The sequence below is a fragment of the Elephas maximus genome, chromosome 22 (genome assembly GCF_024166365.1).
Source record: "Elephas maximus indicus isolate mEleMax1 chromosome 22, mEleMax1 primary haplotype, whole genome shotgun sequence".
Classification (NCBI taxonomy): Eukaryota; Metazoa; Chordata; class Mammalia; order Proboscidea; family Elephantidae; genus Elephas; species Elephas maximus.
The window spans coordinates 76406831-76970673 of record NC_064840.1 but is presented as its reverse complement, the minus strand read 5'-3'; the positions used below and the strand labels follow the sequence as shown (position 1 = coordinate 76970673).

The 563843-nt window shown below is 41.6% G+C and overlaps 5 protein-coding genes across 37 annotated transcripts; 2 read left to right on the top strand and 3 right to left on the bottom strand.

Annotated features, from left to right (window-relative positions):
• Positions 1 to 1308: 1308 nt before the first annotated feature.
• PCM1 (pericentriolar material 1) lies at positions 1309 to 113462 on the bottom strand. 12 transcript variants are annotated; one of them, XM_049866615.1, is made up of 42 exons: positions 113374 to 113462; positions 111397 to 111469; positions 101782 to 101902; positions 99880 to 100125; positions 96298 to 96567; positions 95416 to 95586; positions 95079 to 95195; positions 87863 to 88040; positions 87651 to 87722; positions 85235 to 85344; positions 84092 to 84308; positions 82033 to 82234; positions 80707 to 80865; positions 80035 to 80192; positions 79678 to 79913; positions 75058 to 75209; positions 74777 to 74906; positions 73662 to 73802; positions 72913 to 73103; positions 71283 to 71486; positions 70524 to 70743; positions 70259 to 70404; positions 69358 to 69548; positions 67093 to 67264; positions 64055 to 64413; positions 56396 to 56557; positions 53946 to 54002; positions 51164 to 51336; positions 50670 to 50801; positions 45310 to 45430; positions 43608 to 43766; positions 42907 to 43043; positions 36488 to 36622; positions 34454 to 34651; positions 32798 to 32860; positions 28751 to 28886; positions 28102 to 28259; positions 25348 to 25423; positions 24575 to 24831; positions 21587 to 21679; positions 21374 to 21491; positions 1309 to 20153 (listed from the first exon to the last, which is right to left on the bottom strand). In XM_049866615.1, exons 3-42 carry the CDS (start codon positions 101875 to 101877, stop codon positions 20128 to 20130), a joined length of 6339 nt encoding a protein of 2112 aa, XP_049722572.1. In that variant the 5' UTR covers positions 101878 to 101902; positions 111397 to 111469; positions 113374 to 113462; the 3' UTR covers positions 1309 to 20127. The 12 variants fall into 12 exon arrangements, with proteins under 12 accessions (XP_049722572.1, XP_049722574.1, XP_049722576.1 ...); XM_049866617.1 differs by having other exon boundaries at positions 111397 to 111466; positions 113374 to 113461; XM_049866619.1 differs by lacking the exon at positions 53946 to 54002.
• An 18753-nt stretch (positions 113463 to 132215) lies between these two features.
• FGL1 (fibrinogen like 1) lies at positions 132216 to 158282 on the top strand. Of its 3 annotated transcripts, none has more exons than XM_049865885.1 (8): positions 132216 to 132287; positions 139773 to 139852; positions 141907 to 142087; positions 148495 to 148672; positions 148922 to 149019; positions 154522 to 154610; positions 155025 to 155212; positions 158054 to 158282. In XM_049865885.1, the coding sequence occupies exons 2-8, from the start codon at positions 139781 to 139783 to the stop codon at positions 158211 to 158213; spliced, it is 966 nt and encodes a 321-aa protein (XP_049721842.1). In that variant the 5' UTR covers positions 132216 to 132287; positions 139773 to 139780; the 3' UTR covers positions 158214 to 158282. The 3 variants fall into 3 exon arrangements, with proteins under 3 accessions (XP_049721842.1, XP_049721841.1, XP_049721840.1); XM_049865884.1 differs by having other exon boundaries at positions 132223 to 132350; positions 148495 to 148654; XM_049865883.1 differs by having other exon boundaries at positions 132223 to 132350.
• Positions 158283 to 207269: 48987 nt separating this feature from the next.
• Positions 207270 to 384121, top strand: MTUS1 (microtubule associated scaffold protein 1). Of its 13 annotated transcripts, none has more exons than XM_049865096.1 (15): positions 207270 to 207346; positions 271187 to 273454; positions 281146 to 281341; positions 304830 to 304991; positions 319514 to 319648; positions 321840 to 321878; positions 350169 to 350383; positions 358922 to 358988; positions 372537 to 372751; positions 373836 to 373941; positions 375151 to 375224; positions 375353 to 375448; positions 378723 to 378839; positions 380895 to 380992; positions 381543 to 384103. In XM_049865096.1, the coding sequence occupies exons 2-15, from the start codon at positions 271361 to 271363 to the stop codon at positions 381754 to 381756; spliced, it is 3828 nt and encodes a 1275-aa protein (XP_049721053.1). In that variant the 5' UTR covers positions 207270 to 207346; positions 271187 to 271360; the 3' UTR covers positions 381757 to 384103. The 13 variants fall into 13 exon arrangements, with proteins under 13 accessions (XP_049721053.1, XP_049721051.1, XP_049721055.1 ...); XM_049865094.1 differs by lacking the exon at positions 207270 to 207346 and adding an exon at positions 207393 to 207503; XM_049865098.1 differs by lacking the exon at positions 207270 to 207346 and adding an exon at positions 207527 to 207611.
• Positions 384122 to 385100: 979 nt separating this feature from the next.
• On the bottom strand, positions 385101 to 432295 carry PDGFRL (platelet derived growth factor receptor like). Its single transcript, XM_049866530.1, has 6 exons — positions 431883 to 432295; positions 419100 to 419397; positions 398774 to 398925; positions 393287 to 393580; positions 387081 to 387220; positions 385101 to 385581 (listed from the first exon to the last, which is right to left on the bottom strand). Exons 1-6 carry the CDS (start codon positions 431935 to 431937, stop codon positions 385393 to 385395), a joined length of 1128 nt encoding a protein of 375 aa, XP_049722487.1. The 5' UTR covers positions 431938 to 432295; the 3' UTR covers positions 385101 to 385392.
• A 4590-nt stretch (positions 432296 to 436885) lies between these two features.
• SLC7A2 (solute carrier family 7 member 2) lies at positions 436886 to 505014 on the bottom strand. 8 transcript variants are annotated; one of them, XM_049866930.1, is made up of 15 exons: positions 474157 to 474305; positions 473468 to 473652; positions 472376 to 472811; positions 471237 to 471305; positions 462102 to 462492; positions 461470 to 461625; positions 457844 to 458009; positions 456825 to 456958; positions 455441 to 455663; positions 453220 to 453359; positions 450062 to 450164; positions 447803 to 448008; positions 446102 to 446268; positions 445238 to 445346; positions 436886 to 442880 (listed from the first exon to the last, which is right to left on the bottom strand). In XM_049866930.1, exons 4-15 carry the CDS (start codon positions 471264 to 471266, stop codon positions 442690 to 442692), a joined length of 2016 nt encoding a protein of 671 aa, XP_049722887.1. In that variant the 5' UTR covers positions 471267 to 471305; positions 472376 to 472811; positions 473468 to 473652; positions 474157 to 474305; the 3' UTR covers positions 436886 to 442689. The 8 variants fall into 8 exon arrangements, with proteins under 8 accessions (XP_049722887.1, XP_049722888.1, XP_049722889.1 ...); XM_049866931.1 differs by lacking the exon at positions 473468 to 473652; XM_049866932.1 differs by lacking the exon at positions 474157 to 474305 and having other exon boundaries at positions 473468 to 474150.
• Positions 505015 to 563843: the final 58829 nt, after the last annotated feature.

The following is a 563843-nucleotide window of genomic DNA, read 5'->3' as shown; positions in this document are numbered from 1 at the left end:
GAGGATTTTTGTTTTCTTTATGTTAAGGTGCAATCCATAGTGAAGGCTGCAGTCTTTGAGCTTCATCAGTAAGTGCTTCAAGTCCTCTTCACTTTCAGCAGGCAAGGTTGTGACATCTGCATATCGCAGGTTAATTAGTCTTCATCCCATCCTGATGCCACATTCTTCTTCATACAGTCCAGTTTCTGGGATTAGTTGCTCAGCATACAGATGGAATAAGTATGGTGAAAGGCTACAACCCTGATGCACACCTTTCCTGATTTTACCATGCAGTATGCCCTTGTTCTGTTTGAACAACTACCTTTGGTCTATGTACAGGTTCCGCATGAACACAGCTAAGTGTTCTGGAATTTGCATTCTTCACAATGTCATCCATAATTTGTTATGATCCACACAGTCAAATGCCTTTCAGTAGTCAATAAAACACAGGTAAACATCTTTCTGGTGTTACCTGCTTTCAACCAAGATCTATCTAACATCAGCAGTGATACCCTAGTTCCACGTCCTCTTCTGAATCCGGCCTGAATTTCTAGCAGTTCCCTGTCGATATACTGCTGCAATCATTTTTTAATTACCTTCAGCAAAATTTAACTTGCGTGTGATATTAACGATATGGTTCAGTATTTCCACATTCTGTTGGATCACCTTTCTTTGGGATGGGCAGGGATATGGATCTTTTCCAGTTGGTTGGCCAGGTAGCTGTCTTCCAGGTATCGTGGCATAGATGAATGAGTGCTTTCAGGTTTGCATCCATTTCTTGAAACGTCTTAATTGGTATTGTGTCAATTCCTGGAGTCTTGCTTTTCACCAGCACCTTCAGTGCAACTTAGACTTCTTCAGTACTGTCAGTTTTCGATCAGACACTATCTCCTGAAACGACTGGACATCGACCGATTCTTTTTGGTACGGTGACTCTGTGTATTCCTTCCATCTTGTTCTGATGCTTCTTGCGCCATTCTGTATCTTGTTCATAGAATCCTTCAGTATTGCAATTCAAGGTTTGAATTTTTTCTTCAGTTCTTTCTGCTCAGTTCTTTCACATCATCATTTCTTCCATTCACTTTAGCTACTCCACTTTCAAGAGCAAGTTTCAGAGTCTCTTCTGACATTCACTTTGGTTTTTTCTTTCTTTTTTGTCTTTTAAATGACCTTTTGCTTGTTTCATGTATGATGTCTTTGATGTCATCCACAACTCATTTGGTCTTCAGTCATTAGTGTTCAACGCATCATATCTACTCTTGAGATGTTCTCTAAATTCAGGAGGGATATACTCGAGGTCATACTTTGGCTCTTGTGGACTTGTTCTAATTTTCTTCAGCTTCAACTTGAACTTGCATATAAGCATTTGATGGTCTGTTCCACAGTTGCCCGCTGGCCTTGTTCTGACTGATATTGACCTTCTCCATCATCGCTTTCCATAAATGTAGTCAATTTGATTTCTGTGTATTCCATCTGGCAAGGTCCACGTGTATAGTTGCCATTTATGTTAGTGAAAAAAGGTATTTACAATGAATAAATCATTGGTCTTGCAAAATTCTATCATGTGATCGATCTCCAGCGTCATTTCTATTACCAACGCCATATTTTCCAACTTCTGATCCTTTGTTTCCAGCGTTTGCATTCCAATCACCAGTAATTATCAGTGCATCTTTATTGCATGTTTAATCAATTTCAGACTGCATAAGTTAATGAAAATCTTCAATTTCTTTATCTTTGGCATTAGTGCTGATGGTAAATTTGAATAATAGTCATATTAACTGGTCTTCTTGCAGGCATCTGGATATTACCCTATCACTGACAGCATTGTACGTCAGGATAGATCTTGAAATGTTCTATCCTCTTCAATTTGTCATTGCCAGCATTTTTTAGCACAGTAGATCGGAGATTGTTTAATGCAAAATGGCCACTACCGGTCTATTTCAGGTCGTTAATGCCTAGGGTATCAATCTACGTGTCCATTTCATTTCTGATGACTTCAGTTTTCCTAGAGTCGTACTTCATACATTCCAATATTCTGATTATTTATGGATGTTTGCAGCTGTTTCTTCTCATTTTGAGTCATGCCAAATTGTGAGGATGGGAACATGCAAATAAGGTATATGGAACCCTAACAAGGGGATTGGTCAGTTTTGTGATCCCACTAGGCTGAAAAATTAGTCATCTCAGAGGTGGACAGAGGGGATATTCAGTACCACCAAGAAGAGACGGGAGTGAAGGGTGTCCTTTGGATCCAGGGTCCCTGCACTGAGAACCTCCTAGACCCAAGAGACACAGAGGGAGAGAGATGCAACACCAGAGACAACACAAGATGGCACAGTGGACTTTCTGCCCACAGAGTAAGGCAGCTACAGTGGGTGTGCCAACCCACAGAGGGAGAGAGCTGAGCGCCTTCAGGCAGGAGGCTTCCTATGGAGTGGGGTGCTTCTGGATGCTTGTCAGTGGAGCTAGGCTTACCAATGCACGGAGCAAGAAAGCTGAGCACCTTTGGGCCGAGGCTTGCTGGCGGAGTGGGTTGCCCCAGGAACTTATTTTTGGAGCTGAAGGGCTTTGTAACACTTTCCGAGGTTGGAGAGAGGAGCTGTGTCTGACATCCGCCTCCTAGGAATCAGCTCTGGGTTATGGTGATTCTCTCTCCCCATCATGAAGTTAGAGGAGGTTAGATGCCCCTGCCACACCATTTTTACAGAATTCTTCCCTTTTTCATAATTACTGTACCTCCCAGTAACTCCAAGAAGTTAACTTTAAAAATGGAGCCCTGGAGTCTGTGAATTCACAGTAAGTAAACAGGTCAAAGACATAGAAATTGGGAGGTGAACCCATTATTAAAATTTTCATAAATATCATTTATTAGATGAATAGATTTTTAGTTTGTCCTTCAGATTAGGATGAATTTTTTTAAGTATGGTCATTGAAAGTGTTTCTCAGAAATCAGAATCTGTTTATGAAAACTGCTAGTTGAACTTAATAGCCTTTCTAATGTTCACAACAAGGGGGTCTGGTGGCAAAGTGGTTAAGAGCTATGGCGTGCTATGGTTGCTAACCAAAAGGTCACCAGTTCAGACCCACCAGCTGCTCCTTGGAAACCCTATGGGGCAGTTCTACTCTGTCTTATAGGGTCACTGGGAGTCAGAATGGACTCGACAGCAACAAGTTTGTTTTTTTTTTGCGGAAGTTTCACAGTTAACTGTGAACTATATGCTAACGGGGCAAGAGTGTAACCAGGGCATTTTTGTATGTCAGCTGTATTCACAACGCTCAGTAAACAGTCATTGGAAGTGGTGTCATTTGTCAGCCATGTATGCCCCCTGGGTGTGTAGTATGCATTGAGTGTGGGGGATTATTGTGGAAAAACACGAGCTGAACATAACGATCTGAATTAAATAACGAGGGTTATGTAAGGGGGTTATTAAACTTACGACTAACTAGCCACAATCTTACATGACTAATCCGTTTAACTCAATCCAGTATAACCCAGTTTGCAGGTGTCCAAAGGCAGCATGTCCCCCAGATCAGAGATGCTTCCACAAAACTACAGTGAATAGCATTTGTGTTAAAACGATTTAATTTTTTCCAAAAAATCTTTATATTAATAAAGGATACAATATATATAATAATATATACATGATAATAAGGAAGCAAGACAACAGTTGTTTGAGATGATTTCTCAGGTCCAAATCAAATGGTCTCAAGGAAATAACAAATGGTATTAAAATTTTATAGACAGTCTTGTTTAGTGAGGGAAAGAGCATATTATAAAATAGGGTATTCAGTATAAGCTTATTTATGTAACATTTTATACATGTACTTAACTATACATGTAGAATATGAAGGGATGATTTAAGAGGATATTAGCCAAAATGTTGACAGTGGTTCCCTCTAGAGAGTGGTGTTAATTTTGAGGCAAATAAACTCAATATCCATGGACATTAATGAGGCTACATCGTTAGGAATATGGGACAAAATTAAGGTCCAGTTTGGATACAAACCACGGGCTATAATCCCCACTCCTCCCCAGCCTAGTTTTAAGGAATCTGATTTAAAATGGAGGACTGAATCATACCTATGTTCCTGCACACGTGTAGCTCCAAGAGAATTTAACAGCTACTTGTAGAGGGGGACAGTCTGAGCACAGCCTGCTGCCTTTCTTGATAACCCACAGGTGAACCTTGGACTGAAAGACCAGTGAGAGCCTCAGTCTGATTGTGGCTTCATGGACGGGATGACTGTGGGATGACTCCCTCTTACTGGGGCATCCTGATTCAAAACCCATCCCATAGTGGCTGGTGCTATCAGCGCACCCCTCCTCTGTTGCCCTGAGCATATGCCAACTTTCCCAGGTATTGTTTAACTACATGTCTGATTTCTCTGGCACCTGGTCAACCCCACTTGTTTATCAGTTCCCAGTGGGGCGGGAGTAGGGAACTTCCCCTGCAGCACAAGAGAGGTGTGTGCAGACATTCCCTGTGTTGGCTGTTGCGGGTACAGGAGGACTGTGGGTGGAGGACTGACACCCTCTGTTGAAGTTGATCTTGCTCCGTCCCTTCACTATGGGAGTAAAGTGTTGTTCCACCTAACGCCTGTGTGTAAGTTATGTCTTTCTTGGCAACCCTGACACCTGCAACTATGGGGTGGATTACTATCTGCCATGTGATGGGACTTTTCACTTGTTTGACACTACTACTTATCCAGAATTTAGTATGTACCAGGTCTCGTGCTAAATGCTTTGCAGGTATTATCTTATTATTCTTCTCCACAAACTCGTTATACTTGAAATCCCAATTGCCCATGGGAGTAAGGTTAAGTAACTTGCTCAAAATCACATGAACATTAGAGCCAGAATTTGGGCCAGCTCTGTCGAGCTATCAGTCTCTTAGCTGTGACACTCTGATTTTTAACCTTTCACATAGGACTGAAAACAGTTGTGTCATTTGAGATCCACACTTAAGCTGGCGTATCCCGTGTCCTCATGTTGCGTCCGGATCTCATTTTTGCAGTCTTATACTCGTTCTCTGGGAATAATGTATTTCTGTAGGGACTGGAAACTCTTTGGGCTTAAGAAGTTGGTGACAATGTACTTATCCATAGGTCACTTGTTTTCACTACCCTCAGTATAAACAGTGCTCACCTTATGGGGAGTCACAGTTAGAACCTCAGTCTAGACTAACCTAACTAGAGACTAACTGGAGACTAACCTCTAGTTAGACTCTCATTGAGAGTCCTCCTCTTTTTTGTTGACCTTCTACCAAGCATGATATCCTTCTCCAGGGATTGGTCCCTCCTGATAACACGTCCAAGGTACCTGAGACAAAATCTCGCCATCCTTGCCTCTCAGGAGCGTTCTGGCTATACTTCTTCTAAGGCAGATTTATTCATTCCTCTGGTATATTCAAGATTGTTCGCCAGCATTATAACTCAAAGGCATCAATTCTTCAGTCTTCCTTATTCATTATCCAGCTTTCGCATGCATATGAGGTGACTGAAAACACCACGGTCATTGATACAAATTTGTGAAATATTCAGCAGCCTGGCATTATATGACAACTATGGCAAGCCAGCCCTGGACTCCATTCTTCTGCACACTGCCCTGTACACCATCCAAGGTGGTGAGCACGACCAAACATGGCAGTGTCTGTGCAGGGTGTGAGCTCACACAAGATCCAATCTTTCTCTCTAGGAGACTTCTAACCCCTTATATCAGGAGAGCAGGGTTTCTTGAGCAGGTGCCACAGGAGGAACTGTTGGGTGTTGGGGCAGTTCTCTCTGGTACTTCTGTACGTTTTGTGACAATTTTTGTCCCAGACCATCTTTTCAAGGATACTTGTCTAGCAAACGACCTTGGAAGACAGCAATAATGTCTCCCTCTGGGGCAGAGTGCAGCTCTGTCTCCTGTCTCATGGACAGGCTTGCCAGCATTGCAGCCCCCTTATAGGATCAGGGGTTCCCCAGCTGTGATACAGCCCTACTTGGCTCCTTCACATTGCCTCCACGGGACCTGGACTCAAGGGGAACCAATGAGAACATGTGCTCATGCTGCATGGTATGCTATGTAATAAAGTCCTTTCCTCAGACCCAAGAGTCCGCCAGCATCCGTGAAACTGTGGCAGGTGAACTTCTTGGCTTGTTAGTCGGTGGTGGTGGCTGTAGAGTTGGTGCTGACTCATGGTGAACCCACAAAACAACAGAGAAAAATGTAACCCTCATGATCGCCAGCATGCTTGAGTCCACTGTTGCCTTCCAACCCAGGTGGCTCATCTTCCAGTAATATATTTGACAATATTCTGAGGGCTCCCAGTTTTTGTCCCCCTCCTCCCCAACCAGGGCTTAAACCCACTCTTGGTGGCCCTGGCCCTCATTGCCAGCAATAAGATCAAGAACAGAATTTCCCATCTGGCAGCTAGGAGAGCAAATCGCCCAGTGTGACTGGCTATGACAGGTCTACACAGGGTGAACATAGTGATGAGAAATCACAATCAGAGAAAATTACCCCAGAAGAGATGGTGCTTGTGCTAAGTTTTAAAGGGTGAGTAGGAGTTCAACAGAAGAAGAAAGGATACAGGGCTTTACACACAGAGAAAAGGCCTGTGCGTGGAGGCGTGCAGGCAGGAAACAGTATGACCAGTCTGTAGAACTGTTAGGTTGCAGAGTGCAGGGAAACGAGGCTAGAGAGGTAGGCAGGAGACGTGTCCAAGGACCGATGATTACCATTTCATAAATCAAATCATTTTGGCAATCTAAACTTACCTAACCTTCACCCCACCCTCTTGGTTGTTGAGTCATAGCATTCCAGAAGCCTCTGAGGACGGTAACTTACCTCAGCATAGGAATAAGACAAGATTCTGCTCTGTTCTGCCACGATGCCTCCTCTGAAGTTACTGCTCCAAGATAAAACTGGGCTGAAGTGACCGAGTGGTCTTACTCATAAAGGTAAGACTTAGGTTCTGTAAATAATTTCCCATGTGCTCTCCTTGGAAGGCTCTCATGACAGTGTATCAAGGGAGCAACTGTATCATAATTATAATTTTATTGTAAGTATAAACAAGTTCTGGCACCCTTCTCTTTATCCCTCCTACTTCCTGCAACTCAGTGAAGAAGTGAACTCTGCAAACTCACATTTACTTATTCAACAACATATTGGCCATCAAAGGAGGTCATCAAAGCTTCTGCTTCCAGGCAAGACAGAACAGCAGGAACCAGATTCACCATCCCACCTGATACGATAGGAATACCAGAGAAAATAGATGAAACAGATTTTTAAGACTCTTGTGACCAGGCATCTGAGAAACAAACAAGGTGAGCCCTATGACTGCCCCAGCTTACTGCCTGGAGGGTTTGCATGCCATGGAGTAGAGAGGGGGAATCCAGGTAGTGCCTGGATACAGACCTCAGCTGAAGAGATGGGCTGGGAGCCTGAGAGGCTTGGCAGCTCGAGTTCACAGGGAAGGGTACTGGAGAAGAGAGCACTGCACTGAAAGAACTAGGAGGTCTGCAGAGGGTTTCCCTCATGCTTAGAGCTTAGTGCTCAGTGCATGAACGTGAAAAAATCACCTGAGGCTGGGAGAAGAGGCACTCAAAAGATTAGAGTTAATAAGTCTCAGAATTCACACTGGGCTGGAAATACTTTCTCTTCCCACCAGCCAGAGTGGAAAACTCCGTAATTCATGGGGCATCAGGTAGAGTACTTAGTGGACCTTTGCCCCAGTAGTGGGACTAAACCCTGCTCTGGTCCTGCCTAACAAAGTTTAAAAGCAAGATCTGAAAGGACTGAATTATTTCCAAGTACCCCAACTGCACCCAGAACAAAGCACAAGAATATTTATAGAGATACACAAATACTTAGCATCCAATAAGTAAAATTCACAATGTCTGGCATCCAATAAAAAATTTTGAGGTATGTGAAGCAGCAGGAAAATACGGCGTTTTAATGAGGAGGAAAAAATCAATCCATAGAAATCAACCAGAAATGTCACAGATGATAGCATTAGTAGGGAGTAATACTAGAACCATTACTGTAAGTATACTCCAATGATCAAGAAACTAGAGGAAAGACTGAAATGTTAATAGAAATATGGAAGATATTAAAAACACCTAAACCTGATGTAGAGCCATAGGTTATGGTTATGAAAACCATAAGGTTAATATCATACTTTATGATTAAACAAACACTTTTCCCCCAAAATTGGAAACAAAGGATAGATACCCACTCTTACCACTTTTTATTCATTGCCCTGGTTGTTCTAGCCTTTAGCCAGTGCATTCAGGCAAGGGGGGAAACCCAAGGCAGCCAGGTGGGAAAAGACAATGTAAAAGTGTCTTCACTTAGACATGACATGATCATCTATGTAGAAAACCCTACAGAGCATACAGACAGACAAACCAAAAATCACTAGACTAGTATGTGAGCTTAGCAAGGTTACAGGATAGACAATCAATATACAAAACCAATTATATTTCTATCGCCTAGCAGCAAATAATCAGAAATTGAAATTCAAAACAATGGCACTGGCAACAACATCAAAAAACATAAGGTATGTAGGGATTGTGGTGGAAGAATAATGACCAACCCTCCTCCCCCCGCCCCAAAGATGTTCATGTCCTAATCCCCAGAACCTGATGTTACCTTACATGGCAAGAGAGACTTTGCAGATGTGATTAAGTTAAGGATTTTGTGGCAAAGAGACAATTTTTGGATTGTGGGGAGGGTGGAAGACAACCTATTCTTACGGAGAGGGGAGAAACTTTCCTGGCTGTGGTCAGAGGGAGATGTGACTGCTGAAAAAGGGTCAGAGGGAGATGCAGTGTTTGTTTTTGAAGATGGAATAAGTGGGCAAACAGCCAAGGAATGAGGGTGGCCACTAGAAGCTATAAGCTAAAAAAAAAAAAGTTGGCAAGGACATGAGGAAATTGTAACCCCCATCCATTGTTGGTGGGATGCAAAATGGTACAGTCGTTGTGGAAAACAGTGTGGTGGTTCCTCAAAAGACTAAAAATATAACTACCATATGACCTAGCAATCCCACTCCTAGGTATATACCTAAAAGACCTGAAAGCAAAGACTCAAACAGAGACTTGTACACCAATGTCCACTGCAGCACTATTAACAATAACCAAAAGGTGGAAGCAACCTAAACGCCCATCAACAGATGAATGGGTAAACAAAATGTGGTAAATACATACAATGGCATACTACTCAGCCAGTAAGAGAAATGAAGTCTTGATGTACGCTACAATATGGACATACTTACAATGACCAAAAAAAAAGTAGCTGCTAAGGCTGTTTATGTACAGCCAAACCTCATGGGATCTGGTTCCTTGGTTTGGAGGTTTAGGATCATGGTTTCATGGGACATCCCAGTTATTGGCCTAATAAAGTGTTTAGTACTTCTGTTCTACACCTCTTGGTTCATTATGTACTGTGTGGGGTCTTAAAAGCTTGCAAGCTTTGTAAGCTTTTAAGGCACAACAATTGGTCTCTGTTCACCTGGAACAAGAGAGGAAAGAGTCAGGAGTAGGAAGAGGACGTGGAATGTATCGCTAATTGCTTCTATGAACAACTGCCTTCTTTGCCCTGAGACCAGAAGAACTGGATGGTGTCCAGTTGCCATTACTAAACATTTTGATCAAAGATTCCATAGGAGAATCCTGGTCAAAAGGGAGAAAATACACAACAGAATTTCAAGTTCTCATAGACTCCAGACTTTCTGGAGCCATGGAGGCTGGATGTACCCCTGAGACTATTGTCCTGAGATAATCTTTCAACCATAAACCTAAAATATCCCCTGAAGTCTTAAAACCAAACAATAGTTTAGCTTAACTAGTAAAGAATGTCTGTCTTAGGAAGCACTGTGCTCGCCGAAGATCTATATGGGATCAAATAGACAACAGCAACTCAAAAGATTATATAGGAACCTTAGGGGGGAGTGAGTTTATTGCTAATGGGAAGGAACAATTCAGAAAAGGAGCGTGAGAATGGTTGCACAACTCGAAGACTGTGATCAATGTCACAGAATTATACCTGTAGAAGCTGTTGAACTGACGTCTGTTTTGCTGTGTATATTCTAAACAACAAAATAAAAGTTTTTTTTTTTTTTTTTAAAGCAAGTAAATTGATTATCCCTTAGAGCCTTATCTGGTGGAGGACTAGTACCCAGAATATATACATATATATTTAAAAAGATTCTCACAACTCAGAAATAAATCCAAAAACCTAATTAAAAATGGGCAAAATATTTGAACGCTTTTTTTTACCAAAGAAGACATATCAGTACCAAAAAATAGTAAGAACACAAACCAATTTTCTAAACTGGGCAAAAGATTTGAGACAATTTACCAAAGTAGATATATGGATGTCAAATAAGCCCATGAAGAGGTGCTCGACGTCATTAGTCATTAGGAAAATGCTTATCAAAACTGTAAGGAGACACTATTACACACCTATTAAAAACAAAACAAAACTCAAAGCTAGTGCCATCGAGTCAATTCTGACTCATAGCGACCCTACAGGACAGAGTAAAACTGCCCCATAGAGTTTCCAAGGAGCGCCTGGTGGATTTGAACTGCTGACCCTTTGGTTAGCAGCCATAGCACTTAGCCACTACGCCACCAGGGTTTCCACACACCTATTAAAAAGACTGATTATACCAAGTGCTGACAAAGATGTAGAGCAACTGGAACTCTCCACATGTAACAGTGACATAAAACAGTACAACCGTGTGGGGAAACAAATCGGCTATTTCTTATAAACATACACTTACCATGTAATATAGCCATTTCACTCCTAGGTATTTACCCACAGGATATGAGAGTATACGTCCATACAAAGACTTATACACAAATGTTTATAGTAGCTTTACTTGTGATGTGGAATATAAAAACAAAAGAGGCACCTGGCTTAAAATAAAATGGCTGGACTAACACTAAGACTCACTATACCCTTTCACAGAGATTCAAGCCCTGTTGCTTAGGAACCAACCCTGTCATTGAGGAAATGCTTTCTTTGTGGTCAGGGGTCTGTAACGAAATTCCTTATATTAATCTTCTTAAAAACAAAAAAACAAAACCAAACCCAGTGCCGTCGAGTCGATTTCGACTCATAGTGACCCTATAGGACAGAGCAGAACTGCCCCATTGAGTTTCCAAGGAGCGCCTAGTGGATCTGAATTGCAGACCCTTGGGTTAGCAGCCGTAGCTTATATGCTTTGAGCAAGGTAATGTTTAACAACCTGTGCCTGACAGTATCCTTCATGTCATCATCATGCCATTGTTTTGTGACAGTCATGAGACCCCTCCACGACCACATACCTTCCAATTAGGTCCTTTAGCCAATCAATGTATTCCAGCTGTGTTAACATAACCAATAATATTAAAAATCACACTTTGCTTTGTCCTGCCGTTTATTAACCTTAATTGCTGTAAACCAATCAGGATATTGTGCTTTGTAGCTCTTCCTACAACACTAAAACTATGTGGGATTTGCACCCTCTCCCTGGGATCCGTAAGCTTCAGACTCTGTGGTTTTCACCACCCCCGTTCAAATGATACATTGGCTTCAAATAAAGTAAAATCTCTTTGATTTTACTTTAATAGAGTTGGAAAGTCTTTTCTCTACACTTGCTATAGCCTAAAACTGGAAAACACACGAATGCCCATCATTTGTGTGTTGTGAATAGATACAGTGCACTTTGGATAAACAAAGCGCACTATATTCATACAACGGACTACCACCCAGCAATACAAAGTGTGAACTATGGGTGAATCTCAAAATAATTATGCTGAGTGAAAAGAAGCCAGACAACAAAGAATACAGCCTCTATGCTGCACTTGTATGAATTTCTAGAACACGGAAAGTAATCTATAGTGACAAAAGCAAATCGGTGCTTCCCTTGAGACAGGTTCCAGTAGAAGGGAGGGATTACGAAGGGACAGCAGGGAACTCTGGGATGATGAATATGTTTGTTATCTTCATTGTCATCGTGATTTCACAGTTATATACATGCATCAAAACTTACCAAATTCCAAACTTTAAAGTACAGTTTAAATGTCAATTATACCACAATAGGGCTGTTAAAAAATATATTGGGAGCTTAACTTTGCTGAAGGGAAAGACAACACACAATATAGGAGAAATCAGCACAATTTGACCAAGGCAAAGTCATAGAAGTTTCCTGAACACATCCAGACATCTTGAGGGACAGTTACCGGGGCTGAGGGCTGGGGACCGTGGTCTTGGGGGACATCTCGGTCAATTGGCATAACATAGTTCATAAAGAAAATGTTCTAGGTTCTACTTTGGTGAGTCGAGTCTGGGATCTTAAAATCTTGACAGCGACCTTCTAAGAGACCTCTATTGGTCCCATTCTGTGCAAAGCAAAAGAGAATGAAGAATACCAAAGACACAAGGAAAATATTAGTCCTAAAAACTAATGGACCACAAGAACCGCAGCCTCCACCAGTCTGAGCCCAGGACTTGATGGTGCCCAACTACCACCACTGACCGCTCTGACAGGGATCACGATAGAGGGTCCCGGATAGAGTGGGAGAAAAACATGGAATAAAATTCAAATTCACAAAAAAAGACCAGACTTACTGGTCTGACAGAGACTGGAGAAACCCCCAGGACTAAGCCCCTGGACACCTTCTTAACTTAGAACTGAAGCCACTCCTGAATCCATCTTTTCAGCCAAAGATTAGACAGGCCTACAAACTAACACACATGAGGAGCGTGCTGCTTAGTTTGATCAAGTATATGAGACCAAATGGGCAACACCTGCCCAAAAGGGAAGATGAGAAGGCAGGAAGGGACAGGAGAACTAGATGGACATGGAAAACCCAGGGTATGAAGGAAAAGGGGGAGAGTGCTGATACATTGTGGGGGTTGCAACCAGAGTCGCGATTCGTATTTAAATTTTTGAATGAGAAACTAATTTGCACTGCAAACTTTCACCTAAAGCACAAATTTACTTGATGGTGCTTTAGGTGAAAGTTATTTATATACATATTGGGAGCACATTAAAAAATACAGGTGGTCTGCCAGGTATTGGTGATACAGTGGTGAGCAGAAAAGACAAGGCAAGGTCCCCACCCTCCTGGATCTGAAGACATGAAGCAATCCTCCTTTCCATTTTCTTCCTCATGGCCTCCACAACTGGCCACACACACTCCCTTTCCAGTGACTACGTACTGGGTCACAGGAGGAAGTTACTATAAGCGCAGATGATTTGTTAAATCATTGCCTCAAGGCTTCTAGAGGTCATGGTGTTGATCCAAGAGCTTGAAGCTAGACTTTGCAGCTATTTGCAGCAGGACAGAATTCTTTTGGTTCTGGCCTCGGTTACTCCTGTTACAATCATTTTTGAGCTCTTAGAGAAGTCTATTAGCTTTCTTAGAAGAGGAACACTGGGCTAGAAACAAGGGCTCAAGTCAAAGACATCTGTGAAGAAGTTAAGAATATATTTTTACACAAAAAAACTCATGTGTTGTGTAAGTTTTTCTTTGCCAACCATGCCTGCCCCACCCCAGGTATTTTCGTAGGCACACTGTTTTGTTTTACAGTAACATGTAAAAAAAAAAAACCAGCATAGTGCACTTAGAAAAATACCTGGAGGGGAGGGGAGGAAGGTCACACTTGGCAGAAAGCATATAACGCACATCATTTGCGTAAAAATATGGTAGTACAAGTATGTCCTTTGGCTGAATGAGGGTTGTCTTCCTTTTTCCCTCTGCCCTTTGGGGTTGGGAGTGAAAAGGAATGGGATTGGTAACTAATCAGAATAAATGAATAATCTTTTTAAGAATCAGCACAAAGCTGGTTCCTATGAGGCAGAGGTTAAAGATGTCCCAAACATCCAACTTTTCCAAGCTGCTGTCCCACTCCATCGTCTCTAACATCAGCTCCTCCGCCTCCGCTCACTACCCTCCCTCCCGTCTTTGGGTTCCTTAATTCGCTGCAGCCTCTCCCAGAGCTCATGGCGGTACTTACAGTCAAGTGGCTTATTGGGGAAGTAATAGGGCAGAACCTGGGATCAGGATCATCCTGGAAGTAACAGGATCAGCTCAGGACGCAGTTTCTCCCTCAGGACAGCTTCTCGCCCTGGGCCCTGCTGGAACCTTCTGGGGCAGGTGTTACAACTCTTAGCTCCGTGGGCTGGCACGCCCCACCTAAGGGACTGGCATGGTGCTGCCGCCTCTGGCTGTCTCCCGAGTTACAGCTCTTCTCTCGCCCTCCATGTCTCCCTTTGAAGCTTAGCGGATGGCAAAACTGACCAATCCCCTCGCTAGGGCTCCATACACCTTATTTGCATGGTGCCATGTACCTTTTTTTATGTACCTTACCTACATTTTCAGCAAACTATCCAATCCCCTTGGTAGAACAAAAGCACCTCATTTACATAGTCCCACTCAGTCATTTGGTGGGAGTCACAAAGACTACAGCCAGAAGGGCCATATTAAGTAATTCACTGCACTACACAGAAGCAACATGAGTTATGGATTTGTGTTTTTATGCATAAAAATGAATTATATGAGAATGATGCACTGGACTTAGAAGAACCAGCAAACCACCAGCCCCTGAGCACAGACCAGCTGCTTCACAGCTGAAAGATGAGAGACAAAGATGGTTTCAGGATTCACCTGTGATGAGAAAAAACCAGATTACTAAAACTGTGACCCAGCAAGTTCACTCCTAGGTATACCTGTTATGGATTGAATTAAACCCAAAAAACAAAGCCCGTTGCCGTTGAGTCGATTCCGACTCATAGCAACCCTATAGGACAGAGTAGAACTGCCCCACAGAGTTTCCAAGGAGCACCTGGTGGATTCGAACTGCAGACAGTTTGGTTAGAAGCTGTAGCTCTTAACCATTATGCCACCGGGGTTTCCATGGATCAAATTACGTCCCCCAAAATACGTGTTGTAAACCCTAACCCCTACACCTGTGGATGTAATCCCATTTGGGAAGAGGATTTCCTTGTTATGTTAACGAGGCCGTATCAGCGTAGTGTGTCTTCAGCCAATCACTTTTGAGATATAAAAGAAGTAGATTAGGCACCGAAGCAGGCAAGCACAGATGGGGACAGATAGATGCCACACGAACATGGCCAAGGAACCTAGGAACAAAAGCTGAGAGCTAAGGTCTGTCCCCAAGAGTCCACAGACAGCCTTCCCCTAAAGCCAGCACCCTGAATTCAGACTTCTAGCCTAGACTGGGAGAAAACAAATTTCTGTTTGTTAAAACACCCACTTGTGGTATTTCTGTTAGAGCAGGAAGACTTGAGAATAGGAACACAGTCTAATACCTGTACGCTCATGTTCACTGCAGCACTTTTCACAACAGCCAGAAGGTGGGAACAACCTAAATGTCCATCAGCAGATGACCTGATCCATTTTACTTTTTCCTCATAGTTTGATCAAGTTTTGCTTTATATATTTTGACATTACCTTTTAGGTGTATATACTTGTTACAGCATTTTGGTGAATTCAAGAGATTTCCATTGTAATTTCTTTAAACTTCTGTGTGCTATTCACCACTTCCCAGATGTTTTGTTTTGAAGGGCTAGTATTTACCTGGCCTTTTTACATCCCTTTAGTTTCAACTTTACAGTATTTTAGATGTTTCTTAAAAGTGCACAAGGCCTTATTTTTAAAGTATCAAATCCAACACTCTTCGCCTTTTACTGTAGCACCTAGTCCATTTACAGTTACCATACTGAAATCTCATTCTCCTATCTTAAACCTATTTCTACTGCCTTCTAATTATTCTGCCCTTTTTATTTTTTGCATTCTTAACTTCGTAGACATGTTTTTTAAATTCCTTTTTTTCCTTTACAAGTTTGAAAGACAGCCTCATTCCTGTTCTTTAGTGATTAACCTACACACGGCAACATGCTCCTTTACTTTACCAAAGTCTACAGTTTTAAGAATACAAGGACCTTAGAACACTGTAATTTACCTACCAACTTACTGTCACCTTGCGTTTGAGCTGTACTTTAACCCCAGAAGACATCAATATTGTTGTACACAGTTAATGTTCAGATCTATAAGCATATTTATTATATTATTAACTCATTCCTTCTTGCAAATTAGACCTTCTGAGATCATTTTCTTTCTGGTAGTAAAAAATTTCTTTAGGTCTTTTGATAAAAACTTCAGATTTTGTTTAAAATTTTGAAAGAAACTTCTGCTGGGTATATAGTTCTATCTTGAACAGTTTTCTCTCTGAATGTGAAGTGCCGAGAAGCCGGCTGTTCGTCTAATTATTACCCATCTGATGATAGCGAGTCATGTCATCCTGACTGCTTTTAGGATTTTGGCCTTGGAGCGCTAAAGTTTCAATCATTTCTCTGGATACGAAATTGTCTTCCCTGTTTACAATGTGTTAGACTTGCTAACTGTGACTGTTTTTCATCAGTTCTGGAAATTCTTAGCTGTCATCTCAGATGCTGCCTCCGCCCAGTCTCTTTCTCTTTTCCTTTTGGAACTCTAACTAGATGTTGGGCCGCCTTCTATTTTCTGAGTCTCAACCTCTCTCATACTTTGTTAAGTTCCTCAGCTCTATTTTCTTGTTAAGTAACTATTCCATAACCAAAAACCAAATCTGCTGCCGTGGAGTCGATTCCGACTCATAGCGACCCTACAGGTCAGAGTAGAACTGCCCCTCAGTCCAAGGAGCCCCTGGTGGATCTGAACCGCTGACCTACGGTTAGCAGCTGGAGCACTTAACCATTACGCCAGTAACTGTTCAGACGGGTTGAATCCGCTGTTAAAGCCTTTCATAGTTTCTCATTTCATTTGTTGTATCTATTTGACTCGTCTACAGATCAGCTTGGTCAAATTTTTTTTTTATAGACTATTGACCTTTACTCATATTTCAAGTTTTTTACCTTATTAAACATATTCTGAGTTCGATAACTGAGGTATGTGAAGCTTTTCAGGCCAGATTCTATTGTTTCTGCTAGATCAAGTTTGTGATGCCTTGTTTCCTCGTGTATTTTTTGACCAAAAAAAAAAAAAAAAACCCACTGCCGTCGAGTTGATTTCAACTCCTGGCAACCCCACAGGATGCAGTCAACTTGCCCCATGGGATTTCCAAGGCTGCAATCTCTAAGGAAGTGGGCTGCCAACCTTTCTACCCCAGAGTGGCTGGTGGGCTTGAACCGCTGACCCTCCGGTTAGCAGCCAGGCCTGTTTTCATGGTATCTTATCTGTGGAGGTTCTTTGAGGCCTGGGCTGCATCGTCACCTTTCCGAGAGGAAGGGATTTACTTCTGCCAGGGCCTGAAGCCATGACCACTTTAAACTCTTGTCTCCAGGCTTTTGTGACCTTACTGTTGTGTGCAGTTGAGCTGATGCTGACTCGCAGCAGCCCTATAGGACAGAGGAGAACTGTAACTGTATTCAGGGCCAGGATGTGGTTCCGTACCCTCAGGAACGTTCCTCCCACCAAGGATGAAGACAGGCAGTTTTCTCGCAGTGCCCGGGACGCAGGCTACTTTTCACTGTTACGTTTATACCGAGGATGTGGCTACTGGTAGGTCCGGCCTTATTCAGAGGATGGGGTGTGCCTTGGGTACCTAGTGCTACTATAGCAGAACTACCACAAGTGGGTGGCTTTAACCCACAGAAATTTATTTCCTCACAGTTTAGGAGGCCAGAGTCCAAATTCAGGGTCCTGACCCTACAGGAAGCTGCTCTCTCTCCCTATGTCTGCTCTGGGGGAAGGTCCTTGTTTCCTTCCAGCTTCTATTCCTAAATTCCTTGGCAATCACGTGGCTTTTATCTTCCCCTAGTTTGTGCTTACTTGCTTGCTTCATCTGCTTTTATTTCTCAAAAAAGATTGATTTAAGACACACCCTACACTAATCCTGCCTCACTAACAAAACGAAGAGAACCAATTCCCAAATGGGATTATAACCACAATTGATCAGAGCATCTATGTACTATACAAAAAATGATCTCCAGTTTAATAAATCTCTCTGGCTAGTTAACATATCATTTTTCATGTCTTGATTTTTTTTTTTTAACTGTCAAATAAAGCCACGATTCTGGAATAAATTCTAAAGTATGACTGCACATGTCAATTTAAATGAAAATGCAATTCAGGCTTATACGCAGGGTATACATTTATTAACAGTGAAAAAGCAGTTTGTCCAAGGTCAATGTTTACAAAATACGAAGAGCGCAGCCGCAGCCTGGATAGCTCCAGTCAGGCATGGTCTCACCTGCTCAGGGTTCTCTCTCACTCATTTTGACCGTTTCTCCCTTTACCTCTAACCAAATTTTTAACTTAAAAAAAAAATAAAGGCAAACAAGAACATTTAACGCCTGACAGTTTTAGCAATTAATTACTAGGGAAAACATATTAAACAAGTTATCTGCACCCAAGTCATAGGCATTTTAAAAGAAAATTATCTGCTGAAAAAGGAAAAGACGAGACTAGATAACAGCAGCTGTAACAAGTCAAATAAGCAATTCTGATAAGGCTCATAGATAAGACACTGATGACTAAGATGTACAACTAAGATGTACGTACAAGTCTTCCACCGTATCTACCTTTAATACGCATGCAGAGAGAGACGGCCACAATATTTGTAAGGCTTGGCTTGAGTGCCAAAATGAAGCTTTCCCCTTTTTCCTCCTTAGAGTCTAGAAAACTAATACAGAATCTGGGGACACATAACAATGCAACCTACTGTTTCAACTTCCCTGAAGTAAGGCCAACTGGATAAGAATTCTTGATTTTGGAATGGTTATTTTCTGAAGAGGTTTTATTAAATCTGGAGGTATGTCTTACCTAATTTAAATTAACTAGTGATATTTTTTAGTAAATGTCCTCCTAGGGAAATCTTCATTTAATATTCCTGACTGGCCATAGTTTCACACAGAGGTATCGAGTAAGTATTTTAAGGGAATACTAACCACATTCTTTTCCTATGGGGTATTTCAGTTAATTGTAACCAAATTTAAAAGACTTGTAACTAATTCTTTATATTTTATTCAAGGAGGAATCCATAAGGTTGATCTAGTAACCGGGTCTATGGAGCCTTACTGAGTGAGTATATGGCAAGTGTGGGGTGTAAACCACCTTTTAAAAGCTGATCTACTTCGTGAGGAAGAAGTCAGGTAGACTCTCTTTACTGAATACATCATCTGTAAACCTGCTCTCGCTTACTAGTCGAGAAGCAGCTGCTGTGCTTTGGTCTTAAATTATCATCTTAAAAGGGAAAAGTTTGCCTGAAGGAATACAGAACCTTACTGCTCTGGTATATAAATTTAGTTCTGTTAATCCCTACTTGAAAGAATTTGATTTTTCATTTAAAATTATCCACAATGTTACTTGTCTATGCAGAAATGCTTACTAATTATATAAAGCTTTTTTTTCTTTTTTAAGTCTAAAGCGACATAGGAAATGAAATTCTGGAAAATATTAATATTTATCTAGCAATTATTTAAGTTCTAGGTACTATGGACATGTACTGGAAACTTTTTACCCAATCTAAATAGAGTTTTTATATATATATATATTCTACAATAACCTCAGAGACATCCTGGATACCTTTATCACCTGCCCTATTCTTGCACAGGAATAGGACATGCAGATGTTGAAAAGAACAGCAGGCCTGACAGCAGCAGCACTGGCATTAGCTGGAAGCCTGGCCTAAGGAAAAAGGTCAGTGGCTGGGCTTTATAATAAATAGGAAATATCTCTCACTCCTGACTCTTTACCACTGCTCTTCTCTGAACACCCTCATTACACACAACAGTGACTTGCTGTATAGAATACTTGCTGTATAGAACTTCCCAAAAAGATACTTTACGGACAAGTCCAAACTTTATTTAAAACTACATTTTAAATTTAACGTTACCAAACATCACAACGGAGGTAAAAAGATTAAGACAAGGAAGAAGAGAAAAAAAAGCAAATGAAAGAAAAACACAATGTGTTTCAAGGCTTGAATCTACAGAATTCAATTTCTGATGTTTTAACCTGCCATGGGCAGAAATTAGTACATCTATCAAAAATGCAGTGTCCAACTAATTAACAGTTTTATACAGATCAGAACAGATGTTTATTTAGTGCCATTTTCCTATATGCATTGACTATGTGAAGACAGTTAGATAAGCTTCTGAAGACATCTCATATACTGTGGGCTCCCACTGTTTCTGAAAAACAGAATAGTAATTAAGGCCTTATAAAGTATTTACTGAAGTAAGACATTACCTACTAGAATTTAATATGGTTCTCTTCCATTAAAGTTTTTACTTTAAATATAAGGTTCTTGCAAAGAAAATCCTAATTTAGTCTGCTAAAACAATTTCCAGATCACACACAGTAACAGTTTAAAAGGAACAAGTGAAGGTTTCTGTTTCAAGATATCAGACCGTGCAATATATCTCCTGTCCCTACACAAAAATCCCATTGGTAAAGAAATAAGAAAATAACTATAAAAATGAGTAAACCCGGACCAACTAAGAGAAGGGAGGAAAAACAAAAACAAACAAAAAAATCACATATGATCTTAAAGCAATTGATGGAAAATAACAAAAACAAGATCATTCTGGCTTGAGGCAAGAAACATTTTCCATTTGCCATCGAGTTGGTTCCAACTCAAAAAAGAAGCTGGGACTCTCCTTTGGCTGCAGTGAATGGCCTTATCCTCAGAGGAATACCATGATACGCTTGTACTATAGCCACAAAAGTAAAAGCAGAACTGTGTGTGGACTTTACCAACCGTAATAACATAAGGGAATAAATAAAACCGAACACAGCTGGCAGGACAAAAGTAAAAGCAGAACTCTGTGTGGACTTTACCAACGTTAATAACGTAAGGGGATAAATGAAACTCAACACAGCTGGCAGGAGGTGGGGGAAGGAGGGTGGCAGATAATGATCAGAGTCGATGGAACTAGAAAAGGGTATACATTTAACATAACAAAAGTAACAAACAGGAAAACCAAAGATAATAACACTGAGAAGAGAAGGAGTAAGTCTAAATACTTTTCATAAGGATGATGAGATTATTAGCTGAATTTCATAAACTTAGAAAAAATACAAGCATGTCAGAGTTACAGGAGTCTCCTCCTAAAGCAAAAAAAAACAGGCTCTTGGCTATTTACTGTTAACTCTTTTGGCCCTTTTTTTCTTATACCATGTGAACATATTACTTTGCTAAAACTGAAGATTAAAAGCAAAAATTATCTGGTACTACCGTTTTGTAAATTAGGCGACTGAACTAAAATTTTCACGGAAGTATATTTCCTTTCCAAAAATTGGCTTAAGTCTCCTGAGTACTCGTGAATAGCAGCACATTTTAAAAACAAAATGATGGTATCAAGTTTTAACAGTTTTTCAATACAAGAAGGTTAAAACCGATGACTCTTACCAGGTTCTTTCAGCCTCTGAGGATTCCCAGCTAACTCTTCGGTTTGTGTCTCACATCCTATTTCCCCAGGCAAATGGTTGTTCTGTTCCTCTTCTACCATTTTCTTCCTCAGGTCTGCCTTTGGAATGAAAATTAAAAAATGGAATCATTTTTCACCTCAACAATATTTGTCTTATAAAGACAAGTATAATTAAAGAAAAGACAGCCAAATACCTCTGAATATATTGTCAGTTTAAGTGGTAAATCTTCAACTTTCACAAAGTCTTCTTCATCAGATTTTTGACTTATGTTACCAGATTCTGCTTCCTGTAAGTGAAGCAAATGATATGTAATGCTACGTCGGGACATAAATCAAGACATCCATGGCAAGATACAACGTGGGCTCTTATGTGTAAGTACACATCACCGTGCCATCGTATTCAGTCTTCTCCTATATTCAGCTCTATGAATAAAGCCAGATTCTGGATTCACAGGAAGGGTCAGGCCTGTGCAGCTGTGGACACACTGTCTAGCTTTTTTGTTTGGCCTTCAGGTTTTAAAAGACAGCATAACAGGTAGGGACTATGCTGGGTTTAACACAAGTGACAAGACACCTGTTCTCATACACCTGACTAGCTTCATGCATTTCTTACCTTTCTAACCTCTCTGAGTCCAGTTTACAGGCTACACGGGTGAATTCTAAAGCAGAGGTTCTTGAAAGTAAAAATATGGTTTCTATACTCACTGAACTTTGATGGTTTTCTACATCAATTTTACGAAGAATAGTCCTATTTGTCATAAGAATCAGTTTAAAAAAGCCATTGCTAAGTATCGTGATATTCTGACTCATAAAAATTCACAACTCAAGGAAAGAACAAAACAGAGTACTTGAACAAGAATAACCGAAACCCCCAAACCCACTGCCATCAATTTCAACTTACAGCGATGCTACAGGACAGAGGTCTGCCCCACAGGGTTTCCAAGGTGGTAGTCTTTACGGAAGCAGACTGCTACATCTTGCTCCCGCAGAGCGGCTGGTGGGTTCGAACTGCTGACCTTTTGGTTAAGTAGCTGAGTGCTTTAACCACTACACCACCAGGGCTCCTTTAACAAGAATAGCACCCAATAATGTATGGGTGAGGTAGTTGTTAACCCTAGAAAGCAGGGGTGGCATTTTCATGTATTTATCCTTTTCCTATAAAACCAAGCAAAACCCGTTGCCACTATTCTGACTCCTAGTGACCCTACAGAACAGAGCAGAACTGCCCTATAGAGTTTCCAAGGAGCGCCTGGTCTGAACTGCTGACCTTTTGCTTAGGAGGTGTAGCACTTAACCACTACACCTCCAGGGTTTCCTTTTCCTATAAGGACTATCCTTTTGTCCCCTCCAATTCTGAAAATATCTCACTGTAACTTAATACTATTTATTTAATCTCTTTCCCCATTGACAGAAACCATCTTTGGTAAAGGTACATAAATATAAGTCTAGCCATAAAATATTCTCTAATAATTTATCATCCAGCATTACTATATTGCCTTAGGATACAAAAGATAACGCCAAGTAAAAGTTATTAAAGCATGTAAGTATTAGTAAGATACTTGTTCCCATTTTATTAAAAAGGGGGCCAATTTATGCAGGCTAAGGGAAAAACAGTAGTAATTACCCTAAGAGCTAAAATAATTCTAAAAACAACTGCTGTTTCCTAGTGTGCTTACAGAACGCGGCAGACCCGTATCCAGCCAACTCGAAGTGCGCGTTTGCAAGCTCTTCAACGCTGACTCTGTGAAGGCTCAGGCAGATTTAGGAACTCATTTTCGTGCTTACCTCAAGCTGTGTTTTTCCGAAACCTGAATTTTTTTCTCCTCCTAGTTCTCCCTTCTAATATTAGTTCTACAAAATCACCCAAGAGGCAAACCTTACATTTTTCTTTCTCTCCCACGCTACTCTCATTTAGCTCTGATTTCATACTTCCGGGAGGATGGACAAGGAGCCCTGTAGTGCAACCCTTAGGTGCTCAAAAGGTTGGTGGTCTGAACCCACCCAGGGGCTCCCCAGGAGAAAAGACCTCGCGATCTGCTCCGGGAAAGATTACAGCCTAGAAAGCCCTGTCACACGGGGTCGCTGTGAGTCGGAACTGACTGGAAGGCATCTAGCAACAACAGGAGAGTGCAGCCTCCTGACACGGCTCCTTGACAATGCCTCTCACACAGCCGTCAGGTTAACCTGCATCAACCTTACCTGCACAAACCTTCATAAACGTCTCCTGCCTGAAATTCATATTTAGGGCCTTCTATTATCTAACTTCAAGCTAATTTCAACTGGATATCTCCTGTAACAATTCTATGCACTGATCAAATGATTAAGAATAAACCTAGCAGTTAATTTCAGAATTTTAAATGCGTAATATTATTGCTGTTGAGGCAAACAAAACTGAGTTAAAAGAACTACTCTTTCTCACAATGCTTTCGAAGCAATATAAGCTCTCTTTTTGAAAAAAGCAATGATGAAACCTTAACTGTAGGTACACCTTTACAAAGGGAACCTGTGCTAATGAACAGCATGAAGCACGTTTCTTGGGTCTATGAGTACTTACTTGGTTCTGACACTAAATTATAAATCCCTGCTTCTTTATTGACAATAAAAACTATATAAAACATATACAACCCAAGGATCCAAAAAACAACCTATTGCCTATAAAATTAAATCAGAACAAAGGTCTAAAGTGCAACGAAACTACCTACTACCATCAGTACAGATTTCCTAATACCTTGTCCTACCTTTTTTCACTGAATAGAGACAAGAACTCTCATGCTGTCAAATTAATGTATTCCCCATTCCAACGTAAGCTTTTGGGTTTGTCAAAGATTTATGAAACGTCTAAACGGTTGAGAAGTTAAGCACCAGTGGCGTACGAGATGAATGACGATTCACGTATCGCACCTGTATTACCTCAGATGTACCTAACTTAAACTCTCTCAAGATTGCTGCCTAAACCTCAGGTCTCTGGCTCTCAAAACTATAAAAAGGCAGAATCGCTTTTAGGTTTTGAGATAGTCACCTTAACTTACTACCACCCTTCTGCTCAAGCTTAAAATAGGCTTGGGTAAGAAATAAAAATTCTTCTGCAGTTAAAGCTGAGCTTGGCTTGTCTGCTCACAGTGCTCACCTAAAAACGCAGAGAAATGAAAAACAGAAATACGTGGAAGCGTAAGGATACATACGTAGTCATTCACTAGCACAGGCGACTCGGTGTCAGGACTGCCAGCCAGGGAGCTCTCGGGTGTTTCCTGCGCAGATTTCACTTCTTTGACTCTAGGCACTAAGGTTTCAATTTCAGTCAGCGGTAACGGCAAAGGGTCAGGCTGTTTCGATGAGTCGGTGGTAGCCAGGGAGTCCTCACAGGCAGCGCTACTTAGAGGTTGCTCATTTTCCACGATACTGAGGTAACAGGGTTTCACAGGAGTGCTATCCTCGTCATCTGTCATCAGAAGAAAGTTAACCTTAGTGTAATTCTGCAGTTGTTCCGTTTTACTCTAGACTACACCAGCTGATGACAATCTGCATGTGTGAGTGTGATCAGGAAGTGTTAACACCCAAAAGGAAAGGCAGCTGTCAGTTTTCCTTATCAGCGGCTCTCCAATCTAGTTGATCAGATTCATCTGGGGCTGTCTGAAAAACCAGATTCCTGAAATCTATCCTATTTCTAATGAGCCACTTTGAGGTCAGGAACAGACATTAAGAAAAAAAACTCCCCATATTTGTATCTAGGTACAAAAGGGTTAAAGAGTTGTCTTGGGCAGTTACTACTTGCCTACTTTGACAGCTCTTTGCAGAAACACAGCCTTCTCATGTTTCCCACAAAGGACTTGGGGAGGCATACATCAGGTCCAAAACACCTCCAAACTCACAACTGCTAGGAATTAAGACTTTTTAGTTTTAAAGCACAGAAAAGGCTCACTAGATAATCTGAGAACTAAACACTTAGATTTCTTACCTTTAGTAGCAGTGGGTTCTTGTTCCAATGGGACATTTCTGCTTTCTGCTGTTTTTTCAAAGTCGTGCTGCAGAACCTAGAAGGTTTGAAAAGACAGGTTTTAACAGCACCTAAAATATATCCTGACTCCATGGGAACTGGTTACCTGAGCCCTTCACAGAAAATAACTGTGAAATCTCTTCTACAGGGTTTGAAGGCAGCTTTGGTTGCAATTTCAAGACGGATCCGTAAAAAGGTTTCCTTTTCTTCATAAACCACCTCAAAATGACAGAGAACTGTAGTACTGCATGTTCCACTCTATGACTGCTGCTTTCTTAGCCTCTATCAGGCTCCTGTGCTCTGAAGCACACATATGCAGATGGCAGGTGGAGGAGGGGGGCAGGACGGGGGAGAGAATGACAGCTGAGATTCACCCCAAACATGGAAGGTCCAGATTCCAGAAAGGAAGAGCCTGGTGGTGCTGGTGGTTGCTGTTTAAGGAAAAGGTGAATATCTAGGTTCCCTCCTCCAACCTCAACAGAAAATGGAAGATTTGGAGATAACGTACCTGTAAGAACCAGACCTGGGGGAATGGGGTGGGAGTGGGAAGGCAGAAAGCACAAATGATGACAGGACAAAGTGTCACTGAAAACAGGGGATTTGGTGCCACACTGTATGACGGTGGGACCCGCAGCCTCTTCCTAAACCTAGCTCCAGGATACCAGCAGCCAAGTTCACACACCCCAGGCAGGAGGAAGCTTGAGGACCCTCTGTTGGAGAAACTAAACCACCCAAAGACAAGACTGACAGATACAGATATTCAGCGGTGCCTACTGAAAAGCTGGCTGTCTCCCCAGCTGCCCTAAAATAAAGCCCAACAGTTCCCAACCAGCTTTTTGGTACATCATTCTTTGATATAGGCATCAAGGGTCAGCAGAGATCTGAAGAACCTCCAGGTGGATAAGAGAAGATATTGCTGTCACGAAATAACAGGAGCAGCGCTTAGAGCTCAGGCTGCTAACCAACAGGTCAGCAGTTTGAATCCATCAGCTGCTTCCTGGAAACCCTACGGGGCAGTTCTACTCTGTCCTACAGGGTTGCTATGAGTTGGAACCAACTCAACGGCAATGGGTTCTTTTTTTTTTTTTAATAAAAAATTAACAATCAGGAAAAAAGGTCTTAAAAATTAAATTTACTACAGCTGAAATAAAGATGATTTCATACAAGTTTTAAGGTCGAGGTAATCTCCCAGAAAGTAAAACAAGGAGAGAGAAGCAACAAAAGGAAGACAGTAGAAAATTAAAAGATCAATCTATGAGGGCTAATATATGATATTAATTCTACAAAGGAGAAATAAAGAAAACAATGTAAGAAAACTGACCCACACTGAAGGACATGGTATGGATTTAAAAGACCCACCCAGTACCCACCAGAGTGAATGAAAAAAGACCTGCGATGACGTAGATCACTGCAAAATTTCAGAACTCCAGGGGAGAAAGCTTCTGACGGAAGGAGGGGAAAACAGGTAAACACAGAGGATGAGAACTCAGAAAGGCACTGGACTTCTCCACGGTGGCAATGAAAACACGATCACGCAGTGCCTTCAAAGAGCTGAGGAAAAGTGATTTTCAGTGAGGAAAAATCACGATTTTCTCAGGCATACAGTCTGAAAACATTTATCTTCTATGTGCTCGTCCTCAGAGAGGTCCTGGAAGATGTGCTCTGTCACAATGAGGCAACCCACCAAGACAGTGAAACCAGGTCTGACCTCAGAAACAAGGCCCTGACAAAGAAGACGCACAAAGGACTACAGGTTGGTGTCTACTCAGCAGGTCCAGAGAACAGCCACATCTAGGCAGGAGGGAGGAGTGCTCCAGGCAAGTTCCATCCATTGCAGAAAATTCTACCACAAGCTTTGTACAGATGGTGGAGGGTGTGGCAAAGACTTCGGCATAGGTTCCAAGAAAATTAAGTAAATAAAAAATTAAGACAAATACTGAGTTAAGGAGAAAAAAATGTGTAAGGCTAAGTAATAATATTTACTTGGCTCAGTAGTCAGTCTGCATAAACGATAGTTAAATCTAAATATTTGGTTAAACATAAATGTAACCAATAAAGATATAATAAGAGGAAAAAATGGTAAATGATCCAGGGAGTAAGGGTGTAAGTGACTTAAGAAACCCTCTTCTACCGTTAAGAAGTCAGTAGATAATGACAGTATATATAATATATGCGTTAAAAAAACACCAAACCCACTGCCATCAATTCCGACTCATGGCGACCCCGTGTACTACAGAGTAGAACTTTTTCACACACGCATAATATTCAGAAACACACAAGCATACATGCAGAGTATTTAGAAACAGAAAGGCAAGTAGCAGAAAAAAATCACTCAAAGTCCTGCCTCTGGGGCAGGGTGAGGCGAAGGTGGGGAAGGGGATGATTTTTGTTATCAGCCTCTGACTTGGCCCCACTGGACCTGTAGAACTACTTCCACATATGAATGGGATAAAAACACTAAAGACAAAAACTCAGATTTTCTAAAGTAATCTCATAGTTTTTAAGGCTTTTTACAAAAATATAAAAGACTGAAGTACTTTAAATTTAAATACTGCTAAATATAAAAATAGTGTTTCAGGTTTAAATAAGCCTACTCAAGAGGCCTGTATTCCTGAAAATGAGAACGGGTAGGCTGTAACCCTGGTATCTGCGAGGAGGATCTGCTTTCCTATAAAGGAGGGCTGGTGGGAGGTGCGCTGGTCTGTCCTGGAATACCTGGTCGGGGTCATTTTCCTCTGTAGTCTCAGTGGTGGCCTGAAGTGAAGTCTGGACATCTACAGGCCCCTCTTCAAATTCTTCTATTTCTTCATCCTCATTCTCATCTTCTCCACTTCCATAATTAGTCAAAGCCTGAGTTTCAGCTTTAGACAAATCTAAGTTGATTAATACACAATTTTCAGTTAAGTTTCAGCACTTAATTACTACTTATTACAATGAAAATACCTACACTGCAAAGGTGTCTACAATACCAAAACAGCGAGTACCAGCAAACCAGGACATCGAGGACAAGTAATGTGGACAGGGTCACACGGGCAGATGAATCTGAAGTCAGAGTTGCCTGGCACTGAATTCTATACTCTGTCACACTCCACCCAACTGTGCTGAGAAGTGACCTACCAAGACCCACTGCCACTGAGTCGATTCCAACTCACAGTGACCCTGCAGGACTGGCTGGGACCACCCCGTAGGGCTTCCAAGGTTGTAATCTATACAGAAGCAGAATGCCACATCTTTCTCCTGAGGAGCGGTTGGTGGGTTCAAACCGCTGACCTTTCGGTTTGCAGCCAAGCGCTTTAACCACTGTGCCACCAGGGCTCCTACAGAGAAGCAACGCATAAAAACAGTGCAGAGCCTTTAAACTTACTAATCGACACTGGACATCCTCCACTTTCTTCTTCTTCCTCTTGGTCAGAAGCATCAGATGTCACATTTTTGGGGCCTTCGCCGCCGCGTACCTCAGACGTCTGAGTCTGCTTGGGTATCTCGGTCTCGTCCTTGTCCTACCCACAGATAAATCTGAGTGATTAGCTCCTCATGTGGATTTTAAATAGGCATACAATGAGTCTGTCACTGAAACTATAATGTTCATTATCTTGTGAAACAATAAAAGAAACTGTTTTTGAAAGCTCTGCTTTTTAACACACTTTTAGGGTGGTTTTAGTTTCACAAAAAAATTATACAGAAAGCAAGAGTTCCCACGCACCCCCTTCACCCCCACTGCAGTTTCTATTATCAACGTCTTGCATGAGAGGGCAGCACATTTGTTACAAAACTGACACACTGATATTGATACATTGTATTAACTAAAGCCCATAGATTACATTAGGGTTCACTCTTCAAGTTGTGCAGTTCTATGGGTTCTGACAACTGCATGGTATTATGTGCCCACCATTATAGTATCATGCAGAATGGTTTCACTGCCCTACAAGTGCCCTGGGCTTGACTCACTCCTTCCTTCATGCCTCCCCTTGTCTCCCTGAACCCCAGATCTTTACCCTGTCTCTAGTTTTACCTTTTCCACAATGTCAGATAGTTGAAATCATATAGCAGGTAGCATTTTCAGAATGGCTTCTTTCACTTAGCAATATGCATTTAAGGTTCCTCCACGTCTTTCTATAGCTTGATAACTCATTTCTTTTTATCAATGAATAATACTCCATTACGGAGGTACCATGACTTACTTATCCATTCACCTAGCGCAGGACAGTTTGGTTGCTTCCCATTTCTGGCAATTATAAACAAAGCTTCTATGAACATTCATATGCAGGTTTCTGTGCAGACATGTTTTCAATTCATTTGGGTAAATACCCAGGAGACCAACTGCCAGACCCATACAGTAAGCCTACGCTTAGCTTTACAAGAAATTACGACTGTTCCGAGTGGCCCCATCATCCTGCATACCCGCCAGCAATGACTGCGGCTCGGCTGCTCCACGTCTCCACCAGCATATGGTGGTTATCAGTGTTTGCGATTTCAGCCACTGGGAGCGTGTGTAGTGGTGGCTCGTTTTTCAATCTGTCATTCCCTAGTGACATATGATGTCCAGCATTTTTTCATATGCTTATTTTGTCATCTGTATATCTTATTTGCTGAGGTGTCTGTTCAAATCTTTTCCCCACTTTTTCAGTTCTCTGTTTTCCTAATGCTGAGTTTAAAGAGATTTTTGTATAGCTTCACGTTTTGCAAATACTCCCTCTCAATCTGGGGCTTGTCTTTTCATACTCTTAACAGTGTCCTTTGCAAGGCAGAAGGTTTTAAATTTAATGAAATCCATCTTATCCATTTTTTTCTTTTATGGATTGTGCTTTTGGTGTGTTGTATCTAAAAACCTACTGCCAAACTCAGGGGACCTAGATTTTCTGCTATGTTAGCTTCCAGAAATGTACAGCTCTGCATTTAACACTTATGTCTGTGACCCATTCTGAGTTAATTTTGGTTAAAGATGTAATCTCTGTGTCTATACTGTTTTTTGCATGTGGATGTCCAGCTGTTCAGCACCATTGGTTGAAAAGACTACCCTCTCTCCACTGAACTGCTTTTGCTCCTTGTCAAAGGTCAGTTGACTGTATTTGTGTGGGTCTACTCTGGACTCTATTCTGATCCACTGATCTATTTGTCTGTTCTTTTGCTGATACCACCCTGTCTTGATTACTTATTAAAAAAACAAGCCAAACCCATTGCAGCTGCATTGATTCCAACCCACAGTGACCCTATTGGACAGAGCAGAACTGCTCTGTAGGGTTTTCAAGGCTGTCATCTTTACAGAAGCAGACTGCCACACCTTCCTCCTGCATAGCAGCTGGTGACTTTGAACAGCAAACCTTTTGGATAGCAAGCCGAGTGCTCAACCACTGAACCACAGAGGCTCCTTTGATTACTTACAGTAAAGTCTTAAAGTTGGGTAGTGTCAGTCTTCCAACTACATTCTTCCTTCAGTATTGTGGTGGGTATTCTGGGTCTTTTGTCTATTTTGATATCCACAAAATAATGTGCTGGGATTTTAATTCCAACTGCATTCCATCTATGTCAGGAAAACTGACAATACTGAGCCTTCCTGTCCACAAACACATACTACCTCTCCATGTATTTAGACCTCTGATTTCTTTCATCAGAGATTTGTAGTTTTCCTCAAATAGATCTTGTACATATGTATCTTCCTCGATTTATACCTATTTTATTTTTGATAATGTAAATGATGTTGTTTTAAATTTCAAAATTCCAATGCTCACTGCTGGTATATAGGAAAACAACTGACTCCCCTGTATTAACCTTGTATCCTGCAGCCTTGCTATAATTATTAGTTCAAGACTTTTTTTGTTGATTCTTCGGGATTTTTTACATAGACACTTGTATCACCTACAAACAAAAGTAGTTGTATTTCTTCCGCCCCATTCTGAATAATGTTCACTTTCTTTCCTTACTGCATTAGCTAGGACTTCCAGTAAGGTGTTAAGAGTGGTGGGAGGGGCCATCCTTGTTGTCTTCCCAGTCTTAGGAGGAAAGTGTCTAGTTTCTCATCACTAAGTGTGCTGTTAGGTATACGTCTTTTGAAGACATTCTTTATTGAGTTGAGGAAGTTCCACTCTATTCCTAACGTGCTGAGTTTTTATCATGAATGAAGTTTTGTTAAGTGGTTTTTCTGTGTCTACTGATGGGGTCATGTAATTTTTCTTCTTTAGCTAGACGTGATGAGTTACATTAACTGATATCTGAATGTTGAACCTGGCTGCAAACACACAGAATAAATCCCATTTGGTTTTGGTATGTAACTTTCTTTATACATTGTTAGATTTGATCTGCTAATATTTTATTGAGAATTTTTGTTATCTATGTTCATGAGAAATACTGATCTGTTATTTTCCTTCCTAGTAACGTCTCTGACCACTATTGGGTATTAGAGTAACGCTGGCCTCGTATATGAGTTAGAAAGTATTCTCTCTGCTTCTATTTTCTGCAAGAGCTTGTAGAGAACAGGTATTATTTCCTCTTAAAATACTTGGTAGAATTCACCAGTGATACAACCTGGGCCTGATGCTTTCTATTTGGGAAGGTTATTAATTGTTGCTGCCATTTCTTTAAATTGATACAGGCCTATTCAGAATGTCTTATTTTCCCACGTGTGAGTTTTGGTAGATTGTGTCTTTCAAGGAATTCCTCCAATTCATCTAAGTTACCAAATTTGTTGCCATAGGGTTGTTCACAATATTCCAATATCATCCTTTTAATGTCCACGATAGCCCCTTTCATCTCTGATATTAATGATCTGCATCTCCTTTTTTTGTTAGCTGGATAAAGGTTTATCAATTTTATTGATCTTATCAAAGAATCAGTTTTTTGTTTTGTTGATTTGCTCTGTTGTCTTGTTTTCAATTTTACTGATTTTGGCTCCAATTTTTATTATTTCTTCTCTTCTGCTTACTTTGGATTTAATTTGCTCCTCTTTTTCAGGTTTCTTAAAGTGTAAGTTTATATTTTTAATAATCTTTTCTAAAGTATGCAGTCAATGCTATAAATTTCCTTTTAAGCAGAGTTTTTCACTGCATCTCACAAATTCTGATAAATTGTATTTTCATTTCACAGTTCAAAATACTTTAAAATATCTTTTGAGACTTCTTTGTTGACCTATATGCTATTTAGAAGTATATTGTTCAATCCCCAAATATTTAGGGATTTTCTAGCGATTTTCCTGTTCCTGATTTTTCTATTCTTTTAAATCTGTTAAGATGTGTTTTACGGCCCCAATGTTGTCTATGTTGGTGATTTAGTTATTTTTAAAAGGAGAAAAATAAAGATCTGTGAGAAGAAAGGACATCTGATGATAATTTTGCTCTCAAACATTAAGGTAAAATTTGTTAAAATTATTTTTTATTTCAAAAGCATTATTATTAGGCACAAATTAATTAGCACATACTTTGTCTTCATCATCAATCTCTCCAGCAGGTGAGCCATGATCTCCTTCAAGAATCCTTTTGGCCTATAAGCAAACCAGTTAAACAGAATTTAGAGGTAAAGATTCCGTCCGTGCGATACAGGCTAGGTGTCTGGTAAACTTCAACAAACGCTGCGTTTTCTGACCATCATCCAAAGAGAGGAAAGCTTTCTCAGAAATGTACATGCAACTATTTTATCTAAATCTTTTAAACTGACAAAACAAAGAGCAACGCTGCCTACCTGATTTCTCCTTGGATACATAAGAAGCGTCTCAAACTTACGAAGTCCAAAACAGAAATCCTGATTCCCTTCCCTCCAAACCCAATCCTCCCTCAGTCTTCCCAATCCCAGCAAACAGCACTACAAACCAGAAAACTGGCATCAGCCTTGACTCTCTGCGTATTCTCATCGTCCGCATCTAAAACCATCAGAATTCCTTACTGGTTCAACCATCAAAATGTATACTCATTGGTGTATACCCAACTCCACGTATACATATCATTTCTTACCTGGGCCATTGCAACAACCTCACAACTGGTCTCCCTGGTTCCAGCTCTCCTGTCTTACAATCCCAGTTCAATATGGTATCCAGAGGAACATTCTGAGTTGTAAATCAGATGATGCCACTCCCCTATTTGAGCCTTTCCCGTTCGTTTCCATCATACTTAGAATAAAATAAAAGGTCCTTACCCCAGTTTCCAAGGCCCCATTATCTGGTCTTACCTACACTCTCATCGCCTCATTTAATATCCTCCTGCCACCCTGGCCTTCTCTGTGTTCTGGCAACTGCTCTTTCCCACCTTAAGTAACATGTGCCACAGAAGGCGACTATCTTCTTTAGATTTTAAGGAAAACGGGCCACCTCCTACTGTTTGGGGACTTGGCACCCTTTTCCTCTCATGATCAGAAAAGAGTGTGCAGCTTTATGGTGTGCAGGCTGAGAGGGACAGGGTATGTGACACTACGGGATTTAAAAACAAGCCCTCAGCTGGTAAACAAGTGTGTGTACCTGGCTGGGGAAGAACCTCTGGGTGACATGTGCTCCTCTGGGATCTCTGGGGGTTGGCTACAGCCATGACAAGGAGCCCTGGTGATGCAGCGGTTAAAATGCTAGACTATCAGCCATAAGGTCGGCGATTCAAACCTGTCAGTCGTTCTGAGGGAGAAAGATGGGCCAGTCTGCTTCCGTAAAGATTACAGCTTTGGAAACCCTATGGGGCAGTTCTACCTTGTCCTACAGGTCGCTGTGAGTCAGAATTGATTTGAGGGCAATGTGTTTCCATTGGGTTTACAGCCATGGCAGACAGCTGGCTAAGGACCAGTCCTTCTCTCCTCTCTGGAGACCTACGTACAGTGACAATAGTAAGTGTGAACTGGGTACCTGACCAGGTAAATTCAGCATCGATTCCTGCCTACAGTCCCGATCTTTAGCCACCGCTGAGATTTCCTCCTGAGATTCCTGAGGAGATTCAGTATGAACCTGACACACGTGCTGACTTAGAATCTCTTCACAGGTATTCCCGAAACAGAACTACTTTTCCTAAGGTCAAGTATGATTTTAATTATTAATAATGATCAAGAAAATATTTATATGCTAATTATAAATAGTCCTAAAACCAAAATGAATGTCATTTACCTCTTTGGCATAAGACTGTATCACTGCAGCTGCTTCTATTTTCCTTTGGCATCTCTGTTTAACAGTTATACTGTTATTATCCAAATCTTGCATGAGCTTAAAGAAAGCCAGTTCATTAAACAACACTTCAGATATCTCAACAAGCAGATCCTCTCCACAGTCCTTCAGTTTTCTGCCAGCAAATTTTGCCAGTGAATCCTATTCAAAGATAAACCAAATAATTTTATCTTAAGATCACAGTAAGCTTCAACTGTGGGTAAAGCAGAACTGATGATTCAAAAAGTTTAAATTGTAATACTCACCAAGAGAAAAACAATTTTATTACTTTCAAGTACTGAAAAGCTGAAAACTAAAGGCTACTGTCACTAAGTAAAGATAAATTAATATCATTAAAGAATATTACCAAGTAGGCATATAGCTAGTCTTACTTTAACCAACAAAGGGAGAGGAAAAGAACAAATGGTCATCTCTAAGTTTAGTCCCTACTTCATACAGATCCTAGGCACAGAAAGGGGCCTTCCAACAACATCAGGCAACAGATACCAGTACAGTAATAGGCTCTTAAGTGCCAAAGACAGGAAGATCCAAAGTCCTCCACATTTAAATGGTACCGCTGGTGTACTTTTTAAGTTTTCCCGTTTATATATGACAAGTCATTCTAGTTAAAAAAAATTATTTTTCAGAAGCTAAAGAAAAAAACAAAGTGGTCAGATTTTCTCAGACTTAGGGAAAAAAATCTTTTTTCCAAATTAATGCTTTGGAATCGGTCTACACTTATGATAACAGTAGGCCAAACTGAGGAAGGGCTGCGTGGATCTTAATAAACAAAAAGTATTTATGTTATGAACAATTTCTGTTGCAACCTGACTCTTCTCCCTGCAGGTATAAGCTAGTGAAGTTAGATTTAGACAAATATATTTATCTAAAAATTATCCTAAATTCTTTTTAAAAATGCATACCACCAGAGACGTATTATACTCCTTATAAATTATGTGTTAGCACTATCAGACTGAACAGAGCTGGGACAACTTGGAAGCTACAATTTATACTTTAGTCTTAATACCAACAAAATGGAAAATTATACTGATGGAAATCTGCATCAAGCCCAGGGTTTTAAAAGTTATCAGACAAAGTCATAACACTGTACACAAAAGCAACTTAAACACAAGCATACAAAGCCAAGCAAAGCTCTATACAAGCCTAACAAAGCAAGGCAAAGCTCTATAGGTAAATTCTGTAATAAAGATGAAAAGAAAGTATTTTCTAGTTTGGAGTAATAACACACATCACTGAAGGACCTCAATGCGGACACATCGGGTGAATTTAACTGTGCAGATGTCTCCCATATGAAGTAAGTAGGGTATCCTTAGCTCAGGGTTTCTCAATCTCCACACTAGTGACATTTGGGGCCAGCTAATTCTTTGCTGTGGGGACTGTTTTTGCACTGTAGGATACTTGGTAGCATCCCTGGCCTGCAGACCCACAGATGTCAGTGTTGCTCTCTGTCTCTTACCCTGTTTAACACCCAAGCATCACCAGGCATCGCCCAATGTCTCCAGGGGCCAAACTGTCCCAGGTTGACAGCCAGTGTTTCAACATAATTTAAGGTTATTCTTAGAGTCTGAACAGTCTCTATAATCAACAGCTGGTTTCTGGCTTTTAAATATCCCCAGATTAGTTAAAAAAATTCTTTTAGAAAATATCAGAGAATACTTTGCAAGCACTTCAAACGTGAAATGTTCTTATTCGGTAAGAGAAAAATCCCAACAATCAAATCTTATTAAAGTCATAGTAGGCCTTAGAGATGGTTAAGTTAAATGAAGACACGAGCCCTAATGCCATTTTCTTTTTCATCAATAAAGGAATAACTGAATAATTAGTAAAACATCATTTCAAACTGATGCTACAATGGCTGTTATCTACCTAGAAAAATTAATTACGTAATGCCAGAAAATGGCTTAAAAAGAAAACAAAAAACTAGATGATATAAATTGGTAAGTTAAAACTTGCCAATGCACAAGAACGAACTCTTACCTGTAAAATACTTCCAAGTTGTTTATGAAAGAACTTGACAAACTCTTTGCTCTCATCATTTTGCTGGGTCAGGGTCAAAACCATGCGCCTCACTGCAGTGAGGAGCTGAGAGGAACACACTTCATCCATGTGGCCCTGGGAAAAGCCACAGCTGTCAGTACATCAACTCACCGGCAGCTTTAAAGATACTTATCCACATAGTATGAACTTTCTTTTTCTTACACAGATACTTCTTGGTTTTCAGATATACACTTGTAAATCTTCATAAGACCAGCCAGATACCCATCCTACTACGTGTGCTGAGGGGTCTGGTAACTGTGATCCACCGTAACCGAGGGTGGCCAGTACTTCTCATTACTTCCTTTTTCTACCTTATGGACAACAGTTTTGGCTTTGCCATCTTTCCCTGCTCCCAGTTCAGTTAACCCCAACTACTCTTACAAGCATACTCACCTTCTCCCAATTCCCTTTCTATTATCTTCTAACTCAGGGCTTCTCCTACTCGGCACTCCTGACCCTCTGTCAGCTGCAGACGTTTCGCAGAATTCCTGAACTAGATGCCAGTGACACCACCACAAGGGGTGACGATTAAAAACATCTCCAGACATTTCCAAGTGTCCCCATGGTCAAAACTGCCCCCAGCTGAGAACCACTGTCCTAACTTTATCAACGAGCCACTTCAGGAAGTCTCTTCTTCTCCTTAATCCATCTTCATTTAGAAGCACATGCAAGCTACACAATAATCCAAATCAGGGTTAACTTTATGAGGCGAGTCTGTGAAACATGTACATCAAGTAACCTCAGGTTCTAATCCTTCTTCTGCCACGTAGCTCATTCCTATAAACTTTCCTCGGGCCTTTTTGTTTTTAAAAGACCCAAGTATGTAAAATAAGGTGGCCAAATTACATGATGTCTAAGGCCCCTTCTTAGAATTAAGCTCATTTTTAACAACTCCTCTAAAAATGTATGTGACAAGGACGGCAATTAAGAAAAAAAAACACACAACAGTCCTGGTCTTCAAGGGCTCAAATACTGGCAGAGGAGACAGATACTCCAGTAACCAACAGGAGCTATGCGCTGTCTAGTAGACGGCACTTTCTCACTGCAGGGCCTGCTTCCCACCCATCACCGGGCACATCAGCAGGCTCACAGGAGATACTCCAGTAACCAACAGGAGCTATGCGCTGTCTAGTAGACGGCACTTTCTCACCGCAGGGCCTGCTTCCCACCCATCACCGGGCATAGCAGCAGGCTCACAGGAGATACTCCAGTAACCAATAGGAGCTACGCGCTGTCTGGAAGACGGCACTTTCTCACCGCAGGGCCTGCTTCCTACCCATCACCGGGCATAGCAGCAGGCTCACAGGAGATACTCCAGTAACCAACAGGAGCTATGCACTGTCTAGTAGACAGCACTTTCTCACTGCAGGGCCTGCTTCCTACCCATCACCGGGCACAGCAGCAGGCTCACAGGAGATACTCCAGTAACCAACAGGAGCTATGCGCTGTCTAGAAGACGGCACTTTCTCACCGCAGGGCCTGCTTCCTGCCCATCACCGGGCACAGCAGCAGGCTCACAGGAGATACTCCAGTAATCAACAGGAGCTATGCGCTGTCTAGTAGACGGCACTTTCTCACTGCAGGGCCTGCTTCCTGCCCATCACCGGGCATAGCAGCAGGCTCACAGGAGATACTCCGGTAACCAACAGGAGCTATGCGCTGTCTAGAAGACGGCACTTTCTCACTGCAGGGCCTGCTTCCTACCCATCACCGGGCACAAGAGTAGGCTCACAGAAGATACTCATCACTTGCTGAGGAAGTATCATGAAAGCAGCACATATGAAGTGGTACAAGGAGCTATAGCAGCAGATTAGAGGCAATAACAAATATCTCTGAAGAAGTGACAGCTCAGCCACACAGGAAAGAGTAGAGGTATTTTATATTTAGACAGAGGAGACAACATGTACAGAGGGGCCCTGTGTGAACAAGCAACGGCATCTGCGAGGAACGTGGAGTATTAGAGTGAGTGTCCCTAGACGGAGATTTGTAACAATGAAGGTGGCAAGTGCACCAGACCCGGTGGTGAAGCTTCTCCAGAGCTAGGGCGTTTGCATGTGACCTTGCTCAGTGAACACTCACTGTAGGCCTATTAGGACAGGAATTCTAGGGTAAAGGTACTATGTATTAAGGTTATGCTTCTCGAGAGGAGGTAAAATTGACTGCTCTTAGGGGAAGAATCCATTTCTGACTCACTGGTGGCAGAGGACAGAGAGTCAAGAAGCCAAGCCTAGAGGACTGGGTGGGATGCCGACACTGACAAGGAAGTTCTGTAATCCTACAAAAAAAGTCGAGATTTGAGATACAACAAAGAGTTAAACTCAAATAATTGGTTCTACTCATTTTGTCAGCCACAGAAACTTTTTTGAAATGCTAAATTTAATACAGTAACTCAGGTATCACTTAAGCCAGCGCTACACGCCTGCAGCAAGGAGGAACAACTGACATGTTCAGGACCATGACAGGAGCAGCCCTGGGTTTAGGTGACACTAGCAGTCCTAGTAGCTCCTAACACAGCAACACGGACAACTATTAACTGAGGGTTTGTCATCGGTCTTTAGCCAGCTAAAATGTCATCAGTATTTCCTAATACCTTAGGACTTTTAAGATTATTACTTTTAAAAACTATTCTAAGCTTTAAAAATTCATGATTTAAGTGCTTCGTAAGCTCATAAGGTGATTTCTATTTTGCCTAAGAAGTGAACATTTTAAGATCTAATGGATTCGGAGCAGAGAGTATGCACCACCTTCTGAACGGCGTCATCAAACCAGACACAAATGATGACGGGAGTAAATGTCCTAACTGAAGATGGCTTCTCACCCCTAAGCACAAAGCTAAACCATTTAACTTTTTAACCCTTAGAATAGCTGTACATATCAAATTAATATTACAAATACACTTAATTTTACCAAAAGAGATATTTTAAAAAGTATTTATAGCATATTTATGACAGAAGAAAAAAAAGAAAAAAGGCAATACTTTGCTATCCATGCAAACTAGAACTTAATTAAGTTTAATTTATAAATTGATTTAAGTAACTTCTCTTCAGGTAATAGTTTCAAACTCTTCACTAAATGTCTATCTACCTATCAGACTACACAGATATTCTTTCAGCCGTACATTATGTACATTTACAAGTAACAGAAGGTAAATCCACAGAACAATTAGCAAAACTGATGTATTTATTATGTCTTATTTCCTCAATTCCCTTTGCCTAGACTTTGAAATCAAAGTACAAAGAAAAGAAGAAATAATACTCTAGTGGAGATAAATACAAATAAATACTTTATCTTAAGTGCTACAATAAAGGCATGTAGCAAGTATCTCAGGGAACAGTGGCGAGAAGGATCAACGCTGGCTGACAGGCAGTAACACTGGGGGTGGGTCCAGAAGGGTTAAGATTACCTGACAGAGGAAGGGCAGAGGGCATCCTAGACAAAGGGAATAACACAGGTAATGTGCTTTTTCTGGAACAGTGTCGAGTGGGTGTGTGGGAAGAAACAGTTATGAGGCTGGGACCAAGCTGTAAAAAGTCTTATGAGTGATGCTGAATCTGACTGTATCCTACTGACCAGGTGCTTTCAACTATACTTTGTAGCACCTAAAGAGCCTGGGCAAACACCGGTGGTGTAGTGGTTAAGAGCTACGGCTGTTAACCAAAAGGCTGGCAGTTCAAATCCACCAGGCGCTCCTTGGAAACCCTATGGGGCAGTTCTACTCTGCCCTATAAGGTCGCCATGAGTTGGATGATTTGACGGCAATGGGTCTGGTTTGGTTAAAGAGCTCGATTAGATTGAAAAGAGCTGAGGATTGAAGGACCCAGTCATTTATGCATTCGCTCATTATTTATTGCCTACTGTATGCCCGGTGCTATTCTTGACCCTGGGGGTTCGGCAGTGACCAAAACAGATTAACATCGCAGACAAAAAAAAAAAATAAGCAAACATTTAACAGATGAGAAGACAATAAACACTAATGCAAGAAAGAAAAGCAGGTTAGGAAGGTTCCTTAACACAGGGGTAAGCCTGCTCACCGAGAAGGTAATACCCAACCAAAGACTAGGACACAGGCCATGGCAGTGCTCGAGGGAAGGGCAACTCTCGAAGCAGAGCAGCAAGATTAGAACAGGAGTAAACAAGGGACAGTGAGACCATTCAGGAACTGTCACAACTGTCCAGGAACAGTTTTTACATGGAATTATTTGGACACAGTCAGATTATTTTCTTTCCCTTTGGCTAGTCAGATACTCTGTTGTTTTCCTCAGAGAAGCAGTTTCTACAACTGCCACGAACTGCATCTCAAAGATATCTCTTCTCTAAAAATATCCCATAAAAAGTAATTATGTCCACTGAAAGAAAAAATATAAGTACACGGAGGCAACTTTCTGTTGTCAATGTCTTATAAAGAAAATACAAGAAGCCTGTAAGAAATGAACCCTAGGACAACACAGTTTATAGTTTTCCATATCTAGACGACAATAAAACAATGACTTTTAATTTATAAAATTTCTATTTTAAAACAGAACGTAAGAATACCATCTCCAAAAAAAAGTTCTGTCTTCACAGTCCACTTCTTGCACACTTTCTTCTCTGCCTTGCTAACGTTATTTAACAAAATTACTAGCACTGCTTACCAATCTCATGCTCTCACTGCTGGCAGGGATATAAATTGGGCAACCTTTCTGAGGGACAGCTTAACTTACTGTCTTAAAAGTCTTCAAAATGTTCACACTGTTTTAGCTAGAAATTCTATGTCTAAGAATTTTTCTAAGGAAGTAAGAATGAACAGTTCTAAATTTTAGCTAAATTATTGAAAAATAGATTTAAAAATTATTTATAATAGTGAAAAAAAAAAAAAAGAAACCAGCCAGAACGAACACAAATGTTTACCAAGGACTGGTAACATACCTAAGAGAACATTCCATTTCTGAATACCCAACCTCTGAGGAGCACTCAACACTGCGGGCTACTGGCCCTCCTCCTCAGTCAGCTCTGACTCTTCTAAATGCTGGATTTACTTGGAAGTAGTTTTTAGCCCAGCCCCCAGCTCCAGGCCTGCTTCTCTTCTCCCAACTAGTGCCATAGCTTTAGGTAATGTCTACATGCTGTAAACTACCCTCTCCCTCTCAGGCTGAGCCGGGGGTTAGCTGAATATCAAATGTCTATTCGACTTCTCACATAATTCTCTAACAGGCAGCTCAAATTTAATGTTCAAAATAGAACGCTTGGCCTCCATTTTCCAACCCTTCTCTGTCTCAGCAAATCACGTTTCCTTCCAGCCAGTTTTTCTCTTTCTCTTATCTTTCAACATCCCAACCATCAGTAGGACCTGCTGATTTCCTCCAAGACATGTCCCAATTGTCTACTTCTCCCCATCTTCATTACTACGACCTTGTCTAAGGCCACTAACATTTCTCATCTGATCTCACTGTATTCCTGATGCCCTATAATCAATTCCCCACAAAGGCACCAGACTTCGTCTCTCTCCTGCTTAAGCTCCTCTAGGACGAACTTCTAATGATAGCCTGCAAAGTTCTACGTAAGGAGCCCCCTGCCTCTCTCTCCAACTTCGTCTTCACACAAATACCCTCCAACTACACAGGTTCTCCTCCAGCTCCTTCAGCCTGCCATCTGCTTCCTGCCTTAAACCCAGTGCCCTCGAGTCGATTCCGACTCATAGCGACCCTATAGGACAGAGAAGAACTGCCCCATAGAGTTTCCAAGGAGCACCTGGCAGATTTGAACTGCTGACCCTTTGGTTAGCAGTTGTAGCACTTAACCACTACGCCACCAGGGTTTCCCTTCCTGCCTTAAGGCCTTTCACTTTGTCGGGAATGATTCTGGTTTAAGCTGGTTCCTCCTTGTCATCCACATCTCTGCCTAAATGTCCTCTTTTCAGAAGTCTTCCCTGACATCTAACCTAGAAGACACCATCCTATCACCACATTTTAATTCTCTGCGTGGCATGTACCACTAACTGATACACATTTACCTCTAAGTTTTTACACTTACTTGTGTTTTCGGTCTGTATTCTCATCCTAGGATGTAAGCTCCACGGGAGCGGGGATGCTGACTTACTCACTGCTATGTCTACAAAACCTGGCACAGAGCAGGCATTCTATAAACATTTTCAAGTGAATAATGAATGCATACAAAGAACCACTAAAAATATGCAGCAGAAAAATGATGACATGGAAAGACGTTATGGTGCAATACATGCAAAAAGAAGACTGCACACATACATGTGTAAGAAAGTACAGAAGGATTCCAAAAGTGTTGGTGGGGGCTATCTTTGGGGGACTCCTCTGTACGAATTAAAAAACAAAACACAAGAATAACTGCTTATTTAAATTACTGCTTACCTTTAAAAAAGGAATGACTTCTTTCATAATTGCTTTAATTTGCCGGTCCAGTTGTTGAGTATTAATTCTAGGACAAGGGACGTTGGAAACGTCACTTACAGGTTGTTGTAAACTTTGATTTTCAATAATGGGAGTTTCTATTTTTAGAAAGAAAATGGTATGTTAGCAAAATAAAGCCCACGACATACGTACGCATCTGTGCAAAACTTTAATCAACACTAGATTCTGATGATTTTATGTTAAAATAATAAACACCCATCTAGTTTTAGCACCCTAATAAGGAAAAAGAGCCCTGGTGGCCCAGTGGTTAAGAGCTCGGCTGCCAACTGAAAGGCTGGCAGTTCGAATCCACTGCTGCTCCTTGGAAACCCCGGGGGCAGTTCTGCTCCGTCCTCCAGGGTTGCTGTGAGTCGGAATTAACTTGCAGGCAACAGGTTTAACCTTTTTTTAACATGAGAAGAAGCTGTGATAAAACCACCATAAGCATCAGTGAGTTCACGTTAATGGGGGAGGAACAAGTCGGAAAAGGAGGGTGAGAACGATGCACACCGTGAAGTGTCACCAGTGTCACTGATCTGTACACGGAGAAATCGCTGAATTGCTGCACGCACTGCTGCGTATATTCCCAATGATAACAAAAATAAAATAAACCGTAACTAACAGAACTACGGTTTCTACTTCTCATCGGTCCGGAAACGCACCTTCTACGTCACCCCCTGCAGCAGCGGCGGCAGCATCGTCTTCGTCCTCAATCATCCTGCAGGTGCATCTTCTACTCGGGGTGCTTTCAGCCTCAGTCTTCATCCGTTCATACTCCCTCATTCTGGCTAACGCCTGATCTAAGTGAATCACAGTGTTGCCTGCATTTGGAACAGAAATATTTCTAGAAAATGTCAAAGCAAACTTTTTAATGCATTCCTCAAAATATATTCATTTAAAAAATGTCTGAAGATAGGGAAACAAAACTGGCTTTAACAAGGTCCAGGTACTGTACACTAGTTGGGCATATGTATTGTCACATTCTTAATTTACATGTATTATCACATTCTTAATTTAATCCTTAACATAATCCTATAGATGATAGTGCTCTCATTTTCAGAGAACTCAGGCAACCTGGTCAAGGTTTTACAGCCAGTTAAATGTTGGAGCAGAGATTTGAAATCAGGCCTCTTAGGCTCAGAAGTCCCTATGTATTTCACCACATCATGCTGCTTCACTCCAACAGTACTGAAAAAATATTTTAATGTGGTGCAAATTCTGATAAAATCAATTCAATCTCATACAAATAAGGTAAGATCAAGGCCTATGAATGGATTTCTCAATTCCCCTATGTCTGCTTCAGGCAATGCTCGTGGTGAAGGATACACAGAAGCCATCAGTAAATGAAAAAAAAAAGGTAGAACTCAAAGTCACGTGGTAATTCAGAAAGGGGAGACAACCGTGGGGAAAGGGTTGGCCACAATGATTGTTCTCTGTAATGAGATGAGCTCGGCACAGACCTGGCAGGTACTTACTCAGGAGGGAGTCAGGGGTTAAGAGTCCTTGACAGTCAGGATAAGGCACACAGATTTGTTGTTTTGGTAAAAGACAGATGCCTAGTGATAGGGGAAGGCTTATACCCTTTCTTTGTAGTTTTTTTTTTTTGTACTGGAAAAATGATTCTGCAATTGTTTAAATCTTGTTCTCATCACGTGACCACTAGAACACTAGGCATTATTTTATCAACCAAGTGGCCTGGAGGTCTGAGTGACTGAATACTGATATAACTTCTGATAGGCCAGAGCCTGGAAACGAATCAGGTACATACACTTTTCTTTTCTCTAATCTCCTTTTCAAGTCTAGGACTCAGATTTTTGCCCCCTTTGGAGTTGTGCAAACCTCTACGCTTTATTTGTTTTACCATTGATTTAAAAAAAAAAAAAAAAAAAAAGGCAACATGCCCGAGTTATCCGGGCTTTTCACTACAGATTACACATGCTAAGAAATTTCAGTTCTCCAACTCAAATTATGGGTTCAGCGTTTTTACTGAAAATGTGATTGGATGTGGCATTGACACCTCTGAATTCCAGCCTTCCCTTAAGGGAAAGAAAGAAAACTAACATCTTCTGAACTCCTATTCTGCAGGCTAGAATATTCTATGTATTTTTCACAAGAACGGAGCAAGGTAGGTAAGGTTCCCACTTTTCTGGTATATGCAGAAAGGTTAGATGATTTGCCCAAGGTCAAAGAGCTGACAGCCAGGAGACTCCTGAATTTAGACTGATGGACAGAATTTAAAGCCCATTTTTTTTTTTTCTTTCCACCTCACCTTGTGTTTCTAGATTTTTGTGCCCTTATCGATGTAATTCGAAGCCTAGAGCAGACTAAAGTCATGTTGTATGATTATATAAAACTTCTGCTTACCTAGATCATCTGTTGCAAAAGGTTCAAAATTTGAAGATACAGACATGACGCTAGCGTTGTCAGCATCATTTTGTTCACTTATTTTATGTGTTTCTCTCTCAAAGTTCTTCTCAAAGGTTTCCTAAGTTACAGTGAAGAAAACAACACAAAACAAAAATCCCTGATGTTGCTTTAAAAAAATCTTATCATTAACGGTAGATATCTTATGTGGAAACTAAGTATTTGCATAAAACCACACATCTAAGAGACATTAAGTCACGACTCTTCTATCCAAACAAGACTGTAATAGAACCAATGTTAGTTTAAGGTTAAATCATCAAAGAGAACAAGAAAATATTAAGTAGGGTTACAGAACACGTTTGTCTTCACGTAGATGAAGCACACAGAGCTAACTATGGATGAAATCCTAAAATTTGCCAAAGTTCACTTTTAAACTATTTCTGTACCCCCAAACATTCTCCTGCTTCTAAACTCTGATGATGCTTAGTACCTCACTACCATACTTGGTTGTCTCAGATCAGAAAAAAAAAAAAGCATCATTCGTATTAAAAAAAAAAATTTTATTAAAATATAATTTATATACAAATGCACCCATTTTAAGTGTGCAATTTGGTTGAGTTTTGACAACATATACACTCATGTAACCACTTTCCCTAAAGACACAGACCATTTCATCAGCCCAGAAAGTTCCTTTGTGTCCCTCTGCAAACAGTAACCCCCCACACACCATTCATGAGATTTCTATCATCACAGATCAGTTCTGCTGCTTCTGAACCTCATATAAACAGAATCACAGTATATACTCTTCGTTGTCTGGCTTCTTTTACTCATTATGTTTCTGAAATTAACCATGCTGTTGTGTGTCATAAGTTCATGTTATTTTACTGGCTGAATAGTATTCCACTGTATGGATATACCACAGTTTATCCATTTCTCTCTTGATGTTCCAGTTTGAGACTACCGTGAATAAAGCTGATATGAACATTAGTATGCAAGTATTTTTGTAGACATATGTTTTCATTTCTTTTGGATGAATATCTAGAAGAGAAATTGCTAGGTCACATGCAAAGTTTAGGTTTAACTTCACAAGAAACTGCCAAACTGCCTTCCAAAGTGGTTATACACTTTTATGTTCCCACCAGCAGTGTGAAAGTCCCAATCGCTCCACATTTTCACCAACACTTATTGTCAACTTAATTTTAGCCACCCTAGTGAGCATGATGTGGCGTCTCATATTTTAGTTTGCCGTTTCCTTGATGCCTAAATGCTACTGAGCATTTTTTTTTATTTGCTTACTGACCATTCATAAATCTTTTTTCATGAAGTACCTGTTCAAATCTCTTGCCCGTTTTTTACTGAGCTGTTTGTCCTATACTGAGTTGTAAAGAGTTCTTTACAAAGTCCAGATATAAGTCGGTTGTCAGATATACGTACTGGGAATTTTCTCCTAGTTGTATCTTTTAAAGAGAAGATTTTAATTTTCACAAAGTCTAATTTATTAGTTTTTTCTTTTACAGTTAATGTTTTCTGTGTCCCAGAAATCTCTGCCTTTGCTGCAGTCATGAAGACTACCTCCTGTGTTTTCTTCTAAAAGTTTTAGTTTTAGCTTTTACAGGTCCTTTTTAAAAAAAAAAAAAAAAAAATTTTATTGTGCTTTAAGTGAAAGTTTACAAATCAAGTCAGTCTCTCACATACAAACTTATATACACCTTACTACATACTCCCACTTACCCTCCCCCAATGAGTCAGCCCACTCCCTCCTTCCAGTTTCTCCTTCCGTGACCATTTTGCCAGTTTCTAACCCCCTCTACCCTCTCATCTCCCCTCCAGACAAGAGATGTCAACATAGTCTCAAGTGTCCACCTGATGCAAGTAGCTCACTCTTCATCAGCATCTCTCTCCAACCCATTGTCCAGTCCAATCCATTTCTGATGAGTTGCCTTTAGGAATGGTTCCTGTCCTGGGCCAACAGAAGGTTTGGGGACCATGACCGCCAGGATTCTTCTAGTCTCAGTCAGACCATTAAGTCTGGTCTTTTTATGAGAATTTGGGGTCTGCATCCCACTGTTCTCCTGCTCCCTCAGGGGTTCTCTGTTGTGCTCCCTGTCAGGGCAGTCATCGGTTGTGGCCGGGCACCATCTAGTTCTTCTGGTCTCAGGATGATGTAGTCTCTAGTTCATGTGGCCTTTTCTGTCTCTTGGGCTCATAATTACCTTGTGATCTTGGTGTTCTTCATTCTCCTTTGATCCAGGTGGGCTGAGACTCATTGATGCATCTTAGATGGCCACTTGTTAGCGTTTAAGACCCCAGATGCCACACTTCAAAGTGGGATGCAGAATGTTTTCGTAATAGAATTTATCTTGCCAATTGACTTCGATGTCCCCTGAAGCCATAGTTCCCAAATCCCTGCCCTTGTTCCGCTGACCTTTGAAGCATTCAGTTTATTCAGGAAACTTCTTTGCTTTTGGTCCAGTCCAGTTGTGCTGACCTCCCCTTTTACAGGTCTTTATGTCATATAAAATTAATTTACATATACAGTGTGAACTAGGAGTCTCACATTGTGTCTGGAACTCATTTCCCAATTGTGTTCTTTTTCCTAGCTATTGATCTTTTTAAGTTTTCTATCTTCAATTATGCAGAAATTATGAAACAAAAGTTTTGTCTCTGGTTAAAGGAAATTCATGTGTGAGGGAACATGTTTTATGGAACAAGACATAAAAAAATGAAGGCATCTGCCATGCCAGGACCATATTTTGCTGCTCCTTCAAGTGAGACCTAAAGGTCAGCCCTTGTGCATTTACCATTTACAGCGCCTGCAGTAGAAGATGTAAAGTGTTCAGTGCAATCCACAGGTGTAAAGTGTTCCTTCCTTTTCCTCCACCCCACCCTCTGCGACCTTTAACTCCCAGACACCCATCCTCACTTTCTGTCTAGGCTCCTAGGCATGAAGATTCTTACACACTGTGCAATGCTCCTGTCTGCTGGAAAGGCAAGGTACAACCTCACATCCTTAATACTTTATTCCTTCAAACTTCCTGGACAACAAACAGCTATGAGATTACATGGATGGAGATCAAATGACCTTGGCCTAGAAACATGGAGAATGAGACTCTGTATGTGTCTAATACAGTAACAACCAGCCATGTTTAAATCTAAATTATTTACATGAAATGTATTAAAAAATTCAGTCTCTCAGTTGCACTAACCCTGATCCAAGTTCTTCGCGGCTACAGGTGGCTGTGCCTATTGTGTCAGACAATGCAGACACAGACCCTCTCCATCACTGGACAAAGTTCTGCTGACCAGTGTTTCTCTAGGTCTCTGTGCATCAACCCTGGACGCTGTGCTGCTGCTGCTGCTGACTAAACAGCATAAATAAAGGGGAAATGCTGACATTAATGCTGAGTTTAAGTTCTGGAGGAAAAACCAACTCATTTATTTATCTAAAAGTAATACTTCATAGTGTTATTTATGTCAAGGCCCTACTTACCAGGCAGGGCTGAAACCCTTTGCCACTGAGCTGATTCCAACCCACAGCGACCCCAGAGGTCAGAGGAGAACTGCCTCAAACAAGGTTTCCAAGGAGCAGCGGGTGGGTTCCAACTGCTGGCCTTTTGGTTAGCGGACATAGCTCTTTACCACTGCGCCACCAGGCAGTATAGTATCTTTGAATTTTATTTAATTCTGAAACCTCCTCAGGCTAACTTCATCTTAAATTGTAGATTTTCGAAATCTGCTATTGATGGCGCTGACCAATGTGCTCAAGTCTTTTAAAATAAATGGTACATTGCTTATATGAAACTTGGATAAAAGGGAAGCATATAAAATTACTAAAGATTTCTAAGAATGAGACTTTATTCTCTCAGTAAGTCATTTAAATGCCTAATAAACCTTAATATAACCTAGTATCTCCTATTTTTTATGTACAGAGCTGAACCCACTTTTCATTTTCCACAAATATGAGCACATAATTTTCAAATAGTTAAAAAAAAAAAAAACCCTGTTCCTGTTAAGTCAATTCCAACTCATAGTAATGCTATAGAACAGAGGAGAACTGCCTCATAAGGTTTCCAAGAACTGGCTGGTGGAGTTAAAACTTCCAACCTTCTGGTTAGTAGCCGTAGCTCCTAACCACTGCACCACTAATCCAAAATAGCAAATTATTTACACTAATTTATATTTGACATTGTAAAGTCAACAGAAGTCATGTAGTTCTCAGACAGAGATTCACGTTCACAGTAGTATACGAGCTGAACCCGTGGAAAAAGGTTTTAAGTAGAAAATCTTTTTGGGGAAGCATTATTTTCAACATAAGTTAAAAATAGAAAAAAAAATCAGGGTAAGTCCTCAATAGTTTCAAGGAAATTACTATATCTGAAGAACAGATAAGACCAGATAAATTTATTAAGAAATAGACATCAGTAAAATAAAAACTTCTCTTAAAGGAGCAACCTTTTGAGAAAATACTTCTGTTAACATTTCAGTTGAGGACAGAAACCCAGGACGCATGCTTCCCACTCTCGATCGGCTGCAGACATGACCTGCTAATCATCCATGGCACTCTTCCCAAGGACCTCAACTCTGGTGCCAGAGCAGGAATCAAAATGAACACACCTGCTATCCCAGGACCACTACGACCTTTCACAACACACCGAAGGCCTCACAACTTTGCCACTGGGCCTTTAAAGGTGGTTTTCAAATATCTAGCACGTTATCTCCTCAGTAACCTGGCAGTTTTCAATCCACTACGTGCTAGGTGCTGAGAACTAAAAACACAAAGACAGAGATGATGCAATCCCCAGCTACACTGGAGGACCCAGTTTACCGAATTTATGCCATTCTCCTCATGACTCTTGTCCAGTTCTAGGTCCTTTTTATTCAAAATCTGCTTCATCGACTAACATATATTAAGGTGCATCCCCCTCCTCACCCCCCAGATGACTATCTTTTAACTAGGCTTCTCTTTTACCCAAAAATTTAATTTATTTTGTACTTACTTATTCAAGGGCCTTTACTGATTGCTATCTGGTTTACTGATTATTTTGAATAACCACAAATATACTTATTAAATGTCCGTTATGAGTCAGCCCCCATCTTGGGCAACAGGGCTATAAATACGGTTATTTTAGACCTCAAAATCTGCACTTACATATAATTTCAGGTGCTTTACTGGTGTTATATTTTAACTGAGTTTTATACCTCACCTCAAAATAAAAATCATGTACCACATCATCCTGGAGTTTTTAAAAAAGCCCAAACCCAAATGTGAGATGTGCTCACACTGTTTGACAACCATCTAGTCAGCTTGTGTTTACTGCATACTGAAATCATGCCTCCATTTCCCTCATGTGTCAGCTTACATCATCAGTGGTAGCAAGGCTCTCACTGGGAGTAAGTTCTGAGTTTGATGCTATCCAAGTGCCAGAATTCACCGACTTCACCTGCTCGTCTTCCTTTTCATGGCTCTCAGAAACATGTCTGGATACTAGGTCCTAGATAAGGAAACAGGGCAGTAACTCACACAGAACACGTACAGTCTCCAGTTCATATCATACACCTAAAGGCAGAAGCAGACAGGAGACAGATGCACTATTTCTCATCTCACAGGTTAACTGTGAGGATGAAATAACATTGAAGACAAAACACTGGAAAATTTCTCAGGAAAAGACTTCATCTAAAAACTACTTAGGCCACAGAAGAAGTTGTAAGTAAAATGGCAAGAAAGCACACACGCAGAAAACAGATCAAAACACACATGGAACAAGAACATGCGTCAGACTAAGAAGGAACCAGATAAAATAATGAGGAAAGGTGGTAACTGATAAGGTGGGAAAAACAGTCATGTAGCACATACCTGCAATGCGTATAAGGCTCTCTGTCTCAGGTAGTCTGTGTTGAGTAGCTGAAGCTCATGGAAGAGTTCAATAAGGAAATGTGGACGAGACTCATTTTGAGAAATTAACGTTGCTACTTCAGAATAAATAGTATCCCGCAAGGCTTCAAACAGGGAAAAATCACTCCCAGTTTCTGGAAGATATAACAGATCAGAAAATCAGTGTTGATGGATAATCTTCAGGATGCTATCTATTAACTCATATCATTACTCTCAGGTTTCAATTACTTAAAAATCAAAACAAAATCTCTTTCAAGGCTTTTAGGCTTTTAGAAGGCTTTCAGAACAGAAAAAGAACCTTAAAATTACAGAGTTAAGTACCGTATGTTAAACATCTAAATGCATAAATAATATTACCTAGCACTTGTTAGATCACACTTATTTCTCGATTAAAAATACTTGGAAACGTTTCATAGGAATGATCAGTGAAAATCTTTCAGCACTTTGATGAAATAAACCATGTAAATTTTTTTTTCTTCTTTGCTAATGTGAAACTCGTTAAAGAAAAGGAAATTTATGTCGTTAATGCCAAGAACAAACTGCATACTGGCATGGTAGCTACCACTTTTTAAAAAACCTGTTGCCGTAGAGTCTATTCTGACTCAGCCCTGTAAGACAGAGTGGATCTGCCCCACAGGGTTTCCAAGGAGTGCCTGACCTGCTGGATTCGAACTGCTGACCTTTTGGTAAGCAACCGAGCTCTCAACCACTATGCCACACCCTGGATTTCCTGCTACTATTTAGGTCCACTAATTTCAAATCCCATCCATCACACAGAAAATTAAGTGTTATAGCAATGAAACCTGAACTTGTAACTATAATGCGATGGGTCAATTTCACTATGCTAAGTGGAACGGAGTCTCTAGGTGGCGCAGTTAACATGTTTGGCTACTAACTGAAAGCCTGGCGGTTCAAGTCCACCCACAAGAGGCTCGGAAGAGAGGCCTGGCAACCTGCTTCCAAAAAATCAGCCACGGAGCACAGTTCTATTCTGACAGATGTGGGGGCCCCATGAGTTGGAAGAGGCTTGGTGGCAACTGGCTTTTAAACTCTGGATCAGGCAGTGACCTATCTCAAGTTTTCAGTTCCACAGAATCCAGACTCTCTATTATTTAGCTAAGATTCTGTTGTATGCATCTTTGGACAACGCAAAGTTGCCATTCTTAAAGCTATATACTCATGCTTTTAAGAGTACAAACCAGAACTGTTCCAATTTCGAGTTCTCTATCTGAGAAAAGGAAACCCTGGTGGCGTAGTGGTTAAGTGCTACGGCTGCTAACCAAAAGGTCGGCAGTTTGAATCCACCAGGCGCTCCTTGGAAACTCTGTGGGGCAGTTCTACTCCGTCCTATAGGGTCGCTATGAGTCGGAATTGGCTCGACGGCAGTGGGTGGGTCTGGGAGGAAAAAAATCTGCAAGTGGCTCTCCCAGCTATCCAATGCTATAAACTTTCTCGAGCAATGGTAGAACCACAGTAAATGTTCAGGTTCCACGAGAACTAGTGACAAGTTTCTAAGAAAGGTTCAGAGAAAACGAGAGGAATGTGCTCCAACAAAAAAAAGTTTCCACTAATGTGCTAAGTGATAACACATTAAGGTCTCATTTCCCACAAATATAAAGAAACAACAGTAAAAAACACAACTTCTCTATCTTGCCTCAGACACTTATAATGGGTGAATCAATACACTAAAGTTCTTAGGAGTTTTACAACACCCAAATGTGATTTATTTCAAAGACATAAAAACAAAGCATATTTTAATAACATCTTTACTATTTTGGTATGTGATGAAATTATCACTCCAAATTATGTGTCAGTAAAGATTAAATTTTTTTAAAGATTAAATTATTCCCAAATAATAAATTATGACAAACACCCTTCCCTCCCTGCAGCAGTCAAGAGGTAGAAGGTTCGTGGTAGTTTTTTCTTCTGCACTAAAATTAATGAGTACAGGCCAGAAAAAGTCCTGCTGTCAGTCAGGTGTCTCTGGTTCCATCTCGTCTGTCCCCTCTCCAGTTTCCAGAGTTCTTCTCTCTTGGATGTGCTACTGATACATTCAGCTTTTGTCAGTTCTGGGTCCTTGTTTTACTTCTCTCGGATTCCCCTAAAGGCTCATAGCAGGCTTTTACTTTTCACTCATCTACAGCTACAGAAGGAGCTAAAGGATATTTATAGTTCCAAATCATTCAGAACCTTACTTTAATAAAAATAGTTTAAAGATTAAAAAAAATCATTTTGGAATCTTTGTAATTTTCCATGATCTTTATCTTCACATGTCATAACTGTTATTTTTAACAGATACTGATCAGTAATGGAAAGCAACCAAACTGCAACACAAATCATATGCAATACCTGACACCGTAAATCAGAGCCAGGAATAAAAAATAACTACATTTTGTTTTCAAAAAATGTTCATGCTTTTACGCATTTAAGAAATAGAAAGTAACTTCAAATCAAACACTAAATCATAAAAAGTTTCTACCACCCATACGACTGTGTGGGTTATGTTACAGACACTAACAGAAAACAAAAATAAGAAAAGCAGCCAATTTTACCAAGAGTTATAAATGAAAGACTTCAGACTTCTGTGAATATGAATTCTCTCATTTTTACAACAGTGAAACAATAACATATACACGCTAAGCTAAATTAAAAAAAATTAAAGCAATAAAACCAAGGATTTTAGGACCAATGGAAAAAAAAATTAACAAGAAGACGCTGACACCAAAACTAAGCCAACTGTTACCTGGCGCTTCATCGCATGCATTTCTGTTAGCCTGCTGAGGTATTCTCCTAGCAGGTGCTGCGGGAAAGGGCAGACAGAGGATGAACACAAAATGCGTATGAGTAGGAAAGACAGGGGCTATCATATGAATCAGTGAATGAAAAAAAGAAATAAGCAAAGTTCTTTAAAACTGTTTGCCTGAACTGAAATTTTATTACCAGGCATGGTTTATGCTCACTTAAAAACAGACTCACCAGATGGAAAAACCCCAAAAAGTTTACCAGCTTTTATTAATGTGACTGATGATGACTACCATGAACACTTCTGCCATTCAAGCTTAGAACAGCCCAAAATTCCCCAGGGAGAAAAGAACTGGGCAACTTGATACCAGCAGTCACATATGCTACAGTTTATTTAACAAGTATCATGATAAAATAATAACAACTACTTTTTCATGCTATAAAAACTGTGAAGTAATGGTTAAAACTAAATCTTGAGCATGTACAAATGTAAATATATACAAAAGTGTATTTACACTATTCACGTATGTTTTTTAATTCACTAAAATTCAATCATTATATTTTTCCAAGTGATAGTAATAAGGTCTGAAGTATTACGGTCAACTATCAGTTATTCAGGTGACTGATATGTAAGTTTTTAAACCTTTCAATTTAATCCCCTTCCCTAACCCCCACCCAACTACTCTTTGGGAGTAAACCACTAGGGAATATATACCACTGTTTGATAAAGATAGCGAAATGAGATGAAAATTGTAAAATTTTCCCAAAGTTCTAGGGTTCAGACAACTGAAGTTTTCCCAAAAGGATCCTGAACGTAAGAGCAGACCAGAATTTAAAGTTCAGCTGTACCACTTCTGAGCAATATGACCCTGAAGAAGTCATTTCAAAATACAAACAAATCTGGTGTTTCTTTTCTGATTATGAAAGTAATACATGCTCATTATGAAAGTTTTAGAAAACACAGGAAAGTCTGAGATGACAATGAAGGAAACGATATCTGATATATTTTCTTCCTGTCTTACTCCATTCAATTTTCTGTTTCTGCTTAAACACAAACGGAATCACAGTCCAAAGAGCACTAAATTCCAAGTTTTTTTCACTTTCATTTTCTTAGGATGGATTCCTACTTCTGAAGCTTTCCAGGAAAGCTATGCTAGTTTATATTATTGGCCCTTGTTAAATGCTGGTAAAAATCAGCTACCTTCTTTGACCATGTTTCCTCATCTACAAAAAAGAAATAAATCTAACTCATAGGATTAGGAGCCCCAGGTGAGATGTCTTAGTAATTTGTAGACAGCAAGCATGATATAAAGGGTAGCTGCTGCTGCCATTTTCGCCAAGGATCTCACTGACAACGGAGGGCTGCCTGAATTTGTATTTACTCTCTCAACCCTATTTCTTCGAGATGCACTTACGATTCTCGGTAAATCAGAAAACTCCCAGGACTTACTTGAACTAAAACACTGGCAACCACATACACGTCTACAGATTCAATAAGCACTTACTGAGCCCCTACCACGTGTCAGGCCTCATCACTAACATTTAAGATACAAACATGAAAAGGCAGAACCTGCTGCCAGGCCACTGTAAAGGGCGATGCATTTAAACAGGCAAATGCTGTGTAACGTGATATGGGCAACAAGATAGGTTTACACAGGCTGAAACAGAAGCAAAAAGGGAAAAGGGGAACCTGACTCAGCTTAGTTTAGGATGCAATTTCAGGGTTCCAGAATTAAGGTTTTATAATAAGTCTACCAGAAAATGGGAAACTCTGGTGGCGTAGTGGTTAAGCGCTCTGGCTGCTAACCAAAAGGCCAGCAGCTCAAATCCACCAGGTGCTCCCTGGAAACCCTACGGGGCAGTTCTACTCAGTCCAATAGGGTCACTATTGGTCAGAATCAACTTGACAGCAATGGGTTTGCGTTTTTTTTTTTTTTTTTAATCAGAAAAAGAGCTTACAAAGGCCAATGGGGACGTGACAGCTGTGGGCTGAGAAAAAGCAGGACAGCTATGGGAAACTTAGTGCAAGCCAACGGAAGAATGAAGTTCAAGGCAGAGAGGAGTCAGAGGAGTGTGGAGAGGCAGGAAGTAACCAAATTTCCGAGGGCCACATGTCACATTAAGGCATTCAAATTCCACTCTGTGGGCATAATAAATGAAAGCTTTTAGGCAGAATGACAGGATTTTATATCAATTCTTATTCAAATGAGAGTTCCAGAATTTCAAATGAGGAGTTGCACAATGGTATCTATTCTTTTGTTTAGAAAGTATTCTATAAAAATGTGTCAAAAACTAGTATCACAGCCCAAAAATATATTTCCAGTTGAGATTTCTTGATATCAATGACTGTGTACCATAATATCTACTATAAAACTTTCTACAAAACAGAAATCTTTGAGAGGCCAGTTTCAAATCTGGGAGCTCCTTAACGTAAACAAAAAAGAAACATACCTGAAGATATTTCTGTCGACCTATTGTATTTTATTATTTTTTCCAGCTGCTCGTGACTCTTTCTGAATACTTTTGCCTGAACAGGCTCTTCAGTCTGGGCTGAATGTCTGTTCCTACTTTTGCAAGGTTCGCATGTGCTAGACACGCTGGCGCTTTCATACCCTGAGTGAAAAAAAAAAAAAAAAGTGACAGCTGTTATCTGTTTCAACTAACTCAAGCTGAAAGTGAAATGGGTTTCCACAGTAAACAGTACGGGCCGCTCAACTTAGAATGCTATGGAGCCCTGGTGTAATAAACAACAGTAACTAATGTACCCTGGAGCTATCTGCAATAAACTTTGGAAGCACAGGGTAAGGTTAGTAGAGTTCTAACCCTGCTTTGTCCTTTGACATCTCTCTTAACAAGTATGTCCAATTCCAACCACATGGCAGGCCCTATACAACCCAAATTCTCTTCTGGACTCCAAATTAACAATTTTTCAGTATTAGGAAATAAAAGAATCAATCTATACAAAATACATATAATAAACAGTAATGGAAATTAAATAGTTAAATGTGCCTTTCCTTTTATACCTTTTATGTGACATATCTCTATTAAAAGGCATTCTCCACGCACAGCTTATCCATTTATTCTGTTAAGTCTTCTTTTTTTAAATTTATTTAGTATATTATGCAACGTACAAATTCAGCTGTTTTGTTCCACACAGATAGATGGTTTTACCTAAATAAACCACCCTCTTCCCACTGAATTAAAGTGTAATTTTGGTTTACATACTTAATCCCATACACAGTGAATTTCATTTCTGGCATTCTAGCTGTTCAAGTTATCTATCCCAGTGACATTCTCACATTCTTTTGGCCACAGAAGTTTTATAGCACGTTTAACCATCTGGTAAGGAAAGGCAAGTCCCACCTAGCTTTTCTTGGTTATCCTTGGACATCTGTCCTCCCATTTAAGTGCTGAGATTTTTTTTTCCCCATTTCAAAAATAGTTCGTGGGGATTCAAAATGGAATCACATTAAAAGCATATTAATTTGGGAAGAATTGATGACATTTAATAATTTTATGCATTCCCATTCAAGAACATCTTTGTTTTCATATTTGTTCAATCCTATTTCACACTCTTAAAAAACGTTTTGCAGATTTCTTTCTATAGATCCTGTACTTTCCTTGATAAATCTATTCCTGATGCCTGCCTGACCCCCCAAGAGCTTTGAGAACTCCTGTGAGGAAAATACTTCCTGCCACTTTCACTTCTAATGTTTTTTACTGTAATAGAGAAAAATATCTCCACATTTATTTTATAACCAGCCATTTTGGCAGTTTACCTTATCAATTATAGAGCTATTTTCCGTTGTCTCCTGGGTTTTCTTCGTATACAAAAATATCATTAGAAAAAACGTATATAAAATTTATCTTCCTCCTTTCCTAACAATTGTTTCATTTCTTGTCACGATGCTTTCTCATACATGTAAATGATGGTGGTGGAGTGGATCTCTGCTAGGTTGCTCAATTTGATAGGAATGTCTTTGGCGTATTTGTACTGACACTAGGTTTTTCTTCTTTTTTCTTTTTTGATTGGGTATTGGCTAATAAAAAAACAAACCCATTGCTGTCCAGTCACCCCAACTCCTGGCGATCCTACAGGCTAGTCCCACCTACCTTCTCTTGCTAAGAGTCACTGTATTTGTCTTGTGTCCACTGTACTTGGAACTTTAGGAACAATTTCAAATGTCATCTAATGTGCCGCTCCAATGATACGGTTTTTGTCATTTAAATTGTTGATATAATAAATTCCGTTGACACATTTTCTCATACTGAATCACGATTACACTCCTGTGATAAATCCTACTCACACATTTTAATATTCCTTTCGTACACTGGTAGAATCTGCTAATATTTTGAGTTTCTATTAATAAGTGAGAGTGATCTATTTCCTCACTGAACTGTTACCTCTTCTCCATCCCTTATGAAGGTCTCTCTTGTGCAGTTTCCCTCAGGGTAGTTTCTGCAGACTGGCTACAGCAACATCTTCTTTTCATCTCAACAGGTAAAGGGTATCCCGGCAGAGTACTGGATTCTTGACCTGCAGTCCTTTTTGGGCACTTCGTGGATGCTACTCCACTGTCTTCTACTTTTTGTGTTGTACATAAGATTGCTTGATGTCAGTTTGGTTCTTTTTATTTGTAACTTGTACTTTCGGTCTGGAAGCCTATGAAGTTTTTACTTTTTCCTCAGAATTAGGGATTTTACCAGAAAAAACACAGAGAATGATTTTTTTTTTCCGCCCTTCACTCCTGGCTGGACAACAGTCAGGCGTTTTAACCTGCAGACTCGAGTCCTTCTTCAGCTACAGATTCCCCTTAGTTATTTACTCAATTCTTGCCTCTCCTACACATTTTTTTCTCTCTTCTGGAACTCCTGTATACTAGATTCCTAGGATTTGTCCTTAAGCCTCTAATCTTATTCTTCTTGATTTTACCTCTTAGTACTTTTTGCTCTGAGAAATGAGCTATTTCTTCCCCTTGATTTCTAAGGCCACTAATTTGGAACTTACTAGCATCCATCATCTTTATCTAATAATTTAAACGTTAAGTGTGAGAAGGCAGGAAGGGACAGGACAAATGGACAGATGGAAACAGGGAATTGGGGTGTGGAAGGGGAGATGCTGACACGTCATGGGGATTGCAACCAATGTCACAAAATAATTTGTGTATAAACTGCTGAATAAGAAACAAATTTGCTCGTAAATTGTTTCACCTAGCGCACAATTAAAAAAAAAACATGCACACACACAAAAATGTGGAAGTCATTTTTTCTAGTTCTAAAGAATATTTTGTTTGTTATAATTAAATCCGCTTACGTGTGCATATTATTTTGTTAAAGTGTGTATTTCCTTCAATAACTCTATTTTACATGGTTCATCTCTCCTAGCTGTCTGATTCTGCATCTTCTCTCCGGCTGCTGGGTCCTTTTTCTGTGCAGTCAGTGACCTGGTCATGGCCCTACCTACCCACCCATAAGGCTGGACCCAAGTGCTGGGTCATGCTGGGAAAACCAAAGTCTCTCTCCTATGGTCAAGGAATGTTCTGGCCAGCAAGCTGTCAGTCTCCCATCAAGACAATAAGAGACCCTTCTCTCCTCAGCTGCCAAGGCTAATGCTGTCCCCTTTGGAAGGTTGGGAGGATGTCACCTACCTGTTCAATGGCACCCCTTGCCCACTAGAAGCCTGATGTGGCAAAAGACCACTCCTCTTGGGAGAAGAGATCCAAAGAGGGGCTGCACGTGTTTCCCCTAAACAACCTTTCTTTAAGAACAATGGAGCTCTGACCTTTGCCCTAGACACTCTCTGAAGGAGCCAGCAGAACCTACAGCCTCGCTGCCTCCATAGTTAGCTGGTAACTGGAAGAGGGTGAGCTGCACGCACGCCTGTTTAAGCAGACATCTTCCATAATCCTACTTGGTCTCCAACACAGTTCCCTTCACCTTGGAACTATTTTACATTGTAAACTGCTTCATAACAAATAAGTTCCCAAGACACTGTCAATTTATTCTTGGTATGATATCCTATCTGGATTCAACCCTCCTCCTCTATTCCAAAGCCCATATTCAAGTCAGGACTTCATCATCTCACATTTAGGTTGCTGGTTTCTTTCTTGGTCTTTTGGTCTGAAGTCCTGCCACTCTCACCCATTCTGCACAAAAATTACAGGGAAAAACAGCCACTCGATTATACTATTGGCTGAAACATAAAACAGGTCCTGCAATCAAACAGGCCCAGAAACCAAGAATTTTATTGTGGAAAGCAATACGTAAAATATGATTTGACTGACAGCACTATTGCTTATTTAACTAATGGTACACAAAGCTCTAGAGAAAAAACACGTTATTCTAACAAGAACATTTATATAAAATGAAATGCAGTTTTTGACTGTTGTTACTGTATCACATGAAAATGGCTGAGTAAATTTTAATTGAAATGAAAGGACAGGTGATGTATCACACACAAAATTCTCTTTAGGAAGTCACAGTAGCCACTTCAATACACTCACCCTCCAACTCAACTGAAACTGTGAAGAGAAGCAGGCTATAAATATTTACATGGTGTGAAAAGGGAAAAACTGTGGTGTTACATTTAAGTCACAAATTAGAAACATCCAGGATTGGATTTCCAAAGTAAAGATGCTACGATGTGACTGGCTGCAGCAGGAGTGAGGAAGCCATTACTTCACGTGCTTCAGAGCAATGGCAGCTGGGGCGGCGGGAGTCCAGCAGTAACAACACACGGCGCTTCCTACCGGTGAAGCGTCACCTCCTCTCCACCACCTCCTCTCCGGCATCACCACTCTTACCCCATGCTGTTTTTCTCAGGATGAGTGGCAGACAAGGCTAAAGAAAACAGTACTTCTGGCTTTGCCTCCATTTACAGGGGAAGAGCTCGGCATGGCACCCCAGAGACTCTGCACATACCCACCAGGGCCAGAGGCAACTCTCGCACCACAGCTGGATCTAACTCTCGGCAGAAGGCCTTCTCATCCTCTGGGAACATGAACGCAGGCTTGTGAGGAGCCGCCCTGTGGCCATTTCCACATGCCTCCCTACCCCTTCCAGCAGGCTAGCCTGAGAGGGCCCTCACCATCTCCTGGGCCTCTCTGCCTTGCCTGCCCTCTTAGTGCACAACTGGAGGCCATAAACTGCTTCGCTGTAGCTTGGCACCTGCTCCTCAGCAACAGTGTCCCACCACCTGGGCTGCTTCAGTGTCATCCTTTCGGTGTGAGGGACAAGGGACAGCTGATATCTCTGGCTACCTTTTCTATGTAAGTAACACACTGTCTCAACCTAAAAAAAGCTCATTGTTCTTTACCAGCCCACTCAGTTAGGCCTTGCCTTGTCCTATGGCTGACCATCCATTTCATCTCAGTCCTCGTTAGTGGGCAAGGAGCGTAGAAATTAAGATGCAAGATGGTGAGAACCAGGGATCAGTACACTGACAACTCTATCCTATCTAAGACGGAAATTAGGAGAATCTAGACTACATGCTCCTACTCCTCTCTGAACAGCAAAAAAAAGGAACAGGCCTGGTACCACTGACCATACCAGGTTACAGGTCGATATGGGAAAAGCCTAGCAAGACCAAAAATAAAAACCATGTAACTCGTAAGGTCTGAACTTGAGCTAAAATTTACAAGATGATTATTACATATACTCTAAAACCTAATACCACGTGCACTAATACCCATATTTATATGTGAAGGCTTTCTCAGGTTTAACATTTTTGCCACACCGTTTCCTTCCACAACTCCTCTGAGCTCTTCCTGCTTCTTCCTGGCTCCACACTGTTCTTGTTGTTGCTACAAGCTAGAATAGCTTCCAACCTTCTCTCCAGCCACCTCCATTTACCACTCCCTTCCAGACAAAGTAAAATGTCCCTTTTTCTACTGCTATCCCACAAAGAGATCAAAAGCAACATAGATTAGTGGTCTGAGTTGGTGCTTCTCAGACTTTAATGTGGCCGCCTTCACACTACAACATCTAAAATCTCGTTAAAATGCACACAGGCTGACTGGTCTACAGTTGTCTAAGCTCCCAGATGACAGCGATGCTGCTTGCCCACAGTCCGCACTTTGAACAGTAAGGCTCTAGCTGACCAGTGTGATTTTGCTAAGTATTAGCCTGGCTCTGCCACACGTCAGTTTGATTCTGTCGCCAAGCCTTCTACTTGCGGCTGTGTGCCTCCAGGTGGGGCTCTCACTAACAAAGCATGCGACAGGTGATCAGGAACGCCTGTGGAACAACGTGAATCTGCTTTTGGCAGGTACTTTCATGCTTAAATGATGGATGAGAGCACATAGATCAGAATGTCAACCTTTGCCTTGAGGTAAAAAAGCTGAATTACACGTTATAAAAAAAAAAAAACCATTGCCATCGAGTTGATTCAGACTCACACTGACCCTATAGGACGGAGCAGGACTGCTCCTCAGGGTTTCCAAGAAGCGGCTGGTAGATTCTAACTGCTGACCTTTTGGTTAGCAGCTGAATGCTTTACCACTGCACCACCAGGGCCCCAAGCTGCATAGATAGAACAGTAACTCCCCAGAATAAGACAGAAAGCTGCCATCGAGTCAACTCTGACTCGTGGTGAACTTATATACAACAGAACAAAACATCGCCCAGTCCCGCACCATCCTTACATCCGCTGGTATGTTCAAACCCATCGCTGTGACTATGGTGCCAATCCACCTCACCAAGGGTCTCTTGCCCTTGTTGGCCCCTGTTGGCCTTGTTGGCCCTCTACTTCAGTCTGTACTTCAGTAAACATACGCTTTCCTTCAGTGAATGATCCTTCCTGATGACACATCCAAAGCAAGTCAGTCGAATGATGTCCTGCTATGATCCATGAAGTTTTCAATGGCCAATTTTTAGGAGACCGCCAGGTCCTCCTCCTCAGCCTGCAAGCTCCACTGAAACCTGTCCACCATGGATGACCCTCTGGTATTTGAAATGCTAGTGGCATAGCTTCCAGCATCACAGCAATATGCAAGTTCCCACAATATGACACTGCAAATGGGTGGTGGTCCCCAGAATAAAGCGGTTTCAAAAAATACAAATGCATATATATTTCTACACTTAAATTGTTATTGTTGTGGTTGAATGCCATCAAGTCAATTTCAATTCATTTTGACCCATGTGACAGAGTAGAATGGTCCCATAGGATGTTCTCAGCTGTAATCTTTACACAAGCAGATGGCCAGGCCTTTCTCCTGCGGAGCCACTCAACTGGTTCAAACTGCCAACCAAAAGGTTGGCAGGCGAGCACTTAATCACTGCATGACCAAGACTCCTTAAGCTTATGCCACGTGGCTATAAACTGGCTAAGGGTCCACCGAGACCTGGCTACTCCAAGGCGGCCCCCAGACCAGGGTGAGCGACACAGGGAAGCCTGTTAGAAATGCAGACTTAGAGGTCCCTCCCCAAACCTGCTCATGGGACCTGCACTTCAACAACGCTCCTCAGGAGACTCGTATGAAAGGTTACCCTTCAGGAAACACAGTTCTACCATGCTGACGCTAAGTAGCTGAAGAGAAGAATGCTGGAATATGAAATGTCAGCTTTCCTTTATTTATTCACACACAAAAAGCATTTTCTGTGGGGTAAGGCAATGGGGAATAAAATGATCTATGAGTCACCCTAAGGGCCTCTCTCAAAATAGCCATTACCTACTTAAAAATTCCCTGATGGCAGCCGCAATAACCTTAGTGAAAGTAGGGTACTTGTATTTTCATTCATCTGAATGATTTCGGATCACTGATTAATTAACTAACGAGTGCAGCTCCTTCCAAACCCTTATCGCTAGAAAACGATGTCAAGGATAATAACCTACAAGATTTGGAGAACATCTTCTGAGTTCACAGTAAGCACTGATATAAAAAACGTAATAAAGAATAAATGCCAAGTTTTAAAGTATTTACAAAATCTGACCCTATTTGATAAATTCTGTATAAATAAATTAACGAGGGACGAAACATGAAAGAGACAGCGAGCTAGCTGAAAACGGCCCTGTTCAGGCAGGCCTAGAACAGCGTCTGCCTGTCTGGCCACACTGAGGCAACAAATGCCGAAACGGACACTGATGAATACTCGACAGGTTTCAACACTTACCAACATTCTGGACTCTGCTTTTCAGCTGAGTGGAATTCCTTCTCTTACTCTTTGATTTGGGAGTTCTGTCTTTCGAGGCCAGGCTGGCCTGTGCGGCCACTTTTCTCGTCTTGAAGGCTTTGGTTACGGCTGTTGGGTCTACCGCATCCGGCATACTGCTCAAGCTTGCCAGTGACTCTTCATCAAACTGGCGTCTTCTCCTGTCAGCGTCCACGTGACCTCTGCGATGACCGCTTGCACTCTTCTCTACAGACGCTGCAAAGCCAGCATTAATAAATGGTTTCTCTCCTTCGCCTTCTTGGTCATATAACCACGGCGGCCTACTGTTTTCCACCTCCTCTTCAGGCTGTTTTTGATTCCTTATGGATGAAAATAAGTTTTTAAGAATCACAATCACAGATTTCTGTATTTACTAAAAACTCCAGGTTGTCACAATCGATAGTTTACTAGTGAATAGATATAAGTTAATAAAATCATCATGGGCTATAAAAATATTTTCACAAAATATGCACTAAATATGTAAATATTAAGTAGGCTAATTAATATACTAAATTGTTTTGAGCTTTACTTTTGTACTCTTCTCACTAAACCACTCTCACTGGAGAAAGTTCCAAATCAAATGACCCAGCATTCATGGTGAAAAAGAATGGGGAAAAAAAAATGGAGTGTGAGACAAAGAAAAACAAAACACGGAGGGAACAGCTGGGACAGTTGTAGCAGAGGGTTTGGGAAAGTACATGGATCTGCGTCACTTAAAGTAGTTCAAACAGAACCAAAATTTGGTGAAAACGATTGGCCATGCAACTACTTATTTCTCCACACATTACATCAAGTTTAGCTCTGCTGGTTTAGTGTCTTGTCCCAAATTTCACCTGCTGAGCAATGGCGTCCTTATTGTGCTAAGAGATTTTCATTTGTCATCTAAGGTTGGGAACAACAGGTAAAACACATTTAACACGTCTGCGGGATTTCTCAGACATTTTAATATGCTCATTTGCTTTATAAACATCTTAGTGAGCAAAATGCCTACAGCTTTTTAATCACAGAACCTGATATAGACAAGTCTGTGGGAGACAATACCTACAGTGTTTACCTCAAGACGAAACTCAGTAAACTACAGCCGGCAGGCCAAGCTCAGCTTGCCACCTGCTTCTCTATGGCCTGTGAACTAAGAATGACTTTCATATTTTTAAAGGGACTGGAAAAAATTAAAAGAATAATAATACCTGGTGACACAGAGAAATTATATGAAATTCAAATCTCACTGTCCATAAATAAAGTATTACTTGAACACAGCCGCACTCATTTGTTTATGTGTGTTGTCTAGGGCACTTGTGTGCTAAAACAGCAGAGGTGCATGGTTACGACAGAGACTGTATGGCCCTGTACAAGAGAAGTTTGCTAGCCCTTGGTTAGGACCACGATGCTTCAGCTGATTTCCTTTTCTTGCCAGACATTTATCCAGTAGACCTATAACTGAAACTGGGAGGAGATGAAGTATAATCTGAAGTAGGCCATATATCCACAATAACATAAGACATGCAGACCCACCTAAAAAACTACATAAATGCCTAAGGCAGAATCAGAATAATTCACTGTCAACTACATACACAATATGGGTAATGATGAGGTAGGGACCTTCCTGGAGGAAGGCCTATGGAGTGAAGCTCTGAATCAATGTTTATTGCTTGTTGGTGAGTCCTTTGACCATCATTCCTGAATGGCAACTGGGCATAAATCCTGTGCTAGGCTCTGATGACAGAATATTTTTTATAGAGCACACAAGATTCAATAGGAAAAAGTGCTCAGGACAGCCAAGAAAAGAAGTCATCAAAGTTAGGGGGTCAATCGCAGGATTCCTAGAGTGAACACGGAGTGCAATTCTAAGAGCTATTGATTAATGAAGTCAAAAAACCCAACATGTTCCTGATTTAACAATTAAATAGAGTCACAAGGTTAATTTAAGAACCTGAGACACACCCAAGCATATAGCTAAACGAAATGCAATGTGAATTATGGATTTTAAAGTGCTTGGAAAAGCAAAATCTGAGAGATATTTTTGACAAATAGAACAAATGTTAGATGCAGTTGACCTCCGATTTTTCATCCTTCTCCTAAAAAGTTTTCTCTGAAGTAAATAACAATACCAAAAAGGCTATCGACTGGCTATCAGCTGGCTAGCAACATCATTTTCTGAATTTACACTAATAAATATTTAAAATAAAAGAAGTCATTATGTAGCTATAAAAATGCCTAACGAATTCTTGACCTGAGCCAATCCAACTAGTCTTTCACACTATTGGAACCAAGAATTGTATGTAGGAAGATTATCATTACAAATAAGTGTGAGAATCAGGGAGAAAAAAAGAATCTTAAATACAACTGATACCACGTATCACTAGAACTTCTCACGCAAAGCTGTTTTTATGATCTAATAAAACCAAACACTATCATCGAGTCAATTCCAACTCATAGTGACCCTACAGGACAGAGAACTGCTCCACAGCGTTTCCAAGGGTTGGCTGCTGGATTTGAACCGTCAACCTTTTGGTCAGCAGCTGTATTGCTTAACCACTGCGCCACTAGGGCTCCTTATAATCTAATAGTACTTAACATCGCATTTGGGCGGGCTTTCCAAACTCATTCTCATCAGGGGCTATGAATCAAATAAAGGGACACCACTTGATGACATCTCTCCCCTAGCAGTCCCTATTAGTTACTAGTCCTAGGTCAGTGAACAGTGAACTGGTTTAGCCTTAAACGCAGATAAATCAATTTCAAAAGACGCCCTATGGAGTCAGGTCATACCTTTCCAACAGGAATCTCATAGGACAACCTGGACCAAAACTCCAGACTTCTCTTACACTGGGTTGATCTGCAAGTATACCTGAGGACAGCTACTAAAATGTAAGGGCATCACGTTCCCAACACTAACAAGCCGAACAGTCACACACATCTTAACCGACCAGTTCTCAAATTACATGTAATCACAAAAGTGATTTTTAAACAAATACTGGCTTAGATTCACAATTAAGTACCTTTGTTTTTCTGCTCCAATAGAAGAACTGCTTTCAAACGGCTTTGGAAAAGCCATATATTCTGTTTTCCCTGAAGGGTTCTGGGCTAATGGTTGCTGCTGTTCAGTGGGTGCAGAAATATTCTGAGAAAAATCTCCAAAATTAGAAGGGAATAAAGGGCTGAAATTCATACCTAATAAATAAAAGTCATGGGTAGAGAACAAAAAGAAACAGCATTAGCCTTAGTTAAATTAAAGGATAATTTTTAATTAAAGGTGCCATTCAAATGAAAAATTGGTAATTAAAATAAACTAACATTCAATCGCTATTTATGGCTCAGCCCACCATGGTTTAGGCACCGGGGATTCAAAGATAAATAACGACCTTTACCCCCACCTAAGAGCTAAAAGTTAGAAATAATAGTACCTACCCCAAAACCCGTTGCCGTTGAGTCGATTCTGACTCACAGTGACCCTGTAGGACAGAGCAGAACTGCCCCATAGGGTTTCCAAGGAGCAGCATGGTAGATTCCAACTGCCAACCTTTTGGTTGGCAGCCAAGCTCTTAACCACTGCGACACCAGGACTCCAATAATACCTACCATTTATCAAGTTATTACTGGGTGCCAGGCACTATTTTAAGCACTTGACATGTTATTTTGTTTAATACTCAAGGCTGTGGTGTATGTATTATAATTATTTTACCAATGAGAAAACAGGCTTAAAGGTTAAATGTAGTAAATGGAAAAGCTGGTATGATCTCTGGTCTGCACAACTACAAAGCTTACATTCTTTCCACTACACTTCAGCTGGGAAAGCAGAACATTACTGTGCGATCTCAGTGGTGTCTGTAAGGGGCTGCAGACAGCTTTGGGGAGGCTAGTCTGTGAAGAACGAAGAGTCTTTAGAGGTGCTGGTGTAGGAGTGAAGTGCATTTCCGTTTAAAGGAACAGCACGTGTCATTTCCTGTATTACTTAAAAGCCTATCCAAAACATGTTTGCTGTCAATACTAATCAACACTCAAGAACCAAAGAGCTTGCTTATTTTTAAATGCCAGTATCTTTATAATCCTGTTGAGAAAACAGCCTGTGGTACATGGATATTTTACTCACAAAGTCCCCATCCCCATAATCCCCCAACATTCCCTGCCGAACACCCTCAACTCCTCCTCCTCTGTCATACACCTCATCAGTTTACCTAACCTACTCATTCGACCTCCATAACCGCTTCTGTGTCACTCCTTTTGCTTTATCCTTACTGCCCATTTGCCTTAGGTCAGGCTATCAGCCTTACCCTGTAACACCGCAGCAGCCTCCTATTCACCACCTACGCTTAGCTCCTTCCCTCCAATCGCCCCTCGACACTGTCACAGGGGCGTCTTTCTACAATACGAACCTCACCTTATCCCTGCTCATCCTTCAGTGGCTCCATCGTCAGCAATGCAAAACTCAGCTTCCTGCACAGCACGGAAGGCCTCTGCCGCTCCTCAGCCACACCTATCACTCTTCCTCTGCCTTGATCCGAATACTACTCACATTTAATTACCACTGAATTCCCTGATATGCTATTTTATTCCTTTGTAACTCTAAGTGGTTCCATTGATTACAAAGTCCTTCCCCTCCTAGTGCCCCTAGAAATAAATTCTACCCGTTCTTTAGCTTACATGTCACCTTGTCTGGAAAGGTAAGCTTGCTGACAATCCTTTTCCCTAAGGCAGGATGGCCACTCAGCTTGCCTGCACCGCCTCTACACACCTGTGGCACCGTACTCTTGAGCACTAGACTCTCAATTCCTTAAAGGATCGATCTCTCACTCATCTTTGAATCTCCAGTAACTTACATAATGTCTGGCGCCTAACAGGTGCAGGAAACGATGCTCGACTACAAGGTCTAACCTAAACGTATTCACCTTTATTCTAGTGGTGCATCTCCCTAACAAGACAGGCAGGGAGAAGGGCACTGTCTCACTCATCTCCTCTCTCCCAACGTTTTACACGCTGCCTGGACACAGCAGACACTACTGGACAGCTTAATTCCTTTCCCCCTTCAAAACAGTTCTTGAATAATTCAAAGGTCTAAGACTAAGCAATTGTAAATAGTTTATTTAACTTATTTGCAAGTATATTTAGCATTAGGAAGAATGAATGTAGAAAAAGTTTTTAAAACTTTCCTTGCAAACATATTCTACCATCTCAAAAAAGACTGTTATAAATTCAGGCAACAAACAAATGATAGTCTCACACTCTTTGCATTTCCTTCTTTTCCCTTTAGATTTTTAGCCACCTACCTGGTGTAAACGATGAAAAATTAGTAAATCCAGGCAGGGAAAAGAGGTTTACAGGCTGTGTGGGAAAGCTGAAGGGACAGAACACGCCGGGAGAAGGGGGCTGTGATGCACTGCTGCCTCGTTCCTTGCCGCCAGGCTTCTCGGGATGCTGGTTTTGCTGGAGCATAAGTTCATTCAACATTTGTCTCAACCTGTAAACATTGAAAAAACAAAATAAAAAATACGTCAGTTATTTAAAAATCAGTTATATTACCACTTATTTACAGTATATTCAAGAAAAACGGAATGTAAGAGATGATTCAACAGCAAGCAGAACTTCGCCTGCCTGCTCTAACACTTCTGACAACAAATCCTAGCTTGCTCTGCAGCTCTACCTTCATAACCTGGCCTCCGGAGCAACAAATGAACACAGCCCTTTTATAACAGAGACTGCGCCTAACTATGACAAACTTTTTTTTTTGTTTACAGCTTTACTGAGGTATAACTAACTTATATAATTCACCCAATATAAGTTCAATTCAAATTATTAAAAACAAAAGTCATGGCTACAGTATTAAAGCGACACTGGGAAAATCACTGCTTATAAAATCCCTGGGTGACAGACGATGGGACATGTCTGAATACGCGGTTTGGCTCCTGTCCTTTTTTCCCAGAAGGTAACTGTAAAACCCATTTCAGCACTTAGTAGAGCCAAAAACCGGCTGCTGTTAAGGAGATTCTGACTCACAGCGACCCTATAGCACAGAGCAGACCGCTCCACAGGGTTTCCAAGGAGCGGCTGGTGGATGTGAACTGCCGACCTAACGGGTGGCAGCCAAGCTCTCCACCACTGCGCGGCCAGGGCCCCAGCACCCACATCCGCATTCGGACTCTAGGCCCAGCCCTTCAAGCCGCAGCTCACCTCTGAACGTTATTCTGCTGCCACGTCAGCTGAGTGTAGCACTGGTTCAGCTGGTGCATGATAAGGTGCACCTGGGGAGACGCGACGTTACTGGGCATCACACTGTAGGGACCCGTGAGAAGAGTCTGTAGGAGACAGGACAGAGCCTACGGGGAGAGAAGTTCCAGTGATAAACATGGAAGTTACTGATGACATGAAAAAAATTGTATTGCTTCAAGAACAATAAAAAGGGTCTGGTAATATCTACTTTCACAGCAACCCCTACCTGCTGATCTTGCATCAGTGTCTGACAGATACTGACACTGAAATCGAGCTGTTTCTTTAGCTGGTTGATTTGTTCTTGCCACTGTTCTTTCTCTTCTACGTAAGAGAGCTCCGACACCCAGCGCAGGTTCTCCTGACGCTGCAGGCTGACATTCTGTTGCCTTGTCTTGGCTAAAGGACGGTAATTTCCATCTGCTGAAAAGGGACGATTGTTCTTCCACCTAGCACAAGATGTGAAACATTGAGTCACATGTAATAATTTGGCTTTAATATTATGGAAATAAAACATTGATACTGTGGCCCACAGACCTGTCTTCTAAAACGGAAAACAGTACAGGAAAACAGAAGGGCGGGGGGAGGAACAGATTTCTAGACTCAGGTAATTATCACTTTTGAATTCCCTTCCAGTCTCTGTTTGTCTTTACACAGAAGTATCCATACAACTCTGTATTCTGTAGAATGAATATATTACTATCACAAGTATTTTTCCATTCATGTTTTACATTTAATTACATAACATTGCAGTATTACGTAGAACTACTATAATCTACTTAATCGGCTTTCATTAATTAATAATTTTTCACTCTTATAAGCTACAGTGTAATGAATATCTTTGTTGACAGACCGTTTTCAGTATTTAGGATTTTTCCTTTTTGCTTCATTCCGCCAAAATGGAGCCAGGATCAAAGCTTATGAACCTGGATCCAGTCTAGCTGGGATCTACCACAGCAATACTCCTTATTCAAACACTAAAACTAACCTGTTTTTTGTTTCCTTTACATTACAGGAATTATGATTCACGCCGTTAGGAGGATACATGGAGAAGCTGTCATTGGAACTGGCATCTTGCTCTTCTTCCTCCTCTTCATCCGTCCGAACGATTCCTTCAGAAAGGTAACCACCTTCATCGCCTTCCTCCTCATCCAGGGCACACTGCGAAGAACCTCCCCAGGTGGCCATCGTTCTAACAGTTCAGAGACTTTAAGTCAGAGATCATCCTGGGGATCAGCTAAACATCTTAGCACCCACTCTGCGTCAGGCACTGTACCAAGTATGTGTGTTGCGTATAAACAATCTCATTTAATCACAGTAACTCTATGAGATCGGCGGTACTCTGTCCACCTGCCATCACACAGAATATGTTCACTCTGCCTTTCAAAAAGCAATTCTTACAGTAAATTAAAACAGTCCTAACCTCTGGAGCTTTTTTCCTGAACTAAACCTTGATGAACTTTCTTCAGCTTTTCCTGGAGGGACTTTTCTAGATCAGCACTGTCCAACACAACTTTCTGCCACAGTGCTTCACAGGATCTGTCTGCGCTGTCCTAAACAGCTGCCAGTCACACACGCCTGTGAAGCATTTAACACGTGGCTAGTAAGGCTGAGAAGGAGCTGTCCACTTTACTTCATTTTAATTTGAACAGCTATATTATGTAGCAGCTGCCAGCACAGTTCCAGACCAATGGTTCTCAAATCTAGGTGCTCATCACATCTGCCCAAAAACTTTAAAAAAGTACAGAAGCGTGGTACCCAGAGCTAAGTATTACACAGTTTGATCAATAAAATGCATACTGGGACTCCAAAATTAGGAAAAGTTCTTCTAAGAACAGAAAAGAGTGAGACTGAAGTTCAGTGCAATGTTCCAGAAATGTCAAAAGGTAAGGTCACAACAAAATCTGGGTTCCAAAATTTTAGATTTGAATATTACTATATAGAAAAGTAAAGAAGCGACTGTATAAAGGATCAAATCTTTTACAACTCTTCTAAATATGGAAATTTCAAGCTTAAAGATATCTTAAAGCCTGAATGTTTCACATAATAAAGTGTTTTAAAAACTTTACAAATAGTAGATGCTCAATTTAAGTAAAAGAGTAAGTGCTTATTTCTAGCCTGACAGAAAAACACTACACAATAATAAGCATTTTCCTTAAATATGCCTAAAACATAACTAAGAATAAGAAAATAAGGCATATACATATGAGAAAATCCACATCACCATTAAATTGAGTGCCACAGTAAGTTAAAAAAAGAAAACTGATGCTATGAGAAGTGAGAACAGAAAGTAGCTGGAGTCGGTTAAGCTGAGTCATAAAGGTGACACTGAACAATTAGCCTTAATGAGACAGCAGATTTGTGCTGTGGTGTGGAGGAGAAATGATGCTGTCAGGCCACTGGCCTTAGATAACCCATCGCCATCTAGTCGATTTCGGCTCCCAGTGACCCCGCAGGACAGAGCAGAATGCCCCACAGGGTTCCCAAGGAGCAGCTGGTGGATTCAAACTGCTGATCTTTTGGTTAGCAGCCGAGCCCTTAACCACTGTGACACCAGGGCTCCAGCCCTTAGGTGGGGGATGTTAAAAATAGTGTTTTTTTTTTTTAACAACTCTTACTTTTCTGTTCTACTTTGCTGAGGAGTACACAGGTTCTCAGATCCATCGCTTCTGACTGAAACAGCAACCGGAGATGCAGTTTCAGCCAGGCCTTGCCTCCTCTGATGCTCAGCCATGAGCGCTTCCAGCTGCTTTCTTCTCTGCCGCAGCTCTTCCCTCAACATTTCATGTCTTCGCATTTCTGTCCATAGCTATTTCAAAAAAACCAGAGTCAGGGGTGTGTAATATGTAGATTTGCTTTAGCCTTAAAAACAACAGGCCAATACTACCATCAGGACCCACAAAGCTGCCCATTCTCACTCTACCTTTTCTACACTAAGATATCCGTAAAGGTTAAAATAACACCTTAGTAATGAAGAAGAAAGAGCCAGGCAACCATTAATGCTTAGTGAAAACAACACAGTAGCCCAATATACTCCACGCTCTATGTAGAAAAAGTTAGGATGTTTTCTACAAACCACATACAAATAAAATGTCAAAGGCTAGGTCTTCCTAACTGAGATGATTACGATTTGCTCCAGCAGCTCTGGAGATAAAATTCTGCCAGATATTCAATAATAAAGAACAAGACTAGTTTGGAAAGATCCCAACTTAATTATTTTTAGGAAAACAATGTTTTCTTTCCCCTAACTGTAAGTCACAAAACAGACTACCACTTAAAAACACGTTTCACAGGTACTCCGCTTCCCTCTTAAAGCGTGTCTTAAGACTGACTCAGAAACAAAAGCGTACAACGCAACGCCCAGTACCTCGTTATCTCCTACTGAAGACTCTTCAGGCTCAGACACAGATTTGCTTGTAGTAGTTTCATTTTCACGAACAGTTGGTGTTGAAGTAACAGCTGGCAGATAATTTTTTGTGGGACAATTACCCACACTAGTGGCTGAGAGCTAAAAAAGGATTGGTAAAAACTATTAGGAGGAGAGAAAACAATTACGTTCATGTCATAAAAGCAGCTATGTTACTGCCAAAGGGCTCCAATGCCATGATGATACTTTATCTGTTATTACCAGACACAATCGCTGTCGTCACTGACATAAGGAAACAAAGATGAAAACAGGCTACAGTGGATGTGTAGTAACACTTCAGAACGATGGAAACAACAGGGAAATAACGCTAACGTTGAAAAGACCATATATTCAATCCAACTCTGGCAAACCCTGCACAATTCCTGTGGATGTTATTTAGGTTGGGAACAAAGGTGAAAATATGGGTGAGAAATATCAGAAAAGCAGCAGCTATACTAGAAACATGTGACGGGATGTATTTCCCTTTCTTTGAAAACACAGGCTGAGGAACGAACCCAATGAACAGATTTAAGAAAAATCTAAAAAATCCTTCTCACATCACCACTACCCCTGATTATCTGACATGAAGATTTCTCTCTCTGTTCAATCTCAAAGACCCAGGCGTAGGGTTATCAATTAATAAGCGGAAGTGTAGACATGAATTTAATAGTCAAACTACACAAATGATATTTTCATTATTTTCCTTAGGTAACTTACAATGACTTATGGGCTCTCTATTATGGAATACTAGGCAAGTAGAACTGCTGATCGAAAATTGCAAAGTTCAAACAGGACATTTTAATATAAACAATTATGAATACTCAAGTTCTGTTTCTGTGGTTAGGTAGCCCAAAAAGCAGAACAGTGGGAATCCTTGGAGTCAATTCCTGTGTGCTCTCTTCCAGGACACAAATCCGTATGCCCGCCCCGTTTTACTAGTTCTTGCCTGAATCACAAGATCAGTAGACACGATCTGTCATGCCAGTACTAGAAAAAGACGAAGAGCTCTTTTGGCTTACATTAGGTTTACATATCTTTTTTCAGACAAGTGGGAAGAATATTAATTTCACCATTACCTGTAGATCAGGACACGCCTTTTGCAAGGCCTGAATTTTCTCTTGAATCTCAATCAGTTTCTTTCTTTCTTCTTGCAACTGTTTGAGCTCTCTCTGCTGCTGCTGAAGTTTAGCCTCATAAAATTTCTCCCTACAATTAAATTGACATTACATGTATTTGTAGACTCCAATAAAATCTGATGACAGTATTAGGCGAGACATACCACAGTACCTAGCAGACCCCACCATCTCTATGAAAGGCACTCAATTTTTATTAAATCAAAGTCAAAAGCTTAACGTACCTTTCCTTTTCATTTGCTCCGGCGCCCTTCTGTGTTTTGTGGGCATTTCCTCTAGTGTTATTTGGATTGTGTTTAGTGTCTTCTTCCGCTGGGTAGAAATCACCCAAGTTTGTGGTATTGGCTGAGATAGCTCCTTCCTCCGCGTCATCACCCTGAAACAGGATCATTACATTCACGTGGTCTTGGTATCTACAGACATCATCCAACTTGTACCTTTAATAAATACTACTAGTCAGTAAAATGTACGTAATGCAAAAAAAAAATTAAACCAATAGAAAAAGCACTTAATTTTTAGAGAAAACTGAAGTTCATCTTCTACCAATAGCAGGAAATAAAGTACTAAAACCAAAACCAACACATTTAAGATCTGAGTTGCCGATTACCTAGTAACGACAGAAATTAAATAGCCTCTTCTTATCTTGACCAGATACTGAGCTATAGTACCTGAAAACAAAATAACAAAAACACGGTTTTCTGAAGAATATGAAGAAGATAATATGGTATATAACCGGAGCTAACTGGAGCCGGGAAGCTTCGTACGATGCTGTATTACAATGAACTTCTGGTATTAGATAAATTTACTTAAGATTAACTTTGACGTGACCAACTTCAAATAATCACTGTCCACTGTCACGGGCTCTGCTGAGATTTTTGCACCATTTCTCCACTTTGTGGAAAGAAGAGGCAATGCTCACAATACAAAAGACAATGAAAATGGTTCATCTCAAATCTGCAGTCACTACTGGAAAAACCACCAAGGTTCGTATCTTGCTAAAAGTAGAGCCCTGTCTTCTGCTGAAATCATCGTACTGTAAAATGGGGCTGTGGGAGGAAACCCTACATTTTCTTGAAAACATTTAACTCTATACATTCTATACATACTCAGGCTTTCTCTGAAGACCTCAACTGAAACTTCAATGTCTGGCGGTATTATTTTAATAAAACCTTAAAAAATGAGAGTCAGTCCTTAATTATAAAACCCTCTAATTGATTTCAAGTTTGTAGATAGGGTGTTAGTCTAGTCTTCCTATCAATCTGAAAACTAACTTAGTCCGTGGCTAGTTATGGAAGAAAAATTAAAAAGAAACTGAGTTGGAACTCAAGAAAAAAGGAGTGATCATGAGGCATGTCCATAAAATAAGTAGAAAACCTGAAGAGAAAAATTAAAGCAAAAGGTGCCTGAACAACTGAGATGGTGTAAGTTCCAACAGTAAAAGGAGGCTGAAAAAGTAATTGACATTAAGTATTACTGTTGATACATGGAGAAAACACTGAAGTTGTGAAGGATTTCATTTTACTTGGATCCGCAACCAACACCCGTGGAAGCAGCAGTCAAGAAATCAAATGACTTATTGCACTGGGCAAATCTGCTGCAAAAGACCTCTTTGAAGTGTTGAGAAACAAAGTTGTCACTTTGAGGACTAAGGTGTGCCTGGCTTAAGCCAGGGTATTTTTAATCGCCTCCTAGGCATGCAAAAGCTGACAACGAATAAGGAAGACTGAAGAAGAATTATGGTGATGGCAGAGAATACTGACTACACATGGACTGCCAGAAGAACAAACAGATCTGTCTTGGAAGAAGTACAGCCTGAATGCTCATTAGAGGTGAGGATGGTGAGACTTTGTCTCAGGTACTTTGGACATGTTTTCAGAAGGACCAATCCCTGGAGAAGAGTATCACGCCTGGTAAAGTAGAGTGTCAGCAAAAAAGTGGAAGACTCTCAACGAGATGGACTGACACAGTGTCGCAACAATCGGCTCAAGGGTAACAATGACTGTGAGGATGGCGCAGGGCTGGCCAGTGCCTCATTCTGCGCACACAGTTGCTAAGAGTTGAAAAGGACTCAAAAGCACCTAACAGCAACATTATTGCTGCATCACACTTTGCATTACAGAATAATGAACCAAACGAGACGATATAAAGAGACTTAAACGATACATGACTTCTCATAAAGGCCTTCATTCTAAGTTGTCCAGGCCATCCTAATGCTAACAGAGTGATAATACTGTTATATAATCTCAGTAACTATATAACTGATTAGACCTTCTCCTGAGTTCTCTTGGGAACAAGGATATAAGAAAAAGAGAGGAAAAAACTATATTAAAATAAGTAAAAATCATCAATCAAACTAATTTAATAACTTAAGAGTTTTGATGATTTTTGTCACAGCTCTCAGGAGGAGGCCTCTAGGCTGCAGCTTTCAGGTTTCTCCTATGTGTATCAGATCTTAGAACACTTCCTAATGCAAAAGAAATCCATTCAATGTAATTTAAATCAAGCTGATTCATCTACAATCCACCTACTTATTCATAATTTCTGATCTATTATTCCCACTTGGGGCAATAAATACATTCGAGGAAAAAAAATCTTAAAGGGAAAATGGAAAAGTAATTAACAAATACAATGATGTCCAAGATAGTGCAAGCCATTATTATTATTTGCTTTAGAAAGTTTTATTTTTGAAACGGTAATTCACTCACATGATCAAAATTAAAGAAGTAAAAAGTCATTTAGTAAAGCCTCCTTTCCACCCTGTTCCCCAGATGATTCCACTCTCCATAGGCAACCAATATTATTGATTTATGTATCCTTCTATAGATTTACTTTGAATATACAAACACAAATATATACATGTATGTATACACACATGTACGTATGTGTTTGTATACACGTGTGCGTGAGTATGTACGTTTCTCGCCCCATTCCCCTTGGCGGCCCATCTTATAACAGGGAACAAATGGAAAAAACCAACAGTCCAATTCCAGTAATAGTTACACAAACTACAGTACATCAATATAATCCAGACTCATACATCACTGCTCACAGTCATCAATTAAAACAGTCACTCTGGAGAACAACTAAACAGTATGCATTGAAACTAAGACGTGCCTAAGCTCTGACACGGGGCTTCCAATTCTCTACACCTTTTCCTGAAAAACACACAAATGCACAAAGAGGCTTATGTGACAGTGTACACTGGAGTGTTGTTTCTAAATAGTGAAAAGCTGGAAACAATGAAAGTGTCTATCAGTGGGATGCTATGCTACAGCTAAAAAAACACTGTGTGTTCTGTAGAGGCACATATATGACTATTTATATTTTATTATTATTTATCTATGTAATTATGAAATTAAGTGAGAAGTTCTCCAAAACATTGTGGATTGGGGGCAAAAGTAAGCTGCAAAATAATATTTAGTATATTATATAATTTCTAAAAAGAAATACAAAACAGAACTTCTATTTTGTTTTTTAATAAGTGCCTCCTGAAGTATGTAAATGCGCAGAAAAAGTCTGGTCAAACAGAACTTGTAACCTGTGTGGAGGAGGAAGGGATTATGAGCAGAGATCAGGAGGGAGTTTATTATAATAGTACATTTTTAAAACAAGGAAAACACATTCATGTTTTACTTGAGTAATTTAAAGTAAGATGAATTTCAAAAGAAGTTGTAAATATGATGAAAACCATTTTTCTATACCTTTATAAAAGTGGTTAATTTTAGTGTTTTATACTTCATTTCTTTCCAAGCTTAAACAAATCTAAAAACAGGTCATCATTTGTTAATTCTACCAGAGATGAAATACCTGCTGATACTGTCCAAGTTACAGTTATCATGGAACCCTGGAGGCAAAGTGGTTGAGAGCTACAGCTGCTAATCAAAAGACTGGCAGTTCGAACCCACCAGCCACTCCTTGGAAACCCAATGGGGTAGTTCTACTCTGTCCTATAGGGTCACTACGAGTTGAAATCGGCTCAGTAGCAACAGGTTTGGTTTGGTTTTATAATCATCATAAATGATACAACTTTTGCCTTCCAAAATTCATATAGATTTCAATATTTCAGAAAGCTTTATTGAGAAAAGACTAGGGATGGATCATAGATAAAGGAGGTGGAAAGGACAGTATTTTTTACATTAGGTCAGTTTTGTTGGTTCCAATGGAGAATACATTGTCTAATAAACAGCAAAAAGCTAAGCGAGTCTCTCTGGACCGTATCAGTCAACACAGAAGTGTTAACAATTACCTAATTCCATGTTCACATGTACAGACTGATTTTTAAAATTTATGATTGGTAGTTCCAACCACACTTAATTGCTCTTACTATAGAAGACAACATCTAATTTTTAGTAGTTTAAGACCCCAGGCTCTGGTATGAGAGTGAATTCTGGCTCTCACAGTTGTATTATCTTGGACAATTGACTTAACACCTTTCTAATTTTCTGAATACCTACCTTAATGTCACCGAAATGCTATGAGTTCTCCACAATGTAAGGCAAGGGTCCTCAACAAATTATAGCACATGGGCCAAATATGGCCCAACACCTGTTCTTGTAGATAAAGTTTTATTGGAACACAGCCATGTTCACTGTCTACATACTGTCTATCGCTGCTTTTGCGTTAAGCAATCGTGACACAGCCCAAATTTTTACTAAGGGGCCCTTAACAGAAAAAGTTGGCCAGCTTCTGATATACTTCACGTATTAAGTGCTGAAACCTGGCACAGAGTGATAAAAAAAGTGTACACCAAGATGATTATCAAACACATATGCAAATCTGACTTTATAAGACTCTACTATGTGACATACAGGTTTTTTGTTTTTTTTAAATGAAGCAATATTTACCTGCACCATAGCAACGAGATCTTGTAACTGCCTAAGTTTCTGTTTTGCAGCCATAAGTCTGTTGATCTTCTGTTCAAATTCTGCATCTTCTGGAGCCTCCTCAACCAGACTGCTCCTATGACTGGACAAGGACGCTCCACTGGCTCCCTCCTCCTCTGCGTCTTCCTCTTCCTCCTCATCCTCCTCACCTTGTGCGAGGTGAACGCCATGTTCTCCTTCTCTGTTGTATCGACAGTCTGTTGAATACACGTGTCACTGACATCAATAACTTTAAAATAAATTTCAGAGCACCAGGGAGAGGAAATACACTTGCCAAGAACACCACGGCAGAGTTACGACAAACGCGGCCCATCATACCTGAGGAAGAAGGCAGGTTCAGAGCTCTTATGTTGGCGGCACATCTGTTGTTAATCTCACAGTTGGAATGAACTGCTCGCCCATCTTTGTTATTAGAAAAGCACTGTGCATTCGTATTACTATTTACTTCATTCCAGGTGGCAGCTACTTGTGGATTACTAAAAGCAAAGAAAACAGACCGAAACTACTTAAGGTTTAAAAAAAAAAAACCTGCTGATAAAGTAATTCCACGCTAAGAACATTACTGGCTATTTCCTCATTTAAAGTCAAAAAATCAATTAATAACTCAAAAATTAGTTCCTGCTTTTCATTAACTTCTGCATATATGCTATTTGGAAATTTTTTAAAAAATACCTTAAAAATAAAGATTGTACCTAAAAATAAAGCAGAAAATGGTGCTATTTTATTTCTTATGATTTACTTGTATTTTATCAAACAGCAAATTTACTAAACTACCACACTCGATACTTCACTATTCATTCGGAGAATATACAATGTCGAGACCTTTTTTCTAGGGCAGTGGGTTACACTGATCAGAAGAGCTGACTAGCAGAGGAAAACCATATAAAGGAAGCTGACAGTGAGCACTCTGCTGAGGTATTCCTCTGCACACGGAAAGTATTAGGTCAGGATGGATACACTAGACAAGCAAACGTGAGAAACCACACTAACCGAATGTTTGTGACGGGCTCAGAATCAGAGTCTGACTCCTCAGTTTCTTCATCCTTCGTGTTTTCGTTTACAGCATCTGTCACCATATCTGATGTCTGCTCATAATAATGAACTAATTCTCTTAGTTCGTTCAATCTCTTTCGAACTTCATTTAACTTCCTGATAAACAAACACACACATACATATATGTAACATTACATCCATTTTAGTAAAATAAAGTGTGTGTTATTTCATGTTTTATAGCAGAGACACAAACAAAATTTGGATCGAATATCCAGGAATGTGGCTGTGAAGTACTGAGTTTAATTTCGAATATGGCTTATTCAAAATCTCATTACTTTATTTTCATATGTTGTACTGGGGAAAAAAACATAAAAAAAAAAAATCTTAATTTAACTTTTCACTTAAACAAAAATATCTGTCGAGTCAATTTAGACTCACAGAGACCCTACAGTACTAGAGGAGAACTGCCCCACAGGGTTTCCAAGGCCATAAATCTCTACGGAAGCAGATGCTGCATCTTTCCCCCGAGAATGGCTAGTGGGTTCGAACCACTCATTTTTCAGTCTGCAGCCCAGTGCTTCACCACTGCACCACCAGGGCTCCTTACTAGTCAGTTTAAGCAGATATATATTCTAAGAAGCATAAAACTCAACATCGAAAATATTCCTAAGACTCTTAGTAAGCATCAAAAGCTCAAAGTTCTAAATATCCAATTCAAATGCTCAGGTAAATCTGGTACTCAAGACATTACTGAACATTTACCGAAGGTTCCCGATTTGTCTACACCACAGAGTCCTGTAAAATATGTTTATCAAAAATCATACTTTAGATTTGCTGAATATTTACTAAAAGCCAAGAACTACACTAAGTGTTTTCTAATCGTTAAAAAAAACCATCATGAATAGGTCTATTATTATCCCTATTTTGCACGGGAGGAAACAGGCCAAGTGAGGGTATCTGTCCAAGGTCACACAGCCATAGTGTGGTATCATTCCAGGGCTGTCGGACTCCAGAACCTGGGCTCTAACCCACGTGAATACAGAAACATTTTAAATGGAGTCCCTCCAATTTCTGCTCCTCTATTTGAAAAATCAGAATAAAATAATACGAGCTCACAGAAATTACCTATGTTACAATGTCGCATTTCTTTTGGACAAACCAAAGACATATAATAAAACACACACACCTCTTCTATCACGTAAAAAGGTTTATCATATTAAATAAATTCCGTTTTTCCAGAATTTTCAAAATAAAGAAAAATAAACAATCTGTCCCCATTATTCAACTCTAATCTATGTAAACAATGTCTGTAAAAATGTTTACTGGAGCTTCTCAGTTGGGTTTAGATGGCCTTCGTTTTCACTTTCATTCTGAGAAACAAGGGCAGCAGTCAGATGCGGAACAGATGACGTGAGGCTACTGGGTTCACCATTCACGATGGCTGATAAGCCTCCGGGAGCAGACGGAGCGGAAGATGTACTTCTCTGATCCACACTCCTTTGAGGGGAGGCTGAGGAAGGCATAACTACAAAAAAGAAGAAATTACTGGCTGCCAACCATCAATTGACAAACATGATGCCAGGCAACTCTTATTCACAGTTTGCTTCAATGTAGAAAAGAAAAAAAGAAAAACCATAAGTATCTTCAACTGTGCAGACTTAATAAGATTTTAGAAATTTAAGGACGTAACACTGAGGCAATGTGTTTATTAACATGCCCCACAACCAAAGACGTCAAAATGCACAAAGAAGACACTGTTGCTTCTTTTTTTCAGATTCCCAAGCCTTTACATTCGAATCCCTGGGTTAAAACAGAAAGCAAAGAAGGAAAATTGGCAAGAATCATGACATCTTCCCTTGAAAAGGCAATGAAAGGAGTGCTCTGAGAAACCTGGTCCTAGACTAAGTTAAAAAGGCCACCCTGCATGGTGTACAACACAGAGGGGTAAATCTTTACAGAGGAGCACCCGCTGACCAGTCTTAAATTTAAAGGTTTTCCAGATCCACAAACTCAGAGGAACAACATTTGGCCTCCGAGATAAAGCAAAAGTATTACAGTGTGGTGCATCCAGACCATGGACTAGTACTCCAAAATAAAATTTTCAATTAGATGATAGTTCGCTCTCTATAGACTTTGAACTAAATTTTAATTACTTTTCTGTTCACATACGTCTGCCAAAGGTATCTTGTGCCTTCTAGGGCAACTGATAAAGAGTAAGAATCTCTGTACTTCTCCACCTCCTCTGAAGCTACTGTCTTCTACCCCTTTCTCCCAGGACCGTCATTACAGGTTGCAGGCTTCTGAGCCACAACTGCTACACCTGGTTTCCGGGAGTGTCTGCCCTCTGTCCCTTGACCATCCTGCCCTTGGATGTTGCCTGCACACCTTACCACTGGTAGGGGGAGGTGGGAGTAATCTTTTAGCATCACCAGTAGGCAGACTGCTACTTTCTTTCTGTGTCCAAAACTGTCCTCAGGCCTTAAGCACAACTTTTGAGTTTTAAATTTTCCTTAGTTGTGTTCATGTTTGTGAGAGGGACAGGGACTGGGATTAGGTCACAGTCTGGACAAGGCGGGGCGGCCGGCAAGGGGTCAGAAACAGAAAGGAATATTTCACCCCCTTGAAGGGATGAGTAGAGAATAAGGAACAGGGACCCCAAAGACGTTGTTTTCACTCCTTGCCTTTTCTCTACCAAGACAAGGGCTGGAAAGAAGAAGGGTGACCAGTAGGGGATCCCCGTATTTACTCCAGTTTCCCCATTACTAACTGTTTGAGAAGGTATGAGGATAGCAAGGCAAGACTGGTAATTAGGTCTGAATTTGGCAGAGCAAGTAAAACGTGTGTGCAGCAGAAAGGACAGTTCCTTTAATTACAGCTGTCTAGATAACTATTGGTATATGGACATAAGCCCACTGATGCTACGTTACAGACCTTCTGCACTAAGAAAAAAAAAAAAAAAGGCATAGGTACTATATAAATCTTTCATCTCTCACTTTTTTCTCTTTTTGTGTAAACATTCTCTAAATCTATGTTTAATAGCTTCAGGGGTTTTAACCCAAAGTACTAATTTGGATTAGTTGTTCCTTAAGAAAAAATACTGAACATGCTAAAAAATGAAGTAGTATTTTGTTCAAGTACCCAACAATTACCTGATCTTCTATTAGGCTTTTATCACGTATTACCTTGTTACTTAAAAACTTCGAACACATAAGCCTTACCCCCGCCCCCGCCCCCGCCCCCCGCCCCCGCCCCCCAAATTATTTTCTTGTGGAACGATGCGTTCACTCGTTCATCCGGTATTTACTACGTTACCACAACGTACTAGCGTATATACCTGTGTGCTCTCGGTAACACCTAGTGCTGCCGAGCCAGATTTACTTACATGAAGAATTGTTCAGATGCTGATCTCGAAGTGTGTGAAGCTCTCCAAGCAATTTGTCCATTTTTTGTTTCTTTTCCTGTAGCACTCTCATTTTGCTAAAAAGCTGGACTTTCTCATCAGGTAAGTGTTCTGAAACGGACGGATTCCTGCTCTGGGAAACCTCCCTCGTTAATGAAAGACTTTCTGCCTGTCTTCTATTGTCTGGAGCAGACGGAGGCTTTCGAGAAAAGAGATGACAAATTGAAAGCTAAGGTGACTCCACGCTGCACTCACGTGCTCAGCTTAGGAACGTGTGCACGTTCTTCATACACATGTGAGCTAGACAGATGGCTACATTACTCCCCAGAGTGGCTGTGCCATATTCTTTTCACTGGTCAGCAAGACGACACGAGGCACTGCGTCTTCCTCAGTCACACTCAGCTCCAGTGGAGACGCATCATTAATTCATCCTTCCCCAATGCCCACGGATTAAAAATCTCCGTTTATATCATCAGTTACAAAGGTTATCATATTACAACACCTACTGACCCTCAAGTTAAACTTAAGAGCCTTCTTAAAATTGTTAGTAAAATATTACAAGACATAGATTTAAACCTAAGTCTTAAGGGTGATGATAATTAACAATCTTTTGAAAAAAAAACATGTCATCTAGCATACAAAGGAAAATTACACTCATCGATTTACCCAAAGCAGATTTTCTTGTAACACAGTGTTTCTCAAAGTACAGTCCCTAGACCAGAAACACTAGAATCAGAAACCAAACCCAGCGCTGTTGAGTTGGTTCCGACTCAGAGCGACCCTATAGGACTGAGCAGAACTGTCCCGTGGGCTTTCAAGGCTGTGAATCTCTACGGAAACAGACGGCCACATCATTCTCCCGAGGAGAGGTTGGTGGGTTTGAACCTCCAACCTTCTGGTTAGCAGCCAAGCACTTTAACCACTGCACCACCAGGGCTCCTTGAACTAGAATTACATGGGGGAAAGCCTACCCCAAACCATGAATCAAGCAAAGACACCCTGCTAATGCAGGAATCCGTGTTTTTTAAAGAATCATGCCAGGTGATGTTTATGTTCACTGAAGCCTGAGAACCACCGTTTTAATGAATGCGAAGTTCAACTGTTACAGTAAAGAAATGACGTTACCTGAGAATCACGAAGCTGATTATGAAAACGCTGAATCAAATCGTTTAATTCTTCATTTAACTCAGATGTTATGCTGATTCCTGATAGACTACCTGTAGCTTCTGTTCCAACTACAAAGAAATTTAACAACCATTCATTAAAATAAATACAATGAACATCTTTTCAATTTGAGAAGCTAAAATTCTGAAAATGCAAAGAAAAATAAAAAGGCTAACATAATTTGAAACTAGTTAACCCTCAGATTTATCTGCCAATCATCTACCTTAAAAATAAATGGAGACTCACACAGCCCAAGTACAGTGGTTCATCTTTCCCCAATGTGCCAGGGGGGACACAAACATGCCCAACTGATGACAGTGACCCAGCAGAGCAAGTATGGGGACCTATTAGTCTGTCTGGGTTCGAGCAACAGGAAGGGAAGTGATATCCTGAGAAAGCACAGCTGATTTTGACAGGTCTCAAGTTTCATCTCTCCCCAGTAGAATCAATGTTCTAGAACAGAGGCTGGCAAGTCTTTTTCTAAAAGGGTGAAAGAGTAAATATGTTAGGCTTTGCGGCCAGTTTCCGTTCCAACTGCCACTATAGGGCAAAAGCAGCCACTGACAATAAGTAAACAAATAAGCATGGCTGCATTCCAGAAAACTTTGTTTGCAAAAACAAGCAGTGGGCCAAATCCAGCTGGGCCCTAGTTCACCAAACCCAGCAGTGGACCAGGGAACTTATTAAAGCAGTTGCTTGTGATACAAGTCACACTAACAGACAGTGGTTTTTATCTTCTTTAAAAAAGAGAAGAGTTTCATGCTCCTTAGGCAGTTTTCCGACCATGATTTTGGTACCAGTTGCTGCTCTCCTGCCCGGCCAGCCCACCGTTACCCTCACTCTCACCTCCCCAGCTCTAGAAGGCAAACAGGCTGAGAACTGCTTTGTTACAAAGAAAAATACCAGCTTTTCCCATCAGGAAGCTAGACTTAGACTTTCACGGCTGGATGAAACCTCACTTATCTAGCCCAAACTCTATTTTGCAAAGAAAGAAATTACAGTCCAGTTAACTGACACACAATTTGCTAGTTAAATGGTAAAAGCAGCGGTCTCCCAGGAGAAGTATGTCACCTCTATTATATACCAGAAGATTCTAAGTGTTTTAACTGCAGTTTTTTTAATCAGTATTCTGCTGCAAAATCTCAAAAACACATGGGGAAAATTGTTTTAATATTACTACACTCATTTTTTAAGTTTTGAAATAACATATAAAACAAATTCAAATTCAAACTACTCACTCTACTCCTGTTCCCTGTTTCAAATCATACTTTTTTAAGAGAGATTACCAGTCTATTTAAAAAACAAAGCAAAAAAGTTCCTATCAGAAATAGAGGACTCCTTCCTCAGAACTGATTCCACAACATTAAATCACAAACTTTGTGCTGAGTTCTTTCTCTATAAAATAAGAATGTCAGTTCTGGCTACTGACCTGAAACTCTGTGGGATCAAATGGCATGATATAAATGTGAGTATCTGAGATTAACGTAACCATCAGAGAAAACACTTGCAAATCTGATACTCCAAACTTGAAAAATATTCAAAAGGTTAAGTCATTAGCCAAACTACTATTAGTCATTATTGTTAAATTTAATTATCTGTTGCCTAAGTTATCTATTTTCTAAATATAAATGTAAAAGCTAGTGATACTTCAGATTTTACAAGGGGAATACAGGGACCAAAATATGTGTAATTACTGCTATTTACTGTACGCTATTACCAGATACAGCTATCTAATTATAACAGAAGTCCAAGTGACTTCAAAGTCATAAAGCTCCTCACACATACGCAGAGTAAGTTAGGTGGCAGTCATCTGAGCCAGAAGACCAGGTGTGAGCAGCAGGATAAAATGAGTCACAACAGGACAACCCTGGGAGGACCTAAACTGTGGGAAAATGGGGTGCCCAGAAGGAGAAAGGTCATTTAGACTGCAATGCTGGAAACAGTCTACTAGTTTAAAGCCTTAGTTTTACTGAGTTCTACTAAGAAATAATCTTGTTTTCAACTTAATGAGAAATTAAACACTTAGGTTTGAAGGTAATGAGATAAACTACACAATTAGACTCGATACTAAAGAATTCAAAACAATTTTTACCTCAGCGATACATGGCTCTGAGGAAAGGAGGAAAAAAGAAGATTTCTGAGTCTCAGGACAACAGTATAGGATAAATATAGTTCCAAGGAGCTACCGTTTGCAACTGGAGAGCTAACTGAAATCATAGAAACTAAAGCTAAAAATGTTGTATAATTCCTGCAGTGCCTCACCCTTCCCTGAGAGGCAAGCAACAATCCTGTTGAATTAAGTACAAAAGAGAATAAAAGCATCAAGGACCCTATGAGTCTGAGGTACAAACAAAGCACTACAGCCTGTCCCTTTTACCTCTTAAAGGAGAGCGAGCTGGCTGTCTGCCCGGTACAGTGGGATGGTCAGAGGTGGTCCCTGCAGCCTTTTCTGCGTAACCAGAGAGAAGCACAGGACAGGGTGAGCCTCACATGTTGGTTTCTAAACTAGTCAGCAGTCAGAATCCGATTATCTAACAACCAGCATCCACGGTGCGACACCGCTACCCCGAGCGTGGCTTACGAACGTACCAGAATCATCCATCACAGCCACAGCCTGCTCCGCTTTGTGCTGCAGACTCAGGAGGGCAGCCTGGCGTCCCTGCAGAGCTCGCAGCTGTTCCTGATGCTGCAACATCCTTTTTAACAAATCGTGCTGCTTCTTCAGATTCTCGATCTCCTCCATAGGCTCCTGCTGAGGGTCCCTGGCCTGGGAAATAAGACCAACGGTACTTACACCTGGCTAAGGAAATCAACGCTCCTGTTTCGGCTACCAACGGCAAAGTTCACAAATAGATCATAAATCAGCATTGATTATACAGTCCTAAACAGTTTTAGGGGACTTGAAGAAAAGAGTGAGAACAGAATGACACAGAGTTGGCCTGCCATGTTAAGAGTTAGGTAATTTCACAGTGAAAGACCGTGAGAAACGGTTTAACGTGAAGAGAAATTAACAAAATAAAGAAAAAGGCATACAAGAAGGAAGATAAGAAGGCTGAGAGTGTAAAAGGGGGCACGGACACACACATACCCACACCCACCCACCCACCCACCAAGGGATCTAGGCCCTACAGAAAAGTGGGAGCAGGTTATAACAAGTTACTGTCCTGCAGGTCTCTTTGAGAAAGACCAGACTAAAGCCAAGAGACTTCCTGTCTCACTCGCAGGGGTGATGTTTAAAAATATACATACACATACACAACCCCAGAAAACAAACAAACCCACCTCAGGTACATTCTTATCATTTCTAACCAAGGACTGTAATTTAAAAAATGTATCTTTCATCTGAAAATCTTATGTGACCAGTTTTTAATGTGGCTGCATCATATTATATAAGCATATGATAAAGTGGAGAATTTTATATTTTGCATCAAAGATGTCATTACTATCTTTTCTCTTGAATATGCCCACACAGCTGAGTCTGAGGTCATAAAATAGAAATAAGTCCTTCCCAATTCCCTCCAAAAGTTAGTGGATTATCAACTTGCATAAAAGTAGAGGAAAAGATTAAATAAACAAGTGTTACTCATAAAAAACTACCAAATTTTAAATGCTTATCTTCAAACTGGAAAGCCTGGTGGCATAGTGGTTAAGTGCTACAGCTGCTAACCAAGAGGTCAGCAGTTCAAATCCGCCAGGCGCTCCTTGGAGACTCTATGGGGCAATTCTACCCTGTCCAATAGGGTTGCTATGAGTCAGAATCGACTCCATGGCAGTGGGTTTGGTTTTGGTTTAATCTTCAAACTATTCAAAATGCAATCCAACAAGAAAAAGAAAAGTCAATTAAAAAGACAAATTTTAATAAAATCCCAAAACAAAAAATTGTAATCCAGATTATTAAATGTACATCATTAACAGTATTTTCATCTCTGATTTATCTTCTCAAAAATTTTGTATTTTAAAAGTTCAGTGATTTATCTAATTTTTTTTTATTTTAATTGTGCTTTAAGTCAAAGTTTACAAATGAAGTCAGTCTCCATACAAAAATCTATACACACCTTGCTATATACTCCTAATTGCTCTCCCCCTAATGAGACAGCCCGCTCCTTTCCTCCACTCTTTTTGTGTCCATTCTGCCAGCTTCTAATCCCCTCTACCCTCTCATCTCCCCTCCAGATAGGAGATGCCAACATAGTTTCATGTGTCTACTTGATCCAAGAAGCTCACTTCACCAGTTTCATTTTCTATCGCACTGTCCAGTCCAATCCCTGTCTGAAGAGTTTGCTTTGGGAATGGTTCCTGTCCTGGGCCAACAGAAGGTTTGGGGGCCATGACCACCGGGGTCCTTCTAGTCTCAGTCAGACCATTAAGTCTGGTCTTTTTATGAGAACTTGGGGTCTGTATCCCACTGCTCTCCTGCTCCCTCAGAGGTTCTCTGTTGTGGTCCCTGACAGGACTGTCTTCGGTTGTAGCCGGGCACCATCTAGTTCTACTGGTCTCAGGCGATTTTACCTAATATTTTTATAAATAAATTTTGTAATAAAATGAGGTTTACCTCAACCTTGTAGAAGATACGTTGCACTTAGTCAATTTTAAACCTACATTACCATGAAATTTCAGATAGGGTTATGCACACTTTAACGCATGACTAAGGTGAACAAAGCAGCTCACTGATGTCTTCTGCAAACAGAAATGCACTGAACTCCTTTCCCCACGCTCACCTGCCTCCTGGACAAGTTACAGAGCACTCAGGCCGCACAAGCGAAATTTCCTTCTGGGTGACATCCCTCAACTATGCTATGTGTAAGTCAACTCCCTTCTCTTTACCTCTCAAGTAGAACTCATCAGTACCGTGAATAAGAGCAGCTGTGATAACATTTTACAGTGGGACCTGGCAATCAATAAAGTAACTGAACAACTGATCCCATGGCACAGCACTAAGTTCTCTAGACAGATCCAACAGGAAGTGGAATGCTGCGGTTAGAGCACTTCCTGTACACGCAGGAGGAGCCTGATCAGTGCCTACCTACTCTGGACTATCTCTAGACAGATCCAACAGGAAGCGGAATGCTGTGGTTAGAGCACTTCCTGTACACGCAGGAGGAGCCTGATCAGTGCCTACCTACTCTGGACTATCTCTAGACAGATCCAACAGGAAGCGGAATGCTGTGGTTAGAGCACTTCCTGTACACGCAGGAGGAGCCTGATCAGTGCCTATCTACTCTGGACTATCTCTAGACTTCATCATATAACCTATCTTGGTGAAGACACTCTTTACTGGAGAATTTTCTGAGTTTCTAATATACTATGGCCCCCTTTCAATTTCATACTATTTACTCATTTCTCCCCCACCCTACACAAGTGAAGTTGCCTTGTTAACATCTACACCTACATTCATTCCTGTTAAGTTGTCTCTTGTTACCTCTGGTTTGGTTTATTTCAAGGCCGTTTACATCTTAACAATTTTGGGGGCAGACGCGAGGATAATTGTCAATACAGCATCCGTATAAATACCATTTCAGACTTATACTCACCAAAGCTGAACCAGGGGCGAGTGCGGGTGGAGGAGGAAACCATGATTGGGTTACAGAGACGATGAGAAAAAGTAACAAAGCGATCCAGGAATGAAAATACACCAACAGGATGGTGCAAAGAGCAGGAACCCAAAAAACCACACACACTAAGGCGTACCTCTCACAGCATTAAGTATTTCCAGGTCTATATTCACTCACAAACACACTTTCATTTAAACTTTGAGTAACTTCACCAACCACATTTTTAGTTTATAGATAAAACAACCACATAAGCATGAAACCTTGAGTTCCATAAAGTTAAAAGTCCTATTTTAGAAAACTCTTTAAGTTTTCCTCTCCTCTACTCAGCTGCGGTTCCCCCAATAATTATTTATGGGTTCAAATATATTTCTGTAGCTGAAGAGTACTTCAGACAATATGCATGCCAATCTTCTCAGGTAAAAGGTGAGGAATGTCTAAGCCCAATGAAGACAAAGCCACAATTTATCCAATATCACAATTAGGGAAAGTCAGGTTTCCTAGGATCAGATTGGTGTTCTTTATACCATACTATCTGCCTCCAAACTGACTATCTACTATGCACCTGGCATAGTTCTAAACACAGAAGTATGAGGCATAACTGGCACTCTGAAGAAGCACAGTCTGGTTTGGGAGACAAGGCTAACCCCCTCCCCGCCTTCCAAAAAAAAAAAAAAAGCTGCTGCCATGGATCGAGTAGATCCTGACTCACGGTGACGTTACAAGACAGAGCAGAACTGCATCTTAGAGTTTCCAAGGAGCCACTGGTAGATTCAAACTGCCGACCTTGTGGTTAGCAATGGAGCTCTTAACCACTGTGCCATCAGGGCCCCAGAGACAAGGCTAGTCCACATGAAATAGCTAGAAACGATGAAAATAATATAACAGCAAACAAAAGCTACTGTATAAAAAGCTTAAAAATTCTCTAAGATTAGGTGTGGGGAAAAAGGTGGATGCAGAGGGCACAGGTAGTCATGCAAAGCTTTCTCTTGTAAAATCATGTAAAATGCTATGTAAAATAATCCACACAATGGACTTGAGTATCAGTCACCTCACATTTAGCTGCAATCACAAGGCTGCTTTCAGCTCTGACCCTCAGTAAGGCTGCAGCTCTTTCCCTACTCCTCTAACAGACACGTTTTGAAACCACTGTAAGGAAAAGCTGGATGGAGGTGGGGTAGGGAGAGCAACAGATGCTACACAGCAGAGAAAGAATAAAGTCACTCGGTGGGAATCAAGATTTTTCTAAGAAGTTAAAATCATTTTATGAATAGAGAACTGAACAGGGCTAACCAGGGTGACCTTAGGAATCAAAAGATTGAAAAGAATCAAATTGGAATAAACTCCAAGCAAGTTCAAGAGAGAATAATATTTATTCACAAGGACGTTATTCAAGGAAACTTAAAAGCAGAAAAGTGGTTTTTAAAAGTAAATATTACACCTTAAAAAAAAAAAAAAAGAACTGAAAATACTATGCTGCAGTAATCATCAGCCACTAAGTTTCGATCATCTCTAATCAGGAGACTTAGGGAACAAGTTCCAGAGAAAACCTCCAGTGCTTCACACTCACGTCCTCTTCTTCACTGACGTTAGTTTAGTTCTGTTTGTTTTTGTTGTTGTTTTGCTTTCAAATAAACAGCTACTTTATTTACTCTGCTGAACTGGGGTACCTTGTGCTTAACACTCTACAGTAAGATCCACTTAACTACTGCAAAGTGTACCCTCAATCTCTTGTGGGAGCACAGAAGGAAAAAGAAAAAAAGTTGCCAGAGTCCTCAAAAGTTTTGTCATTTTTTAAATAACTGCCAAAGGAAAACATAAACTATGGACACAACAGGAAAAAAAGGCTAATCCTAGAAAACACACTGCTAATAACATAGGAAATTAGTCTCGTCAATACTCAATCATTGAAAATAATAATTTGTTCATGACAAGTGGATAGGAGCTCTTTTACAAATGCTATTTTTATTCAAATTGTTTTAAGTAAAACTACAAAAGTGGTTATCGTATAAAGCTAAAGAACGTTTAAAACAAACACTGGAGAAAAAACACCAGAAAACAAATCAAGAATGGAAGTGGTTTCCAACAGGAGCAAAAAAAATTAAGCAAATGACAGGACAGAAGTATTTCATTCTTACTAAGACAGGAGAGCCACCGGCTTGCTATTTTTTTTTTTTTTTTCTTTAATAAATGATCACATAAAATAAGACTAAAATTAAAAAGTGTCATCTTACCCCGTAAACATGAATATCAAAGACAAAAGGCAACTGACTGACGGTCAAGGTTCAAGACTGTGTTAAACTCTGAGTCCTCAACAGCAAAAAAAAGGAAAACATCAAGTTTCAAATCCTGTTAACGTACGTTAAGAGCTCTCACATATAACCCACGAAGAGGTATATAAGGACGAAAAAACACAAACACTGAAAAAACGTTTTTTAAAGCAAATTACAGTGTAATAATTCCACATTTCTATTTTTATATATATACATTTAAGATCAAAAGCAACTACAGAAAAGCAAACGAGGAAGAGGAAATACCAACAAAACAGGTACTCATTTAAAGACTTCCTAAATTAACACTGTGATGTATACCTTTGAGGGAAATCCACGTTTTCGGCTAACTTTCCCATTAGGCCTCAGTGCTGTGTCACTCTAAGGAGGTCTGTCACCTTTCCCTTTTGGACTTGTAGTAACGTCAACGCCTGAAATGTGTTCCTGTGAAGCTGAGTTCCCTCGTTTGCCCTCAATGCACGGCCAAATTCTCAGACTAAAAGATGCCTCCTTTATTAAATAGCGGAGCATATTAATCTCTGAACACAAACTCCCGTTTAACATACAAGCCAGCCTTGTAAACGAACACAAAAATCTACCCGTCTGTCTTTTTGTTTCTAATCAATCCACCCACCCAAGAGGCGGTCAACTTAGACTTTTAAGTGTCTGTAGGCTACAGTGTTGCTTACTCTAATAACCCTGGACTAGACCAGTCACACAGCTACTGACTGCTGAAGCGTATTTCAACACTCACCCTGCTACATACTATTAATCACTTTCAATGTCATAATTTCACATTATGAAAGAAATTCTCATCACAGTGAACACTTTAGATGCTAATGTCAATTATAATAACCAACCATACCATTTCCCATCCCCACCTCCGAATTCCTTTACCCACATCCCCCAATCAACTGTGAAACAGACACCGCTCCCAGCATCAGTTTAAAAAGGAAAATTATTTGAATCCGTTCTTCAAAAACGGTTTAGAGGAAGCCCCCTGAGTACGTCCTGGTAAAAATGACAGAGAAAAAAATTCAAATTTCTTCTTCAAATTAGGAAGGGCGGGGAAGAGAGAGGAGGCAGGTAAGAAAACACACAGGTTAACACAGCACTAAAAGGAAACCAACCCTCAAACTCCTGACGCAGAGTGGTGTTTTGAAGCGTATCTCGAACACACCACGTAGACAGTCTTACCGTCCTGGGACCAGGAATGCCTTACTGGCGACAGCTTTTTGAGTTTACCAGTGCACAGCAACAGGTGCATCTGTTAAAACCATTTATAAGCTCTAACACCACCTTATTTCTAAATTCTTGGAACTAAGTTTATCTTACAGCTCTTTACCCAAAGTTCCATAAATTCCTGGCTATTTCTCTCAAGGATGGCATTCTGACACAGTTCATTCCGCAGAATCTGAAGTTTTGGCGTTTTTCTTACTGGCGTTAAGTCACAATGCAAATGCTATCTTGCCCATTTTCTGGTCTTGCACCTCAATTTTTGCAGTCACTGGGTTTTGTCAGATTCCTAGACCGCAGCCTGAGAAATGAAAAACCCTAATAGATTTAAAATGAGTCTTCAACAGCAGATGAACTTGGAGACTTTTTCCAATAGATAACACGCTAAGCAAACTTTAATGAGTCTGTACTTAACAGCTCATATATCTCTGAAAAATTTCAACTTTCCTGTCTTAAGATCAGTAAAGCTCTGCTTAATAAAACAGAGTAGAAAAACAATGTTTCTATAAGTGGAAGATCAGAAATGACTAGATTTTCAAATCATTAAAACTAAATTTTAATGTTAATCAATAAAACTTTTCAACTTCCATATTTAAAAAGAATATACACAACATTAACAATTTGAGGGTTTCTTCCCTAGAATACACTCTTCATTAAGTACTCCATAAGGCCCATAAACCATCATCTTGAAAAACGGGAAGACAACTGAGACCTCATTTCCAGTAGTGTAATTACCGGAAGTCCGCTTACCGTGGTGTCTGAAGCTTCAGACCGCACATCTATGTGTAGCGATGTGCTCCCAGCCACAGAGCCAGATCCCACAGCTGACTCTACAGTCCGAACAGCCTCCTCCTCATTTTCTCTAGCCTGAAATATTTTAGTGGTATAAATCATACAACTATTAAAAAGGGCAATCAAATGTTATAATGGATGAAAATAAGCAAACTCCTCTGGGTGGCAACGGAATGTCACTAGTATGATACACACGCTGGTACACAACAACTATGACTCGATACATCAGTGTGCTATCTACACTGGTGCACAGCCACAAGGACTCGGGATGTCATTAACAAGGTCTAAAACTTACAAGGATTTTTTGGAGGAATCTCATGTATGACTTTTCTTGTTCTTTAAGGTGATCTATAAGATGAGTCAGGCGCTCAACGTTAGCAGATCTTTCATTTTTTTCTACAAGATCTTCCCTCATGGAACTAGCCTTAGTAATGTAGTCACGAATTTGAACAAGCCTGCTTACAATCTGCAGAGAGGGAAAAAAAAAAGCACCGAAGTACAAAATATGTAAAACAGCATAATTACTTCATTCACACCAATACAACTGGAGATTTTGTATTTCAAAGATAATAACAAAGGATGCTTCTGGGTTTTCTGTCTGAGTATATATAATAAAATTTAGCAACTAATCAATACATAATTGGCAACACTAAGTACTCCAAATTACCACCAATTTAAATACACAATTCAAAATTTTAGATTACCTGAATATTTTTATTCATAGACCTGCATACCAAACTAAACATATTATTGAAACGAGTTTCTAATGTCTGTCCTGTATTTCTTTAAAAATGATTTTAAGTTTTGCAAATACTTCTGAAAACCCTTTCAAAAATGTATCACCGTTTAAAAATATTTTCACAATTTATTAATCACACTGGCCCTCACTCCTTCATGAAAAATTGGCAATATAGGATACGTCAGATAAACAGAAGCCTTAATTAACCCAAACGTGCCATTTCTACAACGATTTCTGATAAAAAAGGAATTTACCCTGAATAAATCTGGTGACTTAACGAGAAAGGTCGGAGGAGGACTTTAACCCTCCCCTAAGGTTTCTACGTAGGTAACCCATTATAATTTTTGTTTTTTAATCTTAGCTTTCTATAGTTTGGGATTTGTGAAAGCAAGACCAAAAAAACAAAAAAAGAACCCACCCCCCCACTAGTGTCACCACCTGGCTGCTCTCCATGGCGGGCTCTCCTCTCCCATCTTCTTCAGACACTTGACAGTTCTGCAAAAGGTCGTTACTTAAGGCAGAAGCAAACAACTCTTTGCACTGTGCTGATCCGACGGCTTCTCTCTTCTGAGGACTTGGGGCAACGTCTTGGCTCTTGTTCGTGTTAATCTGCATAGGCAGAAAGTTGAAGGGCTTTCGGCTCTCACTCAGCTGACGTTTGTTGTTGGCGGCTGTTGCTCTCCCTTGAGAGTCACTCCCAATGCTTCTCTGTATGTGAAAGAGAAACCAAATCCCACGCACGTCAGACACTTCAAGTCCAATATCCTTAAGTCGGTTTCACCATCAGGTATTCATTCAGATGCGCACGAACGGCTTTTTGCTACATTTGAAAGAACTTCAGATCTACGAAATTCTCTTACTAAAATAAATAACTTCAATCAGCACTTTGTGGGACAAAGAACTAGATTTGGCATTTTATAACCACTTTTCAGAAAACAGCTTGTGGAATTAAGGTGCTCTTTGTCTTTCTAAAATAGCCAGCCAAGTCGGGGCTACGCAGGCCCCACACTTGGCAAACTAGCCTCAGAAAGGTAAGGCTCACGATGCAGTCAGTCACGCATACTCACTGACTGGATCGACATAAGGAGGCATTAAGATACCGGACACGCATATTCACTGAGGTCCCAAGGACTTGGGCACTCCGGACCTGGGAGCTCTCTCCCTAGGGCTTCCAGGTGGCTTCCATGCAGCCAGAGGGTGTGGCACGTACCAGGGGACAATGGCAGCTACTGCCGGGTCCCACTCCCCAGACTGCTTGATACATCTCTTCACTTTTATCCTTTCTCGTTATAATACATGGGTAACTTTACGTATAGGTAATAACCTGTAATATTAAACGACACAGGAAGCATGAAAAGAAGATGGAAGGAATATACAGAGTCACTATACCAGAAAGAACTGGTCGACATTCAACCATTTCAGGAAGTAACGTATGATCAGGAATCGATAGTACTGAAGGAAGAAATCCAAGCCACACCGAAGGCATTGATGGAAAACAAGGCTCCAGGAACTGATGGAGTATCAATTGAGGTGTTTCAACAAACGGCTGCAGCGCTGGAAGAGCTCAATCATCTATGCCAAGAAATTTGGAAGACAGCTTCCTGGCCAACCGACTGGAAGAGATTCATATTTATGCCTATTCCCAAGAAAGGTGATCCAACCAGATGTAGAAATTACCAAACAATATCATTAATATCACATGCAAGCAAAATTTTGCTGAAGATTATTCAAAAGCAGCTGTAGCAGTATATCAACAGGGAACTGCCAGAAATTCAAGCCGGATTCAGAAGAGGATGTGGAACCAGGGATATTATTGCTGATGTCAGATGGATCCTGCTGAAAGCAGAGAATACCAGAAAGATGTTTACCTGCATTTTACTGACTATGCTAAGGCATTCGACTATGTGGACCATAACAATTTATGGATAACATTTCTGAGAATGGGAATTCCAGAACACTCAGTTATGCTCATGAGGAATCTGTACATGGATTAAGAGGGAGTCGTTCGAACAGAACAAGGGGATACTGCATGATTTAAAGTCAGGCAAGGCGTGTGTCAGGGTTGTAACCCTTCACCACACCTATTCAATCTGTATGCTGAGCAAATAATCTGAGAAGCTGGAATATATGAAGAAAACCAGGGCATCAGGATTGGTGAAGACTCATTAACAACCTGCGTTATGCAAATGACACAAGCTTCATCGCTGAAAGTGAAGAGGATTTAAAGCACTTACTGATGAAGATCAAAGACCGCGGTTTTCAGAATGGATTACACCTCAATATAAAGAAAACAAAAATCCTCACAACTAGACCAATAAGCAACATCATGATAAAGGGAAAAAAGATTGAGAATGTCAAGGATTTCATTTTACTTAGATCCACAATCAACACCCATAGAAGCTGCAGTCAAGAAATCGAAAGACACTGCCTCGGCTGCAAGAGAACTCTTTAAAGTGTTAAAAAGCAAAGATGTCACCTTGAGGACTAAGGTGCATCTGACCCAAGTCATAGAGTTTTCAGCTGCCTCACATGCATGTGAAAGCTGGACAATGAATAAAGAAAACTGAAGAAGAACTGACGTCTCTGAATTATGGTGTAAAAGAATACCGAATGTATCATGGACTGCCTAAAAGAATGAACAAATCTGTCTTAGAAGAAGTGCAACCAGAGTGCTCCTTAGAAGCAAGGATGGTGAGATGACTTCTCACATACTTTGGATGTGTTATCAGGAGATACCAGTCCCCAAAGAAGGACATCACACTTGGTAACGTAGAGGGTCAGCAAAAAAGAGGAAGACCCTCAATGAGACAGACTGACACAGTGGCTGCAATGACGGGCTCAAGCACAGCAACGATTGTGAGGATGGCACAGGACCGGGTAGTGTTTCATTTTGTTATGCACAGGGTCACTATGAGTCAGAACTGACTCAACAGCACCTAACAACAACAGTCCGTGAATTTTGTGAGCTGTTATAGAGCATTAACGAAGCCACAGGGGCAAGGAACGACCAGGGGCTGACAGTACAGTCAATTTGTGTAGACCCAGCTCTGGGTGGCTGATGGTCAGAGAAAGGCTGCACTAGCGGTTAATGAAGGACAGAGTGCTTTTAGCTTGTGACCTAGACTCAGAGGATGAGAAAAAGAGGGAAAGCCTGGCTGGTCTGAAGTGCAGAAAACTGTGCAGGCTTCTGAGCCTACAGCTTGCCCCTGACAACCTGGGTACGAACATAATCAGTCTAAATGAAGTACCAGAACTATGGATCACAGTTATATTGATTCTCTTACTTGTTCACAGCATTTTTACAGGCTTTGGACTGGGTGAATCAGTGCTACTTAATATGAACATCAGCATAAAGACGCTTCCATATGAAGAACCGTCTGAGGAAGGCCTCGGCTCAGGGCCTGGCACAGAGCAAGTTTTCAATAATTAGCAGACGAGTAAGCGATACATGGTCATCACAATCGGCATACCAGACTTGAGTCCACCTTCATGCATATTTGAAAATCTGTTTATCTTTGCAAAATATAGATTTGACCGTAATATATTTGTCAAGAGAAGAGTTCGTTATCGTTTCTACTTGCTTTTAGTAATAAACTTTATATCAGTGATTATAAATGCAAACCAGAGCTTCATTCTAAACTTAGAGATAATCCCAGGCCAATGATAAATACACTAACGTAGATTTTTCAATTTGCTTAAAAAAACCCAGTAGTACAGTACTATTCAGTTACTAACGTGAACAATTTAGTTTCATGATAAAATCATTTCACTGAGTCAAACAGCATCATAATAAGAACCCATAAAAACTTGTCTTCAGCAAGTTTAGAAATAAGGCTTCTTTTCCCTCCAAAGCACAGAGTACCATGGCCATGGATCGACTGATACAATTTCTTTCATATGTACAAAAACTAAAGAAAAAACAAAATAAACCACTCAATTTCTTATTCTTAAGATACATTATTTAATCCATCTCAAGTACTTCCCAAACTCGCAGCTTGATTTTTAGAATAACCCACAAACCTGATCTAAGTCGCTAAAGTTCATCCGCTGTTTAAGTCTCTCCAGTTCTGCCTGCTCTGGGGCAGACACCTGAGTCACGTATCTGCTGTGTGGGAACGTGTGTGGAGTCTTGGCTCTTCGCCGTCCGGCTCCTGGTGACGACTCCGGGGAGATCTCGTTAGTTACCCTCTTATCACTTTCCACACCAAACTTCTTCTTATTCTTTTCTGATGATCTATTTGCCTTCTTCTGCTGGCCACTCCAGTCCTTTAAAAAAGTAAAAGTGAAAGTTAATCTGGCCTTTACCAAAACAGGAAAATAATTTAGTGTGCTCTAAAAAAATCTGTGAATCTTAAAATTAAAAACAGCAAAATATTTTCCCCATAAATACATGGTTTTAGAAAGAGCTATTTGCTTCTACTCGCCCATTTTTTCCCTCATTAGATCTAAATTCTTTTAGTCTATCTTTCAGAAAACAGATTACTTTTCTATCCTAAGTCACTAACAAACATGAATCCCCAAGCCTACGGTTAGCCTGAATATTTTCAAAAGCATTTGACAAAATAGTTTTCTTCACTACTTATAAACTGAATTGTACAATAAATTGCAGATTCCTTCAGTGGCCTCCCTTAGATTAAAGGTAGTATTATGATAACAAAAGGGGACAGATGTAGAGTCAATTTAGGTTCCAAAGTAATTAGTAATCAGGCTTCAGTCTGGGGCCCTCGGAAATTTACTTTCCTTCCTATAGTCTCGGTTCCCTCATCTCTAAAATAGTACCACGTTTAAAACAAGGTTAAAAATAACACACATGAAACATCCAGACAGTGCCTACCTACAATTTAGTAGGCAATAAATGCTGGAGTTTTTTTTTTGCAGACAATAATGTACTTACAGGACTACATATAATAGGAAATGACAAAAAATGCTTCATGTTTTAATTAGAAAATATTTTCATTTATTTAGTTATACCCACAAAACCAAATTCAGTCAGCTAGAAGGTCTATAAATTCTTACCTTACTCACACTTGAAGAATCTTCTAAATATTACTATAGTAACAAACTTTTGGGATATTTTCATTTATAACAAGCTCCTTCCTCTGAAAGCTGTCCCTCCACCCTAATCCATGGTTCCTACCAACCTCCTGTACTACTTACCCCACCCCATCCTGGCTATAAACAACAACAACAAAAAATTAAACCTGTTGCCACTGTGTTGATTCCAACTCATAGTGACCCTTCAGGACAGAGAAGAACTACCCCATGGAGTTTCCAAGAAGCACCTAGTGGATTCAAACTGCCGACCTTTTGGTTAGCAGCTGCAGCTCTTAACCACTAGCCACCAGGCTATAGACAGCTGGCTACAGATGGATGGAAAAGATACCTAATCCAAACTGGAATAGTCATAGTTTAAATTTTCAAACTGGGACTAAGAGATAATCAGTTGGTATATAACTGCAGCCATAACTAAAAATTTTAGAATGATGAGGCAACCAACATACACCATGTGGACCAGAGGAGGAGAGAAAGCTGGTCGGTGAAGACGGAAGTTGTATTAAACAGCAACACTCTGATGCAAAGAGTCAAGGTGGTGAAAAGCAATTCTTGACAACTTTCAGTTCCTTTATCCAGTCCCATCCTAAAATCCAGCTGTATTCCTTGACCTGGGTATCCATAAAACACCTTCCTATCCTTGTAATAAAGTTCCCTTTTTGGCTTAAACTAATCAAGCTGTTTCTGCTACCTGTAATCAACGTGTCATCATCTAACATAACTAACAGCCTAAGGTCTCTTACCATTTTGGCCAGCAAGGACAAATGTGTTTACGCAGAGTCTCGGTAAGTTAGAGTTGGCTAAGTCAGGGGAAAGTTGAGTTTTGAAATCGGTAGCCAACAACACACTGTCAATAATCAGGCATCATACCATATTATTGAGCCGGTCATCAACAATCTCGTTGCTCCAGTTTGCTAAGTCCGGGGCATTCATGCCTTCCTCAAAAGGGCCTCCTCCTGTAGCCATACTGGCTTTTTCAACAATTAATTTTCTGAAAAACAAGTAAAAACTAAGCCTTTTAACACATTTAAACAAAGTTCAATTTTTAAGTCACCCCATGAAGCTTAATATAAAGGAATCTCTTAGAAGCTGATTTTATGAGCTATACAGCAGCAGCATCAAGCACTCATCACAGATAAGGAGATTCAGCTGCTGTCCGCATAGTATGGTTAAGGGAGCCCATGACACAGAGGCCTACACCAAGCTGGATTACTGACTTGCTTAAAGTAATGGCAGAAGAGTTCAAAAATATCTTCGGGCACAGGACCTCAATTAAATAAAGCAAAATGAAGTAGCTAGAGTGACAGGGTGGGTAAGGAAAGCCTCACTGTGTGCACTGGCCCGTACACTTTAAGGTTATTTAATTCATTCAACACAGCTCTAAAAGGCAGAGTAACGAGGTAGGAAAAAAAAAGTTATTAACAACTAAAGAACTTCTTTTGGGGATAAAGGTGATGCCACAAAGGCCAGGGCATTACTTTTGTAGCAAAATTCAAAGAGGGTAAAACTGCATGAGATAGAAAGTTCTAGCTGAACAGGACGGAAGGTGCGTCAGAATTGTATGCAGCTGAGAGCAGGTGCAGTAAAAGTCCTCTGGTAAAACCCAAGAGTGAAGTCATCAAAAGACATCTTAAGGACAGTGATCCTTAAACCAAACCAAACCTGTTGCTGTCAAGCTGGTTATGACTCAGAGTGACTCTGTAGGACAGAGCTGAACCACCCCACAGGATTTCCAGGAAGGGGCTGGTGGATTCCAACTGCCACCCTTCTGGTTAGCAGCCAAGCTCTTAGCCACTGTGCCACCAGGGCTCCAGTGATACCTACTGTCCTGTTTGAAATTATTTGTATTGTTGCTACTTTGCAGCTTTCCCTAAATCTTGAACAAAGTCTAGCAAGCCTAGAAGTCCTCCCTACACACCAAAAAAGTGGGTTTTTGCTTGTGTATGTAAAAATCAAGGAATGGGGTCAATTTCAATCCTGAGTGGGACAGAAACAGCAATGGTGAAAGCAGAGATGCAGAAGCAGAGACAATCACGGGGAAAGGCGATTTCTCCACAGTCTTTGGAGGACCTTAAATTTCCACTGGGTGTGAAATTATGCAGGGTCACAGAGGGGCTGGGAAGGAAGGAGGAGAGGCTAAGATAATTTTATCTGAAGAAGCAGGGAAAGCCATTAGACACCTGGGTTACAGCAGGTCTCTCATTTTATAAACAATAACACTAACATTCAAAGGAGTTAAATTTTGTCATGGTCATTCAGCTAAAAAACGGCAACAAAAGGTTACAAATCCAAGTTGCTTTGATTCTAAAATCCTAACTCATGCCATTCACTACAGGGTAACATTAAAAGGATTATCAGCCATAACCAGGTAGGATTTACCCCAGGGATGTTTTAATGCTACAATACCTATTAGAACAATATGTTACGTTAGAAGATTAGATAGCAGGTTAAGTTTCATCTCAAAATAAAAAGTAATATGATAAAATTCAGCACTTATTTTCGGTTTGAAAATCTGAACTTCCTTAGTTATATTTACACTCTTACATTTTTAATGAGCATATTACTTCAATATACATTTTCTAAAGAACTGAAAAGTATATTTTAAACCAATAGCCAATATGAGTCCTAAAACAAAACATGAAGAATATCCCTATTAAAATAAAGACCAAAATAAGGATGCCACTTATCAGCCATTTAGCATTGTTTTGAAAGTTCTACAAAACAGAGAAGATATAAAACTCATATACTTAAAGTGTATACGTTAAAAAATCTGGAGCACTTCAAAATATCGCCAATAATCACTTAGAAATACAACGGGGGAAAAGGTGGTGCTGCTTATTAAGAGTAATGAAAATATAAAATACCTAAGAATAACATAACAAGCATTTCGCCCTGTGTTAAGAAGCACTATTAAATATTAAACTCTATATAACGATATGAAAGAAAATTTGAATAAGCAGACATACCATCTTCCCTAATGGGATGACTAAATATTAAAACTCATGAATTTTTCTAAATGTACAGGCTTAATTCCAATAAAAATCCCACTGAGATTTTTAGAACTCGACAAAAAAATTCTAAAATTCATCTGAATGAACAAGTAAAAAAAAATTATTATAATATCTGAAGAATAAAAGCAAAAGTAGCAATACAGGTAGGACTAAAAAGTAGTCCAAGATACCCAACCACTCTGAATGTCTATTAGTACAAGCCCCCAAAGGAAAATTCCGTAACGTAATTGGTATCATAAGCTGTATACCGTGGACTGCCAGAAGAACAAACAAGTCTATCTTGGAAGAAGTACAGCCAGAATGTTCCTTGGAAGCGAGGATGGCGAGACTTCAGCTCACCTATTTTGTATGTTACCAGGAGGGACCAATCCCTGGAGAAGGACACTGTACTTGGTAGAGCATCAGTGAAAAAGAATACCCTCAACAAGATGGACAGACACAGGGGCTGCGACAACAGATTCAAGCTTAGCAACAACGGTGAGGATGGCACAGGATCTGGCAGTTTTTTGTTCTGTGGTACACAGGGTCACTGTAAGTCAGAACTGACTCAACAGCACCTAACAACAAATTGTACACTTGAAAAATGTTGAATTGGCAAATGTTGTGTTTAAAACAATAAAAAATCCTCAAAATATATTCAATGAAAAAAATTAATCACGACTAACATTTATTTTGCTTGCCACGTTAAATATTTGATCTGTGCTGTATCATTTAGTCCTCACAATTCCTCGAGGCAGGATTATTCAGTTGCTGGGTAATTGCTGGCAATTTTGAAAAAGACAGATGTAGAACAACAACAGCCTTTCTTAATTCATCATGTCAATAACCAAAAAAAAAAAACCAAACCCGTTGCCATCGAGTCGATTTCGACTCATGTCACTAACAGAATACAAAAGATGCCGTGAGTGACTTTTTTCACAAGTCTCCCAAGAATAGTCCATCCGCGCTACCAATCCAGACAGTTTGTTCATAGTATGTGATGAGTGCCACAGGGCACTGTAACTCATTCCCAACTGAGAAAAACTGCCTTACACTGTAACACCAAGACAACAAGTAGATTAAAAGTAGATAAAGAAAATCAAACAAACAGAATATACTTCAAGGACAGGGAACTTACTAAATTTAGAAGCCAAACAAATAAAAACTAAGTTCATCAGATTTCATTACATAAGTTACCCTCATTATGCTAATACGTAAAAAGCAAACTGGGAAAATATGTGAATGAAATATAAAGCATATGGTTAATATCTTCATAAAAAAAATTTTTTTTAATTTAAACCCCCAGAAAAATAAGCATAATGGCAATTTACAAAAGAATAAATTAGTAAACGTAAAATTATAAAAATGTGAGTAATAAAGTCCAACTGCAAATTAAAGGCTATTAAATTTGTTACATCTCATGTAAGTCACTTATTAGCTAATCCTGATGACAGTAAAGGGAAGCCGGAACTCATCCACTGTGGTGAGAATGCTAACTGGCCTACCCCTCCCAGAAAGCGTGTGGACAATACTGTATCAAGAGGTAAAACAGATTTTTTGACCCAGTAATTCTACCTCTTGACATCTGGTCTAAGCAAACAGCCTTAAATATGGGAAAAGCTATAATGAAGGAGGTTGCTTATGGCATAATCACACCAAATTGAAAACTAACTAAATGTCAAACAGGATGTATGCTATTAAGCAAACTGTCCTACTTTTCCTTGGATGTACTAAGCATCCTTCAAAACAAGAGCCCTGGTGGCACAGTAATTAAGTGCTCAGCTGCTAACCAGAAGGGTTGGTGGTTCAAACCCAGCTGCTCTGTGGGAGAAAGATGTGGCCATTCGCTTCTGTAAAGATTACAGCCTTGGGAACCCTACAGGGAGCTCTTTCTCCTACAGGGTTGCTACGAGTCAGAATCGACTCGACGGCAACGGGTGTCCTCCAAAATATAAAATTATGAAGGCTGGACAATATGGCCTTGTGTTTTATTAACATCAAAAAATACTTATAAAACAGGAAAACAATATGAAAAACTGTACACATAATCCAAAAAACATTTTTAATATAAGAACTACAATGTTAGTATGAAAGCAATCCTATAGTAGCAGGAATGTGATTTTTTCCTTTTTCCTCACATACTTTTAGCAATATCTTCACATGATTTTTTATGCCAGAAATTATATAACAATTATTTAAAAATTCAATACGCATAGAAAGGTACGTCCAGTGAGCTGAAATGATCCATTTAAATAAAATACTTTGCAACTACTGTTGTCTAGATGAGTTGACATAACTTGTAATATTACAAAATAAAACCTGTTGCTGTCGAGTCGATTCTGACTCCTGGCAACCTCACGTGTGTCCGAGTGGAACAGCACTCCACAGGGTTTTCCAACGCAGACCTTGTTTTGATGACCTGTTTACAGCAGGCCTTCCAGCCGGTTTCTCTGGTTAGAACCCCTACCGAAAATGTACATTTCTAACAAGTTCCCAGGAAGTTATATGTAAGAATCACCTAGGGATCTTGTCAAAATTTAGATTCTGATTCAGTATATCTAAGTGGAAATGCAAATTCTCAGCAGGGGTTCCAACCAGTACATGCTCGAAGTGCTGATTTACAGGCCAATGACTTTGAAGACAACCAAATTAAGTTTCTAAAATATAAAAACTGTACATTAAAATTAGTTTGGGAAAAACTTGAATCTTCTTTATAAGCTCACTAAGTACAGTTTTAAAAAAAATATTATATTGTATTTTTGGTAAGTACACACAGTAAAACAGGTGCCCATTCGACAATTTCTAAACATGGTTTTCAGCGACACCGGCTAGTACACTCTCCGCATCGTGTCTACGCTCCCATCGTCTCTGCTGCGGCTGCCCCACTCCCCGTGACCCACCGTCTCTGCTGCGGCTGCCCCACTCCCGCGACTCATCGTCTCTGCTGCGGCTGCCCCACTCCCCGCAACTCCGGCCTACCGCCCTCAGCCCTCTCCTCTGTGCTTCACAGTGCCTGCTGTCCCTCGGGTCTCAGAGAGGACTTTCCCAAAAAGCACAGTACTCAAGGGTGACATTCTTCACTTGCTGAGCAACTTATTTAGTTAAAAAGTGACTTCAGAGGACAGTCTTGGTTTTAAGTTTAAAGAGTATCTCAGGGCAAGAGTCTTGGTTGGGGATTTCCCCCGTTTCAATGAGTCCAATAAGTCCGGGTTCTTTGAGAATTTGAACTCCTGTTCCACATTTTTCTCCCTTTCTATCAGGATTCATCTACTGTACCCTGATCAGTTACAAATTAAAACTTTATCTATTAAGTTTATAAAATAAACAATTTTGTCCACTGTTATACTGCGACTGTCAAACAATGAGACAGACTATTTTATAACCTAATAATGATACCAAATGTGTTTAAAAGGCACGCTAATACAGAAGTGGAATTATCTGTAGAAAGCTAAAGCAATATATACATGTGGACCAACAGTCAGTGGATTTCTCTAAGAGAGTAAATATCTTTCCACAAAGTAGGAAAATTTAATGGCAAGTCACTTCTTTCTCAAACCCACTTCTCTACCAATTAAAAAATACAGGATCTCTGTGCTCCCAACTTTTTCTCTGTACACGTTAATATAAACTATTCCTAGAACTACAGTAACTTTCAATCATCAAAACCGGGAACTGCAGAGACGGAGACCAGTCCAGCCAAGACTTCTGTGCAGAATCTACAGCACTTCATGACAGTTACGATGTGGAGGTGAGGGGCGAAGGAGGAGTCTGAAGCTGGATCCTGGGTTTCTAGCTTGAGCAAAGAGGTAGATGCTGATACACTCAAAGTGATTAGAAAAGGAACTGGTTTTTGATGTTGAAAGGAGATAATGGTTTCAGTTTTGGAAGGCTGTGTTTGAGGTGCCTGTGGACACTGAACTGAATTTGTCTAGTGGATAAACACCAACCTAGCTCTCTGAAAAAGAATCAGGGCTGGGGGAGCTTGGCAGGTCACCCATTTGTAACAGTACTTAAAGTGGGTTGGGGGTCCAGGGAGAAGATAAAGTGCAAGACAAGAAGACTGAGTGAGGGGCACTGATACTGACAGAGAGGCAGATGAAAAATGACACTGAGAAGGTAAAGAAAGGTAAGAGGGAACAAGGAGTGTGCCAGAAACAAGGGGAAAGTGTATCAAGGAGGGTATGGTAACTGCCAAACGTTACCCTGTCACATAATAAAACGACTGAGAAGTATCCATTGGCTTTAACAAAAAAAAAAAAGAGGTTACTGATGACCTCGGTAAGAACAATTTCAGCAGGATGGAAAACACACTCCTGGGTAGAACAGGAGTGAGTGGAAGGGAAAAAAATAAAGGAAGTCATGCAAGACATAATTTTTTCAAGGAACCAGTCTATGAAAGGAAGCAACCAGAAATGTGTCATAAAGAAAGCTTGTTTAAGATAGAAATATCTTGAGCATGTTTAAAACTGGTTGGGAAAGAGCCATTAGAGGGAAATTCTGAAGATGGAGAAGAGGCATAGCCAACCTATAGTGCGTGGTCTCTGAGAAAGTGGACTAGGTGGGACGCAGGGCACAAGAAAAATGATTCACTTTAGAGAAGCAGAGGAACACCTCTCTCATGCAAACGAGAGGAGGAAAGCATGGAATTGGATGTAGGCTGGCTAGCAGGTTTGGTAGTAGGCAGCCGAGGGAGTTCATAACTGATGTGAAGTAGGAAGGGTGTTCACCACGTTGGCGATGAGATGGCAGTGCCTGAAAGACTAGAGAGGAGGAGGACACAGAGGACAACCGTGGGCAGCACTTAAGAACCCGGGGAGACCAGAGAACATTAACTCATGTCAGTACTTTATACTGCTCAGCAGCCGCGGTACAAACAGTCCGCTGAACTCATCCACGTTGGGATGCTGCCGGGCAGGTTTAACAGAGAGACAAAGAGACGAACAGGTTGAAGCCGCTGGGAAACAAAAGGTAGAAGTGATGGAGGTGGATCATCCCGGACGAGGACAAACGTTAGGATTCTTCTTTAAACTGGCACCTCGATCCATACTAACTGCTATGACCTGCAGAACTGAGATGAAACTACTATTTGTAAGTTTTACTTAGCTATTTTTGACAGCCTTATTGGGTTTCCTTATCTCACAAAGATAAAAAGTACAAAAATACCATGGCAATTTTGTATGCTACTTTCAATGACTGATCTTTTTGGAGAAAATCCTGTTGTAGGATTCTTACTATAAATAAGCATTGTATGTCTACGTAGCACGTCAGAGTAGTAGACACCAAGAGGCCACCTACGACTAAGGTTTATCTTTAAAATAAGAATATAAGACAAAAAAATTCAAAGCGATTAACTGATCAAGCAAAGAAAAAAATGACTTTCCTTAAATTATTATAGTTTAGATATTACTTTTCAACCAACACTAAGTTACACCAAACCTTCTCTGGAAATACTTTTAATTTTCAACTGGCAGATGTCAATTAAGGTTACAGAAATACTCATTATCCAAATAACGTAGCAAGTACACACTTTCTTTTCCTAAGTATTTATTTCGAGTCACAAAATAACAAAAGCTGGTATTTTATGTCTATCTGTTTAAGTTTTCAAAAAGTTGTATTAATTGAGGAACTTCTTTTATAACAACCAAATTCCCAGGACACCATTCTCAAGTCCTCAACACAACGTACAACTGAGTGCTTTTAATGGAAACTGAGCAGAAGAAAACGCTTTAGTGTGGGTTAACCAAAGTTTTATTTTAGGAATTTCTTAATTTCTCCTCTGTAATTGAGACAGTCATGCATCTAAAAATCATATAGGCTCTTTCCCATTTTGTTGTTGTTGTTGTTGTTAGGTGCTGTCAAGTCATTTCTAACTCACAGCAACCCATGTACAACAGAACAAAACACTGCCTGGCTCTGCCTCGTCCTCACAATTGTTGCTGTTTGAGGACATCATTGCAGCCACTGTGTCAATCCATCTCGTTGAGGGCCTTCCTCTTTTTCACTGACCCTCTAACTTTACCAGTCTCTAGGGACTGGTCCCTTCTGATAACACGTCCAAAGTACACGGGGTGAAGTCTCGTCATCCTGGCTTCTAAGGAGCATCCTGGCTGTACTTCTTCCAAGACAAATGTGTTCATTCATCTTTCCCACAACACTTTCGATTTGAAAATTTTATTAATTTTCTAGAAACTTTAGACTCTCCAGATTAACAAACTAAACTCTTTAAGCTATTGGGGGGAGGAGGAAAAATAGATTCTAACAAAACCTAGCATTCCAAGTTGAATCAACAAAAATTTGATGAGACCTACGTATCCCATTAGGTTTATGAAACGGTACAGCTACTTAGGACATTTTCACACCAACAAAATCTTTTTACATATATTCTTAAACAAGCAAGGGAGAACCTTGAGGCCGATAAATCTCCCAATGCACAGAATTCTACTTGGTAAGGCTCCTCCCTCCCTACAATTTACATCTAAAATCTATCATTTCCTTAAACATTATTCACATGTATCTCTTTAGGCAAGTCAGTAAGGCCTGGTTACGTCCACCAACCTCAAATCCCTATCTTCACTGCCACTTCATCCCATGCTCCCAGCCCCTCCTACCATCCCGTTCCTCTGGAGCAGCACGAACAAACTTCCATTCCCAGACATTCCTCCTAGTTCTCTGGCTACAACAAAATCTCAATCCCCCCACCTTGCCACCCCCCAGTACCATTTCCTTATAAATTCTCTCTAAAAGAATATGCTACTCCTCCTCCTTTCCCACCTTCATGAAGAAAGAACACTATCTGCAGACCACTCCTATTTAACTCATGCCTCACCGTTCCATCAAAAACAGCACTCTCCCTATCTGGGGCACCATTTGCTACTATCCTCCCCAGACGGTGTTGTACTTTTCTTGATAACTTAACACCTGGCTTGTGATTCCCCTCTTCACTTCATTCCATGCTTTCATGACTTGTACATTCGTGGTAATTTTACCAAGATTCTGGCTTCAATTTCAATGGCTGTTATCATCTTCTCTAGACCAACAGTATTTTTACTGTGAACAATAATTTGTTCAAGACCCTGAACTTTTGAAACACCTCTTAGGATCATCATTTTTTTTTTTTTGCATTCCACTTCTCTCAGTTCCCCATTTCTGCTAAACCTGCTCTTGGCTCTCCTGAATACTTTCAGTTCCTTAATCACTTCTCTCTCCCTGAGTCCATCAATCCCTTCTATCCTCCCTTACTTCCTCAAACCCAAGCCCAAGTAAGCCATTCCAAAAGTGCTTTGCTTGCATCCACGACACCCTATCCTTTCAACTCCACTCAGAATAACTTTCACTATCTTTTTCTGCTTCTTCTATTCAACTATTAAACTGTGGAAAAAATCATAAAATGAAGTCAAAAGATCCCTCAGTCACGCGTTGGTATTTTTGATTAGTCTCCGCCATGAAGTCTTCAACTACGACACAGACAGTAACATATCTAATACTGTCAAGTTACCTGTTGAAGTAAACGAGCTTTTACAGCACACACTGCTCCTCTTTCCCACTCCACACTTCAAAGCTGTTGCCTGCTTATGATTTAAAAAGAAAAAACTACTTTAGTAAATGGTTTACTTATGCTATGAAGTAAGAAACACAAATACTATATGTATAACCTAAAATATGTTTAAAAAATCAATACAAGAGAAAAAAACCCCAATTTAACAATATTTTACACTCCAGTTACATTAAGCCATGTGGAAAGCAGTGTAATATTCGTAAACATTTAAACCCCCCAAACTTGTAAGATCTCACCAAACAGCAAAATGACATCTTAATATCTTCTTCGAAGTATAATTTAAAGATCCTTTTTTTTTTTTTAATGCCAAAGCTTATTCCTCTCATCGGTCAAGTCATTAACTTCCTGCCTCTCAAGACTATTCAAGGACTTTGTACGCCCGATGATGAAAAAATACTGTTTTTAAAAAAACTAGCCGCTTCCTAATAAAACAACTGGACGAGAACACAAACACAGGGTGACCTTCAGTTCAAAACTTCACTACTGTAATGGTTTCCAGCGGCCTTCACCACGGGTAAGGTGAGGGAAAGAAAGGAGCAGGTGCACCAAGCGCCTTAACACCCACTCGGTAACCAGAGAACCCCAGAAGGCGGAGTCTGGAAAGCGGTTACGGGGCGGCGGCCGCAGGGGCGCCCAGAAAGCCCGCTTCTTCCAGCGCCAAAAAAAGACCGGTCACCCGTGCGACGCCCCACCCGTGCGACACCCCACCCGTGGGACGTCCCACCCGTGTGACAGCCCACAGGGAGCTCCGAGAAGCGAGCGGGCCGCGCAGGAACAGTTCAGAAGGGCCGCCTTCCATCTGCAAAGGCTTTCTGCGAAGTCTCCCGAAGCGTTACTCGGCCCCTCTCCTGGGCCCTAACTGGATACTTAGTGGGGAAAAGAAGCGGGCAGCGCTATTGAAAGTAGAAACCACCCCTCAGACAGGATCAAGGGGCTCTGGTGGCGCAATGCTTTAAGCGCTCGGCTGCGAACCAAAAGGCTGGCGGTTGGAACCTGCGCCTCAGCCCCGCGGAAGAAAGACCTGGCGATCTGCCCCCCTCATGAAGACTACAGCCTAGAAAACCCTACGGGGACCCTGCCTGGAGGCCACCCACCGACAACGGCAGGAGGAGGAATGCCGCCGCCGGCCCCACTTCCTACGAACCCCCGAGACGGCCGAAATCCCGCGGCCCACAGCCAACCCAAAGGCTAAACGCGGCGTTGGCCCTCAGCTGTCCTCCTCCACCCAGGATTCCGGACACCAGAGCCTCCCAGAACCCAGCCGGGGGTGAGCGGAGGGGCGCAGGGCCCGGGGCCGCCAAGGTTCCTCCCGTAAGACCCCGGCCCCGTCCCCCAGCCGCAGGGGTTCCTGGAGACACCACCGACCCCGAGACCCCAGGACGCAGGACGGCCGCTCGTCAGGCTGGAGACAGCGGCGGGGAGGCGCCCGGGGTCCGCCACCGACCCCGAGACCCCGGCCCCGGCCCCGGCCCCCAGCCGCAGGGATTCCTGGAGACGCCACCGACCCCGAGACCCCAGGCCTGGCCCCGACCCCGTCCCCCAGCCGCAGGGATTCTTGGAGACGCCACCGACCCCGAGACCCCGACCCCGACCCCGGCCCCGGCCCCGACCCCGACCCCGGCCCCGGCCCCGACCCCGACCCCGGCCCCGGCCCCCAGCCGCACGGGTTCCCGGAGACCCCAGGACGCAGGCGGCCGCTCGTCAGGCCGGAGACGGGGGCGGGCAGGCGCGCGGGGTCCGCGGCGGCCAGCGCGTCCCGTCCCCGCAGGCGGGCCTGGAGGGTGCGCAGCTCCGCGAGCCAGGAGCGCAGGGAGCAGCGCCGAGGCCAGGCCCGCGGCCCCGGTCCCAGCGCCGGTGCTCGCCCGCCCGGCGCCGCGCCGCCTCGGTTGCCAAGGGCCAGGGACGCGCAGGCATTACCTGGAAGCCAAGGGCCGCGCCGACCAGCGCGGAACAGCCGGCAGCCCCGCGACCGGCCGCGCAGCGTCCTCGCCGAGGCCGCAGCAGGCCAGGTCCACACGCCCCCCGGCTGCCTGGGGCGCAATGGCCGCCTGTTCTAGCCCAGGCGCGCAGCGCCAACCGCCGCGGCCAGCGCCATCTTAGGCTCTCATTGTGGTGGGAGAAGAGGGGCGGGGGCACGGCCGAGGGGCGACGAGCGGGGAGACGTGCGCCGTCTCCTCGGCAACGGCGGCGCGGGGCGAGAGCTCGCCGGGCCGGGACGCGCAGTGCGAGCAGGGCGCGAGCCCGGGGTCACGTGACCCGCCGGGTCTGTGACGTCACCTCGGCTTTCTACCTCGGCGCGCGGCTTGCACAAACCAACTCCCAGAGACTACATATCCCAGAATGCAGCTCGGCTCCGGGACAGCGCCGCCGCTCCGCGAGGGGAAAGACTACACATCCCAGCATGCTGTGCGCCGACCCGCGCCGGCTACGTGAGCGCGAGGCCTGAGCGAAAGTGGAGTGACCGGGCCTGAGGAGGCCTGGCCGCCTGGGAAAGCGCGGGGGCGCGCTGTTTTCCGTGGGGGTGTTAGCACCGGGCGGGGCCCGGAAGGAGGAGAAAAGTCCCCGAAGCTTTTGTTCCCTGACCGCCCACGTCCCTCGCGAAGGGGTGGGAGCAAAAGGAACCGTATAGACAATCCAGTCCAGCCCTTTACACGCGAGAAAATAAACCCGCGAGGCTGGAGCAGTTTGCCCGAGGTCACATAGCTAGTCAGTGCGGGAACCCTGCATATCGTTAATAATTAACATCACCGCGGATTCCAGACCCGTTGCCGTGGAGCCGATGCCCCCTCACAGCGACCCTGTGAGTTGGCGGGTTTCCGAGGAGCACCTGGTGGATTCGAACTGCGGCCGAGCTGTTAAACGCTGCGTCACCAGGGCTCCCACCTTGGATTAACGTCTCCCCGCCACCCCCAGAACCAGATGATTTGAATCTGAATTTAACTTCGGGAAACGTTCTCTAAATCGTGTGCAGTCAGTTGGTTCCGACTCAGCGACCCTACAGGGCAGAGCAGGACTGTCCCATAGAGCTTCCAAGGCTGTAACCTTCAACGGAAGCCCACTGCCCCATCTTTCTCCCACAGCGCGGGGTCGGCCCCAACCACTGACCTTTTGGCTAGCAGCTGAGCGCCTAGCCTCTGCGCCACCAAGGCTCCTTTCTCTGAAATCACAGTTTCTGAATTCCCTGTTTATTTAAGCTCGTTTCAGCAGTAGCGCTATGAAGGTTAGTAAATTGATAAAAAAAATTTTTTTAACGTGATCAAGTGCAATTAAGGTCCTCAATAAACCTGGCTGAAAATTTCAGTTAAAACACCCGTCAATTTTACTTGACTATAAAGGCATTCTATTTTTTAGAGTTTTAATTACAAATTTTTTTTTTTTTTTTTTTAAGAGAAATAAGGGTAGGGAGGAACGAAGAATGAACACCTGGTCACAACAACAAATCGTTCCCCTTAGTTAGCAACAGAAACTGTTCACAATACCAAGTAATTGAACTGCGTCGTAATACATAATTCAGATAAATAAAGCTCTCCCATCCCACTGCAATTTGCTGTTGTGTCCAGTTTCAGTCAACAGTGCCTTGAGCGTCGGCACTGTTCATTTATCATACATTTTTTAGTATGTTCTCTATGCCAAGCATTGCTAAGCACTGAGGTTAAAAAGAACCTCAGGGCTTGCCCTTGAAAAGCTCTTACTTCAGCAAAGCTTGGGGAGATGGGGAAAGCCTGGTGACTTAGTGGTTAAGTACTACGGCTTCTAACCATAGAGGTCAGCAGTTTGAATCCACCCGGCGCTCCTTGGAAGCTCTATGGGGCAGTTCTACCCTGTCCTGTGGGGTCGCTATGAGTTGGAATCCACTTGACCCAGTGGGTTTGCTGAGGAGATGGGAGTGTAATGTAAATAAATGCTGAGGTTCTGGGAACACAGACTGCTAGCTACAACTGACTGGTTAGGTCTTTACTGTAGTCCAGAGTGCCTAGGCCACATCCTAATTCCACCAGGCAATAAGATCTTGGGCAGGCCGTTCAACCTTTCTGCGCTTCAGTTGCCTCCTCTGTAAGATTGCAGGAGGATTAATAGTATTGCCTATTTTGGAGGGATTTTTTTAAAAATTCATGTTTATTACATACCAAGCACAGTGTTAAGCATTTCATCTACTGTGATTTTATTCATTCTCACAACAACCCTAAAGAGGTTGGTACTGCATCCGTCCCATTTTACAAATGGGAGTTTAAATAAATCACCAGAGTTCTAACAGCCACGAGTGGTAGAGCCAGATTTAATCCCAGGTCTATCTGACTCCTTGGAAAGGTTTTTTTATTAAATAAAAAAAGCATAGGAAGAAGTTCTGGCATATGGTAAGGCCCCCAAATATTAGCTATTATTATTTTGGGTTTTGAAAATGGTGGTTATGTAATTGCTACATCTAAAAAAAAAATCTAGTTACTATATAATAGTGTTCATTAGGAAAATATATAGTAAAGCAATTTGTAAACCCTAGTGTGTAAAAAATGTAGATTATATTTATATGTTATTTATATTTTATATGTTATTTGTTATCGGTAGTGATATCTCTCTGTTAGGGTTGTTCTTGGCCTGTGAGGTGTTGGTGGTTCAGTGGTAGAATTCTTACCTTCCATACAGGAAACTGAGTTAAATCCTTGGCCAAGGCACCTCATGGGCAGGTACCACCCATCCGTTAGTGGAGACTTGCGTGTTGCTCTGACATGGAACAGGATTCAGTGGAACTTCCAGACTTAGAGTAGGAAAAAAGGCCTGGTGATCTACTTTAGAAAATCAGCCAGTGAAAACCCTATGGTTCACAACATGGGGTTAACATAGGACAGGATAACATTTCGTTCTGTTCCATCGTGCGTGGGTTCACCATGGGTCAGGGGCCACCTGGCAGCTAAAAACAAACATTGTCTACACATCGAGTAATATTCTATAAAAACATACACAGTGTAATATTTTCAAATGTATTTAGAAGCTGTTGTCATTAAAATAATTCAAATGAATTCAAAAGCTTGTAACTATTAATCATCATGTTTTTTAAATTTGTGGACCGTAAGAATGTCATTAATACATATCTGTTAGATGGTGGGAGGAGTCTGAGAAATTTTTACATTAAAAAATTGCTGTCAAACTCAAATGTGGACATCACAGTTGGGGAAAGAGGAAACCAAAAACTGTAACATTATCACTGGCTTCCAACAGATTGAACCATATGGAAAAGAATTGGTTTAGGATCGGTAGTATATGACTATGCCAAATAAATGGTACAGTGCTTTAGGAATTTAGAGAAAAGTAGAGATATATATTGCCTCAAAGATAATGCTAGATCCAGAATTTCTGTGTAGGATGAAATTAGGAGCAGCAATCTTGGGAAAATGTAGATGGGGAACAGAACAGTGGCCACTAGGAGAGAGGAGGTGAAACCACACTTCAGTTTAAACATGGAGAAACAACTTAAATACGTGTCTTACAGATGGCAGGCAATGGGGCTGTCTTAGTTTCCGAGTGCTGCTGTAGCAGAAATACGACTTTGGTGGCTTTAAAGAGCAGACATTTATTTTTTCACAATTCCAGAGGCCAAAACTCCAAATCAGGTCTTGGCCACGTTGACTCCTTCCTTGTGGGTAGCCCCAGGCCTTCTTTGGTTCTTGGTGACCCTCGAAAGGCATCAGTCTTCTCCAGTTTGTGCTTCGTCTGTCTCTAACCTGCCCTTTTTTCTCAGAAGTGATTAGGTTTAGGACACACCCTACACTGAGAGGGCCTCATTAACATAACAAAGAAAACCCTGTTCCCACAGGGGATTACATCCAGTTGTGTAGGGGTTGGGATTCCAACACATATTTTGGGGAGACACAACTCAATCTGTAACGGGCTAGATGGAAGAATGACGTTCAAGGAAAAAGAGCACACCACAGACACAGACAATACAACCGGAATGAGCAATGGACAATACACAAACCACATTGGCTGAAGTAGAGGATTCATACGGGGTGAGGGATGGAGAGATGGGAGAAGACCACTTTAACAGCCTGTAAACCCAAACCAATGTCAAACCCAGTGCCATCGAGTCAATTCCGACTCCTAGCGACCCTGTAGGACAGAACAGAACTGCCCCACAGAGTTTCCAAGAAGTGGCTGGCAGATTCAAACTGCTGGCCCTTTGTTTAGCAGCCGTAGCTCTTAACCACTAGGCCGCGAGGGTTTCCTCAACAGCCTATAAAAAGCCTTAAATACTGGTCTAAGAGTCTGGGCTTTGTTCTGTAGGTGATGTGAAACCATTTGAGGTTTTGAAAGAGGAGAAGGATATAATGAAGTTATTTTAAGACTTATAATCTGGTGGCAGTGTTTTTTAGAGACTGGGGAGAGGAGAGGGGAAAGACAAAGAGGACAGGTGGTACCTGGCATGGAGTAGATAACCAGGGACCTAAGATAGTAGCAGAATAAGTCAGAAGCTTGGATTTTGATTCAAGTAAACTAAATCAGTTGTCATGCTAAGTAAAAGACCATTTGCTTCTGATATTGGATATTTAATATGACACTGACCAGGTGGCACTTACAATATAACATCTTGTACTATATGGTGTATCTCTTCATCAGTATGTTCCTTATCCGCAGATAGATTGCAGGCATGTTCAGAACAGAAATCCTGCCTTTTGTACTTTTTTAAATATCCTTAAAGCCTTGCAGAGTTCATTTAATTTGACGTTCATTAATTTGTTCTTTGAAAAAAAAAAAAAACAATTTTCTGCAGTACCTAATTTTAACCTGAAGGTGGTGATAAAACTTAAAAGAAAAGTGTTCAATTAACACTGCAACTAGGAGCCCTGGTGTGGCAGTGATTAAGAGGTTGACCAAAAGTTCAGCAGTTTGAATCCACCAGCCGCTCCTTGGAAACTCTATGGGGCAGTTCTACTCTGTCCTATAGGGTCTCTATGAGTCCGACTCAACGGCAACAGGTTTGGTTTTGGTTTTTACTATGAGTTGGAAATGACTGACAACTAACAACGATAAACTTATAACTTAATTTTTATTAAAATGTTTATTATTCACTTCTTAATTATGTGATTTTTTTATATATACCCTGGTGGCACAGCAGTTAAGCGTTTACTTGCTAACCAAAAGGCTGGCAATTCAAATCCACCAGCTGCTCCTTAGAGACCCCATGGGCAGTTCTACTCTGTCCTGTAGGGTCACTATGAGTTGGAATCGACTCGATGCAACAGGTTTGGGTTTTTTGGAAGAGAATATACGACATATACATGTAGATTATAAGTACAATAATAAACACTCAAGAACCCACTAGTCTAAAAAATTAGAATAAATCAATACATCTGAAGACTTCCTATGCTTTTCTCCAAACTCGTTTCCCTCATTTGCAGGCATAAATACAACCCTGAATTCAATGATATCATTGGTTTATATTCCTGGTATTAAAAAACGCCCACTGCCATCGAGATGATTCCGACGCATAGCGACCCTATAGGACAGAGTAGAACTGCCCCCATAGTTTTCAAGTAGGCCTGGTGGATTCAAATTGCCATTCTGTTGGTTAGCAGCCATATCTCTTAACCACAACGCCATCAGGGTTTCCATTCCTTGTATAGGGATGTGTATATATCTTTAAATAATACGTTGTTTTGTGTTTTAAAACTTTATATAAATTGCACTATGTTGACTATATTCTTGTTTGAGTTGCTTTTTTTTTAAACTCCACATTATGCTTCTAAGATTCATCCATGTTAATGATTGTAAGCGCAAAGTTATTAAAAGCAGAATATAAAATTAGTTGTTGCAATACTTCTGCGGTTGGCTATCACTTGATTTTTCCAGTTAGCTTTGTGGGAGACTTGATGGAAGAGGAGAAGGCTCCTGCCAGGTGAGAATCTAGCCGGGCACCTGTGGTCTTCTTCTTGTACTTGGTGGTCAAATGAAAGCCGTAGTCTGCTCCAGGGTTTCTCAGCTACTGACGTTCTGGGCTGGGTGTTTCTTTGTTGCGGGGACTGGCTTATGAACTGTGGGATGTTCAGCAGTATCCCTGGTCTCTACCACAATGTGCCTGTAGCACTCCCATTTCTAGTTGTGACAACCCCAAATGTCTCCACACGTTGCCCAATGTCCCCTGGAGGGGGTGGGGTGCTGGTAAAATCAATGCAAGTTGAGAACCACTTTGCTACAGAAAAACTGCAGTTATTATGTAATTATGTGAATGAATTCTTATATATAATTATATCAACTAATTATGTCAAACGTGCGTGCATAATTAAGTGTTTTGAGGTTCTTCTTACCTTCCTTTGTTTTCCCTACATCTAATTAACATTTGGAAACTCTATGGGGCAGTTCTGCTCTGTCCTGTAGGGTCGCTATGAGTCGGACTCTCCTCGAAGGCACTGGGTTTTTGGAGTTACCATGACATCGCTCATTATTGCCTAGTAATGTACTGGATTCAAAACAACCTAATTGCTCTTCTCAACATACAATATTAATGTTTACACCAGTCTGAATTGCCCTTTCCTTCATCACCAATTTATGTCCTTTTCTTTCAAAAATCACTCGTTCAATTAACATAACCCTCGTGAGTCTTATAATTCTGTCCGTATTTGCAACTGATCAGTTTTTACGTGGCCTTACTTCTGTAGAGCTGTGATTGCTGTACACTTCTTCCTATATTTTCCTTGTATGTATTCTTCCGTGTTTATGTTTTTACCCCTATCTTCTCTATTTGTTGCAAACTTGCTCAGAGCTGTAATAAGTGTAGTCCTTCTGTGTGGGTTGCCTGCTTCCCAGAACCTATCAAGTTGGAGGGTTTTAAACAAAGAGATTTGACTAACAATAAAGTCCATAAACCCATTGCCATCGAGTGGATTCTGACTCATAGCCACCCTATAGGACTGAGGAGAATTGCCCTATGGGGTTCCAAGGAGCAGCTGGTGGCTTCGAACTGCCAACCTTAGGTTAGCAGCCAAATGCTTAACCACTGTGCCACCAGGACGCCAACAATAAAATACTACAATGAGAATAACCTTTATCCTTTTTTTCCTAATCTTTCATCACCTCTACAGCAGGAATATTTACTATAACTAGATGTAGGAGTTCCCTCAGAAGACAAGCCTAGTGATCTGCTCCCGAAAGGTGACAGTCTTGAAAATCCTTTGCAACAGTTCTGTTCTGCACACATGGGGTTGCCATGAGTCGAAATCAGGGCTTCGAACCAACTCTGCCTGGTTCAGTCATGGCTGACAAAGCGAAATCCAAATGGATCCAAATTTATTAGATGTGGATGAAACGGAATGGGAAAAACTACAGGTCAAAGCCCTGCTAGAAACTTAATCTCCTTCTTAGAAAACAAGGACAGGGTGTGTGTTGCATAACAACCAAATCTCTTGACTGGCAGAGCAGGAAACCATGGTGCCCCACTCAAAGATGGAGACTGACCACACCGCTTTGAATGTGTGTTGCTTTCCACAGTCCTGGCAATAATCCAATCTCCCGCATCAGGTTCCTGAAGGGGCTCACCGTGCCTCTTCCAAGTCTCCCATTCCAGGGGTTCGACCTGTAATTTTTCCCTTTCCACTTATCCTTCTGCCTTGCTCAATTTTTTTTCTTTTTTATTGTATTTTAGATGAAGGTTTACAGAGCAAATTAGCTTCTCATTAAACAATTAGTGCACATATTGTTTTGTGACATTGGTTGCCAACCCCACAACATGTCACCACTTGCCCCTTCTCGAACTTGGATTCCACATTACTGGTTTTCCTGTCCCCTCCTGACTTCTAGTCCTTGCCCGTGAGCTGGTGTGCCTCTTTAGTCTCGTTCTGTTTTATGGGCCTGTCTAATCTTTGGCTGAAGGGTAAACCTCGGGAGTGACTTCATTACTGAGTTAAAAGACTGTCTGGAGGCCATACTCGTGGGGTTTCTCCAATCTCTGTCAGATCAGTAGTCTGGTCTTTTTTTGCCACTTCATCCAAATTTTAAAGATTTGTATCTGTTCCAATTTCGCTTCCTTGGTCATGGATGAACTGGTTCAAACCAGTTCTAAGTCGTGGTTGGAATCAACTCAACAGCAGCTAACAACAACAAGAAAGGTTGTTAATTAAGACTATGGCCCCAGGACACCCTGCTAACTGAGAACTGAAAGCACACCTGAAGTCCACCTTTCAGCCAAAGATTAGACAGGCCTATAAAACAAGCTATAACACACGTGAGAAACGTTTATCTTAGTTCAATCAAGTATAGGAGACCAAATGTGCAACATCCGCCCAAAAGCAAAGACAGGAAGGCAGAAAAGGACAGGAAAACTGGACGAATGGACACGGAGAACCCAGGGTGGAAAGGGAAAGGGGGAGAGTGCTGACACATCGCAGGGATCGCAACTAGCATCACAAAACAATTTATGTATAAATTTTTTTGAATGAAAAACTGATTTGTGCTATAAACTTTCACCTAAAGCACAATAAAAATAAAAAGATTGTTGATTAATGACAGAGATTGGGTAATTAGTGGGGAGGGATCCAACAGTATGGAAATATGGGCTGCTATAGATTTGGTTTTCTAATTCATATAAAAATTTTAGAAAGGTATAAAAATTAAACCTAGGCTTTTACATTTAAAAACCCTATTATTGAAAACAAAAATTATCTTAAATAAGGACTGACGATTACCATGGTTAAAAGGAAGTAATCCAGAGTGACTTTGTGAATGACGAACTCTGGGCTAGAAAATGTCTCTTCCCATAGAAATAAAAAGATCTGCAGATGACAAACAGGCTCATACGTGCATGCAGATCATCACGGCCTAGTGGGTGGTCCAAACGTACTAATCGATGAAGGGTTGGCAATTCAAACCCACCAAGAAGCACCTGGGAAGAAAGACCTAGAGATCCACTACTGAAAGAGCACACAAAAACCAAAAAAAAAACATTGCTGTCAAGTCAATTCCGACTCACAGTGACCCCATAGGACAGAGTAGAACTGCCCCCTTGAGTTTCGAAGGAGCGCCTGATGGATTCAAACTGCTGACCTTTTGGTTAGCAGCCAGAGCATTTAACCAGTATGCCACCAGGGTTTCCCTGAAAGACCACAGACATTGCAAACCCTGTGGAGTGTGGCCTTACTCTGAAACACATGGGGCTGCCATGAATCAGAATTGACTTGGGGGCAATTGCTGTTTCTTTTGTTTGTAGCAGAGGAGTAGCCAATAGGATTGGGGTTACTTTGATCCCCATTAAATCCACTGCTTTGTCTAGGGAAGCTATAGCTATAATTTTTGCTCTTTTACCGTAAAAGGCTTTTTTTCCACACTGTATTTCCTCTTCGATGAGAAAGATTCTAAAGTTAGGGGGAAACTGGAAGAACATTCTTGGACTCAGATGAACCAGGTAAGAGAGATTAACGTTGTTAAAATAGACATCATATTAAGCCAATAATAGAAATTGATCGAAGCTTATTTAATATATGATCTGCAAATCAGGGTAACATTTCAACTAGAGTGTCAAAAATGTTCTGAAGAGGCAAGAACCTCCAAAGATTCTCATTCCCCATCTCATGAAGATTGTCATGGAGGAGCTGGAACAAAACTGGTAAAACAATTTTTGGTCAGGAAGGCCTTCATACAGCATTGTGTTGTAGAACAATTAAAACAATTACTGATTTACTGGAAAACATAGCTCTAGTCTGACCTTTGGAGTCTCTGCTCGGAACTGATTGCACATGGAAAATTCTTCAAAAGTGCACCATGTCTAAGGCAAAAGGGTCTTCATTAGTTTACCTAGACTATTGTTTGACTCCAAGGTGGCTTTTAGAAACCAGTTTCTACAAGGCTCAAGGTTCAAAAGGACATCTGAGGGCAATGGGCTGGGTGGGCTACCCAACTCCATGGACCCCAAAAATCTAGATTCCAGGAGAATTAAAACTATTTCTCAGAATGGTCTCTCTATCAGAAAAGCACTAAATCATTTCTATGGTTCAAAATAGGGGGATAATGGATGGTGGGGTGGACTATCTAAGGCTCTACTCCTGATCTAGATCAGGAAAAAAGTAAAACCTGACAATAGGTGAAACAGAATGGTGTAGAGCTATTGTTGGTAATCTTTTTCTGTAAAGGGTCAGATAGTAAACATTTTAGGCTTTATGAACTGTCTTAGTCACCTAGTGCTACTGTAATGAAATACAAGTTGATGGCTTTAAAAAAGAGAAATTTATTCTCTCACGGTCTAGTAGGTTACAAGCCCAAATTCAGGGTGTCAGCTCCAGGGCAAGGTTTTCTCTGTTGGTTCTGGAGGAAGATTCCTTGTCATCATTCTTACCCTGGTCGAGGAGCTTCTCAGGTGAAGGGATCCCAAGTCCAAACAACGTGCTGTGCTCCTGGTGCTGCTTTCTTGGTGGTATGAGGTGCCCCTGTCTCTCTGCTTGCTTCTTTCTTTTGTCTCTCAAAAGATTGCCTCAAGATACAATCCAATCTTGTAGACTGAGTCCTACCTCACTAATACAACTGCCGCCCATCCTCCCTCATGACCATCATAGAGGCAGGATTTACAACATATAGGAAGACCACACAATACTGGGAATCATGGCCCAGCCAAACTGATACATTTTGGGAGGGACATAATGCAATCCATGACATAGACCTTACATTCTCTGTTGCAGTTATTCAACTTTGCACTTGTACAGCGAAAGCAGCCATAACCCCCCCCCCGCCCAAAAAACCCAAACCCCTTGTCGTTGAGTCTATTCTGACTCATAGTGACCCTATAGGACAGAGTAGAACTGCCCCATAAGGTTTCCAAGGAGCGGCTGGTGGATTCGAACTGCCGGCCTTTTGGTTTAGCAGCCAAGCTCTTAACCACTGCGCTACCAGACAATATATAAATGAGTGAGCATGGCTATGTTCACTAAAACTTTATTTATGGAAATTGAAATTTTATATAATTTTCACACCATGAAGTATTAATCTTTTTGATTTCTTTCAAACATGTCAAAGTATAAAAACAGCTGGTGGGCCCAATTTGGCCTGCAGGTAGTAGTTTTCTCACCCATGAAGTAGAACACTGAACACTGTAAATTCTTAGATCATTAATGATTGATCAAAGGAGAAAATAACAATGGAAGAAAATGCATTACTTTCAATACTTGGAAGGATGGTTATTTAATGAGGAATATCTTGAGCCAAAATGAAAGGAAGAAAACTTGTAATTACATAAAACATTTAATGTTCAAAATAACTGAGCAATATTCGAAGGTATTGACTTGTACTGTTTTCTTATGTATTTTGTTTTCTCCGTTCAGACTAGAAGTAGGCATTCATTGCCTCTGGAAAGTATTGTCATGGCCAGAAATACGGGAAACAAAAGATAAAAATTTCAGACATAAGAAAAAGGATTAAAATCAGTCAGAGGAGTTTCCATCCCTCCTCGCAGTTTTCATGGATTGGGTGAAGACAGGAAGAATTGGTGGGAAATCAAAATAATTTAATGCTTACCCTTGCATCCCTGAAAAGGATAAGGAGGAAGATGCAGGAACCCCGTGTGTGGATGATGGCTGAGGAGAACTCAGAGGTCTCCATGACAGCAATACAGGTACATGGTGAGAGCAAAAAACAAAGCCAACCCAAACTCGTTGCTGTCGAGTTGATTCTGACTCATAGTGACCCTATAGGACAGAGTAGAACTGCCCCATATGGTTTCCAAGGAGAGGCTGGTGGATTCAAACTGCCAATCTTTTGGTTAGCAGCTGAGCTCTTAACCACTGCGCCAACAGGGGTCCATGATTTGAGTAGCACTCCCCACCCTGCCCCAAACCCCAGAAGACATATTTAGTCCCTGGGATGGTGAGAGACTCTGAATTGCCTGATATGAGTGAGATTGTAGTTGTTAGTTGCCGCCCAGTTGGCCCCTGACTCATGGTGGCCCCATGCACAATAGAAGAGAAGTCAGTCCAGTCCTGCCCATTCCTCATGATCACCTTCAGATCTGACTGCTGTGATCTATAGTGTTTTCATTGGCTACTTTTTGGAAGTAGATCGCGAGGCCTTTCTTCTTATGAGTGACATTACGTTTCTCCAAACTCAAAGAATATAGCCTTGAAATCCAGTTAGAAAAACAGAGTTACATTTTTCTTTTGCATATAAGTTTGTAGCTTAAGGAGCAAAGGAACTTTACTTCTGTAGCTCACATGTCAGCTGCCTGAATGTTCCCAAGCCCCAAGAGCTGCTGGGATATCCCTGTCTCCGTCTCCTAGACAGCAGGAACTCTGATCTCGCTTGTCAACATCTTCTAGAATTTTTGGAGCTTATGTTTGTTCATTGTCTCCTGCTTCTGTTGAACTCTTGATCTCTTTCAAGTCTTCCCTCTTTTGGCTATTATTTTTATCCATTCCACATCAGTTTCAAATAGGAACACAGCCCATTATTTGGGTTTATATACACCTATTTTGTATCAGCCAGACAAGCAGGGAAGCAGAACCACTATGAGTATTATAGAATCACGGATCTCTATAGGAATCAAAGCTTACACAATTGTGAGGGGAGCCAGGAAAATAAGATCAGGGAAGAGAAATTAGAGGATCAGAGAAAAGTCACTAAACTGCTGTCTTGAAACACTGGCATGAGTGAAGAATTTAGAACTTGCAGGGAAATATGGGAGACCAGACATTTTCAGCTGCTCTCGGTAGGATCACGAAGGGGAGCTGGAGAAGTAGTCTGCGTCTGGTGGTGAGCCTAGAGTGGTCAGCAGACCTGGGAGTCAGGAAATCCTGCATGTGGAGAAAAGGAGTCAGGACAAGCAGGAATCCACTGGCACCCCTATGTCTGTCTGTACTGTGATGGATGGCTTTTGTGGGGTCTTTCTCACCATGGTCTTGTAACTCCCACCCAAGAGATTGAGTGAGACTGCAAATAAGGTACGTATGGCCCACCAAGGGGATTGCTCAGTTTTGCCATCCTGCTAGGCTTAAAAGAGAGCCAACTACAGAGAAGAGAGAGGATCTTACCACCACCAAGGTAGAAGGGCAAAGAGTGCAATGCCTTTTGGAGCCAGGAATCCCTGCGCTGGGAAGCTCCTGGAATCAGGATACCGAGAAAGAGAGAGAGAGCTATATGACACTGAGGATAGTGAGAACACATTGCTGTACAGTCAATTCCTACTCACAGCAACCCTACAGGACAGAGTAGAACTGCCTGTAGGGTGTCCAAGGAGCATCTGGTAGATTCAAACTGCCAGCCTCTTGGTTAGCAGTGGATCTCTTAACCTCTACACCACCAAGGCTTCTTGCACGCAATATAGTGATAAGTAATAAAAGAGCAGTAAGCCCATAGAACATTCGGCCTAGATGGATGGACCAGTATTGAAATACACATGTACCAAAACCAAACCAGTTGTCATCAAGTCGATTCCGACTCATGGTGACCCATGCATATCAGAGTAAAACTGTGCTCCACAGGGTTTTCAGTGGCTAACCTTAAATACCCTTTAAACTGTCAACTTTTATTAACTAATGTATTACTGATATACTTGTTACCATAATATATTATGAATCACGTTTGTCTTCATTAATGTCAGTTCTTTGTATCAAAAAAGCAAGAGGTATTATTAATCTTTAAATTTTTTTTTCGGTGGGTTCATCCTTATTTGGTCCATCGAACAATTCAAACATTACTTCTATTTTGTTCAGAGCTGACTCAACAGTACCTAGCAACAACAACAACAACAATGAAGCCCTCTTAAAACTAATGTTAAAAGAACTTCGGGAATATGGGAGCCATTTTGAGGCAGAGGCTCCTCAAATCACCCCTTTCTCTTTCTCTTAATGAATTAATGCTTTTTTTGTTTTGGTTACATTTTGCTTCCAATAAAAGAACCATTTTTACTGATTTAATCACTCATTTTCATCACTTTTTCTTTGTGTTCTATTAACTTTTAATCTGAATTTTATCTCAGTGCTTTAAATAAACATGTTTTAAGATGAAAAATAAAGGTACCCATCATAAACATGGAAATCCTGGTGGTGTAACGGTTAAGAGCTACAGCTGCTAACCAAAAGGTCATCAGTTCGAATCCACCAGGCACTCTTTGGAAGCCCTATGGGGCAGTTCTACTCTGTCCTATAGAGTCACCAGAAGTTGGAATTGACTCAACGGCAGCAGGTTTGTTTGGGGTTTTTTGGTCATAAACATAAAAAATAGGAATCCTAAATTTCTCACTTGTTTAATTAAAATGTTCCAAAATGTCTTTCCAAATCACAGTTAAAATGGTATATTACAAATTCAATTTTCCTTTAGCTTGATCCTCAAAATACTCACCACCACTTCGGTGCCACTAGGCATGAGAAGTGTAATGGAGAGGACTTTGAAGTAGACAGAGATGGTGGTTCGAGCTTAAGGGATTAAAAGAAGCCTTACTTCTGAAATTTTTACAAAAGCATATGACCATGAGATGGCTTTGATAAAGGGCCTCCTAGGCTCTATGAGTTGGAATCGACTCGACGGCAATGAGTTTGGTTTTGGTTTGGCTTTGGCTTTAGAAGGGGCCTGTACAAGCGAGGAGCCCTGAAACACAAGGTTTATTGGGTTCACAGTGAATTTGTTGCTACAGGTATGATATAAACACTAGAAATTAGAAGTAAGTGCTTTAAAAGCGAGCATGTATTCCAGAAAACCTGTCGCTTGGTGGTTATATGTGGCTTGTTCTAATGATGCCAAAGAGAAAGCTGTGTCTTTAGTGGTAATTTGAGGAGCCTCTGCCTCAAAATGGCTCCCACAATCCTGAAATTCTTTTACATTAGTTTTAAGAGGGCTTCATTGTTGTTGTTGTTGTTGGGTACTGTTGAGTCAGTTCTGGACAAAACACTGCCCGATCCTGAGCTATCTTCACCATCGTTGCTGTATTTGAGCCCATTGTTGTAGCCATGGTGTCAATCCATCTCACTGAGGGTCTTTTATGCTGACTCCCTACTTTAAGAGGGCTAGAAACCACTAAATATTTAATGAAGTGCTATTGAAACTTGACCCCAATAATTCTGATATCTCAAAATGGGAGAAATTGATACTTCAAAGCTTGTACAGGCATAAAAAAGAATGAGAAAGCTCTGAATGTGCTGATGTGGAAAGATCTCTAAAATACATTCTTAAACGAAAAAAGCAGGGTTGTAGGACAGCATGTACAGTGTGCTGCCTTTGATGTAAAAAAACGAGAGAACAGCAATCTATATTTATTTGCTTTTGTTTGCAAGAAGACCCTGGAAGGATGCCTCTTTATATCGGCTGATTTTTAAAAAATATTTTAGTATATTATCCATTCAAAAAAATAAACTGAAAAATACACAGTGTATTAGAAAACTGTTATGTAGAAACAATATTCAAAACATTATGAACAATGCACAAACACCAGAAGAGAAACTATATAACTGGGAGCTCCTAAAAATCAAACACTTATGCTCATCCAAAGACTTCACTAAAAGAGCAAAAAGATTACCCTACAGACTGGGAAAAAGTTTTTAGCTATGGCAATTCTGATCAGGGTCTGATCTCTAAAATCTACATGACGTAAAAACTCAACCACAAAAAAGACAATCGAATGAAAAAATGGGCAAAGGATATGAACAGGCACTTCACCAAAGACATCCAGGTGGCTAACAGATATATGAGGAAATGCTCACCATCATTAGCCTTTAGAGAAATGCAAATCAAAACTACAATAAGACACCATCTCATCCCAACAAGGCTGGCATTAATCCGAAAAACACAAAATAATAAATGTTAGAGAGGTCATGGAGAGATTGGAACACTTATACACTGGGAATGTAAAATGTACAACCACTTTGGAAATCGATTTGGCAGTTCCTTAAAAACTAGAAATAGAAGTACCATACGATCCAGGAATCTCACTCCTTGGAATATATCCTAGAAAAATAAAAGCCTTTACACAAACAGATATATGCACACCCATGTTCATTGCAGCACTGTTTACAATAGCAAAAAGATGGAAGCAACCAAGGTGCCCATCAATGGATGAATGGATAAATAAATTATGGTATATTTACACAATAGAATACTACGCATCAATTAAGAACAAAGATGAATCTGTGAAACATCTCATAACGTGGAGGAATCTGGAAGGCATTATGCTGAGTGAAATTAGTCATTAGCAAAAGGGCAAATATTGTATGAGACCACTATTATAAGAACTCAAAAATTTTAAACACAGAAGAAAATATTCTTTGATGGTTATGAGGGTGGGGAGGGAGGGAGAGAGGTATTCATTAATTCTCTTTTGTCCAGATTACTATTGCTTTTTTCCATTGGCTTGGTTTTCTATATACCCATTAGTTTAGACCATCGGGCCTGTCAAATGGCTATCAATAGTACTATTTACATGCTTCATGTAGCAGGCAAAAGAACGAGGATTCTGGGAGGGGGTTCTCCAGGAAACGAGGGTACATTTGGAAAATTCCTTTTCCGGCATCCAGCTATCCTGTTTGGGATCTTTAATATAATAGAGTTGAATCAGAGAAGTAGGAATTGTATCATTGACTGAAACGGTTCTCTGAATAAGATCTTTAAAAGAACTTGTCAGTTCTCATCTAATCCTGTCCGTATGGGATCACGGTGAGGTGATGCTTCCATGTAGAACTGTACTCGTTACCCAATGGAAATATTCTCAGATCAGAGAAGAAAATTATCTCCAACTGCTTGGCTGTGGGAGAAAAAACAATAGCCTCCAAGGTTATCCAATGCCCGTTATTCACATTCTTTATTCACCAACACTCCTTTTACACGATTTGGTCTCCAGAGTGATTTTGCCCACTATGGACGAAGTGTTTTGTGCAGTTCTCTTACCAAGCAATTCTCTTTTTCTAAACTGCTCTCAATTTTCTGTTTTATAGTGTGAGTCATTGCCCCTTAAGAGTCAGTCCGTAAAATCTGATTTCTAGACAAGGTAACCTGAGATGTGAACAAACCTTACTGACCTTGCTCATCTGCTCAGTGAGGGCCCTTCCAGAAGCTAGCTCGGTATGCACTTCATCCAGCTCCTCAAGCACTGGACCCAACCTGCTCCTCCCGTATCATTCTTGCTCTCCTGCCCCTTTCAGCCAGCGATTTCAGGTAGCACTCTCACATCATTCCTTTGGCGTGACCGCACAAGGTGGCAAGGTGACCTTTCTTGAACACCGTTCTTCCACCACGTTCTGACAATGCATCCGTGGTGTTGTATCCCTAGCAGCATAGCAGCAGTACAGTTTCTGGCATGCTTCCACAGAACATTAACCCTAGGTTCTGTCCTTATTGTGTGACGAGCTTTATCCAGTTTTCTCCTGAGGCGATGATCCCAGCCATGTCCTTGAATGACAGCACAGTTTAGTGGTGACAAGCACAGATTCTGACCTGCACTGCCTTTGAATTCTGGCCCCACCCCTTACCAGCTGTGTGACCTTGGACAAGTTACTTTAACCTCTGTGACTCAGTTTCCTCATTTGTGAAATGAGGGTAGTGACAGTGCCCACTCACGAGGCCGTCGTGGTGGAAAGAGCTAATACATGCACAGTGTCTGGTACCTTACTAAGGGTGCCATGTTTTAGCTGCTCTTGGTGTTGTTACTTCTCCTCCCCTGGGTAGGTGAACACAGGGCTTACTGATTGCTTTCATGGGGAAAAGACCAAAGGAATATGAGGAGGAAAAATCGATTTGTATCTTAAATCATTATTTTATCACAGGGGTAATTGTCAAATCAAATAATCTTTTGCTTTGTAAATCTAAATGCCAGCCACTTGAATGCTTTGAAATGATAAACGTACAATTTTTACGTCTCCCATGTATGCAAATCGCTACAGCATTACTGACTTTTTTCTTTCCAGTTAGTCATCAAGCTTACGGTTTCTGAATAAGTTTGAAAACTTCTGAGTGAGCGAGCTACCGGAAAATGTTTAATGAAGAGGCCAAACACTGGCAGGCAACGTTTGATTCCAGAAATCAACAAAGAACAGAAAGAAAACACGACTTTTGGTGTTTTACTGGAATCTGAGTTAATAAATAGGGACCACAGAAAACAGCAAACAACAGCTTGAGTTACGTCAGAATGGAGGAAGAGAGGATGAACCCAAATTTCAAATTTGAAACAATTACGCAACATGATTGGACTAATCGCGCTGAGAGATCTCTTACTAAACATTAGAAAATCCTCTAAAATTTTAAACAAAATGAACAACTTGTTCAGAGTACGCTTACTGATACGTTTCATAATTTTGCACCTCAGGGAATATTTTTTGCATTTCTTAAAGATCAGATAAACTGACTCTTTCGTCTTGGCAATGATTCACCTGCCATATTTTTTTGGAACTAAGAAAAATTTGTCTTCTCTCCATGTTTTAGTTGGAACAACATTTTAATCATTTTTAATAGGTAAAATTTTTATTATCCTTTGTGCCTACAAAGCAAAGCTTCAGCTGCACTGTCGCTTTGGTGAGTCTTTCACTGAGAATTATCAAAGTTAATTGAGGGAAAAAAGTTTTCTGGGTGATCATGAAAATAGCCAAGACATATCTTTCTAAAGATTCATTATTGGATCTTTGCATAAAAACTCATACAAATAGGGAAAAAGAAGAAAAATAACAGAGTATCGGAATTTGTACTTAAATCTCCCCGTTCAGTTTTCCTTCCAGTTAAGCCAATTTCCTCATATGTTTGTGTCTGGATGAAAGCCAGGATCCACAGTGTTCCTATTTCTAATCAAATAACGGAGGCAGAATTTCAAACTCTGGATGCAGCTGGAGGACGCTGAAGGGTAGTGTCTGGATCCAACCCGAGCAGAGCCTCTGGATCATTTCAGACTTTAGGCAAGTTACTGAGCCTCTCGGCTGCTTTGGACAGGATTGTAATGACGCTGGTTTGCTTCCCAGGTAGGATATTAACCGTAGCTCAAGACACAGCTGTGGGCCTTTCAGAGAAGAGAGGGAGCTGAGATAGAAGGCTGTTTCTGCAGCTTGGGAAAGGGATTTGGAATGCCATATTCTTTCCATTTCCGTTACGTTTTGAATGAATTAGACGCAAGTTTGATGGAAATGATAGAATCTGCACAGTTGCCACAGATAAGATGGAAATAAAATGGGCCATCGTATAATTTGCCTATTTTTACTTCAGAAGTAAAAACTTCAGGAACACTTTTCTTTATTTTATCTATTTGGGGATCAAGTTTATACAGCTTTTTAAGGCTTTCATTGTGTATTAATTCTTGAGATAAATAAGAGTTACAACTCTATTCTACATAATTTTTTTTAGAGAGAAAAATTAGAAGGAAAATAGTCCAAAAGGAGCCTCTAAGGCTGTGTTTATAGGTTAAATTTTAACTAGCTGTCTAACACTAAGGTTATAGTCCGTTTGTTAATGCTAACTTACTGAACATGCTTCCTTCAATACCATTTTCTTTCTTTTATCTTGTATTCATAAAGGTTCATTTAAAACATACCTTTTTTGAAATTTTATATGCTACTGATGAACATTCATTTTCCAGTTGTGTTTCTTAAAGTTATATATCAGACGTAGGCCTTTCAGTTCCAAGTTTCACATTTGTCCTTTCAGATGGAATGTGCTGTAATGAACTAATTTTAAAAAGGTAATGGGGGAAATAATTGGAATTTGTAGTCTTAAAAATGACATATCAAATAATATAGTACATCAAAGAATAACCAAAAAAAAACCTCCCTGCCATCGAGTCGATTCCCACTCATAGTGACCCTATAGGACAGAGTAGAACTGCCCCACAGAGTTTCCAAGGAGCACCTGGTGGATTTGAACTGCTGACCTCTTTGTTAGCAGCCGTAGCACTTAACCACTACACCACCAGGGTTTCCTCACATCCAAAAATAGCCGTATGAAAACGATTTTAATTTTAAAACAAAGTTTTAAATTGCCCAAAGCAAAAATATTATAAATACAAGTAATATATCCTGTAGTCATTGAGTCGAATCTGACTCATAGTGACCAAATAGGGTAGGATAGAACTGCCCCATAGGGTTTCCAAGGAACAGCTGGTGCATTCGAACTCCCGGCCTTTTGGTTAACAGCCGAGCTCTTAACCCCTAAGCCACCAGGGCTCCAACAAAATAATTTAATACAACTTTATCTCAAGCCAGATTTGTAGAATAAATGGTGGTTTTCTATAATCAAAGATGTGGAACAGATTTTCAGAGCAAGCTTCTTAAGGCCTAAACATGTCTTCATCATTGTAGATGTTGGTTAGAATTATAAATGAAGATGCTGGAAAATTTTTAGAGGACTTAAGATATTCTCAGGAATTATCCTAAAGATGGCCAAATTAATATAAAGACTTTTAAAAATAAGTCTTTAAATGTCTTATGTTGTTTAAGGATCTGCCAGACCAGGGGCTACCTCCTTTCTCTGTAAAAGATCATATTTTGATTATTTTAATGACAATGAGATGGAAATTTCTAGACACCAAGAGACAGGCCCATTAAAGCGTTTCATTGACCCTCTTTTTCCTACCAAATCCAAAGCCAAGCAATACTTATATACGTTTTATAATCTCCCAGCACCTCCCAGAGAAGCTACAAACCACACGTTCACTAGGCCAAGAGCCAGAATCACACATAAGGATAAAAACATAAATTTCTTTTAAGTTCTTTAAGCTAAGCTATTCATTTCTGAATTAAAGTAGCTGGTCCCACAGGTACATAAGGGAACTTGATGAACCAGATTTAAACAAATTAATTTCAACAGACAGTATGAAAGCAAAGTCTGGAAGTCTGACTTTTAATTCTTGACCTCCTGTGTATTTTACCCAATTTAGAAAAAAAAAACCCCAAAAACAGTAAATCAATTGCTGTGGAATCAATTCTGACTCATAGCGACCCTATATGACAGGGTAGAGCTGCTGTATAGGGTTTCCAAGGCTGTAAATCTCTGCAGAAGCAGGCTGCCACATTTTTCTCCAGCAGATAGGCTGGTGGGTTCGACCTGCCAACCTTTCAGTAAGCAGCCGAGCACTTAACCACTGCACCAACCCACCACCAGGGTTTATTTCAATTTTTTCGTAATTTACCTAATAGCCGGAAGTTAATTAAAATAATGAAGATCAAGTCACTGCAATTAAGGAAAAATGGGATATTATTTTTACTACTGATTCTTAGCAGTTTCCTTTATCAAGGAAAAAGCCCAACCAATAATTCGATTGCATATGTAAGTAAGAAAAGCAATTCAAGCTGGAGTCACAAATAAATGTTATTATGCCTAATTCTTATGCTGATCTCACAGATTAATATAAACATACTTAGTGAAAGTCTTTTATTTCTTTAGACAAATAACCTTCATTCTCTCTAGGAGCCATTTCCTCCCGTGTTGATGTTGACTGGGTAATCTTACTTCCTTTAATTCTGTTTTGACCGCATTCTAGCCTCATGGGATGATTTTCAGCTTCTAAAATCTTCTTTACATACTTAAAAAAAATTTTCTATTTTCCATCTTTTTTGTTCTGCTTTCTTTCTTTTTTTATTGTGGTAAATAAACACATCACAAGATATTTGCCATTTCAATAATCTTTGCGTGTACAGCTCAGTGACATTATATTCATCATGTTTTTCAACCTTCACCCTTATTCTTTTGCTTCCTCATAATAAAACAATTATTCTTGTTGCTTATTTTCTGTAATATAGTCATACCTTTGTTGTCGTCAGTTGCCGTGCGGTCAGTTCCAACTCATAGCAACCCCACGTACAGCAGAGCAAAACACTGCCCTGTCCTGTGCCATCCTCACAATCATTGTCATGTTTGAGCCCATTGTTGCAGCCACTGTGTCAATCCATATTGTTGAAGGTCTTCCCCTCTTTTGCTGACCCTCTACTTTACCAAGTATGATGTCCTTCTCCAGGGACTGGGCCCCCCTGATAATATGTCCAGAGTATGTGAGGCAAAATCTTGTCACCCTGGCTTGCACGTAGCTCTCTGGCTTCCAAAGAGCACTCTGGCTGTACTTCTTCCAAGACAGATTTGTTTGTTCTTCTGGCAAGCCACAGTATATTCAATATTCTTCACCAACACCGTAATTCAAAGGTGTCAATTCTTCTTCAGTCTTCCATATTCATTGCTCAGCTTTCTCAGCATAAGAGGCACTTGAAAATATCATGACTTGGGTCAGGTGCACCTTAGTCCTCAAAGTGACACCATATTGTAGTTCAATCTAATTTCTTAAGAAACAACCAGGCACCAAAGAAGGAGGCTCAGGAGTCTTGAGGAGCCCCTGCTGAGAGGCTGCCTGGTCTTTGGCAGGTCACTAGATGCACCTGTGGTTATTATTTTCATGGTGAGGCCTATGAAATAAAAGAGTGAACAATGATATTTTGCTAGTGGTTAGTCAACCTTCTAGCTTACTTGTTCCTGTTGCTTTTTTTTTTCTGGATGCTTCTTTACAAACACGCTTTTCCTGCTGCAATTCAGTTTAAATGGACCGTTATTGCCTTTTAATAAAATCCCTGGTTCACAGCTAGTTGGCACTTTGCATTTTTTAATGTATAAAAAAAATTTGCCCACAGCGAATAAGGAATAAATTTTATTCAGAGACTTAGCAGTTGAAAGATATTAGTTAACTTTGATATGATAAGAAAAATAGCCTATAGACAAGTCTATAGCTCCTTTTTGTAGAATAGAGGTTTATTTCTTTTTCTTCTTAAAATTAGAATTTAAAATTATTTCCATAATTTTACGCAGAATTGAGAAATGTGTTCACTGAGAGAATTATCGATAGTATTAAAATTTAAGAATGATTGCCTTTTTTCAAATACAAAGGGTAGGCAATTCAGAAGTTGGTCAATGTGATAGAAAACGTTGACCTCGAAGATACTTATGATTCAAATAGGAAAACGCTATATCTATTTTATAAACAGTAAGTCGTTGTTGTGTGCCGTTGAGTTGATTCCAACTCATAGTGACCCTACAGGACAGAGTAGAATTGCCCCATAGGTTTTCCAAGGAGCTGCTGGTGGATTCAAACTGCCAAACTTTTGGTTAGCAGCCTCAGTTCTTAACTGCTGTGCCATTAGGGTTCTAGAAGTCCAGTTTACTTTGCAAAGCCCTTCCTTCTTGATGATCTTCAGGGAGTTCTACTCATCATCTTAGAGGTCTTTGGATGATTAGTAGTACTTAACTACTAACCTAAAGGTTGACAGTTCGAACCCATCTAGCAGTACTACAGAAGAGAGGCCTGCTGATCCACTTCTATTAAGATTACAGACAAGGAAACGCCATGAAGAAGTTCTATTCTGTAACACATCATGTCACCATGAGTCAGAATCGACTGGACAGCTTTGGGTATTCATCATCTTAGCTTTCCTTAGGAAAGATCAGTGTCATTGTCTAATGAAATAAGCTCTAAAAATGATTGAAGTACAGACTACAGTGGATACATTGACAATATATGATGGTTTTTTCAAATGTGGTTTGTGGAGTGTAGTCTTTGAAAATAATTGGGTACTTTCATTTTATTCTTTCCCTCTTTTTTCCCTCCCACTATTTTTCTATCTTTCATTCTGTTGGAGGAAAACAGACACACATTTTAGAGGATTGCTGCATTTTTGTCAGGCTTTAATTGCATATAATTTTTATGTTTTAGTGAGCAAGATGAGACCACAGAAATAGCTAAATCTGTAAGGAGATAAGTCTTACTGTAATAGTATATGATTCCTATGCTCTTTTTGAAAGGTAGAAATGTCTTCATTGTGGACATAGCTAAAGTAGATGATTGTAATCATAGGAAGAACTGCAGGCATTTTCTTCACAAGTTGTGACAGGAGGACCAATGGTAATGACAGATCCTTCCAAGAACCCCCAGACAGAAGAAACATGAACCTACCCCCAGGATCAGAATAAAATTACACTTGTTTATAACATTGGATATCTTTGGTTTAGACTATTCATTTCGACCTGAAATTATGCTAAATTTGTAGATATGACCTCAACATCTGCCAACGCAAGGTTTAGAGTGCTATAGCACTGTAAATGGCTGCCCTTTAGTGCAGTTTGGGTTGACATCTTAAAGGAAAGGAGGTGATTTTTTATTTTATCTTTTATAATAATAATAAAGGCTACCATTACTTTTCCTATATAGTCCCCAGAAAACATATTTCTTATGATTTTATATAGTCCCAGAAAAATATATTTCTTAAGCAATCCCAAGATTATATCATCACTTAGAAGATATTCATTGGTAGTAAACCTATTCATTTTTTCTTCTCAGTTTGCTTACTACCTCTGTTCATGTGGAGCCCTGGTGGTGCAGTGGTTAAGTGCTCAGCTGCTAACCAAAAGGTCAACAGTTTGAGTCCACCAGCCACTTCTTGGAAATCCTATGGGGCAGTTCTACTCTGTCCTATAGGGTTGCTGGGAGTTGGAATTGACTCAGTGGCAATGGGTTTTGGGTTTCTGTTTCTGTACAGTTCTCTTCTCACCTCACTGTGTCCTCTCTGAAAGCTCACAGGGTCTTATTTTCATACTGGGAAACATTTTAAATGCCATGCTTAAACTTACTTTTTCTATATTTTAGTATAAGGTAATGTATGTGAAAGCATCTAGATACATAGCACCTGTCATAAAGTAGCTACCCAATTATTTTTCTGTTTATCCATGTAATTTACTCAGCATTTTACCTCTTTCTATACATACAAACAAATCTGTCTTGGAAGAAGTACAGCCAGAATGCTCCTCAGAAGAAAGCATAGTGAGACTTCATCTCATGTACTTTGGACGTGCTGTCAGGAGGGACCAGTCCCTGGAGAAGGACATCGTGCTTGGTAAAGTGGAGGGTCAGTGAAAAAGAGGAAGACCTTGAAGGAGAGGGATTGACACAGTGGCTGCAACAACGGGCTCAAACATAACAACGATCATGAAGATGGCGCAGGACTGGGCAGTGTTTTGATCTGTTGTATGTAGGGCCACCGTGAGTCGGAACCACTTCCTTGATTACATAAGAGTTGCAAAAGTGATATATGAAATGTACCTCGCAGATATGTTCCATAAGAATAAAAATGAGCTAACAAGTAATTCAGTGCATTCCAGTTCTTTTTCGGCAGAAGCCAAATGTTTAAAATTTGCTTGAAGATTATGCAGCTATTTTCTGTACTTCTAGGCTTCTTAGCTTCTATAACGTGAAAACTTACCACTGTGGCAGAACAAAGAAGCTGTTTTGAGGATGATCATAATTTCTCATTGAGACTCAAGACTTCGAGAGTGATTTTAAAAATAATCTGAAAAAGTGATAGAGTTAATTTCCCTCCACAGCTTTAAGCTTTAATTTTATTCTTTTGGCAGTCCCCTGTTGGCATCAACTCAACGGCAATGGGTTTTTTTTTGTTTTTTTTTTTATTCAGCATCCTTCCCCAACACCGCAGCTCCAAAAGAGCAAACAACTTAGAAGAAATACAACCAGAATGTCCCTTAGAAGCGAGGATGTTGTGACTTCCACTCACTTACTTTGAACAGGCTGTCAAGAAAGACCAGCAGGTAGAAAAGGACATCATGTTTGGTAAAGTAGAGGGCCAGCAAGAACAAGGGAAACCCTCGTTAAGATGGATGGATACAGTAGCCTCAACAATGGACTTAAACATACTAACAGTCATGAAGATGGCATAGGACCAGGCAAAGCTTTGTTCTGTTATACACAGAGTGCACATGAGTCAAAGTTGACTTGATGGCAACTAACAACAGCAACGACGACAACAAAGTTTTATCCGTATCTTGGTAGCTTGTCTACATTAAGACATTGAGGAAAACAATTAGTTATTCCTTCCTTTTAAAAATGAAAGCAGTCTTTCCTAAGCAAAAGGAGTTACTAGCACACTTGTCATGTGCTAGGATGTCTAAAAACATCTCAAAATTTTCATGGTTAGAATTATTTTTTTTCATTTTATAGATTAGGAGCATTTTCATAATTTGCCTAAGGTCATACAACTGGTAAGTGGCTTGGCCAAAATAGGATGTGAGTTTGTGTTTACAAATCCTGTGTCCTTTCCACTAAAAAATAATGTCATATGAGCAACGTATAAGAATCACACGAAGAGCTAGAGCCTTCCTTTTATTTTTGTAATAACCCCTCCATCTCCCAGGTCAGGTTCAATTCTATTTAAGGCAACACTGAGCATCATCAGTTTGTGTGGGGAAGGCTTGGGAAATCCAGGAGAATTTCCTTGGTGATGCTCCGATCCGGGATAACTGGGAACTGCAGCAGAGCTTCTGGTGTACTTGGGTCCGAGTCCAACTCTGGTCTCACAAAAAAACCCAAAGCTGATAAATGAACAAAGCTGCTTTTGTTCTTGCAGTTCTTTCAATGGGGAAGATGGAGAAGCTGGTCAGTTTCGTCCTCGTCACCGTTGTTTTGGTAATGAGCCAGGAAAGTGGGGTAAGCTTACTGCAAAAACAGTTATGTCTATGATGCCTGCTCTGACCTGAATTTTCTTCAATTTTACAGAAAGTCTATATAGTAACTTGTCATTGAAAAAATTTAACTGATGTGGGAAAAAAAAATGAAAAAGGTTTGTGTAAGCACCTGGTGCATAATAGGCACTTAGTCCAAAGCCTGTTGCCGTCGAGTAGATCCCAACTCACAGCGACCCTATAGACAGAGTAGAACTGCCCCACAGGGTTTTCAAGGAGTGGTTGGCGGATTCCAACTGCCGACATTTTGGTTAACAGCCATAGCTCTTGAACACTGTGCCACCAGGCCTCCAGGCACTTAGTAAGTGCTTTAAAATTTTTTTTCAAGTGAAAATCAGCTTTCACAACAAGTAAGTAAAATCCTTTTGAATTCACTAGGGATGTTGGGTTGCTTATATGAGAAAATTAAAGCTCTCAGTAGTAATTAGCATTGACATTGTCCTTGGGCTTTCCAATATTGAACACTATTACTGTAAACTAAGCAGATTAATTTATCCCTGCATTCAGGATTAAAAAGGACACAATAAGTAAAAACGAGTAAGTGGGAGAAAGAAAAATCCTAAGTTTTAAAATAACTTTAATAAAACCTTGTATGCAGTCTCTTATAAAGACTGAACATACTTGGCCTGTAAGCTCTACATTATTGTAAAAGTGCATAGTTCACTATATTTAATAATTTCCCAACCATTTTCCCACTATTGGGAAGCAACACCAGAAAATGTTCTTGCTGTTTATTTTTTAGACAGGCATGATTCAAGGGCTAAGTAAATGACTCAGAGAGGATAAATCAAAGGGTATTGAATACAGAGCAACAAGTCAGATGATAACAAGAAACACCAATTACCATCGAGTCAATTCCAACTCATTGCGACCCCATGTGTGTCAGTAGGACAGCACCCCATAGGGTTCTCAATGGCTGATTTCCCAAAAGTAGATTGCCAGGCCTTTCTTTTGGGGCACCTCTGGGGGGGGGCTCGAATTTCCAACAAGAAATAGTCCTAGAGAAATAGCTGAGAGATTGAGTGACTTGGACAAAGAGTTGGGAGGGAAGAGGTGAGAGAGACCTCTGCCACCACTTTCCCATCCTCTTGCTATGTGGCTTTCAGTTCTAAGGCTGAATTTTTATATTTTTTACATTTATTGACCTTCCTACAAATGTACTGTACCTCTTTCCTTTGTCCATTTCCTTTGACTGGAAAACAGTAACCAAAAAAAAAAAAAAACCAAGCCCAAGCCCATTGCCTTCAAGCAGATTCTGACTCACATCAACCCGATAGAACAGAGTGGAACTGCCCCCACAGTGTTTCCAGGACTATAAATCGTAATGGAAGCAGACGGCCACATCTTTCTCCTGCAGAGTGGCTGGTGAGTTCATTGTTATGCTTGAGCCCACTGTTGCAGCCACTGCGTCAATGAATCCTATTGAGGGTCTTCCTCTTTTTCTCTGGCCCTCTACTTTACCAAGCATGATGTCCTCCTCCAGCGACCGGACCCTCCTGATAACACGTCCAATGTATGTGAGATATAGTCTCGCCATCCTTGCTTCTAAGGAGCATCCTGGCTGTACTCCTTCCAAGACAGATTTGTTGGTTCTTCTGGCAGCCCATGGTATACTCAGTATTCTTTGCCAACACCATAGGCAGCATCATGTAGAGATTCAGTGTGTAAACCTTGAACTGGACTCCTCATGCCCGCTGGCTGATCTTGAACAAGTTCTCTCATCAGGATTGAACCCACTCCTCCCTCATGGAATTTTTATGAGGAGTGAATGAAACTGTATGACTATAAAGCTCTTAGCATAGCCATTCTGATTATTTTATATTATTTTATTTCTTCAGTTCAGGAGCTTTAGCATGAATTATAAGCTCTTATTCTTCAAATAACAAGAAGTATTAGAACTTTTTGAACCACTTACTGGTTTGAATAATATTCCAAAATAGAAGTTGGGGACAAAACATTGAGTCACTGGTTAACCCAATTACTAGGAGCAAGTACTTCCCATGAAAATTCGTTCCGCAGGCGCTGGAGGACTGCCTCCGAGAGCAGGCGCGGCTCCGAGCCCAGGTGCACCTGCTTGAGACCCGCGTCAAGCTGCAGCAGGTCAAGATTGCTCACCTTTTGCATGAGAAGGAAGTCCAATACCTAGACAGAGGAGAGGAGAAGAGTGTCTTTGACCTTGGAGGCAAGAGGCAGTATGCAGGTCAGAATTTAGTTTTAATAACTTGCATATTAATGTGCAATGATGGTACTGGTTACTTACTCACAAGCAAAATGAAACATTATATCAATTTTAAATGTCTTGTGCAGTATTATCCTTTTCTGTCTATTATCTCGACAGGTGATATTTAATGTAAATGGTAAATATCTGAGAATATCCATACTTTAATAAAACATCAAGACAGGTGATAGTTTGAATGCTACTGCGCCACTGACAAGATTATAACTGTGATTTTTTACAGTTGAACATTGTTTTTATGTGTGTCTTTTCTTGTTACATTTGTCGTTTTCCCTCTGAAACTCTGCTGTTCTTTAGAGTGGCAAATAAGGTATTAGAATCGGAGGTCAGGAAATGAAAAAAAATCCAGAATAATTTAGTAAAATAAAGAGTTGTTTTGATGTGTTTATCATATGGTTATTTGTCTTTGGGTTAGGCCAGTATTTCCCCCTGGAAACTAAATGATCTTAAAACTATGAACACACTGCCTGTATCCCTGCACACATTATCATTTTATGCACTATAGAGGACTATTTAACTCATTTCACTTCCACCAGAAGTAAAAGACACTTGTTTTTTTTAAAGTAACAAACAATAGTTGTCAGAAACAAAAAGGATGGCACCTAGGACACTCTTCTATATGTCTTTTTTAGTACTGGAGTCCCTGGGTGGGGCAAATGGCTAATGCGTTCACTGCTAACCTAAAGCCTAGAGGTTCGAAACCACTCAAAGCCTTCTCAGAAGAAAGGCCTGGTAATCTATTTTTGAAAAAACCAGCTGCTGAAAACCCTATGGAGCACAGTTCTACTCTGAAACACATGGGGTTGCCATGAATAGGAAGCAACTCAATGGCAACAGCTTTTTTTTTCTTTTTTTTTTACTTTATCTCTACCACGATGTATTACAATTTCTCTTTTTATGGGTCTCTCTTGGTCATTTAACTGGACACTTCAAGGGATTGGCTCATGCAATTGCAGAAAGTCAGAAATCTGCAGGTCATTCTGCTTTGCTCCAGCTGGAGTGGGACCAGTAGATGTATCTTAGATAGCTGCTCACAGGTCGGAAGATCAAAGACACAAGGGAAAGATTAGTTCAAAGGACTAATGGGCCATGACTATCATAACATCCACCAGGCTAAGCCCGGAACAACTAGATGGTACCTGGTTACCACCACTGACTGGTCTGGCAGGGATCACAATAGAGGGTCCTGGACAGAGTGGGAGAAAAACTTAAAACGAAATTCAAATTCACCAAAAAAAAAAAAAGGACCAGGCTTGCTGGTCTACAGAGACTGGAGAAACCCTGAAAGTATGGCCCCTGGACACTCTTTGAACTCAGTACTGAAGTCATTCCTGAGATTCATCCTCCAGCCAAAGATTAGACAGGTCTATAAGACCAACAATAACACACGTGAGGAACCAGCTTCTTAGTTCAATTGGTTCATAGGAGACTAATGGGTATACCTGCCCAAAGGCAAAGATGAGAAGGCAGGAGAGGGCAGGAAAATTGGATGAATGGAAACAGGGAACCTGGGACAGAGAAAGGGAGAATGTTGACACATTATGGAGTTGGCAACCACAGTCACAAAACAATTTGTGTTTTAACTGTTTAATGAGAAATTGATTTGCTCTGTAAACTTTAACCTAAGGCACAGTAAAAAAGAAAAAAGAAGCAAACAAACAAACAAAAAAAAACACAAAATCTATAGGTCAGGCAACAAGAAGAGTGCAGAATCCAATGAGTTTCTCCAAAGTTATCTATTTAGAGTCTGATGGCAGACCACACCCTGAGGAATCCCCTTTCAACTAATTGATTACATTACATTATGTAAAGTAATTACATTACATTGCATTAGATTACATGTGGAACAGTAACTAGTCTAGTGTTTGGCACAAACCACTGGGAACCACAGCCTAGCCAAACCGACACATACAATTAACCATCATAGTCACATTTCCACTACACTAAACTTGTCTCAGTTTCTTAAACGCATCATGCTCGCCTGAGTCTTTAGGACTTTGCATTAGCCCCTTCGTCTATCTGGAACATTCTTCTCTACCCTGCTGTAGCCTGGCCCTGGGTTGACTCCAGTGATTCATCCTTCAGATACCAGCTTAGCTCTTGCTTCTTCCAGGAGGCTTTTCCTGACCACTTCCATACATTGCGAAAACACCTTCTATTTTTCTTCTTGTCACTTACCACTGAGTACTGTTACTCCATACTTAGTTGTCCATCTTTTCTGCTAAACCATTTAGTTTATTGTTGTATGTCAAACATCTAATATTGTGGCTGGCATATAGCAAATGCTCAATAAGTATATTTTTAAAATTTAATTAGTGGAGCAGATCAGATGAAAGAAAGTGAGGGCAAACACTTCAAACAGACCCATGGGGTCAGCCATGGATGCTCTCCAGACAACAAGCTAAGAAGAAGGTAACAGGCTGCTCATTCAAGGGATGAGCACGCAGGTGTGTAACACCGAAAGTAGGTACAAACAGAGAGATTGGCCTCAGGGGCAAGGAATTGATGGACGCAAGAGGAGTTTTTCATCATCCCAAATCCCAAACCAAGCTCAAGATCCAGGGTGTCTAGGCAGGCAATCAGGTGTTTGTTACTGGGACTGAGCAATCAGTTATGAGAAGCACAGGACCTAGGAGCTAAGAATCCAGTCTCTGTTGAGAGTGCTGGGGAGTAGGCCACTGGAAACAAGGGTCACCAAGAAGGAAGGCAAGGAACCAGGTAGTAAGAGATTCAAACAGCAAGGTTGGAGCAGGCCTGACTGCATAAGCAGATCTGGTGGAGATAGGGCCAGACAACCACTGCGTTGGGTGTGTGTGTGTATGTGTGCGTATATTGTATATTGACAAGACAGATGACAGGCTTTCTAGATGACTGCTTCTGGATGTAGGAGCTAAACAGCACCCCAGAAGTCAGTAGGTCCACACGTGATGTTCTTCGTATGTGGTACAAGCATGGAGGTGGAGAGGAAGGATAAAACACAAACTATAAATACAGCTCAACTGAACCTTATTTTTCAGCATATAGGCAAACACTCAATAAATAAAATACATAATAACTTACATTCCATAAAATACATTATATATAAAATAAATATAATAAAATAAATAATATATATAAACATATTATATATATATACAGGGTCACTATGAGTTGGAAATGACTCCACAGCATCGTTTTTTTTAATATATAAAATGCACACATATAAAATATATACTAATTTAACATATAAAATATAAGTATGTAATGACTTGCTTACCCCCAATATTTACATTTTTGATGTCCTTGAATGAAAAAAATAAATGTTCGTATGCGTGATCTGTAGAAATATAAATTTCTTTGTTCTTATTTACAAGTTACGACATTATTACTAAATTCATTAATTTCTGAATCCTAATTCATCTCATGGTAGAAAACACCTCATTACACAGCACCTAGCAATATATGCAAACAATGCCCAGATCACCCAACTTTCATTCAGCGTATAATTAAAATGCATCCTTTTTCTTTTTTAGCATTTGGGTGCTGTTGGAATATATACCTCAGTTAAAAAGATTACAGTACGGAATTCATGTTCGTTAGAGACTACCACAAAGTCTGTGGATCACGACGTCTGCTGAGCAGCTAGAGAGACCACTGGCTTAAGAGGGGCCTTTCTGCTGGAGCCCCCCATATTTATGAGCAAGTATGGATGGTGGTTAAGATATAGACTCCGAAGCCCAGTTTCTGTTAGCTGTGGCCATTGGGCAAGCTACTCAACTTCTATGTGCTTCATAGTCCTCACCTGTAAAATGGGAGTGATAGAATACGTCTACCTCATTGTAAGGACTCAGTGAGTTAATACACGGAACATGAGCACAAGGGAAGGGCTTAGCCAGCATCAGCTATTGACCTAACCATAACCTCTCGCCCCTGTTTTCTGAAAAGAGCACCCACTCACCCCACCCCAACTTCCCTCTCCTAGTGGTTCTCTTTTTACCTGGCCTGGGGGTGAGGATGGCAGAGGCAGGGCCAATTCTGCTGTCTCCCAGCATGCTCTGTGGAGAGGTAAAAACCCATTGCCATTCAGATGATTCCGACTCATAGCGGCCCTATAGGACAGAGTAGAACTGCCCCATGGGGTTTCCAAAGAGCTGCTGGTGGATTCAAACTACTGACCCTTTGGTTAGCAGCCAAGCTGTTAACCACTGCACCACCACAGCTCCCAAGGAGTGGTGGCTGACCACCTGCTAGTTTTTCTTTTATTTTAGAATGGGGGTGGGGCAGGGCTACTTAGTGCCTTGGTTCTCAGCTTTGAGCCTTAGCTACCATTCTGGGGCAACAGAAAGAAGTCTGTGTGGCAGGCTGTCATGTCACTTTGTGAAGCTGAAACATGCTGCTTTCCAACATGGCTTGCTTTCTGCGTGATCAGAGAAACTGTTCACATCACCCAGTCTGATGCAAAATTTGTGCACACACAGGACAAGAAGTGCTGGCTTCATTCTAGTATTATGTAAGTATCCAAATGTCTACATGGGTCAAAACATTTTGAAGATTGTATTTTTAAATATTTAGCTACTATGTGAAGCCCTATGTTGCTTGAGCTTTCTGCTATCGCAGTGTAAGTCATAGGCAAACTCCCTGACTTGTTCTCTGGAAGCAGTCCAGCTACTGGCACAAACATTTTTGGTGTTTATTTATTTATTTATTTTCAACTGAAAATATCCCTCTGTGTCTTAAGTTGTATGGTAGTTTCTTCTGGAGAGAAGGAAAATTGAAAACAGAAAGAAAACTTAGAGTTGACATTAAAAATGAATTAGAAAATATTGGCCAAAACCTCCACGTTCATAAAGTTTTCCAGAGACAAAAGTTTATAGCTAATTATTTCCATGTTTGCCTGGAAAGCAGCTTGAACCTTCTGAGTCTGTCTGAAGATTAAATGTAGGCAAAGAGCTCCTTCCCTAACAGACTTAAAGTCTACTCACTTTAACGAAAAGTGGTTTACTATATATAGTTGACCACAGGATGTAAGCTTTTTAATGTCACTTAATCTTAAGCAATCATTTACCTGTTGTTGTTCTTCTTGTTTAATTGCCCAAACAGGATCCTTTTTATAATCAAGCATTTATAAGGAACACTTGGGCTTCTGAATCTCAAAATTAAATGTATTCATAAAACCGAAGTCATTAAAAAGATGAACATCTCACCAAAGCAGTAATAAATAATTGATCTCAACCTGTGAGGGTTTCATAAAGTGGCTGAAGTTCATTATATCCTCCTTTCTCCTGATTCCTATTGCCTATTCCACTTATTATCGTCAAGTTTATTTTATTTGTAGCAAAAACAAAAAACAAAAAAGAGGGTTGTAGACAATTTGACATCAAAACAATGGCAATAAAGAAAGGATTTAAAAGTGTGTTAAAATAATGGGATGATCCAATCAGGGAGAGAAAATCTTGAGAAGGAAATTAACAAATTGATAAGGGTAAAATGTGAAATTACAGTAATTTAATTCAAAAGTCTGTGACTGGGTAGTCTTGAGACTATCCCAGGACTGGATATCTTTGCTGTCTTTATAGTGGCCACCACTTCCAACAGTCTGAAACAGCTCTCTGAGCATGTAAACAAGAGCGACGTCCCCACTTGCCATATCCTCTAAGTCCCCACAGATGTGAGGAGACCCAATGAACATCAGTTTGCCCAGAACTCCAGTGTTTTAGGAAACAGTGTTAACTCGTGATATTACTTTTTGGTGTCAAATCAGCAGCTACGCTTGCTTAGACAATCAAGGAAATACCACAGCAAATAAGAATGTAGGGAACAGTAGAAGCTTACAGTCTTCAGCAAAAATATCTAAGAATGTGTGCACTGTCAGAAATTTCAGGGGGTTAGTGAAAAATCTGGTCAGGCTAGGAAGTTACAAGAATCTAACAAGAAAGGACTATTCTGGGCTCATTTCCAGATGACCTATAATACCCCAAATCAAGATAAACCATATTAAATTATTAGCTTGGTGTTCTATTTCTACTTTCGTTTTTAGCTTCGTAGAAGAGATAAATGCCACCATCGTAACAAAGCAGGAAACTTCGCTGAAATGTGCTGTAATTAACCAAATGTATGTAATTTTTAAAAATTGTCTTCCACAAAAATAAGAAATAAACCGGATCCCTGTACCACTCCCTTTTCCCATGATCATATCGAGGAGTCTGAAGACGAAGGCCAGAAAATAAGACTTCCCTAACATGCACTGGGACAGGTACCAGAGGCAGTTTTAAGCAGCCCGTTATCCGCGTTCTGTGTTTGTCTGTCTCCAGCAGTATCGCACGATCTCATTCAGAGGCTCCCTTTGAAGAAAGACACCCAACGAATGGTTCATCCCCTTGTTTTGCAAACAGATTGCTCAGAGATCTTCAATGATGGGTACAAGAGCAGTGGATTCTACAAAATTAAGCCCCTCCAGAGCCCCAAAGAATTCCCTGTTTACTGTGACATGTCCGATGGGGGAGGCTGGACTGTGATTCAGAGACGATCTGACGGCAGCGAGAACTTTAACAGGTGTGCTAAATACGACAGGTGGGTTTATCTGGATTGTGTGAGCAAATGTCAGATTTATAGCAAGCTAAGTCTTGTTATTTAAATCTTGTTACTACATCCTGACGTCGATCGATTAGCCTGAATTTCACTCTCTCTTAATAACAATACGTTTACTAATTAAGAAATTATTGGGGGTAGGGGTGGCAGTCAGGGGGTGGGCACTTTGGGTACTGCAGATGTCCTTTGGATTTTGCTAAAATCAGCCTTAACTTGGAATTTTCTTTTTAGAGGCTGGAATGACTATGAAAATGGCTTTGGAAATTTTGTCCAAAAAAATGGTGAATATTGGCTCGGTAATAAAAACATTAACTTATTGACCACACAAGGTAAGATGTATGTGTTGCCAAATCTATTTAAAATGCAATACAAACAGCACTAATGTGTTTTTTACTAAATCATAGGTAATGGAATATAATGCAATTACTTAAAAGTAAGGATAGAGGAAAAGAGACTAGGCCTGTTAGACCTGGGCTGGGGGTGAGAAAAGAGGAAGAGTTTATTTTTTCATACATATTTTTTTATTTCGGAAAGTAAAAATAAACAGCATAATCATTCTTTTTTATGCACTGAGAGCTTTAAGATTATATATACCATGTCAGTTACCTATTGCCACAATAATGCTATGTAACAAGCCACTTCAAAATTTAGTGGCTTAAAACATCAACCATTCATTATTTTTCACCCATCTACATGTTGGCTGGGTGGTTCTGCGGACCGGGGCTGGGCTCAGCTGATCTTGCCTGAACCTGCTCATGTTGCGAGACCAACTTCCTGGTTGGACGGAGGCCGGCTGCTCTACCTTGGCCTCAGGTTGGAGCTCTGAAAGAGACAGTTCAGCTGTGCTCCACATGGTCTCTCTTCTTCCAGCTCAGATTTAGGGGGGTATAAAATCACACATGGCAAAAAATCAAACCAAACCCGTCGCTGTTGAGTCGATTCCAACTCATAGTGATCCTATCGGATAGAGTAGAACTGCCCCATAGAGTTTCCAAGGAGCGCCTGGGGAATTCAAACTGCCCACCTTTTGGTTAGCAGCTATGGCTCTTAACTACTACACCGCCAGAGTTTCCACACATGGCAAAGGGCGTGGTAAAGAGAAAAGTGGAGGACTGAGGCCATTTTTGCAGTCAAATACTGTAATGGACTAAATGTCCTTCTTTGTTATTTTCTTCCAACATCTATTTTGAAAAATTTCAAATTTATAGCAAATTTGAAAGAAGTTTCATTCATATACCTGCCAACTAGAGTCTTTGTTAACATTTTAACATTTATGCTGATCTCACATGTCTATCCACGAATCATCGCTCTAACCATCCATATCTTTTTTTTGGGGGGGGGACATATTTCAAAGTAAGTTGCAGGCCTCAGTACAATCCCCCCTATATATTTTTGCATGCTGTCTTAGTTACCTGGTACTGCTATAACAAAAATATCACAAATGAGTTGGCTTGAAAGAACAGAAATTTATTGACTCAGCTTTGGAGGCTAGATGTCGAAATCAGGGCATCGTCTCTAGGGAGGGTCTCTCCTTGTTAGTAGCCCCAGGTGTTCCTTGGCTTACATTGTTCCTCACGTTGTCTCTTCCAACTGTGTGCCTGTACTCCCTTTTATAACACACCACTAAGGAGGAAGGAAACCCTGGCGGTGCAGAGGTTAAGTGCTACGGCTGCTAACCAAAAGGTCAGTAGTTCAAATTCACCAGCTGCTCCTTGGAAACCCTATTGGGCAGTTCTGCTCTGTCCTATACGGTCGCCTTGAGTAGGAACCGACTTGATAGCCCCTAGCAACAACAACAACAAGGGGTTATGCTTAGAACCCCCCCTACTCTGACATGACCCCATTCACATAACACAAGAAAACCTCCCTTTCTGAACAGGGCCATGTTTGCAGGTACATGGGTTAGGACTTCAGCCTAAGTTTTGGAGGACACAATTCAATCCACCACACCTGTATATTGTTAACAGGAGTTCAATATTTGTTTAAATATAATTATTTTGAAAACAAATTTTCCAGGCTTCTCTTTTCTGTGTTCTTTTGCCCCAATCCACTGCCTGCCTGCCTTGCTCTGATTGTTGTTGGTCCCACACAAGTCTGATTCTGCATATTTCATAAAAGACAATTGTAGTGCTTCAAAAAGTATGCTATGTCACACCTGTGATGCCTTAAGTATAAGAGTAAGATCTAACTTCAGGAAAACTGTTGGTGTTTCTATATTCATAATAGTCAATAGGATTATAATTACAGGGTTCTTGAATGACACCAGAATAATACCCTAGAGAGGATAGGTAATCCTAGAAGCCTGATGTTTTCTTTGTTTGTCCTTCTTGTGATCAGAGTCGTCTAAATTTATATCAGATTTCCCTTCCTTCAGAGCTCTTCTTACCCTGATTTTAAATGTTTTATGGTAGATATACTGTATTTTTACACAAATAATGCCCACCTTCTGTGTTTGCTTGCCAACTTCTCCCTCCCCCTCTGAGGTATTTTCATAAGTGCCACTGGGCCAATTATTTTTACATGTTGCTGCAAAAAAAGTTAGTATATCCTGCTTGCAAAAATACCTCACAGGGCGGGAGGGAGCAGTCGGCAAGCAAACATAGAAGGTATACGTTATTTGCGTAAAAATACAGTATTACATTTACCATACCAGCTTCTGTTTCTTTGGCACATTAATATTTATTTAGTTTTTTATGGAGACTATAAAACCCTGAGGCAGCAACTGTTGATTCCTTCTAAATATACTAAATTGAAACTTACTATTTTTCAAATTGTTATCATATGCTTATGCTCCCAGATGGGCTTTGCCAACAAATCTGCTTCCCTTCATGTTTTCATTTGGTGTTCAGGTTGGCTATTTTCACGACAGTATAAAATGTACTCATCAGTTCGAGGCCTTACAACCACATATTACATCATCTCAAGAGAAAGATAGCATCTTTGCCCCTGCTTTCTTTAATTCTGACAGCACGTAAGGTTATGGACATAGCTCTGAAAATAGCGTTATCCTCATTGCATAAATTTTTCCTGGAAGTGCTTTCAATAAAATTAATTTAGAAATGGTCTGTAATTGTAATTTTATTTATTTGTTGATCAAAGAGGTATTTAGATGGTATTATGGATTGAATTATATACCCCCAGAACGTGTGTCAACTTGGCTGGGCCATGGCTTCCAGTATTGTGTGGTTGTCCTCCATTTTGTGATCTGATGTAATTCTCCTATGTGCTATAAATTCTACCTCTGTGATGTTAATGAGGCAGATTAGAGGCAGTTATGTTAATGAAGTAGGACAATCTACAGGATAAGGTTGTATCTTGAGTCAATCTCTTTTGAGATATAAAACAGAAAAGGAATCAGAGAGGAGAGAGACCTCATTACCACCAAGAAAGAAGAGCCAGGAGTAGAGCATATCCTTTGGACTCAGGATCCCTGTGCTGAGAAGCTCCTGGACCAGGCGAAGATTGATGACAAGGACCTTCCCCAGAGCCAACAAAGAAAGAAAGCCTTCCCCTGGAGCTGGCACCCTGAATTTGGACTTCTAGCCTCCTAAATTGTGACAGAATACATTTGTTTGTTAAAGCCACCCACAGTGGTATTTCTGTTATAGCAGAACTAGATAACTAAGACACGCAGTTACCTAAAAAACTGAAATTGACTGTAGATCTCTCCTATAACATGAAATATATTTTGGGACAGCGTTCTTAGTCTGCCTTACGGCTCCCACCCACTTCGGGGGCTTTGTTTACATGATCTTTCTGTCCTTAGATCCAGGTTAGAGGAATCTCTTCCTTGCAACCCTGCTTTAAAAAGTTCCATGGGATCAAGGCAAGAAGCCCATCAGGAGCCCACAGCCCCCTCCTGGCCCTCACTCCAGGAACAGGGAATTCAGAATTCAAACAGCCTTGAGCTTATTTAGGGAGATGTTCAGGTTTCCTCCTTGTCTGTCCTGCTGTGGAAAGACGACTATGCTGCTGGTGCCAGCGTCCCTAAATGGTCAGGGATGGACCACCCAATAAACGAGGCATGGATGGGCTTACTGTGCGCATTTACTAATGCTTAGTGCATGATTTCACCTGTTTGATGTATTGAAACCCATGGGAAATTGTGCACTACAGATTAGTAAATAAACACAATTAAACCCATGCATACCTTTTTTACTGGTTAACCCACCTATGCAAAGCCTGAGGGGAGGCTAAGGAACAGCGTTTTTTTATTTTTTTTGGTAGGTGTGGACACAGCTTGGACATGCAGTCTGGAGTGTCCAGGAGCATGTACAGGGCTCCTCGCTGCACATGATGGAGACAAGGATGGGAAGAGAAACGGAGTCAGACCCTAAACTGGGCCTGGGCGATGGGGCTGAGGGCTTCTTTCTCCTGGGACTCTATATTCTTTGGACTTGGAACCCCAAGGGGTCTGAGAATCCAAATTCTAACCTGGCCTTGTAGGCCATTGTGGAATTCTATTTATCAAAGCAGGAGGATAGAGCATATTTCTTCTAACAGTTTGAGTTTTACCTTTTTATGCTCCTGACAGTGGTTCTGTCTCTGAAAAGGGAAAAACTTTTGTTATTCACAAACTGTGGGATGATGGGGAGAAAACGATTACTTGAAGATGCAACTATTTCAGTCTAAGATTATTGTTATTAAAATTGGGAGCACTGAGGGCAAAGTGGTTAAATCGCCCAGAAGCTAACCAAAAGGTCTGCAGTTCAAACCCACCAGCCGCTCCATGGAGGGAAGATGTGGTCGTCTGCTTCCGTGAAGACGACAGCCTTGGGAACCCTATGAGGCAGTTCTACTCTGTCCTTGTAGGGTCGCTGTGAGTGGGAATCCACTTGATGGTAGTGGGTTTGGTTTTGGTTTTATTCTTAAAATGAAGAAGAACAGGAAACTCTTTAAATCTTCTGTCATTACTAGAATTCTTAACCTGTTAACTAAATATTTACTGTAATGACTTGCTGCCTGTTGTTCTTCACCAAGTGAATTGCACTAGATTTTACCTGTGATGGAAACCCTGGTGGCGTAGTGGTTAAGTGCTATGGCTGCTAACCAAAAGGGTCGGCAGTTTGAATCCACCAGGCGTTCCTCGGAAACTCTATGGGGCAGTTCTACTCCGTCCTATCGGGTCGCTATGAGTCGGAATCGACTCGACAGCACTGGGTTTGGTTTTTTTGGTCTTACCTGTGATGGTCCCTGGGTGGTGAAGTTTGGAAGTTTGAACCATCCAGTGATGCCGCAGAAGAAAGGCCTGGCCATCCACTTCCATAAAGATTGTTGTTGTTAGGTGTTGTGGAGTAGGTTTTCGACTTACAGTGACCCTAGGCAACAGAGTAGAACTGCCCCACAGGGTTTTCTAGGCTGTATACTTTATGGGAGCAGATCTGCCAGGTCTCCGTTCTGCAGAGCTACTGGGTGAGTTTGAACCAACAACCTTTTGGTTGGCAGCCAAGTGCTTAACTGTTGTGCTACCTGGGCTCCTGCCATAAAGATTATAGCCAAGGGAATCCTATGGAGCAGTTCTGCTCTGCAACACATGGGGTCACCGTGAGTCAGAAGAGATTCGAAGGCACGTGGTTTGGTTTTACCTATGACAGATCTAGTGACATGCTCTACCTTTAATATTGTGTTCCTGATTTTTCTCAAGTGAGATGCTCAGTAAGGTGTGTATGCTGTGAAAACAGTAGAGTCACTGTGTATTCTTTGAAAACTGACTCCTGGCAGAAGGAGGTGGTGGAAGTAAAATAGATCTGTAAGATGTTTTTAAATCTCAGTAGCCTACGTCATGTCACACAGGAAAAAAAAACTATAATTTCTTCTTTGTTTGTTTTCAGGAGAATACACTTTAAAAGTTGACCTTGCTGATTTTGAAAAAAACAGCCGTTACGCACAATATAAAAATTTCAAAGTGGGAGATGAAAAGGTACGAAAAATTGTCAAATAAACAACACTGTGAATGAATGCTTAAAAACACAATATAATCCTGAAGGCGATGGATATAAAAATATGTAATCGAACCTGTTCTGTTATTCATTAAACGACATTTTTTATTTTTTGAATTATGCTTTAGATGAAAGTTTACAGAGCGAATTAGTTTCTCGTTAAACAATACACATGTTGTTTTGTGACACTGGTTGCCAACCCTGCGGCGTGTCAACACTCTCGCCTTCTTGACCTTGGGTTCCCCATTTCCATTTGTCCAGCTTTCTGTCCACTCCTGCTCCTGCCTTCTCCTCCTTGCCCCTGGGCTGCTATGCCCGTACATTAAAAAAAAAAAAAAATGGACATCTTTTTTGAATGGTGACTAGTGATTGTAGAATTTCCTCTTTTCCTTTAGAATTTCTATGAATTGAATATTGGGGAATATTCTGGAACGGCTGGGGACTCCCTCGCAGGAAATTTTCATCCTGAAGTTCAGTGGTGGGCTAGTCACCAGAGGATGAAATTCAGCACCTGGGACAAAGACAATGACAATTACAAAGGAAACTGCGCGAACGAGGACAAATCCGGCTGGTGGTTTAACAGGTTTGGAGTTTTATAAACACAGTGGTAATGGCGTTGATAATATCTCACTGCTGGCATTAATTACAATTATGAGGTAATGTTGGTCTCATTTGTCAGTGTAGTATTATTAAGCAATCATCCTTAACCTAAATTCTTCACTGATGATGCTTTATTAAAGATCTGTTCATTGTGTACAAGAGTAAAGCTTTAAAGATATGGCATAGTAATAAAAAGATGAGCCAAGAAATAATGAAATCACCACTTTTATAAAGAGGTCTGCAGACGTGAATTATGGGTGAGGTATCACAAATAGTAGGCCACAAACTGACGGAAAGAAATAGGGAGAATTTACATATACGCAAAATATCATGGCACTCTAAGAACCACCAGCAACACCTGGGTGGGGCAAATGGTTAATGAGCTTGGTTGTTTACTGAAAGCTCGGAGGTTCAAGACCATCCGGAGGCACCTCGGAAAAAAGACCTGAAGGTGTACTTCCAAAAAAAATCAGCCGTGAACACTCGATGGAGCACAGCTCTATTCTCACACACATGGTAACTCCACCCCGGGGCTGAATACTCCAATGTTACTTTATTATCACCAGGCTCATTCCATGGTTGATTGGACAAAATTCTTCCTTTTATTCACCTGAAATCTGCCTTTTTTACACCTCATCAGATATTTTTCTCTGTAACAGCAAAGTAAACGTTATTCTTTTTGACATAACTCCTCAGGTACTGGACGGAAAGGTATTTATTGTATCCCTTGACATTTTTCCTTCTCTCAGCCAAGCATCCCTGTTCTCCACCTGAGATAGTTTCAAGACAGTTTCCTTTGTTGTAATCACAAATTTAAGGCAGGAATGGAAACTTCATATGGAGTCTTCCTTAAAAATAACCTGATGGGCCTTCAATGTCTGCAAACAGATGTGCTCAAACTATTAGGCAATGCATGAGCTTTGGACTTCTACTCCCCTCTTTAAAAGACAGGGATTGCCCCCAAAATATCTGGAAATTTAAACTTCCCAGTATAGAACCTTTGCTAAGTGAGTATTTCTGGAGTGTCATGTTTATTTATAATTGAGGACTAACCATTTAAATGGAGCCATGGTGGCGCGGTGGTTAAGCGTTCAAAAACCAAACCAAACCCAGTGCCGTCGAGTCGATTCCAACTCATAGTGACCCTATAGGACTGAGTAGAACTGCCCCATAGAGTTTCCAAGGAGCACCTGGAGGATTTCAACTGCCGACCCTTTGGTTAGCAGCCGTAGCACTCAGCCACTACACCACTAAGTGTTCAGCTGCTCACTAAAAGGTTGGCAGTTCGAATCTACCACTTGCTCCTTGGAAACCCTATGCAGCAGTTCTGTCCTATACAGTCACTATAAGTTGGAAGCAACTCAGTGGCAATGGGTTTGGCTTTTTGGTTTAACCATTTAAATTGCACAATCTAAAATTTAACCGTTATTATGTAAATATGTTTAGAGCATCTTAGACTCCTCAGTCTTATTAACTGGCGGTATACCAGACATCCGGTAATTTTCCTTGCCATTATGAGAGCCATTATATGTGGTCTCAGGATAACTAGAGCTTCCTGTGTTGATCATAGGGTCAGTTTCCTAATGTGATCCAAATATAAAAATATATGTAGATATCCTTAGGAAGACAAAGCTATGTCAAAAGATATATATTCTGGAGCCTCGATATAGAATATTTTCCTTTTTGATGTTACTTTCTTGATGTTTTAAGACAGTGGACTTCTAACACTTGCATGTTTAGCATTCAGTGTTTTGATTCGTTCCATTCACTTTAGGTTAGGAGGGCTGTCAGGATGGCAGGTGACCCAAGCCAACCGCTCAGCATTTACAGGGAAATTATATGCTTTTCTGATTCCGTAATTTGGGTGATTTCCATAGATTTTCAGAACTATCCCTGGTGAATGTCCTCCTTATACCCTAATGGCTGACATCTTTTCATTGGTTATGTCAATAAAAAAATACGTGGTCATTAACTTTATAATAACACTACATAAAAAAACGTACTCTTATACGTATGGAATTTTTACACAAATAACACGTACCTCCTACGTTTGTTTGCCACCTGCTCCCTCCGCCCCCGCACCCGTATTTTCATAAGCTCCGCTATGTCAGATTTATTTTACATGTTTCTGTAAAAATATTAGCGTAGTGCGCTTACAAAAATACTTGGGGTGGAGAGGGAGCGCTTGGCAAACAAACGTAGAAGGTGCGCATTGTTTGCATAAAAGTACGATAATGTATACATAAAAAAATGTATACGTATCAGGGACAAAATGAACAGACTTTAATGGAGGATGGAGGTATTTTAAAAAATTATGATAACCTAAGCCACTTATGGAGCCCTGGTGGCGCAGTGGTGAAGAGCTCAGCTGCTAACCAAAAAGGTCAGCAGTTGGAATCCACCAGGCGCTCCTTGTTTCTTGCTATAGGGTCGCCATGAGTCGGAATCCACTCGACGGCAACGGGTTTGGGTTTTTTGGTTTTAAGTGGAACACTGTTCAGGGTCAGGAAGGTATAAGGCTGAAGGTCACGAGGTTGTATTTTTTATTTGCTTGTTTTTCAGTTTAAAGGTTATTAAGAGAAATACTTATTTTTCAGTCCATCACAAGGGGCCTGAGTCATGTCCTGAGATTTGATATGGCCGGAAAACCAACCGGTTTAGAAAAACTCGTCTGTAGCAGAAACCTCTTGGCGTTCGGAGACTACAAATATTCCCCTTGTCTGAAAAATGGCAGAATTCACAGTTCAAATGTTTTATCTGCTAGCTAAATATAAGGGCTTCTGAAGTGTTTTTCTCGTCTGATTATTGTTTTTTCTTCCACCAGGTGTCACTCTTCAAACTTGAACGGTTTATACTACAGAGGCCCGTACACTGCGGACACGGATAACGGCGTCGTCTGGTACACCTGGCATGGCTGGTGGTATTCTTTGAAATCTGTGGTTATGAAAATTAGGCCAAATGACTTTATTCCAAATACTGTTTAATCGTTCCTATTGGACTTCCACTGAGGCAATTGTTCAAAATATTTGCAAAGCAGCAATTCTGGACATACAGATACATGATGATAGCAATTGTTTTGTGTACTGTTTGTCATTTGTCTCACTTGCCTTTAATTACATAAGGTACTTTCAGTGTAGCAAATAAGATATACTTACCAAATAAATGTAGATAATATTAATATTTCTCCAATTCTTGTGTGCAAAGGCAATGATAAGAGATTCTGCTGGACAAAAAAATTAAAAGTATATGACAAAACTCACCAAGTAACAGATCCTCCGATCAACTGTGTAGATAATAACTGTGATGAGTTTAGATCTGAACTCAGGTCTCTGACTACAGAGCTCGAAGTCTTGAGCACAACCCAGGTTCCTAATCACCGTAAAGCACAACCACTTGTGTTTAGGATGTTTACGCCCTTCTTTTACAAGCCTCATTTTACTTCTTGTGTCAGTCCTGTGAGGTATTATTATCCCTGTTTCTCAAAATTCCCGATCTGAGATTTTGCAACTTGCTCAAAGTTAAAAAGTGAGTAAGTAATTAGATAGTAGGTAACAACTATTTTAGGTGAAGGGAAAGACAATACGCCATACAGGACAGGTCAGCACAACCGGACTAAGCCAAATGCAAAGAAGTTTCCTGAATACACGGAATGCTTCGAAGGCCAGAGTAGCAGGGGCAGGGGTTTGGGGACCATGGTTTCAGGGGACATCTAACTCAATTGGCATAATAAAATCTATTAAGAAAATATTCTGCATCCCACTTTGGAGAGTAGCCTCTGAGGTCTTAAACACTAGCAAGCAGCCATCTAAGATGCATCAATTTGTCTCAACCCACCTGGATCAAAGGAGAATGAAGAACACCAAAGACCCAGGGTAGTTATGAGCCCAAGAGACAGAAAGGGCCACATATACCGGAGACTACATCAGCCTGAGACCAGAAGAACTAGATGGTGTCTGCTACAACCGATGACTGCCCTGACAGGGAACACAACAGAGAACCCCTGAGGGCAGCAGAGCAGTGGGATGCAGATCCCAAATTCTCATAAAAAGACCAGACTTAATGGTCTGGGACTAGAATGACCCCAGAGGTCATGGTCCCCAGACCTTCCGTTAGCCCAAGATAGGAACCATTCCCAAAGCCAACTTTTCAGACAGGGATTGGACTGGACTATGGGGTAGACAATGATACTGGTGAAGAATGAGCTTCTTAGATCAAGTAGACACATGAGACTACGTTGGCGTCTCCTGTCTGAAGGGGAGATGAGAGGGAAGAGGGGGTCAGAAGCTGGCCGAATGGACATGAAAGGAAAGAGTGGAAGGAAGGAGTATGCTGTCTCATTAGGGGGAGGGCAAGTAGGAGTACATAGCAAGGTGTTTATAAATTTTTGTATGACAGTCTGACTTGATTTGTAAACTTTCACTTAAAAGCACAATAAAAATTAAAAAAAAAAAAAAGGCGAGTAAGTAGGGGAGCAAAGATTCAAATCCAAGTCTTCTGATGCCAAATAAGATGTTTTCCCACTACCCTACAGGTAGTGAAGGGTGAAGAGCAGGCAGAGACCATTTCAGATGAGTATGGAAGCTGGAGTTGAGGAAAGGTACTTCAAAAAATATTTATGGAGTGCCATCCTATGTCAGGTGTCAGTGAGACTGTTCAAAGACACATACTAACTCTATAATCATACAAATGTATGTAATTTAAAATGCTAGTATGGATGAAGGAAAGCAAGTGATAAATACGTGCGGAGGGAATGTATAGCAGGAGGATTTGATTTGTTTTGGGGGGAGGGAAAGAGAAAAGTTTCCCTGAGAACTAACCTTCTGAGCTGAGATCTTTTCAACCAGGCGTATTTTTTTTTTTTTTTATGTGAAGGTGAGGAGAGCATTGCACGCAGAGGGAAACACGTATGTAAAGTGCATGAAGCAGGAAAATGCATGGCAGCCTCGAAATTATGGAAGGTTAGACAGGCAATACAGCTTAGGGATTTACATCAAGGATTCTGCCACTTAATAGCTGTGTGACCTTGGGTAGCTTACTTAACTTCTCTGAGCCTCAGTTTTCCCATTTGTAAAATGAAGATTATAATTATACCCACCTTATAGGGTTGTTTGAGGGTTATACAAAGAAAGCACTTAGAATAATGCCTTGAATCTCCGTAAGGGTTCAGCAGGAGCTAGCAAAATTTTATTAGTAAAGTAGGTATTAAAGGACGATAATAACAGATACCTTTGAAATAATAGGTCAGGTAAGGATGTTAAGGTTGCTTGTACTTCATTCTCTCAATTAGTGCTTCCCAAAGCAGGTCTTCTCAAACTTTAATGTACATATAAGTCACCTAGGAATCTTGTTAAAATGCAGATTCTCATTCTGGGGTGAGGCCTAAGATCCTGTTTTTTTTAACAAGCTTCCATGTGATGGAGATGTTGCTGGTCTAGAGACCACAGTTTCAAAATCAAGGATCTAGGGAACCATAGTGCAATAAGAAATTAATAGGTCAGGCAGCAAGAAGAGGGCCTCTTGATCAAATAAGTTTAAACCCAAGAACAAACCAGTTGATTTTGAGTCAATTCCAACTCATAGTGACCCTATAGGTCAGAGTAGAACTGCCCCATAAGGTTTCCAAAGAGCGGCTGGTGGACTCAAATTGCCAACCTTCTGGTTGGCAGCCAAGCTCTTAAGCACTGTGCAGTCAGAGCTCCCAGATAAGTTTAGGAGGTGTTATATTAAATGAAATTCAACAGATTTCTTCCCTTGCATGTTTCTCACTTCCTTTAATATGCTAATATGCATTCTGAAGTTCCAAGAGAGACATATACCATATTTTTACGAAAATAGTGTACACTTTCTGCGTTTGCTTTCCCAGGGCAGCATCCCCCCATGAGGTATTTTTGTAACGGTGCTATGCTAATTTTTCAGGAACATGTGGAAGAGGTCTGACATGGCTGTGCTTGTGAGGATTCCTGGGAGCAGGGGAGAGGGCGCAGCTGGCAAACAAATGTAGAAGCTGCGCGTTATTTGCGTAAAATACAGTCATACCTTGCATTTTTGTATCTATTTAGGAGTGTGTTCAGTCGGTTGCTATGAGTTGAAATTGACTCAACGGCAACGGGTTTTCAGTTGCAAGGTATAGATTACCTGATAATGGTAGTCCCAAGAAATAGGGGTTCATTCACCTCCTGTAATAAGAACCCTGGAGGTAGGTGGTTGCTGGTCTTGCGTCAATGCTCTGCAGAGTCGAGATGAAGGTCTCTGCAATTCTCTCAGCTTTTGCTGCAAAATCGCAAGTTATGTAGTGGAGTTCCTGCTTAAGGCAGTAAGAAGGGTGAAGTGTTAGGAGACTTTCATTCAATCTTCATTGGGCAGAATAGTATCATGTGTTTACTCCATCTGGAAGTAAGATTAGGAAAGAGGATGTTTAATTTTACGGTCTCTACAGCATGGCGAGGCGAGGGAGAAGTTATTGGCCATGGTTCCTGAACATTTGCTTTTTAGTACAGTCTGATGGGAACAGCGTTCCACTGAACACACGTTGGGAAGCTACAAATAACGGGGCACCAGTGACAGTTCGTAAACAGGGGTATTACTTGCTCAAGGACTGCCTGGAGAACTCACACAATTAGGAGATCAAAAGAAGGAAAAATTTTAAAGAAAAAAAAAATTATTCCAAAGAGAAGTAGGAGAACTAAGCAAGTGTGGTGTTACCCAAATCTCTGTATAGTAGTTCTCCAGTGCAGAAGGAGTGATTTTTTTTTAAAGCGTTAAATACCATAAATAGACAGAGAAGAAAGAGTTCCAATGAAAGACCATTAGATTTAGTGATAATGCTTTTTTTTTTTTTTTTTTTTTAACGTTAAGCCCATTTTCATGGAATGGTGGGGAGAACAGCCAGAGGCCAGGAAGAAAGGCAGCTCAACAGATAGGACATCTGGGGGCTTTGCATGTAAAATACGGAAACAGGAATGGTGTTATCTGAAGCCAAAAATATCAAGAAGACCCCAGAGTAAAACACCTTTCTCTAAAATTTCACTCAGAGAATTATTTGGTTTTAGGCTTTGTCACTTTTTCAAATGTAAACATGCTTTTAATTTGTATGGGTTGATTATAATTTAGGGCCAAAAAAACCCATGAGTGTGGTTTTTTTTTTTTTTTTAATTTAATAAAGAGTAGAAAATGCGAGAATGCTGGTTGTCTAACATGAGCAGAGAAGGCAATGAGGTTGAGGGTCCTGAAAGTATCATCTTCAAAAACTGCCCAAGACTAGCCCTTCTACAGTTCCACACGGGCCATAATCTGTCATCTGGCCGGCACAATACCCCGGCAAAGCTTCAACCCCAGAAAATTCAACTGGCAGCCTTCTCTTGCCCAATCAAAACTGCTCAAGAAAAGCCAGACAGGGTTGCCGCCATAGAGTCCCAACCTCATCATCACCATGATTCCCAACCTCATCCAGGGTCTCACCATTGCTTGTGGTTCTCTACGGCAACTGTTTCATAACCTCCCCATTCGTATCAAATCTCTAGCCCTATACATTTATCCTCACTCTCAGCAGATGACATTGCTTCAGGCAGCAATCCTTGGACTTCCTGTTCCTAACCCCCAGATTTACCTGTTTATACAGCATTCCTTTCTTCCTTCCCTTGTGTCGTAGTGAACAGCACGTCTCATGTCCTGGGGTTATCTCGTGGTCAATGTTTACAAAACTGAGCTTGTCATCTTGCCCTGGCCTAAACCTGCTCTCCTGCCTGTGCGTTCAGTATCAGCGAATGACACCACCATCTACTTGGCCAAGCAGAAATGAGGACATCATCCTTGCCTCCTACCTCTTAATCATCTCCCAGATCTAATCTAACATGTTCATCTACTCCCCGTTCCCACCGCCACCACCATTGGCTCACCTAGTTCACTATAACAGCCCCCTTACCAGACTCCCTGCCTCTAGCCTTGGCCCGTCTCCCCTCTTTCCTCATCCAAACCCCACGCAGCAGCTAGAACAACCATTCTGAAATGTATGTTTGTTACGTCATGTTCCAGGTTAAAGCTCCTCAAGGAGAACTCGCTGTCCTCAGGACAGAGCTCCTGAGCATAACTTGGCTTCTCTGAAGCTTTCCAGCCTTATAACTTTCTCCCGTACAACGTTTCCTTTCTCCCACTCTGCTGCACCAATACACCCTTTCCCAATTCTCCAGCCACATTGAACTCACAGTTCTCCAGTCAATTCTTGCTTTTATACTTACAGTCTTTCTCTCGGGAGAGTTTACTGCTTTGCCTCACAACTTGTACTCGTTCCTTCGGTTTCGAGTCCTAAGTGCTTGTTCCAGGGAGTCTTTCTGTAATCCCCCAGCCCAGCTAGGTGCCCTCCTATGTGCTCAGAAAGCAGGCTGTACTCACTCCTAACACTGCGCTGACTCCTGATACTCCTACTTACTGGCTCCTGATACTGCACCTAATAACACGAATGGTGATGGTCTCTTTATTTATCCTCTGCTGGATTACTAATATTTTCTCCAGCCATTTTGTTCACAGTTTATCTCTAGCTCCCTATACAGTGTCTGGCACTAATTAGAATCTTAAATATTTCTGACTGACTGACTGAAGTAACCAGTGAAGGAAGGAGTAATGTAATAGATGTAAGTTGTCCTACGGGGAAGTGCTACCCTCTATTAGATACTGCAGAGTCCGCGGCCACTGATAGCTTCTGTGATAATCAAAACATTGGAGTCTATAGAATAAGGTTCTAAAAATAATATCAAATTTAGGCATCAACGGCCCAAGGCTGATCGCTGTGAGGTGGAGGTCAGACATGCCTCCTATCTCTAGCCTTTTCATCAATTCTGACACCAGCCGTCCCTCCCTCAGTGCTCTCTACTTCTCTGCTGGGTTTGATAACTCATTGCAGTGGCGGCACAAAACTCACAGACAATATTCACAATTATAGGGTTTATTAGGGAAGTAAGAGGTTACAGTTCAGGTTCAGGAGCTCTCGGGGTACAGTTCTTCCATCAGGACAGCCTCTTCTTCCCAGCTGTGACCACAGGCACACCTCTCTGGCCCTCGGCCCCTCAGTCGGGCCTCTGCCCTGCTCAGGTAAGTGTTAAAAAGCCCTTTAGCTCTGCCGGTAAGGACCCAGATGCACTCCACTCTGCCAGTAAGCCTCAGCCCGAAGGCACTCAGCTCTAGCTCTGTGGGTCAGCAAACTTAGCCCCTCCAAGTGCCTGGAGGCTTCCTACTCCCCCAATAAGCCTCCTGCCCATCTCCTGCTGGTCTTCTGCCGCTGCTGCCACTATTTCTCTGCCGCTGCTTCTTGCTGTCTTTGATGGTACAGCTCTCTCCGTCTTCTGGTATCAGGAGCGCCTCAGTGCAGGGATCCTGGGTCCAAAGTGCATACCCCACTCCTGGCTCTTCTTTCTTGGTGGTGGTGAGATTCTCCTTTCTGCCTCTGGGATTACTCATTTTAAGCCTAGCAGGATGGCAAAACTGACCAATCCCCTCGTTAGGGTTCTGTACACCTTATTTACATGGTTCCACTGCACACAAGGGTGCCATGAAACTTATTTACATCATTAACAAGCTATCCAATCCCCTTGGTGGGCCACATGCACCTCATTTGCATAATCTCACCCAGCCTTTTGGTGGGAGTTATGGACTATGGCTAAAAGGGCCATATTAAGTAATTTACTCCACCGTAAATAGAAATAAAAAGCTAACGTGAAAAACATGACTGCACAAGATTTATTGTTTTTCCAGTTATTAAGCCCCAGGGACTATTGCACTCTAAAAATGAGATTATTTTTCTTATTACTTTTAGCTTTTTTAGGAATAAAAACTTTTAATAAATATTTTTGTAATCTTATTTATTACTACTCTTAAGCTTTTTTATAAGAAGAACGGCCTACCTCTGAAACTATTACAAGATTCTCAGGTGCCAAGAATCAAGATTTACAGTTGAATAAATCAAGTGATCTTGTGGTGAGCACATTTCTGAACATCAGTGTCCTCATTTGTCAAATGAGGACACTAATGCTGGCTTGAAAAAGTTGTTATGAGAACTAAATGAGAGGAAAGGCATCTAGCATAGTGTCTGGCAATACAGTAGGTGATACTGAATCTGGAGAGAGAGAAAAATAAAATTATAAGCAATAAGGTATATATTTAATATGTTTATGAGCCCAAATATTTACCTCACCTGCTGAATACAAAGGTCCCTGGATGGTGCAAACAGTTTGGAAGGTTGGCAGTTTGAACCCAACCAGTGGTACCCCAGAAGAAAAGCCTGGGGAGATGCTTCCGTAAAGATTATAGTCAAGAAAACCCTATGGAGCTCAATCAATTTTACTCTGTAACACATGGGACCACCATCAATTGGGGTGGATCTAATGGCAACTGGTTTGCTTTTACCACAGTGGTTTAGAGCTATGACTGCTAATCAAAAGGTTAACAGTTCGAATCCACCAGCTGCTCCATGGAAACTTCATGGGGCAGTTCTACTCTGTAATATAGCGTCGCTGTGAGTCAGAATCCACTTGACGGCAATAGGTTTGGTTTTTTGTTTGGTTTGGTTCTGTCTGAAGGAAAACTTTCAACAATAGTGGAAATTCGTGTAGAACAAAGCAGGAGAAATGTGGCTGTCACTTGAAGTCTTGTTTCAATAAATGCTTCTTCCTGACTCCTGAAACTTGGGAACAGATTGTGTCTATGTGATATAAAATGCAACATTCAGAGACATACAATTTGGCTCTAGGAATTAAACAGCTAAGTTTGCTCTTCCAAAGTTCCGCCTACTCTTCTAAATTCTTGAAGAGTCTTTGTTTTTGTTTTTAAATCTAACCTAAATGCCCTTGTGGTACCAGATGGCTGCTCTTTAATTAAAAAAGCAAAACACATGGTTATATAATTTGTTTTTCATCTGATTATAAAATAATCCTGTAGAAAATCTGGAAATGTAGAGATGTATAAGCAAAAAAAACAACCAAGAGACACCTTTCATCAACTAGAGCCAAATGCTGTTAACCTTTTGGGTTGTTTTGTTTTCTCTTTTGTTTTGTTAACAATAATTGAAATTACACGTAACGTAGAATTTCATAGGTTGCTTTCCTTTACTAACTATTATCATTTAACTACATTCTCAAATTATTAAAATATCTTTTCACATATAATTTTGAAGGGTCTATAAAACACCATCATGTGGTTATTCTCTTTTTTTTTTTTTACCATTCCTCTTTTTCAATATTTAGTCTAGTTCCAATTATTTGTTACAATAAATAATACTATAATAAATACATTTCCATATAAATGTTTTATTTGCTTATTGCATTATTTTCTAAGGTAAACTTCCAGAAGTGGAATTACTGAATTCCCTTCACAAAGGTTATATCATTTGGCTTGCCCCAGCAGTATAAGAACGTAGGCTTGTCACATCCCAAATGTTTATTCCCAAATGTTCAAAAGTTAGTGTTTTCTATTAGAGATTATTCTATTTTAAAATTTCTATCGTTTCACACTTTAACAACTCGTAGCCCTAGGGTATCTAATATTTTACTCTTGGACAACCATGGGCAGATTGTTTTATCCTTCTGGAGAAACACGCTGCTCCAAAACATCGAGCCAACAATTATTGAGCACAGTATTGTTCCAGGCACTGGGCAAGGGCACAGTGATACGGTGACCAACTTTATAGACTTCCCGCCCAGTCTCAAAACCTGCCAAGTCTAGTTGGGGAAGAAGACAAGTAGACATATAGGCAGCTACCCTACAGTAAATGGTAGACAAGACGATTTAGTGTGTAGCTATTGCCCTAGAAGACAGCAGTCAGGCTGCTTGGGGTTTAAATTTTATCTTTGTCTTTCTCTAAGTGGCCAATTGCTTTACATCTCTGTGCCGAGTGTTCTCATCTCTAAAACACAAATAATATTATAGCTTTCTCTTGGTAGCGTCATATCCAATGTCAAGATTAAAGGAGACAAGATTAAATGGCACGTGCTAAGTGCTCCATAGACATTTGCTGTGATGATGCTGACCGTGATGGAGCAGAGGAAGACACAGTAAGAAGAACGTGGTAAGGGTGAAAGGGGTGCTGTGGGACGTTCACTGAGACGTGGAGCTATGAGGAGCGAGGGCTGGGTGAGAAAAGGTTTCACCAGGTGAAATAGCACACAAAATGAACTACGAGTCTGGGTAAACATCACCACCTACAAAAGCTTAGCAGTCCACTAAACCCATTGCCATCGAGTTGATTCCAACTCATAGCAACCCCATAGGACAGAGTAGAACTGCCCCACAGAGTTTCCAAGGAGAGGCTGGTGGATTCAAACTGCCGACCTTTTGGTTAACAGCCGTAGCCACCAGGGTTTCCTTAATACTACTAGTACTTAAAATAAATAAATAAATAAATAAACTAGACGTTGAAGGCCTGGTTTAGCGATGACCTGGTCAGGTGTTCTGCAGATCAGACTCAGGGAGCCTTTGATCTTACAAGGGCCTTGGGATCACTTCAGAGAACAGGAAGGGCTTCCTCCATTTTCCCTCCACTGAGCACACCTCAGTTTTTATCTATTTTATGTATTTTTGTTCCACATAACACTTTTATTTTTTTTTTTTTGCTTGGGAAAAAAAGAAGTTTTTATCTCTAAAAGAAGGTTTAAATCTCTCCTTCATCTTATAGATGAAGAAATGTTCTGCATTTTTTCCAAATGACAAGTATTTCTGGGGAAGGACTTTCTTGCTATCTCGACTCAGATGAATTAACAAACGTTGTAAATCCAAGACTGTACTTTGTGTTCTAACAAATGTCAGCACTTCATTTAGAATACCGCCTTGAAAAGCACGTATGCCCAGTCAAAACTGTGTTCTTTGGCGGGCAAGTCCAAGACAAGCTTCAACCTTTCAAAGAAGATAAAAGAGGGAATTAAGCATTCAGTCATGACAAGCCCATTTAGTCTCAGGGAAAAAATGACACAGGGCATTGCCGCCTTAATGTAGCTCCAAGGGTGTTGGCACCATTTCCAGTTTCTAGGTCTTTCTAATTATAGCTGTGCTGTGTAACACCACCCCCACCTGCACCTATAACCATAACAATACTCAGCACTTCACATTATCAAAGACCTTTCCAGCCTGAGCTAATTAATTCATACAATCTGCAATCATCTGGGACAGATAGTATTATTATCCAGGTTTTATAGGCACAAAAGACTTCAAACAAGGTTTCTCCAAGGTCATACAGCAACTGGAATGGGGCCAGGAGTAGATCTTAGAAGTACTTGATTTTTGAGTTCAGTGTAAGACTGCCTTACACAGATTTTTAACCTAGGGGTAATTTGATTTTTTTCTCCAGGGTGCTAAACAGACACCGTTTTGTTGGACATAAGCTCACTGTTTGGTTTCTTCTTTCCCAGAAAGAATGATTGTACCCTAAGGAATTACCGCGCACGTCATAACTCTTCGGAATGCCGGGTAGTTTGGGTGCTCTTACAGGTGGCTGACATACACCAGCTATTTCATCTCTTTAATTCTCCTTTTATTACACTGACGGCATCTCCTTTCAGCTGAATGATATTAGAACACCGAGCTCTCGAAACGTAAAATGAAACCTCAGAGAAGCCTTCTGGTTGTAAAGGCTTCACTGTTCTTTCCTGGTGACCAACTAATTCTGATTCTTATGAATCAAATATTCCTCAAAGAAGGTCCTTGGTAGATAACACCAGCTTTTCAATCACTAGTTTAAAAAAAAAAAGAGAGAGTAAAAGTAGCCCGTGTTACCCTAGCTTTGAGAAAGTTAAATTTAAAGCAAGTAGCTCACTGGTGAAAAATCGACATTCCCTTGCAACTTTTATCCTATTCTAAAGACAAAGTATGAAACAGTACAACGTCCTCAAGCCCTTGCTCCTGCTGGAGGGGTGGGAAGTCGTAGCTGACAATAACGTAACTTTCTATACACAGACAAGGGCTTTTACGCAGGCAAAGACTGCGCGAAACAAAGCCATGACAGACTACGATGCAATATAACTAGAATTCCAGGTTGACTCAGTGCCCGACTAGGACCAGAAAAGAATAATTCAAAAGACTTTCAGAATATGTAAGGAATTTGGGGGACATGACTAAGAACTTTTTTCTAGATAAGGCTCTTTTGAAACCCAAGTTCAAAGAACACGTGTGTATTGTTTATTTGTGAGTCAGCATGGAGCAGAATGAGTAACTCAGAGGAACTGAGAGTTGAGAGGGACTGCATGTTTTGAGGCCTAAGCCACTGTGTTTTTAACAATTCCCCAAATTAATCTGATTCACACCAAAGTTAAGGATGCTAAGCGCCATGCCTCAACCCTCTTCTCCTTCAGCTGAGCAGCTCTGACATACTAGCTTCAGTCCCAGGGCAGTCTCCTAGGACCAGCCTAAAAGTGACAAAGGTTTATATGAAACATTCAAATCTATATTCCACACATTTATTCTGAAACAGACAAAGAAAACGGAATTCAGTGAAGATCACAGCGTGCAGGTGGCTCTCCGGCATGATCCCCAAATCCTTCAGCTGCCCCTGGAGTCTCAGATGCCCCGACACAAGATGCTTGGATAGCTGGCGAGCTCCCCACGCTCATTCCTTCAGTCACCAAGCCTGGACCGCGCTACCCGCCACAGTGAGTGAATGCCGGCCTTTCCTCTCCTTGTGGGGTAGTTTAGTAAAGGACAAATCCCGGGGGCTCACTGATCACTTGGTTTTTCATAGAAAAATATTCATCAAAGCTGACGCTAGGGTGACACACCACTTCTCTTTATGCCGTCTTCACCGTCACCCAAAGCTTCCTGAAAGAGTCTATTTAGAGACTCAAACTTTCCATGCTGGACTCAGGCCCAGGGCATTTTTTTTCTTCTTTTTTTTTAGTAAGATGTGGGGCAGTCTATTTGGCTGTTTTCATTTCCTCTCTATAAACAAAACCTAACAAGGCCCAGAGTTTTGAATACCAAGATGCAACAAGCCTTCACTAACACAGAGAGAGTTTTAATATATAAATATCTAAAAATAAATATTTGTATTTTTTATATAATATTTGTATATTTTTGTATATCTGAAAAATGCTTTTTTCAGATTTTCTGCAGGGAGACAAAGAATATGTAACAAGCCTTCCTCTACATTAAAACCAGTTGCCATTGACTCAATTCCAACTTGTAGTGGCCCTGTCGGACAGAGTAGAGCTGCCCCACGGGGCTTCTAAGGAGCGACTGGTGGATTCAAACTGCCCACCTTTTGGTTAGCAGCCAAACGCTTAACCACTTCGCCATCAGGGCCCCTCCCTGTGGGTTAGGAGGTGATTTCTTGAAGAGGTTGACTCAAAAGTTCAACAGTGGCTGGGTATGAAGACACTCTTGTTAGCTTTTTTCACCGTTGGTGTTTATGAATTTGGCTGGAAAGGAGGTACCAGAGCTGAGGCCCTTCCCAGGGTGTCTGTGACCTGTGTTGTGTCCTCTGGGTAAGACACTGCGGCCACTGTTTGCAGAATCTGTGTTAGTTTCTGACTCTTTTCCCTGACTGCACAGCCTGGGTTCCACCAGGGCGACCATATCTGTCTGACTGCTGACCGGCAGCTTTATGAGTCCCTTCCTGCTGCCTCCCAAGTGGGATTGTACTGCAAATTCACAGCCTTTCTTTGCTCACCCTAAAAGCTGTAGTTCCAAAGGATGCCACCCATAGATAGCTTTCTTCATGGATCAAATTCTAGGTGAAGCCAGGCTTTTTCTTCTCCTTCCTTTAGCTCTTCCTCCCTAAGGTGCTGGCCCAGTCCTCCAGGACTCCTTGTAGGCCTCGGTCCCAGACTTCCTGCTCCAGCTCTGCTTGATGCTCTCTGACCAGGCTTCTCAGAGTCTTCAGAGGAGCACCATGTGTGGGTCTGAGGCCAACTTCAGCCACTAAATGCTCTCTGGCGCTCACCCTGGACTTGATTTTCAGGGACTTAGTTTCTCAGTAGATTCTCTCCTCTGCCTTCTCAGGTGTTGATTCGCCAATGCCTCCTGAGGTACAAGCAAGGGAGGGCTAGAATTTCCTTCATTCTCAGGTAATGAAATCCCCTTCAATAATAAAAAAAACAAATATAGCAACAGCTGCACATATTTGGGGTCTAACTTTACTGATGAGCATTTCTAGACACAAAGGAAATCACACTAAGAACATGGAGGCTTTCGTGTTTAGTGCTCCCTATAACCTTAGTGCATACAGAGGCCTCACGGCCAGGGGAACGTATCTCAGCTTCTCTATCGACCATCACTGCAAAGTATTACTTTCACCCCAAGACCAGAAGAACTAGATGGTGCCCGGCTACCACTACTGACCGCTCTGACTGGGATTACAACAGAGGGTCCTGGACAAAGTGGAAGAAAAATGTAGAAGAAAAGGTCAAATTCACAAAACAGATCAGACTTACTGGTCTGAGAGAGACTGGAGGAACCCTCGAGACTATGGCCCCTTACTTGCTGCTAACTCTGAACTGAAGCCACTCCCGAAGCCCACGTTTCAGCCAAAGATTAGACAGGCCTATAAAACAAACAATAACACATGTGAGGAATGTGCTTCTTAGTTCAATCAAGTACATGAGACCAAATGGGCAACACTTGCCCAAAAGCAAAGATGAGAAGGCAGGAAGAGACAAGAAAGCTGGATGAATGGAACCAGGGAGCCCAGGGTAAAAGGGAAAGGGGAAGAGTGCTGACACAATGTGAGGATTGCAACCAATGTCACAAAACAATTTGTGTACAAATTTTTGAATGGGGGCGGGACAAAACAAAGTATTGCTATCAAAGTTGAGCTGGAAATGGAATATCAAGTTTGCATCATCCAATAGAGTTTAAGATCTTAAGGTGTCTGTTCCTCCATGTTCAGATACTTGGAAAAGAATATGGATTAACCAAAGGCCAGCTAAAGAAGGATAGGCAGCATGTATGAAGCACAAACTACATGAACAGAACCAGCATCTTCTCGACCCCTTCTGCGTAGAGTAAGGCCAGACTCATTGCAATCTCCTGAAAGGCCCGTATGTTCTCTAAATAAGTTTTCTTGTTCAAGTCGGTTGGATGACATCTAGATGCCAAAGCAGCATAATTCCCTGAACATTTCCAGTATCAGATTTTCTTGGAAGAGGTTTGTACATGGCTTCTGTCTTCTACAGCCAATTACCTGCCATGGTGTGGTGCTGATTGTGCATGGTGATCCTTCTGTGCTCCAACATAGTATTTTCAATGGTTGTCCAGTGGAATGCATACATAGGGCATACACAGTTGACTCAATTACTGGGTTTAATAAGCCTTTTCCTGATTTCATTAGGGTCAAGCCACACAAACATTCAAATGGATGGTATGCATATAGGCCTGCCTCTAGAAAAGAAGATAAGTCTATTAATCTCTGTGGTTCTCTTCTATCTAAATTTTCATAAGGCATTATGGTACAGTGGTCTTTGTTTACTACCCAAATGAAACCCATTGCCATTGAGTCAATTCTGGCTCATAGCGACCCTTTAAGACAGAGTACAGCTTTCCCACAGAGTTTCCAAGAAGTGGCTGGTGGATTCGAACTGCCCACCTTTTGGTTAGCAGCTGAGCGCTTAACCACTATGCCACCAGTGTGCCTTGTTAACTACTGTTACCTTCAAAAAGTACTACCAAGGGATTAATTCAACATTTATTCAACAAACATGTTTTGAGGATCAGATGTGTATTAGTCACTGGAACAAAATGGTGGCAAATTCATGGTTCCTACCTATGCAGAGTTCTTAGTCAAATGCAAGAGATAAACACAAAAAACAATTAGAATAACTTTGTGTTATTATTAGAAGAGTAAAAAAAAAGAGTAGTCTGTACAAAATGCTAGGTAGGCCCCAAAGATTAAACTGTCAATTAGGCCTTTCTGGGAGCAGGGGAAAAGTCAGTTATACAGAATTAACACAATGTTATTCAAAAAGATAATGTAGTTGTCAAAAATAAGCTAATGTGGTCTTGGGGTACATTAATAGTGGTATAACATCGAGAATCTAGGATAGTAGATAGAAGTAGCAACTACTTTGCACTTATCCAAGTATTCATGGGGTATTTGGTTCAATTTGGGACCAAAATTAAAGGGATATTAAAAGCCACAATCTCCCTCATAGAAGACCATCCGCAATGGAGAAGATGAGCAATATTTAGATCAACTGGGAATACCAAAATCCAAAGGGAATTCTAGGCAAAACATGATAGGAGTCGGAATATACTTGAAGAGTTTTTAGGGAAGGATGCATTATGTTTATCCCATGAGACCTCAAGAGTAAAAAATAGATAAAAAGACCTTATGGATGGATATGGCAAGTGCGCTCATTTTGGCTAAAGTTAGAAAGAACTTCCCAGGAATCAGACTACCTAAAAGATGAGATAAACTGCCTCTTGAGTTGACCAGATTATCTTTGCAGAGTTTATTGAATTGAGGCTGGACCTTTTGCAGATGACAGTGCAGATGCACACAAGCGCCAGCGTCGGTGGTTGGACTAAGTGATTTTTTTCACCTCTTCCAAGCCTTTATGATTTAAAGTTGTGGTTTTAATCTGCACATCGTTTCCAAAACACAGCAGTGACAGTAGACTAATGTTCTTTTCATCTGTGCCTATTGAGTATCTTATGACCAATGCATGACAGTAGTGGGTAATAAGTGAATCACTTAGCAAGTGACAGACCTGATGTACTATACCAAAGTCTATTTTGGTAGTTGTATAATGAATGTTGGTGAGGATCTCCTCATTTGCTACTGCTCAGAGCATCTTTGGGTTCAAAGCTGTTGGGGAACATGTATGCCAAGAGACAAGCAAACAAACCAAGTTGACATGCTGATATAGACGGAAGACTAGAGTTAAGTTGGGGAAAGAATCCGCACCAGGAAAAGGAAAATCGTAGGGTAAAAGGTCCAGGGAAGTCCTTCAGCAGGAGCAGGATTACAGCTGGTGATGCAGTGTTTACTCTGTGCCAGACACTGTTCTAGGCACTTTGTCTCTGCTTACTCATTAGTCCCCCAACAATCCTATGAGCTAGGTTCTGTAATAATCACTCCTGTTTTCTGAATAGAGAAACATAGGTGCAGAGAGGTTAAGTAACAACACCTAAGATCACACAGCTAGTGGACCATGAGCTGGGATTTGAACCCAGGCATCCTGGCTCTAGAATCCACACACTTAACACCTATGAACTGCGTCTCTATAAGCTGAGGAGAAAGAAATAGAGTCATGGAGGAAGTAAGAAAGGGCAAATATAAAGAAGACTAAAGAATAACGAGCTAGCAATTTCAATTCTCTAAATTTCTACCTAGTAAAAGAAAATAACAATTGTGTATGAATATTTCATGTACAACCGAGAAAAATGAAAAGATTTTCTTAGCACTTTTCTCATCTGCTTCTGTTAGAAACATTTTAATGATTCACTTTTGAGTGTCCTATAGCATAACAAGGATTGTAGGGGTGGCGCAGGACCAGGCAGTGTTTCGTTCTGCTGTGCATAGGGTTACTATGGGTCGGAACCGACTTGGTGACACCTAACAACTACAACAATAGCCATTTGGCATTTGTGCCTCTTGGATCTGAACCAACACCCCAGTGATGCTGGGTGGATCTGGAAGGACCCCTTTTGCAGGGACAAAGGGAAGAAATCACTCCTTTGTAGGTTCTGACATCCCTGCCTCAGTACCAAAGCCCAAAGCCAGTGACAGACGCGTTAGGCTTCCAGTACCCTCAAACACAGAACAATCAGAAAACGGTTGGTCCTTCACGTGGCCAGTGGAGGCAGGTCACGGAAGAATATTTACCATCTCAGAGTGATGTTCCACCATCCAAGTGCTCATCTGCACTTGACTACCTATAGGCCTAGGCTGCTGTGCAGGCATTTCGGCTTCACCCTCCTGCCTAGCCAGCAGGATGCGTCCTTGAAGTTGCGGGGTAGGGGCAGACTCAGCTCCACCTTTATCACTTGTGTTAGGTCCCAGTTTTATTTTACAGAACGTAGCACGTGATACGTCAACGTGTTGCTGGAGTTCATCGAGACATCACGCCAATTCTTATTTACTTTGGTAGATGTGAACTTTTAAAGGATGTCCGAGCATTGGTTAGTGGACTGTATCCCAGGCGAACCCCACCTATGGCCACTGCAACAACCGAAAACTGGAAGTCCAAAGTAAAACTCCAGCTGTTGCCTCCTAATTCCAGTCCAAGCTCCCAGTCTGTGATACATGATGAATGAAGGGAGCTGAGGGGCAGGAAAACCAAGAACTGGCCCTCAGGGAAGCCTCAGCAACGCCTACGAGCATCTGCAGGCTTTCAGCCTGCGTCATTTATTTAGACAACTTGTATTTTAGAATGTGGAAAATCACAAAGCCTGACCGAGAGCAGCTAGTCAGAGCCGAAGCCGGGGATCTGTGGTCAGCAGGGCTGCAGTGTGGGAGATGCGGGCGAGCACGTTCCGCTCCCTCTTCCCCCAGGTTCTGACTCACGAGTTTCAGGCAGTCAGGCGTGGCAGGCGCTTCTCAGCGGAAAACGTACTCACCATCCATGAGCTGCTCACTGTTCTCCCCGCCGCCACATGGCTCCTAGTGCCGTGGTCCAGTGTAATTTTCCACATCGGCTCCGTGTGTAACAGTCAGCTGTGGAGCCTCCTGACGGGGCTGGTGCTCAAAACTTTTTCAGTATTTTAATTGGCCAGAGGTGAAAGTTATTTAGCATGGAAATAGCTATTTCATAGTAAAGTCGCAGACACTGGTTTTGTTTTCTACCGAGATGTTACGTAGACACAGCAAAGTGCACAAATCTTAGCTGTTTAATTTGATTAATTTTCATAGCTATTCACTTGAGTGACCACTACCCACATCAAGATACAAAGTGTCTCCAGCACCTCAGAGGCTCCGTCATGCTCCTTCCCATCATTACCCCTCCCCATCCCCAACACCCACGTGGTCACTATTCTGACTTATGTTACCCTAGTTTTGCTTGTTCATAAATTTTGTAGGCACAAGAGTACCTTTACTCTCCAGATAGGTAGATAGATGAACAGGCAGACAGGCAGACAGATAGAACAATAGAGTGGTCTATACTAGGCAAACATTTCTAACCAGACTGCATTCTTTGCTTGAAAATGTTTCTTCTTCCTGATACATTATTTGTGTATTAAAATACAAAACATCACCAGGAATTTGAAAACAGCATAATACTCAATAAACACTCAATATGTCCTTTACAATAAAGTTACCGTATATATTTAACGGCCTTTTATACACTTGTCCTCTGACACACCACCACCTTGTGCAAAAAATAAAAACAAAATACATTATACAATCAGATGTGTGTATGTTTTTCCTTTTATTTGTAAAAGCTTTTATCAGGGAGATATATTTTAAAAATAAAAAGAGCAGAGGCCATGTATATATTTTAATAAAGGTAGCTAAAGAACCGGAGTGGGGGCAGTGGTGGCTCAGTGGTAGAGCTCTCGTCTTCCATGTGGGAGACCCAGGTTCAATTCCCGGCCAAGGCACCGCGTGGGCAGCCACCACCCATCTGCCAGTGGAGGCCTCCGTGTTGCTGTGACACCGAACAGGTTTTGACGGAGCTTCCAGGCTAAGACAAACTAGGAAGAAAGGCTGGTCACCAACTTCCAAAAATCAGCTGATGAAAACCCTCCAGGTAGCAACGATCTGGTCCCCGAGGGATCATGGGGGTTGCGCAGGCCCGAGTGGCATTTTGTTCCCCGTGTCCATACTCACCAGGTGAGGGCTGACTCAGCAGCATCCAACAACAATGGGCTGGAATAGCGAAGAAATGTTTACCTTCATCTCCAGCTTTTAAGAGAGGCAGCATAGCATGGCGATCACAGGTCACAGGTGTCCAAATCCTGACTCTGTCATTTGCTAGCTGAGCAACCTTGGACAAGTTTCTTAATTTCTCTGGGCTTCAGTTTTCTCATGGAAAATGAGAATACTAATAGTGCATATCTCATAGGGTTGCTGTGAAGAGTAAATTAATTAATGCACGTAAAGTGTTAGTAAGTGCTTAATAAATATTAGGTTTTGTTGCAATGTAACATCACTGAGCACCAGAATTGGGGTGGTTATTGTTATAACCAGTGTCAGCCGAAGAAACAGTGAGAGACATTAAGCTTACAGAACCCTAGCATTGCAGCTTGTCTTTAATCCCACGTCTGTCTTTTACGGGCTGTTGCTTCTCTCTGTGAAAATCCTGTGATGTAACCTGCCTTATGGCCTTTCACTTAAGAAACTAAGTCTCAAATCTCTAGAAACTAGGTCAAAGATAACCATTTGGTTTGCAGTCATTTTATTTATTTGTTTATCTGTTTATTGGGCTACATAACTCACAAGATACAAATGAAAATATAAAAAAGATATTCAAAGAAATTTCTCCCCCTCACCTTGGTGTCCTAGAGGCAAACCAACATCACCAGTTTGTTTTGTATCCTTCCAGGGTTAGAGTATACGTATATTAGCAGATAGATACATTATTTTTTTTATCTTCTTTTCTACACAGATTGTAGCATGCTCTATGCATTGTTCAAATGCAGCTATTCTTAACAGCACTCACATGTGTGTGGTTTTAACATTAGTTTCGTGGCTTTTCTGTGCTTTGCATAAAAGGGTATGCCATAGAGGAAGTGGAGCCCTGGTGGTGCAGCGGTTAAGCATTCGGCTACCAACCAAAAGGCTGGCAATTCAAATCCAGCAGCTGCTCCTTGGAAAACCTATAGGGTAGTTCTACTCTGTCCTACAGGGTTGCTATGAGTCAGAATTGGCTTGAGGGCAATGGGTTTGGTTTTTGGTTTATATAAGAAGTGGAGCCCACTCCTTGGAAGCCCTATGGGGCAGTTCTACTCTGTCCTCTCGGGTCACTGTGAGTCAGAATAAACCCAACAGCAACTTTTTTTTTTTTTTTAATATATAGAAAGCTCTTAGAATAGGGATTTGTTTTTGTCTATTACTGTATACTAACAATATCTTTTCTTTTTTAGTTGATTTTCAAATATCCCATTTAAATGATCACGTATACAGAATTATCACCAGGTACTATTTCCCCCACATAATGACCAAAACGCTGAACCTTCTGAGCATGTCAAGGTTTTATCACATATTTGATTTTCAGATTAACATTTGAACCATGTGTTATCCATTCACTAATGCTGGACTTTATTTTAAATTATGTAGAAGCTGCTGGCTTTTAGCCTCTTGTTAAGAATGATACCAAACTCCTTTTTGGATTTACTTTTATTCCAGTCTCCCATACCTGGCATAATGCCAATTAATTTTTGACTAAAACATACAACCATGTTCCCTTCCGTTACTCTTGTAGCACTATTACAATCCGGAGGCTTGATCCCTGCAAGCAATTATCTAATTTTTTCAAGTCTCCTTTTAATATTCTTTAAAAGAGTTGGAGCATTTAAAACACCCTTAGGTCTGTGCTGAAGTGTTCCCAGCCATCTCAAAATATGGACCAAGTTATATCAAGGAAGGGGGTTATCCTTTTAAAAAAACAAAGCTCTCTGGAGTGATTCTCAATTCTCTAACCCAGAATTCAAGGGCCACAGCAATCTGCTTTCTTCAGAGGTCTCTCTCTTAATAGAGCTTTCTGGTCAATACAGACTATTCTATTTTTAGTCCTCCACATCTCTGTGATCCATTTCACCCCATGCCTATCTGCAGGCCATTCTCCCATGCTCATCTGTCAACTGATTTCCTACACACATCTCAGTGTTCCACCTTGTGACCAAGGCCCTTCTGATCAACTAATAGTCCTATTCCTTATTTGTACGTGGACATATATTATTGAGCTTCGTAACCACCCTAGGAGATCAAAGGTGTGAGCATTGTTACCCTGTGTTACAAATGAGGAAGTTGAGGCTTAGAAGGCTCAATCTTTCTTCTGAATTCTTCTCCGTTGACAAGTCGCTCTGCTCATTCGGCACTCCCTGTGCATTTCCTTGTAGTATTACCTTTTCAGATGTGTTTGACTTGTCATCATAACTCAGTCTCCTAAAGGCAAACCATCTATCTGATTGTTCCTTGTATTCCCCTCCTCCCCCCCCGTGACTTGAACATGAAAAGAACTCAGGAAATGTTAGCTGTTTGACCCATCAGAATCATGGAATAATAAAAGTGTGGGCTGAAAAGGAACCTCACAGATCAGTCAATGAATACTTGTGTTTCTCAAACAGATATGAGTTTGTTTAGCCCTGGCGGTAATATGTACAACGCCATTTGTTTTTCTTAGAAGATCTGAGAGAAAATTATTTTAATTTTTCAATAAGTACTGACATATAATGGTATGGAATGTAAAATGTAAGCAAGTTTTAGAATTGGACATGAAACCAGTTTGTAAGATGAAAGGTGAGACTTCAAAGAAAGTCACTGAAAACTCAGAGCTGCAATGAGCTGCCTCAGGCTACCCCAGACTTCTGGGAGGTAAATGCTTTTCTTCCTCTTCAGTTGGCATCATTTCTTTGTAAAGGTTGAGAGGCACAAACTGCAACCCTAAATGAGGTCCATAGAGGTTAAGCAAATTGCACCAAATCACATATTAATTCAACCAATATTGGTTCAGCCTTTGCTACCGATTGTGCCAACACTGGGGCTACAAGGATGAGCGAAACAGATCAGAAAACTGACCTCAGAAAGCTTGTATGCAAGTTGGAGTGGGGGGAGAAGACAGTCACTAAATTGATATTCAATGTGCGTAATCCATATAAACAAGCTCGTGGTTACCCACCCAGTGCCGTTGAGTCGATTCCGACTCATAGCGACCCTATAGAACAGAGTAGAACTGCCCCATAGCTTGTGGTTAGTCCAGGAAAAAATGTTAAATAAAAATAGCTCAAATCTTTATTGCGACCTCTCTAGAAAATACGGAAAAGTGTGTCCATTCTTAATGTCCTACACAAGGTCTTCAACATCTTTTCCTGTGCCTTATATCCTCAACGTTGCTCTCATTGTCTCCTCCCCAGCAGAACTCTATTATCCTAAAGTTCTCCCTGCCCCTCCACCTGAGACGTCCCCAGATCTTTGGCCTCTCACCCACTCCCTTCTCCTCTTCTTCCATCTATTCTATCCTCAATGTAAGTGAAGTTAAATTCTGCAAAGAGATTTCTTTAGTGATTTAAAACCAATAAATCAAACCCACTGCCATTGAGTCCGTTCCAACTCAAGGTGACCCTGTAGGACAGAATAGATCTGCCCCGTATGGCTTCCAAGCCTGTAAATCTTTACAGAAACAGAAGCAGACTGCCACACCTTTCTTCCATGGAGTTGGTGGCTTCGAACTGGTGCCTTTATGGTAGCAGCCAGGTGCTTAACCTCTGTGGGAGCAAGCGTCCTTTAGTGATTTCGGTGGTAGAAAAATGTGAAAACTTGTGACTTAATTTTTGTTCCTGTTGTATTTTTTAAGACAGGTAAATATAAAAGTGTGAGTACCTGATCTAGGTTGGGAGATTGTTGTCGTTAGTTGCCGTTGAGTTAGTCCCCAACTCATGGCCACGCCAGGCACAATGGAATTAAATTGAAATGCTACCCAGACCTGTATCATCCCCATGATTATTTCCACCTGGGCTGGCCTGAGGGATTAAGAAAGGCTTTCCCGAGAAAGGGGATTTTTAAATAGAGCTCTGCAAGTTAAATAAGTGCTAACCAAGAAAAGGAAGTAAGGAAGTCTCCAGCATAGGGATTATAGTCAATGAGACCTTGAGGTGGAAAGAAGCGTGGAAGTGACACAGGCCTTCGTGGCTTGAATACAAGGTGAAGGGGTGGGGGGAAGAAGCAGGAGATGGAGGCAAGGTCCAAAATTGCAGGGTCTGTGGGTCACGTTTAGGATTTGGTCTCCTTTCCTAAGAGCATTGAGAAAACTTCAAAAGGAATCAGGGCAGCAGCATGATCCAACTTGAATTCTGATGCAAAGTAAATTGAAGGGGACTGAGGATTTAGGGAGATTTGGGGAGAACAGTTGATAGACTTCTGTTGAATTAATAATTATTATTAATAATTAATAATGATTGAAAGAATGAACAAACCTGTCTTGGAAGAAGTACAGTCAGAATATTCCTTAGAAGCAAGGAGGGTGAGACTACATTTCACACACTTTGGACATGGTATCAGGAGGGATCAGTCCCTGGAGAAGGGCATCATGCTTGGTAGAGGGTCAGCAAAAAAGAGGAAGACGGATTGACAACAAGACAGATTGACAGTGGCTGCAACAATTGGCTCAAGCATAACAATGATTATGTGGATGGCGCAGGACCTGGCAGTGTAGGGTTGCTACGAGTCGGAACCGGCTTGACAGCACCTAACAACAACAATCAGAACCGACTTGATGGTACCTAACAACAACAATGGTGATTCATTAGATGTGGGTGAAGAAGGAGAAGGAGGTCAAGGACAACTTCCAAGTTTCTTCTAGCTTGAGCAACTGGGTAGATGATGATGACAAACACTGAAACAGGAAACCCTGGAAGAAGACCAGATGTGGGGGAAGAACTTTGAATGGCTTAAAAACGAGAGAAAAAAATAAGCATAAAGACCTGCTCTGGTAGGTCAGGAAGCCTCGGATTTTTTTGTTTGCATTATTTCCTTTTATCTCATCAATAGCCACTTAAGAAACACATTTAAAAAAGCACTTTGAGTTTACTAGGATATATTTATTTAATTGACATTCAGAGAATGACACGTATTTAGTATCATCTAGTTTAGTTTTTTTTTTTTTTTTTTTTGGTTTAGTGAAAGGAAACCCTGGTGGCATAGTGGTTAAGTGCTACAGCTGCTAACCAAAGGGTCAGCAGTTTGAATCCGCCAGGTGCTCCTTGGAATCTCTACGGGGCAGTTCTACTATGTCCTTTAGGGTCACTATGAGTCGGAATCGACTCGATGGCACTGGGTTGTACTGGGTTTAGTTTAGTGAACTAGGTAAGAAATGGAATTCATCCTAAATTTCTTATATTATATCATGAAATGTAAGTGTAAGCTGTATCTATGTCCCAAATGAGTAAATATGTTCAAGTTATCTTCTGCTGTGTAATGGATTGCTCCAAAACTTAGTGGCTTAAACAACAATGATTATCATCATCATCATTATTTATTATTATTTCTCATGGTTCCAGGAGTTGACTGGGCTCAGCTCATGTGGTTGAAGTTGGGTGATGGCTGAGAATGGAGTTATTCTCTAAGGCTGTCTAACTCATATGCCTGGTGGATGATGTTGAATTTTTTTTACCAGAACACACACATATGGCTTTTCCATGTGCCCTGAGCTTCCTAACAACATGGAAGCTGGGTTCTCAGTGTGATCAACCCAAGAGAACCAGGCAGAAGCTGTAATGACTTTTACCTAGCTCAGAAGTCACATAGCAAAACTTCTGCTGTGGTCACAGGTCTACCCAGATTCAAGGGAAGGGAACAGCCTTCACCTCTCAATGGGAGGAATGTCAACTTCACATTGTAAGACGAACAGGGAGGCTGGGAGATGTTGTCATAGTCATTTTGGAAAATAGAATCTGCCACAAGAGATAAATGCAGATGGTAGACTCTTCACTACTACTCAGTATCTACATCAATGGCACTGAGTAAGTATTGCTCAATGAATAATTAGAATAAGATATACTATCTTCCAAATCAGATTCTTGTTCATTATTTTCACTATAAATTACTCTTTATCTAGAAACTTTCTTATATAATTGGTAGAACTAAACTAATGGAAAAGACTTAAAATTGAATATTAATTATGAAAGTGGTATTTTTAAATTTAGCTTTGACATTTTTTCACAAAGAGTCTAATTTATATGAAATAAAATACTATAAATCATCATGAAGAGCAAATGCTTAGGCCTAAATGGCTAGAAGGAAGCCCTGGTGGCCACGGTTAAACCTTCGGCTGCTACCTGAGAAGCTGGCAGCTTGAACCTCCCCAGCAGCTCTGAGGAAAAAAGACCTGGCAACCTGTTTTCATAAAGAGTACAGCCAAGAAAACCCTTTGGGGCAGTTCTACTCTGTCGCATGGGGTCATTGTGAGCCTGAATTGACTCCTAAATCGATGGCTCCTGAAAACGACAAACTGTTAGAATGCCAAATATTTGATTTAGTTTTTTGGGTGAACAGAAACTGAATAGTTAGACTAGTCACAGGCTGAATAACGGCCCCAAAATGTCCACATCTGAATTCTCAGAACTTGTGAATGTTATATGGCAAAAAAGACTTCGCAGATGTGATTAGATTGCAGATGTTGGAATGGGGACATTATCCTGGATTATCCTAAAAAACCTGTTGCCATCGAGTCAATTTCAACTCGTAGCAACTCTATAGGACAGAGTAGAATTGCTCCATAGGGTTTCCAAGGAGCAGCTGGTGGACTCGAACTGCCGACCTTTTGGCTAACAGCTGAGTTCATAATCCCTGGTGGACTCTTAACTGTAATTACAAATGACCTGAGTCGGAATCGACTCGATGGCAGTGGGTTTGGTTTTTGGTTTTAGAAGAGGGAGGCAGGGGGATATTTAACCCCAGCAGAGAAGAAGACAGTGCCACAGAAACAAAAATTGGAGTGAAGGAGCCAGGAGGCAAGGAATGCTAGAAGCCTCTAGAAGTGGAAGGGGCAGAGAATAAATTCTCTGCTGGAGCCTTCAAAGGAACCAGCCCTACTGACACCTTGATTTCAGCCCTTTACAACTCATTTTGGACTTCTGACCTCTAGAACTGTGTGAGAATAAATTTGTGTTATTTTAAGCCACTAAGTTTATGGTAATTTTTTTTTATTGTGCTAGAATATATAGAACAAAACATTTGCCATTTCAACCATGTGGTGTATTGTAACAGCAACAACAGGAAACTAATACAGTCAATAAAAAGTAATGAAGTATAAGAATTTTTTTTTTTTTTATTTCAAGTAATTCAAAGCCAAGTTTTTCAGCTGGCATAAACAGGAGATAAGTATGTGGAAAAATTTTAAATAAAGCATTAAAATAAGTATATATGGTTAGAAAACCTGGTGTAATCGATGTTAAACGTTTCCCTTTTGAGGATGGGAGCACAGTAAGCAACCTTCGTTTCTTTCCAGTTACAAATCCTAGCTGTAGCTTTAATGAAATGTTATCTATGCTCCAGCTCTAAGGGTAAGTGCTTGGGAGTTACATAAATTTAGATGACCGCTTTTTGCCGAGCTTTTTATTGCGGTAAAACACATATAACATAAAAGTTGCCATTGTAACCACTTTCCATGTACAGTTCAGCGGCAGTAATGACGTTCAAAATGTTTTGCAACCATTGCCATTATCTATTCCCAAAACTCATCAGCCCAGATAGAAACTCTGTCCTTATTATGCAATGACTCCCCGCTATCCTCCTTCCCCCAGCTCCTAGTAACCTCTAACCCAATTTCTGTGTCTACGAATTTGCCTGTTCCACATATTTCATGTAAGTGGCGTCCTGCAGTATTTGTCTTTTTGTGTCTGGTTTGTTTCACTCAGCAAAATGTGTTCAAGGTTCATCCATGTTGTAGCGTGTATCAGAACTTCACTTCTTCTCATGGCTGAATAAATTCCAGTGGTGCGTGTGTGTATCTCACATTTTCTTTATCCATTCATCGGTGGATGGACACTTGTGATTTCCCCCAGCTTTTGGCTGTTGTGAATAGTACTGCAATGAACATTGAATATTCACATGCAAGTATCTGAGTCACTGTTTTCAATGTTTGGGAGTCCATAACTTTTTTTTAAATAATTTTTATTGCGCTTTAAGTGAAAGTTTACAAATCAAGTCAGTCTCTCACACAAAAACCCATATACACCTTGCTACATACCCCCAATTACTCTCCCCCTAGTGGGACAGCCCATTCTCTCCCTCCACTCTCTCTTTTCATGTCCATTTCGCCAGCTTCTAACCCCCTCTACCCTCTCATCTCCCCTCCAGGCAGGAGATGCCAACACAGTCTCAAGTGTCCACCTTATCCAAGAAGCTCACTCTTCACCAGCATCCTTCTCCAACCCATTGTCCAGTCCAATCCATGTCTGAAGAGTTGGCTTCGGGAATGGCTCCTGTCTTGGGGCAACAGAAGGTCTGGGGGCCATGACCACCGGGGTCCTTCCAGTCTCAGTCAAACCATTAAGTCTGGTCTTACGAGATTTTGGGGTCTGCATCCCACTGCTCTCCTGCTCCCTCAGGGGTTCTCTGTTGTGTTCCCTGTCAGGGCAGTCACCGGTTATAGCGGGACACCATCTAGTTCTTGTGGTCTCAGGATGATGTAGTTCCTGGTTCCTGTGGTCCTTTCTGTCTCTTGGGCTCGTAATCACCTTGTGTCCTTGGTGTTCTTCATTCTTCTTTGATCCAGGTGGGTTGAGACCAACTGATGCATCTTAGATGGCTGCTTGCTAGCGTTTAAGACCCCAGACGCCATTCTTCAAAGTGGGATGCAGAATGTTTTCTTAATAGATTTTATTATGCCAATTGACTTAGATGTCCCCTGAAACCATGGTTGGGGTCCATAACTTTTTATTTTGTTATAATTGCAAGAATAATACAAGAAATCTCTATACACATTTTACCCAGATGCACCAATTATTTACCTTTTGCCCTCTCTCTCCTTTCCCAACCCCCACAATGTATACATAATATATACACATATATGTATACACACATGCACAAGTTTTTCTGAACTATTTGAGAGAGTTGAAAACCCTGTGCCCCTTTACCCCAAATGCCTGTGTATATTTCCTAAGAATATAGACATTCTCTTTCATAACTGCAGTAGAATTAAAAAAAAAAAATAGTGTTGATAAAATACTATTCTCTGACCCACAGTTCATACTCGAATTTCATCAATTGTCCAATAATTTCCTTTGTGGTGATTTTTTCTCCCAGTCAAGAATCAAAGCTGGTCCACTCGTTGCATTTAGATGTCATATTCTTTTTTAGATTTGAAAGAGTTTAGATCTTTCATTTGAAGCAATTCCTCAGCCTTTTTGTCTTTCCTGATCCTGACACTTTTGAAGAGTATAGGCCAATTATTGTGGAGAATATCCCTCAGTTTAGGTTTATCTGGTATTTCTTCATAATTTAGGTTTTCACATTTCACAGAGACATAGCATAAAGAATGATGTGTTCTTGATACATCAAAATTGGAAATTAGTAGTTTTGGTGTATCTTGATGTTGGTGATAATCATTTGGTTAGGGTGGTGTACAGAAGTTCACTTTTTTTTTTCTTTTAAATGAATAAGAAATTCATAGGAAGAAGCATGGAAACTCCGTAAATACTCTATCCTCATTGGGTTTTCACCCACCACGTCCACCAATGATTCCCTAACGCCATCACTCCCTCAGTATTTAGTAGTTGGTGTAGTAGGAAGCATCACCCTTCTCTTGCTCCTTTAATCAATTTATTTATGTCAGTATGGGCTCATGGATTCTGATTTTACTTAGTGGGTTATAACTCATTACTATTATTATTTATGTTAATGCTCGATTTGTTCCCCATTTGGTCAGGGGAAGCCTCTACAAGCCAACTCCTATGTCCTTTGATAAACGTCCATCTTATTTTGAGCATACCCTTGCAGGTACAATAAGATGTTCCAAGCTAACTGTGTGCTTTTTCTGTCGTAGCCTTGGCATCAGCATTTCTCCAAGAAACCCAGGTTCCATTCAATGGAGAAAAGATACTTAGAAACAGTGATATTGGTAGCAGGTGTGCTCTTTGCTGAAGGCTCTTCTAGGTGCTGAGTGGACAGATCTGGGGCATTCTACACACAGAATGTACCCATTATACACACACGCATAAACACATACACACTTACATAGATCCATACATAAACCAAACCAAAAAACCGAACATGTTGCCGTCAAGTTGATTCTGTCTCTTAGCGATCCAATAGGACAGAGTAGAACTGCCCCTAAGGGTTTCCAAGGAGCAGCTGATGGATTTGAACTGCTGACCTTTTGGTTAGCAACCAAGCTCTTAACCACTGTGCTACCAGGGCTGCACATACATACACATATACACATGCATATGGACATAAATACAGGTCTCTATATTTATTTCCATATCCATAAATATCACTACCTACATCAATAAATCTATATCTAGATATTAAAAACACAAGGTCATATTTGTACCGCCAATTCCAATCCAACATCACAGGGTACAGTTTATTCCTTCCCCTTTCAATATTTCTAATTTCACCAGCAATGAAAAACCTAGCTTTCACTGTCCTCAATGTATTTACGCATTCCTAGAATACACTGAGAGTAGTTTCAAAATTGCTAACCCACCGAGAAAAGCAAACCATACTTTGGACACGTTATCAGGAAGGACCAGTCCCTGGAAAAGGACATCATGCTTGGTAAAGTAGACCCAAGACAAAAAAAGGGGAAGAGCCTCAACGATATGGACGGACACAGTGGCTGCAACCACGGGCTCCAGCGTAACAAAGATTGCGAGGATGGTGCAGGTTTGGCCAGTGTTTCATTCTGTGGTACGTAGGGTCGCTATGAGCCGGAACCGACTCGACGGCACTTAACAACAACAACAACCAGAGTCAATATGTCTTTCAAGTTCTTTATCTCTGAGGTAAAATTTAAATACTATGAAATGCACACACATCTTTTAAGTATAAAATTTGATGAGTTTATGACACAGAAAAACTCCCATAGAACCCACACATCTGTCAAAACTTAGACCATTTCCTTTACCACATACAGTTCCTCTACACTCCTGCTTATGATTACCACTGTCAGAGGCAAATACTCTTTTTTTTTTTTTAATCCTAGATTTATTTTTCTTCACCGTAGTAAGTTTTAAACACTATTCAAGAAATTTATATAAATGGAATCACACAGCATGTACTCTTTATGTCCAGCTTCTTTTACTTGACATAATGTTTTTTGGCTGTGTGTATCAGTAGTTCTTTCCTTCAGGATAGTTTTCCACCATTTGAATAAACCACAATTTGTTTATCCATTTTACTGTTTATGAGCATTTAAATTGTTTTCTGTTTTGGTGTCTACGAATGTTCTTGTACGTGTCTTTTTGTGGACACGTTTTCACTCTTTTTTGATAAACACTTAGGAATGGAATTTCTTTTTTTTTTTAGGGTAGGTGTATGTTATAAGAATTTTCAAATATCTTTTCTGAAAATGTTTTTACCATTTTGCACATGAACTCCACTTGCTCCACATCTTGGCCGAAGTTGATTGTTTTTGGTATTTTTAGCTTTAGCCATTGTAGTTGGATGTGGAGTAACAGCTCACTGTGGTTTTAATTTACCTTTCCCTGTTGACTAATGATGTCAAGCGTTTTATTATGTACTTAATGGACATTAATGGAGCCCTAGTGACGCAGTGGTTAAACGTTTGGCTGCTAACCAAAAGGTCGGCAGTTCAAGTCTACCACCCTCTCCTCCTACTCGGAAACCCTATGAGGCAGTTCTATTCTGTCCTATGGGATTGCTATGAGTCAGAATCAACTGCAAGGCAGCAGGTTTCGGTATTGGACGTTCATAGAAGTTCCTTTGTCAAGTGTCAAAGTATTTTGTCCCTATTTTTTCTGGGATTGGTGTCTTTTTATTATTGAGTTGTGGTCGGTATTTATGTATTCTAGCTTCAAGTCCTTTGTCAGATATATGTTTTATATTTTGCCCCAGTCTATGGCTTCCAACTTGTTTTCTTAAATGTCTTTTGTTGAGAAGAGGTTTTGATTTTGCTAAAGCTGAATTTATAATTTTTTTTTCTTTATGGCTGCTTCTTTCTCTATTCTAAGAAATATTTGCCTGCCCTCAGGTTTTGACGGTATACTTATGTTTTCCTTTAGAATCACTATAGTTCTAACTTTTACATTTAAGCCCATGATTTAATTTGAATGAATGAGGTGGAGATCAAGGGTCCCCCCGCCCACTACTGACATCCAGTTTAACAGTACAATTTGTTCAAGACTTTTCTTTCCCCACTAAATAGTTTTGGTAACTTTGTCAAAAATGAAATAACCCATACAGGGTTGGTCTATTTCTGCTCTCTATTCTGTTCCATTGAGCTAGGCATCTATTCTGTTGCCAGTATCCCACATATTTATTTCTACAACTCTATATTAAGTTTTAAAGTTAAGTAGTATAAGTCCCCAGCTTCTTCCTTTTATTTCATGGTTGTTTGGCTATTCTAGGCCTTTATGGGAACCCCTGGTTCATGCAAATGGTTAAGCATCCTAATACTAACTGAAAGGTTGGCAGTTCAAACCCACACAGAGAAGCCTTGGAAGACAGTCCTGTCGACCTGCTCTGAAAGGTCACTGCCTTGAAATCCCTATGGGGCAGTTCTACTCTACACACGTGAGACTGCCATGAGTTGGAATCACCCCAACAGTAGGCAACACTTCTGCATTTCCACAGAAATTTTAGAATCAGCTTGTTCAATTTACAAAAATGCCTGTTAGTGTCATGGTTAGGGTTGTATCAAATCTCTAGATCAATTTGGGAAGGAGTGACAACAATATTGAGTCTTCCAAAACATGAGTGTGCATAGTATATCCCTTCATTTACTCACCCATAACCCTTGTCATCAAGTCAATTCCAACTCATAGTGACCCTGTAGGACAGAGTAGAAACTTCCACATAGGGTTTCCAAGGAGCGGCTGGTGGATTTGAACTGCTGACTACCCGTAACAATGAATAAGAGTGGACATCCTTGCTTTATTTCTAATCTTAGCAGAAAAACAGCTTTTCATCTATCAAGTATGATATTAGCTGAAGGGTTTTCATATATGCCTTTTATTGGGTTGAGTAAGTTTGTTTCTATTCCTAGTTTGTTGAGAATTAGTATCCAGAATACATCTATTGAAATGATCATGAGTTTTGTTTGTTTGTTTGTTTGTTTTTATTCTGTTAATATGGTGAATTACACTGGTTGATTTTCAAATACTGAACCAACCTTAAAAACAAAAAAAAAAAAACCCACTGCCATCGATTTGATTCTGACTCATAGTGACCCTATAGGACAGAGTAGAAGTGCCCCATAGAGTTTCCAATGAGCAGCTGGCAGATTCGAACTGCTGACCTCTTGGTTAGCAGCTATAGCTCTTAACCACTACGCCACCAGGGTTTCCAAACCAACCTTACATTCCTGAAAAAACCTCACTTGGTGATGACGTATTACCTTTTTTATATATTGTTGGATAAATGGGCTAACATTTTGTTAAGGGGTATTGTATCTGTATTTATTAGGGACATTGGTTTTTTTAATTTTGTGTTTTTATAATATCTCGTGGGAGCTATGCTGTCAAAGTTAGCAGTGTTATGCTCACCTTATACAATGAGTTAGGAAGACTTCTCTACTTCTACGCTTTCTGAGTGAGCTTGTGTAAGATTGGTATTATTTTTTCTTAACTAGAGTAAAAAAAAACTAAAAGTAGTTTTTTTTTTTTTTTTAGTCACCGGAAACCCTGGTGGCGTGGTGGTTAAGTGCTACGGCTGCTAACCAAGAGGTCGGCAGTTCAAATCCACCAGGTGCTCCTTGGAAACTCTACGGGGCAGTTCTACTCTGTCCTATAGGGTCAGTATGAGTTGGAATTGACTCGACATCAGTGGGTTTGGTTTTGGTGTTATAGTAGTCACCGGCGAAGCCCTGGTGACGTAGTGGTTAAGAGCTCTAGCTGGCAGTTTAAATCTACCAGCTGCTCCTTGGGAACCCCTTAGGGCAGCTCTACTCTGTCCTATAGGGTTACTGTGAGTCGGAACCAATTTGACAGCAATGGGTTTATGGTAGTCACCAATGAAACCGTCTTAGCCTGGAATGTTCTTTGTGAGATTTTTAAACAAATTCAATTTCCTTAATGTACTAAATACATGTATTTCGATTTTGTCTTTTGTTTAAATTTTGATAAAAGTTGCATTTTTCAAAAAAAAATTTCCATTTTTTTAAGTTACCAGGTTTATTGACATAAACTTGATTATAGTATCCTCTTATTTTCTCTGGAATCTTTAAGTATAGCCCTCTTCCATTTCTGATATTGTAACTTGTGTTCTCTCTCTGCCTTTCTCTCTTTCTTCCTGATCGTTACTGCCAGGGATATGTTATTTTTATTCATCTTTCCAAAGAATCATCTTTGGTTTTGTTAATTTTCTGTCTTGCGGCTGCTTTCTACTTCTGAGATTTTTATTCTTATTTATATTATTTCCTACTACTTACTTTGGGTTTAACTTGTTCTTTTCCTGGCTTCTTAAATAGTAACTTAGATCTTTGATTGTAAAGCTTTCTCCTTTCTAAATATAGAGCGTTTAAAGCTATATATTTCCCTCTATGCACTGCTTTACTTGGATCCCACAAATGTCTACTTGGAATTTTTTCTTCTACTGTTTCTAGTTTTCTGTTAAACCCATTTTTTAATGTCAATTATTATAATTTTCAGTTCTAGAATTTGCATTTGGTTCTTTTTAATTTTTTCATTTCTCCACTGATTTTATCTTTTAAGTTCTCGAATTATCTTTTAAGTTATAACAGCTGCTTTAAAGAGATTTTTTGTTAATTCCAACATCTGAGATAGCTTAGGGTCCGTTTCTACTGACCGATTTTTTTTTTTTCCTTGACTATGGGACAAGAGACACGCTGTTTCTTTGTACTTTTCGATTGTATTCTGTACATTTGGAAACCCTGGTTGCATAGTGGTTAAGAGCTACAGCTGCTAACCAAAAGGTTGGCAGTTTGAATCCACCAGGCACTGCTTGGAAACCCTATGCGGCAGCTCTACTCTGTCCTATAGGGTCATTATGAGTCAGAATCGACTCGATGGCAATGGGTTGGGTTACTGTACGTTTTGATGATACATTGTCTAGATTCTCTTGTATTCCTCTGCAGAGTGTTGATTTTTTTTGTTCTAACAGGCAATTGACTTGGCTGGACTCAAACTTTTATCACTCTTGTTAGGAACAGCCGCTGAAATCTCTACTCATTTTTTTCAGACTTTCATCTGTTGCTGGGTTCCTTGGAGTCTCCTCCCCACAAACGCAGTTCACAGGTCAGCAGGAATGTATATGGAGTTTATACACAGGTTTAGGGTCTTCCCTCTCTGTGGATACCTTTTCTTCTGGCATTTCTCCCCTCATATTCCAACCACTTTGGCAGCCCCAAAGTCTGTCTTATTACTCTTCAAGCCAGTAAGATTGTGTTTTCTTCTTGAGCCCTAGCTACTCTGCACCAGAGACCAAGCAGTGTCCCCCATAGAATAGCCAGATATATGCTGCTTCCTTCTTTTAAGGACTGACTCCCTTCCAGTTTTGGTTTGCTTTTAGTCACTCTCCGGTGCCTTTGAATACACATTGTTTATGTATTTTTTTTCATAGTATTTAATCATTATCTGTGGGATGTTTAGTCTGATACACATTATTCTGTAATTACCAAAAGTAAAAGTCCAGGTTGCTGCTTTTACAAAAATATACTTTTATACTGAATGCAGTCAATAAAACCCTGCAAAACATAGTGTCATAGGCTGGGTTCTCTAGAGAAGCAAATCAGTAAAGCATATAAAAATATAGGCAGATCTATATCAAGGAAATGGCTCATGCAGTTGTATAGGCTAGAATGTCCCAAGTTCGTGGGTCAGGCTAGAGAGTTCTCCTGATTCACATTGCTGCAAGGGCTGTCCAACCCAAGATCAGCACGCTGGAGAGCAGGGCTCTTGCTCACAGGCCGTGAAGATCTATGAATCCCAAGATCAGCAGGCAAGACGACAGGTAAGCTGCTAGCTCAAGTTCCAAATACCAGCGGTCAGATGAATAGGAGCCAGCTGCAGATTCCAGAACGAGCAAATCCCCTGAGCCTTGCTGGGACATCTGCTTGTTTCACATGCCCAGGGAAACTCCCCTTCAATCAGTTGGCTTCTCACAGCAGATCCCATCATGGGGGTGATTACGTATCAAATCTCAACAGAGAAGTGACCGCAATATCACATGACTGCCAAAACACTGAGAATCACGGCCCAGCCAATTTGACACACAGTTTTAATCATCACACATGGCTTGTTTTATTCCTCACAAACAACCTAGCTCCTAGTCACTGGCACACACCTGAAGTGGGAATGAAGAGGAGAGCTTACCTAGACCCCCAGGTAAGTATACTTGAAACGATCTGGCTAAACATGCTTGTTGAACACTACTCTTGTCACAGTTCCCGAGTGATTAGTTCAGTAAAATGTACAGTGAGGACAATGTTTTTCATGAAAATAATTTATTGATGTTTTTAAGTCGATTGTGGTGATAAAGAAAAAAAAAATAAATGGTATTTCGCAGGTTACTTTGCTGTTTCAAACGACAACCAGAGCAAGTAAATGAGTAGGTGGAGTCTAACTAATAGAACAATCAATTGAAGAGATAAGAAAATAGGAGAAAATATTGTATATGAATTTCAAAAATCATTAGCTGTTGGCTCGTTTAGGGCAGAAACTACACTTTATACTTTGTTTTGTACTTTATACAGTGGAGTTTGTAGAGGCTCTGCACATAGTAAAGCATAGTGATGAACAACATCTGTTTAGTAAACATTTTTGGATTACCTATAATAAAAAATGGAAACCCTAGTGGCGTAGTGGTTAAGTGCTACGGTTGCTAACCTAAGGGTCAGCAGTTCGAATCTGCCAGGCGTTCCTTGGAAACTCTATGGGGCAGCTCTACTCTGTCCTATAGGGTCGCTATGAGTTGGAATCAACTCCACGGTACTGGTTTTTTTATCTTAAAAAATGACTATCACATGCGTCCATGTGTTTTATCATAACGATAATTAACGATAATTGGCCCCTCTTAAATATTTACCACTTTGGGTATATAATTAGCATACTGAGGATCGACCCAAACCCATCGCTGTTGAGTCATTTCCAACTCATAGCTACCCTATAGAACAGAGTAGAACTGCCCCACAGAGTTTCCAAGGAGTGCTTGGTGGATTCGAACTGCCGACCTTTTGGTTAGCAGCTGTAGCACTTAACCACTACACCGCCAGGGTTTCCACTGAGGATGGAAATGGGCAGTAATTTCTTTAAATCTACTTTATAGATGATAGAAGCCTAGTGGTGCAATGGTTAAGTACTCAACGGCTAACCAAATGTGGGCAGTCTGTTTCTGTAAAGATTTACAGCCTTGGAAACCATATGGGGCAGTTCTACTCTGTTCTATCGGGTCTATATGAATCAACTTGATGGCAATGGGTTGTGGGTTTTTTGGGTTATTTTTTTTTTCTTATGGAAGATAAGACACATCCTTCACCAGAACTGAAGGACCTATTATGAGAACCTGGATAAATCTGTGATAATTGTCTGGTAGAAAGGCATTGAGGCTGCATGGAGGGATTCCATGAATCACAGCTTGGGTTTAAACTAGTTCTAAGTGAACCTTGACGGTAATGGTGGCACAGTGGTAGAGTTCTCATCTTCCATGTGGAGACCCGGGTTCGATTCCAGGCCAACGCGTCTCACCTGCAGCCATCACCTGTCTGTCAGTGGAGGTTTGTGTCTTGCTATGATGCTGAGCAGGTTTCCGTGGGGCTTCCAGATTAAGACCGTCTAGGAAGAAAGGCCTGATGGTCTGCTTATGAAAATCAACCAGTGAAAACCCTATGGATCTGATCCTGCTGTGCCTGGGGTCACCGTGAGTCGGGAGCTGCCTCTTCAGCCGCTAACAAGAGCAAGAAGTAAACCTCCGTAAAGGGCCTTCTCCTTATATAAAAGTATTTCATTCCGCCCCCTACGAGGGCAAACACACCAGAAGCCCTTAACTCAGGCCTCCCCCAAGGCTCCATTCCTCATTGGCTGTATAACTTCTTTTTAAAACAGTTAAAATCATGTCTGGTAAAAGTATGTGAAGTTGTCTTATTTCCTAGTTTAATATTCTTCTGAAGAGATATAGTTCAGTTGCTGTTCGGAACAGGTATCATTTGAGGTCTTCATTAATAAAGACAGCAACTAGACGAAAAACTAAAGACCTAAGTTCTGATGGCCTACATCTGAAACAAAAAGAAAGAAACCTATTTGCAAGCCATGAAGTAAACCTAAGTATCATTCAAAACTATTGATCAATTGAAAGCTCTTCTGAGTACAACCCCCGGAATCAATACAAAGCAGTCAAGCCGTTCCTTTGTTTGCCTTCCAAACAAGCACTGTAGAAAATGAATATTTGATGACAGACCAGCCAATATGCTGGATGTAGGGAATAATGGCTTGGGGAAAGTAGCTGGAAGGGTTTGGTTACATTAGAGGATCAAATGAATTACAATTAGTCTAATGATGAAAGCTTTTAAGTCTTCGCTTTGTGGCTGTCGTCTTGAAATACTAGCCATGGGTTTACCATAAAACCCATTTCCATGGTCCACAGAGCTTCACCACAAGCATGCAGATACTGGTAGTTGTCCACACCGAGTCCATGAGTCCGAGGCTGGATTTAAGTGTCTTTACTTTTCGTGGTTTATTTTTTTTGTCAGTGACGCAAAACAGATGACATATCAACAGTCTAAAAAAATTTTTTTAAGCTGTTTTAAAAAACATTCAACCTCATGGTTTCGTGCTCACCTTTGTCTCTGAATGAAAGATAACCAATAATTAGGTGAAACAGCAACAAAGACTTCTGATGGGTCAGCCTTATCGGGCGGAGTGGGACATGGGAGAGGGATGGTCAACCTGAGGAAATTTTGAAATCAATCTGATTGGGAAAAGTTCCCCTTTAAACAGCAATGGATTTGTTAGTCCATTTCCCGAAATGAAATAGGAAATCCTTTTATGCCTTGGGAAATCCTGGTGGCAGAGTGGTTAAGAGCCACAGCTGTTAACTAAAAGTTCAGCAGTTTGAATCCACCAGGCACTCCTTGGAAACTCTACTCTGTCCTATAGGGTCCCTACGAGTCCGAATAGACTTGTAGGCAACCGGTTTTGTTTTGTTGTTTTAATTCTTTGAGGATGCCCCCACCCCAACCCCGGAGTATTCTAACCTTTTTCTGAAAGGGAGCTACTTAATTTTCTCAAAGCCTTGGTATTTGGGGGGCTGAGTGGGTGTGTCTGTGCAAGTAGTTGAGTCGGGGAATGAAGAAGGAGATCACCGAGTGTGTGCACATTTGTGTTTGCATTTCGCACGTATGTGGAGGAGGGGGAAGGAGAGGGCCACAGAAAATGCTCTCCTCTTTTTGATCCCAGAATGTGTTTACTATCTCAGTATTACCTATTCTCCCTAAATAAACTTCGGTTTTTCATATGGTTCTGTTTTCTCCTTTCAAATTCTGTATTCAACAACTCATTTCTTTAACTTCTTGGAATGCTATCGAGATTTTCTGCTCTTTCCTTTATTCACACTAGAGAAATGAATTAGGGATATAAACAAATTGAATCTGGGGGCCAATTAAAAGAATCAGTAGATAGAAATCATCTTGGCTCTTCTTAAGAAAGAAAATTGTCACCTTGGAACAAATGGTGAAGCTAAATAATTTATTTAACTACTTGTCCCTCAGTTTCCTCATCTATAAAATGGAGATTAATAATAAAACCTACTTAATAAGGTTGTTGCAAGAATAAAAAAATATAAAACACACCCAGTGCCGTCGCTGTTAAAACACATAAAAACAGTGCATGTTCTATTAGTGTTAGACATCATTCTAATTGTTTGCATTTTCTTTAAAAAAAAGATCTAATGAACATTAAGTTATACCATTTATATCATCAAAAGTCCCTGGGTAATGCAAATGGTTTGAACCCACCGAGCAGCACCACAGAAGAAAGGTTTGGTGCTATGCTTCCACAAAGCTTACAGCCAAGAAAACCCTACGGAGCTACGTTCTTCTCTGTAACACATGGGGTTGCCATGAGTCAAAAATGGCTGGAAGGCAATGGATTTTTTTTTTTTTTGGTTTTATGTCATCAAAATTCATTTCTGACCTACGTAATCCACATTCACATATTTCTATATAATTTTAAAATATGATTACATGTTACATTTGTTTTAATATGCTTTATTCATAACATCTTCACATATTGTGTACTTGACTTTTTGTCATTTTTCGTCTTGTATGGTAATATACCATGGTATGCTTAAACATTTGAATGTTGCTCAGCTTTTGAACTAACACTAATTTCCCCCTTTATACGTAACGCTATAATTAAAATTGCTGCAAAGTTTCCTCCCCTCAGAGACATCTTACTAAATAATGGGTCAAAGGGAATGTTACACAGATTATCCTCCAGAACCACGTAACCATTTTATATTTCTACCGTCCATATATAAAGTATTCCCTTCCTCTTCCCCCAAAGACTTGTCAAAATTGGTTTTTACAATTCTAAAATTTCTTCCAGGTTAATATGTCTGTTAAGAAGTCTTCAGGTTGATTCAGATTTTTCTTATTTCTTTTAACAGGATGATTCAGTCTAAAGTTTCTTGATTGTAAACCTTTGACTGCTCAAGTGTAAAACGATTATTGATACACGTAACTATTTCCTCATACATTTTTGGTAGAAACTGTTGTCAAGTTCTGTTTGCAACATATCTATTCCACATTAGAAGTTTTCTTTTTATAGTGTTATTACTTTAAACTTTGTTGCACAGAAATTAAAAAAAAAATTAAATACATTCAATTAATCCTCTTTGCTTCTGGTCACAACACCTGATTTTTTTCAGCAAGAAGTGCATATTCTCTTCACATCTGGGATAAATAAGCCACTCTGCAGTTTTTAAAAATGTTTTTACTCTTTGATACAGCTGGAATCTATTGTCGTGTTTGCTCTCATGTGTGTATGCATCTAAACTGAGTTTTTCCAATCTGTTAGCCAACCATTCAGAAGACAATTTATCAAGTGGTTATCATTTCCCTGTGTTCATTTCACCTCTATTTGTTATAGGTCGGTTTTTATTTCAAATCATGATAATCCAACACCATATGGTTTTGATTGTTGTTGTAGTATGTTCAGTTTTTGAGATATGCAAGGCTGAGTCCACCCTTATTACCCACTAAAATGTTTTGATATTCTCATCCGTTTATTTTTCACTAATAGTTCTCACAGAAATTTTAGCTATTACTAAAAATAAATCTATATATTAAAATAAAAACACCAGCCTTTTCTTAATCATTGTAAAAAAGATGATATAATTCTTCATGTTTTTAAATTTCTTTCATTAAGATTTAATTTTTTTTTTAAATATTTCTTTCAAGTTAAATTTTTTCCTAGGTATTTATCATATCTGGTGATAAGGAGAATTCCATTTTTTACTTGTGTATAATAACTATTTTTTGTTTGTTTCTGTTGAAATTTTAAATATGTAAAATCATGTAATATGCAAAAACATTTAAAATAGTTTCCTGGCCTCTGATTAGGGACAGTGGTGACAGATGTCCTCTCATTACATTTCCATGCTTTAAGTGAATTTACTCTAGTATGACCTGATTCTAGCGTTTCTTTGTCAAGAGACTTTTAACCACAGATTGTACAATTACTCCTGGTCCTTTTTGTTAAAAAAAATAATCTTTAGTTTTTAAAGTCGTGTGCTATTTTGGAGTTGTATATCAGGGATTGGAACATAAAGTAAATCAAACACAGAACTCTGAAGGGCAGGGTCATAAAGGCACACTTAGAGTGGTATTTAAAGGCATAGGTTTGGAGGTCAGATTGACCCAGGTTCCAATCCTGCTCCTGTTATTTACTGGCTGTGTGGCATTGGTCAAATTTATAACCATACTGAGTTTCATGTCTTTTATTTGTAAAGTGGATATAATAATATCAACTTAAGAATTTCACTTTACTTGGATCAATAATCAATGGCCATGGAAGCAGAAGTCAAAAAATCAAACAACGTATCATATTGGGCAAATCTGCTGCAAAAGACCTTTTAAAATCTTAAAAAACAAAGATGTCACTTTGATGACCCAGGTGTACCTGACCCAAGTTATGGTATTTGCAATCACATCACATGCATGCAGAGACTGCACAATAAAAAATTAAGACTGAAGAATTGACACATTTTAATTGTGGTGCTGGCAAAGAATATCGAATATACCACGAACTGCCTGCCATAAGTATGCACAAATCTGTCTTGGAAGAATTACAGACAGAATGCTCCTTAGAAGCGAGGATGGTGAGACTTGATCTAGCTTACTTTGGAAACGATATAAGGAGGGGCCAATTCCTGGAGAAGAACATCTTGCTTGCTAAAATAGAGCGAAGAAGAAGAAGACCCTTAACAAAATGGATTGACACAGTAGCTGCAAAAATGGACTCAAACATATCTACAATTGTGAGGATGGCAAGGGACCGGGCAAAGTTTCATTCTGTTATACACAGGGTCATTATGAGTCAGAGACAACTCAATAGCACCTAACAACAACAATAACAACAAAAGTTAGCAAAATCCAAAAACACTGTAACAGAAGTGAAGAATGCCTCTGATGGTCTCATTGGTAGACTAGAAACAGCCAAGAAAGAACCAGTGAGCTTGAGATATGTCAATAGAAACTACCCAGGCTGAAAAACAAAGAGAAAAAAGAATGAAAAAACAACAACAAAAAAAGGAACAGAATACCCAAGAAATTTGGGGAATTGCAAAAGGTGTAATATGTGCATAATGAGAATACTAGAAGGAGAAGAAAGGAACAGAAGAAATATTTCAAGTAATAATGGCTAAGAATTTTCCAAAATTAATGACAGGCACCAAACCACAGATCCAGCAAGCTCAGAAAATGCCAAGCATGATAAATATCAAAACAAACAAAAAACAAAAACTACACTGAAGTATATAATATTAAAACTGGAGAAAATTAAAAACAAAAAGAAAATCTTGAAAGAAGAGAGAGTAATTAAACACCTTAGTGATAGGATAAAAAAAAAAAATTTTTTTTTCAAGGGTAAAATCACTTTGAACCTCTCTTCAGGAACCATGCAAGCAAGAAGATAGTGGACTGCAACATTTAAAGTGGGGGCGGGGTGGGGGAACCACACCCATTGCTGTCCAGTCAATTCCAACTCATAGCAACCGTATAGGGCAGGGTAGAACAGCCCCACAGGGTTTCCAAGGAGTGGCTGGTGGATTTGAACTGTGACCTTTTGGTTAACAGTTAAGTTCTTAACCACTGTGCCACAAGGGCTCCAAAAAACTAAGGGAATTTGTTACCAGTAGCTCTGTCTTTCAAGGACCCAACATGGTGCAAATGGGTCAACTGCTAACCTAAAATTGGTGACTGGAACTCACCCAGTTGTACTGTAGCCTGGATTTCTTCCTTCAGTACCATTGGTTCTTGATCACATGCTACCTCCTGAAATGGCTGAACATTGATCAACTCTTTTTGGTATAGTGACTCACTGTATTCCTTCCATCTTTTTTTGATGCTTCCTGTGCTGTACAATATTTGCCCCGTAGAAACCTTCATTATTGCAACTTGAGGCTTGAATTTTTCCTTCAGTTCTTTTAGCTTGAGAAATGCCAAGCATGTTCTTCCCTTTTGCTTTTCTAACTCCAGGTCTTTGCACATTTCAATACTTTGTCTTCTCAAGCCGTCCTTTGAAATCTTCTGTTCAGCTCTTTTACTTCGTCATTTCTTCCTTTTGTTTTTTCTACTCCATGTTCAGGAGCAAGTTTCAGAGTCTCTTCTGACATCCATTCTCCATTTTGGTCTTTTTTTTTTTTATTTCTGTCTTTTTAGTAATCTTTTGCTTTCTTCATATCTGATGTCCTTAATGTCATCCCACAACTCATCTGGACTTTGGTCATTAGAGTTCTATGCACCAGATCTATTCTTAGATGGTCTCTAAATTCAGGTGGGATATACTCAAGGCTGTACTTTAGTTCTCGTGGACTTGTTCTAATTTTCTTCAGCTTCAAATTGAACTTACATATGAGCAAATGATGGTCTGTTCTGCATTGGCCCTGGCCTTGCTCTGACTTGATGATATTGAGATTTTCCATTGTCTCTTTCCACAGATGTAGTCAATTTGATTCCTGTGTATTCCATCTGGCAAAGTCCACATGCATAGTCACTGTTGATGTTGTTGAAAAACAGTATTTCCATCGAATAAGTCATCGGTCTTGCAAAATTCTATCATGTGATCTTCAGTGTCGTTTCTATCAGCAATGCCATATTTTCCAACTACTGATCCTTCTTCTTTGTTTCCTACATTCCCATTCGAATCATCAGTAATTATCAATGCATCTTAATTGCGTGTTTGGTCAGCTTCAGACTGCAGAAGTTGGTAAAACTTTAATTTCTTCATCTTTGCTATTTGTGGTTGGTGTATAAATTTGAATAATAGTCATATTAACTGGTCTTTCTTCTAGGCATATGGATGTTATTCTATCACTGATAGCATTGCCGTCGAGTTGATTCTGACTCATAGCGACCCTACAGGACAGAGTAGGACTGCTCCACATGGTTTCCAAGGATGGCCTGGTGGATTCAAACTGCTGACCTTTTGGTTAGCAGCCAAACTCTTAACCACTGAGCCACCAAGGTTTCCATTTCAGGATAAATCTTGAAATATTCTTTTTGATGATGAATATGACCCCATTCCTCATCAACCTGTCATTCCTGGCATAGTAGGCCATATGACTGTCCAATTCAAAACAAGTAATACTAGTTGATTTCAACTCACTAATACCGAGGATATTGATCTTTATGTGTTCAATTTCATTTTTGATGACTTCCAATTTTCCTAGATTCATACTTTGTACATTCCACATTCTAGTTTTAATGGATGTTTGCAGCTGTTTCTTCTCTTTCTGAATTGTGCCACATCAACAAATGAAGGCTCCAAAAGCTTGACTCCATCCACCTCATTAAGGTCGGCTCTACTCTGAGGAGGCAGCTCTTCTCCATTTGTATTTGGAATGCCTTCTAACATGAGGCGGTCATCTTCCAGCACTGTATTAGGCAATGTTCTGCAGTTATCCATAAAGTTTTCACTGGACAATTTTTTCAGAAGTAGATCGCCAGGTCCCTCTTCCTGGTGTGTTTTAGTCTGGGAGCGCCACTGAAGCCTGCCCACCGTGGGTGACCCTGCTGACATTTGAAATGCCAGTTGCATAGCTTCTGGCATCACAGTAACAGGCAAGCCACCACAGTATGACAAACTGACAGGCAAGTGATGGTCCATGCTTACAAGGGTGTTTATATTTTGAGAAATCCTTATGTAATGACATGAGGACTACTTGTTCATTTAGTTTATAGCTCTTCCTATATCATTATGATTTGCAAACATTTAACACTTAGAGCACTTTACTGCATACCATTTGTAAGCAGGAGAAGGGGATCTCAGAGTCAGCATGGATCAGGAACCATGAATCAAGACCAAAAGATGTGAACGAAATGAAAGGAAATTCTATCAGCAGACCAGCTGTGGACTCTGCGTATCAGTCCAAGGCAGCAAGACTGAACTCTAATAGGCCCCCTGAGTCTTTGCAGTCTTTCATGTTATCATGGATTAGTCAGCAGGGACCAACGATGTGGGGGTAATTTGGAATGCTACTCCCAGCTCTCCAAGGGCTTACATTTGGTCAAGGGAACAAAGTCAGAAGAATAAGTTTAAAACAAATTAAAAAAATCTAATACTGTGATGGTCTCAAAGGTATGAGACGTCAAAGTCACAGATTTATAATTAATATTTGCCATGAAGCAACAAATACTTTGAAATTAGGGGAAGGCTTCACCTGATTAGAGCAAAGCCTAACCGAGTCTGAGTTGACTGCTATGATTCACTCTCATGAGTGGATGACGCAGCCCAGTAGTTCCTTTAGTCGTGGCATTTTGAGTGTTCAAAGCAAACATTTTAAAAGTGGTTGTATGACAAACTGGTGGTACTGCATTTTTCTCCATTTCTTTCTAATATGAGTAGGTCTGCAGCAGAATTATAGGGCAACTTGTTTGTGTGTGAGCTAAACTAACTTTGGCATCATACTATGGAACAGTTCCTGCTACAGAGTCTATAAATGGACTAACAGGACTGTTGAAGACGCCTTCCACAGTGTGGGAGGTGAAGAATGCTGCAGATATTCTCAGGTCATTTTGATAAGAGGGAGCTATATTTTCTTAAAATTGTTATTACTGTGAACTTCCAAGAAGCTCATTTCTTGAGATATCTTATTTAGCATTTGTAGCCCTCTGCCTAAGAACATTACTACTGTGATGGCCATCCTTCTGGAACATCGAGAGGAGAGTCTGACTGAGTCTCCATGCTCAGTAAGAAGAATGAATAATTAGGGTCCCCAAGAGTTATGTGTAAATAAATCAAGACCATTCACAGCTCTCATGTTCTCCTTTTCTCGTTGTACAATCATTGCTTCAGCCGGTCGGTTTGTGTAGATGACCGTGCACGCCTCATCATCTTGGGATATAAGAATTAGAAGTCATCTGGCTCTTTGTAATATACAATTTCCCTCAACAAAAGTAGGAGAAAGGTTTTGTTTTGTTTTTTTAACATTATCACGAAAATCTAGCATTCTGTGTTTTTGTCAGAGGCTCCAACTTCTAGCAATTCTCTGGCCCCTACCAAATTGCTGGCCGAATAGAAAATTTCTGGAATGTTGTATATAGTAACCATGTCTATCGCCGAGGTGAGGAATTTGTGGAGAAAGGTAACTTCTACTGAGGGCGTATATGACTTTCAGAAGCACGTCTGAAGGCTCTGCTGTCCATACACACGTCTATTTACAACCAATCAATCTTCGATTCCATTATTCTGTTACAAGACTTAAACCACGTTAGCTTGGTCAATAACTGAGTGAGCACCTCCGTCGAGGTGAGTTTTATTATAATACTTTTGGTTTTTACTCAAAGCCATTATGAACAATAAGCATACAAAGTTCCTTACAGTACTTTCAATAACATGTTATTTTCCACTGAGTTGTCTTGGTCTGAAGCATGAGTGAAAGAAAAATTCTTTTTTGAATTTAGCGTTAGGAAAAGCTTTGCTTCCCTTGAGGACCTATCAGCCCTTATTGAAAATGGCAATTATGTAACTGGCTGGGGCACTCGGCTTCCAGGAAGCTCAGCCATTAATTTGTTGCTCAATAATATGTTTAGTCTTACCTATATGGTTTTCTTTGGGTCCCATTTTTTTGCTTTGAAATGTTTCTTTCTTTAAATTGTATCATGCTTGCCTTTTAGATCTGTTCAAATTCTTTTTGGAATGAAGTGGTGGCGTAAGTAAATATAAACACAAAACAGGGCCTGGTTTGGGAATAAGAAAAACTGACTCCATAGAATTCCCGTGGAGTTACTTCCTCACTACTCCGATCAGTGTACTGGAGTTTCTCTTGGGAATTAAGGCTGGTGTCCCCTTTTCATTTCTGACTGAATGTGACTTTAGGAAGGTTAGCTGGAAAGTCTACCCTAGGGAGATGTCAATGCTAATAAAATTCCAAGGAATTTGTTAGCTCATCATCTTCAGCACACTAGCAGCATGTTTGTTAGAGTTTTGTATACTAGAGTGTTCCTTTCCAGATAAACTACAGAAGAAATATGATTGGAAGCATCTATTGATAATTTTGCCTTTTTTTTTAAAACCCAATTAACACATGAGGAATTTGGTTATTTTTTTACCCACGAGTGAAATTATTAAGGAGAACCTTAGGCATTCCTGACGGCAACGCTTCAAATAGTGAAAAAAAAAATTTTAATTTTTTCTAGAAAAAAGTCTTTCTTCAAACCTTGCCCTTCAGCTGCCCAGCACCCCTCAGGAAACACAATCAATTACACGAGTTTCTGGTATATTTTCTTCAGAGGCGTTTTATGCTTATACAAACAAATATATGTATATATGATGTATACACGCAAGTGTGCATAATTTCTCCTTTTCAATAGAATGGTAGCATATTATTGGGTAACTGTTCCCATTATGCTTTTTCTATTTTGCACATAGCATTCTTGGAGATGATAATAGTACAAAGAGCTTTCACATTCTTTTTTTGAAAGCTTTATAGAATTCCATTTTATGGCTGTATCACGATTTGCCAATCCTTTATTATGAACATTCATAACTTAAAAAAAAACTTTTGTTATTACAAACGATGGTGAAATGAATGAGCTTGTGCACACATGCCATGCCTCGTGTGTGTTGTGAGATAAATTCTCATATGTGGACTCGTGGGCTCAGAGGGCACGTGCATTTGTAATTTCCGAAGGAATTGTGACTTGCCCTCAATGGAGGTCAATCTAATTTACAGCCACATCTGCATAGGGACTGCCAGTTTCATCACACTTTTGTCAACACACCGTGGTTATCAAACTTTCTAACTTGGCCAATCTGATAAGTGAGAAAATGGTTTCTCTAGTTTTAACTTGTATTTTCCTAATGGAGGAAGAAAAAATTATGCAACTTTTTTTTTTTGAGAACAATGGACCACAGAGTTATGTGGAGTTATTAACTGACCCTTAATATCGTTCCCGCTGTCTGTACCAGGTCAACATTACAGCTCAGAAATCAGGAACATGGCAACATGCCCAGAGCCAAGATGGAAAGAAAAGCCAGCAGGCCCCATTTCAAGCATACTTGCCTTGACAGAGTCCCTGGTGATGTCCCTAGAATATAACTTCTGTTTTATAGGAACGCAATTATAAGATAAATTTCAGATTCCCCAGTGGCCACAAAAGTAGCTCTAATTACTTAGCAAAGGGTGTGTGTGTGTGTGCTTTAATTCATCCCATAGAAAAATGACGTAAAACAGGTTCTAAATTTATAGATATAACTAAGCCACACAATAGGACTGTAGGGGGTTGAACCGAATCATCAGGGTCACAAGAGGGTTATAAAGATTAAATAATATGTTTAACACAGGAGTATTCTACTTAGGGAGGGGCACATTGCTAATTAGCATAATTGCCTCATGGCTTGCAGAAACAATGTCACGTATGTTTTTGTTTTTGCATAAAGGGAGACATTTCAATGGTGTTTAAGGCTATATTGCTTCTAAGATAAACACATACCTTTTCCTACAGTCATGGATGGTGTTAGTTCCATATCCAGCTTTATGGTAGGGACTTCAAAAGCATTTGAGTGGTTATCATGTATGGAAAAAAAAGACATGAGTCTTTCTGAATTTACGCTGGAGCTTTACTAGCTATGTGACTTCGGGCAAGTCACTTAACCATTCTAAGCTTCAATTTCCTCACTTGAAAAATGGAAATAATCTTACCTATCTACCCCGAGCTCTTGTGAGGGAGTAAGAGAACACTGTGTACCTGAAAAGGTGTTACAAACTTAAATGGCAATACAAACAGAAAACCCAGTGTGGTAGAGTGGATTCTGACTCCTAGCGACCCTATAGGACAGAGCAGAACTGCTCCATAGGGTTTTCAAGACTAAATCTTTACAGAAGCAGACTGTCACATCTTTCTCCCATTGAGCAGCTGGTGGATTCCAACGGATGACTTTCCGGTTGGCAGCTGAGCGCTTTAACCACGGCGCCACCAGAGCCCCAAATGGCAGTATGTTAATCTGATATTCATGGTGTAGAAAACTTCGTGAAATACAGCATCCTCAGATTTAGTCTCAAGAAAAGCTCACTTCTCTTAGCTCACAGCAAATCCAAACCAGGTAATTAAAACGATTAAAAGCAAATTGAACCCAGGTTCTCTGACATTTACTGGTTCAGTAACGTTACAGCTTTCATAGGTGGACTATCATCTTTGGAAAAGCTTTGTATTCAAAATGTGCCTTATAGGAGAAAATATTTTCTGGGCCTAAAAGTTATGGAGGAACTTTGCTCAGTTTAGCAAGTCCGTGTTCAGTGAAAAGTCGGTGGGGTCTACTTTCCCTCCCGGGTGACCTATTCTGTTCCACTTTTTACTCGAATTCTTCTGATAGCTGGGGCGCTCCTTTCTCTAACCTCTAAAAAGGCCGGTGGCACCCAGAGAGGCAATCACGGCTGCTCCCTGGCCAGCTTCGGCCTGGAGAACTCGAACCTCTCCTCCCCCGCAGCGCCCTCCGTGGCAATGGCCCCTCCGCCCGCTGCGCCCCGGGAGCGTCGACGGAAAACACAGGTGGCGAGAGAGCACGCGAGACAAACCCTGGCGGCACCGCGCGGCCGAGCTCGGGCGCCCGCGGGGACCTGTGTGCGGGGACGCGCGGCGCAGCCAGGTGCGCAGGCAGCAGCCCGGCGCCGCGTCGCACGTGGCAACAGGTGCAGCGAGGTCCTGGGCGGGCGCCCCGGGCGTGGGGCGCGTTCGCACTTAGCCCGGGAACGCGCGGGGCTCGGGCTGTGGGACGGGGCCGCGCAAGCGGAGCGGGCTGGCGGGCGGCCGAGCGGAGCGCGCCGAGCTGTCGGGAAGAGCACCCAGGTACTGGTGCGCCTCCCGGGTTTCTCGGTGCGCGGCCCCTGGACGCGGCGGGGCCTTGGTCTCCGGCTGCGAGGCGCGCGGTGGGACCCTCGCTGGGGGCCGCGGCGGGTGAGCGCGCGGAGGCCGCAGGGCCCGGTATTTACAAGTTTCCCCAACTCCCCGCCCTCGCCCCACCCCCGCAGCCCGAGAGGCGGGAGGCTGGGGCGCCCGGGACTCCGGGTTCCCGCCGGGCAGCAGCCGCCGGGGTGGGGACGAGTCCTGCGTCCCCGGTGCAGACGCCGCAGCGGGCGCCGAGCGCACCACGGGCCTCCAGGCTGGGCCAGGAGCGCCCCCGCGCAGCGTCAGTGCGCGCCCGGCCCGGCGTCTCGGCCCCCGGAGGCTCGGCGCGCGCTGGCGGGAGCTGGGTGAGTGCCGACCTGGGCGATTGCCGCTGCCCGGCTGTCTGTGGTGGGGCCTCGGGCGAGGTGGGGAGAGGGATGGTCGACCCGACCATGTAGGGTGCCGGGGCTGGCTCTCGGGGGAGGATTCTCGGGGCGGGGGTGCTAAACTTGGGGGGACCCGAGGGGAAGGCAACGCGGGCGCAGCGGAGAGCGGCTCTCACTTGGGGCCAGCGCAGCTCGTGCGGAAGGGTCGCGTGCGAATCTGGGGGCTGTCACCTTGAAAGTGACCGAAGAGGGTTAGAGTCGACCCAGTTACGCCGGCAGCCAGCGCGCACCCTTGGCCGGAAGCCGCACCCGGCACTTGACCTGCCGGGGCCCAGCGTCCCAGCCCGCTGGGCGGTTTACTGGGGCCCAAACTCGGCAAACGTATTCAGGGCTGCACATGTAGGAGAAACGGGGTTCTGTTGTTCCCAGGGTCTCTCTCCCGTGCCTCATTACTTCCTGCAGTTCGCCTGTGCTTTCGTATCCTAACCGAGGTCACCTGATGGGCAGCTCTGCAGTAATTAGTGGACTTAGTTGCTTGTTTACCTTATGCAAATGTTTTTATCCCCTTCTTTCAAGATACTCTGTTTTATTGTTATTTGTCGATTTTGATTTTGGATATTTGAAGTAGAATGTTAATCCTTCATTTAGCCTGCGTAAAGTTTTACGTACTCTGTTAAATACTATTTAAATATCGTTCCGAGAAAGGAAGCCCAGTGTGTTTTGTTTATCTTGTATGTTTGAATAAAATCAGAGTCCGGAGATGAAAGCGTTCAGGTATTGCCAGGTGAGTGGGATTCAAGGAGCCCCTCGTTAACTGAACACATTCTAAGTCAGCGCTGGGATGGAGGATGGGAGTGGAAATGTTGGGAATGGAGCGGGGAGGGAGGCAACCTGTGAATGAAGGGAATAAAGAAGAGATGAGACTCGTGCTGCCTGAAAACTGTGACCTTCTTAAGCAGACGCAGCAGGTTACTGTGTATGGTTAACCCTGAGGGGAATCGCACAGTAGGGTGAGCTACTCTGTGGACAGACTTCTTTTCAGGGATGATTAGGGCAGGAAATGATCTTCAGCTTAGACTATGAACCGCTGTTCGTATAGTGCTTTTCAGAGGATAAAGTGCTTTCAGGAATTTTTTAATTTTCTTAAGTGCTAAATTACCTTAGGAAAGTTACACAAAGAAACGAACTACTGAGGTCTCAGAACTACTTGCTTATCCTAAAAACAAACAAACAAACACCCTTAAGAGTGGAATTTAGTTTAAAATGTATAATTATTTATGTAACTTGCCCCAGCTTTTCCCACTTGATCGTAAAGCTCGTGTTATGTGGAGAAAACAATGGTTGTAGACATCTGCACCTTGTAATTGTATGTCAGCTCTTCAGGGGTCATGGAATTCCAGGTATATTTCTTACAATATTCCTTGTGAACTAAACTGCAGCGATTAGACTTAAACATTTACAGAGCATGTCACTTTATAGCTCTGTTCTAGCCTCTTCTGTTACAATTGCAAAAGTAATCCATGCCTGCTATAGAAAAATTGGCGAATTCAGAAAAAGTGTTAAGAATTAAACAGCCCCACCATTCATAGATAATAACAGTTAATATTTTTTATACTTTTTTGTATATAATGTAACAAGATTTGTTTTTTCCAGTTATATAGCTTATGCAATTATACTGTCGGCATTCTGATTTTATTTCCTGTTTAACATATCATAAAACATATGTCATTACAATTTTTCAAAATTCTTTAGTGGTTATTACGTTATGTAGATCTATCAATATGTATAACCATTTCCTTATAGCTGAACTTTACATTGACTTCCAGTTAAAGGGTTGCTGTGAGTCAGAATTGACTCGATGGCAGCAGGTTTGGTTTTTGGTTTATTATTAAATACACTGTTGCAAGGAATGTCTTTTAAAAAACTTTATCTGTAGAGAGTATTGCCTTAGAATGGAGTCCTTGAAGTTCAGTTAAGGTTCAAAGGTCTCTTGATGCATGTTGACTGTTTGCTTTCCAAAAAAATGTTTTACCGAAGCATACCTCCACCAGCATTGTCTGTAAGTAGTTCTGTTACTGCATTCTTGCCAGCATGGAGAGTTGTCCTTAAAAGAAAAAAACATTCTTGCCCGCTTTATATATAGGTAAACAATGCTGTGTCAATATTTAAGCATTTCTTTATTACAATTACAAATGTTGAACACCAAAAAATCTGTTATTTTCTATTTATGTTTCCTTTTAGTTGCATGTAATACTGATTTCATCTCCTGGGATTAGTGTTTTTCTTTTAATTTGTAAGAGTTTTTTTTTTTTCTTTTATGAATTGATACTTTCGCCTTTCATATTGCAGATATTTCCTGCTGTTTTGCCTTTTGCCTTGTAAACGTGCTTTTGGCGATTTTGACTTATAGAAGCTCTGTACTTTAATGTGAAAACCCTGGTGGCATTGTGGTTAAGAGCTGCGGCTGCTAACCAAAAGGTTAGCAGTTCGAATCCACCAGGTGCTCCTTGGAAACCATATGGGGCAGTTCTACTCTGTTCTATCCAGTCGCTATGAGTCAGAATCAACTTGATGCAACAGGCTTTTTTTTTTTTTTAATATATATATATGTATATATATACTTTAATGTAGCCAAACCTGTTGATCGTCTTAGAAATAAAAAATTTAATCCTTCTAAATCAAAGCTTAAGAACTGTATGTGATTGTGTGTATTAGTCTCCAACAGCTGCTGTAATAAAACACCGGAGAATAGAAATTTATTACCTCCCAGTTCCGGAGGCTGGAAGTCTGAGATCAAGATGTTTGCCTTGTTGATTCCTTCCAAGGCTTTGAAGGAGGATCTGTTCCATGCCTCTCCCCTAGCTTCTGATAGTTTCAGATATTTCTTGGCCTATAGTTGCAGGGTTACAATGGTGTCCTTCCTTTATCTGTATGTATCTTCTCTTTCGTAAGAACAGCACCACATGGGGCTAGGACTCACCCTCCTTTGAATATGAGGTATGACCTCATGTTAACCGATAACATCATCAAAGACTTCCAACCAAGGTCATGTTCACAGGTATCAGAGGTTAGAAGTTCAACGTATCTTTTGGGGGAGATACAATTCAATCCATAACACTGGCATAGAAGAAGGCTTTTAAGAGAATTCCTTCCAGAATTCTGAATTAGATTCTTCCCAAATCCATTACAAGAGCGTCTGTGTCCAAGAGTAAAAGCTGTTGCAAAACAGATTGTTGGCTGATGAGAGATAGTCATGCACGATGTACAGCACGAGAAACAAAGGTCTTTGAAATCAGAGCGGAACGTTTTAAATCCCAGGGGTTGAAAGTCTTTTAGGTTTGTTTTTCTGTAATTATGTACACCAGATGCACCATCTATTTATTTTGAATGATTTAGTTATTGTAGTACTGTTTTTGGCAGATTCTTTTTATATTCATTGTTATAGTTTCGTACTGAGTTGTTGACATGAGTCCCTTCTTGATGTCCAGATAGATGAACATGTAGCTTAATGTTTTTCCCAAATTAACTTCCAGCACTACTCATAGGTTAAACTACTTGTTTGAAGGTTTGGGGGAACTCTTGTATATTTCCCAAACTCGAGTTCCTTTTTGTACTGTTGTTATTAGCTGCCATCAAGTCATCCAAAACTCATGGTGCCCTCATGCTTAAAATAACGAAAGGAATCGCTGCCTGGCGTTGCACCATCTCCATGATCGATTGCAGATTGGACCATTGTGATTCAGAGGGTTTTCACTGGCTGATTTTTAGAGGTAGGTTCCCAGGCCTTTCTTCCTAGTTGGTCTTAGGAAGCTCCACTGAAGCTCGTTCATCGTCATAGCAACATGCAAGCCTCCACTAACAGATGGGTAATGTGTGAAGTGCACAGTCTGGTCATCGAACCAAGTTCTACCACATGGGAGGCAAGAATTCTTCCACTCAACCACCCCTGCCCTCTTAAGATGCCACTTGCTATCAAGTCAGGTTTGACTCATGGCAGCCCTGTGTGTGTCAGAATAGAACTGTGCTCCACATGGTTTTCAATAGCTGGTTTTTTTGGAAGTAGAGCACAAGGCCTTTCTTCCAAGGCATCTCTGGGTTGACTGGAACCTGCAGCCCTTTGGTTAGCAGCCAACTGTTTGCACCACTCAGGAGCTTTTTAAATATACCCTGAGGACTTTTAAAGGCCTCACTGACAGGAGTGTGTTTTCCATTGGCTCTTGAGCCTCTTTCTTTTTATTCTCCATCCTTGTTGTTGTTAGGTGCTGTTGAGTCAATTCTGACTCATGGCGACCCCATGTTCGGCAGAACAAAACAGCGCCTGCCCGGTCCTGGGCCATCCTCACGATAGTTGCTGTGTTTGAGCCCATTGTTGCAGCCACTGTGTCAGTCCATCTCATTGAGGGTCTTCCTCTTTTTCAGTGACCGTCTACTTTACCAAGCATGATGTCCTTTTCCAGGGATTGGTCTTTCCTGTTAACATGTCCAAAGTACATGAGATGAAGTCTTGCCATCTTGCTTCTAAGGAGCATTTCTGGTTGTACTTCTTTCAAGTCAGATTTGTTGTTCTTTTGGCAGCCCATGATATATTCAGTGTTCTTTGTCGACACCGTAATTAAAAGGTGTTAGCTCTTCTTCGGTCCTCCTTGCTCATCATCTAGCTATCACATGCATAGGGGGCAGTTGAAAGCACTGTAACTTGAGTCAGACACACCTTAGTCCTCCAAGTGAATCTTTGCTTTTGAACACTTGAGAGAGGTCTTTTGCAGCAGATTTGCCCAATGCAATGCCATCTTTAGAGCCCCATATTTGAGCCATGGGGATGAGATCGGTGTTGGATGTGTGTGTGTATTAGGGGGCCTTAGAAATGGGCCTGGACTTTCTCTGGAGGCAGGCAGGTCTTGGAGGGAGCAGCCACTACCGTTTAGTTGGCATACATATGGGCAGTGGTGGCTGTGGCTTGCAGAGCGGATGAACAGGAGTGACGGAGGCCGAGTGATCCCGTCCTGCAGGAGAAAAGGGACCAGACGGTGCAGTACGACCTCAGCCGATCTGAAACTTGGCTCAGGAGAACCTGCTTTGACCGGAGCGGTTCTTACTTGGCTGGGAACTGAGTTTGATAGCATCTTTTTTTTTTTTTTTTTTTTTAATTCATTTCTAAACCAGGTTTTAGAAAAGACTGCCCTAGTGATAGTTATTTCTTTTGTAAAAAGAATCTCAGTAGCTTACTCAGCACTGTAACTGTTTTATGTCTGTGGTTTTCCATGGCGATATTAATGCGTGCTTTTTCTTGTTCACTTGGTCCAAAATGAACAAAAAAGACTCCTCCCTCTTGGGGTTGACATTTTGTGTTGATCTTCTCTGCTTAAATGTCACTGTTGTTGTTAGTTGCCCCGGACTTGATTCTGACTCATGGCGACCCTGTGTGTGCAGAATAGAACTGGTCCATAGGGTTTTCAAGGCTGTGACCTTTCGGAGTCAGGTCGCCAGGCCTGTCTTCCAAAGTGCCTCTGGGTGGGTTTGAGCTGCCAACCTTTCAGCTAGTAGTGCAATACTTAAGGTTTGCATTACCCAGGAGGCCTACAATTTAGATAGGTACAATAAATCCTCATTGTTATTCACCGTAAGCTAATTTGCAATTTGTGACTGCCCTGATTTCTAACTTTTACACAATCAGAGAAGAAAGGGTTTGCTTGACAAACTTAGGGTGTAAGGTTGAACCAAGGTGTGCTTCACTTGGGTGAATAGCTTTCAAGCAGGTCAGAAGTACATATTTGCATATAGATAATCTTTGATTACAAATCAACCGTATTTGTTCATTAAAGCCAGTGGGTTTTTCATAGCTTTTAGTTTAAGCTCCAAATTGAAGAGGTAAAATAATGTGTTTATTTAAAAATAAACTGAATTTAAGACTTACTGCTGACAAGCCCGTATCTAAATTAATGATTTTATATATACATTAGTTAAAAAAAAAAAAGGGGGGGGGAACCATTTATCCTAACCCAGGAGCTTTATTTCATTTTGTTCTAATGTCACTTAAAGTTTCTCTTGAGGAGACTTGTTTACTTCTTGAGTAGAAATGAGCAGAATCCTCTTGAGGAGTGAAAGAAGCTGAAGTTAGGTCATCAGTGTCTCAGATTAGCTGGAAAGGGCAAGGAGGTTACAAGGAAATCACTTCCGGGTAGTTAGGTCAGTGCTGCAGGAGGGTGATCTCATGTTTCGGTTGAGGTTGTGCTGGGTGGAAGGGCCGGCCGGTGAAGTTGGCACAGGCTTCACAGCAGGAGGAAGAGCAAGACTGCAGAGAAGACACTTCGCTGGCAGTGCTTCTGTCTTCAGGGGAAGGTGCCATGGGAAGAGTTTTAAAGCCACTGTTGCTGTCAGGTGCTGTCGAGTCGATTCTGACTCATAGCGACCCTGTGCACAACAGAACGAAACACTGCCCGGTCCTGTGCCATCTTCACAATCGTTGTTATGCTTGAGCCCATCATTGCAGCCACTGTGTCAGTCCTTCTCATCGAGGGTCTTCCTCTTTTCAGCTGACCCTGTACTTTACCAAGTGTGATGTCCTTCTCCAGGGACTGATCCCTCCTGACAACAGATTATTACCGTATTAAAGCCACTGAATTACCTTATTACTGTTCTTTTCAATATAAACATTTGCACTCTGAATAAAATATTTTAAGCTCAATGCAAAAGAAAAGAAAATGTTTAAATTTCAGGGCCAATCAAGCATAATTACCCTGATCTTCCACAATTAACAGATGTCAGAAACCTTGTGTCTGAATTGGCACTGAGAAAGGAATCCCTCCCTCACCAGAAGAGTGGAAGAGAAGGTGTCAAAATGCACTCTTGTTAAATAAATGTGTATTTTTTAAGTGTTTGCAGCAGTGTTCATGAGGTTGCGTATTGAGTTGTTAGCTTATTTCTTGTACTTCTTTTACTTTGGGAACTTGGCAATATTTAACTCAGGCATTATTTGCCTATATACCAGTCCTGAAGGAAAGGTCAATATTTCCTCACCTTATTTTAGGTAAGTAGTTCATGGGATGTGTTTAGCAGTGTTTATTGACAAAGGAGAAATTGATTTCCTTTTGGTATTTACTGCATAGATTTTTTATGATTATTAGCAATTAACTATAGCAAGTTGAAACTGCATACCCTCTTAAAACATAGCTTACTTGGCGAGGTCGGTGGGATGACAATAGAAACCAGTATGTGGTGTTGTGTGCCATTGAGTTGATTCCTTCTCATAGTGACTCTTTAGGACAGAATAGAATTTCCCCATAGGGTGTCCTAGGCTGTATTCTTTACAGGAGCAAATCACCAGGTCGTTTCTCTTGAGGAGCAGCTGGTGGGTTTAAGCTACCCGCTTTTCAGTTAAGCGCAGGTAAGCCCTTAACCACTGTATCACTAGGGCTCTTTAGAGGCCAGTATAGATATAAGCAACCAAGAGATGACATACAAATGTCACCCTACCTGCTCTTCCCAGGCTCTGAGTTGAGATGGTTGAGTCGTATTTATTACAACAGCCAGTAACTAGAATAAAACCAAACCAAACCCATTGCTGTCGATTCCAACTCATAGAGACCTTATAGGACAGAGTAGAGCTGCTCCATAGGGCTTCCAAGGCTGGAGTCTTTATGGAAGCAGACTGCCACATCCTTCTCTCATGGAGCAGCTGGTGCGTTTGAACCACCGGCCTTTCTCTTAGCAGCTGAGTGCTTTACCATTGTGCTACCAGGGTTCCTCAGTAACTAGAGTAATTACCCATTAAATTACCCTGCACTTTGTAGCTTTCTAGTAAAAAAAAAAAAAAATTTGCAGTAACCTGAGTAACTAGAGTAGTATTGAGCCATATCTGTGTATCAATGCTAAACTTCCTTATGTAACTGAATTGAGGATTGTGGAAACCCTAATTGTTGGTGATATACTAAGAGGGCCTGGAGAGGAAATGAGAAATGATTTTTAAAGGGATGAGACTTCACAGAAGCTATTTACCAAGAAAAGTGCACCTGTTTTGTTAGATCCTAAATCTAGACCCCATATATTTTGGATCAACTCATTTATACAGACTGTATAGATAAGGTTACATTTTCATGTTAAGTGGTAAAGGCATGAGTAGACACCCTTTTTTTTAAATCTTATGTGTGTTTTTCATCAGCCTTAAACTGGGTATTGAGAACATTCCATGGACCAAGTACTGGTCAAGATAAAAGGACGCAGAACGGGGAGAAAAATTGGCCTCTGGTCTCAGAAGAACCTCATTCATTTTAATACATTGGGAAAGTCCATTTGGAAATGTCAGTAAGCATTTAGGTTGCTGGACCTATTCTTCCAGGTTGTTAACATTGTGCCGTATGTTGGAAATGCTGTCTACCTTAACCAACCAACGCACTTCACGTGCAAGCCACCACCACGTCTTTCAGTGGGAGCTTGTGTCTTGCGATGATGCCGGAGAGGTTTTGGCGGAGCTTCCAGCCTAGACAGACTAGGAAGAAAGGCCTGGCCATCTGTTTCCAAAGATCAGCCAATGAAAACCCTATGGGGGAGAATGCAGAAATGAATTTCAAATTCTCATGGACTCCAGACTTTCTGGAGCCATGGAGGCTGGATGAATTCCTGAAACTATTGCCCCGAGATAATCTTTAAACCTTAAACTGAGAATACTTCGTAAAGTCTTCTTAAAACCATAGTTTAACTAGTAAAAAAATGTCTGCCGTAAGCATTATGTTCTTTTAGGAATTGTCTCCACAAGGTAAAATTTCCAACAGCAGCTGGGAAGATGAGATCGGAACCTTAGGGGGCAGGAAGTTATCAGGGGAAGGACAACGCAGAAAAGGAGGGTGAGAGTGCTTGCACAACTCAGAGAATGTAATTAATGTCGCTGAATTTTACATGTAGAAACTGTTGAATTAGTGTATGTACTGTGTATGTTCTCGACCACAAAAACAAAATAAAATAAAAAGAAAGCCCTCTGGATCACAGTGGCCTGATCTGTAGCCGATGGTGGGGATGGCGCAAGACTGGGGGGCGTTTTGTTCCCTTGTGCTATGAGTTGGGGCAGCTCACAACTAACAGTCTTTACTAACAACAGCTGACAATCTTGACTACGTTTTGGTAAGCATGAGGCTGTATTGACATTCGGGTTATCTAAAGAATTCTTATCATTAATCACTATTACTCTTTTCCTTCTCACCATATTGAGACACACTGTATTCTGTGGCATTTTTTCACTTACTTTCTTTAAATAATTTTATTTGGTTACCTTTCATAACTTTTTGTTACATCTTATAAGCTTCTTGAAGGAGCCCAGGTAGTGCAGTGGTTAAAGTGATCGACTGCTAACCAAAAGGTCGGCGGTTCAAAACCACCAGTGGCTCTGTGAGAGAAAGATGTGGCTGTCTGCTTCCATAGAGATGTACAGTCTTGGAAACCCTATGGGGTCACTGTGAGTCAGAATTGACTCAACAGCAGTGGGTTTGGTTTTGAGTTATAAGCTTCTTGAGGATAGAGTTTAAACCTGATGATGCTCGGTTAGAACTCTTATAATTATTTATACCACATGTTGCCTGGAATAAATTATCTAGAGCTCTGAGGGTCAGGGGAGTTTTGAAATTCTTTCTTCAGTTGGTCAAAGCTACTAAGCAGGTCTTTGAAATCAGAGATACTCATTTCCTTACTGCTTTTTTTCTCTACTTTCCTCTTTGGCCTCCTCCCTGCCCCACCCCAGCTCCACCTTGGCACATTCAGCCAGCAGAGAGAGGGCAGGCAGCTCAGTCTTGCATTCTTCTGAAGGCCAATGCTGTCAGGAGCAGCCGGAAGTAGAGCCTGAAGGTGCTGAGGTTCCCATCTCCTTCTGCGTTACACTTTCTATTTCATTTTGAAGTACCATTTTCAGAACATCTGGCATACCCCTATGTAAATATTTGTTCAGAATTAATTCCAGTTGTGATACTTTTCACATTCTCCATTTGCACAGACAGCCACAGTTGACAGTTGCTCTTGACTAGAGACTTGGGTTGTTTTGTGTTTAGAGAAGTATGTATTTACATCTTACAGAGAAAATCAGATGACTTTTTGTCTAGGATTTTTTTTTTTTAAGCAAATTTTTATTGTTTCCAAGTAGCTTTGCATTTCTTTAAACCTTTTTGAGGCTTCACTAGAATGGGTTATTGAATTTAATTCAATAAAAGAAGTATTTGAATTTTCTTTTGAATGCTTAAAAGTTTCTCATCTTGCTTTATGGGAATAGTAATGGTGAGTGTGCAGGTGGATTTAATAATTTTAACTTCAGTATGAGAAGAGTGGTTCCGGTCAATGACGAGGAGATGGTGGCAGGAAAAAAAAAAAACAAAAAAAAACCCGCACTTTTCTTTTTATGAAAAACTTTAGACTATTTTAAATACTGCACATACATCTATCATGCTAGAAAATGCTGGTTATATCTTGTTAAACCAAATGTTTAAAATTTGTAGCCTCGTAGTTACATAATCAAATGAAAATCGTCATCTAGTTATACAGTATAAGTTGTTTTGAACTTGAATAATTAACCCCTTCCCCCTCCCAGGGCAGAGTATTGCTTTTCTCTTCTTTCCTCCCTCCATTTTTATTGAATTTGGAATAAAACAACAAATAGAGAGAGGTATTCCAAACAGTTGGCTGGTGTTTGCTCTCCTGAAGCATGAAATCCTGGAGACATACTTTGTTATAGAATTGGAAAAAAATGTTGCCGGTATCCAGAACATTTGGTGCAGGAATGCAGCCCAACTGTGTTCACCTCCGAGAGGCCTTGGGTAAGTTACGTTACTGTCTCTGCACCCCTGCTTCCTCATCAGGGCAGCGGGGATGAGACCTGTCTTCTGGGGGCAGCAGTAACAGGTATAGAGAAGGGTAACAACAGATGCTGGTGATGTTACTTTGTGTCCTGTTTTAAGCCTCTTCAGAATCATGGATACCCAGAACCCAGATAGGAGTTTTATTTAATATACCCAACTCAGCTTGGGTGGAGGTGTTGCTTTTGTCTCCCGGTGTTCTTGTTGGCAGTTAAATTCTAGGCGTGATAGCTGTGATAACTTTCCCTCATTTAAAAAAAAAAAAAATTGATTTGTACCAGTCACCTTTGAGATTATTTGTTCTTGGATTCAAGCTTGGTCACCCCTTGGTTTGCTTTAGAATTTGACTTTTGTGGCTTCCTGATCTTTTGTCATATTTGAGCTGTAGTTTTATTTATTCTCTGCGTCACAGCAGATACTTTCATCTTTGCTAAGGTCTGTAAATTGTGGCCAGTTTGCTATCAGCACATTTTAAAAGCACTTAAAGTTGAGTCATCACTTTGAACCAATAAATCACTTGTGGATTTTAAAGCACCAATGTTAACCTGTAACTTAGTCCAGCTATGTTCATATGGGAGACTTTTCCTGTAAGGCATTACCACTCATATATTTAAATATGAAAATACTTCGGAATTTTTATCTTTCAAACAAAGTAAAATAATAAATCCATGCTTTTGGAAAGTGCTTTGTAAATACGAGCCTGCTGTAAGAACACTTTAATTCAATTACTGCATCAACCCTGTGGTTTGGGCAGGATGGCTTGTGAGAGCTTTGTTTTATAGATGACCGAATTGGGGACCAGAATGGTTTGGATTTTTTTTTTTTTTTTTTTTTATGGTTAGTAAGTTAGGAAACTTGAGCTAGGACCCATCTTTTTCCTCTCAGCCCATTCCCAACTCCCAGTATGATACTGTTACTTGACTAGCCCCATAGGGTTTCCAGGGAGCAACTGGCAGATTCGAACTGCCGACCTTTTCGTTAGCAGCTGAACTCTTAACTACTTTGCCATCAGGGCTCCTTTAATTCCATAGAGATAATAAATTACTGTTCCTGGCATTTTCTGTGTATCAGTGCTGAGGTGGGATCAAAGTCACGTAACAGTTTGGATATATAAAATTTCAGATGACATAACTTAGAATTATGGTTAGTTATTTTTCCATTTTCTAACCACAGAATGTAAAACGGAATGCTAAACGTTGTAAGCCATTTAGATTAGTAGCACAAATGGAAAGTTGACAAGGAAGGTCATTACAGTGGTAGATTACATTTCTCTTAAGATTTTATAGTTTTCAGACTGCTTTTACAAGAAGAACCTAATAAAATCTACTAGGACAATGATCTGACTGACTTGATTGTATCTCATTTTACAGATTAACAACTGAGGTCATGTCTGTTGAATAGGGACAAACGCTTGTTTTAATTTTTTTATTTTTTCTATAGGCATTTTGAGTCCTGTTTCATTATTTGAAGCTACATCATGACAGGTCATTAGAGGAGCAGATGGAGGTAATCCCACAGGGAAATTTAACTGGGATGTGAGGCCTGGTATCAGTCAGAACTGGGAAGAGAAGAATGCCTCATTAAGCTACAGTTAAAAAAAAAAAACCCGCTGCCATTGAGTTAGTTACCACACATAGCGACCCTCTAGATACACCTTGGTCATCCGTCCTGGTTTTAAGCCTAAAGGTCATCAGTTCTCTCCTCCAAAGTGACCTGTAAAGAATGTACAGCCTTAGGACTTTATAAGCAGGCCCCTTTTTGGAGGCTGGCCCTTCCTTTGGGCTGCCACTTCTGTGTTAGGTGTATGCATACATTGACCTTCTGTTTAAGAAATCTTATTTGCTGGTGGAAAGCCTAACTATCAGTAATCCTTCTCAGGTAAAGGAAGTTGATGTTTAATGAGGGTTGGGAGGCATGAGGCAGGGTGCCAGCTTGCGTAACTACACATATATAATGGCACTTTTCAGTTGGTCTTGGCATGATTCAGATGGAAAATTATTTCCTTTTAGCCAAGTGGACTTTGGAGAGATGTGGTAACTGTCTGAAAGACTAAATAAGAAACTGTTCATGGTCGTTTAACACTTCAGGAAGGAGTTCCTTTCAGTTTTAAACTCTGCCTTGCTCACCAGGTATCTCCCCATTTCCTTCAAACAACCTGCGCTAACTTTTGAATAACATCTTTAACTAGCTGCACATAATTTAGAGACAGAAAGGATACAAACTCTGTGTCTAAATTATTTAGGCCACCATCCAGTCCTGCGACAGCTGCCTTTGATAGGCACTGGACGTCAACAGTGGTTTGGTTTTAGTTATTTACTTGTATAAGGACAATCCTTTCTAATTTGTTCAACAATATCCCGGAGCTCTGGTGGTGCAGTGGTTAAGAACTCAGCTGCTAACCAAAAGGTTGGCAGTTCGAATCCACCAGCCACGTCTTGGAAACCCTTTGGGGCAGTTCTACTCTGACCTACAGAGTTGCTGTGAGTCGGAATTGGCAGTGGGTTTGGTGTATCCTGGACTCAGTTCTACTGTGTTTACCCTCTCATACGTGTTTTCATGAAAAAGCTCTCTTGTTGATGGAATTCTGAAAATTGTCTGCAATATGATGCAACATTCAGGAGTACAAGAACTTTATTTTGTTCACTTTTCTATGAGGATTGCTTAGAATAAAAAATAATAGCGCCATATATTTAGATGTTCGATACATTGTTGAAGGAATGCTGACTTAGACTAGGAAATATCTTTTAGAATCTCAGATGTCTTTTGGTTTGAACTGTAGGCATTTGGTATGTGGTCCTAACCTGCTTGTCAAGGTGGTTGTTCAGGTCTGTGGCTGTAATGCTCTGCAGGTCATGGCCAGAGACCTGTTTCTCTTGGAAGGTCTAGGTGAATATATTAGAGGTAACAGTAAAGCAGAAGGTTCTGAGTAAACAGGGCAGGTTTGATGTCCATGAGACCAGGTAAAAAATGGTAGTCAGGAGGTGTGGTCAACGTTCAAGATTTTCAGCTGGGTAGGAAGGGATTAGTTGGGGAGTAGATTCCAGAACAAGAACCAGGAAAAACGTCTCTAGGTCCTAAAGTAGATGAATAAATGCATATGTTCCACAATGCACAGTGTTGTTTACTGGTCACGTGATCTTCAAAAAATTTTGTTTTGAGAAAAAATGAGGTGCCATGGAAAACACCTAGCTTAAATATATTGTTGTTAGGTGCTGCTGAGTCAGTTCCAACTCATAGCGACCCTACGTACAGCACGACAAAACACTGCCCAGTCCTGTGCCATCCTCACAATCGTTGCTAAGTTTGAACCCATTGTGGCAGCCACTGTGTCAGTCCATCTCGTTGTGGGTTTTCCTTTTTTTCACTGGCCCTTTATTTCACCAAGCGTGTTGTCCTTCTCTGGGGACTGGTCCCTCTCGATAAAGTGTCCAAAGTAGGTGAGACGAAGTCTCGCCCTCTTCACTTTAAGGAGATTTTTGGCTGTATTTCTTCCAAGGCAGATTTGTTCCTTCTTCTGGTAGTCCATGGCGTATTCAAGTCTTCAATACTATAATTCAAATGCTTAAATGTATATTATCTGAATTTTGACAAATATATATCTTCGTAACCAATGCTCCAATTGAAAGATAGAACTTCCCTGTCACACCAGAAAATTCCATCGGCCATATGAGCAATTTACTAAACTTTCTTCGTCACTGCAGTGGAGATAGTAATAGTTTCTCTCACAAGGTTGTTGACATTGTAATAGCAAATATCAATTGTATATGAGTTTAAAAGTTTCCAAATATTTTCACGTAAGTCTTGAGAACAACCCTATGAGATGGATCGTCTCGATTTTTACAGATGAGGAAAATGAGGCTGAGATATTTCTGGCTGAGTAACCATGAAGCCCTCCATGAGTGATAGGTACCCTCCATGGCAGGTGACTTTGGGGTCTGTGGCCTATAGAGCTACCAAATGTTAGGGAATTTTATTATTGTGGGAAGGAGGGTGGCGAGTGATCAAGAGTACACATTTGAACTGGGTTTAACGTCCATTGCTGGTATTTATTAACTCTGTTTCTTGGGCAAAGTACTTAATTTCTGGAAACGTCAGGTTTAACATCTCTAAAGGGTAGAGGTAGCAGAAAGGTGACTGTCGCGTGACCTGTCTGTACCACGGCCTGTCAGCGGGGAGGTCGTGTGAGAAGACTTTGTGGACTTTGATTGGCCGTGTGCTGGAGTTATCTTTATCCATGGAGGAGCTAGCTGCCCAGTCCATCTTGGCTCTGCTTGCTTTGCTGACGGAGGTTGAAGGAGCAGGAATTGACAACGTGTCAGAGAGAGCTGGCCCCTCCTTGTCACCCCCTTCACGAGCCGAATGCTGTGTTTATACAGCTTTTTCTCTCACAAGGCTTTCTGACATTCAAAGGCTTCAGACAGTTTTTCAGGCATTAGGTCATCCTCACTCCACAAAGCTTGTCAACTTTATTAGGAGACAGTCTTCAACAAAATTCTGCTTTGATTTTCTTTCTGAAAAGTATACTCCTGATACGAAGCAGTACGAATTGGTGTAAGGTGGTAAGTTCCTGAGTAATCCAAAGAAATGTGGTGACGTGGTCTGGGCCTGAACTGAATTTTCTTGGCCATCCTCCTCCTTTTCCTGAAGGTGAGCTCTCTGGTCCCACAAATACTCACTGAGTGAGCATGGGGAGAACATTGCTCTGACTGCATGTCTCCACCACAATCATCGCTGGCCTTTTCTCGTGGCCTTTAAACTCTGAGCCAACCTGTCATGCTGTCCGGGCCTGCAGACCTGTGAGTAAAAGAACTGTAGTCCTGGCCCCAGTCAGTTTGGAGTTTGTTGGTGCTCCTGATTGCCGTTAAGGATGCAGTCAGCATAGCACAGTTTCTGTTGAGAATTCGTTGCTGAGAATAGTTATTGAAAGACTCAATTCTTGACTGACTTTCATGTAACAGTGATTTTAAAGGCAGTATGGTCATTTTTTTTTTTTTATGGTCGGGTCATCTTACAATTGGGAGCCAGACTCGAGGACCGATTCATGAAGCTGAAGGCTTTGTGCTGCACACATTAGCCTTAGAGATATACAGCTAAATGAAGCCCACTTGTCAATTTCCAGGCTCTTCTCACAGCACAATAGGCATATTATTTTTTTCTTTTTTTAAAATAACAATTATGCCACATCTCCATGGTGTTTTCCTCCATATCTGTTGAGCACAGATTCTAAGATCCTGTAGACTCCCTCTTCCCACACTCTCATCTTAGAAATATAAAAAGTAGTCTTTCCGGGAGCAGTGAGGTTTTGTTCTGCTCATCTTGGTGCACGAGGATGAGGGTGGGGATGTGGCTGGGTTTGTGGCACCCTGAGGTCCACGTTGTGTTGCTTTGTTCTCCTGGCACACTCCCTGTAGCAGTCCCTGCAGAATCAGCTCTGGAGTGGAGGGAGGGGAAGACACCTGACAGGCAGAGGTGTGCTCACCCTCCAGGCCAGAGACTCCTTCCTGATAACTGATAAGCAGATGCTAATGGCCAAAGCCAGACTCAGCGAGTGAATCATCTGTATTCCTTGGACCTGCAGCTCTGAGGCAACGCAGATTGTCCACGCAGACACTAGAACTAATGGGTTATCCTTAACGTTCTCACGAGGTCTTCATTTCATGTCAGTGGTAGAAATCTGGAGAGCAGATGTTTTCGACACTGTAGACTTGTGGGCTCCGAAAAGGTGTACAGTTAACAAAATCCAAGGCAGGCATAAATGAAAGAAATCAATCTTGTTGTGTCATGATGTCCTAGGAGGAAAGACGTGCAATGGATTACACAAGTATCTTTTTTACTGTATGTTTTTGGATTTGCTCTCCCATCAAATTTCAGTTGTTAAAACATTCACCTTTAAGTCTGCTCTGAGGTTCTGATGCATCATTTTAGTGGTGAGATGGAAAAACCAACCAAACATTGACCTTAAGCTTTTTCTTAAAATTCATGTTACTATTAAAAACGAACAAACCTGTTGCTGTCAAGTTGATTCTGACTGATAGTGGCCCTATAGGATAGAGTAGAACTGCCCCACAGGGTTTCCAAGGAGCGCCTGGTGGATTTGACCTTTTGCTTAGCAGCTGAGCTGTTAACCACTGTGCCAGCAGGGCTCCTCGTGTTACCCTAGCTGACTTTTGTAGAGGTGTAGCTGTGGATGGTGTGTAGTTTTAACATCAGATATATTTAGTGTTTCTGGTAGGCCTATTGCAATTAAAGATGTTATAGTGTATGGTTGTATTTATAAATAGCACGAGGAGATATTTTACTTACTACACCATCTTGGTATGCTATTCCTTTTTTGAAGGGTGTCTAAAAATTTGGGGGGGGGGTATTTTTATCAACACTTCCCTCTTGCCAAGGCTGTTACCCAAATTTGAAATCTCAAATGTTGCAGATAAACATGACGTTTCAGGAAAATAATCTCATCAGTGAGTTGTTTTAAATTTGCTAGCACACGGTTTAAAATCTTTATAAGAGTAGTAAATCTCTTTCAGCTTTGATTTTTTTAGCCTCGTGAAATCATGGACAGCAAGGGTTACACATTTGAAATGGGAGCCTGACAAGTCTTGCCATCTGAGGGCAGTGGGGGTGGGAAGGGGGCGGTGGGGAGTTCGTTGTAGAGGTCATGACCTCTCTATCCTTAGACCGAAGTCTTGTCTTTTTTTTGCAACCTCAGGTGATTCTTCCTGTGGCAGCAGAGGGACGTGCCTGGCTTCTGAAGACTGTCTCCCAATTACCTAGGGCCAAGTTAGGAATCAGAGAGGGGCTGCCGACCTAAAAATAGTTCCAGTTAGGAGGTGGGAGTAAATGGCACCGATCCGCTGCTACCTTCCTTCTGCCAGGTGATGACCACAGAGATAGAAAGGACGTGGACAGGTGGGGAGGGTGGGTGAGAGTGAATGAGTTCCTACTGGCTTGGGTAGGGGGAAGTCAAAGTTTTAGTGAGGGACCTTTTTAATTTTTAGAAGCAGTAAAAATAAATATGGGAGGTTATTTTTATGAGGCTGGGCTTACTGGGATGTATTTCTAGATGTTTCTAATTTGCAAGAAATTATTTTGTATTGTTTGCCATGGTAAGTCTGGAAAATGGAAACTAACAAACACATCTTGTTTCCTTTAGGGCCTGGCAACACAAAGCGAAGCATTGTTTCAAAACTGTAGACAACAGGTCATTTAAACAAAGAGCTACCCATTTTAATTTGAAGTTTCTGGGAGGATTGTTTAACATACTAATAATTCTTTAGGTACGTAGGTTGCTAAATCTGTGTTAGAGCCATAGATTCTAGAAGAAGCTTCAATCTGGAATTGAGGCATAAAATAATCTTTTAAGAACGGTAGCTATTTTCTGATTGGGTATAACATACTAGAAACCTGATACTTAGCTTAGAGACTTCTTTTTTTCTATTTTGAATGAAACCAGATCCTTTAGACACCATGCAGTTATACCAGCAGTGGTCAAAAGGCCAAGATTACCCTTTGCCTCCCGGCCTTCAGGATCCTGTAGAGGTCTGAGTAGATACGCGGAGGACAGTATTCTGTTTGAACATGTATTGATTTAGGAATGGATGGCTATTAATCTTCGGGAATTCTCCCACAGCATCTCATGGTTGACCGTTAAGTGTAAGCAGCATCATTTGCTTCTTGTGGTGGCTTTTGCCTTTGAAGATGTTTCTGGTAACCTTTAGCACAGGAAGGTTGACCTGTTGCTAATTATTGTTCTATAGCAGTGGCCCCCTTTGCGAATCTTAAGCTGGATAGGAGGCCATTAGAGGTTTTCAGAGGGGACTGGCGTGAACTGAGTTACAGTTCATGAGGATCGTTCAGGCTCTTGGGTGGAGAGTATGTTGTAATGGTCAAGAGGCAAATGATGGACCCAGTTAGTTATCCATGAGAGAGACAGTGATGGCTCGGACCTTGGGAGTGGTGGGGTGAGAAATAGTTGTGTTTGGTGTATATTTTGAAGGAAGCCTCTATGGGAGTTGCCATTGGGATGAGAGGAAAAAGAGAGAACTCAAGGTTGACTCCTAGATTTTTGATCTTAGGTCTTGGGTACGTGGTGGTATCTTTAACTGAGAATCAGCAACACTGGGGGAAGAAGAAAGTTGGTGGGGATAGGGAAACCTGGGGTTCTCTGTTAGAAGTGTTAAATGTGAGCCCCTGTTAAATATGCAAAATAGAGATGTTAAACAGGCAGCCATATATCCAAGTCCGGAGCTTAGAAGAAAGGTCCAGACTGGAGATAATGCTGCCGAGAGTTGCTGTCAAACAGTGTATTTATAGCAACATGTGAGTGTGGGAAGAAAAGCAGTCCAGGGACTGAGCCCGCAGTACTTCCAATTTGGAGGTTGGCCAGAGAAGAGTCCGACAGAGGCAAGTTCCAAGGAGCAGCCTGTGAGTTTCAGAGGAAAACCAAGATAGAGAGTATTCCTGAAGCAAGTGAAGCAGGGGTCTTCAAGCAGGAACCCCACAGTGTGAAGGGTTTTGTTTACCATGTTTGTTCACTTTTTTGAAAGAGTGTGTGTATGTGTGTGTGTGCTTGTGTGAAATCATTGCTTAGAACCTTTGATAAACTTGAGGTAACCGTGGTAGATAAACCATGACAAATTCAGCCAAAAGTAGAAACATTAACCACAAATCTCTGTAAAGGACAACCAGAGCGTGTGATTTCGTTACCATTAGGCCCTGGTGGCTCAGTGGTTAAGCACTTGGCTGCTAACAGAAGAGTTGGCAGTTGGAACCTACCAGCTGCTCTGTGGGAGAAAGGTCCTGGAGATCTGTTCCCTTAAATATTACAGCCTAGGAGACTGGATGGGGCCATTCTACCCTGGTTTATTGGGTCATTACAAGTTGGAATTGACTCAATACCACCTGGCAATAATAGGGAACCTTATTTCAAGCAAATACATGTATTCTATTAATTATTTTTGAAGTATTAGCAAAGGGGGAAGGAACCATAATTCTTTTGGAGGGTCCCTAAAATCCAAAGCACTTCTTTACATCTCCTAGCACCACCTCACAGTGTGGTTTCCAGACACCTCGTCTTATTTAGAGCCCCCAGCCCTCATCATGACATCCCTGGGTGGGGCAGATGGTTAGTGCACTCAACTGCTGACTGAAAGGTTGGCAGTAAAGTTCCACCAGAGGCAACTTGGAAGAAATACATTATGGTCTGCTTCTGAAAAATCAGCCGTTGGCAAGTCCTGTGGAACTTACAGTTCTACTCTGACACACGTGGGATGGCCATGAGTCAGAACCCACTCGATTGCAACTAGTTTTTTCTTTCCCATCATTCCAAAATATTAAAATGTAACAACACTAAATCTGTTTAAGCAGTTGAGTTGCTGTAGGCTGTTGACATGCTGTTACATTTAGAAGTGTTTCTGCTCTTTGACTCCTTACCTGCTGCTCGTTCCTCAGATCTCAGTAAAATGTGACTTCCTCAGAGAGACCGTCCCTGACCCCACTCCCTAAGTAGCTACCAGAGTGCCTGTGCTTTTCATCACTGACTTCAGTTTCTGTTGGCATATTTGGATTTATTTGTGGCCTATTTTGTTCCCTCCGTACTAGGACCTAGCAGAGTGTTTGGCATGTGATAGACACTTCATAAGCTTGATGAGTAGATGTCATCCAGTACTGGAAAAGGGATGTTTTAAGAGGTTTCTAAGCAGCTTTGGCTTGATTTCCAAGCTCAGTGTCTTTATTTTTAACTTAGGTTTACTGAGTCATGGAGCCCTGATGGTGCAGTGGTTAAGAGTTCGGCTGCTAACCAAAAGGTCGGCAGTTCAGATACACCAACTGCTCCTTGAAAACCCTACAGGGCAGTTTACCTCTGTCCTGGAGGGTCACTGTGAGTTGGACTTGACTCGACATCAATGAGTTATTGAGTCATATTATACATATAGCAGAATTCTCCCTTTTTAGGTGTACAGTTCAGTGAATTTTGACAAACACATACAATTGTGTATCCATCACCACCCTTAAAATATAGAAATGTCTGTCACCCCCAAAAGTTTAGTTGTGCCCTTTTCAGTGCCCTTCTGCCATTTCCAGGCAACCCCTGATTTGAGTCCTATCCTTATGGTCTTGCCCTTTCCTGAGTATCATATAAATGGGATTATACAGTGCGTCGTCTTTTGTGTCTGCCATCTTTCCCTCAGCATATGCCTTTGAAATACATTTATGTTGTTGTGTGTATCACTGGTTTGTTCCTTTTTATTGCTGAGTGGTATTTTCATGGTATTGAAATTTTTTGTTTTTAAACCACCAGTGGTAGACATTTGGCTTATTTCCAGCCTTTCACAATTGTGACTAAAACTGCTGTAGGCATTCACCTGCTGGCCTTTTGTGTGAACATGGGTCCATTTCATTTGGGTAAATACCTAGGAGTGCAGTTTCTGGGTCTTATATTTAATTTTGGCATCCGTGGGTGGCACAAAAGCTACACGTCTGGCTACTAAAACCCAAAGATTGGCTGTTCAGATCTACCCAGAGGTGCCTCAGCAGAAAGGCTTCTGAGAGATTGCAGTCATTGAAAACCTTCAGTTCTACTCCGAAACGCATAGGATTGCCAAAAGTCAGAATTGACTAGAAGGCAACTGTTTTGTTTTTTTAAATGTTCAATTTTGTGTAGAAAAGCATATATTTAACTTTCTAAGAAAATGCCAGACGGTTTTCTGGAGTGACCATTTTGCAACGTAAGTGCCTTTCATTTCCTGTACATCCTCTGTAGCACTCGATAGTTTCAGCTTTTAAGACTTTTAGCCACTGTAACTGGTGTGTGCTGGATTTCATTGGCGGTTTGGTTTGCATTTTCCCTAGGGCAGATTATGTTGAGCACCTTTTCATGTACTTGTTTGTCATTTGTACATTTTCCGTGGAAAATGTCTCCTTCGTTTCTTTGTCCATTTTTCTTTTTTCTATTGTGCTTTAGGTGAAGGTTTGCAGAGCAAATTAGTTTCTCGTTAAACAATACACATATTGTTTTGTGACACTGGTCGACAACACCGGGACATATCAACACTCTCTCCTCTCGACTTTGGGTTCTATATTACCAGCTTTCCTGTCCCCTTCTGCCTTCTCATCCTTGCCCTTGGGCTGGTGTGCCCTTTAGTCTCATTTTGTTTTATGGGCCTGTCTAATGTTAGGCTGAAGGGTGAATCTCGGGAGTGTCTTTACTACTGAGTTAAAAGGGTGTCTGGGGGCCATATTCTTGGAGCTTCTCCAGCCTGTGTCAGACCAGTAAGTCTGATCTTTTTTTGTGAGTTAGAATTTTGTTCTACGTTTTTCTCCAGCTCTGTCTGGAATCCTGTATTGTGATCTCTGTCAGAGCAGTTGGTGGTGGTAGCTGGGCACCATCTAGTTGTGCTGGACTCAGTCTGGTGGAGGGTGTGGTAGTTGTGGTCCATTAGTCCTTTTGTCCATTTTTTGATTGAGTTGTTTTTAATATTGAATTGCTAGAGCTCTTTATATAGTCTGGATACAAATTCTTTAGCAAGTATGTTTTGCAGGTATTTTCTCCCACTGTGTGGCTTGACCTTTTGTTTTCTTAACAGTGTCTTTCAAAGAGCAGAAGCTTTCAACTTTGGTGGAGTCCATTTATTTTTAACTCTGGAAGCCTTGGTTGTGAGGATCCATTCCTTTAGTAATTCTTCAAACATCCATTGAGTGTTTAGTACTTGCCAAACACTGTAAGTACTAAGGCTTCAGACGTGAATAATTCACAGTCCCAGCCATCAGGAAGCTCAGCACCAGGTGTGATCGGCAGGTACAATAAACCAAAAATACCTGTTGCTGTCAAGTCGATTCTGACTCATAGCGACCCTGTAGGACAGAGTAGAACTGCCCCATAGAGTTTCCAAGGAGTGCCTGGTGGATTTGAACTGCTGACTGCTTGGTTAGCGGCTGTAGCTCTTACCCACTACACACCAGGGTTTTCGCAAGTACAATAGCATGTGATAAAAGATAAGCGTTATAACAGGAACACCAAACAAAACTTGGAGTCAAGGAAAGCTGAACATTGAACACATAAGTGTTAGTGCTAAGTCGGGGGAGAACTGTTTGTAAAAATGTGAGGTGGAGAGCCCTGGTGCATTCTGGGAGCTCGCTGTGTGGTAGGCGGTTAGTTAAATATGGCCGTAGCACGGGACGAAAGGGATTGGCAAGAGCAGAGCTAACATGTCTCAAATATCTAGCTCAGTCCTCGATATATATACTAAGACTCAATAAATGTCGTTGAAGACCATGGGTCCTGGTATCTGACTGAGTCCTGTCTTTGCCATATGCTAATTGCTGGACTTTGGGCAAGTAGTTTTACCATTTTGTGTCTTAGTCCTTCTCATCTCATAATAATATTATAAAGATTCAATGAGTTATTTATGTGATGGATACTTAGAACAGAGCCAGGCATATACAGTAAGTGTTCAATAAGCACTAATGTTATCATTATTAGTCCTTTAGCTCCTCTTTACGAAATTAGAAATGGCTTCAGAAATGGTAGAAGAATATAATGGTAACATAGTTATTAAATTGAGACAGAGACAGACCAGAAGCAGCAAAGCATGTAAGCTGGAAGATAGAAACTCAGGGTAGGCAGTTTATTTGGAATCAGATTTTTGGCCAGTTTGTGAGAGAGAACACGTGACCTGTGTGACAGACTGTAGGGCTGTAGGGAGAGTGCACCATAACACAAACCCAAAGAGCATCTTTTCCTAGGGCTAGGTCTCACGGCTGTCCACATACATCTGGCTCTCCATGCAGCCAGTTGTGTCTTCTTCAGATATAAAGAAGATCAAAATAGTCCTAATTTATGAGACTTTTCTTCCTAGTTGTACTTAATAACCAAACCAAAAACCAAACCTGTTCTTGTCAAGTCCGTTCTGACTCATGGTGACACCATGTGTTGCGGAGTAGAACTGCCCCATAGTATTTTCTTGGCTGCAGTCTTTACAGAAGCAGATCGCTAGGCCTTTTCTTCCACGGTGCCTCTGGGTGGGTTTGAAATGCCAACATTCAGGCTAGGCGTTTGCACCACCCAGGGACCTCTGTAATTCATAACACAGACAGGAAGTTAAAACAACAGTAGTAACCCACGTTTGCTCCATTCATTCACACCTACTGTTCTCATTTTCCTGCATTTGTTTTCTATGTATTTTACTGGTTGTAATCATAAAACACAAATGGTCTTCGTAGTTGTTTTGTAAGCTGCATAGTTTCTAAAAGTTGTATTCCATTGAATCACTGTATTGTAATTTTCTAATCAGTCCCCTGCTGTTGACATTTAAATTGTTTCTAAGTCATCACAGTTGTAAGAAAATATGCTAAAAATCCTGTTTAAAGTTTCTCCTATGATATATTCTTGGAAACAGTTTACTTAAGACCGTTAACTGAAAGTAATAGCAATCAGTTCAAGCTAACTTATACACAAAAAATGGACGGGTGTCCTAAGGGTATGGAGTGTTTCTCAGAACCCAGTGTCAGGGAAGTTGTCAAGAACCAAGTCAGATAAACAGTCCATCCATCTTATGGTTTTCCATTTCTCCTTCTCTTGGTACATTGTTAGCATTCTTCTCTCTGTATGGATGTCCTCTATTCCTGAGAACATGGAGGAGGAGGGTGGTTGCTCCATAGGGCCTAAAAAAAAAAAAAACAAAAAAAATTTTTTTTTTTCCAGTTTCAGGGACACACTGTTCCTCATTCGCTGTCTCAGTTTCAAACCCTGGGGAGGAGAGAATCTGGCCCCATTTGAAGTAGGTGTCAACTCTTGGACTAATTAACTGTAGTTTGTACAGTAGGCCTCACCTCAGTGAGTAGAAGGTACTGTTCTCAGAGAAGGGTGGGGTGGTTGTGAACTGAGTCCACACTCAGTTTTCCATATAAAGTAGGGTTACATAAAATCTATTTTATGACTGTTGAAATTGCTGCCCAAAGGGCAATTCCGATTAGGTCTTAAAAGAAAGGGAGATGTATTACACTTTTTTTTGTTGTTTGTTTACATTTGTGTTTGGATTCTAAAATAGCTATTTACCATGTGCTCTTGATCCATCACCCATGAGTGATATTTAATGGATAGCTAAGAAAATCTCTTTTTTCAGCGTATGTTTGTTGAATGCTTACTTTATATAAACATACCAGAGATTTTTGTAAATACAAGGAAGTCCATGATACGGCTTGTATTCTCAGAAACCACACAATCTAATTGAAGCCAATTTTACCCTGGAGAAGGAGGTCCTTATTACGTGAGCTTTGAGTGGGCCTGTTCCGTACAGAGGTAGTTGCATCGTGTTTTGTTTGGAGGCAGAATTAACATTAGCCCTGAATGACTCATGGGGCCCAGAATGAACCTAGACAGCTTGGCTTAACTCTAGAATGTCTGCCTAGCAGCCTGTTCCTAGGTCATGAGACTCAGTGTTGAATTGCGTATCTTGGGCTCACTTTGATTTGTAGGTCCCAGCAAGGTTGGGTTGGCCAGGGTACTTCAGTTGGTGTCTTCACCCTGATCTCTGCCTTGACCTCCCAGTGACTGTTGGCTGTGGGTTCAGATATTCCTCCTAAAACAAACAAACCAAACCCGCTGCCATCGAGATGATTCTGAATCGTAGTGACCCTATATTCCTCCTAGTACCCTCTTAAACATGAGCAGCCACCTCTAAAAAATCTTTGTCAGCACACTTGTCCTGATTATTATGATAAATTTACTCTTTTTAAGGTTTAGGGTGATGGCCTTATGGTCTATTTAGTCAACCGACCTAATGTTTTTAGAGTCTCTGTTCTACCTCCTAGTTCAGTGAGTAGCTCCTAAGAACTTAAAAGCTTTCGAGCGGCCACCCAAGACACAACAATTGGTCTCTATTCACCTGGAGCAGCAGAGGGAGAAGGAGACTCAGGAACTGGAGAGGAAAATGGACTGCAGTTTTAATTGCCTACATAAACTACTACACCCATTACAGGCAGTCCCAGGGTTAGAAACGAGATCCATTCCTGAGTGTGTCTTTAAAAATTTGTAGGCAAGTCAGAGCAGGTGCATACGGTTCTTACTTAACCTTACTTCAGTGCAAGAGGAGCCCTGGTGACACAGCGGTTAAGAGCTCAGCTGCTAAGCAAAAAGTCAGCAGTTGGAATCCACCAGCTACCCCCTGGAAACTCTGTAGGGTCATTATGAGTTGGAATTGACTCGATGGCAGTGGATTTGGTTTTGATTTTAGTGCAAGAAAAGGTTCAGAGCTTTTTAGGTGATTTAAAAGCTGTACTACAACAAGTGAAGGTGATTGTGATGAAGTTGTGGGCAGTGGTTGGTTCAGTCTTCTTAAAGTGAGGACAAATTTTCGTAACATTAAAGGACGAGTATGAGTTGAGTTGTCTGTAAGTCAGACGTTTGTAACCCAGGGACTGCCTGTACCATGAGACCAGAAGATAAATGGAGGGTCATTGGCTACCATTACTGAACGTTTTGATCTAGGAACCAACAGCTGGATCCTGATCAAAAGGAGGGAGAGTGTAGAACAGAGCTTCAAGATCATATGGAAACCAGACGTACTGGATCCATTAAGACTGGGGGAACCCCTGAAACTAATGCCCAGAAGTAATCGTCAAACCTTGAACTGAAACTATTCCATGAAATCGTCGTTAAACTAACAACAGTTTACCCCCATTAATAAAAAAATTTGTTGAGCAGAATGTTCTTATAAAGAATTGTCTATATGAGCTTAATCTGACAACAGTTAATCTAAAGAACAAACAACTCTAAGAGCAGAGAGCCTAAGCTAATGGTGATGAAACAATATGGGTAGGGACAGTGACAGTGGTGACACAATGTGAAGTGTGTAACTGATGTTGAGCTGTCCCTGTAGAAAATGTGAATGGATGTCTTTTTGGCTCTAAGTATTGCCACCAAAAATAAAATCCTAAAGGAAAAAAAGATTACAACCTGGAAATCCCTATGGGGCATTTCTACTCTGTCACATGGGGTCGCTAGGAGTCGAAACTCAACTTGATGGCACCTAACAACAACATCATGACCCTTAAGTTGATCGAGTGAGAATTTCAGTGAAGTTTTTTAACAGCAGAGCTTACGAATTTAAGATATTTGTTCATTTGCAGAAAGGAATCCTTTCTATGTGACGGCCCAGCTCAGAAAAGCTCCTACTTGGCAGCTGTGTGGTGCCACAGTTTGGTCCATGAGGATGGTTACTGTTCTACTGTAGACTCTACATTTGTGGATTTCACATTTGAGGTATCCTATGTTCATGAGGGACCCCAACGTTCCAAGATAGATGGTACATTATTTTTTTCCTATTCTGTAGATTGGGAACGTTGAGGTATCACAAAGTCAAGTCATTAGCTTTTCTGGTTTTTGGTGGTGCCTTTTGAATGAAAGTTTCTGATCCTTGGCCTCATTTTGTAGCACTGCCTATTAGCTCTCTACAATTTATTTAGTCTTAAGAAGTTTGTGTTGAGATAAACAGGGGTGGTTTGGTTAGCAGTCCATTGCTTTAACCACTGTACCACCAGGGCTCCCTTCTATGTTCAGGGGATACAGAGAAATAATAGTTTCTCAGCCTAAGTTAGCTAAGGTGAAAGAGGTGGGGGAGTTGTGTGTGTGTATGCCTGCACACACCCTGAGGAAACAAAGAGTGATTGTAGTTCATTTTGTTTATCTTCCTTATGAATGTATTTTGGGGGAGTTGAATGGTTTTTGATTCTCTGATATGGATTAAGTCGTCTTGTTATATATAATCTTTATGTAGTTCCCATGCAAATACTTTCTCAGGTACCTTTAATCCATTTTCTTTCTCCATACCTCATCCCTTTGTGTCGGATCACAGATGGTTGTTCAGAGTCAGACACTGGAAGAAGTACTCTGGTTATTTACTGAATAATCTGAAACCTTTTTTTACTTAGTACCTAGATCTTCTTTATCATGGAGTGATACTGGATTATAAAAGAAGCTGACCATACTGTGTGTATAGTTTTTGGCCTTGTTTCCTTTTGTAGAAAAATTCAATCTGCTTTGAGACTTCGTACTGAATGTACTGGTTTCTTATCTTAATTGGCATCGGTGATTGCAGCCAGCAGTGCTCCCTTGGTATGACATCAACGCAGAAGAAGCTGGCCTCCTTTACGAGGATATAGGGCCAGATAATTTTGTTTTAGCAGATGCAGTATCACAGTCATAGTGGTGAATTCCATTATTTATCTCCTTTGTGGTGTAGTCAATGGTGTGTTGAGAACAATAGGAATTCCAGTTTGGGGAATACATGTGAAATATTTACTCTTGGTTTCATCAAGAGCTTTGGAATAGAGACTGTTTAATCCCTTATATCGTTTTGGTACATTTAGTTTGTGTTTTTTAGGTTGTTTTGTTCTGTAGGCTTGTCTCTAGTTTCCGCAGGCTTTCCTTTCAGTAAGTTTGATGTTCTTGATGCTGTTAGCAAATCTGTGGTATTTCATCTAAGCTGGTTAAATGCACAGTGTTAAAGAGGATACAGATTGGGGTTTCATCCCAAATGCACCATTAAAATTTGCTTTCTTTCCTACCTTTATGAGTCATGATGGTGGTGAATCAAAGAAGGGATGGGAAAGAGAGTTTCCAACCCTGGTTCTGTCTCTAAATAATTGTGTGAACTTGGGAGTCATCGGGGCTGCTGGATTGCACAGTTCTGAGAGGTGCCATTAGCATCATCTCTAGTGTAAATGGTACCCCTGGGGTTTCTGTTTCGTAGAGCAGAATGGAATGGTGGCTTCTGGAGGTGTACAATAGAGGCGTTACTGGAAATTATAGATTCTTCTCTCCGAACCTCAGTTTTCGCACATATAGAGTAAGTTGTTGCTGTTGTTAGGTGCCATTGAGTCTATTTCAACTCATGGCAACCCTGTGCAACAGAGTCAAACTGTCCCATAGGGTTTTCTTGGCTGTACTCTTTACAGAAACAGATCGCCAGGCCTTTTCTCCTGCAGAGCCACTGGGTGGGTTGGAACTGCCAGCCTTTTGGTTAGCAGCCGAGTTCTTAACCATTTCGCCGTCAGGGCTCCTTACAGAATAAGTAGGTTGGATTAAATGCACTGGATACTCTAAGCATTGGAAGATAAATCATCAGAGGCAACCCTTCTTCCATGAATGGGCCAGGTTTACAGAAGAATAAAAAATTATCTTTGTTAAGAGGAGGAGTGTTTTTTTTTAGGAGAAGTTAGTCTTTTGCAGTGGTTGACTTCATGTGTAGACAGCCTGTCTGCAAGACTTCTTGGCATGTATTTCAGGTGTTGGAATCAGACGGTGCTATTGGAAATTTGAAAGAGATTTATTTAGGGACATCAAAAGTAACAATTTTGATGACACTATTAATAATGTTGCTAACAGCAGATACACTGGCCAGGAGTCTGAATAAATTATTTCCAGATTTTTTTATTTCAGTTTGTATGAAAGAAATGTTGATTGAAAAAGTACAATCCATAAAGAATGTGTTTTGTTTCATTGGAGCATAAACCTACCTTTGATATTTTTATATAAAAAAATTCCAGAATTATAAACATTTAAATAATAATGGAAACGTATGAAGCAAATTTATAAAGTGTAAGATCCCATCCTGCCTCCCCACCCCCTACCTCCAGGCCTGGAAGGTACCACTGTTAATGATATGGTACATATCTTTCTAGAACTTACCCTTGCACATATAAACATTGTATTTATTTTGCATTAATTGGAGACTTGAACAACTCAGAACTTTCTAAGTTTAAAGGATATGAAACTCCTAAGAATTTATTAATACAGGAAATGAGAAGTACGATAGTAGACAGCTTTATAAAGGTCATGTCTTAAACCTGACCTGTGATGACACAGATATATACTTAACACATCTCCTTCAAAACTGTGCTCTCGTTTTTTGTTACCCACGTCATTGGGATATTCTGGTTCCTTGAGTCCAGAAGTGGTCTCTGGCGGCAGTGAATGCCGATTTTATCTGACAGTCAGAAGTCCCCCCGTTTTCAGAGATGGCCTGAAGAGATGAGCGCGTTGCTTACTTCACAGAGCTTGCTGTTTTTGTTTGGAGTTTTACTGTAAGTGACGCATGCTATAACCAAGAAACATCTGCATACGGTATTCTGCCTATAAAGCCTCAAAAAAGTCTGTGATGTCTAAATTGGCAGAAAGTCCAAGGAAAATTCTTTCGTTTGGAAAAAAAAAAAGTCATTACACTCAGCCCTATTACTGCTGAGAAGCTGATCTGGTCTGTGAGTAACTGTGGTCTCCTGAGAGGACTCATTGTATGGTCTGCTGTGTGGATTTCTCTTCGTCTGGTCCTAGTTTCTGCACTGCTGTGTGGATTTCTCTTCGTCTGGTCCTAGTTTCTGCACTGCTGTGTGGATTTCTCTTCGTCTGGTCCTAGTTTCTGCACTGCTGTGTGGATTTCTCTTCGTCTGGTCCTAGTTTCTGCACTGCTGTGTGGATTTCTCTTCGTCTGGTCCTAGTTTCTGCACTGCTGTGTGGATTTCTCTTCGTCTGGTCCTAGTTTCTGCACTGCTGTGTGGATTTCTCTTCGTCTGGTCCTAGTTTCTGCACTGCTGTGTGGATTTCTCTTCGTCTGGTCCTGGTTTCTGCACTGCTGTGTGGATTTCTCTTCGTCTGGTCCTGGTTTCTGCACTGCTGTATGAAACAGGCAGCTCTTCAGTACAACCAAAGAGGATTTATTTTCTTTTTGACAAATACCTTGAATAAGACATCTCTTGCTGACTTTGACATCTGTGGATTTTGATATTCTGAGGAATGTAAGTAGGCAAGTTCGCTGCATAGAGTTGGTCGTGGGCATTTAAATTCAGCCAAAGCCCTAGAGTTGATTCAGTTTTAGAAGGGATGCTTTTTGTTAATAAGCTGCTTTTTGAATTTCACGTACTTCTCTTTAAGTCTTGTTTGTAGTGTTTATCATATCTAATTACCCTTCAGGATGAATTCTAGAATGTGTGAAAATGCAAAGATTATTATAAACAGATGTGCATATACTCTTAATTTTTGGAAAAGAAAATAGTTACATGTGGCGCTCTGTTTTAGGTGCCAGCTGTGAAATACCAGAACTCTCAGTGAGCAATGTGTGAGAGTTTTATACATTGTTACAGCTGACCGTAGTTACTTTATGGTTCACCAGCAGCAGCCTGGAGTGAGGTAGGACATTGCTACAGATGTTTACTGTCTGATCTGAGGTGTCTAGAATCTTGGTTATTTGGTCGCCTTTGCAGTGCGATCCTGGTTATAACTGTGTGCATGTATGTGTGTGTACATGTGTGTAAACAAAGGGTAGAAGAATGAGGCATAGTTGGGGGAGGGGAGGAAGGAAAGTACAACTACTGGAATGTTTATGATTTAAAATGCTCTGAGCACATTTAATTTGGCAATTTGGCTTCCACTGTATCTTAGCAGCAACACATGAGCTTTGGGGGAACTCAACTTTGTTATTTATGCTGTTGTATGATGTGTTAAAGAATATTGGATCTCCCGACACATAGTTATTTCGAAAAGGCAAATGTTAAAACGTTTTACCTAGGGAGCTGACTAAACATTCAGGAGAGAACTTTTAAGAGTTTGTGCGTGCGCGAGGTCTTCTACATGCTGCTTTTGAGGTTTCACGAAGTTCTTAAGCCAGAAAATTTTAGAAGGAAGCATATTTTTGGAATAAATGCCAGGAATCAGAATTCTTGAGCCTCAGTAGGTCAGTCAAATTGACTTTGTGTTGAATCTTTATACTCCTGAAATTTTAGCTAGGAACTTTCCTTCACGGGTGTGTCCTTGTAATCAGCTAGGGCCTTGCTCCTCCTATCTCCCCCTCCCCACAAAAGGCTTGAAATGTGTAATGTAAATTATCTATGAAAGACTGACTGGCCTGTATTATTAATGAAATAAATAAGTTTTCTGATACCAGTTTTAATTTTATTTAAATTATAAGAATCCTAAGTTTAAAAAATGCCTTTATTTACCCATGAAGTATAAACAGAGTAGTAATTGAACCACAACAAGTCTTAATTTACTGGTGTAGAATGGTTATTTTCCAATGGATGGGTCTTTATTCTTCTGGTGTGTTTCAAATCAGCTTCAGAGCCTTCGACATGTCATCTGTCTCCCACTTTCCGTTGTCTGCTGGTGGTCTTACGATAGTGCTTTCAGGATACCTGAGAATACTTGATTATTCCTGTAAAATATTCTGGTGAAATGTAGGATCTGAAAGATATTTTAAATACAACCCTTAGTATGTGGCTTTGGAGGTGGGTAGGAAAGGGAATAATATGTTTTTGTTGAGATAGTTTGAATTGTTCTTTTACCCTTGGCATAAACCGAGTTTCTGTCATAGCTTTCATTGTTGAATGATATTTGCTCTTAAAAACACTTAAATTTGCACATTTTAAGAAGAAGCGAATTACTGTTCCTGGCATGATTCATCTAAATAGGGTCTGTCTCTATGCTCAGTAAATCACTTATTTAAACCCAGATCTCTTACTCATTCTTTGAACCTCTCCTTTATGTATTGTTGGGAATGGGTGAAAAATTTATAGCATCTAGTGCACCCAGAATTAATTTCCTAAACTCATGGTTTATTTAAAGAAAAAGAACATTATACAGCTCCCCTAGTTTATTCTAAAAGCTTCAGTCCTTTTTGTATCCACCTAGATGTGAGAGATTATTTATGCAGCTTTCCTGTACTATCTGCTGTGGCATCCTTCTTTAAATATTAATATGAGTGAAATAGCCTTTTAAAATAATATTTAATTCAGCAGACATTTGTTCGGCACTTACTGTGTACGGGGCTGTGATGCTCGGGGCAGACAATGCAGAGGTGAGCCTTGGAAGCGCCGTCTGTCCATTCATCTCCACCTCCTCTCACTGCTCCTGGGTAAGTTGGGTTGCATCCCAACGATGTCCTGCCATTCTTCTCTCCTCAGCAGGAGAGGCTGCTCCCTCTTACCCCGCCCACCAGCGGCTTTGAGCTTCTGTCTCCTGCTATTCTGATCCCTTTCACACTTCCGAGCCCGTGTGGGTCTTTCCAGCTACCTTGCCCATCTCCATCTCTCCATTTCTACTCCGCAAAGTGCTTTTTTTTTTCCTTTGACTTCCAGAGGCAAACCTCGGTATTCTCTCAATTGTGATTTGTTCGTGGCTTCTCTTGTATATTGAGCTCTGTTGAGGCACCTAACTTCATTTCTGTGATGGCTCCCTTATTACACTTGTGTGTCTCAAAGTGCTTCTAATCTGGTCTCTCTGCCCAGATCCTAACGGTGTCTACACACAGTAGACATCTGTCTCAGTTATCTAGTGCTGCTATAACAGAAATACGAAAAGTGGGTGGCTTTAACAAACAGATATTTATTCTCTCAACAGTCTAGGAGGCTAGAAGTCCGAATTCTGGGCATCAACTCCAGGGGAAGGCCTTCTCTCTCTGTTGGCTCTGGGGGAAGGTCCTTGTCATTAATCTTTCCCTGGTCTAGGAGCTTCTCAGCACAATGACCCTGGGTCCAAAGGATGCATGCTCCTGGGTCTACTTTCTTGGTGGTAATGAGGGTCCTCTCCTCTGCTTGCTTTTCTCTTTTATATCTCAAAAGAGATTGACTCAAGATACAACCTAATTCTGTAGATTATGTCCTGCCTTATTAACATAACTACCTCTAATTCTGCCCAGTAAACATCATAGAGGTAGGATTTATAACACATCAGATCACATATTGGAGGACAGCCACACAGTACTGGGAATCACAGCCTTGCCAAGTTGACACATTTTTAGGGGACATAATTCAGTCCGTAACAGTATCGAATACATGTTTCAAATAGTATCGCTAATTATGCTTATTTTTTGATATTAGCAGCCCATAATTTTTGCTTGAAAACAAATTTTAGTCAAAGATCCAAAAGCACAGCTGTTATTGATCACACTTAAAAACTGAACTGTCCATGGGTTTTTATTCATTGAAAAGCAAAGCCAGACTGACTATAAGCTTGATGGACTGTCTTTTCAAAAAGAAACTCAACTTTTCTGTTACATCAGGATGGTTCAAAATCATCTGTGAGCTTTCTTCAGGGTCTGAAATGCCTCTTCAAGTCTAACACTATAGTTGTTAAAACTGAGGGACATTGAATTGACTGTCTCTCCCAAAGACCTCCCCTGAGTCTGGCAAAGTACACGGAGAATGGATCTGCGTTTAAAGCATTCTGGTTTCTAGAAAATCCCCGTTAAAAGATAAATGGACAACTATGGAGGTATATGTGCAAACCTAGTCCCTTAAGGCAGCCCCAGTGGCACAATGGTTAAAAGATAACGGCTGCAAACCAAAAAGTTGGCAGTTTGAATCCACCAGCTGCTCCTTGGAAACCCTATGGGGCAGCTCTCCTCTGTCCAATAGGGTTGTTATGAGTCAGAATCACCTCGATAGCAAAGGATTTTTAAGTCCCTTAATAGTGAAGAGCAGTGCTTTATGGAGTAGGCACAGGGTCTGTGGTAAGTGCAGCAGAGAGGGCTATTTGTCCCTCAATCTCCGTTTTCCTCTCTTCTAAGAAGATTATAAAAATTTCAGTTGGGTCCAGGTAGCCTGTGTTCTTGGTGTTCGTTTTTCAACCCACTTTGCAGGCAGGTATGGCTGTGTGTCTAAGCTGTGGCCAGTGGCATAAGCAGCAGTGTTATATGGTAGATGGTTTCCATCCTTGTTGCTTCTGTGCTGTTCCTTTATCCTGTTCCGTAAAGCATGTTCTTGTTAGGTGCTGTCGAGTCATTTCTGACTCACGGTGACCCCATGTGACAGAGTAGAACTGCTGTTTTCTAGGTTGTAATCTTTATGGAAGCAGATTGCCAGATCTTTTTCTTGAGAGCCACTGAGTGGATTTGAACTGCCTATCTGTTGGTGAGCAGCCCAGCACTTAACCATCGTGCCACGAGGGCTCCTTTTCAGTGAAACATGTCGTTAGGTGCCGTCAAGTTGGTTCCAACTTATAGCGACCCTCAGTGCAACAGAAAGAAACACCACCAGGTCCTGCGCCATCCCCACAGTTGTTGTTATGCTGGAGCTTGTTGGTGCAGTCACTGTGTCAGACTGTCTCATTGAGGGTCTTCCCTTTCCTTGCTGACCCTCTACCTTGCCAAGCGTGATGTCCTTCCCCAGGGACTGATTCCTCTTGATCCCATGTCCGAAGTACATGAGACAAAGTCACGCAATCCTTGCTTCTAAGGAGCATTCTGGCTGTACTTCTTCCGTGGAAACATAGATGGTGCTATTTTGGACCCTAAGGTTAAGGTGTCATGCATAGCAGAGGAATGAGACGGATGGAGCCTGGGTCCCTGACACCTGGGTATCTGACTATGGGTCAACGTATGCAGGCCTCTGCATGAGAAAAAATAGACTTTTATCTTGTTCAAGCCACTTATTGGAGGTTTTCTGTCACTTGCGGCTGAATTTTGAAAGCCACATTCAGTAGGGAATGTCTAGGCAGGGGAAGTAGGAAATGCCTAGGATGTAGTACATTATCTAGCAGGCAGAGATTTGGTTAATTTTCAGTGTAAAAGGGGATTTTAATGTCTGGTCGCTGTTAAGATTCCATAGATCATTTTAAGTTCACGTCTAGCCCTGATAGCCACTTTGTAGTGCCGAGCTTTTTTTTTTTTTTTTTTCAAATTACTGTATTTTATGATTTTTAAAATTATTTTTATTGTGCTTTAAGTGAAAGTTTACAAATTAAGTCAGTCTCTCACACAAAAACCCATATACACCTTGCTACACACTCCCAAATACTCTCCCCCTAATGACACAGTCTGCTCTCTCCCTCCACTCTCTCTTTTCATGTCCTTTTCACCAGCTTCTAACCCCCTCCACCCTCTCATCTCCCCTCCAGGCAGAAGATGCCAACATAGTCTCAAGTGTCCACCTTATCCAAGAAGCTCACTCGTCACCAGCATCCTTCTCCAACCCATTGTCCAGTCCAATCCATGTCTGAAGAGTTGGCTTCGGGAGTGGTTCCTGTCCTGGGCAACAGAAGGTCTGGGGGCCATGACCACCGGGGTCCTTCCAGTCTCAGTCAGACCATTAAATCTGATATGAGAATTTGGGGTCCACATCCCACTGCTCTCCTGCTCCCTCAGGGGTTCTCTGTTGTGTTCCCCGTCAGGGCAGGGCAGTCATCGGTTGTAGCTGGGCACCATCTAGTTCTTCTGGTCTCAGGATGATGTAGTCACTGGTTCATGTGGCCCTTTCTGTCTCTTGGGCTTGTAATCACCTTGTGTCCTTGGTGTTCTTCATTCTCCTTTGATCCAGGTGGGCTGAGACCAATTGATGCATCCTAGATGGCTGCTTGCTAGCGTTTAAGACCCCAGACGCCACTCTTCAAAGTGGGATGCAGAATGTTTTCTTAATAGATTTTCTTATGCCAATTGACTTAGATGTCCCCCAAAACCATGATCCCCAGGCCCCTGCCCCTGCTACGCTGGCCTTCGAAGCATTTGGTTTATTCAGGAAACTGCTTTTGGTTTAGTCCAATTGTGCTGACCTCCCCTGTATCGTGTGCTGTCTTTGCCTTCGCCTAAAGTAGTTCTTATCTACTAATTAGTGAATACCCTTCTCCCTCCCTCCCCTTTCCCCCCTCTCGTAACCACAAAGGAATGTTTTCTTCTCAGTTTGAACTATTTCTCAAGTTCTTATAATAGTGGTCTTATACAATATTTGTCCTTTTGCAACTGACTAATTTCACTCAGCGTAATGCCTTCCAGGTTCCTCCATGTTATGAAATGTTTCACAGATTCCTCACTGTTCTTTATCGATGCGTAGTATTCCATTGTGTGAATATACCACAATTTATTTATCCATTCATTTGTTGATGGGCACCTTGGTTGCTTCCATGTTTTTGCTATTGTAAACAGTGCTGCAGTAAACATGGGTGTGCATATATCAGTTTGTGTAAAGGCTCTTATTTCTCTAGGATGTATTCCAAGGAGTGGGATTGCAGCATCGTATGGTAGTTCTATTTCTAACTTTTTGAGGAAGCGCCAAATTGATTTCCAAAGTGGTTGTATACCATTTTACATTCCCCCCAGCAGTGTAGAAGTGTTCCAGTCTCTCCACAGCCTCTCCAACATTTATTCTTTTGTGTTTTTTGGATTAATGCCAGCCTTGTTGGAGTTAGATGAAATCTCATTGTAGTTTTGATTTGCATTTCTCTAATGGCTAATGATCGTGAACATTTCCTCATATATCTGTTAACTACCTGAATGTCTTCTTTGGTGAAGTGTCTATTTGTATCTTTTGCCCATTTTTTAATTGGGTTATTTGTCTTTTTGCAGTTGAGTTTTTGCAGTATCATGTAGATTTTAGAGATCAGGCGCTGATCAGAAATGTCATAGCTAAAAACTTTTTCTCAGCCTGTAGGTAGTCTTTTTACTCTTTTGGTGAAGTCTTTGGATGTGCTTAAGTGTTTGATTTTTAGGAGCTCCGAGTTATCTAGTTTTTCTTCTGTGTTCTTTATGTTTTCTGTACTGTTTATGCCATGTATTAGGGCTCCTAACGTTGTCCCTATTTTTTCTTCCATGATCTTTATCATTTTAGATTTTATATTTAGGTCTTTGATCCATTTTGAGTTAGTTTTTGTGCATGGAGTGAGGTATGGGTCTTGTTTCATTTTTTTGCAGATGGATATCTGGTTATGCCAGCACCATTTGTTAAAAAGACTGTCTTTTCCCCATTTATCTGCTTTGGGGCCTTTGTCAAATATCAGCTGCTCATATGTGGATGGATTTATGTCTGGATTCTCAATTCTGTTCCATTGGTCTATGTATCTGTTGAACCAGTACCAGGCTGTTTTGACTACTGTGGCGGTATAATAGTTTCTAAAATCAGGTAAAGTAAGGCCTCCCACTTTGTTCTTCTTTTTCAGTAATGCCTTATTTATCCAGGGCCTCTTTCCCTTCCGTATGAAATTGGTGATTTGTTTCTCCATCTCATTAAAGAATGTCATTGGGATTTGGATCAGAATTGCATTAAATGTATAGAACACTTTCGGTAGAATAGACATTTTTGTAATGTTAAGTCTTCCTATCCATGAACAAGGTATGTTCTTACACTTATGTAAGTCTCTTTTGATTTCTTGCAGAAGTGTACTGTAGTTTTCTTTGTGTAAGTCTTTTACATCTCTGGTAAGATTTATTCCTAAGTATTTTATCTTCTCGGAGGCTACTGTAAATGGCATTGATTTGGTGATTTCCTCTTCGATGTTCTTTTTGTTGGTGTAGAGGAGTCCAGCTGATTTTCTATGTTTATCTTGTATCCCGATACTCTGCTGAACTCTTCTATTAGTTTCAGTAGTTTTCTGGAGGATTCCTTAGGGTTTTCTGTGTTTAAGATCATGTCATCTGCAAATAGAGATACTTTTACTTCTTCCTTGCCAATCTGGATACCCCTTATTTATCTAGCCTAATTGCTCTGGCTAGGACTTCCAGCACAATGTTGAATACGAGTGGGTGATAAAGGGCATCCTTGTCTGGTTCCGAATCTCAATGGGAATGGTTTCAGGCTCTCTCCATTTAGGGTGATGTTGACTGTTGGCTTTGTATGAATGCCTTTTATTATGTTGAGAAATTTTCCTTCTATTCCTATTTTGCTGAGAGTTTTTATCATGAATGACTGTTGAACTTTGTCAAATGCCTTTTCTGCATCAATTGATAAAATCATGTGATTCTTGCCTTTTGTTTTATTTATGTGGTGGATTACATTAATCCTTTTTCTAATGTTGAACCATCCCTGCTTTCCTGGTATGAATCCCCCTTGGTCATGGTGAATTATTTTTTTGATATGTTGTTGAATTCTGTTGGCTAGAATTTTGTTGAGGATTTTTGTGTCTACATTCATGAGGGATATAGGCATATAATTTTCATTTCTTGTGGTTTCTTTACCTGGTTTTGGTATCAGGGATATGGTGGCTTCATAGAATGCATTTGGTAGTATTCCATCCTTTTCTATGCTCTGAAATACCTTTAGTAGTAGTGGTGTTAACTCTTCTCTGAAAGTTTGGTAGAACTCTGCAGTGAAGCCATCCGGACCAGGGCTTTTTTTTTGTTGGGAGTTTTTTGATTACCTTTTCAATCTCTTCTTTTCTTATGCGTCTATTTAGTTGTTCTACCTCTGTTTGTGTTAGTTTAGGTAGGTAGTGTGTTTCTAGGAATTCATCCATTTCTTCTAGGTTTTCAAATTTGAGTACAGTTTTTCATAGTAATCTGATATGATTCTTTTAATTTCAATTGGGTCTGTTGTAATATCACCCATCTCATTTCTTATTTGGGTTATTTGCTTCCTCTCCTGTTTTTCTTTTGTCAGTTTGGCCAATGGTTTATCAATTTTGTTGAGTTTTTTAAAAAGCCAGCTTTTGGTCTTGTTAATTCTTTCAGTTGTTTTTCTGTTTTCTGTTTCATTTAGTTCAGTTCTAATTTTTATTATTTGTTTTCTTCTGGTGCCTGTGGGTTTCCTTTGTTGCTCTCTTTCTATTTGTTCAAGTTGTAGGGATAGTTCTTTGATTTGGGCCCATTCTTCTTTTTGGATGTGTGCATTTATTGGTATAAATTGGCCTCTGAGCACTGCTTTTGCTGTGTCCCAAAGGTTCTGATAGGAAGTGTTTTCATTCTCATTGGATTCTATGAATTTCTTTATTCCATCCTTAATGTCTTCTATAATCGAGTCTTCTTTGAGCAGGGTATTGTTCAGGTTCCAAATGTTTGATTTCTTTCCCTGCTTTTCCTGTTACTGGTTTCCACTTTTATGGCCTTATGGTCAAAGAAGATGCTTTGTAATATTTCAATGTTTTGGATTCTGCTAAGGCTTGGTTTATGACCTAATATCTGATCTATTCTAGAGAATGTTCCATGTGCACTAGAAAAGAAAGTATAGTTGGTTGCTGTTGGGTGGAGTGTTCTGTATATGTTTACAAGGTCAAGTTGGTTGATTGTGGCATTTAGATCTTCCGTGTCTTTATTGAGCTTCTTTCTGGATGTCCTGTCCTTCACCAAAAGTGGTGTGTTGAAGTCTCCTACTATTATTGTGGAGCTGTCTGTCTCACTTTTCAATGCTGATAGAGTTTGTTTTATGTATCTTGCAGCCCTGTCATTGGGTGCATAAATATTTAATATGGTTATATCTTCTTGGTGTATTGTCCCTTTAATCATTATATAGTGTCCTTCCTTATCCTTTCTGATGGATTTAACTTTAAAGTCTGTTTTGTCAGAAATTAATATTGCCACTCCTGGTCTTTTTTGATTGTTGTTTGCTTGATATATTTTTTCCATCCTTTGAGTTTTAGTTTGTTTGTATCTCTAAGTCTAAGGTGTGTCTCTTGTAGGCAGCATATAGACAGATCTTGTTTTTTAATCCATTGTGCCACTCTCTGTCTCTTTATTGGTGCATTTAGTCCATTTACATTCAGGGTAATTATGGATAGGTATGAAGTTAGTGCTATTATTTTGATGTCTTTTTTTGTGTGTTCACAGTTTCTTTTTCCCACTTGATTTTATGTGCTGAGTAGATTTTCTTTATACATTGTTCTTTCCTCATATTTTTGTTGTTGATTTTGTTTCTGCTGAGTCTGTATTTTTCCCTTGTATTTTATTTTGATGAGTAGGATAGTTTGTCTCTTTTGTGGTTACCTTGTTATTTGCCCCTATTTTTCTAAATTTATAACTAACTTTTATTTCTTTGTATCACCGTATCTTCCTCTCCGTATGGAAGGTATATGATTACATTTCTTAGTCCCTCTTTATTTTAATGTTGTCTTCTTTTATATAATAACATCGCTGTTATCCTGTGTTGGGCTTTTCTTTTTTTTTAACCTTGTTTTTTTTTTTTATTTTGGATTTCCCTGTCTGGGTTGACTTCTGGTTGCTCTGCTCAGTGTTCTAGTCTTGGGTCGATACCTGATATTATTGATTTTCTAACCAAAGAACTCCCTTTAGTATTTCTTGTAGTTTTGGTTTGGTTTTTACAAATTCCCTCAACTTGTGTTTATCTGGAAATGTCTTAATTTCACCTTCATATTTAAGAGACAGTTTTGATGGATATATGATTCTTGACAGGTAATTTTTTTCCTTCAATTTTTTAAATATGTCATTCCATTGCCTTCTTGCCTGCATGGTTTCTGCCGAGTAGTCCGAGCTTATTCTTATTGGCTCTCCTTTGTAGGTGACTTTTCTTTTATCCCTCGCTGCTCTTATAATTGTCTCCTTATCTTTGGTTTTGGCAAACTTGATTGTAATATGTCTTGGTGACTTTCTTTTAACATCTACCTTATGTGGAGTTCGATGAGGATCTTGGGTAGATATCTTCTCATCTTTCACAATATCAGGGAAGTTTTCTGCCAACAAATCCTCAACAATTTTCTCTGTATTCTCTGTTATCCCTCCCTGTTCTGGTTCTCCAATCACTCGTAGGTTATTTCTCTTGATAGAGTCCCACATGATTCTTAAGGTTTCTTCATTTCTTAACATTCTTTTATCTGATTTTTCTTCAAATATATTAGTGCCAAGTGATTTATCTTTGAGTTCAGAAATTCTGGCTTCTACTTGCTCAGTTCTGCTCATCTGACTTTCTACTGAGTTATCTAATTCTGTAATTTTATTGTTAATCTTCTGAATTTCTGATTGCTGTCTGTCTATGGATTTTTCCAGCTTATTAAACTTTTCATTATGTTCCTGAATAATCTTTCTGAGTTCTTCAGTTGCTTTATCTGTGTGTTCCTTGGCTTGTTCTGTGTATTGCCTCATTTCCTTCCTGATGTCTTGAAGGGTTCTGTATATTAAACTTTTGTATTCTGCATCTGGTAATTCCAGGAATGCACTTTCATCTAAAAGATCCCTGGATTCTTTGTTTTGAGAGCCTTTGAGGTGATCATGGCCTGTTTCTTTATGACTTGATACTGACTGTTGTCTCCGAGCCATCTATAAGTTACTGTATTAGTTTATGCTTGCTTACTGTGTCGTAGCTGCTTGCTTTGTTTTGTTTTGGTATACCCCTATGGGTTGCTTGAGTGAGCTAGTTTGATTATTTTCATCTTTGGAGCTCTGGTGTCCTGTCCGCAGCTGGCTAGAGCTGTTATCAGGTATATCAGTCTAGGAGTCCATTCAGTTTTCTTGTATGAATTCAGCTCAGGTTTCCAGGTAGCTGATATCACGTGTGTGGTACAGGCTGTGTCCTACAGCCTTAGAGGGCCAGGGGTGATTGGCGTATATACCCGTATCTGATTGCAGCAGGGGGTCATGCCCTGAACAAGGCAGGGGGCTGAGAACCAACTCCCAAGTGTCTCTGAGGAAAACGCATCTCTGTTCCTTAGAGCATGCTGGTGGGTGGGCTCTGCAGAGGGACCATGGGCACCCAAAGATTTTGTTGTAAGGACCAGGAGGTACCAGTTATCCCTGGGCCCCTGTCGTGGGTGGCTGGGCAACCCAAGTGGAGCCACCAGTCCTTAGGTCCCTGTTGTGGGTAGGTGAGGACTTTGTTTAATAGGCAAAGCGATGTCAAACGTCAAACACCCACCTCTCCACCACATAGCTGAAACGCTTGGAGTTTGCCAACAAGGGGCTATTCTCCCGAAATGGGCCCGCACAGGTCCATGCAGAAGGGAAGGGTGGTCAAGGTCCACGGACGGTTTATGCCTGGAAAGGGGCCGCTTCTGAGCTCCCCCGGTTAATGGAGCTGGCAAATTATCTTTTCCCGCCCGCTGGAAATTTTTTCCTTCCCCAAGGCCGGGAGGACGGCTCCAGGTGCTCACCAGGGTCTATCTCAGACCCGGGGATTCAGCCGCTGAAGCTGGCTTGAGGGGGGGGGCGCGGTAAAATATCCACAAGTCCTTAGCTTTTGCCGAGAGCGCCCTTCTGCTCAGGTTCCGGAGGTGTGAATGGGCTGTGTGGCTGGGTGCTTCTCCCTGAGGAAACTGCGTTCTCCTCAGGTCCTGGAGGTGTGAGTGGGCTGTGTGGCTGCTGCTTCTCCCTGAGGAAACTGCGTTCTCCTCAGTTCCCAGAGGCGTGAGTGGGCTGTGTGGCTGGGTGCTTCTCCCTGAGGAAACTGCGGCCCAATGCTAGGACCAGCCCGCCGCCATCACCACCGCCCCGGGAATGGTCCCTTAGGGCTCCCCGCGATTCAGGTCCGGCAACTCCTCTCCCTTCTGAACGGTCTCTTCCTTCCCCTGCCCCTTAGTTCGTTGTCTAAGCTTGCCTTTGATGCTCAGGGCTCCCGGCTTGTCACGAATATACTGGTTTCACTTGTTTTTCGGGTCGTTGTTGTAGAGCGCTCCACGGAAGCATCTGTCTATTCCGCCATCTTGGCTCCGCCTCCTGTATTTTATCATTTTTAAGACACATGTTTTCACATTTTCATGTCCCTGAAATTATGATGTGTTTCACTGTCAGCCTCTTAGCTTTGACATATGATCAGAGCGGAATTTGACATCTGACATGGATGGTCCATAAAAAGAAAAACCAAACCAGTTGCCATTACGCAGTAGAACTGTGCTCCGTAGGGTTCACAAGGCTGTGACCTTTTGGGAGTAGGTCACCAGGCCTTTTTTCCAAGGCACCTCTGGGTGAGTTCAAAATGCCAACCTTTTGGGAGTATGTCACCAGGCCTTTTTTCCAAGGCACCTCTGGGTGAGTTCAAAATGCCAGCCTTTCGGTCAGTGTCCAGCGCCGAAACACTTGCACCACCCAGGGCCTCCTGATGGTCTGTCTACAGGTGCCCCCAGAGTGGCTGGAGTTAGCAGCATAGAAAATTTGAAGCCTGAGCAGTGGCTTAAAATCGAAAGGTTACCGCAGCCACCCAGAAACTAGTTCAGGTTCAGAGGAGGGCCATCCACAGCTCGGGCTCCCTCACGCTGCTCCTTCCTGAAGCCCTGTGAGCCTCCTGTGGGGTCTCCTGTGGCTCAGACTTCAGCTGTTTGGGTTTAGGAAGGAACTAGGACAGGCGGGCGCTTGTTTAGCAAGATGATTCTGAATAAAAGCGAAAACACGATAGCTAATAGGGTCGCTGTGAGTCAGAATCGGCTCAACGGCACTGGGTTGGGTTGGGTTTGGTTTAGTAAAGATTCAAAATGATCCTTTCACCTAATTCTTTAATTTTTTTCGTATCCACGGAGTTTGAGACGGCGAGGAGTGCGGAAAGGATTGTGTAGAAGCTCAGCGCTCTCGTTCTCCTGGGCAATCCCTTCGCATTCCTTAGCTGTTTCTTGTGTTTACTCAGCATCACCTATTAGCTTCCTGTTATAGGAAGAGATTTGGGGTTTTTTTACATCACCTTCACCCTCCCTAATCTTTCCTTTATAACTACATGACAATTTTTTGTTTCATCAATATTCAGTTGCATTATTTAAAACAAACAAAAAAACCATTACCGTCAAGTCGATTCCAACTCACAGTGACCATAAAGGACAGAGTAGAACTGCCCCATGGGGTTTCTAAGGAGTGTCTGGTGGATTCGAACTGCCAGCCTTTTGGTTAGCAGCTGTAGATCTTAACCACTACACCACCAGGGTTTCTGTTTCATTATTATAACTATGTCCCTGGTGAGCCAAGTGGTGTACTGTGATTGTTTTTCCTTTTATTATATGATAATTTGTTTTTCTTAAGGTTAATAATTGCCTTTTTTCTTCTCATTTACTTTGTTTTCTTTGGATATCTGGCAGAAAACTCTCACATCCTCCAAAAGTTCTCTAAGGTTACTCTTAGTAATTTTTCAGTTGGTTGCAACTTAGCAGTTTTTCTTAGTTCTGTGTTTTTCCCAGACACTTTTACTGGACCTCTCTGACTTCTGGCTGCCACGCGTGCTGCTTCCTGTCTAGGTTTAGACACAGTGGTTACCTCACGTTTTTCCTGGGGATTCCGTTTTCCTTTCTCCTTAGTTGGATTCCCTGTTTCTTGGTTTACTTCCTCGTTTGGTGACGTCCATCCTCCGGTTGTTTCCTGAGAAGGCATGCAAGGGAGGTAAGCTTGAGGCTCTACGTGCCTAAAAATCCCTTTAACCTATGCTCCCATTTATGGTTGGGCGGAGTACAGAATTCCAGTTTGAAAACACTTTTTTTTTCCTCAGAAATTTGAAGACAATATTTAATTTCCTTCCAGCTTCCAGTGCTGATGTAGAGAAGTCTATCTTTCAGATTGCTAACTTTCATATGACCTTTTTTTCACTCCCGGAAATTTTTAGCATAGCAGTTAAATGGTGGGCACAAAAGCGGGCAGCTTAGCTTTGCTCCTTCCTAGCTATGCAGCCTATGGCGGTTATATAACTGTCAGTTCCTCAGTTTCCTCATCTGTGAAATGGGGATACTAGTACCTGGTGGTACTGCAGTTAAGCACTCAGATGCTAACCAAGAGGTCAGTGGTTCGAACCCTCCAGCTGCTCCACAGGAAGAGATGTGGCAGTCTGCTTCTGTAAATATTACTTGGAAACCCTGGGGGGCAGTTTACTCTGTCCTACAGGGTCAGTGTGACTGGGAAATCGGCTCTGTGACAGAGGTGGGTGGTGGGATACCTAAGAGTTGTTTGTGGGTGATATGACAATTCATGTAAAGCACACAGAATAGCTTCTTATGGGTATTAAACAACCAAGTATTGGCAGCCATTAATTGTTCTCACACTCTTCCTCTGTTCTGAAGCGTCACAGTGGCGTGCAGTGATCGGGTCTTTTCCGTGTATGGGGGGGACTCTGGAGCTCCGTAGACTTCTGTCCTTCAGCTCTAGGAAACGTCCTTTTATCATTTCTTCTTACGTTGTTTTCTTTTCCTGAGAAACGTCCTTGTATCATTTCTTCTTACGTTGTTTTCTTTCCCTGAGAAACGTCCTTGTATCATTTCTTCTTACGTTGTTTTCTTTTCCTGAGAACACTGTGAGTTGAATGCTATATCTCCTGGATGGATCCCTCATTAAAAAAAATCTTTTTCACCCTCGTTTTTGGTCTTTTTGCTTAAATTCCTGGTTTTTTTTTCCCCACTATATTTTCTGAAATTTTTAATGTTGAGTTTCATATTCATGTCTAAGCATTTTGCTTTTAAAAAAAAATACCACTGTGGGTATATTTTCTTTCAGGATATTAACAATAGATTTTCTAATTTTTTTTTTTTTTTGGCTTGCATTGCCTCAGTTTCCTCTGACTTGTGGGTTTTTTTTTTTTTTAGCATCAGAGGATGTCTTCAAGTATTGGGCCAATGCTTGGCCTCCTTCTTTAGGCCGAGCCTCTCAAAAACTGAGGGAACTTTGTGTTGAGGACAAGGATTGCCAGTGTGCTAGGCAGCGGCATGAACGAGTAGCCAGCTGGCTGTTCTGTTGTGGAACCCTAAATGTCAGCGTTTGTGGCTCTTTCTCTGGATACAGTTCAGTTTCTGCAAGGAATGGTCTGATCTGTTGGCTGGGGGTTGTAATCCAGTGGATGCTTATTGTGGAGAATTTCACTGAATTTCCATGATTTCAACCCCACACCCCCCTCCCAGCCTCCTGTGTGTCTAAAACAAACAAACCAAACCGATTGTCCTCAAATTTCGACTCATAACAGACTCCATATGAATCTCTGCGTCTAGTATCTCTAAATTTGGAGCTTCAATCAACTTCTTCTGGTATTGTACAGCTTTCTTCCGGGTGAGGGAGTCCTTAGGTTGTGCAGTTACTGCGCTCGAATGTTAACCAAATGGTTGGAAGCTCAAGTCTACCCAGAGGTGTCTCAGAAGAAAAGCCTAGTAACCGACTTCTGAAAAATCAGCCATGGAAACCTTATGAAGCACAGTTCTGCTTTGACACAAGTGGGGTTGACGTGTGTTGGAGTAGATTCCACGACAGCTGTTCTCCCAGCTGGAGTGTAGTTGTCTAAATTTACAGGGCTTGGTAGGTACATGGGGCAGGAGGTAGGGGCCTAATGAATCCTTGTAGAGAATTTCAGGCAGACTCCTCCCAGGCCCCGCCTGTCTCCATCTTCTGTTGTTTGTTCATCCAATACCTGGTCATTTGGGAGTCCTACAGGGTGTACTGGCTTGCTCCCTTGTAGTGTTTCCTTCTACATTGGCTGATGTGGCCTCACTGTGTCCTGCTCAGTCATTTCTGCCTTCTGTGTTGAGATCTGTGATTAACATGTCACTGAATCTTCAATTTCGGTTTCTTGTTCTTATGTTTTTTCGTATGTAAGTTGTCATAGACTGAAGATGCATACTCTATTTAAAAATAAAACCCAGAGAGATTTATTGAAAGTAAACACAGCTCGAGCCAGGGACACGTCCGATCTCACAAAGTGAAACCCAGCACTAGTGACAGTCAGGCAGGTATAATTATAGGGCTTAGTTAGGAGCTCAGGTTACAGTATTCTGATTGGAAGTTACAAGATCAGGGAAGCTGGAGGTGGGACAACTTGAAGCCAGACTCTTTACAGTGATTGGTTGGAAACGCAAATGTGGGCTACTTGGATTAAAACATGATGAAGGGGGTGTTTTACAGGGTGGTCACAGGGTAATTATCTTAAAACATTTCCTGAGGGCTGCTGGGGGATTCTACATAAGGGTCTTGTGTTAAAACCCTCCTTTGGGGACATTCTTTCCGTATCTTTAATTTAACCACAGAGAAAAAGTTTACTTTGTCTAAGGGTTTGACTTTTGCAAGAGTAAAAGCAAAAATGACAATATGGAGTTGGGCACAAGCCTGAACCAGCCTTTTCAGTTATACCAGGCACCTCGATTTTTAAAGCCCTTATACTGAGCAAACAAAATTACATATGAAATTGTAATGACTTAGTATTAGGAAAAGAGTATGCCTGTGCCATGCTGTCTTAAGCTATAAGTCTTGATCTGTGGGAAGATGACCTTTGGGCTTCAGAAAGTATAGGGAATTTATCTCTGTCCATTTTTAGTTTTTGCTTGTAGAATGAAACATTATTCACAGGCATTTTTACCTCTAGCTTCTGTGTCTCTTTTGTATAACTGAATATACACATTACTGCTCACTAAACTACCATAATCCTCAAGGATACATTTTGCACTTAAAACCCTCTTAGCAGCTTATATGAGTTGCAAATGAAAAAACAAAAAAAAAGTTTGTGGAAACTTTGAGCCCAATTCTATTATTTCAACTTTTGTTGCTCTTGTTAAATTTATGCTCATTGAAATTCTAAACCGAGACATTAAAACATTTCTTGCAAACGCAATAAATTTTAAGGACCAGAGCCATCTTCTGATTTTCGTAGACTCCATAGAAAATTAAGACTTCCATGACTGGCTTAGACCCATCAGAATTTACCCCTGAACCAAGGATGGCATCTTTTCCTAAATTACATTGAGTAGGGATAGACACCTTTTACAAACTCAGGGTTCTTTGAGCAGCGTAGAAGGCCAGTACGGATAATGGGCAAGCACCTACTGCAGTCTGTTAAAAACCCATTGCTGTCAAGTCCATTGTGACTCATAGCAACCCCATAGAGCAGAGAAGAACTGCTCATGGGGTTTCCAAGGATTGGCTGATGGATTCCAACTGCCGACCTTTTGGTTAGCAGCTGAGCTCTTAACCACTGAGCCACCAGGGTCTGTGAAGAGATTATAAATCTGGGGATTTGGGAGCACAGGAGCCCAGAGAAGGCTGGAGCAGTGGGAAGAGACGTTATGGAGGAATGACATTTGTATGGCCTTTGGGATGGGTGGGATTGATACATTTTCCCATTATTAGTGTCTAAGCAGGGATGGTGATTCCTTGTGTACTGGGTGTACTCATGTGTGGTACTTTGCAGACATGAGTTGCCAGGTTTCTATTCTCATCCCTAAAATTGCACTGATACTGATAAGATTTATTTTTGCTAGTACAGTGTACCTTTGATTTTATGACCTTTGACAGCTGTATCATACTTGAGCTTGTCAACACAAATTCGTTAAATGGGCACCCAGTGTCAAAAAAAAAAAAAAATTCTTAAAATGGCTCTGGAGTAACAATTAACTAAGCTTTTATCGTTTACAGAGTTATAGTAATGCTAGTACAAAGATCTCTTCATTTATAGTGTAGGATATATTTATCATACGAGAATTGATAGGGAAGCTTTGCGAAAACCCAGAGCCAATTTTATGTTTATCCATTAGGTAATTCAGGAGTGCTGTGGCACTTGATGTTGTGAATGGGTGTTTTTATGAAGAAGAATGCTAATTGATTACCCAGAGAATTGAGAATACACTTTTTTTGCACTGAGCTAACCTCTCAAAAGTCAAGAAATAACAGTGAAATTTAAATATGCTATTGTTGTTAAGTGCCATTGAGTCGGTTCCTACTCATAGCGACCCTGTGTACAACAGGAGGAAACACTGCCTGGTCCTGCACCATGCCCACAATCGTTGTTATGCTTGAGTCCATTGTTATAGCCATGTGTCAGTCCACCTCTTTGAGGGCTGACCCTGTACTTTACCAAGCATGATGTCCTTCTCCAGGGACTGATCCCTCCTGACAACATGTCTAAAGTATGTAAGACACGGTCTGGCCATCCGTGCCTCTAAGAAGCATTCTGGTTGTACTTCTTCCAAGACAGATTTGTTTGTTTTTTTGGCAGTCCATAGTGTATTCAGTATTGTTTGCCAGCACCATAATTTAGAGGTATCAATTCTTCTTCGGTCTTCCTTATTTATTGTCCAGCTTTCACATGCATATGATGCATTTGAAAATACCATGGCTTGGGTCAGGCGCAGCTTAGTCTTCAAGGTGACATCTTTGCTTTTCAACATTTTAAAGAGGTCTTTTGCAGCACATTTGCCCAATGCAATGTGTCTTTTGATTTCTTGACTGCTGCTTCCATGAGTGTTGATTGTTGGATCCAAGTAAAATGAAACCCTTGACAACTTCAGTCTTTTCTCCATTTATCATGATGTTGCTTATTGGTCCAGTTGTGAAGATTTTTGTTTTCTTTATATTGAGGTGTAATCTGTACTTAAGGCTGTGGTCTTTGATCTTCATCAGTAAGTGCTTCAAGTCCTCTTCACTTTCAGCAAGCAAGGTTGTATCATCTGAATAATGCAAGTTGTTAATGAGTCTTCCTCCAATCCTTTTGCCCCATTCTTCATATAGTCTAGCTTCTCAGATTATTTGCTCAGCATACAGATTGAATAGGTATGGTGAAAGGATACAATCCTGGCCTGGCACACACCTTTCCTGACTTTAAACCATGTGATATCTCCTTGTTCTGTTCAAACAACTGCCTCTTGATCTATGTAAAGTTTCCTCATGAGCACAATTAAGTGTTCTGGAATTCCCATTATTCACTATGTTATCCATAATTTGTTATGATCCACTTAGTCGAATGCCTTTGCATGGTCAATAAAACACAGGTAAACATTTTTCTGGTATTCTCTGCTTTCAGCCAAGATCCCTCTGACAGCAGCAATGATATCCCTGGTTCCACATCCTCTTCTGAATCCATTCTGAATTTCTGGCAGTTGCCTGTTGATATACTGCTGCAGCCACTTTTGAATGGTCTTCAAAATTTTATCTGCGTGTGATATTAGTGAGATTGTTCAATAATCTCTCCATTCGGATGGAGCACCTTTCTTGGGAATAGGCATAAATATGGATCTCTTGCAGTCGGTTGGCCAAGTAGCTGTCTTCCAAATTTCTCGGTATAGATGAGTGAGCACTTTCAGCTCTGTATCCATTTGTTGAAACACCTCAATTGACATCCTGTCAATTCCTGGAGCCTTGTTTTTCACCAGTGCCTTCAGTGCAACTTGGACTTCTTCCTTCGGCACGGTCAGTTCCTGATCATATGGTACCTGTTGAAATAGTTCAATATCAACCAGTTCCTTTTGGTATAACGACTCTGTGTATGCCTTTCATCTTCTTTTGATGCTTCCTGCATCGTTTAATGTTTTCCCCATAGAATCCTTCACTATTACAACTCGAGGCTTTTGCATGCATATGATGCAATTGAAAATACCATGGCTTGGGTCAGGTGTGGTGAAAGGATATGGTGAAACTGAATTTTTTCTTCAGTTCTTTCACTTGGAGAAATGTTGAGTGTGTTCTTCCCTTTTGCTTTCTATCTGTAGCTCTTTGCACATGTCATTGTAATACTTTGTCTTCTCGAGCTGCCCTTTGAAATCTTCTGTTCAGTTCTTTTACTTCATCCTTTCTTCCTTTTGCTTTAGCTACTCAACATTCAAGAGCAAGTTTCAGAGTCTCTTCTGACATCCATTTTGGTCTTTTCTTTCTTTCCTGTCTTTTTAATGACCTCTTACTTGCTTCATGTGTGATGTCCTTGATGTCATTTTGCAACTTGTCTGGTCTTCAGTCATTAATGTTCAGTGTGTCAAATCTGTTCTTGAGATGGTCTCTAAATTCAGGTGGGTTACACTCAAGGTTGTACTTTGGCTCTCGTGTCCTTATTCAGTTTTCTTCATTTTCACCTTGAACTTGCATATGAGCAGTTGATAGTCTGTTCTGCAGTCAGCCCCGGCCTTGTTCTGACTGATGGTATTCGGCTTTTCCATCGTGTCTTTCCACAGATGTAGTCAGTTTGAATCCTGGGTATCCCATCTGGTGAGGTCCATGTGTATAGTTGCCGTTTATGTTGGTGAAAAAAGGTACTTTCAATGAAGTCACTGGTCTTGCAAGATTCTGTCACGCGATCTCCAGCATCATTTCTATCACCAAGACCATATTTTCCAACCACCAATCCTTGTTTCCAACTTTCAAATTCCAATCACCAGTAAATTCAGCGCATCCTGATTGCATGTTTGATCAATTTCAGACTGCAGAAGTTGGTAAAAATTTCCAATTTCTTCATCTTTGGCCTTAGCAGTTGGTGCATAAATTTGAATAATGGTTATATTTACTGGCTTTCCTCGTAGGTTAATGGGTATTATCCTATCACTGACAGCATTACAATTCAGAATAGATTTTTAAATGTTCTTTTTGACAATGAGTGCAACTCCATTCCTCTTCAAGTTGTCTTTCCTGGCGTAGTAGACCATATGATTGTCTGATTCAAAATGGCCAATACCAGTCCGTTTCATCTCACTGATGCCTAGGATATCGATGTTCATGTGTGCTCCATTTCATTTTTGACTATTTCTAATTTTCTCAGATTCTTACTTCGTACATTCCAGGCTCCAATTATTAATGGATATTTGCAGCTGTTTATTCTCATTTTGAGTTGTGCCACATCAGCGAATGAAGGTCCTGAAAGCTTTACTCCATCTGCGTCATGAAGGTTGACTCTGCTTTGAGGAGGCATCTCTTCCCCAGTCATCTTTTGAATGCCTTCCAACCTGGGGGGCTCATCTTCCAGCACTATATCAGACAAAGTTTCGCTGCTATTCATAAGGTTTTCACCAGCTAATGCTTTTCAGAAGTAGACTGCCGGGTCCTTCTTCCTAGTCTGGCTTAGTCTGAGAACTCAGCTGAAACCTGCCCACCATGGGTGACCCTGCTGGTATCTGAATACCGGTGGTATAGCTTCCAGCATCACAGCAACATGCAGGCCCCCACAGTATGACAAACTGACAGACACGTTCGGAAAATATATATATATATTTAAATGTGGTGATGACATTGTATAGATGAAAGTGAGTGTTGATGCATAAGGGAATGAACTAGATTAGAGGTCGACAAAACTGTGTCCTGAGGGCTGAATCCTTCCCACTGTCTGTCTTTGTACATTGTTTTATGGGGACATGGCCACACTCATTCATGTGTTGTTTATGACTACTTTCTTTCTACAACAGCAGAGCTAGATAGATGCAACAGAGATTTGAATGGCCCACAAAGCCTAAACTATTACTATCTGGATCTTCTCAGAAATGGTCTGCCAACCCCAGCACTAGATTCACTTGTGAAGAATTTGGATGAAGCAAAGCTGAGGAGGATTTAAAGAAGAAAAAGGAGCAGGGAGATTGTTCAGTATGTAGAGGATGTATTGGTATAATTTATTGTGTAGTGTGAACAAAATGTATTAAGTCAAGTACATGGCTATTACCTTTCTCCTGACTATTTCTAGGTGGTATTAACTTGAGTGTTTGAACATTTTTCAGCAGGTAAAAATACAGGTCAAATGGAATCAGCTACCCTGCTTTGTATACAATCAAGGATTAGCGGGTTGTATGCGTTTATCCATCTTAAGCAAGTAATCATTTAAAATCTTTGGTTTTGACAAAAATAAGACTAAAATGACATTGTGTTTAACTTCTAAGGCCCTTCCTTAAAAGTGGCTACAGTATTATTTAAGAATTTAAAACTTCCATCCCATAAAATCTACCCTAAAAATGGTCAGGCTCAAATACAGTACGAATGTATTTTTTGCTCATATGAGGTCTAGAATGGGCATTTCTGATTGGTGGGTCCAGGCTTCTTCCATCTTGTGGTTCCACCGTCTTCAACATACGGTTCAACAGTTGTCTTCTTGTGTTAACCTGTGTCAAACCATGTAAGGAGAAAGAGCAGGAAAGATCACATGTGAGTTTTTGGGTCCAGGCCCAGAAGTGGTACATATAACACCAGCTTACATTCTGTTGGCTATAACATAAGGTATTTACCTGTAAAGGAGTTTGGGAAATGTCTGGCTGTGTGCCAGAAAGGAGAGGCAGTGGGCTTGTTGAGCAGCCAGGCAGTCTCTCCCACAGTTACTGGTCATAAAAACCACATGATTGATATAACTGGCATCATCAAATTGTACATGTGAAAAACACTGAAATGGAAAATATTGTGTTATATATACTTTTTGTATTGTTTTTCCAACATTTTATTATGAACATTTTCGAACACATAACAATGTTAAAAGAATTTTACACTGAATACCCATCACATAACCATTAACATGTTGTTATACTTTATCATATAACTATCTACCTTAAGAAGCCCTGGTGGTACAGTGGTTAAGAGCTCAGCTGCTAACCAAAATGTCAGCAGTTTGAATCCACCAGCCACTCCTTGGAAACTCTATGGGGCAGCTCTACTCTGTCCTATCGAGTTGCTATGAGTCAGAATCAACTCGATGGCAACGAGTTTGATTTTATCTACTTTAAACTTTTTATATTTAATTAAAAGTTTGAGTTTTTTTCACCCACCTATCAAGTAGTGATCTATATACTTTTATAACAACAACAAGAGCAAAAACAAAAAAAAAAACCCTCCAAAAAACAAAAAGACAAACCCACTCTGTTTTGGAATGGGATTAGATGTTGGTGACAGATAGAAGCCTTCACTTATTATCTTTTTTTTCCCCCTTCCCTGAAAGCCGTGAGTCACTAATAAATGATCTTGGCTGAAACGGCATAATTTAGACAGAGGAACTCTAGTGTCATTCATGGCACATTTTAGCATAGGTCTTCATTTGTTGTATGTCCTAAACTGAATGTGGACATACTTAATTCCTAACAGAAATAAGTTCTTCCTGCACTTACCTTAATGCTTTGCACCAACCGTCTCCAGTTCTTCTACTCCTGGGCATTGTACTTATGATGTTTTTGAGGTTGGGTGTCGTCCTGTGACCTGCTTTGGCTGGTGAAATGTGAGCAGAAGTGATGGCTGTCATGTCCAGGCAGGGGATTTAGAGTGAGTGCTCACTTTGTCCTTTCCAGGTGACTGGTGATCATGGAAACCCTGCAGGAATGGAGCCTCAGTCAGCCTGAATCCCTGGGTGACTGGGGTTAGGAGAAAAGCCCCCCGCCGACACCCATTGGCCATTCGCACTTAGCCATTGAAGCCTGGGGTTTATCATTGCACAAAATTGAGCCTAGGCTGAGGGCTCTGTAGTAAGTGTTTACGCACCAAGGCTTTTCCCCCTTTAGGGTGTAGAGTTCCAAACAAGTATCAGATTTATAATAAAAAGATAAGGCTCTTTCCGGTGATTCCAGCATTGCTAAGCATTTAAACTGTTAGTTGTTATCTGTACGGCCTTCTCTGCATGTAATGATACTCTTGGCTTTATACCAGCATATTTACATCAAATGATATTCTCTCCCACTCCTACTCATTCTTGAGATGAAGGACTGTATTAACTTCTGGTGCTGTTACAAGTAGGGAGAGAAAAATCTGGAGGGAATCTAACCTTTCTTGTTACTCCCAACGCAACAGTAGTGCGGGTGTGGGTGATGGGAACAAAGATAGAGGCCCTCACCGTTTGGGAAACTTAGAGAAAGGAATCCCTTTCTCTGGGTGGCTGGAAGAGGAGTAATTACTGTCTCCACTTTGCCTGCTGGAGAGCAGGGAGAATGTTATTTATGTAGAACCTGTGGCTCTGGCAGAGGATATCTCTGGCATTTAGGGACCCGTGTGCAATGCTAGCTGCCTTTTCCATATTTCTGGGGGGCAGGGAGAGCAGTACTATTGAGTCAATAGCTGTGCTACTTTATTGATTAAAATGCTGTCTGTAGGCTGCCTGGGAACGTAACACTTGTTTATGTATAGTTTTTAATAATGGAAACTGTGTTCTGAATCCCAAATAACCAAACCATAAGAGGACTTGAAGAATGGACTATGAAGGAGTTTGTTTACCCTTCTCACTATACTGTTTTGGGTCAGTTATGCTTCCCAAAAGGAGGAAAATATATTCCTAAGACAGATGATTTAAAAGGAAGTCTTGTATTTAAGCTAGGAATTAAAGAAAATAAATAAACCTATGTAATACTTGTAATTTCTGAGCCGTCCAATAACAGTCTTCTTATCAATCTGGATTCAGGACCAGTAAGCAAATATGACAAAGAGTTGGGTATCTGGGGTCCAAACCATCTCTATTAAAGGTTATTTGGGAGGATGTGGCTTAGCATGAGAGGTAAATGGGCTTCCTGACATCAAAACGCCAGAATTAGGTCCTCCCAGTCACCACAGGGAGCCCTGGTGGTGCAGTGGTTAAGAATATAAACCGCCTGCCATTATCAAGTTCCCTGGTGAAAATCAATTTTAGGATTGAATTCCCTTATAAGTTAATGTCCAAATGTGTTAAAATACAAAGGAGTCAAAATCCAAAATCAAATTTATATAAATATTTATTAAGAACCCACTCTACATACTCTTCTGAGTGTTCGAGATACATGATGAATAAAACAGGACCCCCCCCCCCCCAAAAAAAAAACAACCGAAAATGCTTCCCCATCTGTAGCTGACATTCTGAAGACTTGGAGTTAAAAGACCGGAATTAAGCTTCAGTGCCTATTCTAACCAGTGTCTTACCTGGTTTCTCTCAGACTGAGGCATTTTGAAGGTTGTTAAGAGTCGGAATCGGCTTGACGGCAGTAGGTTTGGGTTTTGTTTTTTTTGGTTTTGGGTTGTGATTCTTTCCGCAGCCACAGTCTGGGCTGCATTGCTACAAAGAGTGTGTTACTGCAAAGGCTTAGAAGTCGGGTTGGTTAAGCATCAAGTCTCTGAAGAGGACTCAGCATGATCACAGCACTGCTGCACCACCATAACCCCCCCGTAACCCCTATTTTAAAAGAAAACCTGATCTCCAAACTCTGAAATAATTATGCTTGGAAAAATTATATTCCTAAAACATAATTTCTAGAACAGGCTTTAGTGTTTGCAAACACCATCATGGCCCTCCCTAGGGACATACTGTGTTATGAGCAGGCATTTTTAGTTCTGTGCCAAGGTGGCTTCTTCCGTTGCCTCTTACTTGGGAATTACTTCACTCTAGGAAACCTGCCTCTGGGGAAGATTTGTCCCTAATATCTCATTATCCAGTCAAGCGCTAATTGTGCACACTTCATTGTGTTGGTATATGTCTGTTTTACGAAGACTGACATGACTCTCAAGCCTTTGGAAAAACCACATGGTCTCCAGGTTGCCCTATTCAGCATTCTCTCCGTGACATTGAATGTAGAATGGAATTTGGGGGAATTAATCTGGTAGCATTGTATAGCCAAAAAAAAAACAAACCTGTTGCTGTCAGGTCAGTCCTGACTCATGGCCACCCAATGTGTTACAGAGTAGAACTGAGCTCCGTAGAGTTTTCTTGGCAGTCACCTTTGTGGAAGCAGATCGCAAGGGCTTTCTTCCGGAATGCCGCTGAGTGGGTTTGAACTGGCACCCTTTTGACTACCAAAAAAACCCATTGCTGCCGAGTCAATTCCGACTCATAGTCACCCTATGGGACAGCGTAGAACGGCACCATAGAGATTCCAAGGAGTGGCTGGTGGATATGAACTGATGACGGTTTTAGTTAGCAGCCAAGCTCTTAACCTCTGTGCCATCAGCACAAACCATTTTCTCCACCCAGGGACCAGGCCTGTTATTAACAATTTAAAGCTGGAAGCTGTGTAGTTTTCTGTAGGACACAGAGAGTCATCTGCCTTACCCTTTTAAAAGTAGTGACTATTATTTTGTCCACCAGCGTCCAAAAGGGCCTGTAAAGACTATCTTCCCTGTAGTCACGTTTTTGCCTGAACTGTCTATCTTACCAGGCCTCTGCTGCCCGCACACACACGTCAAGGACAGTTCAAAGTCTAGATGAGAGGGGCCTGTACAAGGAGACTGCCTGCCAAAAGCCTGTGCTCGGGCCGTGCTGGATGGCTTTATTTTAGACATACAGCTCAGGCTTTGTTGATGCCACAGATATATCATGGTGTGATGAGTTACTTAGTGTGGCTTTTCTTGCCATGGTCTTGTAACTCCCAACGAGGTGATTGGGTGGAACTGTGCAGATAGGATAATGATGGCCCACCAAGGGGATTGGTCAGTTTTGCCAGTTCCAGAGCAGAGAGAACAGTCCTCCACCAGCAAGGAAGGAGAGACTGGCAGGAGACAGCGCAGTGGGCTTCCCAGCCCACAGAGCAAGGAAGCTGAGGGCCTTTGGGCAGAGCCTGAGGGCCAGGGAGAAGCCTACACTTGACCCACAAATTTGGGACTTGCCATCCTCCACAACTGTGCGAGCCATTTGCTTTGTACTGTTAGTGAGTTCTTGGAGACATTGCAGTGAATTAGGGAGCCCAAAGACAAAGGGAGAGGACTGAGGGGAGAGGGAGTAGTTGATGCTGGAGATGATGGAGTGGGTCAGCAGTTTGGAAAAGTTGAACATTTGGGATATCTTTAACCTCTGCCTCATAGGAACCAGCTTTGTTCTGATCCTTAGGAAAAAAATTATTCGTTTACATATGCAGTACCCCTATAGAAGCAGCCACTCGCCTGTAGACAAAGCTGCAGGAGCTGAGATTCCCTGCTCGGGTCAAAAGAATGCATTATCTTAGGTTTAGAGCAGCCTGTGTCATTCAAAGGCCAACACAACATCCCAACTAAGAAAAAATGAGCTGGATAGCAAGATGTAGGCGGCAAACCATGAGTGTGCTTAGTTATTGTGCGAATCTCTTCTTTTTTGTTTTAAAGCAAGTGATATGCTGGATTTTAAAACCCAGAGAGCTGAGTGAATTACTTCTTTTGTTGTGATTTGTGAATTCTTAAAAACTTTTAAGAAGTCTAACATGATTATGTGATTTGGAAACTATAAATGATAACTGTATTTGCGTTCTCATCTTAAAAGACATGAGATTGTTGTATATTGACATAAAAAGGAGTAAAACTAAAGTTCTGTAAGGCTATAAAAGAATGCGACTAGTTTTCATGTATGACTTATCAAAACATACTCTTTATTTCATAATTATCATTTGGTGTAGCAGTTTAGGCATATTAAGTACCAATTACTGGGCTAGGCCTATGAGTAATAGGAAGATACAGAAGTCATGGTTCTTAGACCTCTATTGAATTTATAGTTCAGTTAATGAAATTAGAGTAGTCTGCTACTAATAACTACTTTGGCCAAGTCATGTAGTTATTTCTTAGAGTTCGTTTCCTCATTTGTAAAATGAGGTTGGAGTTGGTTCTCCAAAATTTCTTCAAGCTTTAGTATGATAATGAATACAATTATATATAATAATGATTTTAGTAAAGATAATTTGTACTCACTGTAAGAAATGATGGAATTTTATCTTTGGGAAATAAATAAGCATTCTTCTTAAGATTCTAAGATTCAGAAAGTATTTTTTTTCCCAAAGATCTAAAAGCAATACAAAGCTTTTTCAACTATACAGGTCAAACCCTGTACTCATAGTTCTTATTATTGACCATTTCTTTTACTTCATATTTACCAGTTTTCCAACTTACTAATCATTATAGAAATTCACATTTTGATAATCTCTTTGTTTAATAGGAGCTACCATAGCCGTATTCCCAAACCTTATTAAATAGGGAATTTGTTCTCTCTGGTCCAGAATGTTTTCTGAAAAGGATCTTCCTGTTTTCCCAAATGGCTCTCCAAGAAAACAAACTTGATCGTTCAACTTTGTCCTGGTAGATGGTGCTACTGAAAGAGAACTTGAGAAATTTTCCCTTTGGGCAAGGATTTGTTCCAAGTTTTTCTGTTCCTTTTTTGTTTGTTTTTTTGCTTGTTTTTAATTCTCTACTTTCGCTTTAATAAAACCAGAACATATTGATGGCTTTACAAATTATATTGCAACTATAAAAATATAAGAACATTGCTTAATGTACTATGTGAGATTAAGTCAAAGAATATGTGTCTATGGGTGATGGAAATTTAGGTACTGTTCTAAAGTAGGAGAGAAATGAAATTTCCATAAGACAAAATGACCAACTTTTAACATGAACATTTTTAAGATAACTTCTGAGGGAAGTCTGGCCAACTTCTTCTGTCCACCAGTTTATCTTTATGGTGATAGTGACGTGAAGCTGTTGTTTTCTTTGGTGAATGGTGAACTGATAATGATAAACTTAACTGCAGAACCTCTTTGGTATCCAAATCTTTATACTCACTAATTCTTTATTCTTATCTGTAAAGGTAGAAAAAAACTTCAGTAACTCAATTTTGTATCAAAACTCTGCTGCTTAAGTATTTCTTCTGAATACACTTTTTGTGGTATTTTTTGATAGTTTGCTCCCCAAGCTTGCAATTTCTTTGTTGTTCTGAATTAAAAAAAAAAAACATAAACCCAGTGTACTTGGTGAAAGTTGAAAGGTTGCCGGGTTCTTTGTTCTCCTTTTACTCTGTAAATCACTGCCTTGTAGATCTAAAATATTTAACTATAACATTAATGGAATTTTACAACCTTTAGAAATGTTTTGATGTCACATGAAAAAGTGCTCATGAGACGATGTTAAAATACACAACTTCAAGAGCAAAACTCAGGTCATATATCTGTAACATAAATGTATGAATATATGCAGTATGGGGAACCCTGCCTGCCCTTTTTTTCCATTTAACTATTTATCAAACTATATTAAGAGCCTTAAATTTTCATACCTAGTAATATTTTATCTTCAGGAAGTTTTTCCTAAGGAAATACTTAGAAATAGTCAAAGATTGCAAAGGTATTTGTTTTATTGTGATTTATAAAAGAGGGAGACTGGAAACAACCTAAACACTATATGACATGGAATTCGTGGTGTAATTTATCCAAATAAACCTGTTGTGCATTTATTTAAAAAATAACTTGAAACGCTTTGAGGTATGACCCATTTACTTAGGTAGTAAAGCTCCATCGGTTGCATCTGATCACTCCATTAATCCTGACAAATTATTTCTATGATTTATGTTAAATGCTTATATTTGCAGTGCTCTTTGCTCATATTAAGGGCCTCGGGGGGGGCACACATGGTTTGTGCTTGACTACTAGCTTAAAGGTTGGTAGTTTGAACCCACCCAGTGGTGCCATGGAATAAAGGCCTGGCACAGAATTGCTTCTGTAAAGATTATAGCCAAGAAAACTCTATGGAGCAATTCTACTCTGTAACACATGGGGCTGCCATGAATCTGAACTCGATGACAGTGCGTTTGGTTTTTTTGGTTTTGCTCATATTTGCTTATACTAAAAAAAAAAAGAGTAATGGTCTTCATAGAAACAGAAAGGTGTTTATACAGAAATTATACCCCACACATATATGCTTAAAAATGAATAAAGGTACTTTTTGATTTAAACATTTAACTTGAACATATTTTATACTAAAATATTAATTTGTGTTTCATACAAGCTTTTATTAATGTGCTATCCAATAAACTATTCCTTCAGTGGCTCCTTTATGAATTAGAGAGCTATATGGTTTTAAAAAAAAAAAGTTAACTAATTTACCCTTTAAAAAAAAAAAAAAATTTACCCTTTACAGCAGTATAAAAATCACAGAGCCCTTATTTTAGGTTTCAGAATCCCTTTTTGAGTGTGTGTGTATGTGGGAGTGGGTGTGTACACTGTTGAGATGAACATTGCAGCTTTTCTTCCTTCCCCCAGTAAAGACTGGTTTCAGGATGCATGACCAGAAATGCACATAGCACTGTGAGTGAAAATACTGATCCTTTCAGTTCTTCCATGGTTCTCTCCTTCTCATCATATTCAGGTCACAGAACTTTGAATACAACGTAAAGATTATGAAATAGGAAAATGAGATCTACTCTTAATTTTGAAATTTATAGGTCACAGAGTGCCATTTATTTTTTCCTAATGGATATTTTATTTCTTCATAACAGAAATGTAATGCCTGATTGACATTAAGTACTAGGATTAAAAGGTCAGTTCAGATCAACTGATATCTGTATGATTTATTTGAAGTCCTTACTTGATTACTGGACCTTTCTTAAGAACTTTAGTTTTCCCAAAAAAGTCATGTCAGTTGTTTGCAAAACCATTGAATTCGAAAGCTTTCATGTTTTAAAAAAATATATATGCAATTCAGTGTTCTTTTTAACCTTTCAAGACCCAATTATTTTCTGCTTTGAATTTTTTTTTATTGATGCCATGCATTTTTATTAATGGAAACATGTTGAATCATTGAGTGTGTTTGAATTTTTGGTAGGTGGTATGGATTTTTTTTTTTCTTGCCTCTTCCCACAAGCCTACCCTTCAAGACCAGGGGGACATACGTTGTCCCACTAATTCTACCCCAGAGTCCCCCCAGAGTCCATTGGTACGTATGTGTACCAAATAAAAACTTTCAAAATTTCTAGTTTTCTTACCAAAAATGCGCAACCTCATACAATACCCTGTAGAAACAGTAATTTGCGGTAGATACTCATCTTTTTTTTTTTTTGTTTGTTTCAGTCATAAAGCCCCCTGCTTTGCAGCACACTAACTGTCGGTGGTATAGCAGCTTCCCAGTCAGCCTGAGAGGCAGAAAATGCTGGTGGGCAACCATATATCCCAATGGTCATGAATTAGTATATTTTCAGCTTTGCAAAACCATTACCTAAATCTAGCCTTGCAATATTCTTATCACCCTCCAAAGAATACCTGTACCAATTAACAGTCACTTCCCCTGTCTACTCCCCAGCTCCTTTCCCAGCCTTCCCCCCCAAAAAAGTTGCTGTTGAGCTGTGACTCATGGCGACCCTGTGTGTTTTAGAGTAGAACTGCACTCATAGGGTTTTCATGGCTGTCATCTTTCAGAAACAGATTGAGGCACCTATGGTGGAATTCAAACTGCCAACCTCTCAGTTAGTAGCTATACACATAGCTGTTTGCGCCACTCAGGGACTCCTAACCCTAAACCTAGGCGACCACTAATCAACTTTCTCCTTGTATCGATTTAGCTCTTCTGGATGTGACATGTAAATGGTATCATATGACATGTACTCTTTTGTGACAAGATTATTTCAACTTAGTATGTTTTCAAGGTTCATCCATGTTGTAGCATATATCAATACTTCCTTCTTTCTGTGGATGTACATCATTTTGCTTGTCCATTCACCAGCTGATGGACCTTTAGATTGTTTTCACTATTATGAATAACGCTGCTGTTACAGACAAGGTGCATTCATGTACAGGTTTTTATGTTGGCACGTTTTCATTTCCCTTGGGTAGATATTTAGGAATGGAATTGCTGGGTCGTATGGTAACTCTGTTTCACCTTTTGAAAAACTACCAACAGAGTATCATTTTAACTTTTAAGAGTCAGAAACTTTTTTCCCCCCCCAATATTTAAGTGACACATGTTTGAGATAGAGATGATTCATCTCTAATGCCTGAAGTCTTTCTTGTTTGATCTCTAGCTCTTCTTCCCAGCCTGCCTGTTCTGTCTGGTAATCACTCTCCAGAGAGACAATAGGGGACCTTCTGAGAGCGAAAGGGGGAGACCGTTAGTCATTCTGCAACAATAGGCATACATGAAGACTGTCCCTGGAAAATTAAGACAAGTGGTCACTCTCTCAGCCTACAAGAAGGAAAACCTGTTGCTAAGTGCCTGCCAGTGGGAAGCAGGCATCTCCGCTGGGAAGCCAGTCATGGAGCAGTGTTGGCAGTGTGTCTCTTCCATTCTGCTCTGTTCCTCCCAGGGAAAGAGTGTTTTTGAAAGGAGATGGTGATGAGCTAATGATATCTTAATTACCCCATAGTTTAGTTTATAAATGTGAATATAAAGTGTGATTCAAATTAATGAAGAGGAGACCTGTTAATTTTTCTAATATTTACTTGAGTTAAATGTTTTATTTCTTACAGGAAACAACTAAATCATTTCAACTTCAAAGTAAAAGCTACATTGCTGGACACCTGAGACTAAAAAACCTTTAACTGTGCCGAAAAACTTAGGAAGCAGACAGCTTTTCCCTCCCTCTCATTTGAAAGAACTTGAAGAAGAAATAGAATGGCAGCCATTTAAAGCTGATATTCAGGATGAACGATGATAATTCGGATGGCAAGACAGAGCATGAATTACAGTCCTTATTTATCTGTGATAAAAATGGAAACGCGTATCCATACGACCAAAAATCACCTACACAAAATTCTTCAAGCGCTGATGTGAACTGGAATCCTGCCAACCCAGATGACATGGTGGTTGATTATGAAACCACCCGCCCGGCTGTGGACAGTGGTGAAAATGTTTCTTTAAACCATCAGTGTGTCAAAGTACTTGATCACCAAAAGCCTTCAAGTGATCTCATCAGTGAGGGGATGTTAGCTATGTGCCAGGATGTCATGTGTCAGCCTTCTGCAGGTGTTTTAAATACAGAGGAGACCGAGTACCTGCATAATAATTGTCATCCCCGAGGAGAAGTTCAGGACCAGAGTGTTGAGCCAATGCTGCCTTTCTTGTGGAAGCCTAATGATGATTTGAACTGTACAAGCCACCCTGCTGCCTTGGAGCTAAACCAGACTTTTGACTTGAAAGAGGATGAAGTTAAGTGCACCTTTCTAACACATCATGCCATTGATAAGAGTCCGTCTTTTCATACCACCGAAAGTCTGCAACCAACCAGCACAAGAGATGAAAATACATCTTTATGCTGCTCCACTCTAACGTCTTCCCCTTCTGACAAGGTGCATGTGAGAGAGAAGAGTTATGGTAGAGAGAGCTTTGAAAACGCCCTTGCAGCATCATCAGGGGTCCAAGATACAACATACACAATATTTCCTGATGGGGTGATGCAAACTGATGTTGTTGTTGCAGTTATTGGAAATCAGTGTCAATATTCTTCGGGAAAGGCCGCCAGTGAGCACACAGATGGGACACAGCAACAACTAGCTGGAGAACAAGAGATACAAGCTCTAACACCAGTTTCTGATGGCATGGATGTTCCCCGTGGATCTGTATTACAAGAGTTCTTTTGTTTATCTAAAGAGGAATCAAATAGTGAGACACATTCACAGGGCTTGTATGGGCAAAAGGAAATGGGCCAAAATCTAAGAGAAACAGTGTCCAATTGTCTTATAGATGATGAATGCCCTTTACTAGTGCCAGCTTTCAATAAAAGTAAAGTCCAAGGGCTGAACCCAGAGCATAAAGTCGCTGTGACTGAAGAGACACAAATTGCGTCCAATGAAAAGGATTTGGGTACCCAAAATGGTACCTTAGAGTTGACGCTAAGTAGCCCACCAGGACAAAAGGTGGCTTCATCCTTTGAACTATCCTGGAATGCAAATGATATGTTCACTAGTGCAGGTAACACAGTTTGCATGTCAACTCCAGTCCTAGAACCCACAAATGCAACTTTTTCTATTTCACCTATTGAAGCAACGGAGAAATCTAGTAAAGTGGAAAGTGGTAACCGAGAGCTTAGAAATTTGCTAAACTTGAGGGAAACACCTAGGAACGTGTCTAAAACTAGCCTAGGAAAATCAGCAACCAAAACTAACACTCCTACAGGCAGCAAAGTTAGAAAAACTGAAATTATAAGTTACCCACGACCAAACTTCAAGAACATCAAAGCAAAAGTTATATCTAGACCAGTGTTGCAGTCCAAAGACCCTGCTTCATCAAAGGTCACACCCAGACCTCAGTTAACCAGTGCTTCATCCCCGTCATCAGTGTCTTCCTCAAGACAGGTGACGGCTTTGAGCAAAACACCAAGATCCGACCTGAATGCAGACACGAAAACAGAAATCCTAATTAACAAGACGCATAAGCAGCAATTTAATAAACTCATTACTAGCCAGGCTGCACATGTCACAAGTCATTCTAAAAATGCTTCACACAAGGTTCCGAGAACAACGCCTGCCGTGAAATTGAATCAGGAAGATGTCGGCAAAGCAGGTTCTTCTAATTCAGCATGTGAGACTGGGTCCGTCGCTGCGTTTTTCCAGAAGATCAAAGGCATACTCCCTGTCAAAATGGAAAGCGCAGCGTGTTTGGGAATGACGTACGTTTCCAACATCGATGGGATTAGCCCTGAAAAGAAGGGTGAAAGAGGAAACGGGGTACCTCTGGAGAAACAAGAGCTCAAAAGGGAAATTTTGAACGAGACCTTTGAATATGGTTCCCTCTTTTTGGTAAGTGGAGTTTTTTGCCAGCTTCAGAGAGTAGTGGCAGAAGCTGAGAGATACATTGGCAATAGTTAAGAATATGGCATTAATCGTTAAGACTATGGCAGAGCTAGGTGTGCAGATTAGTTTTCAGGTGTTAATGTATTCAGTAATTCTTGGTCTTGTCAGCATCAGTGTGTACTAGGGTGTTACTAGGTCACAATATGCGTAACCTGCATATTGAAAAATCCTTAAGTTCAGTATTTTGTATAGAGTTATCAATGCCCCTTTTCATACTGTGCTAACAGAACAAGTTATTTTAATATTTTGGTATAGATTTGAAGTTAAATGTCTGATTATAATCCGATTAAATTTTATATTTCTGAAAAAAAAGGACTGCTTATAAACTTTAAAATGTACTGGCCCAGATTTAAGAAATGGCTAGTGAGTACTGGTAAATAGTATCAGCTTACAAAAAGCTGCTAACGTCTTGTTGTTGAGGAATTACTTTCAGGAAGTGGGGCTCTGTCTTGCAGTATTCTTGATTCTGCCTCTGACCAGCTAATGTGATTTTGGGCAGGTAGACATTGAGGTCCAAAGGTGAAAGGATTGGGCTAGTTGGATATCTGGAGTCTCTTGCAGCTGTAATGTGATTCCTGGTACCTAAAGTAAACAAAATCCTTTTTATTCATGAATAGCAAAACAGCAGTACAGTAAGTCCCCAGGTTACGAACGTCAGACTTACAGATAACTTCACCTTGCCCTTTAACGTTATGTAAGTTTGCCCTCACTTCGAAATGATTGAACCAACCTCTGACGTTGCCATCAAGTCCATTCCGGCTCATAGTGACCCTACAGGACAGGGTAGAATTGCCCCATAGCGTTTCCAAGGACACGGCTGGCGGGCTCTGGATTTGAACTGCTGACCTTTTGGTTAGCAGCCAGTAGCTCCTAACCACTGCACCACCAGGACCAGCCCCTCCTCACAGCAGATTCTTCATCACGATGGCCTTCACTTGCTGCATGGGCAGCCTTTAAATCATTGAAAAGGCTTTAGGCCTTTTCTTGCACTAAAACCAAAACCAAACTCACTGCCGTTGAGTGGATTCCGACTCACAGCGACCCTAAAGGACAGAGCAGAACTGCCCCGTAGGGTCGCCAAGGCTGTAAATGTTTACAGGAGCAGACTGTCACATCTTTCTCCTGTGGAGCGGCTGGTGGGTTCAAACTGCAGACCTTTCAGTGTGCAGCCGAGCACTTTAACCACTGTGCCACCAGGGCTCCTTCTTGTACTAAAGGAAGGCTAAATAAGAACTGTATGCACCTGTTCTGACTTACCTACAAATTAGACTTAAAGGTGGACTCAAGAATGGACCTTGTTCGTAACCCGGGCACTGCCTATATATGTTTTTTCGTGGTACCTATTTTGGAAACCCTGGTGGCATAGTGGTTAAGATCTACGGCTGCAAACCAAAAGGTCAGCAGTTTGAATCCACCAGGCGCTCCTTGGAAACTCTATGGGGCAGTTACCCTGTCCTGTAGGGTCACTATGAGTCGGAATCGACTTGGTGGCAAGGTTTTTTTTTTTTTAATCACATATTTGGAAACCCTAATGGGATAGTGGTTAAGTGCTGTGGCTGCTAACCAAAAAGGTCGGCCATTGGAATTCACCAGGAGCTCCTTGGAAACTCTATGGGGCAGTCCTACTCTGTCCTGTAGGGTCACTATGAGTCAAAATCAACTTGATGGCAGTGGCAGTGGGTTTGGTGTTTTTGGTTTATCACATATTTGGAGCCCTGGTGGTGCAGTGGTTAAGAGCTCGGCTGCTAACCACAAGGTTGGCAGTTCAAATCCAACAGCTGTTCCTTGGAAACCCTATGGGGCAGTTCTACTCTGTCCTATAGGGTTGCTATGAGTCAGTATCAACTCCATGACTACGAGTTCGGTTTTTTTTTTTTTTTGCTGTCATATATTTGAAGTCCTGGTGGCAGAGTAGTTAAAGTGCTGGGCAGTTAATCAAAAGTGGACAGTTCAAAACTACCAGCGGGTCTGCAGGTGAAAGATGTGGCCTCCTCCTGTAGAGGTTTACAGCCTTGGAAACCCTATGGGGCAGTTTACTCTGTCCTACAGGGTCACTTTGGAAACCCTGGTGGCGTAGTGGTTAAGTGCTACAGCTGCTCACCAAAAGGTGGGCAGTTCTAATCCACCAGGTGCTCCTTGGAAACTCCATGGGGCAGTTCTACTCTGTCCTGTCAGGGTCACTATGAGTCAAAATCGACTTGATGGCAATGAGTTTATAGGTTCGCTAGGAAACTGTGGCGTTTTTTTCTGGATTTTTTTTTGTAGGTTCACTGTGAGTCAGAGTTGACTCAACATGAATGGGTTTGGTTTTTATCACATATTTGGGGGAATTAGAGAATTCTGTGTAATGATAAAGTATGGCAAGACGTGAAAGGACTGTTTTAGAACCATGTTCAGGGTGCATGGGGGCACACACAGGAGGCAATTGTTGGGAGATTTGGGGAGATTGGGTTAGGAAAAACTTGAAAATATTCTTGAGCTGGGTCAGTTTAGAGATGTTTTGGTTTTAAAAGTTCACCTTCTCCGTTAGGAGGAGTGATAAACTACAGTGATTTCTAGACTATTGTACATTATTTCAAAACACAGATTTTGAAAGTTCTTTTGAAGTCAAATTTAGAAACTAGTTATGCCTATATTGTTTTAAATTAAATGATAGTAACTTCTGGCAGAAACCTTGGTGGCATAGTGGTTAAGAGCTACAGCTGGTAACCAAAAGGTTGGCAGTTGGGATCCGCCAGGTGCTCCTTGGAAACCCTATGGGGTAGATCTACTCTGTCCTGTAGGGTCGCTATGAGTCAGAATTGACTTGACGACGGCAATGGGTTTGGTTTTGGATTTAACTTCTGGTAGTTCTTGTCAACATTCTTAGTTTGGTGTTGACAGATTGCGTAGAAACAAGACATTTGTTCTTCCCTGATGTACAGAAGGCATTTATTGTATACTGGTCTCCTACCCCCAGAAAACTAGCATAGTTTCTTTAAACGACATTTGTTTTGAATACAAATTGGTTGTATAAGTTGGAATCTGAAGCTTTTTCTGATTTGGGCATTGAGGAAGTTTAACCTTCTGTTTCCCACGTGCAGGATGGAAGTCTGTTTTTCAGGCTCGTATCATGGCATTGAAGTAAGATGATAAAATCATCAGGTTGAGTGCATCCCAGCACATCTTGTAGAAGAAGCACTTTTCATCTTTTCTTAGGAATCTTACAGTTAGTTTTCATAATTAAATATGAAGTACATTGTAAATCCTGGAGGACTGGTCCATATTTTCAGCACTGACATTTTTTCTTGTCACACTGGTCTAAACTTTTCAGTGGTCCTGTCTCAAGCACACGTTGCCTACGATTTTCTAGTTCACCCCTTGCACACTTCCACCTATCTCTCGAGGGGCATTTGAAAACCCTTTCGAGCACACTTCTACCCTGACACATATGGGGTCACCAGGAGTCACTGACTGATTCTTGATGGACAGACAGGTTCCAGGCTTTGCATGTATTGTAGAGAGCTGAATGAATCACCATTTGCTGCATGTTTTACTCAAACTCTAGTTTGTTGATCACTTCGGCAGTACCCAGAGATTCTACATCTGCCCCGGGATCTATGATGAGACAGTCCTAGAGGGATGTTAATTTTCTGTGTGTTCCGGTAGTCTTGGGCTAAATTAGGCCTTGAATTTACTGAGTCCAGAGGCTGACCATAATCTCACAACTCTTTGGTGGTCAGGGTTTATGTGAACCTTCAGAACGTTTCCTTTTTTAATACAAAGGGCCGAATGTAGTTACTCATTACAGAGGCTCCGTTTTGGCGATTGTGCCTTAGGGAAAAAAAAAAGAGTCGTAAATTATCTGAAAGGGGAGGAACTGATATTTATTCAGTGTCTACTCTGTACCAAGCACTTTGCTCCAGGGCTTTGAACCAGTTCATTCCAGTTTGAACCACTGCTGAGAATTTGCATTGCCACCCCAGATATACTGAATCCAAATCTACATTTTAACAAGACCCCTGGGTGATTCTTATCTATGTACATAAGAATCGTATCTATACTTATGAATCACCGGGGGGGGATCTTGTTAAAACGTAGATTCTTGTTAGTATACCTGGGGTAGCAATGCAAATTCTCAGCAGAGGTTAGAACTAGAATGAACCAGCTCGAAGCCCTGCTTTGCTCAGACGCTTTACACATACCATGCCACTTCATTTTTCCAATAACACTCAGGTGCTTTACAAGCATGGTCATTTACTCTTCCCAGTAATAACAGGGTAGTTTTTATCCACATTTTAAAGCTTCAGAGAGGTTACTTAAAACTCACTGAACTGGTAACTGGTAAAATTGAGATTCAGACTCAGATCTCCTGATACAAATCCTTGCTTTCTCTGCTACACCACAGGGTTTTAAAGTTTTGTGGAATGTTGGCTCTGAAAGACAGAGCAAATCTGATTGGCTAAACATTCACTTTTATTAGTTGGTTAGAAGTTTTGTTTACTTTGTAAAGGAAGGTTTACTCTGGGGGATTGATTTAGATAGCTTTGGAATGGTAGAGGCTGAAGATCTTTGTCAGTTTATGTCAGTAATTTTGTGTTGCTCTTCGGTATCAAAACACAACCTACAGGTGTTCTCTTGGGATGTTTACCTAGTTAGTTAAGACAATAGATACTGTATGAAATCAACTGTCATCGGTCTGGGGCTTTTCATATCTCTCTTATAAGTCATCTTCTCATTATTTATTAAACAAACAAAGAAGGGTACTATTTAGGAATATGTAGCGTAGAGGTTAAGTGCATGGATTTTGGAGTTAGACTTGAATTCAAATTTCAGCTCCAACATTCACTGGCTAAGTGACCTTGGACAAGGTACTTGGTTTCTATGAGACACCAATTTCTCTTTATGTAAAGTGAGAATATAACTTGGAGCTTTTTGTTTTGTTGGTTAGGTGCCATCGACTGGGCCCCAATTCACAGTGACCCTCTGTGCAGCAGAACGAAACACTGCCCGGTCCTGCGCCATCCTCACAGTCGTTGCTACTTTGAGCCCATTGTTGCAGCCACCGTGTCCATCCATCTCATTGAGGGTTTCTCTCTTTTTCGCTGACCCCCTACTTTCCCAAGCATGATGTCCTCCTCCAGGGCCTGGTCCCTCCTGATCACATGTCCAGACTGTAGCTTACAGTGTTGTAATTTGTATTTTGAGTAAGGTCAGGATCCCATTTCCTAAGCATGGAATAGAACCAGTTACTCTCTGCCATCAGGTTAGCTCTGACTCGTGGCAGCCTCGTGTGTCAGAGTCGAGCTGTGCTCCACAGGGCTTTCAGTGGTTCATTTTTTGGAAGTAGATCACTGGGACTTTCTCCCTAGGCACCTTTACGTGGGCTTGGACCTCCAACCTTTTGGTGAGCAGCTGGGCACGTTAACTGTTTGCACTACCCAAGGACCCCTATATGTAGAATTCAAACATTTATTGAATTCCTGTTGTGTACTAGGTATGGTGCTGATTGCCCCTGGACAAACCTGTTTTCTAGTAGAGCGGATAGTATGACAGGGCATACCGATAGGGTACGTTAAGTGCCAAGTTGGGAGTATGCATAGATGTCTGCGCTGCAGAAGGAGAACTGGGTGAGGTCAATGGAGGACGGGGGTTGAGAAGGAAGGTTTCTAGCGAATACGTCATGTTAGTCACTAGTGAGAACTTGGAGGGCAAGTATGACATGGAAGGGCATTTTCTGGGTGGAAAGAGTAATGTGTACAAAGATGAAGAAACATGAGAAGATGAATTCTCATTCAGGGGACTCCAGGAAGTGTGTATGACGAACTTAAAGGTGCAGAACCAGGAAGAGTAAGGTATAAGCTGAAGAGGGTGGCGGGGCCTGCCTCATCCAAATAGGCTTGGTGTGCCTTGTTAAGCACTGACCTTATCTGGAAGGCAGAGAGAAGCCACCCAATGCAATTTGAACTTTAGAGAGATTGCTCTAGTAGGGAAGTGGAAGGTGAATTGAGGTTGGTGAGACTGGAATCAGAAAGACCCTTAGGAATGGTTTCAGTAATCATGGCAAGAAATGACACAGACCTGCACTAAGGCAGATGGAAAAGAGAGAATCACAGCAAGGGGGGCTTAGGAGATAAGAATGCAGACATCTAGAAATACGTGTTGCCATCGAGTCGATTCTGACTCATAGTGACCCTATAGGACAAAGTAGCACTGCCGCATGGAGTTTCCAAGGAACGCCTGGAGGATTCAAACTGCTGACCCTCTGGTTAACAGCCGTAGGTCTTAACCAGTGAGCCACCAGGGTTTAGTCTTCAGTTTTTAGAGTGAGTGTTTGGGTGTGTTATGGTGACTATGTGAAGAGATATATTCTGAGATGGGTAGGCAAAAATAGTTCAATTTTAGAAACCACTCCCTGTTCTTCATCTGTGAAATGGGTTATAATAAAGCTATCAGTCTCACATGGTTACTGTGAGGATTAAATGAATTGACACATGGAAAGTGCTTAGAATGATATTCCTCAGAGTGAAGGATATATATGTTAGTAAATTAAAAAATAAAAAGATGACTATTACTGTTGTTAAGTAGAGGTGCCAGAATCGAGCCGAGTGAGGGGATGCAGAAAGCAGTTAAAAGTATGAGTCTGGAGGTCCCAGATAAAGCAGAATTAAAATGTAGAACAAAATTCAAATTCACAAAAAAAGACGAGACTTATTGGTCTGACAAAGACTGGAGGAACCCCTGAGACTATGGCCCCTGGACGCCCTGCTAACTCAGAACTGAAGCCACTCCTGAAGTCCACCTTTCAGCCAAAGGTTAGACAGGCCTATAAAACAAACAATAACACACGGGAGGAACGTGCTTTTTGGTTCATTCAAGTGTACGAGACCAAATGGGCAACACCTGCCCAAAAGCAAAGATGAGGAAGCAGACAGGGACAGGAAAACTGGCTGAATGGACACGGGGAGCTCGGGGTAGAAAGGGAAAGGGGGAGAGTGCTGACACACTGCAGGATTGCAACCAATGTCACGGAAGAATTTGTGTATAAATTTTTGAATGAGAAACTAATTTGTGCTGTAAACTTTCACCTGAAGCACAATGAACTTTTTTTTTTTTTAAAAAAGTGTGGGTCTGGAGCTCGGGAGGGTGCTGACTTGGTGTGTGGATTTGGATGCATCAGGGTATAGGTGGTGGTTGACATGGTGGACAAGATAATCTAGGAAGCAATATGATAAGGAAAGAGAAAAGGGCTAAGTTTAGCACCTTCAGGAAGGCTAGCATTTAAGGGCACAGAGCAGGAGCACCCAGAGAAGGAAAACCAGGTAGGAGCTTTGTTGGAGAAACCAAAGGACGATGAGTCAATAGCATTGGGTTCCTCCAAGAGGGCCAGCAGGGAAAGGACTGAAAACTAGCTCCAATTTAACTTGTGGCACCAGTGTTCTTGGTAGAAAAAAGTTTCACTGATGGGAGGGGGGGAAAAAAAAGATCATTGAATTGAAAACTAAATGAGTTTTAGTGTCTTCATGGTACAAGTGAAAGTTAAAAACCCATCTGGCCTATATCCACTTAGACATTGTTTCTGTCACGTAGCCAACACCACAAGGAAATGGTTTAGGGAGAGTATGATCTGGACTAAAGTCTTAACTATTTTTTCACAGGGCTCTGCATCAAAAACTGCAGCCACCTCAGGTAGGAGTATATCCAAGCCTGACTCCTCCAGCTTGAGGAAAACACCTGGTCCAAAAGCTAAAGTGGGGCCTGCTGTCTCCTGTCTGAGGCGAAATAGCGAAAGTAAAAATCTCAGTTCTGACCGAGCCTTGTCTCCTCAGAGGATCAGGCGTGTATCCACTTCTGGTAAGAATTAACTAGTTGAGCTCTGCGTTTCAGCAATTTACGGATGACTTGGACTGAAAATGAGGCATATCAGAAAGCAGAAAGATGGCTTTTGGCTCTAAAATGAGAACCTTCTGTCACTTAAGCATTTGGCCGTTTTCATGGACCAGTGTCCTGCACGAGGAAGACAGAATACACAGCCCTTGTCTTTGAGCATTGTAAAGGCTGGTTGGGGAGAGACACGAACTGGCTTAGAAGCTATGCAAAAGGCTGCATACTTGAATATGCAGTGGGATCGCTGTTGTAAATATTAACCATTTGGTTTTTAAGTTCTTTACAAACAACTGAGTGCTTGTTATTTAATACTCTTAATGCCTCCTCATCGCATGTGAAGAGATTAATTTTTGTCTTTGAATTTTACCAAAAGATGTGTTATAAACGTCCAGGGATATGACGCTGACTAAAAAGTTAAACTTTTCTAATGTGAACTTTGACGTTGTCTTGTACTTTAGGAGTAGGAGTTGTGAAGTCACATCAGAGCAGCTGTTAAGTATCTTAGTAAATTTGGCAGATTTACAGAACCCTTTTGTCTTACAAATCAGAACCGGAAAACGGAAACGGCAGTCCTGTTTCACAGGGACTCAGACAAGAAGCCTCTAAGGATCCCAGCCACGGAAGAGGGCTCTGCAGGGCACACTCCTTGTTTCAGCAGCTGCAACCTTAAGCAAATTAAAGGCGTGTCAGATAAATTAGGAAGCAAGTGCCCTTATCAGAACAGTGATTACTATTGAATGGTTGGGGGGAGAATGCAGCTCTGAAGTGTGGTGTCCACACATGTGGGAGTGTTTTACAGAAACCAACAAAACCGGCCAAATCCCAGAGGACCTCTTTACCTCTCTACACCTTCGTGTTTTTTGGTTTTTATTTCTCAAACCTATTGTGATGTCTGTCTTGTAAGAAACCTGTCTTGTAAGAAGCCTGTGACACCCCCCCCAGAAGTGTCTTCAGTGTTGTTTCTTTAGATTTAGACCTAGGGTCACAGCCATGTGGTTTTGGGGAGCAGACTCGGGAAGATGAATGCATAGAGGAAGAGAGCTTTTGAGAACATTTTCATTTCCATCCCAGAGGAGCTTATTGGGAAAAAGGAACTTGCCGGCTGAATTGTTCATCATTTGGGCGAAAAACAAGATAAAAGATAGGATTATTGGGAGAAACAGTGATCCTTAGTTTGGATGTAGCCGCAGATAGGGAGTTGGGACGGTGAGAGCCAAGCGCTGGTTCTTAATTTTGCTGCCAGATAAAGCTCAGGGTGTTTGCCAGATGGTGGGAGACTGACTCTCTTCCCAGTTCTTTTGATTGGTTGTTAGAGCACCTTCTCCGGCTGGGTGGCACATGGAGCTGTGGTCACTGGCACCCTGGCCTGTCCTCAGGAGCCCTGTGTCCTATAAACTATTACCTGGTTATCATTTCTGGGGTCAGTGAGCTGCCTGAGCAGGTCGTTCACCTTCCCTGGCCTTCAGCCTCAGCATCCGTAAAACGCGAGCGTTTGAGAACCTAGGGTTCCTTCGGCAACCCTTACCTTTCTAGGGGCAGATTGGAGCCCACCTGATTTTCTGAGTAGTGTCTACTACTGGTGTCATTCTGCAGATCACATGATGTTCAAATACCAGAAAACCTGGAAGTGCACATACTGTAAGAATATTAGATCAACACCCAGGATACATTTTAAAAGATGGGATTCTTCCATGTAGGCTGTGAGTCCCAGGAATGGTGAAAAAACAAAATGGGAAAACCCGTTGCCGTGGAGTTGATTCTGACTCATGGTGACCCCATGCGTTACAGAGCAGAACTCTCTATAGGGTTTTCTTGGCTGAAATCTTTATAGAAGCCAGGCCTTTCTTCAATGGAGCCATTGGGTGGGTTTGAACCTCCAACCTTTAGGTTAGTAAAAAAAAAAAAAAAAAATTTTTTTTCGAGTACAAACTGTTTGTAGGATCCAGGGACCTACTGAATGGTGAAGCATTTTTTATTTCCTTTTAGTGTGTGCTGTGTAATGTTATGTCTTAAAAAAGAGAGAGAAGTGGGTCTCTTTGGTCTTGATGAAGAGAAAGTAATTGAACTTTTATTAATAAATAAGTCGTGCGTTCAGATTTTTCAATCTGAATTAAAAAATTATATTTTACCTGTTGATTTTTCATATGTGACTGGAAGAAAATTTAAAGTAACCAGAGAACATTATTGATATGAATTTTATATTTTAACAGTTGGGGGACTACAAAATTCATTTAAAAAAAATTGGTAGTAACTAACTTGTTTAGATGCTCCCTATAAACTGAGAGGTGTTTGTCATAGGAGACAGGAAACTTAATTGCCATCGAGTTAAAAGGAGAACAGAAAACCAAGGAGCTGCAACAGTGTGCCTTTAGACCACTGAGAACATGTGGCTGTTTACAATGAGGTGTTTGTGTTTTAGAAAACCGAAACCAAGAGGATATCCACTGGACTCGTTCAGGTTACTCTGCTAAAAGGTAAACAGCAGGAACATTTCAGTAGAGTTGAGGTTTTCGGTAAATCCTTTCAAAGAACTAGGTAGAAAACCAGACCCAGAGTTGAAGTAACCATTTTCTTGAAGCTTTAAAATGAATATAAGGAGGAATTGTAATTAAGCCCAGTGGAGCCTCCTCCATTTTGTTGTCAAAATAAGGAAGCTTTTGTGAAACCAGATTAGAACAGAACAGAACACACCAGCTCTTTGCTTCTTTGGAGTCTATGTTTTTTAAGGCACTCAGTTAAGTTACTAACCCACTGCCTTAGAGTTGGTTCTGACTCATAGCAATCCTATAGGACACAGTAGAACTGTGCCATAGGGTTTCCAAGGAGCACCTGGCGGGTGTGAACTGCCGACCTTTTGGTTAGCAGCTGTAGCTCTTAACCACTACGCCACCAGGGTTTCCAAATTACTAGATAGTGATGAAAAATATTTCTAATATTATCACAGTGCAAATGATAGCAGCTCAAACTTTTTAAGGGTTTTGCAAGTTCCAGCACCTGTTTTTATCATTTTACCTGTAAACGCATTCAGTCCTCACAATAACTTTATGAGATTTATCCCCATTGTATAGATGAAGAAACAGGCACAAGAAGGTAAATAATTTGACCAAGGTTGGGCAGCTGGACACTGGTAGAGCCGGATTCAGGCAAGGCTTAGGGCTCTGGAGCCCAGGCTCTCAATCCTTATGGATCAGTTTAAAGATACACGATTAGTTCAGCCGTGAGTTTTGGAAATTAAAAGTTTTGTGGTTAGCTGAGTGGTTTAGAAACAGTGACACTTCTCTTTTCAGGTTCTTGGCTTAAAGCTCCATGTCAATTTACCATTATGGAAATGATTTTACATGGTTTTTGCAAAGCAGTGCTGCTAAATAAATAACTGCTTGGTAATATACTTCATGATTGATTCAAGTGTCTTCAGAGACCCACCCGCCACCCTCTTTCAGGACAGTACTGGTTCTTACCAGGTTTTAGATGACAGACTAGGTCTGTTCCTTCATGCAAACATGTGATTGCCTTTCAGTGACCAGCCTGAGTCAGGTGCATTAGAGAAGTAGTGCAGAATACACTCCCTGCCCTGTGTATCCTTGAACCCACCTAAAAACCACCAAAACCCATTGCCGATGAGTTGATTCTGACTCATAGCCACCCTATAGGACAGAGTAGAACAGCCCCATAGCGTTTCCAAGGCTGTAAATCTTTGCAGAAGCAGAGTGTCACATCTTTCTCCCTTGGAGCAGCTGGTGGGTTCGAACCTCCAACTTTTTGTTTGAAGCCGAGCACTTTAAGCACCGTGCCCACCAGGGCTCCTTGGCCCCACCTGGGGAGGGTAAATGCATGTTTATGCAACAACCAGAAAGCAGCGCAAAGGAGCAGGGATGTGCAGGCCCTTAGGCGCCGTAAGACTTTGGGAGGGTGTTCAAGGACAGGTCGGGTGAAGAGAGGCCTCGTGGAAGAGATGGATCTTTAATTTTCTTCTAGAAAAGGAGAAATAACACTTCAAAAGGGTAAACCCTCTTTTTTTTTTAAAAAAAAAAAAATTTGTCGTTGAAAATATACACAGCAAAATATAAACTAATTCAACAATTTCTGAATGTACAATGCAGTGACAGCGATTACAAGTTATACAGCCACTCTCGCTGTCCTTTTTCAAGTTTTTCCTCTCCCATTGACGTAAGCTCACCGTCCCCAGGGGTTCATCCAGCCTCAGTGCTTTCAGAAAGTCTGGATTTCCACGAGAATTTGAAATTCTGTCCCACATTAGGTAAACCTTTGTTTTAATTCAGTTTATTGTAGATTAATAAATTCTTCTCAAGCCAGTAGTGCGTCCCAAAGTTGGAATGACTTGCTGTCTTTATAGGTTTCTCTTCTTTCTTGCTAAGTTGTCGCCTTCTCGGTTGTTTATGTAAATTATTTATTTAGTCTTAGAGAATTTAATAGTTTTCTTCAGCATACTTTTCTATCCTTTCAGCCTTTTCTAGGTGAGAGTTTGAGAGCAGTAGCAAGCTGACATGAAAAATTATTCACATGCTTGCGTAATTATTAAAAATCAGAAGTTATAACTGATAACTTATTCTAAAAGCTCACCTTAATATGTTGCTTGTAGATATTTCTATATTAGTATATAATTAAAAATTTTTTAATGCATCTCAGAGTTTTTTTTTTTCTCGCCATAAAAATTCTAGTACTAGCTAACATGTTTTATAGGCTTATGATGTGTGTTGTTCTGAACTCTTACCATGCATAACCTCATTCAGTCCTCACAATTCATGAGGTGTATAGACAATATGATTGCCCCATTCTGCAGATGAGAAATGGGATGTTTGAAAGCGTAAGTAATGTGTCCAGGATTACATAGTTAGTGATTGGTGGAGACTGGAAATGGGCCAGGCAGTCTGGCTGAGAGTCTGCTTTATTTATTTGCAGTAGCCCTGGCACGTGCAATTATTCATTTAACAAGTATCTATCAAGGGTCTGCTGTGCTAGGAACTAGGTGATGGGAATGAAGCAGGAAACAAAACAACTGCCTGCTCTTGCAGAGCTTAAATTCTAGTAAGGAGAGTCAGACAGTAAACGATGTAAGTGAAACGTATACTGTGTGAGGTGGTGGTAAAGACTGAGAAGAGGGAAGGGAGTTAGATTTTTACATAGGGTGGTCAAGAAAGGCCTCACTGACGGGCAATATTTGAGCCTGCATCTGAAGGAGGACAAGGAAACATTTGGATATCAGGTAGAAGGACTTTCCACACAGAGAACACAAGGACAGATATATGGAAATGAGAAAGTACATGGTATGCTTAAGGAAAAAATAGATTCCCAGCATGCCTGGAATGAGGCTGGGAGAGTAGGTGGGAGTAGGAGATGAGGCCAGACCACGCAGGGCCTTTAGTTAGTTAGAAGGTAGACAAGTGTCTTTTCTTCCTTACGACCATCACTGAATTCTTGATCATTTTGCAGGAATTTCACATGACTGTTTTCACTTGGCAAGTAACTCTGGAGAACATTGCTTTATGCAACAACTCAAAATGTTCTCCATATGTCACTGTGTAGTCTCATTTATCCATTTAAGAAATGTTGTGAGTGTCTACTGTGTGCTGCACTGCCTACTACCTTTTGAGAATAAAATGTGATTAAGCAGATCTGCTGTTTGAAGGAGCTCAGCAGTTGGAGGGTGAGGTAAGAAGGGGTATTCAAGCAAATCATTACAGTACAGTGTGATGAACACTGGCAGAGGTCTTCATTCTTCAGATGCCAGCTGGACTGTCCTGGCCTCTGTGATACTTTGCATTTGTTATGCTGGACTGTAATTACTTCCATGTCTGTCTCCTACTAAACTCTGACATCCATGATGATCGAGTCCAGGTCTTAGTCATTTTTATGTTTCTCAATGTCTAGCACAGGGCGTCTATTACATAGTAACTATTTTAAAAATGTTGACCTGCTTGGCTTGAATGGAGACTTGTACAAAGCGTTACATATCCACAGTGAAGGGAACAACGCTAACTCAATCTGGAAAGACTGGAGAAGAGAACTGGCCTTGGAGTGCGCTCATAGGAGTTTGTCAGGCAGAGAAGGTTGCTGGCGTATCCCAGCATGCACAGATGTAGAGTTAGAAAAGGTACCACCAGTGGCTCTCAGAGAGAAACGACCAGGTGATCTGCCTCTGTACAGATTACAGCCTTGGAGACTGTCTTAGGCTGGGTCCTCTAGAGAAACAAGACCAGTAAAGCATATAGACATATATATAGACAGATATCTCTCCAGGAAATGGCTCATGCCGTTTCAGAGGCTGGAACGTCCCAAGTCCGTGGGTCAGTGTAGAGGCTTTTCCTGATTTATGTCACCGCAGGGGCTGGCGAACCCAAGATTGGCAGGTCAGGCAGCAGAGCTCTTGCTCACAACAGGCGAAGGTTGACGAATCTCAAGATTGGCAGGCAAGACTACAGGTAAGCTGCTAGCTCAAGTTCCAAAAACTGGAGGTCAGACAAACGGGAGCCATCTACAGAGTCCAGAGTGAGAAAAAGCCTGCGAGCCTTGCCAAAAAGTCCACCTATATTTGATGTGGGCCACACCCCCAGGGAAACTCTCTTTCAACTGAGTGGCTACTCACAAGAGCTCCCATCATGGTGGTGATCACATTATATTAAACTTCATCATGGAGGTGATCACATTATTACATGACTGCCAAACAACATCATAACTGCCAAACCGCTGAGAATCGTGGCTCAGCCAAGTTGACACACAACCTTAACCATCACAGTAACCCCACGGGGCAGTTCTGCTCTGTCCTGTAGAGTTGCTATGAGTCAGAATCAACTCAGCGGCACACAACAACAGTGGGATGTTTGGGGAACACCAAGGCCAGGGTCAGCATGCCTTGAGCAGAAAATGTGTTGGGGCAAGTGATAGATAAGCCTAGAAGAGTGAGACAGATCAGCTCTTACAAACGTGTAAGCGTTGTGCAAGTATTAGGGAAAAGAAAGTAGGACCTGAATATTTAAGATATTTTGAAGAAAGAATGAGACCTTCTTGCATCTGGTCAGCTGTGTTGGTGATGAATAATCCCAAGTGTCTCCCCAGCTTTTGTGTCTGGATGGCTGGATAGGTGGTGGAGCCATTAAATGAAATGGGGAATATAGTAGCAAAAAGAGGATTTTAGCAGGAGAATGATGGGTTTAGTTTGGAGCATGTAGAATGTGAAAGGACTGAGAAGCACCTCAGAGGAGTGCGTGTATGTTCGGAGCCTAAAAATGTTTATAGACAGAGTGCTCAGGAAAGTATGTGCAGAGAATAAAGAAAGGAATGCAGAAGTGTGTTGTTGTAGATGCATCTGGAGATTAAAGATAAAAGCTAGGGTGGTTAAGGGTACAGATTCAGAGTATAGCAGCCGTGGATAATGGGCCACGTAGCTTCCTCTTTCCTATATTCCAACTCTCTCTAATGAAGTTGGGTGATTTCTTTCGAGTGGGTTTGTATATATGTTATTGACTCGTTCATTTTTGTAACCTTAAAGAGGAAATGAGTTTATGATGATGGGCAAAGTAGCTCTCCTCCTGAACCTGGGCTTCTGATGAGCCAGGCGGTTCACCATGGCTCCTCCGTTCTTAACAGGGATTCTCAGTGCGATGGCCAGATGAGATCTTTCTTGACCTGGCACATAAATTTGCTGAGGGATACATGAAGACCCTGGTTCATCTTCTCTGTGTGACAGCCAGGGAGATGATGCAATGCCTCTAAGTCTTGAGTTTATTATACCCTGAATTTTAAATGTTAATTCCCTTAGTGGAGTCCTGGTGGCACGGTGGTTAAGAGTTTGGCTGCTAATGAAAAATCAGTTCGAATCTACCAGCCGCTTCTTGGAAACCCTCTGGGGCAGTTCTACTCTGTCCTGTAGGGTTGGTATGAGTCAGAATCGACTTGATTGCAATGGGTTAGTCGCCTTAGTTGCTGGACACATGTTCCCAGCCCCATGACTAAGGATATTATTTTTGTTTAATCTCCACCTGAAGCAGCAGGCATCTTGTGAACATACTTGCAGAGACAGGTACTGGCAGTATCACCATGAATGAATACTACACTTCTGTGCAGTTCAAGGCTTCCTGAGAACCGTGCTTTGTGGGGTGTTCTGGTTTCTCTGTCGGGTTACCACCCTCTTTATGACTTGGCGCTGTTCTCCTTATGACTCACCTGCACTGCCGTTGCTTGAGCTTGCTTGCTGACCCTTGAATTTCAGCAAACGCCGATGTTTATACAGAACGCAGCTGCCTGTTCCCTACTGGTGTAGTATTGCCTTGGCTGACTAAAGAACGTGGAATACTGATATCCACATTTTATAAAGTAAACATGTAGAATGTTAATTTTTTTTTTTTGGCAGATAATCCATTTTATGAACAGTTTGAGAGTAAGTACCGTGCAACTCATATGCCAGACATGGGGAATCAGGAGATGAGTAGGAAATGGTTCTTGCCCAGAGATATTAACAGCCAAGTAGGGGACATGACAGGTTCTTCTCTCATCACAACTGGCCTTAAAATATTAAAAAAAGAAAAAAAGCTGTAGGATTTCAGAAGAGGGTGAGGTTACAAATACCAAAGTTTGCTGGCATTCTTTCTTGCTATTCTAAAGTGCAGGTACGTCTTTGCACATATATCAGCCTTGGTTTAAAGTTGATACTTTCTGATGTTTAATTTTTTGCCCACTGAGGCCCCAGAAATAAAATTTAGAATGATACGCATGGATTGAAGTCTTTTTCAGGACTTGATTGATGCACTAAGAAGTAGAAATGGAGGGACAGTTAAGGTTCAAAGTATAGAAGTGTAAGGATTGAGGGAAAGCCAGTAGAGTGCATGGAGACGGGGAGGAGGGCAGAAGGCAGATGGGGAAATCAAGTCACGACAGAGTTGGTGCCTGGTAGGCAGCAAGAAGTGGTTCAGGATGTGGGGTATACCCAGGTCTGTCAATGTTAGGACAGGAGCATGGGGACCATTGTCCCAAGCAGGGTAAATCCCACCTTATTTTCCTTCTCTTGTATCTTGAATTTCACCGAACAATTTGGATTGCTCCTCACAGGCTATTTAAAAGTATAGTATTTTAAGTCAAAAAGTGAAGAGAAAAAAAAAAATCACCCTTTATTTCACCACTGCCAAATGGCTTGTAATTTCATAATTTATAACTATTCAGTGATTTTCTTTTTGCATATACTCATGCACACATGTTTACATAATATTTAATGGAATCTACAGTTAACTGCGGTTTTAGAAAACCCATGCCTAGCATTCAGTAAGCACTTAGTTGATTGAATTTTTTTTTTTTTTTCATTTAAAAGATACGGTGTCTGTTTTCTTGGATTCTTAAGCGTTCTTCAGTAACATGATTTTTAATGACTGCAGTATTTCACCATCTGAGTGTCCTGTGATTTATGTATCCAGGCTTCTTTGGACATCGAGGTTGCTTTCCGTTTTTTCCAGTGTCATAAACAACTCTACACTGAAGAGCACTGTTCATACGCTGGTCAGATAAATGCCTTGGTTACATCCCTCTGCGTGGAATGACTGGGTCTAAGTGAATGAGCCATTTTAAAGCTTGGATACACAGTGCCAGGTTGCCCCTCAGACGCGCAGACAAGTCTGTGTTCCTATTCTCAGTGTGTAACAGGACTTCACAACACCCATGCCAGACCCTGGACATTTCTAACAATCTTGCCAAATATTCATTATTTAGGAAGGTGCAAAATGGTATCTTATTTTAACTGGCAATCTGTTGTTAGGTGCCGTTGAGTCAGTTCTGATTCATACCAACCCCATGTGCCCGCTCCTGCACCATCCTCACATTCATTGTTACGCTTGAGCCCATTGTTGCAGCCATCGTGTCAGTCCATCTTGTTGACGGTCTTCCTCTTTTTCACTGACCCTCTATTCTACCAAGCATGATGGCCTTCTCCAGGGACTAGCGCCTCCTGATAACATGGCCAAAGTATCTGAGGTGAAGTCTCGCCATCCTCGCTTCCAAGGAGCACTCTGGCTGTACTTCTTCCAAGACAGATTTGTTCGTTCTTCTGGCAGCCCATGACATATTCAATATTCTTCACCAGCACCATAATTCAAAGGCTTTAATTCTTCTTTGGTCTTCCTTATTCATTGTCCAGCTTTCAGATACCTATGAGCAATTGAAAATACTGTGACTTGAGTCAGGTGCACCTTATTCCTCAAAGTGACGTTTGTGCTTTTCAATAGTTGTGAAGTAGTCTTTTGCAGCAGATTTGCCCAATGCAATGTGTCGTTTAATTTCTGGACTGCTGCTTCCATGGGCATTGATTGTGGATCCAAGTAAAATGAAATCCTTGACAGCATCAATATTTTCTCCATTTATTGCGATGTTGCTTATTGGTCCAGTTGTGAGGATTTTTCTTTCCTTTGTTTTGAGGTGTAATCCATACTGAAGGCTGTAGTCTTTGATTTTCATCGGCAGGTGTTTCAAGTCCTCTTTGCTTTCAGCAAGCAAGGTTGCATCATCTGCATAACGCAGGTTGTTAACGAGTCTTCCCCTAATCCTTCATATAGTCTAGCGTTTCAAATTATTTGCTCATTGCACAGATTGGATAAGCATGGTAAAAGGATGCAACCCTCACACACCTTCCTTGATTTTAAACCACTCAGTATCACCTTGTTCTGTTTGAAGGACTGCCACTTTGTTCTACATGAGCATAATTAAGTGTTCTGGAATTTCATTCTTCAAAATGTGTTATGATCCACACAGTCACATGCCTTTACATAGTTAATGAAACATAGGTAAACATCTTTCTGGTATTCTCTGCTTTCAGCCAAGATCCATCTGACATAAGCAGTGATGTCCCTCATTCCACGTCCTCTTCTGAATCCAGCTTGAATTTGTGGTGATTCCCTGTCGATGTACTGCTGCAACTGTTTTTCAATTATATTCAGCAAAATTTTTCTTCCATGTGATATTAATGATATTGTTCTACAATTTCCGTGTTCTGTTGGATCACCTTTCTTTGGAGTGGGCACAAATATGGATCTCTTCCAGCCTGTTGGCCTTTAGTAGCTGTCTTCTTGGCTTAGACTAGTGAGGGGTTCCAGCACTGCATCCATTTGTTGAAACATCTCAACTGGTATTCCGTCGATTGCTGGAGCTTTGGTTTTCACTAATGTCCTCACGGTAGCTTGGACTTCTTCCTTCCGTACCATTGGCTCTTGATCATATGCTGCCTCCTGAAATGGTTGAATGTCAACCAGTTCTTTCTGGTACAGTGACTCTGTGTACTCCTTCCATCTTCTTTTGATGCTTCCTGCATTGTTCAATATTTTACCCATAGAATCCTTCAAAATTGAAAACTCAAGGCTTCAATTTTTCCTTCAGTTCTTTCAGCTTAAGAAATGCTGAGTATGTTCTTCACTTTCGGTTTTCTAACTTCAGGTCTTCGCACATTTCATTATACTAGTTTACTTTGTCTTTTTGAGCCGCCCTTTGTAATCTTTGTTCATTTCTTTTACTTCATCATTTCTTCCTTTTGCCTTAGCTACTCTGCATTCAAGAGCAAGTTTCAGAGTCTCTTCTGACATCCATTTTGGTCTTTTCTGTCTTTTTAATGGCCTCTTGCTTCCCTCATGTATGCTGTCCTTGATGTCATATAACAACTTGTCTGGTCTTTGATTATTACTGTTCATTGTGTCAAATCTAGAGATGGTCTCTAAATTCAGGTGGGATATACTGAAGGTTGTATTTTGGCTCTTATAGACTTGTTTTAATTTTGTTCAACTTCAACTTGAACTTGCACATAAGCAATTGATGGTCTATTCCACAGTCAGCCCCTGGCCTTGTTCTGACTGATGGTGTTGAGTTTATCGTCTCTTTCCACAGATGTAGTCGATTTGATCACTGTGTGTTCGTCTGGTGAGTTTCACGTGTATAGTCACCCTTTTATATTGTTGAAAATATATTTGCAGTGAATAAGTAGTTGGTCTTGCAAAATTCTATCATGTGATCTCTGGCGTTGTTTCTGTCACCAAGGACATTTTCCAACCATTGATCCTCCTTTCTTTCCAACATTCACATTCCAATCACTAGTTATTATCAATGCATCTCGATTGTACGGTGGATCAATTTCAGACTGCAGAAGTTGGTAAAACTCTTCAATTTCTTCATCTTTGGCATTGGTGGTTGGTGTGTAAATTTGGATAATAGTTGTATTAACTGGTCTTTGTTGGCATATGGATATTATCCTATCACTGACAGTCTTATACTTCAGGATAGATCTTGAAATATTCCTTTTGATGATGAATGTGACGCCATTCCTGGCATAGTAGATCATATGATTTTCTGATGTAAAGTGGCCAATACCAGTCCATTCTAGCTCACTAACGCCTATGATAGGTATCTTCAAATGTTCCGTTTCATTTTTGATGACTTCCAGTTTTCCTAAATTCATACTTTGTACCTTCCATGTTCCGATTTTAATGGATGTTTGCAGCTGTTCTCATTTTGAGTCATGCCACTTTAGCAAATAGAAGTCCCGAGAATTTGACTCCATCCGTGTCATTAAGGTGGACTCTACTTTGCGGAGGCAACTCTTCCCCAGTCGTATTTTGAATGCCTTCCAACCTGAGGGGCTTATCTTCTGGCACTATATCAGACAGTGTTTCATTGGTATTCATAAGGTTTTTACTGGCCAGTTATGTCAGAAGTAGACCTCAAGGCCCGTCTTCCTAATCTGTCTTATTCTGGAGGCTCTGCTGAAGTCTGTCCACCATGGGTGACTCTGCTGGTATTTGAAGTATTGGTGGCATAACTTCCAGCATTACCTCACCGTGCAAGCCCCCAAAGCACGACAAACCGACAGACGAGTGGTGGAAACCTAGTCTTCATTTATTCAATAAATATCTCAGTACCAAGCTTATGCCAAAGTGCTGAAGTAAAGCAGTGAATGCAAGATCAAAACATGCCACCTTTCAGTTGCATTCTGGTGTAGTAGTCGGGTTAAAAAAAAAAAAAAACATAGTATTAAAGTATATAGTATATTAATAAGGTAAAGCAGAGAAGGGGGATATGAAATGTCAAAATATGTGTGAATGAGAAATTTTAGTTAGTGTGGCCAGGGAGGTGGCTTTTGAGTAAAGCCCTGCGGTAACCAGCCATGCAGAGCTGAGTGAAAACCATTCCAGTCAGAGCGAACAGCAAGTGGAAAGACCCTGAGGTAGACTTTGACTGACATGCCTAGGGATAACAAGGAATGAATTAAGGAAAATGGAAAGTAATAGGAGATGAAGTCTGAGAGATTGTAGGGAACAAAATCATGTACAGTCTTAGAAATCATAGTAAGAATGTTGGCTTTTAACTTGAGCAAGATAGGAGGTGGGGAAATGATATGGCGGACTTCGGTTTTAACAGGACCACCTGATAGCTGTGTTGAGAACATATTGAATGGGGTAAGGGTAGAAGGAGGGGGGCCAGCCTGGAGCTATCGCTGTGATCACAGCAGGAGGTGATGGTTTTCTGGACCAAGCTGCGGCAGTGATCACAGTCTAGGTACGGGTTGATGTTAAAGTCAACAGGACTTGCTTAGTTGGATGAGGGGTGAGAGCAGAGGAGGTTAGTGTGGGATGACTGTGAACGTTTTGGTTGGAGCAGTAGAAAGATGGTGTTGAATTAGCTGGAGATGGGGAAGGATGATGGTGATGCAGGTGTTGTGGGGTTGGTATCGGCAACTCAGCTCTGAAGACACTAAGTTTGAGATGAATAATAGGCAAGTGGAGATGGGAAGTAGAAAGTTTAGAGTGCATAGAAGTCTGGGCTCAGGACATAAATTCGGGAATCGTAAGCATATAGATGGTAGCTAAATCCACCAGGGTGGATGAGGTTCTGAAGAGTAAGTGTAGCAAGAGAGGAGGTCAAGGGTTCTGCTAAGATGGCTTCGTGGAGTACTCCTAAGTACTTGTGGAGTACTGCTAAGCTTAAAATCTAGGACGATGAGGAGGAAACATAAAGGACACCAAGAAGGAACAGCCAGATAGCAGGAGGGCAGTCAGCCACAAGTGGTATCCTGGAAGCCAAGTAAAGAAAGTGTTTAAAGGAGAAAGGGATCAGCTTTGTCAGATGCCGCCGACAGGGGTGTAACAGTTAAGAACACAATGTGCAGCAGGTAACAGAAAACTCAACCAACTGGCTTTAGCCGGTAGATTTGTGTGTTTATTAAACAGGAGGTCTAGAGGTAGGCAGCACCAGGTTTGGTGATTCAAGAATGTCATCTTTCTGTCCTTCCGCTCCTCCTGCCTCAGCATGTTGCTTTCAAGTAATTTTTCAGTTAAAATATGGCCGCTAAGAGTTCTAAGCATCATGTTCAAAGGCTGGAAGCAAAGGACAGTGTCCCAGAGCACGGGTTTCTCCTGGCATGCCTCTCTCCTTTTATCAGGGAGGGAAAGTCTTATTCAGCACCCCACCCCCTAGCAGCCTTTTCCTGACGTCTTATTGGCACAGACCGGATCACATGGTTACTGCTAACTTCAAGGACGGTTGGCTCAATAAACCTTTCTATGGGATGTGGGTGACAGAGACGGGAATTGGGAATGCCAGCCAGTTGGGTAGCTACGCAAAGGTGTTTGGCACAGTAAGGTTAAATATGTGTGTGTGCGTATTTAAATAGTATTGACTATTTTTATTTGCTCTTTTATTTAAAGGTTTTGCTCACTCCTGTTTTGGAGTATATGACTGTTGTTGATTTGATACTGTCCTTTGTGTACTGAAGACACTAACCCTTTATCCAATGCCTTTTTTTTGCTTATGGGAATTCATCTTTTAAGTTTTTCATTTTTAAGTTGCCAAATGTCTTTTTCTTAATTTTCCTACACAAAGAGAAATTGACCGAGCTTTCATTTTTTTTTAATGGTTTTGTTTTAAACCCTTTACTTTTTAATCCAGTTGTAATGACAGAAATTTTTTTTTAATAAGAAAAAATATTTGTAAAACTGGACATACATATTAATTCAGGAAATAATATGTATGTCCAGTTTTACAAATATTTTTTTCTCATTTTCTGCAGGTAGGGCTAGCACTTTTTTGGATAAATTTGTCCATGGAAGTACAGTATCTGTGCATGTGTGGGTCTGTGCATGACTACTTTTTGTTGCTAAAGTAAAAGATTGTTTCTGCCTTTCCTCGTACACAGGAAAGTTGTTGAAATGTCTTTATTTTATTACCAGCCTATGAGGTTCCTGTAAATAGCATTTATACAATAATGTTTTACTAAACAAAAACAAACCCAGTGCCGTCAATGTTCTACTACTGAAGCTAAATTCCTAAACATCTACATTGGTGCTGCTGAGAGAATTTGGTACTATGGAGTTAATCGGGAGTGAAGCTTTGATCAATTTGGAGTATGTATAATTTATTTCTCTCAGGACTTATTGTTAATGTTTTATCCCTTGTAGGTAGACTTATTTAAATGTTGTAATAATTAATTCCTAGTTACTAATTCCACTACAAGTCACTCTCTGTTTAAAAAATAAAAAAAAAAAAACCGTTGCCATTAAGTCGATTCCAAGTCATAGCGACCCTATAGGACAGAGTAAAACTGCCCCATAGGGTTTCCAAGGAGCGCCTGGTGGATTTGAACTGCTGACCTTTTGGTAAGCAGCTGTAGCACTTAACCACTATGCCACCAGGGTTTCGTTTTTCTTATATAGTAGTTTTTAAAGAACCCAAGTTATAGCTATAAACATATTCTCGTCTTTTGTATTCTGTCTTTGTTGTTGGATGCCATTTAGTCAGTTTCGACTCATTGCGATCGTGTGTACAACAGAACAAAACACTGCCAGGTCCTGCACCATCCTCACATTTGTTCTATGCGTGAGCCCATTGTTGCAGGCACTGTGTCAATCCATCTCATTGAGGGTCTTCCTCTTTTTCACTGACCCTCTACTTTCCCAAGCACGATGTCCTTCTCCAGGGACTGGTCCCTCCTGACAACATGTGCAAAGAACACAGGACAAAGTCTCACCATCCTTGCTTGTAAGGAGCATTCTGGCTGTACTTCTTCCAAGACAGATTTGTTTTTCTGGCATTCCGTGGTATATCAGTATTCTTTGCCAGCATCATAATTCAAAGGCATCAGTTATTCTTTGGTCTTCCTTATTCCTTGTCCAGCTTTCACTTGCATATGAGGTGATTGAAAATACCGTGGCTTTGGTCAGGTGCATCTTAGTCCTCAAGGTGACTTCTTTTCATCACTTTAAAGGGGTCTTTTGCAGCAGATTTGCCCAATGCGATATGTCCTTTGATTTCTTGACTGTTGCTTCCATGGATGTTGATTGTGGATCCAAGTAAAATGAAATCCTTGACAACGACAATATTTTCTGTGTTTATCATGTTGCTTATTGGTCCAGTCATGAGGACTTTTGTTTCATGCTGAGGTGCAATCCATACTGAAGGCTGTAGCCTTTCATCTTCATCAGTAAGTGCTTCAAGTCCTCTTTGCAAGCAAGGTTGTTAACAAGTCTTCCTCCAATCCTAATGCTGTGTTTTTCTTCATATAGTTCAGCGTCTCGGATTATTTGCTTAGCACGTTGTCCTTAGGTGCTGTTGAGTCGGTTCCGACTCATAGCAACCCTGTGCTCAGCATAGAGATGAGAAAGGATAGAGTATGGTGAAGGGATAAAACCCTGACGCACACCTTTCCTGAATTTAAACCAGGCACAGTATCCCCTTGTTCTATATGAACAACTGCCTCTTGATCTATGTACAGGTTCCGCATGAGCACAATTTAAGTGTTCTGGAATTCCCATTCTTATGCCTGTTTATTTGGTGTTTTCTCTTCCTGACTCTAATAGTTAATAGCCCTACCACTTGTGTGCCTTATTAATGTGTATTTGCAAACAGACCTCAGTAATCTTTTCATCGTCTCGTTAAAAATTTCACTGCCTCTAACCCCGGTAGGGAAACCCTGGTGGCATCGTGGTTAAGAGCTATCTATGGCTGCTAACCAAAAGGTCAACAATTTGAAATCCACCAGGCACTTCTTGGAAATCTGTATGGGGCAGTTCTGCTCTGTCCTGTAGGGTCAGTATGAGTTGGAATTGACTTGAGAGAAGGGAAGATGTCCCAGTCCTGCCTCTTTTCTTTCACGTCCCACTCTGCCGTATCCTTTAACAGCCCCATAAAACCTTGGTATATCCTTCTGGAATTTTTAATATATAATACAAACTTTTTAAAAAATAGGATGCTAACATTGTCCTTTTTTTTTTTTTCCACTTAATATATGTTTTGATTGGAGTTTTAGTTTTGTAAGGCTTTCCTTACTGTTTTTCTTGTTGAACACCACACACTTCATCGGGTTTTCTGGGGTGGTTATCTTAGTAAATCGCTTGGTTAATGAAGGGATGGTTCAGACCCAGTAGAATCTTTGTCTTACAGAGGCAGGGTGCACATGTTATTCCTCCCAGATTTTCTCTAGACAAGAGATGGTTAAATCATGGAATGAGAACAAGCCTGTTGTTTATATGTAACTCTGTGCTAACCGCCAAGCCCAAGCCCATGGCCATCGAGTCATAGCAACCCTATAAGGCAGAGGTTTCCAAGGAGCGCCTGGTGGATTCGAACTGCCAACCTTTTGGTTAGCAGCCCAGTGCTTAACCAGCATGCCACCAGGGTTTCCATGTTAACTGCAGTACCTTAAAATAAACCAATAAAGTCAATAATATTTCTGCAAGTAGATCTTAAATCTTTATCTTTCATCTCTGCAGTTAGTTGAATGATGGGAAGTGAACTGGTACATGTCAGCTTTTCAGAACGGTGAGCCAGAGTAGCCCTAACTTGATTTCATTGCTTAAGGATTTGGTTCTTCAGTTACTAGCAGTCTCCAGGTTAGCCCAATATTGCCATGTCTTACTTTCAACATTGCTTATGAGGAGTATTTTTTTTTTTTTTTTTTTACTGTTTTCTTTATATGAAGGCCAGTTACAGCTGCTCCTATGGCAGCCTCACCGTTAAGTTCAGCGTTAGGACTGTTGGTGATATAGTTAAATGTCCTCATCACATCCCCTATTTTTTTTACCACTTCACTGGAAGGGACCCTCCTGGTAAGACGTGGATCCCAAACTTGAACTCAGCTGGCCTCCAAGTCTGGTCCTCTTCCCTTGACTGTGATGCTTCTGCTCTCCCAGACTTCCACGTTTCACCAGCTCAGCACAGCAGAGGGGGCACTGGGCTGGTGCCTGGATTCTAGGCCTCACTGTCACTGGGTAGATAGAGATGTGGCCCCAGGAAGCCATTTCACCACCAAAGCAGTTTTCTCATCTATATTATTAGTAATAATAATAACGTTAAAAAAAACAAACCCATCGTTGTTGAGTTGATTCCGACTCATAACAATCCTATATGACAGAGTAGAACTGCCCCATAGGGTTTCCAAGGAGTGGCTGGTGAATTTGAACTGCCGACCTTTTGGTTAGCTGCCAAGCCCTTAACCACTGTGCCACCTGGGCTCCGATAATAATAATAGTAATAAAAATAATCATATGTGGCCTTATCTATATGTTGGAGCTCTGGGGGTGCAAGTGGCTAAGAGCTCGGCTGCTAACCAAAAGGTCGGCAGTTGGAACTCACCAGCTGCTCCTTGGAAGCCCTGTGGCACAGTCCTACTCTGTTCTGCAGGGTCACTGTGAGTCAATTGACGCAACAGCAACAGGGTTTTATCTGTATATTAGGATATTCAAAGTATCAAAGGAGCTAATTCTTTGGTGAAATAAACATTTTGTAACCACGGTACTTACTAGACAAGAGTAATGGTGGAATGGGGACGATTTTGGCAAGGACTCCAAGTGACTATTCGGTGGAGGGGGTGGGGGAGGGTGGGATGATAGGGAGCCTTGTGGAGATGAAATAGAGCCGGTCAGGGGTATATTTGAGTTGGGGGCAAAGTTTGCTGCTGGCTGTGGGCTGTGTGTTGGAGTCAAAGGGTACAGACCCGGAGTGGTTCTGAGGCACACTGAGACGTGCCTGCAACCCTGACGTGATTTCTGAAACAGTGCAGTGAAACAAGCCTGTCTGAAGAATATGCTTGCTTTTAAAACTTGTTGAGCCTTGACGGCACCGTGGCCGTAGCCGAGAAATTCTGATTTAATACTTGCCCAACCTTGCTCATGGTTTCTAAAATGATGATGAGTCATGAGAATATTTCTGCTTAAGGGGCAGCAATTTGGTAAACTTATGTTCTACAACTCTATTGGCTGACCCTCCAAAAGCAAGTAAAACTGGCTGCTAAATGTAAGTAAAGGAATTCAAATAGATATTTGAGTATCTATTTGCTTATTATTGTAAGAGAGTAAAAGAAGACCGTCTCTTATCTGGTTAATAGACTGAAGAGACAAATAAGCTCATAAGAACTGGTTAAGTGTTGAACGATTCAGTGTAATGCTGAAAGAAAACTATCAGTTTGTCACTTAAACTTGGCCTTGAAAGAAAAGTTCATTCATTCACCCAGCATTTATTGTCGATCCATGCTAGACACTTTGCTGGGTCCTGGGGGACAGAACTGAGTCAGGAGGAGACCTAAGGAAGTAATGCTGTGATAGAAGCAAGTATGTGGGGTGAGCATAAAGGAAGGGGTGGTCCATTCCGCACAGACTGAGGTGCCCTGACTGGGGAAGCTCAGAGAGGTTGGGAGCCTCACCAGTGCTTCCCAAGCTTACTGTGTACTCCACTCACCTGGGGATCTCGGGAAAATGCAAAGTACGATTCGGCAGTCCGGGTGGAGCCCCTGATGAGTAGCAGGGATTTACAAGAGACTCAGCAGCTGCCTTTGTATGCGCCCAGTGGCGATAGGGGACTGGGTGGAAAGCAGGGCTTTGAACAGGTTCCTTCCCATTTGAATGCCTGCTGAGGATTTGCATTTCCACCCCTGGATATACTGAATCAGAATCTACAGTTTGACAAGATCCCCCAGTGATTCTTATGTATAACTTCTCTACTAGTGGTTCTCAGAATTGGCCCTTAACCGGCAGCATTAGCATGGCCTGGGAACTTGTTAGAAATGCAAATTCTCAGCAGGGGTTTGAACCGGAAGGAAGCGGTTCAAAGCCCTGGTAGAAAGGAGGCCGTTTCAGCCCCAAGCTTCAGCATAAGCATTAGGAGCCGAGTACAACAGCCTGGAGAAACGAAATATGGCTGGTGTGTGAATGTGTGTGCATGTGTGCTTCCATGTGTGTGTGCTTGCTGATGTGTGTACATGTGCGTGTGCATGTGTGTGTGCATGAGTGCCTGTGTGCGTGCATGTGTGTGTGTGCGTGTGTGCCTTGTGTGTGTGCATGTGAGTGCCTGTGTCTGCCTGTGTCTGCCTGTGTGTGTGCCTGAGTGTGTGTGCGCGTGTGCCTTGTGTGTGCATGCGTGTGTGTGCGTGAGTGCCTTGTGTGCGTGTGAGTGCCTGTGTGTGCATGTGAGTGCCTGTGTGTGTGTGAGTGCCTTGTGTGCGTGCCTGTGTGTGCGTGTGCGTGCGTGCATGTGTGTACGTGTGTGTGCATGGGAGTGCCTGTGTGTGCTTGCGTGTGTGTACGTGTGTGCATGTGAGTGCCTGTGTGTGCATGTGAGTGCCCGTGTGTGCATGTGAGTGCCTGTGTGTGCCTGTGCGTGTGTGTGCATGTGCATGTATGTGCCTGTGTGTGGGTGCCTGTGTGTGTGCATGCATGTCAGTGCCTTGTGTGGGTGCATGTGTGTGTCAGTGCCTGTGTGTGCGCATGCGTGTGTGTGTGCCCGTGTGTGAGTGCCTGTGGGTGCATGTGTGTGTGAGTGCCTGTGGGTGCATGTGTGTGTGTGCCTGTGTGCCTGTGTGTGTGCTTGCATGTGAGTATGTGTGTGCGTGTGTGTGCGTGTGCATGTGCATGTGTGTGCCTGTGTGTGAGTGCCTTGTGTGCCTCTGTTGTGCATGCGTGTGTGAATGCCTGTGTGTGCATGTGCGTGTGTGTGCGTGTGCCTGTGTGTGAGTGCCCTGTGTGTGTGCGCCTGTGTGTGCATGTGTGTGTGAGTGCCTGTGTGTGGGTGCCTGTGTGTGTGTGCCTGTGTGTGCGCATATGTGTGTGAATGCCTGTGTGTGTGTGCATGTGCATGTGAGTGCCTTTGTGTGTGAGTGCCTGTGTGTGGGTGCCTGTGTGTGTGCCTGTGTGCGCACCTGTGTGTGAGTGCCTGTGTGTGCGCGCATGTGTGTGCGTGTGCCTCTGTGTGTGTGCCTGTGCGTGTGCATGCATGTGTGTGCCTGTGTGCCATGCGTGTGTGCGTGTGAGTGCCTGTGTGTGTGCATGCGTGTGCCTGCGTGTGTGCCTGTGTGTGTGCGTGTAGAGGGAATGGGCACAGCAGAGTTTGAGCGGAGAGGAGGTTTGTAGGATCCAACTCTTGGACTGCCTTTTACGCTTTTCTGAGGATTAATAATATCGTTACCCAGTAGACAACGGGAAATTTTAGATTGAATCATGACCTTAGTTTGCATGTTTGGGAGATCATCTTAATGGGATGGAAGGGATGGAAGGACGGAACTGTAGGAGTCTAATGCAATTGTTTAGGCAAAAATAAGGGGCTGAGTAATGATTTGTGGGGCTTGGGTGGAGAGGAAAAAGAGCTCTTTGAAAAGAAATGATGTGCGTAGCAAATGAGAGTAGCATGTGGTTTACCTTGGTATCAGAGAGAAAACTGACCTGATTGTAGTGGATGGAGTGTGCTCTACTGTAAAAGCACAGTACAGGTGGGGGCTGGAGACAGAGGTAGAACCTTAAGGCACGTGCCTTAAATGTTAGACCCGAGACGCCTGAGCTCCCTTTTCTCTCTTAAGGGGAGATTCGAAATCACTGGAACAAAGCAATGAGCATTACTTTGCAAAGGGTTTTACTCGCTTCTGGTGCCATTAGCTACATGTGACAATGTCATTTTCATCTGAGGTCTCAAAGCTCTGAAATTCCCCAAACAGGTGATACTAGAAGCACTGAAGTATTTGGTGCCAGGTTATTTGGGAATCCTGGGCAAAAAAAGACAATGCCAACATTTTGAGGCTGGGGGAAAAAGAGAAGTGGAGCTCTTGTTAGCATTAATAGATAATTTAGGATGGTACCTAATTACCCGAGGTGAAACGCTCACCAAGAATTAAAAACGCAAGGAATACTGGGACTCAGAAGGTGGATAGGACTCAGGCAGGAATTTGGAAGTCATCCATGTAGGGTGTCGGCTGGCGTAAAGTAAATACATTCACTCTTCAAGAGAGAGGTGTGGAGCAGTGAAAGTAGAGAACTGAACCTGGGAAATGCCTGTAGTTAGGTAGCAGGTGTGAGTATCAGTGCTAGATTCATGTAGGATGGCTAATAGAATGACAAGACTAATTCTAAGTATTTGAAATCAGGAGTATATTTTTTAAATTTCCAGTTAATGTGCTTTCTGGTCTCAAAGATGTCAGAGAGTAGCAAGCATATCTGTTTCATTGATAAGCAGGAATACTTTAGCTAAGAGATCAAAAAAAAACAAAAAACAAACCCAGTGCCGTCGAGTTGATTCTGACTCATAGCAACCCCATAGGACACAGTAGAATTGCCGCATAGAGTTTCCAAGGAACACCTAGGGGATTCAAACTGCTGACCCTTTGGTTAGCAGCAGTAGCACTTAACCACTACACCACCAGGGTTTCCTTGCTAAGAGAAAAAACCAGAAAAACCAGGCCAGTGCTGTTGAGTCGATTCTGACTCATAGCGACCCTATAGGACAGAGTAGGACTGCCCCATAGAGTTTCCAAGGAGTGCCTGGTGGATTTGAACTGCTGACCCCTTGGTTAGCAGCCATAGCAGTTAACCACTATGCCACCAGCTAAGAGATAGAGCTTGAAATTTGAGGTAAGACCGGACTGTGTGGAGTAGAGATGAGAGCAGATGAGAAAGTATGTTGATGGCGTGGCACCACCTGGTGGTAGGTATTAGGCATTTTCAAATGAAGTTTTTGTTATCAAATTGGTTTCTTCCTTAGAGTTTTTGTTTGTTTTTGTTTTAAATTTTCACTGATTTTCTTATTTTATTAAGTGGCAGCCTAGTGCATATATGAACTAATTTGATGTTGGGTTGTTTTTTTTTTTAACCAACAGTATGGGGTGGGGAAAGCCTTATCAATTTTTTTATTCTTTGGTTTCACCTTTGCCAAAAGCTTCTACCTCACATGGCACTTCTTGCTGATGCCTGTGTCCGAGGAGAAGAGTTATGAGTTAATTGCTGCAGGTTACAGGGCTACATGCTTCTCATCTTCTCTGCGGTTTTATCTCTAACTTAGCAAAATGTAAATTGAATATCGAGAATCATTTGCGGTCACGTGATCCTGGATATTCATTTTACATTTTGACTCATTGTTAGGGCCGGAGTTTGAGTTTACAGTCTTAAAGATGCAACGTTCAAAAATGAATAGCAGTGGAAACTTTTTTCCCTTTTTTAACCCCAAGGAAAACCTACATCCTTGAAAACCACGCCGCCGTCTTGGGTGGATTTGCCTAGGCCACTTGCTAAGTCCAGAGCATCCTTGAAAAGCACGAGGCTGCGGAGGACAGGAAGCACCTCTCCCATCGCCAGCACCCACAGTGACCTGAGCACTTACAGCAACAATTGTGAGTTGTTCTTGTGTCAGGCTTTGGTGATTGTTGTAGCAATAACGTAGTTATAAGAAAAAAAAAAAAATGCCCCACAGATGATTACCAAAATTTTTGATTCTGTGATTTAGGGAAAAATATGCCTACCACTGCTCGCCTGGAATTGAGCAGGATGTTTGGCAGGAAAAAACAAATTATTTTAAAAACGTTCCTCTCTTTGGATGAACGTGCCATGAAACATTGAAATGATGATGTGTTGAAGGTACCTGGCGTATTTTTGCATGAAGGGGCCCTGAAAAGGCATGGCTTGAAGTGAGGTGTTTGGGGGCTTGTTTAAGGAAAGAAGAGCAATCCAGGGGCCCTGGATTCCCACCTGGAAATCAGAAAAAAGATGAATTTCATCTACTTTGTAAAATACCATGTTTTGTAGATGTGTCTGTCTTGAAGTCTTCTCCTTTGGATGCTGGACTCGGTGTAAGATGACTAATAGAACCTCAAGTGTGATTCTAAGTAATTTGAACTCAGGAGAGTATTTTGAAAGTTTCCAGTTCATGTGGTTTCTGTCTTATGTGCATAAGACAAGCGAATTAATTGAGCCGTCCCCTTTCTATGCAAAACATGTGTTTGGATTTAGTACTTCCTTTCTCATTTCTCTCTTAAATTTCCTTGTAAAATAACTCCTGGCTTTGTTGATTCAGATGATTTTGGAGGGCCTGCAGTGCGTAAGGCTCCGCGATCCATGCGGAGAGGAGTACGCAGCGTGACACGTCCTGCCCTTAAATGTTGTTGAGAAGAAAGACAGTACCTACAGGGATAACCAGGATACCAGATAGACCACGACCTGGGCTTGTGAGGTGTGGGAAGGAGGGGAACTCCCTCGGCGTCAAGGGGGACCAGTTTCTTCTTTCTGGTGAGAGCGTGGGGACAAAGTGGAGTCAGGCTTTCTGAAACCTTCTGGATATGGGGCACGATAATATGATTTGTTGTTGGAGAGCGCCCTCGGGTCAATTTCTGCTCGTAGCAACCCCATGTGACAGAGTAGAACTGCCGCATAGGATTTCCTAGGCTATTTTTTTTTTTTTAATCTTTATGGAAGGAGCCCTGGTGGTGCAGCAGTTAAAGTGGTCAGCTGCTCACTGAACAAAAGGTTGGCGATTCAAAACCGCCAGCAGCTCCGCAGGAGAAAGATGTGGCTGGTCTGCTTCGTGGAGATTTATAGCCTTGGAAACCCTATGGGATTGTTATGAGTCGGAATCGACTTGGCGGCAGTGGGTTTGGTTTTGTTCAGTTAATCTCTACAGGAGCAAATTGCCAGGTCCTTCTCCCAAGGAGCTGCTGGGTAGGTTTGATCCGCCAACCTTTCAGTTAGCAGCCGAGAGCTTAATTGTTGTGCTGCCAGGGAATATAATGACCTTACATTATTCCTCTTCCCCTCCCACAATAAACTTCTGCTGTTACCTTGATTTTGCATATGAGAAAATTGAGGCTCAGAGAGGTTGTCATTTGTCCAAGGTCACACAGCCAGTATGCGGGAGAAAATTGAGAGTGTATGTGCTCATGAAGGATAAGGCATTGAATTAATGACTGGATTAATGAGCACATTTCCCATAGGCCACTTCGCAGCAGTAGCTCTTCTCATGATAATAGCTGTATACTGGAACTTTGGGGATATTAGAATATGTCATTTATAATTAAACAGGAGTATTTTTTTAATTTTTATTATTTTCTGCTTGGAAACCCTGGTGGCGTAATGGTTAAGTGTTATGGCTGCTAACCAAAAGGTCAGCAGTTCAGATCCACCAGGTGCTCCTTGGAAACTCTATGGGGCAGTTCTACTTTGTCCTGTAGGGTCACTGTGAGTCAAAATCGACTCAACAGCAATGGTGTTTTGGAGTTTCTGTTTACTGTTTAAATTTTGAAGTGGGGACATAGGATCAGAAGGGCTTGTAAATGTAACAGGTATTTCTCTGTGAATTCGAAAAGGTAATTTACCTGTGTATTATTTTGAGGTCATTCCACTTGTAGCTTTCCCTGTTTGCAATGTGAATTTTAAGAAAAACTGTCAAAAATAGAATCACCAGCGTGCTCTCAGAGGGCACTCTAGTGATGGAATTTGTGATACTTGAAGCAGACATGTTCTGTAGAGCCATGTTATAGATTGAATTGTGTCCCCCCCCAAAATATGTGTTGTACACCAGCCTCTATGCCTGTGGTTATAATCCCATTTGGGAATGAGTTGTTTTTGTTATGTGAATGAGGCAGGATTAGTGTAGGGTGTGTCTTGAGTCAATCTCTTTTGAGATGTAAAGGAGATTAAACAAGCAATTGAGAGAAGCAGAGATGGAGAAAGAGAGATTCTAAGCTGCATGAAGATCGCTGGAGCAGAAGCTCAGAAGAGACAAGGACCTTCATCCAGAGGCAGCAGAAAACCTTCCCCTAGAGCTGTCACTCAGACTTCTAGCCTCCTAAACTGTGAGAAAATGAATTTCTATTTGTTAAAGCCACCTACTTGTGGTATTTCGGTCATAGCAGTATTGGATAACTAAGACAGGAATTTGATACCAGGAGTGGGGTGCTACTCTAACAAACACCTACAGTGTGGAAGTGGTTTTCGAATTGGGTAATGGGTAGAGGCTGGGAGAATTTTAAAGTGCCTAATAGTAAAAGCCTAGATTGTCTTGAAGAAACTGTTGGTAGAATTATTGATGTCAGAGGCAATTCTGGTGAAGGCTCAGAAGGGAGCAAGAAGAGCTATAGAGAAGGACTTTGTCATCTTAGAGAATACATATGGCGCCAGCAACAGAATGTTGCTAGAAATGTGGGCATTAAATGTGCTTCTGATGAGGCTTTAAAAGAAGATGATGAACACGTGATTAGACAGTGGAGGAAGGGCAATGCTTTTTGTGCAGTGGCAAAGAACTTTTCTGAATCATGTTCAAATGTTTGGTGGGAGGTACAGCTTATAAGTAATAAACTTGGATATCTGCCTAAGGAGATTTCTAAGCAAGATCTTAAAGGGGCCTCCTTGCCACTTATAGTAAAATACGAGATGAGAGAGGTAGACTTAGAAATGAACTGTGCAAAATGAAAAAAAAAAAAAATCTTTAAAGATTTGGAAAATTCTGCTGTGCAAACCAAGGACATGTGTCCTAGAATGTTCACCAAGGACGTGGCTACATAATCTTTTATTAGAAATTAAACCTGTGACTGATGGATCTAACCAATTACCACAGCAGAAAACCCATCAGCTTAGACTGAAGGGGACAGAGAAAGAACAAAAAGCGGAGAATGCTGTCTGCCCCTTGGAATTCTATAGGCAGGGAATAGGTCAAAGGAGCCAAAGGGTAGAGCCACAGCCTCCCAGATTTCAAAGAGTCAGATCTTCACCAGCTTGGTTCCAATGTGTGGGGCTGCTGTTCGATTTGGCCAAGAGGATGGGGCTACTGCCCAAAGCTGAGGGGCGGGAGTGTCGTGCCCAAGGGGCAAAAGAATGGGGCCTGCCAGTGCCAAGAGGGTTTGCCACTCATGATGGACTAGGAAAATGGAGCCACCCAGAGCCAAGTAGCAGACCTGCCATCCCAGTGGGCCTAGAAGATGGAGCTGAAGCCCAGAGCTGAAGGGCCTCCACCCAGAATCCAGAGAACATGGCCAACACCCAGAGCCTGGAGGGCAGGGCCATTGCCTAGATGGTCTCAGAGAAGAGAGGATTATTTTCAAGCCTTGAGAGCTAAAGAACATTGTTATTCTGGGTTTTGGACTAGCTTGGTGCCTGTTATCCCTTCTTTCCCTCTAAGTTCTCCCATTTGGGATGAAAATGTCTACCTTGTGCCTGTCCTACCTCTGTACTTTGGAAACAGATAACTTACAGTCTAGATTTCACAGCTTCACAGAAGAAGAGAAATTTTGCCCTGGGGGAGATATATCTAAAGTCTACCCATATTTGATTTAGATGATTCAGAAGATGAGATTGCCAACTTGGAGTTGATTTAAGACTTTAGGGAGGATATGGTGGGGTGAATGTGTTTTGCAAGTGGCAAGGACATGAATTTGGGGGGCCAAAGGGTGAAATGTTACAGATTAAATTGTGTTGCCCAAGAATATGTGCTATAAATCTTAACCTCTGTGCTTGTCATTTTAATCCCATTTGGGAATGGGTTGTCTTTGTCATGTGAATGAGACAGGATTAGTGTAGGGTGTGTTTTGAGTTAATCTCTTTTGAGATATAAAAGAGGTTAAACGTATAATTGATAGACACACAGAGACTGGGGAAGAGAAATGCCAAGCCATGTAAAGATTATCCAGGAGCAGAAGCTCAGAAGAGACAAGGATCTTCCTCCAGACTCGACAGAGAGAGCCTCCCTCTAGAGCCAGCACCCTAAATTCAGACTTCTGTTTTCCACCCTAAACGGTGGAAAAATAAATTTCTGTTTGCCAAAGCCACCCCACATGTGGCATTTCTGTCACAGCAGCCCTAGATAACTAAGACATGCCATTATCCAGTGTCTTCTGACAGCCTGACAGCCATATTGACTTGACCACTGTTTCAGGACTGTGTCTGACACTCCTGAGGAGGTTGTAAAATGCTTTTGTCTATTCCTTTTTGTCTATCAACAAAGGGGTTTACCCTACACCCTCAGAGCCGGTCTAGTGGCGATGCGCTTTGTTGCAGATTAAGCATTCAGATCAATGAGTTTCTTTCTTAGTCTGAGTTGCTGGCTGGTTTAATCTGTTTTGTGCAGTGCCCTGGAGCTTACAGTTTTTTTTTTTTCCCTCCTCCATTCTAATTCACCAAGAGCAAGCATGAGGGGTATGAGAGTGAACATGGCTGCAGTTTTTCCTGCCTGAGCTCGCCCTGATCCTTTTAAATGACTATACCAGGAGGATTTCGCAGCTGCACAGAAACTGATATTTCTTCGAAAATTTTCATCAATTCTACCCTCTTCCCACCGGCTGGTTCAGAGCGGCACTATGATGCTACCTTGTTGACACTGCTGGTCGTGGGATCCTACAGCCTTTGTGTAATTCCTTTGTTAGCCACGTTTACTGGGAAAAGAAGTAGGTCGCTGGCTTTTGGTTTGATTCTTTTCTTTGTCAGCATGCTTGGAAGTTTTATTCAATAAATTTGTTTGGTGTTTTTTTAATTGCTAGCTTTTCTAACTTGTCATTAATGTTCATTGTAGTATTTCTTGGGCATATTTGCACGTATTTAAAATGTGAGTGATTCTGGGCGGGGCTAATTTTATTGTATATTTTTCATAGCTCGGGACTTGTACTAGATATGGTTCAGCAGAATTGTCTGTTGTCTTGGCACATGAAGTTATTCTGTTACCAAAGACTATTTGATGGTTTAATTTCTGATGAGTAACTTGGAGTTACTGTGAATGTAGCTTATAGTTGTCTGAGTGTAGAAAAAATACTCTCCTAAAAGGAAAATAAAAACATCACACCTTTGATTATTTTACCCAATTGTATCCAAAAAATGTTAAGCATGCGTTTTTTTTTTTTAAAAGACTGTCCTAAGCCTGAAAAACCATTTTGAGCCAAAACGTTCCCGCCACTGATAATGAAGGGCCATGGCAGGAAATAACTTCATCTTTTGATCTTTTAAAGAAGGTAGTTATCTTGCTTTGTCTACTCCTTTCTTCGGGTTGTGATGTTGTCAGCGGCGTCCTTTAAGGACTTCTGTGATAACGTAGTGCCGTCTCTGTGCAATTAATATCTGGTTCTCAGTACTTTGGGGTCCTATAGAAATAGCATGACCAAGTTTTAAAATGACTGAACCAGAATACGTAAAACAATAGATGTCCCTTTTTTTAGGGGTTCTTTACAGGTTCTATATGTTTATTGTTTAAAACATTAAAAATTTAGAAGTATTGATTTCCCTTTGGATGTTAACATAAAACATTGCACAGTAGTTTCTCTATCAAATGTACTGTTTTACAGACTTTGGACATTTTAAGCTCTTTCAGACTCATATCTGAAGTCCAGGGTTTCAGATTATTTATGTAATGAGATAAAAGTAAATGATATGTTGGTAGCCCTTGAACAGAGTGGAAGGTTTGAGGGCCATTGTGCAAAATGTGTAGGAGGTCTTGACAGAGGGTGTAACCTTACCACATAAGCTGGAATCAAAAGTTAAAGACTTCCTTCTCCTTCCACCTTGGCTGCAGAACCGTGTTCATTTCTGAGAGACAGACGGTGAGAGGCAATACAGTGCACTCTCTTGGAAACAGGAGAACAGAACCCCAAACAAAACCCATTGCTATCAAGTTGGTTCTGACTCATGGTGACCACATAAGTTACAGAGTAGAACTGCCCCATGGGGTTTTCTTGGCTGTAATCTCTGTGGAATTAGAATGCCAGGCTTTTCTTCCATGACAGCACTGGATGGGTTTGAACCTCCAGCCTTAATGCTAATAGCTGAGCACGAACTGCTTGCGCCATCCAGGGCCTGATGGAAGACTAGAAGTGGGCCACCTAAAGGTGGAGCGTTCCCATCCTCCGTGGCCAGCCCTGCTGAGGGGGTGTGATACACAGCTGAGGTTCTCAACTTGGCTCATCCTAGTTTTCCCTCTAAACTCAGGCAAGTTTGGGAGGAAGGCGTTTTAAGATATTAAACTGGTAAGTATAAGAAAGAGTCTTATTTATCCTGTTTTTTTTTTTTTTTCTCACAGCGGGGATGGAAGGTGGGAATTGCATCACCTGTCAACGCTGGTCAATTGATAGGAATCACCTGGGGTACAATGTTGCTGGTTTCTTAGGCTGCTTCCAGGTTTAGAGGGAAAGTTTTGTTTTTGACTAGTGATGTCTGCAATAGGTGAGGCAGGGCCTCAGTGCCTAGTATTTTGTACTTCTGAATGGGCTATTTAATAAGAAAGTATCATTATGCAGGCTGATTTTAGTTTTTTTTAATTGTTGTGCCAAAAATACATAGAACAAAACATTTGCCAGCTCAACATTTCTTACACATACAATATAGTGACATTGATTATGTTTATCGCGTAACCATCACTGCCGTTTTCAAATTATTCCACCACCACTAACAGAAACCGAACCCACTGCCAGCGAGTCAATTCCGACTCATAGTGACCCAGAGTAGAGCTGCCCCATAGGGTTTCCAAAGCTGTAAATCTTTAAGGAAGCAGACTGCCTCATCTTTCTCCCACGGAGCAGTTGGTGGGCTCTAACTGCTGGCCTTTCAGTTCGTGGCTGTGAGTGCTTTAACCACTGTACCACCAGGGCTCAACAGAAACCCAGTGTCCCCTAAACAATGACATCCTCTCCCCTACCTTCCACCCTTGGTAACTATGAGTAAACTTTGGCCTCTATCCATTTGCCTATTCTAGATATTTCATATGTAAGTGGAATCATACAGTATTTATACTTTTGTGACTGACTTACTTCATTCAACATAGGGTTTTCCAGGTTCATCCATGTTGTTGCATGTATCAGGAGTTTATTCCTCTTTATGGCTGAGTAATACTCCACTGTATGAATGAATATATATGTACCACGTTTTGTTTATCCCTTCATCTGCTGATGGGCATTTTCCACCTTTTGGCTACTGTAACTAGTGCTGTGGTGAACATTGGCGTCCAAGTCTCTGTTTGTGTCCCTGCTTTCACTTCTTTTGGGCTTTTGGGTATATACCTAGGATTGGGATTGCTGGGTCAGATGGTAACTCTGTGTTTAATTTTTTGAGGAACCGCCAAACTGTTTTCCACCATGGCTGTACCATTTCACATTCCCACTAGCGTTGGATTTCTTAGATTTCTTCATATACCCGCCAACACTTGTTATTTTCCAGTTTTTTTATCGTAGCCATCCTAGTGGGGTGAAGTGTATCTCGTTGTGGTTTTGATTTGCATTTCCCTAATGACTAATGCGGAACCCTGGTGGTGCAGTGGTGAAGAGCTTGGCTGCTAACCAGAAGGTGGACAGTTCAAATCCACCAGCTGCTCCTTGGAAATCCTATGAGGTAGTTCTCCTCTGTCCTGTAGGGTTGCGATGAGTCAGAATTGACTCGACGGCAATGGGTTTTGGAATGGCTAATGAAGGAGCCCTGGTGGCACAGCAGTTAAAGTGCTCTGCTGCTAATCAAAATGTCAGTGGTTTGACCCCATCAGCTGCTTGGTGGGAGAGAGATGTGACAGTCTTCTTCTGTAAAGATTTACAGCCTTAAAAACCCTTTGGGGTAGTTCTATTCTGTCCTACAGGGTTTCTATGAGTCGGAATCGACTCTACAGCAGTGGGTTGGTTTTGGAAATGGCTAATGATGTTGAGCATCTTTTCATGTGCGTGTTGGCCATTTGTATTTCCTCTTGGGAGAAATGTCTGTTCGAGTCCTTTGCCCACTTTTTGATTGGGTTGTCTTTTTGTTGTTAAGTTGTAGGAGTTTATGATATATTCTGGGTATTAAACCCTAATCAGCTAGATGACTCCCACAGTTTTTCCCCTGATCTGTAGGTGGTTCTTCACTTTGTTGGTAAAGTTCTTTGAAGCACCAGACCGATAATTGGTTTTGTTTTCATTCTTTCTCTTCTTAATGTTTGTCTAGGGAATGTGTAAGATATCCTTGTTACCAAAAAGTTGAATAATTTTGCTTTTGCAATTTGAAAGCTTCAGCTTCAGTAGGGATTTGGTCTTCAGCCAGGTGGGCAGATGATCCCACAGAGTGAAGAGCGTTAAACTGATTCACAAAAATTCAAGCAGTGAACATAAGGTTGGCTCTGTGTGTATATACGTAATTTAATAAACAAAACAAAACCAGTTTTAACTAGACGTTCATTTCCAAATTAAATCTGAGCAATGAGAAGCCCATATCTAATGGGGAAACCATTTCTGCTGCCTAGGCTTTTCTGAGAATTTCTGTTAATTTTTTCTTTGGACTCAGTGCTCATGCACGCTGCCTCTCCCTCTGTGCCTCCCCCTACTTCGCCTCCGCGTGCACACACACGCGCTTACATATATATATATGTATTTTCCATTTGAACCGTATTTTGGCTATGGGAAAATGAAAACAATTACTCTGGAGAATCTCTTATTTTGGCATAATTGATACAGCTAGGACCAAGGATAACAATAAAACAGGGACAGGTGGTAACCCCTTACAGTCTGAGCTGGCGATAGGCGAGCCCATGTGGTATTTCACATGTTGACCCTACGGGCCAGCTACCATCGTGTGGCCGTGGCTCCCTGGAGCCCTGTGTTTAGGAGGGTTCGGAGGCTGCATCTGGCCTCAGTGTCCTAGTCAGTTCAGTGTGGGCCTGTGATGACACGTGTACTGTCTGTTTCCATACCTGATCATTTAAATCTGCTCATCGTACTTGGGGTACTTGGTAGCACAGTTTGCATTCAACCACTGACTGAAAGGTTGGTGGTGGTTCAAACCCACCCAGCAGCTCCACGGAAGAAAGACATGGCAATCTGCATCTGTAAGATTACGGCCAAGAAATTCCAGTGGGGCAGTTGTACTGTAACACATGGGGCCACCATGAGTCAGACTGACTTGATGGCAGCGGGTTTTTTATTGCACAGAGAGAGGTGAAGTGATTCCGCGCAGTTACATAGCGGCCACGTCAGAGCCAGGACCCAGATGTTGTGAATGCCGCTCGATTGCTTGAACTCTTAGATGCCTCTGATTACATTGGATCATTGCCACTGAAGGTTTATCATTTGGTTATAGTAACTTTGATCTAGGGAGAATTTAGATATCAGCAGGTTACCCAACAGGCCGCCATGTTGGGAAGTGAAAGCGAGGGCAAGAGAAATCCTTGAAGGGTCCCGTACCTCGTAGTAGAGTACATCTTTCAAACTGTACTTGGAAGTACATTGCTAGAAAGCAATAGCCCAACCTAGAGTGTAATGTTGAGAGAATAGAAAGATGTGTAAATGTTAGTTGTAAAGAGTGTTCAGCTGAGCACAGTTTGTCCCCAACATTAGTAATGCGGGAAGAGTGAAGGTGGGAAAAAAAACCATTAAACCATTGCTGTCAAGTCAGTTCCAACTTATAGCAACCCTATAGGACAGAGTAGAACAGCCCCATAGGGTTTCCAAGGAGTGCCTGGTGGATTTGAACTGGTGTCCTTTTAGTTAGCAACTGTAGCTCTTAACCACTGCACCACCAGGGCTCCAATAGGTGACCTGTATAAATATATACCATGTATGTATATCCCTCTATGTATGTGTACCTAAGTCAGACTCAGACATTTGTCCTTGAAAAACAGATTTTGGGCCCATGCATATTGCTAAGTTGATGAATCTAGTGTTGTTCGGAGTCCGACCATTGGCAGTGAGGCAGTTTCCAAGACAACACCTGTGCTGTACGTGGCAGGGCGCCCAAGGGACAGGAGCATTGTGGCTTGTGAGAAATGTGCCTTTTGCTAAAGTCTTTATGGACTGAAGGCCTTTGTGTCTAAAGCTTAGAAAAGGAAAGCATAACTTTAGAATCCTACAACTTCATATTAGGTCTGTAAATTGAGCTCAATTTAATTTTTCAAAATCTGGCTTGGTGATTTGGCTTATTTGTTGCTGAATATAATGGGGAAAAAAAAGTTTCAGGAAAAGTAAGATTAAAATCCAGATTGTGACAATCTATCTTCATTAAGACTGGATGATGACATCATCCGCTTCTCTTCTTGGATTTGGATGCTGTAAAAGTTGAAATGCTAATCAAAATTCAGTGTCCACTTTACAGGCAAATCTAAAAAAATCTGCCCTGTGAAATTTTGGTTCTGTCATTTTAAGATCATGAAGTCATTACCTATCCACCCTTTAAAAAAACTGTGTTGAATTTATAGTGCAAATATCTCCAGGACAGTCCTTCCCGTTTTATAGTGTAAATAGCTCCAGGATTGTCCTTCCCATTTTATAGTGTAAATAGCTCCAGCACTGTCCTTCCTATCAGCTCCTGGAAAGCCAAGTCCTTGGGTTCTGGGGAAGGTGGAATTGGAAAGCAGGATAGGAAGTTGACAGAAGCTGATTGGAAGGAGGGAAGGCTGACCTAGTATTAGAGGTGTTATCTGGGCACAGGAAGAATTAACAGATGGCTCACTGTAGGGGGATTGGATGTGGACCTAGGGAGAAGAACAGTGTATCTCTACAGGGTCTGACTGTGACACCTGTCAGCACTGGTTTAGGGGTTGGGATAGCCTACCTGGTGAACATTGTCCAGCTGTCTTCCAGTGTCTAATGTGTTTGTAAACAAGGGAGGCATCTGGTCTCATTCTCTGCTGGAAACATGAGGTGGGGAAGGGAATCAGAGTTGCTAATAAAGAAATTATGATGTGGGTGTTGAATATTAGAATAGAATTGTATGCTTAGAATTCAGTATTGAAGATGATTTGGAAACAATAACAGCTATAGCCTGGGTGGGCGCAGGAGAAATTCAGCCTGGAAACTGGGGAGGAAGTGGGATAACCTCCTTATTTCACCTCTGACTCAGTGAGTAGATGGCGGCCTACGTGTGTCAGTGGTCTGTGTGGTTTCTGCAGGGAGGGACGGAGAAGCGGCTCTCAGCTTTCTAAGGCAGCTACAACTTAAGCCGCAAAACGTTAACTTTACGGGGTGAGAGAACCAGAAAACTTTCCAAGTGTTTGGGTTTTGTTTTTTAGAGGAGTGGAAAGAAGAGGACAAAGTACTGAACTGACATCCTTAGGCATCCGGTAAAACTATAGTCTCACAGGAAGAGCAAAACAGTATTGTTAAAATTGTCTATAGGAGCTAAGCTTCTGTGCAGTGTATGTTTTCAGAGATAATTTCATTATGGACAACCAAAAGGAAAGGCTTGAATTCAGAATGATTATTTTTAAAGCATACACCAACCTTTTTTTTTTCCATATTGTTTTGTGACATTGGTTGCCAACCCCATGACATGTCAACACTCTCACTTCTCGACTTCGAGTTCCCTGTTACCAGGTTTCTTGTCCCCTGCTGCCTTCTCATCCTTGTCCCTGGGTTGGCATGCCCATTTAGTCTCGTTTTGTTTAATGGCCCTATCTAATCTTTGGCTGAAGGATGAGCTTCAGGAGTGATTTCATTACTGAGCTAAAAAAGTACATGGGGGCCATATTCTCAGGAGTTCTCCAGTCTCTGTCAGACCAGTTAGTGTGGTGTTTTTGTGGTTAGAACTTTATTCTACATTTTTCTCCAGGTCTGTCTGGGTCCCTCTGTTGTGATCCCTGTCAGAGCAGTCAGTGGTGGTAGCCAGGCACCACCTAGTTGTGTTGGACTCAGGCTGGTGGAGGCCGTGGTAGTTGTGGTCCATTAGTCATTCAGACCAATCCCACCTTTTGTTTTTTTTTAAGTATATTTTTGTAGATGCTGCTTCCTTTTTGTTTTTTAATTGCACTGACTACAACTTGGAATCACTTTTTACGTTTTTATTTTTCACATTTTGGCGCAACTTTCAAATATTTTTGTAAGGTGCTTGGTACTTAAAAAAATTTTTAAATGTACGTTTTGTGTGCCCAAAACAGCACAGTAAATGGTGGTGATGGTGGCTGTACTCCTGAGGGAGCCACAAAGCCCACTTCCCCGGCCGTAGCAGAGACACACTGTCTCACAGGGCCTCATGTGTCAGAGACATCTGCTGCAAAAACACCGTGTGAAAATGCGTTCTCACTGGAAACCCTGGTGGCGTAGTGGTTAAGTGCTACGGCTGCTAACCAAGAGGCTGGCAGTTCAAATCCGCCAGGCACTCCTTGGAAACTCTATCAGGCAGTCCTACTCCGTCCTATAGGGTCACTATGAATCAGAATCGACTTGACGGCAGTGGGTTTTTTTTTTTTAATGGAACTCTAAGTTCTAGAAACAGGCCCTGCTCTCCCTTTTTCCTCAACCCCTTTTTCTCCTCCCAGTACACACACCTCAAGGATGTTATAGAAGAACGAGGTTCTTTTTTTAATCCAGTGGGCAGCCATTAACGTGAAGGGGAAAGTCATGATTTAGGAAGGACCTATTTAAATATGAACTATGCAATTATCTTCTGTGGCTGAAAGATATTTTGTTTTTTGATGCCAAGGGCTTCAGTCATTATTGGGTGAAAGTAGAAATAAGACTAAGCCAGAGGCTTTCCTGTAATTGTTTCTCCATGGTTTAAAACTTGGGTTCCAACAAAAAGTTAACAAGGTATAAATTACCAGTATTGTTTAAATCTGTGTTCTTTAGTCTAATGTATCACTTTCGCTTGATGTGCTAGAACTCTCTGTAGTCCCAGTAAAGAAAGAGAGCCAAAGTCAGAGAATTTAGCAAAACAAAAGGCACCCTTTCTGGGAATCAGTGACGTACTGTGATCTAAAATATAGCATGTGCTCACTTAGTTCTTCCCTCTCACTTGTACCCTGACGTATTCCCTGGGAAATGGGGTGGTTCTCCTTCTGTGGGAGCCACCACTGCCAGGTTAACAGTGCTGAACTTAGAATTACACCATAGCCTAAGCGGAATTGTTTGCTGCCGTCCATTCGGCTCCAACTCGTGACAGCCTGATGTACAACAGAATGAAAAGTTTATCCTGTGCCATCCTCACAATTACTGGCATGCTTGAGTCCATTGTTGCAGCCACTGTGTATTTTAAGTGCCTTCCTATGAAGGAGGCTCATCCTTCAGCGCTATATTAGATAATATCCTGTTGTTATCCATAGGGTTTTCGCTGGCTAATTTTCAGACACATATCGCCAGGCTTTTCTTCCTAGTCTATCTGAGTCTGGAAGCTCTGCCAAAACCTGTCCACCAAGGGTGACCCAGCTGGCATTTGAACACCAGTGGTGTAGTTACCAGCATCACGGCAATATGCAAGCCACCATGGTACAATAAACTGACAGATGGTTGGTAGAAGCAAAACTGGTTAGTTACCAGAGTTTCCCCAACTGTTCTGCCTTGAGCAATGCCTGGAAATGCCCGGAAATTTTTTTCTGGAGAAGGTTCCCCTGTGAGTGTAAAAGAGGAGAAAAATTTACATGTAATATAAAAGATCTTTACTTTTGGGTGAGATTCCCCTTTATGTTTTATGCTTTAGCTTTGGGGCTGAAGCACGTTTGTTCCAGGACGGTTGCTGGAGTTCCACCTCCTTACCACAACCAGTGGGGATCAGATCAGGATCCCATCCTTGCAGCTGGCAGCGAATGTGCGCACTGTTGTTGTCGCATCATCAGCACAGTTGGCTGCCTGTCCTCTGCTTTGGCCTCCTGGAGATGGATGTTCAGTCTAGCTGCACCTCAGGCATACTTGCTTTGTAGTGCATAGGATCATGCAATCTGCCCCCAAGCTTTTCTCTGGGAGGAAAGCTGAACTGGACAGGACGCAGAAACTAAGGGCATGAACGTGGCTGGGCAAACTGGGATGTGTGGTCGCCCTGGTTACAGCATTTACCGTGGCATCCTTCGAGGACAGGAAGCACCAGTTATCAATCTTTGCATTCTCAAGTCAGTAATGACTGGCACATTATAGGTGCTTAACATTTGTTGATTCAAGGAGGAGGGAATGAATTATGGGAGGTTGGTATTTATCAATAAAATGAAATGTACGTTTCTGTTCTACCACAGCTGGTAATGCCGCTGTCATCAAGTATGAGGAAAAGACTCCAAAACCAGCATTTCAGAACGGTTCCTCGGGGTCCTTGTGTTTGAAGCCTCTGACACCCAGAGTGCATGTACACTTATTAAAACCTACTCTGAAAGGTATGATCCCCATTGTGGATAGAACAGAGAAGACAAACCATTTTTAAGTCCTTGGCTTGTAAGAAGTTAATTTTTTGTTTGTTTATTATTGTTTTATTTTGCAGTTTTTCTTCCTTTTTTTTTTTAATTGTGCTTTAGGTAAAAGTTTACAGCTCAAGTTAATTTCTTGTCAGAAAGTTATACACATATTGTTTTGTGACATTTGTTGCAGTCCCCACAATGTGACAGCATTCTCCCTCTTTCCATCGCAGGTTCCCTGTGTGCATTCATCCAGTTCTGTCCCTTCTGCCATCTGGTCTTGATTTTGGTCAGGAGTTGCCCATTTGGTCTCGTATATTTGATTGAGCCAAGAAGTACATTCCTCACATGTGTTATTTTTTGTTTTATAGGCCTGTCTAATCTTTGTCTGAAAAGTGGGCTTCAGGAATGGTTTCAGTTCTGAGTTAGCCGAGAGTCAGGAGGCTGTAGTTTCGGGGGAAGAAGTTAAATTTTTGACAATTTGGTGTATTTAACAATTATTTATAAAAAGTCTGTTGAAAAAGCAGATATGATAAGTTTTTATACTGAAGGAGCAGTTCCCGTTTTGAGAATCTGTAGGTTCTAGAGTTTAAACTTGATGTGTATGAATCAGTAGGCAGAACAAAGGAATTAGGTGAAAATAAACAAACGTCTAGAGTTAAATTATTCTAAGATAGTGCCCTAGATTAGTGAGATAGTAGGTACTCTCTTCTGTATCTTGTATTGTATTAAAAGGACATCGCTAGGCTCTTCATTTCAAGTGGCTTTTGTAGTAGATCACCATTGCTTTCCACTTCCATTGTTGTCCAAATTTAGTTTATATTGAACGGTTCCTGATTTTTATTATCGTGCATAATACTAAGATAAACATCTTTGAGTGTGAATCATTGTTCGTTGTTTCAGGCTCTAATTACTCCCATGGGTTATCTCTGAAAGAAGAATTACTGGGTTGAACTGTATGAACCTTTGTGAAGTTGTTAATATATGTCACTAAATAGCTTTCCAGGAAGAAGGGGGTTACTCTTACCAGCAGTTGCTTTCGCGTCCTTACCAACATTTTATATATATGATACAACTTGAAGTTGACTACCTAGTGAATGTTTACCAATACTTTTTTTCTTTCTACTGTATTGAAGAGAAAATAGGCATAAATATTAGCAAAAAGATTCTTCAGTGTGCCTGACAGGTTCTTATTTGCCCAGGCTCTTTTAAATAAATTTCTGAGACATCACATCACTCCTTACTGGGAGAACAACCAGTCTGACCTGTGGCTTTTATTGATGATGATAAAGCCCCCTTAATCCACACATCAGTAACCGAAAATAAACACTGTCAACCTTTGATGTAAAGGGAACTTTCAGAGAATTAGAATGTCAAGATAGAACAGGGACCTCCAGTCTGCTCAGGTGCCTCACTACTGAACTTGTAAGCTTTTGTATCACCAAGGCTCAACTTGAGTAGGAATCAATGCTCCCCATTGAAAATGGCCACATATTTTAAGAGATTATCATCTCTGTAAAATTCCACAGATAGAACGTAGCAGCTGTTCTAATGAGTAATCTGGAGGTGAACTTGTCCTAGAAATGACTACTCCACGTCAGCTTTTCTTGTGGTAACTCATTTTCACGGCTCTGTACCTACTACCGCTCCTGGTTGCACTTTATATCCTGTCAGCTTGGAGAAAACGCTGAAGTGTTTTTTTCTTCCTAACTGAATAGCAAATGGACTAACACTTGGCAATTTCAGAAATCACACACTAGTGGATGTTTTTCACAAAGTCTGGCCTCATTTGCTCTGTCAACAGGGTAGCATTATGCTCTTAATAAATGCATGAGTTCAGTACTACTAAACTTTGAATTTCAGCTGTTCTTGACTGAAAAAGTACTGTGGTCTGTCCTGTTAAAACTGATCCCGTTTAATTTTTTAAAAGATGAATTCGTATCACCCTTAAACTATCACTTTGATGGTATTTGGAATACAATTTCAGATTTAGAATGTGCTTGATAAAAATCAATTGCATCTCAATGGTATTTCCTATCTGAAACCTAAAATTTAGTGGTTATTGGATTGTTTTTGAAAATAAAAAAACCCCTATTTCTAAGATGACTTGTTTTTGTGTGATGTTTCATATAAAACATGCATGTATTTTATAAATTTTTTTTTTTCATTTTAGGTCCTTCAAGAAAAAATGTATTTACAGCTTTTAATGCAGGTGAGTAAGGACATTAAATCTGATGCGGAAGCAGAATCTTTCTTGCTGTAAAGTCATGTTACCATTACAAGCATTTAAATTTATTTGTAGTGGTTTTTTGTTGGTGTACTTACAGATAGAATGTCAGTTGTGTGGAATAAACGTAACTGCTTATAATATGAGCCACACATAGCATTGAAACTTGGCAAGGATGATCAGCAAGCCATCTGATACATAAGAGGACATTTTATTAATAACAAATAATTTTAGCTTTTTTAAAAAATGATTCATTAGGGAATATACTTTTTTCAAGACAAGTGCTGTTCTAGAATTGGATGATCTCTAATTGCTAAGTATTCTCTGAAATCAGGCTGAAACACCTTTTAACAGTTTAGCGTCTCACTTTTTTATTCTTTTTTACACTTCTCTTGGACATGTTTGCATTTGTCTCTAAGACAGCTGGAAGCTTCACCTATTTGAAATACAACTGGGAATCAAAAAACTGTCTCCCGAGAAGCTGTAGAAGATTTCATAAAACGTATTCACTAAAATTCACATTCTTCATCTGTAGCTTCTCAGGTCCCCAGACCCTGCCTGCATTCTCTTATATACAGTTATAAAACAGCTATTTGGCCTCTAAGTCAATTGCAGATTAGAACAGTAAATCAGAAGACAGACAAGTAATGTTACGTCACACTGACTGCAGTTTACTCATTCATTTTAACACCGTCAGGGGGTGAGGATACAGTGATGAGCCACAAACAAACAAGGACCTTGTCTTCAGGGAGCTTACTGTATGCCCAAAGAATTGTACACATAAACATGAAGTCACAGTTGTGACAAGTTCAAGGAAGGAGAACAATGTTCCTGTGAGAAACCTGGTAGAGAATGTGGCCTGGTGAGGGAAGCCTGGGCAGGAGACATACATTTATGAGCCCTCTGTGTATAGATAGTAGTTAAACCAAATAGGGTGGGTTACATTTTGTAGTGAGTAATCAGTGTCCTTGATGCCCCTAAGATGCGTTGTTTCCTCCATGTAATAAGGCAGGATAGAGTGAGGGATTTATATCACAATTGTTCATCTTTTTCAGTTGCTTAAAGCTTTTAACCTACAGAGGACTCAGCCATGCAGAATGATTTAAATTCTAAAGGTCCTCAGATAGCCGGGGTGTGGATATACATGTTATTAAAGCTTTTCTGATTTAAAAAAAAAAGGGTTCTATGCACATTGAAGTTTTTTTTTTTTTAATTTATAGCACGTATTATTTTTCTCCTAATGTTTAGAAGAAAAAAGATAGCTAATGTTCTATAAAATGGCTTCGTTTATGTTAGAAAACCAGTTAGCCATTATCAGAAGGCTTATTCCTATTCCTTTTCAATACTTTTTATGTACTATTTTTTTTAATTGGGATATCATTCACATATAATTCACCCACTTAAAGTGTACAATGAAGTGAATTTTAGTGTATTCACAGATATGTGCTGCCATCACCAGAGTCAATTTTAGAACATGTCATCACCCCCAAATCCATCAGCAGTCACTCCGTTTCCCTCCGACCCCCCAGCCCACTAACCACTAATCTATCTCTGTCTAGATTTGCTTTTTCTGGACACTTCCTATAAATGGAATTGTGTAATACGCGGCCCTTTGTGACCGACTTCTTTCAGGTAGCATAACGTTTTCAAGGTTCATCTCTGTTGTAGTGGGTGTCAGTACTTCTTTCCTTTGTGTTGCTGAATTGTATCCCGTTGTGTGGATAATGCAACAGTTCGTGTATACATTCATCAGTTGAACGTTTGGGTTGTTTCCACCTTTTGACTATTGCAAGTAATGCTTCTGTAAACATTCATATACAAGTTGTTGTGTGGACGTATATTTTCATTTCTCTTGTGTGTATACCTAGAAATGGAATTTCTGGATCATGTAGTAACTCTATTCTATGTTTAATCATTTGAGAAACTGCCAGACTATTTTCCAAAGTGGTTACACCCATTTTACATTATCACCAGCAGTGTGTGAGAGTTCCGGTTTCTCCACAGCCTTGCCAACACTTGTTATTATCTGACTTTCGGATTAATGAGCACGAAGTAGTATGTCATTGTGATGTTGTACATTTCCCTGAGGACTAATGATGTCAAGTATTGTTTCATTCACTTCTTGGCTATTAGTATATCCCCTTGGGACAAACTTCTATTCACATCTTTTGCCCAGTTTTAAATTAGGTTATTGAGTTAAAAGAGTTCTTTATATGTTCTAGAAACAAGTCTCTAATCAGATAATATGATTTGCAAAAATTCTCCCATTCTGTGGGTTGTTTTTTTCACTTTCTTGATGGTGTCCTTTGAAGCACAGACATTTTTAGTTTTGACAATGTCCACTTAATCTATTTTTTTCTCTTGTTTCTGCTTTTGGTGTCATATCTAAGAAATCATTGGCTAATCCAAAAAAAAAAAAAATCCAAGGCTACAGAAATTTATGTCTGTGTTTTCTTCTAAGGGTTTTATAGTTTTAGCTTTTATACTTAGGTCTTTGATCCATTTTGAGTTAATTATTGTATATGGTGTGAGGTAGGGAGACCAACTGCATTCTTTTGCATGTGAATATCGACTTGCCCTAGCACCATTTGTTTAAAACACTATTCTTTACCCAATGAAATGTCCTGCCACCCTTGTCAAAAATTAATTGACCATAAACGTTAGCATTTATTTCTGGACTCTCAATTCTATTCCATTTCTCTATGTGTCTAATCTTGCTAGCACTGCTCTGTCTTGATTATTGTAGCTGTATAGTAAGTTTTGAAATCAGGAAGTCTGTTTGAACTATTCTGAGTCCCTTGAATTTCCATATGAATTTTAAGATAAGTATCAATTTCTATAAAGAAGGCAGATGGGATTTTGATAGGGAGTGCGTTGCATCTGTACATCAATTTTTGAAATATTGCCATCTTAACAATATTAAACCTTCTGACCCATGAACATGGGATGTCTTTCCATTTAGTTAGGTCTTCCTTAGTTTCTTTCAACAGTATTTTGTAGTTTTCAGAATATAAGTTTTACACTTTTTTTGCTAAATAATATTTCTTGTATGTGACTTTTCTATGATTTGGAAACTTGATATTGGTCACAGTAAAGGGGCTGGGAAATAAATTTATTAATATGCCCATTTTAATATAAATTAAGCATAAAACTTGGAAAGGTAGTATTAATTTATGTCTAAATTTATGATCATGTGAACTGTTAAAAACTATATTTCTTCTGACAGGCGTAGTACATAGTAATCCTCACTATATATCTCCTTTCTCTACTATAGAGAAAGACTTGGCATTAGGCATTTGTCCCTGTCAGTTTATTGGAGTGACATTGTGCCTTATTTCCGAAGCAAGTTCACTTATCAGTGACCTTTTACAAATGTGGATATCAGAATGGCATTTAACTCCTGATTAAGTTAGGAAAAAGATATTTAAAGTGCATCATATTCTGGTTTTGTTTGGCAAAGTCTGTAACCATGGAGTAGAAATAAGTACATGGCAGAGTTCTGGAATGCCTGTCTCCAATTCACCCTCAGCATTTTAACATACTTTTAATCAGTGCTCTAATACTTGCAGTGGAAAAAGATACATTTTAACAAGTCAACATTGCAGTTGAATCTAGATTACATGGTATGTCCCTGTGTTTTCCACAAATCATGAATATAACTTTTCAAGGTCCTTCAACTTGTTGGTTAACTGTCCTCATGACTTAAGACTAACCTGGTACTAAGATGAGTCTGCTGAGGAAAAGTCACTCTGTTCTGCTTTTAGAGGAATAACGTCCATGCTAAGAAATGGTGTCCAAACAGCTGGTGACTTTGGGTGTGTCATTTTACCTCTTGGATATTAGTTTTCTTTTTTGCATAATTGAAGAAGTTGAACTAGATGACCTCTAAGGTTTCTCCCTGACATAATAGTGACTGTAAATCACCTTGCTTGTCTTCATATTCTGCTGGTAAAGGGTCATATTTTACGTGCTGCAGAAGACGTTGCCTCCGCATGTGAACGTGTTCCTCTGTGCGTTATACTATAATATTGGCTTTGAGATAATTGTTTTTTTTTTAGCAGCAAACATTTGTGAAAATTGCAACTGATCAATTTCATACCCTTTAATTTTAGTAAAATAATCACTTTTAATTAGTTTGTCAAATTCCAAAAAGTTCAGCATGTAGAGATTTAGAAATCACCCTTTAAGTTTTTATTAATTTGTGGTTTTAAATAAAATTCACATAATCTTATATCCTGTCTTATTACTTGTAATGGCGTTGCATTTAGCATATACAGCAATAGTTAACTAGTTCTCTTGAATAGTCAGTGTTTCAAACGTGGGGGAAGGTGGGTTACTTAGTAACCTTGTATCTTCCGTATCACATTCATAAATGATTCTGTGATGAATGTCTTTATAGTTAGGACTTTCAAAGACTGGAGAAACTTCTTGTGATGGGCTCTTGTAAGTAGTATCAATGAATCAAAGCGTATGCATATTAGTAGTCATTTGATTCAAATAACCAAGTTACTTTCCAAACGCTGTGCATCAGTTTCTGCCATGACTGAAAGCTTAAAAGAGTGCTGTCGTCCCCACAACCTGGCTGACATTGGGCATCGTTTTTAAAATCGTTGACTAGTGCAGTAGTTAAAAATGGCACACCATTCTTTCAGATATTTAAAAGAACTTCTTTTCTCTTAAGACAGTGAAGAAGAACAGAAAGACAACAAGCTTTTGCAGCATTGGACATGGGCATAAATCTTGGCCTTGTCACTTTTTGTTGTGCTCTGGCCTTGGCCTCTCCAAGTCCCAAATTTCTAGTAATACGGGAATAATTTTGACCTCATAGAATTGTTGTATAAAACACTGAAATGATAGCTGCTCCTGCTGCTAGGGATGATGGTGGTAGTAATCCCCTCCACTGTTTGTATAATTCTAGTGGCTTGTTTTTAGAATTCTTTTCCAGGAAGTTGGATTATTTTGATCCCTTAAAACAAACAAGAAAGACCACTTAAAGTCAAGAGCCATCCTCCTGGAGTCTAGCTGTTGTAATTTATTTACAGGCTATGATGCTACAAGATTCTAGCCAACACTGACTCTAAATAAAACTTGCCTTACTCTTGGTAAGGAAGATATCACACATACCACAGCGTACTATTATTACCTTGGCTCCGTGACACACTAAAGCTCTTTGGGATACCAGAGGCATCGGAGTTGTGTTTACCCAGCTCCCAGATTGCCTTACATAAGGTCATCAGTCTCAGGTGCCACAGTGTCTGTCCTGGAAAGGAAGAGAGACAAAGCCCCTTCCATGCCCACTTACGAGATACAGTGCAGGAGAGGTGCTTTCCGTGTTCCTGCTTCCCCCCTCTTTGGCAGGTCTTGGGACACGATGAAGTGTTGCAGACTTGCTCTGATGAGGCAATGTGTCATTGCCAGGGTTTCCTCTGGGGAGAGTAGAGATGAGCCTGTGTTTCATGTTCATCTATGGTTATCATAAATTTCCTCATGTACTTAGAAAAAGATGCTATTTTGATGTGTGGTAAATTTGGTGTTTCAAATGGCAGGGAGGCGGATTACTTAGTATCCTCGTTGAGACAGTGGCTGTCCTTTTGAAGGAGCTAGAGCCCTAGTTCACACACTACACCCTTATGTACGCCAGATGGATTCAAGTTTTAAACATAAAAATTAAAACAATAAAAGCACTAAGAATATAGACTTGCACAGAAAAGACCTCTCCAGGAGCACCGGTGTAAAAAGAGCAATAATTATGGCAACGAAAGCTCTAAACTTCCCCCTCTGTCAGAAATATCGTACACGTTGTTAACAAGCAAACAGCAGACTGGGGTGGCATCAGCAACTTGTTTACTCTGTATTCAACTCTTCCAAGTCAGCAAGAAAAAGACAATGCCACAATTGAAAAATAAATGGACAGACGTGAAAGAAGAAACATGGAGAGCCAAGAAACCTATGGAAAAAAGTTTATAAAATGCTAATGAAAATAATGTGACATCATTTCTTCATATTTTTTTAATGGTGATGCTGGGTGTTGGAGAATGAATGAAGGAGAGGCGAACACACATACTCTGCTGTTGTTGTGTGCTGTGGAGCCGATCCTGACTCACAGCAACCCTACAGCACACGGTAGAACTGCCCCGTAGGGCTTCCTAGGCTGTGTTCTTTACAGAGGAGCCCTGGTGGCTTGGCTGCTAACTGAAGGGTTGGTGGTTTGAACCCACCAGCCGCTCCGTGGGAGAAGGATGTGGCGGGGTGCTTCCATACAGCTTTACAGCCCTGGAAGCCCTACGGGGCAGTTCTACTCTGTCCCCTAGGATTGCTATGACTCAGAATTGACTCGAGAGCAGTGAGTTTAGTTTGGTGTAGTCTTTATAGAAGCAGATCGCCAGGTCTTTTCTCCTGCAGAGCTGGTGGTGGGTTCGAACTGACGACCTTTCAGTTATCAGCTGAGTGCTTAACCATTGTGCCTCTGGGGCTCCTCACATACTTCTGTGGGGGTGTAAACTAGAGCAGCCTCTGTGGAAAGCACGTTAGTGACATAGGGCAAAAACCTTGTAACTACGAATTCTGTTTATCAGAACTGATTCCAGGGAAATAATTGATTTAGCAATTTATGGCTTTTCAGAATTTGAAATTGGGAAAAATTACCAATAGCCTGTATATTTTATGGTACTGGGTGTATATCTTACAGGAGTTGTTTAAACGATGCCATGTTCATTGACGTTTTAATGACATTTTGAAGGTATTAATATAACGACATAGAATGTTGTTTAATCTTATGAAATGATAAGTGTGAAATTTTTTATTTTGGTAGGTTTATTAAGTTTACATTAAATTTAAAAGCAAGGTGCAGAGTAGCGGGAGGTATGTTGTTGTTGTTAGGTGCCATCGAGTCGGTTCCGACTCACAGCGACCCTGTGTACAAGAGAATGAAACACTGCCTGGTCCTGCACCATCCTTACAACCCTTGTTCTGCTTGAGCTCATTGTTGCAGCCATTGTGTCAATCTACCTCATTGAGGATCTTCCTCTTTTCTGCTGACCCTGTACTCTGCCAAGCATGATGTCCTTCTCCAGGGACTGACCCCTCCTGACAACATGTCCAAAGTACGTAAGATGCAGTCTCGCCATCCTTGCCTCTAAGGAACATTCTGGCTGCACTTCTTCCAAGACAGGTTTATTCCTTCTTTTGGTGGTCCATGGTATATTCGATATTCTTTGCCAACACCACAATTCAAAGGTGTCAATTCTTCAGTCTTCCTTATTCATTGTCCAGCTTTCACATGCATATGATGCGGTTGAAAATACCATGGCTTGGGTCACCTTAGTCTTCAAGGTGACATCTTTACTCTTCAACACTTTAAAAAGGTCCTTTGCAGCAAATTTACCCAGTGCAATACGTCTTTTGATTTCTTGACTGCTGCTTCCATGGATGTTGATTGTGGATCCAAGTAAAATGAAATCCTTGACAGCTTCAATCTTTTCTCTGTTTATCATGATGTTGCTCACTGGTCCAGTTGTGAGGATATTTGTTTTCCTCATGTTGAGGTGCAATCCATACTGAAGGCTGTGGTCTTTGATCTTCATTAGTAAGTGCTTCAAGTCCTCTTCGCTTTCAGCAGGAAAGGTTGTGTCATCTGCATAACGCAGGTTGTTAATGAGTCTTCCTCCAATCCTGATGCCCCATTCTTCTTCATATAGTCCAGGTTCTCGGATTATTTGCTCAGCATACAGATTGAATAGGTATGGTGAAAGAATACAACCCTGGTGCACACCTTCCTGGACCTTAAACCATACAGTATCCCCTTGCTCTGTTTGAATGACTGCCTCTTGGTCTATGTACAGGTTCCTCATGAGCACAATTAAGTATTCTGGAATTCCCATTCATCACAATGTTACCCGTAATTTGTTATGATCCACACAGTTGAATGCCTTTGCATAGTCAATAAAACGCAGGTAAACATCCTTTAGGTATTCTCTGCGTTCAGCCAGGATCCATCTGACATCAGCAATGATATCCCCGGTTCTACGTCCTCTTCTGAAGCCAGCCTGAATTTCTGGCAGTTCCCTGTTGATATACTGCTGCAGCCATTTTTGAATGATCTTCAGCAAAATTTTGCTTGCGCGTGATATTAATGATATTGTTCTATAATTTCCACATTCGGTTGGATCACCTTTCTTGGGAATAGGCATAAGTATGGATCTCTTCCAGTCAGTTGGCCAGGAAGCTCTCTTCCATATTTCTTGGCATAGACGAGTGAGCACCTGCAGCGCTGCATCTGTTTGTTGAAACATCTCGATTAATATTCCATCAATCCCTGGAGCCTTATTGTGAGGTATAGAAAAATTTAATTTTCTGTTTTTTTTTCTTAAAAATATTCTATAATGAACATGTATTTTTTTTTTTTTAAACGCTGTATGTAAGTATGGGAGAAAGATGTGGCAGTCTGCTTCTGTAAAGATCACAGCCTTGCAAGCCCTGTGGGGCAGTTCTACTCTGCCGTACAGGATTGCTATGAGTCGGAATCGACTCGATGGCAACAGGTTTGGTTTTTTTGGTCTTTTCCTTCTAGGAAGTATATATTATTAAAATAGATGTAACTGTATCATAAAAATAGCTGCTCCTTAATTGGTTATCTCAATGAGTGAATATGTGCGAAGATTTTAAGACAGTGCCTGGCACACAGCAGGTGGCCTGGAGGAATTGGCAGTTATCATCAGGGCGGCACCTTTGCTTTGGCCCCAGAGTGCCACCGGGGGGCAGACTATGTTAGGGAAATAATTGAAACCCAGCTTGTGCCAGTTCTTAGTTCTTTATTAAACCTTCCTACTTTGTGTGTGTGTGTGCTTTACTGTACCAACAACGACAACTGTGGTTGATTTTTGCCTTTTCTTTCTGACTGGCACTATTTCTCTTTATTCTTACAGCACCTTGCTCTGCTGTTAAAAAAAAAAAAAATTTTAAACAAAATTAGCTTTTCATATGTGCCGTCTAGCTTAGTGTAGTTCAAGTAGAATTTTTAATGCATATGGTGAATTGGTGATTACATGCTTATGTCTTCTTTCGGGTATTCTAGGCTGAAGTATTGCCCCTTTGGTCAGGGTAATTTTAATTTAGATTTCACTTAACAAAACCCAAACTTCTGCCCTATGGGGTGGTGTTAGGTCTGTTTTTAACAATATCCACATTTGATTCTGTTCACCTGTTTATAATTTTAATGCTGATTGGTATTTAGGATTCTAAAGGTTTCTTTTGGGGACTTGTGGCAATGTTTTCAGTGAGTAGGATCTGGAAGGGAAAAATGTTGCTGTTTGTAATAATAATAATGGAGTGAAAAGGCAACACCTAAATGTAGCTTTTCTTGACTTTAATTCCTTGATTATTTGTGCTTCAGTTGCCATGGTGCAGTGTTTTTAGAAGACTAGTTGTCTCTGTAAGAACAAATTGTATCTTCCACACAGCTAGCCCTTCACAGGTTATTGGCTATGTCTTTCTTGTTGACAACCTCTGAAATGATAGGCTAGCTGGTTGAGTCAAGAGGCAGGAGGAATAACTCAAATTTTCCTTTCCTGCCCATCTCCTTTCCTCTTCACCCTAAATGCTCTATAGAATGTCTAAAAGGATAACCGGTATCCACCCGTTGTAATAGAAGGATCATTTATAGTTAGCAATTTCTGCATTTATTTTTGTTACTGAGACTTACAGGAAATCTTGGGAACAGACATAGGCCATTTCTCACACATTGTTTTGCTGAACTTTTTAATACTAATAAAGGTTTTGGAGCCAGCTTCAATATAGGGTGAGAATTTGGGTTATTCGAGTTTACTAGTTTTGGCTTTGCTTAAACGAGAGTATTGCTGGTGTAATTTTCTGATATCCATGTCATCATCTTTTATTTCTTTTTTTCCCTTTGCCGTTATATTTTTATATACTTTACAAACCACTCTACTGACATAAAAATTTAATAGCTACAGCAAGGAGGGCACATAACCTTCCCTCCCCACATTCCCTTTCTCGAGGTATCACTCTGAGGGATCATCCGGTTGTCTATAAATGCAATTGGTCACGGAGTGTAGTCTTTAGAACCCTGCCTATCTGATGGACTAGTTCTCATTCCTCTGCAGCTGTGCTCTAGTAGAGAAATTGTTTATCCTTCTACTGTTGGTTATTAGTGAGGTCCCCAGCTCAGGAGTATTAAAGTTGAACTTTCATGTTTTATCGATCTGTCGTTAATAATGTAGAACAGAAATTTTGTTAATATTGTAATTGGGCACATTTGTTCCTTGAAGCCATTTATTTTTTCAAGATACCAGATTTGTATATAGGTTTACGTATAAAATATCTGGGAAGAGATACTCAGTGTTATTAATATACATATAATAAAAATTTTTAAATCAGGACAGGAATTTCTTGAATGAAATCTAAATTTTTTTTCTAATCACTGAATAAACACGAGGCACCTGAAATAGCTAATTCCCCGTAACAGTCTGCCAAGTAGTTGCAGGATCCGTGACATAATTGGCTGTTACATAAAGCTCCTAAGACCACCCACTTCTCCTCCCCTTTCCCATTTACCATGGGAACCATAACAGCCCCATAAGCATGGGCAGTGTGATGTCATCCCGAGGCTGCTACTCTCTGGATGCTGAGAGGAGATTCTCTTCAGAGGAAAAGCCTTGTTTTGACAACACCTGGGAGCGAAAACAGAAGCCAGGAATACTTGCACAGCTCTGGGTTTTTCCCCTTTCGTGTCTATGAGGTGGAATGCCGTTAGCTGTGTAGCCAAGTTTTCCCTCGCTATGTTTCTTGCTCTCTGAGATTCTTGAGTTTGAAAAGACAGTATGTGATAGTCCCCGGACGTTGTTTCTTCGCTGAATTCTCCCCACCTGCTCTGAAGACATGCTGTTGTCTCTCAAGCTCTCCTTATCCACCATCCACGTACGACTGACTGCCAAAGGCTTGCTTCGAAATCTCCGGCTCCCTTCAGGGTTCCGGAAAAGCACGGTCATTTTTCACACAGGTTGGTCTTGCCTGGATCTCTACGTAGTGTTGCCTGGGAAAAGCTTGGTTAGCTCTGCAGCTGTTTAGTGGAGTTTTCCGGAGGAGATGGATATTTGGGGGGAAAGAAAACTCCCGAATGGGAGAACTAGGCTTGTGTAAAATTCAGTGCAGTGTTTTCTGTTACTTTCATCCCAGGAGTGAATACTTGCATGTTTGCAACCAGATGTGAGCTGCGTTTGTCTTGCAAAATTGTTACCTCGCTGCTCCCTAGCTCTTTTATCTGATGCAAACCGATCTGTGAAAATCAACACCTGTTAAATTGCATTATAATTTCCAGCGCTTTTCAAAATAGCACACATGCCCATGAAGAAGAGTGTTTCTCTTTCCCTGAAAGGAAGAGAGAAAATGGGAGGATTTCTGTCATTTTTCATTATATAGTTTCTCACTGAGATTCTGAGAGGTCATTTAAATATACCGAAAGATCCAGTATTCGAAACAGTTCTGGAATAAATCACCCTCATGGCTGTGGAGAGGTAATAAGTGAACCAGAAGTTTTGTTTTCCAGTCTTCATAGTGAAAATTCTTAGGCTCACAGAGGACTGACTGCCTCTGATGTTTATGTTCATCTCTGCTTTCTTATTTTGTGTGCCTGAGGTGGAAATAAACTCAGTGTATTTGTTTAGGCATATGCAAACCTGCCTGGCCCCCTTCAGGGAGTTCAGTTGCCCCTCTTGCTGTATACAGATGATATTTACAACTGTGCTAAATTAAGGTGATTTTATTCTGTGGAGGCCAGGATGCTGTCATGTTTGCTTTTGGCTGATTCCTGTTGACTGTAATAGGATTGTTTTGCCAGGATGTAGATGGAGGATATTTTTTTTTTGTTTTTGTTTCATGTGCGTGCCAGCCCTTACACATCTTGTTTTTCACTTGGCTCGCCTCTGGCCCTAGTGAATTTTTTTTTTTTTTAGCCAACTGTTTTCAGTTTTCCCAGAAGCATCTCCCTCCTCTGTGGGATAATTCTCATTTTTTTCCAGCACCTCTTCTTTGTGTTTCATAACTCCCCTTGACCTGTCATTTGAGTCTGCCAGCCTTTCCCTCTGGGTCTGAGCTGACAGCTGAAGGTAAATGCGGTAAGCTGGGAGACACACACAGACGCTGCCTTCCTCTCCCGGCCGAAGTGCCACCATGACTCTTTCAACCTGAAAAAATAAAAATGTGAAAAATAAGTAGATGAATAAAAGGGTGCCCTGTGTTTGGAATAATTCATATTATCTAAAATAGCACTATAGGGTCACTGTCAGAACCGACCTAACAACTACGACAGCAACAACAGAGCACTAAATAGCTTCTACTTTTAACTAGTTTTTTTTTATTATTATTATTTTTTAAGTAATATAATGCATGCTCTTAGTTGAAAGAAAATCAAACAGTGCAGAAGGTTGTCCAACTCCAAGGAAGCCTTTTTCTTCCCCAGGCCCCTTGCCGTCTTCTTGGAGGACCAGCTACTCACCTGGTTTTTGTGTATACTTTTAGTAATTTTCTAATCATATAGAAGCCTATGTAAGTCTTTTATATTCTTTTTTGTTATACACAGATGGAAACATACTGTATATATGGTTCTTTGCCTTTTTAAAGTTTTAATATCTCTTAAATTTTTGTAACATTTATGTACCGTCTCCTTTTTGACAGTCATGTAACATCTCAGGCTGGGGTGAACCATGATATATTTAACCAGTCCTCTGTCGGTGGCCATTTCAGGTTGTTTGCCATATCTTCATGAGAGACATAGCTTTCCAAGGCAGCTTAAGCCACAGAAGCAAAGGTCTTATTACCAGAATTTGGTTAGTAGTGATATTTTAGGTACATTATATTTTTTGAGTTAATATAAAAATGTTTTGAAACAATTACTTGATTACAGTCTAAATTTTTAGAACTAGCATATGCTTAAGGGTGATCTGGTCTAACTTATTTTACAACAGGAAGTCCAAGGGCCACAGAGGCTAGTTAAGTTTCCCAAGGGCATACAGTAAGTGGCAGAGATGGGACGTAAACCTGGGGCCTTGGATTAGAATTTTTGGTTTACGGATTTTCCTGGCTGTGGATTTTTCCGTAATTCTGTTAGACTGAGTGAATCGTAGTCATGGAGAAAAAATACTGTGTGTGGGAAGCATTTAAAAATTCTGTAAAGAATGTAATTAGATTTATCCCCAGGAAGAATCTTTTGTGAGCCTTATCCATGTTGTATAATTTTAAGGCCTGAGAGGTCTTCCAATAAAACAGATGTTAAAGCCATCACAATATTCTTATATGTGTGGGCAGTAAGTAGTAACTTTATTAGTATTCTTAATTAAAGAAGGTAAAACCCTTAATGGCAGTGGTGTTGATCTAGATTCCAAGAATCCTGGGTTGTAGCTATGGTTCTGCTAGTAACTGAATGAATAGCCTTGATCACTCAACCTCACTGGGCTACAAAATAAGGGATTTAGATGAGATGACCTCCAGAACCCTTTACCCTCAAATCCGTAAATTTTCTGGCTGCAGGTTAAAAAAAAAAAAAAAAAACCTGGGTATATTATTGATACTGCAGATTCCTCTTGTGTGAACCAGTTCTCTCTCTCTGCCTCCCAAACTGAGCGTATTCTCCTGGTTTACCTTCTTCTCTTCATGGCGCCATATTGGATCTTGGAACCTCAGTCACCTTCGGATCATTATTCTTGCTCATTTATCCACAGCCAGGTAGTTGTAATATTCTAAGACTCTTTCCTTTGGAATTGCAGTTTGTTTTTACCCCCTGCCACTGCCCGGGTTCAGACTTTATTAAGTTGAAATATTTGAAATTCCTCTTCTTAAACTAAAAAACCTGGTCAAGTGTCAGCAATTTTGTGTCATTCAGCCTAATACTTGGGTTTATTTGGGGATTTTTTTTATTTGGTCTGTGCTGCCAGCCTTTTACCAGCTTCCAAACTTTCACGTTGTAGGATTGATTCTTTCATTTCATAAATAGGTATTTATTAGACATGTACTTTGTGTCAGGCACAGTGCTAGGTGCTGAAAGTACAGCCAGGACTAAGTCAGACGTGGCTCTTGTCCTCACACGCCCCACTGTTGAATAGAGGGAGACAGATACAGAACATAAAGTGATCATGGTAAGACATACACTACCTGCCCAGGCAGCCGTTAACCAAAAGGTCGGCGGTTCGAATCCACCAGCCGCTCTTTGGAAACCATATCGGGCAGTTCTACTCTGCCCTGTAGGGTTGCTATGAGTCAGAATCGACTCGATGGCAACGGGTTTGGTTGGTTTTTAGTCTTTGTAGCACAGGCAGGTAAAAGAGGGAATAGAGTCGTATTATAGCAGCTACTACAGATAAAAGTTATTTCTCAAAAGCTAATATTAGCCTCTTATAAATGAAGGGGGTGTATTATTTATTTAACAAGTTGAATCTTGCGACAAATCTTGCTCTTTCTTTCCTCTGTTACGATATGAATGTTTTTCGGTAATGATGACCTATTTCGTAAATTTCGTAATTAAATGCTTTCAAGTTCCTTTGTTGTTTGGGCATATGAAGATGATAAACTTTGATCTCTCAGGTAAATTAATTTTTGGTTATAAAATAATTCATTGAGAAAATGTTCTCAAATGTGATTTTTATATATTAAAATATGTTAATAAAAAGGATATTAATTTTATTAATAGTTCATTTATGTTGAGTAGCCAATTTATGTGTCGTTAAAGTGACAGAAAATAAACTTTAATTGCTCTTATGTTTCTCTCACTATACAACATAGAAGTCAATAAAGATATTTTAGAAAACTACCATAAAAACTCATATATATGTGTATATATATGTATTTTACGGTATGTGTTTATATTATATGCACACTCCTCACTATTTGACATTGTTATTATGTGAAAGACCTAGTTATTATGTGAAAATCGGCATTATGTAAAAATGGAGGATGACTACATCATTACATAACTGCCAAACCACTGAGAATCATGGCCCAGCCAAGATGACACATAACTTTAACCATCACGGCCAGCGTTACCCTCACCTTGGACTTTGGCATTCATTACTAGCAGACACATGTTATTAGTATGCAAAATAGTCAGATGGTAGATTTTTTTACTGTTGTTGTAAATGTAAAATATCAGATAATGAGATAGTCAATAAGTGAGTAGGTGTGTGTGTGTGTGTGTGTGCATACACACAAGGAGTCCTGGTTTCGCAGTGGTTAAGCACTCAGCTGTTAACTGAAAGGTTAGTGGTTTGAACCTGCCAGCAGCTCCGCGGGAGAAAAGACGTGGCAATCTGCTCCTGTATGGATTTCAGACTAGGAAACCCTATGGAGCAGTTCTGCCTGTCCTGTAGGCTTGCTATAGGGTCACTTTGAGTCAGCACACGACAGAAACAAAACACACACACATATTTGTTAGATTTTGTATGTAAAAAGATGAACAATTCAATCATCGGTAGAATACAAAAGAAATGAAAAGGACCAAAATGAAGAATAACAGAGGTGGCCTTCGCTGGGCCACTCTTTTATTTCACTCTGAATCTTTTCAGCGTCCTTGAAAGCAATCTTGGTGATTCTGTGGGCCTCTTAACACATTGGTAAGCATTTACTAAGTCTCGGTGTTGTGAATGATGTTACCCTAAAAACGTTTCGTCGTAGATCGACGCTAAGTTCCTGTAGCTATGGAGGCCTTACAGCTATGCCTTTGCTTTTACATGAAAATGTGCCCATCTATAACTGTGCATTGGCGAAGTGGTTAAGAGCTCGGCTGCTAACCAGTACGTCAGCAGTTCAAATCCACCAGCCACTCCTTGGAAACGCTGTCGGGCAGTTCTGCTCTGGCCCTATTACAGGGTTGAAATGAGTTGGAATTGACTTGACAGCAGTGGATTTGTTTTGTTTGTTTTAAAAGACAGTGAAGTGTTTAATGAATTTTCATTCATACTAGATAATATTGTAAGTTTTCAAAAGTTAGATGTTAAAAGAGACAAATGGTTTCACAGTATGTCTGAATCTCAAAGGCTGCAGATAGCTACAGTTTCACTGCTCCAAAGTGTGTTGTAATGTAGTATCTATTTCCACATAGATAAATGGGAACAAAGGGCAGTGTTTTTCCTCAGGAGAAACAGCGAGCTGTATATGGGAAGTTCTTATTAAATTAGAATAATTGGAATATTATTCTTGTTAATTGAGTTTTAGTAGGGAATTGCCCTATAAATGAAATAACATATATTATGATACGTTTTTTGCTCTAAAGTATTTTTTGGAGCCACAAAGAATATTTTATTTTGTGCATGCACACGTTACTTGTTTTAATAGGTTAAGAAAGCAGGTGTGGTTTTAAGCGTGTTCAGAATTGAGCGTCATTTTACTGTGTCTGTCTTAGGGGATGCTTTGGATTATTTCAGAACACGAGGGTCCTTTTTGTGAACGTCACTGGTTACACTGGGGAAGTCGAGGCCAATAGAGCTTTCCTTTGGGTGAAGGATTTGCCTTTTTTATATTGCTCCTGGGTTAGCTGGCTTTTAGGCACATCTTTCTTAAGTTGCTTTGCCCTAACGCTTAGTATTTTGAGAATGACATTCTCTTTTTATTTATTGTTTATATTATAAAACAAAAAAAACCAAACCGGTTGCTGTCAATTCCAACTCCTAGCAGCCACATAGGGTTTCCAAGGAGCAGCTGGTGGATTCAAACTGCCGACCTTTTGGTTAGCGGCCATGACTCTTAACCACTGTGCCAGCAGGCCTCCGCATTGTTTATATTATAGACAGTCCTAATGCTGAATGTTTTAATTGGCTACGTTAGTTTGTGTTTTCCATTGTAAGATCATGCATTGTCTTCAATATACAATAATAAGATTTTTTTTTAACCTACTTTAGTGCATATTTGAGATTTTTCCCCCACTTAGGTCCTATGTCTACACGTTCCTTGATTTAGGCACGCTGCTTTGCTGGAGGCCCTGTTTGACAAAGACCATGTGATGGCGACCTGGCTGCAGGGGTAGGGATACCATCTGTGGCTATGGAGCACTGACCCACAGTGGGGACATCCCCTGAGCTGGCCCCCTTAGGATGTGACAATCACAGAAGAGGCAGCATTTAAGTTTAGAAACAGTAAGTGCACTAGGAGCAGGCACCGCAAGTAGAAAGGCCTTGCAGAAAGTGTCTTCTTATTTTGGAATCAGTTCTTAGGGACAGAATGTTATCCTTGGTACTGTAGTCATTCACGTGTTAAATTAAAAAGGACACCTTATTGATACATGTTGTCATTATTGAAATAAAACTGCTTAGTGTAAGCAGGCATTGTGATACTGAACAGTTTTTTAGGTACCTGGTAAATCACATTGATCAGTAAGACAAAAGCAAAAGTCAGTTTTTCCCCCCACCGTTAGCCACATGAAGGGTAATGTTTAGTATTTTAGGAACAAGAAAGCCAACGCAGGTGTCTGCTGGCTTGTGAGATGGCACCCCCTAACATAAGTGAGATCTCGGTGATGTATGTTATTCATTTCCTTAGGCACTGAGACAAGACCTAGCCAACTGATGTGACCAAGTATGATAACAAAAGGTACTTCTTTCCTAATAGAAGTTAAAATAAACATTCAGAATTTCTTTCCTACTAAAATTGATGTTTTAATGAAAATTTTTGTTTGCTGTGTGATTGGAATAAAAATAATTTCATTCAGTATCTCCAGAATATTTAATGTACAGGTCTAAAGTTGTGTTCCTTGCAGATTTTTGTGTGTGTGTGGTTCCATTTTTATGGCATTCTCTTTTAGGCTCAAAACAAATCCATAAACTTCTCATGTTTTAAGATGGACTTTTAGTTTATTTAAAAATCTCATCTAATTGAGGAAGATAATACCTTCTTAAAAGTACTTTTGAATTTCAACATCCTGAGAGTGAATCCTTATTAACTTTTTTTTGTGGTTAGTAGTCCATGTTAGGTGCATGAGAACATGAGAAATGTGTATGTGTGTGTGTTTCTTTTTTCCCCTGCTAGCTACCTGGAAAACACAGTCAAGTTTGGACTGCTCTCTAAATGAAAAATATGTAAGCATAAATATCCTGAAACGGGAGTTTTTTAATGACTATACCTTCTGTTCGCTCATGTGTTTATTATAAAAAAGAAAAATCCTTCTGCATATAACCTAATACATTGCAGCAAATTTTAGCAGTGTAGTACTGTAAAGCTTTAAGTGCTAAGTTGTCTTAAAGCCCTCCCAAAGAATTGGCTTCACTAATTTTAAAATTCGAAACGATGTTCGTGGAACTTGAAATGCTCCATATTAACGAAATGCCAGTCTGTCTAGAAATAGAAAAATACCATATGTGGCTCTTAAATTACAATTAAGTCTTTTACAATAAATAATGAAAAGGACAGTAGAAAGGCATTATATAAATTTAAACTAATAATGGATGACATGACTGCTATTTTTAAAAGCATTTTGCTAAGACTGTACGGGTCACCATGGGTTCACCGTTACATCGATGCCCATAGAGATGTGTGTTAATACGCTGGTATGGCAGGCTCCATACTCAGGACAATGGAGAATAAAGAGCTGCTCCTCAGGAAAAATAAATGGCAAGCGGTTAAATTTGGCGTGCGTACAGGGCAGTAGAAATATGTAGAACAAAATTCAAATTCACAAAAAAAGACCAAGCTTACAGGTCTGACAGAGACTGGAGGAACCCCTGAGGCTCTGGCCACCTGGACGCCCTGCTGACTCAGAACTGAGGCCACTCCTGAAGTCCGCCTTCCAGCCAAAGGTTAGGCTTATAAAACAAACAATAACACACATGAGGGACATGCTTCTTCGTTCAGCCAAGTATAGGAGACAAATGGACAACACCTGCCCAAAAGCTAGGTGTGAAGGGACTGGAAAACTGGATGTATAGACACAGGGATTCCGGGATGTAAAGGGAAAGGGGGAGAGTGTTGACACATTGCGGGATTGAACCAATGTCACAAAACAATTTGCGTATGAATTTTTGAATGAGAAACTAATTTGCCCTGTGTAAACTTTGACCTAAAGTACAACACAATTTTAAAAAATGGCATTCTTTATGGAGCCAGGTGAGTTTAGAACAGACTATTTTTGGAGACACCAGAGCCGAGTGTTAGGGGGTGTCATAACGCCTCCTCAGCCCATCCTGCACCAGACTCCCTCTTACCCCCCTTCCCATGATCTAATCTGCTTTTCTTTATGTTATTTCCTGCCTGGAAACCCCTGACTCATCCTGGATCCCTCCTGATCCAGCTGATTACTAAAGTCCTCCTGCTCTGCCTCAGAAACACCTTCTTCTGTTCATGCCTATTCTCCCTGCTGCCGACCTGGGCAGTTACAGTAGCCTCCCTCCTGGTCCCCCTGCTTCCGGTCTTGCCCCTTCAGACCTTCTTTCACAGGATCTCCAGTCCCCTGCTCGGCTCTGTTCTCTGCTGCCTACAGGAAGCTTCCAGCCGCTGCATGTTACTCTAACGTCAGAAGGCTGGCTTGGTGAGACCGCGGAATCCAGGGGCCCTTGAGCTTCTGAGCCTTCGCATTCGCGGTCTTTCGTGCCTGGGACGCCCTTACTCTGCATGTCCCCTGTTCATCTCCCGTGAGATGTGCAAATGTTGATGCAGCTCCGTCTCTGGGAAGCCTTGCTTACTGCTTCGCCTCTGGGTGTCTCTCTGTCCGTCCATCTGTACTCCCATCTCATTGTGTACATAACTCTATGAGCCACTTACCAAACTGCTTTGTCGTTGTTGATGGCCTTTTTCTGCCTTCGCTGCACAAAAGTTCCTTGACGGTGAGGACCAAGGCGTTGGGAAGACATGCAGTAGACATCTACAGAATGAACAGTGTCTGTTGGGTGATCGTTTCATACCTGGATACTCACTCGTATTGGAAATGGCATGGCCTAATAATTTGCATTTTAATGCTTTTTGCTTTTCTTTGTGGGATATCCCAGAATAAGCACCCGTCACCAAACGCTGAGGAAACGCTGACAGAACTTGTATAGAGATGAGTGCCCATTTTAGGGCTTTTGGTTGTGCAGGCTCCGGTAAGGCAGAAAGAAGGGAATCGGCTCTCTGTCCAGGCTGCTGGTAGAGATTCAGAGAACCCCCAGAACCCGCACTTCATCACCTAAGCTTTATTACCCCACAGACATTATTTTTCCCTGCAGTACCTAGTGAACAGCATGTGCGCCTTGAAATTCACACGTGACAGACGTTTCAGCAGAGATACTTAGTGTCTTCATGTATTCCTGTACGTTGTTGTTGTTAGGTGCCATCGAGTGGATTTCGACTCATGGCAACCCCATGTGATAAAGTGCAACTGCCTGATAGGGTTTCCTAGGCTGTAGTCTTTATGGGAGCAGATTGCCAGGTCTTTTTTTTGCAGAGCCTCTGGGTGGGTTCGAACGCCAACCTTTCAATTAACAGCCAAGCACTTAATCGTTGCCACCACCGGGGTTTGTCCCCATACATACCACCCTTTGATTTGTGCCCCTCTCCTGTCCTCCACAGCTCCAGGGCAGGCCCATCCCTTCAAAGCAAAGCCATCACGGGCTCCACTGGGAGAAATCGCCAAGACACTTGCCCCCTGCTTCTTCTGCCAAAGTTTCCTTTATCAAAATAAGGAATGTTGCTTCCCATGACCTTTCCCAGTGCCCTAATGATAAATAATAGTGAGATTTTATTTTGATTATTTCAACTTCTGTATTTTCCCTGTTCTTTCTTAAAATTTTTTTTTTCCTGAGCTGTTTTGCAATTATGGAACTAGTACTATATTTGCAAACACTGTGTGAAGGCCCAGTAACTTTTCTTCATTGTATAAAACAATACTAAAACAAAACCAAAAATATCTCATTTCAGGTTCTATATTGTGAGAAACACAGCGACTTAGACTGCACCTGCCTGCCTGTTTTTCCCTACAGGGTTTTGGTGCCCTAACAAGCTGGGGTGTAGCAGGCTGCAGTGTCTCTGCGTGGTGCAAACGGTTAACCACTCAACTACTAACCAAAAGGTTGGCGGTTTGAAACCATGCAGAGGTGCCTCAGAAGGAAAGCCTGGCCTGGCTGTCTTAGGTCACAGCCATGAAAACCCTGTGGAGCAGTTCTGCTGCAACCCATGTGAGGTCACCATGAGTCGGAATCGACTCAGCAGTCACTGAGGACAAACACTGGGCCACCTACAGGAAGATCACGGTTGCCTGAAGGGCAAGGACTTCCAGAGTTCGCTGAGATATCAGGCAGTCCCCATTCTGTCCCATGTCATCTCAGGGACCTGCCTGTATGTTCAAGGTCCAGATTTCTGGGTCCTTGTTACGATATAAAGCTCTGCAAAGGGCATCAGCAGTTTCCTCCTGGTCTATTCACTGATTTGGGAACAAAGACCTGGACTTGATATTTTCAGAAGATTCCCAAAGATTATGAAATCAGGTCCTGACCAACTAGTCTGCCTACCTTTTTTTTTTTTTTTTCTCTTTTCAGTTCTAAGTTCTTCCACAGGAATTTGAGGCACCCTGGAATATACACATGATAATTAAAACTGTTGAAAGACCAGGTGATGGAAGGGAAGACGGGGAACCTCTCCACTGCTGCTCCTACCGCCCTGATGGAGCTGCCTTCTCGTCTTGCCTGAATACTGTAGTCGTCTCCAGACTACTCTGCCATGTCTTATTTTTGCAAACATCTCACCCCCACCTCCACCAGTTATTGATCTATAAAATACACATGATCCTGTGCAAAGCCTTCTGTGGCTCCCCATTGCTCCTAGGATCAAGATCCAAGTCCTTCCCACAGCTCACAAGGTCTTGTATCTCCTCCTGCTTGTCGTGTGTGTGTGTGTGTGTGTGATTTAGGTGAAAGTTTACAGAGCAAATTAGTTTCTCGTTAAACAGTTAATACATAAATTGCTTTGTGACATTGGTTGCCAACCCCGTGATGTGTCAACACTCTCCCCTTCTCCATCCCAGGTTCCCTGTTTCCATTCGTCCAGTTTTCCTGTCCCTTTCTGCCTTCTTGACTTTGCTTTTGGGCTGTTGTGCCCATTAGTCTCGTATACATGACTGAACTACAAAGCACGTCGCCCATGTGTGGTGTTGTTGGCCCTGTAAAAACCAAAACCAAACCTGTTGCCGTCAAGTTGATTCCAACTCATAGAGACCATATAGGACTGAGTAGAACTGCTTCATAGGGTTTCTAAGGAGTGGCTGGCAGATTCAAACTGCCAACCTTGTGGCTAGCAGCCGAGCTCTTAACCACCGTGCCACCAGATCTGTCTAATCAGTAGTGACTTCACAACTGAGTGAAAAGGGTGTCTGGGGGCCTTACTCTCAGTGTTTCTCCAGTCTGGTCTTTTTTTTGTGTGTGTGTGTGAGTTTGAATTTCATTCTACATTTTTCTCCTGCTCTGTCTGAAACCCTCTGTTGTGATCCCTGTCAGATCCCTGTCCCCCTCACTCCCAGCATCCAGTTACAAGCGGTCGTTCAGTGTCACAAATAAGCCACACATCTCCCTGCTTCAAAACCTGTGTGTGGCTGCTTCCTCTGCCCGGGGGCCTATTTGCCCTCACCCCCAGCTCCCCACTTCCATGGTTTTCATCTCAACCCCTCATTCATTCTTTAGATCTCAACTCACACTTCATTACTGTGAGGCAGCTTCCCCAGACTCCCAGGTTAGGCTTTCTGCTGAGTTCTCTCATGGTCCCTTGAACCCTTTTGATGGTATGCTCTCCACAGATGGTAATTACGTATCTGATTTTTTTCATTTGAGTATCCACCCCAGTTCCCTCACTGTGCTGCAGACTCCATTGTCCCAGGGATGTCTGCTTTGTGCGTTATCATATCTCAAGCACCTAAAACAGTGCCCAGAACATAGTAGGTTTTGGTAAATACTAGGTGAGTGAATGAGTAGGGCAATGAGTGTATTTAAAAAAAAGGCAACTTAGTTACTAGGTTTTGTGTTTAGTGGAGCCCTGGTGACACAGTGGTTAAGAGCTCGGCAGTTAACCAAATTGTCAGCAGTTTAAATCCGCCTTGAAAGCCCTTTGAGGCAGTTCTACTCTGTCCTACAGGGTTGCTATGAGTTGGAATCAACTCGATGGCAATGGCTTTTTTGTGTTTAATTTTATGAAAGCCAGGGCAAACTCTCCTGGTTGGTAGTTCCTGCCTTTAGCTTGATTTTAATAATTTGTAAGCCAGCAGATTCAGTAAATGAATCCTTGTCTTCCCTTAGCATAGTGTGTCTGCAGCAGCTAGCACATGATAGCGGTCAGCCCTGTCTTAATGACTAAGTCTTTCTCTCAAAAGATTCTTTTTAGTTGTGAGCTGGAGATCTGTATTCCTAAGTGTCATGAGCCATTCAGTTACTTTCTTTACAAAAATGATGAATAAATTCATTAAGCTAGCTTTAAATGTTATTAAGGAGACTCGTGAGTAGAAAGAACAGCAGTAGCAAGCAAACAGTGTCATGCAGTTGTTTTTCAAGTCATCACACGTCTCTTAGTCAGGACTTAAACTCCTGTGATGGAGGGTCAGTTCCTTAGAAAAAGTCATAGGAAGACTGGCTCAGAAATGATAGTGGTAATTACCAGTATCATTGGTAATTGAGAAACATCTGAATCTGTGTAGAAGTCAACATTCTGTCGTAAGGTTGCTGGTTAAATTGAGTCTTTCAAGTTGGAACGTGTCCTAATAATAGGCATAATAAACAAGATATTTTATACTTTTAAATAAACCAAACAAACCCGTTGGCTTCAAGTCAATTCTGACTCACAGTGACCCTATAAGACAGAGTAAAACTGCCCAATAGGGTTTCCAAGGAACGACTGGTGGATTTGAACTGCCGACCTTTTGGTTAGCAGCCGAGCTCTTAACCACTGTGCTACCAGGGCTCCATACTTTTAAATACGGCTGCAATATCAAAACTGTAGAATGGTAGTAAGCAGAACGTGAGCACAAATTTTGGTTCATATAATAATGTTAATTTCATGTGAATAATGAATCCTGTAGGATTTAAGGGAAACCATTGCTTTTTTTAGTACAGTAAAACCTGAGAAACTGAGAACCTTGTAAGGCAGAGACCTGTCAGAGAAGGAAAATGCAAATATTTTCCACCAAATAAAAAGCGAAAGCAAAGTGGTGACTGCACCCTGTCAAAGGCAGAAAACTTGTGAGACCTGGAAAACAAGGCAGTCCCGTAGAGTTCCGGCTCTCACAGGCTTCACCGTAGCCGTGTTTCTGATCACTAGGGCTGTGAGTATCATTAGAGATTTTTGCATCATCTCTGATTTCCATTTGAGCAGGACTGAGGAGGAGAAGATACTCAAACTGGGTCAGCAGCCATCATGTGGTACAGTTTGTCCTTAGGGTTCGCAGTATATGGAGCAGAAAACTGAGGTATTAACACACTTTCCCAGCTCTGGGTGGAGGACAGTCTGTTAGTTTATTTGCTCTTTTGTTAAAATTTGAAGACATGTACTCTTGGAATATTGACATATCAATTTTTCTTTCCTCCTTAATTTTAAATCTTTTCGGACTCTTCACATACAAGTAAAACCCGTGTTACCAAGATTCCTCAAGGAAGAAACCCGACTGACTGTGTTTTCTTAGTGGTTAAGTGCTCAGGAATGATTTTAACAACATTTAAAAAATACATTTATTTACTTTTCAATTTTTGAATAGGTTAAACATTTTACGCCCATGGTTAGAAAGTGCAAAAAATAATCAGAACGCCTTTCATCTGTCTCGTTCTTATTCCCTTCCCCCAAAAGGAAAACCTTGTTTGTACCTTCAAATCTGTTCTATAATAATTTTTTATGTGTTTGTCTTAGTCATCTAGTGCTCCTATAGCAGAAATACCACACGTGGATGGCTTTAACAAGGAGAAATTTGTTGTCTCACAGTCCAATTTCAAGGCGTCAGCTCCTGGGGAAGGCTTTCTCTCTCTGTTGGCTCTGGAGGAAAGTCATTGCCATTGGTCTTCCCTTGGACTAGGAGCTTCTCTGCACAGGAACCTGGGGTCCAAAGGACGCACTCTGCTACTGATGCTGCTTTCTTGGTGGTATGAGGTCCCCAACTCTCTGCTTGCTTCTTTCCTTTTATCTGAGAGAAGCAGCAGCCTGGTGTCTAGGCAGCTTATGTTTTACTGAAGCAGTCACCTTCCTGCCCCTGCTTCTGTGGTTTGTTACTTCATTGCCGATGAAGGGGACACAGCAACAGGGAAAGTACAAATGAGAAAGCAGCTAAGAACTACGAGCCTTGCATGGTAGGAATGCAGTCAGACTTGGGCAGTTGATGCTCTTCAGGGTGTTTATGCAGGTTTATCAGAATGGAGAGTTATCATCGAATAAGATAACGAGATCATGACTGAATGTATTAAAGTAACATTTGTTAAGTTCTTGCAGGAATATTCTTGTTATGTACTGTGTCATGTTTCCCCTTCCCGGAGTGTACTGGAATGCGTGCCCATGAAGGTTTAGGAAACAGCAGAGACTGAGTCAGAGGCCAAGGCCCTTCACGTCTTTGGCCTCACTTTCTGTAACTAGGTTATCAAAAACAAACAAACAAATCTTCTGCTGCTGAATTTATTCCAACTCACAGCGACCCTACAGGACACAGTAGAACTGCCCCATAGGGCTTCCAGGGAGCAACTGGTGGATTCAAACCGCACACCTTTTGTTTAGCAGCCGAACACTTCTTGTTAGGTGCCATCGAGTCAGTTCCGACTCATAGCAACCCTGTTTACAACAGAACGAAACACTGCCCGGTCCTGCACCATCCTCACGATCATTGCTGTGTTTAAGCCCATTGTCACAGCCACTGTGTCAAGCCATCTCACTAAGGGTCTTCTTTTTCGCTGACCCTCTACTTTACCAAGCATGATGTCCTTCTCCAGGGACTGATCCTTTCTGATAACATGTCCAAAGTAATGTGAGATGTAGTCTTGCCATCCTTGCTTCTAAGGAGCATTCTGGTTGTACTTCTTCCAAGACAGATTTGTTCCTTCTTCTGGAAGTCCATGGTATACTCAATATTCTTTGCCAGCACCATATTTCAAAAGGCATCTATTCTTCTTTGGTTTTCCTTATTCATCGTCCAGCTTTCGCACGCATATGAGGCAATTGAAAACACCAAGGCTTGGGTCAGGCCCACCGTAGTCTTCAAGGTGACATCTTTGCTTTTTAACACTTTAAACAGGTCTTTTACAGCAGACGGTGAATGCTTGACCACCGCAAAAGAGAGTAAAAGTGAGAGCCCACCATCAATAGTAAAACACTATGTCCTTACTGTCGTTAGGTACGGTGGAATCGCTTCCGACTCCTAGCGACCCTGTGTACGACAGAACAAAACACTGCCTGGTCCTGCACCATCCTCACAATCGTTGCTATGCTTGAGCGCATTGTTGCAGCCACTGTGTTAATCCATCTCATCGAAGGTCTTCCTCTTTTTTACTGACCCTCTACTTTACCAAGCATGATGTCCTTCTCCAGGGACTGGTTCCTGTAATTACTAGTAAGTGTTATGTGACAGAATTTCTAGCAACATTTCAGGAGATGACATAAAATCAAGGAATAATAATCTTACAGGTATGTTGACAGATTGTCAAATATTCAGATTATTTTTCCGTTAATCTAAAAGTTACATTTTTCCTCCAGGACTTTAACATTGTGGCAATATTAACGTGGTGACTTCCTCCATCTGCCGTGGAAGTGGCAGTTATTGATGACCAACTATTAGTGATTACTGCTAATAAAGACAATAAATACTTTCTGCCTTGCATCAGGCATTTTTAAAACACAGTGGTTTGTTCAGTCGTTTTAGAACTGAGAATTTTCGAGTGTACAAACGTGAGTTTTTAGCTACGTAAAGCAGCAATAGAAAAGGAGAGCCTTTTTTCCTTTTTTAACTTAAAGCGTATATTGAGTATACTTTGGCGCTGGTTCTTGGAACATGAATACTAAGGTTTCTTTGTTTATTTTCTTTCAAGCATCGTTGTAGTTGTTTTCTTCTACTAGAGAAATTAGAGGAAATAATTATTAACTGCTTTTAAAGTTGTCTTAGATTTTTCGGTTACCTCAGGCTGTGGCTGCCTTAGGGAATGCCCATGTGAATAAGGACACATTTTAGGTTCTTGTGTCTTTTTTTTTTTTTCGCATTTAGATTTGTTTGGATTATTTGGCGTACTTACCTCAAGAACCTAACAGTTTGTTTCCTGTTTTTCCAAGTCTGTGTGATATTTTAAGTGACTGAGACATCCGGAATGGCTCCAAAACTGAGCAGTTTGCGTTCTATTTTAATTTAAAATAGAGTAATTCCCAGAGTACCCAGGTGTAAAACATGAATCATCCCTTAGCACGGCATTTTAGATGGATTTGAACTATTAACATGTGCTTTTAAAAAGGGATTTAAGCTTTTATTATGACTTGACAGAAACCCACCCTCAAAAAAAAACGACACTATCCATTTTCTACATTTTCTAGAAAATGGGTGGCATAGTTGAGTATAGTCCCCTCAGCAGTGAACTTGAGGGGCGAAATGTGAGTAGGTTTTCCATCCTGTGATGACTTATTAGAGATTAGGAAATGACTCATCTGCAGTGTAAATCTTTGCAATGACCCAGCCCTCAGCGGGGAACGGATGGGACGTTTATGGAGAACGTGTAGGAGGAGGGGAAAGCATTTGGAGGCCAATCCTTTGTTTTTCTTTCAGCATCTGTGATTCATACATAGGGTCAGGGTACTGGTTATAGTCAGTTTCTGTACCAATTTAACTGAAAAGCCAGGAACTATGAAATCAGCGTGATTTGGCACACCGTTTTCATGCTTCTGGGTTGCTGAATCCTCTTGTTTTGTGTACACAACTCTCTGCGCCACATGAATCTTTCCAAGTCAGAACTAAAGCCACTGTCTGTTTTTGTGAACTCCAGATGTCTAGATTCTTGATTGTTTTCCAGGCCTCACCCATGTGTGTGCCTCCTGTGAGCACAACTTGAATGTATTTCCATGGCGTCTGCTGTTATGAACCCATGTGGTGGTGATGAGAAGAACTCCCATCACCTATCTCGGGGCCGGAAGCCTTGGTGGCCTAGTGGTTAAGAGCTATGGCTGCTAACCAAAAGGTTAGCAGTTCGAATCCACCAGGCATTCCTTGGAAACTCTGTGGGGCAGTTCTCCTCTGTCCTATGGGGTCGCTATGAGTCGGAATCAACTCGACGGCAATGGGTGTTTTGGTTATCTTAGTGCCCGTATTAATTTCTTTTGCAGTTGAAAAGGGCAGGCACAAGAATCCCAGAAGTTTATGCTCCCAGACACAGACGTCTCCAGATGTGCTGTCTGCTGAAAAGACACTTGAATTGGCTCAATATAAAGCAAAATGTGAACACCAGAGTGGATTCATCCAGCAGCTCAAGCAGCTGCTTTTCTGTGGTAACACCAGGTTGGAGGCGTTAACCGTTGTGATTCAGCACCTGCTCTCTGAGGTAAGGACGCTGCACCTCGCATCGCCTTTATCCCTGAGGAGGACCTGGTGGGGGGAGGCGGGCTAATAATCCCCCCTATTCGTGTCTTCTGATATCTTTGATGATTTGGGAAGATCAGATGTAATTCGTCCCGTTATACTTCTTTTCAAGTCACTTGATGCTGAAGTCAGCCTCTAGAAATGTAAGATGGAGACATTTTCTGAATACTCTGTTTTCTTCCCAAGAGTCTCTTGGTTAGACCAGAAGCAATAGAAAGGCAGCTGCCTGTTGAACTCCTCCATACCTCCAGTTCTATAGTGTCATTAACTATTTGTTTTGTTTTTTACTTTATTTTTTGTCTAACTATATTTAGCTTTCAATATCACACTTAGTTTAATGCTTTGGAAAATGAGATTATCTCTGTGGGTCAATGAACACTTTTGAGATAGCTCCCACTTTCATGTCTGCGGACTCTTACAGAACTTCCATCCATTCTTAAAATAATTTGCGGTGCAACAAAGCAAATTTTCTTTATTTACTTTTCTCTAATATTCTACACGAATGTTAATTGGGGAACTGGCTAAAATTCACTGAGAAAAGCAAGTTTAGATGAACATATGCTATGGTGACTGATGTAGCAACAAAAACCACATTTATCCAAAAGGAAGGTAATTTGAGCTCCTTAGTATTGTTTAATCACAGTTTTGAAGATGGATGTACATGATACCTGAAAGAAGAAAACGATTAGATGTGTTGTCATTGAGGCCAATCCAGCAAGCCCATGTTCCTTTCATGCAGAGGACATGGTGATGTAGTCGCCTGCTTGCGGGGAGGGAACAAAGGCAGATGAGACTTGGTCTGTGCCTTTGAGGAGTTCCCAGGCATAGACAGTTTAGGTCAATATCTGATTAACGTTTAATAGCTCTGTCCAGATTCTTTTTTTTTTTTTTCGAGATGAAGGCAGAGACATTTACCTAGTGTTTGAGCTGCAGTAACCCGTTGTGGTTGAGTTGGTTGTGACTCACAGCAACCCTGTAAGACAGAGTAGAACTGCCCCATAGGGTTTCCAAGGAGTGGCTGGAGGATTCAGACTGCTGACCTTTTGGTTAGCAGCCGAGTTCTTAACCACTGTGTCACGAGGGCTCCTTAGTTGCAGTAATATACGGTATTTTGGTTTCTCTAATATGGATTTTTTTTTTTTTTTTTTTGTAATATGGAAGGGAGCAACTAGAGAGTTGGCTTGTAATAGAACCCTGAGAGCTATACTGGAAACCACATAATATCAAATAGAGGGGACAGTTTGTCTGTTTAGAGAAAAAAAAAACAGTTATTTTTGCTGTATCCAACCTAAAAACCCCATCTTCAACTCTTTTGTCTCCTTTATCTCTTACATGAAATCAATCACTCAAGTCCTATCAACTCTTATCCCTTCAGATGTTCTTTGTCATTCCTACTAATGTCATTTTTGTTTAGACCCTGCATATCTGTCAGATTATAGCTTCTTAACCAGTCTTCACATTTGCACTCTTTCTCCCTTATAATCCATCCAAGCACTGCCAACAGGTACTGTCTTACCAAAACAGTCCACTCTGCTGACTAAACCTGTAGTGGTTTTCCAATATGGTGACCACTAGCCTTATGAGGCTATTGAGCACCTAAAATGTAGTGAGTTTGGATTGAGATGTTTTGCAAGTATGCAAAATACGCATCAGATTATGAAGCCTTAATACAAAAATGAAGGATGTAAAATATCTCATTACTAGTTTTTATATTGATTATATGTTGAAATGACAATATCATGGATGTATTTAAGTAAAATATATTATTAAAATTAATTTCCTCTTTTTTCCCTTCCTTTTTTAAATGTGGTTACTAGGAAATTTAAAATTACCTTTAGGGTCATATATTTCCTTTAGGTAGCTCTGGTTTGTAACTTGGAATGGAAAGCTGTCAATAATTTGGCTCAAACATACCAACAGTTGTGAGAATGGTCTAGGACTGGGAAATGTTTTCTTCTCTTATATGAAGGGCAACTGACAACAACATGATTTGGTACCAGCTGGCCTTTTTAACCCTACCATCACCACCTGTAAAGCTTCTGCTGTATATTAGGGAGGTGGGGAGAGGGAAGAGGGAATTATTATTTGTTGAATATTTACTAAATACCAAAAAAACAAACCCATTGCCGTCAAGTCTATTCCAACTCATAACCACCCAGTAGGAGAGAGTAGAACTGCCCCATATGGTTTCCAAGGAGCAGCTGGTGGATTTGAACTGCTGACCTTTATGATTAGCAGCCAAGCTCTTAACTACTATACCACCAGGGCTCTTTACTAAGTACCAGATATCCTTAATTACCTTATTAAATCCTCACCCAAGCCACAATGAGCTGGAATTTACAAATAAGAAAATTGAGGCAATAGAGCTGTGAACTGACTTTCCTAGCAAAGGAAGAATCAGGTCTTGACTCCAGGTCTAGGGTTCTATGAATTAAAAATCTCCCATAAACTCCCTGTACTTTTTCATCCTGTGTTCAAATGTCATTATTGGGCTTCTTCTCCCCCCCCCCCATTCCCTCATGTCCAAGTCTGTCTTATAGCCCTTACATCACTATCTGCATTTAATGTGCATGGATTCATTATACAAACAACCCAACAAAAACGCAGATTAAAAAGAGCAGGTAGCCCTGCTTTCCACACTGCTCAGCAAGCCCAGAAAGGGATGTAAGGTGCAAGACAGGTGTTCCTTCAGCTGTATTCTCAGCCCCTAAATATGTCTGTGGCATGAACTTCATGGGCGATCCTGTTGTTTAAAGACACTTTTCCCCCATCCAGCCTGCCGCCTAAAGACAGGTCAGTATTTATCAGGTCCTCAGTTGCAGAGAGAGCAGAAAACCCCTAGGGTGGATGTATTTAGAGATACTATTTCAGACCACAACAAGGCAACCTCTTAATGGATTTCAGGGTAATTTTTCTGTGTGAATATCACCTTACACCTAAATTTAGGTCCTCACACCCAGATAATTGTGACTCTACTGAATTTCTTAAAATACAGCTCAGCCCTTTCCTCCCCCTTTTTTTTTAATGAAGACTTTCCGGGGTTCCTGGCTCTATGTTATATCCGCCCTATGGATGCCGGGAGCACCTATAATTGTCTTGCACTTTCCACCTTATATGATAGGTTTCCATTTAGCATTTGTTTGTGCTTTTTAAGACAGGAAGTTCATGAGAGCAGGATCCTGAATCCAGTTCTTTCTTATGAACCGCCCCCAGCACCTAAGATGGTACCTTACACATCGTAAACACACAGTGTATACCTGAATGCTCTTTGCTCTGCTCTGTCTCTTTATAATCAGTCAGCAAATATTTACAGATTGCCAGATGTATATGAAGCACTGTCATAAAACTGTTGGAAAGGAAAGACAGAATCAGGAGAAAAGTTAAGCAATTAAAGTTCTCTTAACCCTTTGCCTCTCCCGTACTCATTACAGAAGTATTAAAAAAATACATCTTTTTATTTCTAACCATTCCTAAATGGTGTTGGAGCAGTAGCTTATGGGTGAAAGTGATTGTTGATAGGGAATCCTGGAACTATCAACTTTTGTTTCAAGTTTACAGATTATAGCCTTACCACATTAGGGGCAGATACGCGTGATTCCTTAGCAGAAGTTCTAGTAAATGTCTCGAGAACCTGGAAGCTCATGCCAGACTTTCTGTTTCTCAGTGGACACGCTAATGTTGGTTTTAGTTTGTTCTAATTGCTAGTTTATCCTTGCATAGTGGTACAGTATCCGCCACAGACAGCCAACGTAAATGACGGTATTGATGGTAGTAATCCCAATTTCTTCATAAAAGCTGGGTGGGGGCTTTATAGGTAAGCCTTATTAGGACTGAGGTCACTCCTCGAAGCCTAAAATGCAGAGCACCTCCAAATCTTTTTTTTGCAAGTGGAGTCTACCTTGCTGCAGCACCTAAACAAAGTTGATTTTTCTTTTTTTAAGCAAAAAAATAGAATTTATTACAAGGACCCGGAAATGTCTCTTGGGATCCAAGGGTAGAGGCACGCAGCCAGGCAGAGGGACAAAGGGAAGGGAAATATTGTCAGAACTCTCGGTCTCTTTCAGTCATACTTGTCAGGAATCGCCTGTCTATGTGGTGGGACAAGCCAGCCTGGAGATCCCAGGTTCACGATACTTCCCAAGAGGAGATTGGTGGATTTTGATATGATGCTAGCAGTCTGCCGAAAGTAAGAATGTCTCAGATCAGAAAGATCAGACACGCCATGCGCGTTCAGTGTGGACTGTTGGTGATGCGCAGAGCACCTGTCTGAGCTGTCTGACAGGGCGGCTCTTCTCTGCAGAATCCCCGGTGATGCTGGTGCCACTCAGTCGCAGGCGCACTGATGGGACGACAGCCGGAGACTAAGTGCCTCCGTCCTAAAAAGGGACTCCTAATTAAATTATAGTGAGTCTGTGTTTTTCTTGGAGCACTTCATCTATTTAATGCATGGGTATGAAAGCGTTTTTTCTGTCTGTGTTCCCGCCTCCCTCTGTTTTTCCCCATTGTGTGCAGTGTTACATGTTACAGTGTGATGAGGATTAAATAAGCTTGTCATCTGAGACAGAAGCACTGTTGTAGAAGCAGCTGAATAAAAAACAGCAGATCAGTATCTAAGTGACAAAGCGCATTTTACCATCGACAGGTAAAGCGTAGGTACGTGTAAAGGCAAGCTGCAGGGAGGGCGGCGGAGCAGGAGCTAACGCGTAGTATGTGTCTGTTACGGTATGTGGACATTTGACAGGAAGGGTCGTATGTAACACTCACAGGCTTCTCTGGGTTAGGCATTATTCCTGCTCTATCAGTGAGAAGTCTAAGAAATTAAGTCGCCTGGCTGGAGCCACCCAGCTAGTAAGTGGTTGGGGGGGCTTCCCCTCCAGACTGTCTGCCTCCGAAGCCCTTGGTTTTCCCATCATCCTATGCTGCTGCTTCTCACTTGGCGATGACCAAAGCAATGGGCCTGGAGATTCCAGTTCTACCTGAGTCCCTTTGAAGGCAACGGTCGTGTCTGAAACCTTTATTTTTCCACAGCGTCTGGAGTGATGTTTGGTTAATTGCTGCTACTAATAACTTCCAACCAATTCAGAAGGATAAGTGGCCATTTGTGCCACTTGGTTGCGGGGGGGGGGGGGGCATCTAAGATTGACATTTAGCCTTCCCAGAAGTTTTGTATAACAGGTCAGGTAAAGATGACCAGGTATTCCAGGAAGAGTGGCATCAGCAAGATTGTGGAGATTGGACATGCATGGCAAGTGTGACTTGGACAGGGGGGGTTGGGAGTCCAAGCAGGAGCTGGATGATTGAAGTCCACGGAACTAGGGTGAATTTTATTTTTTTATGTACACAATGGGAGACTATTTTTGAGCAAGGGAGTTTATAAAAAAAAAAACCCATATGTATTAAAAAAAAAAACCCAGTTGTCATCAAGTCAATTCCAACTTATAGTGACCCCATATGCTCCGTAGGGTTTTCAGTGGCTGATTTTTGGTGAGCTGAGCATGTAGTCATTTACATCACCCGGGGACTCTTCTTTTTTTTTTTTTTAATGTGTATGAGGAATGTGGAATAGTAATCTAGCACCCTCTATCAGGTGGTGTGGAGGGAGGCTTTTCTGGTCCGGGAATGGGTTGGTGAAGATCAGGACTAGAAGGAAACATGGATTCAGGACACATTCTGAAGAACTGGCTGGCTTTTCCACAACTCATTTAGACAAAGTCAAAGATGACCTCAAGGCTTTCTGGTTACCATGATTGACAGAGGTTAGAAAATAGTACGTGGCTTCTGAGGCAGTGAACGCAGGAAGGCTGAGTGCTATAGAGTTGGTGAAAATGTCCACGTGGGTACTGAAATCCCGTGTGCCCAAAATCTCTTTAATAAGCAGAAATGTCACCTAGTATATATTTGTGCGAGAACGTGACAGTTTTCACAAAATTACTCTTCGAGATTATACTAGCTTAATTTTTTAATCTTCCCTTTCGTTTCCATAAATTTGAAAAGTGGTTTCTTTTTTTTTCCGGCTCTTGCTTCTGTTAGTAATTTGGCTTCTATTAGAAAGAGGAGATTTTACGCAACTTCACTGAATGTGTCGCACAGTTGCTTGTGGGTAACCTTGTAAAGCTATCTTCTGGTTTCCCTGTCACCTAAAGACAAAACTTGCCGATGGCTTACTTGAACCACATTACTAAAAAAAAAACAAGCACAAATAAGGCTTAAAGTTATAAGATTAAGATAAATACGTATGTATGTATTTTCCTTCAGCTTTTCTATATTGGAAAACCAGTTACTTGTTGATTTTCAAAACTCGGACTCACTGGTTTGTGATTTCAAAACAACTTAATACTGCATTTTAAAAATCAAGCATTTAGAATACAACTGAGCCCTGGTGGCGCAGTGGCTAAGAGCTCGGCTGCTAACCAAAATATTGGAAGTTTGAATCCACCATCCACCCCTTGGAAACCCTATGGGGCAGTTATACTCTGTCCTATGGGGTCATTATGAGTTGGAGTCAACGCAATGGTGGCAGATTGTTTTTGGTTGTTAAGACCAAAGTGTGCTCAATAAAAAAGGCTTTCTTAACTGACCCTGTGGCAGCACAGGCCATCAGTTACCTTCCTTAGCTCCGTAATGAGACTAAAAATCAAAAAGTCAAATTTATTATAAACTCTTCCACCCTCAAATCATCATTACAAACCTTTTTTTTTCCACCAGTGGACAAGTGTTCTAAACATCCAAATTAAATGGAGTGATACACCCCTCATTTGATTTAAAAAAAAAAAAAGCCCAGACCCATTGCTGTCCAGTCAATTCCGACTCATAGTAACCCTACAGGACAGACTAGAACTGCCCCATAGGGCTTCTAAGGAGAAGCTGGTGGATTCAAACTGCCAACCTTTTGGTTAGCAGCTGTAGCTCTTAACCATTGGGCCACCAGGGTTTCTTTAAATCCTAAGTCACAACAACTCACACTTCCGTTGTTCTTCACCTGGTTCATAGCCTCACTTAGTGTACAGGTTTGGGAGAACAATTAGAGAAGGGAATAAAAAGACTCACAAATCCAAAAATAACCCCATTATCCATGAAGAGAAGGTCGGTTTTTTTCCTTCCACTCTCCCAGCTGATACTTAAGTAAGTGGCCATCGATCAGGCTAATGTCTGGCTCTCGTTTTCCATAAATGAAGGGCTGTGGCTTTAAGTGATCACAGGCTGCTCCTGCCAAAGGCAGAAACTGCAGTATCAGCTTCTGTGGGAGAGAGGAGTCAGAGGCTACGGTAACCTGCAGGACGTGAAGTGGGCTAGCCCAGGGCCAATGGCGTGCCTCCTGGTAGAGCTGTGAACGTAGACAGACCGGCTGGTGGCTGGCTGGCGTGGCCACCTGTGCACTTCTCTGGCAGTGCGGGGGGTGGGGAGTTGGAGACAGACACTGGAAAATGGGCCGCTCCAGCAGCAAAATGTGCCTCTATTCTCCATGTGCAGCAACAAGGGTAATTAGTGTTTGTTTATGGTGCTTTTCTGGAAGGATGTCAGGGGCTCCGGCAGAGGCTGCCTGGAATCAGGGAAATGCCTTGAATGACAAGCACTCTTCCCTGCAAAGGCTGGGTCTCCTGATCTCTGCAACACAGCCATCAAGATGCGGCAGGCACTCAGACGCGGGTGATCTTGGGGAGAGCATTTCCAGAGACGCTTCTGAAGTCTCTGTTCTCCTCAGTTGTCCCTGGTGCCGGAGAATCTGCCTCCGGGGGAAATATATGTAGTTATTGTGTCTGTCCAAGTGTGTGTGTGTGTGTGTGTGTGTGTGTGTGTGTGTGATATCTGTGTGTGGCTGGTAACTTGAAAATTGTTCTTTACCGCAAACTACGTTTTTAGTACTGAAACGACTGCCCGGTTGTACTTGATTTGTTTTTCTAACATCGACTTTGGATTATAGCTGATACAAAACATATTCTTAGAAAATAATGTGTAACTGATTCAAAATAATTGAATTTTTTCTTTAAAGGAGTTTTTTTTCCCCATAGTTTCATAACCAACTTTTTCTTTTCTTTTAATAGTAAAGGATTGAGGCTTAGCCATATAGCAAAAGTTTATATGGGACAAAGTGCATACTAGCATGTGTTTAGAACATTAAATATTTACCTTAAACTGATTAGACCTTTATTGCCTTTGGAGGCAGAGAACGCATCGTGTCTTGAGTACAGCATGTTTCAACTGAAAGGTTTTTTGGGTCAGCAATGAACTGTTGACTCAAAGTAAACATCTTGAAATGGGCCATTCAGCACCTCCAACAAATATTTCACCAGGACCTGAGAAAATACCAATTTGTGAAACACTGATTTCCTTAACAACTAAAGGGACATCTGTGTTTTGTAACAACACAAACTGTTAGCCTAAGTGATTCATATCTTGGCTTCTCAATTCTGGGTCTAGTTTTCCTGGTGATAACAAACGTGTGCCTTAGTGAGAGGGACCCTCTTGCAAACGTGAGTAACCTGATGTGTGTTTTCTGCAGCGGGAGGAGGCACTGAAGCAACATAAAACCCTGTCTCAAGAACTTGTTAACCTCCGGGGAGAGCTAGGTAAGAGCTCTGTTTTTTTCTTTTTTTATTAAATTTTATGGGGGTGAGGGGGACAGTGGAAACTTGCTTTCCTTGTCTGCATCGTGGCTGGAGTTGTGTGCTGGTGGTTGTTAGCCCCCCCACTTTGGTGTCTGTGCAAACGCTTACTAACGACATTTCTCTTGAATCTTGGCAGCTTGACCCCAGGTTCACAGAATTCCTGGCACTGATGTCACTAAGCCTAGCAGAGCCTGTACAAGAATCCTATCTCTGATGACCAAAACATTTCTCTTTCTGAAGAGAGGGACGGAATGATTTGTGCAGTGTGTGGATTCCTGCCCAAAAATGCCAGCTTTTTTTTTTTTTCTGAGCTACTTTTTATATTAAAGTGTAATGGGAAAATCTTTTCTATGATCACAGTAGTTTCCATTACACTTGTTTGGGGTGGTTTGTGAGCAGCTAGCATAATGTTGAAAGGGTACAATGAATAGGGACAGCCCGTTGGACGGAAGCATGTCCTGTGCTAGGCTGACAGTTGGATGGGGCTGATGGGGAATAGCCACCCACCGACCTGTCATGTCTGTGGCCCTCCCCACCCCAGGGCTGCTGCCTCAGGCCTGAACTCCATTTTAGTTCTCGTCTCTTCTGGGAGAGCCACAGGGTGGAAAGGAAATAGTATTACCTGTTCTCCTTTACCTGCCCTGTTGGAGTGGACTGACAGCCTTGGAGTCCCTCTCCTGTCCTGGGCACCTCAGCCCCTAGAAAATCAACTTCCTACTTTAGCTTTAAGCCAGGTCTGCAGTATGTTTATTTACAAGGCCAAAGTCTCTGGCCTTTGCAGTTTTCTGTGTACAGAGACCATCTCCATCTCCACTTAAAGTGTGTGTGTGTTTGTGTGAGTGTATGTGTGTGTAAATAATGAAGAGGTAACAGCCAGAGAAGCAGTTTTCATTCATCTAGTTCTAGGAGCCCTGGTGGCACAGTGGTTAAGAGCTCAACTGCTAACCAAAAGGTCAGCAGTTCGAATCCACCAGCTGCTCCTTGGAAACCCGGTGGGGCAGTTCTACTCTGTCCTGTAGGGTTGCTATGAGTCGGAACCAACTTGATGGCAGTGGGAGTTCTAGGAGCAATTGTCCATTTTTCTTTGTACAGAACCAGAGTTTAAGCATTGCTCGTCTGTGAACACTCCTGGTTAACCCTCTGGATTCTTAACCCCAGCCCAGGCCGCAGTCATTTTTTCCTGGCCTTTATCTGAGGTTATGAAAGGGAAGAAGCTGTTACTGGAAAGTAACTTTTCAACAGATGACATGTCAGGGCTCCAAAGACTTAAGAGTTGTGGTCAAACAGTCCAAGTAAACCACAGCTGAGAGGCAGCCAGCTCTCTGAGACTCTTAGGGCTTGCTGCCTTGTTACTTAACTGTGGCCCTTTTCATTACCCAGATGACCAACTTGATTTGTTTTTGTAGGTGCTTTAAGTAGCGTGATGGGTACAGAGTTAGAAGGTCAGGAAAGAAGGCTTTTTGTGTGTCTTAGAGTTAGTTAAGGACCGAGCGGAGGTGGAGATGAATCTGCCTTGTGGTTCACATTTCAGCCTCTCTCAAGACAAGGCCGAAATGTGAACAGAGCACTGTTCTCATTCACTCTGGCTGAATGGGGAATCCTCTTTTCAGCTCTCAGTGGACAGCACAGTTGGGCAATTTAGATCGGGGCTCAAGTACCCAGCACCCTGCAGTTAGTCACGTAGCCTGACAGGAAATAGCCATGACAGTCGGTACCCATGCTCACCTTTTTGTCTGCGATAAGGACGGTGTACCTGGGTATGCCTTCTCTGCTGGTGTCTGAGCATCAGGATGTGATGATCGACCTGTCTGTTATTGTGCAGTCATCCAAGGCTAGCCTCTTTGGGAGTGTGTGTCCTTTCCTGCTGCCAAATCAGGCAGAATCGTTCGAGTAACAGAGTCAGGCATCTTGGGAAGGGTTTCAGTTCTGTGAAGGGAGGGAAGAGAAGCTTTTAAATTGTTGTTAGGATGAAATTGTTGTTATTAGGTGCCATCAAGTTGGTTCCGACTCATAGCGACCCTAGAGGACAGAGTAGAACTGCTCCATAAGGTTTCCAAGGAGCGGCTGGTAGATGCAAACTGCCAACCTTTTGGTTAGCAGCTGTAGCTCTTAACCACTGCGCCAACAGGGCTCCTGAGAATGACTCGTGTATTTCCACCCAGTTATGAACCGGGGACATTTTGTGGGTCAGGCAAACATGAAAACCACTACGCTATGGAAACAAACACTGTGGTTAAGAATTGGGCTACTAACCAAAAGGTGGGCAGTTGGCCTTCACCAGCTGCTCCTTGGACGCCACGTGGGGCAGTTTTACTCTGTCCTATAGGGTGGCTATGAGTTGGAATCGACTCGATGGCAATGGGTTAAATATCGTTAGAAATCCCTTTAAACATGCTTTTTTTTTTTTTTTTTTTTTCCCTCTACAAACTCAAAGGGTGGTGGGATGTGATCTGTCCTCTCCTGATACAGTATAACAGGGTGGTTTGTGGAGCCAGTAGTCTAGATGTTTGCTCATCCATTCCTACTTAAAAATTACCTAACTCCTTTGAGAACAGTTTATTCATTGGCGATAGGACACTGATATATATTTTGCCAGGTTATTGTGGAGCTTGGGCAAAATATAAAGTAACTGGCATGTGCCCTGTCTGTCACAGGCACCGCAAGGAAGAGCTACAGGACAACCGTCATCCAAATCGCCGTGCTTTCATTCTGAAAAAATGGGGGTTCATTGATGTCACTCTCTCCCCCTGGATGATTTTTCTTTACTCTCTCTGTGAAAATTAGGACAGTTTTCCCCAATTACTGGGAACCTCACAGAAGGAGAACTCGTAAACTCAGGAGCATTGAAACCCAACTGAAGCCTACGGTTTTGACCTTCAGAATCTGATTCCCCTCCAGTTCTCTTCCCTGCCCCCACCAATAACTTTCTCATTGCTGTCTCACTTTGCACCTGATAAACATATCCTCTTGACTGCCAAGTTTTACCACCCTGCTTCAGATGCAGCCTGCATCGTCCTACATCTGAGCCACACCCCTACCTGTAATGACTTTCTGTTTGCTTCTGCAAAAATCCTTCAAAGCTCCGTTTTCTTGGACTCCTTGGAACAACAGCATTAGGTTCGTCTCACACCAGTGATTCCTTGGAACTTCATGTTGATATGTTTATTATATCTAGTGTTTTCCTGTTGGCTTCAGATACTAAACTCCTTAATTGCAGACTCTTTCCTGCTTCCCAAGAGGGAAAAAGAAAACCCAAAAATGTTAATAAACTATGAATACTTATGGGCATTTGAGGTTCTGAAATTCATCTCTATTTAAGAACAATGTATAAAATTAAAGAATTTTGGAATGAAAAGAACTAGCCCATCGTTCCACTGCCCTGACAACTTTTGCATTTGTTTATTCCCTTGTCTCTATACAATTTTGGGAAACGCTGGTGGTGTAGTGGTTAAGTGCTATGGCTGCTAACCAAAAGGTCGGCAGTTCAAATCCAACAGGCACTCCTTGGAAACTCTATGGGGCAGTTCTCTGTCCTATAGCATTGCTGTGAGTTGGAATCGACTCCACGGCAACGGGGTTTTTTTTTTTTTTTTTGGTTTTATGTTATACAATTTGACTGCATACAGTCTGTACTCTGTTTTACTAAGGTATAATTTTACATACAATGCAATAATGCTTATTGCCCCGTCAGCTTTGACAAATGCCTACACTCATATAACCTACACCCTTACTGAGGCGTAGAGCATTTCTTTTGCCTCAGAAAATTCCCTGGCGCCCCTCCTAGTGGGCTCCCGACCCCCAGAAGCAAACACTGATCAGATTTTTATCACCATGGGTTAGATTTGTCTTTTCTAGAATTTTATGTAAATGGAAACATACGATATGTCCTTTTTTGTGGCTGACCTCTTTCACACAGCTTAATGCTTTTGAGATTCAGGCACGTTACTGTATGTGTATGATCTTTTAAAATTAACGTGTCAGAGACTTTCCCGTATTGCCTCAAAGTCTTCATTATGGGATCACGTTGGATGACCACGGGAAAGCCCATCAAGTGAAGGATGTCAGAGACTTTCCCATATTGCCTCAGAGTCTTCATTATGGGATCACGTTGGATGACCACGGGAAAGCCCATCAAGTGAAGGATGTCAGAGACTTTCCCATATTGCCTCAGAGGCTTCATTATGATCACATTCAATGACCACGGGAAAGCCCGTCAAATGAAGGCACTGTAGTTTGACTTGTTCCCTAAATAACATTGTAATACAGCAAGGGTTTCATCATCAGTTCTTATCTCACCCATTGCCATGGTTTCAGCTACTACTCATACGATGGTACCTCACAGATAGATTTTTCTAGTCCTCTCCTTCACAAACTGTGGGTGCGTTTTCCAGCTGCCTAGTGAGGAGCTACCCCAGGTGAGCCAGTCCAGCATAAGCCCCTTACTTCGTGAACATGTTCAAGCCTGTTCCTCACAGTCTATTCATCAGCTTCAGTAATGGCATTATTCACTTACCACCTAAGGTAACAACTGAAGCCATGCTCCTTTTTTTCCATCCTCTAGTCTGCACTCTAAGTCTGCACTCTACATCTCTCTCAGATCCAGCCCTCCTTACCGCCCTGGCTGCTGCCGCCCTAAGTCAAGCCTCATAATTCTCCTGTTGCAATGACCCAACAGATCACCTTGCCTCCAGGCTCCCTTCTCTCCTCCCTACATCAGCCAGGACTGTACTTATATCTGACTATCCCAGTTAATATGCAGGTCATTTTGAAAGCACTGGCCCTTGAAATAGATTACAGTTAGATTGAGTGGTCCACATCCACAGAAAACATTTTGCTGCTGAAAAAGAGGGTAAATGTGTAATGCCAATTCTTCCTAAAGATGAGCTGAATAAAGGCTGGTGTGATGGAGGGCCATACTTGTCATCTTTTGGGGGTCTTACTGCTTTGTTTTAAGGTTCATCATTGGAATCACCGTTTTTCATCTAAGTTAATGGGGAAAAACATATGTTGCATTTCAGAATTATTTTTTAACCAAAATCAACAGTTAAGTTACATATTTTTATAAACTGTTTTGTTTGTATTTCATGAAACAAATGTGATTTCTACACTTAACTCTCTAAAACCTCTGGCACTCACATAATCAGTATGTAAAAGGCTAGTTGAATTTGGCCTCTGCGTATAAAAATTACGAGCTGGATATGGCAGTAACAACCAAACCCACTGCCGTCGAGTTGATTCTGACTCTTAGCGACCTTATAGGACAGAGTAGAGCTGCCTCATATGGTTTCCAAGGAGCGGTTGGTGGATTCGAACTGCCAACCTTTTGGTTAGTAGCCTGAGCTCTTAACCACCGTGCCACTAGGGCTCCATTGAGTGCCTACTCATCCCTAACAACAGTCTTCAGCTCTAAACCTACTGGTTTGCATTTTATAAAAGAAGAAATTGAGGCTCAGAAGTTAAGCAGCTTTCCTGTGGGCAAACAGCTAGATAGTAAAGAGGCTGGATGAGAAACCAGGGTGGCTGGACTGCAAAACTTCTGTTAATCACAAAACGGCAGCCTTCACAAAACTATTTGAAAGGTTAAAAAAAAAAAAAGTTGAAATGAACAATAGTTTGCATTGATAACTACTCTTGGAATCTTCTAATCGAGAGTTCGAGAAGTATTATTAAATTAAAATACACTTTGTTATTATCTACTCTGGGAAAGTAAGTGAGCCCTGCCAAACGCAGTGCAGAGTCTAATTAACGCTTAACCAATATCTATGAACTTCAGGCTGCCCCACACCTTGTGGAATGTGTTAATTCTTCCACTGGTCTAGCCTTGTCTACAGATTTGGTTTAAAAAGGCTGTGTATTTAAGGCAGTTTTTAAAACTCTTTACAGTTAAGTCACTTCTGAGTTTCAGAGTTCCAGAAAGTGATTTTTCAAGTGAGTTTTAATGAATTGTCTATTCATATAACGAAAACTTACTCTATACCAAGCAATATTTTTGTTTGTATCTTGTTGAGTTGGTTGAATATGCTTAGCTCATTCTTTTATTATCCGTGTCTACCCCAAATGTGAACGTGGGCAGGCTGTATTCATAAGTAAACTACCGTGTTCTTTTACCTCAGATGCAAAGTATTGCCAGCGCTATTTTTGAACGCCTGTTGAGTAGTCTTCCTTGTCTCAACTCCAGACTCTAAGCTGAGAAGGCAAGGTTTGGCTAATCTCTTGATGTGTTCATTTTTTTTTTTTTTTTCTAATTTAATGTCATCTGTCTTGAGCAGTGGTTCCCAAACTTCATTGTGTAATGCACTGACTTTGTTAAAGGTCTATCTCCAGCTTTCATGCCCATCGTTTCTGATTCAGTTGGTTTGTAATAAAGCGCAGGAACCTGCAACTTTTGATAATCATATTGCTCTCTGGACTAGACTGTGACCCTGTATCGGGAGCCTAGAGCGTGCTTTCTTATATGTAAGAAAGTACATAAACATCAGTAACTCAGAAAGAGTAAAGAATATCAAAAATAGTTCCAACTGAATTGTGGTCCTTCATGCCTTTTGACCCTTGGTCTCTAGAAATGATGTTTAGTAGTAAGGGGAGACGGTATAGTAAAAAGGAAAGAACAAACCAAAAACAAACCCTTTGCTGCGGAGTGCATTCCGACTCATGATGACCCTGTTGACTCAAAATCGCCTTTATTAACATTAAGTTTATTCTTTTGATTGAAACATGATTTCTGTAAAGTCTAGGTCACTTTTTTCTGAAGCAGTACAACATAGTGTCAGTTCTTCAGCCATGCTCTCAGCTCAGGTCCACTTTCATTCCTAAACAATGTTTTCATTTGATCATGGAATGTTAGCTGTTTTGATGATGGGAGCATCTGGTTTGCAGCATTTTGTTGGCCAGCGAATGAGTTGCAAAACATCAAAGCCTTTTCAGACTTTTATTTGGAGGGAAAACGTTGGCAGGCAGAAACTCAAAACTCAGTGGAGGCCCAGCTGGCACCTGTATACAGAGGTCAGCAGACTGGGCCCAATGATCATGCCACATGTGAATAAGACTTTTCAGGACAAATCATAGTGTTGTTGTTAGGTGCTTCGAGTCGGTTTGCTTGAGCCCATTGTTGCAGCCACTGTGTCAGCGTGGGGGAAAAGAAAAGTCATTTTTACTGTCTTACCTTGTAGCCGTTCTTGCCTGAGCTTTCACAAGAGAATTAAGCCCTAATGTCCTGAGGCCTCCATTGTATGTATGAATTAACTTCTCTTTGTGCATCTCAAATTGAGAAAATAGTCACTTACATCATTTTCTGTGTTCTGTGCTCTGGGTTGAAAAAAGCTGAGAAACTTGGGTTCTAGACCTGGCTCTGCCACTTCAGTCCCCTCTTTAGTAAAATGAGATGTCTGAGTTATACTTATTAACTGATGACATTTTTGCGTTACATGAAATGATAAACGTGAGAGCACTTTGGAAAGTACAAAGTGAATATTAAAGGAAAACTGGTGGCCTTATTTATGAGAGAATTGATTCAGTAGCACAGGCATTTTGTAAAAGCAGGTTCCTGATTAAGTTATGTTAGCAGAAGGCACTAAAATTGGTTCCTGTCGACTCAGTGATGTAATTCCCGAGGGAAATCCGAAAGCCATTTGTAACTCGCATTGAAATATAGAAAAAGATCCTTGTCTCCCATATATCTGCGAAATTTCTTGGCCATGTGAATAAGTAATGCCTTTTTGGGAAGTAATACTAGCAAAAATTGGAGTTTGTATGAGGAGATGTTGATTCCACAGAGAGCCTGTGAAGACTTGGTCCACGAGGCGTGACAGCAAATTTTCTGTTTAACTTGATCCTCTCAGACTACAGTTGACGTGAGAGCTGGTGTTCACTCCTCCTTTGCATGGCAGGTCACAGGCTTAGGAGCTGGGAACGCCTGTTATCAAGGAGTAGTCTAGGTCTCTCTGTACACTCCTGCCTCTCCACACGTACGCACAGAACATAGCCATTTAAAAAAATGGTTTCTTGGTTACTTTGTTCAGTTCCGTTACTATCTCCAATTTTAAAACATCAGAACCCAGGTTGACAGAGCCCCCAACATAGTCACTTACCCCAGAAATGGGTCATGACAGGACTTCCCTTCATAGAGTAAAGGGAAGTAATCACACCACTGTGGTGGAAGATGGGTTCCTGGGCAGCACAAATGGTTTGCACTTGACTACCAACAGACAGAAAGGTTGGCGGTTCAAACCTACTCAATGGCACCACAGAGGAAAGGCCTGCGACCTGCGTCTGTAACGACTACAGCTGAGAGAACCCTATGGAGCTCAGCTCCGCTCTAACACGTGAGGTCACCATGAGTTGAAATCAACTCTACAGCAATGGGTTTGGTTTTTTGGTTTATGGAAAAAGGTAGTGTCCCCAGCTCATGGTTCTGGAGGTAAGGTACAGGGGACATTGAATAAGAAAGTTGTGTTTACCCCGAGAAGTATTTCATACGAAATGCCATGGAAAAATGAGTGAATGTGCACAGAATTAAAAGCAGGCTTCTGGCTTCCCAGGAGGCCAGAGAGAGACCCGAGCAGGCAAGCCGAGCTGAGCACAGGCTTCTCCTTGCTCTCAGAGGCTACAGAGATAGGGACTTCTGCTCAAGGAGAGGTCACCATCCCCAGCAGACTTGCTGGAAGCTTCTAGGGAAAGTGGGGGTGGGGGTGAGGAGGGAGCCAACTTGTTTTCCATTTGTCTCTGCTTTCTGTCACAGCCTCTTATATGGCATCATGAAAATTCCTCTGACCTTTCTTGTGACCTTACCTCTCTGGTTTTATCTTTTCTTTTTCATGTCAGATTTAGACAAAGTCTGCTAAAAGTCAGGAAAATTCAATTGCCTATAGTGTCAAGAATGACAGTAATTTGAGGTGGGTGTATACTACCCTGTGACATCTAGCCATGTATGTGGGATGTAAATTTACCTTCTTCGAATACTTAAACTCAAAAAAACCCCACTGCAATGGAGTCGACCCTGACTCATAGCGACCCTACATAGGACGGAGTAGAACTGCCCCACAGGTTTTCTAAGGCTATAAGTCTTCACGGAAGCAGACTGCCGTAGTATCTTTCTCCTGAGGAGTGTTTCCAAGGTGGGTTCAAACCACCAATCTTTTGGTTCGCAGCTGAGCACTTTAACTGCCGCATCACTAGGGCTCCTTGAGTACCAGACAAGCAATGTTTCTTTTTAACTGTCATGTTGTTTTATGGAATCTCAAGCATGTCTTTGAGCAGCATTCAGACACATTTGAATCGGCAGGCTCTTGGGAGGCCAATAATAATAACAGTAACAGTAACATTTATTGAGCACTTAGTGTGGTCAGGCACCGGGTCAGGTGCTCACATGCATGATCTTATAATATTACGTCCATTTAAGAAGTGAGACATAGGCGTAGAGAATGTAAGCTTTTTGCTCAAATCACGAAGCAGGCGAATCACGTGGCTGAGATTTGAGCCTAGCTCTGCTGGTTCCATTCTATTATGACATTCATTTATGTTCTTGAACATTAAAACGTTTTTTGATTGTCTCATAGTGAGATATGCTACTCAGACACAAAAATTAAGAAAGGTCTATATCATTTCAAAAGAATATAGACAATTTGGGGGCACGGCTGTGTGCTGTATTTCTCTGCAAACAGGGTATTTATCAGCCACTAAAGGGAAATCATCTCTGTGAGATAGAAATAATAAAAGTCTGACCTTCCTCTCTTGGAAGATCCCACAAGGACTAGTTATGTAATGGCTCCACTTCTGCTCCTTAGGGATAGCTAGTCAAGGACCTGGGATGAATCCAGCTGTATTTCTCAGAGGTTCTGTTTGACAGGGGCGTCAGGCTTTGTCTAGGTGTTATCCAAGTAACCTTTTGAAAAGCAAAATTTCAGGCATTTCACTGCTTCTTCTGAAATATTTTTTCCCTGCTCCTTTATCCTTGTTTTAAACTGCCAGGCAATGTTTTTCCTGCTCTGTCCTTGGCCTGCAATTCTTCGCAGGAGCAATTCATTCCACAGTGAAAACACCGATTTGTAATTCTTAACATGGCCTTACATTTTAGAGACAGTCTTGTAAATAAGATGGTTCCTTCTGTTAATGTCTGAGAACTGTATTCCTTGTTTTGAAGCTAGTTGCTTTGGATAGCTTTTGCAGTTTACAAGTATGTGTAAGACAGTTATAATCAAACAACTCTTCTACAGGCAAATGGCCTTTTGATGCCTTAATCATAGGCGTGCTTTTAAAAATCGACTGATGTAACGATCAAAACAAGGGCAAAGGACTGGTTTGACTTTACTGTGTGGATTATTCTTGTAATAACTTCTTGACAACAGTTTGCTTGTTCCAAATTCTGGAAGATTTTATGTTTTGTTTTAGCTTGCAAAAAAAAAAAGTTTCTGTTGAGTCAGTTCCAATTCGCGGCTACCCTACGTGCTTCAGAGAACCACACTCTGTAATGTTTTCAAGGGCAGAAACCTTTCGGAAGCAGATCATGAGAGCTTCCATCCAAGGCGCCTCTGGGTGGATCCAAACCACCAACCTTTCTGTTGGTAGGCGAGCACTTAACCATTTGGGCCACGCAGGGGACTCCTTTTGGCTTGTTGATTGTCTTAATAACCCAGTGCCATTGAGTCCATTCCGATTGTCTTAATAGTCAGCTGAAAATGAGTGGGATTCTGGAGAATAAGCAGGGAAGGGATGCGACTGAGAACAGGGACAGGAGCAAGCACAGATGGTATTATAAATCTCTCTCAAGATAGATGAAGTACAAGGAAAAGTCTACGACCTGATGCCATGGGGTGATGCTTACACACACACACACACCACACACAACACACACACACACACACACAAACACACAGTGTGTCCCAGCGAATAGGGGTAGCTCTCAGAGAACCCTGGACATAGCCTTTACGCGTGTATCCTTTTAACAGTATTTCATGAGTCTTTACTCCAAATGTTCCCGCAGGAACCCAGGCCGGTTAGTTCAAAATAAGGCAGTTTGTGTGAGTGATCACTGCAGCCCAGCTGTTCTCCACCCGGTACAGTCGGCCCCATAAACAGAGCAAAGGTCTGTGCACAGCTGCAGGCTGACGTCAGAGTCGGGGGCTGGCCTGCCGCTCAGCCTACTGGAATAACAGCTGTAAACCACCGGCTCCCGCAGCTGACCCGTTTTCCCCTTTTCCCCCTTCCCGTTCCTTTCACTCTGTCCTCCCTTCACCCTGTCCTCCCTTCACCTCGGCTGACTCTGGCCACACACCTAAACACTTGGTGGACTTCTTTTATTTTTTAAACAGAGGAAACAGCCTGTCGGTGTGTTGATGTGAGAGGATTCTCACATATGCTACCTGATTTTCAAGTCTGATGCACCATAATTAAATATTCAAACTGGCGGTAGTTTGATTATAAGCAAAAACCTGTTGCTGTCGAGTTGATTCCAACTCATAGTGACCCTATAGGACAGAGAAGAGCTGCCCCATAGGGTTTCCAAGGAGCAGCTTGGTGAATTTGAACTGCCGACCTTTTGGTTTGCAGCAAAGCACCTAACCACTGTGCCACCAGGGTGTATTAAAATCAGGCAGGTGTAGCATACTCTTCTGCATAGAAGCTCTTCTAGCCCGAAGTATGAAGATAGTCTCTGAGTTTATTACTCAGTAATCGGATTCACTTAAATGCTTCTATCTCTGACTCGGGCATTCACGTGGGCTCGGATTGTGTTACTACCTTTATTTTTTTGCTTTGTGGCTATCTGAAATTCCAGGGAAAATACATGAAAAGGCCATGTAGGACCAAGATTCTTCTGACTAGAAAGCTATCTGATGCTTTTATTGATTATTTGCAAAGTATTTTTGTATTGCCTACTTTCATATAGTGTTCTAAGATGGAATTTATACAAGGAGCCTACAGAGAAAGTTCACGGCCCTGTTATTTTACTTTATTTACATAATTTCCCAAAGAGTGGCTGGTGGATTCGAAAAGCTGACTTTTTGGTTAGCAGTCGAGCTCTTCACTTATTATCTCGCTATCTGAAATTTTGCATTTGTGACAATAGTCAAAATATCTATCCAACTATTTTGCACATTAACAATGTACACCTGGCAGTAACCCTTTCATTACTAGTGGGCCATATAGGGCCTGCCTACATTTTCTGCTTCCAAGGTCCAGAGGGACATAAGTGTCCCACATGATATTGTGTGATCTGATGTGGTTATTCTCCGTTTTTCATAATGCCAGTTCTCGCATAACGACTTAGCCTTTGGAACCTAGCCGTGTTGATAAGTGAGGAGTGGGCGTACACTGGAAAATTCGTTGGTGGAAGGAGATGTCGCGTTGATTCTTTTGACTATGATTTGAATGCTTCAATCTTCTTTTTTTTTTTCTCCTTTGCTAAATAGTATAATAAAAGAAAAAATGAATGTGAAGAAAAAAAATTTTTTGTGTGTGAAGAGGGTATTCTTTATCAATCTGGATGGTCATTTTGTTGTACTAAATTCTTTTAAAGAAAAAAAAATAAGTTCCAATATTTAATTCTGAAGGACTGAGTTGTCAGTAATGTTCCATGTGATGGCCATCATAACCTAGTTTCCATCTACCTTTTTGGTTTTATATTAGTCTGTAGGCACTCTGGGATATTGAGAACATGTATCCTCTTCACAGTTAAAATAGCACTCAGTTTACCTCTACTAAAAAATTGGTGAAGGAAAGTTTGACATGTTCAAAATCAAGCTTCTGAGAAATTATAGAGATATTTAAGGATTAGTGTGTATATATGTGTGTGTGTGTGTGTGTGTGTGTGCACACACTCTGTGATGTATTGGTAGTAATTCTGTTTTTGGTAGCGATGGTGGAGAGGTAGGATGCTCTGATTTTAAATTATGTTGACCAAATTTTTTTGCCTCTTTAAAATATGTTAACCTTTCAATATATTCATATTATATCATAGCGAAATGTGTTTGTTTTTCTAAAATTTGTATGCCCTGGTTGTTTGTGTTCAGTATATTCTGGCATTTTGTTTTGATTACTGTATTTTTTAAATAGATTGAAATCAGCTCATATTAAGTACAAGTTTAAAGTCCATTTCTCTGTTTTCTCTGGCTTCTCTTTTCTGCACCTTCTGTGTCCTTAGCTTTTCCCATACTAGTTGGCCTTAGGTAGACTAACTTGTCCCTAGAAATGTCCCAGCCAGTTGGAGAGGTCCTCTCCTTATGGCCAGTACTGTGCTGACTGGTCACCAGGCAGAAGGGTGACCTTCACTTAGGACCCCAGCTCTTCTCAAGTACTTCTCTTCCTGCTTGTCAGTTACTATCTTTTTTCTTTCTTTGGCTGCCAGAGACCATTTCCTCTTGCTTCTTTTCCAGTACACTTCTGTGCTATTACGCTTGAAAATCTGAGAACCGAGGCATCACTGTGTTCATGCTTCCAGCTGTGTGTGAATGTTAGGAACTCAGGACATTTCACGAGTTAAATGCCATCTCCCTTTTTCTTTCAATCTCGTTTCAGTCACTGCTTCGAGCACCTGTGAGAAGTTAGAAAAAGCCAGGAATGAGTTACAAATAGCTTACGAAGGATTTGTCCAGAAGCTAAACCAGCAGCACCAGACTGATCTAACAGAACTAGAGAACCGGCTTAAAGAATTTTACACGGGGGAGTGTGAGAAGCTTCAGAACATTTACATTGAAGAAGCAGAGAAGTATAAAACTCAATTGCAAGAGCAGGTCCGTGCTTTCGGAGTCTGAGCATGCTCTTGGCCGTGGCTGCTTGTGTGAATTCTGGCGGGTGCTCACACCCAGGAATGAGCTCCTTTTGCTTTTGCTTTTTTGCAAAATAGGTGAAAAAATTTTTTGTTTTTTTTGTTTTGTTTTGTTTAATTAAACACTTTACTTACAATCAAAGTAGTATATATAGGTTGAGTGAAAGAAAATTAAGAACGACCCTTTATCCCACTCCCCAGAGATAAGCCCTTTGTGGGGCACCCTGGTGTTGGGTTAAACATTTTTTTTTTAATGGCACTTGCTTTCTAACCCATTTTTTCCACATAAGCATATATCATAAACCGTTTTTTAATTTTCTTCCTTTTTAATTCCTGTTTTTAAAAAAAAAAACCTGTTGCCGTCAAGTCGATTCCAACTCGTGGAGACCCTATAGGACAGAGAAGAACTGCCCAACAGGGTTTCCAAAGAGTGGCTGGTGGATTCGAAAAGCTGACTTTATGGTTAGCAGCCGAGCTCTTAACTACTGCACCACCAGGGTTTTGTTTTTTTTTTTAGCTCAGTTACCCATTTTAGCAAACATTTACAGAGGGCCTACTATACCCCAGGCATGTTAGGAGCTAAGGATATAGCAATGAGAAGGGCAGGTATAGAACTTACGTGGTGCTGTGTGGTGCTGTCACTGTGAAAAATATCCGCGCTCCTGATGCTGGACTCACAGCCATTTCTATCAGTGAACCCTGGCGAACTTGTATGCTTATATAATGGGAAGACTGGCAAATCCAACCTGGGTTGTTCTTTACATGTATTATGTTGCCCTTAAACTTAAATGCACATTTGTATGTCAGGGTCTCCCAATGTTGCTGCTTGAATATTCAAGTTCGGGCTTTGGGCACTGGTGGCACGGTGGTTAAGAGCTCGGCTGCCAGCCAAAAGGTCAGCAGTTCAAATCCACCAGCTGCTCCTTGGAAGCCCTACGGGGCAGTTCTCCTCTGTCCTTCAGGGTCACTATGAGACAGAACTGACTCGACAGCAGCAGGTTTGTTTGTTTGTTTGGTTTGGTAAACAATTGTTTTGTTTTTTCTTACAGTTTGACAACTTAAATGCTGCCCATGAAACCTCTAAGTTGGAAATTGAAGCTAGCCATTCAGAGAAAGTAGAATTGCTGAAGAAGGCATATGAAACCTCTCTTTCAGGCAAGGATGGCTTTTCTGTTTAAATAGAACAACAGCTAATGGAACAGTGAGATACCTTATAAAAGGGAACCAATTCCTAACTTTCCCCCCCAGCGACCACTTTGTGGCATTCTGGAGCCTTCTTAGCTTCTTTGTGTATTATTCACTGTTCATGGGTGCCCTTCACTTTAGGGATGCAAGTCAGAATTTGTTGTCAATGCCAGACTCTTACAAAACAGAGTGAACTTTGGAAGATTTTATAGGCACTTTTTGGTGGTGGTGGTTGCTCTTTAGCAGCCTAGGGTCCTGGGAGGCTGAGAGTATCACTCATGTCCTAGCCACAGTCATGTTGTTGTTGTTGTGTGCTGTTGATTCTGATTCATATAGGACCCTATAGGACAGAGTAAAACTGCCCCATGGGGTTTCCAAGAGCAGCTGGTAGATTTGAACCACCAACCTTTTGGTTAGCAGCCAAGCTCTTAACCATTGTGCCACCAAGGCTCCAGCCACAGCCACAGGTCCACACAAAGCACTCTTGCTTCCCAGCACTCTGCAGACACTCGGACACGTTGTGGACCGTAGACGGTTCTTTTTGAATAAAGAGTCTCTCCTTTTTATTATTTCATCTATCCTTATCGGGAGGGTTGAGGTAGAAGGGAAAGAATAAGCAGCCATTTCTTTCAGAGCACAGTTGTCAGCGTAGCTCAAGTTTTCACACAAAGCTCTCTGCGTCCTGCAGAGACTGGAAGTGCAGTGAGAAGTGGTCGCATGACCTTTGGCAAGGGCCTTTCACCTCAAAAAAGTAAAGCTGTCGCATGAAGTCGGAGGCAATAGCATGCGAAGGTGACTGGACCAGGGAAGACATTTAGTGAAAAAAAAATGGTAGAAATGGGTTCAGGCTTCTGTTCGTTTTACGAAGAGTAAACTGAAAGAGCATAAGGGGCACCCAGCCAAGAGTCTGAGGGCCAGGCTGTGAGTCCCTTGAGGTCACTTACCTCTGTGGGCATCAGTGCTGTCAGCCATAAAATGGGAATATCAGCCCACCAGACAGGGTTGTTTTAAGGGACAGGTGGCTTTGTTTATATAAAAGCGTCGTACAGAAGTATAGTAACCTACTCGTGTTGTTTCAGTCAGTTCCTACGTTGATTTGCTGTAGTAACTGCAGAATAAAGTGATCTCATAGAATGTTATTACCTCAAAAAAAAAAAAAAAAAAATCACCTCTTTCCAGAAATCAAGAAAAGCCATGAGATGGAAAAGAAGTCACTTGAGGATTTGCTCCATGGGAAGCAGGAATCTCTAGAGGTAGGTGAAGCAGAATACAGGAAAGAACCATCATCGTTCTTGGCATTGGCGTGTTCTGGGTACGGTTCTGTGTACGTTGGCTGTGTCTGCTGCTCACTTACATCTCACATGTCACCGTTGTGTTTTAGAAACAAATCAGTGACCTGAAGAGTGAAAATGATACTTTAAACGAAAAGTTGAAATCAGAAGAACAAAAACGAATATCGAGAGAGAAAGCAAATTTAGTAAGTTGTTTGCATTCCTTTGGCACTCCTGGATATTTCTCCCTCTCAACTGCCTTTTAGAATCAGTCACTCAAGTAAGTGTTCAGCAGTTAGAGAAATGCGACGGGTTTGAAATCCTTTTCACGTTTTGCAATGCACTTTTTAAACGGTATCCAACAGCTGATTTGTTTACTGGTGTCTTTTTTTAAATCCTAAAAACTGACACCTAGGCAAAACCCCAAAAAACTAAACCCAGTGCCATCGAGTCAATTCTGACTCACAGCATCCTTATAGGATAGAGTAGAACTGTCCCATAAGAACTCTGGTGGCTCAGTGGTTAAGAGTTCAGTTCTTAACCGAAAGGTCAGGCGTTCGAATACACCCCATCGGATTTCCAAGGCTTTAACTGAAGCAGACTCCTGCAGAGCAGCTAGTGGGTTTGAACTGCCAACCTTTCAGTTAGCAGCCCAGCTGTTTAACCGCTGGGCCACTGCCAAGGCTCATTATATAAATGGAATTCTAACATATTCTGAGTGGTCTAAGCTAATGTGGGCAGGAAGACAAGAGCACTTTATTAATTAGGGCTAGGATTTTATGTGAAGGTTTTACTTCTTTATTTACTTTTTAGAATAACTGCTTTAGTGATATAATTTACATGCCACAAAGTTCACCCTTTTTACAATTCAGTGGTTTTTTAGTACATTCACAGAGTGGTGCATCAGCCGCCACCGTCTACTTCCAGAATGTGTTATCACCCCAAAAAGTAACTCTGTACCCACCCGCAGTCATTCTCCATTCCCTTCTTGCCACAGGCCTCGGTCAACCATAACCCACTTACTGTCTCTCTGAATTTGCCAATTGTGGCCATTTCTCCTGTAAAAGGAGTTATCTAATATGTGGCCTTTTGCGTCCAGCTTCTTCCACTTAGCATAATGTTTTCAGCGTTCATCCATGTTGTGGCGTGAATCAGGACTTCATTCTTTTTTATGGCATGATAGTATTCCATTGTACGGGTAAAGACGTCACTTCTGAAAAGTACAGATTTCTCTCGTAAGCCTAACTTTCTCTTGCTTGTACCCCAACTCTCCGGCCTTCCCTGCCCTGCCCTGCCCTGCCCTGCCCTGCCCTGCCCTGCCCTGCCCTGCCCTCCCCTCCCCTCCCCTGCCCTGCCCTGCCCTGCCCTCCCCTGCCCTGCCCTGCCCTGCCCTGCCCTGCCCTCCCCTCCCCTCCCCTGCCCTGCCCTGCCCTGCCCTGCCCTCCCCTGCCCTCCCCTGCCCTGCCCTGCCCTGCCCTGCCCTGCCCTGCCCTCCCCTGCCCTGCCCTGCCCTCCCCTGCCCTGCCCTGCCCTCCCCTGCCCTCCCCTGCCCTGCCCTGCCCTCCCCTGCCCTCCCCTGCCCTGCCCTGCCCTGCCCTCCCCTGCCCTGCCCTCCCCTGCCCTGCCCTGCCCTGCCCTGCCCTCCCCTGCCCTGCCCTGCCCTGCCCTCCCCTCCCCTCCCCTCCCCTGCCCTGCCCTACCCTCCCCTGCCCTGCCCTACCCTGCCCTGCCCTCCCCTCCCCTCCCCTCCCCTCCCCTTCTAGGAATTGTTTTCTTCCTGGCTGCTTTTGCCTTTCATGCCGCTGTTTTCATTCCCTATATTTGTGATCTCAAACTGTTGAAGCAAAGCATTTCTTGCCACTTAAAATCTGTCGCCAGTTCATGAGGTGCACATGCGGGCCTCTCCGTGAGCCCTTGTGTTGATAATCTCATCGGGAGACTCTCTAGACATTTCAGCAAAATTAGAGGAGGTCATATTCAATGAAACTGCAGAGCAGATTGTTCTAGAAGATTTGTAGAAAAAGTCAGCGGTTTCAGAAGAAATGTAGACTTACTGTAGGGCACAAACTCTACTCACGGTTCACGGAACCGGTTTTGAGGAGCTTCCTGGTCCACAATGGCGGTTCTCCTACTGAAGGAGCCTCTGGAAAGCTGAGAAGGAAACAGACTGAGGAAGGCAAGAACATCCAGTGCCTTGCCCCTGTCCAGTTGTGCTGAGGTTGAAGGAAGAGAGAGCATGTGAGTGGACTAAGGCGGAAGGGACCAGCCGGCAGAGTAGGGAAAGGGCATTGATTTAAAAAACTAACAGGGCAAATTACGCTGTTTTCCCTCTAACAAAAATGAGACAGGATTTGCTGTCTTAAGGGTTTAAAAAAAAAAAATCGTTTAAAAGGAGAGAGAACGTTCTATGAAATTTTTGAAAGAGCTCTGGGCTGAAGATCTGGGTGTTGGTCCCAGCCCTGACATGTTTTGGTTCTGGAACGGAGCAGGTCACTGAGGAACACGCTGTCTTGTGAAGTGAGGGGCTTGGATTAAGTAACTTCCAGAGGCCATTCCAGCTCTCCCATTCCCTATTTCTTTTGAAGGATTGGCCTGGAGCAGAAGCTTCTGCCCCTGAGGACAATTTACACCACTGAGTCATATCTAAGAAAGGCCCTTGTTAATCAGTAGACCACGTGCACTTAATTTACGCCATCAGCTTTGGTCCACTTGGGGTTCCATAAGAAAAACAAGGAGCGGGGGGAACTCCACCTTGACGCCGTTGCTCTTAGAAGACGTCTTCCCTCGTGTGGTGGTAATTTTGGGTAGAGCTTCAGTAGAGCATGGGCTATGTGCCGTGTAGGTGTTGGGCGGTCACAAAATAAAATGACATGAGTGACACGGCTGCCCCAGAGTATGGCCAGACCAACACAGGCCACCGTAAGGCAACTCCAAAAGACTCAGCATATTATTGACTAGGGTGATACCCTGATCATTTTATTCAAGGGAAACACGAAATAGGGCTGCATGTCACTGTCATTTCCAAAGAGCCCTATAAATGTACCCTTTCCATTCCTATCAGCTACTGAATTTGGTTAGAGAAAACAGTTGTTTCCTTTTCTCCTCCCAAACACCAGTAAAGGACTTACAGATTGCCTCATCTCTAGCGGGAGTTTGGTTTTATGTTGTAGCCAATGGTTTTTATCTTATTTCCAAAAAAAGAAAATTGGTGCCATCAACATTTTTTTCAATGTTAAGTGAAACCAATAAACGAATGAAATGTTTTTATTTCATTCTTATGACCAAAGTTTTTGAGGGTAGAATGATTTTCACCTTTTTCTTGGATGCCGTGATAAGAAAGTGGAAGCCGCTGGCTCCTTTCGGAAGTGACTTGTCTGAATTATTTCTGAACGTAATCAAAGGTCCTTTATGTGGAGAATTTGGACTGTGTGAATGTGTGAAATGACTAGTCACAGAGATGTCCCACCGTGTCTCTTCCAGAAAAGCCCTCAGATCATGTATCTGGAGCAAGAGCTAGAAAGCCTGAAAGCCGTGCTAGAGATCAAGAATGAGAAGCTGCATCAGCAGGACCTCAAGTTGATGAAAATGGAGAAACTGGTATGTTCCCTTCAGAATAGCGGACTGAGGCTCCTACCGAGCCAGTAATGTCCGTGAAATAGCAACTGAGCTCAGAACTGGAGCTGTGGGGTTGGGTTAGCTGCTACTTCAAGTCATACGGAAGTCATACGAAAGGTACCAGAGGTTATATTTCTTTTCTAGGTTTGCTCAAGGCGTATTCATTGCTTGTGTGTCCCTTATATAATAAACACGTTAAGCATTATACGTTCCCTACGTAAAGAACACACAAAGCAGGTTTGGGTGCTTGGAAAAACGGCAGCAAACCAGTTCCGCAGTTCGGTGGTCTATAAATCCTCCCCTGCTTAAGAAAAATTCTAAAATAATGTAAAACCGGTATTTTAACGTATCTCCAAGTCGGGGCAGGTTTCTTACGTCCAAAAGAGTTGGATACATAAACTAATCCCACTGGAGCAATTCAGTCTTGCTCTTTAAGTTTTCACCTTCTTATGAATTAGAATGCGATGAACGAATTGCACTCCAATAAAATGAATCCAGCTGGACTCAGCGGCACCTAACAACAACAATAACAGTTGGACAAATAGCAAGCATTATGAAAAATATGACTAAAATTGAGTTTGCGCCTTCTAGGATAAAGAACTAATGTTGGTGGATGACAAGTCTACCCAGAGCTAGGCGTTTGAGCGGCGTGCCTAGCGTTCAGTGTCAGTCTTGGCTCAGCCATGGCACACAGCTGCTATCAGCCAAGCATCTAACCAAGTTGGAAAGGCAGCTTAAGTGATCCCAGCTGCTGTCGTACTTTGCTCTTGACTGTGCCAGCTGCCTGGCTCTGTTTGCTCCCCTTCCAATGACGAGTGGCTTGTTGCTGAGTAAACATCTCACATAAACCCAGACCAGCCCTGGACAGTAGGGAGCATGGAGCCCATTCTTTCTGTGTATGTGTGCTTGGAATTTTGGTGGCGGTTTGGGGGTGGCTTTTTTTTGTGTGTGGGGGGGTTGTTGTCACTGTGTTTTCTTCTACTGAGAGAGATAAAGACTACGTAAAATCAAAACCAAACCCACTGCTGTTTAGTTGATTCTGACTGGTAACAGCCCCATAGGTTTCCAAGGCTGTAAATCTCTTTGGAAGCAGACTGTCATGTCTTTTTCCCGTGGAGCTTTTTAAACAAGACGTAAAAATCTTACTTTAGAAAGTGAACTGGGACATAATCAGCTCTTCATCATGTTAAGTGGTTAAATGTCTTCAAGGATCTTATCCTTTAATCGCTCAACTGATCAGTTGTTTTCCTTGAAAGTTAAGCCCGGGCAGGCCAGCAGAATAGCCCCCTAGTCTTCACCTGAACTGAGAAGGGGGCCTTTCTGTAGTGTTGCTTCTTCCATTTGATGCTCTGCAGAGCTTTGCTCAATTGCTGGTTTGTTGTAGCCACTCGGAGGTAAACGCCGAAGAGTGGCTGTGAAACCATGTTGAAGGCCGTATTAAACATTGCCAAGAACTAAAAACTATTGGCCTATGAGGATCTCATCAAATGTAATAATTTTAGTTGCAGAAGTTTGCCAGAAGAATATGTAGAACCCTTGCTCGGCCACTAACTGAAAGTCAGTGGTGAGAATCTACCCAGAGGCACTCAGAAGAAAGACCTCGTGATCTATTTCTGAAAAATCAGCCATACCAACTCCACGGGGCACAGTTTGACTCTGACACACGTAGAGTCGACACGAGTCAGACTCAGCTTGATGGCAACTTGGTTTTTGGGTTTTTGATAAATATGGGCTGTCTTAACTGCGGATTTTCTTCCACTAACTTGAAATGGAAAGAGACGTGGCCCCCGGGATTGCCCAGGTGCAAGTTCTCAAGGTGAATCCTAAAACAGTGAGGCCTGGAATACACCAGTTACCCTCCAGGTACCGCAGCTTTCAGTTGGCCCGGCCTACGTCGTAAGTAATATCTAGATACAGTATTTAGGTTCCCCTTAATTAAATCTCTCCAGGGCATGAGCGTGTCAGGGATGTGCCATGGAAAATGCAGGCTTTATTTTTTAAATATTGTTAAGTGTTGGAATTCTGGTTTACACCGAGGTGGAGAACAACACAGCACTGGTGGACAAACTGAAGCGATTCCAGCAGGAGAACGAGGAGCTGAAAGCCCGGATGGATAAGCACGTGGCAATTTCAAGGTACGAGTTGTCCTCCTTCTCCAAAGCTGCTCCTTTCTGGAACATCCAGTGTAACTTTCTTACTATACTCCACCCACGTACCTCCTGGAGAGATGACTGAATGGGGTGGTTAAGTAGGGTCCCAATCTCTATCTGGAAAATATTATTTTACCACTTTGTGGTTGAACCAAAGTGGTCTGAAGTAAACACAGACCTAAGCAAGGACGCCCTCACCCTGGCTTCCTGACTCTTAAGATTGCTTTCAGAAAAAGAGCAATACAAAACCAAACAAAAAACAGCCCCAAACAAGAGGTAGCCTTAAATTGCATATAACACTTGTGGAAGCGTCACTCGGCGTACTGTCGAAATTGCGAAAAAGTGAAGTTTTTCCGCTGGCTGCAGCCCCCATTTCCAGGGTTCCTCAGCCAGCAAAATGCCCGTGACCCATAGCTCTGTGCATGAATCCGTTTTGTTCCAAAGGGTGAGTTGTTTGGACTCTCAAACCTAAAATGGTAAGAAACTTTTTTCATGTTAAATTTTAACCTAGAGCCTGTTTTTGTTTGTTTCTAAGACAACTGTCCACCGAGCAGGCTGTTCTGCAGGAGTCGCTGGAGAAGGAGTCAAAAGTCAACAAGCGGCTGTCCATGGAGAATGAGGAACTGCTGTGGAAGCTACACAACGGGGACTTGTGCAGCCCCAAGAGGTCCCCCACGTCCTCAGCCATCCCTTTTCAGTCGCCAAGAAATTCTGGCTCCTTCCCCAGCCCCAGCGTCTCGCCCAGATGACGCTTTCTGGAAGCTGGGAGACTGCCTTGGAAGCATTCTGCTGCAGGACTGCAGGACTGGCCCTACCGATGATCACGGGAGCAAGAGCTACATTAGCTTACGTGTAATTACCGCAGTAGAACTGGAACGTAACCACTGCCGGGATGCGCCGTTAGGAGACCGGAACCCTGGAGCAAGGCTTTTGGCTAAGCCCAAAAGACTCCTCCAGAAAGGATCTCGGAATTCACCCACGTGGACGTTGTTGCACAAAGCACTTAAAGAACGAGAGGAACTTGTTCGTTGCCTTCTTCACCTACGCATACGGGGAAAAACTCTCAGGGGCCTCTTAAGATGAAGATTTATAACGTTTATAATGTTCTTCGCCGCAGACACTTTCTTGTGATTTTTATTTCGGTCTGACTGGGGATGCGTGAATGAATGGATGTGTCAGTGTCCTGGGTCTGTGCTGCCTTCTAGCTGTGTATTGGAAATCAAACGCTGAATATATCTGGATACATACTAATCAAATAATAGTGTGCACATTTCAGCAAAAGCCATAGAAGAGCGAGCAGTGGCTGCTTGAGTTTTGATTCTCGCCGACTCTGCTCAGCCCTTTGACGTGGGGGCAGAGAGCATGACAGGAAAAGCTTTGGTCCGTGCATTCTCTGCGTCCATCTGGAGTGACGTTGTCGGTGGTTTTTCCAGTGTTCAGCCATGTCAGTTGAAACTAGCTAGGTTTCCTTGTAGATTTTTAACTTACCCGTGTGAGCCTAGCACCTTACTGTGGTCCATTTTCTCAGGCTAAAAGCAAACATTAGAACCCTAATTTTTCTAAAATTCTGTATGAAGAAAAAGGGCAGTACTAATGGATCCTGTCTGCCGTATTTTTACCTTGATCTGAGCTGTCCTTCAGGTGGAAGCGCATCTTTTCTCCCTTTCCCCCACACGTCCCCTTCTCCCTCGTCCAAGGCCACAAAAGTGAACCTTCTCCTCCTCCCTACTTTTCTCTGGGACAAGGATAAGGAATATACTTGCCCAGAGCCAGTTGATCTCCAAGGTGCTGAAACCACTTTCCAAATAAACTGAGGCCTGGGTCTGACCCTACAAATTTTGGAAGAGCTTAAGAGAGAATAAAGAACCAGGCAGTCATTGGCTAGCAGAACTGAGAAGGCTGGGATCGGTGCCTAGTGCTGACCGGGAGCACCTTGCTTAAACCAGCGACTCAGCATTAGATAGAACAGAACAGTCTGGGAAGGGAACGCTGTTGCCCTGTGCACCTTGAGGAGTCCTGTCCTTGGGAAGGGAGCCAGAATGGCCAGCTGATGAGTGGAGAATGCAGCTTGTCCAACTGTCCTTCAAGTTACATTTCAGTTTCTTTCCAAACTTCATTTATCAGACCCTATTCCCCCCCTCGCCCCCCCCCCCCGCCATTCTAAGATCTTGGGGAAGGTGGAAGGAAGAGCTGTGGCTTATTCTCCCTCACTCTGTACGTGTCAACTCTGTGATGTCAGTATTTATTAACCTGCGTTGCTGACGCCTGATGGCTGCACAAATAACCGCAACGGTAAGAGCGAATTCAGGATACTAGAAGTGGGTATTTGAGTCACCGTTTATATGTACACTACATAGTGAATCGATATTCATGATGCATGTTTTTTTAAATTAGTGATTGTGTCTGAAGTCTTTAACCTCCGATAGCGTATTATGTGTGTAACCTCTGATGTTTGCTTCTGATAAATTAGAACGTAGGTTCACCACCACCTCCTGGAACATGTCTGCTCACACTTCCGAGTTGTTCCCAATGTCGTTAGCCAAAGTTGGGTCTGCCATTCAGCCCCTATGCATGGTAAACCTCGTACTGTTCCCTGCTGTCCTCCATACTATTTAGGGGTCTGGGGAAATCAATCTTACAGCAACTCCTGTAAAGTGTCTTCGAAGGACAGGAGACAACAGGAGAGAAGATAGGAAACAAAAATAGAGAACTTTATGATTTTTTTTCCCCAAAACCAGATGTTTCGTGTAGGATGCAAAATGTTGGCACGTCATAAAAAAATATGGGTATGTAGCCAACTGTGGTTGTACTCCGTTTGTAGTGATGGAAAGTGTATTTTACTTTGATCAAATAAACAATGCTGGAATATTCAATATAAGAATTGCAGCCTCTGGCATACTTCACTCTTCAAAATGGCATCCAGTTTATAGCCCGTCTCACTGCCCAGTAGTTGAGATTGTGTCCCCTCTGAAGCGATTTCCCTGGAATTTCCAGTGCAGTCACAAAATTGTCATGGGCTGAAATATGGCTCACGGACGTGGACTTACAGCTAAGCTTTTCTTTTCTAAATTCAAAGCTATGTGTATTTGAGAAATAAATTTTGACTGATTTTAACAATTTCCATTGTGTAAGGTAAGAAAATTGGAATCATATGGTCTAGATATTTTTGAAGCTGGTAAGAAAAAAGTCAAAACAAAGATGACTCTTCCTTGGTGTGTGTATATGTTTTAAAGAAAGTCAAAACTTTAAAAAAAACCTATGTTCTAGTTCTCACTGGCTGGATTAATCTAGAATTACCACTTTTGAGTATAGCAGTTAACAGAAGTAAGTACACGTTGTCCCCCACTTACGACAGGGTTCTGTTCCAACGGCTCCATCATAAGTTGGTTCTGACATAAGTAGGATACCTCTTTTTTTTTTTTTTAGTTTTCATTATTATTGTCTTTTATTATCGGTATCTTCATAAATCCAGTCTTTGTTTTGGGGGGGTTGGAAACATTAAATGTGAGAAAGGTAACATCAGTAAATTACGCACTGCAACATCGTATGTAGTACATATTACTAATGTGTTCAGGAAAAAAGGGTATTAAGTGCAGTTTGTCCTGCCTGTAAGTTGGTGACTACCTGTATACATGAGTTTTTTCAACACCTTCATAGATTTAACTCAGCTACCAAGAAAACATGACATGTGTAAACACTTGAATCTTGAGTTGCTGTTCACAGATGATAGTTGGACTCTGTACTGGAGTCCTTGGGTTATACATACAGTTAATGTACTCGGCTGCTAACTGAAAAGTTGGAGGTTCGAGTCCATCCAGAGATGCCTGGAAAGAAAGGCCTGGCAATCTATGGAGCACAGTCGTCCTCCGACACACACAGGGTCACTGTCAGAGTCCACTTGATGGCAGCTGGTTTTTAATAATATAATTGATGTTTTTTTTTTTTAATCCTGGGTGCATTGTAGTTGTCAGATAGAATACTAGGTACTGACCCAAGTATCGCTGCCAGCAAAGTCCTTCTGGATTTACTTCAAGCTAGCTTAAAAAACAAGAACACTTAGCCCATTTTTTATTTTTTACAAAAACTTGCTCATTTAATAGAAATGATTATATTTCTATAAAGTTTACATATATGCTTTTTTTAGTATAAACACTGGAAACACACATAGGTAGGTAAGCAATCAAAATACATGCTTTCTGTTAGAAAAGTTAACTTGCATTATTAGACCGGATGATTTCGTTTGGGCATCTAGGTCTGACTCACCAGGCAGAAGGTGAGGATTGGCACTTGTCATCAGCCCCTGGGTAAACACTGGTCAAAAGACCCTCAACACTGGTTGTATACACACATGGGCATTTCGTCAGTTCATTAGACTCTCTTCTAAGTCAGGAGAACTCCACAGTGGTAGCTACTGTAGTCTGTCCGCGGAGATTCTGAGCGGTGCAGACATAGTATCCCGCGTCGATGGTCTCAAAGTCCTCAACGTTAATGACACTCTGGGAGATTCTGGTGGTGTGTCCAAGCCCTCTGTGGATCAGCCTCCAGGTGTCTTGAATTGTCACCGGCCTTTCACCCTGTGTGAACGACACCCACACAGACTGAAGCACCAAGGGCAGGCTGCTGTAGTCAGCTCCCCTCCCTTCACCCAGCTCTGCTGAGGGTTCTTTTCAGGGTGCAAAACATATGCTTAGAACAGACTGTTTGGTGTGCGTAGCTCCTGGCTGTGGGAGCTTTTACACCGCATAATTGTTTCAGGCTGCTTTTTTTTTTTTTCCAAGCAAAGTCTTGCATTTCACTAGGCTGCTTGGCTCTCTCTTTTCTGCCCTTTTCTTCAGTCAGTTTCTACTTAATATCAAATGTACTCTTTCGAAGTGCCAAGAAAGTGGAACTGCTGTTTGCCATGAAAACATGCATAAAGATTTCCACTCCACCCCTCCTCACATTGCCCACTTTCGTTCCTTAGCTAAGTGGCTTTTATTTGCATAATTTAAAGTCAAAAAGAAGCCCGAGGTCCTTGGCCACAGAAAAGGATAAGAGTGCCCGATTGTTCAGACTTGGGACAGGGAGGTGATGGGTCGCATATGCCACATGGCTGCAGGGAGGAAAAGTGCCAAGGATGGATAAGATGGTGCTCTAGAGGAGGTGACCCGCTGTTTCTAGGAGGTGAGAGGATCACCTTTGAGATGCTTCGGCCAACTTTGGTGATATGAACGTGTTTATTAGTTTAACATAACTAGTGTTTTTAATATTACTCTATTAACACCTATTCTCCTCATAAAATGCCAATTAAGAGTGTAGAAAACAACCCTCTATTGTAAACATCGCTAGCGTCTTCCAGGTGTGGCAAAGTTTTAAAAACAAGTACCCGGTACCAGGATGCTAGAAGATATTCTGCAGGGACGGTTATTTTCCACCAGTCACAGCCCATAAGCCAGAGGTGTATTAGCTCCTGAGTATGTCTTGGGAGACCAAACCTCTTCTGGCAACAAAGGCATTATTCCATGTGGACAGCAAAGTTGTTTATTTTAGCGAGCAGAACATGCACAAAGGCTAAATATGCCGTAGTTGCTTTTATGGGAAGTCTATTTTAACCTAATCTCTGGCCTCACAGCACCTTTCTGACAGAGCTTATGTTTCAGCGCCCACTTGAAGGATGTCTGCTCAGGAGTTCCTCACCACAGGAGACAGCTAGCATAGAGAAGATTCAGAAGGAGATGGGAAGTAGACCTGGAAGGTGGGACCGAAGATTAAGGCTGGGATTTGGAGGGAGAGGGACGCCCCCTCCATTCCCTTTTATGCCCCTGACCCTTCTTAATTAAGCGTTATAAGAAAAAGTGCATTGAAGAGAGTATAGGGAGTGAATTTGCTGGTGGAACCTTATCACTTATTTTTTCTTGTCCTTCTTAAAAAAAATCCATTTGTCAATATAGTAAAACATCTTAAACCAAGCAAGCCTGGCTCCAAGCATGATCCCACAGTCTTCCCATGCTTCGTAAGTTGTGGCCTGTCTCACTGAAAAAAAAAAAAAAATGGGATTTGAAGTAGCTGGCTGAGACTGGGGAATGGGGCTTACCTTCTGCCCCGGATAGATCCACCGGAATTCCACCTCAACATCAGGCTCCCCTAGGACAGTGCACAGGACACTGATATCATCCCCGCCTCTCACTTTGTTTGAGGACGCCATGATGGTTGTTGATGGAGGCCCGCTGGGAACTGGAAGTAAGCAGGAGGGAGGGAAAGTGAAGTGAAATCCATGAACACAACATTAAAGACAAGCCAACAGGCATAGTCTTTTGGGGGAGCAGGCATGTAACACTTGCACCTTTCTAACATCTTCTCAACTAGCACCAGGCCTACTCTGTCCCACCATTTTATTTCTTTTGAAGTCTCCTCTATTTCTGTGGACAGAGGAGATGGTGGTCCAGAATGGTGTCATCACCCAGAGCTGCCTGGGTCCAACCACCACCCATGTAATTAGGGGAGGAGGCTGCCAGGGGCCATGTGAAGGGAATAAAAAGATGAAGGGTGTTATGGATTGTCCATAGTATGTCCCCCCAAAAGATATATTTGATGCCTCATACCCAATATTAGGAGCGTGAACTTGTTTGGAAATAGGGTTTTTGTTATCAGTAACGAGGGAAACACTCATAATGAGATGGATGACAAAACAGCCATAACAATGGACTCAGACATGCCAGTGATCATGAAGAGGGCGCAGGACTGGGCAACATTTCGCTCTGTTATACATAAGGTCGCCTTGAGTCAGAGCTGACCCCCCAGCAACTAACAACAGCAACAAATCGTTACCATGAAATGAAGTCATACAGCGTGTAGGGTGGGTCCTGATGTCAGTCCCTTCTGAGTGGTGTTTTATAAAAGGGGAGAACGGAAACTGGTACAGGAGGAAGACACCATGTGAGGATCCACCTCCAAGCCCAGGACTACAGGGAAGAATCTCCCTCTAGAGCCAGCAGAGAGAAAGCATAGCACTGCCAATGCCTTGAATTAAGGCTTCCAGCCTCCAGAACTATGAGGAAATAAATTTCTCTTCTTCGAAGCCACCCACATTGTGGTATTTTTTTTTTTTATGGCAGCACTAGGAAACAAGGACAGGGGAGAGAAGGTGCTTGGAGAGACAGCAAGTGGAGTGAACGAGGACGGAGGGAGGACATCCGAAGGGGTGGACGTGAACAGACGGGGGTGAGGCTGTCCAATCTCAGAAAGAATGGGAGGAAGTCTAACTACACCCGTGAGAAGAGATGTCTGCAGGAAGGGCACAATGCTGTGTGTGTCGGCAGCACCTTTACTTCACAGCATTTCAGAAACAAATTTCTCCATTACGGTCAGTTCACTCAACAAGTAATTTTGATGGGAGCTTTGAGGAAGGCAGTGTGCTAGAAGCCGGGACTGCAGCGTTGAACAGACAGAAGTCTCTGAGCCCTTGAAACCTATATTGTAGTGGAGGCTACAGACATTAAGCAAGTAACTGTATGGTTCATTTGAAGCTCTTGTTGTGTGAAGAGCTGTGAAGGAGAAGCCCAGAGTGCTCTGAAAGATCAGAATGGGAGAACCAGGAAAGGCTTCCTGAGAAAGCAAAGTCTGAACATACATGGATGGGAGAAGCAAGGAAGCACCAGGCCCGTCGGCCGGGAACGGCAGTGTGCACAGTCCCGGAGGTGAGAAGGAGGAGCCCTAGTGGAGGCAGGCCAGGCTACAGGGTAGGGAGGAGAGGATCCGGAACGGCTGGTAAGGCAGGTCACACAGGGTCTTTCAGGCCACATGCAGGGGTTTGACTTTAGTTTAGGAGAAGTGGGAAGGTAGCAGATGGTTTTAATTGGAGTTGTAATTGAAGGCAGTGGTGGTTCAGTGGTAGACTCCTCACCTTCCACGCGGGACACCCAGCTTCGGTTCCAGGCCAGGGTACCTCATCTGTATCCACCATCAGTGGAGGCTCTAATGTTGCTGTGATGCTGAACAAGTTTCAGCAGAATTTCTAGACTAAGACAGACTCAAAAGAAAGGCCTGGCAATCTACTTTTGAAAATCAGCCAATAAAAACCCTATGGATCACGATAGTCCAGTCCACAACCCATCCAGGAGATGTCACAGGACCGGGCAGTGTTTTATTCAGCTGTGCTGTGGGGTTGCCATGAGTCAGGGCCAACTCAGTGGCATCTGACAATAACACAGCACGGGAAATGGACTAGAGAGAGAAGAGGTGGATGTAAGGGACACCAATTAGAAAGGTATTTGTGTCACCCCAGGGAGAGATGGTGATAACTTGATCTCTATTTGAAGTGAGGATGCAGAGGAGCAACAGGATTTTAGGGTGATTTGCTGAGAAAAGTCAACAGGCCTGGGGGAGAAGGGAATGTCCGGCTTGACTCCCACTCTTTGGCCTGTGTACCTGGGTGAGTGACAATGCTATCATTGGGACAGAGAATGCTGAAGACTCAGGCCTGGGAAGGACGACCCTTGAGTTTAATGATGGGCGTGTGGGATTGATGGGCCTGGGAAACATCTAAGTGCAGATAATAGGTAGTCATTTGGATAGACAGTTGGAAACATAGCTTTGCAGCCCAGAGATCTGGGCCAGATGTATTAATTTAGGAATTATTAGTGTACAGAGGGTAAATGGAATGGAAACTCTGGTGGTGTAGTGGTTAAGTGCTGCAGCTGCTAACCAAGAGGTCGGCAGTTCAGATCCACCAGCCGCTCCTTGGAAACTCTATGGGGCAGTTCTACTCTGTCCTATAGGGTTGCTATGAGTCAGAATTGACTCGATGACAGTGGATTTGGCTTTTTTTAGGTTTTAGAGGGTAAGTGGAGCCATGGGTGTGGCTGGGACTGTCCAGAGAGAGAAGAGAGTCAGCAAGAAGCGTGCCCAAGGTAACTCCAACCTGTAAAAGCTGGTAGAAGACAAAGGGGTCCCTGGTTGGGGCCAAAGGTTAGCGCTCTGCTGCTAACCGAAAGGTTTGGCAGTTCCAGTCCACCTAGAGGTACATTGGTAGAAAGTCCTGTTGATCTACTTGTAAAAAATCAGTCACAGACAACCCTATGGATTACAGTTCTACTCTGACACACATGGGATCGCCATGCGTCACAACCAACTTCACAGGAACTGGTTAGAAGACAAAGAGCTGATAAAGCAGAATAAGAAAGTGGGAGGGGCGGAGGATGTGAAGCCAAGGAAAGAAGAGGTTTCATAGCAAAGAGGTAGAATCTAGCAGGACTAGGGCCAAAAAAAGTCTGCTGGATTTAATGGCATGAAAGTTGCTGAGAACCTTAGCAATACCTGTTTTGAAGGAAAAGGGAGAAAGCTAGATGGAAGTGGCCTGAGCTCTTTCAGGGAGTTTGGTTGTGATGGCAGAAGAGAGATGGCCTTAGCGGAGTGCTGAGGGTGGTCAAAGAAGGCTGTGAGTGTTATTTGGTAACAGGATAGTGTTGAGGACCATGGCCTGGTTCTCAGTCCCATGGCTGAGAACTACAGGCATTAAGTAGTCCAAATCCTAAGTTCAGAAAGCAGCTCCTCTGTCCACAAGACTGCTGAGGAGGGTCCGTGTGGTGCAATGGATTGCTTTTGTGTGGTCTTTCTCACCATGGTCTTGTAATTCCCAACCAAGTGATTGGGCGAGACTGTGCAAATAAGGTAAGTGTGGTCCTCCAAGGGAATTGGTCAGTTCCGTCATCCTTCTAGGCTTAAAAGAGCCGATTCCAGAGCAGAGGGAGGGCCTAACCACTGCCAAGGAAGAAGAGCCAAGAGCTAAGCATGTCCTTTGGACTCGGGATCCCTGTACTGAGAACCTCGTAGAACCAGGAGAGAGAGAGAGAGCTGTAACACTGAAGACGGCGAGAAGTGGTGGCAGGGAAATGGTGGCAGTAGAGACCAGCAGGAGAAGGTGCAGTGGCTTCTTGGCCCACAGAGGGAGAAAGCTGAGTGCCTTCTGACAGGAGGCTTGCTGGCAGAGTAGGGTGCCCTGGGCACTTGCTGGAGTTAGGTTTGCTGGCTCACAGAGCTACAGCTGACAGCCTTTGGGCCAAGGCTTACCGGTAGAGTGGGGTGCCTTGAGGCACTTATTGGCAGAGCTAAAAGAGCTTTGTAACACTTGCCCAAGCAGGGCAGAGGCCAAGGGACCAGAGAGAGGCATGCACAGCTGCAGGCACAGCTGAGAAGAGGCTGTCCTGATGGAAAAACTATATCCTGAGCATTCCTGAACCCGAATTGTACCGTATTAACTTCTCTAATAAACCCCTTAATCATGATTATTGTCTGTGAGTTACGTGTGGCCAATGCAATGAATTATCAAATTTGGCAGAGAAGTAGAGTGCTGTGGGAGGGATGGTTGGTGTCAGAATTGGTAAAGCTGGTGGACAGAGGAGGCATGTCTGACCTCTGCCTCATAGGAGTCAGCCTTGCACTGTTGATCTTGATTCTCCTTCCCCCTTGTGAAGTTAGAGAAGGTCAGATGCTCCTGCCATGGCCATTTTTACTGTCCAGGAGGAGGGCGAGGCTACATCTGGAAAGGGGCCTACAGTACCACGGGGGGCTGCTTAGAACTGAGTCCCTTGTCACTCATGACAAGGTGTTGGAGCCACCATCTGTCCCCGTCAGGTTAATGGACAACAAGCCAGGTCAGCCATTTGCAACCAGGACAGATGCCTCTAGGTTCCGGGACCGACCCCCTCCCCCAGCCCCAGCACAGGAGGGCGGGAGGAGAAGGCCGTCCCCCCACGTGCCTCTCCAAGCTGCTGGAGCCTCTAGTAGAGCCTCATGCCAGTGGGGCTTTGGAGTAAAGGTGGGGTTAAAGCTTTTTAATGAACAGTATCAGAAACAGAATGAGGCTGTTCCTAACCCGAGGTGACTGCTGGATGTGGAACCAGACTGTGATATCATTCATGGATCTTTCCTACTGATAAGAAAGGAGGTTTCTACGAAGCAGAACCAATGGCTGCAGTGAATTCCTGGGAGAAGAACAGTTCAGGTGTGGTGAGCCCACTGGATTGAAACTCCTCACTAAAATGGGGACATTAAAAAAAAGTTCTATTTTGTAATTGTCATATACAAGATATTCCATCAAACTAGACACTAAATGACCTTCAGCACACGTGTATATTCAGAAAAAAGAAACATGAACCAGTAAAAAAAAAAATGTGTTTAACAGAGAGCTTTGAGCATTTTTCAGTCCTGTTGAGAGGAGGGAGCAAGAGGATTGCGAAGGAGTGAGGGGCAGGCAGAGGCCAAGGGTTCTTCAAGAGGTGTGCAGTGCTCACAGTGCAAAGTGGAAAGAGATGAAAACGTGTGGTGGCACTCCCAGGTAGGGGAGACCAGAGACCGGGGGTTTACAGTGGCGTCATCTACCCATGTGCGAGGTTCTTTCAGCAACCCTCAGCCCTATGGGTACATGTAGGATAGTGTTTTCCTGGGTGGGTGGGAGGAAACCATTGAAGGGCAAGAAGTCCAGGGTATTGGCAAGAGAGCACTGAGGTGATGAGCCGTGGAAGCTGAGCTGGGTGGGGGTGGGGAGGGCGGGAGAGGACTGCATAGTGGACAGTAGAGGGTGAAGGTGAAGGTCAGTGCAGAAAGAGCCCTGAGCAAACAATCCGGGAAGATGCGAGGCCGTGGTGGGAGGCTGGGTCTGAATCAGTGATTCCAATGTCAGGGCAGTTGTAGTTTTTGACACTGTGAAAGCTTGACTGGAGCAGGGGTCAGGGAACCAGGCCAGTGCATCCCAAGTGAGTGTTGAAGTCACCAAGAAAGTGGAGTGGCGAGGAGGACTGTGAACGAAGTGCCGAAATCTTCAGTGAATGAGAGGGAGACACAGGGAAGGAGAAGAGAAAGCTGGTACACCACATGGAAGGAGCCTCAGAGGGCAGGGGCTCTTGACAAATCGTAAGGGAATGATGGTCAGGAGGTGGCAATGGGCGCAAGAAGGCACTGATCCCACCTCCAAGCTCTGAGGTGGGGAAAGGATAGTGCCCTTAGGAGACAGCAGATTTGGATTAAAGCAGTGAGGCTGAAAGGGTGTCCTAAGAGCTTGGGGATGTAGGGCAATTGCTGATCAGTCACACAGAGGCAGAACCAGAGGGAACAAAGAAAGGCTTTGAGAAGAAAGGAAGCAGAGGGGTGTTGGGTCAGGGCCATGGACAAGGAAGCGGCACCCTAGAAATGTGGTGCAGTAGAGGAACCTGACTCTAAGAAAAGCACTCCATGCCTCCTCATTTCCATCTGTAAATAGGGAACAGCGTCCCCGGTGCCTCAGTTGGTGGGTAGCAGGCTTACCCTCTACATAGAGCAGTTGGTACTTGACGGAGATCTGAGACTTGCCCCCAGCCTCAGCCTTGCAGTAGACCACCCCCTGGTGGTCAGAGTGAGGATGCAGATACACGAAGCCTCTCTTCACGTCGTACATAATGTCAGTTCCATTGGCTGGGATTTCCTTGGCCGGGAACTCCCTGTGGAGCGTGACTTTGGCTGACAGGACAGTCACTCGACAAGGAACCACAGCCTGTCTGTCTGGGCTCAAGTAGACAACGTCAAAGTAACTGGGAGATGGTACAAAGAGTTCTCCTTTCTCTGCAAAGGGGAAAGACACAGGCTTATTGATTCTCGAGAAGCAAGGTAAGAGAACCTTGAGGATTCTCACGCTTGGGGCACAAAGATAGAGAAGAAACTCGCAATACATTCAGAACACTGAGTCCTTATCGGTATAAACAGGTATTTTTCTAATGGTTTTTTTTTTTTTTTTTTTTTTGAAGGATTCTCTCCTCCTTAAAGGAAATAAAGATACTTGCTGAAGCTCAAATCGGGCCCATGGAATTTACCAACCACACTAAGGAAGCAAGGAAGGAGACTGGTTTCCTTATGTCTAGAGCATTGTTTAAGCCTGGAAACAAATCAGTGCTTCTTTCTGGAGAAATTCAGACCCAAGGCAGATGGTCAGTAGCTACCAGTTATGGGGAGAGGGAAGGAAAGCTTCCCTGAGAGCGCAGCACCGTGAAGGCTTTGGTCTCCTCGCCTATCCTCACTCATGAGAACCTAGTTCCTGGCATAGGGACTGCCAAGGTTGGTGGGAAGGGAATGGAGTAGGGATGGGCCAGGAATCCTTTAGTCCTGGCTTCTGGGCTCCTTACGACCACCACAGGGCTGGAGACTTGCAGTCAGTTTTATACACCACTCCTGTTTCCTCTGAATGACACTCTATGTCGTTCTTTAAGATCTAAATGGTGGCATTTTTATCTTCCAAAAATGAAGATTGGTGTACCAATACCTTCAATACAATCAAGAGACTCTGGCTTTGTTTGAATGGCATTTTATTTAAGCCCTTTTTTCTGGATCATTCTTGAGTGAATATTACAGTAATAAGAGAAATTTGTGAACCCACTGAGCCCACCATTTGTTAAATCGTTTTCTGTGCTTTCCCTGCAATGTTCCTGAAACCAATAATTCTTGGCTTTTTCCGTCACAAGACTTCTTTGTGCCACAATTATATATTTTAAGTCGGGGACAGAACTCCTGGACACAACATCAAATGTCTTCACGGGCCAAGAGCTCTTTGGCTATGCACGCTAAGTCCACTACTGTGGAGGTCTTTCCTCCTGCCCCTAACCGTGCTCAAGGGAATGTATCTATCATGTCTCAGCGAGTCTCCATCTTTGCAAGGCTTAACATCAGGCTGTGAATCTGTGCTACTTCATGATAAATTGACTTTCAGGATTAGGAAAGGGGCCCTTTGTCAATGTTGTACCCAACACTCGTGTTCGCACAGAGCAAGTCTTGGATGTGCCACTTAATTTCTTGGTATTTCCATGTCCCCGTTGCAAAGAGAAGAATCTGGACTAGACCATCACCAAATTCCCCTTCAGCAATAACATTTAAGGGTTCTATGATTGGAAGATTTAGAGGCAACTATTTTGTTGTTTTTTTAAGGCTTTGTATAGAAAAAGTTTATCTGAAACAATGAGCAAAGCCAGTAGAATAAGTGAATGATCTGAACTGCAGAACACAAAAACGTGCTCTTATGTCTTGTACTATAATACGTGCTTTGAAACAAGTGATCACATCAGCTGCTTTAACAAATAGAAATATATATATATATTCATAATTGGTAGCTTCCATCTACAAAAAAAGTTCATTTAAAAAACTATAGATTACATATGCCCCCTGTAAATGTGTTTATATCTGCCAATGTAGATGACAAACACATTATGAAAACTAAACACATGGAAATTTAGATTTCAAAAAAATTGAATAGGCTATAAACTAAAATCCAAATTATAACAAACTCCACATATAGTAAAGTACTAATTAGTGTGGTCGAACTGCAGATAAAAATTGGAGTCCCAGCCTTTTGCTATGAGAAAGCCCTGCGGCCGGTAATGTTCTCTTCCTTGATCTTGGTGGTGGTTGCATGTGTATGCTCACTTTATGAGAATTTACTAAGCTACACTTGTGATTTGTGTCTTTTTCCCTGTTTATGTTATACTTCAGTAAAAACTTAGAAAGACCCCTCTGAGATCCTCCTGGATGTAGATAAAAGAGGAAATGTAAAACGTGGCAGCTGCTTCATCAAAAATTCCACAAATTAACAGCAATCAGCCCCCCAAAAGAAACCTCACACTGTTTTCAATCAAACCCTAGGAAGCATGCAAACATGATGAATGACAGCCATCTCTCTGTGTGGGTAGCTGAGAAGCAGACGCTCCGAAAGAACACAGAGCCAGCAGCTTCTGTAACAGCCCGTCCTGGTTTTGTAAACCTACCACGCTTGAAAAGACAAATTGCTAGACCCTGTACTGAAAATCCAACTGGACTCTGAAAACAGTACAACACCTTAGGTCACCTCCCTTGTGGATCCAAGTCTTTTGAAAGTTGAGATAGATAATTTTTAGCCTTCTTTTGGTTCATAAAAGGACTTCAGTACTTCAGTAGATTAAGAAATAATCTGCCTCCACAACTCACATATTAAGAAAACCAAACCAGTTGTCATCCAGTCGATTCCAACCCGTAGGGACCCTGTAGAACAGAGTAGAACTGCCCCACAGGGTTTCCAAGGAGAGGCTGTTGGATTTGAACTACTGACTCTTTGGTTAGCAACCGTAACTCTTAACCACTGTGCTACCAGGGCTCCAAAACGCACATAGAGAACCCTTAGCCCTACGTGGATGTTGTGCACAAGCAAAGCCTTCAGGTTAAAATCTTGCTCAATACTTGAGGAAGACATGGCAGTGCTCATCTTGCCAAAGAATCTTCATCCTGCAATTTTAAATGTTATTAGTCCTTGTCCAGAATCTCAAATGCTCATTAGACTTAATTGGTCGTCTTTTCCACTGTGGCTTCACCGTGCGATATACTATAAAGGGAAGTTGTACTATACTATATTATACTGTACTGTACTGTGCTATATTATACTGTACTGTACTGTGCTATATTATACTGTACTGTACTATGCTATATTATACTGTACTGTACTATATTATACTGTACTGTACTGTGCTATATTATACTGTACTGTACTATACTATATTATACTGTACTGTACTATATTATACTGTACTGTACTGTGCTATATTATACTGTACTGTACTATATTATACTGTACTAATACTAACACTTTACTACACTATACAGTATACTACACTATACACTATACTATACTACACTACACTATACTATACACTACACTGTACACTACACTGTACACTACACTATACTATACTATACACTACCCTATACACTACCCTACACTACACTACACTGCACACTATACTACACTATAAAGGGTACATGGGAGGTTGTGCATGGAGCATTCCAAAATGAAGATAGAAGGGATTGACTATTAACAAAGGTTAGCAATGCTCCTGAGCAACACCAGTTATGCCAGCTAGTGCCTCGCTGTCTGTCTGACCATCTATGTATCCACCCATCACTTTGTCCCAGAAAAGAGTTGAGACAGTAAGAACGCTGGACCCCAGATCAGAAAGCCAGGATCCAGACAGTGGAATTTTTACCTTCCAGAAATGAGAACTAATTTACCAATTCTTTCCTTAGGGCAATCAAGGAACTCTGTTTTGTGTGCGTGTGTGTGTGTGTCCTGTTTTGGTTTGATTTATTTTATCATGGCACATTATTTAAATCCTTTCTTTTTTCTGGATCATTCTGTGAGTACTGTCTTATATTATTGCTATAAGTTTTGAATTGGTTTCAGGTTTGAATCCTTGCCCCACCCTACAAGCCAGGGAACATTGTAGAAGTCACCTTGCCATTTTGAGTCTCCACACCAGCATCATTCTTTCCAAAATAAAGAAAATAAAATTACCTCTCCTTTTTTTTTTTTATTTCACAGGGGGGTGTTGTGGGAAGGAAATGAAACATATGTGCATGTTCTTTTGGAATTTAGAGTATCCTGCTAGAGCATCTTCTTGCCAGAGAGGAGAATTCGGGGCAGGGAGAGAAAAATGGCTGAGATTTTGCTAAAGCCTTCATTAATGACCGAGGAATGAGGCCATTTGGGTCATAGGCCTTAGTCACTCTAGGTCTGAAAGGTAGACGGATTTAGGCACATGGGCAGATCTCATGAAAACCCTCACCCAGACTAAGAAAGGGTTCTGGCTTCACCTGAAATTCCTTGGACCATAGAAGCACGAGGAAGGAGGGGCGTTTGCAAGATTCCTGAAGCTGTTCGCGGCTTCTGAACCCTATCAGAGAACTTCATCCCCCAAACCTGAATGCTTAGAGACCTCTGCAGAGGAAGGAGCTGGGGGCTACTCTGCAAAGCCTGTTTCTCAGAGTGCAGGCTCCACCTGGCGCCTAGCGCTATAGGGAGGAGAGTTTTCCACTCTCACCTGCTTTCTCCGGCCCCTCACTCGGGCTCAGGGGATGGGATTTGACACCACAAGGACCTCAGCCATTGGGAAGTTTGTCCCCAAAACCTCAGCTCAGAGCACTCATAAGAACAAATGCAAGGAGGCCATTAGCCAGCCATCCTATGAATATGAACATGAATATTGTGGGTGCTGGGAACATACTGACAAAATCTACAGCAGCACTACCCAAGAGGACTTTGTGTGATGACGCTGTCCAATATGGTAGCCACCAGCTACACGTAGCTATTGAGCACTTGAAATGCAGCTCCTGTGACTAAGGAACTGAATTTTCAATTTTATTCAGTTAATTTGTATTTGAATTTAGATAGCCACACGTGGCTTCTGTTGTTCTGTGCCATTGAGTCAATTTTCGACTCATCACGACCCCACGTGACAGAGTAGGACTGCCCTGCAGGGTTTTCTTGGCTATAATCTTTATGAAGCAGATGGCAAGGTCTTTCTCCCATGCAGCTGCTGGGTGGGTTCGAACTGCCAATCTTGCAGTTATCAGCTGAGCGCTTAACTGCTGCGTCAATGCATGACTAGTGGCTTCCATATTGGACAATGCTGGTATAGACTCTGGAATCAGATCGTTCTGGCTTCAAATCCTGGTTCTGCCACTTACTTGTTGTGTGACCTTGAAGGACTTAATCCCTTTGCACCTCAAACTTCCCATCTGAAAAATGGAAATATTTGTACTTACCTGAAAGGGTTGTTGGGAGGCTGGCATGAAATAACTGATGTAAAGCCCTTGGCCCAGAGCCTGACAAAGAGTGAGTGCTCAGGTTGTCCCCCTCTTGCCCCCCTCTTTTTTTTTTTTACTATCCTGTATGCAGTGGGAACCTTCGGTTCTGGGTCAAGGCGGGAAGTGTGAAGAGTTCCACAAAGGCACCCACCATTTTACCTGTGAAAAAGATGTAGGTGGAGCCGGTTCTGGCCTCGTCCTTCCTGCAGACATAGCCATGGCAGAGCTGCAGCCAGCAGCTGAATTCGCCTGTGTCGGCCGCGGTGGAGTTGACCAGGATCAGCTGGCCATAGCGCTCATGCTGCTTCACGCTGCCAATAAAAGGAGGACGGGGACGAAAGCCAGGTCAGGCCTGGGCCAGCCTTGCAGCCACTCTCCACTCCGTTGTTCTCGGGCATAACGCCCCGTGACTCGGTGGACTGGAACAGCCGTCTCTGAGCTTGCACAGACTAATAAAAGGGTATATTGGGGGGGCAAGGGTGTGTGGGGGCAGGCACAGAGAAAAGCCTTTCCTGAAGGGAAATAATAAATGACAATTGTGTTTTCCAAAGAGAAGAAATTCTCTTTGACCTCAGAACTGGGGTTTCCTAAAACAAAAGCACTGGGGCAAGAGCAACTTGGCCACAGAAGCTCAGCCAAAAAGCCCTGGGCTAATGTTTTGTTCTTAGGCTTTGTTTCGAATGAATTCATTTAAACAGTGGTCAGGGAAGCACATAGCGTTCTCTGCTGCCCAGAATCGCTTCCACCAATTTAAGGAAAAGACTCAGAATATAAGCTTGGAGGCTTAGGGGTACTACAATCATCATATCAAAATTTAAAACTTTTCTTCAGGCCAAAAAAAAAAAAAAAAAACTATGCATCCCACCTCTGGAAAAGTGTTCGGAGGCCTTGGCCACATGGATTTTGCCTCGGGCCTCATCCTATCATTTCCACGTTTATTTTCTCTTTTTCATCTTTTGTAATTTTATCTTGTCACATGATGAATTCTTTGCAAACCCTTTCAATTCCTTTACGAAATGAAGAGAGCTGTAAATACATATTTATTATCAGTAAACACTAGTATTTATCCAATTGTAATGGTAATTAATTGCATTGTACTCTGACAGGGTTCCAGATGTATCCTTGGGACGGATGTCCCCTGGGGCTTATGAGTCTCAGTGCACATGTGAGAGATGCCAAGAGCACTGGTTTTAATTTGATGATGCTTCTCACATATCCAAGCATTGCACTCCTCTGAGGTCTGTGTACTTTCCTGACGTGGCTGGGATTCTCCTGTTTTATCTTGCAGCAGTAGCAATATCGTCCATCTCTTTAAATTTAGCCTGCAGCACAATGTCTGGCTTCCTGACCCTAATCGCAGCCCTGTTTGGGTTCACTGCTGAGGAGCTGTTGTGCCCACCAGTCAGTTCTGCCAAGAGGCGCCTCTGTACTCCCACTCCGTCAACTGCCTCCCTTAAACTCAACGGAAATCTCTCCTCCTTCAGGAAGCTTCTAATTAGAACCGACTTTCTCCTGGTGATGTAATTGGCTCCCTTATTCACTACTCCCAGGATACTCCCAGCTTCCTGTTATTATACTAGTTGGTATGAACTTTGAGGGCAGAGACTGCCGTATTAGTTTTATGACAGAATACAGTAAGAATTCCTTAAAAAAAAATTGAATTGAAATTGAGTTGAACCACAGCATTGGAACCAGAAATAACCTCGAAAAGCAGATATCTGGCTCCCTATTTTGCCAATGAGGAAAATGAGTCCTAGACAGCAAAAGCAACTTCACTGAGACCCACAGATGGTGAATGGCTGAACAAGTCTTCCCCGAGACACTAAAGGAGAAAATGCGTATTAAGCACTTGATGCAATGCCTGGTTCATGGTATTATCCTAATTATGTCTTAATTGCATATAGTTACGCATTAGTAGTAGTTATTGTGTTAAGGTGTTAAAAAGCAAAGATGTTATCTTGAGGACTAAGGTGCACCTGACCCAAGCCATGGTATTTTCAATTGCCTCATATGCATGCAAAAGCTGGACAATGAATAAGAAAGACCAAAGAAGAACTGACACCTTTGAATTATGGCGTTGGCAAAGAATATTAAATATACCACGGACTGCCAGAAAAACGAACAAATCTGTCTTGGAAGAAGTACAGCCGGAATGCTCCTTAGAAGCAAGGATGGCAAGACTGCGTCTCACTACTTTGGACATGTTGTCAGGAGGGATCAGTCCCTGGAGAAGGACATCACACTTGGTAAAGCAGAGGATCAGAGAAAAAGAGGAAGACCCTCAATGAGATGTATGGACACAGTGGCTGCAACAATGGGCTCAAGCATAACAATAGTTGTGAGGATGGTGAGGGTAGGGCAGTGTTTCATTCTGTTGTACACAGGGTTGCCATGAGTCGAACCTGACTTGAGGGCACCTAACAACACAGATTAAAGTAGTTTTTGTGAATACTACTATTACAATGGCAAACAACACACACCCAGCTTGGAGACAGCACCGCAAATTAAAAACCAGTCCACACTGAGCATGTTAAGGACCAGCTGAAGAGTTTAATATAAGTGAAAAGATCAGAGTCCGCAGAACTCAGATGAGAACTCTAAGAGATTGGTCACTGTGGCTGGAGTGGTTGGGAAGGCAGCTTTGTAGAGAAGCGAGACAAGCTGGACTTTCAAAGGTCGGGACGAAGTGGGAAGGAGGAGCCAAGGGGCTGAGGGGGGTTGAGAGCCGCTTGCTGGGAACCTACACACCACAGGAGGGCTGGGACCTGGTCTGCTTCGCTCCCTGCCTGGGCCCCAGTAGTTAGCGCAGAGTCTGGTGGGTGGAAAACATCAATAATGATTCCCAATTATTCCCATAATCCATTAATTACACCCTGAATTTGGACTTTAGCCTACTTTACTGTGAGGAAATACATTTCTCTTTGTTAAAGCCATCCACTTGTGGTATTTCTCTTATAGCAGCACTCGATGACTAAGGGCTAGATTTCAATGGGTTAAAGAATGAAAAAGCGGAGAGAAAATGGAGGCAGAGGTCTCCCCGTGTGGACCATAAAAGCTGGCCACAGTCCAGTGGAGTTCAGAAGGTAAAGCCTATATGTACAGAATCAGTAGGGAACCAGTAAATACTGAAGCACCTTCTCCAGGCCCAGCACTGTCTAGCTCTGCAGCCATGTAAATTAGGAGATGCCATTTCTATCGCACCCGGAAAGATTGGGTGCATAAGAATTTAGCACTCGGGAATAACCTACCCCACCACAGAATCTGCTTACCGTATCTTTAGCAGGATTGGGGGTGGAAGGAAGGAGATGCTGGAAAACATTTCTGGATTTTCCCACCCCCTCTTACATGCAGACAATATAAAACAGGAAACAAATTATTTAGCAGGATTACAGTTGAAATGCCTGGATTTAAAATTTCCATTTCTGCTAATGGCCTCACATAGTCCAGGCAGCAAGCTGCCCGAGGAGTTGGAACACGACCTAAGGCCTCTGGGGGCTGAGTCTGCGCCTGGAAATGGAGACAATGGTTCACTGAGCCCCACAGAGCTGCTGTCTGTATGGAGATGTTCCCCCAAAGGCCCTTCCCTTCTCTTGTAACCACTTGGCCACACACTAAGGGGTGGGAGAAGTGGAGGACGAGAAATTTGGGTGAATGTAGATAGAGATTTTAAAAAACCCCATTGCTGTCGAGTGGATTCCAACTTATAGCAACCCTGTGGACAGAGTAGAGTTGCCCCATAGGGTTTCCAGGGAGCAGCTGCTGGATTCGAACTGCTGACCTTTTGGTTAGCAGCCAAGCTCTTAATCACTGTGCTACCAAGACTGCAAGAGAGATACTCTGCTTTGTAGTACGTAACCTTTTCAATTCGCTATTATATTGACTATATTGTATCATCACATCCCGTTATACTATATTAATCCCTTCCTGAGCAGAAATCATGTCATAGACTTGCCTGTATCATCCATAGCCTTCCATATGGCATAAGGCTATGCAGACAGCAGCTAGAGGTGACCAGGTACAAAACAAAACAAAATTCAGTCAGTGACAATGAGTCAAATAGCGTCCCAGGGTCCTTACTCCTTGGCCCCCATCTTAAACTACAAGGGAGTCAGCACCTATGCAACTAGAGGGACCCTGAGAGGTCATCTGGTTGGATCCCTCATTTTACAGAGATTAGGGTCACATGGCCAGGCAGAGTCTGAGCTGGGTTGGAGCCCCCAGGGCTCCTGAGAAAACAGAGCCTGGCATGCTTCCCATTGTGCTTTCAACTAAATCAACAAACCCTGACCCGAGTGACTCAGAGGAAGTCCACGGATGATGCTAAGATAGACCTTGGTGGATTTGGGCTCACAATGTCGGGAAGCTCATGGAAACAACGATTGTTCTCGTAACTTTGGGAACGAGGTCATCTTTTAAACATTGCAGCCATATGTATAGGGGCTATTCACTTCTAAAAGTCACATTATTATCTTTTTGGAAATTCTAACCTTGCCGGGTGCTATACCCGTCAGTACTTCTCTGTGGGCAACAAGAAAAGAGACCTCCCAGATCTGCTTAGCTGAATGCTCACAGCCTGTATTCAGGGTAGAATAAGCCCTGGAGGAGGAGTGAGTGCTGGAAAACAATGGAGCAAGCCTCCACCACCCTTGCTAGGAAAACAAGCTGTGGATTACTAAGAGGCCGGCTCACAGCCATAGTCAGAGTATTATGGCTAAGTTATAATGGTGAACGCAGAGGCCGCAGGCCCGGGCCCACTGGCACCTGGCACAGTGAATTCACTGCAGAGAGACTCGCCACATCTCCCCACCCAGCCGAGAGTCTCACGGGACCCTCTCATGCTGATGCCGCTTGGACAGTAAATCTTCTGAGCACACATCCGAAATCTAAAGAAACAGACTGTTGTCTTGGTGCACGGACTCGGGGAAAGGGTGCTGGGATTAAGTTCAAAGCTGGTTTACTTTACGAAAAGCTGCGTGGGTTTGAGAAAGCCCCTTAGCCTCTCTGGACCGCAACCTAATCATTTGTAAAATGTAGGGTCTGGGTCATGGCTCCCCCAACTGGCTGCATATTGCGGTCCCCGGGGTGGGGAGTGGGGGGTTATGCTCTTCTCCTTGGTAAATGCATTTCATTCCTTTCCACATCCCACAGTCTTATCTTCAAGGCCTGATCTTCTGCAATTAGGTAATCAATCAACCAATGAATCCATCCAGGAAGTCTTTCCTGCCTCCCAGCCTATGCTGACCTTCTCCACTGTCCCTTTGGCCTCTACCCACTCACTCCTGGCCACAAGCTCTTTTGTTGGCTCTGCGAGTATCTGTTGTGCATGTCATGTATCTCACTAATTCTTAAGCTGCTTGTGGTCGAGACCATTTCTAATTTTTTTCTCATACATTTTCTCACACGGTGGGCTTTATATATGAATAAGGCAAAATAACTATATTTGGCATGTACGCTGCTCAGCTCGGAGCCCTGGCGGTGCAGTGGTTAAGAGCTATGGCTGCTAACCAAAAGGTCAGCAGTTTGAACCACCAGCTGCTCCTTGGAAACCCTATGGGGCAGCTCTACTCTGTCCTACAGGGTTGCCATGAGTCAGAATCGACTCGACGGCAAGGGTTACAGTCTGGTCCGCTTAATACCTATTAACCTCAAGCTGAGACACACCCACTGTGGTCACCCTTTCTGCTCTTACATGAATAGTTCCCGTCTACTGTGTCCATCCCCCCCGCCCAGGATGACCACCAGCTAACGCGCTATCTGTGCCATCCCCTGGGCTGCAGATGGAAATCGAGCTGCCAGGTTATGAGGCCAAGCTCTCTCCTATTGATTCTGGTTGGTGCAGAAGGTTCCATACCCCTCCCCTGCCTTGTCCCAGCTACTAAGTCAACTTCATAGCCAATAGCAGTGTTGTTACAGGGAAGGGTGAACTTGCAGTGTCTGACCTCCCTTTCATGACAGGTAAGACACCAGGTCTAACCTGGATTCTATGATGGGGGATGGGGGTGGCGGTGGGAGTAGGGCTTTTGGCAGTAAGGCATGGTCTGAAAGGCAAAGTCCAGGGATGAAGTCAAGATCAAGGCCAAAGACAATCAACCAAAGGGTTTGAGCAGTAAGGGACTGAGCAAGAGGAGGCAACATGGTCCCGAGGCCCATGGAGGTGAAACCCAAGGTGCTGGGCAGATTCCCAAGGGCAGTGACTTAGTACCTGCCCACCTACAGCCGGTTGTGTGGGTGCGTTGGAGCTGGTAAGGAGCTGAGCCCAGACACTGTAGACAAAGCTCTCATATCTTAGTTTTGCTGTTTGTGTCTATAATGTGCCATTCTACACAGTTATAGAGATTTGTTGTTGTTGTTCTTAGTTGCTGTCAAGTCGATTCCAACTTAAGTTGATTCCAACTTATGGCAACCCCATGTATACAGAGTGAAACTGCTTCATAGGGTTTTCCAGGCTGTGACCTCTCATAAGCAGATTGCCAAGCCTGTCTTCTGAAGCACCTCTGGGTGAGTTTGAAGCACCAACCTTTCAGCTAGTATTTAAGCGCCTGTTTGCAACACCCAGGGACTCCTAGTTACGTACTTGCTGTAGTCAGTTGCCATCGAGCATAGTAGACATACTATTGTGCTGTGATAATGCCTGTTATTGTTTTTGCACATTTAAATCTCGGACTGCACTCATATAAAATCACATTTTTTTAAGCCAGGGTTTCACTCATATGATACATGTAATCACTGAACATTATACCATAAACAGCATACCGTTCTGCAATAGCGTCTTCAAAATATCTAAAATATTTCTTGATATTCCTATACTGTTCTGGGTTTGTGCATGAATTTGATTTTATTATAATCTTCTTACCACACTTTAATGCTGTGAGGCACAACTGGGATCATTAAACCTAGGTTTATCAGAATGTTCAAGAAATGAGATGTTAATGAAACATTCTTTTTCAATAAGAGCTAGCAGAAAACATTTCCCCCCAAACTTTATAATGTTCTTCCACCCATTTTCCCACCTTAATGATTAGAGTTGGTTGGAATTGCTTTGTCTTACACTGGGTCTTACAGTCCCTCAGGGCCATTGTTGTTGTTAGGTGCCATTGAGTCAATTTTCAACTCCTAGTAACCCCATGTGGCAGAGTAGAACTGCCCCATAGGTCTTCCTAGGCTGTAATCTTCATGGGAGCAGATTTGGAGGTCTTTCTCCTGCAAAGCCTCTAGAGAGGTTTGAACCACTAACCTTTTGGTAGGCAGCCGAGTGCTTAACCATCATGCCACCAGGCCCCTTGAGGACCATTAGTGTGAATATCAGTGAGCACTCCAGTGTTACAGACTGATGGTTTGCAGGAGGTTGAGGTAAATGTCTACAATGATTTTTCAAACAAAATTCCTAAAAAAACAGCTGTTTTCTTGTGAGTTACCTTTGTCAGATACCACACTGTGAATAAAGACAGCCAGTCTTCACTGTGTGGGCCCAGTGCCTCACATGCGTTCCCTTACTCCATCCTGATAACAAGACAGTAAGGCTGATGTTGATATTACCGCCACCACCACCGCCACCCAGGACCTGGACAGAACATAGCCGTGTGTTTCTGCTGCCTGAACAGTTAGTACACCCGGAGAAGTCCTGTATCTCACCTCCCGCAATGACCCATCACTGGGGGGACACTGGAGGGTCTGCTAGTAGTGCCACTGAGAGTCTGAAGGAGAGAACTCTACCTTCAGGATTGGATAAGGTATTGATTTTAAATTCAACCGTGTTCTAGGTAGAAAACCATCTGAAGGTCAGTGTCAGAGTTTGGCTGGAGCCTATGCCTTTGGTTTGCCACTGCAAATTAGACCCAAGCTATAACTCCCAGGTGAGTGCCCAGGCAAAGGCAGAGTGCCAGCATGTTCAATGAGCCTCATCATCTTCAGCTGTCCTGCTCAGAAGGATAAAGTTAAACAAACTTTGCAAGATAATGAGTTTGAGTTATAAGGACACCTCCCCCAGCGCAAGACCGGAGCAGTCTACAGTACTGACCACAGTGTGTGTCACAGCTGCAGATTCGTCATCAACTGTGGGATTTTTCTGTTTATCAATACTTCTTAACATTGTTCTCTTTTTCTTTAAAAATGTCTCCTGGATGCCTCTCCTTAATGATGCGTGGAAACGTGATTAGACTGGCCGGGAGCCTGTGGTCAGCTTCCTCGGCCCTCCCTCTTTTGTGTTGTCTGTGGGTGGGGTAAGCTGTTGCCAGTTGTGGCCAAATGAAAAACCAGATGCCTGTCCTTCTCTCTAGATGCTATTTATTGTTTTCAAAGGAACCAGCCATCAAAGACATCTCCTGTGCCCTACCCACTCCTCCAAACTTCCAGTTCTTGCCTAGAAAATGCTAACATCTGACCAGACACCATGGACACATCCTGAAAGTCAATGCCTGGACCCTTCGCTTCTAGGGAGCAGCCCCGAGGTTTCTGTATCAACACATCAGCCTGTTTTTACTGCTGTGACGTGGCTAACAACCTGGCTAAGATCGCCAATGTCTCACTGTTCCTACCCAGTGTTTGATTCATTTCAACCAATTTCCAAACCACCTATTCTAAGTTTTTTCTTTTTTCTTCCCTGGCCCAGCATCGTGCCAAGGATTCCCTGTTCTAAACTCCAGAAGTGCAATATAAGGAGACTAAGGGGCAAAAAATATTTGCAGAAAAGAGGAAATGGAACAAGTAGATCCTCCTGGGGAAGTCAAAATCAAGGACCCACTGAAGAGACACCAACTTGCCTTGGAAAATTTTGACTTAAAGACCACTGGTAGGGTCCACTCATCCAGACTCTGGGGCCTTAAAAGGTCTTAGATAGATCAAAGTAATAGTACTTACATCCTGAAAGTGCTCACAAAAGGAACGTTTTCCAATTTATTCAGGGCCATTTCAAGGACCCTGACTTCAAGGCTCTGCCCTAAACTTGGCTTGCACACCAAGCACACTGTGCACTGAGCATTTCTGGGCAGAAATGGCAGTAAGCATGGGGATCAGTAATAAGCCATTGGGCATAACTCTAGGGTGGGTCAGTGAGCCTCAAACCGGAGAACTCACGGCCCCTGATGAGAATCCCCTGAATCCAGTCTGAGAAGTATGGATTAAACACTCTCGTTGGGTGATGGTTAGTGCCAACCTGAGTGTGAACAGAGATGCAAATGCAGGTGTTACAGGTTGAATTGTGTCCCCCCAAAACGTGTGCCAACTTTGTTAGGCCATGATTCCCAGTATTGCGTGGTTGTCCACCATTTTGTCATCTGGTGTGATTATCCCGTGTTGTAAATCCTAACCTCTATGATGCTCATGAGGCAAGATTAGAGGTAGTTATGTTAATGATGAAGGACTCAATCTACAGGCTTAGGTTGTGTTTTGAATCAATCTCTTCTGAGATATAAAAGAGAGAAGCAAGTAGAGAGCAGAGGGACCTTATGCCACCAAGAAAGAAGTGCCGGGAGTGGAGCATGTCTTTGGACCCTGGGTCCCTGTGCTGAGAAACTCCTAGACCAGGGAAAGATTGATGACAAGGACCTTCCTCCAGAGCTGATAGAGAGAGAAGCCTTCCCCTGGAGCTGGCGCCCTAAATTCAAACTTCCAGCCTCTTAAATTATGAGAGAATAAATGTGTTTGTTAAAGCCATTGGCTGGTGGTATTTCTGTTACAGCAGCACTAGATGACTGAGAAAGCTGGCATCTGAGAGTCCTGCCAGCAATTGTTTGAAGGAGGTTGATCAGGATATTCTTAAAGGTTTTTATATTATCAAAAAATTAAAGTAAAAAAAATTTTTTTTTTATCCTTGCAAAATAGTTTAGATCCAGGAATGGGTCCAGAGAACCCGTTTTGAGGAAAACAGGGATGGGAAGCATGGAGGGAGAATGGATACGCCTGAGACTGAGAAGAGATGTCATCGCTGTATTATGACAGATGCTATCCTGAAGGCGGCGAAGAGCTCACATTATGGTTTAAATCCCTCTGCATTTTCTACGTATGTAGATTTATAAGGGTTTTACATCAGTGACTCATAACTGCCCTTAGATTTCACTGTGAATTCCTCGACATGGCTACCAAGGCCTTCCAACGGGCAAAACTTGCTTACCTCCCGGCATCTTCACCCCTTGCTGACCACCTTCCCCTCCTCTGCCTCCAGCCACCCCATCTCCCCCTACACTCAATGCTTCAGCTATAGTGAACTCTCTTAGTTTCATGGTGTTGTACTCATTTTCAGAGCCCTGATGACATAGTATGACATAGTGGTTAATAGCCCCACTACTAACCAAAAGGTCAGCAGTTTGCATCTACCAGCCACTGCTTGGAAACCCTATGGGGCAGTTCTACTCTGTCCTATAGGGTCGCTATGAATCAGAATCGACTTGATGGCAACAGGTTGGGTTTTGTCTCAGGTATTGGTTAAAGTATAACTTGAAACTGTGACCACAGAGTAGCCTAAAAGGATGAAAGAACCATAAATACAAGTGTGCTCTTATTTTACCCAATCAGTCCTCCTTTGAAATGTTCTTCTTACTAAGGAAATTGAAGCATAGCTGAAGCCTGCCATCTAGCGGGCCTTGTATGACATGGTTTGCTCATGCAAAGGCAGCAAGCATCACGGGAGACTTGGAAGAACTTCAAGAGAACACCCATCTGGGCCCCAGCCTCTGGGCTGGTCATTCCACCTCTTACAATGTGGGATTGTTTATGCCCTCCTGATGGTGCTCCCCTTTCAAAGTAGCCCAACATAATGTTCTAACATTCTGAAGTCCAAAAGGTTATCCTAAATCAACATGGAATTTCTCCCAATTTCAATTCAAAGATAGCCTAGCAAGAAATCAATGCAGCGCACCAGAAAATTATATCTTTTTTGTTTCTGCTTTGAATCTTAACTTTAGAAATAGTTTGATTAGTCTTGAACTCAAGAATGAAAAAAAAAATTAGACAACAAATCTGTCTTCCTTGAAGCTATCTCCATTAGCTTGTCTGTCTAGAGCTATGGCTGCTAACCAAAACGTGGGCAGTTCAAAACCACTGGCCACTCCTTGGAAACCCAATGGGGCAGTTCTACTCTGTTCTACAGGGTCGCTATGAGTCAGAATTGACTCGACGGCAATGGGTTTGGTTTGGTGTTTTTTATGTATACTGCAGAGCCACTGAGTGAGACAGCTGCTGTAAGTTGGGAAGAAGCAGGCCCAGGTTCTAGGGCTCATGTAGCCACTCACCAGCTTGCTACACTAGACCAGCCACTTATCCTCTCTGACTCTCAGTTTCTTCATCTGTTAAAAACAGGGGCTTGACAGAGCTGGAGAAAATTGTAGAACAAAATTTTAACTCCCCAAAAAAACTAGACTTACTGGTCTGACAGAGACTGGAGAAACCCCAAGAGTATGGTTCCCCTGGACACCCTTTTAGCTCAATAATGAACTCACTCCTGAGGTTCACCCTTCAGCCATCAAACAAAATGAGACTAAATGGATGCCTCAGCCTAGGGGCAAGGACAAGAAGACAGGAGGGGACAGGAAAGGTGGTAGCAGGGAACCCAAGGTCAAGAAGGGAGAGTGTTGATGTGTCATGAGATTTGGAAACCAGTGTCACAAAACAATATGTGTATTAATTGTTTAATGACAGACTAGTTTGCTCTGTACACCTTCATCTAAAGCACAACTGAAAAAAAGGGGGGGGGGCTTGAGTGAAATAAAAATAACCCCTAAGGTCCCTTTTAGCTGTAGTGTTCAATGAACTTGACCCAGAAGGCACAGGTACATGACCACAGGGGTCCTGCCATTAGACCGACTAGGCTCAGTGCCCCCAGCACCATTTCATCACTGAAATACTTACAGAGGACCTGCAGTGCTCCAGGCCCTGTCCCGGATGCTAGGAAAACAGCAGTGAATAAACAGACGCCAGCTCTGCAAAGCTTAAGCCTAGCAGTGGACACAGACATAAAAGAAGTCATCAGGTGTAATGTATTCACACAGTTCTGGCTGGAATATGTGCTTCAATGAGGGTGTATAACTGGGACCTTAGGGAGGTAGGAGCTGAGAGCAGGGAACGCTCCCCAAGGAAGTGACAGGCTTGGATCTGAAGGATGTCCAGCAGTTATTCCAGTAAGGAGGAGAGAAAGGTGCATTACAGGGAGAAGGATTTAAATGGACAAAGGCCCCTAGCAGGAACAAGTTTGACATATTTGGGAACCAGAAAAATTCCATAGAGGCTGGAGTGTGGAGAATGAGAGATTAAAGTGAAACGAGGCAGGAGAGAAAGGTTTAAGAGTATGCATGACCTTATGGGCCTTATTAGGAGTTTCAACTCTATTCTAAGAGGTTCAGGGAATATTGAAGAGCTTGAGGCAGGAGAATAGCATGACCAGATGCGCTTTTGTGAAAGATCTGGCTGCTGTGTGGAGGATGGATTGGCCAGGCTCAAGAAGTTGGAAAACTCCAATTTCTTAGTAAATTAGGCATTAAGTTCATTAGCTGAAAGTGAGAGAAATGAAGGCTTCAGAAGAGAGCACAACTGAACAGACTAGAGAAATGTATTCAGCTTTGCCAGGGAGCAGAATCGAGGTGCCAGTCAAGCAAGGTGGCCACCATCTAATGGCACCCATCTGGCCAGCTGTGTGGCTTTCTCCAGCAGTGTTCAGTGTCCACGTGCAACAAGAGAAGGTAGGTGAACAGATTCACTTGGGGTTGGAAATTTCCAAGTGGGTATGAAGGAAGAAAAGGGCATGTTCAAGAGTTTGGTAGAAATGACAGACCCTTGAATCTAAGATGAATACAGAGAGAAGTGAAGACAAGGGGGCAGGTGGATAAAGAAGGAGAAGGTAGAGGGGCCAACCAACTAATGGCTCCATGAGATTAAACAACAGTAGTCTCTGAGACAATGAGGATGGAGGATGGATCCAGGTGACAGCACTGTGGACATAAAATACATTTAATACTGTGTTGTTTGCCTATCAGATGCTCCTCACCGGTGCATACAGTGCACACATCAGCACTAAGTAATTATCTTTAAATGTTCAACGAGTGAACACATGACCAGGAACTGATTTCTGACACGATCACTAAATTCCTGGTGAACCCAAAAACATATCCTCAGTTCTACTATCCATTACCCTGTTCTAGGTGCTAGAATCCAGTAATGAACCAGAGAGACGTGGCCCGTGTCCTCAAGGAGCTTATGCGTTCATGGGGAGAGACAGACACAGACCTCAGATGACAAAGAATCAATTAAATGGAAGTGCGCACACTGCTGGGAAAGAGGTGTACCAACTCTCTTGGATCCTCCCTAGCAAAAGCCACGTGGCTTGTACAGTTCCCTGACTGGTATCTGTCCTGCTCAGAACTAACTGGTTCAAAGGATCACTTGGATGATTGTGCTTGAGGAATATGCTTTTCCTAATAACAGTAATGTTTGGTAGAGGGTCATCAAAAATAAGGAGAACCTTCAATGAGATAGATTGATGCAATTACCACAACAATCGACTCAAAAGACCAACAATCACGAAGATGGCACAGGGTCAGGCCGCATTCCGTTCTCTTATGCATCGGATCACCTTGAGTCAGACCAACTCAATGGCAACTAATAACAATTAGTTTACAATTGATTGAACACCTTCCATGGACCAGGCGTGGGCAAATTACCCAGTAGGCAAATTAAGGACAATTGCACTTTTTTTTTTTTTTTTTTTACCTCATCAAAGATTTTGCTTCTAGGTATGGCTGGCATCTGTCTCTCTCCCAACCCCACAGCACCTTCCTATAGAATCCTTTTCAAATTTACAACCCCTTACAGGGACAGTTTACCAAGTAAGCAAGGTAAAAACCCACTGCTGTTGAGTCAATTCTGACTCATAGCAACCTATAGGACAGAGTAGAACTGCCCCATAGAGTTTCCAAGGAGCGCCTGGTGGATTCGAACTGATGACCCTTTGGATAGCAGCCATAGCACTTAACCTCTATGCCACCAGTGACCCTATAGCATGAGCTTATTTATGCTTGCTTACTAATCTGTAGTGTGCAATTTCACATGTTTTTCTGTGCACTAGAGATTGGTAGGAAACCCTGGTGGCCTAGTGGTTAGGTGCTACGGCTGCTAACCAAGAGGCCAGCAGTTCAAATCCGCCAGGCACTCCTTGGAAACTCTATGGGGCAGTTCTACTCTGTCCTATAAGGTAGCTGTGAGTCGGAATCAACTCGACAGTAGTGGGTTTAGGGATTGGTAAATAAGCAGAAGTAAGCTTGTGCTTACCTTACTTACTGGGTAATTTGCCCCTGGCCAGGCACTGTATCAGCGACACTTACCTCGGGTAATATTAGCCATATATTCCACATAAGGGAACTGGTCTCTCGGTTGCCAAAGGAGATTACTGGTCAAAGTTCGCTTTGCTGGTTAGTTGTCAAGACAGGATTCCAATCTAGCTTTGCCTCACTCTAAATCTTGATCTCTCTGTTCCATGAGATGCCCCCTTTTTATGAGGAAAGATGTGGAATAACACATTCGTTCTTACAATTTGATTGAGGAAACTGAAATTTTCTTGCTCTCAGTGTTAAACATATAAACAATCATTGAAAGTTATTCACAAAAAATGTTTATAATTGCACTATCCATAATACAAACTGGGAACCAGTTAAGAAAACAATGAAATATGGATATAATGAAATGCCATATTGTTATTACAATAAGTAAGTAAACTATAATTAAATCTATTTAAAAATCTATATGAAATCTTTTCTGATTAAACAATACTGTGTACACTTTGATTTACAAGGTGTGAATATTTGTACCCTTTCATTCATTTATTTAACCAGCCTTATAAAGCCAGGCATGTTTATGGTGGAACTATTATTTTTTGGTGGTTTTTGTTATTTCTCAAGTTATTTATATTTAACATTTGCTGTATTATTGATTCAAAAACACATTTTCTTAAATCCCAGGATCATAGTTGGAAGGGTCCTTAGAGATCATTTCATTTTACAGACTAAGAAATGGCGGCAGTATCAATGGTAAAACATCAATGTCCAAAGCCAATGGGAAGAAATGGGTTTCTGCCCTCAAGAAAAGGTTTAAACAGAAGAAAACATTCTTTGATGGTTACGAGGGTGGGAAGGTGGGAGAGGGGAATTCACTAGATAGTAGTCAAGAATCATCTTAGGTGAAGGGAAGGACAACACACAATACAGGGGAAGTCAGCACAACTGGACTAAACCAAAAGCGAAGATGTTTCCTAAACACAAACAAACACTCTGAGGGACAGAGTAGTTGGGGCTGGGGTCTGGGGACCATGGTTTGGGGGGACATCTAGGTCAATTGGCATAACAAAGTTTGTTAAGAAAATGTTCTGCATCCCACTTTGGTGAGTGGTGTCTGGGGTCTTAACAGCTTTTGAATGGCCATCTAAGATGCATCAATTGGTTCCAACCCACTTGGTGCAAAGCAGATTGAAGAACACCAAAGACACAAGGAAAATACTACCCCAAGTGACACAAGGGCCACATAAACCGAGACTCCATCAACCTGAGACCAGAAGAACTAGGTGGTGCCCAGCTACCACAATGACCACCCTGACAGGGAACACAACAGAGAGTCCCTGATGGAGCAGGAGAAAAGCATGGAGCAGAACTCGAATTCACATAAAAAGAACAGTCTTAATGGTCTGACTGAGACTGGAGGAACCTCAGAAGACATGGCCCCCAGACTCTCCATTAACCCAGAACTACAACCATTCTCAAAGCCACCTCTTCAGACAAAGATTAGACTGGACTATAAAACATAAAATAATACTAGTGAAGAGTGTGCTTCTCAGTTCAAGTAGATACACAAGACCTGCTCCTGTCCAGAGGCAGGATGAGAAGGCAGAAAGGGATAGGAGCTGGTTGAATGGACACGGGAAACATGGGGTGGAAATGTGCTGTCACATTATAGGGGTTGCAACTAAGGTCACATAACCATATGTTATAAATTTTTGTATGAGAAATTAACTTGAGCTGTAAACTTTAGGTAAGCACAATAAACAAAAGGGGTGGGGGGAGTCCTGTACCCTCCAGTCTGAAAAGAGACCAAGTTCTATTTGGGCAACATTAAATCTTTTAATCATTTAACCAAGAAATTTTATGCCTAGATGAATATAGCCAAATGCATTAATTCATTCAAGTATATTAAAAATAAATAAATAAATAAATATATATATATATTTTATTAAGCAAGAACAAATCTGTCTTGGAAGAAGTACAGCCAGAATGCTCCTTAGGAGCGAGGATGGCAAGACTTCATCTTACTTATTTTGGACATATTATCAGGAGGGACCAGTCCCTGGAGAAGGACACCATGTTTGGTGTCATGGATTGAATTGTGTCCCCTAAAAAATTCATGTTAACTTGGCCAGGCCGTGATTCCCAGTATTGCGCAGTTGTCCTCCATTTTGTGATCTGATACAATTATGGGCTGTAAGTGTTAGCCTCCGTGCTTCTGGTTGAGGACTAAGCTGTGCCTGACCCAAGCCATGGTGTTTTCAATCGCCTCGTATGCATGCAAAAGCTGGACAATGAAAAAGGAAGATGGAGGAAGAACCGATGCCTTTGAATTAATGGTGTTGGCAAAGAATATTGAATATACCACGGACTGCCAGAAGAACTAACAAATCTGTCTTGGAAGAAGTACGACCAGAATGCTCCTTAGAAGCAAGGATGGCGAGACTTTGTCTCATGTACTTTGGACGTGTTATCAGGAGGGACCAGTCTCTGGAGAAGGATATCATGCTTGGTAGACGGTCAGCAAAAAATGAGAAGACCCTCAATAAGATGAATTGACATAGTGGCTGCAACAATGGGCTCAAAAATAGCAATGATTGTGAGGATGGCACAGGACCAGGTAGTGTCTTGTTCTGTTGTTCGTAGAGTTGCTAGGAGTCAGAACTGACTTGCCGAGACCTAACAACAGCAGCAACCATCTTCCCAGTACATAAGGTACTTTGGGAAACACAAATGAATATAGAGTTTTCTCTCATCAGGTCCTGTTTCATTTATCTGGGGCCCCACAAATTAACTAGACCTCTTCTTCTTAAGAAATTGCCCCTGCTTTTGTAGATTAGTGACAAAGAACGTCTCCTAATTCAATAGAAAAAGATGAAGTAGTCAGAAGATTAAATTTGAACAAACGGGGCAACATGTGAATTTAGTTCCAGAAAGCTACCAGTATTGGTTAAAATTACCAGGCTTTGGTGGAAGCACACCTGGGGAGCTTCCAACCCTGAAGCTGTCATAACTTTGGAAAGAATGTGTTCTCCACAGGAAAGGAAAGGAAAATACAGGATGAATACTTCTCTTCTATACAAAGGGACCATGATCTGGGAAAGATATCAAGAGTCCGTTTGTTGAGTCTCTGGTGTCAAATAAATCATGAATTTTTTGTTGTCGCTTGACGTAGAGTTGTGAGCAGATGTGTCTACATTTTTGTAAGGTCCTTGGAGATCCGCATCGGTCTTTACTTTCTTATAAGGCCCTACCATGCTTTTAGTGAATACTGTTTAACGTTAAAAAGTCAAAGTTTGTTTTTTCAGCTCCTGGATATTTCTCTTCAATTTAGATTTATGCTCACTTCACTTTGAGTAGTTAAGGTGTTTTCAAACTATATTGGCTAATACCAGCTGCCCTTGAGTCCGTTCCAACTCATGGCGACCCCGTGTGTGTCAGAGTGGAACTGTGCCCCACAGGGTTTTCAGTGGCTAATTTTTTGAAGTAGATTGCCAGGCCTTTCTTCTGAGATACTGGCTAATACAACTTTGAAAACACTCCTAGAAAATACTAAATCCTCAATCATTAAATCCTCTGGGTTTAGGATATATTGTATAAGTCCAAGATTAAATGTTGAAAATAATTTAAATTAGATCAGTTCTGATTTAAAAAAATCACATATAAATCTGACTTTTGTAAATTAAGGTATTTAAAATGTATATGGTAGTAAATCTTTACAAATGTGTTCCAAGCAGGGGACGCGTGCGTGTGCGCACACACAAACACAGTTCAAGTGTAGAGACGGAAATGGGAAAATTTGTCTCCCTCATCTTCCATTCCCCATCCGACCCAATAACCCTTATGAACTCTGCACTATTATAGACCATGAAGCCAGAAGGGAACAACCAGCATAAAAATGTGAAGGCAGTCTTTAATAAAAGAGGATCGATAGATAGGAAGGCAGGTAGGTGGGTGGGTGGATGGGTAGGTAGGTATAGGTAGGTCAAAAAAAAAAAAAACCATTGCTGTCAAGTCAATTCTGATTCATAGGGACCCTATAGGACAGAGTAGAACTGCCCCATAGAGTTTTCAAGGAGTGGCTGGTGGATCTGAACTGCTGACCTTTTGGTTAGCGGATGTAGCTCTTTACCACCACGCCACCAGGATTTCTGGTCAGTCTGTCGGTCGGTTGGTCGGTCGGTCGGTCGGTCGGTCGGTCGGTCACTTACATTTTAATGTATTTATTCTCCAAGGTGCATGTATGAGAAGGAAGAGCAAGCGGGCCTGGGAGGATGAGAGGGAGGTTGTCATTCAGTCTTCAATAGATAAATCTAAATGTGGAGTGTTTCACTAAGTCCCAGTGAAAAAACACAGATTTAAAAAACAAAAAGCAGTAGTTGTGTGTGTGAAGAGTGCATGCAAGAGGAAGCACCAGATGCCACAGGAATGCACACCTGGGGAGGTCTGACAAGGACTTCCTGGCGAAAGTGAGTCCTGGGCGGAAGTCAGCCGGGGGAGGGGGAGGACACAGTGTGCTGGGCAACAGAAGCAGCAAGGCTTAGGGCCCCCAGGTCCCTGGCAATGACAGCAGCAACTATAAAGAGCCTGGCACATCTGACCCTCTCTCAGGAGCCACACCAGCGAATTCAGCCATACTAACAAAATATTGGAGATGACTCCACAGAGAAGGGAGAGGAACAGGGAGGGTCTCCCACATAGGGATGCTGGACTTTATCCCTAGTGGAAATCCACAGAGTGCTAAGCAGGGGAGTGACATGGTCAGATCTGCATGTTCAAACACCACCTTAGCTTCAGGGGAGATTGGAGGGATACACGCCTGAGTGTGGTTTTCACAACTTTTGAGATGAGAGATAGTAGTAGCTGGGGCAGGGGTAGTGACAGGTGAAGTGGAAAAAGGATAAATTGAAGGCTCTCTAGAAGGCTGGGAAACCCTGGTGGTGTAGTGGTTAAGAGCTATGGCTGCTAACCAAAAGGTCAGCAGTTCAAATCCACCAGGTGCTCCTTGGAAACCACATGGGGCAGTTCTACTCTGTCCTATAGAGTTGCTATGGGTCAGAATCAGCTTGAGGGCAACAGGTTTGGTTTGGTTTTATTCTGGAAGGCTGAATTGACTTGGTGATGAATTGGATGTGGGGAGGGAGGGAGGAACCAAGGCTGACTCTCAGGTTTCTGGCTGAACATGGTGGTGTCCTATAGGGAGGCGGAGTTTGTGAGGAAATATTAACCTTATAAGAATAAGCTGAGTTTAAGACACCTAAGATCCACATTCCTTCTTTCTTTCATTCCAGTCACAGCCAAAGAGACAAAACCCTCTATTTCTCTATCTTATATCATAGAAAGATAGGGCTGGAAGGAAGTAAAAATCCAGTCCCCTTCATTCTACACATGAGGAAACTGAGACGCCGGGAGTTCAGGGGTCTTCTCCAAAGACGCACAGGAGCAGCGTAGCCCGTGCTCAGGGCTCCTCCCGGCACCCTCTGCAGCAGCCCCCTTCTTGGTGTAATCGTTTTCCTAACCATCGCATTAACCAGTTTTCCTAAGAAGAAGCCCAGCCTCCTGGAGGAGCTCATTCAAACATGAGGGATGTTTGGCCTTCTTATTAATTGAGGGCTCTGAGTGCAAAAGTCAGATATTCAGGAAGGTTAAAAAAAAATCAGAAGCAGTTGAAAAGTGTAAAAGCTGTTAAAGTTGGTCTCTGGTCATAGGACTCTCCTGTTAGATCATTTCAGCTTCCATAATGATTACTTAAAAAAAGATAATAACATAAAACATTAAACCCAGAAATCTAACCCACTGCGGTCAAGTCAATTCCTACTCATAGCAACCCTATAGGGCAGAGTAGAACTGCCCCATAAGGTTTCCAAGGAGCAGGTTGTGGATTCGAACTACCAACCTTTTGGTTAGCAGCCGAGCTCTTAACCACTATGCCATAAGGGCTCCACATAAAACATTAAGAGTTGGTTATTATTCCCAATAAAAATTTTTAAATATCCATCTCTACTGTTTCAATTATTTGTCCTATAACATTTAACTCTTTTAACCAACGTTTATAGGGTCTGCAATAATTTTTTTTTTTTTAGTTAGGTGAAGAAAAAAAAGCCTAGGGCTTTTTGTCGCTGAATTTCCATTTTTAGAATCTACTAGGGTGAAATGAGAGATGTTAGAAACTGTGATATTTAATGAGGAAACAACACCAAACCCTTGACCCAATGCAAATAAAAAACACTGACCTGAGGCGGGAGTCCTTAAAGGTGTCAAGATACGCAGGATAGCTCCATCCAATTTGATTTCCTTTACATCGAAGCTCCAAAGTTTGCCCAGCCGTCAGACTCAGGGTGGCAGCAGGCTTCTGGAAGCGACCTTTCTCCATCACTTGCATCATTATAGACTGCGTCTTTGGCGCTGCATCAGGTGGGTCCCTGTCCTTTATCTTAGGAAGTTTGGGTTTCACCTTTTTGTTGGAAGGCTTGATTTTGTTCTCTCCTGGCTCCTTCGGACGCTTGTTCTTAGGAGGCTCTTGGCTGGTAACTAGTACAGATGTGAGAAGACAGCAATGAGCTATGGCGGTGGCACACCCAGAACACGTGACACCTGGAGCAGGTAATGTTTAATACCCACTTCTCTGTATGTCAGAATTATTCTCAGTAATTATCATGTGATACCCAGTATTCTCTTGATCGAGTCTTGGTTTTAAAACAATCATCAAAAAGAAACATTCTATTTCAGCTTCAAAGATATTATTCAAATTCAACAAAATCTTTCACATATGAACTAAAATTAACACTCACCAAGGAGAAATATTATTCTACTAAGTTCACGCTCTACCTCAGAAGCCCCAAGCGGCCACATAGAATGACAGACTTGAAGTCACTCGAGCTGTGTTTCTTGTCTTTGCAGTCTCTTTGCTATCACTGTTCATTCTGCCCCTGTTGTTTAAAAGCAGGAGCACGCACCACCACATGGGTTAGATTCACAGCTGTGCTGGAAGCCCCGCCAAGGATTCCGAACGGTCGTGGACTCTCTAACTGAATGCACGTCGTGGAGGCTGCTCGTGTCAGGGGCTGACGACATCCGTGTAGAACACGTTTATTGAGGATAAGTACTGTGGTTGTTGTTAGGTGCCGTCCAGTCAGTGTCCACTCAGAGGAACCCCATGTGACAGGGCAGAACTGCTCCATAGGGTTTTCTCGGCTGTAATCTTTAAGGGAGCAGGTCACCAGGTCCTTCTCCAGCGGAGCCGCTGGGTGGGTAAGTACACACGGGCTTACTTGTGTTTACTAACTAATCTGTAGTGAACAAGTGAAATTGTATACTACAGATTAGTAACTGTGCACAAGTAAGCCTGTGCCCACCTTGCTTATTGGGTTATCCAGCCCTGATTGCAGCAATGGTTTAGAGCTGAGCCAACAAAATATTTTTGCAGAGGACCATTTTATCACCAACATTGTTGAGAATTGTTGGCAAATGGTAATAATAAAAAGCTAGCTTTTTTAGTCAATTTTATTATTGTTTTTAACTTTTCTATACACAATGCAGACGCCTGGTGGTGCGTGGTTAAGAACTCAGCTGCTAACCAGAAGGTTAACAGTTCCAATCCATCAGCTGCTCCCTGGAAACCCTATGGGACAGTTCTACTCTGTCCTATAGGGTCGCTATGAGTCAGAATCAACTCGACGGCAACTTTTTTTTTTTTTTTTAATAGACAGTGCACCCTTATGCCCTTGGGATCCAGAAATTTTAACTGTCCACCGAGGACCCCACAGCCATGCCATTGCTTCCACACAGCAAGGGTGAGAAGACAATGCAGTGTGTTTGCCCATCTGGATAAGCTCAAAGGCTGCCTCAGAGTGGAATTACAAAATGTCCAGACTTCATGGACCCTTAGAGATCACTTAGGTAAGCCTCTCATTTTGTAGACTAAATTAAATAATAATAATAATAAAGGAAGTCCTGGAAAGTTAAATCGATATTACACAAAGCCACTCTGCCAATGCAGGTTCCCTGCCCCCATCCCCCATGCTCACTTCCCTCTCTGTAGACAAACGTCCTGCATGTATTTTGAGCAAATAAAGACACAAACCTTGGCCAGTTGAGGGAATCAACCTGGCATTCATGGACAATAGGGAAATGTGACAAATCAGGGAAATAACCAGAACTTCACTGGTTTTGCCTCAGCTCTGTAGTGATGAACTTGGCTTTCTTTGGGCGTTGCCTTTGCTCTTTGAAATAGGAGTCCCTCAGCTTCCGCTCTTGGTTCAGCCTGCCCCTGACTCTGGAACCAATCTCAGTCTTAGGAATTCTACCCAGTAGCGCAGTGCCAGCGTCCATTCCTGGGCACACTGCTTCCTCCCGGCTCGCGTGCCTTGCCCCGAGCCCTGCTCTCTTTTCCAGAACCTCAGCTCCAGCTGTGGCCTCTCATCTTCTCCTAGGCCTGAGTCCCTTCTTATTTCCCTTCCTTCCTCTACCCTAGTTTTCCTAGGTCACACACAGGCCTTGCTGAGCATTCTCAGTCCTGCCAGGGAGTACTGTTCTTGATTCCTAGTGTCCAAGGCTGTTGTTAGTTGCCATTGAGTAGATTCCGACTCATAGCGACCCCATGTGACAGAGTAGAACTGCCCCATAGGGTTTCCTAGGCTGTAATCTTCACTGGAGCAGATCCCCAGGTCTTCCTCCCATGCAGCCGCTGGGTGGTTTCGAACGACCAACCTTTTATTTAGCAGCAGAGGCCCCAGTGCCTACTGTTGGGCCTGTAGTTTGCTAAGACTTGGCTGACACTGCACGTTGAGTTTATTTCCCTGTGGTTCTAAGCATAGGTACGGCTCGGCCATGGGGCTCATGCACACATTCCCCACCCTCCCAGAGCGGGGAGCATTGTACCTATTGGGAACATGCCAGAACCCACAAACGTACACTCATCCAGCAACTTCAGTTGTGAAGCAGAAGCCTTAGTTTTGCACTAGGGTAAACATCATGTTTTTTTTTCTTAACGTGGAAAATAAAAGCCTACCCTACGGATGTCCACGTAACCTCTGCCCTATAAATATTTCAGTTGCACTATACCTATGAGATGAATGGGCCTCCGGATCGTCACCGTGTCTACCTGGGTGCTTTTCATCCCTGACTAAGCCTTCTTTATCACATAACAGGGACCCGAGGTAACAGACATGCCAACGACCATCTACAAACGCTGTGGAATTTAGGCAACTAGTGCAGTTTCTCCGGCAGCATTAGAGCATCTAAGTGCAGATATTATTCATTCAAATATTGCTCTTATTCCCCAAAATTAACTTGACCTTTTGACCAAACAGACCCTCCCGTTGATCCAGCTGTATAGCTGTCCAGTCTCCTGACCATGGACTCGGTCCTGATGGCTGTGGTTGTTAGGTGCCATCAAGTCAATCCCAACACAGAGCAACCCCATGTGACAGCAGAACTGTAACCTTTACAGGAGCAGCCCACCAGAGCCGCTGGGTGGGTTTGAACTGCCAAGCTTTCGGTTAGCAGCCAAGTGCTTAACCATTGCCTGCCAGTGCTCCTTGGTTTGATGGTTAAGGCACTCACTTAAAGCAGCCATCCTGGTGGCCCCACAGACACCCAGATAGTCCTGAATTTGAGTGACTCCCAAATCCTTTGTCTGGCTTTGAAAGAATATAACTCTTTTGTCTAGGTGTGCAAGTTTATTATCTTCCAAAGGCCTAAATAATATGAGAAAATATATTGTAGATATATAAAAGTGAATGCTTATTACCACTGCACTTTTGGACTATTGCATAGTATATTTTATTTGCATTTAAAATGCAATTTTAGAGAAATGGGTGGTAAAATTCACAAACCACTAAATGCCAGCTTCAGGTCCTGGTTCTCTGCTTGCCTGCTGTGTGACCTTGGAAAAGTTACTTACGCTCTCTCTGCCTTGGTTTCCTCATCTGTAACTTGAGGATGATATAGTAATAATAACTATCTCATGGTTGTTCTCGGGATTCAATGAGTCAACATATTGTAAATGCTGAGGACCATGTCTGACCCATAGTAAATGCTATGTAAGCGCTACTTGCTACTTCGTGGTTGTCATTATCTCATGTGATCTCCATGTGATGGAGGAAAAGCAGTTATTATTCTTTCTAATTAAACAAACAAACAAAAACAGTTGCTGTTGGGTTGACTCCAACCCACGATGACCCCACACATGGCAGATTAGACTACGCTCCATAGGGTTTCCAGTGGCTGATTTCTTGGAAGTACATCACCAGGCTCTTCTCCTGAGGTGCTTCTGGGCAGACTCAAACTTCCAGCCTTTCAGTTAGCAGTCAAGCACGTTAAGTGTTTGCACCACCCAGGGACTCCCTTTCTAATTCATAGGTGAAAAAATTGGGATTGCAGATGCCAAATACTTCAGCCAAGGTCACCAAGAAGGCAGTGAAAAACCAGGCCCTTTGACTCTAAGCCTAGAGCTCTTCCTGGTTCATCCCACTGCCTCTCAGTTCACCTAGAGATCAGCATATTGTTGCAGCTTCATTTCATTTGCACAAATTATTACACCCAGAGCAGCATCGTCTAAGTGGATTCTTTGTTTTCTGTGTCCCAGCCTTTCTTTGATAGGGAGTTCCAAGTCAAACAGAACTTGATGCCAGGGAGGAGAGCAAACCTTCCTGGAAGTGCTGGAGATCCTTTTCCAAGGCATACATTAGAATGCCCAAATGAGGAGACGCTGCCTGAAAACAATCTCCAGACTGAATGGAAGAACAAATGTTACAAAGCAAGAAGTAAGAGGACAAAGGATTGTAATCCGCATGGATTGAGGCTATAGACCGTCAAACCTGAGTCAGTAAAGGAGGTCACCTGACCACTAACCTCTCTAATTGTATAGAATTGTGTTGGAGAACATAAATTCATTAGACTTATCATTGATTACTGGTTACATAAGGGCTATATGCTTAACACAGTCATTAACAGCAGAGAGCTGTAGCTATTTGCTTCTTTTCTCCCTGATGAGCAGTTAGGGGGAAAGGGCTGTCCTGGGGGTAGCACCAAAATTACCATACTATACAAATGCACAAACAACAGAAGACAAATTAGAACTGGAACCTCCTAAAAATTAAATACTTGTGCTCATCAAAAGACTTTATCAAGGCAAAGGAACATATTCTCGGGGGACTTCTAGGTCAACTGGCATAACAAAGTTCATAAAGACAATGCTCTACATCCTACTTTGGAGAGTAGTGTCTGGGGTCTTTAAAAGCTTATGAGCGACCATCTATGGGTCTTTTTCCATCCAGAGCATAGGAAAATGAAGAAAACCAAAGACTCAAGGAAACAATTAGTCCAAAGGACTAATGGACCACAGGAACCACAGCCTCCATTAGCCTGAGACCAGAAGAACTAGATGGTGCCCAGCTACCACTACCAACTGCCCTGACAGGGATCACAATAGAAGGTCCTGGTTACAGTGAGTAAAAATGTAGGACAAAATACAAATTCATAAAAAGACCAGATTTACTGGTCCAAGAGAGACTGGAGGAACCCTCAGGACTATGGCCCTTGGACACCCTTTTAACTTAGAACTGAAGACATTCCTGGAGATCACCTTTTAGCCAAATTATAAACAGGCCTATAAAATGAATAATAACATCCGTGAGGAAAGTGCTCCCTAGAACAATCATCTATATAAGCCCAAAAGGGCACCATTTGCCCAAAAGCAAAGATGAGAAGGCAGGAAGAGGCAGGAAAACCAGACAAATGGAAAAGGGGAACTTGGGGTGGTAAAGGGGAGAATGCTAACACATTACCGGGACTGCAACCAACGCCACAGAACAATTTGTGTACAAACTATTGAATGGGAAACTAATTTGCTATGTGAACTTTCACCTAAAGCACAATAAAATAAATAAATAAAATCAAGTGAATTAAAACATTAAAAAAAAGACTTTATCAAAAGAGTAAAAAGAGACCCTACAGACTGGGAAAAAATCTTTGAGAATGACATATTTGATAAGGGTCTAATTTCTAAAATATATAGAAAACTTCAACAACTCAACAACAAAAAGACAAATAATCCAATTAAAAAATGTGCAAAGGACATGAGCAGACACTTCACCAGAGAGGACATGCAAGTGATCAATAAACACATGAAAAGATGCTGATGATCATTAGCCATTGGAGAGATGCAAATCTGAACTACCACGAGATACCATTTCCCCCTGCAGAAATGCCACTGATTAAAAACAACAAATGCTGGTGAGATCTGGGGAGACAGAAGCCCTACCCACTGCTGGTGGGATTGTAAAATGGTACAACCACTATGGTATGGTGCTTCCTCAAAAATCTAGAAATAGAGATACCTTGTGATTCAGCAACCCCATTCCCAGGTAGGTACCTTAGAGATCTAATAGCAGTGACATGAACAGACACGCACACTTATGTTCATTGCAGCACTGTTCACAACAGCAAAAAGATGGAAACCACCTAAATGTCCATCAACAGATGAACGGATAAACAAAATATGGTACATACACACAATGGAATACTATGCAACCATAAAGAATAATGATGAGTTGTTGAAACATAACGTGGGTGAATCAGGTGGACATTATGCTGAGTGAAATAAGTCAATCACAAAAGAACAAATACTGTATGATCGCACTTTTGTAAAAGAGACCAATACTCATGGGTGGTTACCAGGGATGGGGGGGAGGGGGAAGCACTATCGAGATAGTAGACACTGTTATTTTTGGTGGTCGGAAAGGTAACATCAAATGTGAGTGAAGTGCACACAGCCTGATCAAGGTAAACGATGTCACTAAGAAGCGCACCAGGAGAAAGTATGTCTTTGGTAAAGGATATGACATAATAATTTTGCAACAACACCAACAACAACCAAAAACTATGTGTTGTTACACAAATATGTACATAGGCACTAAGTATATGAGTGTGAATATGTGGGTACATATGTTTGCACAGATGGAAGTATCTGTAGGCATATGTACATACAGGTATGTATGTGCATACCTGTATGTTCATATATATAATAAACCACATAGGGGAAACAGGTATGGAGACTTCTGAGACATAACCAAACACCTCACAAGATTGGTTTTCTGGGTTTAAAGACTTAAGACCATAGTCTCATGGGACAACTCAGGTACTTGGCATAATATAGTTCATAAAGTGTAGGTTCTATAACCCAGTGTAGTAGATAGTGTCTGGGGTCTTCCAAGTTTGCAAGCAGCCATCTAAAATACAACTATTGGTCTCTACTTATATTGGTCAAAAGAGAAAGAAGGAAACCAAAGATTCAGAGAAGAAAGTAGTCTACAAGACCAACGGTCGACAGAAACCATGGCCTCATCTACCCTGAGACCAGATGAACAAGATGTTGCCCAGCTACCACTACTGACTATTCTGATGAGGGCCACAATGGATGGATCCCTACAGAATGAGAGAGAACTGTGGAACAGAATTCAAATTCTTAAACAGTCCAGACTTACCGGACCAGTTAAGTCTAGAGGACTCCCCAAGACTATCGCCCTGAGACACGCTTTAAACCTTAAACCAAAATTATCCCTTGAAGTTGCATTTTAGTTAAATAACAGATGGGCTTATAAAATAAAGTATCACCCGTGAGTTATGAGCTTCTTTAAGAAAAATCATCTATAGGTGACCAAATGGTCAAAAATTAAAGTAAAGATGAGCAGGGAAGAGGGCAGGGAAACTGGAAATGGTACAACCAGAATGGAACGAATGAGAATAATGACACATTGTGGCAGATGTAACCAATATCACTAATAATTTGTGTAGAAACTGTTAAATGGGAACCTAATTTGCTGTGTAATCTTTCACCCTAAACACAATAAAATGCTAATTTAAAAAATCACCACACTATAAATTTCCCGAGTCACCATATTTGTAGCTCAGGGGTTTCCCATTAGTTACATAAACTGAGAGACAGGCCCCACTCTCATTTTCCATTCGTCATGAAATACAGCAATGATAGGAGTTGAAAATACTCCTCCTTTCAAGAACCCAACTCCCAAAAACCCTCCAACCGCAGCAGATCGTTTTCTTACACAAGCTGTCCCTGAAAATTTGATACTTCTATTCCAGGACATGTGATACATTTTTCAAAACATCAGTTAGGGTGCCCATCATGGTTTAAGACTCTTCTTGAAACACGGTATTCCTTTGGCTCCCAGGATATCGTGCTGTCTTGGTTTTCCTCCTGTGTCACTGACTACATCCTTCTCAGTCTCTCCGGCACACGTCTTCCTCAGCTTCCCTTCCTGCCTGATCTGAGCCCAAGGCTCAGTCCTTCCAGCTCCTGTCTGACTACACTCGTTCTCTAAGCAGCCTCACATTGCTCCCTAGTCTCGAGCAGTGTTTACATGCTGAAAGCTGCCCCTGTTTCCAGTCCTGATCTTGCCTCTTAAACAGCAAATCTAAATATTCTATTGCTTACTCAGCGTCTCTACTTGGAAGATCAATGGGCATCTCAAATGTAGAACCTCCTAACTGAACTCTGGATGCTGCTTCAGCCCTGCCCCGTCCCAGTGTTCTCTTTATCGGTAAACGCACCCTGTTCTCCTGGTCGCTCAGGTTGGAAACCTTGGAGTCAGCCATTCTTGTTCTGTTTCTCTCCCCTTTGTCACATTCAGCCTAGCCGCAGATCATCTTGGCTTTGCCTTCCAAATAGATCCTGGCCACAGTCTCTTCTGACCCCACAATCACTGCTTTCCCCTGGGCCAAGGCACTTTTCCCCCATGCTGCTAAAATAGTCTCCTGAGCAGGCTCCCTGCTTCCGCTCTGACAGCCCTATCTTTGAAAGTGTAAATCACGGGCATTCCCTGCTCCGAATACTCTAGTGACTTTCACTTAATTAAGAATAAAATCCGAAGTCTTGCCCGTGCCCTACAAGGCTTTCACATGATCTATCATCCGGTCCTGGGGCTCCTGGGTGGTGCAGAAGTTTAACGCATTCAGGTGCTGACTGAAAGGTTGGAGGTGTGTGTTTCCCCAGAGGTGCTTCAGGAGAAAGGCTTTGTGACCTATTATTCTGAAAAATCAGCCCTTGAAACTCCTATGGAGCAGAGTCCCACTCTGCCACACATGGGGTCACCCTAAGTCAGAACCAATTCAACGACAGCTGGTTTTATCAGTTGTCCTAGTTTCTCTTCTGACCTCGTCTACTGTCTCTCCCCTCACATTTTTCCAGCCACAGTGGCCACCAGCACAAGCCCACCTCGAACCTGGTGTGCTCCTGAGCCCTTGACCCGAAATGTTCTTCTTTGAGCTATCTGCAGCGTTTGCTTCCTCGCTTCAGGTAGCCTCTGACTATCCCATCCAAACCCTCGCTCTGCTCTGCACCCCATCTCTCCTCTTGCCCTCATTCTGGATTCTACGTGTTAGTTCTTGAAATTATATCCTCACTTGTTTATTTACTGCCCATCCTCTCCACTGGATTATGAGTGCCTAAATATAGATCCTAAATGAGTCCAAACACTCATTTTTTCATTCCTAAGAAATAAGAGGAAACCCTGGTGGCGTAGTGGTTAAGAGCTACGGTTGCTAACCAAAAGGTCAGTGGTTCAAATCCACCTGGTGCTCCTTGGAAATGCTATGGGGCAGTTCTACTCTGTCCTGTAGGGTCACTATGAGTCAGAGTCAACTCGACGGCAATAGGGTTTTAAGCAATAAGAAATTTTATACATACATGTGTATATATATGTTGTTTTATCATAAGGATTTCTGAACTAATTTTTATTCTTTTTTCCAAGGAATAAATTGAAACACAAACATGACACAAGGTTCTGTTAGACTATCATTAGTAGGGTGTTGGCTGCCTTATCCTCTTAGCGATCTGGCTGTATTGCCCGCGTATCATAACGATTCTCTGTAGTCCTCCCAACAGCAGACCCGTTTCACAGGATCCCAAATAAACCGTGTTAGACTGAAGATCAAATCAGCGTAGCTCAGGGCCTGGTGTAGTTCAACGAAATAGCAGTGACACACCAGTCCTTATGCCTCACTGTTTGCTTCTGACCTGAAGTAAAAACACGTAACTAATCAAAAGTTGGCAAGTGCTGTGGTTTTGTGCTTTTTAACGGGAAAATAGCGGCACCGTATCAATAAACACAATGACACATACTCCATACCAAGGCCCCAAATCGGGTGCTGTGAGCAATGTCTAATTCCAAGTGGGGTCTTGGACTATTTATTAGCTGTTTTCCTACCCCACTTTCATGCTACAGGAGTCATACGAGCGCTTCTAACTTCTGTTCTTCATTAGAAGAAATAACATCACTTCTAGGCATCTCAAGCACATTGGAGCTAAGCAAGGCCAGCGTCCCTGGGCAAGGGCAGCCATGCACTGCCTGTACGCGCTTGCAGGAAGCCTTTACCTGTCAGAAGCTTCTCTCCCAGCTGTGGTCACAAAAACTGAAAGCAGCGGGAAAGGTGGAGTCAGGGGCCTGGTGCCCGCCGTTGGTGCCCTGAGACGGCCCTGCAGATGGCATATTCCAACTGCCCAGCAGAGACTGGAAGGGCCTCCTGTTTGACCCACTGTCATTGATCCAGTCGTGGCCCAAGACAGCCACATGGATAACTCAAAACAGAAAGAGCCTTCATATTAGGTTTAGAGAAGCCATTATGTAATTCAATGAAGCCAGTTTACTTTTCTAATGACGTGGTGAATATTTCACCCATTAATATTCTGTTGTTAGGTACCATCAGGTGGATCCTGACTCACAGGGACCCCATGTGACACAGTAGAGCTGCCCCATAGGGTTTCTAGACTGTAGTCTTTACAGGAACGGATCACCAGGTCCTTCTGAGAAGCCCCTGGATGGGTTCAAACTGCCAATATTTTTGGTTATCAGCTGAGTGCTTAACCATTGTGCCACCAGTGTTCACATATATATATGTATATATACACATATACACTTTAAAAAACATAACCACAATGCTATTACCCCCACTTAAAATTTACCAGTTAGTTCTCATAAATAATATTTAGTATGGGTTCAGATTTCTCGGACTCATAAACGTTTGTTTGTGTGCATGCGTTTTATTTAAACAGGTGTTCAGACAGATGCTCGCAATCGTTCACACAGTTTGCGCACACACGGGCTGGGAGAGAGAGAGCCAGGAGGCAGAGGCTGAACCCTCTCTGCCTTCTAACATACGGGGTCGCCATAAACTGGAACCGACTCAAAAGCAACGGGATTGGTTTTTGTGCGGTTTTTGTCTGAGTCTCTGAGACAGGCATCTTGCGTGAACTGTATAACCAGCTGAATGGGCGATTTGAAATGATTTTGTATGGCCATCTCCTGCCCTATTCAAAAAACAATACCAAACGCTGCATTTCCGTGGAGCCCTGGTGGCACGGTGCTTAAGAGCTCAGGCTGCTGACCAAAAGGTGGACAGCTCGAGTCCGTGGGCCGCTCCTCGGAAGCCCTGTGGGGCAGTTCTGCTCTGTCCTGTAGCGCTGCTTGGAGTTGAAGTCAGCTCAGCGGCAACAGGTTAATGCCCTTTCGGCAATCACATACAAGGACCTGCCAGGAGTATTTAATATTGCACTTTACAAATTTGTGCCAGCTTCTCTCTGGGCAAAAAGGAATTGCTACCCTCCCTCCTTCCCCCAGCAGAAACGCTGCCTGCACTTTATTAAGCAAGGCTCCAAGCTCACGGATTCTCTGCTCAACTTCACGCCCTGCAACCACGTTGGACTTGCAAAACAGAATGTGGTATTTTTTGGCAAATGCTTGTAGCTTCACAGGAAAGAAAGGAACTGGTCAGGCTTGAGGAGCAGATAGACTGTCAGCCAGGTTGAGCTGACTCCAGGGTGAGGTTGCATAACAGCAAAAGCTGCTTTTCAACCAAAACTAAGCAAAACCTGGGTCTGCAGCCGAGGAATTTGAGTGGAGGTTTCAGGACACCAGGATGCACCCAGACAAAGAATGTACTGTACTCATAACACCAGTTGAATAAATAATCATTCGTACAAAACAAGTAAATGATAACATATGTGTGTGTAGCCTATATGCCATATATGCGTGGTGCCGCCGTGGTTAAGGGCTCGGCTGCTAACCAGAAGGTCAGCAGTTGGAATCCACCAGGCGCTCCTTGGAAACCCTATGGGGCAGCTCTACTCTGTCCTGTAGGGTCTCTAGGAGTCTGAATGGACCAGACCGCAACAGGTTATGTATATACACATAGTATCTTCTGGGGCTTTGTGTCTGTCTGTATGTGACTAAGGTGGGCCCGGGGCTGGGAAACATTCACAAAAAAAGTACTATGGCGCATGGGCCCCTATGCGCTCTGCAGAAATGCTTTTTTTTGTTTGTTTGTTTTAACCTTTCCCCCATCTAGGAGCCCTGGTAGTGCGGCGGTTAAGAGCTCCGCAGTTGGAATCGGCCAGCAGCCCCCGGATAAGCGGTGTAACGGCTCTAGGTTTTGGACCCATTCTGAGGTTTAACACACAGGACTATTCGGTTGAGGACCTGGGCAGACCTTGCCGCACTCAAGCTTAAGATTCTATACAAAACAAATCCAGGGCTGTGGAGGGGAGGAGGACACTCCGAATTCTGCAAAACCACCAGCTGTTGCCCTGCTTGGTGGGGCCCGCCCTCCGTCCGAAGCAGAGGCCCCGGGGCGAGCTCGGCGCAGGGATGGAAGCGACCGCCGCGCGCTCCCGCGCCTCCTCCCAGACCGACACGTTGACAGTGGGGGCTGGACCAGGCGCTGGCCGCGGATGCTCGGCCTGCCCGCGGGGTGTTTTCCGGAGGGCTGGAGCAGTCCTGGCGCGGATCCTAAGAGGCGGGGGGTCGACCGGTGGCTCCCACCTTCCTCTCGGACTCCCAGGGAGGTGGAGAGGGCCAGGAAAGAAGAACCTACCCGGAGGGGCAGGTGCAAGGGACAGGGAGTGGCGCCAGGCTGAAGGTCCAAGGGAAGACGACAGGGGCTGGGGGCTGCGGGGTAAAGTCGGGGCACAAGCCGGGCAGCCCCCTGGTAGAGTCACTCACCACTGTCCAGGGCTTCGGGCACCAACAGAAGACCCAGTAGCAGCCAAAGCTTCATCTTTAGGGGCAGGGGAGGGGGCAGAGAGGCACTGGCTGTGCCGCGGAGGAAAGGCGCGGGCTGTGCCGTGGAGTCAGGATGCGGGCTGTGCCGCGGGGGAAGGGCGCGGGTTGTGCCGGGGAGACAGGGCGCGGGCTATACTGCGCAGTCAGGGCGCGGGTTGTGCCGCGTCTCCTGGGCGCGGGCTGGAGGCGCGGGAGAGGGGCACCGCCTCCGGGCGGGAACCAGAGATCGGGGCGGGCTCCTGGGACGCCACAGAGGATTTGATTTCATGAGTAGGAACACAGTTTTGGGGAAGAAGTTTGGGGATTTTTTTTAATTCCCTGTCTGTGTGATGTGACCTCTCCTGCCTCCTGGCGGAGCCGTGAAGCGCAGCGCTCTCTCGGGCGCGCGGGAGGAAGGGCTAAGTGCGAGAACGTCAATCCGAGCAGCACTGCGTGTCTTCCAGTAGATTCGCACTCAGGTCTACTCTATGGGACCGAGTAGAACAGTCCCGTAGTGTTTTCCTAGGCTGAGACCTTTAAGAATGGCTGGTGGGTTTGAACCTCCGACCTTTCTGGTTAGTAGCCCAGCGCCCAGCGCTTGACCACCACGAGGGCTCTGTAGTTAAAACAGTAACCTCTTGTAGTTCTCCAATGATCTGCGTTTTACTAAGCTTACTCCAAGAAGGCTTAGTGTAATTCTGTGGGTACTGATGGGGTCACATTTTTCCATAATTGTCTAAATGGCACCAGCGCTCGCCCCCATCAGCTCCAGCAGAGTCTCAGTGCTCTGTAAAACAAAAACAAAAGCCAGTAAAAAACTCATAGTCATGGAGTGGATTCTGACTCGTGGTGAGCCTGTATGTTTCAGAGTAGAACTGTGCATAGGATTTTCAATGGCAGTAACCTTTCAGAGGAAACCCTGGTGGTGTGGCATAGTGGGTAAGTGCTACGCTTGCGCTCCTTGGAAATGCTATGGGGCAGTTCTACTCTGTCCTATAGGGTTGATATGCAGACAAAGGTTTTTTGTTGTTGTTTTTTTAAATCTTTCAGAAGTAGTTTGCCAGTCCTTTCTTCCTAGGTGCCTCTTCATGGATTTGAGCTACCAACCCCAGGGACTCCTGCTTTGTAAAATCCGTTCCTTTTGAGTCAGCTCTTACTCACAGTGACCCCATGTGTTATAAAGTAGAACTGCTCCCTAGGGTTTTCTTGGCTGTAATCTTTAAGGAAGCCAACTGTCAGGCCTTTCCTCTGTGGTGCTGATGGATGGGTTCCAACTGCCAACTTTTAGGTTAGCAGTCAAGCACACACTGCTTGCATCACCCAGGGACCTGCTCTGTAAAAAACAAACAAACAAAAAGCAAACCCATTGCTGTCCACTCCACTTATAGTGACCCTACGACAGAGTACAGCTGCCCCGGTAGGGCTTCTAAGGAGTGGCTGGTGAATTTGAACTGCCGACCTTTTGGTTAGTAGCCGAGCTCTTAACCAATGTTCCATCAGGGCTCCACTCTGTAAAAAGTGCCTCCTAAATATTTGTTTGTTCCGAGAGTGTTTCTGTTGCCATCTGCTTCCTCGGGGACTCCTCTGTGTCTGGCTGGAGACTGGCCTGCACCCAGCCCTTACCTCCTACCCACCGGCCTCTCCACAGCGGCTGGAACAGTAGAGCTTTGGGGGTGCCAGCTGGGGAGCTTGGCCTGCCATCAGGGGGTCCACCCAGGCTGGCTCCTTCCCAGTGTCCCACAGAGGTTTTGGAGAAGCTGCTGGTTCCCCTTTTAAGCAGATGCCTGATGGCCGCGCACAATAAAACACAGCTAAACATCTTTGTGGTGTCATCTGCTTTCAGCCGAGATCCATGTGATAGCAGCAATGATTTGCCTTTTTCCACATCTTCTGAATCCAGCATGAATTTCTGGCAGCTCCCTGTTGGTGTGCTGCTGCAGCCATATTTGAGTTATCTGCAGCAAAATTTTACAGATGTTGAAAGGGGACAGGGACCTTCCCCCAGAGCCAACAGAGAAAGTCTTTCCCTAGAACTGGTGCTCTGAATTCAGGCTTCTAGCCTCCTAAACTGTGAGAGAATAACTTTCTGTTCATTAAAGCCATGTATTTGTGGTATTTCTATTATAGTGGCATTAGATAACTAAGCCAGAATTTGGTGCCAAGAGTGGCTCGCTGCTCTAACAGATACCTACAATGTGGAAACGGTTTTGGAACTGGGTAATGGGAAGTGTTTTGTTCTGTTGTACGTAGGGTCGCTATGAGTTGGAAGCGACTCCATGGAACTAACAACAACAACAGGCAGAAGAAATAACTTTCCTAGCTCCAATGTAGAGCATGTAGTAAAGATGTATCATCTGCCCATTAGTTATAACGGTCTCTAAATGTCTTGGGGAGGAGAGATAACTTTAAGCTAAAATGTAAAATAGGAAACTTCCGATTTAAGACTTCAGCCACTTCTTCCTTTGCTCTTTTTCTCCATCTAATGGCATGCTGTCTCCTTCTTCAACTATCCCTTGCCTACTTGCTCTCTCCTGCTTGTTTCACTAAATGCTCACTTGCTGAAAAGCCATTCAACAGCTTATCAGTCATTTGTTTACACGTTGGTGCCTCTTTGCCATTGAGTCGATTCCAACTTGTAGCAACCCTGGTGGCTCAGTGGTGAAGAGCCCAGCTGCTTACCGAAGAGTTGGCAGTTTGAATCCACCAGCTGCTCCTTAGAAACCTCAGGGGCAATTCCACTCTGTTCTATAGGATTGCTATGAGTTGTAGTCCACTCGACGGCAACAGGTTTGGCTTGGTTTTTGGTTTTCTTACAGGGCAGTGAAACCCTTGGTCCTGGCTTGAAGAAATATCAGGCATCCGTGAGCAGGTCTGGAAAGATCCTGGCAAGCAGGACACTTAGCCTCTGAGGACTCTCTGAAACCTGACTCATGACAGTGCTACAGGATTCACAGGTTAACGGACCCAGAGCCCAAAGCCAGCTTGCCCCATGTGATGGGCTGATAGCACTCCTGCATAGTACAGATCTGTCTTGAGTCCTCTTCTTCGTCGTGTTCACAGCTCCAGTCTTTGTAGAGGGCAACCAGGATTCTGCATGCAGGGTCCATGACACCTGAAACCTCTGGTACCTAAGTCTTTAAGAGGTAACTACAAACCTGTTCACGACCCATCAGCCAGTTTGTCATACTAGGGTGGCTTGCACGGAGCTAAGAGGCTGGAAGCTGTGCCACCAGTATTTCAAATAGCAGCAGGGTCAGCCATGGTGGACAGGTTTCAGCAGAGCTTCCAGACTGAGACAGACTAGTAAGAAAGACCTGACAATCTGCTTCCCAAAATTAGCCAATGAAAACCCTATGGATCACAACGGATTATTGCCCGATTTAGTGTTGGAAGATGAGCCCCGAGGTTGGAAGGCACTCAAAATACACAGTGGCCCCAACCATGGACCTGAGTGTACTAATCGTGAAGATGATGCAGGACTGGGTAATATTTCATTCCGTCTGTTGTACACGGGGTCGCAGTGAGTCAGATGGAGCTGACTCAATGACAACTAGCAATGAACCTGTTACTAGAAAGATTCCAGTAGATAAATCAGGTATTGAGTTTCTTTCTAGATAGTTTCAGCCATACTTTGACCTACTTTAAAAGACTTAAATTGAAATGTGATAATGGAAAAGTTATTACTGTATGTCCTTGAGAATTTCTGAGATATTTATGGAAATGAATTTTTCCATATAGACAGGTGGGGGTTTCTCAGCACAATCTCTCTCAGTAGTCTGTGGGCTTTGACCCCCAAGCCTGAAAAGAAAGCCTATCTGTGGCTTTTTTTAAAGAACGCTCACAAGATAGCGTTCCCATCTCACGAGGTTCTTGGCTGGTTCCATACCCCAGTCACAGACCCTGAGGAGTCACTTCCTTCCATGTGACCCCATGGTACCAGAGCAGAGGTGAGGCACCAAAACTAGTCACAGTCCCCATCAAGCCAACAGCTAGATACATTAGACTTTTGGCTTCTTCTCGGCAAATACTTTGCAGTTTTAGATAGGTTTTTGATGTTGACTAAATTCACAATTCAGGTTTTTTTTTTTTTTAATTCATCATGGTGTTCCCTTCATTTGAATCAGTAAGAACTAACCATATACATGGAGACATTTCAAAATTAAACAACCCTAATTCTAGAGATTTGCAGTTTTAAATAACTTAGAGACATGTTAGAAAATGCTTTTATTTCTCCCTCCCTGTCCGAGTGTCAAGAAGGTGAAAGACAGGTAAGTAGTGACTCACCATGCTGACAATATTTGTTAGTTGTACATAGCTGATCACTAGGGGTTGTTATTTCACAATTACTAAGGCAATGATTTGGTGGGGAGAACACCTAACAACTTCTTGTAGAACAAAGTGATGTCAAAGAGCAATGTCCACCCGTGGCAACTGAGGTGGTGGGTCTTTGATGAGCAGTCTTAGGGTGACGTGCTTCAGGGGCAACTGGTATTTTTATGAAAGTGCCATGAGCACTGAAGGCAATAAAGACATTTCCTTTACCTCATAGAGTTTGGTGGTCATAGAGCAGGCCCTAAGCTGCTAGGTGAGTAGTCTTAACGATATGATCATTTCAATTTAGATTATATTACATTTCTGAGCTTTCAGGATTCCCAAATAAAACAGGAGTGCCTGGGTGAAGAAAACGATTAAGCTTTTGACTACTAGCTGAAGGGTTGGCAGTTCAAACCCACCCAGAGGCCATCTGCTTCTGAAACATCACAGCCTTGAAAACCCTATGGAGCAGTCCTACTCTGCACACATGGGGTCGCCATGAGTCGGAATCAACTCAACGGGCAACTAACGACACATTTCTGATCTTTAAAGTTTCCCAAATTAAAAAAAAAAGTTTAAATTAGTTAAGTGTGAAACGAATGCTTTTGGTATGAGAGGCGCATACGTATACTACATTACTACAACTCATAAAGTTTATTTTAAAAATACACGGTCACATGAGAAACGACGTTTTACAATAGTAAAGCAGGAACAGTTTTTATTTATTACAAATGCTAAAAAATAATCCAACTTTATACGTAAAAAGGAACACTGATTTTCATTAAAACATTGAAATTTAAAATGACCTACTCAACAAGATACTCCTTACATTCGCACAAGTCCAATGTATTTGTCAGTTTTTACAGACATAGGATTCCTGTAGAGTTTGGGGCCCTCCAACAATTTCTATTAAGAATCATGATAAAATAAAGTAACAAAACAGTTGGGCACTCCTAGTGGATACTGACAGATGAAGAGCACACCAACCAGGCCTGGTCCAGCGAAACCCGCCCCATTGGCTGTACAAGGCCCTTTACCAACTGGGTTGTGGGCCATGCCCTTTGTATCCTAAGGCCAGCAGTGTGTACAGGGATGGCAGCAGACCAGGCCCTACAGCACCAGTTCCAGGAAGCAGCCACTCCTTACAGGAGTCAGAGATTGCTTGGTCCTTTTCACGTACCTTGATGTACTCTTGGGATTCAGAAATGAAATTAAGGACCTTAAGCTACCTTACCACCGTCTTAAGTCTGTCACTTCATACCTCCCCCTTCATCTCAAGACCCCACCCAACAGGTGTAGCTATAGGCAGGTGCTCACACTTCACAGGCTGCCTGACCCTGGAACCAGCCTGGGGTCCTGGCACTGACTCCCACGGGGCCCTCAGCCATCAGGGAGGCTCTGTAAGGCCCACAGACTTTGACAGTGGCTTCAGTCATGGTGAATAAAAACTAAATAGAGTCCTCCCAGAAAACAGTTGCCAATTGAATTAAGCCATAACAAAATGCATTTGTAAACATATGGTACATATAAACAATAATGAATGTTACAAAAACTAACAACTAAACCAACAACCACAGCAAATGGGTATCTTAGAGTCCAGAAACCTGAAAGCCATTTAAATGTTTGAATATGATTATACACGGAAGAAAAAAAAAAAAATCTCAGCTAAATGAGAAAAAAAAAAAAAAAACATCAAGCAACCTTATTTTCACATCTACATGACTTAAAAACATGCCCTTTGCTGGCATTATTTACTACATAAACTTCAGGACTTTTCTCCTGGAGATTTTCGGTTCCGTTAGAGAACTTTACAAAGTAAAAACCCTATGAAGAAGGCTCTGATTTGGCACTAACATAAAGAACAGTCGATTTGCAGTTAAAAAAAAGAATCACACTAATCATGTGCATTTTAATAATCCGCGATGGACCCAAGCCCTTAAAGTTCTGTGGGAACTGTACTTTTGGGTGTTCGCTAAAAGTCACTTGAGGCTAATCAGGAGATGTCAGGCACCCACAAGCAATGTCTCAGGGAGAGAGAGGTGGAATTTTGGTGCGGCTTTCTCAGGCGGTTTTAATGCGTGACTATTATGGACCGAAAGGTCAGCAGTTCGAATCTGCCAGGTGCTCCTTGGAAACTCTGTGGGGCAGTTCTAGTCTGTCCTATAGGGTCGCTATGAGTCGGAATCGACTCAACGGCAGTGGGTTTGGTTTTATTTTTTTATTATTATGGAAGGGGTGTGACCTGATTGAAGAGGAAAGAAGGTAGGGTGGATCTGTCCCTCTGTCAGCATCAGCATCGCAGGGGGTTACTTTCACTTATTCTCCATCTCCAGCATTCAAATACATTTAGAAAAGAATTTGGTAAAGAGGGATTCTAATTCAAAATATTTTATTTAAAACATATCAACAACAACTATCCACAAACACCCAGGACTTAGAAAATATTTTGACTAACAGTTAAAATAAAAATGTTTTTTAAAAATTCCTTATGCAGAAAGTTTAAGAGAGGCTTACCTCTTTTAAAGGAAGAGAACTCTGAAACTGGTATTTTCTATCAACTACAGTAGCACAGTGGAGCCCTGGTGGTGTAGTGGTTAAGAGCTCAGCTGCTAACCAGAAGGTCAGCAGTTCAAATCCACCAGCTGCTCCTTGGAAACCCTAGAGGGTGGTTTTATGGTCCTATTTTTTTTTTTTTTATAGGGTCGCTATGAATTGAAATCAACTCAAAGGCTACGGTTTTATGGTGGCACAGTGGTTAAGTGCTCGGCTGCTAAACAAAAGGTCAGCAGTTCGAGCCCACGAGCTGCTCTGAGGGAGAAAGATGTGGCGGGCTGCGTCGGTAAACATTACATCCCTTGCCATCAAGGGGATTCCAACTCATAGCCACCTCGGAAGCCCTGCGGGGCAGTTCTGCTCTGTCCTATGGAGCTGGTAGGAGCTGGAACCGATTCGACGGGGTGCGGTGGGTAAACACACCAATAGTAGTTTTTCTGTAAGTATATATCTCAAATTATGCTTTGGCCTTAGTTTGCCGGTTTACCCCTGGGGAAAATGTGATTAAGCAATAATCTACATTTCAGTATGTATCAGAACTTACAATTTTTAAACTTGAATTTGCATAGCTGTCTTCCTAGAGGGAGGGCTGGCGCTGCCTTTATGTGGTAACTCAAATCGTTGCCTCTTTGTTTTTTTTTTAGTATGAAACGAAGGTGCTGTTACGAGAAGTATCTCACTGAAAATGCTAAGAGAACATATTTCTGAAAGTAAAAAAGAAAATGTAAGCTGCTGTTTTTACTCAATGACAATTCAGAGAATGTGTATATGTATTTTTTAATTTCCGGAGAGGACTTTATATGAAGTTGATTGATTACTAGTCAAATATATACAAAACATTTGGTTAATCCTAAGAAAGTGAAAAGAACATCTTCTTCAAAAGGTTAAGAATCCAAATACAGGAAGAGAGGTGGTAAAAGACTTGATAGTACTGGCTTTTACTAATAAACACATACCAAGACAGATACGTCAGAAAAGGTGCAACACAAACAAGTAAACTGAAATGCTCTATGGCCCTCTATCCCGACTCCATTTCAGGCTATAAAACACCTGTTATAATGTCCTAGAGTTTAGTGATTTCATATTAGAAACATTATAAATATTCCTTAAAGAATCTATTGATAGAAAATATTATACATATAAAATTGTTGTATATCTCAAAATAGTTTAAAACCTAATAATTTTATATAGGCATACCTATCAATATAAAACAATTTTTCTCCACATCAGTTGGGTTTCTGATCCACATAAAAATATCATTTCCAAAGTCCATCAGAGACCCAACTTACTTACACACTGGCATTTGAAAAACATCTATATATCCACACACCCACACATGCACACGTAAATATGCTGACACACACACACAAACATACATGCCCGTTTAAGTCATCACAGGGTGGGAAAAAAGCACAGTCACCAGCAAAGTATTTTATCCTCGATATCTGTGTTTGTGAAGTGTTTCAATGTGCAGAAGTCATTTTTTAACTAAATCTTGCTCTTCATTGGACACAGTGGACATAGTTTTAGCTGCCTGTCACGTTCTAAACACATTTCTTGATTTTTTTTTTTACAGTAAAAGAGTTAGATGTTTATATATCCAATTCCTCATATTCCCTGTGAAGGGCTATTTTTATTTATTGGAGATAAAAAGGGGTTCTCAGTGTGTGGCTGCAAGACGGAGGATTTTCGAGTACACCTGCAGTCCTTTAAAAAGCGTTTTCCCACTGGCTTCTCTGAGCTCTCCTCTCCAGTAAAACACGGAGTTTGAAAGGAGTCTAAACTTCAGGTTTCACCACGTGCACCCTGGAAATTGTGGAATGTCAGTACTGATTTCTGTGTCAAGGATGCTACGACATAGCAGCTGGAAGGCCAGGCTTTCTACCTGTGTATTTGATGTTTAATCACGATACCCTCTTGGCTAAACAAATCCATCACATCTTGTTTTTTAATGGCATCCATAAAATAACTGACCTCTTGGAAGAGCTGTTAGAAAAACGAATGTTCCCCTTGTCTTTGGATTAGTCTGGTTCAACTGGCGTGCGTGGTAACCATGTTCACCACAAGGATCTTGGGATCGTAACCCATTCATAAATCTTTAGCTTCTCGCCTCATCTAGTGAAACTATGTAATTATTTGTAAGAAAAAAAATTTCACGAGAAGCAAAGCACACTGCAGCTAAACAGTTCAGTGTCAGAAAACCCTATAAAGTGAAAAACAGCAATTAGAGAATTTTACATGTAAAAAAAATTTTTTTTCGTTCATATACAAAGGTCACTGTGCTTATAGTTTTACTTCAATTTGATTAACTTTCTAGATTGGAGTTTAAAATAATCATGTATTTGACCAAAACATTTTTTCCCTAACCACTGATGGGTTATTGTACAATGCTGGTGTTCGTATTATTAATAGCTTTAATGTAATCATTTGAAAACAAATGAAATCAAAAGTGCTAAATAATTTATTTGAAGGGGCGAACATTCCTAAATGTCTCCGAAAGAAACATCAGAGGCAAATTAGATATGAAGCCCTCAAATTGGGCCAAATGCCCTTTAATAGCTGAATAGGCACTTTAATGTCAGAATAGGGAAATTTCTCTTCTTGTACCCCTTTATTTTCCCCCCTTTTTTTCCATGAAATAAAGACAGAATTTGTTACTGTAGCCCCACATATTTACAGCAAAACAAAACAGTAATAGAAAAAAAAAGAAAAGGAGTGAATTCTGTGTCTGAAGAGGTTAGAAGAACTGACGTGTGATTAGTTATTAAAGAATGGAAAGTGGTACGAATCGTTCCACCAATTGTGTGATGTGGGAGACTCAACTGGCTTATTTTAAGTGGCTTTCAAAGCAAGGGTGTTTGGTATCAATTTGATCTAACGTGAGCTTTCTGGCTGTGCAGGGCCCTACCCCAGTAGAGCACATGACTCCTTCAAGCCCCTGATGGGGTGGAGAGGTGCCATCATTCACAGCAGGCGAGGGGCTCCAACTTAAGGTGCAGGGATTAAGAGCTCAGCTGTTACTCCGAAGGTCGGCAGTTTCAATCCACCAGGCACTCCTTGGAAACCCTGTGGGGCAATTCTACGCTGTCCTATAGGGTCACTATGAGTCAGAATCGACTCAATGGCAATAGTTTTTTGTTATTGTTGTTTGCTCTCAAAGAAGACAGGAGTTCACAGGGGTACCATTGGTGACTCAGTGCCACTTCTGTGTTGCACAGAACAGCAGAAACAAACACTCTTACTGGCTGAGTTTTAGCAAACGGTCATTCCTCGTAGGAAACAAAACAAAACAAACACCTATATGAAACCCACTGCTGGCATTTACAACTTAAAGAAATGGCTCTTTCCTATCCCACCCTCTCACCCCTGACCAGTGATACACACCGTGATGGGTGATTGCGTTTTCAGCATGTTCTAAATAAGAACATATACAGAACATTTTCTCTTCAGGGATTTACCTCCATTTCAGACTGTGCGGTATATGTCACCCCGTAATGACAACACTGGAAAAATGTAATGCAATAACAGGCAAACACCAACAGTTCTCAACATTCACCTTCCCCAACATGTACATCCACACACCCACACCCACACCCACGCTGCCTGGGGATAGCCATCACTGAGGAGGGAGCTCAGCTGGAGGTTACCCCAGGCACATACATTCAGCACACCAGGGGATGCTGTCCCCAAGAGTGAGCACACATTAGTGTGAACTATGCCCATAGCACACCCATGACAACCTAGCATGATGACGACGGCCTAGCATGATGACGACAACCTAGCATGATGACGACAGCCTAGCATGATGACGACAACCTAGCATGATGACGACAGTCTGTCATAGTTACTCCATGTAGGACATGTAGGTTAAGAGGGTGGACCAGCCCTGCGCCTGCAGACGTTAGCACTCGCTTGTCTTTTCGTGGAACGGGAAAGGTAAACCGAGGCTTCTTTGGTGACAGTCATTTGCTTGCATGGCAGATTTCACTGCTGTTGCCGCGTTTACACTGCCTGAATCATCATCTTCATCTTCGTCCTCCGAACCACGCTCCAGGCTGTGTCTGATGCCATAAGCAAAGTAAATCAGGAAGCCTTTTGGGGGAGAAAAAAATCAGTGTTTTAGGTACGTCAGGCTTTACCTGTTTTAATGTGGGACATGTAATACAGAAATCTGCGGAGACCTTTTCCCTTCTCTTTCTGTGCCAGTTTAGGACTGAGTACAAATACAGGCTACCACGCAAAACGCCTTCTTGATAAACGTGCCCCTTCATTGTTAATACCCAAATTCTATACAATGTGTCTTTCCACAAAAGTTTTCCAGGCAATGTTCTTATGGGAAAAGAATTTATGTTTATGTTCTCAAAACTCAATATAACATTTTAAACAAAAGGTTATGAGGAGTGAAGTCTCAAATTATATCCCAAATACAGATGGAGTGTTATCAGAGTCGCAATCAGACATTTTGAAAAGTATGCCCAGTGTTAACAGGGGGGACACGGGTGTGCCTTACTTAGTGTCATTGTCCCCGGGAGGGGCCATGTAACTGTGCACAAAACAGCTGTTTATTAACAGCCCGGCTGACTGGGGATTAGGAGGCAATGTTTTATGTAACCACAAAAGATAGTTTATTACTTATATGTTGGTATTTAGTTATGTTTCAGGAAACTGGTAAAGGTTTTTGGGTTGATGTGAAATGCATACAATTTTTCCCATTTAAAATAATGGGTATTAGGCTACTAATTTGCATTTTGGCATGTCCAATTATTAGGAATAATTTTATTACCTCTCATTTCGTGGGAAGTTTTCAAGATCCAGCCCTCCCTGCCTTCAAATAAAGATACTATCATTATCACCATTTTACACAAAAACTGAGGCACAAAAATGGTAGGCAACTTGGCCTAAGTCAGACAGCTAATAAATGGCAGGAGCAGATTCAAACACAGATAGTCTAGCTCTATGGTTCATGCTTTTAACCAAAATCAAATACATTAAACAAGAACGAGCTAAGATTCGAGGCAAGAGGTGGAGTGGTTTGTTTGTGAAAAAGCAGGACGGGTAGAGAAGCTTTCCTCCAGGTAAGAGACATACTCATCTGAGTTCAGAGTAGGGGAGTCAGCTCTATTGTCCTCGTGCCCGTGGGACGGCTCAGCAGCCTGGCAGCCCCTGGGGAGGTGCAGGACCCCAAAAGGAATTGCTCTCTGGCACATTCCTGGTGGTACAGCCAATTGGCAGGAGATTCCCATCAGCACCCTGGCTCTGAAATAGCAGAGCCACCTGACCAGAAGTCCCCATAGTGACAGAAACAGTGAGCAACCCGTGTGGACAGACCATCTTTGACCAAAGCACACCCCCTAATTCCTTAGCACAGCTTAGGCCTCCAAAGCCTGGACACAACTCCACTGTGGGTAGGCGGGGGGTGGGCAACACTGACTGAGCTAAATCTCCCATCAGCCCAACTGGGTTGGTGTCTTAGAATTGGAATTAGGTTACAGCCAAAACAAACACATACACAAAAGTGAATTAGGAGACTAAGAGTCTTTTTTATTAAGTTAACTGGGAGACTGGCAACAAGCAGAAACTCTCAAACTCCTCAGGCCCCCAAACCAATGCAGCTTAGGCTTTCATTTCCCACCTCTTGACACTGCAGCCCCCACCTCACATTTTTTGAGCCAGTCTGATTTAGTTACAACAAACTTATGCTCCTAATTTCTAACTCAGGTTTCACATTGGAATCTGAATAAGTTATAATGAAAACCAGAATGTCTTACAGATATAAATAAGCTAAGTCAAGTTACTTAACACTAAATTCCACCCATTGCTGTTGAGTCGATTCCAACTCCTAGCAACCCTACAGGGCAGAGTAGAACTGCCCCCCTCCCCCACGGGGTTTCCAAGGCTGCAATCTTTACAGAAGTAGGCTGCCACATCCTTCTTCTTTGGAGCTGCTGGTGGCAATCGAACCACCAACCTTTTGGTTAGCAGCTAAGCGCTTAGTCACTGCACCACCAGGGCTCCTAAATCCCACCCCCAAACTCCAACAATAAATTTAGATCTCCGAAAAGAAAGTGCTTGCCGTTAGTTCATTCAAAACGTCCCCTGAAACCCACTGGTGCGATGGAAAGAACGGACTTTGGAATCTGAGTCTAGGACGGCCATCGACAAATTAAATCGCCTGGCTTTTTTGGCCTTCGTTTTTCTCATCCATAAATTGGAGAAAATAGAACCTACCACACGGGCTTTCGGGAGGGACTGAGTAAGCAAATGTATGTAAAAACATCTGGAAAAGTAGACACTGGGATGTTAGTGTCTCTTTACCTGTAAGAATTGGAGAAGGAAGTGAAAAGAGCCCTTGTTTCCAGGAAGGGGAATGGGTGTGTATCTGTAACCACGGGCATGAAATAGGAAAGACAGAACCAAAGCTCAGAATGCTGAAACATTCAGAGACCTACCAAGTGCCATCCAAATGCTAAATCTGACCCAAGTCTCTGCGCTCAGCTGCACCATCAAGTAGATGTTCACGAGGATGCTGAACGCCGGTAAAAATGGTAAGAATGGTACCTGAGGAGGAAAAATCTGTTTAAACATACTCAGATGTGAAAGCATGCTCCCCTAAATTATTTCAACATGGTGGCAGCTCACTGGAGATATATATTCCCACACTGTGTCCGTAAGTTTACATCCTCGTGAGAAGGACAACGTGAATGAAGACCCTTCTTCTAGAGAACACTAAAAGAAACACCACATTTACACTATTTCCAGCAGCTCAAAGCAGCAGGGGGTTTATCAGGCCCACTAACACCTGCATCGTCAGTTGGACTATCCAACAGGTTCCAAACCCAGATCTCGACAGTGACATGCCTCTGGGACTCTGGATACCCTCAGAATTTCAAGAAGACACTTCTGGGACACCCTCCTCAAGTGGAAAGCTGCTCTTAAGCTCCAACAGGACAGGCTAATTTCACTTGAAGAAGAAGGGGTTTGGGTGGAAATAATCCTCCGGCTGAGCAGGCACGGAATTTCTAGAGCCCAAATACTCTATTTTCTGATACTGTAAGCTACTTGACAAGAAATTCGTTTACTATTACATATCATTTAATAGGAGCATACTCAAGTTTTTGAAAAGGGCAGTAAAACAATGACTGTTGGGAGAATACCGTGGCAAAAAGTAACATCTTCAGGAATGGCGATGTTCCTGTTAACTGGTTAACTTCTTCAGAAGCTTTCATTTGTTTACTGACTTGAAACAACTGACAAAAACTATGTAAAGAGGAAGCACACCCTGTATCTTATGATCTCTGATCCATTGCACTTACCATAAAGGAGACCTTTTGCTGACTCTGCGGCTGCCTCCAAATGGTGAGGATGGTGGCGATGCAGAGGAAAAGCAGCAGTGCCAGGAGGGCCAGGCTCCAGGCCTCCAGCCCCATGATGGCATGAACCCCGTGGGTGGTCAGAATGCTCAGCCCCAAGACAAGGAATGCTGCAGGGGAGACAGGCAGGAAAAACAAAGCAGCACACACACTTAGCTCGCATTCCTCGCTTCAAATAGTCTGCTTTGCTAAGACATCAAGTTCTTTCTAGGCATGAGGATTCTTCACTTGGTCCTTTGTTTTTCATTGTGGGGAGAGGCAGCTGATTCCACTGATTTAAGGACTGCTGGCTTACTCATTATTGTCATCTCCTTGGAAGCAGTCTCACCTCCAGGCACCCCCATCTAGCCTAACCTGCCCCTGTGCCCCCAGGTCCATCTTTGCTTCTGTCCTTAGACTCTATCATAGGGATTTGTGGGATGTTGTCAGGGGTGGGTATTTCCCTTTTCTCAACTGGGAAATGGCAAGTCTGTCTGTCCTATGCTGTTGTAAACACTGATTATTAATGCAAACCGGTAATATTTTATTCTACAGTCTGCGTCTTTTCTCCCTGTTTCAGAGAATGGGACCACCACTCGCCTGCGTTCCCTCTGGCCATGAGCTCTGTTTTAGGAGTCCTTGCTCTCAGACAACCCTGCGGTTCCCTTCTCTTGCCACCAACCATACTATGCTGCGAAGCCTGGAGATAGCAAGGACCATCTCTCTCTTGACATCCCAAACACCCAGCAGAGTGCCTGACCCAAAAATTATGTCCTAAAAGGTCGCTGAAAACATGAACAGGTTAGCAGACAAGGATTTTCTACATCACCGCCCGATCTCACTGGGTTCTCAGCTCTGTTGTTGGTACGTGTCCTTGGCCTGAGGCTTTTGCACCTAACAGCTAATTAAACATCTGTTTTATACTTCTGCCACTCTCCGCTTAGGGAATTTTCTACCTCTCCTCTTCTCCCGTAAAGCTGTGAAACATCTATCTTGCGAATATAAAGATGATCTCCACTGCTAGTGACCCCTTGGGCGGACATGTCGGGGCTCACGGTAGTCACTGTTATGGACTGAACCGTGTATCCCAAAATACGTGTTGGAATCCTAACCCCTACACCTATGGATGTCACCTTGTTTGGCAATAGGGCTTTCTTTGTCATGTGTATATATCAGTGTACAGTGTGTACTAAACCTAACCTCTTCTGTGTTGTAAGGGGCAACACAAACACAGAGACAAAGAAGCACAAATCGGGAAGACAGGTGCCACAGGAGGAACATTAAGGAACTGAGGAACCCCTGGGGCTGCAGAAGCTGAGAGAGGTAAGGATCTCCTCGCAGAGCAGATGGAGAGAGAGCTTCTCCTAGAGTAAACCCACTCCCAGCGCCATCAAGTCTCCCAGAGTAAAAAAAAAAAAAAATTTTTTTTTTTTTTTTTTTTTTTTAGTAGGAGCCCTGAATTTGGACTTCTAGCCTTCTGAACTGGGAGAAGACAAATTTCTGTTCTTTAATGCCACTCACTTGTGGTATTTCTGTTATAGCAGCACTAGCTAACTACGACGGTCTCTAACATATTCTAAGGCCTTCATATTCTTTCATGTCATGCCTGCATCACCTACACACATCAGCTGGACCTTTATAACATACGCAGTGAAGAGGACTTACCCAGGAATCCTACCAGAAAGCTCACGAGACAAGCCGACTGCTGTGTAGGCACGGCGGAGGGGTAAATGAGGAACCGCAGGCTGAAGCCCTGGTCCTGAAGCATGGTGACCTGGGACTCGCTCTTGGAGGCAGGGCTAGTGCATGATGCCAGAGCCGCTTTCTCAGATGAATATTTGGGCTGCTTATAACACAACCCAGGCTGGTACCTATCCCCAAATAAAACATCTGTGTCTTTATTCTTCCATCCACAGTTGGCCAAAATGAAATGAGACAGCTGGTAAACAAATACTCCAAAGCATAGATGAGAAGGTTGGAGGGCTGTGAGACTAAGCTATTCGGGGCAAAACTAGACCGAAAGTAATGAGAATGCTGATACAATGTGAAGAATGGAACAATGTCACCACAATGTGAAGAGTGTAACAATGTTGCCACAATGTAAAGAGTGTAACAATGTCACCACAATGTGAAGAATGCAAGAATGTCACCACAATGTGAAGAATGTAACCATGTCCCCAAGCTTCACATGGAGAAACTGTTAAATGGGAGCCTGTTTTGCTGCTGTGTACACTTTTACTGAAAATACAATAAATGATGTTATTAAAAAAAAAAAACCTAAATGCAAAAAATGAAAAAAAAGAAAGAAACAAGCACCTAAAATTCCAAACGAGACACCCGAGAGTCACAGCTTGAGCAGATCACATATCTCCTGACCCAGCCCCTGAGGGTACTCGGACAGGCCACAGACCTTTTCAATAAAATACCAGCAGCAATTCTCATTTTCGTCTGAGAGCCACTTCATTACAAAGTTACATATTAGATGCAAAGAGAGCTAAATCTTACACTGAGGCCACTGTTAGTGTAGGATGATTACTTTGAGAATGTCTACATCCAAAGGAAATGCGGTTAACGGAAACGACGGCCAGAAACTATGGTTAAACATCAACCGCAGAATGAAGTAAAACCTCTTCAGTGTGGCTTGCAAAGGCCTTACCACAATCTACCCCTCCGTCCTCATCTCCTAACTTCCCTTCTGGTTTAAGCCCAGCCAAGCTGGTCCGGACAGCCGGCCACCTCCCAGCTAGCCTCCCCAGCCCAAGCGTGGCATTCTCCTTTTTCCTCCTACCCTTGTCCTTTACAGGCTGTGTCAAGACATCTGCCTGCATCGCCTCATGGTGTCTGCCTCTAGACTCCCCAGCATGGCCTCCCTGCTTCTAGTTCCCTTCACTTATTTTTGGGACTAACGTTCTCCTCCATTTAAAGAAGAAATATGCTCACTGAAGAAAAATACACAAAACTATAAGGAAAATTAAAATCATCCATAATACCACTACCCAAAGTTAATAACAGCATTTTGGCACAATTTCATCTAGGCATCTGAGGCATAAGTATGCGTATATGTGTGTGTATACACATACCCTTACCCACACACTCACACACCACACCCCTCCCACACGCACACACACAAGGAGCTCTGGCGGCACAATGGTTAAGCTCTCAGCTGCTAACCGAAAGGTCAGAGGCTTGAACCCACCAGCCACTTGGCAGGAGAAAGACCTGGTGATCTGCTCCCATAAAGATTACAGGCTAGGAAACCCTACAGGGCAGTTCTACTCTGTCATAGAGGGTTGCTAAGAATCAGAGTCGATTCAACACCACACAATAACAATACACACACACATAATACGTATATATATATGCTTCGCCATATAAATTTATGAGGTATTATTTAAATAAATTCAGATGCATATATAGCTTTGCATCCTAAAACTGACACATTTCCCCAAGTAATTTAGTATCATTTTGTCTGTTGTATGAGATTCCACCGAATAAATCCACCCTCATTTATTTCCACATTTATTTAACCATATTCAGGTTAGCTCAGTTTTTTCACTACTGTAAATTACATTTTCCATGTACATCCTTTATAGAGATCTGTGTGTCTCTCTCTGATTAAATCTTTAGTACAAAATCTTAGCAGTCCAATGAGTAGGACAAAATATATGAGTATTATCCATTACAACAACATGCCTTCTACATACATGATCCAACCCATTGCTCATTGTCAACTGAATTGTATTTGATTCTTTGCTAAGGACCAAGGATGCTTATTCCACTTTCTATTTATGTTTGTCTGTACGTGGACTCTCAATTCTGTGAGACCTGTAGCTCTCTGAAAGCAAGGGCGACAAGCCCTATTTTTTTACACTTATCCCACAGAACACACACTCTTCAAACCGCCTGGCAATAAGGTCAACTCACCTGAGAATGAGGACGCAGGCTGCAACCAGAGAGTAGGCCAGAAGTGTGCCAATGGACATCATGTCCACGAGTGCCTTCAGGTCAAACAGGAACGCCATCAGAGCTATTGGGAACAGAAAAGAAAGGTGAAGAAAGAGGCCCAGGGTTAATCCCATACAGTACGTAACTTTCAAGTTGGGGCAAGTGACTGACACTTCTTGTTTTAGTACCAATGATGGCTCAAACAAAGTATAGAAAATCTATTTCTCACAGTTAGTAAGATGTTCTTTAGGTCATATAAACAGCTAGTAGAACTGCCCCATAGGGTTTCCAAGGAGCAGCTGGTGGATTCGAACTCTCGGCCTTTTGGTTTGCAGCCGAGCTCTTAACCACTGCACCACCGGGGCTCCAAACTACTAATTAAACTTCAAAAACCCCCAAACTATCTATCAAGTACAAAACGTGTCTACTTTGATCACTTAAAAAACACTTCTAACAAAGAATGAAAATATTATATGACAGCTCACTTGTCTTTTGATGGTTCAGAAAAAAACACTGCTAGGGAATATTGAGTAACTTTTTTTAAACTATAAAAAAAATTCAAGCAGAAGAGTTTTCATTAACAGATAGTATACAATCATTTTAATTTTCACCTCCTTTTTGAGTTAAGTCATATGCAAAATAAAATAATTTTCAAGTAAATTTTGTTTGTGATATAGGCTAAATCCTACTCTGGTTATAACCATGCACTCTGAGCAGACCCAATAACGTTAAAAGGCAAAATATAATTTACAGAGCTGAACAGTTAACTCACACTTGGAAACTTTTTTTCCATTGAAGCATCAAAATAGTGAAAATATTAATTTGAATTTACCACACGGTTGTCCCTGTCTATGACGGTAAGTAACCAACACCAAACCTGCTGCCGTAGAGTCAGTTCTGGCTCACACCTAGGACAAGGCAGAACTACCCACGGGGTTTCTAAGGGGTGGCTGCTGGGTTCAAACTGCCGACCTTTTGGTTAGCAGCCTGAGCTCTTAACCACTGTGCCACCAGGGCTCTTCATGTATATCAGATTAATAAATTTTCAATATTTTTTTGAGAATAACAAATAACCAAAATACGGTAGCCAAAATAGAGGCAACAATTATTATCTACACAACTTCTCCGATTTAAGTTAAAAATGAGCAAAGTAACGTGTGAGGGTACAAAATAACACAAATATATTTTTTACGGCAGTTTTAAAAAGCTTTGTATTACAACTGTCTTATTTTAATTACTAATTTCAATATCTTACTAATTATGCTGCCAAATTTAATTCTTTCTGAATGAAGGAGAAGGATAGATTTTTTTTTAATTCTGAATACAAAGTAGAGTATTACTGGACAAGTTTGTTATTAAAAAAAAAAAGCTTTTATGGAGTAAACAGAATGCTTGATCTTTTGTCTAGAAACATTCATAAACTATTTTCAATATCATAAAGCACTGCTCAATAATAAAATGGGCCATAGATCTTCTGGAGCCCTGGTGGTGCAGTGGTTAAGAACTCAGCTGCTAACCAAAAAAGGTTGGCAGTTGGAATCTACCAGCCACTTCCTGGAAACGCTATGTGGCAGTTCTTTGTCCTGTAGGGTCGCTATGAGTCGGAATCGACTTGACAGCAACAGATTTGGTTTTTGGCTTTGGATCACATAGCGCAACCTTCTTTTTTCTGGGGATGGAAATCTAAGCCCTGAGAAAATTAGTGATTCGCCCTTCCAACTATGTCCAATAAGCTGCCAAATTTATTAGAAAACTCTTGCAAAAGTAGGTTGTTTAGGCAAATGCTTTCTGATCCTAACAAAATCCAATTTCATACATAATTATTAGCATTCTCTAACTTAATTTCCCAACAATTTAGAGCCCTAACAAAATGATCATTTTGGTATGAATTTCTACTACCAAGATCATTTTATCTATAATGTTTGCTGAAGTCTTTCTCTTCCTGCCTATAACAGTACCTTTAAAGCCATTTTCTCCCTCTGTAGAATTTCTTTGAAAATTTCAATATAGAATGAGTCTGGTCAAAGGCTTTGGTATGTTAATGAGAGGCCAAGAGGTAGGTATTTGTATTTTCTGAACATTACTTAAGTACTAAAAGAGCTGAAAGGAAAAACAGACTCGTGATGGGGTTTCAGAGGACACATATGTTAATAACTCTTAGAGAGCCAAGATGGCCCAGGAAGTGGGGACGCCCACTTCTGACGAGAGCGATTACAATGACCAAGTACAAATTGCCTCTGGTGTTTCTTATACTTCATTAGGAACGGGCAAAGTTGAGGGTTTTTGTTGTTTTGTTTTCAAAGCCGAGTTTTAAAAAAAATCCTGTGGCCTTTATAGTAATATTTCACTTGCATCCTGAGCAAGAAAGAAAACATTGAATCATTATTTTACATTAATACTTCAAAAATTAAGCAATTATCCCTTAAGATTTCATATGTCACAAATATAATTTTATGCACTAGTTCATCAATCAGTAAAGAATTTGATACCTGATATGTAATGAAGACCCATCACAACCCTTTGTACATTTTTGAGATACCCAAGAGGTTACAATAATGAAACAGTAAAATGCCCCAAAGGTCAGCATACCACCAGCACCACAATTTTCAGCGGTCATCCCAGTGCTCACACCCTAATTCACCCGTGATTTTGTTCTTAACTTCCATGCAGAGCAAGCAGACCCTCTTGATAAGTCCATGCGTGGGCACAAAGCATTCAAGTTCAATGTTGAAGAAGCCCCGGTTTGTAGAGCTTACCAGAAATGACCCCTGCTGTCAACGTGGCAGCAACTGGTGACTGCCTCCTACTCACTCTGCCAAGAAATCTAAACAGTAAACCATCCCGGGCCATGGCAAACAGAATTCGGGGTAAAGGGAACATAGAGCCCAGAAGACTGGAACAGAAAAATTCATAATCCACATGTGAGATGTCACTAGTAGTCTAGAAGGGCACATACAGGTAAAGACGGGACACGCGACAGTGCAGAACCTACTCCAAAAAAATTCAAAATAGAAAACACTCACAAAAAGTTATTGACTTTCACATTCCCCACAACGGAAAATCACCTAGCTTGCTATGTTTCAGAATCTGTGATGGACACGATCCCCCTTTTCTTATAAAAGTCAACTGTCTCTCACCTGCCACCGCACCGGATGATAAAGTACCAATTACTGGTGTCTTCGTTTTGGAATTGACTTGAGCTAGACATTTGAAAAGCAACCCATCCTCCGCCATAGCATAGATTACACGAGGCATTGGGAAAATGGATCCAAGAAGACTGAATAAAAAGCAAACACATGCCATATGGCAAACACAGTCATGCGAGATTATATCCAAGAATTAAAACAAAGTAACTGCGTAAAGCTCAGCACAGGAGCTGTATTTACACAGCCATATTATTGTAAAAAATGCACTATGATTGGGCATTTAAATATATTTGCCAACAGCAAAAAATCCAAACCCGTTGCCGTCAAGTCGATTCCGACTCGTGGCGACCCTCCAGGACAGAGTAGAACTGCCCCATAGAGTTTCCAAGGAGCACCTGGTGGATTCGAACTGCCGACCTTTTGGTTAGCAGCCATAGTTCTTAACCACTATGCCATCAGGGTTTCCATATTTGCCAATAATTACATTATATTTGTTTGTGGATATTTGCTTGGCAAAATGATCAGATTAAAAACAATATTGCAAGTAATTTGTACATATCCATGATTATTACTGAATTAAAACGAATTAATTTAAACCTTGTGAAAAGACCCAAAACCAAGCATATCATTAAGACATTTTTAGCAGCAATATTTCAGAGAATATAATTCTTAAGTGGATATTTAATTAGAGATTAAATAATTTATTTCAAAGCATAGCCATCTGATTTATTCAATAATTACGTATTTTGTGTATTTATTTTACCATTATTTTTCTCATACAGCCTGACCATTGATTGAATTAGTCATAATCACCAACATCATAAGGTGGAAAAAAGGTTAAAAAAAATCAGCTTATTGTAAATTTAGTACTTAGAAGTGGTCATGGTTAAAAGTTAGTAACAGTGAAGTTCAAGAAAATGACTTTTGCTTAAGATGTTTTGAATTACTTGTGTGTTTTGTGGTTCCACCATTCCATCTATGATTTAGTTGTGAAAAAGTCATTTAAGAGAAAAGAAGAAAAATATTTTATTAAAAAAAATCCAAAAGCCCATCTTTTTTCTTTATGTTTTAATAAATCTAGGTGGAGATTGGCCATGGATAATCTTTGCTAACCTCTTCTAAAACCATGGGGGAATGGTATCTTCTCAGTTCATACTTTTGAAACTGTTTGAAACTATTCAAAATAAACCTCACACTAGCATTTTGCTGAAAAGCCAATGTGAGTAATTTCTAATTGCTAGTTAATATTATCTTAAAAAGAAAATAAAAAGGAGCTGGAGAAAAATAATAAAGCTGCATTGATGAATTACATAAACAGGTTTTTTTTTTTTTTAGACCTTTAAAAAACTTTCATTTCAAAAAATCAGTGATCAGACAAAGAGATTCATTTTTTCTTTGTAAGTACATCACTGTACGGAACTCGAATGAAATATCTTGCTTATGGATCATATGTTAGTGTGAAATATGAGTTGCTTAGAAAACCTGAGAAATGAGTCCTAAGGTATGAAAACAAGCAGCGTCTGAGAATCTGAACACTTGAGAGTTGACTACCTTTCTCTTTTCACATAGATATTACATGAATTTTCAGCCTGAAGTTGAGAATGGAAATGTCTTTTCTAGACCAAATTCATTCTGATCAATGCTAAGAGGGAAAGTCTCAGTGCTTCACAATAAAAACACACTACATTTAACAATGCTAAAGCATATAGCTTCACCTTGCACAGACTCAAAATTACTTTAAAAGACAGACCAGAAAAAGTCAAGTCTGCAATAAGGTCTCTATGGTAACGCCAAAGCCAAAAGACGACATTCTATCTATAAGCATCTTTTTAACTGTCTCGATAAAGTACATTACCTCACTGTAAATGGTTATTTAAAATTATTCAAACAACCTCCTCCTAAAGTTTTATTACACACACATCTATGAATATGTGTGAGATACATTGTGTATCTGTGTGCAAATGCCACAGACACTTCTATGGAAGCGTGCACCATTACTTTATTGAAAAACTCATTGTTAACTGAGTGTTAAAAGTTATCCCTTAAAATTTGTATATGGCAGTTATGGGCAAACTATTCAGAGAATGCATTGTTTGTGTATTTGTTCTTTATATTAGGATATTTTTAAAAACATACAGAAGCAGTTCTCTTGACACTGACAAGGCTTTGCAGTGACCCACAGAGCCCCTGCCCCAAAGACAATCCAACGTACCTCGTTGACAAAGCACAGAGGGAGCCTGCTGCAACGACATATTTGGCAGGACCCCATCCAACGTATTCAAATGCTACAGGAAGGGGACTTTTCTCATCCAGGAGGTAGTAGGGCATCATAAGTGTTAAAGCTGCAGAGACCCCAAAGTAGGCCATAAAGCAAACAAGTAAAGAAGTCACAATTCCAATAGGGATAGCCTTCTGGGGATTCCGGACTTCTTCACCTAAGGAAATATAAGCAAGCAAAAGATGTGTGTGTTTAATAAAACGTGACTAGGTAAAGCAGTTATTTTGTATGGCGGCAATCTACTCTGCTTTTTCCCTTTCTGTTTTCTTAGCTTAATTCATCTATTCTACGGGAAACTTCCTCTCTTCTTGAGGGAAATTTGCTATTACATAAAAAAAAAATTCAGCTCCCAGGGGGAAAAGAGAAAGGAAGAAGTCATGGAAATCAGTTTCCTATCTCCAGAAAGAAAAACCCTGGCACACCAGTGCTGTAAAATGTTTAGCAATAGGATAGCAGTCTTAATCCGTGCGGAGAACGATTCATCCGCAGAGATTAAATGACAGGCATAGCACTCGAGAGGCAAGGCTTAAATAAACTTCAACCCAGTGCATGTATTTATAGTACACTCTAGTTTCAGTTAAAAAAAAAAGTATACTTTGGGTCCTTTTAATAAGATTTGGCATTTGAAGTATCCAAAACATGGTCAAGTATAAGACCATCTGACATAATCACTTTTCATACAGGATAAAGATAAAAGAATTAGCACAGTAACTTTTGTCCTACTGGAGAAAAAAAAAAAGGCTATTTAAATGCAGGATGACTATTTGTTACTCATTCTGACAGCGCTGACAGAGAAAGCTAAGGACAGGAATAACTACTAACATTTATAAGTATTTGACAGCTTGCAAAATATTTTTCATATGTATTATTATCTTAGATAATTTTCAGGAGGTCTCAGAGGTAGGACTGCTCTCCCAATTTTACCGATAAGAAAACCATGGCTCAGAGGGCTTCAGCAAGCTTCTTTTTACCGTATATAGCAGGTGGCATAGCTGGTTGGAGCCCTGGTGGTGCAGCGGTTAAGAGCTTGGCTGCTAACCAAAAGATCAGCAGTTTGAATCCACCAGCCGCTCCCTGGAAACCCTATGGAGCAAGCAGTTCTACTCTGTCCTATTGGGTCGCTATGAGTCAGAACGGACTCAACGGCAATGGATTTTGTTTTGGGGTTTTCTTTTTGTTTTTGGGTATAGTTGGTTGGGAACAGCCTTTCTTACCCCAAATCCCATTGTCTTTCCTCAAACCTCTGCTGTGCCCGTGGGTACACATGGGATAAAGGAATGCCTTCTCTTGATACACAGAGCCAAGAATCTGCTCTTACCGGTTGTTGCAATGCAATCAAATCCCACAAAGGCATAAAAGCAAGTTGCAGCACCGGCCAAAGTTCCCGTGATGCCGAAAGGCATAAAGCCACCAGCCCCATAGACATATGTTCCATTTTCAGAAGGTAGCTTTCTAAAGGAGGGAACAAACACATCAGAAAGTTATTTTTTATGGAAAACTGCTTCCCAGTAATATATTTCAAACTACTTCCATAAGCGGTTGTTGTAGTCATCAGCTCTTTGAAGGTGGCACATATAGTCACGTGTGGCTTAGTGTTGACATTCTGTGAAATGGGAGGTTATGGGATTTGAACATTCATATTATATAGAGGCAGTTCTTGAATTACGAACAAGTTCTGTTCCTAAATCTGTCTTTAAGTCGAATTTGTATATAAATTGGAAGAATTAGGTACGGTTCGTAGCCAACACCAGTCAAATGTTTGCCTTAGTATATAGGATATAGCATACTTTCCTACGCACAAAAAATATTAAAGAAACACTTCCAGAGACGCTAAAACATCTTTAACTTAAAAATGATAATGTTTTGATGCATGTCACAAAGTAGCACCTTTTTGTTATTATGAACCATTCTATGTACCTCATATTTTAACATAATAGGTTTTATAGCTTAGTTCATAACCACGGGTTGCACATAAGTCTACCATAACCTTACGGGACCATGGACGAATATGCGGTCGGAAGTTGCCCGAATGGATACTATGTGGTACATGACTTTATAAAACTAAAATTTCTGTTATTTTAAGTCATCTACTTTAAAATGTTTTTTTATGGTAGCCCTAGGATATTAACTCGATATCTGTATATTTCTGTTTGGGAGGAGCCTGGGTAGAGGAGTCTTGGAATAGAACAACCCCTCAGAAAGGTCTCAGAAGCAAAAAGTTTGAGAACCATCCCTCTAGAGGGAAACTTTCATGTATGTGCTCTTAAAATGTCATGTAAAACAAAAAGCAGGCAAAAAAAAAAAAAGAAAAAAGGATGAAAACGACAAATATTTTACCTGGTGCTTGCTGATATATTTCTGAGAAATTCTTCACTGATCTTCCAGTTTGCCACATTTCCTTTCACAAACCCAGCAACCATCACAAAAAGAAGGACAAGCATATTAATAGCTGTGAAGACTTTATTCACCCATGCGGACTCTTTTACTCCAAAGGATAAAAGACCTATGGAAAAAGAAAGGACATTCTAATTTTTACGTAAGCTTTAGGAAAGGCAGTGGCATTTTGAGGTTATTAGGCGCTTTAGGATATCATGTCACTAGCATTCGTATATTTAACTTGCATTATTCATTTCTATTGTGGGCTCTTAATAGTTGCCTCATTGTGAAACAATTTCTTCTGCAGACAGACAGGTTATACTCACAGTCCTGAGACACCATGTTCTTTAATAAATATATAAACCTGATGCCATGAAGAGTGTGCTTCTTAGTTCAAATAGATACACAAGACTAAACGGGCAGCTCCTGTCCGGAGATGGGAAGAGAAGGCAGAAAGGGACAGGAGCTGGTTGAATGGACACGGGAAATCTGGGGTGGAAAGGGGGAGTGTGCCGTCCCATTATAGGGAGAGCAACTAGGGTCACATAACAATGTGCGTATCAATTTTTTTATGAGAAACTAACTTGAGCTGTAAACTTTCATCTAAAGCACAGTTTAAAAAAACTGGGGGGGGGGGTGTGGAAATAAATACGTAAACCTAGAAACTTCAACTATTATTACCAAAGGGTAACCAAAAACCAAACCTACTGCCGACGAGTCAATTCCAACTCATAGAGACCCTATATGACAAAGAAGAACTGCCCCATATGGTTTCCAAAGCTGTAATCTTTACAGTTCAAACCCACCCGCAGCTCCGTGGAGAAAGATGTCACAGTCCTCCTCTGTAAAAACTCACAGCCTTGGAAACCCTAAGGGGCAGTTCTGCTCAATCCTATAGGGTCACTATGAGTTGGAACCGACTCAATGGCAGCAGGATTGTTGGTGTAGATATGGGGAATAAGCAAGTAAACATGTGGGATAATCCTTTCATAGCAAGCATTTACCCAGTTGTAAAAAATAAAATTTCTTAGGTCCATAATTCACATCTTATTCCAGGTGGATGAAAGATATGAATATGAAAAACATAATCATGAAAATGCTAGTAGGAAACATAAATGAATGTTTTTGGATTACACACACACACCCATTGCCATTGAGTCAATTCCGACTCATAGCAACCCTATGGGTTAATGTGAGGGAAAATCTTTCTAAACGTAGAAACTGAAAAAAAAAAAAAAAAAATTTATAGATCAGATAAATACAATTCTAAAACTTTCCGCTTGCACCACCCAGGCTCCTTAGCCTATACTTCAAGGAAGGATATGACAGTGGATAAATTAGGACAAACAACACCGGCCAACCCCTGAGTCTTGCCGTGGAATTTAACGATTCTAATTGTGGCACACCTACATGCTTCTTATTTAAAGATGAAAGCTGGGTATTTTAAGTTCAGTGAAATCATCCTTATAAACTATGACGTAGGTAATACAATATTAGCTAGGCAGTTCAGAAACAAACAGGAAAAATCTATCACCTTTTAAAAAGATAATTGATGCATTTTTTTCTTGACATTAGCAGCTGCTGGGTTTGAACTGTAAAGATTACAGCCTTGGAAACCTTATGGGGCAGTTCTTTGTCGTATAGGGTCACTATGAGTTGGAATCGACTCGTCGGCAGTAGGTTTGGTTTTTGGTTACCCTTTGGTAATAATAGTTGAAGTTTCTAGGTTTACGTATTTATTTCCACACCCCGCCCCCCTCCCCGTTTTTTTAAATTGTGGTTTAGATGAAAGTTTACAGCTCAAGTTAGTTTCTCATACAAAAATTGATACACACATTGTTATGTGACCCTAGTTGCTCTCCCTATAATGTGATGGCACACTCCCCCTTTCCACCCCGGATTTCCCGTGTCCATTCAACCAGTTCCTGTCCCTTTCTGCCTTCTCTTCCCATCTCCGGACAGGAGCTGCCCATTTAGTCTTGTGTATCTATTTGAACTCCATGCTCTTACAACACTTGACATTAGAAGCAAAATGCAAAATATTTTAGACTTACAATTGTTGTTCATGTCCCTTTCCCAACCCATATGTAAAACATTTTAATTAAACTACTAACTTTTACAAAGGTAAAGCTATTTTTAAAATTACATAATTTTGCAAGTAGACATTTTATAATAAAAAGATATTTCTGTCTCACCCTTGTAACCAAATGAGAAAGTAGCAGGAAAGCAAGGGGCCTATTATCCAGAGTAAACCAAGTAGAAAGTGGGAGCAAGCATGGATTTTATCCTAAGTGCAAAGGCAAGTCACTGATGGGTTTAAGGAGGAGTGCAGGAAAGCATGACAAAACAGAAAATGTTCAAATAACTAAAACAACAAATATAACGGGGCAGTAGGGCCAACTGCCTATGAAGCAACACTGGCTACCACTGGAGTGCTCACTGTATACATCAGGCAAGAACACTGTGTGAGGGAAGCATTGATATACTCGAACAAACTAAATCATGGAAAGGTTAAGTCAATCATTCAATATCACAAACCCAGGAAGTTTCCTTGTGCCCTTTCTAACCACTAAACTAAGACACTCATAAAAACTGAAAACTTCCAGTAGCAAGCATGTCTGCATCATGTCTACAATGTAAACAACAGGGGGTATAAATATGTCTCCTTTTCAGCCAGGCGCCTACAATTATATACAGCCATGAAGACATGCATAGAAAAATAAGACTTCTTCTAGAAACAGTATGCTTTCAAATATCCTTAGCTGCATCTAACAAGCTGAAGTCATGCCAAAAAATTATACATTCTTCCTCACTGACACTGCGTGGCCATTCCTGTAAACCTCCAATTAGTATTACACGACGGATGTGCCCCATCCTGTAATTTGGTGTATTCCAGATGTCATTTTCTCAGAACTGCACTTTTTCCATTCCACACAATTTAGATTAATTCTGAAGCACCACTTAAGATAACATGAGAATCAGGCCAGTGATCAGGCCCACAGCCCTACGACACTCACATCCTGTGTGCAGGGGCAGAGTAACCCGTAAGCAAGGGATAAAAAAAAAAGCAAGGGATGCACGGGTTTAATCCTCTTTACTCACTACTTTGTAGTGTGCAATTTTACATGGGTTTCACCACATCTTGACCTGGCGAAATTGCACACTACAGATTGGTAAATAAGCATAAGTAAGGTCGTGCGTACCTTGTTTATGGAGTGATCTGTTATGTATATGTATATGTATATGTATATGTATATGTATATGTATATGTATATGTATATGTATATGTATATGTATATGTATATGTATATGTATATGTATATGTATATGTATATGTATATGTATATGTATATGTATATGTATATGTATATGTATATGTATATGTATATGTATAGCACTGGGTTTGGTTGTTTTTTTGGTTATATATATACATATATATATATATATATATATATATATATATATATATACATACATGCACACAGATTTAGTTTTAGTAACTCCAACCCCAAATTCAGTAGTAACCCATTTTCCCGGGACAATAATTTTTGCTCATCATGGAGAAAAGCGTAATTGGTTTTTATTACCTGCCAGAAGTAATATAAGACACACAGCAAAAAAGTCTGGGTATTCTGCAAGACCGGAATAATTCATTTTGAAGTATGTCCTAAAAAACTGGCCAATCTGTTTGCTAAGAAGTTCATCGAAGGTGCCACTCCATGCTCTTGCAACACTTGATGTACCTTCCCAAAATATAAAACATTTAGAGAACACAGGGTCAATGGCAGAAAATATAACACAGCAAGGTTTGCTGCTCTATCCTAGGATCGACAGGGGCTAGTTCACACAGAATTGAAAATTCTGAACAAAATATGAAATTATCTTGATGATTTTATAATCATACAATCATAACCAAACATTTAACTCCATAACTTTGGAATCAGATAACTTTATGTGCACTTAAAAAAAAAAACTATAATGGTTGCTTTAAAAAACTGAAGGGGTTTTTCAAACTCACTAAGGGGCACATTCGAACATGAAGCTGTATCACAGAATTTTGATATTTGGAGACATTTTAGCGATGAGAAAAATGAGACACACAGGGATGAAGTAATTCACTCAAGACGACACAGCGGCTGACTGGTGCAGACCTGGAACTGGACCTCAGGCCTCTGGCCCAGGAGTACCCCCTCTACCATTCCACACAACTGAGACATACCTATCACGTAAGACAAAATGAGATTCCAGCCAGTGATGAAGGCCCACAGCTCTCCCACAGTCACATATGTGTATAAATACGCAGACCCCGTCTTGGGAACTCGGGCTCCAAATTCAGCATAGCAAAGGCCTGCCATCACAGAAGCTAGGGCAGCAATGAGGAAAGAAACAACAATACTTGGGCCAGAATCTGATTTGGCAACGTCCCCAGCAAGGACGTAAACCCCAGCTCCGAGAGTGCTTCCAACCCCCAGAGCAATGAGGTCCATGGTGGATAAGCAGCGGCATAATTTGGAATCTTCTAGACTGTCTTGAGTGACAATTTTTCTCCGGATCAGACATCGGGCAAAGGACAGGGCTGCTCTGCAGGGAATCATTCTGAAGACTGCAACCTGAGGAAGAGAAAGGAGCGGGTTAGAAGCTGCACCTGCCACCACCATCCCTCTACTTGGTGACTCAGCCTCCCAGAACAATATGGCGGCTGTGTTTTCTTCGCTCGTTAACTGAGGTGTGGTTCCCAGCAACCAGAGGAGGGTTTCATGACTCATGGAACAGACACTATCCCACCCATTTTCACGCCTTTGGAGTTCCTTGGGAGCATACTCATCCCGCTGAAAGTATTTGCTCCCCTCCAGTAGGGACTTGTGTAACCGCGAAAGGTGAAAGAAACATTGATTGGAGCAAAATAGCTGGGATATTAGGCAAAACCAGAAGTGCCTCATGTACCCAGATGGAAGGCACCCTGCAATAAAGCTTGCTACCCAAGCCTTGTGGGCCAGACGGGTTCGCACAGACCATGTATTTTTCCATAATATTTCTCAAAAGCTATACTACCAACCAAAAATGTAAGCACACCCAGTAACTCAGCACGCATTCCACTATTGAAAACACATGGTATTAACAAAAACTTCAAAGCAGAAAATAATGGGGTCTTGAAAGGATTTAATAAACCAAGGCTGTGAATTTCCTCTTGCTCACTCATTCATGCCCTTTTATGAACTGTTGCAACAAATGGCTTGTTTGTAAGGCAAGAACCAAGAATGATTTAAAAAAAAAAAAAATGCTGTTTTTGTTCATTTACTATAATTTTTTTTAACTTTGTTGATAGGAATATATTATAAGAAATGGCTAATTTAGTCCTTGCTACAAGCAAGAGGGTAAATTGTCTCATCGTTTATGTTTCAGTCTGTCTTTCTTTTTCAACCATTCACTTAACTCACATTTGTGGCCTTACTGCATGACAGGGACTGTGCTGAGAATGTGTCTGAATGGCGTGTTTGACAGCTAGAGCTCTAGCTTTATGGGATTTAGAAAGTCTAGCTATTGCCCAGAAGCAGACAAAACATGATAATTATGTATTTTACGCCTTACCAAATACGTGTGAGCTTCTCTGTTTTCATTTAAAACATTTAATGTGTGGAGCCATCTCAACCTTTCAGAATAAAACATTCCCACCCAAAACACAGATTTTCTAACTGAAACTGCTATTTCACTATGCTTTAAGTAAAAATCTGTATCAAAACATGCATGATTATTATAGTGAGCTGAGATTTCTAAATAAATAAATCCGAAGCCCACGCAAGTATTATTATATGTTCTTTTTTACATGGAAGGCATGATGTAGACAGAAATCTTCCTCTTCTCATGCCACCCTACCGAGGGAGGGATTTACTGGATAACCAAGGTACACAAGGGCTTAATTGTGTTTACCTACTAATTTGTAGTGCACAATTTCATAGGAGTTATGAAACTGTGGACTACAGATTAGTAAGTAAACATAATTAAGCCCATGTGTGCCTTGCTTACTATAAGCCAGTACACACTGTGCTTACCGGTTAATCCACCCCTGACCTTACCCTACCCCTAAACAACCTAACACTGGGCTTTAAAACAAAGTATGGACTTTAATTTTGTTTTAGTAAGGAAAAAAAAAAAATTTGACATATATTACAGTGAAAAAGTCTGAAAAATAAAACCCAAAATACCAGCAGTAATTATCTTTGGACACTGGATCAATTTTTACTTCTTTATATGCTAACATGTATGTCATTTATTATATTGCTAACACGTATTTCTAATTTATCTCCAGTGAATATGTATACCTTATGTGTAAAAGAAACATAAAAACTAAAAATCTCTAGATTGCTTTGACTACAGAGGCATATAACTCAGCCGACTAGCGAATAATGAACTGAAGTGTAGGAAAGTCATACTCTTGCAGCAGGGCAACATTACAGAAGCCATGTTTCCTCTCTTCTACAGCACATTTATCTACAGGTAAACCCGATGCTGTCGAGTGGATTCTGACTCATAGTGACCCTATAGGACAGAGGAGAACTGCTCCATAGGGTTTCCAAGGAGAGCCTGGTGGGTTCGAACTGCTGACCTTCTGGTTAGTAGCTGTAGTTCTTAACCACTACACTACCAGGGTTTCCTGCCTACAGATGGTTAATGCTAGTCTCTTCAACTTCATTACATCCATCACCAGTAACGTCAATTCATGGATCATAGATGGTATCTTCTCTGCAGACATTTTTACCCTACAATACCTATAATACAAACCCTTAAAAATTTCTCAATCTCTGCAAAACAAAACTATTCCTAAGAATTATTTTATTTAAGAATAATAAAATAAATTGAAATACATTTTCTCTACTACACCTAAATGAGTTTTTGCCCATAAGAGAAAGCAGCATTTCTGGGGAGGGAATAATCCAGCTTCAAGTTAAAACCAGCAGATAAAGCGAACTCACAGAATATTTATTCACACATCAATATGGAAGTGCCATTTCTCAATAATGAAGCAGATAATTCAAAGAATATAAAAAAAAAAATCCTAAAGAAAAATGAAAATGCATGAAAAGTTTCTTGACAGTAAAAATAACATTTTACCCACCTCCAATATCCTTCGTACTACCTGACAGAATTCTAAATATGGCACTGTGCAAATGCTTGTTAAAAAAACTCATTTACACAATTTGCAAATACAAACAACATCTCCAATTTTGTCTCTATTCAGGCTTCCAAAGTTGAAGCCTATCACTATTTCTATAAATCAAATATGTATTGATTTCTACCCCTAATTCACCCTTAAATGGCTATTCCTCATGGTACATATCTAGAAGGTAAGGTGTTCCACTTAAAGAGAATCAAGGAATGAGCAGCTGAAGTTATATAAAGGTCAAGGGGACAGGGAGTGGGGGCGAGGGGGATGCTTGCTAAGTGCTGACCTTCCCTATCATTTAAGAGTTTTTATATGAACAGAAGCCCACAATGATCAAGAATTAAGGACCACTACCAATTTAAGATCATGTCAAAATGGAACACACCGTATTTAGTAACACTATTGCTACACAAAAATGAGTCACACCTGTTTCCCATTTAAATAAATAAAACATTCTCTTGATAAAAACACTTGATTGATCTTGGCTTTTATGATAAAAGACATAAAATCTACAACAATTGCAGATTTAAAGAGAAGGGATCGGGAAGGAAGAAAGCTAAGAAGAGTTTGATTTTTTAGGGGTGAGCTTTTATTTTTATTTTATCCTTTTTTCTGGTACTGTTGTCATGGTGTTGTTTGTGAAATTTCTCAAAAATTTAGCATAAAAATAAAGGGGATAAGCAAGCCAACCAACAAACAAAACCTTCTCTGAATATGTTAAATAGCGAATACTTTTAGTATTAGCACTTACCAAGCCTGAAGGAAAGAACGGCCTCCATCTCTTCAATATAAAATTGACTTTAATGCCCTCCAGATTATATAGGAAGCAGAACTGTTTACAGAAATGTATGCCTTCAGTCAGATGAAATCTGATTTCTGTTGCTTTCTTATTAAAGATGGAAAGGATTTGTCCATTCCACATGTGGTTAGTTTTTCTACATTGCTCTGAAGAAATAAGACAAAGGTGCCATTTGTCAGGCATCCACTGGCTTTTCAGTGATAGAAAAGCATTGGTCAGAAACTCTTTTCAGAACCAACAGGTTACTCAATGTCCTTTACAAACAATTTCAACTCTGCCCAACCGGATAAAATACCGATTGTGAAAGTTAAGGCACCAAACTAGTTTTGTAGAAACATAATGAGATGGGAGAAAAGGAAATTCAGATGTTGGGTCAATGTAAGGAATCATTATTTAAAAAAAAATTAATGACTCCTAGCAAAACTATCTGAGTCGGAATTGACTTGAAGGCAATGGGTTTGGTTTCAGGGTTAGCAAATCTATCACAAAGAGTTTGATAGATACAGAAAAAGATGACCCTGTGCTTCCATAAAATATGTTCCTGTGGTAGTAGTGTCAACAAGGAAATGAGAAAAAATAACATATTTGTAATACTAGTGATATAATTTGCTATTTATCTTTAAAATTTTATAACATTTCCTTTTTTTAAGAAGGATAAGCTCCTTATGTGAAATGGTTATGTTAACCTTATTCTCACTTCTGCAAGGCACTGTCATTGCTGGGAAAAAAAATTCCACTCACATCTATCCTTTTACTTAACTCAGGTCTATGCAGCTGCTACTTGGAAACCCCATGGGGCAGTTCTACTCTGTCCTGTAGGGTCGCTATGACTTGGAATCGACTTGATGGCAATGGCTTTGTTTTTTTTCGGTTATGGCATGGAAAAGCTGGACAATGAACAAGGAAGACCGAAGAAGAGCTGACGCCTTTGAATTGTGGCGTTGGTGAAGGATATTGAATACACCACGGACTGCCAAAAGAATGAACAAATCTGTCTTGGAAGAAGTACAGCCAGATTGCTCCCTAGAACCAAAGATGGTGAGACTTTGTCTCACGTACTTTGGACATGTTATGAGGAGGAACCAGTCCCTGGAGAAGGACATCATGCTTGGTAAAGTAGAGGGTCAACAAAAAAGAGGAAGACCCTCAATGAGATGGATCGACACAGTGGCTGTAACAATGGGCTCGAGCGTGAGAGAAGGTGAGGATGACACGGGACCGGGCAGTGTTTCGTTCTGTTGTACATGGGATTGCTAGGAATGGGAACCAACCGGATGGCACCTAACAACATATTCACTATCCTTGCATGGGGCTCGGGTTCGTCATCTCACCATCTAACACATCATGATAATATGCAGAGGTTCTGAAGGGGGTCCTACTGATCTGGAGGGCGCAGAATTTAGGCTGGTTTTCCAGCAGCCATCAGTGGAGCTGGATCGTCCTACCCAATGTCAGCTACTGCCCCTGTGACAGGGAAGAGGCCCGTGCACAGCTCATCCCCATGGCTTTGGCCTTATAATATGAAAGCTCTTAGCCACATCTCTGCTGTTGTTGCTGACAGATGCCATCCAGTTGGTTCCGACTCATAGTGACCCGATGTACAGCAGAATGAAACGCCGCCCGGTTCTGTGCCATCTACTAGGTCACAAGTGATTCTGGGAACACCAGAAATAAATATGTCTCTTCCTTCAATAAGCACCCATTTTACTAATTCAATAAAACAATCATTTACTAAGACAGAGTGGCCCTCTCTACTGAGGAGAAAAATCATGCACATTTCAGCTTAGATCTGAAAATGTATTTAGCCAAGGGAGGGTTGGAAGGAATGAACAACACGCTCTACAGCAGAAACATCCCTGTTGTTGTTAGCGCCGTCAGGTTGGCACCTGATTCACGGTGATCAATGTAAAATAGAACAAAACATTGCCCCTTATTTGACATCCCCATGAATGACTGCAGATCAGACCTTTGTGACCCCTAGGATTTTCAGTCTCTAAATGCATTTGAATGGATCTCATGGATCTGATGATAAAGTTGAGTCTTCTCCACCCACACCCCTGCCCCAAATTTAACTATGAGTTTCAAGACCCTTAACTCCTTGATAGGGCTCTTCATAACCCTTGACGCAAAGCTAAATTCCTTGCTCAGCAACTTGGAACTACCTCCTCCTGAAACATCCTCAATCCAGGTCATGAACTTGACACTTTCAGGTCTAGTATATCACTATCCATGATGATACTATATTACAGAACAGACATCCTTTCAAATACCCACAGAAATCTTTCAAAATCTGCTAATTATAGTCCAAAGCTGGCCCTCGATTTTCACTTAGGTTCAAATATCTGATTTAGCCAGACTTAAATGAATCTTTCCCCTCCTTCCCTAAGTAAAGGCTGGAATTTCAAGCTTAATCCTCTGTATAAATGTCACAGGCCCAGACGAATAAATCTTAAAGGCGAACGGCGGTTATAAGTATCCGTGGCAAGCCACGGGGTCAGACATCCCAACAAATCTTCAAGCAATTAGCTCATCCAATTATAACCAACATTTTCCTTCTCATTTCAGTTGCTAGTTTCAAGGTGAGACACCTGCATCTTCTGTTTTTGGACTGATTGGGGAAAAAAAGTAACTAAATCATATAGAACTGAGATCTTTGCCCCACTGTTTTTCTTTTCTCCAAGCTGTTGTAGTTAGATGTCCTGGAGGTGGCCCCTGACTCATGGTGACCTCGTGCACAATGGAAGGAAATGCCGTCTGCACCTATGCCATCCTCATGATCAGTTCAGGATCGGATTGCTGTGATCCATAGGGTTTTCACTGGCTGATATTTGGAAGTAGATCTCCAGGCCATTCTTCCTAGTCTGTCTTAGTCTGGAAGCTCCCCTGAAGCCAGTTGGGCATCATAGCAGCACACAAGCTTCTACTGACAGACAAGTGGTGGCTGCACGTGAGATGCACTGGCCAGGAATGGAACCCAGGTCTCTAACATGGAAGGTGAGAATTCTACTGAACTAAACCTTTTGATTTCACGATCTCCAAATTCGACATCAACTACATCTCTACAACTTTAAAGTTCCAAAACAGATTTTCAAATTATGCTGTAGGTTAAATAATTTGGTAAAAGGAAAATATAATATGGAAATAATACCATGGAGCTGTTGACTTTTCTCTCATTCTTGTTATTTAGATTTGAACATTAACTTCATCTTCCCAAAAAAAAAAAAATCAAAAGTATAATATACTATAAAAGGCAATCAGAAATTGTAACTGTTCAGCCTTGATTATTAAGAAACAAAAAATAAACAACAATCCTCCTCTCCCCTCAAAGGAAAAAATCCCTCTGCATTCAAACCTAAAAATATGTGCGTGTATATATATATTTTTTTCCTAGAAATAAAAACACTTTTCCACAAACACTTCACTTATACTTGATCCAAAAGTTATCTTTTCTCCAAATCAAATTTTGTGAATACTTTCTTCCCTGCCAGTGTTCTCCAGATAGTTGAATGCTAATGGTGCTGTTGTTGTTAGTTGTCATCCAGTCGGTTCCAACTCATGGTGACCCCATGTGCGTAGAGTAGGACTGTGCTCCATCGAGTTTTCAAGGCTGTGACCTTGCAGAAGCAGATCGCCAGGCCTTTCTTCCAAGGTGCCTCTGGGCGGGTTTGAACCACCAACTCTTCGGCTAGTAGAACCTTAACAACCTGCACCACTCCTTGAACGTTGAAATAAAATAAGTTAAACATTAAGGACAAACTGTAAGCCATTACAAAGGCAGAACCATTACAGCAATAGTGCTTTATATTTTTCCCCTTTATATATCAAATCAATACTTGCAGAAAGTGATACTAAAGACACACAATTTCACAGTTTCTGATAGAGAACCCAGACATAGATCAGCATCTCCCCTGGGGTCATTCAACCAACAACTGATACAGAATCCTGTAAAGTTTGCAAAGGCAACTCATGCTTCAAAAGCAAGCAAATGCATTTAACTTAAAGGCAGAAATAAAGCAGCCACGAGACATACATCGTTGTTATTCAAGTAACTGCAGAACCATAAAAACTATTAAGAGTCCAACTTCTAATTTAGGGTGGAAAGGAGAAATGAAAAAGTGAGACTTAGAAAGCAAAGCCGTCAGCACCTCGGTCATCAGAGGATGTGCACAGTCAGCACCCACTTCCACGGCCAAGGTGCTTGGTGATACCAGGCAGGCTCTCCTTCTCACGAGGTCTTCGGCAACCTTTGGCTAATAAATCTCTCCGAATGCCAGAGGTTACCACCTGTTCCCTTTCCCCTAGCAGCTACCAAAGGATGTATCCTCTGCTAAAACCTGTCCCCCTATATGTACAATTGGGTCGTTGCAAACATCAGGAGATACTATTTCCAAAGCTATTTCACACCCGTAACTACTCTACAAATGTCTACTAGTAAAAATGGCTGACATCTGTGGAGCACTTACCTTGTCCCAGGTACTGTGCTAAGCCCTTCCTATTTCTTCTGTCATGAATCTTTACAATATCCCTATTAGATCTGAACTACTACTAATCTCATATTATAGATGAGGAAACTGAAGTACAGAGAGGGTAGTCAGCATGTGGTAGAGCCGGGGATGGAACCCAGTACATTTAACTCTGGAGTCTTTATTCAAAACCACTGTTACATGCTGAATCAATGGTAACTAGCAACAAAACGGTATATACCAGGGTCCCGGGATCGTGCAAACAGTTAATGTGCTAGGCTGCTAACCGAAAGGCTGGAGGTACTAGTCCACTTAAAGGTGCCTCGGAAGAAAAGCCTGATGACCTACTTCTGAAAAATCAGCATTGAAAATCCCATGGAGTACAGTTCTCTGACACACACGGAGTTGCCATGAGTCGGAATTGACTCGACGGCAGCTAATGCTGGTTCTGATACTGGTACCGACTGTGGTAACAGGGTTCCAAGCTGCTCATCTTTACAACACGGTGATTCATTTGGTGTTGCTTCTCAAAGGAAATTTAAAAAGACAAACGGAACTGTTTAAAAAACAAACACCTAATCACTATGACCTTAATTCCAATTCTTAAAATGCCACTCACACAAATTAGGGCCAACCCAAGAGGCCAGGGAAATTCAGATGACCTGGATAAACTCACACTCCTTTTGACTTTTAAATAGCCACTATGCCACAGTGTTTACTTATTGCTGAGTGAGTAACTGAATTTCGAGGAGCCCTAGTGGTGCAATGGTTAACCGCTCTCAGCTGCTAACCAAAAGGTCAGTGGTTTGAACCCACCAGCCGATCCATGGGAGGAAAAACTTGGCAATCTGTTCTCTTAAAGATTTCAACCTAAGAAAACCTATGGGGAGTTCTACTCTGACCTATAGGGTCCCTGTGAGTCGGACTCACCTGGACAGCAGCAGGTAGACATATGCTCATGGACTAGGAGGGATGGTAGAGCACAAGAAATCTTTTCGTCTGAAGGCGAAAGAGCGAGAAATACTTTAGAACACTCTGATTTCCTCTTATCATTCTCTTTCCCAATCACTGGTCTACCCTCTCAACTCACCACCTCACCAGCTCCAGGAAAAGCTACCTAATTTGATTCATTGTTAACACCTGAAACGCTTCAGTTTCCAGGGTAGGCCAAATTCCTTCCATCACACTGTGGCGGAAAAAGAGTTGAGCGAGAGTTCACATTCCCTTTCAGTTCAAGAAATTTAGCTGGAGAAATGTACCAAGCGTACTTAGGGTTTATGGTTCTGCCGCAAAATTGTTTTGTGAAAAACCATCATTTTTAAACTATGTTTTCAAATTTCGAAAAGCATCTTCTGATTTGATACTTCTTAAGGTCCTGAAACGTTGTATCACCAGGGATTTTCACCCTTAGGGTCTAGGCAGCCTGTTGAAACATTGCTATTGACCCAGGGAGGTTTCCAAGTTCATACTGGCTACAAAAAAAGCTGAATATAACATTTTTATCCTGTTTTTTTTTTTTACTCAGAGAAAGCAAGTAGCAGGCTGCTAGCCTCATCATCAGGATTCAGTTTCTAAAATTTAAGTTTGTTAGGTGCCATTGAGTCGGCTCCAACTCATAGTCACTCTGTCTACAACAGAACAAAACATTGCACCATCCTCACAATCATTGTTAGGCTTGAGCCCATTGTTGCAGCCATTGTATCAATCTATCTCATTGAGAGTCTTTCTCTTTCTCGATGACCCTCGACTCTACCAAGCATGATGTCCTTTTCCAGGGCCTGGAAAGTTTAAGTTTAGAATATGCAGACTGAAACCTGTCCTGGTGTATCAACAGCTAAGTGCTCAGCTATTAACCAAAAGGTTGGCCAGTTTACACCCATCCAGTGGCTCCTCAGGGAGAAATCCCTGGTGATCTGCTCCTGTGAAGATTTTAGCCTGGAGAACCCTATGGGGCAGTTCTACTCTCTCACATGGGGTCATTATGAGTTGGAATCAACTCAACGGTGCCTAACAACAACACGCACACAGAATAATTTTTTAAAAATAACTTGAAATGATGAGGTTCTCACCTTAAAAGTGAAGTTGGGCATTCTTTCATGTTTATCTTCTACTTATCAGCATGCCGTAACTGGAAACAATTTATCCAATTTGAGCTTTTTTCATTGGGTGTTTTCGTAATTTTTATAATTTTATTGTATAGACTGAATTCAACCTACCAACTGCTCAATGAACTGTCAGTCTCTCTAAAAGATCAAGCCTCAGAAATTTCAAAAAGGAAAAGGAAACGGTCTAAATGTAATTTCTGGACCAAATTCCAAGGAGGGAGAGACAGGCAGAAGGAGAGACAAGTGAACTGGCCGTTAGCATACAGTATGGCAGAGCTTGTGGGTAAGAGAAGTCCAGGAGATGCGCACTACTCAAACTGGGGCTGGGCTCATCAGGGAAGTCGCCTTTGGAGGCTAGGACTGATCTGCTTTGTTATCCCATAATCCACTCCAGAATTCACTCAAAGGAAAAAAAAAAAGGAAGGAGGGTGAATAATGCCCAGTTAGTCCATAGAGCAAAGAATATAAATAAGAAAACAGATAAAATATTTCTATTAATAACTATGCAATATTCACAACCTTTAAAACCTATTTTGAAATTTTACTTAGTCAATCACTTCTAAAAATCAAATACTTAAAAACTCCATTTCTTTATTGAAAAAATATTTCTTTATTGGAAAAAAGTCCTAAATTTTAAACATTCAATAACAACTGAAGTTATTTCCTGCATAAATATTAAGAAATCCTTGAAATACAGGTATGAATTTGCAAAATATTAATCAGAAATTCCCAAAGCATCTATTTTGATTTTTAATTTTGAATAGCAATGGCTAAGTTACACTATACTATTTAAAATTCAAATTATCCCATAATCTCCTAAAAATTCTACTGGGTAATGATCGATGGAGTAGATTTTTCTAACCAACTATTTAAATAATGTGCAAGGAATGGGTTTTACAAAGAACTCAATTTCTAAAAACAAAAAATATAAAGTACTGCAAGGCTTACAATTCAAGCAGAAATTCAAAATACATGCACCCATATATCTACTACTCACCAAGTTTCTCAAACTTTTTTCAATAAATTTTAAATCTTTAGTCCTTTTTTTTTTTTTACCTCAAAATGAAACTTTCACTTAGCCTTCCCTCCTCTGAAGCACTTCTGATGGCTCTTTAGGACACTATGGCAATGCTACGGCTGTAGTACTGAAGAATGTCCTAAGACGATAAAAACCCCCTTCATCCTCTTCAACTGTTGGTTTTGCAAAGAGTTGCTTAATCTGACCTTCAGCGTGGTCAGCACTAAGATGTAGAAAGAGAAATAAATATCCGATCTTAGGCTCTGAATTCCAGCTATGTCCAGGAAACCGGTGCGTTATTCCCCAATCAGTACTTTAAATGATGCTGGGGAGAGGAGGGAGCTAGAAACCACACTCTGCAGACATCTGTAAATGAACCATTCTTAGCGTCCATAATTTTAAAATACGCTTGGAAATGTTTCTAAATATCAGCCGACTTAAAAATAACTAAGCCTTATGAAATACAAAGGAGTCTGACTTCAAACTCTTACGCTTGACTCTTCCTACTTACACTTGTACTTGCTCTCTCTGCTGCTGTCTTCTCCAAGAACTCTCAATGCTTCAGCCTGTGTTTTCAGACCAGCTTGCCGTGACTTGGCCTTAGTCTACCTTTCTAGCCTTATATTTTGCTATTTCCACATGAATGATATAGTTTGATAATTAACTGGTCCACCTATCATCCCTAGAAAACGTGCCTTCCTGCCCACACATACATGACAAGATTTACCAGGCTGTGTGTTCTTGGCTGCTCCTCCCTTGCCCCCATCCTCTATGTGGGGGTCTGCCTCTGGCAGCCACGTTCCCAGACCTTCTTAGCTACTGAAGAGAGACAACAGAAAGGTCCTTTCTTGCCGTCTGGGTCAGCTCCTGAGCTTTCTTTTTCATGCAAAAAAAAAAAAAGATCCCATTACAGTCCAGTCAATGTTGACTCATAGCGACCCTATAGGACAGAGTAGAGCTGCCCCATAGGGTTTCCCCAACTGTAAATCTATACCGAAGCAGACTGCCACATCTTTCTCCCGAGAAGCAGCCGGTGGATTCAAAATGCAGACCTTTTGGTTAGTAGCCAAGCGCTTTAATCACTGTGCCACCAGGGCAAAGAAAACTGAAAAATATTAAAGTCAAAGAGGCCAGGCTGATTTATACAATAAGGGGCTAGAGGGCAGCAGATGGCAGGGAGAGCTGCGACACCGTCCACGTGGTGAGAGAGAAGTTGGAGAGGGAAGGAAAGGGGATTTTGAGAAGTGACGTGTGGAATATGAATCAGATCTCCCTCGAGAGACACAAGTAAAGATTGAAATTACTTCTAAATATACTTTTGGCAGCTGGTCAGTGCTTCTTTGAATATGACTCCCTGAAGAGATTAGGTCACATGGCACCTGGGTAGGATTAACACATTTGCTTATATCATTCACCCTCTTGCTTCCCCTTTGCCCCGATTAAGGTAAAAGGGCTTGTTTGGTGTAACAGGGTGCATGTTTACATACCATTGCTTCTAAACAGAATCTATTTGGCTTAACATACCTGGAGCTATCCAGTCAATTCCAACTCATCTATAGAATGGAGAAGAACAGCCCCATTGGGTTTCCAAGGAGCGACTGGTGGATTGGAATGGCCGACCTTTTGGTTAGCAGTCCAGTGCTTAACCACTGTGCCACCAAGGCTCCAGCTTAATAAGTGACTCGCAAATAGTCCCTAGAGACAAGCTTGACAGAACAAGCAAGAGCAGCTGAGAGAACAGGAAAAGGGAAGAGACAGTTGTACCAAAGACAGGAGGTTAAGGGCAACCTCTGACTGCACTTACAGGGGAGCTCCACGAAGCTGTCTAAATAATTCTGTAAAGATTTTTAAATAAACCCAGTTATTTAATAATCTCCCAATGACACTTAATTTAAAGCCTTTACAATGCTCTTCATTTTTAATGATAAAGGTACATGCAAATATATATTTTTAATGAGCTTTGCTGGTGCCACAGTTAAGCGCTCAGCTGCTAACTAAACATTGGTGGTTAAAACCCACCCAGTGGTCTGCAGGAGAAAGACCTGGCAATCCGCTCCCCTAGAGATTAAAACAGCCAAGAAAACCCTACGGGGCATTCTACTGTCACACGGGGTCGCTAGGCATCAAAATTGACTTAACTGCACCTGACAACAACAGTAAAAATGTGTTTTGGAAATCTTAACCCCACCTTTGAAACCCTAGTGGATTATTTCTTGTAGAGAACCTTCGAGGAAATTGCTCCCACCTCACCCTCACAGAAGAATCTCTTTCATCTTTGGCAGATGGCCATCTCTCAGGGGCCATGAAAGTCCTAATTTTCAAGGCATCTGGTTCTCTCCTTGTATAGCTCTTTCTGCCTCAAGAACTTTCTTTCATGGAATCCTCCTGTAACTCCTACCAATTGGTCTAATTTTGCCCTAGGAACAAATATGGACAAGTTTTCTCATTCAAATAATTCCAAATGGCTATCATCCTGAGAGGTCCTCCTCTCAGATAAATATGTTAATCCATAGTATAAGGACCACACTTTTAAAAACAAATTTTTAAAAACTATTTATTGTGCTTTAGGTGAAAGTTTACAGAGCAAATCTGTTTCCCCTTCAATAGTTTGTACATAAAGCATTTGATGACATTCCCCTCAGTTCGTCAGCACTCTCCCCATTTCTGCCCTGGGTTCTCAGTTTCCTTTGGTCCAAATTTTCTACCACTTCCTGCCTTCTCATCTTTGCTTTTGGGCAAACATTGCCCTTTGGGTATGGCGTAATTGATCGCGTAATTGATTGTTCTAAGGAGCACGTTCCTCTTGGGTGTTATTGTTTATTTTATGGGCCTGTCTATGGTTTGGCTGAAAGGTAGTTTCCAGGAACGGCTTCAGTTCCAGGTCAGAAGGGTGGCTTAGGGCCATAGCCTCAGAGGTTCCTCCAGTAACTCTGGTCTTTTTTGTGAATTTTATTTTTGTTCAATATTTTTTGCCCACTCTCTTCGGGATCCTCTGTTGTGATCCTAGTCAGAGCGGTTGATACTGGGTAGCTGGGCACCACCTAGTTCTTCTGGTCTTGGGGTTGTGCAGGCTGTTCATGTGGTCCATTGGTCCCTTGGACTAGCTCCTCCCTTGAGTCTTTGGTTTACTTCATTCCCCTTTGCTCCAGATAGGAAGGGACCAATAGTTGCATCTTAGATGGCTGCTTGCAAGCTTTTAAGATCCTAGACGCTAATCACAAAAGTAGGATGATGATGAACAACTGATGTAGACATCCCCTGAGTCCATGGTCCTTCAACTTCAAGCCTAGGAACTTCATCCCATGAGATGTTTGGTTATGTTTAAGAATTTTCCATGACTGTGCCCCTTGTGTGCTCTATCATCTATATTACTATACATGCAGCACCTACAATTATACAAGAACTGCCCACAACCAAACCTGTATCTGCAGGTGGGTGTGCTCCTTTAACCCTCCCACACCTCTTTAGCATACCTATCTACCTATGTATCTATTTGTAGATTATTGTTGTTAATACTATTGTTGGAGGGTTGTCTATGTTACAGTAATTACCGTAGTTGCCCTTTATTCTCGCATCCTCTCAGTGTCTTCCTTTGCCTTGGTCATGTGCTGACTTACCCCATATCGTGTATTGCTTTCCCTTCACCAGTATTAACAGGCATCTTCTATCTAGTTAGTAAATTTCCATCCCTTCCCCTCCAATCCCTGGTAACCATCAAAGAATATTCTTTTTCTTTTTATTTCTGTGTGTAAACTTTTTCTGTTTTTTTTTTTTTTTTTATAATCGTGGTCTTATACATTATTTGCCCTTTTGTAATGGACTTATTTCACTCAGCATAATGTCCTCCAAATTCATCCATGTTGTGAGATGTTTCATGGATTTGTTGTTATTCTTTATCATTGTATAGTATTCCATTGTATGCATGCCCCACAGTTTGTTTATCCATTCATTTGTCGATGGGCACTTAGGTTGTGAAAAACAGTAACTTGAAATATGACATCCCCAACAATACAAAGCCTTCTGGATGTGGTCAAGCAAGTACAGAGTTTAATTTGCTTGTCATCTTCCTCCTTCCATCTATTTCTATTAATTCCACCTGAGGCGACATTCGTTTTTCTTTTTGTTTTGTTCATAATAGCAGCACATCTCTAGGGAGGTGTGTATGGGGGTGCAGATCACATCAGGTGACAGTGTCAGACGGGGTGACACCAAAATGACTATAAAAATATCTCTGTAGTTAGTTATGACAACAAAGACATTTTTCATAAGCCCAGCTTACATGTATCAATATACCTACAAGGCTAAAACTACGCTACTTTTGAACTTCTAACGTGCCCTGGTCAGAGCTGTCATTAGTACCCAATTACACTGACGCTTCAAATTCCGCGGTTTCGTCTGCACGCGCTACAAGCACATGCTGTTTCTCTTGTTGCTGTCGGTGTTTTTATAGTTTTTTATTTTGTCAGACTTTCTGCTGTTTTAGCTACAATATTGTGGTAATTTGTATTTTTGAACTATATCAATAACTCTTTTGAGAATGAAGTAGTAATTAAAGGAAAAGAAGGAGTGATACACAGGAATTACAATTTACAAGTAACATTAGTACAAAAAAACATTACTAAGGATTCTGTATGGTCTGGTACAGGAGGAGGTCCTCGGGGGGGGGGGTGACACTAACCCTAGTGACACCACACATAGGAGACGTCTCAAATTGCCTCGACAAGTATACAAATGTCAGCTGGACCTGGAGCCTCACCAACTCCAGCCCACCTCTGCCTCCTCCTCATACCTTCCAGACACACCAGGTTTCCTTTTAGCTGCCTCAGAACGCCAAGTCTCTTACTTCTCAGGGCTTTCCGCACATGTTATTTCTTCTTCCTGGAAAGTTACTCTTTCTCCTCTTTGCTTGGATAATTCACATTCATCCTTGCCATCCGTCCCATGCCCTCAGAGCTGAACTAGCTCACCTTATTATTTGTTCTCACAAGGTCCCCAGTGGGTGCAATGGGTTTGTGCTTGACTGTTGTTGCCATGTGTGGTCGAGTCAATTCCAACTCATACTGACCCCATGTGACAGAGTAGAATTGTCTCATAGGGTTATCTAGGCTTTAATCTTTAAGGGAAATGACTGCCAAGTCTTTCTCCCATAGAGCCTCTGGGTGTGTTCAAACTGCCAACCTTTTGGTTGGTAGCCAAGTGTTTAACCCTTGTGCCACCAGAGCTCAATACTAACCTAAAAAAGGTAGGCGGTTCCAATCCACCCAGAGGCCCTGGTGGTCTGCTTCCATAAAGATTTTAGCCAAAAAAAAAAAAAAAAAATCCTAGGAAGCAACTCTACTCTGTAACACATGGGGTCGCCATGTATCAGAATCGACGTCATAGCAGAGGGGTTGGGTTTTGTTTTTTTGTTCTCACAGCATTATTTATTTTTATGGCACTTTTTCTTTATCATAATTATAGTCAACTTCTGAATGAATATCTATTTTACTCCTTTAGACTAAAAGTTTCTTGAAAGCAAGGTCTATATTTTATTCATTTGTTGCATCCTCAATGCGTCCACAGTGATTAAATACAGACAGGAGTGAAGTAGGCATTTGTTCAACAAATGAATGAGTGAATGAATAATTCATACTTGGTTTGAAGTCAACTAAAACCCTCATGTTTTTTTTTCCTCTGAATTTCGGTTTTAAAATACTGAGACAAAATGGAATGAAAGATATCAATAGATACCTGCTGTCTAAACAGATATCTAAATAGATATAAAATAATTAGTGAGAGAAAATGGAATAATCTCCTGTGTTCCATTTGGTTTCACTGACTATCTTAAAACTGAAATTCAGGATTTTAAGCTTCAAATTATTTGGGACCATTCTCTAATACAAGGTCATCAATCAATGTATTAAGTACCCTACCTATTTTGTGTCATCTGCAAACTTAATAAGCATGTCGTCTATCTCAATCCAAGACAATGACAAAAATGTTAAACCTGACAGGGCCAAGGTCACAGTACCATAGAGTGCCATGAGCCACCAGGAACGTCCCTCCAAGTGATATTGATCCATTAATCCACACTCTGTGTTTACCATGCAACCAACTATCAATCTATATTTCACTCCAGCTTATCCCAAGGTTATCACAAGATACATTGTTAAATGCTGTCATGGACTGAATTGTGTCCCCCCCAAAATATGTGTATCAGTTTGCCTAGGCCATGATTCCCAGTATTGTGATTGTCCACCATTTTATCATCTGATGTGATTTTCCTTTGTGTTGTAAATCTTGGCTTTATGATGCTAATGAGGTAGGATAGGCAGCAGTTGTGTTAGTGGAACAGGACTCAATCTACAAGGTTGGATCGTGTCTTGAGGCAATCTATTTTCAGATATAAAAGAGAGAAGTTGAGCAGAGAGACAGGGGGGCTTCATACCACCAAGAACGCAGCACCGGGAGCAGAGTATGTCCTTTGGATCCGGGGTTCCTGCGTGGATACGCTCCTAGTCCAGGAGAAGATTGATGACAAGGACCTTTCTCCAGAGCTGACAGAGAGAGAAAGCCTTCCCCTGGAGCTGAGGCCCTGAATATGGACATCTAACCTACTGGACTGTGAGATAATAAACTTCTGTTTGTTAAAGCCATCCACTTTTGGTATTTCTGTTACAGCAGCACTAGATAACTGAGACAAATGCTTTGCTGAATCCCTAATACATCGCTTTTAAACTTTCCAATTCCATCAGCCTAATACGCATGTAAGAAGAGGGTATGTACAATGGAATATTGTTCAGCGATAAAGAGAAATGAAGTTTTGACATATGTAATGAACTGGGTAAACCCTGAAAAATGCGAAGCAAAATAAGGCAGACACAAAAGGGTGAACATTGCATGGTCCCACTTTTATGAAATATCTAGAATAGGCAAATGCATAGAGAGCAAAGTTATTAGTGGTTCCAGGGGTAGGTGGGAGGGGGAAATGGGGAGTAGTTATTGATCAAGAAGTACTGGGTTTCCATTAAAGGTGACAAAAAAGATTGGAAATGGATAGTGGTGATTGTTGCACAACATGATAAACGTAATTAACGTCAATGAATTGTACACATAAAAATGGCTGAAATGGCAAGAGGTTTGTTACAGATATTCTACCACAATAATTTTTAAGTGAATTACTGTACATGTCATAGTATTAAAAGCCCAAACCTTACACTCTGCTAACTCAGAACTGAGGCCACCCCTGAAGTCCACCTTTCAGCGAAAGATTAGACAGGCCTTTAAAACCAATAACACACGTGAGGAACGTGCTTCTTAGTTCATTCACGTATATGAGACCACACGGGCAATACCTGCCCCAAAGCAAAGACCAGAAGGCAGGAAACGACAGGAAAACCTGACAAATGGAAAGGGGCAGAGTGCTGACAGATTGCAGGGATTGCAACCAATGTCACCAAACCATTTGTGTATAAATCAACCAATGTCACCAAACCATTTGTGTATAAATGTTTGAATGAGAAACTAATTTGCGCTGTAAACTTTCACCTAAAACACAATTTAAAAAATCTATAGCTCTCCTATCAACAGTAAACAAAAGGAATCAATTAAAATACAATATCAATAAAAAGAAACATCACATTAAAAAAAAAAAAAAAAACCTAAACCCTATACAGGAGGGTGGATTGGCGTGAGTTAGGCGTAACTTATTCTTGGTGAACTCAAGGCATCTTTTGGGTATCAGTTACCTCTTTTCCAAGTTCATACCACAGATTGATGGAATTTTCTTGGTGAACCAGATCCAGCTTCCTGGTCTGTGGTTTCCAAGATCCACATTGGCCTCCAGATGGAAAATACAGGTAACCGTCTCTTTCTTTTCTTTTGCCTCCCTTCCTCTTACTCCAAGATGCCTCCAAGATTACAGTCGTTCCACACTCATATCTGCAAATTCTTTCAATAGCCTGAGACATAACTCATCCCAGCTGAGAATTGTGAACTAGCTTAAAGTAGCTAGGTTCGCTCTCACCAACTTGGCCTTCAGGTTCCCTTTGGGTTATTATTTTGTATGTGTATGGGGGGGTGAAAATATATATAATAAAATATATGCCATCTCAACAATTTCTACATGTAAAATTCAGTAACATTGATTACATTCTTCAAGGTGTGCAACCACACTTGCTACTCCTTTGGGTTATTTGTTCTTATCCTTCTAGTCAGAAGGCACCATTCTGGCGAAGACAAAAGCGAAACGAGGATTTAGTGGTTCTGCCTTCTCTCGATCACCTGTTATTGCTACCACACCACCAGTACCAACCCCAGTTACTGTCGAGCTGATTCTGACTCACGGCGATCCTATAGGGTTGTCAATGGCTAATTTTTCAGAAGCAGATCACCAAGCCTTTCCTCAGAGTCACATCTGGCGGACTCCAACCACCAACACCAAGCCTTTCCTCAGAGTCACGTCTGGCGGACTCCAACCACCAACACCAAGCCTTTCCTCAGAGTCACGTCTGGCGGACTCCAACCACCAACTTGGTTAGTAGCCGAGAACATTAAGCATTTGCGACACCTTTTTTCGTATACCTTTCTGATTGTTTCATCAAGATTCAACTCAAACATGCTTTCAGCTGTTTCTTACAAATCCAGAATGGTCTTTATTTTCACTTATTTTGTGACTTTATTCTGCCATCCGTTACATCTGAACCCCTGAAATGAGCTCCCACAGCAGCCACGATGATCCTTCTGTTATCTCCCCACCCCCCTTGTTCTTCGCTCAGAGCGCTCTGGATATCTGCCTGGGATCCTGGCTGTCTTTGTCTTTTCTTCTGTCCAAGCACTATTACCTTTTAGGGTCATAGTCCATTGAGTTATAGCCATATTTTCTCTGAGTATTTAGAAATCTGCTTTTTTAAAAAAATCTAGGAGACCCAGACAAGTCCACTAATTAGTCATGACGCAAAGTTCTAAGGTATAAGCCAACTACTTCCTCGTTGCCATGAGACAAACTTACCAAAAATCACAGCTTGTGCAAATCCTCTAACCTCCTAAACTCTCACTAATCAGCCTCCCTCTTTCATTTATCTTATGTTCACAAAGACCCAGTTTGTTTAAGAATCTTTCATAGGAAGGTTTCAACAAATCATGCTTGCGGGAATGTCCTTGTTTACAAGCAGTAAAACAACGTTTCATCATCCTCAGCTCTACAGTTGAGTTCTTAATGTACTGTGAGCACAAGCCCACACACACCCAATCACTAACTAAAACCACTGCCGTCTAGTCAATTCCAACTCACAGCCGCCCTGTAGGACTGAGTACAACCGCCCCAGAAGGTTTCCAAGGCTGTCATCTTGGCAGAAGCAGACTGCCACATCTTTCTCCTGCGAAGCTGCTGGTGGGTTCAAACTGCCAACCTTGTGGTTAGCAGCCAAGCACTTTAATCATTGTGCCACCAGGCCTCCTCAATCACTAACTTGTTGTTGTTGTTAGGTGCTGTCCTGTCGGTTCTGACTCATAGCGACCCTGTGTACAACAGAACGAAACACTGCCCGGTCCTGCGCCATCCTCACAATCGTCGTTATGCTTCAGCCCATTGTTGCAGCCACTATGTAAATCCATCCCATCGAGGGTCCTCCTCTTCTTCACTGACTCTCTACCAAGAATGAAGTCCTTCTCCAAGGACTGATCCCTCCTGACAACATGTCCAAAGTATGTGAGACGTGTCTCACCATCCTTGCTTGTAAGGAGCGTTCTGGTTGTACTTCTGCCAAGACACAATCGCTAACTAGGCACACAGAATTCTACCGTGATCATTTAAAGGTAAACAGCTCATTGTCATGGCCTGGAAGGTTAACTTTAATAGTACAAACATGGACAAAATATGAGGAATTTATGTGAAAAAATGGTTCCCTGTCAGATTGCAACTTTATCTAGATGCAGGGACAGAGTCAAGCTCTTGAGTCACCCTTGACTCTTGCCCCGATCAATAATTTTTGGTAATTTCTCCACTCCCAAAAGTTAAAGTGCTATCGCATAAACTGGGAGTACGCAGAGGAAACTAATCACATACGTTCCTGGTGACATACTATATTTCTGTATTTTTACTCCTGCTAGGGGGAGAAAAAATCCGGCTTAAGTGTAAAAATCACAAGGCAGGCGTTACTGTCAGTGTGTAGGCAGTAATGAAATTGCCTCAAAACACGTGATGCCAAATGTGAGCGAACTCTTGTGAGGAGCTGACCGAGGCATTAACGCCCATCGTGGGAGATTTCAGCTGGTTTCCCTTACTTACTGCTAGATTAAACAAACAAAAAAATTATGAAAGCTACAGGTGATTTGAACAGCACGAGTTACATGATTTAATCTACTCATAAACAATAATTAGACTTCATTATGGATCAGTCAAGGAGCCCTGGTGGTGCAGTAGTTAAGCAACAAGCTGCTAAATGAAAGGTCGGTGGTTTTAACCCACCAGCAGCTCCGCAGGAGAAAGATGTGGCAGTCAGCTTCCACGAAGATGGGTGTTGTTGTTGTTGTTGTTAGGTGCCGTGGAATCAGTTCCCACTCATAGCGACCCTATGCACCACAGAACGGAACGCTGCCCGGTCCTGCGCCATCCTTACAATCATTGCTGTGCTTGAGCCCATTGTTGAAGCCACTGTGTCAGTCCACCTCCTTGAGGGTCTTCCTCTTTTCTGCTGACCCTGTACTTTACCAAGCACGATGGCCTTCTCCAGGGACTGATCCCTCCATAAAATCACAGCCTTGGAAACCCTATCGGGCATTTCTGCTCTGGCCTATAGGGTTGCTAGGAGTCAAAATGGACTCAAGGTCAACTGGCTTGGTTTGTCCTTTGGTTATGTATCAGTCACTGCTCTAGGCACTGGAGATAAAGCAGGGAACAAAACAAAGTCTCTAAGGGCCGTGGTATAATCTGGGCCGTTTTCCTCCCCTTGACTAAGACGTTGTGTTGCTGCGGCCACTACAGTCATTAAGGGCACAGTCTCCATGATAGTCGATAATGTCAGTTTTAAAGCTTAAGAACTTTCTGAGGAGTTTTTGCTCAGAGTACATTTAATGTCTATCCCTGGTGGTGGGATAATTTGGAAAAAGATAGCAAGAACGGTTGCACAACTTGAAGAATGTAATCAACGTCACTGGATTGGACATGTAGAACTTGTTGAATTGCTTTATAATTTGTTGTATATATTTTCAAAGCAATAATTATTTTAAAAAAAAAGCATAAGAATTTTCTAAATACAATTTCCCTGAAGCATGAACATTGGGCAATATCCATCTTCCTAAAGAAGCTGCTTGACAGAAAACTTTTATTTCAACAGGGAAATGAAAGCATTAAGTAACTTGCCTTCACATTTGGGTTTGATTTTTCCCTCTTACAACTAGCTGTATGCCAGCAGTGCATCATTCTGGGCATGCGTACAAGTAAAGAGTTGGGCTTTCTTCAAGGTTGTTGGGTTTTCCTCCTTAGCCAAGGGTATCCCAGCACCCCATGCTAATGAGAGACTTGCTACTAGGAAGCTGAAAGAGGCCAGAGCCCAACACCCTTCATCCCTGGGGCCACCAATTCCACCTCTGGGCTGGGTCCTATCATGGCCGTCTTCACAGCACAGTCCCAAAGCGGGACTTCAGGGGCCTCCATGGTTGGCCGGGAGAGGCTAGTGTGGATGAGTGTAAAACTCCGTCGGTGTAATTCCTTAACCGAGAAGTTTACACACACTTCCAGGACAGAAACAGCACGGCTAGACTTAAATATCAAAACTACTAGAATCCTGTCAAATTAATCTGATGGAAATTATTCCAATCCTATACCCTGCTCCCTTGCCACCAATTACAAAGAACAGACGCAGTCCATTTACGAGCTTTGTGTGTGGGGTGGGGGGGGGGGGCTGGGAGGAGGGGGAGGGCACAGCTAAAATATACCAAACATTGCCTAAATTCTAATATGATTTCTCTCCATCTTTCTGAACTATAAATATTTCTCTGACCTCTTTCTAACAAAATACACAATTTCAAATTTTAAATATATATATATTTTTTCTAGGAGACAAGCACCCTAAATAGGATCAAGAACTACAGAAAAGACTAATAGGAAAAAAAAAAAAAAAAAAGCAGTTACTTCACATGTGTTAGCCTAATCAATAAAACCAACACTTTAGTGGAGGAAAGTATCATTAGGGTACTGTGTGTTTTCTTTCAACATCCAATCACATCTAAACAAGGATAAGCTTAAAACAGGTCTATTGCTGTTTGGTGCTATGGAGTCGATACCAACTCATGGAGATCCCACGTGACAGAGCAGAACTGCCCCGTGGGGTTTTCTAGGCTGTAATCGTTATGGAGCAGATCACTAGGCCTTTTCTCCCACAGAATGGCTGGTGGGTTTGAACTGCCGACCTTTCAGTTAGCAGTCAAGTGCTTAACCATTGCACCACTAACAACCACAAAAAAAACCACCTAGACCGGTTGCCATCGATTCCGACTCATAGCGACCCTACAGGACAGAGTAGAACTGCCTCATAGGGCTTCCAAGGAGTGGCTAGTGGATTTGTACTACGGACCTTTTGGTTAGCAGCTGAGCTCATAGCCATTGTACCACCAGGGTGCTTTAAAATAGGCTTACATAGGAACATGTATCTTAAATCTAGGCTAAAAATTTAACTTTAAGCAGCTAACAGAATTGATTTGCTTTCAAGATACTTTAACTACTGTATTTAAACACATAGCCCCTTTGTTGAAAACCTGGAAATCTGCATGAAAATTTATATGAAAATCTAACACTTCTCCTCAGTGGAACTTAAGTCTAATTCCTTCAACCTAGTTTCAGTGATCACCATTCTCACAGCTGTACTCTGGTTCATCCCACAGTCACCATGTCACAGACCCTCCAGTTACTCCATGTTGCAATTCAGACACTTCACTGCCAACCAAAACACAACTGCTTTACCCCATAAATCAAAGTCCAAACTATGACCCCATCTTAGGCTGGGTTCTCTAGAGAAGCAAAATCAGGAAAGCGTATAAATATCTATAGAGAGATTTATACCAAGGAAGTGGCTTATGCGGTTGTAGAGGCTGGAATGTCCCAAATCCGTGGATCAGGCTGGAGGGTTCCCCTGATTCATGTAGCTGCAAGGGCTGGTGAACCCAAGATGGGCAGGTGGAAGAGCAGGGCTCTTGCTCACAGGCTATGAAGATCTACAAATCCCAAGATCGGCAGGCCAGACTGCAGGTAAGCTGCTAGCTCAAGTCAGATGAACAGGAGCCAGCTGCAGCATCCAGAACGAGCAAAAGCCACCAAGCCTTGCCAGGGCATCTGCGTATATTGCAATGCAGGCCACACGCCCAAGGAAACTCCCTTTCAACTGATTGGCTACTTACAGCAGATTCCATTGTGGGGGTTATGACATATCAAAACTCAACAAGGAAGTGATCACAACATTATACAACTGCCAGAACGCTAAGAATCACGGCCCAGCCAAGATGACACACAATCTTAACCATCACAGACCATCACAGAAATCTGTATTTCTAGCCTTACCTTCTTTAGGATTAAATGAGTTAATACAAGTAAAGTGCTTAGAACATTGCCTGGTACATACTAGGCACTCAATAAATGTCAGCTACCATTACTTTTTTTTTTTTTTTTAACCATTACTAGTATCACTCAATAAATGTTAGCTACTTTTTTTTTTTTTTTTTACCAGTACTAGTATGTCTCCTCTTCCCTCCCACTTCCCCTCTAAATCCTCTATATTCTGCCTTACTTAGGTCAACAGAATTTTGTGCTATTTTACCAACAGATACCATATTTTCCAGAGTCCTTTGCTCATGCTGTTCCCCCGTCAAGAATGTCTTCTTAACGTCATCTCTACCTGTAGATACCCTTTTACTCCTGTGTCAATGTTCTTCTCAAACCAGGGAGGCAAACACTGTGACCTATGCAACTGCATAGGGCTCCTTCAGAACTTATCACGATGCCCTTTGAATTGAAAAAGACACTAAAGTATCTTCTAATTTTTGAAATTGAAAGTAAATTTGTATTGAAAAAGTACTGAAATTTTTTAGTAGAGAATAATATACATATACCTATATGGAGCAGTGGAAACCCTGATGGCATAGTGGTTAAGAGCTACAGCTGCTAATCAAAAGGTCAGCAGTTCAAATCCACCAGGCACTCCTTGGAAGCCCCATGAGGCAGTTCTACTCTGTCCTTTAGGGTCAATAGGAGTTGGAATCAACTCGACAGCAATGGGTAGCAGTAGTGGGCATATGGAGCAGTGGTTAAGAGTTTGGCAGCTAACCAAAAGGTTGGCAGTTCAGAGCTCCTTGGAAACCGTATGGGCAGTTCTACTCTGTCCTATAGGGTCACTAAGAGTCAGAATCGACTTGACAGCAATGGGTTTGTTTGTTTTTAATACACATACATATGTATATATATAGTATTACGACCAAAAATAACCAGTGATGCTGAATCCATTACCAGGGTTCATAGAAGAGGAATCAGGTTTTTTTTTTTTTTTTTTTTTTTTGTACTTTAGTTCCTCATTAAACAATTAGTACACATATTGTTTTGTGACATTGGTTACCAACCCCACAACATGTCAACACTCTCCCTTCTCGACCTCGGGTTCCGTATCACCAGCTTTCCTGTCCCCTCCTGCCTTCTAGTCCTTGCCCCTGGTCTGGTGTGCCCCTTTAGTCTCGTTTTGTTTTATGGGCCTGTCTAACCTTTGGCTGAGGCATGAACCTCAGGAGTGACTTCATTATTGAACTAAAAGGGGGCCCAGGGGCTATGCTCTCCTGCTTTCTCCGATCTGTCAGACCAGTAAGTCTGGTCTTTTTTTTGTGAGTTAGAATTGTGTTCTACATTTTTCTCTAGCTCTGTCCGAACAGGCAATTGTTACCCCTGTCAGAACAGTTGGAGATGGTAGCTGGGCACCATCTAGGGGTGCTGGACTCAGTCTGGTGGAGGCTGTGGTAGTTGTGGTCCATTTGTCCTTTGGACTAATGTTTCCCTTGTCAGGGTACTCTTTTTGGATCAATTTAGAAGGCTTTATGAAAAAAAAAAAGTCTTTTTTTTTTTTATGGAGGAGAAGTTGTACAGAATATTTTAAGCAATTGGAAAGAGTCAGCTTGGCAAGATGTATGTGATCATTTGTTTCAGGAACCTGGCTGTCCTTGTGCAAAAGACCCAGAGAACCTAGCGTCTGCTTTCTATAAGAGATCTTGAAGCGAATGAGAGGGACAAGATCGAGGGGCAGAGAAAAATGAAGAGAAATAGCCTGAAGGGAGCCACACAGCAACAGGAAACAAGCACTCACATATAGGGCAGTTCTACTGTCTTATAGGGTCACAACGTTTGGGATGAGTCGGAATCGACTTGACGGCAATGAGTTTGATTTTTGGTTTTATTACTATCTCTATTTCACTTTTTTCTATTTCACGGATGAGAAAGCCAAAGCTTAGAGAGGTTAGGTAACAACATTCCAAAGTCAGGACAATCAAATCTGTCTGACTCTCCATATTATAATTGTCAGCTACTGTCAGGAAACCTTGGTAGTGTAGTGGTTAAGAGCTACAGCTGCTACCCAAAAGGTCAGCAGTTCAAATCCACCAGGCGCTCCTTGGAAACTCTGTGGGGCAGTTCTACCCTGTCCTATAGGGTCGCTGTGAGTCGGAATCAACTTAATGGCAACAGGTTTCAGCTACTGTCAAGCAGAGGAGCCCTGGTGGTCCAGTGGTTAAGCACTCAACTGCTAACCAAAAGGCGAGCAATTCTACCACTGAACCACCACTGCCCCCAGTGACTGCCCATAATGGGATATAATATGGGCCTTAGCATTTTAGAAGCAACATTCTAGTTTGCAGCCATTGGAATTTTTGATTGGTCTGCCCCATCTAAAGAGACAAGCCTCAAGTTTACATTTCTTTCAGGGCTCCAAGTTTCCCATGATGAACGTTGGGTAGAGGAAACAGTTTTGATGAGCCAAGTGTTAACTACCACATCCCAGAGGGTGAAGTACAGGCAGTCCTCTGCCAATAAATAGTCCAGCTATGAGGTACATATTCTAAACTGAGATGAAATACTATCCGCAGTGTGCTTTAAGGAAAGAAACTTGTCGCCAGACCTTGGTTAGAAGCCAATGTTAGCTGATGATGACATCATCTAGCTCAATATAGAGTGCTAAAGAGAAACTCAGAGTTGATGAAGTTACAGCGTCCTCTTTCCTTTTTAGCTTTAGGCGTTGGGCAAAAAGAGGAGGGGTAGGATGGAGGGAAATAAATTTGAGACTAAGTCTGAGGAAATAAGGCAATCCGAAGGGGATGCCGTTTTTAATTGAAGGCATTATACCCCAGACTTTGGGATATGAAAATAAAAAGTCATAACGAAGACTATTCATTGCTCTCACATTATCTGTTGGTTTCTTGACATACATTATTTTATTTTATCCTCACGACCACCTCAGGAGAACCAGCATCCCATCTTCAGATGATGAAGCTGAGGCTCAGAGGTGTTAAGTAACTTGTTCAAAATGGCAGAGTTAGATTTGAACCTAAGGTCTGTGTCGCTCCAAAGCCCATGTCCTTTCCTGTCTGCCACATTGCCTGGAAGCCATGAAAAATGCAGAACTCCAGCTGTTCCCGAGCTCTCTGAAACCCACCTCACACCCAGCTAAGGAAAGGCAATCTGAAGGTCATCATCAAGATATTAATCAAAAACATACTTGGAAGATTTAGAATTTGAAAGCCTTATCTCCAATAGATTTTAACCTTTCAAAATCACAAACCACTCCAACCTTAAAAGGGGAAGTGTAATGGATATAAGCAGGGGAGAAAACACATTTTTAAGAACCAAGAAAAATAATTAGATAGGTAGCACGCCTTAGGTCTGTATAAAGATTCTAACATATATTAAAACTCATTTTTTCTAGTTACAAAGACCTCCAATGTTGTAATATGAGAAGGCTTTCTACAATAAAAAGCTGAAGATTTTTTACTGCTTATACTGAAACATACACCATTTTCTAAAACACTGTATGCATTTTAGAATTTATCTAGTTCATTCCTTATCTGCCTCCTGGGTTCTTATATATCTGATATTCTTAATTCTTTTCATATTTCTGAATTCAATACTCATATTTCAGAACAAATAAAGTCTTCTGGCTCTGCATATCACATCTTTCGTGCTTTCGTTTTGCTTTTATTTCCAATGACCTCTGATAATATCAGAGACCTTTCTCTTCTATTACTAAAAACTTTTTTTGTGGCCCTGTTTTGTGCCTGGAAATAAATATGGCTTAATTTAGTTAAAGTCAACACTGTTTTCTTAGTTCACAGAAGCAGCTGTATTTGAAGAGACGGAAAGGGCAAAGCAGGCAGAAAGAACCAAAATATCAGATACATTATTTGAAGTTTTCCTATAGAATTCCCTCCTTGTTCCTTAATAGCACAAAGCCTGTTAATGCTACCTCCTCAGTCCCTTGTTTCAAAATGCTCTTTGGTGTCGGTTGTGTGGGCAGATGCCTGAGCTACAGTGCAAACCCTCAAAACACAAGCGTCATGAGGGCAGGGCTTTTGTTGGTTTTGTTCACTGGTGTACCCCCAAGCACCTAGAGAGTGGCTGGCATGGAGCAGACACTCAATAAATACTTGTCAAAGGAGTAAATGTTTGGCTGTAGCCATTATCCTTTTCTTAATTGCTGACCAAGTATGATCAGTAAAGAGTGACCAGGTTTGGGTGAGTGACAAGGAAATCATGTCATCACTTGCAGACACTTAAAAAAACTACTTCCTAAAACTCCAGAAAAGAAATACTCCATGTTTATCTACTTAACCCAGACAAGAAAACACTAAACTCAAGAATATTTTGATCTCGTGCTGTAGGTTTTCTCTTTATTTCAGTAAAATCAGAGTCTTCACTGCTTTTATCTTCATTCCTGTTAAGCTTCCAAGGCTTAAACGGTTGTGTTGTTTCATGAATTCAAAGAAATCAAATCTGCTTGGAAATGAGGCCTTAATCAATCATTTTTATAGACATTTTTGGCTGGATGAAAGGACAGTAAAATTAGCCTAAAAATGGATATGGAATCAAGAAGTAGGGAAAAGACTGAGTTTTCTTTCCGCCCTTTAAGGGAAGAAGGACATTTGGAAAACTTAAAGCTTTAAGTTATTCTAGAAGCAGGCAGCTGCAGGGGGTTAACTCCCATCAACAGCTGCTAGGTTAGTTCCCAGTCTCTTTCTCCCTGTTTGCATTTTTAAGAAAGAAAATACACTTGGAATTGCTCTGTACACCAGTCTGTTCTGAAATACGTAGAGGTCTGGAATAAAAACATGAGTGTTCACAGAGTCAGGAACTCCACTGCGTTCTTTAGAAATGTTTTATCAGGCACTGCTCCCAACTTACAACAAATATATTTTAAAAACTGATTGTTTCTGACTATCCCTTACTAGAAGCCCCGGTGGCGCAGTGGTTAAGCGCTGGGCTGCTAACCAAAAGGTCGAATCCACCAGCCGCTCCTTGGAAACCCTGTGAGGCAGTTCTACCTGGTCCTATAGGATCACTGTGAGTTGGAATCGACTCAACGGCAATGGGTTGGGCTTGGTTTTTAGTATCCTTTACTAATTTTCATGAACCTGACTCATTTATGTTCCTCACCTCTTGTTGTTAGGTGCTGTCGAGTAGGTTCGTACTCATAGCGACCCTTCATACCACAGAACGAAACACTGCCCGGTCCTGCGCCACCCTCACAATCGTTCCTACATTTGAGACCATCGTTGCAGCCACCGCGTCAATCCATCTCATTGAGGGTCTTCCTCTCTGGGACTCAGGGAATTGGAATCGAATCACTGGGAGACTCTGTGAGGTCAAGGAAGGCTTGCAGAGGTGCGGAGGTGAAGCTTTCCTAGTTGAAAAGACTTCCTGTTTTTACAACTTAAAGCAAAGTTTATGTTCAGTCTGTAAGCCGCAATCTGACCAGCTGTGACGTAGGAAATCGGCAATTCTGTAGCATCGCCTGCAGTTTTTAAGGCTATGATCTTGTCTAGGAACCTTGGACTCACTGGGATAATTATAAACTTCACAACTTCATTTTTCTTTCTTTTAAAACATGTGGTCATCTAGTAGTTACGGAATGTCTACCAATGGGAGAACTTTGCTGTATATTTAGATACAAACATAAGAGGACATGGTCTTTGAGCTCTGGAAACTTATATTCTAGGTCAGACTGCTTGGTGTGCCTGTACCTGGAGCAGAATAATAAAAGGCAGCTTTTTCCTGAAGTCCTAGAGACAATCAGTTTCTATCACTAAGAAATGGAACCCCAGGTGGCTCTGGAGTAAAAATGTCTAGACTTTCGCGAAACTTTTAGAAGGGTTTTTATAGTTGTAAACTTGTTCTAAACAGTACAAGTGCCCCCCATTACAATCTGCATTACCCTCAATGGCCACCAGGTGCCACCCCTCCAGGAATACCCCAGCTGCCCTCAGCCTTCTACTCACACGCACCTCGGTCACCAGGAGTAGCACCGCAACCGGCAGCTGGGTTTTTTTGTGCAAAGCCTTTTATTTATTTTATTGTGCTTTAGATCAAGGTTTACAGAGCACATTAGTCTGTCATTAAACAGTTAACACACATATTGTTTTGTGACACTGGTTGCCAACCCCGTGACGTGCCAACACTCTCCCCTTCTGGACCTCGGGTTCCCCATTACCAGCATTCCTGTCCCCTCCTGCCCTCTCGCCCTTGTCCCTGGGCTGATGTGGCAACTGGTCTTTAACACCAGTGAGTGGTCAGGAGTGATGTCCAAAGGCTCTCAGCGGGAAAACCTGGGGAGTCGTTAACAAGAGTGGGCTCCCTGCTACCTTCCTTCTTTAGGGCAGAGAAAGGATCACCTGATGTTCTCTCTCTTCTTAAGCCCTGGAATAAAGACTTAGAAAAATCAACAAAGTAGTACTGGGGATTAAAACATTACAGAGAACGTGCGATTTTTTCCTACTGTTATAGGTATTTTCAATATTTTATTGTTTTTAAATATGAAAATGTTGTCATCTATGGATTAGGAAACGTTGACCCATCTGCTCGTACGTCTGCACACACGGCAATCAGCTCACTCCTACATTAACACACACACCTCTGAGGAAAGGGGAGCCCTGGTGGCACAGTGGTTAAGAGCTCTGCTGCCAACCAAAAGGTCAGCAGTTCAAATCCACCAGCCACTCCCTGGAAATCCTACGGGTCAGCTCTATGCTGCCCTATAGGGTTGCTAGGAGTCGGAACCAACTCAACGGCAATGGGTTTGGTGTAGTTTTATGAGGAAAGCTTAGGCATGGTTCTGGCTGAATGGACAGGCTCCTTCTGAGCCTAGGTTTGCATGATTTATTAAGACTAGGAATGCTGTATACAATGCCTCTAAAGACGTGGAAAAGTCAATTCAGGAAATCATTTCAGTAGATGCCCTCTTGATGCAAGCACTAGAAAAATATTACTTTTCCTACCTTAAAACATCCTTCTATATACATCATTTTGCTGGAGGAAAAAAAAAAGAACAAGAATTTTTGCATCCTTTTTCCCCATTCAATAGAAATTACATCTAGTTCAATAAAGTGAGTACTTTTCTTCCAGTTCTTGAAAATGGCCTGGATTTTGATTCATGCATCCACAAAGTTACAAGTGCAATTACATAGTTTAACTTTATTGATTCTCCTGACCTAATACGTAATGTATTAAAATTACAAGTGATGAAGTAAAGGCTCGTTGTTAAGACAGGAGAAACTAGAACTTTCCATTACCATTGGTACCAACAACTACAGTTGGCGTCTGTACTCATCGCTTCTGAGCTGCTCCAGCTGCCTACCTCACGGTGCCATCACCTCACCCTTCACCACCGCACACCTCAAGGGGTGACTGCGAAAAGGCTGTTGCTGTTGTGTGTCCTTGAGTCAATTCTGAGTCATTCCAAAAAAAAAAAAAAAAAACCCGCTGCTGTCGAGTTGATCCAACTCATCGTGACCCTAAAGGGCAGAGCAGAACTGCGCCATAGAGCTTCCAAGGCCGTGAACCTCTACGGAAGCAAACTGCCACATCTTTCTTCTGAAGAGTGGCTGATGGACTGAAAACGCTGACCTTTCAGTTAGCAGCCCACCACTTACCCACTGCGCCACCAGGGCTCCCTCCTGACTCACAGTGACCCTCTACGACAGAGCAGAGCCGACCCACAGGATTTCCTAGGCTGTAATCTGGTGGTGCAGCAGGTAAGAGCTTGACTGCTAACCAGAGGTGGGTAGTTTCGATCCAGCAGCTGCTCCTCGGCGATCCTATGTGGCAGCTCTACTCTGTCCTATAGGATTGCTTGGAGTTGGAATTGACCTGACAGCAAAGGTAATCTTTAGGGCAGCAGATCTCCAGGTCTTTACTCCTGTGGAGCAGCTAGTGGGTTCAAACCATTGACCTTTCAGTTAGCCGACTGCTTAACGATGGTGCCAGCAGGGCTCCTTATAAAAAGGCTAGTGATGGTCAGTCCACACAAAGTCAAATATCAGATAGCAACTCCGTGGGAAAAAGATGTGACAGGCAGCTTCCGTGAAGATGACAGCCTTGGAAACCCGATGGGGCAGTTCTACGTTGTCCTAGAGGGTGGCTATGAGTTGGAAATAACTCGATGGCAATGGATTTGGTGGTTTGGGATACTACATACATTTAAAATTGGGTTTAGAGAAATGATGTGGATTTTTTCAAGGTTTTGTTTAAGATATAAAATCCTTATAAAAATTGACTGACTGCTATTTTCAGTAGTTCAATGAGATAAATAATGCCTTCTGTTTCCGAAGTCACTGGAACAATTCATCACTTTTGGATGTAGTCAGGGTAGGCAACGCACCTATAACCATAGGGTATAGAAAAAACACCTAAATAATTTACAAAGTGTAATTTTAAAAGTGACAGCGGTAGACTGTACGCTGTTGCAAAAAAGATCAGAATAACCAGACTTAATGGTCTGACTGAGACTGGAAGGACCCCAGTGGTCATGGCCCCCAGACCTTCTGTTGCCCCAGGACAGGAACCACTCCCGAAGCCAACTCTTCAGACATGGATTGGACTGGACAATGGGTTCAGAGGGATGCTGGTGAGGAGTGAGCTTCTTGGATCAGGTGGACACTTGAGACTATGTTGGCATCTCCTGCCTGGAGGGGAGATGAGAGGGTGGAGGGGGTTAGAAGCTGGCGAAATGGACATGGAAAGAGAGAGTGGAGGGAGACAGCAGGCTGTCTCATTGGGGGGAGAGTAGCAAGGTGTATATGGGTTTTTGGGTGAGAGACTGACTTGATTTGTAAACTTGCACTTAAAGCACAATAATAATAATAAAAAAGATCAGAATAGTGTCAAACCCTGTTCATTATTCGGAAAGGGCATATGATCCATCTCGGTGCAGATGAAGTAAGTGCACTATCAACAGAAATTTTATGCTGAGTTTGCTCTTTGTCTTATTGGGTTCACTGAACTAAGTGCAAACCATCTGTTATCTATGATAATCAGAAAAAAAGGAAAAATTCAAACAGCTTTCTAAACACCATAACACAGTAGCACTCCACTTGCTTAAAAGCACCATTTTAAAAAAAAATTTTTTTACTGTGCTTTAAAAAAGCACCATTTTTAAGACTTACATCCTAACCACTTTAAATGGCTTAGAACCTATATTTGAAGATCTTTTATTTTTAGGTTATGGTTGTATTTTTCCATTGTTTTGGTAAAAGTATGCTATTTACTAAGATTGTACACATCATAAGAATGTCCCTATGCCGAAATGTCTTATTTGAACGTGCTCATCTCCAAGATTTTTTAAAAACGTAAAAAATTTTAAGTTGTTTTCTGATCCCCATTTATAAGGTTTTCATCACATAAGGACTATAGTTTGCTTTCACAAAAGCAAGACGGCCTGATATAAATCTGTGCTTTTTTCTAAGTCCAAATGCTTGGAGTCTAGGCTTCACGCTGCCCCTGGCTGTCTGACCTTGTATGAGTTACACCTCTCAAAACCTCACTCAGTTTCTTAACCTTTAAAAAGACAGCTCTAAAATGTCATTCTAGGAACTTGCTTCCCTTCCAAATCTGCCTGCCCCTGGGTTTGGCATAAACATAATGCCAAGCATTCAGTAACTGTCCACTGCCAGGGAAGTTGGAGGTGAATACTTCCAGAGCCTTAAAATTTCCCACAAGAAGGCTTTACATGTACTGTTAAGTTCAGAATGCAGAATCTAAAACTATCACAACCCTGGCCCGCCATTTTTAGAGTGGTATTACCAAATGAACTTCCAGGATACCAGGCCTTATGCATTTACCAGTTACCAGATGCTATCAAGTCAATTTCAACTCACAGTGACCCCGTGTGTGCGGAAGAGAACTGTGCTCCAGGGGTTTTCAAGGCTGTGACCTTTTGGAAGCAGATCTCCAGGCCTATCTTCCAAGGCACCTCTGGGTGGGTCTGAACCTCCAACCTTTTGGTTAGTTGTCTTAACCATCTGCGCCACCCAGGGACTTGCCTTTTTCATCTATCAATCATCTCATGAAAAGGCGATTTTGTTTTAAAGGTGAAATTCTAAGTTTCAAGAGAGTTTAAAACAAGGACCGGCCCAGAATGTTTTCAGAGTTCTAGTACCACAGATGTCATCCATGCCTACCCCTGTTTCTCAACCGTATGTAAATGTCCCTCGTGTTATCTTCTTGGTGAATGCTGCATACTCAAGCCCTAACCCACCTACACAACCACTATGCCACAAACGGAAGGCATTTAAAAGAGGGCTTTTTTTGCAACAAAACATTACGAATCCTAACCACTCATAAAGCAAGTCAAGTTATGAGTAGCTAACTGATAAAGAACCTCAGTAGAGAACGCAACTTTAAAATTCCTCAGTTTGCCTCAGTCTGCTAATTAGGCACATTATTAAACAAATACGACATGGGAAAGCTATAGGTTAGTTATTTTCACTTTAAAAACTGGCAAGGCTCTGTGGTGATGCTTACATTGCTCTTCAATATGGCCTCTTCAAAAAAAAACAAAAACAAAAACAAAACAAACCCAATCCCATTTGTCGCAGATTTGATTCCAACTCATAGCTCAGAGTAGAACTGCCCCGTAGGGTTTCCATGGGGCACCTGGTGGATTCCAACTGCCGACTTTCTTGTTTAGCAGTCGAGCTCTTGACACTGTGCCACCAGGGCTCCAATGACCTCTTTCGTTCCATTAAATTATAAGGTTATTAAAATTCCAGCCAAGTCTATGAGAAGACCCACATCAATTAGACTGACATAGAGCCGGTAAGACTGGATTTCAAATGTCACTCTAGAGATGCTCCAGACAGAACAAGAGGGCACTGATATTCTTATCCATACTTTTGTTTCTTTCCCATTTATGGATACATTTACAAACACTCAATTACAATTTCTCAGCTAAAATTTAAAATCAAATTTATTTCCTGGTCCATAGGCAGACGCTGAGATCTATGAATCTGAGAATTTGGAGGAAAGCAAGATGGCGTTGCTGACAATACCAAAAGCGTTCTTTGAGGCCAGGGAACTGCTTCCACCTCACATGAACAAGAACAGCCACCTTTGTGTCGTAGTCATAGCTCTTTGACTCAAAGAGTCCCCACTGACACACTTACCTCCGAGCCCATGTGAAGCCAGAGAGGCGGTTCTCAACCCATCCTTGATAGCCAGGAGCAGTCTTACATCAGCAAGAGGAGAGGATGTTTGGCCAAGAAGATCACTCCTGCTCCTAAAGGATTCCCTCCTAAGCTATTCGCCCTAGGAGTTGAAATGGCTTCTGTATGGCAGGGTCCTTAACCTGGGCTCCTGAAACCCTAAGTGTCCACTGGTTGGAATTCAGAGTCTCGAGCCCCTAGAAATCATATACAAAATTGTCGGTGGGGGCGGGGGGGCATTTGCATGCCTATGTGGTTCTTTTTTTATAGGAAGAGGACTGGGTGGGAGGGGAGTGTACGTGCTTTCATCACAAAATGCCTGCGACTCCCCAAAACATCATGAGGCACCGCTGTACACAGCAGCTGCTGGGATTGTAAGCTGCTTCTTCCTTCCACCGAAGCATAAGGGCAGCCAGGATGGAGACAGCATCAGAGTAAAGAAGGTCGTCTCCTTCTCTGTATCAAAGGCCTATTAAGTACCATTAATTCAAATGCTGTTGATCAAAATTGTATGAAACTTGCCATGAATCCCTTCAGTAGAAAAGACAGGAAAATACCCTCCCTCCCCCAACCTGAATCTCTTTAGTTCTTGGGCTTGATTCAGTTACTCAATCTTTTAGCAGAGTTGCACAGTTAAGTTTGGGAGACTTCTCAAACAGCCTGGGCCTCAAACTGTAAATAGGAATACAATTCTACCTAAAAAGAACATGACCTTTAACTTCTCCAAGTTTGCTCATGTAAGGTCATAATATAGATAAAAGCCAGACAGAAGGGGATTTGGTAGGAAAGTAACTCTGAACACATATGGGTTCTCCCAGAAATGAATATAGAAACGCAACAGGTAAACTTGGCAGAATTATTGGTTACTCAAAACTTCCCCAGTTTTATCCCAAAATGAGGCCTGCTGGCAATGCCATGAAATATGAGCTTTGCCAAGTATAATTACATAAACATTTAACAATACCCTTGCAATTCGAGACTTTAAATTGTGAAATAATTTAAAGAGAATAATAAATTGAGAGAGAAGGTTTCAAATCCCCGGTGACCTTCAGTCATGAACCACGTCTCACTGAATGCCACAAAGCTCTAGAAGAGGCTAAGCCGTGATCCACAAGAGCGAATCTTGCCTCCACCTTCTCACCAGCCGAATCCTACCTGGCACGGAGCTGGTACTCGGAACCTACTCCATGTTGAAGGAGGGGAGGTTCGCTTAAAACCCCAGCGGTGCCATTTTATTTTGAGGTGATCAATACACTGAAGTTCCAGTAGCTTCTGGACTTGGATGAAGGTTGTGATTCACCAATCAACTCCTTCATGACAGTCACTGCAGAATACCAAGCCTAGGAATTGAAACGGCCATCTCACTTTGCTTGGTTAAGCATGGCAAATTTTACTTTCTCTTCTCCTAGCAGCTGCAGTGAAGCAAAGGGAAATTCTCCCTGCAGCCAAAGAACACCAGGATGTTGATAAGCCCTCAAGACAGGCTGTCAAAGCTCACCCCAAGCTCTTTCTAGGCCTCCCCAGAACTCATGACCAAAAATGTCTCCCAAACACTTGCTCAAATCATAATAGAAATAAATCACTTGAAATATGCTGGTGGACTGAAATGCAAAAACAAAATTATGTTAATATCATAAACCCCCTCCCCCCCCAAAAAAACCCAAACCCACTGCCATCAAGTCAATTTCGACTCATGGCGATCCTGTAGGATAGGGCTGAACTGCCCCACAGGGTTTCCAAGGAGCGGCTGGTGGATTTGAACTACCAACCTTTTGGTTAGCAGCCGAGTGCTTAACCACTGCGCCACCAGGGCCCCAATATCATAAAAGCAGATAAAATGTGGCCTGAATTTTTGGACACTGGCTTCGATACATACTATCAGGAAGAGTGCTCACACAGACTTTTATCAAGGCAAGTCCCCAATCAACTTCCAAACTTCAGTGGACTATGAGAGTCATGTATAAACAACTACCCCTTGCTTGAAGAGACCAGGGTCATTATAGAGGTGGATATCAGGTGAATTTCTGGAGGAAAAAAAAAGTCACTGTCTATAGAAAGCTGTCTTTTTGAAAGAAAGGGGGAAAATACTGCTCAATACAGATGTTCTCTAAGGAAAAGACACAAAGAAGTTGACAAAACTTTTATTTACTAATTTATTGGGTAAATTTATTTTTAAAATTACTTATATATTATTTTAAAGTAATAATACAATAAACATCCATCCACCAAGTTATTTATTCTTTGCTTTCCTACAGACTCTAGAGTTTGCTGTAGGTAGATGCGACACACATTTATCCAAAATTGGTTAACTCAGCTCTGATCACAGAAGACTCCAAAAAGAATGCTCATGGGATATTCTTGGAATCAAAATTACAAAGTCAGGCATTTCCTATCCCCAGGGAATCCCAATTTATCAAAACACTCTTCAATAATTTGGTTGTACACACAATTGTTAAATACGATACATTTTGCATCTTAGCAAGGGCAGATTTTGCACACTATTTTCATGACAATCAATTCAGTCCTTTCTGCCACATACATACCTTCTTTTAGAAACCAGGCAGCATAAGTGACGGGCGAGACGGGACCCAAAGGATCCACGTGCTTCGGAAAACCAGCGCATGTGACACAAAGGTGAATTCCCATCCTGCCGCTCAAACCTATTTCAAGTTCTAGAAATTTCAGTGTGATTTTACAAGCAGAAATTGGATCGCATCCTGAAAATCTGCCCCCAATTCATGCTTAGGTTATAAACAAATAACCCTGAATCTGCAAAGAGACCCCTTTTTCTCCTTAGGGTTCAGTATAATAGCTGTTAATCCCACTACTGACAATCATGATTTTTTACAAAGAGGACAGATTCTCAGAGCCAAGGCAAGAAAAGAACCTACCCAACCAACCCTGGTCTTCTAATTAGGTTCCACGTTCCAACCCAATATCTTTCTCTCTGCCCCTAAAGGAGTAAAATGAATAAAAAGTCAGCTTTAAAGTTTATTTATTACTTGTCTTTTTGAAGAGGGAACATCTGTTTTTAGGTAGAACAAATTCACTTAAAATCTGACAAGAAAGGAGAAGGACAAAAGTAAAAGTGTAAAATGAGAGCATGTTAACCGCTGTGGCCTTCAGCATTCCAGGTGACAGCAAGCTCTGTACACTGTGATCACCAGGCCTCCACTTAGAGGAAGTGCGTTTTGAGGGTGTAAGTAGCGTTACACTAAGTGTGACTGTATCAAGGCTTCCAAAAACCAACACCCACTGCTGTCGAGTCGATTCCGACTCACAGTGACCCTATAGGAACAGAGTAGAACTGCCCCACAGAGTTTCCAAGGAGTCCCTGGTGGATTGGAACTGCTGACCTCTTGGTTAGCAGCTACAGCACTTAGCCACTATGCCACCAGGGTTTCTGTATCAAGGCTTAGGGAGGCTTAATGATTCTGGAGTGAGTTAAGGAAAGAAGAGAATTTTCCCCACAACTGTGGGAAAAAATTGCAAGTATCAACAAGGGACATAAAATTCTCTGTTGTATATTGTTCACCAAATATTCCAAAAGTGAATACAACATAGGGCTTTAAAAAAAAAACTTGATAGAAAAGTCATGGAAAGTTCTAACATCATCGGCCTGGTAGCTGAATCCCAGACGAGGCTCAGTTCTGAAGAGAAGTGCTAGCACCATGGCTAGAATGGGGGTGTGGGCTGTGGTTTTTATTTCTATTATATGCAGGGGAATATGGAGAAGACATACATTTGAATACACGACATTTGCAAAGCGAAGTCATCTCACAGGGCACTCTAACTTGATGACCTGATCTTGGATGTACGAAGTGCTGTGTCAAGAAACCTCAAGATTTTCAACAAGGTATCACGTCTACACACATTGAGAAAAACAAGGAACCACAATCTCTCTCAGGCAAGAAATCCAAAATAAAAGTCTCAATAAGAGCAGCAGAGGTATAACCCACATATTCAAATGCAGCCTTTTAAACAAAAACTGCACTGATTCCACTCTCTTCTAAGGCTAATGCTAACTACGCTTACCAGTGACAAGGTACATGTAACGGTGGCAGAGGCTCTTCCTTCTTATTGAAAGTTTAACCCAACATCAAACCCATTGCCTTCGAGTCAATTTCAACTCACAGAAGGAGCCCTGGTGGCACAGTGGCTAAGCACTCGGCTGCTAACCGAAATGTCAGTGGTTCCAGCCTTCAAACCTACCAGGTGCTCTGCAGGACAAAGATGGGGCATCCTGCTTCCGAAAAGATTCCAAACCCAAACCTGTTGCCGTCCAGTTGATTCTGACTGCTAGTGACCCTATACGGTAGAGCAGAGCTGCCCCATAGGGTTTTCAAGGAGCACCTGGCAGATTCCTACTGTCGACCTTTAGGTAAGCGGTATCACACAAGTGAAACCTCACAGACTGAGGTTTTCATTTTTCATGTGGAACGTAAAGCATGCAAATGACAACCACAAAAAAAGCCGGATATTTAAAAATATACATAACTGAAATTTTGGCTTTTGTTGGAAATGGGTGGCATCCAGTAAGTAGTCTGTAAGAAGTCAGTTTATAAAATCAGTGTGTTCATATCATGGCTGGGAAATACTAAACAGCAACATAAATGTGTTTTCAAGATTCTATTCTGAAAGTTGGTCACTGAAGGACAGCAAAATAAAACCAGCAGATGGCTCTGAAAAATTGCAAAATAATAATAAAGGAGCCGAAAGAATGAGAGCAGCAAGCAGACAGAACAAAGCAGAAGGAAAAACAGAAACTGGGCTAGATGGAGAAGTCACCAAAGGAAAAAGAGAAAGAGTAAGGCCAACAAGAGAAGGAATGACCATGGATGAGGGCTCAGGTCTGGCCAGAACAGCCTGAGGAGGCAATGGGGGCTCAAGCAGGGATATGAGAAGGGGACAAAAGGTGGGCTACCTGGACTGGCAGGTAGGCACTCCCACTCTGCAAAGGTGAGCAGGTTTGTACCAAAAAAGCAAGAAACGTGAACTTTAGAATTCTTCAGACACACATGTTCAAATGATGAAAATATACAGGAACACAAGATGAAAAATTTGAGTATTTCTCAGACTTTTTAAGCTACCACATCCAACATGCCCTCCCAGCTTCTATTCTTCTCCTTTAGACTCTTGGCTCTAAGTTCAGTGCTAAGGATGAAACACTCTGGAATCAAAAGCCAAGAAAACCCTATGGGGCAGTTCTACTTGTCACATGGGGTTGCTATGAGTTGAAATCGACTAGGTGGCACCTAACAACAATATTATTGAGGGAGTAGAAGCAACCACAAAAAGTATAAAAACCAAAAATCCAAACCTGTTGCGGTCACCAAACCATAGGGAAACCCTATAGGGCAGAGTAGAACTGCCTCCTTAGGGTTTCCAAGGCTGCAGTCTTCACAGAAGTAGGCTGCCACATCTTTCTCCCATGGAGCGGCTGGTGGGTTCCGACCCCCAACCTTTCAGTAAGCAGCCACTGCTTAACCACTGTGCCACCAGGGCTCCTTCACAAAAGTATCTAGTTAGAGTACTCCTATCCTCTACATATCCTAGACAAGGGCTACAAACACCAAAGTTTGCAATCTCCTCCTGAGATTATTACTAGTGCCGAGGGGGAACAGCAGCAGTAGAAGTTTTAAGGACTGGCTCAGGCAAGAATGGAAAAGTGTCAGATCAGAGACCACATATACTCTAACTTTCTATCCCGGGCCCACCAGGATTCAAACAGCTCTAATTGAATAAGATCTGACGATAACCCTTCATTAAAAGGGTGAGTGTTTCCAGACAAATGTCAAGATAAATCTTATTACCAGTTCCAAACTAATCACCTACGGGCTTTTAAAGACAGATTTGCATAAATATTTGCAAGTTTAAATAGGTTGAACATTTTTACTCTTTACAGGTACTGTTTCCACTTCTGAAGACATTTATGACTCTGTGACTTCTGTTCACAGTATTTCTTTTAAAGAACATTAAGATACAATCTCCGAATACCTCACTCCATTCTCTGGATGGAGGCGTAAGTAGAAGTTGGAAAGTTTTCTGGAAGAATGGGTACTCCGGGGCGATGGGCAAAGTGTGATTCCCTGCGCATCAAGAATCGCATTTCAAGTTCAAGGCTGAAGACTTGCATGAAATGGTCTTAAAAAGAGAGTCGAACTCAAATGAGTTTTAAACGGCACCCATTTGTTTTTAAAAGCTGAAGGTGGGGGGAAGGACAACGCGACGGGCATTTTACCTGCTACCAGACCGCCAGCAGGTCTAGGCAGCTAAAGGGCTTCCAGAGCTCCAAGCCGCGTTCTATGTTTAAACCAAGAATCCCAGGAGAGCAGGAGGCAACTCCGGGGACCCCTGAGCAGGCAGGTCAGGGGTGGAGGATGAGGCTCTCTGCCTTCCCGGAGAGGGGCGCCCCGGACCCCTCGGAGCAAGAGGGACCAAAGGGCCCCCGCGGAGTCGCCGTGCCAGCTGGCCGCCGCGGACCCCGACGCCTCCGTACCGGGGCCGGAGCGGGCCAGGCGCAGCCCGGGGCGCAGCCCCGAGCGCGAGGGTCGGCGGCTGCAGCCCCCGGCGGGCCGCCTCCCGTCGCTGGAGCCAGGCCCCCGGCAGCTGCGCGCAGCTGGACGCAGCCCTCCGCGCCCCCGCCCGCCCCTTCCCCGCCGGCCCGGGCGCCCAGGCCGCCCCTCGCCTGCGGCCCCTCGGCCCGGGGGAGACTTGGCAACTTACTGGGGCCGCGCCGAGGGCCGGTGCTGGGCGAGCGGCCGGAGGTGTCGCGGGCTGGAGCTCGGGGAGGCCGGAGCAGCGGCCGCGGCCAGGTCGGCGCTGAGAGGAGAGCGCCCCGCCGCGCGCGCAGAAGGCAGCTGGGCACGTGGGCGCCCGGGGTAGCCGCCGTCCCCGCCCCGGCCGCGGTCCCTGCCGGGCGGCCAATCGGCGGGGTGGGCGGTGGCCGGCGGCCGGGTGTCCACGGTCGGGGGCGGACACGCGTGGGCGGCGCTGGCCGGGGCGCGGCCGGATGGGCGCCGTGGGCTGCAAGCCCCGGGGAACCCCAGAAGCCGGCCAACTGTCCCCTTTTTGGAGGACCCAACCCGTGGGGTGTTTCTGAAGCTTACGTCCGGCCCACTTTGTCTAAACGCGATTTTTGTCCAGCTTTTAGTGTTCCTTCTGAGAAGAATATGGAAATAAAATAATACAAAACCAAAACCAAGCCTGTTGCGGTAGAGTCCTAGCGACCCTACAGAGACAGAGTAGAACTGCCCCATAGGATTTTCAAGGAGCGCCTGGTGGATTCGAACTGTCGACCGTTTGGTTAGCAGGTGAGCTCCACCACTAGCCACCAGGGCTCCACCAAGAAAATAATGATGATAATAAAATATAATGATAAAGCTAAACAGAAGCCCAGATGGGTGTGCTCTGTCAAATAGTACTACTTCTACCAATTAAACACACACACGCGCACACATGTATGTGTATAACTGATGGGCAGTTGCTATTTTGAAAACCCCAGTAGTGATACGCTTGAGCCCATTGCTGCAGCCACTGTGTCAATCCATCTCCTCAAGGATCTTTTTTTCTCCCACTGATCCTGTCTTACCAAGCATCATGTCCTTCTCCAGGGCCGGCAGTTCGAATCCACCAGGCGCTCCTTGAAAACTGTATGGGGCAGTTCTACTCTGTCCTATAGGGTCACCATGAGTTCACATGCTTATGCTATTGAAAACACCACGGCTTGAGTCAGGCGCACCTCGGTCCTTAAAGCGGCGTGTTTACTTTTTAACAGCTTCAAGGGGCCTTTGGCAGTAGATTTGCCCAATGCAAGGTGTCTTTTGAGGTCTTGACGGTGGTTTCCATGGATGCTGATTGTGGATCCAAGTAAAATGAAATCCTTGACAACTTCAATCCTAGGTAATAAAAATAAAAAAAAAAAAAGTAATAGAAACTGTCAATTTGAACTTATTTTTAAGTATGAAACAGATTCCTTCTGCCAACTATCATTAATGAAATTGAGGGAAACAATAGTGTTGACTCTGACACCATGTTCCTGGTCAGTCCCACCAGGGATGGGAGAGCTCGCACAGGGAGTGAAGTCTTCAAAGCTCAAGATACTTTATGTCTATTTCCTAAGGCCTGAGCATCCGATCTAAACATTTTCACCTGGTTTAAAAAAAAAAAGGGGAGAGATTCTATTTGTAAACCTAAGAGGAGGCGATTTCCTCACATGTTTTTCCTGATGTGTCCTGAAGGGTTAGTGTGTGGTTAGGTTGCAGCACAATGACTTGGAATCAACAAGTCAGTCGGTTTGACATTTAGAAACTGTCAGTTTGGTTAGAACACCAAACTTTGAGTTGATGGAATCTGCGTGTTTTATTCCAGGACTTAGCAAGACAAAAACACATTGTGTCCATGTGTGTGAATAATGAAAGCTCCTTCAACTCAAAGCAAAAAATGAGGAGGTTCTTTCTAACAGGCAGGACGTTTGATGACTATCTGGACAGACTAGAGTCTTTGACTTAATATATGCCTTTTTCTGTTACAAACTATTGATTAACCATGAATCCTGCCTCACATCTTTGCTTATTTCTCAACTTTTAAAATGTGCTTAAATGTGGGGAAAAAACCCAAACCCATTGAGTTAAAAGTGACCCTAAAGGACAGACTAGAACTGCCCCATAGGGTTTCCAAGGAGCAGCTGGCAGATTTGAACTGCTGACCCTTTTTGGTTAGCAGCCAAGCTCTTAAACACTGTGCCACCAGGGTTCCCAGATGTGGAAATAGGATGTGCAGAGATCTGACATGTCTCCAAGATAGAATATGAGAGACTAGAGAAATTAGAATAAAACATTTAGAAATAAAATATTTGAAATGGGTGAAGCTATTTTGACTTCATCTTCATTTGCATTTTCTTTTGTACTACTCTATTCTTGCCGCCAAGAATCGACTCAGCGTCTTCTTCCTACTTGAGGAATGCATTTCCCCAACTTCTTGCCTTTACCCCACCCTGAGTACCATGAACACTTTTCATATTCATCCATTAAGCTTCCCCTTTAGGGAAGAAATGGAAAATCCAATTTAGCCATTTTCAGCAGAAGGAGTCACCTAGGTTGTTGTCTTTCAAAGATTTCAGAAACATCTGTGGCATGTCTGAACTCCTGAGGCTTCGTGAAATTGCAGGGAATTTCAAGGGACTTTTGTAGCTGAATAATTTCCACACCCTGTACTCCCACACACACCAAGCATATAACCCAGAGTAAACCTCATGTCCACGTACAAGGGATTTAACTTTCAAGATTGAATGAGATGACTCTTAATGTAGTTCTAATTGGTGACTCCATTATCCCCACGCTATTTCAGCACTGACAAGCTAAAATACTCAATTGTTTTTGTTTTTTTCTTCAAATCCATGGAGACTACATAGTAATGTTTGTGCCGTAATTGAATAGGCTTGAAAGAGAAATAGGATTGCACCAGAGTTCAGACCTCTAGAGTTTCTGGGGCTTTCAGGCCACTGCTGTTCACCACTCCCCTTTCAAAAATGTGTAAAATATTAAAGACAATCATCCACTGGACACGTTCCATATTTGCCCATCCCTTAAGTAAGCAATGAAGTACTGAAAAACATGGTGGAAAAAATACAATACGTCCTTAGAGTGGCAAATTATCTTTTAAATTCATATTTTTCTGCTCATGTTTTAACTAAGACCAGATCAGGGTTTTGTGATGGTCTCCAGTCCTACACTGCTCTCCCCATGAGTTTCCCCGCATCCTGTCACTTGGCCCGTTTCTGAGTTTTCTTTACATTGGCCATTGATCAAGAATCGCCCAGAGCTCCACCCGCCCAGTGCTGGTCTCTGTTTCCTTCCACCAGGATTTCTGCTGGAACTGCATCTGCTGAGAAAAAATCAGCTTTCTCAATCCAAACACCTTCGGTTAGCCTGTCTTGCTAAAGACTCAAAACCAGGGGTCTAGACAGAAGGTAGCTTAGCTAATGTGAATCCTCCTCTTCTTTTCTTTGGCCTTGACAAAGGTCCCAGTCGCTCCAGAGTTCTTCTCCTAACCACATCCCATGGGTTTTTTTCAATTCGAATCTTCCTTAAATTCTCTCCTGCTTTCTTTTTCTTCCCCTTTTGAAATGATCTCTTCCCTTGGCTTCCATGATCTCTGTTATTCTTTTACCACCCTGGTAACTTTTTGTCATGCTTGCTGACTACAGAACTCTTTAAATTCTTGAATCGTGCTAATCTCCATCCAACTTCATAATCTTAGATATTATCCACTCCTAAGGCTCAACAAGCTTGATGGCACTGATTCCAAAAGCTCCTGACCCCGATCTCAGCTCTCATTCTTGCTGCAAGTCGTGTCTCTGGTGAGGTAATTTGCCGCTGCCTGAAAATATACGGTTAAGAGCAAATTCACTTCTTCCTTAAACTAGCATCTCTCTCTTCCTTTTTGTTACTCTACTCCTGGTCCTCCAGGCTTATGTGCTTAAAGTTATGGCCTAGTCCTCCTTCTGCTTGGCTTATTACGTTTAATCAGTCACGAAGTTCTATGAAAACCAAAAACCAAACCCACTGCTGAGGAGTTGATTCGGACTCATCGTGACCCTATAGGACACAATAGAACTGCCCCACAGGGTTTCCAAGGAGCGGCTGGTGGATCTGAACTGCCGACCTTTCCGTTAGCAGCTGAGCTCTTAACCACTTTGCTACACTAATCTCTACCCTCATCATGTTAAGTCAAGTTATTGCAATCTTCTCAAAAACTCATGGTAGCTTCTCATTGATTATCAAACTAAATTTCTTCTGTCATGTAACGTCTACATCACCTGCTTTGATACATTTTCCCAACGTTTCATGTAGACCTGTGGTGTCCAACACAGTACCACTAGCCACATGTGGCTCTGGACACGCAAAATGTGGCTAATCTGAACTGATATTTGCCAAAATGTGGAATGCACGTGGAATTTCAAACACTTAGTACAATAGAAATTGCTTAAAATATCTCATTAATAATTGTTTCATATTGAATACATGTTGAAATAATATTTTGCATTTATTGGGCTAAGTAAAATATATTACACTCGTCTATCAGTTTGTTGTACTGTGGTATCTTGTATGTTGCTGTGATACTGGAAGCCATACCACTGGTATGTCAAATACCAGCAGGGTCACCCATCGTGGGCAGATTTCAGCAGAACTTCCTGGCAATCTACTTGTGAAAGAATTGGCCCCTGAAAACCTTATGGATAGCAGTGAACATTGTCCAATACAGTGCCAGAAGGTGAGCCCCTCAGGTTGAAAGGTACTTAAATATGACTGGGGAAGAGCTGCCTCCTCAAAGTAGAATCTACCTTAATGATGTGGATGGAGTCAAGCTTTCTGGCACCTTCATTTGCTAATGTGGCATGACTCCAAATGAGAAGAAATAGCTGCAAACATCCTTTAGTAATTAGAATATGGAATGTATGAAGTATGAATCAAGGAAAATTAGGAGCCATCAAAATGAAATGGAATACATAAAGATCTCTATCCTAGGCATTAGTAAGCTGAAATGGACAGGTATTGGTCATTTTGAATCAGACAATCATATAATCTACTATGCCGGGAATGACAAATTGAAGAGGATTGATGTCACATTTGTCATCAAAAAGAACACTTCAAGGTCTATGCTGAAGTGCAACACTCGGTGATAGGATAATATCTAGACGCTGTCAAGGAAGACCAGTTAGTATGACTGTTATTCACACTTATGCATCGACCATTAAGGCCAAAGAAATTGAAAACTTTTACAAACTTCTGCAGTCTGAAATTTATCAAACATGCAATCAAAATGCATTGATAATTACTGGTGATTGGAATGTGAAAGTTGGAAACAAAGAAGAAGGATGGGCAGTTGGAAAATATGGCCTTGGTAATAGAAACAACGCTGGAGATCACATGATAGGATTTTGCAAGACCAACACTTATTCAGTGGCTATACATGTGGACCTCATTAGATAGAATTCACAGGAACCAAATCAACTACGCCTGTGGAAAGAGATGATGGAAAAGCTCAATATCACCCATCAGAACAAGGACGGGGCTGCCTGTGAAACAGACCATTAATTGCTCACATGCAAGTTCAAGTTGAGGCTGAAAACTATTAAAACAAGTCCACAAAAGCCAAAGTACAACCTTGAGTATATCCCACTTGGATTTAGAGATCATCTGAAGAAAGATTTGATGCATTGAATACTAATGAAGGAAGACCAGACAAGTTGTGGAATGAAATCAAGGGCATCATACATGAAGAAAGCAAAAGATCATTAAAAAGAAAGAAAAGAACAAAATAGATATCAGAAGAGACTCTGAAACTTGCTCTTGAATGTAGAGTAGCTAAAGCAAAAGGAAGAAATGATGAAGTAAAAGAGCTGAACAGAAGATTTCAAAGAGTGGCTCAAGAAGACAAAGTAGAATATAAGGAAATGTGCAGAGACCTGGAGTTAAAACATCAAAAAGGAAAAACATGCCTTGCCTTTCTCAGGCTGAAAGAACTGAAGGAAAAATTCAAGCCTTCAGTTGCAATACTGAAGGATCCTACAGGCAAAAAATTAAATGATGCAGGAAGCATCGAAAGAAGATGAAAGAAATACACGGAGTCAATGTACCAAAAAGAATTGACCAACATTCAAACATTTCAAGAGGTAGCATATGAAAGAACTGATGGTGTTAAAGGAAGAAGTCCAAGCCACACTAAAGGCTTGGAGAAAAAGTAGGCTCCAAGAATTGGCAGAATACCAATTGAAATGTTTCAACAAACAGCTGCAACTCTGGAAGCAATCACTAGTCTATGCCAAGAATCTGGAAGACAGCTACCTGGCCAGCTGACTGGAAGAGATCTATATTCGCGTCCATTCCAAAGAAAGGCGATCCAACAGAATGTGGAAATTATCGAACAATATCATGAATATCTTATGCAAGTAAAATTATGCTGAAGATAATTAAAAAAACACTTGCAGCAGCCTATCGACAGGGAACTGCCAAAAATTCAAGCCGGATTTAGGAGAGGATGATGGAACAAGGGATATCGTTGCTGATGTCAGATGAATCCTGGCTGAAGGGGGAGAATACCAGAAAGATGTTCACCTGTGTTTTATTGACTATGCTAAGGCATTGGACTGTGTGGATCATAACAAATTATGGATAACATTTCAAAGAATGGGAATTCCAGAACACTTAATTGTCCTCATGCAGAACCTGTACGTAGACCAAGAGGCAATTGTTCAAACAGAACAGGGAATATTGCATGGTTTTAAATCAGGAAATGCGTGTAACAGAGCTGTATCGTTTTATCATACTTATTCAATCTGTATGCTGAGCAAATAATCAGAGAAGCTGAACTATATGAAGAAGAACACAGCATCAGGATTGGAGGAAGACTCATTAACAACCTGCTGTATGCAGATGACACAACCTTGCATGCTGAAAGTGAAGAGGACTTGAAGCATTTATTGATGAAGATCAAAGACCACAGCCTTCAGTATGGGTTACACCTAAACGTAAAGAAAACAAAAATCCTCACAATTGACCAATAAGCAACATCATGATAAATGGAGAAAACATTGAAGTCGTCAAGGATTTCATTTCATTTGGATCTGCAATCAATGCCCATGGAAGCGGCAGTCAAGAAATCAAACTATGCATTGCACTGGGCAAATCTGCCACAGAAGAGCTCTTTAAAGTGTTAAAAAGCAAAGATGTCACTTTGAGGACGAAGGTGCACCTGACACTAGCCATGGTGTTTTCAGTCACCTTCTATGCTTGTGAAAGATGGACAATGAATAAAAAAGACCAAAGAAGAATCAATGCCTTCGAATTATGGTTTCAGCAAGGAATATTGAATATACCACGGAGTGCCAGAAGAATGAACAAATCTGTCTTGGAAGAAGTACAGCCAGAATGCTCCTTAGAAGGGAGAACGGTGAGACTTTGTCTCATGTACTTTGGATATGTTATCAGGAGGAACCAGTCCCTGGAGAAGGAATCATTCTTGCAGATGGTCAGTGAAAAAGAGGAAGGCTCTCAATGAGATGGACTGACACAGTGGCCGCAACAGTGGGCTCAAACATATCAACTGTGTTGTATATAGGGTTGCTTCAGTTGGAATCAACGGAATGGCACCTAACAACACCACCATACACCTAACACCTGGCCCTGTGCTTGACACACAGTAGGTATTCAATACATAGAAAAAAAAAAAAAAAGAATAAGTAAATGAATGCATTTGAGAAGATGTTCAACTTTACTATAATTAAAAAAAAAAAAAAAGCAAAATGAAACGTCGCCCATGTGAGCCAGAACTGACTCAATGGCACTTAAAAATGACAACAAATATATTTTACAACTGATTTCACCCTTCTTTTTTTAATGTGACTACTAGAAAATTTTAAATTACAAATGTGGCTCATTTTATATTTCTGTTGGATACCATCAAATTAGACAATCAAGTCTATTCTGGTCTAGGCACTATGTAACAAGTCAGAGGAAATGAAGGAAAAAAAAAAAAAAAGGAAGGAAAAACCCCATCTCAGCACACTCAGCTGGAGAGATAAGACATCAAAAATCGACAATTGATATGATTGTAGGCAAAGACCAAATGACAGAAGACAAAATTAGCCCTGTGGCAGCTTAAAGGAAAGACATAGTCAGGGGTGCCTTTCTGAGGAAGTGGGATTTCAAAAGAGCCTTGAAGGATAGATAGTGTATATTTTCTGCAGCTGTGGAAGAAAGAGAAATGCATTCTGGGACAGAGGAGATGAGGAAGCCTGGAGTAAGGCTTAGGCTAAAATGTTCAGACCAATTTTTCTGGGGTGAGTGCTGTGCCCTGACATGGATTCAGGCCTACGCATCTCCTTTGACTGTATACAGTCAACCACCTCTAGACAATGTCTTGCTTTCTTTTGTTTAGTCTCTGTCCCTTTGCCTTCTTCAAGGTTTAACTACACTCAGTACTTGAAACTAGGAAATGAAGGTACATACGTGCTGCCAGTCAGAACTTTGCCCAGTTTCTAACCAACCTTCCAGAGAGTGTGCTGCAGATACCTGCTCCTGGATCTTCCACTGCATATTGTTTCCTTAACCGGGTAACCCTTCAAATGAAGAGACAGACCCATGTAAAGAACGGAACTCAGGATTTACTTCAATTGCCACTTCCCTAGGTTGACCTATCATCCTGGCTTTCCTGGGACTGTCCAGTGTAGGCACCGCAAGTTCCACATTCCAGGAAGCCCCTCAAACCTGGGCAAAGTGAGATGCGTGGTCCATCGCACTTGCTTGGCTGTGTTTCAGGCTCTGGCTTTGTTTTTCATTTCTAGTCACTGGCCTCTTGCCAATCGGATTTTTTTGTGACAAAATGACAAAAGCAATGTGATCAGGTTTAGAAGGAATGTGGCTGCTCTTGCTGGCCGCCACAGGACTCACTTGACATATTTTCTTTGCCTTAGTCTCCCGATGTCTGAGAAGGCCACAAGTCTTCATGTTAAATTCATTTGTCTTCCATTTTATGATATGTCACTGACTACCTTCAGGAGGAAGGATGTCATATACTCAATCAAATAACGAAGAGATGTTTCAGCTCAAAACGTGGGGATACAAAAAATTCTACCTGCAAAATGACCAAAAACCAAACCCGCTGCCGTCGAGTCGATTCTGACTCATAGCGACCCTATAGGACAGAGTAGAACTGCCTTGTAGGGTTTCCAGGAGGGGCTGATGGATTCCGACTGCTGGACGCTATAGCTCTTAACCACTGTGTCACCAGGGTTCTGACACTGGAACCTACTCAACTCCCCTAGAGTTCCCTCACTTCCCCCTGAGACCCCTTCCCAGCCACTTTGAAGCTAGGCTTCTCTTGAGTCCCATTTTTCTTCTCAAAGGCTGTTGGCTAAGAGGTAGTGTCAAAATGAACTGAAAAATCTCTGAATAGGGAAATCAGAGAAACAAGTTCAATTCCAAGTTCTGACAGTAAAAAAGTTACGTAATTAAGAAGCCTCCAAGCTCCAGAGGCATGAAGCCACAATGGTAAAACGATAGGCTGTGGGTTTGAAGTTTTAAGATAGTGAACTGGAACTCTTTCATATCCAGATCATCTACTTCGCATATTTGTAACGCTGGCTATAGTTGAATCACTCACCAAAACGTTCTAGTACAGGTCTGAAAAAAAAAAAATCTAAATTCCAATTTCTATTAGCAAAAATGTCCGTGAATTCTAAGTTACAAAATTTGGGTCTTAAAATACTCAAGTGGAAAATTACTGACTAGCACCTTCCAGGGCTTCTCGGCAGCCTCATTAAAAAAATAAATTCTTTGAGATCAAACAATGGAAAATAAATTAACTTCTGGTGGTGGGAGAGGGGTGGGGGCAGTTGGTTCCTCTGCCAACATGACTTTGATGTCCTTAGCTGTCTGGTTTAGGCTCACAGTCCATCCCTTCAAATGCTCTGTGAGTTGGTAAGGTGTCTTGCAGTCATCAGGGAATGAGTACTTCAGAAAGCATATTTTGAAACTTCCCACCTGTTTTTCATATGTGTACTAAGTGATGGCACTCCTTGGAATCTCTATGGGGCAGTTCTACTCTGTCCTATCGGATCGCTATGAGTCGGAATCTACTCGACTGCACTGGGTTTTTCTGTGTTTTACTAAGTGGTGCCCTAATTGACATTAACAGGTGCTAAGAGTTGGAACCGACTCAACGGCAGTGGGTTTGGGTTTTTGGTTTTGATGCCCTCAGCAAATTAAGCAGTATTTTTTTTCTCCTGTGCCCTAGGCAGACAGGGAGAGTTTACTTTAATGAAGAGTAGGCTGGTCTCTCTTGCTTCTTTGTGACAAGTTAATGCTGGCTTTCTCAGTCAGGAGACCACCTGGGGTTCTTCCTCAATTACATATACAGACAGTGGAAGCTGCCTCTCTGACGTGGTTGTCTACTTGTCTCGCCCATCAAGTCAGACTACATTGTATAGAGCAACGATGCATTTTCTCTGAAGTTTGAGAGAAAACTTGCTCCTTTGGCTCATTTGCATTTAGCTGGAGTGGGAGCTCTTGTCATCAGGCTAAGCCTGAGCAGGATCCTGGCCTAAGCTGAAAGGAACTCCTGTTCTGTTTGGTTTTCATTTCGATCTTTCCCAACATTTAATTCTGGGAAAGAAATAATGAAATAAATAGACACCATGCATGTCTTATATTAATCATGTATTAACCCTACTGGTGACTAAATAAAGTGTATGATTTGGAGCAAAAAGTTCCTTAATTTCATTTGGTTTCACTTTTTCTTTCCTGTGAAACAGGAATAATGATACTTTAACTTCTTCCAAAGAGTGAAAACCCTGGAAAGTTTAAATGACTGACAAAGGTTTCCCTCTGACCTTAGCTCAGCCTCCTTCATTATAAATTTGGTTCCAAATATCATTTTACTTTAAAATCTAACTCTTCATACTCAAGTCATAGATGTCAGTCATGTAAAGTTGCATAATTTTTAACTTTGTGGTGGTTGTGTGTGGTCCAGGTGGTCCTCAACAATAACTCCAACTTTGGAGCTGCCTTCCATGTTCAGTGGTGACTGCCACCATGGGACTCTGTTAATGGCTACTGTGATGAAAGGATTTCAACACGCTGGTCACACAGCCTCTCTTCTGCTGGCCCGGCATTAACCTCCTTTCTGGCACGCTTACAGCTCAGGGGACCTTAGTGCAAAAGGTAACTAACTAGTGGAAGAAAAATAGGAGAGGAGAGAGGCATCTTGAAATTACGACATTTTATTTTTTGAAATTGTTAGACAAGCGTGTCACAGCCTACGCAGGTATGTGAATATTATTAAAAGTATGTCAAGTATGTTTGCATTTGTTATGGTACGCGTCTAAATACGGGTCTCAGGAATCTACCGGGCGCCCTGCTCGAATGGAACGCAGAGTCAGCAATCTCACCCTCACAGAGAGGCCCCGCAGGTAGCATCAAAATTTGTATGTATCTAGTTGGAATCGACTCGAAGGCAACGGGTTTTAGTTGAGTATTGGAGCGTGGTGGTGCAGTGACTAAGAGCTCAGCTGTTAACTAAAAAGTCGGCAGTTGAAATCCACCAGCCGCTCCTTGGAAACCCTATGAGATGGTTCTACTCTGTCCTTAAGGGTCACTACGAGTTGGAATCGGGCCCCACAGCAACTAGTTTGTTTTTTTTTTAGTTGGGTATCAGACAAAAGTGAGGTGGGATTGAGGGGGCCAGCAGGGCCTGGCTATGGAACTGAGAATGCATTCGAATACAAATTTTAAAAACACCTCACTAGATACACAAATGCAGGCTGGATGAGCCTCCATGACTGCAAATTTTTAACATCTGCTTTGAAGTTTACGCATGTAATCGTGCAGTCAACTGAAATTATTGACTAAAATTATTTTTAAAGCCCCAAGGGCTAACTTATTCACTTCACTACAGGCTTAACGGATATTTAATGGCATTCCCTGTAAGGTGCAGTTTTGTTTGCTAATTTTTAATTAAATACACAGTTTAATATACATTTCTTCAAATGCTTGCATACACCTGTTTCCCATGAGAAGCTCCACAGAGTTTATCAGCAGTAACATTGTGCGTGGTCATCAGAATGGCAAAGTAATCTTTCTTAACTGACTGCATATTCTAATCCTCCGTATGAATTACGTGAATTAAATCTTCAAAGCACTGTTGAGGAAGTAATCTTGGCTAAATTGAACTTGACAGTGCCCCTTTATCTAGTTCCAATGGGCTTAGACTTGGAGGTGCATATAGAATCATAGAGAAGAGTGGTTTAAAAAATAATTCAACTGATACATTCCAGCATTCGAGAAAGTGACTCGGGGCAATGAAAGTTGCATGGAGCAAAATAGCTTCAAAACCCCTAATCTAGCATTCTTTTTTTGAGGGGAGGAGAAGAAAGGGGATTCCATTGGATAGGCTGTTTTGCATCAATTTTTTATTGAAGAAAGCTTGCCAGCAACATTCAAGGGAACTACTATTCATTTTACAAACATGTATGTAGATCCATCAAGCCTGGCTGGCTGTGTCCTAGGTAACTGCACCAGGGGTCATCACATGGGCTACGAAGCAGGAGACACCCTGTAGTGATGTGGAGTGCAGTTTACAAAGCCTTAGAGGCCACCTTGGAGATTCGAGGGTTAAATAAGCTAGTCTGCATAGGTGAGATTCCCAGAGAACAGAAATTTGTCCATTTCAGTACTCAAATTTAAAATGTCAGTCTGCGTTTGTGTATGTGTAGGCAAGCATTTTGAATACATTTTAAAAATTAGGGCACTATTCCCTATCCTTTTAAAAAAACTGTGTGGCATAAAATTGTCTTGTCATCTTTGGGCCATGACTGTGAGCATATAAACAAATAGAACCATGTTTTGTAACCTAAGTCACCCCAGTGGCTATTGAAGTGTACAGCTGATGACCACTATGGCAGTGTTTTTAAACTTTTACTAACATGTCATTTTAAAGGAAAAACACTTCTTAGGGACTCTTGCCACCTTAGTTGGGTTCTCCCAGAAACAGATCCTGACATAAAGATTTCAGTACAAGAAGTTTACTTGAAAGGAGTAAGGGGATAGGAAATTAAGACAAGGGAGAGAAGGAAGTTAGCCCTGGGTGGTGCAGCGATTAATACACCCAGCTGCTAACCAAAAGGTTGGCAATTCAAGTCCACACAGAGGTGCCTCAGAAGAAAGGCCTCGTGATTTTACTTCCAAAAATTCAGCCATTGAAAAACCTACGAAGCACAGTTTTACCCTGACACACATGGTGTTGCCATGAGTCAAAATCTACTCAACAGAAACTGGTGTGGTTTGGTTTATCAAGAAAAATACCATGTGGACAATTGGAGTTTAACCCTACTAGGGAATTTTGGGAAACAGCATAGCCCACATATCACAGAGTATGAGATAAAGAATTTAACTTCTGATCTTTGCCCTTACTTCCTGAGAGGTAACTCTTAAAAAACCCTGGGATTTAAGTGTAAGGATTCTGGGCCACACCTAACAAACAGGTTAGGCGAGGTGATGAGATAACTCTGGGGGGTCTGGCCAGACCAGAAAGACCCCCCTCCCCTATGTGATCTTACGATTGCCTCATCCTATTGATTAACCTCAGGGAGGAGGTGCTGAGTTTCATGTATGTAATGAGACCTCCAATAAAAGCCCTGAGCACGGAAGCTTCCTGGGCTTCCTGATTGGTGAATGCCATTCATGCACATGGAAGCTTCCTGTTGGGATCCCTCCCTGATCACCTCATGTGTCATCTCATTTGTATCCTTTTTTTCCTACCAAGAAAAATATATATATAATTGTAAGTATAGCACCTTCTGTGAGCTCTTTGAGTCATGCTAAAGAATTTTCAGACTCAAGGGATTAGTGGGAGCCAGCAGGTTAGAAGTCCAGGCGCCCTGGGGGGACTTCCAAGCTTGAGGCTGGCGTCAGGCAGTCTGAAGGATAGTGTCCTTTCAGCTTGTGAAATCCAACCTAGCTCCGGGTAGCTAGGGTCAGAAAAGAAAGTCCTGCATGTTGCAGCTGGTGTCAGAGAAGTAAAAAAGTGGGAATTTTGGTTTGATGTGGATTATTATCAATGTGCAGAGTTATTTCATTGAGGAGTTTCTTTGTTGTCCAGTGCTGCTGTAACAGAAATACCACAAGTAGATGGCTTTAACAAACAGAAAATTATTTTCTCACAATTTACTAGAAGTCTGAATTGCTTGTTTAATCTCTTATATTTCAAAAGAGATTGACTCAATATAACCTTACACTAATCCTGTCTCGTTAACATAACAAAAGCAATCCATTCCCAAATGGGATTATAACCACAGGTTTAGAGGCTAGGATTTATAGCACATATTTTGGGGGGATACAATTCAATCCATAATAAGGGGAGAGGGTAACGGGATATTTATATACCAACGTCCATCAGCTTAGATTCAGGTTGTTTCTGGGGGTTGCTAATTGCCCAGAATATGGGCAAGCATACTTCTGTGTCCAGAGAAAACCCCTAGGCATGCAGGACATAGATCTCCTTGCCCTTATCATGTAGGAGCAACCCTATATCCTGATGTTAACCAGGACTTCTTTCTTTGTTTCTTCGTCAACTGGAATAAGAAGCTCAAACTGACTAGACAGAAGATGCAACTTTCAGTTCAGTGGAATCCTCAACTCTACGGAGGAATTCTCCTTCCCCAGGGGTCAGGACCTCTCTTCCAGCATGGTGAAAAGTTGTCAGATGGGAAGCAAAAATTCCCAAAGATGTTCCCTGGCCATGTATTTCAAATATGGAGATTGGGGCAGACTAACTTGCTAAATTAAATTAAAATGGGGTATGATGGCAAGACTTCATCTCCCATGCTTTGGACATGTTATCAGGAGGGACCAGTCCCTGGCGAAGGAAATCATGCTTGGTAAGGTAGAGCGTCAGAGAAGAAGAGGAAAACCCTCTACAAGATGGATTGACACAGTGGCTGCAACAATGGGCCCAAACATAGCAATGATCATGAGAATGGCACAGGACAGGGCAGTGTTTTGTTCTGTCGCACATGGGGTCACTATGAGTCAGAACCAACTTGATGGCACCTAACAACAATAATGATGGAGACCACAGCCGTTGCATCCTGCCATTCTACCTAAGATATGATATTGTTTTTGATTTATTATCCTAGCTGGGTGGGGCGTTCTCAGGGGAATTTCCATTTGGCCTTTCTTACCATTTGACTTATTCTGCAGGTCAAGGAAGAACACAAGGTTTTGCTAGCTCTACATCTAGCCGTTTTGATTATGCACTTGGGCAACATGGAAAGATCCACCGAGCAGGCCCATAGACCCATCGGACCTACTGTGAGATGGACGTGGGCCAGGATTCTGTGGCCCGTTTACCATCTAACGTCTTACATCTTCACTCTAAAAAAAGGGCCATGACGTTGTCTGGGGTCTGCTGGTATAAGTACCCTGTATCCAAAAACAGGGGCTTAATTCTGCTGAGGAAATGTAGGAAATGATGTAAAACGTGCCCCTGAGAGTTATCTCACCCACTGGGAGAGCAAGCTGAAGATTTTACCCACAGACTCTGTTTGGTCACAGATTGAAGGCTGCTCCCAGGAGATTAGCTCTCTAGCACTTCTGGCCTGTCACGTGCTCAGGCAGAGTGGGATCTGGTGGCCAGAAAAAACACAGGATCAAAAAGTTGCTGGCTTTGGCAGTTAAAAGTTGGTACTAGACAATAAGAGCCCAGAGAATAAGCATGAGTACTGACACTGCCTGCTACAACAAATTAATTTTTACTTTTTATTTATCGATCGACTTTGTCTTCTTGTATTTCTTAAATACTTTACAGACATTAAAACTAATTGTTAAAGTTTTTGTTTGTATCTCTTACAAAACTGTAAAACCTTACTGATTTTAAATTTAAAGGAGATAAAGTTCCAAATCAATGCCATTCAAATTGACAACATTAATTAGTATGAGAGATGATATTTTGCTAAAACTGAAATGCCTCATAAAATATGAATATGAGAAATGAGACTGACCGCTAAAGAAGACGTTTTGAGTCAGTTTGCTTTATTACATATGCAAACTCAACTTCTTCCACCATTTTAACTTCTAAGAAACTTTCATTTGAAAAAACCCAAAAACGAGGTGCTGTGGAGTCTGACTCGAGTGAACCTTAGTCAATTACTTTTGCTGGGCTTGAGTGTATTAGTTATATGTTTAGCCCTTCTCTGTTCTTCTCTTCTAAAACTCCAACAATTAAAGTACTAAAGGCAGCCCCTGGATCTTGGACGTTCGACTTAGGTATAACCCATAGTTACGAACCATCTCCCATAAAGCCTATTATATTAAAAATTCGAGGTACCTACAATGGTTTGTAATAACAAAAGGAGGCTCCTTTGTGACGGGTATCAAAACATTATTATTATTCCTGTGTTATTACATTAGAGACGCTTTAGTGCACCTGGAAGCGTTTCCTTAGTTTTTTTATGCGTGTGGAAAAGTACACTGTATACTAAGACAAACATTTGACTAACTGACGTTAGATAACAGCTGTACCTGAATGTTTCGACTTACTACAAATTCAATTAAAAAACAGTTTTAGGAAGGGAACTTGTTTGGAATATGGGACTGCATGCATTATAGCGTAAACGAAAATGCAAATACTGAAAGGGAAATCTAATAAAGCATAGAATGTTAGCACTCAGGGAATTTGCAGACTCCAATTTGAGAAAGAATGCTCTGCTGGCTCACCTACTGTCGATTCACCATTATCACCACCCGTGGAGCCTCCGGGTGTTGCGAATGGTTCGTGCGCTCGGCTGCTGATCTTAGGGATGGAGGTTTGGTCACAGGTGGACTTGACTCCAAGGCAGCTGGCTTCTGTGGTCTTCTCTGCCTCCAGAAGAAGCAGCTGGAAGTGCATTTCCTAGACTCTCCTTCCCCAAATGGTTCCAGGTTAAAGGTTGGCTCTGTGAGGTACTCCCTTGAGATCTGAAGGCAGTAGCAGCAGACACATGGATAGACTGAGGTAGTGAGAGTCACCTGTTTGGGGCTTGCAGGCAGCTAAGATGGTGGCTTCTACGCTCCCTTCCTCCTCCCTGAGATTCTTGAGGTTCATGGAGCTCCTGGGACTCACCTCTTTCAGCAGCTGAGATTTTTCGTTGAGGCGCCTTCTGAAATTCTGGAGTCTTATGGCGGTTTCCTGGTTAGCTCTTGTAACCACCTGCTTCTGGCAATATTCTGGAGTTGAGGAAGAAGATGTAACTGCTTTTCTTTTTTTTTTTTTTTTTCCAGCCAGCACTTCTATTCCTCTTCAACTTTCTGACCAAAGTTCTGGCAATTCCTTGTTTAGAGCAAGGGAAATGAGAAGAGGTAAAGAGAAATACCTTACTTGGAAGAACACTCATTAACAACCTGCACTATGTAGATGACACAACCTTGCTTGCTGAAAGTGAAGAGGACTTGAAGCACTTACTAATGAAGATCCAAGACCACAGCCTTCAGTATGGATTACACCTCAAGAAAAAGAAAACAAAAATCCTCACAACTGGACCAATAAGCAACATCACGATAAGACTGACGTTGTCGAGCATTTCATTTTACTTGGATCCACAATCAACACCCATGGAAGCAGCAGTCAAGAAATCAAAGGACATTGGAAAAATCTGCTGCAAAAGACCTCTTTAAAGTGTTGAAAAGCAAAGATATCACTTTGAGGACTAAGGTGCATGTGACCCAAGCCATGGTGTTTCAATCGCCTCATATGCGTGTGAAAGCTGGACAATGCATAAGGAAGAATGAAGAATTGATGCCTTTGACTTATGGTGTTGGTGAAGAATATTAAATACACTGTGGACTGCCAGAAGAATGAACAAATCTGTCCTGGAAGAAGTACAGCCAGAGTGCTTCTTGGAAGCAAGGACGGCAAGACTTCGTCTCACATACTTTGGACATGTTATCAGAAGGGACCAGTCCCTGGAGAAGGACATCACCCTTGGTAAAGTAGAACGTCAGCAAAAGACAGGAAGACCCTCAATGGGATGATTTGGCACGGTGGCTGCAACGATGGGCTCAAACAAGCAAAAATCTTGAGGATGACACAGGACCGGGCACTGTTTCATTCTGTTGTGCATAAGGTCGCTATGAGTTGAAATCTTCTTGAGGGCACCTAACAACAACAAGGAGAAGTACAATGGTGACAATTTCAAGTCCATGTCACTGAGCCTGGCAGATATTTAAAGCTGATCATTTTTCTTAAGGGTACTTTTGTGGGTTCTTTGGAGACAACTGTCTCCTCCACCATGCTGGGAGTAAATAGTTCACTTGCTGTTTTCACAGACAGAACAGATGTATCCTTACTCTCGATGATTTCTTACTCCTACAAAAACTCCTAAGTATTCAGTTGTGACCTCCAGCTTCTCTATTTGTTCTGTGTGGACACAATCTGGCATGACTACACATTGGCTTTTTCTCATGTGTGATCAACATCTGGTTCACACATTTGCCCAAATTTGGCTCCATAATCAAAGCCTCTTAGATTTTGCATTTTAGACTTTCCAGGAGCCAGACACCAGCCCACTGTGTCCCTAGTGCAGTGGAGGAACATATAAAAAAACTCTGAGAGCGGTCCCATTGAAGCTTGTTTCTCTAAGAATGAGGTATGGGACAATCATCTGCACTGCTCCCCCAGCACATAGATGGGTGCTCCAAAACCTATAACCTTTTTACCATTTTATAGCCCTAATAAGAGTGAGGGGTTTATAAGCTTGCAAATTGTTCCCCTTCTTCTCCTTTGTAAATCCTTTATAAAAAATTCCTTTATATTACCTAGCGTTTCCTAGGTTGAATATTTTTTGCTTTAGCAGAAACTTCATTTTAACATGCCATTAAATACCAACATATATGCAAGAAAATATCAGACACCAATTAGTGCTCAACACCAGTAAGCACTGTGATGAAAACCAAACAGAAGGTTGTGATTGAGCAAGCTGGGGTGGAGTAGGCTACGAATTCACTGGGTGTTTAGGGAACCTTCCTCTGGCGGGGTGACGTGTGAAATAAGACCTCAGTGACAAGGAGAGCCAGCCATTTGAAAATACGAGGCAGAGCATTCTGGATGGTGGAAACACTTGCTCAAAAGCCCTAAGTATCCAAGTTGGATGTACCTAAGGATCAAAGAAGGTTAAACGTGGATGGATCACAGCAATCATGGGAAAAGCAACGAGAACGGGTCCAGGGATAGGTAGGGGTCAGCCTTGTGGGCCAGGGTAAAGATTTAGGTTTGTTATAAGTGCGACAAGGAGCCATCAGAAGATTGTAAGCAAGAAGGTGAAACAATACGATTTTTGCTTTTAAGAGATGGCTGGCTGCTATATAGAGGATATGTTCAAGAATTTAAGAATGGACACAGGGAGAGAAGTGAGGCTGCTTTTGCCATTGTCCAAATGTGTTAGTTAACATATGAAAACTCCTATAGCAGATTCCACGTTCTACGATCAACACAATAGTCTACTTTTTCTCAGGTAACAGTGCAGAAAGGATAACAGGTGCCAGTCCCTGGGGCAGCTCTCCATACAGCCATTTGTGGACATGATGGATAGACTTAAGGAAAACACAAAACAAACAAGCAAAAAACAGACCCATTGCTGTTGGGTTGGTTTCAACTCATAGTGACCCCATATGACAGAGTAGAACTGCTCCATAGGGTTTCCAAAGAGGAGCTGGTGGATTCGAACTGCTGACCTTTTGGTTAGCAGCCGATCTTAACCACTGTGCCTCCAGGGCTCCTAGATGTGGGGAAAGCACTCAAAAAGAAATAGAGAGGAACCATGATGAAAGTGAGTCTGGAGAAAACGACAGACACGGAAGACAAGGCTATCACCAGCTTCGGCACACGTCTAATCAGTGCTGATGAAGAAGACGATACATGCACATGAGAAAATAAAATAACAATGCACACAAAATTTGTATCTTGCTGAGATCATAATCTTAGTTTAATACGCAGAAATTCTGCTTTGAAAAAAATGTGTATCTATTTTTTTCTTTTTTTATAGAATAAACCAAAACCAGGATGTGGGGCTGTGGAGGTGTGAAGACCTAAGAGTATGTGCTAATTTTATCATTTTTTACATAATAAGGAGCCCGTCAGTACTTTCCAAAGTTGGCTATCACTCCAACCTCCTAGAGATTTTAATTTTTTCTAAACTTTGGAGGGTTTCTTTTTTTTAAAGGAACATATTATGATGGGATAAAGAACTACTAATCTCAAGTTTATGAATCATTCAGTTTTACTTCAGTACCTTTTACTTTGGTTCAATTAAAGTAAAATTAAAAGGAATATTTTAACTTTAAAATAACCTGGACACCATGCTCCCAGTTTTCAAATAAAAATTTTTTTTTTTTTCCTTTAAGCATGGCTAGATGGATGAAACAGTATTTACCTCTGGCTATTTTTTATTTTAGAATGATGAGAATTTGGGGCACTTTTAATTTTCTTCTTTAGATTTTTTCCAAGGGATTTTATAATGAGCACATAGTACTTTTACAAAACAATCAATTCAGAGGAAGTATTAGAAGAAAATCTAGTTTAACTTCCATTATTTTTTCTTTTATTCTTGCATTGCTTCTGTATAGATTTAAAAATCAAAACATATTTCAAAACCAACCCAGATTATAAACTAATCTGATTTCCAGAAGCCAGATGTTTCAGGCACAGTTTTATTTATTTATTTATTAAACAATTCTTTTTGACTTTGGAGTTTTAATTAATTGAACAGATTTTATACTATAACTCAAAAGATCGCCATCTTCCACATAAACCAGCAACTATATCCGCCTGAGACCAGAAGAACTAGATGGTGCCTTGCCACAACCAATGACTGCCCTGACAGGGAACACAACAGAGAACCCCTGAGGGAGCAGGAGAGCAGTGGGATGCAGACCCCAAATTCTCATAAAAAGACCAGACTTAATGGTCTGACTGAGACTAGAAGGATCCTGGTGGTCATGGCCCCCAGACCTTCTTTTGACCCAGGACAGGGACTGTTCCCAAAGCCAACTCTTCGGACATGGTTTGGACTGGACAATGGGTTGGAGAGGGACGCTGGTGAGGAGTGAGCTTCTTGGATCAGGTGGACACTTGAGACTGTGTTGGCATCTCCTGCCTGCAGGGGAGATGAGAGGGTGGAGGGGGTTAGAAACTGGTGAAATGGACATGAAAAGAGAGAGTGGAGGGAGAGAGCGGGTTGTCTCATTAGGGGGAGAGTAATTGGGAGTATGTAGCAAGGTGTATATATGTTTTTGTGTGAGAGACTGACTTGATTTGTAAACTTTCACTTAAAGCACAATAAAAATTAAAAAAAAAAGATCACCATCTTTTATATTTATCACCTATGTTAAAATGTTTCTTATTATTCTTTGTATAGTTATGGCTAAAATGCACCCCTCCTCTGTGCAGCAGCCACTCCAGGAACCTCATTATCCTGGATGCCTGGACCACCACATGCTGGTTCTGCTGGTCCATTTTCAAGGTCTTTTGAGCAGTGTATCATGTGTTGGGACTTGAGAATTAATCTCATTTCTCTTCCCACTGAATTCTGAGCCAATGGAAAAACCGACACAGAGGGTAGGGCTTCCTAGCTTTGGTTAATTTAACTGGATTGGTGCATACAGGTTGGACTGAAGGTCTTATAGCTTCTCTTATGGCGTAGTGGTTAAGTGCTACGGCTGTGAACCAAAGGGTTGGCAGTTCAAATCCGCCAGGCGCTCCTTGGAAGCACTATGGGGCAGTTCAACTCTGTCCTACAGGGTTGCTGTGAGTTGGAATCGACTCGAAGGCACTGGGTTTACAGTGGCTGCAACAACGGGCTCAAACATAACAGCGATTGTGAAGATGGTGCAGGACAGTGTTTCGTTCTGTTGTATACAGGGTCACTATGAGTCGGAATCTACTCACTGGCACCTAACAGCCGCCTTCACCTGAATGGTTGCATTTCCTCTCTCTGCTCTTCTCCCTCCCCACTCCCAAGGCAGGACCACCATAGGAGGTCCACTGGGGAAGCTGAAGCAGCAAGAGTAATAGCTGCTCTCTGTTCAGATACTGAAATAAGCCACTTGAGAAAACTCTTGAAGTACACAGTGGCTGCAACAACGGCTCAAACATACCTATTATTGTGAGGATGATGAAGGTTCAGGCAATGCTTTGTTCTGTTATATATGGGTCCCAATGAGTTGGAGCCAACTTGACAGCACCTAAAAACTAACAACATGCTTTGTACAAAATGGTCCCTAAATGCAATCCAACTATCTCATCCGGGGTCAACCAAAGACATAGTAATTTGTTCCATTGATGGAAGAAAACTGGTCTTGTTGCAATGATTAAAGGATAGTTTGTCTGTCTCCAATGGGGTGTGTGTTTGCATCCCAAAACCAGCATCCTAAGAGATTTTCAAAGGTCATGCTTTTTCTTTGTCTTACATGATAATGGTTTAACCTACCCCCTGGTTAAGTTATAATGCTTTTGTAATATTTACCATCCATCAGCGTCATTTTCTAAGGAATTTTGGGAGGAGTTAATTCTATTTTCTTTCTGAGCATAATATTTGCCTTCAACTTAGTAGCTCATTGGCTAAGCTTGTGGACATATCTGTGAGGCTTACCTATTTTTTCTCTAAGGAGTGCTATTTTCAATGATATCTCATAGTTTTGTCCTCCGTATTTAACAACAAAATTAACCAGTTTTATACTGGAAGGCATTGCTTTGTGTTCGTTCTGGAAAAGCTCAGAGGTTCACCAGAGTGGTCATTGTACTTCTTCTTTCAATAATATGGGTGCTTCCTTGACTTCCTGCCACTCTTTGACTACATTTTATAATAAGCAGTGTTCTGGGAACTAGGGGTGACAGGATCTCCAGCCTACCCAGAAAGTTTTCAGGTATCCTTCAATATTCTTCTTATTTACTTCTGTTTTTTAGATGTTTGTACAAAACCTCCTTACAGATTCACTTGTTTGAAGACATACAGGTTGATAGTCTATGTTCACGTTGATGTGTTGTGTTCTCTATTTATACTTATGATTTTACTTTGAATTATAGTGTTTAAAATCATTTATTCCTCAATAAATGATTCTTGGGCCATCAATCCATTTTTATGGTTGATTATAAACAGAAATACAATCATCCAAAAAGAAAAGACTACACACAAAATTTTTTCTGGCCCATACTTTCCCACTGAACTTCGCAGGTGACATCTGGAACATTTTCGACACTGTAAGCATTTAAAAAAAAAAAAATTTTTTTTTTTTTTAAGCATGTGCCTGGAGTCCTGATGGCACAGTGGTTAAGAGCTCAGCTGCTAACAAAAAGGTCAGCAGTTCAAATCCACCAACCGCTCCTTGGAAACCCTATGGACAGTTCTACTCCGTCCTTTAGGGTTGCTAGGAGTAGGAATTGACTCGACGGCAACTTTTATTTATTTATTTTTTTGTAAGTATGTACTTTTTTTTTTTTTATGTACCTAGGTTTTTTGTTTTTTTTTTTTAGGTAAGCAGGTAAGTAGCTGTTTCTAAGTTTGGATTAAATAACTTCCTAAGATTATTTTTATGCTATAGTTTTATTAGTACCCTCAAATGAGGCAGGTGGCAACCCAAGGTATCCTCGGAAAGTGGAGAACCTGAGTGCCATGGATTGAATTATCATCAATTGTTATCAGTATGACTGGGCCAAGGTTCCCGGTATTGTGTGATTTTCCTATATGTTGTAAATCCTGCCTCTATGATGCTAATCAGGGAGGATATGTGGCAGTTCTGTTAGTGAGGAAGGACTCAATCTACAAGGTTGGATAGTGTCTTGAGGCAACCTCTCCAGATATAAAAAGAAAGAAGCGAACAGAGAGATAGAGGGACCTCACACCACCAAGAAAGCAGTGCCAAAAGCTGAGCGCATCCTTTGAACCTGGGGTTCCTGAGCAGAGAAGCTCCTAGTCTGGGGGAAGTTTGATGAGAAGGCCGACAGAGGGAGAAAGACTTCCCCTGGAGCTGATGCTCCGAATTTGGACTTTTAGCCTACTTTACTGTGAAGAAGTAAACATCTCTTTGTTAAAGCTGTCCACTTGTGGCATTTCTATGATAGCAGCACTAGATGACTAAGACACTGAGATTTGTATTTGCGCTTCCCAGACCGTTGTTCAGTGTTCTTCCTGCCCATTGGTAAACCACGCAGATGTCACAGAACCATTGAAAGCTAGAGCTAAATGGACCTGGCATCACCCAGTGCACCTGCTTCATTCTCCACAAAAGGAAGCAGAGACCTGGGGAATTTAAAGACCTTTCCCCAGTTGTAATGCTAATTAGTGATAGAAATAGGAAAAGAAAAGGCTGGATCTCGTGGTTTCTCCTCTGCATCATTCTGACTCCCACAATAAGTCCCACAGCATTGCCTGTGTAGGTAAGGTAGGAAAGAGCTCTGGAGCACCCCCTGTCAATTGGATGTCTTGACTCTCGCGAAGAATGTAAACACCAGGAGAATGTAAACACTACCAAACATCACTGCTCTTATCACAAGGATAGTGGGTGCCCTGTGGGTCAGGGTTGATGCCGTTGGCAGGAGAGTAGTTCCTGCCTCAAACGTGCTTCACCACTAGACAAATATGGGATTTCAATACTTAGGACAACTTGTCCTTTAACCTCGTGATTTCAAACAGAGCTATTTAGTGGAAATGTAGGTGGAGAGAGAGCAAGAAATGAAGAAGTGTTTGTCAAAACCATGTGTCATGTAGCTGAAATACATCAGAAGCCTGTAAAAATATGAAAGATAAAGTGTATGGAGTACATTTTTAGAAAAGACAAATTTTCTAACATTGCTTGATTTATCTCTAATATGTTGCTTAATTTTTCCCTAAGGAGTGAAAAAGATGTTTCCATGGTTAGGAAATAAGAGGATTGAGTCAAAAAAAGAATATATTATACAAAGGGCAAAGCTTTAAAAAAGACTTAAAAAGAATAAAAACCCAAACCACATCTGTTGCCTTGAGTCGATTCCAACTCCTAGCGACCCGATAGCACAGAGTAGAACTGCCCCACAGGGTTTCCAAGGAGCTCCTGGTGGATTGGAACTGCCTGTCTTTTGATTAGCAGCCGAACTCTTAACCACCGTACCACCAGAGTTCCAAGCAAGACTTAGGGGGAAACAAAGTGAGGCTCAATCGTTTGTTACATCTGGCAGCCCTGTGATTAGTGATACCAGAGGGTGTATGGAGGGGGTGTGTGGAGGGGTGTGACTGGGGAGCTGCAATCATAGCTTTCTATCTAGTGTTGACGTAGGTGTCAAAAACCAGTTGACAAGCTTGATGTGTTGGGCAATTCTTGTGATAACTTATTTCAAATGTCTGAACTAAGGCAAACACCTAAGTGAAAAACAGACTGTAAACATCCTCTAGCTGGAATACCAGAGATTGATCGGGTTGTGCTCTCTGTTCGGTATACGCTTCATCTCAGCAGATGGTCAGGATCGGGTGCTGTATGGTGATACATACTTTCTGACTCAAGACACATCCATGACAAATTCTCTGCTTTGTAAGTGAACTGTAGTTTTATGTAATCCTGAAAATAAATGTTAGGTTAATATTAAACAGTGTCGTTGTTGTTGTTAGGTGCCGTCGAGTCAGTTCTGACTCATAGCTACCCTATGTACAACAGAACGAAATACTGCCCGATCCTGTACCAACCTAACAATCGTTATCATGCTTGAGCCCGTTGTTTCAGCCACTGTGTGTCAATCCATCTCAATGAGGGTCTTCTTGTTTTTCGCTGACTCTCCACCATGCTTGATGTCCTTCTCCAGGGACTGATCTCTCCTGATTACACATCCAAATTATGTGAGATGTAGTCTCACTATCTTTGCTTCTGAGGAGCACTCTGGTTGTACTTCTTCCAAGACAGATTGGTTTATTCTTTTGGGAGTCCATGGTATATTCAATATTCTTCTCCAATACTGTAATTCGAAGGTGTCAATTCTTCTTCGGTCTTCTTTATTCATTGTCCAGCTTTCACATGCATATGAAGCAGTTGAAAATACCATGGCTTGGGTCAGGTGCACCTTACTCTTCAAGGTGACATCCTTGTTTTTTCAATACTTTCAAGAGGTCTTTTGCAGCAGCTTTGTTTAATGCAATGTGTCTTTTGATTTCTTGATGGCTGCTTCCGTGGGTGTCAATTGTGGATCCAAGTAAAATGAAATCCTTGACAACTTCAATCTTTTCTCCGGTTAACATGGTGTTATTTATGGGTCCAGTTGTGAGGATTTTTATTTTCTTTATGTTGAGGTGTAATCCATGCTGAAGGCTCTGGTATTTGATCTTCATCAGTAAGTTCTCCAAGTCCTCTTCACGTTCAGCAAGCAAGGTAGTGTCATCTGCATAACGCAGGTTGTTAATGAGCCTTTCTCCAATCCTGATGCCCCGTTCTTCTTCATATAGTCCAGCTTCTCGGACTATTTTCTCAGCATACAGCTTGAATATTAAAAAAAAAAAAAAAAAAAAAAACATTATAGGACAAGTCGATTCCAACTCATAGCGACCCAATAAGACAGAGTAAAACTGCTCCCTAGGGTTTCCAAGGAGCATCTGGTGGATTTGAAATGCCCATCTTTTGGTTAGCAGTGGTAACTCTCAACCACTATGCTACCAGGGTTTTCACAGCTTGAGTAGGTATGGTGAAAGGGTACAACGCCAATGCACAACTTTCCTGACTTTAAACCACGCAGTATCCCCTTGTTGTGTTCAAACGACTGCCTCCTGATCTATATACAGGTTCCTCATGAGTGCAATTAAGTGTTCTGAAATTCCCTTTGTTTGCAACGTTATCCATGATTTGTTATGATCCGCACAGTCGAATACCTTTGCGTAGTCGATAGTGTCATTAGGGGAATACATAAGAAGCTAAATACTTTTCATTTAATAAATCTTAATGGTGGTAATCTGATGTTTTGAGCAAAAGAGAAATGCTACACAGTTCTGGAGAGCAACTGGCATATGCCTGGAACTTAATAAAAATTCAACTTTGTAATAAAGGAATAGTGAATTATTAAGACCTTGAATTGTGTGTGAGTTTTTAAAGTAAGTATGAGACTTTTTAAAGCTTTGAAAATTCTTTCAATGCAATTGCATTAAACATCATTCAGTTTACAGAGAAATATGGGGTGTTCTAAACACCATATAAGCCGATAAAGCTTAGAAAGTCTCTGCTTTCCAAGAGCTTTCAACTGAAAATAGTTATTAATCAAATCAATGTGTAGGGAAAAAAAATTCACATATGAAACTTTATAGCAAACCAGAGATAATATAGCAAGATCCATATTCTTCAATCTCCTCTTTCAAACTCAATAGTTCATTTTGTATAATAAAAATTTATCCTCCCACCCACCCGTTTACAAAGAGAAGCAGGTATAATCAACTTCACTTAACGCTTAACTTGAGTAAATGTGAATACACCATCCCTTTACATTTTTTTTTCAGTTGAATGTATTCAATAGATCTGGTGATCCATAAAGCCTAATGTTTAAAATAAGGAGTAACCTTAAATAAGACGTTAAAATAGGGAAAAGTAAAATTCAGCTCTATACCAAGTTTTTACCAAAATTCATTAAGAATACAAATTAAAAAAAATTTTTTTTATTGCCTTTGCCTGAGAGAAACACTGTACCAAGCTTTTCTCAGAACATGTTTTGGCAACCACTGTTTCTCTTGGTTTTTAAGCCTGTATGTATTTCTTGCAAAGAAAATTAAATCCATATGTTTTTGAGTCACTCAACTCATCAAAATGTGCTATCGTAGGAGCTACTTGATGTCTGAGCAGTTTCTAAACCATACTTTGTCCTTATTAAATAGAGTTCAAAGACAAAATTGGGTTGTATTTAACGATGTTATTATTTTTAAATTCTCTGAGGAATTTGACTGAGCTCATACGACTTAATATACGTTATTACGCTGTTTCTTGGAAAAAGGCAAACAGTACAAAATGTGTAGCCAAACAGATGCTCACTGTTCCCTCTGCCCATTGCCTTCTTTCTTCCATTGCTTTTCCATTGTTTGGCCTGAAAAAACCAAACCTGTTGCCAGTTAGTTGATTCCAACTTATAGTGACCCTATGGGAAAGAGTAGAACTGCTCCATAGGGTTTACCAAGGAGAGGCTGGTGCATCAGAGCTACCGACCTTTTGGTTGGCAGCCATAGCTGTTAACCTCTCCACCACCAGGGCCCCTGTTTGTCCTGAGTCGTGGAGGGTGGGGAGGTGGGGGGAGGAATCTGTTCTCTCCTCAAGGAACATACTGTATGCAATTATTTTTCTCTCTAATTCTTCATATAAACAATAATGTTAACATCTGTGGAGTCAAGTAATTCTAGTTCTCTGTTGGACTTTTTACCCGAGGATTTTGTTCAGAGTTTGATTATAGTTTATAATCTCTTAGCTGAAGTTTTACCTCAATGAAGTTTTACAAACAATGACTGTCTTCTTCACGCTCATAGCCTCACATCTGGCAGGAAGCACTATTAGCTAAAGGAATGAATATGGCCAGGATCCTCGAGGTGATGGCACTCTGCCCTTTGTTCCTTAATAGGGTGCAAGTGGGCTCTCCAGCCAATTTATTTTAAGTGGCCATGCTTGGGGATAATATAGGGCTATAACCAAGGACGGATTACCCAATAAGCAGGCATGCACGCACGCACATACCTTGCTTACTGTAACCTTGTGCACACCTTGCTTACTGGTTAATCCACCCCTGGATAGAACTACAAATATGATACAGAATTTTGCAGAAGATTTAAAATATTTTAACTGCTCATGTCATTACATCATCAAAAATTCTTCAGGCACTCTTTCAAAGGTGCTATGTTGTAGTCAAAAAGGAATTCAGGGCTGACGTCAAACGAAAAATTGACTGGACATGTTTACTGTGGCATTGGTGACATTCTATGCTACCCCTTAAAAAAAGTTGCTCCCTCAAAGACAGTGTTTCTCAGACCAGGCTTTCCCTATTACTTCTTCACCCACCTGGTGTTTCCTGAAGTCCATGCCCAGTAACTGGACCTTTTTGGTATGGACTTCATAAAAGTATATATTTACTAGTTTGATCTCTTTTCTCCATTAAGTTTATTCCACAGATGACCCCACAATTATTTTGCAGTCCCTTCTAAAAGAGATTTTGTCATTAATTGTCCTCCTCCCAGCAGGGCTTAAGGTGGCTGTGGGATAAATGAAAAAACAACAACAACAACAACAACAACAAAGTATTTGAAGTCTGGTGGACCTGGGTTCCAAATCGATCTGTGTAATCTTGGATAAATGGCTCACTCTCTCTGAACTTCCATTTGGTAATTTCAAAAGCAATTATAATAGTCCCCTTGAACTGAGGAGCCCTGGTGGTACAGTGGTTAAGCACATGGCTGCTAACCAAAATGTTGGTGATTTGAACTCACCAGCTGCTCCTTGGGAGAAAGACGTGGCAGTCTCCTTCCATGAAGATTACAGCCTTGGAAACTCTATGGGACAGTTCTACTGTGTCCTATTATAGGGCCACTATGAGTTGGAATTGACTCCATGGCAAAGGGAACCCTGAGACTTGTAATGATTAAATGAGAAAATACACCCGGTACCTAGTACATAATTGATTCCCATAAATATTATTTTTCTCTCTTAAATAGCCTGGAGAATACCAGATCTTCCTACGCCCTTGTAATTGTTGTTTGTAGGTGCTGTCAAGTCAGTTCCAACTCGTAACAACCCTGTGTACAACAGAATGAAACAGTACCCTGTCCTGCCTCATTCTCGCAATCATCGTTACGCTTTAGCCCATTGTTGCAGCCGCTGTGTCAATCTATCTCGTTAAGGGTCTTCCTCTTTTTTTCCTGACCCTCTACTTTACCAAATGTGATGTCCTTCTCCAGGGACTGATCTCTCCTGGTAACACGTCCAAAGTATGTGAGACAAATTCTTGCCATCCTGTCTTCTAAGAAGCATTCTGGCTGTACTTCTTCTAAGACAGATTTGTTCGTTCTTCTGTTAGTCCCTGGTATATTCAATATTCTTCGCCAACATCATAATTCAAAGGCATCAATTTTCCTTCAGTCTTCCTTATTCATTGTCCAGCTTTCACATGCACATGAGGTGATTGACAAGACCCTAAATTTATTATTTTAATGCATATTTATCAGGTACCAACTATGAGATAGGCAGTCTGGTAGGTGACTCAGACACTGGAGTCAAGAGAAGAGACATAACCATGCCTTCTTGAGGCTTTGTATTAAGTCAGGGAGGGAGACGTTAGACAGACGATTATGTGTTTACAAATTATAACATACTCTGAAAGAAAAATAGAGCACTGCTATGAGTCGGAATTGACCCAACAGCAATGGGTTTGGTTTTTCTTTTTTGGTTTGTGAGCACTGCTACACCAAACACTCATCTGCTCCACCAGCTCTTTCCCAGGCAAAAATTAGGATTCCTAACACACAATCAGTTTTCACGGTCCAAATGCTCTTGGTTGCTAAGTGAAAAGGTAAGTCCACGATCCAATTGAGTTAATTTGTATATAAGGCATGAGGTTTAGACTGAGGTGTTTTTGTTTTGCCTATGGATGTTCCATTGCTCCAGCACCATTTATGGAAAAGGTCATCCCTCTTACATTGAATTGTTTTTGCTCCTGGTCAAAAAATAAATACAATTCATATTTATGTGGATCTATTTCTGGGTTTTGTATTCTGTTCCACTAATTTCTGTGTCTATCCCTCCACCAGCCACACTACTTTGATTACTGTAGCTATATAGTAAGCCTTTACCTTGGGAAGAGTGGTTCTTCCCACTTAATTCTTCTTTTTCAAAATTGTTTTAGCTATTCTAGGGCCTTTCCCTTTCTATGTAAATAAAAAAAAAAAATTTTTTTTATGTAGGTCTCAAAAAAAGTTGCTGAAATTTTGATAGGAATTGTATTAAACCCATAGATCAGTTTAGAGAGAATTGACATCTTTACAATGTAAAGCCTTCCAATTCATGAAGCCAGTATGTCTCTATGAGTATTGAGATCTTCTTTGATTTTTCCATTCAGTATTTTTAAATTTTCATTATATAGATTCAATATTTGTTTTGTTAGACTTTTACCTAAGTATTTCATTCTCTTTGAAGCAATTTTAGACGGTATTGCATTTTTTAAATTTTGATTCCCACTTGTTTATTATCATTATATATAAATATAATTTATTTTTGTGTGTTGATCATACATCCAGTGGCCTTACTGAACTCATTTATAACTTCTAGGAGTTTTTTGTAGATCCCTTAGAATTTTTTTAGGTAGACAATCCTGTTGTCTGCAAATAGAAATGTTTTGCTTCTTCCTTTTCCAATCTCCATGCCGTTTATTTCTTTTACTTGCCTTACTATTATGGCTTCAACTTCTAGCATTATGTTGGATAAGAGTGGTGAGAGTGGGCATCCTTGTCTTGTTACAGTTCTTAGAGGGGAAGCATTCACTATAATTTTAGCTGCAGGTTTTTTGTAGATGCCCTTTATAAGGTTGAAAAGTTTCCCTCTATTCCTATTTTCAGGACCCCTGTTGGCATAGTGGCTAAAGCGTTCGACTGCTAACTGAAGGGTCAGTGGTGGCTGCCCAGTAGAAAGATGTGGCAGCCTGCTTCCATAAAGATTTACAGCCTTGGAAACCCTATGGGATTGCTATGAGTCCGAACTGACTCGATGGTAGTGGGTTTGGGGTTTTTTGGGTATTCCTATTGTATTGAGAGTATTTTCATGAACGGGCATTTGAATTTTGTTAAATGCTTTTTGTGTTTCAGCCAGTTTGGACATATGATTTTTCTTCTTTAGCCTGTTGATATGGTGGATTACATTGACTGATTTTTGAACATTGAACTAGCTTCACATATCCACAATAAATCATACTCGGTTATGGTATATGACTCTTTTTATACACTGTTGGATTGAATTTGCCAAAATTTTGTTGAGTATTTTTATATCTAAGTTCATTAGAGCTATTAGTCTGTGGTTTACTTCTCATTCTTCTTCTTCTTTTTGTATTTTCTTTGTTTGGTTTCAGTATCGGGGTAAGAATGGCCCCATTAAAAAAAAATTGGAGATTATTCCCTCTTTTTTCTGGAAAAGATCATTTAAAGTTAGTGTTAACTACTTGAAAGTTTGGTAAAATATTTCAATGAAACTATCTGGGCCTGGAGAATTCCTTTTCAGGAACTTTTAATGTATAAATACAACTTCTTTTATAGGTATAGGACTACTGAAGTTATCTATTTGTTACGCGCTGAGTTTTGGTAGTTTGTGCAGTGCAGGAAAAGGGGGGAGGCAAGAAGAAAGTATTTGGGTGCAGGTAATATTACTACGGTAGTAGGCAACTGTGTCTGGAAGTCAGCCCCTTGTTAAACCCTCCAGACCCTGCTTATTAATTTTTCATGAAAAGAGCTTCCAAATGCAAAGGCTCTCTAAAGGATCCATTTTGGTTTTTTTCCAACAGCACACATGGCTACAGACTCCATTTAAAGCAGTTAACTGTGACAGCAGCTATTGGTCTGTATGCATCATTTGGCAGTTAGGTTCTGTTTTTATAATTATACTGTGTAGTGGTTGCCACAGGTTGGAATCCACTCGACAGCAACGGGTTTGATTTTTTGGTTTTGTATGGTGATACAGGCTCTTCACTAATGGGAATCTAGCACACTGTTCAGTTTCCAGTTTTGTAGCAGTACCTGCTCCAAGGTACAGGTAAGCTTTCAGGTACAGATACTGGATACTCAAGCATCTACGGCATAGTATGCTGAGGTGGAACAACACAAATGGATTGTGTCAGATGAAAACCTTAAAAACCGACTCTAAGGTGGACACTTGAGACTGTGTTGGCATCTCCTGTCTGGAGGGGGGATGGGAGGATAGAGAGAGTTGGAAGCTGGCAAAAATGTCACGAAAGGAGAGACTGGAAGGGCTGACTCATTAGGGGGAGAGCAAGTGGGAGTACGGAGTAAGGTGTATATAAACTTATATGTGACAGTTTGACTTGATTTGTAAACGTTCACTTGAAGCTCAATAAAAGTTAATAAAAAAAAATCAGAGAGATTTGGTAAAAAAAAAAAAAAAAAAACCCGACTCTGGAAAATTTGCCCTTTATTTTCAAGTTGAGAATATTAATTACAAAAAGGTGAGAAAAAAAAAATGAAATTTATTTCCCAGAGACACTACTGGTCTACGTGTTAACAAAAGTGCTGTTGATTACTGGGAGGAGCATATCCCCATTCCATTTCCCTTTTTCAGCAGTGTCAGAGCTTCGTGGCCAAGAGTTTCTTGCACCACACCCTTGGAACCACGGCTGGAGGTTTTCCAATGTCTCCAGGCTCTATGGCACCCATATTCCATAAACAGGGTTCAGTTACACAAACTTCTGGGTTTTTAGTCAGTCAGTTTTGCTGTTCGCGAAGGATTTTGTCTTTGTGAAAATCACACCTGTTGACTTAGAATGGTCTTTTCAAGTCGGTTTTCTCATGTGTATCACTTCTTAGCAAATATTCATTTGTGTGATTATGACCCTTCCAAATTAGATCTGAACATCCACATTTATGAGAAATCGATTCTGTTAAGCCTGCTGGAAGGACACAAGACCTGAGGATGTCATGTAAATCCACAGCCCTGGTTATGAGTTGTCATTAGATCCTCAACTAATCAAGGACCCCAGCTGGTCACACATAACAGTCGGGAATGTACAAAAGCTATCCTGATTCAACAGGCTTCAGGCAGGACCCAGGGATCTGTCATTTTAAGAAGCTGCCAGGAGGTTGCTATCATGAGGGAAGTTTGGGAGATGTTGAATGGAGGTAGGTTTTCTCACGTTGTGGTTAAAGGATCACCTTTAAGAGCCAGGACACTGAGGGAGGTTGTGAAGGTTGTGCTCTGCTCAGTCAAGTGGAGGGGCGAAGGTGCTGAAACCCCACCAGCTCTGCTGGCTGAGAATTGACTGGCAGGGGCATGTGGGACTTGAGGAAGGGGAGTTTTTAAATTGCTCTACACAAAGGAGACAGCTTTTTCTAATTGGCACGAAGTTGCAGAAGTACTAGCTGCTAGCCGTAATCAGAATGACCTACAGTGCTGGTCTTATATGCAGATTCCTGGGTTCTTATCCCAGGTCTATCGAACAGGGATCTCTGGATTGGTTTGTATTTTAAACAAACTCCCCCAACTTTCACCACTGTGAGTCTTATACAGATAAAAGTTTGAGAACTACCAACGGCAGAGACCCAAACCCTTCAAATAGCCATCTCTTTGATAGATATGGTTCTAAATTCTTTTCATCCCCAATCTTGGAGGACTAATAGCAGAAGTTTTAGGTGACACCGAACAGAAATCTGAATGGGATTTGGGACTTCAGTGCTCTGAGTTTTTAATACAACCAGAAAAACCAAAGTCCACAGGATGACAGTCCCTTGGGCCAAAAGGCACTCAACCAATTCCTAATACCTTAGGAATAATAAACGCTACGCACCCCAACCGTGACTTTCACTACCAGAGCTCAACCAACATCACCGCAACCTGCATTGCTATGTCATCCCAGCACCTGTGTCTCCCTTGTTTTCCTCTTCCTTTCCACAGTTTGTTGTTGTTAGTCGCTGTCCAGACAAGGTGCCCCCATGTACAACAAAATGAAATGTGCCTGGTCCCACACCATCTACACAATGTTCGCTATGTTTGAGGCCATTGTTGTAGCTATTGTAGAGCCTTCAAGCCTATGGGACACATCTTCCAGCACTTAATATCCTGTTGTGATCTATGGGGTTTTCATTGGTTAATTTTCAGAAGTAGGTCAACAGGACTTTCTTCTTAGTCTGTCTTAGTCTGGAAGCTCTGCTGAAACCTGTCCACCATGGGTGACCCAGCTAGTATTCGAAATACCAGTGGGATAGCTTCTTTTATCAAAGCAACATGCAAGCCACCACAGTGTGACAAATTGACAGATGGGTGATGGCTTCAGGTTTTACTGGATTCTATTCTTTGTCATGCTGCAACACATTTCAAAGTTTCTCTCTCTTTTCTACATGTTTTTCAGGGCCCCTGAAGCCAAAGCCCCCTGATGTATACCTACTCTATGGCTTTTCAATCATGGATTCTGTCTCCAGCCCTTCCTCCTCACCTTCGTGACTTATCACCACATGATCTGCATCTATCCACCCTCAGTGCTTAGCCTCATCTAACCTCCATACTGAGGACTCCCTCAGAACTTGCCGGTTTCCTTCCTGTGGGGCAGAACAAATAGTCCTCTGGACACCCAGGACTGACCGAGCTGCACAGGGACTATTCAGGTTCAGATTTTTGGGAACAGATTTTATTGAATTATTTTTTATTTAGTTCTGTGACTTGGCTGTTGTCACACAAATTAAAGTCTAAAACATTTCAGAAGGTGGTCTCTGAATAAAAGCCCAGTGAAAGGGTGAAACTGAGACTTGTCACAAAACTTTAAGCAACTTCACTTCAGATTTGCCTTTAAGTCTTACATAGTTTACTTAATCACTGCTTCTGTCCAGATGGCACAGTAGTTAGAGCTACGACCGCTAACCAAGAGGTCAGCCATTGAGATCTACCTGCTGTTCCTTGGAAACCCTATCAGGCAGGTCTACTCTGTTTTACAGGGTCCCTATAAGGCTGAATTGACTCGATGGTAAAGCGTTCCACCTCTCTGAATATTTTCTATTAGAATTTCCTTTTGAATCTATTTCTGAATTTTTTTTCTGATCCCTACATTCTAAACCATGCATGCCTATTAAGTGCTAGGAAGTATACTCACATTGAGACACTGAGCGGTTGCTTTCCTTCTCTCAGATGCCTTCTTTTATTATTGGTTATTGCTGTTACTTGTGCTAATGGTAACCAGGTTCTTCCCCTCCAGAGTTCAGACGATTGTATTAGACATGTCTGGAAATAAGGCATTTCACTTACTAAAGGGGCTGTTTTTCATGAGATTTTGCTTGACCTCGTATATCAAAAGGTATAGATAACATCGTAGGAGATAAAAATAATTGTTTAATGTCTTTGAATAGCTTTCCAAGGGATTAAAGAACTTCAATTTTTGCAAAATCATTAGTTAGAGAACCCGAAAACACTGCTGAAATCAGTTGATTCTTCTTAGAATCTATTATCTTGTCATAAATATTGGATCAAGCTATGACTTGTCATCATTGTTGTTAAGTGCCATCAAGTTGTTTCCGACTCATAGTGTACAACAGAACGAAACACTACCGGTCCTGTACCATCCTCACAATCATTGTTATGCTTGAGCCCATTGTTCCAGCCACCGTGTCAACCCATCTCATTTATTAGAGTTTTCCTCGTTTTTGCTGACCCTCTACCTTACCAAGCATCATGTCCTTCTCCAGGGACTGGTCCCTACTGATAACATGTCCAAAGTATGTGAGATGAAGTCTCAACATCCTGTCTTCCAAAGAGCATTCAGGCTGTATTTCTTCCAAGACAGATTTGTTTGTTCTTTTGGTCAAAACCAAAAAAACCAAACCTATTGCCATCAAGCTGATTCCAACTCATAGCGACCCTATAGGGCAGAGTAGAACTGACCCATAGAGTTTCCAAGGAGTGCCTGGTGAATCTGAACTGCTGATGTTTTGATTAGCAGCCGTAGCTCTTAACCACTACACCACCAGGGTTTCTGTTCTTCTGGCAGTCTGTGGTATATTCGATATTCTTCACCAACACAATTATTCAATTTTTGTTTGGTCTTCCTTATTCATTGTCCAGCTTTTGCATATGTGTGAGGCAACTGAAAATGCTATGGCTTGGGTCAGCCATACTTCAGTTCCCCACCATGACATCTTTGCTTTTTAACACTTACGGAAGTCTTTTGCAGCAGATTTACCCAATGCAATGCGTCTTTTGATTTCTTGACTGCTGCTTCCGTGGTTGTTGATTGTGGATCCAAGTAAAATGAAATCCTTGACAATTTCAATGTTTTCTCTGTTTATCATGATGTTGCTTATTGGTCCAGTTGTGAGGATATTTGTTTTCTTCATGTTAAGGTATAATTCATACAGAAGGCTGTAGTCTTTGATCTTTATCAGTAAGTTTTCCAAGTCCTCTTCACTTCCAGCAAGGAAGTTTGTGTCACTGCATATTGTGGGTTGTTAATGAGTCTTCCTCCAATCTTGAAGCCACGTTCTTCCTCATATAGTCCAGCTGCTAGGATCATTTGCTCAGCTTACAGATTCTTCTTAGAAGTTATTATCTTAACATAAATATTGGATCAAGCTATGACTTGTCATCAGGTTATGAAAATTGGGGACTGAAAGTTCTGAAAATTAAAGGATATACATTTTATCTATTAAATTTTATTAGTGAGGGGCATCATTTTCTTCTAAAATACAAAGTGAGGTTTTAGCCTTATAAAGTAAATCTGCTTCTCCCAGAATTTCCTCCCAGAAAATTGGGTTACAGATGGACGACAGAGCTGAATTTCCACACAACTTACCTGGGCTTGGGTAATCATTACTGACTCTATGTAATGGTGTCAAACATCTTGTGACACAAATGTCCTGATGCACTTTCACTGGCCTTGGGTGTAGAGATCAGTGAGAGAAAGCAAACTCTTAGACTTACAGTGAATATCTTGGAACAGAACAACCTGACACCACGTAAGGTTGTCCAAATGGCCACGCAATTGGCTCAGAGGGTGGGGAGTAACACACCAGCTCAGGTGGTGACTCATTTCACGGAGGAAGAAGAAGTGGAGATCACACCCAGTTACGGTGGGTCATCATGGTAAAAGGAAGGGGCAGATGTAGGCAAACTGGCAAATGCTATTGTATTTCCTATCACTGTTTCCTTGGCGGCCTCTGCTTGCCTTTTACTGTACTTACAGCTACTCAGAGAACACTCCACTGAAAGGAACTTCCTTCTTATTTTCAAAACAGAAAAAAGGGAAAAAGTCCATCACTTAGAATATTTGGAAAAGTTAATTGCTGTCCCACATTACAGCAGCTTGGATTAAGGCGAGGAAGCAATATGAGTCTGGAGCAGCTGTTTCCGCCCATCCAAGCCTCTCAGTTTATAGAGCCTGACTTCTCGTAGTCTCACTCAGTGCTGGTGTTCTGTTGTAGACAGAAAGTAAGTAAGTGCTCAATATTAAAAACAATTTCCACTAAACCTGGATTCATAGCAAAACAATATTTGAAAAATAAGGTTTCTATATTGAAAGCTTTAAAAGAGTGATCTGGTACCTTCCTTTGTTGGTTTAAGGAGAAGACTAGGAAATAGAAGTGTTTTTGCTTAAGGGTTTTGCCAGGGTAACTAGGCAACTGGTGGTTTTTCGTTTGTTTATTTCCTCTCTGTCATTGATATACAGTTCCTGGAGAAGGACATCATGCTTGGTAGAGGGTCAGTGAAAAAGAAGAGGACCCTCAATGAGATGGATTGATACAGTGGTTGCAACAATGGGCTCAAGATAACATGATGGTGAGGATGGTGTGGAACTGGGCAGTGTTTCGTTCTGTTGTACGTGAGGTTGCTATGAGTCAAAATCAACTCAGCGGCACCTAACAACAACAATATCTGTGTATGTACAAATATGTATAGGTGTATGTGTATATACGTGTGTGTGTATACATGCACACACATATATACATATGTATAGATAGATAAGTAGGTAGAAAGATAGATTAGAGAGAGAGAGAGATGATAGATAGATAGATAGATGGATGGATGGATGGATGGATGGATGGATGGATGGATGGATGGATGGATGGGTGGGTGGGTGGGTGGGTGGGTGGGTGGGTGGGTGGGTGGATGGGTGGATGGGTGGATGGGTGGATGGATGGATGGATGGATGGATGGATGGATGGATGGATGGATGGATGGATGGATGGATGGATGGATGGATGGATGGATGGATGGATGGATGGATGGATAGATAGATGGATGATAGAAGTCACTTTGAGGACTAAGTTGCACCTGACCCAAGCCATGGTATTTCCAATTGCCTCACGAGTATGAGAAAGCTGGACAATGAATAAGGAAGAGCAGAAAAAGAATCGATGCCATTAATTATGGTGTTGACAAAGAATATTGAATATAATATGGACTGCCAGAAGAACGAACAAATTTGTCTTGAACAACCAGGATTCTCCTTAGTAGAAAGAAAGGCAAGACTTGGTCTCACGAACTTTGGGGATGTTTTCGGGAGAGATCAGTCACTGGAAAGAAGGACATCATGCTTGGTAAAGTTGAGGGTCAGTGAAAAAAAAAGGAAGACCTTTGACAAGATGGATTGACACAGTGGCTGCAACAGATAACAACCATGGTGAGGACGGTGCAGGACAGAGCAATGTTTTGTTCTCTTGTACATAGGGTTGCTATGAGTCAGAATCAACTCAATGGCACCTAACAAAAACAACAACACACACACACAAGCATATATTTAGAGAAAATAAAGAAGAGGGCAAAACATTCTTGTATACACAGATATGGATATACAAATGCTATAATCTTTTTGTGTTCCAGCAAAGAAAAGATGTAGTAGCACTGTGTGTGAAGAGACATGATCTTACCTGTGGTAAAATGCTCTACAGGAAATTACAAATCAAATTGTAAAGACTTTTCTCTGTTTATCTAAAACATGAATACGGCAACTAGTGTAATGGAGGAAAAAATAGATAAGAATAACATTTAGAATTTCTGTATTTTTCTCCAGGGACCTACTACGTAGCACTATAAAGAGCTGCAAATATTAATATTTTCAGTTAGCAGGGAAAGTTCGAAACTTACACTAGAAATTTCAAAGACTAACTTCTGAGCCCTGGGCCTTTGCCAATCCACTGCATTTATTTTTGGCTCCCTGCGTGCTTCCAGAGTTTGCTTAGACCAAACTGCTTGCAGGCTTTGATTTTATCCAAAAAATTTGAGAGCTCCCCTCTCAGATAGGCTAGTGTCCTTTCCATAGGGGCTGAACGTTTGCATCACTTTGGCTCATTTTAAATAAACATATAAAACCAGTGATGGCCAGGGAGAGAACACGCAGAGGCCCAGTGCTGGGACCTTGTGTCACAGCAGGAATGATTCATCAGCAATGCAGTCAGAGTTCCCAGAGTAAAGAATTTCCATTTTACCACTGGCCCAGAAGATAAGGACAGAGCCGTCTTTAAAAAATGAAGTTTTAGAATTCAACATCTTGTGCTTGGAAGTGCCTTAGAGGTTTGTGTGGTATGATCTTAGGTTCTGTCCTTGCTCGTCCCTACAGTGCTTGCTGGGAGAGCTGACCGTGAAGGAGCACTTCCCAGGGTGTGAGGGCAACAGGTTACAAAATGCAAAAACTCAGTTTTGAAACCTAATCATACCTAGTTAACAAAGGAAGAAGAAACTTCTGACAAAAGGCAAAAATAATCAAACTCTCTCATTTTAGTTTATGATGATAGAACATTTTTTAAAATTTCTGAGTCCAGTGCTTAAATTATACTAAGGTGAAACCTAAGTGGCCTTGTTGCTGTGTGCCATCAAGTTGATTCTAACTTGTAGCTACCCTATAGGACAGAGTAGGCTTGCCCCAATACGGTTTTCTAGACCGTAATCTTTACAGAAGGAGATCACCAGGTCTTTTCTCCCGTGGAGCCGCTGGGTGGTTTTGAACCACCAGCCTTTCAGTTAACAGCCCAGTGCTTAACCATTGTACCTCCAGGGCTCCTTTAACTCCTTGAATTCAACGTCTAATAAGTAGTGCTTAATAATTTTTTCAACAAATACATCAAAGAAGATTTAAACCAAGCAATCATGTTGATTTAGTTTACTTCCAAAAGGTGTGGAGCTCAGAAATGTTATTCAAGTGATGAATACGGTTTAGATAAGGAGCAGATCTAAGAATCTGTAACCAATTTACTGGAGGCAAGGAGAGCTGCAATCAAGTTCTGGCCAATTATTCTGAGTTACTAATTAGCGATTACCTATCAGGCACAGTGATAAGCAATGGATCTAAAAAATGAAGAACTGAGCCCAAGACTCTCCTGGTCCAGTGAGAAGATGAGCCGGTAAGAGATCATTGTAAAACACCAAGAGGAGTGTCACAACAGAGGTGACAGAACATGGGGTTAAAGACGGCACTTGACTCAGACAACTGGGAAAGCCTTCATAGATGAGGTGACCTTCGAATTGGTCTTGAAGGAAGAGCAGGCAGGTTCTGATGAAGGAGGAGCTGATTATTCCAGGCAAGAGGGATTGTCTTAAAATCACCAGACCTTTTAAAAAAGCTTAATATTGCTGAAGTGTGGTTCACTTGTGAGTGCAGGGTAGGAAAGGGGATATGTGGGTAGGTGCTTCACATTTTTTCTGCATTATCCTTGTGAGCTCTTTCATTTATAAAACGAAGGCATTGGACTAAACGATCTCTAAGATTCAAAATTCTATGATCTGATGAAAGGAAAAAAAAAAAAACCTGTTCTTAGCTGGAAGAAAAGAACTCTTTGGGGTGAACAAGGGTGTGGGATTGTTTCCATGAAAACGAGGATTTGCAGCTGCCTCATACAGGCTACATTAAACAGTAAAATAAAAGTCTATTCTTAGTATGCCTTGACATGTGCCTCCAGCTTGACTTGGAAGGAAGATGACAAATCTTCCTCCAATAACAGATACTTTTTTTTTCTTTCATTAAAAGAGTTTATTCTTTTATTAGACTCCCTCAGCAAATGGAAAGTTTTTGTCCTCGTCTTGTTCTTCGACAGAAAAGCAGGTAACGTAGTTCTAAGAGCAAGAGCAATACCAACTGGCTGTAGTTTCCCTACGGAGATACACAAAGGAACCCCCTACAGCATTGTCCTTAGGGAACAAGTTCTGGGGGAACTGTCTGGTACCAAGGTCCTTTGTGGACTTCCAAAGCCAATGTGGACATCAAGGTATTGGACTGAGAGGAATGACTTGTAAAATGAATATGCTGCTAATGAATGAAAGAGAAATAAAAAGCAACCATTCCCCACGTGGCCCATAATCTCAATCTAAGAAGGCTGAATTAGAAAAAACAAGGCGGGCTTTTAAAAGACAAAATTATTTGGAGTTCTTGATTAAAAAAAAAACTTTGAACACATCGTACTGACAAATACTATCAGCCTTCATATTCATGGAGAATAAATGAATTTATTGATTACTTCAGTGCTATGGCTGCTAACCAAGAGGTTGGCAGTTCCAATCTGCTAGGCGCTCTTTGGAAACTCTACGGGGCAGTTCTCTGTCCTATTGGGTCGCTATGAGTGGGAATCGACTCGATGGCACTGGGCTTTTGGGTTTATTACTGTAACTCGTAAACACAGGCTATAGCTAAACTTTACATTTTAACTCACGGACAAAACTTCAGGAAAAGATAATTATTTTTCCAAATGATATTTTTATAGTGTATTTTTATATTATGGGTAGTTTTTAAAATCAGGAAAAGCAGCTCTTTGATTTAAAAAAAAATAGAATTTTAGCTAATTTCTTTTAGTCTCTAAAATCCTAAAGAGTACTTTGAGAACTTTTGATTATTTCAAATCTATATTAAAGATCACTGATTGCCCTGACATAAGCAACTTCACCCCAAACACCCCTTCTATCTTTAATGGAAAAGCAAGCTTTTAGTCAGGAAACCTTTGAATTTCCCTGTCTGCACTCCTTAAGAGCAGCCTCCCCGCATTGGTAACACATCCTCTTCACGAACCCAAATCTTTGTTGCTGTTAGTTACCTTCAAGTTGATTCCGACCCATGGCAACCACATCTGTGCAGAGTGGAACTGCTCCGTGTGGTTTTCAAGGCTGTGACCTTTCGGAACCTTTCGGGTTCAAACTGCCCACCTTTCAGCTAGCAGTCCAACACTTAAGTTTAACTGTTTTGGTCACCCGAAGTTTAGCCCCTGCTTTGAGATCCAATTCAACCCATCTTCTCCATAAAACATCTATGTGGTCATCTCTACTTGGATAACTGCGATCTGCTCAGAAGTTCTTTCCTAACAACCATCCATCAGTTAATTGGCAATTAACTCCATGCTAGCTCTTTTATTATTATCCTGAACTTGATGTTTGTGTTGTTGTTTCTGAGCTCATTCAAGTGTTTGTGCCTGGTGTCCTCAACAAGGTGGTGCCTCTTGAGGACAGAGACCTTTTCTTCTTGGCACCTCTAAAGAGTCTAGCTCAGCGAATACTTGTTGATCTGAATAATTGGTTAATTCAAAAGCATTTACCAGGTACCTACCATGCGAAATAAACCCACATAGACCCTGTGTCTTTTGCCAGCTCTCTCATAAAGGCTGACAGTGAACCTAAGGTAAATTAAATTTTAAGATCTTCAGATGTTATAGATGAGATGCTTATTTCTCTAAGTTCATAATGTCAAAATTTAGCAAGAAGAAGGAGAAGGGGAAAGAGAAAGGAAAAGGAGAGGAAAGAAGGGGAGGAGGAGAAGGATGTGGCATTACTGAAGAATTCATTGGGATTTTTTATGTAAGTGTTCATATTAATTTATATTTCTTTAACAGCATTGCTATTCATGCCATATAACAACAGGTTTATGGCTGGGGGTAGGATGACAAGAGGGATTTATACTATCATTCTGAACTCAGAACTTATGACCCACCACAGCTCTTTTGAACCAGGTGTGAGCTTCTGTCTGAAAAGCCCGGGACCTATGGGATGTCAATACGTCAGCATCACTGATAACATGGTGACCTTTTCAATAAGCTCACTACATACAAGCAAACGAAAGTTTTTTTTTTTTTTTTAACTTAATGAAATCAATGGGTTTTCCTTTTAAAAAGAAAAAAGAAGTCTTGCCATGCTCACTTCCAAGTAGCATTCTTGCTATACTTCTCTGAAGACAGATTGGTTTGTTCTGACCAAACTCACTGCTGTCAAGTCAACTCTGGCTCATAGTGACCCTATAGGACAGAGTAGAACTGCCCCATAGGGTTTCCAAAGTTTTAAATCTTTACAGAAGCAGACTGCCACATCTTTCTCCCAAGGAGTGGCTGGTGGGTTTGAACTGCTGACCTTTCAGTTAGCAGCCAAGCTCTTAACCACTGTGCACCAGGACTCCTTATTCTTTTAGCAGTCCATGGCATGTTCAATATTCTTTGCCAATACCATAATTCAAAGGCATTAATTCTTCGGTGTTTCTTATTCACTGTTCAGCTTTTGCATGCATATGAGGCAACTGAAAAAGGCGTGGCTTGGGCCAGGCGCACCTTAGTCCTCAAGAATAGAATACAAAACTGTTGGAGCTTTTTTTGTCAGAGAATTCAGTTAGTTTGTTAAACTTACACAGAAAGGAAACATTATATGCCACCAACAAACATGCAGACTGCATCAGGTAAGGTAAGCACCATCCTTTGTCACCAAATTAAAATTAAATTAAATAAAAAATTTAGTCATATTAGCCACATTTCAGGCTAGTGGCCGCCATATTGGTTGGAGCATTTGTACAATATTTCCATCTTGGCAGAATGCTGTATTGGATCAGGATGGTTTAAGCTATTTTATTTAGTTGTAGAATTTCATCGCCGATTATACTCTTGAAAACATCTCATGTAAGGCTACTTAACTGGACAGACAAAAGCAAATTCTGAGGGGGTTACAAAGAGGCTTACAGTTCCCCACCTTTCCCTCCTCAATATCTAAATGACTCCCAGTGTCATGAGGTTGGCTGGCTGCTTTTCAGAGGCTGATGTTAACGGTCCCGCCCCAGTGTGACATTTGAGTCCTTCGTGGCTAGATCTCAGAGTGTCTGTCTCCAACAATGAGTCAGTGTTCAGTCAGTTCCCTCTCCTCTACACCAACAGAACATTTCCTAACAGCGTCATCTTGATCAGTGGCCTGGCGTTTGCTTGCTGCAGGCGAAGCTATACTGTGTATGCCCGGCTAGAGCCAAAGTAACTGGCCCTGGTCACTGCTGCTGGTATGACACACACACAGCGGCTTTTTCCTCTGTCACTGGTGCCAGCACAGCCACCGCCGTTGGTTCCTTTAATTGAAACTGGCAGAAACACAAAAATGGGGCCCCAGGCGTACCACGTTGGTCTTCTTTGCCCTTCTCATCTCCGCAGGGGGCCGAAAGCACCAGGGATCGCTGTGTTATATGTGACCTTTTCATCCCCCAACACTGGGTTTCATGGTTGCCGTTCCATAAGTTAGAAAGAAGGTGTGTGAGAAGGTGTCCTCACTCTGTGCATGGGCAGGTGGCAGTGGGTGAGGAGCGTAGTAAATTTCAACAAGACTTGAAGAAAATACTGCCTACGCACATTTCTATTGCCAGCCCTGCGCCTGAACTTACACCATCCGACTGTCATCCAATCCAAGCTATTAATTCCATGTTCTCTTGTGTCAGCTTTTCCTTATGATTCCAACCTCCCTGCACGGATCTTCCGAGTCCTTTGAGACAGGGTCTTTGCACACTTCACCTGCGCAACTTATGTACTGCTGGATGACATGGACTGATGTCAGATTATTTGTTGACACAAATTTACTGGTTAGAGATCTGACGTACAATTTCATTTTTTTCAATCATACCATTAAAATGGGACTTTTTTTTTTTAAGAAGGAAAAAAATTTTATTTGGGGATCGAGGGTCTTTCCAAAATGCCTAAATCCACCTAACAATATACTGACAAATAGACTCTGATTGGGTCTTCTTTGAGCTAATAAGGCTTGTGTGGAAGGCCTTGGTGGTGGCTTCACTCTGTTCCCGAGATCTCTGACCTGCCCTGAATGGAATGTCCTCAGAACGCTTCTTTGCTTCTCAAAATCTTTTTTCGTCTTTCCAAGCCCAGCTCAATTGACAGCTTGCCAGAAAAAGTTGCCAGCTGTGCCCCCAGTGGGATTTAACGGCTTTATCTTCAGCTCTTCAATCACCCGGTGTCCCTCGATCTTATCACAATCTGCCTTTGTGTGTGGGCAGCTGTGTATACGCCTGTCTCTTATGTAACACCTGTGCCCAGGTGACTGCTGAGGAAATGTGCATTGAAGGAAAATATGCCACGCATGTCTTGATGGTGTGACTTATAGCGATGTGGCAATACGACAGGGCCTTATCCTTTGATATTAATTTGGGATATCTGAATTAATGAGAAACAGGTAATTTAAAAGAACAACAATTTATTTACTTTGAAAGTCATGTGGAAAGTCAAATTAGCCTTAAAAAAAAAAAAAGAGAGATCTTGCATTCTGCATTAATGAATAAGTAAGAAACTGTTGAAATATCAGGGATGGATTACCCAGTGAACAAGTTTATTACCCAATAAACCTGTGCGTGCCTTGCTTACTGGTTAATCTTCCCCTGGTTGAATACAGCATATCGATGAGATAACAGTAGGTTCCCATGGTTGCTTCATCTAGAACGTCAATCTTAGTGGATAAAAGCCAGGATCTGAAGTCAAGAGTCAAGTGGACCCGAGTTTGATTTCTTTCTTTCTTTTTTTTTATTGTGGTTAAATATATATAGCATAACATTTGCCATTTTGACCATTTTTACGTAGTTTAGTGGCATTAATTATACTCACAAGGTTGTGCGACCATCACCACTCTTTATTTCCAAAAATTTCCATCACCCCAAACAGAAACTCTGTACCCATGAAGCAATAACTCCCCATTTCCCCATCTCAAACCCCCCAATCAACTTTCTGATTCTACATATTGGCCAACTCTAATTATTTTACAAAAGTGGGGTCATTCAGTATTTGTCCTTTTGTGTCTGGTTTATTTCCCATAGCAAAATGTTTTCCAGGTTTATCCACGTCAGCATGTATCAGAACTTCTTATCTCTTTACAGCTAGATAAGAACCTGTTGTCTGTATATGCCACATTTTGTTCACCCATTCGTCTGCTGATGGACATTTTGGCATTGATTGATTTTGAATGTTAAATCAACCTGTATTCCTGGGATAGAGGAAACATTTCTAAAACAGAGAAATTCGTCAAGTTTGATTTTGAGTTTAGTATACCTCACTGTTTACTTATTGTAGCACAGCTTATTAACTCATGAAAGACTAGCTATTTTTCTAACTATTATAGTTTCCAGTACATCTCAAAAACTACTTGCTAATTTTTAGGAATGATCTTAAAATATGTAAAGCTGATAATTCATTTGCCAAAGTTAAATGCAATGACTTCTTTTCTTCAGTCCTTTTAGAAATTAGAGAATACATGAAGTGTACACTTTTTACCAGCTGTTAGGCATTTCCAAACACATAGCTTTCCAGACTAAGGTAAAGTATTTTGTTGGCCCTACCTGTTTCTACAACTTTTTCTCCCCATCCAGTCTGTGAGGGCATTTGTAGGAACCTAGTGTAGTTCAGCTCTCTTGTTGAGGCATTTTCCTCAAAGGAGGTTGCAGGACCGCTGCTTTCGGTGACCCTGGTAGTCCACAGGGAAGTGGACTAATTAACCAACAAAACCATCTCTCCCAGAGAGATGAGCAGGAAATGATCAAATTTCAGTTTAAACTTAAAGCAGGAAATGACTCTCCTCATCAAAGGGAAATTAAAAGTTTCCCTCCGGCCTCAGAAGGCAGAGAGGCTGACGGTACCACCGAGAAGGCTGCCAGAGGGAGAAGGAAGACAATGAGCAAGCTCCAGTTAGAGAGATGGAGCCTGTCTGCCATCAGCCATTCCATTAACCAGTAAATCAAGTGAGGCAGACTGGAAGGAATCCAAGCCTTCTGAAGAAATGATATGATCAAGACTTAAACCTCAAGGACCTTAAGCAAGTGCATACGCAAAAGCTAGTAATCTTTTGCAACGGAGTAGCTAATGAGGCAGGATTTGGGGATAGGCAGACCCGGGCCTGCTCAATTTCTTACCTATGTCTCCCTTTTTTTTAATTCTTGTAAAAATATATATAACACAATATTTGCCAAAGCGACATGTTTCCATGTACAATGCAGTGACAACTATTACGTTAGTAATGTTGTGCAAACATCACTCGTATCCACTGCCCAATCTTCTATCACCATAAACGATACTCAATGCTTCCTGAACAGTGACTTATGCCTCCTTCGCTTTGCTTCTCTAAGCCTCCGACTGTCAGTTTCCTTATTTGTGTTATTCTGAGGTGAAGTATATAAAGCCCAGAGCAACCGGCATATTACGGGCACATAAAGGGAGAAACATGCTATTCATAACCCCAACTGACTTCTAAGGAAGGATTCTGTTAAATGGAAGGTGGGTCCATGCTGCCGAAGTAGTAGCAGGTTGGCAAGTGATGAGAGTAGGACCCGGAGTGTTGACTTGCTTGCACACTGCAGAGGCAGAGTTAGGAGTTCCCCAGCAACCATGGTGGAAAAAGCATAGAGAAGTGGATGTGAGTAGAGAAAGCCAGAAAGAAGAAGAAAGACTACGAGGAAGGGATGGTAGGTATCTCTGAGAGCAAGTGCAAGAGAAGGTCTCAAAGCAGAAATGACAGACGTGCTGCGTGAAAATTTTAAAGGTGTGCAAAATTGGAACTTTCTTCATTTCTCTATAATTGAGCTAGATTTTGAGTTCCCATTTTCACTTAGTAGTGTAAGAGTAATTTTCTGATTCAAGGTTAGCACAGGCACTTGGGGTTTGAAGCTTCAGTGGATTATGGTTATCTTTTCAGTCACTTCCATGTTCTCCCTCAACTCTATTCCTCCCACCCAGAAGGTGATATCAGTCACAGAGTGAAGGGAATTTAACTCTCAGGCGGGTCAAGTGAAGAGGATGTTTCATTCTTGAACATCCTATGTCCACCTCTGACAGCTGCTGAGCCACGCTGCAACCCATGAAGACTCTGGGTACATGCCCGCCACATGTGCTGAAATGATCATGGTCTCCCCATCCAGTGCTCTGATGATCCATCCAGTGCTGGCCAGACTGGGTCCTCTGCCCCAGAACCAGATTCCAGCTTTCTTCAGGTCCACTGGCCTGGGTGCCATTCCTATGCCCCCTCAGGGACCACAGTCATGTTTTCCTGCTATCCCCATATCTCCTGGGGTCCACTCCTGCTCTTGAGTGAGCTGTCTGGGCATCTCAGTATTTTTTGGTGCTAATATGGATGCAGAACTCCTCAAAGAAGGCCAAGTCCTGTCCTGCCTTGGGTCGCCTAAGCCCATCTTGGGTTTCCAGCTGCTGTATCCACCTGGACTCAGCCAAGGTGAGGAGCGGGGCCAATGTTCAGGGACACTCACAAACTCACTTTCTTGTTCTCCTCCCTCCTTTTGAAGTTCTTTTCCCCCAGCCAAGAAAGGTCTTTTTATCCTCTTCTTGTATGGCTGGCAGTGGGCTCTTCATCTTTTCTCCTCCCCACGTGTATTGTTTGTGGGTAAACTGTATGTCCTTTTCCTTCAGGCTTTGATTCTTCATCATTAAAGCTAAGTTTCTGAAATTCAGAAAGCATTTTATCTTATAGGTGCTGTGGCTCTCAGAACAAACCTCTGATATACAAAGCCTTTTTGGTTCTAGCTTATGTCTGACTCCTCTTCAGTGTAGGTGAAAGATGTTATAGCTGCTTGGGCAGAAGGAAGAAAGATACTGTTAAAGGAATTTTAAGAAATGGAAACTTAAATTAATATTTCAAATATTATTCACTACATAAATGAATATGTGTTGTTTGGTTCAGAAACCCTGGTGGTATAGTGGTTAAGTGCTACAGCTGTTAACCAAGAGGTCAGCAGTTCAAATCCACCAGGCACTCCTTGGAAACTCTACAGGACAGTTCTACTCTGTCCTATAGGTTCGCTATGAATCGGAATTGACTCAAAGGCAGTGGGTTTGGTTTGGTTGTTTGGTTCATATTACTGTGGGAGTGATGGGACCCCTCCATAGGACTAAAAATCCTCAAACCAAACCCGTTGCCATTGAATCAACTCCGACTCATAGTGATCCTAGCTCAGCTGCTAACCAAAAGTTCAGCAGTTCAAATCCATGAGCTGCTTCTTGGAAACCCTATGGGGCAGTTCTGCTCTGTCCTATAGGGTCACTATGAGTCAGAAAACCCTCAGTATTGTCTATATATCAAAATCAGCTCTGTTCAATGTATACTATGTGGATGTATTGATGAGCATGCTAAACTTTACACTTGCACAAAACATGGTCTTTGGTCAAACTGATAGAGATGTCTGAAGGTCATCTGTCTTAGTTTAATTGACTTAAAACAAGGGATCTCATTTGACAGATAAGAGCACAAGGTATGGTGGAGGAAGCAGTCCTTTGGACAAGCCAGATGCCATGATTTTCTCCATTCTTCTCACTGCTGGCATCTTTAGTTCTCAAAACAACACTCCCCTCCCCCCATGAGGCCTGATGATTGTTAGCAGGTTAAAAAGATACAATTCTGGGCTAACCACCCTCACCTCCTCAGGAACCCAGGGGGGCATGATGCAGTAGGATGTCTGTTAGCAGGATTAAAAAGATATAATTAGTCATATAGGCTGGGGGTATAAAATAGCTGGGAAAGGAAGTTTCGTTTGTCTCCTCAGCTATGGTCCAGTAGGGCACAGGTAGCATTAGGCTTACAGCACACCTAAGTTGACCTACCTGGCCAGGGGGAGACCAGCAGATGGTAGGCTCCCATTGTGTCCCTGAGCCATGATGCCAGATGGAGGACAGGTGTGGAAAATCTGTATCTACCTGGACAGTTCCCAGAGGCCAGGAAGGTTGACATGTTATGTAACTGTCCTACTTAAGTCTCTCACCCATGGCACAAAGTGGAGCGTGCATGGAAAATCCTCTATCTCTACTTGGACAGATTTTGAGCCAGGAGGGCTACTTGCCTGTTATGTACAGCCCACTTCTTATTGTAAGTAATGAAAGCTACGTTCCATAGGCTAACATGTGTCCAGACTCTGGTCAGAAGGATGTGATAAAAACGGAATAATACATGTTAGTTTTTAGTGTCCTTTTTTTAGTGGCCTCCTGGCTATCTAGAAATCAGGGATAACCTGAAAGAACATCACAGATTTGCCATGTTGCACTTCAGAATTGGTACAGTAACGCAGGGTTTGGTGGAGGTATTTTACAGTAAGACAACCAGGAATTCAAATTCTGGACCTGCAGTGACATCATGGTAACTTAAGTTACTTATTTAATTTTTAAGTCTTAGTTTCTTCCTCTCCTTTTAAAGGTCTATTATGAACTCTGGCATATGAAGAAGAACATGGTACCAGGATTGGAGGAAGACTCATTAACAATCTGTGATATGAAGATGACACAATCCTACTTGCTGAATGTGAAGAGGACTTGAAACACTAATGAAGACCATACTACAACCTTCAGTATGGATTACACCTCAACATAAAGGAAACAAAAACCCTCACAACTGGACCAATAAGCAACATCATGATAAATGGAGGAAAGATTGAAGTCGTCAAGGATTTCATTTTACTTGGATCCTCAATCAACAGCCATGGAACTAACAGTCAAGAAATCAAATGTTGTATTGCATTGGGCAAATCTGTTGCAAAAAAACCTCTTTAAGGTCAGCTCAATTGGACTGGACCAAAAGCAAAGAAGTTTCCGGGATAAAATGAATGCTTCAAAGGTCAGCGGAGCAAGGGCGGGGGTCTGGGGAACATGGTTTGCGGGGACTTCTAAGTCAATTGGCAAAATAATTCTATTATGAAATCATTCTGCATCCCACTTTGAAATGTGGCGTCTGGGGTCTTAAATGCTAACAAGTTGCCATCTAAGATGCATCAATTGGTCTCAATCCACCTGGAGCAAAGGAAAATGAAGAACACCAAGGCCACACGACAACTAAGAGCCCAAGAGACAGAAAGGGCCACATGAACCAGAGACCTACATCATCCTGAGACCAGAAGAACTAGTTGGTGCCCGGCCACCATCGATGACTGCCCTGACAGGGAGTACAGCAGAGGACCCCTGAGGGAGCAGGAGATCAGTGGGATACAGACCCCAAATTCTCATAAAAAGACCAAACTTAATGGTCTGACTGAGACTAGAGGAATCCCGGTGGCCATGGTCCCCAGACCTTCTGTTGGCACAGGACAGGAACCATCCCCGAAGACAACTCATCAGAAATGAAAGGGACTGGTCAGCGGGTGGGAGAGAGACGCTGATGAAGAGTGAGCTAACTATATCAGGTGGACACTTGAGATTGTGTTGGCAACTCTTGTCTGGAGGGGGGATGGGAGGACAGAGAGAGAGAGAAGCCGGCAAAATTGTCACGAAAGGGCTGACTCAAGAAGGGGAGAGCAAGTGGGAGTAGGGAGTGAGATGTATGTAAACTTATATGTGACAGACTGATTGGATTTGTAAACGTTCACTTGAAGCTTAAGAAAAGTTAATTAAAAAAAAAAAAGTGCTAAAAAGCAAAGATGTCACTTTAAGGACTAAGGTGTTCCTGACTCAAGCCGTGATATTTTCAATCACCTCATACGTATGGGAGAACTGGACAATCATAAGGAACACCAAAGAAGAATTGATGCCTTTGAATTACGGCATTGGTGAAGAATATTGAGGATACCACAGACTGCCAGAAGAACAAACAAATCTACCTTGGAAGAAGTACAGCTGGAATGCTCCTTAGAAGCGAGGATGACGAGACTTCGTCTCGTATACTTTGGACATGTTATCAGGAGGGACCAGTTCCTGGAAAAGGACATCATGCTTGGTAAAGTTAGAGGGTCAGCGAAAAGAGGAAGACCCTAAAGGGGATGGATTGACACGATGGCTGTAACAATGGGCTCAAACATAGCGGCAGTTTTGAGGATTGCTATGAGTTGGAACTGACTTGATGGCACCTAACAACAACAATGTTTTTATTGTCTACTTTATCCATCACTATTTCCATTTTTCACCTTAAACAGTAGCTGATATCAATGAAAGTGAGTGTTAAGTACCTACAGTGGGTACCCTCAAGAGTGTATGGAAACGAAGAGGAACTGTTTTCAATCGTCACAATGACTGAGGAATTTCACTGGTATTTAATGCCTAGAGATGATAAACATCCTGCAATTTGTGGGTGCGTCTTGCACTATGAATTGTCCCACCCAAAATACCACAACCAAAACCAAACCCATTGCAGCTGAGCCTGTTCTGATGCATAGTGACCCTACAGGACAGAGCAGAACTGCCTCATATGGTTTCCGAGGCTGTAAATCTTTACAGAAGCAGACTGCTACATCCTTCTCCTGCAGAGCTGCAGGTAGGTTCAAACTTTGAACCCTTTGGTTAACAGCTGAGCACTTTAACCACTACACCATCAGAGCTCCTTAAAATACCACTACTGCTCATTAATGACAGATACCGCATTTTCCTTTCTGCCTATTTAGAGCTAGAAAAGAGAATCAAGACGGAGAAGGAGCTGGGCCCAGCAGGAATGTGTCGTTAGCGCTCACATGTGCCAGGCACAGTTCCAAATGCTCACAATGACACAGTTATCAGTTCCCATGTTTATCAGTGAGGAAACCGAGGCACAGAGAGGTTAAACACTTCCCAGGCTTTAGAAGCTGATAAACGGGAGAGCCTGGACGCCAGCGCAGGCTCCCAGGTCCTGAACCCTGTGCTTTTTTTATGCACTACATTATAATGCTCCTCAATAAGATGAAATAAAGCAGGACAAAATTAAGCAAAAACAAAAAACACTCTGTGTGCAAGCGGTTTTAGAGTTTTCAATGGTAAATGAAAATTTCTTAAATTTTTTTAAACTTGGAAAAATGAAAATAAAGTGATGCTCCTGGATAGAGCCTCCCATCCCGATTACAGGAGAAAGCAACCTGAGGAAAGCCTTACTGCTCTCAGTGGGACCGTGTGCACTTGGCTACAGGTAGGTTTGCAGGCGGAGATTCCTTACTGTGCAGTGACCTGTGTGTGTGTGTGCACACGCGTGCATGTGCGTACAGCTCCACCCAAAGAATGAGAGACACTCATCTGATTCACAACTGAAATGGGATCAAACATGAAAAGCAAATCCTAGCAGTCGGTAAGGTGTACCACCTGGTCAGAGAACACATTACATTCTACTTACGCACTTTGTGCCAAATAGCAATGCCCATGAATTGAAAGACTATGAACTCTGACACTTTGGCAACCCACAAGCTTTGCTGTGGGACAAACCCTACCTGAGCCTAAAGAGAATGTTTTCACTTTCATTTCACAAGGTTATCTGCAGTGTGCAGATCTCTGGTACTGGCAGGTGGTGGTGGCTTTACAATTTCTCAAACATTAGGAAAGCATTCTTCTTAGCACTATGTTGTTGTCAGGTGTCGCTGAGTCCGTTCCAACTCACAGAAACCCTGTGAACAACAGAACGGAACACTCCCAGGTCCTGTGCCATCCTCACCATTGTTGTTATACTTGAGTCCATTGTGGCAGCCACTCTGTGAATCCACCTCATTGAGGCTGACACTCTACTTTACCAAGCATGATGTCCTTCTCCATGGACTAGTCCCTCCTGATAACATGCTTTACGTATGCGAGACGAAGTCTCACCATCCTCACTTCTAAGGAGCATTCTGGCTGTACTTCTTCCAAAACAGATTTGTTCATTCTTCTGACAGTCCATGGTATATTCAATATTCTTTGTCAAAGGCAACAATTCTTCTTCAGTCTTCCTTATTCATTGCACATGTTCCAAGACAGATTTGTTTGTTCTTCTGGCAGTCCATGGTATAGTCAATATTCTTTGCCAACACCGTAATTCAGAGACAGCAATTCTTCTTTGGTCTTCCTTATTCATTGTCCAGCTTTTAAATGCATATGAAGTGATTCAAAATACCATGGCTTGAGTCGGGCACACCTTAGTCCTCAAAGTGACATCTTTGCTTTTCAACATTTTAAAGAGGTCATTTGCAACAAATTTTCCCCAATGCAATATGTGCTTTGATTGCCTGACTCCTGTGTCCATGGGCATTGATTATGGATCCAAGTAAAATGAAATCCTTAATAACTTCAATATTTTCTCCACTTATCATCATGTTGCTTTTTGGTCCAGTTGTGAGGACTTTTGTTTTCTTTATGTTGACGTATAATCCATACTGAAGGCTGTAGTATTTGATCTTCATCAGTAAGTGCTTCAAGTCCTCTTTCTGCTAATGGAATTAGCACTCTAAGTAACAATAACCACAGTGAAAGCACCAGTGTTGGCAATGGTAGTAACTAATTGCAACAGGAAATGAATTCCAGCTTAGGATTGGCACCTGAATGAAGCTGTCTAGCTTGGGGCTAAGAAGGACCAGTTTGGATCACCGCAACGGGGGAAAAAAAATTGCACATATACTCTGGGACTTGAACATCTTTGGAAATTCTCCAAAGTGAGTATAATTTTGATTTCTGACTCAGAAGTCTGAGGCGGGATTTCAGCTTCCCTGACGTGGAAGGCAGCAGATTTCTAGCAGCAACCATTTTAGGTAAATAGGAACAGCATCTTTGAGCACTTAGCGTGTCTGCTGCAGTATAACCCTGACCCTGCTAGCGTGGCAGTAGGAGAACGGCGGGATGGGCCTGCGGAAGAGGAGGATTCTATAAAGAAAATGGAGGCCATATTGGTTTCCTAGGGCTTCAGAACAAGGTACCACAAACTGAAAGTCTTGAAACAACAGAAATTCATTCTCATGTTTTTAGAGACTGGAAGTCTGATTTCAGAGTGTTGGCAGGGTCATGCTCTCTCTTTAGGCTCCAGGGAGGAAGATCCGTCCATTATGGATTGAATTGTGTTCCCAAAAGAGATGTGTTGAAGTCCTAATCCTTTGTACCTATGAGTGTGAGATTGTTTGGGAGTAGGATCTTTGAAGATGTGATCAGTTAACATGAGGTCATACTGGGGTAGGATGGGTCCTAATCTAATCTGAGGGGTGTCGTTATGAAAAAGGAGAAGAGACACAGAGAAACAGAGCAAAAATGGTCATGTGAAGATGCATGTACAAGCCAAGGAATGCCTGAGGCTACAGAAACTAGAATAAACAAGAAGCATCTTCCCCTAGAGTCTCTGGAGGGAGCATAGCTCCAATCTCTGCCTTTGTCTTTGCATGGCTGTCTTCCCTCTGAGCCTGTGTCTCTATGTCTCTTCTCCTCTTTTTATAAGGACACCCAATACCTTTGCAGTCAATTCCGACTCATAGCGACCCTATAGGACAGAGTAAAACTGCCCCATAGGGTTTCCAAGGAGCAATTGGTGGATTCAAACTGCCGACCTTTTGGTTAGCTACTTTCAGCTCACCAGATCTAATCAAGACGACGCTATCAACACAGTGGACCAGTGTGGTATCCTTGGGATAGTGGATTGATGAAGGTCTCTGTGGATAAATTGTGACTGAGAGGTACAATATTTCACTTCCAGATGAAAATAAACTGCTTATGATGATCTCTGTTTATTGGAATGAGCAGACAAGAGTTATTTTGGAAGAACTGCATCTGGTTAGAATGTTGAAGTACAGTCTTGAAGTGAAGATAAATGGGAACAGCATGAGCAAAGACATGTTGTTGTTGTATGGTGTAGAGTGGATTTTGACTCACAGCAACCTCATGTGACAGAGTACAACTGCCCCCTAGGGTTTTCTAGGCTGTAATCTTTAAGAGAACAGATCATCAGGTCTTTCCCCCTCAGAGCTGCTGCCCTATAGGATTTCCAAGGAGGGGCTGGTGGATTCAAATTGCCAACATTTTGGTTAGTAACCAAGCTCTTAACCACTTTACCACCAGGGCTCCTGAGCAAAGATGTTGTTGTTGTTGTTAGGTGCTGCCAAGTCAGCTCTGACTCATAGCGACCCTATGCACTACAAAACGAAACACTGCCCAGTCCTGCGCCATGCTCACAATCGTTGTTATGCTTTAGCCCGTTGTTGCAGCCACTGTGCCAATCCATCTCATTAAGGGCCTTCGACTTTTTTGCTGACCCTGTACTTTACCAAGCAAGGCGTCCTTCTCCAGGGACTGATCCCTCCTGATAACATGTCCAAAGTATGTAAGACACAGTCTCACCACCCTTCCTCCTAAAGAGCATTCTGGTTGTACTTCTTCCAAAACAGATTTGTTAGTTCTTTTGGGAGTCCATGGTATATTCAATATTCTTCACCAACACCACAATTCAAAGGTGTCAGTTATTCTTTGGTCTTCCTTATTCATGGTCCAGGTTTTGCATGCATATTATGCAATTGAAAACACCATGGCTTGGGTCAGGGGCACCTTCATCTTCAAGGTGACATCTTTGCTTTTCAACACTTCAAAGAGGTCTTTCACCGCAGATTTGCCCAAAGCAATGGGTCTTTTGATTTCTTGACTGCTGCATCCATGGGCATTGATTGTGGATCCAAGTAAATGAAATCCATCACAACTTCAATCTTTTCCCCATTTATCATGATGTGGCTTATTGGTCCAGTTGTGGGATTTTTGTTTTCTTTATGTTGAGGGTTTAATCCATATTGAAGGCTGTGGTCTTTGACCTTCATCAATAAGAACTTCAAGCTCTCTTCACTTTCAGCAAACAAAGTTGTGTCATCTGCATAATACAGGTTGCTAATGAATCTTCCTCCAATCCTGATGCCACATTCTTCTTCATACAGTCCAGCTTCCCTGATTATTGCCACATTCTTCTTCATACAGTCCAGCTTCCCTGATTATTTGCTCAGCATACAGATTAAATAGGTACGGTAAAAGGATACAACCCTGATGCATACCCTTCCTGATTTTAAACCACACAGTATCCTCTTTTTCTGTTCGGACGAGTGCCTCTTGATCTATGTACAGGTTCCTCATGAACACAATTGACTGTTCTGGAATTCCCATTCTTTGTAATGTTATAAATAATTTGTTATGATCCATACAGTTGAATGCCTTTGCATAGTCGATAAAACACAGGTGAACATCTTACTGGTATTCTCTGCTTTCAATCAGGATCCATCTGACATCAGCAATGATAGCCCTGGTTCCACATCCTTTTCTGAATCCCACCTGAATTTCTGGTGGTTCCCTGTTGATATACTGTTTCAGCCCTCTTTGAATTATCTTCAGCAAACTTTTACTTGCTTGTGATATTAATGATATTGTTGGATAATTTCCGTATTCGGCTGGATCACCTTTCTTGGGAATAGGAATAAATATGGATCTCTTCAGTTGGCCAGGTAGCTGTCTCCCAAATTTCTTGGCATAGATGAATGAGCACTTCCAGCACTGCATCCATTTGTTGAAACACCTCAGTTGATATTCTGTCAATTCCTGGAGGCTTGTTATTCGCCAATGCCTTCAGTGCAGCTTGGACTTCTTTCAGTACCATCAGTTCCTGATCATATGCTACCTCTTCAAATGGTTGAACGTCGACCAGTTCTTTTTGGTATAATGACTCTGTGCATTCCTTCCATCTTCTTTTCATGCTTCCTGCATCATTTAATATTTTCCCCATTGAATCCTTCACTATTGCAACTCGAGGCTTTAATTTTTTCTTCAGTTCTTTCAACTTGAGAAATGCTGAGTGTGTTCTTCCCTTTTGGTTTTCTATCTCCATCTCTTTGCACATATCATTATAATACCTTACTTTGTCTTCTTGAGCTGCCCTTTGAAATCTTCTGTTCAGTTCTTTTACTTCACACTTCTTCCTTTTGCTTTAGCTACTTGACATTCAAGAGCAAGTTTCAGTGTCTCTTCTGACATCCATTTTGGTCTTTTGTTTCTTTCCTGTCTTTTTAATGACCTTTTGCTTTCTTCATGGATGATGTCCTTGATGCTATTCCATAACTCATCTAGTCTTTGGTCATCAAATCTATTCTTGAGATGGTCTCTAAATTCAGGTGGGATATACCCAAGGTCGTAATTTGGCTCTTGTTGACTTGTTCCAGTTTTCTTCAGTTTCAGCTTGAACTTGCATATGAGCAACTGATGGTCTGTTCCACAGTCAGCCTCTGACCTTGTTCTGACTGATGATATTGAGCTTTTCCATCATCTCTTTCCACAGATGTAGTCAGCTTGATTCCTGTGTATCCCATTTGATGAGGTCTGTGTTTATAGTCACCATTTATGTTGGTGAGAAAGGGTACTTGCAATGAAGAAGACATTGGTTTTGCAAAATTCTATCATTCGATCTCTGGCATTGTTTCTATCACCAAGGCCATGTTTTCCAACTATCAGTCCTTCTTCTTTGTTTCCAACTTCTACATTCCAATCACCAGTAATTATCAGTGCATTCTCATTGCATGTTTGATCAATCTCAGCTTGCAGAAGCTGGTAAAAATCTTCAA

Coding starts and splice junctions, on each gene's coding strand:
- PCM1 (XM_049866615.1), bottom strand. CDS start 101,877: ATGGCTACAGGAGGAGGCCCTTTTGAGGAAGGCATGAATGCCCCGGAC. Junction 96,568..99,879: donor ACTTTAGCGACTTAGATCAG/GTTTGTGGGTTA, acceptor TTTCACATACAG/AGAAGCATTGGGAGTGACTC. Junction 85,345..87,650: donor AGCTCGCTCTCCTTTAAGAG/GTAAAAGGGACA, acceptor ATTTCTTTGTAG/TTGGAACAGAAGCTACAGGT.
- FGL1 (XM_049865883.1), top strand. CDS start 132,329: ATGACGCTGGTTTGCTTCCCAG. Junction 148,673..148,921: donor AGGTGTGCTAAATACGACAG/GTGGGTTTATCT, acceptor TTTTCTTTTTAG/AGGCTGGAATGACTATGAAA. Junction 155,213..158,053: donor TCCGGCTGGTGGTTTAACAG/GTTTGGAGTTTT, acceptor TTCTTCCACCAG/GTGTCACTCTTCAAACTTGA.
- MTUS1 (XM_049865096.1), top strand. CDS start 271,361: ATGAACGATGATAATTCGGATGGCAAGACAGAGCATGAATTACAGTCC. Junction 350,384..358,921: donor TTCAGCACCTGCTCTCTGAG/GTAAGGACGCTG, acceptor TGTTTTCTGCAG/CGGGAGGAGGCACTGAAGCA. Junction 373,942..375,150: donor ATATGAAACCTCTCTTTCAG/GCAAGGATGGCT, acceptor ACCTCTTTCCAG/AAATCAAGAAAAGCCATGAG.
- PDGFRL (XM_049866530.1), bottom strand. CDS start 431,937: ATGAAGCTTTGGCTGCTACTGGGTCTTCTGTTGGTGCCCGAAGCCCTG. Junction 419,398..431,882: donor GCCCGAAGCCCTGGACAGTG/GTGAGTGACTCT, acceptor CATCTGTACTAG/TTACCAGCCAAGAGCCTCCT. Junction 393,581..398,773: donor CACCTACATCTTTTTCACAG/GTAAAATGGTGG, acceptor TCCCCTTTGCAG/AGAAAGGAGAACTCTTTGTA.
- SLC7A2 (XM_049866928.1), bottom strand. CDS start 474,195: ATGGGGGCAAGGGAGGAGCAGCCAAGAACACACAGCCTG. Junction 453,360..455,440: donor CTCTGTGCTTTGTCAACGAG/GTACGTTGGATT, acceptor CTTTTTATTCAG/TCTTCTTGGATCCATTTTCC. Junction 450,165..453,219: donor ATCATCCGGTGCGGTGGCAG/GTGAGAGACAGT, acceptor TGTTCCCAATAG/CTCTGATGGCGTTCCTGTTT.